The sequence below is a fragment of the Lingula anatina genome, chromosome 1, assembly GCF_051362555.1.
Source record: "Lingula anatina isolate TDL-2025a chromosome 1, LinAna3.0, whole genome shotgun sequence".
NCBI classification, from domain to species: Eukaryota; Metazoa; Brachiopoda; class Lingulata; order Lingulida; family Lingulidae; genus Lingula; species Lingula anatina.
The window spans coordinates 33086420-33657644 of NC_141767.1; the positions used below are offsets into that span (position 1 = coordinate 33086420).

At 35.3% G+C, this 571225-nt stretch overlaps 57 protein-coding genes and 5 long non-coding RNA genes across 111 annotated transcripts; 30 read left to right on the forward strand and 32 right to left on the reverse strand.

The window, feature by feature from the left end:
- Positions 1-22018: 22018 nt before the first annotated feature.
- Positions 22019-24870, forward strand: LOC147764276 (uncharacterized). Of its 2 annotated transcripts, XR_015331844.1 has the most exons (6): positions 22022-22171; positions 22416-22478; positions 22565-22742; positions 23068-23226; positions 23438-23536; positions 23678-24870. It is a non-coding gene; the product is annotated as an uncharacterized LOC147764276 (long non-coding RNA). The 2 variants fall into 2 exon arrangements; XR_015331841.1 differs by having other exon boundaries at positions 22019-22171; positions 22416-22742.
- A 2611-nt stretch (positions 24871-27481) lies between these two features.
- Positions 27482-31797, forward strand: LOC106178679 (uncharacterized). Of its 2 annotated transcripts, none has more exons than XM_086999030.1 (11): positions 27482-27693; positions 27889-28003; positions 28368-28533; positions 28857-29034; positions 29277-29425; positions 29707-29783; positions 30035-30135; positions 30433-30549; positions 30734-30857; positions 31249-31338; positions 31643-31797. In XM_086999030.1, exons 1-11 carry the CDS (start codon positions 27601-27603, stop codon positions 31795-31797), a joined length of 1365 nt encoding a protein of 454 aa, XP_086855156.1. In that variant the 5' UTR covers positions 27482-27600. The 2 variants fall into 2 exon arrangements, with proteins under 2 accessions (XP_086855156.1, XP_086855157.1); XM_086999031.1 differs by having other exon boundaries at positions 28857-28983.
- On the reverse strand, positions 31595-34445 carry LOC106161077 (protein Mis18-alpha). The gene is made up of 5 exons (XM_013537929.2): positions 34241-34445; positions 34056-34119; positions 33343-33465; positions 32960-33059; positions 31595-32375 (listed from the first exon to the last, which is right to left on the reverse strand). Exons 1-5 carry the CDS (start codon positions 34377-34379, stop codon positions 32148-32150), a joined length of 654 nt encoding a protein of 217 aa, XP_013393383.2. The 5' UTR covers positions 34380-34445; the 3' UTR covers positions 31595-32147.
- Positions 34446-34612: 167 nt separating this feature from the next.
- Positions 34613-37612, forward strand: LOC106161085 (uncharacterized). Of its 2 annotated transcripts, none has more exons than XM_013537943.3 (4): positions 34613-34962; positions 35647-35849; positions 36714-36839; positions 37076-37237. In XM_013537943.3, the coding sequence occupies exons 1-3, from the start codon at positions 34651-34653 to the stop codon at positions 36799-36801; spliced, it is 603 nt and encodes a 200-aa protein (XP_013393397.2). In that variant the 5' UTR covers positions 34613-34650; the 3' UTR covers positions 36802-36839; positions 37076-37237. The 2 variants fall into 2 exon arrangements, with proteins under 2 accessions (XP_013393397.2, XP_013393396.2); XM_013537942.3 differs by having other exon boundaries at positions 34617-34962; positions 36714-36786; positions 37076-37612.
- Positions 37407-54438, reverse strand: LOC106161084 (IQ domain-containing protein H). 6 transcript variants are annotated; one of them, XM_086999024.1, is made up of 26 exons: positions 54253-54438; positions 53106-53219; positions 51598-51776; positions 51336-51347; positions 51040-51063; positions 50331-50412; positions 49979-50098; positions 49684-49764; positions 49246-49429; positions 48843-49030; positions 48565-48597; positions 48124-48198; positions 46991-47202; positions 46637-46745; positions 46193-46420; positions 45825-45975; positions 45394-45569; positions 44838-45110; positions 44192-44380; positions 40420-40540; positions 39800-40074; positions 39435-39608; positions 38938-39069; positions 38582-38643; positions 38204-38312; positions 37407-38059 (listed from the first exon to the last, which is right to left on the reverse strand). In XM_086999024.1, exons 1-26 carry the CDS (start codon positions 54310-54312, stop codon positions 37934-37936), a joined length of 3489 nt encoding a protein of 1162 aa, XP_086855150.1. In that variant the 5' UTR covers positions 54313-54438; the 3' UTR covers positions 37407-37933. The 6 variants fall into 6 exon arrangements, with proteins under 6 accessions (XP_086855150.1, XP_086855151.1, XP_086855152.1 ...); XM_086999025.1 differs by lacking the exon at positions 51336-51347; XM_086999026.1 differs by lacking the exon at positions 48565-48597.
- A 148-nt stretch (positions 54439-54586) lies between these two features.
- LOC106161080 (alpha- and gamma-adaptin-binding protein p34) lies at positions 54587-59218 on the forward strand. Its single transcript, XM_087011302.1, has 9 exons — positions 54587-54716; positions 55116-55306; positions 55993-56092; positions 56260-56352; positions 56698-56782; positions 57418-57758; positions 58009-58116; positions 58356-58405; positions 58627-59218. The coding sequence occupies exons 1-9, from the start codon at positions 54653-54655 to the stop codon at positions 58711-58713; spliced, it is 1119 nt and encodes a 372-aa protein (XP_086867428.1). The 5' UTR covers positions 54587-54652; the 3' UTR covers positions 58714-59218.
- LOC106178697 (uncharacterized) lies at positions 59190-66653 on the reverse strand. Of its 2 annotated transcripts, none has more exons than XM_013561991.2 (9): positions 66526-66653; positions 62008-62155; positions 61591-61687; positions 61272-61347; positions 61006-61128; positions 60579-60680; positions 60021-60191; positions 59779-59869; positions 59190-59668 (listed from the first exon to the last, which is right to left on the reverse strand). In XM_013561991.2, the coding sequence occupies exons 2-9, from the start codon at positions 62150-62152 to the stop codon at positions 59190-59192; spliced, it is 1284 nt and encodes a 427-aa protein (XP_013417445.2). In that variant the 5' UTR covers positions 62153-62155; positions 66526-66653. The 2 variants fall into 2 exon arrangements, with proteins under 2 accessions (XP_013417445.2, XP_013417444.2); XM_013561990.2 differs by having other exon boundaries at positions 61591-61690.
- On the forward strand, positions 62942-65388 carry LOC147764277 (uncharacterized). The gene is made up of 3 exons (XM_087011314.1): positions 62942-64302; positions 64547-64649; positions 64834-65388. Exons 1-3 carry the CDS (start codon positions 64078-64080, stop codon positions 64941-64943), a joined length of 438 nt encoding a protein of 145 aa, XP_086867440.1. The 5' UTR covers positions 62942-64077; the 3' UTR covers positions 64944-65388.
- A 284-nt stretch (positions 66654-66937) lies between the features above and the next one.
- Positions 66938-92197, reverse strand: LOC106161083 (C-myc promoter-binding protein). The gene is made up of 31 exons (XM_087011281.1): positions 92016-92197; positions 84921-85237; positions 83513-83702; positions 82910-83036; positions 81249-81418; positions 80651-80889; positions 80332-80398; positions 80097-80152; positions 79733-79877; positions 79346-79439; positions 79054-79135; positions 78845-78887; positions 76705-76830; positions 76465-76606; positions 76067-76212; positions 75706-75761; positions 75399-75461; positions 75092-75233; positions 74628-74813; positions 74214-74342; positions 73550-73847; positions 73108-73287; positions 72835-72981; positions 71007-72626; positions 70486-70763; positions 69753-70264; positions 69411-69558; positions 69113-69193; positions 68826-68934; positions 68408-68641; positions 66938-68173 (listed from the first exon to the last, which is right to left on the reverse strand). The coding sequence occupies exons 2-31, from the start codon at positions 85214-85216 to the stop codon at positions 68037-68039; spliced, it is 6243 nt and encodes a 2080-aa protein (XP_086867407.1). The 5' UTR covers positions 85217-85237; positions 92016-92197; the 3' UTR covers positions 66938-68036.
- A 1587-nt stretch (positions 92198-93784) lies between these two features.
- On the reverse strand, positions 93785-128230 carry LOC106178691 (serine/threonine-protein kinase ATR). Of its 2 annotated transcripts, none has more exons than XM_087006098.1 (70): positions 128083-128230; positions 127578-127650; positions 127242-127333; positions 126822-127013; positions 126236-126406; positions 125841-125938; positions 125367-125449; positions 124917-125031; positions 124600-124730; positions 124018-124333; positions 123645-123856; positions 123245-123362; positions 122917-123023; positions 122494-122711; positions 122062-122129; positions 121774-121855; positions 121527-121621; positions 121234-121337; positions 120952-121050; positions 120592-120665; positions 120347-120451; positions 119951-120083; positions 119539-119691; positions 119213-119384; positions 118916-119038; positions 118600-118698; positions 118283-118384; positions 118001-118096; positions 117663-117740; positions 117272-117364; positions 116972-117057; positions 116558-116629; positions 116229-116348; positions 115847-115951; positions 115512-115626; positions 115291-115359; positions 115005-115093; positions 114615-114747; positions 114312-114454; positions 113946-114063; positions 113569-113706; positions 113132-113312; positions 112684-112865; positions 112359-112464; positions 111905-112055; positions 111585-111675; positions 111355-111417; positions 110958-111073; positions 110633-110768; positions 110123-110256; positions 109795-109894; positions 109473-109595; positions 108696-108880; positions 99881-100115; positions 99504-99614; positions 99122-99190; positions 98810-98862; positions 98591-98624; positions 98245-98357; positions 97818-97947; positions 97405-97494; positions 97131-97238; positions 96808-96965; positions 96470-96565; positions 96033-96186; positions 95632-95697; positions 95312-95397; positions 94865-94964; positions 94384-94488; positions 93785-94118 (listed from the first exon to the last, which is right to left on the reverse strand). In XM_087006098.1, exons 2-70 carry the CDS (start codon positions 127631-127633, stop codon positions 94059-94061), a joined length of 8109 nt encoding a protein of 2702 aa, XP_086862224.1. In that variant the 5' UTR covers positions 127634-127650; positions 128083-128230; the 3' UTR covers positions 93785-94058. The 2 variants fall into 2 exon arrangements, with proteins under 2 accessions (XP_086862224.1, XP_086862223.1); XM_087006097.1 differs by having other exon boundaries at positions 123245-123365.
- On the forward strand, positions 102196-108094 carry LOC147764278 (uncharacterized). The gene is made up of 6 exons (XM_087006112.1): positions 102196-102335; positions 102987-103122; positions 103892-103974; positions 104606-104660; positions 104885-105007; positions 105800-108094. The coding sequence occupies exons 2-6, from the start codon at positions 102994-102996 to the stop codon at positions 106769-106771; spliced, it is 1362 nt and encodes a 453-aa protein (XP_086862238.1). The 5' UTR covers positions 102196-102335; positions 102987-102993; the 3' UTR covers positions 106772-108094.
- LOC106178684 (tubulin polyglutamylase complex subunit 2) lies at positions 128187-132245 on the forward strand. Its single transcript, XM_013561973.2, has 9 exons — positions 128187-128333; positions 128828-128907; positions 129172-129259; positions 129684-129824; positions 130167-130268; positions 130451-130614; positions 130854-130993; positions 131134-131214; positions 131500-132245. The coding sequence occupies exons 1-9, from the start codon at positions 128264-128266 to the stop codon at positions 131573-131575; spliced, it is 942 nt and encodes a 313-aa protein (XP_013417427.1). The 5' UTR covers positions 128187-128263; the 3' UTR covers positions 131576-132245.
- Positions 132246-133753: 1508 nt separating this feature from the next.
- LOC106178699 (arrestin domain-containing protein 17) lies at positions 133754-138977 on the forward strand. The gene is made up of 7 exons (XM_013561992.2): positions 133754-133992; positions 134935-135081; positions 135382-135608; positions 135932-136114; positions 136561-136743; positions 137029-137224; positions 137447-138977. Exons 1-7 carry the CDS (start codon positions 133875-133877, stop codon positions 137566-137568), a joined length of 1176 nt encoding a protein of 391 aa, XP_013417446.1. The 5' UTR covers positions 133754-133874; the 3' UTR covers positions 137569-138977.
- A 679-nt stretch (positions 138978-139656) lies between these two features.
- LOC106178683 (arrestin domain-containing protein 3-like) lies at positions 139657-146906 on the forward strand. Its single transcript, XM_013561970.2, has 7 exons — positions 139657-140377; positions 140715-140876; positions 141385-141605; positions 142099-142281; positions 142476-142658; positions 142966-143158; positions 143951-146906. The coding sequence occupies exons 1-7, from the start codon at positions 140263-140265 to the stop codon at positions 144085-144087; spliced, it is 1194 nt and encodes a 397-aa protein (XP_013417424.1). The 5' UTR covers positions 139657-140262; the 3' UTR covers positions 144088-146906.
- Positions 146741-160765, forward strand: LOC106178690 (sorting nexin-2). 2 transcript variants are annotated; one of them, XM_013561979.2, is made up of 12 exons: positions 146741-146906; positions 147640-147727; positions 148107-148342; positions 150547-150657; positions 151254-151395; positions 151937-152015; positions 152220-152412; positions 154749-154842; positions 155185-155390; positions 159260-159403; positions 159683-159835; positions 160148-160765. In XM_013561979.2, the coding sequence occupies exons 1-12, from the start codon at positions 146817-146819 to the stop codon at positions 160196-160198; spliced, it is 1587 nt and encodes a 528-aa protein (XP_013417433.1). In that variant the 5' UTR covers positions 146741-146816; the 3' UTR covers positions 160199-160765. The 2 variants fall into 2 exon arrangements, with proteins under 2 accessions (XP_013417433.1, XP_086862232.1); XM_087006106.1 differs by lacking the exons at positions 146741-146906; positions 147640-147727; positions 148107-148342 and adding an exon at positions 149359-149524.
- An 862-nt stretch (positions 160766-161627) lies between these two features.
- Positions 161628-166868, reverse strand: LOC147764279 (uncharacterized). The gene is made up of 2 exons (XR_015333128.1): positions 166646-166868; positions 161628-163961 (listed from the first exon to the last, which is right to left on the reverse strand). It is a non-coding gene; the product is annotated as an uncharacterized LOC147764279 (long non-coding RNA).
- A 7298-nt stretch (positions 166869-174166) lies between these two features.
- Positions 174167-180543, reverse strand: LOC106178676 (protein PRRC1). 2 transcript variants are annotated; one of them, XM_087005300.1, is made up of 10 exons: positions 180449-180543; positions 179791-179902; positions 178728-178900; positions 178132-178226; positions 177715-177788; positions 177239-177399; positions 176930-176984; positions 176704-176813; positions 176209-176366; positions 174167-175437 (listed from the first exon to the last, which is right to left on the reverse strand). In XM_087005300.1, the coding sequence occupies exons 2-10, from the start codon at positions 179894-179896 to the stop codon at positions 175125-175127; spliced, it is 1245 nt and encodes a 414-aa protein (XP_086861426.1). In that variant the 5' UTR covers positions 179897-179902; positions 180449-180543; the 3' UTR covers positions 174167-175124. The 2 variants fall into 2 exon arrangements, with proteins under 2 accessions (XP_086861426.1, XP_086861429.1); XM_087005303.1 differs by having other exon boundaries at positions 178728-178896; positions 179787-179902.
- Positions 180544-180666: 123 nt separating this feature from the next.
- LOC106178696 (lewis-type alpha-(1,3)-fucosyltransferase) lies at positions 180667-183995 on the forward strand. The gene is made up of 2 exons (XM_013561989.2): positions 180667-180824; positions 181415-183995. The coding sequence occupies exon 2, from the start codon at positions 181683-181685 to the stop codon at positions 182892-182894; it is 1212 nt and encodes a 403-aa protein (XP_013417443.2). The 5' UTR covers positions 180667-180824; positions 181415-181682; the 3' UTR covers positions 182895-183995.
- On the reverse strand, positions 182916-191142 carry LOC147764280 (uncharacterized). Of its 3 annotated transcripts, none has more exons than XM_087005318.1 (7): positions 190920-191142; positions 189481-189690; positions 189195-189278; positions 188753-188851; positions 188178-188286; positions 187152-187205; positions 182916-185110 (listed from the first exon to the last, which is right to left on the reverse strand). In XM_087005318.1, the coding sequence occupies exons 1-7, from the start codon at positions 191046-191048 to the stop codon at positions 184986-184988; spliced, it is 810 nt and encodes a 269-aa protein (XP_086861444.1). In that variant the 5' UTR covers positions 191049-191142; the 3' UTR covers positions 182916-184985. The 3 variants fall into 3 exon arrangements, with proteins under 3 accessions (XP_086861444.1, XP_086861459.1, XP_086861450.1); XM_087005333.1 differs by having other exon boundaries at positions 187152-187179; positions 190920-191141; XM_087005324.1 differs by lacking the exon at positions 187152-187205 and having other exon boundaries at positions 190920-191140.
- On the forward strand, positions 191141-198917 carry LOC106178686 (signal recognition particle subunit SRP72). The gene is made up of 20 exons (XM_013561976.2): positions 191141-191330; positions 191568-191682; positions 191942-192062; positions 192668-192733; positions 192866-192943; positions 193126-193237; positions 193344-193419; positions 193652-193732; positions 193896-193953; positions 194292-194423; positions 194871-194999; positions 195404-195541; positions 195758-195853; positions 196087-196190; positions 196310-196387; positions 196680-196808; positions 197099-197151; positions 197467-197580; positions 197911-197950; positions 198157-198917. Exons 1-20 carry the CDS (start codon positions 191231-191233, stop codon positions 198296-198298), a joined length of 1962 nt encoding a protein of 653 aa, XP_013417430.2. The 5' UTR covers positions 191141-191230; the 3' UTR covers positions 198299-198917.
- Positions 198561-205151, reverse strand: LOC106178695 (uncharacterized). Its single transcript, XM_013561988.2, has 11 exons — positions 204949-205151; positions 204131-204367; positions 203712-203789; positions 203376-203460; positions 203217-203252; positions 202801-202937; positions 202239-202315; positions 201752-202063; positions 201300-201430; positions 200929-201013; positions 198561-200552 (listed from the first exon to the last, which is right to left on the reverse strand). The coding sequence occupies exons 2-11, from the start codon at positions 204330-204332 to the stop codon at positions 200427-200429; spliced, it is 1269 nt and encodes a 422-aa protein (XP_013417442.1). The 5' UTR covers positions 204333-204367; positions 204949-205151; the 3' UTR covers positions 198561-200426.
- Positions 205152-205181: 30 nt separating this feature from the next.
- On the forward strand, positions 205182-210812 carry LOC106178694 (alkylglycerol monooxygenase). 2 transcript variants are annotated; one of them, XM_013561986.2, is made up of 10 exons: positions 205182-205357; positions 205944-206071; positions 206523-206674; positions 206950-207053; positions 207459-207554; positions 208084-208296; positions 208496-208630; positions 208941-209057; positions 209334-209416; positions 209599-210812. In XM_013561986.2, exons 1-10 carry the CDS (start codon positions 205199-205201, stop codon positions 209804-209806), a joined length of 1395 nt encoding a protein of 464 aa, XP_013417440.2. In that variant the 5' UTR covers positions 205182-205198; the 3' UTR covers positions 209807-210812. The 2 variants fall into 2 exon arrangements, with proteins under 2 accessions (XP_013417440.2, XP_013417441.2); XM_013561987.2 differs by lacking the exon at positions 207459-207554 and adding an exon at positions 207609-207704.
- Positions 210813-213019: 2207 nt separating this feature from the next.
- Positions 213020-243047, reverse strand: LOC106178688 (G protein-coupled receptor kinase 5). Of its 2 annotated transcripts, XM_086999139.1 has the most exons (17): positions 242879-243047; positions 231830-231925; positions 231328-231440; positions 230988-231065; positions 227026-227129; positions 226375-226467; positions 224963-225167; positions 224552-224742; positions 224213-224250; positions 223845-223934; positions 223248-223336; positions 221523-221642; positions 221124-221252; positions 220746-220883; positions 219890-220024; positions 219023-219053; positions 213020-217711 (listed from the first exon to the last, which is right to left on the reverse strand). In XM_086999139.1, exons 1-16 carry the CDS (start codon positions 242928-242930, stop codon positions 219024-219026), a joined length of 1701 nt encoding a protein of 566 aa, XP_086855265.1. In that variant the 5' UTR covers positions 242931-243047; the 3' UTR covers positions 213020-217711; position 219023. The 2 variants fall into 2 exon arrangements, with proteins under 2 accessions (XP_086855265.1, XP_086855266.1); XM_086999140.1 differs by lacking the exon at positions 219023-219053.
- LOC147764281 (uncharacterized) lies at positions 233041-235940 on the forward strand. Its single transcript, XR_015331899.1, has 3 exons — positions 233041-233289; positions 234702-234794; positions 235199-235940. It is a non-coding gene; the product is annotated as an uncharacterized LOC147764281 (long non-coding RNA).
- A 5382-nt stretch (positions 243048-248429) lies between the features above and the next one.
- LOC147764282 (uncharacterized) lies at positions 248430-252215 on the reverse strand. Of its 3 annotated transcripts, none has more exons than XM_087000284.1 (2): positions 251494-252215; positions 248430-249775 (listed from the first exon to the last, which is right to left on the reverse strand). In XM_087000284.1, exons 1-2 carry the CDS (start codon positions 251496-251498, stop codon positions 248515-248517), a joined length of 1266 nt encoding a protein of 421 aa, XP_086856410.1. In that variant the 5' UTR covers positions 251499-252215; the 3' UTR covers positions 248430-248514. The 3 variants fall into 3 exon arrangements, 1 of the variants encoding a protein (XP_086856410.1); XR_015331847.1 differs by lacking the exon at positions 251494-252215 and adding an exon at positions 249936-250544 and having other exon boundaries at positions 249611-249775; XR_015331848.1 differs by having other exon boundaries at positions 249647-249775; positions 251435-252215.
- On the forward strand, positions 248818-254793 carry LOC106165683 (uncharacterized). 2 transcript variants are annotated; one of them, XM_087000286.1, is made up of 6 exons: positions 248818-248949; positions 252212-252423; positions 252563-252762; positions 253006-253100; positions 253335-253461; positions 254269-254793. In XM_087000286.1, exons 1-6 carry the CDS (start codon positions 248939-248941, stop codon positions 254341-254343), a joined length of 720 nt encoding a protein of 239 aa, XP_086856412.1. In that variant the 5' UTR covers positions 248818-248938; the 3' UTR covers positions 254344-254793. The 2 variants fall into 2 exon arrangements, with proteins under 2 accessions (XP_086856412.1, XP_086856411.1); XM_087000285.1 differs by lacking the exon at positions 248818-248949 and adding an exon at positions 251027-251227.
- Positions 254794-254887: 94 nt separating this feature from the next.
- On the reverse strand, positions 254888-257958 carry LOC106178675 (ileal sodium/bile acid cotransporter). Its single transcript, XM_013561963.3, has 3 exons — positions 257294-257958; positions 256849-257053; positions 254888-256420 (listed from the first exon to the last, which is right to left on the reverse strand). Exons 1-3 carry the CDS (start codon positions 257641-257643, stop codon positions 255941-255943), a joined length of 1035 nt encoding a protein of 344 aa, XP_013417417.3. The 5' UTR covers positions 257644-257958; the 3' UTR covers positions 254888-255940.
- A 750-nt stretch (positions 257959-258708) lies between these two features.
- Positions 258709-262213, reverse strand: LOC106165669 (uncharacterized). Its single transcript, XM_013543969.3, has 2 exons — positions 262065-262213; positions 258709-261352 (listed from the first exon to the last, which is right to left on the reverse strand). The coding sequence occupies exon 2, from the start codon at positions 261332-261334 to the stop codon at positions 259379-259381; it is 1956 nt and encodes a 651-aa protein (XP_013399423.2). The 5' UTR covers positions 261335-261352; positions 262065-262213; the 3' UTR covers positions 258709-259378.
- Positions 262214-262582: 369 nt separating this feature from the next.
- LOC106178685 (uncharacterized) lies at positions 262583-287287 on the reverse strand. Of its 2 annotated transcripts, none has more exons than XM_087001319.1 (2): positions 287136-287287; positions 262583-266447 (listed from the first exon to the last, which is right to left on the reverse strand). In XM_087001319.1, exon 2 carries the CDS (start codon positions 266427-266429, stop codon positions 264465-264467), a length of 1965 nt encoding a protein of 654 aa, XP_086857445.1. In that variant the 5' UTR covers positions 266430-266447; positions 287136-287287; the 3' UTR covers positions 262583-264464. The 2 variants fall into 2 exon arrangements, with proteins under 2 accessions (XP_086857445.1, XP_013417429.3); XM_013561975.3 differs by lacking the exon at positions 262583-266447 and adding an exon at positions 279091-281352.
- Positions 269453-272257, reverse strand: LOC147764283 (ileal sodium/bile acid cotransporter-like). Its single transcript, XM_087008489.1, has 3 exons — positions 271855-272257; positions 271195-271399; positions 269453-269926 (listed from the first exon to the last, which is right to left on the reverse strand). The coding sequence occupies exons 1-3, from the start codon at positions 272211-272213 to the stop codon at positions 269471-269473; spliced, it is 1020 nt and encodes a 339-aa protein (XP_086864615.1). The 5' UTR covers positions 272214-272257; the 3' UTR covers positions 269453-269470.
- On the reverse strand, positions 281966-286345 carry LOC147764284 (uncharacterized). Its single transcript, XM_087000774.1, has 2 exons — positions 284944-286345; positions 281966-283282 (listed from the first exon to the last, which is right to left on the reverse strand). Exon 1 carries the CDS (start codon positions 286059-286061, stop codon positions 284946-284948), a length of 1116 nt encoding a protein of 371 aa, XP_086856900.1. The 5' UTR covers positions 286062-286345; the 3' UTR covers positions 281966-283282; positions 284944-284945.
- On the reverse strand, positions 282892-284166 carry LOC147764285 (uncharacterized). The gene has a single exon (XM_087008574.1). It carries the CDS (start codon positions 284164-284166, stop codon positions 282892-282894), a length of 1275 nt encoding a protein of 424 aa, XP_086864700.1.
- Positions 287288-296354: 9067 nt separating the features above from the next.
- Positions 296355-298887, reverse strand: LOC106159384 (ileal sodium/bile acid cotransporter). The gene is made up of 3 exons (XM_013535659.3): positions 298529-298887; positions 297880-298084; positions 296355-296923 (listed from the first exon to the last, which is right to left on the reverse strand). The coding sequence occupies exons 1-3, from the start codon at positions 298885-298887 to the stop codon at positions 296468-296470; spliced, it is 1020 nt and encodes a 339-aa protein (XP_013391113.3). The 3' UTR covers positions 296355-296467.
- Positions 298888-300363: 1476 nt separating this feature from the next.
- LOC106165679 (ileal sodium/bile acid cotransporter) lies at positions 300364-302857 on the reverse strand. Its single transcript, XM_013543978.3, has 3 exons — positions 301938-302857; positions 301358-301559; positions 300364-300887 (listed from the first exon to the last, which is right to left on the reverse strand). The coding sequence occupies exons 1-3, from the start codon at positions 302294-302296 to the stop codon at positions 300426-300428; spliced, it is 1023 nt and encodes a 340-aa protein (XP_013399432.2). The 5' UTR covers positions 302297-302857; the 3' UTR covers positions 300364-300425.
- Positions 302858-307032: 4175 nt separating this feature from the next.
- On the reverse strand, positions 307033-316221 carry LOC106165715 (vacuolar protein sorting-associated protein 51 homolog). Its single transcript, XM_013544039.2, has 19 exons — positions 316058-316221; positions 315146-315438; positions 314758-314913; positions 314401-314474; positions 314017-314149; positions 313679-313767; positions 313188-313305; positions 312808-312911; positions 312336-312435; positions 311814-311994; positions 310896-311032; positions 310449-310571; positions 310144-310248; positions 309746-309889; positions 309098-309327; positions 308810-308930; positions 308293-308405; positions 307583-307661; positions 307033-307365 (listed from the first exon to the last, which is right to left on the reverse strand). Exons 1-19 carry the CDS (start codon positions 316155-316157, stop codon positions 307336-307338), a joined length of 2430 nt encoding a protein of 809 aa, XP_013399493.2. The 5' UTR covers positions 316158-316221; the 3' UTR covers positions 307033-307335.
- Positions 316222-316439: 218 nt separating this feature from the next.
- LOC147764286 (meiotic recombination protein REC8 homolog) lies at positions 316440-318447 on the forward strand. Its single transcript, XM_087008649.1, has 6 exons — positions 316440-316495; positions 316666-316734; positions 317108-317250; positions 317510-317594; positions 317974-318085; positions 318328-318447. The coding sequence occupies exons 1-6, from the start codon at positions 316440-316442 to the stop codon at positions 318445-318447; spliced, it is 585 nt and encodes a 194-aa protein (XP_086864775.1).
- Positions 317998-324362, forward strand: LOC106165703 (meiotic recombination protein REC8 homolog). The gene is made up of 12 exons (XM_086999270.1): positions 317998-318085; positions 319063-319142; positions 319313-319476; positions 319935-320061; positions 320442-320597; positions 320880-320943; positions 321666-321782; positions 321986-322044; positions 322246-322394; positions 322690-322905; positions 323221-323333; positions 323549-324362. Exons 2-12 carry the CDS (start codon positions 319137-319139, stop codon positions 323629-323631), a joined length of 1254 nt encoding a protein of 417 aa, XP_086855396.1. The 5' UTR covers positions 317998-318085; positions 319063-319136; the 3' UTR covers positions 323632-324362.
- LOC106165702 (kinesin-like protein KIF11-B) lies at positions 324266-336280 on the reverse strand. Its single transcript, XM_013544015.2, has 24 exons — positions 336092-336280; positions 335216-335440; positions 334812-334953; positions 334287-334406; positions 333857-333981; positions 333481-333571; positions 333228-333294; positions 331499-331674; positions 331199-331294; positions 330944-331032; positions 330741-330828; positions 330221-330430; positions 329823-330030; positions 329454-329626; positions 329073-329198; positions 328694-328861; positions 328289-328428; positions 327868-327967; positions 327434-327517; positions 327145-327240; positions 326379-326601; positions 326038-326216; positions 325765-325872; positions 324266-325587 (listed from the first exon to the last, which is right to left on the reverse strand). Exons 1-24 carry the CDS (start codon positions 336154-336156, stop codon positions 325450-325452), a joined length of 3237 nt encoding a protein of 1078 aa, XP_013399469.2. The 5' UTR covers positions 336157-336280; the 3' UTR covers positions 324266-325449.
- A 1552-nt stretch (positions 336281-337832) lies between these two features.
- Positions 337833-348312, reverse strand: LOC106165708 (uncharacterized). Of its 2 annotated transcripts, none has more exons than XM_013544024.2 (21): positions 348131-348312; positions 346770-346861; positions 346224-346304; positions 345645-345693; positions 345302-345436; positions 344864-344898; positions 344424-344507; positions 344210-344263; positions 343806-343931; positions 343382-343528; positions 342781-342826; positions 342450-342540; positions 341987-342037; positions 341668-341758; positions 341348-341452; positions 341106-341208; positions 340722-340866; positions 340453-340542; positions 339705-339807; positions 339080-339192; positions 337833-338826 (listed from the first exon to the last, which is right to left on the reverse strand). In XM_013544024.2, the coding sequence occupies exons 1-21, from the start codon at positions 348177-348179 to the stop codon at positions 338670-338672; spliced, it is 1947 nt and encodes a 648-aa protein (XP_013399478.1). In that variant the 5' UTR covers positions 348180-348312; the 3' UTR covers positions 337833-338669. The 2 variants fall into 2 exon arrangements, with proteins under 2 accessions (XP_013399478.1, XP_013399477.1); XM_013544023.2 differs by lacking the exon at positions 339705-339807 and adding an exon at positions 340177-340279.
- A 25-nt stretch (positions 348313-348337) lies between these two features.
- Positions 348338-351646, forward strand: LOC106165707 (uncharacterized). 2 transcript variants are annotated; one of them, XM_087017238.1, is made up of 4 exons: positions 348338-348434; positions 348996-349150; positions 349394-349474; positions 349714-351646. In XM_087017238.1, exons 2-4 carry the CDS (start codon positions 349006-349008, stop codon positions 349869-349871), a joined length of 384 nt encoding a protein of 127 aa, XP_086873364.1. In that variant the 5' UTR covers positions 348338-348434; positions 348996-349005; the 3' UTR covers positions 349872-351646. The 2 variants fall into 2 exon arrangements, with proteins under 2 accessions (XP_086873364.1, XP_086873355.1); XM_087017229.1 differs by lacking the exon at positions 348338-348434 and adding an exon at positions 348460-348646.
- On the reverse strand, positions 351126-358013 carry LOC106165701 (pleckstrin homology domain-containing family A member 1). 3 transcript variants are annotated; one of them, XM_013544014.3, is made up of 13 exons: positions 357943-358013; positions 357279-357432; positions 356925-356975; positions 356611-356656; positions 356372-356469; positions 355953-356057; positions 355718-355819; positions 355509-355583; positions 355251-355312; positions 354990-355050; positions 354808-354882; positions 353760-353786; positions 351126-352600 (listed from the first exon to the last, which is right to left on the reverse strand). In XM_013544014.3, exons 2-12 carry the CDS (start codon positions 357414-357416, stop codon positions 353766-353768), a joined length of 834 nt encoding a protein of 277 aa, XP_013399468.2. In that variant the 5' UTR covers positions 357417-357432; positions 357943-358013; the 3' UTR covers positions 351126-352600; positions 353760-353765. The 3 variants fall into 3 exon arrangements, with proteins under 3 accessions (XP_013399468.2, XP_013399466.2, XP_086873346.1); XM_013544012.3 differs by lacking the exon at positions 353760-353786; XM_087017220.1 differs by lacking the exons at positions 353760-353786; positions 356925-356975.
- Positions 358014-358801: 788 nt separating this feature from the next.
- LOC106165700 (uncharacterized) lies at positions 358802-361988 on the forward strand. Its single transcript, XM_013544011.3, has 6 exons — positions 358802-359079; positions 359486-359645; positions 360220-360435; positions 360725-360866; positions 361111-361302; positions 361470-361988. Exons 1-6 carry the CDS (start codon positions 358901-358903, stop codon positions 361646-361648), a joined length of 1068 nt encoding a protein of 355 aa, XP_013399465.2. The 5' UTR covers positions 358802-358900; the 3' UTR covers positions 361649-361988.
- A 627-nt stretch (positions 361989-362615) lies between these two features.
- On the forward strand, positions 362616-367018 carry LOC106165699 (uncharacterized). 3 transcript variants are annotated; one of them, XM_087017176.1, is made up of 6 exons: positions 362616-362862; positions 364179-364344; positions 364622-364828; positions 365402-365540; positions 365822-366016; positions 366346-367018. In XM_087017176.1, the coding sequence occupies exons 1-6, from the start codon at positions 362687-362689 to the stop codon at positions 366549-366551; spliced, it is 1089 nt and encodes a 362-aa protein (XP_086873302.1). In that variant the 5' UTR covers positions 362616-362686; the 3' UTR covers positions 366552-367018. The 3 variants fall into 3 exon arrangements, with proteins under 3 accessions (XP_086873302.1, XP_013399460.2, XP_013399461.2); XM_013544006.2 differs by lacking the exon at positions 362616-362862 and adding an exon at positions 362990-363242; XM_013544007.2 differs by lacking the exon at positions 362616-362862 and adding an exon at positions 363195-363286.
- A 235-nt stretch (positions 367019-367253) lies between these two features.
- Positions 367254-370271, forward strand: LOC106165706 (uncharacterized). The gene is made up of 4 exons (XM_013544020.2): positions 367254-367333; positions 367534-367748; positions 368004-368074; positions 368526-370271. Exons 2-4 carry the CDS (start codon positions 367544-367546, stop codon positions 369591-369593), a joined length of 1344 nt encoding a protein of 447 aa, XP_013399474.2. The 5' UTR covers positions 367254-367333; positions 367534-367543; the 3' UTR covers positions 369594-370271.
- A 136-nt stretch (positions 370272-370407) lies between these two features.
- LOC106165677 (stabilizer of axonemal microtubules 1-like) lies at positions 370408-374786 on the forward strand. Its single transcript, XM_087017108.1, has 9 exons — positions 370408-370903; positions 370990-371071; positions 371274-371399; positions 371595-371690; positions 372154-372354; positions 372615-372759; positions 373095-373372; positions 373662-373902; positions 374018-374786. Exons 1-9 carry the CDS (start codon positions 370860-370862, stop codon positions 374503-374505), a joined length of 1701 nt encoding a protein of 566 aa, XP_086873234.1. The 5' UTR covers positions 370408-370859; the 3' UTR covers positions 374506-374786.
- Positions 374787-376745: 1959 nt separating this feature from the next.
- LOC106165704 (phosphatidylinositol 4-kinase type 2-beta) lies at positions 376746-390267 on the reverse strand. 3 transcript variants are annotated; one of them, XM_013544018.2, is made up of 9 exons: positions 389780-390267; positions 384652-384852; positions 383653-383784; positions 383367-383520; positions 383006-383082; positions 382293-382392; positions 381754-381887; positions 381428-381487; positions 376746-381223 (listed from the first exon to the last, which is right to left on the reverse strand). In XM_013544018.2, the coding sequence occupies exons 1-9, from the start codon at positions 390095-390097 to the stop codon at positions 381044-381046; spliced, it is 1356 nt and encodes a 451-aa protein (XP_013399472.1). In that variant the 5' UTR covers positions 390098-390267; the 3' UTR covers positions 376746-381043. The 3 variants fall into 3 exon arrangements, with proteins under 3 accessions (XP_013399472.1, XP_013399471.2, XP_013399473.2); XM_013544017.2 differs by lacking the exon at positions 382293-382392 and adding an exon at positions 382644-382770; XM_013544019.2 differs by lacking the exons at positions 382293-382392; positions 389780-390267 and adding exons at positions 382644-382770; positions 386218-386964.
- A 150-nt stretch (positions 390268-390417) lies between these two features.
- LOC106165689 (transcription elongation regulator 1) lies at positions 390418-400529 on the forward strand. Of its 2 annotated transcripts, none has more exons than XM_013543987.2 (21): positions 390418-390607; positions 391002-391284; positions 391502-391666; positions 391866-392055; positions 392311-392493; positions 392796-392893; positions 393104-393230; positions 393444-393613; positions 393739-393830; positions 394048-394211; positions 394475-394529; positions 394665-394842; positions 395064-395272; positions 395425-395575; positions 398087-398254; positions 398396-398578; positions 398806-398985; positions 399150-399233; positions 399363-399463; positions 399681-399741; positions 400049-400529. In XM_013543987.2, exons 1-21 carry the CDS (start codon positions 390465-390467, stop codon positions 400181-400183), a joined length of 3120 nt encoding a protein of 1039 aa, XP_013399441.2. In that variant the 5' UTR covers positions 390418-390464; the 3' UTR covers positions 400184-400529. The 2 variants fall into 2 exon arrangements, with proteins under 2 accessions (XP_013399441.2, XP_013399442.2); XM_013543988.2 differs by having other exon boundaries at positions 393742-393830.
- Positions 400530-400690: 161 nt separating this feature from the next.
- On the reverse strand, positions 400691-422519 carry LOC106165687 (uncharacterized). Of its 5 annotated transcripts, none has more exons than XM_024076354.2 (18): positions 422341-422519; positions 420996-421173; positions 417950-418179; positions 414921-416063; positions 412192-412258; positions 411077-411359; positions 409277-409332; positions 407888-407963; positions 407146-407188; positions 406711-406885; positions 405503-405724; positions 404668-404760; positions 404299-404498; positions 404030-404073; positions 403027-403175; positions 402613-402719; positions 402130-402250; positions 400691-401833 (listed from the first exon to the last, which is right to left on the reverse strand). In XM_024076354.2, the coding sequence occupies exons 2-18, from the start codon at positions 421164-421166 to the stop codon at positions 401765-401767; spliced, it is 3249 nt and encodes a 1082-aa protein (XP_023932122.2). In that variant the 5' UTR covers positions 421167-421173; positions 422341-422519; the 3' UTR covers positions 400691-401764. The 5 variants fall into 5 exon arrangements, with proteins under 5 accessions (XP_023932122.2, XP_013399440.2, XP_023932125.2 ...); XM_013543986.3 differs by having other exon boundaries at positions 404668-404763; XM_024076357.2 differs by lacking the exon at positions 405503-405724.
- On the reverse strand, positions 409360-411066 carry LOC147764287 (uncharacterized). Its single transcript, XR_015335429.1, has 2 exons — positions 410317-411066; positions 409360-409597 (listed from the first exon to the last, which is right to left on the reverse strand). It is a non-coding gene; the product is annotated as an uncharacterized LOC147764287 (long non-coding RNA).
- A 501-nt stretch (positions 422520-423020) lies between the features above and the next one.
- On the forward strand, positions 423021-429167 carry LOC106165668 (non-structural maintenance of chromosomes element 4 homolog A). 2 transcript variants are annotated; one of them, XM_087017194.1, is made up of 10 exons: positions 423021-423435; positions 423643-423723; positions 424336-424481; positions 425214-425347; positions 425519-425621; positions 425760-425856; positions 426889-426980; positions 427261-427309; positions 427544-427632; positions 427888-429167. In XM_087017194.1, the coding sequence occupies exons 1-10, from the start codon at positions 423324-423326 to the stop codon at positions 428041-428043; spliced, it is 1059 nt and encodes a 352-aa protein (XP_086873320.1). In that variant the 5' UTR covers positions 423021-423323; the 3' UTR covers positions 428044-429167. The 2 variants fall into 2 exon arrangements, with proteins under 2 accessions (XP_086873320.1, XP_013399421.2); XM_013543967.3 differs by having other exon boundaries at positions 423022-423435; positions 424336-424466.
- A 977-nt stretch (positions 429168-430144) lies between these two features.
- Positions 430145-434719, reverse strand: LOC106159984 (uncharacterized). 2 transcript variants are annotated; one of them, XM_013536471.3, is made up of 2 exons: positions 433421-434719; positions 430145-432168 (listed from the first exon to the last, which is right to left on the reverse strand). In XM_013536471.3, the coding sequence occupies exons 1-2, from the start codon at positions 433460-433462 to the stop codon at positions 431095-431097; spliced, it is 1116 nt and encodes a 371-aa protein (XP_013391925.3). In that variant the 5' UTR covers positions 433463-434719; the 3' UTR covers positions 430145-431094. The 2 variants fall into 2 exon arrangements, with proteins under 2 accessions (XP_013391925.3, XP_013391926.3); XM_013536472.3 differs by lacking the exon at positions 433421-434719 and adding an exon at positions 432645-433388.
- Positions 434720-434822: 103 nt separating this feature from the next.
- On the reverse strand, positions 434823-463763 carry LOC106165675 (putative sodium/potassium/calcium exchanger CG1090). 2 transcript variants are annotated; one of them, XM_087017119.1, is made up of 11 exons: positions 463474-463761; positions 447544-447741; positions 446866-446966; positions 445350-445436; positions 444307-444407; positions 442149-442366; positions 440483-440572; positions 439292-439522; positions 438900-439001; positions 437793-437921; positions 434823-437433 (listed from the first exon to the last, which is right to left on the reverse strand). In XM_087017119.1, exons 1-11 carry the CDS (start codon positions 463625-463627, stop codon positions 437228-437230), a joined length of 1617 nt encoding a protein of 538 aa, XP_086873245.1. In that variant the 5' UTR covers positions 463628-463761; the 3' UTR covers positions 434823-437227. The 2 variants fall into 2 exon arrangements, with proteins under 2 accessions (XP_086873245.1, XP_086873252.1); XM_087017126.1 differs by lacking the exon at positions 440483-440572 and having other exon boundaries at positions 463474-463763.
- Positions 463764-463955: 192 nt separating this feature from the next.
- Positions 463956-479182, forward strand: LOC106159979 (uncharacterized). 2 transcript variants are annotated; one of them, XM_013536466.3, is made up of 16 exons: positions 463956-464129; positions 464879-465149; positions 465473-465647; positions 465984-466534; positions 467461-467621; positions 469667-469807; positions 470161-470381; positions 470655-470772; positions 471053-471369; positions 471601-471795; positions 472077-472181; positions 472578-472761; positions 473022-473207; positions 473431-473620; positions 474555-474747; positions 477380-479181. In XM_013536466.3, the coding sequence occupies exons 2-16, from the start codon at positions 464896-464898 to the stop codon at positions 478634-478636; spliced, it is 4248 nt and encodes a 1415-aa protein (XP_013391920.3). In that variant the 5' UTR covers positions 463956-464129; positions 464879-464895; the 3' UTR covers positions 478637-479181. The 2 variants fall into 2 exon arrangements, with proteins under 2 accessions (XP_013391920.3, XP_023932144.2); XM_024076376.2 differs by having other exon boundaries at positions 464010-464129; positions 464887-465149; positions 477380-479182.
- A 7549-nt stretch (positions 479183-486731) lies between these two features.
- Positions 486732-492685, reverse strand: LOC147764288 (uncharacterized). The gene is made up of 3 exons (XR_015332211.1): positions 488690-492685; positions 487877-487949; positions 486732-486808 (listed from the first exon to the last, which is right to left on the reverse strand). It is a non-coding gene; the product is annotated as an uncharacterized LOC147764288 (long non-coding RNA).
- A 4954-nt stretch (positions 492686-497639) lies between these two features.
- LOC106165697 (leucine-rich repeat and fibronectin type III domain-containing protein 1-like protein) lies at positions 497640-504404 on the reverse strand. Of its 3 annotated transcripts, none has more exons than XM_013544001.2 (2): positions 503809-504404; positions 497640-502681 (listed from the first exon to the last, which is right to left on the reverse strand). In XM_013544001.2, exon 2 carries the CDS (start codon positions 502204-502206, stop codon positions 500494-500496), a length of 1713 nt encoding a protein of 570 aa, XP_013399455.1. In that variant the 5' UTR covers positions 502207-502681; positions 503809-504404; the 3' UTR covers positions 497640-500493. The 3 variants fall into 3 exon arrangements, with proteins under 3 accessions (XP_013399455.1, XP_013399457.1, XP_013399456.1); XM_013544003.2 differs by lacking the exon at positions 503809-504404 and adding an exon at positions 503582-503770; XM_013544002.2 differs by lacking the exon at positions 503809-504404 and adding an exon at positions 503083-503534.
- Positions 504405-508757: 4353 nt separating this feature from the next.
- LOC106174378 (uncharacterized) lies at positions 508758-511205 on the forward strand. The gene is made up of 2 exons (XM_013555921.3): positions 508758-509237; positions 510157-511205. The coding sequence occupies exons 1-2, from the start codon at positions 509033-509035 to the stop codon at positions 510417-510419; spliced, it is 468 nt and encodes a 155-aa protein (XP_013411375.1). The 5' UTR covers positions 508758-509032; the 3' UTR covers positions 510420-511205.
- Positions 511206-516530: 5325 nt separating this feature from the next.
- LOC106174381 (uncharacterized) lies at positions 516531-518479 on the forward strand. The gene is made up of 4 exons (XM_013555923.3): positions 516531-516722; positions 517311-517351; positions 517610-517739; positions 518024-518479. The coding sequence occupies exons 1-4, from the start codon at positions 516633-516635 to the stop codon at positions 518123-518125; spliced, it is 363 nt and encodes a 120-aa protein (XP_013411377.1). The 5' UTR covers positions 516531-516632; the 3' UTR covers positions 518126-518479.
- A 229-nt stretch (positions 518480-518708) lies between these two features.
- LOC106165711 (endoplasmic reticulum metallopeptidase 1) lies at positions 518709-526634 on the reverse strand. The gene is made up of 14 exons (XM_013544031.2): positions 526059-526634; positions 525417-525544; positions 525010-525115; positions 524636-524782; positions 524349-524441; positions 523892-524104; positions 523314-523543; positions 522885-523068; positions 522509-522699; positions 521981-522124; positions 521499-521698; positions 521032-521147; positions 520346-520530; positions 518709-520082 (listed from the first exon to the last, which is right to left on the reverse strand). The coding sequence occupies exons 1-14, from the start codon at positions 526606-526608 to the stop codon at positions 519912-519914; spliced, it is 2658 nt and encodes an 885-aa protein (XP_013399485.2). The 5' UTR covers positions 526609-526634; the 3' UTR covers positions 518709-519911.
- Positions 526635-526792: 158 nt separating this feature from the next.
- On the forward strand, positions 526793-531090 carry LOC106165713 (zinc finger Ran-binding domain-containing protein 2). 4 transcript variants are annotated; one of them, XM_086998722.1, is made up of 9 exons: positions 526793-526899; positions 527552-527604; positions 527984-528089; positions 528348-528430; positions 528651-528730; positions 528954-529094; positions 529277-529571; positions 529885-530007; positions 530230-531090. In XM_086998722.1, the coding sequence occupies exons 1-9, from the start codon at positions 526841-526843 to the stop codon at positions 530403-530405; spliced, it is 1116 nt and encodes a 371-aa protein (XP_086854848.1). In that variant the 5' UTR covers positions 526793-526840; the 3' UTR covers positions 530406-531090. The 4 variants fall into 4 exon arrangements, with proteins under 4 accessions (XP_086854848.1, XP_086854849.1, XP_013411383.3 ...); XM_086998723.1 differs by having other exon boundaries at positions 529277-529562; XM_013555929.3 differs by having other exon boundaries at positions 529277-529539; positions 530230-530401.
- A 1266-nt stretch (positions 531091-532356) lies between these two features.
- On the reverse strand, positions 532357-537370 carry LOC106165672 (leucine-rich repeat-containing protein 42). 3 transcript variants are annotated; one of them, XM_024076364.2, is made up of 6 exons: positions 537282-537370; positions 534795-535387; positions 534310-534428; positions 534050-534138; positions 533594-533780; positions 532357-533435 (listed from the first exon to the last, which is right to left on the reverse strand). In XM_024076364.2, exons 2-6 carry the CDS (start codon positions 535352-535354, stop codon positions 533149-533151), a joined length of 1242 nt encoding a protein of 413 aa, XP_023932132.2. In that variant the 5' UTR covers positions 535355-535387; positions 537282-537370; the 3' UTR covers positions 532357-533148. The 3 variants fall into 3 exon arrangements, with proteins under 3 accessions (XP_023932132.2, XP_023932133.2, XP_023932134.2); XM_024076365.2 differs by lacking the exon at positions 537282-537370 and adding an exon at positions 537126-537267; XM_024076366.2 differs by lacking the exon at positions 537282-537370 and adding an exon at positions 536959-537119.
- A 4637-nt stretch (positions 537371-542007) lies between these two features.
- On the forward strand, positions 542008-557741 carry LOC106165714 (uncharacterized). Of its 6 annotated transcripts, none has more exons than XM_087000714.1 (5): positions 546577-546808; positions 547494-547543; positions 553138-554609; positions 556646-556757; positions 557105-557741. In XM_087000714.1, the coding sequence occupies exons 3-5, from the start codon at positions 553188-553190 to the stop codon at positions 557434-557436; spliced, it is 1866 nt and encodes a 621-aa protein (XP_086856840.1). In that variant the 5' UTR covers positions 546577-546808; positions 547494-547543; positions 553138-553187; the 3' UTR covers positions 557437-557741. The 6 variants fall into 6 exon arrangements, with proteins under 6 accessions (XP_013399488.2, XP_086856840.1, XP_013399490.2 ...); XM_013544036.3 differs by lacking the exon at positions 547494-547543 and adding an exon at positions 550707-551326; XM_013544034.3 differs by lacking the exons at positions 546577-546808; positions 547494-547543 and adding an exon at positions 542008-542279.
- A 4204-nt stretch (positions 557742-561945) lies between these two features.
- On the forward strand, positions 561946-569710 carry LOC106165696 (uncharacterized). Its single transcript, XM_013544000.2, has 2 exons — positions 561946-564762; positions 569477-569710. The coding sequence occupies exon 1, from the start codon at positions 562219-562221 to the stop codon at positions 564754-564756; it is 2538 nt and encodes an 845-aa protein (XP_013399454.2). The 5' UTR covers positions 561946-562218; the 3' UTR covers positions 564757-564762; positions 569477-569710.
- The last annotated feature ends 1515 nt before the right edge of the window (positions 569711-571225 follow it).

Consider the following 571225-nt stretch of genomic DNA (forward strand, 5'->3'; position numbering starts at 1 on the left):
GGATCAACAATTTATGGTTAGTAAATTTCATTTTTTTGTAGTGGATAGAAAAATTGAAAAAAATCTATTCTAGTTTTATTTCTTATTACTGGACAAAAGAAAAATTATTAACTCTACCCAGACATTGACTGCACACTTCTATATAAGTTACGGTTAATAAACTTTATTATTTCTTTTGGGGGGGTGGGGGGTGGGGGGCGCTGGGGACTGGGGGATGTAGGTAAATTGCAAAAAGAGCTAATCTCATTCTTATTTCTTTTAACAGGACATAGAAGATGACAAGTTCCTACCATCAAACATAGACTACTCTTTGGATCAACAATTTATGGTTAGTAAATTTCATTTTTTTGAAGCGGATAAAAAAATTGAAAAAAAAATCTATTCTAGTTTTATTTCTTATTACTGGACAAAGAATATAATGAGTAAGTCTACCCAGACATTGACTTCACACTTCTATATAAGTTAAGATTAATAAACTTTATTAATTCTTTGGGGGGGGGGGGAGGGGGGCGCAGGGGACTGGGGGATGTAGGCAAATTGCAAAAAGATCTAATCTCATTCTTATTTCTTTTTACAGGACATAGAAGATGACTAGTGCCTACCATCAAACATAGACTACTCTACAGATCAACAATTTATGGTTAGTAAATTTCATTTTTTGGAGTGGATAGAAAAATTGAAAAAAATCTATTCTAGTTTTATTTCTTATTACTGGACAAAGAATATAATTAGTAACTCTACCCAGACATTGACTGCACACGTCTATATAAGTTACGGTTAATAAACTTTATTATTTCTTTTGGGGGGGTGGGGGGTGGGGGGCGCTGGGGACTGGGGGATGTAGGTAAATTGCAAAAAGATCTAATCTCATTCTTATTTCTTTTTACAGGACATAGAAGATGACAAGTTCCTACCATCAAACATAGACTACTCTTTGGATCAACAATTTATGGTTAGTAAATTTCATTTTTTTGAAGGGGATAAAAAAATTGAAAAAAAAATCTATTCTAGTTTTATTTCTTATTACTGGACAAAGAATATAATGAGTAAGTCTACCCAGACATTGACTTCACACGTCTATATAAGTTAAGATTAATAAACTTTATTAATTCTTTTGGGGGGGGGGGGGGGTGCAGGGGACTCGGGGATGTAGGCAAATTGCAAAAAGATCTAATCTCATTCTTATTTCTTTTTACAGGACATAGAAGATGACTAGTGCCTACCATCAAACATAGACTACTCTACGGATCAACAATTTATGGTTAGTAAATTTTAGTTTTTTGGAGTGGATAGAAAAATTGAAAAAAATCTATTCTAGTTTTATTTCTTATTACTGGACAAAGAATATAATGAGTAACTCTACCCAGACATTGACTGCACACCTCTATATAAGTTAAGGTTAATAAACTTTATTATTTCTTTTTGGGTGGGGGTGCGCAGGAGACTGGGGGATGTAGTTAAATTTAAAAAGATCTAATATCATTCTTATTTCTTTTTACAGGACATGGAAGATGACAATTGCCTACCATCGAACATAGACCACTCTTCGGATCATCAATTTTATGGTTAGTAAATTTTATTTTTTTGGAGGGGATAAAAAAATTGAAAAAAATCTATTCTAGTTTTATTTCTTATTACTGGACAAAAATATAATGAGTAACTCTACCCAGACATTGACTTCACACGTCTATATAAGTTAAGATTAATAAACTATTAATTCTTTTGGGGGGGGGGGGGGGGGGGCGGCACAGGGGACTGGGGGATGTAGGCAAATTGCAAAAAGATCTAATCTCATTCTTATTTCTTTTTACAGGACATGGAAGATTACTAGTGCTTACCATCAAACATAGACTACTCTACGGATCAACAATTTATGGTTAGTAAATTTTATTTTTTTGGAGGGGATAGAAAATTTTTTACAAAATCTAATGTAGTTTTATTTCTTTTTATGGGATATAGAATATGATAAGTAACATTACCTATACATTTACTTCACATGTCGATATAAGTTGAGGTTAATAAACTCTTTCTTTTGTTTGGGGGGGGGGGGGTGAAGACGGGGGGCGGTGGACGGGGGGGGGGGGGAAGTAAGTAAATAGCAAAAAGATCTAATCTCTTTCTTATTTCTTTTTACAGGACATAGAAGATGACAAGTACCTACCATCGGACATAGACTATTCTTTGGATCAACAATTTAAGGTTAGTAAATTTTATATTTTGGAGAGGATAAAAATTTTTTTACAAAATCTGATTTAGTTTTATTTCATTTTACAGGACATAGAAGATGATGAGGAACTCTAGAAGATGACACAAGTGTGTACCACCGAACATAGACTACTCTTCGGATCAACAATTTAAGGTTAGAAAATTTTATTTTTTTGGAGTTGATAGAAAAATTGCAAAAATTCTAATCTAGTTTTATTTCTTTTTACTGGACATAGATGATGATTAGCAACTCTACCTAGACATTGACTTCACACGTCTATATAAGTTAAGGTTAATAAACTTTTTTTTTGTTTGGGGGGGGGGGAGACATAGGTATTTGCAAAAAGATCTAATCTCTTTCTTATTTCTTTTTACAGGACATGGAAGATGACTAGTGCCTACCATCAAACATAGACTACTCTACGGATCAACAATTTATGGTTAGTAAATTTCATTTTTTGGAGTGGATAGAAAAATTGAAAAAAATCTATTCTAGTTTTATTTCTTATTACTGGACAAAGAATATAATTAGTAACTCTACCCAGACATTGACTGCACACTTCTATATAAGTTACGGTTAATAAACTTTATTATTTCTTTTGGGGGGGTGGGGGGTGGGGGGCGCTGGGGACTGGGGGATGTAGGTAAATTGCAAAAAGAGCTAATCTCATTCTTATTTCTTTTTACAGGACATAGAAGATGACAAGTTCCTACCATCAAACATAGACTACTCTTTGGATCAACAATTTATGGTTAGTAAATTTCATTTTTTTGAAGGGGATAAAAAAATTGAAAAAAAAATCTATTCTAGTTTTATTTCTTATTACTGGACAAAGAATATAATGAGTAAGTCTACCCAGACATTGACTTCACACGTCTATATAAGTTAAGATTAATAAACTTTATTAATTCTTTTGGGGGGGGGGGTGCAGGGGACTCGGGGATGTAGGCAAATTGCAAAAAGATCTAATCTCATTCTTATTTCTTTTTACAGGACATAGAAGATGACTAGTGCCTACCATCAAACATAGACTACTCTACGGATCAACAATTTATGGTTAGTAAATTTTAGTTTTTTGGAGTGGATAGAAAAATTGAAAAAAATCTATTCTAGTTTTATTTCTTATTACTGGACAAAGAATATAATGAGTAACTCTACCCAGACATTGACTGCACACGTCTAGACAGGTTAATAAACTTTCTTTTTTTTGTTGAGGGGGGGGGGGTGAGGACGGGGGGGCGGTGGACAGGGGGGGGGATGTAGGTAAATAGCAAAAAGATCTAATCTCTTTCTTATTTCTTTTTACAGGACATAGAAGATGACAAGTACCTACCATTGGGCATAGACTATTCTTCGGATCAACAATTTAAGGTTAGCAAATTTTATATTTTGGAGAGGATAAAAAATTTTTTACAAAATCTGATCTAGTTTTATTTCATTTTACAGGACATAGAAGATGATGAGGAACTCTAGAAGATGACAAGTGTCTACCACCGAACATAGACTACTCTTCGGATCAACAATTTAAGTTTAGAAAATTTTATTTTTTTGGAGTTGATAGAAAAATTGCAAAAATTCTAATCTAGTTTTATTTCTTTTTACTGGACATAGATGATTAGCAACTCTACCTAGACATTGACTTCACACATCTATATAAGTTAAGGTTAATAAACTTTTTTTTTGTTTGGGGGGGGGGAGACATAGGTAAATTGCAAAAAGATCTAATCTCTTTCTTATTTCTTTTTACAGGACATGGAAGATGACAAGTGCCTACCATGGAACATAGACTACTCTTCGGATCAACAATTTATGGTTAGTAAATTTTATTTTTTTGGAGGGGATAAAAAAATTGAAAAAAATCTATTCTAGTTTAATTTCTTATAACTGGACAAAGAATATAATGAGTAACTCTACCCAGACATTGACTTCACACGTCTATATAAGTTAAGATTAATAAACTTTATTAATTCTTTTTTTTTTGGGGGGGGGGGGGCGCAGGGGAATGGGGGATGTAGGCAAATTGCAAAAAGATCTTATCTCATTCTTATTTCTTTTTACAGGACATGGAAGATGACTAGTGCTTACCATCAAACATAGACTACTCTACGGATCAACAATTTATGGTTAGTAAATTTCATTTTTTTGTAGTGGATAGAAAAATTGAAAAAAATCTATTCTAGTTTTATTTCTTATTACTGGACAAAAGAAAAATTATTAACTCTACCCAGACATTGACTGCACACTTCTATATAAGTTACGGTTAATAAACTTTATTATTTCTTTTGGGGGGGTGGGGGGTGGGGGGCGCTGGGGACTGGGGGATGTAGGTAAATTGCAAAAAGAGCTAATCTCATTCTTATTTCTTTTTACAGGACATAGAAGATGACAAGTTCCTACCATCAAACATAGACTACTCTTTGGATCAACAATTTATGGTTAGTAAATTTCATTCTTTTGAAGCGGATAAAAAAATTGAAAAAAAAATCTATTCTAGTTTTATTTCTTATTACTGGACAAAGAATATAATGAGTAAGTCTACCCAGACATTGACTGCACACTTCTATATAAGTTAAGATTAATATACTTTATTAATTCTTTTGGGGGGGGGGGGGAGGGGGGCGCAGGGGACTGGGGGATGTAGGCAAATTGCAAAAAGATCTAATCTCATTCTTATTTCTTTTTACAGGACATAGAAGATGACTAGTGCCTACCATCAAACATAGACTACTCTACAGATCAACAATTTATGGTTAGTAAATTTCATTTTTTGGAGTGGATAGAAAAATTGAAAAAAATCTATTCTAGTTTTATTTCTTATTACTGGACAAAGAATATAATTAGTAACTCTACCCAGACATTGACTGCACACGTCTATATAAGTTACGGTTAATAAACTTTATTATTTCTTTTGGGGGGGTGGGGGGTGGGGGGCGCTGGGGACTGGGGGATGTAGGTAAATTGCAAAAAGAGCTAATCTCATTCTTATTTCTTTTTACAGGACATAGAAGATGACAAGTTCCTACCATCAAACATAGACTACTCTTTGGATCAACAATTTATGGTTAGTAAATTTCATTTTTTTGAAGGGGATAAAAAAATTGAAAAAAAAATCTATTCTAGTTTTATTTCTTATTACTGGACAAAGAATATAATGAGTAAGTCTACCCAGACATTGACTTCACACGTCTATATAAGTTAAGATTAATAAACTTTATTAATTCTTTTGGGGGGGGGGGGGTGCAGGGGACTCGGGGATGTAGGCAAATTGCAAAAAGATCTAATCTCATTCTTATTTCTTTTTACAGGACATAGAAGATGACTAGTGCCTACCATCAAACATAGACTACTCTACGGATCAACAATTTATGGTTAGTAAATTTTAGTTTTTTGGAGTGGATAGAAAAATTGAAAAAAATCTATTCTAGTTTTATTTCTTATTACTGGACAAAGAATATAATGAGTAACTCTACCCAGACATTGACTGCACACCTCTATATAAGTTAAGGTTAATAAACTTTATTATTTCTTTTTGGGTGGGGGTGCGCAGGAGACTGGGGGATGTAGTTAAATTTAAAAAGATCTAATATCATTCTTATTTCTTTTTACAGGACATGGAAGATGACAATTGCCTACCATCGAACATAGACCACTCTTCGGATCATCAATTTTAGGTTAGTAAATTTTATTTTTTTGGAGGGGATAGAAAAATTTTTACAAAATCTAATGTAGTTTTATTTCTTTTTATGGGACATAGAATATGATAAGTAACATTACCTAGACATTGACTTCACATGTCGATATAAGCTGAGGTTAATAAACCTTCTTTTTTTTGTTGGGGGGGGGGGGTGAGGACGGGGGGCGGTGGACGGGGGGGGGGGGGGGGATGTAGGTAAATAGCAAAAAGATCTAATCTCTTTCTTATTTCTTTTTACAGGACATAGAAGATGACAAGTACCTACCATTGGACATAGACTATTCTTCGGATCAACAATTTAAGGTTAGTAAATTTTATTTTTTGGAGGGGATAAAAATTTTTTTACAAAATCTGATCTAGTTTTATTTCTTTTTACAGGACATAGAAGATGATGAGGAACTCTAGAAGATGACACAAGTGTGTACCACCGAACATAGACTACTCTTCGGATCAACAATTTAAGGTTAGAAAATTTTATTTTTTTGGAGTTGATAGAAAAATTGCAAAAATTCTAATCTAGTTTTATTTCTTTTTACTGGACATAGATGATGATTAGCAACTCTACCTAGACATTGACTTCACACGTCTATATAAGTTAAGGTTAATAAACTTTTTTTTTGTTTGGGTGGGGGGAGACATAGGTAAATTGCAAAAAGATCTAATCTCTTTCTTATTTCTTTTTACAGGACATGGAAGATGACAAGTGCCTACCATGGAACATAGACTACTCTTTGGATCAACAATTTATGGTTAGTAAATTTTATTTTTTTGGAGGGGATAAAAAAATTGAAAAAAATCTATTCTAGTTTTATTTCTTATTACTGGACAAAAATATAATGAGTAACTCTACCCAGACATTGACTTCACACGTCTATATAAGTTAAGATTAATAAACTATTAATTCTTTTGGGGGGGGGGCGGCACAGGGGACTGGGGGATGTAGGCAAATTGCAAAAAGATCTAATCTCATTCTTATTTCTTTTTACAGGACATGGAAGATGACTAGTGCTTACCATCAAACATAGACTACTCTACGGATCAACAATTTATGGTTAGTAAATTTTATTTTTTTGGAGGGGATAGAAAATTTTTTACAAAATCTAATGTAGTTTTATTTCTTTTTATGGGATATAGAATATGATAAGTAACATTACCTATACATTTACTTCACATGTCGATATAAGTTGAGGTTAATAAACTCTTTCTTTTGTTTGGGGGGGGGGGGGTGAAGACGGGGGGCGGTGGACGGGGGGGGGGGGAAGTAAGTAAATAGCAAAAAGATCTAATCTCTTTCTTATTTCTTTTTACAGGACATAGAAGATGACAAGTACCTACCATCGGACATAGACTATTCTTCGGATCAACAATTTAAGGTTAGTAAATTTTATATTTTGGAGAGGATAAAAAATTTTTTACAAAATCTGATTTAGTTTTATTTCATTTTACAGGACATAGAAGATGATGAGGAACTCTAGAAGATGACACAAGTGTGTACCACCGAACATAGACTACTCTTCGGATCAACAATTTAAGGTTAGAAAATTTTATTTTTTTGGAGTTGATAGAAAAATTGCAAAAATTCTAATCTAGTTTTATTTCTTTTTACTGGACATAGATGATGATTAGCAACTCTACCTAGACATTGACTTCACACGTCTATATAAGTTAAGGTTAATAAACTTTTTTTTTGTTTGGGGGGGGGGGGAGACATAGGTATTTGCAAAAAGATCTAATCTCTTTCTTATTTCTTTTTACAGGACATGGAAGATGACTAGTGCCTACCATCAAACATAGACTACTCTACGGATCAACAATTTATGGTTAGTAAATTTCATTTTTTGGAGTGGATAGAAAAATTGAAAAAAATCTATTCTAGTTTTATTTCTTATTACTGGACAAAGAATATAATTAGTAACTCTACCCAGACATTGACTGCACACTTCTATATAAGTTAAGATTAATAAACTTTATTAATTCTTTTGGGGGGGGGGAGGGGGGCGCAGGGGACTGGGGGATGTAGGCAAATTGCAAAAAGATCTAATCTCATTCTTATTTCTTTTTACAGGACATAGAAGATGACTAGTGCCTACCATCAAACATAGACTACTCTACAGATCAACAATTTATGGTTAGTAAATTTCATTTTTTGGAGTGGATAGAAAAATTGAAAAAAATCTATTCTAGTTTTATTTCTTATTACTGGACAAAGAATATAATTAGTAACTCTACCCAGACATTGACTGCACACGTCTATATAAGTTACGGTTAATAAACTTTATTATTTCTTTTGGGGGGGTGGGGGGTGGGGGGCGCTGGGGACTGGGGGATGTAGGTAAATTGCAAAAAGAGCTAATCTCATTCTTATTTCTTTTTACAGGACATAGAAGATGACAAGTTCCTACCATCAAACATAGACTACTCTTTGGATCAACAATTTATGGTTAGTAAATTTCATTTTTTTGAAGGGGATAAAAAAATTGAAAAAAAAATCTATTCTAGTTTTATTTCTTATTACTGGACAAAGAATATAATGAGTAAGTCTACCCAGACATTGACTTCACACGTCTATATAAGTTAAGATTAATAAACTTTATTAATTCTTTTGGGGGGGGGGGTGCAGGGGACTCGGGGATGTAGGCAAATTGCAAAAAGATCTAATCTCATTCTTATTTCTTTTTACAGGACATAGAAGATGACTAGTGCCTACCATCAAACATAGACTACTCTACGGATCAACAATTTATGGTTAGTAAATTTTAGTTTTTTGGAGTGGATAGAAAAATTGAAAAAAATCTATTCTAGTTTTATTTCTTATTACTGGACAAAGAATATAATGAGTAACTCTACCCAGACATTGACTGCACACGTCTATATAAGTTAAGGTTAATAAACTTTATTATTTCTTTTTGGGTGGGGGTGCGCAGGAGACTGGGGGATGTAGTTAAATTTAAAAAGATCTAATATCATTCTTATTTCTTTTTACAGGACATGGAAGATGACAATTGCCTACCATCGAACATAGACCACTCTTCGGATCATCAATTTTAGGTTAGTAAATTTTATTTTTTTGGAGGGGATAGAAAAATTTTTACAAAATCTAATGTAGTTTTATTTCTTTTTATGGGACATAGAATATGATAAGTAACATTACCTAGACATTGACTTCACATGTCGATATAAGCTGAGGTTAATAAACCTTCTTTTTTTTGTTGGGGGGGGGGGGGTGAGGACGGGGGGCGGTGGACGGGGGGGGGGGGGGGGATGTAGGTAAATAGCAAAAAGATCTAATCTCTTTCTTATTTCTTTTAACAGGACGTAGAAGATGACAAGTACCTACCATTGGACATAGACTATTCTTCGGATCAACAATTTAAGGTTAGTAAATTTTATTTTTTGGAGGGGATAAAAATTTTTTTACAAAATCTGATCTAGTTTTATTTCTTTTTACAGGACATAGAAGATGATGAGGAACTCTAGAAGATGACACAAGTGTGTACCACCGAACATAGACTACTCTTCGGATCAACAATTTAAGGTTAGAAAATTTTATTTTTTTGGAGTTGATAGAAAAATTGCAAAAATTCTAATCTAGTTTTATTTCTTTTTACTGGACATAGATGATGATTAGCAACTCTACCTAGACATTGACTTCACACGTCTATATAAGTTAAGGTTAATAAACTTTTTTTTTGTTTGGGTGGGGGGAGACATAGGTAAATTGCAAAAAGATCTAATCTCTTTCTTATTTCTTTTTACAGGACATGGAAGATGACAAGTGCCTACCATGGAACATAGACTACTCTTTGGATCAACAATTTATGGTTAGTAAATTTTATTTTTTTGGAGGGGATAAAAAAATTGAAAAAAATCTATTCTAGTTTTATTTCTTATTACTGGACAAAAATATAATGAGTAACTCTACCCAGACATTGACTTCACACGTCTATATAAGTTAAGATTAATAAACTATTAATTCTTTTGGGGGGGGGGGCGGCACAGGGGACTGGGGGATGTAGGCAAATTGCAAAAAGATCTAATCTCATTCTTATTTCTTTTTACAGGACATGGAAGATGACTAGTGCTTACCATCAAACATAGACTACTCTACGGATCAACAATTTATGGTTAGTAAATTTTATTTTTTTGGAGGGGATAGAAAATTTTTTACAAAATCTAATGTAGTTTTATTTCTTTTTATGGGATATAGAATATGATAAGTAACATTACCTATACATTTACTTCACATGTCGATATAAGTTGAGGTTAATAAACTCTTTCTTTTGTTTGGGGGGGGGGGGGGGTGAAGACGGGGGGCGGTGGACGGGGGGGGGGGGGAAGTAAGTAAATAGCAAAAAGATCTAATCTCTTTCTTATTTCTTTTTACAGGACATAGAAGATGACAAGTACCTACCATCGGACATAGACTATTCTTCGGATCAACAATTTAAGGTTAGTAAATTTTATATTTTGGAGAGGATAAAAAATTTTTTACAAAATCTGATTTAGTTTTATTTCATTTTACAGGACATAGAAGATGATGAGGAACTCTAGAAGATGACACAAGTGTGTACCACCGAACATAGACTACTCTTCGGATCAACAATTTAAGGTTAGAAAATTTTATTTTTTTGGAGTTGATAGAAAAATTGCAAAAATTCTAATCTAGTTTTATTTCTTTTTACTGGACATAGATGATGATTAGCAACTCTACCTAGACATTGACTTCACACGTCTATATAAGTTAAGGTTAATAAACTTTTTTTTTGTTTGGGGGGGGGGGGGGAGACATAGGTATTTGCAAAAAGATCTAATCTCTTTCTTATTTCTTTTTACAGGACATGGAAGATGACTAGTGCCTACCATCAAACATAGACTACTCTACGGATCAACAATTTATGGTTAGTAAATTTCATTTTTTGGAGTGGATAGAAAAATTGAAAAAAATCTATTCTAGTTTTATTTCTTATTACTGGACAAAGAATATAATTAGTAACTCTACCCAGACATTGACTGCACACTTCTATATAAGTTAAGATTAATAAACTTTATTAATTCTTTTGGGGGGGGGGAGGGGGGCGCAGGGGACTGGGGGATGTAGGCAAATTGCAAAAAGATCTAATCTCATTCTTATTTCTTTTTACAGGACATAGAAGATGACTAGTGCCTACCATCAAACATAGACTACTCTTTGGATCAACAATTTATGGTTAGTAAATTTCATTTTTTTGAAGGGGATAAAAAAATTGAAAAAAAAATCTATTCTAGTTTTATTTCTTATTACTGGACAAAGAATATAATGAGTAAGTCTACCCAGACATTGACTTCACACGTCTATATAAGTTAAGATTAATAAACTTTATTAATTCTTTTGGGGGGGGGGGTGCAGGGGACTCGGGGATGTAGGCAAATTGCAAAAAGATCTAATCTCATTCTTATTTCTTTTTACAGGACATAGAAGATGACTAGTGCCTACCATCAAACATAGACTACTCTACGGATCAACAATTTATGGTTAGTAAATTTTAGTTTTTTGGAGTGGATAGAAAAATTGAAAAAAATCTATTCTAGTTTTATTTCTTATTACTGGACAAAGAATATAATGAGTAACTCTACCCAGACATTGACTGCACACGTCTATATAAGTTAAGGTTAATAAACTTTATTATTTCTTTTTGGGTGGGGGTGCGCAGGAGACTGGGGGATGTAGTTAAATTTAAAAAGATCTAATATCATTCTTATTTCTTTTTACAGGACATGGAAGATGACAATTGCCTACCATCGAACATAGACCACTCTTCGGATCATCAATTTTAGGTTAGTAAATTTTATTTTTTTGGAGGGGATGGAAAAATTTTTACAAAATCTAATGTAGTTTTATTTCTTTTTATGGGACATAGAATATGATAAGTAACATTACCTATACATTGACTTCACAGGTCGATATAAGTTAAGATTAATAAACTTTCATTTTATTTGGGGGGGGGGGGGGGGGGGGACGGGGGGGGGGATGTAGTTAAATAGAAAAAGATCTAATCTCTTTCTTATTTCTTTTTACAGGACATAGAAGATGACAAGTACCTACCATTGGACATAGACTATTCTTCGGATCAACAATTTAAGGTTAGTAAATTTTACATTTTGGAGAGGACAAAAATTTTTTTACAAAATCTGATCTAGTTTTATTTCATTTTACAGGACATAGAAGATGATGAGGAACTCTAGAAGATGACAAGTGTCTACCACCGAACATAGACTACTCTTCGGATCAACAATTTAAGGTTAGAAAATTTTATTTTTTTGGAGTTGATAGAAAAATTGCAAAAATTCTAATCTAGTTTTATTTCTTTTTACTGGACATAGATGATGATTAGCAACTCTACCTAGACATTAACTTCACACGTCTATATAAGTTAAATTTAATAAACTTTTTTTTTGTTTGGGGGGGGGGGGGAGACATAGGTAAATTGCAAAAAGATCTAATCTCTTTCTTATTTCTTTTAACAGGACATGGAAGATGACAAGTGCCTACCATGGAACATAGACTACTCTTCGGATCAACAATTTATGGTTAGTAAATTTTATTTTTTTGGAGGGGATAAAAAAATTGAAAAAAATCTATTCTAGTTTAATTTCTTATAACTGGACAAAGAATATAATGAGTAACTCTACCCAGACTGACTTCACACGTCTATATAAGTTAAGATTAATAAACTTTATTAATTCTTTTTTTTTTGGGGGGGGGGGGGGGCGCAGGGGAATGGGGGATGTAGGCAAATTGTAAAAAGATCTTATCTCATTCTTATTTCTTTTTACAGGACATGGAAGATGACTAGTGCTTACCATCAAACATAGACTACTCTACGGATCAACAATTTATGGTTAGTAAATTTCATTTTTTTGGAGTGGATAGAAAAATTGAAAAAAATCTATTCTAGTTTTATTTCTTATTACTGGACAAAAGAAAAATTATTAACTCTACCCAGACATTGACTGCACATGTCTATATAAGTTAAGGTTAATAAACTTTATTAATTCTTTTGGGGGGGAGGGGCACAGGGGACTGGGGGATGTAGGTAAATTGCAAAAAGATCTAATCTCATTCTTATTTCTTTTTACAGGACATGGAAGATGACAAGTGCCTACCATGGAACATAGACTACTCTTCGGATCAACAATTTATGGTTAGTAAATTTTAGTTTTTTGGAGTGGATAGAAAAATTGAAAAAAATCTATTCTAGTTTTATTTCTTATTACTGGACAAAGAATATAATGAGTAAGTCTACCCAGAGATTGACTGCACACGTCTATATAAGTTAAGGTGAATAAACTTTATTGTTTCTTTTTGGGTGGGGGTGCGCAGGAGACTGGGGGATGTAGTTAAATTTAAAAAGATCTAATATTCTTATTTCTTTTTACAGGACATGAAAGATGACAATTGCCTACCATCGAACATAGACCACTCTTCGGATCATCAATTTAAGGTTAGTAAATTTTATTTTTTTGGAGGGGATAGAAAAATTTTTACAAAATCTAATGTAGTTTTATTTCTTTTTATGGGACATAGAATATGATAAGTAACATTACCTAGACATTGACTTCACATGTCGATATAAGCTGAGGTTAATAAACCTTCTTTTTTTTGTTGGGGGGGGGGGGGGTGAGGACGGGGGGCGGTGGACGGGGGGGGGGGGATGTAGGTAAATAGCAAAAAGATCTAATCTCTTTCTTATTTCTTTTTACAGGACATAGAAGATGACAAGTACCTACCATTGGACATAGACTATTCTTCGGATCAACAATTTAAGGTTAGTAAATTTTATTTTTTGGAGGCGATAAAAATTTTTTTACAAAATCTGATCTAGTTTTATTTCTTTTTACAGGACATAGAAGATGATGAGCAACTCTAGAAGATGACAAGTGTCTACCACCGAACATAGACTACTCTTCGGATCAACAATTTAAGGTTAGAACATTTTATTTTTTTTGGAGTTGATAGAAAAATTGCAAAAATTCTAATCTAGTTTTATTTCTTTTTACTGGACATAGATGATGATTAGCAACTCTACCTAGACATTGACTTCACACGTCTATATAAGTTAAGGTTAATAAACTTTTTTTTGTTTGGGTGGGGGGAGACATAGGTAAATTGCAAAAAGATCTAATCTCTTTCTTATTTCTTTTTACAGGACATGGAAGATGACAAGTGCCTACCATGGAACATAGACTACTCTTTGGATCAACAATTTATGGTTAGTAAATTTTATTTTTTTGGAGGGGATAAAAAAATTGAAAAAAATCTATTCTAGTTTTATTTCTTATTACTGGACAAAAATATAATGAGTAACTCTACCCAGACATTGACTTCACACGTCTATATAAGTTAAGATTAATAAACTTTATTAATTCTTTTGGGGGGGGGGGGGGGGGGGGGGGGGGGGGGGGCGGCACAGGGGACTGGGGGATGTAGGCAAATTGCAAAAAGATCTAATCTCATTCTTATTTCTTTTTACAGGACATGGAAGATGACTAGTGCTTACCATCAAACATAGACTACTCTACGGATCAACAATTTATGGTTAGTAAATTATATTTTTTTGGAGGGGATAGAAAAATTTTTACAAAATCTAATGTAGTTTTATTTCTTTTTATGGGATATAGAATATGATAAGTAACATTACCTAAACATTTACTTCACATGTCGATATAAGTTGAGGTTAATAAACTCTTTCTTTTGTTTGGGGGGGGGGGGGGGGGGGTGAAGACGGGGGGCGGTGGACGGGGGGGGGGGAGTAAGTAAATAGCAAAAAGATCTAATCTCTTTCTTATTTCTTTTTACAGGACATAGAAGATGACAAGTACCTACCATCGGACATAGACTATTCTTCGGATCAACAATTTAAGGTTAGTAAATTTTATATTTTGGAGAGGATAAAAAATTTTTTACAAAATCTGATTTAGTTTTATTTCATTTTACAGGACATAGAAGATGATGAGGAACTCTAGAAGATGACACAAGTGTGTACCACCGAACATAGACTACTCTTCGGATCAACAATTTAAGGTTAGAAAATTTTATTTTTTTGGAGTTGATAGAAAAATTGCAAAAATTCTAATCTAGTTTTATTTCTTTTTACTGGACATAGATGATGATTAGCAACTCTACCTAGACATTGACTTCACACGTCTATATAAGTTAAGGTTAATAAACTTTTTTTTTGTTTGGGGGGGGGGGGAGACATAGGTATTTGCAAAAAGATCTAATCTCTTTCTTATTTCTTTTTACAGGACATGGAAGATGACTAGTGCCTACCATCAAACATAGACTACTCTACGGATCAACAATTTATGGTTAGTAAATTTCATTTTTTGGAGTGGATAGAAAAATTGAAAAAAATCTATTCTAGTTTTATTTCTTATTACTGGACAAAGAATATAATTAGTAACTCTACCCAGACATTGACTGCACACTTCTATATAAGTTAAGATTAATAAACTTTATTAATTCTTTTGGGGGGGGGGAGGGGGGCGCAGGGGACTGGGGGATGTAGGCAAATTGCAAAAAGATCTAATCTCATTCTTATTTCTTTTTACAGGACATAGAAGATGACTAGTGCCTACCATCAAACATAGACTACTCTACAGATCAACAATTTATGGTTAGTAAATTTCATTTTTTTGAAGGGGATAAAAAAATTGAAAAAAAAATCTATTCTAGTTTTATTTCTTATTACTGGACAAAGAATATAATGAGTAAGTCTACCCAGACATTGACTTCACACGTCTATATAAGTTAAGATTAATAAACTTTATTAATTCTTTTGGGGGGGGGGGCGCAGGGGACTCGGGGATGTAGGCAAATTGCAAAAAGATCTAATCTCATTCTTATTTCTTTTTACAGGACATAGAAGATGACTAGTGCCTACCATCAAACATAGACTACTCTACGGATCAACAATTTATGGTTAGTAAATTTCATTTTTTGGAGTGGATAGAAAAATTGAAAAAAATCTATTCTAGTTTTATTTCTTATTACTGGACAAAGAATATAATTAGTAACTCTACCCAGACATTGACTGCACACGTCTATATAAGTTACGGTTAATAAACTTTATTATTTCTTTTGGGGGGGTGGGGGGTGGGGGGCGCTGGGGACTGGGGGATGTAGGTAAATTGCAAAAAGAGCTAATCTCATTCTTATTTCTTTTTACAGGACATAGAAGATGACAAGTTCCTACCATCAAACATAGACTACTCTTTGGATCAACAATTTATGGTTAGTAAATTTCATTTTTTTGAAGGGGATAAAAAAATTGAAAAAAAAATCTATTCTAGTTTTATTTCTTATTACTGGACAAAGAATATAATGAGTAACTCTACCCAGACATTGACTTCACACGTCTATATAAGTTAAGATTAATAAACTTTATTAATTCTTTTGGGGGGGGGGGGGGGGCGCAGGGGACTCGGGGATGTAGGCAAATTGCAAAAAGATCTAATCTCATTCTTATTTCTTTTTACAGGACATAGAAGATGACAAGTGCCTACCATCAAACATAGACTACTCTACGGATCAACAATTTATGGTTAGTAAATTTTAGTTTTTTGGAGTGGATAGAAAAATTGAAAAAAATCTATTCTAGTTTTATTTCTTATTACTGGACAAAGAATATAATGAGTAACTCTACCCAGACATTGACTGCACACGTCTATATAAGTTAAGGTTAATAAACTTTATTATTCCTTTATGGGTGGGGGTGCGCAGGAGACTGGGGGATGTAGTTAAATTAAAAAAGATCTAATATCATTCTTATTTCTTTTTACAGGACATGGAAGATGACAATTGCCTACCATCGAACATAGACCACTCTTCGGATCATCAATTTAAGGTTAGTAAATTTTATTTTTTTGGAGGGGATAGAAAATTTTTTACAAAATCTAATGTAGTTTTATTTCTTTTTATGGGACATAGAATATGATAAGTAACATTACCTAGACATTGACTTCACATGTCGATATAAGCTGAGGTTAATAAACCTTCTTTTTTTTGTTGGGGGGGGGGGGGGTGAGGACGGGGGGCGGTGGACGGGGGGGGGGGATGTAGGTAAATAGCAAAAAGATCTAATCTCTTTCTTATTTCTTTTTACAGGACATAGAAGATGACAAGTACCTACCATTGGACATAGACTATTCTTCGGATCAACAATTTAAGGTTAGTAAATTTTATTTTTTGGAGGGGATAAAAATTTTTTTACAAAATCTGATCTAGTTTTATTTCTTTTTACAGGACATAGAAGATGATGAGGAACTCTAGAAGATGACACAAGTGTGTACCACCGAACATAGACTACTCTTCGGATCAACAATTTAAGGTTAGAAAATTTTATTTTTTTGGAGTTGATAGAAAAATTGCAAAAATTCTAATCTAGTTTTATTTCTTTTTACTGGACATAGATGATGATTAGCAACTCTACCTAGACATTGACTTCACACGTCTATATAAGTTAAGGTTAATAAATTTTTTTTTGTTTGGGTGGGGGGAGACATAGGTAAATTGCAAAAAGATCTAATCTCTTTCTTATTTCTTTTTACAGGACATGGAAGATGACAAGTGCCTACCATGGAACATAGACTACTCTTTGGATCAACAATTTATGGTTAGTAAATTTTATTTTTTTGGAGGGGATAAAAAAATTGAAAAAAATCTATTCTAGTTTTATTTCTTATTACTGGACAAAGAATATAATGAGTAAGTCTACCCAGACATTGACTTCACACGTCTATATAAGTTAAGATTAATAAACTTTATTAATTCTTTTTTTTGGGGGGGGGGGGGGGGGGGGGCGCAGGGGACTGGGGGATGTAGGCAAATTGCAAAAAGATCTTATCTCATTCTTATTTCTTTTTACAGGACATAGAAGATGACTAGTGCCTACCATCAAACATAGACTACTCTACGGATCAACAATTTATGGTTAGTAAATTTCATTTTTTGGAGTGGATAGAAAAATTGAAAAAAATCTATTCTAGTTTTATTTCTTATTACTGGACAAAGAATATAATTAGTAACTCTACCCAGACATTGACTGCACACGTCTATATAAGTTACGGTTAATAAACTTTATTATTTCTTTTGGGGGGGTGGGGGGTGGGGGGCGCTGGGGACTGGGGGATGTAGGTAAATTGCAAAAAGAGCTAATCTCATTCTTATTTCTTTTTACAGGACATAGAAGATGACAAGTTCCTACCATCAAACATAGACTACTCTTTGGATCAACAATTTATGGTTAGTAAATTTCATTTTTTTGAAGGGGATAAAAAAATTGAAAAAAAAATCTATTCTAGTTTTATTTCTTATTACTGGACAAAGAATATAATGAGTAAGTCCTAGACATTGACTTCACACGTCTATATAAGTTAAGGTTAATAAACTTTTTTTTTGTTTGGGTGGGGGGAGACATAGGTAAATTGCAAAAAGATCTAATCTCTTTCTTATTTCTTTTTACAGGACATGGAAGATGACAAGTGCCTACCATGGAACATAGACTACTCTTTGGATCAACAATTTATGGTTAGTAAATTTTATTTTTTTGGAGGGGATAAAAAAATTGAAAAAAATCTATTCTAGTTTTATTTCTTATTACTGGACAAAGAATATAATGAGAAACTCTACCCAGACATTGACTGCACACGTCTAGACAGGTTAATAAACTTTCTTTTTTTTGTTGGGGGGGGGGGGGGGGGGGGGGTGAGGACGGGGGGGGCGGTGGACAGGGGGGGGGGATGTAGGTAAATAGCAAAAAGATCTAATCTCTTTCTTATTTATTTTTACAGGACATAGAAGATGACAAGTACCTACCATTGGGGATAGACTATTTTTCGGATCAACAATTTAAGGTTAGTAAATTTTATATTTTGGAGAGGATAAAAAATTTTTTACAAAATCTGATCTAGTTTTATTTCATTTTACAGGACATAGAAGATGATGAGGAACTCTAGAAGATGACAAGTGTCTACCACCGAACATAGACTACTCTTCGGATCAACAATTTAAGGTTAGAAAATTTTATTTTTTTGGAGTTGATAGAAAAATTGCAAAAATTCTAATCTAGTTTTATTTCTTTTTACTGGACATAGATGATGATTAGCAACTCTACCTAGACATTGACTTCACATGTCTGTATAAGTTAAGGTTAATAAACTTTTTTTTTGTTTGGGGGGGGGGAGACATAGGTAAATTGCAAAAAGATCTAATCTCTTTCTTATTTCTTTTTACAGGACATGGAAGATGACAAGTGCCTACCATGGAACATAGACTACTCTTCGGATCAACAATTTATGGTTAGTAAATTTTATTTTTTTGGAGGGGATAAAAAAATTGAAAAAAATCTATTCTAGTTTAATTTCTTATAACTGGACAAAGAATATAATGAGTAACTCTACCCAGACATTGACTTCACACGTCTATATAAGTTAAGATTAATAAACTTTATTAATTCTTTTTTTTTTTGGGGGGGGGGGGGCGCAGGGGAATGGGGGATGTAGGCAAATTGCAAAAAGATCTTATCTCATTCTTATTTCTTTTTACAGGACATGGAAGATGACTAGTGCTTACCATCAAACATAGACTACTCTACGGATCAACAATTTATGGTTAGTAAATTTCATTTTTTTGGAGTGGATAGAAAAATTGAAAAAAATCTATTCTAGTTTTATTTCTTATTACTGGACAAAAGAAAAATTATTAACTCTACCCAGACATTGACTGCACATGTCTATATAAGTTAAGGTTAATAAACTTTATTAATTCTTTTTTTTGGGGGGGAGAGGGGGGGCACAGGGGACTGGGGGATGTAGGTAAATTGCAAAAATTCTAATCTAGTTTTATTTCTTTTTACTGGACATAGATGATGATTAGCAACTCTACCTAGACATTGACTTCACACGTCTGTATAAGTTAAGGTTAATAAACTTTTTTTTTGTTTGGGGGGGGGGAGACATAGGTAAATTGCAAAAAGATCTAATCTCTTTCTTATTTCTTTTTACAGGACATGGAAGATGACAAGTGCCTACCATGGAACATAGACTACTCTTCGGATCAACAATTTATGGTTAGTAAATTTTATTTTTTTGGAGGGGATAAAAAAATTGAAAAAAATCTATTCTAGTTTAATTTCTTATAACTGGACAAAGAATATAATGAGTAACTCTACCCAGACATTGACTTCACACATCTATATAAGTTAAGATTAATAAACTTTATTAATTCTTTTTTTTTTGGGGGGGGGCGCAGGGGAATGGGGGATGTAGGCAAATTGCAAAAAGATCTTATCTCATTCTTATTTCTTTTTACAGGACATGGAAGATGACAAGTGCCTACCATGGAACATAGACTACTCTTCGGATCAACAATTTATGGTTAGTAAATTTTAGTTTTTTGGAGTGGATAGAAAAATTGAAAAAAATCTATTCTAGTTTTATTTCTTATTACTGGACAAAGAATATAATGAGTAACTCTACCCAGACATTGACTGCACACGTCTATATAAGTTAAGGTTAATAAACTTTATTATTTCTTTTTGGGTGGGGGTGCGCAGGAGACTGGGGGATGTAGTTAAATTTAAAAAGATCTAATATCATTCTTATTTCTTTTTACAGGACATGGAAGATGACAATTGCCTACCATCGAACATAGACCACTCTTCGGATCATCAATTTAAGGTTAGTAAATTTTATTTTTTTGGAGGGGATAGAAAATTTTTTTACAAAATCTAATGTAGTTTTATTTCTTTTTATGGGACATAGAATATGATAAGTAACATTACCTATACATTGACTTCACATGTCGATATAAGCTGAGGTTAATAAACTCTTTTTTTTGTTGGGGGGGGGGGGTGAGGACGGGGGGCGGTGGACGGGGGGGGGGATGTAGGTTAATAGCAAAAAGATCTAATCTCTTTCTTATTTCTTTTTACAGGACATAGAAGATGACAAGTACCTACCATTGGGCATAGACTATTCTTCGGATCAACAATTTAAGGTTAGTAAATTTTATATTTTGGAGAGGATAAAAAATTTTTTACAAAATCTGATCTAGTTTTATTTCATTTTACAGGACATAGAAGATGATGAGGAACTCTAGAAGATGACAAGTGTCTACCACCGAACATAGACTACTCTTCGGATCAACAATTTAAGGTTAGAAAATTTTATTTTTTTGGAGTTGATAGAAAAATTGCAAAAATTCTAATCTAGTTTTATTTCTTTTTACTGGACATAGATGATGATTAGGAACTCTACCTAGACATTAACTTCACACGTCTATATAAGTTAAATTTAATAAACTTTTTTTTTGTTTGGGGGGGGGGGGGAGACATAGGTAAATTGCAAAAAGATCTAATCTCATTCTTATTTCTTTTTACAGGACATGGAAGATGACAAGTGCCTACCATCAAACATAGACTACTCTTCGGAGCAACAATTTATGGTTAGTAAATTTCATTTTTTGGAGTGGATAGAAAAATTGAAAAAAATCTATTCTAGTTTTATTTCTTATTACTGGACAAAGAATATAATTAGTAACTCTACCCAGACATTGACTGTACACGTCTATATAAGTTACGGTTAATAAACTTTATTATTTCTTTTGGGGGGGGTGGGGGGTGGGGGGTGGGGGGCGCTGGGGACCGGGGGATGTAGGTAAATTGTAAAAAGAGCTAATCTCATTCTTATTTCTTTTTACAGGACATAGAAGATGACAAGTTCCTACCATCAAACATAGACTACTCTTTGGATCAACAATTTCAGGTTAGTCAATTTTTTTTTTTTTTTGGAGGGGATAGAAAAATTTTTACAAAATCTAATATAGTTTTATTTCTTTTTATAGGACATAGAACATGATAAGAAACATTATCCAGACATTGACTTCACATGTCGATATAAGTTGAGGTTAATAAACTTTCCTTTTTTGGTGGGGGGGGGGGGAGGACGGGGGGCGGTGGGATGTAGGTAAATTGTAAAAAGATCTAATCTCTTTCTTATTTCTTTTTACAGGACATAGAAGATGACAAGTACCTATCATTGGACATAGACTATTCTTCGGATCAACAATTTAAGGTTAGTAAATTTTATATTTTATACAGGATAACAATTTTTTTACAAAATCTGATCTAGTTTTATTTCATTTTACAGGACATAGAAGATGATGAGCAACTCTAGAAGATGACAAGTGTCTACCATTGAACATAGACTACTCTTCGGATCAATAATTTAAGGTAAGAAAATTTTATTTTTTTGGAGTTGATAGAAAAATTGAATAAAATTTTATCTAGTTTTATTTCTTTTTACAGGACATAGAATATGATAAGCAACTCTACCTAGACATTGACTCCTGTCTCCAGGTGTCGATATAAGTTAAGGTTAATAAACTTTCTTATTTTTGTTGGGGGGGTGTGGACGGGGGGGGGGATGTTGATTAATTGCAAAAAGATCTAATCTCATTCTTATTTCTTTTTACAGGACATAGAAGGTGATGAGCATCTCCACTCAAACATTGACTAATCTTCGGATCACCAATTAAAGGTTAGTAAATTTTATATTTTTAGGGGGGGGGATAGGTAAATTGAAAAAATCTAATCTCATTCTTAATTTCTTTTTACGGGACATAGATGATGAGTGCCACATATTTGACTTCGACTGTACTCCTTGGACGAACAACGTCAGGTTATTTGCCACATGTATGAGACAACCCACTTCTACGACATGTCTTGACTACACTTCTGGGATAGACGGACAGCCTCTCTTAGGAGCTTGAGCTGCTTGCTCACACTCCTGGGATAAAAGAAGGTTAGTAAACTGTAAGTGGGGAAGAGGGGAGCAAGAAAAAAATATTTTTCATTTCTACCTGGAGTAAACATATTATTACGTGAACAATAATTAAGAGTGTCATGCCCCCGGAGTGCGATGACAAATGCAATTTTAAAAAATCCCTACCCCTATTCACGATGCAACCGATTTTCACAAAATAGGATAACTGTCGTGCCAGGTGGGAGTCGTAAAATTCTAGCATATACTGCACATATATTACTAGTACTTTAATTATTTCATTTTGCAAGGTTCAATTCCATTTCCTTTCATAGTTTTTTTGGTAAACGTACAATTTGATTTTTAGGCTATAGTAAAGCTACACAAGACGTCCAAAGGATAATGGCAACTCTCCAAGATGAAAAGCTCTAATGGCACACACATGTTTAGGAATACTTTGTAATAGAAGCAGACGGCCTTCCACCAGCTCATTACCACAACACTGGAAAAGAATGTTTCAAGGCAAGTACGTGAGAAAAAAAATGGTTACGTACATTATTGCTAGTTATTGAAAATAATATTTTAAAAATGATATTAACTGCGCCTGCTACCAGTAGGTCTGATAAACCTCTAGCATTTACAGGTTGACTTACGAAGTGTCCATATTTGTTTATACATGTTATAACTTTTCTTATGCTCTCAATGCTCTATGACGAAGATTTAATTTGAACTTGTAGGCTACCAAAAGTGTTGACAACAACGTTATGAATAAGGCAGCAACTGAATTTAAGCCTTCAGCCTCCAATGATAATTCAGGAATTTCCATACACCTAATGGTATGTTTTCATGTTTACCCACTAAATCTTTCCATAATGTCAAATATAATTAAACTGAATGTTGACTGTAATAATTGCAGCATATGTAATAAGATATAGAACTTCACAAAAATCTTGACTTAGTTTTGATATCTATTTCAGAACTGAATATGTGGGATGGGCGTCATCTTTACTGTCTACGTTTTAGAGACATTTCTCATAACATGCAAAACACCAAATATAAGAAATGCGTCGAATAATGTACCCAGATCATATCCATATAGAGAATAGCTGAAACATTTTGGACCATGGCTAATGAGTACGGAGAATCACAATACATGTTATAACAAACCCAGTGCACCGAATGGATCTAACTCTTTGTTGGAAAATATTGTTAATACACGCGTACGTACAAGTACGTAAACAGGTTTCACAGATAATTGCAAATGCAGGCTATTTTATTTTGTTTATGGTTTACTTAAAAGGTTAGTTAGATGTGGTTTTATCGAGATGAATTAGATATTTTTTTCACTTGTGCGTTTGAACGTACTTTGATATCTTATCTGACTTAAGTGGGATAGTCCTCATTTCATATGTATATAATTAATTTATTATATATTTAATTGGTTAATCTGCACTTCACGTAACTATAGGTATTGGATCTATATGAGAAATGTGCAGGGTTAATTTCTCATGAGAAACATTGGTATTGTCTACAGTTATTATTGTCCACATTTCAGCCAATCGTTTGGGATTAGTATTTATAAAATATTTGCCTCTGACGGGGAATTGTTTAGCATTGCATTTGAGAAAATCATAATACCTTTTCGTTACCCTTACTAATTCTAATCCTTTTCCTCCTGAAGAATGCTGGGTGCACACAGTCATTCTTCGAGGGAGGTTCGCATGTCACTGTTTTTCCGATTTTCTCAAGTGTGGTTGAACAATAACCAGTTACACGGGTACCTTTTATTCTCTAAATCAAAATTGAACTTAAAATCGGAAGTGGACAGTTACTTGAGATATACCAATGACCCAAACGATTTCAAAGCAAGCTTGCTTTATTCCTTACTTGTTGTTCCACATTTCATGTTAAGTAAAGAGCAATAAAAGTATTGATGTTAAACTGTATATTTTTGTTATAACATTTGTTACAAAGGTGGGCAGTTTTCCTTAAAGATGTTTTCCTAATTATTCATTATAGAATTATTTGTTCCTGGGATGTTGAAAAAAAATCCAGAATGAAGTTATTGGAGAGTATTGATTACATATTGATCAGACAATCTGCACCAATTTTATTATTTGTAATTTTATCATTTACAATAAAAATAAACAATAAAGCAGGTTTATGTTAATTCTGTATTTGATTTTTGTAACATTTAATTAGAAATAATCCTTTAGAAATAATTGCTGAAAGGATTAGAAATAAAGTTTAAAGTTTTCTGGTATCTTATCGTCTAGTTTGTATTAATTGCTAGTAATAGGCAAACATACTACGGTTGTAGGCCTACCCTCCCCACACGCGCGCGCACACACACACACACACACACACACACACACACACACAGAATGTATTGGGTTGAAACTAGACAGAATGCTTTTTTATCCCTGGGCCTTACACAGTAAATTATCTATGTATGCTTTACAAAATGTTTCTTTTTTGTGCCCCCTCCCCTTTTAGAAAAATCATTAGTGTGCCTGTGTCACGTCTGCTACAAATGCCACTGATCAAAGCAAAGGAATACCTACAAAGTGGACGAAAGGGGTCCGCCATATAGATAAACGTCCCAATAAAATATTCGTCCCGATAGATACGTCTCTATGCATACACGTCTCAATAGATTTACGTCTCGTTAAATTTTCGTTCCGATAGAACCACCAACATATTCCTATAAACCCACGTATCTTTAGATCCAGGTACCGCTAGATCCTTCTATCTGACATCGTATAATCGGCTAAAATGCCGATATCAACTTGAGATACAGGTATGGCTTTCGAGTGATAGTCTGGCTGCGAGTACTGTCCCACTTAGTGATCTGACTTAATTACAACCTGATATTTATTTATTTATTTATTTATTTATTTATTTATTTATTTATTAGGTTTTCAAACAAGACATACATGTACGTTCGCGTCTACACGTCTACCATTTACTATCGTTTACTATCATTTACTCCATTCCGCAATGTACGCACGTAACTTCATCAATGTAAACTACTCGTAAATTCGTTATTATGTCCAAGATGTAAAATAACGCTGATTTTTGCCTGCAAACTTTGGGTATGTTTGTCAACCATACAGTTATGATTTCTATCAAGTATACAAGACAGTTATAAGGCAGAATCATTCATGAAATGCCCAAATAAATCATACACAGTATAAAACAAGAAGGGTTTACTTGTAAAACTCTTAACATTATTTCATAAACTTTTCCGAGTTGTTTGACGGGCCGGGGGTGGTGTGTGTGTGTGTGTGTGTGTGTGTGTGTATGCGTGTGTGTGTGTGTGTGTGTGTATGCGTGCGTGCGTGCGTGCGTGCGTGCGTGTGTGTGTTTTTTCTGGGATTAATCGCTATGAAAAAAAATATATAATCTTAAGTTCCTGTCAGAAGCCTTTGTAATCAAAACTAAATGAATGTAACATGAAAATAACAAAACATCTAGTGAAATCATAAAATTCTGTCAGATAATGCAATAGTAGGCCTAATGTAAATTACCCCAGTATTGCGTAAAAACGATCTAGTAGAATAATAAATTGCTGAAAGGATTAATATGTGTACTGTCGTTTTAAAAAAAGTGCATTTTATGTACTGAGTAGTATATCAACCATTTTGAGCAATAGTGTACCTGTAATGGATCTATCGGTATTTGGATCTAAAAATATCTATAGGTATGCGGATTTAAAGGACGTGGGTTTATGAGGACGTCGTATCTATAGGAACGCAAATATATAGGACGGTGGTAAAAATCGGATCTATCGGTTTTAAAATCTAGAAAGACGTTTTTCCAGTTTAGGGACGTGTAATATTTAGGGATTAAATTTTATCCGTACGTACCCTCTGAGAAGAGGCTTAAATAAGCCTGATGTTATTTAGGCCCTACACATTCATAAAGATCAAATAGATGGTAGGATATCAATTCAAATGGCTTTGTAAACAAGTGTAAATACACAAACTACAAAATAAGGGGCCGAAAATAAGAATGTTGGTTAATCTTGGCTTTTTATAGCTTTTTAGGAAAATTACCAGTTTTTCCTGTGACATAAAAACAGTGGTCCCCCCTTTGATTTCTGAAAAAAATCACACCAAATTTTCCCTCTTCAAATAAGAATGTTGACTACATGTAGCTGAATTATAGTTCTAAACCGTATTAAATGGCACCGTTCACCCTCTAAAATACCAAAAATTTTCGCTGACCCCCCCCCCCCTCAGCAGGCCCCGAACCCCACGCCAGGTGAGGGGGGGGGGGAAGGTCGGCTTCAAATAATCCATCCGCCCCTGAGTAAAGAGGCTACGCCAAGTAACAAAATGACGACAATGGGTGTTTTCAAATGGACGTTATGCTAACAGTAAGAATAAGATATATAAGATCAAATTTACATGCATGTGATGCTCGAGCCTGTTCCAGTGAATGATGAAAAAAAAATGCACTTTTGCTTCGACCTTGGCTCGTCTTATCATTCTACATGTATATGCACACTTTTTATACAAAATCGGACTATAACGTTTACAACAATAGGAATAGACATTCAAAAGCCCCCGAGGTAGAAAAAATATCAGTAGGCCTACGCTTGAAATGTGCATAAGAAACATAACCTCAGTGTATTAACCTGTAGGGCCTACATATAACCATAGAAGTAGTACTGTATGATACCTTAACGATGTACCTCGGAAAAACGGAAACAAATTTGTCAAAATTGTTGCAAATTTTGTGTTACTCAGTAGTTGTGAAAATGCACTGCGCAACCACTTGTCAGCACAACCACAATGTTCTGCCAGCGTTTTGGACGTGGATTTTATGCCTGTTTTGAAGACTTATTCTGAATCGTTTTCTAGAGGCAGTTGCTGGAAGTAATACTTTTCATGATATGGGAGCAAACGCAAGTACCTCTAAATGCAGAGTTAAATCTTCTGTGACAATCCCTACATCATCTGAGGATATTTTAAGAAAAACTTATCAGGTGACGTGTTCACATTCAGGACATTATGTTCACTTTCTACTGAACTCTTCATGTTAACGCTAATCTTCATGATAATGGGTATTATGAAGGAAGTTGACGTAATTTCAGCATATAATTCCATAAAATAAACAACTTTATTTGAAAAGCAACAACAATTTCACAGATAAATGCAGATTTAAAATGACTTTCTTTCAGTTTCTGAGATGGATTCCTGTCAGTGAAGAATTTGACTTAGAATCTGTTGCACAAAATATCGCCCAGCAAGCACAGGTAATCAAGTACAGTGAAAGCACAGTTATAATACAGAAAGGTAAGGTCTATTTTCTCACTTTACTATTCATTCATTTATTTATTTCACCTAAAATGTAGCATCTAATTTATGTTGACTTGTATTACAGTTTTTAAATTGCCAAGATAGTGGGAATTCAAATATGGTACGTTGGTTACTTAAATTTGATGTGTTTATATGTTTAGTTACAGAAAGTACATTGGTACAAAACTAATTAAGTATACAGAACTTCCTGCAGACCTTTTTACAAAGAACAAGTAAATTTTACAGCGCTTTTGAACAGTTCCCACCCAATTTTGCCATACTTTTTAACTGTTCTTCCTGTCATTTATAATATTGATTTTGCTATACAGTTCTGACATTTTCATTAATTTTATTGTTTTAGGTACAGTTGGTGAAGGTATTTACATAATTTTGTCTGGGGAAGCAGTGGTTTTGTCAGAGGGAGAGGAGCAACAGGCAATCGCACACATAATGGAGGGGGAGTTTTTTGGAGAGGTGTCCTGTTTTTTTGGAAACCTGTGCACTGCTACTGTGATGACAGTAGCAAAGTAAGAATCTGAAAGAATATCCAGTATGCTTGTAATAAATACAATAAAAAATTACAAAAATTTGAAAATATTTGTAGAATAAAAATGATGATGATGGTGATGATGTTGATATAACAGTGATGGTGATCATGCAGACAATAATGATGAAAATAATGATAATGGATATACTGGCATTTTGGTATACTCTTCTGAAATTTTAGCTGAATATTGTAATTATCAGCTTATATCAGTTAGTCTAATAAGGCTAATGCATTTCAGTATTTCACTTCTGAAAGATTTTGTATTATTGTTTTTTTTTAAATCTCTGCCCTGTAATATTTCAGGGCAAAACTTCTTTTTCTTCGAAAAGATATGCTTGCAACAGTGCTGCAGCTTAGAGTAGATCCTGGAAACAAAGAGGAACAACTGAAATGGTTTGTAGCAAGACGATATCTCCCAACAACAGATATGGTACAGAAAGATCTCCTAGAATTTCAGATAATTGTAGAGTGTTTAAAAACAGTTAAGTGACATCATGTAATGGTATTACATAAATTTATTAATTTGTCAGTTTTATAAATTATAGTTTTCCATGGTACTTTAAATAACCATACAATATAATTTTTTTATAAAGATTTGGCAGAATTTTTAAATAAAAATGATTTATTACCTGAAGGAACTAGAAATATTCAATTACCACAAGGTTGTAAGTGCAGTTTTAAACAAATATTTTTTTGTAAAAAAAAAAAAAAAAAATTCTTCAGGTTCCATTATTCTCTGTCTGGCCCGATGAAGCCCTGGAATCTGTAGCTTTGAACATGGCAGAGCCTATGATAATTGTGTATCCTCCAGGAGCATGTATACTTAGGAAAGGGGATCCTGCCGACCCTCTGTTAGTATTACTCCGAGGAAGGTACATGTACAAACCTTTTAAATCATGCAATTTATGGTTCTTATTGCTTGGTTTGGGGAATTCTTCACAGCTTCGTAATTTTTCTATTCAAAATGTTTTTGCCAATCTTTTAAAACTTTTCTCAGTGTATTTCTGCTCTTTTTAACATTACTCTTGGATTATGATTTTTTGTCAAACTTGGCAACAGGCCAGCAGAAGATTCTGCAGTGCATCTTGTTTGATACTGGTAGTTTAGTGGTTTGTTTCTTGTCATGCTGGTCACTTTTCGTAATACATTCTAGGGTTATGATAATGGAAGATGAGAAAAATTTTCAGGAAGTGAAGTCCAGAAGATTGGCTTTTACATTTGGAGAAGAAGGTAATTTTTTTTGTTTTTGTTAAGTAAAAAATGTTTCAAATAATATCAGAAATGTGGCATTGTGCATTTTATTTGTGCATTTGTCCAACCCAAAGTAACCCTACCCCAGTAGCTAATAGTTGGTGTCACTTTTACTTTTTTTCTACCAATGTCATTTTATTCCATGTAGGCCATACCATAAAATTTAAAACAAACAGCAGAATACAGCATAAAACAGCACAAAATTAATTTAAAGGTATTTTCTACATTAGGTTTGTTTACTGGTAGTGAAAAAATGTTAACAGTTAAAGCTGTTACCTGTTGTCAAGTAATACAACTGAGACGACATTTACTTTTCAAAGTTGTAAGACAGGTAAATCTTCCATTTAATGGTTTGGATATTATTAGGCTGTTATAATGTAGCAGCTAATTGGTGCTGTAGATAGTTGCTTAATGATGATAATACTAACCACATTTCTAATATCAATGCAAAATGTAACTCACAGTGCTATGTAGTAGCTGGGTTTCAAAGTTTTAAGAAATGCCAATTGAATTTCTCTTTTAAGAGTTTTTACAAAAACTTTTAATGTCATTGGTACACGAAATGAGTATTTCTTAACTGACAATTATGATAAGATGTATGCCATATACAATATTTGTTTAATTTAAGCATCCAGTTACTTTAGAAAGGGCTTGGTCAAAGATGGACAAAAGCTGGAGAGAATTTTCTGAAAAGAAAAATTCAGAACTACAGAGTACATATCCAGCTGCATGTTTGCAGTTTGAGGTACAGAATCAGATGCAATGGTAAAATGGCCTCATGCTCAAAATTAAAAAAAAAATAGATGTTCTTGGGTTAGAATATTAATTTTAATGGGGATAAAATCAGTGTCAGTTATGCAACATCCACTAATAAACATGTGTTCTTAAAAGCAGAATGTCACCTCTATGAGACCCATCTTTCACTTCAGACTATTTACCAAAGATTATGTCAGGCAGAGGAATTGCTGAAATTTCCAAGAAGTTTCATCTATGAGCTGGCCTTGGGGTGTGAAGTTGTGGCAGTTCACAGAAAACTGCAAAAGGAATCGACTAGTAAATATTGATTCAAAGGGGCAGTATGCATTTAGATATATAGGTTTATTGTTATCAAATACACAATGGCCAGTGTGATTTACAATAATACAGAAAAAAAATATGGTAAAAAAGGGCTAAAATATGATAACATAATGAACAGGGTTTTTGTTATAATAAATCAACCCAAACCCAAAATACATCCTGTGTAAATTAAAGATGACAACACATGGAAATGGTGTAAATGCAGTGTGAAAACATAAGGGATGAAACTCTCCAGTAAGCTTCAATCAACAGAAAGAAAAGGTTATTCTTATACTTGTAATGGTTAAGAAGTGCTAGATAACTAAGAACACCAGAAATATTGATAATGTTATAAATATACGCCTAGGAATTATTTTATTTTTTGTAGACGAAACATGTGGTTTGTTCATCTTAAAGGGAGAGATTTCAGTCATTCAGCAGGAACAATCAAAAACATACAGAGCTGGAAGCCTGATAGGTAAGACATAAATTAGAAATGACATGTAATTCATTCTAGTTTTGGAATAAATCTCCCTTTATCTGGGCGAGATTGATTTTTTTGTTAGATATATACAGATGTCTCTGGCTTATTCTGTATGCTTTTCTCTACTAGAGTATTTTTGCATGACATTAACATCACCACTCTGCTGGCCTTATGTGTACAGTAGCATAAATTCATTTTAAATATTACCTTCCCTTTTCTCCCCATAGAGATAGGTTCAAAAATGTATTAATTTAATATTTTTATTTTGGTTTTATTTGCAACTTTGTTTTCTCTTCAGGTATGGATAACACAAATGGAAATAAAGAATTCCAGATGGTTGCCAAAGAAATGTCAGCAGTAGTCAAGTTAACTAAGCAATCCATGAAACATGCCCTGGAAAGTCATCCAGAATGTGAATTATTGATTTCAAACAACTTTTTCAAAACAAACTGATAATGGTAGCAACAACAATTACCTAAATGTTTTTAAAACCCTTTAGTAATTGAATCAGAAGTCATGTTTTTAAAGTAAAAATTATAGGCTCAGGCCTTCTGTAAATACAACTGTTTGCTGATCATCAGGAAAAAATGTTTGCAATTTAAACCAAATCTATTAACGAACTAAATTACAGACAGAAAGTCTATGTTCACTACAAATTTGTAAGAACGTGTCTCCTTTTTGACTAAATAAAGTAAACATTTGTAAGAACAAAACTTGTGTGTTTTAACATTTGTGAGGACTTTCTCACTTTTCTATGAACAAAACTGTTTTTGGCACACAATGCTCCAATACCATCCTCCACCTCAGCCTAATTTATTCCTTTTTCCATGACTAGGTGAGGGCATTGGAGAATCTGCTTTAGTTTTTCTGCTGTTTGGCTGTGAAACGCCATTGGAGTTTTTCCGAACCAATGGTGCAACTGCTTGTGTATTGTTACTTGGAAGTTGTGATGCCTCGACACCTGGGTCAGGAGGGGCTAATGATTCCAAGTAGCTGACTCTGTGATTCAAGGCAACAAGAATGCCCTGCATCTGAAATAAAATAATGAAATATTTAAACCAACACATTGTTTCAAGTGTTTATATTTATTTTTTTTGCACCTGTTATAACCATACATAAGTAGTATCCACTGAATAACATCCAATTTAAATAATAAAATTTAACAATATAAAACATTGCACTTAGTGAATTTTAATGTGTGCTAAGCAGCTATATGCATTTGAAAATCTCCCAAAGTCGTATTTCCTGTCTTCTTGATAATTTGACTGAAGATACATCAAATCAAGTCCAAGAGTAGGGACAGGTCAAACAAACTCAGGAGTAGCAGTTGTTAAGTAAAAGATAGACTTTTTTTATCAAGAAATTTTTTCTTAAAAATCTGAGATAGGATACCTTTTAACATAACTTGATTTGTAATGCCAGCAGTATACAAAGGCTTAGGTAATAATTCTTATACGTGTTCTTAAAAAGAACACCATTTTTCTATTTCAAACTTATACCAGGCATGAAACCAGTCCTCGCTGAAAAAGTAGGATTTACACGATTCACAAGAATGACCCTGAAAAAGTCTGAATTCCAACAAAAGTCGGACAAGTCTCATCAATGTTATACGTACCTTTTGAAGTTGTTGCACTACAACATGGAAGGAGGGCAAGGACAAGGTGCTCTCATGACTTCCAGAAACAGATGGTGGATTGCCACTTCCCACTTCATAGCTAATAAAAAAACAATACATATTAACATGCAATTAGCATTTAGCTTTTTTGTTAAAGATGAGCCAGATAATTTAATACTAATACAACTATCACATTGTGAATGAGTTGTGTGCCCAAAAGGCCAGGGGTAAAACTGAACACATCAAAAGAAAAAAGTTAGGTACACGTTAAAAGTTTGTGATAAATATTTAAAATAAACCATTTCAGATAATATTTAGATATCACCTCAAAAGCAAAATGATGCTTTTCCCCCAAGTTCATGTCTCTTTAAAAACCTGTTTACCTTTTGATTTTATTGGCATCAAAACCAAATTTCTCTCTGATACTGTCCAGACTCTTGTGTGTTGTTTGATACATCTTACCAAGGAGTTCCTTGCAACTCAAACATCTCAGTCTGACAAATGTGCTAAAAAATGTGCAATGAAGATTATTTTTTACAGACTGCCATCATAAATAAACAATAAAGAACAAATATTCAGTAACTATGTATTTTGATTCAGAATAACAAAAGTCTTGAAAAGATATTCAAAATAATGAGAACAGGTTTTTCTTTAAAGCTACCTATTAAACAAAAAGATTCCCAGTAATGCATATAAACAAATTTTACTATAGTTTCTTATATGAATAAAATAAAGTCAACATGCCAAGTCATTAACCAAATTAATCCCTCGTGCAGCTAAAAAATAGCTGTATAACTGCACCTTCTTCAAATTTCTGGTATTGCACAATCATTCCATTTGTATGGATGCAATTGCATGCACAATTGCAAACTTATTCAAATGCGTTGCACAGAAAGAAAGCATAAATATCCTTTCAAGTATCATTTTTCCAGATTTATTAAACAATGCCCTTAGATATTCCCCTAAAATACTACTAAACTATTTGAAACTATGCTGGCATTTGGTCAGGTTTTTGCAGCAAAAAAAATTGTCAAAATTGACTTCAAATGCAGTTATTTAATTAAAGGGTCAAAAGCAATGATAAACATTTGCCAACCTTCCTACATCTGCACCTTCTGTTGAAGTTATCAGGGTGCTACCTTGGTACACATTTATAGCCGCTGAAATGTTGATAATGTCAAAATTATAACATGCATAGTGACAGGTACTGAAGAATAAATTAAGGCATTTAACTTTTAAGCCATTGAAATTGGAAAATGTTGAACTTTGAGGTGAACTTACAGCCCAAAATCATGATCCTCAGGTCTTGATTTATTCCCATCCAAGAGGATGAGTCGCCGATTATTACGTTACAATTTTCACACTGGAATACTACGACTCCTGTATCTTCTATTTCTTGAAGAGTATCGACAGTTCCCATGTTCTGCGTGATACAAACGGTAGCGATGTTCGACTTTCCCGCTTCCGTTCCTCCGATTGACGTTAGTTTCGTATTTTGATTTGTGAAATAATAGTAAAAGTCTGGTAAATAACAATAATTTTATAACATAGTATATGTTAATTTTGTTTTTAAATTATTATATGTCTATTTGATTGAAAATAAAATCCAATCAAAATGAAAATATTTAATCGAGACAAATGTTTTAACAACATTTAAGCTCCGTGTGTCCGCTTTATTTCCGGTGAAAGTAATGGCATCTGTGTGCCATGCAGTTTTGAAACGACAATGTCTAAGAAATAATCCTTACAACCGGCCTCAGTGGTTGTTGGGAGCAACCACTGTTTATGCACAGAAAGACAAACGCATGTTATGTTGTGCCAGTGCAAAGTTTCATAGAAAGCATCAATTTCAAACACCGTCTTTTGATAAATCTAACTGCAAAATATTTTGTTTAGGTAATTTTTATTGCTATTTCAACCATGTGCAAAGTAATAGATTTATACACACTTCAAGAAATTTACATTTACCTAAAAGCAAGAGGAAGGATACACACCGGTATCAGGTACAGATACAGTGTCTTAATATTGAATTTAAAATAAAAAATGAATAAAATTTCTGAAAAAAAGTAAAAATAAATAAGTAAATTAATTAAATAAATAAATAAATAAGTTAATATACAGATGAAAAAATAAAGTAATTCATTGCTATTTTTTACTGAAATAAAATAAGTACTTGCAAGATAAGTGATAATAAAAAATGAATACTAGTAAGTGAATAAACTAGAGAAAGGCTAGTTAATGGTATTTGAAGGTTCATGAATCTAATGGTTTAATTGATATGAAGTTAACAGATTTGATAGTTACTTAAAAGAGGCCTTCTCATTAACAAAATTAAATGGAACATGTTTCATTGTCAGAAACGGTGCCTGTTATCTAGGCAAATCTCTTAACAATTAAAATGCCTTTGAGATGTGAACGACCAAGTTTTTCATCTATAGATTGTTTTCTGCAATCATACTGTACATTTAGTATGTGAATTTATTTTGTTCTATAAATAAGAAATGTGGCCCTGCTGGCTAGTAAGCATTTCTGGACACAAAATCTTGGCAATATTTAGCTATCTGATCAGCATCAAGGAATTTTCAAATGTTTAACATGCACAAGAAGAAGAGGGAATGGGATTGAGGATATATTTAATTATATAATACTTTTTTGGGATAACTAATTATATTTTTCTTCCTGTGTAGAAGGATGATGCAGAATTACTAGGAGAAGATAATGATGAGTCTGATGAAGAACTGGATTCTGATGATGATGATGATGAAGTGGAGCTTGGTGGTGATGTTGAGGAAGAGACAGATGGCCCAGAAGACTATAGAACAATGAACATTACAGTGAAAACTGTGAGAGTAGATTCCTTGGTGGCACATGGTCTTGGCATTTCAAACAAGTAAGATATGCTTGTTTCGATGTCTCTTTTGACAATTTACCAGTCTTTGGACTTTTCATCAGAATATTCCAATACTTACGAGTAACACATTTATGATCCCATTTAGTCAAGACTTAATTACATGACATGACCTGATCCAACATAGCACTTGTGGGGCTTTAAAAATTGAAAATTGTGATGAAAAAATTCTGTCACATATGGACACATAAGTGTGTGTGTGTGTGTTTGTGTGTGTGTGTGTGTGTAAGCAGGGTCTGTATACAAAGCTCTCACCTGTATCTATCAGCTGAAGCTGATGCTTCTAGTATCTGAATCAAATGTGGAAATTCTTTAGGAGGTTCTGTATGATTTGTAGTGGGATAATATCAAATATATTTCAGAATCTATTTATTATACAAAATGATACATTTCCATTTGTTTCTTTCCTCTTTGCATATATGGCATATAACAATGCTTTGTCAGAAAAAGTTTTATAATTTTTTACAGAACTTATAACATTTTTTGATTGTATCCTGTATACATACAAAATATCCTTAAGTTCAAAGTATAAATTTTGTTGAATACCCTTTTGCCCTAAATTTTTGTAATACTATTGTACCACAAGAGTGAGTGCTGAGGTACATATATCAAGATTTTGTCTCCAAACTGCCGAGTTTTCTATGACTGCTGCGACAGCTGCATGTCTGCAGATACAGGTCTCCATTACTGCGTCTCCTTGTAGGCTTCTACAAGTATTGTCTCTTTGTTCCTGTAGTTATTAATTGGTAGGTGCTGCAATTTGGTAATTTGCTGGCTTTGCCGATAAGATTTTACAACTAATTGCTGCTTGTTGTAGACAAAGAGTTCTCTTCTTCTTTGTTTTAGGCAAACAGAGGCACTGTTTTTAGGAACAAAAATCCCTATCAATGGTGAGAAAATTCGGAAGAAAGCTAGAAGAGTAGGTGGTTTTTAGAAGTTTTCCTCTTTGTAACTGAACTGAATGATATTAAGGTGTGCATATTTTCTGTTGAAGTTATGTCTACTATGATTTCAGTTTCATTAAATTTAACAAAAATGATGAGAAAAGAAGATGGACATATAAAACTGTACAATTGCTGTGGTAGTTTAAAACATTTGAAAGTTAAGTGTAGCTGTAGTATTTGGAATATTGATTAATAATGACATGATTTGGGTTGCTTATAACCTAGAATTAAATGTTTTTTTTTCTTTTTTTTTTGTAATTTTAGGTTAAAGTGGGTGATATTCTAGATGTAATTGGAGAAGGGCAGGAAAGTAATAAAAAAAGAAGAGTAAAAGTTCTTTCAATTGACACTGAAAACGTAACTAAAAAAGGGAGAGCACGAGTCACAATAAGAGCTTGGAGAAATCCTTTTGAGTAGTTTCTTTTCCTGATGCAGGAAAGAAAGCGTGAGGACCTGAATAAGCATTTGGTTGCCAAGCAGCATCTTTAAATTTTCGAAAACATGAATGGGGAAATGTTTTTGCCCAATTTATTACAGAATTATAATTAGTGCAGGGAATTTAATCTGAAAACTTTTAAAATATAAAAAAAATTCATTGTGATGGATAAATGTTTTTTTATTATTATTTATAAAAGTTATACAAATATTGAAGATATAAAAACTGTATCCTTTTGTCACTAGCATTGATACATGGACGGATTTATACAATAGCTGCAATGCAACACTTTAAAACAGTTAAATTTTACTTTAATTATACAAATTATTTGCAAATATCAGTGAATAATAATGTCTTTTCCCAAACCAGTCTTTGCTTAGTTATTTCAGCAATTCACTGGATTATTCACCAATTCATCTAAAACACTCAGCAGTTGAAATGCATTGTTGCATGAAAATCTTGTAGCAATTGTCCTTTTTGTACATGAGTGTACTTTGTGTAAGTTAATCACTTTTCCTGATTTTTTAATGAATGCTAATCAAACTGTTTGAATTACCATAACCACCTAAGCTTACAGTTTAAAGTTGTAAAGCTAAAAGAGTCAAATTTGATTTGATTTAGATTTATTGAATAAAAAACCAGTTTGAGCCTCTATGCTTTTCTTGTAAAGGATCACATCCTAAATGCTATGACTGTGTTTGTGAATGTGTACCCTGCTGACTGCTACTGTCCTCTTGGTCTTCGTGCCTGGTCTGTTCATCTGCATTGAGGACTGTGGTCCCCAGAATGCTCTCAATGTCTTGAATGACAGCCTAAGCAGAAAAAGTGTAGATAATGAGGCACAACTTCTCTCTCTGTATCCAGTACTTTACATCACTTGCATTTATTATATAATACAATTTTATTTTTTTATATATATAGTTGCGATGTTTCTTTATTTTCTGACTATACTATACCTTAAAATTTGATTCTCCCTGCATGTTAGGTGCTGAGATCTCTTGATGTATCACAGATAGATTTCTGGCAAATGCTCCAAGAGTGCCTTGCAAGTTGTCACCAACAGTTCTGCAATATACACATGTAGAGTGATAATTGTGTAAATTCTCAAAATCTCAAGAACTGTCAGTGGGTCATTCAGTAATTTCATGATTCATCTCTATGAAATTCTGAACCAGTCACATTCCACTGAGAGCCAGTACCTTCTTTCTGTCACATATATTAAAAGTTGCTTTGGTCAACTTTTTGCTTTCAATTAAATTCTTCATTTTGAAAATTTTATAACAGTGGTCTTGTTTATTTATAAAACTTCTACTTAAAAAATCACAGAAACTTACATCATGCCAAGATTTTCCCTGTTGAAACTGTCTATTAAGGTAAATATGGACCCCTGCTTTTCCTGGAAAATTTAAAATTGAGAATAGTTATATTTTCTGAAACTATAAAATTCACACAAAAAAGGATGTGTGTGTGTGTGTGTGTGTGACTAGTTATGCCTTGTGATATTCATGCCAAAATATGAACTTGTGTGGAGAGGGGTAGCGAGAGTCTATATCATTGGTAACGAAGCCAAGTTCTAATGCTAAAGGGCAGAGAACATTTAGGGCCATTTTCCATGAATTCTCACATATGGATTTTAAAATATTCCGGTCATATTTCTAGAGACTGTTCATTGCTTTACGTGGTGCCTTACCTTGATATCAAAGCCAATTCCATGAGCTCTACACATTTGGAAGAAGACACTATAATGGACCACTGCCAAATTGGAATGGACAAGCTGAGTGCTCATAACAGCAAACCTGTTTGTGTTTGGTGGAACCTCTTCCTATTAAAAATTGTAAGGCCTCTTTTTTAATATGGGTTTACTTTTGTCACAGAAAGGTTCAACTGTGCCATTTAAATTATGACAAAAATAAGTTTAAAATAAATAGCCAACTAAAACTGTTTAATCTACAGGCAACCTGTTTCAGTTAAAATAAGTTTGTGTCTGAACATTAAAATTACATTTTAAACTAAAAGTGATTACATTACCACATGCAGAGTGTACCAATGCAATCACATTCTTCCCAAGTAAGTTATTTTATAAAGCTTGTTACACATGATGCCTATCTAAGGACAAATAAATAAATATATATATTGTTACACTGAGAATTTGGTATGGGTAAATTTTACAATAATCCTTGTACGCACTTCTTCTCTTCCTTTAGGCCTCCTCTTTTTTGGTTCCTTCTTTGGAGGTGGAATGTTATAGATATGAGTGTTAATGTCCAACTTTCCACCAGCCACAAACTGCAGCAGATTGTTCATGGTAGTAGAGTCACTGTAGGACAGGCTGAGGTCCACTGCCCACAGTACCTGGTCATCCTTCAACAAAAAATAATCAACATGTATGAGTTTATGTAAATGCACAGACCAGTCTCCAAGAAACATATTTCAAAGGCAGTTCTGCCACATGCTCTTTCTATTTGAGCACGTTCAGAAATGAACTTTGCAGATATTATGTGTTATACACAAAATGAAAGATTAACCATATTTCTCTGTAAAATTCAACTTACAGTTTTGGGGTCTATAAAAGTAACAAAGTCTATGGTGAAGTAGCCAACGACACCCCTGGCCTTGCAAGCTTCAGCTATCCTCATGCATGCATCGTTGAGCTGGGCTGGCTCCACTGAAGACTGTGGCACTGACAGACCCCAGCATTTATAGGGGGTCTCTGCATGGATCTGATCCCCAAGGGATACTATACTGATTTTCCCATTGGGCTCCAGTAACATGTCCGCTGTTAGGGCCGTTATGTCTTCTGCAGGAGGACGCGCTTCAATAATACCACCTGTCAAGGCAAAATTGTTTTTTCATTAGTTAGAAGATACTGTAGCATCTCTCATTGATATGACAATTGAATATGTAAGAAAAATTCAACAGAAATCTTTGAATAAGCAATTGAATTTTAATGTCTTTTATACAACCAATTCTGCTTTCTTAAAAGATTTAAAATGACGACTGTGACAGTATTTTACTGATAATTGATGTGAAAAAAATGTATTAAGGACTGAATACAGAACTGACAGTTGAATTGTTGCTTATAAACAATCTACTACAGACAGAGTTTACAGAGGTCAATCAGTGTTATGATTATGATGTTTGATTTTTTAAAATTAAAGAAAAGAGGCCATACCTTTGGCTAGGAAAGCATCTAAAAATGCTGGCCATGTTGGATATACTTTTGAATCCACTGGAAAACACCAGTGCTCTAGAATGTCTGGAATTTCTGACTGTATCTTCATGAAGACTTGTTCCTGTAAAAGACAAATGACATTCACAGATATCAACATTACCTAACTGTTAAGATGTCATTTTGACGAATTGTACCACCAGCGTAGGCGCTGGCGGTACACATGGTTTTAGTCCCGACCCGTATGTTCCGCCGGCTCCTGCGGCTCCTGCGGCTCCTGCGGCTCCGCCGCCAAGTCACCGTTACCGCTTCTCCTCCTAGACGGTAAGGGCCTCCATACCCATCTCTTGGATTTAGGTCACCTATAATCTCAACTCGTTCCATGTAAAATTTGGGCTTTGTCGGTATTGGGGTCTAGGTGTGGCACTCATTGCAATGCACCCTTGTCCAAAAATGGCAAAATTAAATGCTAATTATCTCCCCTACAGAAGGAATTATGGGAAAAATTTCTACAGACAGCTTTCCAAAAGTCATATGTGTAGATTTCAAATATGCCCTTGGATTTGACCTTTGACCTTTATTTTAAGGTCAAACGGGCCAAAATTTTCAAAAAAACAAAATTTTTGCCGAAAAAAAAATTATTTGCGGCCTTATTCAGACACCACACAGACTTAACTAATAATATTAATGGAAAGTGTTACCCTTCAGGTCATCTTTCATCTCCGTGAATTTGGGGTCAATCGGTGCATTTTCATGGGAGTAGCGGCCATAAGATATCGAAACTGAAAACTGTCTCTAATTCGGGAACCGTTAATGCTAGACACCCATTCTTTTTTGCATTTTGTAGAGCATGTAAAGCCCAACACTGGGGGTGGTCTCCATTTTTTTGTATTCCATACGGTTTTCGAGTTACGCTGTATCAAAAAGTACATATTGGTGGTGAAAGCAAAATGTTCAGTATGGTAATGGATAATAAATTTTGAACTCCGGAAAAATAAAACATAAGGCTTGGCAAAGCAGACAACTTGTGGTCAAAAATGACATTATTTCATCAAATTTGAACATCTGGAACTTCAGAGCACCTCCCATTTCAAGAATTTTGACCAAAATGACCTTTTCTTTATTTTAATTAATTTTTTTTGTAGGAAATTTATGGCACATTATGGTAACTCCAAAATTATAACATTTAGTCCCTTATATCTCCAAAACTGGCAGAGATACGTCCATAGTTACTATTGAACTTGAATAGGAAGTCATACACTGGCAATCTAAATGTGACCTTAAAATTGACCTTTGACCTACTTTTCACCATGAACTGAACTTTGCAAATTTTGCTTCCCTTTTATCTCCAAAACTGGCAGAGATAGGTCCATAGTTACTATTGAAGTTGAATAGGAAGTCATATACTGGCAATCTAAATGTGACTGTAAAATTGACCTTTGACCTACTTTTCACCATGAACTGAACTTTGCAAATTTTGCTTCCCTTTTATCTCCAAAACTGGCAGAGATAGGTCCATAGTTACTATTGAACTTGAATAGGAAGTCATATACTGGCAATCTAAATGTGACCTTAAAATTGACCTTTGACCTACTTTTCACCATGAACTGAACTTTGCAAATTTTGATTCCCTTTTATCTCCAAAACTGGCAGAGATAGGTCCATAGTTACTATTGAAGTTGAATAGGAAGTCATATACTGGCAATCCAAATGTGACCTTAAAATAGACCTTTGACCTACTTTTCACCAAGAACTGAACTTTGCAAATTTTGCTTCCCTTTTATCTCCAAAGTTACGCTGTATCAAAAAGTCATATTGGTGGTGAAAGCAAAATGTGCAGTACGGTAATGGATAATAAATTTTGAACTCCGGAAAAATAAAACATAAGGCTTGGCAAAGCAGACAACTTGTGGTCAAAAATGACATTTCATCAAATTTGAACATCTGGAACTTCAGAGCACCTCCCATTTCAAGAATTTTGACCAAAATGACCTTTTCTTTATTTTAATTAATTTTTTCTGTAGGAAATATATGGCACATTATGGTAACTCCAAAATTATAACATTTAGTCCCTTATATCTCCAAAACTGGCAGAGATACGTCCATAGTTACTATTGAAGTTGAATAGGAAGACATATACTGGCAATCTAAATGTGACCTTAAAATTGACCTTTGACCTACTTTTCACCATGAACTGAACTTTGCAAATTTTGCTTCCCTTTTATCTCCAAAACTGGCAGAGATAGGTCTATAGTCTCTATTGAACTTGAACAGGAAGTCATATACTGGCAATCTACATGTGACCTTAAAATTGACCTTTGACCTACTTTTCACCATGAACTGAACTTTGCAAATTTTGCTTCCCTTTTATCTCCAAAACTGGCAGAGATAGGTCCATAGTCTCTATTGAAGTTGAATAGGAAGTCATATACTGGCAATCTTAAAGTGACCTTAAAATTGACCTTTGACCTACTTTTCACCATGAACTGAACTTTGCAAATTTTGCTTCCCTTTTATCTCCAAAGTTACGCTGTATCAAAAAGTCATATTGGTGGTGAAAGCAAAATGTGCAGTACGGTAATGGATAATAAATTTTGAACTCCGGAAAAATAAAACATAAGGCTTGGCAAAGCAGACAACTTGTGGTCAAAAATGACATTTCATCAAATTTGAACATCTGGAACTTCAGAGCACCTCCCATTTCAAGAATTTTGACCAAAATGACCTTTTCTTTATTTTAATTAATTTTTTCTGTAGGAAATATATGGCACATTATGGTAACTCCAAAATTATAACATTTAGTCCCTTATATCTCCAAAACTGGCAGAGATACGTCCATAGTTACTATTGAAGTTGAATAGGAAGACATATACTGGCAATCTAAATGTGACCTTAAAATTGACCTTTGACCTACTTTTCACCATGAACTGAACTTTGCAAATTTTGCTTCCCTTTTATCTCCAAAACTGGCAGAGATAGGTCCATAGTCTCTATTGAACTTGAACAGGAAGTCATATACTGGCAATCTACATGTGACCTTAAAATTGACCTTTGACCTACTTTTCACCATGAACTGAACTTTGCAAATTTTGCTTCCCTTTTATCTCCAAAACTGGCAGAGATAGGTCCATAGTCTCTATTGAAGTTGAATAGGAAGTCATATACTGGCAATCTTAAAGTGACCTTAAAATTGACCTTTGACCTACTTTTCACCATGAACTGAACTTTGCATAGTTTGCTTCCCCTTTATCTCCAAAACTGGCAGAGATAGGTCCATAGTTACTATTGAACGTGAATAGGAAGTCATATACTGGCAATCTAAGTGTGACCTTGAAATTGACCTTTGACCTACTTATTATCATGAACTGAACTCTGCTAATTTCTTTCTCTTTTAACTCTAAACCTGGCAGAGATAGGCCCATAGTTACTATTGAAGTTGAATAGGAAGTCATATTCTGGCAATTTACTGTGACCTTGGAATTGACCTTTGACCTACCTTGCGATGAACTTAACTTTGATTGTACCATTTTTAGTAATATATATATTTTTTGCATATTTTGAAAATTCTTGTTGATTGCATTTTTACAGCTTGTCAAGCACAAGACTGGTGGCTGTGTTCCTTATTTTGTATATGTGGGGGTCTATATGAATGCGCTTGCTCCAGCTGGTGGTACAATATTCGGAGGCGGTATCGCCTCTCTGATCCTCTAGTTAGTGGACCTACTATTTTTAATGGGTATAAAAACTGATATGAAATTGATAAAAGTCCAATTACCTGTGCCCATTTCTTCGACCACTTGTCTCCATATCTCTTGGCCTCCTTCAAAGCCCACTGGTGACTCTCCAAGTAAGTGGTAACACTGCAGTATGCTATTCCTCTGCCGTCAAATTCATCATCGATTTTCAACACCCAGGTCTTGACTTCAAGGTTGTCTGTGACTAGTTGAGCAAGACTTTCATGAAGCTGCAAAAAAGGGACAGCAAGTCTTCAAGTTAAACTGTAAACTTTTAGTCAATTTAATAGTTTTACCGAAAACATCCAAAAATGTCAGTTCTATAACACATGTTATATTTTTTCAATAGGTTGTTAAGCAATCTAGTTGTTTAGGGACTTGAGTTAGCCTTTTTCCACTCTAAGTTAGTCAAGTGAATGTGTCTTCAAGCTTTTTATAAACCCATAAAATTTCTTTATGCATAACTGATTACCATACTTTTGTCAATGCCATAGTTTAGAGCTTTTATCAATTATTCAGATTACCTTTTAGATTGCAAAGTTAATTAGTTCAAGTAAAACCTTAATATTGGGATAGGCATAAATGAAAGTGGTCTTTAGACCAATTATCAATCAACATATCTGTCAACAATCTCGCCAATGAATCTCATGTTACTTGGGATGGAGAGGAAAATAAAAGAAAATGTACCTGTGGCAGGCTGTACACATCAAACTCTGATGGCGGAATGGCTACATTAGCACTTTGGAAGATTCTCTTAGCACCCGATTTAGATGTGTAGAGATGCGCTATCTCTGGCTCTGTACACAACAGGGGGATGTTCAGGATATGAGCAACTGACAGGTCATCCTTGTGTGGCATCCCTGGAACAATGTAAGCATCTCGGCCACGTATCAGATTCTTTATCCTCCGTAGAGCTCTAGGGCTGTACTTCAGATGAGTAGCAAGGCACATTCTGTGTGTCTGAAAAAAGGGAGAAAAAAGTGATTAAAAAAATCATATCCTTTGCATATCTTTGAGCTTTATGGAATATTGAAAGTGCTAACATTCTACACCGTATCATATACTCTTTTGGTGTGTTTAATCTGTCTTACAGAACTGTTTTGATATAATTAAAGCTACTCAATAATAACAATAAATAAATATAATGATAATAATAAAATAATAATAAATAAATAAGCGCAGAGTTAGATAGAATTGAATTAATGGCTTAGGAAGACAATAGAACAGTTAAAGCTTTACTCACCGGAAAACTCTTAATAGCTTCAGGTACAATGATCTTATATCTGTCTGTCATATCTCCCTGCTTGTCCACATCTCCACTGTCAATAGCTGACTTGAGCCCTAGCAACTTGGTGTAATACTGGACTGTCTCGTCATTCACAGGCACAGGGGATATGTAAATCACATCAACATTGGGGTCTGAAATATTCAATTATTGCCATTGTCATAAGTTTTATATTGCTTTTTACATACATGAAATTGACACAAAACTGACTCATAAATTCTGCTGTAGTCCTTCCTCTTAGAGTTTTATAGTACTGCTGCCTATATACAGTCCTCCTTTGAGCTAATGAACATACATTGTACAAACTGACCTCTCTTAAAAAGGGAAATATAAAAATCTATGGTCTATTTGCTATAAAAGCAACTCTTTAATACTCAGGCATCACTTACCTTTCAGGTCACATAATCTTCCCATTTGAGCATTTTGACGTATTCCAAAGTCTTTGATACTGTCTCTGATTGGTTGGTTGTAACCAAGGGAAGGAACATGAATGATTACACGTTTGGAATGCTTCATTCTGTTCCATTGTGTAGATAACAGCTAAAATAGAAACCATAGTTCACTTTTAGTCTATTTTTTTTCAAAGTTCTAATTATATAAATACATACATGGATAAAAAAAGGGTAAGTATAGGCAATGATAAAGAGCTACCCAGTTTTACCTGAATCAAATACAATATCATTCAATAAATAGTTCTTATAAATTATAACCACTGCATTTCATTTGTTTTGAATGGCAAAATTTGCTTTTTTCTCACCTTTGCTCTCTTTCTAAAACCTTCAAGCTCAGCAATTCGTGTTCTCTTCAACTGTTTTCTGACCTGTGACATTTTGACATTCATGACCCATGTAATGGCAATGACTCCTGATGCCCACTTCAACCTCCTGTATTCAAGGTACTTCCTCCTATCTCGGAAACGTTTCCATGTAGCTTGGATCTTAGTTGCTGCAGCAAACTCCCCATCAGGGCCTAGATACCTACGGCCCTACAAAAGAAATGTCGAACATGTAGACAGAAAAAATATATCATATTGTCCCTTGTATAAAAAAAAAACAACCTTTCTTGAGAACTGCAGATGGTTTACTGTGTTTGTTTTGTTATTTTCAGGGATATTGCACAGCTAAGCATAACCTAGTTATAACAATGCCAATTTATTAAGATTTTTATATGCTTATTACTTGGATGAAGCAGTAATACTTACGGGTCTTTTCAAGATAGATTCCACATCTTCTTTGTTAATGATGACACTCAGCAAGTCATCAAGAGTTGGTTGGGAGTCCAGCTCATACTCCAGAGATAGGTCAGCCAGCCTGCAGAAGCAGATTAAAGATTAAATGAAAAATAATGACAAAATTAATAAAAAGTGTTGTTTTAATCATTCTTCTGACAAATGGGGCAAAAGACACAAAGAAGAAAGCAATTTATGAAAGAAATACTTAAATAAGTCAGGCTCACCTTTGATGAACTATGAAAAAATCAAGCAGTCATGTGTCTTTTTTTTTTCACATAAATTTTGTAGAAAATTTGAGAGACATTCAATGAATAAGCACAGTACCTGTCTCCATGAATAAATGCCACAGGTACAGCATATTCTGTCAACATCCTTTCGAGGTGCTTGAACATGGACACAATGGCACCCCAGGACAGACAATAATGCTGCTTGAAGGCAAGAAAATCTGGCGCAGTATCCCTGACTTTGCCATGTTGCATAGCAAAACGATAGTTTGATGCTTTGAAGTCACCACTGGCTGGAGTAGTTGGGGGTGGCTGGAACAAAATAAGGAAAATAATTATTTCTTACATTGAAATTTGCAGTGTCATTACAGTCCAATAGAAGGAAACGCAGAGATATGAACATGAAGACATTTTCCATAAATTAAATCAGGGAGGAGTATAAGCAAAACAGTACAAAACTAAATTAAAGCATTACATTTTAAGTGTACAACAAGACTTTATTAAAGCTAAATAAAAGCAACATAACAGTGTACTATGATGAAATGTGCTTCTTTCACAAATTTTAGGCAATAATCACAAATGTACAAATTCAGTGAGAGAAATCTTAAGAATATTTTGTGAAAACAAAATTTAAATGGGTTGTGAATGTTGAATTAGCACACAAACAAAAGTGAACACAACAAGGAATAAAAATGTCTTAAAAAACAAATTTTGCAGCAAAAACATAATTTAGTTAAAACTCAAACAAAATTAGAATTTTATGTGTTAATAAAAACATTTCCATAGATACGTAGTATGATAAATGCATATAATTGCTTCTGAATCATTAGATACCATGAGCTACAAATAGAATTTGTTATACAATCAAACCATAAGTTTTTCTGATGAGTCCAACATACATATACCACAACATATGTAAGTATTTAATAGGTTATAATCAAATTGGCAATGCATGCAAATGCACCAAGTATCATAGTGCAAGTGCTGCATTATTTCATTATATACTGATCAAAAACTGAGAACAATTAAAATACCAAGTGCAGGTGTGAATCAATGTTAGGTAAGCAAGGTGCTGCACATAAAGCTAATGGAATAGATTATGTTAGCTGCAATTAGTGTATTATCCATGCTGCTGGTGCTGTTTCTCTGGCTTGTCATGCAGTGAAGAATATTATCAAACAGGACAGTAACCAAATACATCAACATCAATCGAAATTGAAAACAAATAATTACAACTTGTCCGATGGGGGTGACTGCTGTCTGTTCTAAGAGCTCCATAATCACAGCATTGGTTGCGGGACGCTCTGGCTGTGAAGGCAAGGGAGAAGCAAAAAAAAATATATTGAGTGACTGCTCAACTGATTGTACTGAAGCATAACGTAATAAAATGACTAATGCAACAGATGACTGGCAAAGCAGGTAAAAAAAAGAATACAATGCAAACTAAGGAGTGGATATATAACATACTGCAAATTATAGAATAACACATTGGGTGTAGAATTAATCAAAGAAGACAGTGGATGAAAAGATTCAAATCTTCTGGACAATTCATGTTCATGCATCAACACTGTTGTTGAATTGGCCAATTAAGAATCAGGATGCACGCAGCATGATTTGCTGTATGACTAAAGACCTTGATCCGCATGCAAAAGAGAGGGTGAAAATATGAACTACCTTTCCCTTTATCACAGATTCTCCTGGCGAAGACTGGCAGAGGAAAGTCACATTAGTGTATATACATATGTAAGCATATAATAAATTGCTACCACTATTTTTAAAAAATCTGTTTTATTCTGTTTTAATTAGGAAAAAAAAAGCTCAACTAGACTAATTCCTCTGAAAGATAAAACCTATCAAAATTCTATTTATGAAATATAAAACAGTGGTGAAGGGTATAATATTTTTAATTGTATTAAAATAACTTGAAGCAGTAATGGAAATATTCTAGTTACCATGGGTTGTAAAGGCATTTCAAACTTCTTTGCCATGACTGGAGTTTTTGATGGTTGCTCTGCACCTTTCCTATGTTTCCCATGTGTAGGTGGAGAGGGTCTGATGCCACGAACCACTGATGACACAGTGCTCTCTGTTGCTTTGAAGTTTGTGTCCAACTTTATACTGGCAAGGTTAAAGCTTCCATCTTGTGGAGAAGAAGATAATTTAATATGTCAACTTTTTTTATAATTAATTCTCTAACAGTTTTTTACGAGTGCATTTAGTTCAATAAAATAATTTATATGTCTAATAATTATAACTAGACTATAAGTTACAATCACATATCAGAGACAATAGAGGAGCTCTTTGGACGAAAAACAAAAATGTCAGAGTATCTGCATGATCTTTTTTTTCACTCACCACTCATTGGAGAGGGTTTTGCCTTTTCTCCAGATTTTTCCATAGGGTCATGCAGTGGTGCCATCCTGTGGTGGACTGGTGAGGGGTCAAGGGTCAACTCTGCTGCAGGAGGAATGAGGCCCCTCTCTATCAGACTTAAAATACCATGCTTGGCATCATCCTCAGATATAGCTGGTGGGATCAACTGAAAAAAAAAAAGAATAATAATAATAATATAATAAAAAGACAATTGATAACATTGCTTGTCCAAGCTGTTTTTTAACCCCACTGATAGTTGCAGCTTCTCTCTTTTTACCTTGAAGTTAACCCTAGATAGTAGTCCTTTTGTTGATTTAACACACAGAAATCAATGTATTAATCTGTGGATCTATAAAATCATGTTCAATCATGATAACAGTAATGAAAATAATGTGCCAAAGACACATAAAATGATCTTACCTGTGGATCTACTCTGTTAGCTTTGGGGAGGACTGTAAGGTGTTCCACTGTGTTTCCCTTTACAATTTTTGCACTGGATGGCTAAAATTCACATGACAAATTTGTCAAACTGATAAAATAAATGTAAATTCACAGGAAACTGACAGGGTGAAATACCTATTCAGCTACAGCTACAAATGTCTCTTATGCCCTACAAATGCTTTACCCCATGCCCAAATCATTAAAAAAATAATGTAACAATTTCATAATTAAAATATAATAAGACCTGATCGATTTTATTGAAAAATGGACTCACTGTTGCAGATTTCCTGTCCTCCAGCTGTGGCAACTGTACACCAAAGTTGTCCTGCATCACTGTTCTGTTCTGAGGGTTGTGAGGGTTCTGGGCAACTCTCATGCTCCAGACTTGTTTCAGCTGAAGACAAACAATGGTATAAAGTATTTATACTCTTACTTTGGTCTTGTTTTTCTGTTTTGTTTTGTTTCATTTTATTTTTTATTTTTTTATTTTTTTATTATTACATACATTAACATTACTATGATAATTTTCATTATTATTAAAGAAAGAAAGAAAGAAAAAAAGAAATATTACAGCATATCTGAAAGAGAAATTGGAGGGACAAAATTAATACAAAATATACCAGTACCTTCTGACCAGGTGTAGCTCCAGTTAATTGGTATCTTGGTGTCTTTCTCCCCAGGGTTAGGACAGGCTGTGTATCCATGCCCCTATATAAAGGGTAGCAAATAAATGCAGTCAATTAAGGACCATTTGTCACATAATAATTCTTTAATCTGATCAGAGACAATCAACAGATAGATTAAGATCAACTTATCAATTTATTATGAGAATTATAGATAAAGGTTACAGAGTTTGTAATATATATTTCAATGTTTTATGAGTTAATATCTGTTTAGTATAGTATACATATAATTTTCTTTCAAATCCATTTCCAAAAAATGCATCAAAGACAAAAATGGGTTCCATAAAAAAAAGCTGTCTGCAATATGTTGTAACATCAATAAACAAGAAACTCCAAAGCACATATACAGCATTCTAGCTACTACGCATGAGTCTGCATGTCTTAAAATATTAATAAGCAGCCATTTATATCAAACTTCACATAAACTGTTTACATTTTTTCTGGAAATATTAATTAAAAGCTGATGACATTCAAACTTAGGATCAACAATCCCTTTAAAATACTACAAAGGTGACTATCATGAACAAGAAATGGATATCTATTTATAGGAAGATCAACAGATATCACTATCTCTAAGCAATCACGATTTGGGAAAGACAATAGCAAAACAACACTGAAGGGGGGCAGGCAGATTATGCACATAAGAAATTACCCATGGATTGGCAGGAGTGGAAAACTAGATATGAATAAAAAGGAATAATATATGAGGGTATATATCTGGGTATAAAAGGATATAACAGTGTGGTAGAGCAGAGAGTACAGTGTATATCTTAAAGTGCTGTGATAAAATATTTAATATTATGCATAATTTACTTATAACCAGTAATGAAAAGTAACTTTTGAAATAAAAAATGTATACATTTAAAAAAAAATTAGATCTTAAATATATATTTAAAAAAACTAGCAACATGTTGTCTACTGATGCGATGCAAAGCAATAAACAATTACCTGAGTAGTTCGCTAAGAAAAATAAAAACAACAAACAATGTCAACGACTAAATCCAAGGATTACTGTATTACAAGTACACTAGTAATCAATTGCCTTTGTAAAGCAAATTACATATCAGCTACATGTTGCCATCAAAATCTTCAACCAACGACTCTACTTCCACATCATCCACAGCAAAACACTTCTATTTGAGCTAAAAACCCACACTATTATTTTCCAATTTTCAAAACTAAAAAAAAAACAGAAGTGTTTAAAAAATACCTTGTTTCTATCAAGGTCCTGCTGCCGGGTCTCCTGATCTCGTCTCCTCTCTGAAGGTCCCATGTTGACTCTACAACAGGCCCTGTGTAAGATTGTTCCCTCTGTTGCAGTTGTGCCTCTAAAGATGGTAGAGTGGAAAACTGCTGGTTGATCTCTCCAACTACCTGCTCTGACCTCGCCTAAAAAGTAAAGAAAAAATTAAGTTATATTTCATTGCTTCAATCATTATCGTTTTGATACTTTGTAATTTTTCAAACTGTAAACTTTTAAAGGTGCTATTCAGGATTTTTGTGCCAAATCAAATTTTCCTTGAGAAAAATAACAATTTTTTTCCGACCATTGCAAAGACCCTTGCCTGTACTTTGATGAGATATTTTCCACCATTTCTAATCAAATAACTTATTTCTTGGCAAATCAAAAGTTATTTGGACCATCATTAATCTTCCTGACATTCCAAAAGGAAATAACATATTGAGGTAATTTTATCTTTGGGGCTTTATTGCTTTTCGAATCTGAATGGGGAAAGCTTGGCAAGATATCTAAGTTAAAAATTTTGAAATACATATTTCTATTTAGCTCATTCTCTGTCTGGCTTTTTGTTCTATTCATTTATTAACTTAATAAAATTAAATATAAAAGCAAGTGTTTTATATTAATAAAATTGTATATGTGGGAACAGGGTGATGAAAAAATCGATCAAATTTACTGTGGCTGAATGTTTTGTGCTAAAAGCTCCTCTCAGTGATATGTTTAACACATGACTGCACTGCACCAACACTCATATAAGACTTGTGTAAAAGAACTATCGATCATTTAAAGCAGTCAAAGCACTGAATAACAGAACCTATTACCTGTACAAAGTGAAATGGTTCACAATGCAAACATGTGTCTTACTGACTACATATTTACTTGTAAAATCAATATCCTTCAATAAGTAATCTGAATCTTATTTTCGTTATACTTATTCTGTTTATCGATACTCACGAGGAAGGTTACATTATTCCCACACATTCTTACTGTACAGGAACCTAAGCTTAGCTTCTTTTACATGTATCAACGGAGTAAAAGCAAGACCAACTTGTAGATTTGGAGTTATCTTACAGCAAAGCAAAAATGCAACAATCTTGACACTTTGATTATCAAAACATATACCTGCCCCAGTACAAGAAATGGGTCTTTAAATTTCCAGTCGCAGACTTATTTTAGCATTAAAAAATATATATTACATTTGAATCAAACATTTTTACAAAAATATGCTTTTCCGTTTACTAAAATTATTTTAAGTGCTTTTACACTTGTTTAACCAAAGAAAATGAGCTTAATGCCTAAAAATGCTTAAAATTATTTTATGAGGCCTTATAATATTATTACAATTTTAGTCCAAGGTTCAACTACCAAATGAATATCACATGCAGTGGTGCAACATACATGTACATGTACTGGTACTGGTACTGGTACCTTTAAAATCTTGATGAAGTTGATGTACTGTATACAATTTTGATACTTACCTTTAAATCATGTTCAGTTTTGTTGATAGCATTCTCTAGAGCTGTCAAATCAATAGTCCCATTTTGAGCTTGGGTGAGCAATTTGTGCTTCAACTGGTGAAGGTCTTCTTGAACCTACATGTACATTTAAATAATATTTTTGAGATAATTAATTGTGATTGTTGGTCAAACATTACAATGAAAGTATTTATCACTAATAGTACTGTTTAATTTCAATGTTATTTTTATTTTCATATATGTGTGTGAGTTGCAACGCTGACACAGTATTTTGATAGTCGTTCAATGTATTAGAACCACCCTATTTTTTCGGTACTTTTGTAGTATACCCCCCCCCACCCTGTAACTTTCTGTAACTTTCACTTTTCAAACAGTTTTTTACATTTTCTTGTTCATCTATGTCAAAGCTGTTGAAATAAAATGCTTTTGTAATTACCTGTGGACTTTTCATTAGTTTTAATCACGTTTAATCCAGCCCATTGAAATACAATGTTAGAATCTTCAATTTACACCCGCAGTCAATAACTTGCCGCGTTTTCGTTGGCTAACTCTAAGGTAATTTTATGTGAACAAGTAGCTCATAATAATTTCACAGAGGAAGTCCAAGTATACAATGTATCAATCTTATGTTCACATAAAATAAGTTAGAGTTAGCCAACGAAAACGCTGCAAGTTATTGACTGCAGATACATTGTAAATTTTCACATTGTATATTTCAATGGGGTGGATTAAACGTGATTAAAACTAATAAAAAGACCACAGGTAATTACAAAAACATTTTATTTCAACAGCTTTGACATAGGTGAAAAAGACAAAGTAAAAAAATGTTTGAAAAATGAAAGTTTCAGGAAGTTACAGGGTGGGGGGGTATACTACAAAAGTACCATTTTTTCTTATTGTGTAAACAAGCAGTAAAGTCTCTAGATTTATATCCAGTTTATTAGGGATATAACAACTCTGGTGTGTTCTGTATTATAGTATTGGTAAACCATATCTATAAATACTCACTTCATAACGAAATCAATATTATCAAAAGTTTCATGCGCTTTGATTTTGAGACAACTCGACCTCTTCGGCAGCAAATCATTTGCCAATTTAATTTTGTCTTGGATTGGGTGCCGTTTTTGTTCTGGAATTAAATCTTACTTACCTTCACTAGTATTTGCCCAACTTCTTCTGGGTGGTTATTTACATCTGCCATAATCGGCATAGCTATATCTGAAAATATTAGACATAAAAAGGGGATTCAACTCATAAAACAGTAGCTTATTTCAGTGCTCGCCATAGTTCAATGTAACTCGGCAACTGGCAACAGACATAACAACACGATTTGCAACGTCACGATTTTATGTGTAGGTTAGAAGTGAGATTTCAAGATAAGCTAACATATTTACCAATTTATCATTGGATTCATGACCAAAAGAACAGAAAATTGTTTAGATGAGACGTTACAAAAGGTGTTGGTTAATACATTACTTCATAACATTAAAAGAAAACAACAACAATGTCTTGTCTTGGCAAAAATACCAGAAGGGGGCAGATAATTCGAAATGGATTCCCCTTGTGTGCTTGTGGCAAGCTGTACGGAGTTTTCTCCGTTTGACCTAGCAAAACGTAGGTTAAACTCAATCTAACGATTACAAGGTGTTAACTCGTTTTTTATCTTAAAATATGAAGGTCATATAACCTGTTGAGTGATAAGTGTAAAATGTATTCAATTGGAATTTGCCACCTCCCGCCCCTTGCACTGTACAGTAATTAATGAAATTGATAATTGTAGTAAGCATTTACTAACCGTTATTCTCCGAACTTGGCTGTTGTTATAGATGATTTAAGATATAATTTATGAGCTTGGATTATTGCAGCTAATATTTGTGCAATATAGTTCTGTATCACGAACAGGATCATAACTGTTCAATCAATTTTGACATTTCAAGTTATTCTAATGATTTAAAGGAAATGATTTAGTTCATCAAAAGTATTTGCTTATTCTCATGGGATATTTTTTTCCAGAAATACTCACGGCTGATGACCTACCAGATCCCAGGCAGTGTCTAGAAGGAATACTAGCATACCCTTGGCACATTAACACAAAATATTACACTGCCAATGTGGACATATGTGTTACAGAAAAGCGAACCATTGGGGACCAGAAGTTTGCAGAATCAGTTGAAGCCTTTATTGTTTATTTTGATAGCAAAGATGTAAGTTATGTCTATAGCAGAAGGATTTCTTTATTTTTGCTGTTAGTGGAATATTGACAGGGGCGGATCCAGAGATATTTTTTGACAGTCATCCTAATTATCTTTGTTGGTCCATCCTTTATTTTTGACCGTCTTCTGACAGAAAAAAAATTGGTACCCATCAATGTAAACTTGAAAATCTGACCATCTTCCAGAAGATCCAGAAGACGACCTCAATCTGCCCCTGACTGATGTACTGTAAACAAAATTTATTTGTGGGCTTTGTTGCATCATAAGGTTATACAGTGTTCATGTACGTATGGTACATGTACTACTTAAGAATAAATGTACAGCAGCTTGATATGAAGTAGATCTATGCTTTTGTCCTAACATACCCCTGTAGTAACTTTTTATTTGCATATTTCATATCAGTAATTATTTGTACTAGTAATTTTATGCGTCATTCCAAAATGAAGTGAAAATTTTGGTCACATTTGTGACCCACACATTTTGTGTAATATTTACATAATTATTTTATATTGCTTGATTTATTGATTCTTTCTATATGGAAGGGTACTTTAGTATAAAGAGGAAAATGATAAGACAAGACAAAATTATGCAAATATTACACAAATTGTTCATCATTGATGAAAATCAAATGCTTACTTTGCTGTCGAGTGAACCATATTTTTACTGAATCATTTCAGGTGGGGAGTTTTGAACAAGTGAGATCTTGGCTTCCTTTTATTAAAGAAATTGAACCATCAGTTCAGATGTTGATTTGTGAATGCTGTGATCACAGTGATGGTAAATATTGTTAACAGTTATTTTTGAAACAACCTGCTTCAAAATTAGGGTAATATCTGGTTGAACACAGTTGCACCAGGTGTTGTTAAATTTATTACCTAAAATGTTTTTACCTGTCTAAATATAAATGCTACCTTTTATTGATACAAAAACGTTGTTCTTCACAGCTGTTCCTAGACAGAGGGTTCTGAAGTGGTGTCTGGATAACACATTTGAACTAGTGGAACTTAACCCTGTTCAAGACAGTGGAAGTGAGGAAGGTATGACATTGAGGACATTCTGTGCTGAATTTTAGAAAGATGTGCATCTTTTAATTTGAGAACAGACCCTAGAGTTTAGATTAATGAGAAAATATCTTCATTGGATCTGTAAACAGTTAAACTGAAATAATGTCTGTTATACATGTCTGCACTATTAAAAAAAATTAGAATCTAATTATATCTTTTCAGTGTAGAGTTATATTTTACCAATCATTAAACAAGAATTTATTTTAGAATATTTATGTAAGTCACTTTTGTAAAATGCTGAAAAAATTTAGTTTGCTGATCTGTTATAACACTGAACAAAAATCTGTAATTTATATTGCCCTTTTGTGTCTTTTTTAGATGATTTCCAAGAGACAACTGGTATGAAAAGAATTATTCAAGCATTACATGCTCATACATGGTCAAATTTGGAAATGAAAGGCAAGTTGAATTAAACTTAAAATGTCATGTCATACAAAAGCCTTAAGAGGTGTAAACTCTAAACACATTATATCGTAGTTATGTCATATATAATATATTTCTTTTTTAAGTTTTGCATGTTCATGAGATTATACTTTGTCTCCTCTGTCCACTAATTTTCAGAATTTAGTTCAGATGAACTAATTCTAAGCGGATGCAATAAAATAAAATGTAATGAAGATATCAAGTTTGTGCTAGGATTTGGCCTGTGGGCAGACTCTCTTTATTTCAAATAAAACCCTGTGAATTAATCTGAAAGAACGCAACTACAAATAACAATATATATATATATATATATATATATATATATATATATATATATATATATATATATATATATATATATTCTAACAAAAGAACAAATGAAATGATAAAGAATTGATTTGTGGGGTTGCAAAAATGCCCCCACATACTTGTAGAACAATACTTGTACAACTTGTGAAAAAAGGTAGGGGATGTGGATGTTTTGATATTCAGATTTATTATAATCACATCCTTTGGGAAATGTGGATATATGGACATTTATTTAAATGTATTTAAGATACAAACAAACTTATTTTTAATTGTAGAATTAGTTAATTTTTTTCCCATTATAGACAGGCCAGCATTTAGAAGTCCCTATTTTGAGCAACTGATGGTGGAGGAGAAAGCAGAAAAAGATGCTGCCAAACTTCAAAGTGGTACAAACACTGAGAATACTACAGACAGTGCAGATAATTCCCAAATACATGCTCATTCCATTGATAATATTAAAGGAGAGCTAAGTAAAAGTTTAGCTGGTGCTTCAAAACCTGATAGTGAAGAAGCTGTAACTCAGAATGCTAACAGTTGGTCTACCTCAGCAAATGATAAAGAAACAGGTGTTGCATCTGATGACTTTAAAGTGAAGAAGGAAGAAAAAACAAGAAAAAGCAAGGAACAAATACAGGAGGAGAAGATTGGTAAGTTTTTTCTTTGGCTTAGTTTTAAATATAAATCATTTTAACAGTTGAACAAAAAAAAAAAACAAAAACAAAAACAAAAAAAACAACAGAGATATGCATCCAGTGGCTTTTTTACAGATGTTATTGTCATATACTAAAAATTGAAATTCAGGCTGATTATGAATGAAATGTACAAAACCATTGACAATTAAAATGGTGTTTTTCCATTGTAAGAATTTCTTTTATTTATTTTTTTTTATTTTTGCAGATTCTCTAATCAAAGATGATGACCTTTCTATGTTGGCAGCATTAGGAAACGATGAATCAGATCATGAAACCTTTGAAGAGTTGTTTGCAAAGATGAGGATTATGAAAGGTACTGGTTCTATATGCATTTTTTAAGTATTGTAGATTGAAATCAAAGCTGTGTTGTTTTTTGTTCACAAATTAAGTTTGATTTAATAGGTCATATAATTTTTCAAGTTCACAGTGGTAGGTGTTATGTGCATGAATCAGGAGACAATTTGGATGGTTGGTTTTTTATGTACATCTTTCTCGGGTATCACAAAACACAATTATGACAGTGCTTTCATTAGAATTTGATTTTTATATCAGAGACAGCAGAGTCGCTTCCAGCAGAGGAGAGAAAATTGTATGCAGAAAAGGTAACTTACAAATGCATTACTTTAATTTGCATTTTGTTTGCCATTAAAGGATTTTTAAGTGTATGAATGCTCAGGTTTATATTAGCGTTAAATCAGTTCTATGAAGTGACAGTGCTTGAAGCATTTTGTGCAAATATTCAATTTTGTTTCATATTTAGGTCGCTCTTTAGCAAGTCAATATTTTTTGCATCCTGTTTACATGTTGAACTATGCATTTTTAGGTCGCAATATCATTCTGGAAAGCAATAGGTGGGGATGAAGATGAAATTGAAGGACTTGATAGTGATGATGGAGGGGGAATGGACTAAAGCATTATCAGTGGTTAATATATTAATGGCTGTGGCCATTTTTGAATCACTACAGACAAGAAATAGACATACTTGATTTTTCCATTCCTTTTAACACACAATATATATGACATTGAATGCAAATAGTTTTAAGAGAAACAACACAAGATGTTTGTATGTATAATAATATAATCAGTACTTTTTATTTCCTCAATAAAAAATGTAAAACTAATTTAAGCAATTTGAAAAGAAAGGTATCATTGGGCTTAGACTGTCAATGTATTAAATATATGTAATATTTGTACTTTAATTTTTTGTGTACCACTTATATTAATGGTATGATACAAATGTGATTGTAAAAGATTCAGATTTTAACAAGTCTGATTGACATAACAAAATAGTATAAGTAAAACATACTCTTATTTACTGTGTAACAAACGAATTTCTTAGAATTGTATGGAACTGAGCAATGCATGTATATTAAAGTCCTCTGAATATTAAACAACAACACCCGTCTCAAGGTCTACATTTGTGGTGTCCTTTAAAGTGGCTCTATTTTTATGTTCTGTCTCTTCATTTTCATTGTCTGCTGAAGATTTTGGAATACTAGATTGTATATCATTTATTGCATTTTCATCTTCTTCAAGACTCGCGAGTATCTCCTCTTCTGTCTGTTGGTCTGTCCCAATCTGTGGCTTTTCCAGTGATGCCTCTTTGTCATGGACCTCTGTCACAGAATTCTTTTCTTCCACTTGTTGATTTTTCAAAACATCACCACAACTTAATAAAATTTCATTTTCTGTTGGAAAGTCATCATCATCATCTGCGAAGTCTTCAAATGTCTGTGATTTGGTTGGAACAATACTTGTATCAGCATTATCTTCACTTGCAGGCTTTTGGACACTTTCTGACATGTTAGTGGAGGGGTTTGATTGATTTTCTTCTACATGTTGCTGCTGTTGATCTGATTGTGGTGCTGAATAACAACATAAATTCATAGTTTTATATGTGCCTTTATAGATGAAAATGCAGTATTTGCATGAATTTAATCATCATAAATTTGAATAGATAGCAATCATATCTCACCCGAGTCCTTGTTCTTCAATTTGCTCATTCTTCTCTCCTTTGCGAGTTGCTTGTTCCTTTCCATTCTAGCAAGCTGTTCACAAGTCATGGACTAGAAACGAGACAACAATGAAATATTGAAAAAATTTTATCAGGTAACATTTGCAAAACGGGCTACAAATAGCAAAAATATTAAAATTAGGTCAATTTGTGTGAAAATAACTAAATCAATGAATATTAAATATAATTTAAAAAAAAACTACCTTTGAAGATGGTGTTGACAGTGGCCTATCATTTTGCCTAACGGGGCTTACTGCTCCATCTGATAAATGTGATGGAGGAGACTCCATTGCAGTCTTCTTCTTTGCTGCTTCTTGCCTCATCATTTCATCAAATGCTTCTTCTGCATCCATGTCTTCCACTTCATCAGCAGCCTACATTGTAAGAAAAGTAAGTGACATGTACAATAGACAAGTATTAAATCAATATTAAATGTTTAAATATAAAATTTATTTTCTATATGATATTTTTGAACCAAATATACAACTTAAAGTAGTGGACCCCTGCCTTCCTACTGCCTATACAGACTAACATTAGCTTTTTACAAATACTTCACAATGAACTGTTTATAGTGAACTGGATACCACCTAAGTCATGGTCTTTAGTTTCTAGTGCTTTGAGTGAATGAATGACTGTACTAAGTCCGCTTTCTTTGAAAGATCGTACAGATATACATAATAATAATAATAATAATAATAATAATAATAATAATAATAAAATGTAAATTCCTCCTATCACCCCCACATGAAATCAAGTCTCACCTTTTTATTTTTAGAATCGTCTTCATCACCACTATCATAGTTCCTTGACACAAAATCATCATCCATGAGTGGCATGTCACTGCGAATCTTCTTCACACACGTCTGCAAGTAAAAAATGCAATACATTTGCAGAAAAAAATTACTCGTCTCTAAGTATTATCTCTGCAATATCTGAAATATCCAAACTGTTAAAAATCTATGAAAACAGATGGTCATAAACTTTTTTTAGACTACAAAAAAAAAAAAAAAAAAAAAAAAAAAAAAAAAAAAAAAAAAAAAAAGTTTCTTGTTTTTAATTGAAATGAAGTGCTTAATAAACACTGAAAAAAAAAAAAAAACAATCTATTTAATTTTATACATTTTTCTAAATTTTAAAGATTACTGATTCTAGTTATTAATGCAACCACATTTTATACATCTCACAAACCTGTACTTCCTTTTTAGCCCCAAGTCTTTCACACCTCTCCAGTAGCTCATCAAATGGCATTTTAGGGAATAATCTATGACCCCAGTGCTCTAAAATCTGCATCATTCGGCACAAATCTTCACCCTGAGGAGAAAATAAATAATATACATTACTTTTTTCACAAACACACCCCAAAAAATTTTAAAACAAATGCCAGAATAAAATTTTAAAACAAAAAGTCTTTTTTCATTAGCTTGAAAGAATTACTTTAAGTACCAGTTACTTACCTCATGTCCTCTTCCTTTAAATTTGACATCTTTAAATAATTTGGGAAGAAGTGGAATTCCCTTATCACTTGTTAACCTGAAATATGCATTAGACGGTTAATTATGGATTTTTTTTTTTATCACTCAATGGTTTTATATTTGGTATTGCGAAAATTTCAGCATTTATAATATCTCCTAGGATTTTCATTATATTTCACTTCCATTTTAAATGGAATAGAAATTCAAAGTTTTGTGTATGAAAACTCTTTTCATGCCTGGAAATATTATATATATTATACTTCTGTTATGATCCAACTTCATGGCAAAAAATTAAAATTACCTGGTTGAATCCATCTTTGGTTGTGGTCTTTTCACCACCCTCTTGGCAGCGCCTGCTTTGATGTTTTTCAGTTTAGATAAATCATGGCCATCTTCACCTTCTTTTGAGCAAGTTAAAGAGAAAATATGAGTGCAAATATGCAATTTCATCTTGTGAATTCAAAATGCATGTTCTGCATATGCCATAGGCAGTAAATACAACTAACAACAATATGTGAAATACTGAATGGGGTTTCATGATTGTACGTAAGCAAAAGAAAAAAAAATCTTGAAAAAATTCCTCTTGCTACACTAGTTCAGCAATCTAAGCACATTATCAACCTAAAAATGGGCATTGTTATTTGCAGCTATATTTCAAGAATGTGTGTTAAAGGAAATTAATTTATTATTTTGAAAATTTATTTGATTTTTTTTTTACCTTCTTCATCTTCTTGAGTTTCTGTTGCCATGTCGTTCATTGGGTTATCCTCAAGTTCAGGGAATGGAGGCGGTGCAGTTATTTCTTCAATGTCCTCATTTTGATCTTCAAACAGATCTCCCATTTCCAAATCAATTGACTCCATTTTCTAAGTAAAAGTAAAGGACTAAGATAAGAGATTTAAATAAACAAGGCCATAGAAGTTGAACAATGTCTGTTGTTGACTGTATTTATTATTGATGTCAATAACATTATTCGTTGTCCTGCCCTGAAACACCGTTACACTGTACATTCTCGCAGTTGGAATGTCACAACCGGAAATAGTCCCTAACAACCAACCGCATGGGGGCAAAATCGGTCTTTAGGTGCCGTCTCGCCACGTACTGCAATGGAGACGTGACAAAAAGGCTCTTTAAAAAAAGTGAATTTTCAATAGTTCAAAAGGTAAAATGGCTTTTCAATACGAAGAAGGACTTCGTCCAGACTCGGCCAAAAGATATAGGCTAAAACTGGAGATCTGTGGACAGGAAATTGCGTGCGCAAGTGTCTCGATTCCATGACACTAACGTACGTGCGCAACAAAGCGATCCTTTCGAGATACGGAGCCCAGGCGTGCTCTGGAACCAGACCCCCCCAGAAGTGCAAATGGAATTTTTGAAGTCACTCGCTTCATCTGGATCATGTGTTGGCCTACCCTCTACCAGGGTGACCGATAGATTTTTACAGATATTCACAGATATGTCTCTAGCTAGATAGATGGTCATTCTGGGCTGAAGTCACCCTGTTGAGAAATCCCAAGGTTGATTACATGGCTGGTAATTGTTTGCATAACTGCTCAGGCACTGCCACTTGGCAGGTCCAGTCTAAGTCTGCTTGACAGCAATCAAGACAGTTGCTGAAATTCTCACTGTCTTTACACAAGTTGCAGATTTGCTTAATGAAAGACCAATAGGATTGATGACCAGTGTTGATTATACTCTCAAATTCCTTACTCCCAATTCTCTACTTCTTGGTAGATCTACTTCTAGAAATCCTGGAGGTTATGATGCAAATCCTTCCTTGAGATCTCATCTCACTTTAGTGGAAGGCTGTGTGAAACAGTTCTGGGAGCAATGGAAGAATCTCTTTGCACACACTCTTGTCCATCAAACCAAGTGGTTTAAAGGGAATCGAGACTTGAAAGTGGGAGATGTTGTTATAGTACCTGATAGCAATGTTCTCAAGGGAGAATATCGTCTTGCAAGGGTTACTGAAGTTTTCCCTGGCACTGATGGTCTAGTAAGAAGAGTGAAAGTGTCTTATAAAAATTAAAGAGTGGGAGAAAAAGTTCATGAGTACAAGGGTGCTAAGAATATTGAGGTAGAGAGATCTGTTAGAAGATTGGGTTTATTAATTCCTGTTGAGGATATGTAATTGCTCTTAAATACTAATGCAACATTGTATATATATTATATTAGTAAACAAGTCATTAATGATGTTATATAATTATGATTTCTTTATTAGTTCTAGTTTAGTTACAGTATATGAATATATTTCATCAGTAAAAGATTTGTGTGACATTTGAACTTTAAGTTTTATAATTAGTGTCGCAGAGATAAAAATATATAATGTATCTCTGCGAGGAGAACCTCCCGATGTTCTGGGATCAACAAAATATTGACAAAAACTGTTCAGTCAAGCAAATGTGAAATGTGGTCACTCAGTCATGTGATGCATGAATACAAAAGACCACACCTACTGAGAGCACACACACACACACACTGACTTTACTGGAGAAAGCAGGAGGAGGACATGACTCTTTATAAGATATAGACTCCACAATTTATGTAAGTGTATTTGTTTTAATTTATGAGAATCATTGTTTTATATTATACTTTTGAATATATTATATTGTATTTTTATTTTTTATTTTAGTGACCGGCTATCGTCAATCTGCTATCAGCAATTTTGAATAAACTGAAAATAAAGCCAACCGTGTACATAAAAGAGTTCTATTTCTTTATAACCCAATACAGTAGTTGTAGAGGTATAAATGCTGGTGCAGTAGCAGCCTGAAAGCATTGTTACGGTATGGAGCAAGAAGAAGCAGATCGGATAGTAAGAAAATTTTGGAATTTCGAAGGGCTGACAGAACATCAATTTGAAGCGGTAAGTGCTGCAGTCAGTGGGAAGGACGTGTATGTTGGCATTCCTACAGGAGGTGGGAAAAGCATATGTTTCCAGCAGCCTCCATTTCTAGAAGAGGATGGGGTGGTTTATGTAGTAAGCCCTCTAAACACCCTTATGGAGGACCAGGTAAAGTGCCTTAAGTCAATTAAAACAATACCATAAAATGGAGATGAAAATTTATATCAATATTTTAAATAATACCTTTAATGTTTAACATTGCTGTAAACTCTAATATGCATTAGTGAAAAACATTTCATCGCTAGCAAGCAAACACTGTGCAACATGGATACTTCTGGTACTTTAAGAAATACACAATATGTTAATGCTGCAAACTAACCAGTGCTTTCCCTTTTGTCTTTACAATCACCAGATTCATCAATTTGAGCAGATAACGAAGTGCAGGGCTGTGCAGGTACAAAGAAAAGAGGATGGTAGAGCCCTCCAGCTGTCAACTGACAAGAGTATTAAATTAGGTATTTTTATTCAATTACTTGCTGTCAATATCTGATACTGTACCAGATGTATACATGTATTACATGTATACGTGTTGACAATCACTATAACTACTAATATCACAATACTTAAAGTCAACTGTTATGTTTATTTGCATGAGTGTTCCTGTTAATTGCATTTCTAAACACCAGACTTTGACTTCAGTATATTTTAGTCCAGAGATGGCCACCTCTCCAGAAGGCAAGGGACTGTTTAGAAAGCCTGTAGCAGGGAAATCACTGACTTCAGCCCAGAATGACCATCTATCTAGCTAGAGACATATCTGTGAATATCTGTAAAAATCTATCAGTCGCCCTGGTAGAGGGTAGTGTTGGCCTAAGTCTGTTCAAAGAGTTTAAGGACAGGTTTGTTGGTTTAGGGCCAAAACCATCATAGGAAAAACTTCCTTCACCACTCCGGTCTTTGTATGCTGATGGGAATGAAAAACTTTCAGGGGAAGAACTTGAAAGTGCCTGTGAGAGTGCCAAGGCTAAAGTCAAAGTAAACAATGCTCAAGTAACTTATGTAGAACAAGTGACTAGAGCACAGGCAAATTCTAAAGCCTGGCATGACCAGATGAAAAGTAAAAATGTGTAGGAAGAATAACAGCTTCCATTGCTGAAGACTGTTTGACAACTAATCAAGAATCTCCTGCACCTTCTCTGTTAAACAAAATTCCCTGTTCTGGGAAAGCAGTGCAGTCGCCAGCAATTTCACGGAGAAATGTCCATGAGGCAGATGCCATTAACCTTTACAAGGCAGTGTATGGTGAAGGGAAAAGGAAAGTATTTCCCAAAGGACAGATATTCACAAGCAGCAATATCCCCAACATCCACAATTGACAAACAGTGCAATGTCACAAGAGCTGGACTGTTTATTTCTCAAACCAACTCCTGCCTAGGTGCCTCACCAGACAGTATAGTGAGGTGCAACTGCTGTGGTCAGGGGGTTCTAGAGGTGAAGTGCCCCTATAGTCTAAAAGACCACCCCTTTTTGGAAAAGTTTCCAGACTATTTAGATAAAAATTTGCTAGTGAAACAACATCATAGGTATTAAGCCCAGGCACAATTGCAAATGTACATTTGTGGCGTGTCATTATGTGATTTTGTTGTGTGGACCTCACTGAATGATGTGATATTTACTCGAATCAAACACAATGAAACTTTCATAACGCATATGGTGGGAAAGTTGGACATGTCCTGGAATAGACATGTGTTGCCTGAACTTGTAACCAGGCGGTTGGAGTTGTCCACGTGAAAATACTGCTACAGTAAGTAATGGTGTTGCTACTGTATATTGTGTTAGTCAGTCTCCAGAGGAAGGTGATATTGTGGGTTGTGACCGCTGTGATGAGTGGTTCCACCCAAAATGTATTGGTTTAAAAGCCTGCCAAAATCTAAATTTTGGTGCATGCAGGAAAAGAAATAAGAAAGCCTAATGGGTAAATTACTGGATGTCAGCTAGTGGAGAAGGCGACGTAACTCGTCTATTTCATACTACTGAGTATTTCTTTAGACGTATATGGACAGATACAGATAGCAAAGCATATCGTCTAACTATAAAACGCTTTAATTGATTAAAAAAACATGGAACATTGCTAAAGTTACTATTTCTACAATAGGATACGTTAAACATGCATCAAAATAGAGATAATATGTCACTGGCATTTGAGGCATTGAAGACTGATGATAAAATAGCCACCCATCATTCTACATGACAAGTGTGCACCGTTCCACATACAGCTGAAGACAGCCATAATAGAGTATCAGACACTTTCAGAAGGGATTAAGAGAGCATCAACAACAAAATAGTTTGAACATTTTGACTGTGCTTGCACTAAAATCGCATAAAACCTACCTGAAGCTCCTAGGCAGTACAAAAATATTGTAATTTTCGCGGGAAATATTTGGCGCATGCCTAACCCGTACACTTCCGCCTTTTCTATTCATCTCCATCCAAGAGTCTCGTTATCAATATTTCGACTAAATCAGTAATATTCTTTATCTTGTGTGTTCGACTGTCGGAACGATATCTTCGCCACATATTTTCAGATAAAAACAGAAAAAAGTCTTATTTATTCACACTAAAAAGGAGTTAGATTTACTTTTATTGTATATTTATCATATATTTTATCGAGAGGATCCACCCGTCTGTAAAATCTATTGTTGGTCTGAAATTTGTGCAGGTTCCACATACATGTATTTCAAAGTAATCACTTTTTGAACTATTACACCATTTATTTTATTCACTAAAAGATAATACGAACACGTTTTACAGTTTTGACCTTTTCATTTATTGGTCACAGTTATTGCTTTGTACAACACAAATTCTATGAGTTACATCACACCACAGGCACAAAAGGCAGTGTTCACTGTGCTATTTACAAATGCACCATTATCACGTACTACACCGCAAAGAAAGAAAGGCAAGATGAACTGCAGTGTTAAAACATACTTCATGTCTGAGAATGATCTTAAATTGTTCTTTTAATACTTTATTCATTCTAAAATGAACATCTGTCCTAGAAACTGAATTATGAATACCGTTGCACCATGTTTTAAATTATTTTTGATTTTTTTTAATATAAAGAACAATTCAAAATCATGTCTCAAACTCACTATTTCTGCAGAATTGAATTCAAAAGTCAGTCAAAATGAAAGAAAAATAAAGGAAAGAAAACATTATCTACCAGTCTCTATATCACTTACAACGTGATACAGTCTGCCCATTAAAATGTTTATATAAAGTTCCTTTGTCTCTTTTTATTACAAACGTACCAATTCCAAAACATTATACTCAAACACACAATATATTCACTTACTAAGTTAAAAATTCGAGAGATATGAAAATTATTTAATACAGAAAATTGCTTTTTATCATAATATATCATGATACAAACTGCCCTCAGACCATCAATACTGCAGTGGTGATAAAACAAACTTTTCACCTAAAATAATACACACAACTTGAACATTGTTTTCATTACATCAGGATAAATAGTTGTGTAACATCATATAAAATATTGCACCAATTACTTTGTCAAGACATTATTATATTTAGTGATATTAATAAACATGCTGAATAATGCGTTAATAACCACAGTTAATCTCAATGCAAAAATATAAGACCATTTCCCCTCACTACTGGCAGTCACAGTTCAGATTCCAGCTGGTACTTCTTTTCAAAGGACATTGTCACCCACTTTGATTGGAAGCTCCTCAAGAGTAGCATTTTAATATATAAGCTAAATAATGCTTGAAATTCCAGTGTTATTGCATGTTCATAGCCAAAATGCTTCATTCAATACACATTCATTCCACAGTATCCAACTCCTGATACAGGAAACTTATATCAGAGCAGGAAGTTATCTAGATTTCTAATTCGCTGAACATCTTCCTACACCAGATGACAGAGGCGTTGGGAGGTCTATCGTCTGTCTGGAGGCGGGAGATATCCTTGGGTGTAAGTTTACGGAATGCCAGTTTGTATTCACGGTCAAAGGCATCTGAAACGAATGGGTTTACACAAGTTAGTCAAATAACAAGATTACTATACAGTATTTTTTTTCCCCTTTTCATATCAATGACTGTGAGCAATCAATAAAAAAAGAGCAGTCTATCAGATCAAATAAATATTTATGGAAAACATACTTTATGGACTGATATACATTTAACACAACTACTTGTTCAAAAAACTGTATTTCCCATTGGACTAGGCATTATAAACATTAATCTCTTACCATGATCAATATTTTCTCTTCCACAGGCAGAAAATGAAAGGAAACATATTTCCCTATACATGCTGCGGTGTTTGTATCTCTTATTCTTATTGCGACGATGTCTCTCATGAATCACAATCTTGATTGGGCTGAACATATCATTACACTGGATGCTGGTCACAATCTGCTGAAGAATGCTCTTAGAGAAAGCCTGGGACTCAGTCACCAAGGCATTGACTGCAGCAGATGGACTTTCTTTAAATGAAAGAGAGAAGACACTTCATGAAATTTCAAATCCGTCTCCATTTGTATTTATATTAAGCATTATTAAGACATAAACATTATCAAACCAAATAACTAATGTACTCATGAGAAAAGTAAAATTTCTAATCAATCTTTATAATCAAAAGTGAACTGCTTAGTAATATAGTCTACTTACTGCTGGTCCATACTTTGTACATAGGCTGTCCAACCTCGTCGTGCAGTCTAATGTTATCCCATTTGAGTCTCACAAGAACAAGTTTATCATCTGCTTGTTGGCTAGATTCCTGAAATCAAATCAAATATCGACTTCTGAACAAACTGCAATAAATAACTTTTTACTTAAGATACAGTTACCGTCTTTTGAACAGAGGTCAATTTTTCATTAAGATACAAACAAGAAAGACTTGTTCTTTAAGTCATGTTTATGTTCCTCAAAAGTACAGTACAAATTTTTTTACTTACTTTTTCCTTGTTAATGCTCTTAGCTGTCATGATGTAGCCTGGCATGTGACTGGGAACATCTAACCGCTTGAAATACCACACCTACATAACATAATAAAACTTATAATCAGGACTTCAATGAAAACATATAAAAGACATGGCACTCCAAATACATTCTGATTTCTGTTTAATACACATACATTCAAATAAAATAGTCATTCAATATCACAGTGTCAAATTGGAAGCTGAAAAAAGAAAACCTTACACTTCTAATATTTTTACTTCAATCCTATTTTGTGTATAGAAATTGCATTCATACCATATTCCAAAAGATAATAGGATGTTCATCAAGGAACTCATCCCTAGATAGAGACAGGTCTCCTTCACTGCCAAGAACATTTTCCAGTTCTTTTCTCAGGACAAGTGGACTGAGATATGGGACTCTAATTGGCTCCTCCTCTGGTTTACTGCAAAGAAAAACAATTATTATATCAATCTTAGGTCACTATTGTATCTATCAATGGAGCATATTTTTCGACCATAGACAATGAAAAAATCATTACCCTTGAGAAAGTCACGTAGCTGTATGCTCTGATAATAGCCAATTTGATCTTTGTATTCATAGTCACAATAACATTTTATGGAAGGACAATAAAACTACCTTTCCATGTTCTCCCCTTCAGATATATCACTATCATGTCTCTCCTGTTCCTCGTCAATTGAATCACTAACAGTTGAGTTGGAAGGAGATAAAGCCATATGGCGCTCTGTAGTCGCAGTGTGACACTCACTGGTACAGCGCCTACGTCCCCCTGGAGCTTGATGGTGAATACACATCGGCCCCACAGTCGTAGATGTTGGACTCATGTTAATTTCATCCGAAACTTGCTTAGTTGCCTTAAGGTGAAAGTTTAATCTGCTTGGGATAAGCTGCCTGGGGCTATTCATGAAGGACGAGGGAGGGCTATCCACTGCTTTGTCATCATAGAGCAAAATGTCATTTAAGTCTGAGACTGAGGAGGACACGCTTGCATTGCTGGTGGGAAGTTCTGAGCCTTCTCCTCCACGTTCACTTCTGCTATTAGCATTAGGCACCGACTGGACACTTCTCATGCTTTCCACGGACTTGCTAAGAGATTTCAATTTTGACGCTGTATCATGACCCTTGTAGTTCTGAATAAATAAATAAATAAATAAATAAATAAATTAAATAAATAAATAAATAAATAAATAAATCCTTATATCAAAACCCCTGAAGTACATCATTTCAAGTCTTGTTTCTTTTTCTCCATATAAAATTATTAAAATGTTGCAATCAAATTTATGAGAATAGCAAGGAACTTATTAAAATTTAAAACTGTACTATAACTCTATGCATATACATTCTATTTTACCTTAACATATATGTTTAAGAAAGGCACAAAGTTTGCTCCACAAAACTGGCAAGTGGTGTTCAAATTGGAATCATCTGCACTCCACCCAGCCATGATCTGTTCATCGTACAGTAGCGATTTGCAACCATTACAACGACAGCAGCTGCTCATTTCAACTTCCATGGCTACATTGGCAATAATATGCGACAGACTCTGTGTGGAGCTGAACTTTGAAGAGGCATCAAAGTTGTTTGCTGGAATGTACTGCTCAAGGTAGGATCTGCTGCTTGGAGCACTTCCTGGAAGGTGTGGGAAAATATATTTTTAGCTAAAATTCTGTACACTTTCAGTGCAGTAATTTTCTTTGATAAATATGCCTGAGGCAAAGTTTCAGGTTTATTCATAAAATCTGGAAATGTATATTGCTTTAACTTTGTATACCATTTCTGAAATATATTTGTACTTGCATTCAGATAGGTAGGACATTTCCCAGCTCTATCAGAACTCGAGCCATTGACCAACCTTATGAAATATATACTCACCAAACTGAGAAAACATAGCTTGCTGCCTGTTCATTGCAGCCCTGCGCAAGTCTTCAGCACCATATTTGTCCTTGTCTCTAGAAACCTGTTCTGATCCTTTGTTCAAAGAATCTGTACTGGCTTGCATTTTAGACGTCTTCAATCCATCTTGGTAGTCTGAAGCAAGACTATCCTGTGATTTGCGTAGTGAATTCATACTGCCAGAGCTTGTAAGACCAGACCCCGTCTGCAGAGAGGAAGTAGGGGTCCCCATATTCTGCTTCCATTCATTTAATTTATCACTCATAGCATTAGAGGCATGTTTAGCAATGTTCTGTGCAGAACTTATCAGTTTCCTGAAAGATCCTGCTCGAGCAAACCTACTAAAACTGCTGCTGGGGGATTTTTCCTGCAGGCTGCCATTACTTGATGCTGGGGACAAAGTATCACCGGTTCGTATTCCAAATGTCATGCTTTTACTGCGGGATATGCACTCCTTGTCATTCCGGGGGGTGCCGTCCAATTCCCAATCTGGGTTCTTGTCCATGAAGCGTTTCAGGGACAAACTTTTGAAGTTCTGCTTTCTTGAACTGGATTGTTCACTATCTTGTGTGCTATTGCTGTCCGTGCTGGTCCGAGACTGGGTCTCCGGATCTACTGCTTTGCGTGCGTTGTCTGCCTCGTTTTCAGCTATTGTGAACATCCTATTGTCCCGAGGAGGCTTAGAAAATGGCTCCACGTCTATTAAAGGTCCACTTGAGCAAATAGGTTTGGATTGGTCTGCAATACCAGCTTTTTGCAATTCGCTAAAAACTTCACCTTTCTGTGTTCCTGCAGTAGAATCTACAGATGCAGAAAGAAAAGCTCCAAGAGGGTCATTTTCAGTCACAGGAGTTGGAATTTTTTCCACTTTTCCAATTGTAGGCGATGAAGGCTTATTATTTTCAGGAGTTGGTGTTTTTTGTTCATCAATTTCTTCCTCAGATATGAAAACCTGGTCCTCACTTAACAAAGAAACATCATGATGAGAATCAGAGTTAGGTTCTTCGTCTTCTTTGTTATTTGACTGTACACAATCTGTTGAGCTCGTACTGTCTATGTCAACAAGCAATTCGTTTGACTGGCTCTTTCCTTTTGAACTGTCATACAACAAGTCTTCTCTGCTACTAGAAAACACATCATCCCTTGGAGACAAAAGGTCTTCTTTACTACCGGCATCTGTGTTTCTGTCCCTATTTCTTTTCCTGTGCTTATCTTTCCCATTTTTGAAATAATCCATGAAACCTTTAGTACCTGAAGAGAGGCTCTTTGATCTTTCTTTAGTAGGATCTTTTTCCAAATGATCTGGGTTTTTCTCAAACACATCATTCTCAAAGAGAGGGTCATTTTCTATATTGTACTTTGAATTAAGCCAGAGTAGTCCTCCGGGTTCTCCACTGCGATGTCTAGGTCTCCAGCTACTGAAACTGTTCAAAACTTTCTGAGCATAATTTGGCATGCTATGGTGCCTCTTCCTCCTGCTGTCTTTCACTTCATTGTCCCCGCTTAAGCTGTTGTTCAAGTCAATATCCAGAACAAGGGCTTCATCACTGCGGATAGATGTCCGACTGGCTGTGATCAGAAGACCAGCAGAACTGCCCACTAGAAACAAGAAGAGAAATTATTTATCACTGAATCAAAATGTATCATTATATTCAAAAGAACAAGGCTTTTAAGAAATAAGAAGTTGAACAGAAAAAAAATCATCTATAAGCTAACAGGATCTCGCATAAATCAAAAAGAAAATTTATGAAAATCTATTTCCAATTTTTGCAAAATGAGGCTATTGTGTTATGGAGTTCAAACTCACGTGTGCTTCCTTGTAATGTCCCCATGCTGCTATTGCTTCCAAAACTGCTAACAGAGTTTCTCACTATGCTGCCAACTCTAGCCCTAAACTCTTCAGCTACCGGGTCTATCTGGAGAGTCACATGGCGATCTCCATTTTTAGAAAGACCTAAAAGGAAGAAATCATCATTTAGATATTTCATTTTTCGACCATAGCATAATGAAACAAATACCTTTTTGAGCACAAGAAAAAGTATAGAACTTGCTACAAACTTGAAATGTTAAGACCAAGTACCTCTTTGTCCTCTCTTTGATCTCTGATTCTTGGACCTTGGCGTGGAGCACTTGTCCACAGAGTCGGTCTCCTGTTCGTCCTGTTCCCCAATCCTGTCCATAGACCCAGTGCTGATGGCTACAGAGATGTTCTTGGCATCCTCCAATGTCATAGAACTGTAACCTTTGTCTGACAAAGCACCTTTGGAAACAAAAAGATAATTTAAATTTCAATAAGCAGGTTTAATCATACAATTAAGTGCTCATATCTATATGTTGAAGACAAAGTCCAGTGTCAATTTTCCATTCTGGAAACAATCTACCACTTATAGAGAAACAACATTGCTTCAAGTTCAAATATATTTTAAAAATTGTGCCGGAGACTTTATATCATGTTCAATACATAAAAACTTTCTGAATTGACACAAATAATAATCATAGTAATTAAAATTCATTTCAAATACCTGTACTTTGCTTTTCTTCAGGACCATCAAACTTCACCAAATCTTCAAACTGTTCAGGTGCTTTCTTAGCTGCTGGCTCTACTTTCTCAGGCAAGGGCTGCACATCATCCAAAATGCTATCAAGACTGGCTCTGCTGAGCCGATCGTACTCACTGTCCGAGTTCATAGAAGAAATAGACATGCTGCGTCTCCGCAAGCCTTTTCGCAACTGGGCGATGGCCATGACAACATTGCGTAGCTTGTTCCACATGATGTATGCAGTGGATGCTGCAGCTGGCCACTTGCTCTCAAGGACAGCCTGAAACAGGAAGAAACTCACTTTAGACAAGGTCTTATATATCAAAGTTATTCAACATATAGTCGGTCACACACAGATTTAAATAACAACACCACCAAAGTTTAAATTTCTTGAAGTAATTATATACACCCTGCCTCCTACAGGTGTCCAATCCATCAATTTTGCTCATTGTGCGGACCTCTAAACTCTGCACCCACAAAAGTGGAAGAGGAAGGGGGAAGGTGTGCTTATATTGCCTAAACTTAAACCATTTCTTGAAGTTATGACTCAACTGCTTTTTCATAACTAGTTCTGAACTTAACCTGACACTGTCTTTATTTCAAATTTGAACCATTTCTATCATATCACCGTGCAAGCACAACCTACCTTGTTGTAATACCCATAAGTGACAGCATTTGGCTGGATTCCACAGCGCTTCATTTGAAACAGCACTCTAACAGCAAGCACTGGCTGGTGGTACTGACCACAAAGCTGCATCATCACACGGTAACACACCTGGATTTGTATAGGGAAACAATTTTCAAAAATTAAGTATTTATTATTATTAAGAATTATAATATAACAACATTTTTACAAGCTAATAACACTGAGATACTATCTATACTATTAAGATACTATCTATTAAAAAAATTTAAATGGCTTTTGTTTTAAAACCCTGCATCGGAATCCTACTTGTAGCCTAAATGCTCTTCATAGGCCCTATTACAGAGGCTCTCTGACATAGCATTTTTAACAAGCGACACAGCTCCAAAATAACTGAGAGCCAATATCAACACATGCCTCATCAGGAGGTTGTAGTCTGGCAGTCTGCATCTTAATGAGCACATTGTATGCTATCCTGAGAGCTCTGTTCTTGGTAGGGGTGACATGGACATAGGCTGGCAGGTGGATGAACCACAGGCTGTAGGTGTGTGCCAGGAGACACTTGGCCCACAACACTGGCGTCTCAGCATGCTTCTGTGCCGTCTAAATATGATGGAGACCATTGCAGTAAGTATACATTTAAGTTTACAGAAGAATTGGGACATTCTTGTAAAAATCTCAGTTAAAAAACAAATAATTTTAATGCAAATATTTTAATTTATATGTAATGAGCTTCATCTACCTGGACATATTTTAATTACACTTAATTACAAGAGAAAATTCTGAATTGCTCTTTTTAGCTGATGCATGTTAGTTTGACTAAGATTTGCTGTGAAAATGGGTGATGAGCTATAGTGCATTTTACATGATTTATAACCTACCTTCTGTGCTGACTTTATCTCATAGTTGGATCTCCTCGCCATAGGACCATTAGGACAGGGCCCCTGTTTGCTGGGGGTTTTGAAGGTGTTGTTATCCTGTTTTAAAAACAATTCCTCCTTCAACTCAGGGAAACCTTTGTATCTGAAATGAACAAAATGGATCGAGATGATGCTCAATAAATTTGGTGTGGCACTTCAGGTAATATCCAGCTTAGTACATAATGACAATAGACCAAATGACTACTTATGCCCAAGATCTGGATGAAATACGGCTCATTGACAACAGATTATTAATTGATTTACTTACCGAAAACTACTTCCCTCTGGGAAGTCTGCGGGGTCAGGAGGCGTGATCACAACAGTTCTCTCACTAGAGAAAACAAAATGACATGTTATATTATAAGCAAAATACAGCATATTTAGATTTTTCACAACCTACTGCAACCAGATTCAGGAAAACACTCTTTAAGCAGGAGAAGTGATAGCCTTTTCAATATATCGCTTAACTCTATTCTCTTTGTTGATAACAAATTTGTAAAATCTAGTAATGAACTTTCTGTGTTGGTATTGCATAAGAGGTTTATTTGACATAAAACGTCATTTGCCAAACTTACCTCTTCTGCGAATCATCGATTTCAATTAGTCTTGGTTCATCTTTGTTTTCATCCACCTAGTAAACAAGTCGATGAGATCAATGCAAGTATTTTCCACATAAATAATAGCTTGTCTGACTTCTGGCTTTGTAATTGATATCATCTTAGTGTTTATTGTAAAGAATACTGAGATTTATGGATTGCTCCACAGAAATAACTGCCATTATTATTATTATTAAGCTATACATCTCAGCACGGCACAATAATAGTCAACAGTTTAAACTTAGAAATTACATATTTCCATCCTTTTTTCATGTTTTTCTTTTTTCCAAATACATGTAATACATTAATATATAATTATGCAAAAATCAGCTCAAAATACCTTTTCTGTGCACTCATCAAAGAAGACCAAGTTTGAATTCTTTTCAGAAGTAAATGATCTTTCTTCAATAAATCTGCAGAAATTCTGGGTTTTCATCATCTGTGTGAAGAATTTCTGGTAGGCTCTATCCCGGCTTTTCAAAAATCCTTTAAGAAATTTAAAATATATTTCATTAAAATATAATCAGATATAAAAGAATAAGCATGTGATTGTGTTTAGAAATTAAAATCAACTGCACAATTAAGAATGATGTAAGCCACTAGATGAAAAAAAAAAACAAACAAACAAAATACCTGCAACTTATGTTGTGTGAATCAGAAATAGTAGCATATACTGGGTTTGCTAATATTGAAATAGGACTACATAATACCCATGATTTAACCCTGAAACCAGCTTACCTGACATATCGAAAAGAGAGGAGGCATCAGTTGTCCTGTCATTTGGTGCCTTAGTAATTGGTTTGAGGTAGTTCTTGTAGCCTTTCAGTATAGATGCCATAAAACGCAAAAATGCTTCCTGGATGGCAGTCTCCATACGTTGCTAAAATGTTATAAAATTTTCAGCAGTTAAATTTCCCTGGTCTGATCTTAAATTTCATATACATTTTTATTACAGGTAGCTCAAATTTTCATATTCACCTCTTTCTTCTTCTTCTTGAAATCAGAATCAAGCAAGCTCATCTGGCCCACATCTGTAGCTGGGGATTGAGTTTGCAGCTGTTCACATAAATGCATCAGTGTGTTCCTCAATACACGTACTGGCTTCTGCAAGTAAATTGAAAAGCATTTCAAAGCATGTCCTCACTACACTGCTGACTGTATGAATGTCCTTATCATTAAGTAAATATTTACACTAAATCATCTGACCCCCCCCCCCCCCACACACACACAAGAAAAACAAGGCAGCAAAGCTGTCAAATGTACAGACAAAAAACAGGAAATAACTATGCACAAAATAGGCTACTGTCAATTCTGATGCAAAAGTACATTATGTTAAACTGCAAATTCAACATCAAATTTTAATTATGCTCAACAGGTAATACTAATGTAAGTAAAATGTGTAACAAGCATAAGGCTTCAGGCCCATGGCAGTTCAAGTTCACACTTTGAAAATGTATAACTTCCAGAAAAAGAAGCCAATTAGACTGCTTTTCCAACTCAGGCTGCATTTTAGTCCTGTATTTCTTTTTTGAACGTTTGGCAATCATCAGTAACATGGTTTTCCCATAATGGTCACCATGGCAGCAGCACCCAAAATTGTGTTTTCTTCTATTCTGATGCAATATTACATAATGGTTAACAGCATAATGACCGTCAATTTTTAATAATAAAATATACGTATCTTGGATTTTCAGAAAATGTGACTAGCATGGGTCTTCAAGCCCATGGAACTTCAAAGTCACACCTTGAAAATGCCAATATGTGAAAAATTAAATTTTCACAAAAAAAAAAAACTGTTTAACTAGCAGAAAGAATTACCAAACAGACTGCATTGCCTACTGAAGCTGTATTTTAGTCCCATGTTTCTTTCCTGTAAGTTTGAGAACAGTAAGTGACATGATTTTTCTTAAATGGTCATCATGGGAGCAGTGCTCAAAATATTTTTTTTTCCAAATTTTGATGCAATATTACATAACGTTTAACACCATAATGACCATCAATTTTTAATAATAAAATATTAGTAACATGGACATTCAGAAAACGTGACCAGCAAAAGTCTTCAGGCCAATGGTACTTCAAAGTCACACCTTGAAAATATTATGCCAAAATGTAAACAAGACAACACTGTTGTGACATGGTTTTATTCCCATTTTTAACACTTTTTAAACATAAAACAAAATAAACAGTTTATTGCAATTTTTATATGATCAACTAAGAAAATTGATGAGATGGCAAAATTATCAAAAAAAAAAAAAAAAAAAAAAAAAAGTGTTAAATGTCCAATTTCCTCCATTCTGAGATTCTAAACATAGTGGATGATTGAATCTGACAAACTGCAATGATATGAGTTTATTTCCATTTTTGACACTTTATTACACAATATACGATAACAAGTTTACCATCATTTTTACATAATCAACTAACAATGTTGTAAAGATACAGGAAATGTCAAACAAACACTTTTAAGTATCTTACTACTTAAATAATAAGGCTATTAACATGTCTAAGAATTAAATCTGAGGAAATCTGAGGAAATGTGAAAAAACAGCTTAACTTCTAAAATAATACCCCGATTATGCTGATTTTCGAACTCAACCTGCGTTTTAGTAAGACTGACCATTCCTGTGAGTTTAATGACAATTGGGCTTTCTGTTTTTCTTATAATGTGTTTACAGTGTTGCATATATGCTGAAAAATAAAAAAACAGCATAACTACTAAAATAGTGGCCTGATCATGCCGATTTTCGAACTTGACCTGCGTTTTAGTAAGATTGATTACTCCTGTCAGTTTCATGACAACAGGCCTATTGGTTTTTCTTAAAATGTGTTAACAAGGTTGCATATATGCTGAAAAATGAAAAAACAGCATAACTTCTACAATAATGGCCCGATCATGCTGATTTTCGAACTTGACCTGCGTTTTATGAATATTTATCAGCTCTGTAAATATAAAGCCAAAAAGTAAAACTGTCTTCCACTTATCGTGTTAACGATGAAAGTGCACGGCGACGGCGACATCGACGGCGACAGGGACGGCGACGGCGACGACAGACGCAGGTGATGGCAATATGTACAGACACATCTGTGTCTGTACATAAAAAAAGAATAGTGTATTTACCTTTGGCAAAATCTTGTAGTTCATAGATTTTTTGTCTTCAGACCTAAAATGAAAATAGAGTGACATTCATTAATTATCAATTATCATCCAGATGCTCCAAGCAAGAAAATTAATATTACATTTTATCTAATCATTACAAGAAGTTCTTCACACAATTATTTTTTTCTAACAATAATAGCAAGTTCTGAATGATGTGAGACATTACTTACTGTGAGATTGTGTTTGTATCCAAATCTACACATGTCACATCTGGAGGTGGGTCATACAGGTCAAAATACCTGGAGTCCACACCTAAAAAGAAAGTAATGATCAAAGGTTATACACAAAATCCTGGCATCTTTTGTAATCAATTAAGTTCATTCTCGAGGAGGTAGCAAAAAAAAAAAAAAAAAATCTATGCCCATCTGTTTTATCTTTTACACTGAAAAACGTGTGCACTATTTGTGTGAGAGAGAGAGAGCATGCACGTACACATGTGCATGTGCTATGAGCAGAACCTACCGACTATGAAAGGAGTGGGGGCACTGAGCACTTCTGAGAAGCCCAAAGGACATAATGGAATGTATGGACATTGCCACTGGAAGGGGAAGATCAACTGAAAGAAAATAAATTCAATGAATTATTGGTCAAAATATTTTGAGCCTACGTTCAGATAATAGGAGCAAAAATTAATATCTTATATCTTCTATATTCTCACCAATACCTGACTACAGACCAATCAAGTTTTTTTTCTTGATTTGTTTTCTTCATTCTTTAATTAGGGCAGGGGAAACTCGGGTCATAGACTAAAGACTAATCACATACTAATGATTCTGTCTCTTTCTGTGATCCGCATGAAAAACAGCCCATTAAAATTTATAACTGGAAAGAACAGTTCATCAGTTTTACCGTCACCACAGCTTCAGCCACACTGGTGAGAACTGCAGGCCTGAGAGAGTGAATCACTATCTTATGTTCCAGCAATGAGAACAGGAGAACGTTCATGCAGTTGTCAGGTCCAAGGTTTTTGAGAAGGGTAGAAAAAGAAGCACCACTGAAATATTTCAAAAGACAAAGTGAAAATTAACATTCTGACTCTTTAAAAATCTTCAGACTGATTAAGTAAAAAAAAAAGTTATTTGTCACTTCCCCATGATGAAATTTTGCTTGGTTTTGTAAATCTTTTACACTAATACTAGAAAAAAATTACATTAAGATAATCAAATTGTGAAAAAAGTTTTCCTATTATTCAAACAAGTGTCAAATCCCCTACCTTTGACGCAAAGGTGTATCCTCAGGTTGTGATAACGATATCAAATCACTGCCCAACTGAAATACAAAAGGAAAGTTAAATATGAGCAATTTTTCATTATCTTTAAATATATTATGAATAAAAGGGAAACCTCTTTCAAATGACTGATTACACATATGTGCTCTGTCATATCATGAGCTAGAGATTAGTCAGGATGCTTTTGTCAAAGTTAATAACAAATGAAATAATGTCTTACCTGCAGTAGAATTCTAGGCCTTGAGGGAGAGGGGAATGGTACATCCCACATAAAATGGGAAATATACCTAGAAATGAAATACAAGTCAAATTTTAGCAAGTGTCAATAACACTATGAGAAAAAAAATAGCCAGCTTGTGCAGTTGAAAAGAAGGTGCACTTCCCTGACCAAATAATCAATCCGCCATCTGCTTGACAAACTTTGTGGACTGACACAGGCTAAAAATGTGATGTATGTTATCTGCAAAGATGTATAATTTCCAGTTAGCAACAATAACACACTAAGTATAATTTCCAGTTAGCAACAATAACACACTAACCTTTCTATTGGCACTGGACTCTCAATTCCATTCAACGTCATCTTGAAAAGCACTGTTAAAAACCTTTTGAAGGTATCAAAGAATGGCCAGTGAGACAAGAGGCAAATGGACTTGTTGGCATGGACCAACATTTTGGGTTGACTATTATGCTCTTCTAATAAACCTAAATTTCTTCTCTGTTCCGATGTAAGTTTTTCCTCATTGTAGGTTTCGTAAAATGTGACAGCAGCACCATAAACCTGGAAAGAAAAGTTTGTGAATAATCAGACAAAACGGTAGAAATTGGTCTGCAGTAAAGATAGATAGATTTGGAAAGGACTGATGAACTGAAACGGTTGCAGGATGATCAAGTGGAAATTTGCACTTGGAACCAATAAAATTTAATAACACTGTGCACTTTAAAGTGCTAATTTACATCTCTGAATTGAAGATCTAATGGCTTCAATGTCACCCCTCAATGGATGTCCATTAAATTACGAAAGGATAAACTGCAATATCAGTTTAAGTTCAAAGAAATGTAATTTAGTGCTGGATATGCAAAATGAATATATCTCCAACAAATTGGAACTGGGACAGTAATGATAACAATCTTCCTCACCTTATCCCACCTATCTCCAGTGAGGACAAAGGTAGAGAACACAGGTTTGGGTCTGTGGGCCTTGGCTGGCCAACACTCTATCATAGCACCCATGGGCATACAAAACAGGGGTACAGACGCTGGGAGAGGGAATTCCTCAGAGTCAACTGCTGGGTATCTGTAAACTATACCTGAAAATAAAAGAAGCAGTGACAGTGCTTTACTTACTCTACATCAAGTGTGATTTTGAAGCTGCTATATACTATGCTTCCTTCAACATGTATCCATGTAAAAGGAATGTTAGAATCATGACAACAAGCAAACTTAGATTACATTCAGATTCACACATCGTACCAGCTAGATTGCTCCAAATCTGCCGGGGATTTTCCCTAAAGTGCATTCAGTGAAATCAACTTATTGTCTGACATGCTTCCTTGAGTTGCTAGGGGGTGATTAGTAAATTACATTGATTGCACTTAGGGAGAATCTCCCGCAGAGTTGGATCGATCCAGCTACTAGGTTTATCTGAATGCTCCATAAGCGTATATGATTAAAAATAGGCAACCAGACACGCTTGAAAATAAAAACCAGGTAACATGACAGATAAACTGAAAACCATTATAGAAATAAAGAAAACTGATATCATTCAGTGAGAAACTTAATGAGAAAAGAGTAGTTGCTGGTGTGATAAACTCCTTTTCACGTGACATCCTCTCTAGATCAGGTTGTGAAATAGGAGCAGATCAGTTGTGAAAATGACTGTGATTACTCTGTGACGTGATGACAATCAGTGCAACGTTTCTGATCAATTATTTCCTTTTCAAAGATGAAGTGTCTTGGGTGATTTATGAACTGAATATGAGCCATAAAAACACATTTCATAATGCAACATTTATAATCTCAATTATCAATCTCAACTTCACCTCTCAAAAACATCTTCACAATGAAAAATATCACATGAATAATTATCTTTGTACTTTCAATGTTTCATTCACTTTCATATTCTATGACATGCATCCCTCTATTTTACATGTATTCAACTATGTAGGTTATTTACGAATGCTGTAACGATGGCATTTTCAAGTCATCCAATTAATATTTAACACAGAGCTTGTTTTATTGGGATAAAAAAAAACTAAGCCTTATATGCATTACAAGCTGATTTCATCTTTAAGGCATGGCTCATTTGTTTTATTCAACTTAAAACCTTAAAGTATTAATCTCCTAGTGGTTCTTCTTACAACAAATGTATAATTGAAGCATTCCAGGCATGTCCAACTGATGGCAAGATTTCATGCCAAAACCAATTACTTTTAGAATGTTTTGCTGCGATATACTGCCCTGGTAATGTGTCCACTCCAGCATTCACTTCTTTTACTCTACATATTAATGCAGACTTGTTTACAAAATATGCCAGACAGGACACTCCACCCTTGCAGAGACTGCATACACCAATTAGGTATTTTCATACCTATTTAACGAGGAGCAAGACACAAGCTACGTAGATTTATACAAATGGCAACAGCTGGTGTTGCACTGGCAGTCACTTGAGATTCCTTTGTCATTACATAACAGCCATAACTCACCAACTACTCATTTTCTACTGGAAGAATTTCCTTGGGCACAACTGATCCTATAATAATAATAATAATGTATGGGTTTGGCAGCAATAGATATCTTACCTGGCTTGTATGCTAGCACATTGGTTTTGGTCATGGACTTCTTATAACATAAATATACATCAGATCCCACCATTCCCTTATTGAGGGTCTTTGGGATTTGGCAGAAGGCATGAGGGGCCACCTCCCCCTGGAATTTCAAAATGGAATAAGAGAATAATATATTTGCCATTACCTATCCAGATAATGAATACCAAACAGTTTAATTTCAAGGAGGCATACATAAAATCAAGTCATCTAAGAAAAAAATAAAAACAAAATTTAAATTGTTAAAGATTGAATAACAGACAAAACAATTATGGCTACACCAATGATAAGTCTGTTTAACTAAGAATTACATTTCACCAGGGGAGACAGACAAAACATATCTATAAAATACTTCTCAATGAGAGACATGCTGGTTGACACTTATCACAAAAGCACACATTAACCTTCATTCAACTCTTGATACTATTCAGAAAACCAGTGAGAGTTGTTCAAGTGTCCTGACTTTAGAGCGACAATCTCAAAGCACACACAGCAGGTTACTACTAAATTGTGCAGAGCATCTATGAATGGATCTCTTAACAAAATGAGGTAAAAATACTTCCTCTATTGTGTAGTTACCTTGTTTGTGAGTATAATACAGACATCAGTGACTGCCAGTGTGTCACTGGGTGCGTTCTCCGAGGCTCGGCGATACGTGATGTAGGTACGACTACTGTTACTGTTGTTGACATTGGCAGGCCTTCCGTATGGTGTCAGGTGCATCACCTCACATCCAGGTAACACACGCTCTTTCCCCTCATACAAAACACTGAAATAATATTATAGTACACATTGACAAATGATTAAACATGTGCCCTTGCCTTATAACAATGTAAAAAATAATATACAAAGGCCAAATGTTCCTCGCCTAATTTTCACTTAAATAGCCATTATGTTAAAATTTCCAAAAAACATACAGATGTTGTTGGGATGTAAATATTTAGAGAGTTAAATGCATGATTATCCAGGAGTTACTACCTAATTCACTTCAAAACCATTTACAAAAATACATCGATAACTTCATAAAGCATGGACAAAGGCAGTCCATTAGTGAATTACAGATTAAGCCAAAATAAACTTTGATAACTCTCTGAGGCCAATTTTCATTCATGTCCAAAGGCAAGGTAAGGACATACAATGGAGCCTAGAGTGCAAATGAGCCATTTAAAAGAACTTTGATTTATTATACTTCAGTTCATCATTTGTTTATCTCCACCTCCCTCAGTCAAATCAGTGAGTGTCCTTGAGTTGAAAAAATTTTTTTTTAAGTTTCCTGAGCTGCCATTGTGCCAAGGATACAGAATGGCTTATATGTGATATATATCAGGTCACATGCTGGTCCTAAATATCTATTATCCAAAGTTATGTTTGGAGCAAACCATGAGTTGGTGAATCATAATGTCAAAATAACTGGTCCCATTTGTATCCGGTCTATGAGCACATAAAAAGCACTGATCGCTGTTATTCTGTAAAAACAGATGTCACTGGATCATCATTATGTATAAAGGAAAAAAAAACATCTGATCATCTGAATCATATAATTTCAAACAGTTTAACGTCTGTTATTACTGAATTCCCAAATTAACTTCAATTGATGCACACAATTTGCCAAAGATCATAAATGTCAAGTAAATCATTGAGATTCAAACTGAAATGTTTTTAATGAAGTTTCAGCTTCATAATGGTTATCACATAACTAAATCTTCCTCAGAATCCAATTATAATATGCAAAGCTCTAAAACCCATGCTGACATGTACAACACAATCCATTAATCAAAAAGAACAGACTGAGATATCTGCCTTGGAATTATCTAAATGAAATAATAGAGGCCAATTAATCTCAATAAACTGAACACGTGCACCCATAAATTTTCTTTCATCTTTCTAAAGCAGGCTTATCAGAACAACATGTTATCTATACCAAGGTCTTCTTCTGATACAGAAGACGACACACTGTCATTTGCTCCACATATGCCATAACACTCACCCAATGTCCGTGATTGGAGGTTTATCTCGTCCTCGCTGTATGCAAATATAAACTTCAGGACTGCGCAAACTCCCATGATTCAAATCTGCTGGAAATCCCGTAGGGGTTTTTTCAATACATGTAAATCCATCTGGACACTGTTCCCCAAGGCTTTTCACTATTACCGCTATGTCTGTTATGGGTTCAGGCTTGTGATTTGGCTTCAGAATGGCCTCATTTGAAAATTCGTCCAGTGGCAAGATTTGATCGGTCAGTCCTGCTACCACAAAGTAGTCTGCCACTCGCTTCTCATCCATGAAGACCAATTACCTTGTCAGCTGAAAAGATAGGAAATTAAAATGAACATATTATTGATCAACTACAGGCAACACAATTTGTAGGAAATGTAAAGTAGGATGATGTATTAATACGTGTTGCTTAAATCTCCAGTATGAAATGGAGAACATATGAAATTCAAGGAAAACATCTGCGTCATGTTACAAAATATCAAATCATTACACCATGCATTAATCTACGCATGTTTTAAATATACTGTGAAATGTGGCTGCGCATACCCTTTCCAGGTAAAGGACACAAAGGAAATTAGATGACTACTTATTAGATTTCACAACTTAATGATAAATCATCTCAATTAGATCTGTCAATATCCAAGGGACTTTTTTTTTTTTACATTATTTACAGACAAGTACGAGGACAAATTCAGGCACAATCAATGCACGGAAGTCATTACCATGAATGTAAAAAAAAAAACTACTGAAACCCAAGTCAATACAAACATTTATCAGCTCAAAACTGTTCTAGAAGCTTTTAAAACAATTATGACCTATATATAGCTAGCAATAATACCTCGTACCACCTACACCAGATACCTGTAACAGGATTCCATCGTGTGCAATATTCTATCATAACAGTCATTAAGCACTGTCTGGGCATGTGGGATAACACTTGACAATCTACTTGTCCTGTAGAGTAGGCTAATGAAATTACTGCCTAATAACAAAGTACTTACTCAATTTACTTACATGACTTCTGAAACCTCATTAAAACAAGATGCTCTTTATTGCAATTTATCCTCAACTGTAAATGTGTTGCTGTATGTCTCAAGATTGACAAATATTCCCAAACATTTTGCTGATGGAATTTTGTTTACTTTTATCTATTAATGTATAAAAACAGATACTAGACTCAACTTCCTTCTTGCCAAAGTACTCTTAATTATTATAACATAAGTCTAAATTGCATCAATACATACCAGCATTGTCTTTTCATGTAAAATGTGAGATAATATACAAACTCATCTGGCTCTAGAACCTACTTGCTGTGCACTTACCTTTTGTATAATCAACTTATTTTCATTGGTGAGATTCTAACACAGGAGAAAAGGAAAGAAACCAAACGCAAAGCCATCCTCTTGAATTAAAAAAAAATCCACCAGCCAATGAGCTACGTTTAAAAACCATAACATGTATGATGATATGAGAAATAGGGACATTACCTGTCTATCCATTTACCACAGTTTCTGTATATTAATAATGTACAAGAGAGATGTGTGAACCTGTGGAAAATCAATAGGAAGTGCATTCCTTGGTCTTTCTCCAGATCCTTGTCTGCACTGCCTGCTGCTTGGCATACTACAGCAGAACCATTACAAGCACACTAAAAGACAGAAATACACCCAGCGGGGGGAAGGTCAGACCAGGAATGAGGGTTAAGAAGATATATACTATGTAGTCCCTCTCTCTTTTTTCCAAAGGCCACCTTCTGAGTTATGGCACATTTACCAGAGGTTGCTTTGATACTGCATATTATAAGCACTGTACTTACTGAGGCATCTTGATGTGGAGTATTTATAATTGGCGCAGGACAGAAGTTACATTACTTTTCTTGTCTGTCCACGTATTTTCTCAGACTCACATACCAAGTAATATGACAGAGAGCCTGACAGTTCAAGTTTGTCAGATTATAGGTTTTTCAATTATCGTGCAGAGGAAAGAAAAAACACTTTCCCAGCAGAAGCAAATATCAACTCTCACAATGAAAAGTAGACACTTTCTATCAAAAGAAAAACCATATTATCAATTTACACTATAAGGGTGAACTATGGGTCAACTATTGTATTCTTTAAGGCAAGTTTACATCCCACTTATGGCACTGTCCAAGCAAAGTGGGTGATTGGAATTTCTCAGACATGAGCCTAGGACCCCATTCCCATAGATTTTAGATCGATCTATCCCTGTGGGGAGTCTCACTAGATTACTGTCAGCTTAGCCGGCTTAAGTGTCTGTCCTGCCTACTAAAAGCTGTAAGGGGGTAATTAACTATGGTGCGCGCTCGGCTGACTGCAATTTAGCGTGAACCCCCAGGGAGTTAGGTCGATCTAAATCTAAATCTCTGGATCGATCTAAATCTCTGGGAATGCACCCTAGGTTTAAAAAAAAACTAAACATTTATCAAAACCCCAGACAAGACTTATCTCAGGAACCATCAGAATTGAATTAAAAAACGTTTCTGCGGAAAAAGCTCAAGTCTAATTTCTAAACATCTTTACCACTGACACTGCACTGGACTTCATTCAATTTTGAATAAGATGTAGGCAAGACGGATTTGCTCCGCATCCAATATGGTTAGAAAGAGAAATGACAAACACTGCAAATGCGCCTTTAGAATTAATCTGCAACCTATTCTGCCACCTCTTCACTTTCCAATTAATGTTATATTCCGTGTAGACCTGTATAAACCCTAATCATTACAGTATCACGTACTAGTGTGTCCATAGTGAGAAGGTTGACTTCCCTTCATAAACACTGGCTGATGGAATTGACAAGACATGCAGTAGCCACTGAGTGGAACATTGTGTATCTAAAGCCATCATATTGAATATTGAGGCTTTATTTACTAATTACTAGGCATATGAACGTATTTGAAAAGTCTCGCATTGCACTCCACTCCCAAAAGAAGTTGACCAATTTTTGACAGGGCAGGGTATGAAAAAAACTTATCACATTATCTCCACATGCTGTCTTCCCACTGCACCTCAAACTTGTTATTGTCTGTGGTATTTACGTAATTCTTTTTTTTTGAACTATGATAAAGCAATAAACCAGTGCTTTTATTGCGAAGCCATTCTGAAATAGAATATATTGACAACTGCAATTCCCCATGTGGACAGCACTAATTGGTTATAAATTCATAACTGGCCAATCTTATAAAAGCACAACACAACTCAATTGAAAGAAATATATTTTTGGTTTTAGTGGTCTTAAAATGATATGAAGTAGCTTGACATAGATGAATTTACAAAACTGAAATATTTCTTGCACGTCTCTTCTCATTTCTAGTTTAAGAAAACATGACTTATTTACTAATTACTATCAGTTTGAACAAAAGGAAGAAATATCTTACTTACCAGTTACTGTTAGAAAATATTAATATATCATCAAAATGTACAAACAAATATACCTACAAAAAATTAATCCACTACAGTAGTGTTTTGTGAACTGAATCCATCAACTTACATCTGATTAACATATACATCATTATCTGCAGCTATCCAATTACTGAGATAGGTTCTAAACTAAAGCTGTTTTGGTCTAAATGTCAAGAAATAATGGCTTGACTGCAATACCTCCAATTAATCAGTAAGATCAACAAAAGAAAGTGTGAAATAATTGCAATGGGGGGGGGGGGGGGGGGGGGGGGGGGATATGCTACTCTGCCCATTTTTTCTAATTAAAAGTAAAACCCTTAACAATTTTTGTTCATGCAATGTAAATATACTCAATGGTCTATGCATTTAACAATATTCCATGAAGGTGAACCAAGGACTATCCCAGCTACCAGCAGTGACTCATACCCGCATCATTTACTATATATCTAGAACTTGATAACCCACAACCTTATTCTGAATTGACTATGTAAATTCTGTGTCAACAATTCATATATAAATTGTATGCATTTGTCACTTAGATGACAAAAGGTTCACCTGAAAACCCTTAAATCTTATCCAGAACATACAAAGAAAAAATTTCGGTCAAAACTTTTTACACCAAAACAGAACCAGTTTATACCATGGTATATTTTTTAACTTTCATTGTAAAGAATGGGTGTTCAACTAGAAGCATAGCAATCTTAAACTTGTCAGGGTCTCCAATACCTACATGGCTTTGGATATCTGCACAACACCTCAAACAAATCTGACATATATACTATAGTTGCTGACACATAGCCCTAATGTCCAACTATGCTCTGCAGAAACAATAGCTGTTTACCCAGTTATTGGTGTACAAAAAAAAAAAAAAAAAAAAATCAGAGGAAACTCCTAACATAAGACAGGGGATATCCCCAGAAACGCTCAACTTCTGACAAAAAAACAGGTCCAAAAACAGGCTAGAAGCAACATTTACACCAGGCACTATTGGGCTGTTACTGAGACAACACATTTATACCTTCTTAGTATACACTTGTATGTGAATAAGTTGCGACAAAATAAGAGGGCTAGGAGGTAAATTAGCAGATAAATAATTCATAATTACATTTCAGTTGGTGTTTAACTTTTTTCTCAGGCTGAAACTGAAGTCCCCCAGAGCATGAAACTCAACTGTGCTGAAAAAGACTTCAATGGAATTCAACCATGCTGAAAAAAAAAAGCTACTTACCTGAGTAAACTGACAACCTCTTACAGCCATCAACATTGCACAAACTGCACATCCAAACAGGGGATATAAGGACTTGAGGACCGACAATCCTAAATGTAATCACATGCTACAAGCTATCAGTAGGAGGCTTTTCCCAGATAACCCTCCCGCGGTCATTTGGACAGCTGGACTGCTTATGAATTTTTTGAAAAATGATATATGGACTCCCTGAAATTTTGTAGGAAATTTGAGGTGGTAATTTTAGATGACCTGTACCCCCAATCCTGGAAAAAGCCCTGGTAGGAGCCCATGTTAGAGTCAGACTTTCATTTTGTACTTACCTGCATTTTTATCACCATAGGATTAAAACTTTCTTACTAAAATAGAGAATGAAAAGCTTATGCTATGCTCAGACTGTTAGTGGCTTGTGGATTAGTGCTCTAACCAAAGATTAGCACCTATAAAACCAGCTGCAGGTAGCAGACTAAAGACCCAACCCCCTCCCACATGTAATGAATACACCAAAGACCACAATGGAGAGATGAGAAACTAATGTGGACCTTCGGGGATCAAATTCAACAGCCCTGTAGAATTCTCCCCTTTCATTATTGAAATACTACCGTTGCGAATTTCACCTGAGTAACTCACTGTGTCACAGCTATCTGTTACATCATAAAGAATGTGTCATAATATGTACCGAAGCCTGGGAAATCCTGTGGTTGCGGAAGACAGTCTCTTATCAAAAGCACTACTGGGACATTTGTCTGGGTATACCTTTGTACCTTAGCCTATCCTCTTATTTTCACTAGACATGAATCATTCTAAAGAACACCTACAGATGAAGTATTTCAGGCATATATTGTTAATGTCCTGAGGAAGGTTATATTTACAATCCTGTTCCTTTTTCTTCTCCCCTGATTAAAACACATTAAAATATTCCACCTATCCTAATACCCTCGTGATCACTTATAATGAGAAAATGCATGGTAATTATAACTTCATCAAGAAAATGTATATAAAATATACTTTCAGATAAACATCTCAAAGAGGATTAAGTCTACATCATGTAGATTTTATTATCAGAAATTATATATAGAATCTCCAGTATATCGTTAATGAATCCTAATGGACATCCATATTCAGCAGCTGCCAGACAGACCTCACTTAGCACCGCACATGTTTGAATTAACAGAACAATTGCTTGAACAAATAACATAGCTCGGCATGGCAAAATAGCCAATACCAGACTGTTTGTCAAGGGCAATCACTCATGATCACATCAAATTAACACCCAGATTATCATATAAAACTTTCACTTCCATCACAGACATAATAATATGAATTAGAGGATTTATCTGACATGACTCTCTGGCTCTTTATTATTCCTAGGACCTTTTATAAGTCACACTATTGTATTCTTAATCAATACATGATCAATACAAGTATTCCGAAGTGAATGCTGCTTCTGGATGCTGAAAGGAACACAGCACAGAGGACAAAGAGAAACTTATTCCTGGTTACCAGATGGTACAGTCACACAGAGAAAAAGTTTGTCACCACGGAAATCAATATCATGCCAGATTTACAAATTAACCAGATTTCACTGCCCCAACTTATCAAGCACAAGATGTCTCAGTGTTAGATTTATTTAATCAATAAAAGCCCTGTCACTTAAAAACACACTTGATGTCCAAATGACTGTTTTACCATGGTGAAATATAAGATATAAACATTATTTTATTTCATTATAACTCACAAATTTCATATTGACATCACTGAGTTTGTAGTCTACTGTATTTATTTTAGGTATATAAATTGATACGTGGTTACCCAAGAGGTCATCTGAGTTTTAGAAAGAAACTGATTACAATCACAGAAAGAGAAATTTGACCTATGCAAGAAACAGGAATGTCAAATCTGACATTGGTCACTGACAATTAACATCTTCAGGCATTCACAGACAACAAACTAGGCCTATATACACTGTCCATATAAAATCTTCAGCCAATTTATGAGTCGGATGGTGCTGGACATATCTTGTGTTCAAAGTGTCTTAGGTATGTCGATCTATTTACTAGTTAGTATTAAAATATCACATTTATGCTAATATGAGTAAACAATATTGAAATACTTCCGAACTGAGTACACACCACACATTTTCACTCACCTCAACTTAAATATCGCTAGGCACTTCTACAACTTACGGATCCCAATAATAAAACAGAATATCGAAATCTTTCTTCGCGTGTTTATATTATAGCCAGGGCTTATCGAATTGGCTTCTGTGTCGTGAAGAATCCACTTTTACACGCCATTGCCAGTACCATCAGAATACACCCACGACATGCAAACGTAGCAATAGTTACTGCTGGATGTCGTAGATGGAACAAGACAGCATGTCAGTGACACAGTGGCTTGTCCCAGTGTTGTTGTTAACATGGGAAAGACATCGTGTACTTACCAAATATACCTTTATGCACTTTTGAAAGTTAACTTCAATTTCTTCTTGGTAAAATCATATCCATAGCTTAACCGAGTGCACGCTTGTTACCGACAAAGTGTTTATTTGCACGCTGCGATTTGCAGCTGCCTCCCACCTAAATACGCCATATTGAAATTAGCTGAGCGTATTAATTTTACTAAACCCCCTAGCAGTGCAGTGCATTGATGACTCAACATCATGTATTTATCATAAACGTGAAAAGATATTTGAAAATAGTTTATCAGTTACAGAGCATAAAATAATGTATTTCAACTCATTAAGTAAAACAATATCACATATGGCATTATGTGTTATATGCTGTGGTGTTCTTCATCGTGCGGACTATTTATCTGCGCAATAATAAAGCACCTGCTGGCGGTTCACTGCACAGGTGAAGCGGGTCATTTGAATGTATTTTTCTTCCATCAGGAATTAAAAGGAAGGGAATTCACTGTTGGTTTGTAGGAAAAATTCACCGCCTTCTTCGTTTTCTTCACAGTAATTGATCAAGCACACATGTTAAAACAGTTACAAAGGTATAACTGATCTTCCTTGTGTTACACAGGGTGTACTGTATATACCAATGGGCTCATTCCCAATGGAACTATCGTTTTACGTAGATCGATCCAACTCCTTGGGGGCACTCACTGAATGCAATCAGATTAACACGCCTCCTATTGTTTCCAACATATTCAGTCACACCACATACTTTTCTTCTCAACACCAAGAGATGCGTTATTCTGATCAATTCAGCAAGTGCCCACGCAGTGTTGGATCGATCTATGTAGAACAATAGTGTCATTGGGAATGAGTTCATACATTCTATGTTGTTACATGTACGAAGTCAAAATACAACTGAAATCAGTTTGAAAAAAATCTTCATTTTTTAAAGAGAAACAATAATTCCAAAACATAAATGTGATCGATGCATTTTGCTACTTGAAACATTATTTAGAAAATTGATTGTAAAGCCATGTGTGCTTCAAAAATTGTGAAACATGCCCAGGTCATATTTTATTTCAAAAAGTTGATAACTTTGGATATTGGTTACAAGAGCACATAAATATAAAACAGTTTTGAAACATCATTTCCCCACTTGCAAACATTTTGCCTACTGCTACTAGTGGCGCCCCCTTTCTTTATGGCAAGTAGTAGCAATAGTGTTGAGAAATTCTCTCTTTACTGATGCATGTACACAGTATAGACAAGGGTAACTGCATTATTTGTTTTATGTATTTCTGTAAGTATTTTCACAAAATATGTATACTTATGTCATAACATTTTGATCATTTTTCTTTTTTCGATTAAGTGGTTCATTTCTGTTTCATGAAAATTCATTTATAACCATTATCTTTAAATTCTGATCTGTTATTATGATTAACCAATTTTTCACATCTACAACATTCTCTTACTTTCGCAAGATGAAATGTATAATGATAAATATGAATAACTCTGATAATGGAACTTACATTTAGCAACTGACTAACATGGCACATGATGTCGCAGTCTCAACCTGAAACCTTTCACTTGGTAAATGACCTGGGTGGACTGGTCACCTGATCTACTGTCATACTGCTAGGGATAGACTCCAGTGCCCTGTCCCACATGTCCATCCAGGTCATTTACAAAGTGTAACATCAGTCAGTTGCTAAATGTAAGTTCCAGAGTTATTCATATTTACCTTGTTCTACTGGATGACTGACAAATTCAGGCATAAAATGTATAACTTAAAAAACTGATGAGACAAGTTCGATGTTATCTTTTATTAGACAAACTGTATTTTCTTTTTTTTATTTGGAAAATAATGTTTGAGAAAATATCTTATGACAAACATGTTCACAGTCCAGACTGCTCTGAGCCTAGCACAATCGATAAAATGTTGTCTGTAAACATTTGCTCTTCCAAACAGTAACATATCACCTGAATTAGTAACCAGAACATGTGTCAGTGACCAATTTCTATATGTTCGTGTTTCTTGAAAATTTTGTCTGTTACCGTAGCTTTCATTTTTTTCAGACATTTTCATAAATATGATGCCCAGCCAATGTACATTTGACATAGTTGCTTTTCACTGGTTGCCTCCTAAAACAAAAATTTAAAAAAATTGACAAATGAAGTTCAAATAAAATGTGTAAATTGTTCCAAGATTTTATGTTTGTAAATTTTTTTTAAAATACCGGCATTTTCAGTATTTTAATCAAACAATACTCAATGAAACCTTAAGTGTCTGAACAAATGCAATATGGTGAACGAAAAATTTCACAAGCACTTGAAAAACTGTGCTTGAAAGAAAGGCAGTAAGAACCAAGTTGTTGAAAATCAGAAATCATGTTTGCCATCCAATTACCTGAATAAGGTAGTTAACATGACCTTCTATTGAAAGTGGCAAACCTCTCTTATTTTTCAAAATTCCTTTCAGTCTGGCTTCAATGTTTTGAACATCCGCTGTGGCCTGAAGGAAAGGAAAACATCATAGTGAATAACAATGAATTTCAAAGCAATTTAATGACTAAGACCCCATTCCCACAGATTTTAGATCGATCTATCCCTGTGGGGAGTCTCACTAGATTACTGTCAGCTTAGCGGGCTTAAGCGTCTGTCCCGCCTACTAAAAGCTGTAAGGGGGTAATTAACTACCGTTGGCACTCGGCTGACTTCAATTTAGCATGAAACCCAAGGGAGTTAGGTAGATCCAGATGGATCGATCTAAATCTCTGGGAATGCACTCTAAAATACCTCTTTTAAAAAATCCTATCCCTTCAACGATTATTTTGATTATTTAATCTCTTTTACAGCTATTCAATTTTAAGATACAAACTCATTATCACCTTTTCATTGGCTATTTCTCCACTTTCTAAAGGGTTGGCTCTTCCTTTTGCAGGCTTTCTCCATTCCACCAGAGGATCATATATAAATGTTTTCAGAACACTGAAAACCAAAGAAAGTTGCTGTTATCTAATGTGTTCACAGCCATGTTATTTGGAAATACTTTACAAAAACTGAACATTGCATATAAAAAGGACGCTTTTGTTATAAACACATCTGACATAGGTTTTTCAATCTGTCATGTGAAATAAAAGTAAATTGTTACTAAAGATTATAAATGTGGTCGATATGTATTCAGCATCAGGTGCTTAGAAGGAAACATGTTTAGTCTATTTAGAAACAATTCACTTTTAATCATAAACACACTTGTCCGAAAAATTAAAAATCATCTAAACATTAAACTGAGCATCAAATAAACTTTTTCCTAAAATAATTTAGAATGCACTGACCACATCAATGGATCCATCTGGTCTTTCATAACTCTAAGAGTCACCTCACAAGCACGCCTGAAGATTCCCTCAAACCCCATTGGACCCTTGGATGAAAAAAAATGAAAATATTAATGTTTCAAAATCTTGACCAAGAGGTTAGAACATTGTAGGCAATTCTGCTGGTTATCCTCTTGTAAAGAAACCAAAGCAATTAACATCAACTGACAGTGAAACCAATTTCTTTTATTTAAGTCACTTTTTTTTAAATAATGATTACAAGGAGATCAAAAAGACAGAATTAAAAGAATATTACAGGATGAGCAAGTTATACCACTTACCATAGCATCTACCATATTATGAGTAAGTCTAAATGGAACTACTTCTGGACACTCAAAGCTTTCACCCTGAAGATGAAAAATAATGGAAATTTATCAATACTTCATCAAATACATTTTTTTCTGAACAGTGAAGCAAATATTTTAATGTCATTACAGAAAAAAGAACCCATTCACTGACAGCTAATCCATTAAAAAGTTGGCATTCTTCACATTTAACAGTTTAACAGTTTGCAGGGACAAGGCTGTCATTTAGTGAAAAAGTTGAAAATATATCTGAGGGGAGGCTGCCTAGGCCAAATAATATTTCTTTGCTCCCAAAAAGTTGGAAAAATATCCCTGTCAAACCTTAACACTAAGCCCCAGTAGGTTAATGAGTTAGTTTGAAAACACTAGTTACAAACCTTATTAAAAAGACAATTGAAGTCCACATGTACAGTGTCTCCGTTGGTAGAGTCAAAGAGGATATTCTCTCCATGTCTGTCTCCCAGTCCAAGGATGTACCCCACCATGCTTATCACTGCAGTAGTTCTGGCATACGCCAGGCGGGCCATGTGCCTGAAGTGGCAATGGTACACTTATCTCTCTAACATTAAATTCTGCCATTTGTATAAAAGCATGCATGGATGGATGTAAAATATCAGGAAATATCTGAGTTTAAGTGTAAAAAATTTTTTAAATGTGTCAATGTGTTTCTAATGGGGTAATAATATTCCATGGAAAGCAAGACAAACTTCTGAGATCATTATCATCTTTTGTTATGAAAAAATCTTAACTGTCAGCATGTTATAATCACTGTTAAGAAAGAAGGCAATGTTAACCATCTAGATTATATAATTACCAAGCTGTTGGATCAGGGAATGTCCTGAGAAACCATTCACTGAACACTGGAGGGTGCTTTGGAAGCAGTTTATTCTTGAAAACATCCATCTTCTGCCTGTGAATATTAAATTGTCTATTAGGCAATGGGGCTATTTGGATTTTGTAAATACACTTTTACAACAAAATAGTTCTAAATGCTGAAGAATTGAATACAAAGAAATAAGGGTCAAATCCCGTCTAGAACATCAGCTAGTATGACTCCTACAAAAAAAAAAAAAAAAAAAAAAAAAAAAAAAAAAAAAGAGAGTTGATAACTGAAAATACTGGAAGTGCCCACTGGATCCAGACAACACTCACTCAATGGGTGCACTCACTGGCACCATGCAGGCCTTCAGCTCCTTGCCTCCCATGTAGGTGCCCTTCTCCTTGTAGATCTTCAACAAGATGTTCCTCAGTCCATGTGTGTTAGGAACCCACTCCAGGATCCCACACTCCTCATTAAGAGGAACAACAGCCTGAAAGATGTGTTCAACATCTTTTCATTAATAGAAGGAAGCGTTAATTTTGTATTTTTTTTTTTTCAAATTTGTGACATTTGAGCAAATTGCATTCACATGAAGTTCTAACATGCTATACATTTAATGTTTTACAATGATATATTAAAACAAAACACTACTTACATAAGTTCTGATATGCAGCTGTCTTTTCCTAGATTCTGGGTCTTTGCGCAGACATTTATTTATAATTCCGTTGAATTCCATTAAGCGACAATCTTTACGTAAATCATCCTGTAATTAATTAAAATAATCAACAGTCATTACTTAAACAGAAAGTGGATTATATTCAACATATAAGGCAAAACAAGAACCTATCACAAATACTTCTATTTTCTTTGTTGAAAAGTCTTGTTGTCTACAATATTAAACAATTAAAAGAATTCCAATATCACAGTACCTTTGGTTTGCATAACATTGTGTACATTGCACCATCACTTCCTCTTATTGTAACCTTCTTGGGTTTCTGCAAGGAATTCAGAACTTCCACCTGAAATATCAACAAGTAGCCTATTCCATCATCTAAATTCTAAACAATCCGCAACCTATATATTTGCAGCAATCTCAGCCCCCAAAGACCTGTGTTGAAAATTAGGAACATTATAAGTTTATGTTTATTCAAGTTATCCTAGAGCAACAGTCAAGTTATATCTTGAATCATATATACACAATCTGACAAATATATACCCAGTAACTCAATTTACAGCTGAGTAAAGTATTTTTTTATTTTAGAAAATTCGTCTTACTGAATCAAACTTCAACACTTGAAAGATGGATTCAAAAATAAAATCACATAATGCAATTATGTCTCACCACATCTTCAAAGCCAGTGATATAAATCAGTTGACCGGGAAAAGGGTCATGATCTACATGTCTTCCTGGACTGGCAGGCAGAGTGGCAGTCATGGAGGATTGCAAGGGAAGGAGGATATGGCTGAAGTTTCTGTAAAAAGTAATAGACTTTTGCATATATGGATTTTACTTTATAAAATATAACAAATATAAGAGTGCATTCTACATGTACATATGGCATTGCCAAATTTTAGTAACAAAAGTAAACACAACAGCCCAGCACAAATAAGACACTCACATTTAAGATACTGAACCTGGAAGTCCCTGCCCTGTTTACAGACAAAAGAAAGCTCCATGTGCATATGATAAATAGATAAAAATAGCCAGTTGAAAAATATATGCTGTTATATATGAATTATACTGCAAATGCTAAAAAAACAAAAATTACTTGTCATCTAGAAGTCTTTTCAAAGAACGGAAGTCTTGAGTGATGCTCAGGGTAAGTGCACCAACATTTTTGTTGCTAAGGTCAATCAGCCTCTCAGACAACTTGGTGGCATCCTGAAACAAAACCACACAGCAAAACTGCCACTTTTGTCTGCCTGGCAAACTTACTTAAAAAGATATATTTGGCTTGAAGACATGCACTGTTCAGTACCAATAAAAAACTTACTTTTTTATAAAAAGGAAATTCTTTTACAAAGGTTAATATTGTTTAACATTCTTAACTTGATGCTTTTAACATTATTTAGCTGGTGGCATATATCTTAAACTTTAGCAACTAGTTACAGTACCTGAATAAACTTGTTTAAAGATGGATTCAGTTCTCTGTAAAACAAAGAATGATTCTTATAAATAAACATTTAAGTTCAATACTAATGAACTGAAGAGTGAAACATAGGTCTTTACACACTGCTTTAGTGCTTCAGAAATATGCTCTAAATAACAAAGGTTTTAATAATAAGTAACTCTTGACACTACAACATGTGCATATACAAGTATTATAGACATACTTTGCTCTGGCAAGGATGGATTGACATCGTCTGGCACGGACTTGATAGGAAGACTGAAAGTCAAAATCATAAATTGCTTTCAATATTCACCCTTTGAAGTCATCAACTTAATCATTTTAAAAATTAATTTTTTCATTTATCTATTGACTGCTTTAAAAAATTTAATGAATATTAAAGTCATTCTTGAACAACTGCAAATTCCACAAAGAATTCTCACTGTGTAGCTGTATTCAGTGATGTTTCACTATATCACAGGTAAAAAGTATTAACTACCTTAGATAATCAGTAATGTATGAAATACGTATATAATACCTTAGACACTGCCATCATCATCCACATGACCTGTTGGGGGAAGTGAACAACTAAGTGGGCCATCATTTCCTATGTATATAAGAAATCATATTCAAAAAATGAATTTACAACTAATAATATTATAACACATGTTTAAATTGTAAAAAAAAATTGAATTGTGTTGTTTAATTGTGTTCTCATGCATTATATGATTTTCATCAATTACTGTCTGTAATTTAAACGGCAATCCTTGAGAAGATGTAATATGTAGGTATCTAAATTAAGTTCAACATTAAAAGAATATAAATTGTGTTTTTTGCACCTGTCTGAGAGTGAATAAAATGTACAATAAATCAAAAACAATTAAACAATACACTTCACAAATTTTTTCAACATGTTATACCTGAAGTTCGGAGAAAACTCCGTCATTTCCATGGCATATTCTGGAGATGAGCTGTGGAAAGGCAGTCAACAGCTGATAAGGAGCAAGCTTTTCTCGATAGAAACTTATGCTCTGAAAAAAATAGAGAAAACACCTTAAATAATTGTGCATATATCACAAGTACTTAACAGTTTGTCTTGTCATAAACCTTTTTTGCTTCAAAGTATCCAAAGAGAACAAAACAATGTCATTGCTAAATGGAAACAACCAATCAATTCTAATCAATGTTGTAACAGCTTGGACTTATCAGAATATCAGAAAGAACTGTGCCGTGCCTCAATGTCATAACAAATTCTGCATTAAAATATCAAAAACTTTTGCTGATAATAAAGTCATACCTTGTTTAAGTTCTGTAAATTATTTCTACAATACACCAGGGCAGGTGGTGGGTTTGTGTTGGCGGCAGTTCCTCCACGTCTGTCCAGCAGTCTCTGGAAGTGCTTCTCCTGCTCCATGACAGAGGTACCATGATCTAACCACAGACTCAGCATTCTTGGCATAGACTGATAGATATACTGGCTGCCATACAAGAGGGAGTTGCCAAAATTCTTTATCACATGGCCTATGAATTGGCTAAAATAGAAACATAACCCATGGTAATGAACATGAATGAAGACAGAGCACATGGTCTTGCTAACAGATGTTAAAATTTTACAAGTCTTACAATTTGACAATTTTTCAAACTTGTGCGAATAACAACAAGCTGAATTGTAAACTAGAGGATCAGAGAGGCGATACCACCTCTGGATATTGTACCACCAGCTGGAGTAAACGCATTCGTGCAAAGTTCAATTCATGATGAAAAGTAGGTCAAAGGTCAATTTTAAGGTCACAGTTAGATTGCCAGTATATGACTTCCTATTCAAGTTCAATAGTAACTATGGACCTATCTCTGCCAGTTTTGGAGATAAAAGGGAACAAAAACTTGCAAAGTTCTGTTCATGGTGAAAAGTAGGTTAAAGGTCAATTTCAAGGTCACAGTTAAATTGCCAGTATGTGACTTCCTGTTCAACTTTAATAGTAACTATGGACCTATCTGCCAGTTTTGGAGATATAAGGGACTAAATGTAATAATTTTGTAGTTATAATTATGTGCCATAGATTTCCTACAGAAAAAATTTATTAAAATGAAGAAAAGGTCATTTTGGTTGAAATTCTTGAAATGGGAGGTGCTCAGAAGTTCCAGATGTTCAAATTTCATGAAATAATGTTATTTTTGACCAGAAGTTGTCTGCCTGGCCAAGCCTTATGTTTTATTTTCCCCGAGTTCAAAATTTTTTATCCATTACCATACTGCACATTTTGCTTTCACCACCACAATGTACTTTTTGATACAGCATAACTCGAAAACCGTACAGAATACAAAAAAAAAAAAAAAAAAAAGGAAACCACCTAGGTGAAAACCTAGTCAACTAAGTCTGACAGTTTTTTTTTTTTTTTTTTTTTTTTTTTTTTTTTTTTTTTTTTTTTTTTTTTTTGTGGAACTAGGGCCTGAGCTACATCCCAAAACATTAATAGGCTTACTGTAAGGTTTAGTTTACTTTTGTTGTGATTGAGGAGCCTGGTGTCCGGCTCATCTAATGCACTCATTTGCATAAATGACAACTTTTCATTCAGGGTGGCGCCCCATGAGTTTTGCACTCCGTAGGAGGAACACATAGTACTCTTACTTTTGAATTCATTATTTCTACTTGAAATTTATAGTTTAAAGGAATGGCAGAAATGGTGAGTTTTAATACTGTTTATTGATTATTATTGATTATTGATGATTAGTTATTTATTACTGGTGATTATTGAAATGTATAAGTTTTTTTTGAAGAAGCAAATTTGAACACGTAAATAACCGTTAGTAAGTACATTGTTGTAATTTTCTTTTTCTTTTCTTCTTTTTTAGTTTTTACGTGACTTGTGAATCCATGTGAATAAACCAAGATCCAGTGAAAAACACATGCCTTTTCTTTGACTTTTAATACACCTATATAGTCCTTGCGTGCTATACTTACATTTCTTCATTAAAATGTAAATATTTAATCATACTATCAAATGTTTAAATACATCCACCAACTTTCTTCTTTAAACCTTCATACCATTTGTGATAATAATGCACACACATACAGTATGTGTATGCAATTCAAGAAGCCCCTGCTTACTGTTTACTATAAGCAGGCCTGTAGCAAGGGGGGGGGGGGATTAAGGGGTTTGAAAGAACCCCCCTTTTTTCTGGGAAAAAGTTTTATCTAGGTACATGAAGGTTTCATGATAAATGTTCCACTTTTTAAAAAAAGAACTTTCCTTTTGTAACTGTGACTATGGGCCTGATACGATATACATGAAACTACAGTACGTGATATATAATGGTCTTTTGCCCAGTACTTCACTCTGACTTTATTCACATGAATTGCCCTTTTTGCATTTTTACTGATACAATGGATTCCAAAGGGCTCTTTATTTATATCATGTTTGCTCTAAAGTACAATTACAAAAAAACTCTGAATGTTGTAAGTACTATATTAAATACTCTTTGTTCTGGCATACGGTATCGCCCACATTCATACCACTTACTATTGTGACTCTGAGATGGAAAAGCTTATCTGATAAATAACAATTTTCAGTCTATGCTAATATTGACAGTTCTTTAATGTGTGACAAGGGAACATGATCCAAGGTTATTAAATAGTAGACTAGGATTGGTGTTGTCTTGGGAGAAATTTAGGCATTTAACGCATGCGCAATTATGCTGAAAGACGCCTTCCGGTCTTGGTGAAAAGAGAAAAGGTTCAGACCTTTTAAACAGTAAGTTAATCATTTAAGTGTGAAGCATGACATTACGCTTGAATCAAGATTTCTTTGTTATTTGCTTCTCTGTCCAAAAAGGGGGCATAAAAATATTTATGTTGCAGTTTTAAAGACTATTATTACACTTTATATTTATCTCCTAACTCATTTGCAATCGCCTGCCATCTTAGTTAGATGATAAAGCACAATAGCACTTGTTGCACAACAGAAAACTAACCAAAGACAAATAAAACCTCATTCAGTTGTGTCTAGTTAAGAGTATAAATAACCTCAATCTTTTTGACATACAAGGTATGACCTACTTTGTCCCACAATAACACATGATCTGTTTGATAGAACTTCGTAACAAGAATGTGTATATACTATACAGTATCATACTGATTATTATCAGAATATTTTATGATCTTATATCCCTTGATTGCTCAGTTGACAGAACATTTCTGAAGTCTGCAAAACTGACATAAAACTATATAAGAAAATATTGTGAAGGGATCTGGAGACAAAACCTGACCAGTGAGGCAAAAACGGGAGGTCAAAATATTTTGGTACTGCTTTACTGACTTCACAAAACTTCACGCTTAATTTTAGTTCAACAGGGCAGATATCTTTAACACAGAAGAAATACATTTCTATTGTTGCTCATTGCAGAGACACCATGTTTGACCAACAAGAATATGAAGCTCAGCAGCCTGAGGCACTGAAAGAAAATCTTGCTAATGTAATACCAACTCAAGATACATCTGGTCAATTAAAACAACCAATGACAGAAACTGGAGATGGAAAGGTAAGAAATACTTCAAGAAGATAACACAAACCTCTGGGTGCAAGAATGAGAGGAGGTGGTGGTGACAGAATAACTAGACCTTCTTGAGTGGTAAAAACTATATTAGTTCAACAGATAATACGCTACATATAAGATGATAAGGTGTCGTCTTCTACTTTACCATTGTGGTTTCAACCATGTTAGCCAAAAGACCAAGCTGCTTACTTATATATCATGTATTTACTTCTTGATTCTAACTTGTATGAAAGCCAAAGATAATTAAGTCATGTAAGCTCAAAACTGGCATATCATCACCAGACATTAACATTTTTTTCCAAAATGATAATTATGGTATATATAAGAGGAAAAGAACTCCATAAGTAACTATAAGTTAACTGAATAACTTCAAGAAAAACTATCAGATCAAGCTAGTATTCAAACTTGACCTGTATTTGAGTAATATTGGAAGTTTGGAGACAATAGGTCAAGTGCTTTTCCAATTAATTTGTCATCTGATATGCTGAAAAAAGCTGAAAAAAGACTACCTTATAGATAAACGGGCTGATCAATCTGTTTTTCGAACTTGATCTGCAATTTATGAATATTCATATGCAGATAAGAGAAGACCTAAGTAACCAGCTATGTAACAGCAATAAAATTTTTTTTTTTAAATTTATTTGTTCTCATCTACCCAGACAGCTCATTTAAACTGTTTGATTCTACATAGCCTCATAATGAACATATTGACTTTACTAAAATTTAAACCCTTCATCATTTTTTATTTCAATAGACAACATCAAGTTTATGTCCCTCTGGCTTAAAATTGAGGACAGAAGACAAGCAGCAGGTTAAAGAACATGCCAATGAAGTAAAGTGAGTACCACTGGTTAAGTAAAGAAGTTTCAACCCATTTAGTGTGTCACATCAGAGAGTAAAAAAAAATCATTACCTGAAGAACCAGGAAATTTTTTCTGGACATTTTAGGCTTCGTTCACATGGAAAGTCTATTTTCTAAAAATCTATTTTCTATTCACGGTATCTTATGATCACGGTCTGTGCCCTGAATATCCCGTGGCATAATTACTGGCAGCGCGAGCCAGTTACTTATACAAAGCTGTAATTAATTCTCGAGATATTCAGGGCACAGACCGTGATCACAAGATATACCGCAAATAGAAAATAGATTTTTAGAAAATAGACTTTCCATGTGAACGAAGCCTTAGTGTTCACTGATATTTTCCCCAATAAATTACTTTAAACCATGACCATTATCAAATTTTTGACTAAGCTGATTCCATGACATTTGAATGGTTTTTTAAATGTTATATTTGATTATCTTTCACTGCTTCCAAATTCTCAAATTCTTGACATCAGCAATACTCTGTATTTGACAGGGACTTATGATCTAGATATCAGGATTGTAGTAAAATGATCATTTCTATATCATTTGCAATAGTTTTTTTCAAAATAGATAATATCCCAAATTATCTCCTTTATACAATAGTACCAATGAAGAAAAGAAGAAGCTTTGGAATGAAATTGATGAAAAAAAAGCAAAGGTATGTACATTAACAAATAACAGCATGAACTGTTGTGTACTTTAAGAGGAATTTTGCCATCATAAATTCAGAAATATTTTTATGCAAAATATATCTGTTGTTGCAACAATTTCTGCCACCACAGCTATTTAAAAAGTAAAATACTTAACAACAAAGGTGCTTTTTAAAATATGCAAAATGGGGCAACAGCAATATAATCTTTTCAACACGTTCTATTATCTTAGCAAATGTTGGTATTATCCAGCAACGATGAGAACGTAATTCTACCAAGTACAGGTGGATATATATGTGTAGGCCATCCTGAGTACAGGGACCAATATCATCATGCTTACACTTCTCCTGATCAGGTAAGAAGAATGAAATAGTAAACAATATAATAGCTATACAATATAAAAATTTGTAAATTAATTTTGCACCAACAAAAACTGGCAATATATTCCTACTTTAGTTCAAGCCCTGTTTCACAAATAAATTTAAATCCATGGTTATAGTGGGGCAGTTATCCACCATAATTGTTCATTTTTGTGATAGAAGCATGAAACTTGGCCAGACTGCTTAAAATGCTGCTGACAGTAGTAATTTTGGATATAGAACCTGCACCTACTGACCCCATGGTACCCATTTTCCGATATGTTTGCCAGCAGCATATGTGCATGTGACAATTAAATTGGCAAATGTTTTCAGTATTGTACGTAGATATGTTTGATTGGAACAGAAATGTTTCTGTGATACTGAAACACCCTCAATTCAATAATACCAGGTCATTATGCAGTATGGTTGCCAATCTAAGATGGTGTGTGGCCTTGTGGCTTCTTCCTGAAACACAACTTAGTCATGCATGATCTTTGTAATGTTAATAACAAAGTGTTAAATCCAGATACCTGACTTGAAAGTAAAACTGAGGGTTACTTGGGCACTTTCTTTAATCTGTGCTTGCCATTATAACAGAGGGTAGCTGTCAATGAAGGTCTACATGGTTTGATGGCAAGTATAGATTTCAGAATAATTGGGATAACCACCATTTTGGTGGTAAAATGGAATTTATTACATTCTATATGTTATTCACAATGCATTTATTGTGGAATATGAAGAGTTGTTATCCCTTTGATATTAAGTAACGAAGTGATAAATCATTTCAGAATATGTCATATCAGTTCAAGGAAGATACAAGAGAAATGAGAAAAAAGAAAGTTGAAAGCTATGGACAAAATAAGCCTCTAAAAGAGCCAAAGCAAGTTACAGATAAAGATGGAGATAGTACATCTGATGAAAGTGCTACACCCTCAGTGAATTCGCCAGATTTCTCTCCCAAAGATAGAAATATATCCCCTATTACAAATGTAAAACAGGATAACACTCCTTCTTCAGCTGCTCTGACAAAAAAGACTACACCATCTCTAAAGAATAAAAGGAAGTATTCTGCTGCAAATCCAACAAAGGAAAACACTCCCCCCTTACAAACTCTGCTGGAGAAGACCAAGTCAGCTCCAGATGAAGAAAGTGAATCTTCTGCTATCAATTGTTGGTCAGAGCAAAGATCTGCTCTAGACAAAGATGAAGCATCAGAGGGTTTTAAGACCAAGCCCCCATCACCAGACATACTTCAAGAAGAAAAAATTTATTTTCATGACCCACATCCACCAGGTTACACCAAGTTTAATAACATTCTGATGAAAAAGAGCTCCATATTTTTTATCTTCAGTATCATTCTAGTATTTTTCCCTTTGGTTGCAAATGCTCCTGATGTACCACAACCAACAAATGTTAATATTCCAATGGCAGTTGATGGCATTGACATAAATTCACATGATGTTCATCCTGTTAACCCACAACTCCCAGTACAAGTTCAAGATAACGGTGAGGATATCCATCACCAGGCAGGTCAGCAACAAGCGGTAAATCTTACACAATACCATGATCTTCATCATGTTCACCTACAACTCCCAGTACAAGTTCAAGATAATGGTGAGGATATCCATCACCAGGCAGGTCAGCAACAAGCGGTAAATCTTACACAATACCATGATCTTCATCATGCTCACCTACAACTCCCAGTACAAGTTCAAGATAACGGTGAGGATATCCATCACCAGGCAGGTCAACAACAATAAGGGGTAGATCTAACATTATACAGTGCCGCCTGAAATTCCCCTTACCAAATGGCCACATGGTCTCCCAACCCTGCCCCGTATGGTCGAACAATAGAGGCCACATGATAATTACAGGGTAGGGGAATCCTCAAGTAATCCTTATCGGACACCCAAATTAGTCAGTTCAACGAACAGGCTCTGCCCCTTATTAATTGCCTCACTTAAGGTTTCTATTATAGCTGATGCAAAGAGATTGCTATAGACACGAGCAAACAATACCGGGTTATGTTATATCAACTGCAACAGAATACTAGAGTAAATGCACGTCAAATATGAGAACAAAACTCTGAAGAACAAATCGGGCTTAGTTTTAAAACATGTATAACAATTTTATTTGAGGTTCACTTGATAATAATAAGTCACGACACAAGCGTAGTTAAAATGGAAAATTTTAAATAGCTACTATATCAAATAAATATCAATGTCTCATTATCTTTATTACATGTGTTGCTAGTTTAGTAGCCTGATGAATGACCTTCTCTCTCATTCATGCTGGAATCACTTCTTTATGTAATTAATAAATTTATTACACTTTTATGCGGTAATATTTTCCCATGCCTCTCTAATGCCTTCAACAAGTTGTTCTCTCGTGGTAGGCTTAACACCCGTACGCAGGTGATGTTTGATTTCAGCCCATACGTTTTCAATAGGGTTAAGGTCGGGGCTTTCTGGAGGGGTGCGAAACCAATTATTACCATGTTGCTCAATAAAATTACCTGTACTCTCAAAGAGATGTATTTTTAGTTTTGATGCCACCAATTCATCATTCTTGGTCATCTCCTTGTCTATAACGTTCATGTGGCACCGGTGTCTTATCGGAATACCAAACCCTTCGTAGTATTTCTTCAACACATAGTAATGGCTTGTCGCGACATATAATGTAGTGATTATGCAATAACGGGCAAGAAAATATGCAAAGCTCAGTTCATGGTGAAAAAGTAGGTCAAAGGTCAATTTCAATATCATAGTATATGAATTTCTATTTAAGTTCAATAGTAACCATGGGCATTTCTTTGCCAATTTTGCAGATTTAAAGGCCGGAAAACATGCAAAACACAATTCATCATAAAAAGTAGGTCAAAGATCAATTTCAAGGTCACAGATTGCCAGTGTATTACTTCCTATTCAAGTTCAATTATACATTACTGTGCTGCACATTTTGCTTTCACCACCACAATGTACTTTTTGATACAGCATAACTGGAAAACCGTATGGAATACAAAAAAACGGAGACCACCTCCAGTGTTGGGCTTTTCATGCTCTACGAAATGCAAAAAAGAATGGGTCTCTAGCATTAACAGTTCCCGAATTAGAGACAGTTTTCAGTTTCGGTATCTTATGTCTGCTACTCCCGTGAAAATGCACCGATTGACCCCAAATTCATGGAGATGAAAGATATCCCGTGTAGTTTCTGAATATCAGCACAAATAATTTTTTTTCGTAAAAAAATTCTTTTTGAAAATTTTGGCCCGTTTGACCTTGAAATAAAGGTCAAAGGTCAAATCCAAGAGCATATTTGAAATCTCCACATGACTTCACGTCCACGTCTAAAGAAAATTTTCCCATAATTCCTTCCATAGGGTAGATAATTAGCATTTAATTTTGCCATTTTTGGACAAGGGTGCATTGCAGTGAGTGCCACACCTAGACCCCAGCACCGACAAAGCCCATATTTTACGTGGAACGAGTTGAGATTATAGGTGACCTAAATCCAACAGATGGGTACAGAGGCCCATACTGTCTAGGAGGAGAAGCGGTAATGGTGAGATGGCGGCGGAGCCAGAGGAGCAGGCGGAACATGCAGGTCGGGACTAAAACCATGTGTACCGCCAGCGTCTACGCTGGTAGTACAATAAACAAAGTTAAGAATGAAATGACTTTTTACCCAATTTTTTCAGGTTTGTCAGGGTCAGCCAATGTGGTCATCACTTTGTCGTAATATCTGGCCAGATAGAAATGACCATCCTCCCAGTCATTATACACATCAGTCACTTCTTTGTACAGCTTGAATATAGCATTGGTTTCCATGCTGGCAGTTTCTTCACTATAGCGGGCATACAGCAGCAATGCCTATCACAAGATAGATGTTACAGGTCATTTCAATTGTTTCTTGCTTCCTCAATCAACCATTAAGTACACTACAAGTAGTTCACTACTGATAAATAAGCACACACCAATCCACCTAAATACACATGCACAGGTTGCATGCTCACACACAAATAAAAATGCACACACAATAATATGTTATATGAAAATTGACAGCTTAACATCATTATAAATCCACCCTCTGCCTATTTATAAATAAGGTAATGTTAAAACACAAATGATAAGTGTCAAATGTAGAGTCTTAACCACTAACTTGTATCTTCTTATAATGTATGTTATATAACACTGTAAATATATATATATTTTTTCTTGTAGTAGTAAGAGACTTGAAATGTAAAACATTTTTGTGCTCAATAAGATCATTATCATTACATACATCCAGATGGTCACACACAAATAACACTTTCCACAATCAATCAACCATCTGGTTTATTTCTAAATCATAAAATTTTCAAATTTACAAACCATTTTTCTATTTGAAAAAATTAGGATTCAGTCTGCCACTCTTTGCATACAAACCCACTGGAAACTTATTTTCTCAATAAATCAAATCTACCTTTGCAAACTCTAGTCTCTCTGCTCTTGCTTCCTCTGAACCACCTTGCTTCAGCTTAGACTTATCAGAATAGAACTGTGCCACGCCTTTTTCCAAGCAACTTTGGGCTTGGTCATAGTCACCCTAGATAGATAACTCACAACAATATTATAACTTGCTTCTCCTATACAACAATTATGCTTTTGCTTAGAACCAAAATCATATTTTTCTTTCTTTTCCTTTTTTTCATATCATTGTGAAATACATGATGAAATCAAAGATCAGATACAATTATCTTTAATAGTAAGAGAGAAGATTGATCAAACTGAGAAGCTCTAACTACCTTATGCCATAACCATTTTGCTTTCTCCACACAAAACTCTGGCAGGTTGAAGGCGCTGGCATTCAGCAAAGTTCCGTATGCCGTCTGGAGATGACCAGCTCTGAAAATTTCAATTAAAAGGACGACACAAATGGAGTGATACTTGTATTTCAAACAGAAACTATGATTCCATTCAAATAAATGTGCAAGTGCTAATATGCTAAACTGTTTAAAATTCAGCAGATTCAAAAATGCAACTTTTAATTATATTAATGCAATCTTTTAAAGATTTCTCTTATTTTATAAAACACGATTCCATCTAGTATACAGTCCATTTTGATACACATACTTCCTGGCCACCTTGGCACTCCTTAGCCACAATCTTCCGATGTCTCTGTCTACATTCACGTCTTGCTCCTGGTTGACTAGACGTAAAATCACCCTTTGCAGAGTTAATAAAGGTTCCTGGACTCTAAAGGATGACTGGGAAAATAAGACAATGTCTATCATTTGGGGCATTTGTTTTCATTTAATGAATTACTTCAAATTGTTTGACATTTCTGTGTATTTCTGTGAGTAAAATGTAAATAAACCCAAATAACGTTTTTTTAAGATAATGCAATGAAAAAAGTCATAAATAAGGATAAGGACTTTTAAAACATGAATACAGAAAACCAACAATAAAACTTGACATTTGATGAAATGCAGTTTAACAATACTGACAACAATTATCATTTACAGCCACATGTGATCCCTCACAGACATTCAGTTGATCAGTCATAATTACAATAACTAGCTGCGTTCACTGCAGAATAAAAATCATGTTTCTTTTAACAAAAAGAAAAAGACCAAAACTTACTTGTGCCAGTTGCAGCCTGGAGTCCCAGTATGGGAGAAGTTTCTGGAAAGTAATGGGAGTAGTGCCATCTGTTGCTGTGTGTGGGAACTGTAATAGCGTCCTGGCACCCTGCTCTATTTCATTCAACATATGGAGCCTACAGAACAATTAAAAGTTGCACAATTTAATTTTAAAAAAATTGCTGTGTGCGCATGTGCATATGTGTGTGTGCATGAATGCTATTAGAGATAATGAAGAAACAAATAATTTAAACAATCACTTTCTTGTTCACATAAGCATGAGCTATTATATCATTTTTTCTTAATGCAAATCCTAGAAGTCTTACCTGACAATATATTCGTATCCTCTTTGATATGAGCCCTTCTCCATACTGGCAGCTGACAGAGGCCCCATCTGTGTGCTACGCAGGACACGAAGTTGATCTAAAAACTCACTCTCTTTCTGCAAAATATTGGAAATATAAGATGTTACGTGTCTGATAGTTTATCATATCAGCATATTTATCAATTAAAACATTACGATTCAATTACCCCAATGATTTACAGAATATTTTTGTATACTATTTGCAATTTAATCAATACACACCTCAATTTCACATTTTCTTTTACAAATCTGACAAACAAACAAACAAACAAACAAGTATAATGTGCAATAAAACTTAAGATATACTCAAAAAGCTCTCTGAATTTTCTTTCAATTGAGAGATTAGCAGCTGTGCTTACCTTATACTTGGCTGCCAACAAAACCTGCCCTAAGCCCACTCCCCAGCTCTGCTGTTTGTCCTCCTGAAAAAAAAATAAATAAAAACAAAACCAGTCACCAATGTCAACAACCCCGGTGTTAAATAGCTACAGGAATACATAATTGAGGAAAATGGGTTTTGGGAAAGATATCAGCCTAGGCAAACACTGAACGTGTTAACAGAGAGATAGATAATTCTGTATTCACATACCACATTAAGGAAAGTTTCCAGTTTGTCCCAACTGCCCAGCTTCCAGGAGGCCTCGGCTCTGTATGCATTGATACTGCTACTCCACTGAGGCCTGAAATAGAATTTATATATGGAAACTGGTAAAATACTCTACATGAAAAATGTATCACTGCCTTTAAAAAGTGCTTATTAGAGACAGAAGTTCATTAAAACATTCAATTCCTTTTTTTCTCAAACACAATAAAAAGTCTAGTAGGCAGAAATCTTTCAATTTATTATGCTACTTGGCTGATACAGACATTTTGAAAAAAAAAAGACATCTTTTAATAAGCAGTACTAACTTGCTATGCAGCACCCCATCTGCATGCACCAGAGCTGTGTTGAGCTGCCCAAGGTCCATCAAGGTTTTCATCAGGCCCTGATGATGGCTGACTTCATCTGGCTCCAACTGGATAGCTCTCTCGTAACAAGATGCTGCCTCTCGCAGCTGGCCTGTACAAGAGGAATTTTTTTTTGTGTGTGTGTGCATGCGTGAGTACGTGCATATCAATGAATACAACAAAAGGCCTACGATTTTGTTCTCAAGAAGCAAACACTTAGTGCATTCAATGATTTTTCAGTTTTAAGATTTTTATAAAAATTACAATAAATATGAAACATATTACTATTACTAGTATTAGAGTAAGTAATCTTTGTGTCCACACAAAATTTCTATTGCATGCAGAAGCAACATGACATTTATAAATCTTTTAGTTATAATGAAAATTCCTTCACAAATCAAAGCAATATTCTTACCTATGCTTTCATGAGCTAGTATTTGTTCTGTAAGAGTTGGGGGATCCTTTCTTATGGCAGTCACACCAGCCACACCATCAGGCTCATCCATGGCTACATACAGTTTCTGGAAGTGGAGCATGTTTTGAAAATTTTTGTACCAATAATGTGTATAAATAATGTACGTAGACATTTCGTTTCCATGTTAAATTTAAAAAATACAAATGACAGTGACATTAATCAATGTTTACAAGGTCACTTTCAGACCATATAATCACACAAAAATTATTGAAAATGCGAGTATTGCCTTTTTTTACAAAACTAAAAATTTCACCAATATACATACCTGTAAGAAATCTAAATGTTCATGCATTATCTGTTCAGATGGTTTGATGAATTGTTCAAGGTGCATGAGTGCCCTTGTGTAGGCCTTGCAGTTGTAGGAAGCCTCTGCCAGGGTGTCCTGTGGAATCTTATCCAGGAACAACTTGATACTGTGGTATTCTGGATCTCTAGCATAATCAGCTTCTGAAAGTAAAACATGAAACAATATGTTTTCATAATTTTGTTTCTTGTTTTTTCCTTCTCTTTTTTTTCAGTTTCTCAGGCAAAGGAGAAAACATACACTTGTATAATATTACACAAAAATTAAACAGCACTTAATGCTATGATTAAAACTATAACTATTCACTCCTACTCCTATTTCTTCTGAAATCTTAGTTTCCCAAGTAGTTCTCTAAAATATTAATGACAATAAAACAGCTGATATCTACTTTCAAAAACCAGCACCATACCTGATTTAGCCCTCTGACTTGAATGTGCTAAGTGCTGGAGCTTGTGTCTCTTCCATTTTGTCAGGTGATCCAGCACTGAGAAGACAGTCTGTGCACTCATGTGGCGGAAATCTGAGGCGCTACCCTGACGTGTGTCTGGCTTCTTCACATGGTCCAGCACAGAGAGCACTTCTTCGTATATCTGTTCAGATGAATGAATAAATCAATCAATAAGCAAAAATAATTATAAAGTAAGGTACACAGGTTACACACACAATCAAAAGCTAGACACATAGGAATTCTGTAAAGTCACACAATTCTCAGTTAATTTGAAAGATACAGCATCAGTTACAAAAAACTTCAGCAAGAAAACAGATGATCAAAGTGTCTTTATCATCATAATTATTTTGATAATTTTATTTTCAATATTGCTGTTACCCCACTATAAACCAGCATACCTCCTGATGCTGAGCAGCATCTCCATCTAGTAGCACCTGTACCACAATGTGTGGCAGCAGATACAGGGCACACTGGGTGTCATGCTTGAACACTGCACTGCAGGCTCGGAACACTTTGGAAGCTTTTGGTAGCTTTACCTGAAATCAACGTAGGTATATAAAAAGATCATACAATCTTTAAATATTTTTGTTCTTCTTGTTCTTTGATATTTTTGTTGTTTTTTACAATTCCACCGATTGGAAGGTTAACATCAAAGAGCTTCTGGAAACTTTGCTGAAGCTGATGGGAGAAACTGTTGACAGATTAAATCTTTCATTTCTCAGCATCTACCAAACAAATTTAGATCAGCAAAAATTGGCTTTAAACAAGATCTTACCTTTGAGACCAAACTTGTTGACCAAGTGCTCACCCACTCCTTGAAGTTGCTGCCTTTGCGACTTCCATAGATGGGATGTGGTAAATTTGACCAGCTGTTTGTCATATTGAGGACATATCTGAGGAGAAAGAATAATTAATGAAAAAATGTGGCATACAGTTGAGCAAGATATATAGTTGTTTAATAATGTCTATGTTTTCTTAAAATGTTAGACTATATGGACTAGAACATGAAAAATAAATTCCTCATCATTAAATTTCAATCAAATCAAGACAAAAGAAAGTGTTGTGTTCTAAACAGGCTAAAAAAGAATACAAAAAAAATTAGATATCAGTTCCCTTATTAAACTTCACTTATGCCTCTTACCTAGACTTAAGAAGTGGAGTGAGAATTTCTTTCACATGTTCTGAAAAACGCCTCCACAGTTTCACACCTGGTTGGTCTGGCTCTCCAGTGTCCTTGACCTCATACGCCTGGAGAACATCTTGGATAGCAAGGGAACAACAGTCCTATGGTAAGAGAAAAAAACGGGGGATGTCAAATATTTGCATTATTTTTTGTCTTTATAAATCAAATACTTCCCTTTTTTAATTCAATGAACTATTATACAATTAAATAAACATAAGATGGTCAAGTTCACATTTCTCCTTTTTCAAAAGTTTCCCATACCTGTGCAGTATCTTGTGCAGCCAAGAATGTCCTTGCCAACTCATTGATCAGGTCAAATGCAAAGTTCATCTCATTCACACTGGCGTGGAACTTGGCCAACTCTTCTTTAGGGTCATTGGTCTTAAATTCCAGTCTAAATAAAGACAAAAATCTCAAATTGAGGACAAAAATCTCAAATTCTCAACGGAAAACTGGTATCTATAATTATATTATGTAACTCATCTTTATCAGTCTGAGAAATCCAGAAGCAGACACTTTCAACCATAACCAAATCTTTTTAAAAACTGACCCTTAAGCACCTTGAAGGCATCATGTATAAACCAATTACTATTTAATTGTCAACAACAAAATATATTGGTAAATCATCAGTAATTTTTGACTGTTCCTCACCTTCCTGGGTCCACTGCTCCCAGCTCACCAAGGCATTCACCTACTACGTTCCTAGCAGATGAGTCAGACTCACGGCAGCTGTCAAGAAGCTTTTTGGCAAGTATAATATTGAGAATTAGAATCACCGCTGAGGCATAAAATATTCATTCTAGTATTATATAAGGAAAAATTAATTAAAACCATGTTGACTGCCTTAAACCTTATACAGAGGAGTAACGGATAAAGCATCAAACATTCACATAGAGAATAAGAGCAAAGGATTTTCCTTCCTATATTAAATACTCACCACTGCCACTAGCTGTGATATAACTGGATCCACGGTCTCATTTCCAAGAAGAAGCTCATGGAGAGCAGTCTGCAAACAAATAACAAGTCCACCTCACACTATGATGCTTGGATGATATTTTTCAATGATGATATTTTTCAAACAATTATCTTTCTCTTTTCCGTTCTATAAAGAAGCTTAAATTTTGTTTTATTAAATTAATGTTCCTATTATCACATTACCTGATTGCTGTGTAGTGTTTGTCTCAGTTTGGACAAAGCCAGCAGTCTGACATCCAGACACTCATGACTAACTCCCTTTAAAGCACGGGCTATTTGGGTGCGGACATCTTGGTTTCTAAAAAATGAAGAAATCACAAATACAATCAAATAGCAATTATATCAGAAAAATCTAGTATTTACAGACAATATACATTAAAAGATATAAAAGATATACTACATGTGGAGTGATCTTAATAAACATGTAAGCACTAGATACAAACTTTTGTAAATTATCCAAAATATCAATATAATGAATATAAACAATTTTACAAATCAGAACTACTATAAAAGCTTACTTTGCAGAACCTTCAGTGTATTTCTTCAGCACGGCGTTGATGTCCACCAGTTCTGGAATGTCTGGCAGGAAGGACAGCTCACAGAAATGAGACAGCAGAGCATTCCTGAACAAAACATTATGGACAAAATTAACAAAACAGTGCAGAAACTACTTTCTTAAGAAATGGAACACAAACAATGATATTTAATAAAAGTACTTTTTTCAAAATGATTTTCATAGTCCATCATTTAAAATGAAAAAAAAAAAAAAAACAAAGAATAACTTCAACCCTAATTTCTAATATTATGTTGCCATTCAAATCAATCGGAATATTTACAGTGAGCCCTATCACTTTTTCCCCAAAAAATTATCATTAATACTTCAAATCTTAGATCTCTTACCTGTTCTCTACAATCAAATAGTTGAAAAGCTGTGATACTTGAGCCGGTAGCTCGTAAAGCAGTGGCAGAAGGGAAACAATGATCTGGGACAGCATGGGACCCAAAGCTGACAGATCAATGCTAAAAAAAATAAGTAAATAAATTTTTATACATTTTCAGATTATTTTCAATAAACAGTATCATGCTTATCCAACTGCTTTCAAACAAAAAAGCTACTCAGTAAATCTATATACACTATCAAACTGCACCTTCATCGCATCATTAATTTAGAATTAATTATTGTTTTGAAAATAGATGTTGGCCAGAAAATTTCTGGTGCTGTATATTACCTTCGAACATATACATTCCATGCCTTATAGCTGACCTCTGCAAAACCTCTGTCCTTAAATCTAGTAGTCAACCTAATAAAAACAAATGTATAAATCACCATACCAGTATGTAAGGCAATGAATGATATTACTGTCGCTTGCAGAATAATCAACATTTTCCAGCTCATAGCTGTCTAATAGGATAGCCTACATTTCGTGACTCTCGAACATATCTTTGTCACATATATGTTCACTCTCTACCTTGAACTAATTTTTGCAATATGACATACATGTAAATTATTTTTTCAATTGTGGGTTTGGTTTCAGTGGTTTTTGGCAAACAAAATTGTTATTCTTATGTGAGCAAAGCCATTTCAATATGTTATATGGTGACTTTCGTGAGTAAAAAAATGTGTCCTTTAGGATGAACCATACCTCAGGGTGTTCAAGACTTTCATTCTAACCGCTGTTATATGTTTTGTTCCCATTAAGCGGATGATGGAAGAGAGGCTGTCCAATGCCTGAAGACAAACAAAAACATGAAAATACACATTTACTTGTATACAAATATCAATCTCATAAGTAGAGTAAGTGTATCGTGGGAGAGTTCATTAGAGTAAATTCACTATATATCCCAACCCTAACTTCAAAACTGTTAGAAGAACTGAACAGTACTGTGTAAAATTATGATAATGATATGATGTCAAAATCATCTTAAATCCATCCATAACCTACCATTTTCTTTTCATCCAGTGGCACATTGGCGTTGGACAAGTGATAATCAAATGATGCAATCACAGCTAGAAAATGAGGTTGCAGAAATTCAGCCTGTAAAGAAAAACACCCCCAAGAAAGAAATTGTCCTTCTGAGAGGTAATTTATCAAATACCTGGTCTTGACTGTGCTGGTGACAGTGGATGACACACTGCTGCTAGGGTTAAACACACCCCAGGGAGATGAAATTATAGAGTTAAGAAGCTCCATAAAAACCAAGTATAAATTATAAAGCCAGCCAAACTTGTTCATTTAGGATATCAGGCTATAAAACCAAAACTTAAACCTAAAATACACTTTATCAATACAGACTGAGAGATAAAATAATAACAACGGTATTGTATAAAGTTACCATCTGCTCTGTGGTTGTTATCACTCTTCCTTCGTGACCTTCCTTCTTGGTAGCTATAGTCTTAAGTCCATTGAAAATCTAAAAAAAAAATGTTTTTCTAATTATTTGCAAGAAATTTATATTAAGAGAGCAGAATCAGAATTTTTGCCTTTTTGATTAAAATTGTAATATTGAATTGCAGTATCAAAGTGAAAGTACTGATAACAACAGCAGTATCAATAGCAGCATTTAATGCAATAGCAACAAAGTTGTAACATGTTACCACTATCATCTTAAAAATTGTACACAATATAATGAAAATCAAATCCCATGTCCACAGAAACCAAACCTGTACTTACCCTGTTGTAGTTTGTACTCATGTGCAGGCAGAGTTCATTGATTGCTTCTTGGTACTGGAACCTCAGCAGTGCAGGCAGCTCAAATGTGGTTTCCCTCTGAGATGATAAAACCGAAAATAATTGGAAAATATGATGAATAACCTCTAAATGAACATTTCCACAAATATCCAAAACAAAAAATATTCACCATTAAATTTTTAAAATAAAACAGTAATATTTGCAGTTGATTAAAATATATGATGGCAATTTACAAGTGAAATATCTTTCAAATAAATGGCTTACCTCAAGAAAAGAGATCACTCTTTTCATCTCCACATCTTCACAAGTACAAATGAGGTAACAGAAGATGTAACGCATGTTCTCTATCATAAGTTTCTTGCGAGTCTATAATTAACAGAACAAATATCAGGTTACATAATCTTTGTAGAATTATTCTATTAAATAAACCAATAAATGCCACAAATTCAACAAAACAATTAGCACAAAAGCTGCTTTTACTTCTATTATATGTCTATTTTGAAGAGCTATTAGGTTACCAAAAATTAATAAAATTTAATTTAAAAGACAGAAATAGAAAAATTGCCAGCAGAAGTTCTTACCCCATATCCAAGGGCTTGTGCCATTATTTTTACAAGGCTAGAAGCTACTGGAGTTGCCTTCATAGCCAGTGGAGGAAGCAGGTGCTTTTTTATAACACTCTAAAAATGAAAAATACAAGCCTAGGTTTTATTTGATCGAAATACAGTTTTTAACAACAACAAATTTATTCACTCTTATTAGAGAAATCAAAACAGAAAATTTGAAGGGAAAACCGATTTTTTTGTTGGTAAACCTTTACCTCTTCCATCAAATATTACAAAAACATGATTAAAATCCCCTGTACAATTTCATATATTAAAATATTACAGGACAAACCTGAATGAATGTCTTGACATCTGGGAACTCAAAAACACTTGCAACTTCAGTCAATATCTCATATGGTTTCTTGGTGTCTTGTAGAGTGGACATGCTTTCATGAAGAGCTTCCACCAGAAACTCCTAAATTTAATTGAAAAAAATATGATCAACCATTTCTAACTGCAACAGAAAACACCTTTTAAATTTTGTTTACTGGTTATGATACTATACCCGGAATGGAAGATAAGATTTAATTCAAAGATGGAAAATAAAATTTATACAAAGTTTTAAATAGTAATCCAATAATAAACCTACCTTACAAATATGGAGCCTGAACTGAATGAAAAGTGCCTGCAGCTTGGTCTTTTTGTACTTGGCAACCATCTGAATCTGTCCCCTGGCAATAGCTGCAGGCAGAGGCTCTTCTGATATCAGACACTTCAGCAGAATAAGCAAGACCACCAACAACAACTGACCCTCTGAAACTCTACAGACATTTTCTTTTAACTATCAAAATAATTATTAATGAAATCTGTTTAAATCATTCATACTCATTTGTGCGTACATCAAAAGAAGCTTAAGTTGTACCACTATTCACACACCTGAACATATAACAACCACACCCAAAAAATTTATATTACCTTCCCAGTTGTCCTATTGTCAAAATCACTGTTTCTTGTAGCCTATGGTCACTCTGGTTCTTAGCAACTGTGTAGGCAGATTTCAATTTGTTGACAATCATCTCGCTAACAATATCTGCTTGGTCAGCACTCACAAGGTACTGGATGCATTTGCTAAATACATCAAAAAGCACCATAACAATACTACTTTGATTGTCTCAGATGAAAAATTTAGGGTACCTAAACTACCACCTTGGCAGCAAAACACCATTATTAATATACATGTACATTATTTAAAATGTTATTATTTTTTTTAGTTTTTCAAATACAGATCACCTGATAATAGTCTGGCGTGCTCATGCATCTACTGCTAACAACTATATACACATATTCTTTTTTTTTTAATCCACAATGATTTTTGCTTTTATTTTACCTGAATGCCAGTCTGACATGGTAGTCAGGATCTTCAATCAGCTCCAGGCACATGTTCAGCATGCCCACAGTGGATTCATTATTGGAATGAATCTTAATGTGACCAAACAATCTGTCAAAACTTTCAATTAGACCTACAGTGTTGGGGGAGAAAAATAAAGTAAGTTTACATGGAATGAATGGAACTCATGTCTCCATGCACAGCTTTATCTCAAGTCATGATGCTCTATAAATCATATATTTAAAAAACAGTAATAAAACTAGCAAAATAATGATGTACATCTCAATAAAATTCTTTTATTACCTTGTTAGGACACTTGACCAGTAGTCTATCAAATAAAACAAAAAAATTACAAACACTTTTCAAACAAATTAATATAAAAAGAATGGAACTCACTTTGCTTGACAATCTTATCAGAGGTCAACAGAGTCATGAAGGGTGAAAACATTTTTGGGTCTACCAACTTTGGTCTGCTACCTGGACTGCCAATCACCTCAAACACTGGAAAATATTCACAAAGTCTGATGCACAAATTTGTCCAAATTTTCTACATATATTCTCTAAATTTTTATGAGACAATGCTACTGAAAATCACACACAACATATTAGCAAGTATTCTGTGCAAAAAGAAGTATCCATACCAGGCAGAGAATCACAGGCTGCACACTTCAGAACTAATGTTGTAAAACTTTTGGCTCTGACATCCTGGACTGGTCTGAAAAGGCAGGGGTCAATTTATTAAAAAGTTGGCAAAAGAATTGTGGCATGAAAACTACCACCTTAAATGACACACTTTAAATATACAAGCACCCCGAAAAACAGGACTGTAATGAGTGTCAATAAGCACAAGTAGTAACAAATTTTTTAAAACTCAAGACAGCATTTTCATAATAGCTGCATCTAAATTTACTTTCTTCATCCTCTCTTTGGAGTCCTTATGCAAATTATGATGAAACCTTTGCAATGTTGCTCATGAATACAGAAACCAGAGTCACCTATACCTTTCTATGACAGCTTTTCTGGACATGACACATACAAGTTTTCCAACAACTTCTGCCAAATGTTTCTGAACAGCAGTACTCTTGTCTTGTATACAATCACTGAAAATAAATAAATAATAAATTATCAAAAAAATTAAGAACTTAAAAAAGGTAAATTAATGAAAAATAAACAAACTGCAAAATTTACTTTTTGTTGTTGACTAATAATTCTTTTCATTTACAAAAGTAAAGAAAAAAACAAACAAAGAAGAGAAGAAAGTTGTGAATCATAAAAAAACTTACTGCAGCAAATCACGCACAAGGTGATCTGTATTTGGTCCCAAAGTGTGGAACAAGAAAGGGCAGTTTCTGATAGCAGCACAGCGCAGGATATCAGAAGAATCATTCTAAAACAGAGACAAAAATAAAGTTCATTTATCAAATCATTCTTCACACTTTCTGCTTACTTAATTTCCAAGTTAAATATTTTGTAAATAATTTTTAAATTATTACTTTTCTCATTTAAAAGTTATTTTTGAAATCTTTGTAATGAGCTCCATAGCAATAATTAGCTGATCTACAAAGAAGTTACATACCACTGCCAGTCTGAGAGCATGAGTCCTCCATTTGGAACAGATGTCTTTGGGAAACAGACACAAAGCTGTAAGTGCATCTGCTACCACATCAGGATCTGAAAAACAGAAAAAAACACAGACATGACATTTAATTGGTAGTTTACATTAAACACATAAAATACCCTGTGCAGTGTGCACATTATCAATAACACAAGTCTAGGTTTCTGCATTAAATGTGGATCTATAATAGTTAAAATTGGAAAAATACCTAATTTTTCAGCAAGTGCAGAAGCAAGTACTGCTACTTCTTTGCTGTTTACAGGCTTCAAATCAATCCAGGTAGGATCATTCTGGAAGAAGTGAGAATAAAGTAAATTTTCCATTTTAAGCAACATTCAAAAAGAAAGATTAGCTACTAAATTCATCTTTTACTCTATAGAAATACTAGCAACAACATGGTCAATTTTATTTTGATTATTGTCATCTGATTTAGTAAGCAATCAATCTTTTGGTTTAAAACATCAGATATATATATACAGCAGATGTAATAACTCACAGGAATCCAGTAAAGTGATGTCATCCATGCTAGATTGGTCATCAACTGCAATGACAGCCCAGACTGATCTAAAGACACAAAAATTAACTATAAAATATAAAGTAATAATTAGTGTATGATGAGAAATCTTCTTCTCTACTGGGAATTATAAACAATTTATGATAATGTGCATAATATTGTAGTTGACATACAACACCAAGAAACAACTGTACAATTTATCACAATCTTCATCTACCTAGAAAAACGAGCAATTTAAAATTGTAAAAAGTTCTTCTCCAAAATAAATTGAAAAAAATATTCCAAAAACCTCTATTTACACACACACACAAAAACTAGATGTTATTTTCAAAAAATAAATAAATAAATAAATAAATAAATAAATAAATAAATAAATAAATAAATAAATAAATAAATAAATAAAAATTAAGAGACCTGACACAAACATCAATGAGGCAATGGTTTCCACAATCTTCCTGTAACACTTGGACAAGGAGGTCATGAGAACACTAGACTGTGTGCACTGTAGGAAGTGATGTTTCCAAGCCTCAAATATGGTCTCCACCATGCTGTTATTGAGCCATTCTGACAAGTTATCTCTGTTAGTCAAACCAACTGGCTGTCTGGAGGGAGTGCTAGGAACATTTGGCAGCCTAAAGGGATATAGATTACTTCAATAAGTGACTTTTCACATATGATACCTTTGCCATCAACACAAATCAAAATATTTTTTAAATGACAAGTACTTTGACTATGTGCACTTTTTTTCTGTGTGCTAATTTTAAATTTTCACCTGCAATACGAATATCATATGTGGATTCAAATGTACAAACTAAAAGTTATGCATTTATTTCATACCTAATATTATCTTTGTCATCCACGTCACCCCTGCCCTTCTTAACAACACACCATACAGCAACTTCCACAACAGTTCTTAATCCCTCCATAATGTTCACTACTCGAGTCTGTGAAAAAAGAGGCAGTACAATCAGATTAAAACCATAATGGTTATACCTTCAAAAATGACATTTTAACCAGAGTTATATTTATATCAAAAATTTACAAGAAATGAGATTTTTGTGTTTTACATTCTAACATTCAAAACACTGACATATATAGATACAGCAGAATGAAGTACAATTACAACATATACAACTTCAAAACAATTATTTCTGCTTTTACATACCTCGGTGGCTCCACTTTGCAAGGCTTTACAAAGCTGGTTTAGTTTGCTGAGCATCAAGTTCCAAGTTGGCGATTTCCTGGATATTGCTGTTGTTGGATAATTCTGAGAATTATCAGAACTGCTACAGAAAATATACTGAATTAATCCTTTATATTTTTATTTCCAGATGAGTAATTTATTTTCCCTTATGTGAATTTTACACAAGGAAAAAAAACTATGCCTGAGAAACATTTTCTTCAAACACAAAGTAAAAAAAGAAAACTTTTAAAAATTCTTCTTTTTTACAGTTTTCTATATTTGCCTCAGACCAATACATAAATGTGTTATAAAAGGGTTTAGCTCTTATTTCCAGTTAATTTTATAGCTGAATAGATAAATACTTAACATTCAATAGTCATACCTGTCTTTTCCTTTGCCTCTATTCAACCCGAGTTTCCTTTTCCTCCCTATGACTACCATGTCATCTGTGCTGTCAGAGTCTGTGGAAGTAGAGGGCCTGAGGATATCAAGGTCTGAGGAAGTGGTTGAAGAAGAGGAGAGAGCTGAATACAAACTGGGTTTGGCATCTGGGAGATCCAGTCGTACAGCACAGCACATGTAACGCACTAGGTACTGAAATTGAGTCAGAAAAAATACATATAAAATTCTGAATTAACAAACTGTAAACCAAATCTTTTAAAGGATTGTATTCAAATACAAGGACTGGCAAAATTAAGCTAAGATTTTTCAGAAATCCTTTAGTGTGAAAAGTAATGTAAAAAATATCAATTTACCTGACTGTTATCCATTTGGCCAATTTCACTGATGATCACAGAATCCATTTCTCTCCTCCTCTTCAACATTAAACTACTATGAACCATGTCTGAGGGCAGTCCATCAAATATGGACACCAATGTGTCACACAGAGATGTTCTCAACCTGTCTGTTTTTAACTGCTGTAGACCATGCTGGGTAACAGCCTGGAATAGTCTTTGTAACATACTTTCTAGTTGCCCTGTATTCACTGTATTTATCTCAGAAGGTGACACTGGTTGGTTAAAGACTGTGTCAAGACAGTTGGCCAAACTAGTCTCCAAGGCAAGATAGTCACTGTAAAAAAATGGAATCAATATGTGAGGACAGCTTACTGTAAGAGAATTTACATCTAAATACATTGTATAACATTAAAAGAGGCACCATGAAATTACTCCTACAATCTTAAAAAACAGTGATTATTTGATAATTTATTAAAATCACTCAACACATAAAACAACAACAAAAAATTATAATCCGCTTTTATATCTGAATTCCAAGCTAAAAGATCCATTTCTCATTCCAGTTAAATTAAATAAATTTTTGCATTTTCCTAGACTCACCCTGGCACATCATCAAAGCCTGAACAAAGCAGCTCCACCAGTGCTCCTAGACAACTGACATAGTAATCCAGAGTCTCCATTGGGGGCAAACCACCCACTTCTGTGAGGGCATGGCACACATCTAGAGAAACCTATTAAAAACAAATCAATTTCTAGCAGATTTGTTTTTTTTATTGCTTTTTTTTTTCAACAAAAATTTTATTAAGATACACAACAACTCTCCTTCCCCCACACGCAATCATAATGGAGTAGATTTATTCCACTGTTTTTAGTAACATGGATGAAGGAAAAATAGAAAACTGCAAATAACTACAAACCCTCTTTAGTTCCACATCTCCAAATTCTAGCTGACATCCCAGTATACTCCAGAGTAGGTGTTCCTTCCTACCTACAAACTGATGGACTTCAAATATCACTTTACCAACTATTCTCCTGGAATACACCAAAGGTAAAAAATACTAAAATTTTGGTGGTAAAAAAAACTTTATAGACATATACAATAATTATAACTTGTAAATTTTTAGATGAGCAATTACTGTCAAAATACTAAAAAACTTTTTAAAATTTCTGTGAATAATAATAATTATGCGATGTGATTTTAATGAGGCTGCTGGCTAGCTACAGCTAGATGTTATCATATATCATCAAATTACTTAAACACAACAATACCATAAGGTAATACTGATATAGTTAAAACACTGTTTTTTTATCAGTGAAAGAAAAACTGGGTGGACCAAAAATATCAGATATCTACATTATGTACTGACGTCAAGTTTACTTGCAGTAGCTCCCCAGCTTCAGTGTTTGAGAATAAAACTGCTCTGTGAGTGTAGGTAACAACATCACCTCCCTAAATATTAGATAAAATAGTTCCTATGAAATGAAACTAAAGTGTTAAGGTAAGATTTCTTGTTTGTCCCCGAACCTTATACAAAGCAAAAACCTTTTTGTATCAAAATAAAGCAAGTGTATTTTATTAGCATTAGATAACTTGACCATATATACCTTTCTTTGTACATCCAAGCTCTATTCATTATTCACATATAAATTTTGGAAAAATGAATTAAGGTTTACAATAGCACCAGATGGCAATTTATCTTGTTTGGGGGGAACGCAAGCTTAAAATGCATCTAGAAGGGCATTTCTAGCAAATGACTGATTGCAATTCCCACCCTGTGCCTTTGACCAAAGACCAGCAAGGGGGGGGGGGGGGGGGAATTTGCTCTACCCCGTGGATTTACCTGGTATATCCCACGCATTAATTCATCAGATTTGAACCTCTTCAACTCTTCCCTATCATCCATTGCTATGTCTGCATGGTAGAATGCTTCACATATGTCTACAAAGACGTAATACAAGCAGTACAGCACCCATAAAGACAATATGAATTTAGATGGCACGTAGAGGCTGACATCTAGGCACAATTGTTCTCATGCTCTTGTTATGAAAGGTTATTGTTAACAATGTAATATGTTGCCCAGATAAAATTTGTCAGAACAACTTGGTCATTGATGCATGATAAAATTCAGGACTAGAATGAAATTTAAATGGACAATATAAAAGAGAGCTTATTACATCAACTGAAGAATTGCCTGTTTTTTTCATCTCAATGAGAAATCCAAAGAAGCAAACTTACCCCCTAAACAAAGGATCAATTCAGAAGCCAGCTGAGCAAATGCATATGTATCTCTTCCTTTCAACAGCTGCAGAATGTTGTACACAGAGGTGATAGTTTTCTCATGGTATGGAGCACATTCCTCACTCACCAGAACAGCCAGGAGGCGGTTCACAATCCAAAATGTAAAAGCTGTAAAAAGTTTGTTTTTTTTTGTACTGAAACATTTCTGTCATACAATTTAGCTAGACACTCTAACCATATCTTATCATTATCAAGAACAAATCAGAAAGTTCTGAGTGACAAAGACCATAATTGGAACTCAAATTGATAATATTTTTTTCGTACTGCCAATTAAAACCAACTTTATCAATTTCTTGGGCAAGGACAGGACACACAAAGTAGACAAACTAATCATAAGTCTACAAAGAATATTTCTGTTATTGATCCTATACTGAAAAGATTTATCTTATATCAGTTACTAATTGCTAAAAGATATCTTGTCAATCAACTACTGTACTCCAAAAAATACATACAACATAATAAATACAAAAATAATAAATTTTGCTATGATGACTTTAGCTAAGCATTATTGGAAATCACATACCCTGTGAGACAAGTTTATTCTCTGGGATAACAGATTCATTTGCCTGAGACAAAACCGGTGTTTCATCACCATAACCATGGGCATCTTCAACAAACATTTGTGACAAGGCCTCCGTGTCTACCAACTGATTCACCATCTGTAGACTTAGTTCACAAAATGAGGAACTACCAGTGTTCTTCACCTCATCAGAAACTGTTGAAAAAAAGGGAAAAAATCAGATTTATGTTTATTTGCTCTGAGATATAAAGTAATTTGCTAATTTAAAAAAAAGTATTTTATTGTTATAAGACCATGTGTGGTCCACTCCAGAAAATCATCATGATCAGATATGCAATGATAAAACCAGAGCATAATGAGGAAGTTTAATAAATGATAATCCCTTTTTTTAAATGTAGCTCATTTCATCTCAGTGGTACATACTTTTTTTCATGTCACAAAGTAAGGTGTCCACTATGTGGCACAGACACTTCCTTCCTCTGCTGGTCTTCTCTTCTGGAGGCATATCGGCATCACTAAAATATAAAATGTGTAAGAATTGTTCATAAAAACATGATAATATTTGTTTTCAATACTCGCCTAATTGGAAATGTAAAGGGTAGTGATTATCTATGCAAAAAGAATAGCATTGGCAAGTATTTATTTGTACACTGTGGGACAAAGAATTCTCCTGTTCACTGATCATTTAGTTTTTAAAAAACATAATGATTATTACTTACTACAACAAAAAATGAGCTTACCTGATTTATTTCTACATACCTGAGCAATTGCTCCACCTCCTTAAAACTAGCCATCAAATCTTGTTGTCCACTCATTTTGATCACCTGTTTATCTGAGATAAATTAAAAAAGGTTATCAAACTATTGTCAAAGACAATAACTTTTTGTATGCTTTCAATTATTGCAAATCAGTATATTACAACAACTGCATATCAATTTATTGCATTTCATTTCAATTTTAAGATGTACATGTGTAATTTATTAACTGTGGCAGTGGTGCAAGCACTATAGTATTATAGCAGTGTTATTTTAGATCAAACTAGAATTGAGAAGAACTTTAACCACACAATCAAATGCATTTCACTATTTGTGCACTGACAAATTTCACTAAACTAAAGGCTAAACAAAAGCAACAAAATAAGCTAGAGGCACAGACAGAAATGAGAACTTTAAAAAGTTACAGAAGACCAGCAATCTGTGCAACTTGTTGAACTTAGATTTTATCTAACTTCACTTGCATTAGTACAATCATATGAAGCGCTTACCAATGTTACTTTTCCTCAAAGTGTGACTATAATTACAGCAACTTCAACGTATTTAAAGGGGATAACAAGGAAGGAAGTGATACCGAGAGTCATCATTGCTCCCGCTAATATCCCACAATTCCAAAAGTTATGAAGTATTTTGCAATCTTCATTTTGTGAAGAGTGCAATCGATTGACAAGGATGCCGGAGGAAGACACTCGTTATAAAAGACTTTTTGAACAACTAACGCTTGGTGTTTTAAAGACATTGGGTAAAGAGAGTGTTGTTTGATTATAAAGGCATCACAAGAAATATTTGGTTATTTCTGAAGGGATAATGTCACTGCACTAGCAACAGAAGTATTCCATTCACCAATGTAAACAAACCGCCGTCAAACCCAAGTGACGGGCCGTTAAGTTAAACCTACGTTTTTATCTGCTCAGGTCGTCACACTGTTTGGCTGACTGCTTGTTCTTCGAAATAACTATTCCTTTGAGATAAGAAAAAGCCAAAAATACTTTTTTTAAATAATCGACAAAAAAAAAAAAAAAACGAGAAGAATTGAAAGTTTCCTCATTCTTCTACAATTTTAAAGTTTTGCCATTGAGCAGACAAGTTATGATTATTTTTCAGATGTAAACTCTATCTTTAAAAGAAAGTCTCGAAGTGCTAATCTTGTCATAGTGCCCATTCTTAAAATGTATTGTTTATTATGTGTGTCAGCTTATATGAAATAACGTAAATCATACGATATTTCGTATTCAGATAAGCGACCAGGCATTACAGGTGTAGTATTTGATCAGAAACCCCCTGCAGAAACTACAGAACTTATAGGATGGGATCAGGTACATGTTTGGTGTGAACAGGGTTGGGCACAGATTAACAAAAAAATTAGTAGGAGGATATCCTCCCTGGGGTAGTTGATTTTCATCCTCTTTTTATAGAAAGTGGCAGTACAATGCCTGCTAAATGATACAGTGCTTTTATATTGCATTTACTATCCTTTGTTCTCATAAAATTTACTCACAACATATAACACATATAAAAAAATCTTACAACTGTTTATTAATTTATGTTAAATGTTATTTACTTGATTTCTTAAATTCCAGCGATGTTCCTGCTTCCTGCCAGATGATTTGAAGTGTTTTTATCTTACAAACAATGGCATGAAGTTAACATGGAAAACAAAAGTTGGAGGTATGTATAGACATCTTGCTAATGGCAAAGAATTATGTTTAGGCCTGTAGCCAGCAATTTTAAAGGAGGGTCTTTTCCTAGGAATAATACCACATCCCTGCCAAAAGTGTGGTTTTTCTAACCCCCCCCCCCCTCAGATCCTTCTGCCTATTGGCCTGGTACCTACAGTGTATATATGCCAATTGTTTTTAATCTGTGTAGAAACACTCCAAGTTTGGCTTTGGATCAGGAGTGCAGCTGTTGTTGCACTGCATACATTTCTTGTTTTCAAGGTGACTTGATAGTAGTCAATTGTCATAATTTTATTCCCTGTCAAATGGCATTTAACTTGTTTATTTATTTACAATTTTGTCCACTAATTAGGTATATTTGAATAAATGTTATATAGACCAGTTATTCTTATACAATATCTAATGTATTTTAGACACATTAATTCCTCTTGGGAAAATGGAAATAAATCCCATAAGCAGTTTAAACAGATTTGGTGGAATAGTTGGCAACAGTAGTCCAGCAATGCCCTCTTTAGCTGACCTGGAAGCTGAATCGGAGGAAGAAGATGATCCAAGTAAGTTTTAACCAAGTTCAAATTTTACAGTTTTCTTGTACTGTATGAAATTACTAATATATTTAGTCTCTTTTAGTAGTCACAAGGTCTACTTCAGGAGAGGTGGATATGCACAATTCTTGTTATCACCACTACTAAATATTAAAATTGCAATTTTGTTTCAGGCATTCAGGACTTACCTGTGTAAATTTAAGTTAGAAAGTATGAACTTTTTTGCAGATGTGTATCTTATATTTTTTTCTGTATTTAAACTTTTTCTAACTTGTCTCGTGACTGACTTCTTCAAGTTATGTAGACTATATATTTACATGCAATATAGGTGTATACCTTCATGTACTTCAGTCCATCCCAAACCCCATTTTGACCAGAGAGCAAGAATCTTTGAACTGGATTCCTGTGATGGTCATGGAAAGGTGTGCCTTGTTTATAAATGTGCCAAACCAGGTAAGATTTAAATATTCTTAATGTCGTTACATGTCATTTGACAGAATTGAACTTGACCTGGAAAATAGTTCTGATTGCAATGCATGTTGACGGTTTTCTTTCACAGTCATTTTTGTAAATTGATTATAGTTTTAATATTTAATATTTAATCATAAATTTTCTCTTGTTTATTTTTACTCCAGGAGTGCCAACACATAACCCTGAAGTGTGGTTCATGGACCGTTCCCTGCAGTGGCATTTTTTGGCAGAGAGCTTTACTTCATACTACAGACTAATGCTCACACATTTAGGTCTGCCACAATGGCAGTATGCATTTACAGATATGGGCTTGCCACCACAAGCTAAGGTGTTTGCATAGCATTTTGTTCTTTGTCTGAAAATAGAATTTAACTTATGAAAGGAGTAAGCAGCAATATGTAAATATTTGCAATATTGCTGCAAACTGGATTTTTTTTTCATGTCAAGTAAAATGAATACCTGAAACAAGTTAAACTAAAGCTGTTCACACAAGGAATATATTACCTCTTCTAAATTCGTAGTAGTGCTTGTACATATTTTGTAAGTTATTTTTTCTGTTACCTTCAGCAATGGTTCAACGTGTTTGCTCCAGAGCGTCTTCAGCTGGACAGTAATTTTGTAACGCAGCCTGCACCATCTGATAGTCAAGAGTCTCAAGTAATACAACTAGATGTTGGCAAAGTTTTTAGAGGGAAATCAGATAAAAAGTAAGTACACATGTATCTGAATTACCTTTGCTGTGTATTTTAGTTATCCAAAATATTTTCCTGAAAAGTAAAAGATTGAAACTTGGTTGTGAAGAAAAATTTCTATAGCTTAGAATACTGATGGTGCCTTTAATTTCTAGGAAACCAGCTCCTACAGCAAGTCAGGCTGGAGCAGCTAAACAGGGAGCTCCCCAGAGAAAAGGAGCAGTTTCCTCTGCAAAGTAAGTCTTCATGTGAATTTTGCATATATATTTTTTTTTGATATGCTTCAACAGAATGGCAAATTAATTCCATATTGGAAAATATGTATTTAAGTCATCAATTATGGAACTGATATTGCATCAATCAAAATATTATCTTGCATTGATCTTTAATGGTCAACAAAGGCTCTGATAATCCAAGTAAATTTTATGTTAAAATTTTAAAGAATACTCATGTATTAATTTGTAAAATTGTATTAATTCATTTGGCATTAACTCTAGATAAATGAATGTTGACATTTTTAGGTCTCAGCCGTCCAGTAGTTCAAGAGGAGCAAGTCTTATATCACAGGCACTTTCTAAATCAGCTAGTCAAAGGTAGCAAGAGAGGAAACATCGGATAGGGACATCTAGGTGACATCAAGCATACAAATAAGTGTGCTTTGTACATTCCTCCCAGGTTTTTCTCAAGCATTACTTGAAATTTTGTCTGTCTCTTCTGTCTTGAAGATGGATTATCAGCGGAAAGTGGGTTGCAGTTGTAGAAAGGAATTGCTAGAGAAAAACAATTTTTTAAAAATTTCTTTTGTGGTATGGTGACAGATTTTGGCACATAAAAGTGTGATGTTACAATCAAAATTATTTATTTCAGATTTAAACCTTTTTTTACTCTAATATTTCTAGCTACACAAATTTGATATTTGAGATCAGCTGCAAAACTTAATTACCACCTTTGCAGTGTTCCACTTCACCAGCTGGAGCTGAACAGGCCAGGCATGTCCATTACAGACTCACCTTGATTCACAGTTGGAGTCTTTTTTTTTTTTTTGTGCAAATCTTTAAATAACTGTGGCAAGATAATTACATAATCTTTGGAAAAATGAAACATTCCAGAACCCATTGATACAAAAAGTAAAGTGCTTTATCCATGAACAATTATATGTTTGGTTGCTTGTTGTTCAAGCTGACTTTAATCAGTATGGCAATTGTTTTGTGTATATAAATATGCTCTTTATGTCAAATGCAAGTTAAAATATACTTTATTGCAAAAACTCTCTTTGTACTTATTTTCTGCTGTAACTATTTGATAACATTGGTAATAATAAAAAATAATTATTATAATTAAACAACAACAATTATAACAAACTCATATATGACAACGCAGAGTTTCACGCAGACTAAATGGATATGCTGCTTATTTATATAAAAAAAAAACATGATTGAGAGAGCAAAGCATAAAATGAAGAATTTTCTTAGATGCCTACTTGTTCAGAAATTAATTTGGCTTGGTTCATCTATATTGAACAAGGACTTTACACGGATCTCAGATGATTTTATGCAAAAGTTGAGATAAAGGATGGTAGTTTTTGGCCAGAAATGGTAGGGTGAAATTTCCAACACTTGACCTGTGTTCATTTTTGCCTCATTCAAAATTCCACAATTGCTGAATAATAGAACAATTGTTGACCTAGGCTACTGTACTTAGAAGGTAATGTATGGCCAGGTATGTGTCTTACCTCAAGATATTTTAAATTATTAGAAAAAAAAATACAAAAAAAACTTTCTAACTTAAAAATATTACCAATAATTTATCAAATGTAGTGAAAAGAAATTCACAAGAATATATAAGTTTTACTCATTTAGCCATTTGTCTTATATGAATAACAATATTTGAACAGGTCTAGAATTAAGGTAAAAATGGCTTTGTAAAATTTTCCACCAATTAATGTACTGTAAATAAGTCTGTAATGTTTGTCCGTGCTATTGATTGCTATATGTGGTTTTTAAAAACGTATAGAGCACACTCCAGGGTACACTATGTACAAGAAACAGTGCTGAGGGTAATAGTGAGAGGTGATGTACATTGTGCAAGTATTATTTTTTAACCAATGTATCATCTATAAATATGTAGAAGATAAACACTTTTAACAATTAAAATGTGTAAAAATACCAAAAACACTTTAATTATCAAATATAATGAAAATAAATTCATTGCAAGATTTATTTTACCAATACATGAATAAATTATATTTTTTATATTATTAAGGGGGGGATATGATGGTGAATGAAATATTTGAACAGATACGAGGTACAATAAATTGAGTGCAGGATAACTGACCATATGCCTAGAGTTAGGGTTTACTAAAGGCATGTTTGTCTGTCATATATATCTTAAAAGAGCACTAATAAATAATTTAAACTACTAGTACATATTTAAGAATTTGATATAGTGAGAGTATCGCACTGCACTGGTCCACCGTAGTGAAAAACTGTGTATCAAAATCACTTAAATATATCAATACGACCTTCAATCATAAATGCGCCCGATTTGGCGACTAGAAGTACAGTGCACGGTAACGATGACGTATGTAGATCTATGTTAAAACAAATTAATACGTAAAACTCCACCAGTGTCATTCAATACTGATGGTAATAGCGAATGGTAGTTATACTTAGGAAAATGTTTTATTGCTCCAAGGTGGAATGCTAACAAAAATCATAGGTAAAATCGATAACTGTCCAAAAGACAGCAGCAGCAGTACATTAACTTGTAACATGTAATGACTGGCGTGTCCACGCGCGAGCCTCGTTATGGACAGAATTGTGAAATCCTGTAAAGAAGGAGGGGTTCGTGTAAAACAATCCCTCTCGATTGTCTCTTAATTTTATCAAGGTTGACAATGGGGAAGCTTAATGTATTTGCCATTTCTCTTCCAAACCAATATGCAGTTTATCACGCAGGAGAAGTCGTACAGGGCCATGTCCTAGTGGAGTTAAATGAGCCGATGAAAATGAGAGGTGAGTTGAAACGCCACGATGTCAGACCCTGACAACATGAATTCAGGACCCGTAGTAATCCAAATGAAGACCTTTGTTGTTGATCGACAGTTAATCTGTTGCAACAAATCACTTTCCACACGGTTATCTAACATTACGTGGTTCGTCTCGACGGTTAGTGATACTGATCAGCGTCTGGTTGCATGTACAGTATGCCACTGGACCCATATTGGACTAGAAATTACACTTTTCCTTTTTTTTCAGTAGTAGTATGACTGCATCATTCAGGTGGGGGATTTGTTTGGGGGACTTTTAGTTGAACCCCCCTCCCCTGACTGAATTTTCAAGATAAACTGTACACGTTTATAGACCCCCCCCCCCCCAATCAATAAAACATGGGTTTGTTTATTTATCAGATTTTTTAGAGGTCCCACCACTGCTCTTAGCCTAGGTGCATGGTTCATTGAATGGTTCAGTGTCTGGTCCTCTGTATTTCACCCAAAACATATATTATTGCTATCTCCGAAGTAAGAGTGACTGATGGTTATCTCAAGTCCTGCCCTAGTTTGTTTACAATAATTGAGTTCACATGCAGTGGCATCACGTGACACATAACCTAATTATCTAATTAACCAGTGTCCACTGGAGTTAATTAGAAGTTAATTCTCCCAATGGCCAAAGTGAATCTTTTGCTGTCTAGAACTTAATGATATAAACCATGGTGTATGTATAGTATTATCAAGCTACATGTACAGTACAGTACATACATGTACTATGTGGCTTTAAATTGCCCAATACACTGCAATACATGTACAGTGCAGTACACTTGAAAAAACAAGTCCAGTTGCAACTAACACACGAAAGGGTAATTTCAAACTAATAGGGTGATATACAATGGAAATTTATTACTTAGTGCTTAATATAACTTACAAATATAAATAAGACTTTTTGACCTATTTTCAGGTGTCCGTATTGAATTGAAAGGCTTTGCGTATGTTCATTGGACTGAACAACATACTACACATACTGGAAAATCCTCTCATACAACCACCAGGCATTACTCTGCTACTGAAAATTACTTTCATCACATTATTACTTTGTTTGGTAAAGGTAAGTTAAGATAGTGACCCTGTATGATATCACATGGAATAACAAATATGGAGATACTTGTACATACCTGCAGTTTTTCTTTCCTGTCGACAGCACATGGATTGTGTAAGCATTTTTATATAACCTTTTTTTTTTTTAATTTACAATATAAGTATTACAAAATATCTGTTAATTACTTTAATTTGAAATGCCCCTTAACATCATATCAGTTTTTTTCAAAATCATGTCAAAATCAACACTATTTTTAAATGTGTAGAATCATGCTCAATGGCCTGGATGTCTGTCTGTTTCTTTGAACAGGTCCTAACGATCGTGGAGATGACCCTACTCTACCAGCAGGTAGTCACACTTTTCCATTTAGTTTTCAACTTCCTCATGGTTTGCCATCATCCTTTGAGGGAGACTGGGGTCACGTGCGCTACAGCATGCTTGGGACCATTGACAAACCCTGGAAATTTGACCATCATACCAAAAGAGCCTTCACTGTCCTCAGTGTTCTGGATTTGAACACAAGACCAGACGCTGCTGTAAGGATCATTTTGATTTTATGGTGACTTTTGCATGTGTAACAGATTATGTGTTGCTATGGTGTGGTAAGGGATTCTTACTTTGTCCTTATAGACTGATTATGGGATTTTTACATCTCTTCTCTCTTCAAAATTCAGCTTTTGGTCTAACAAAAATAAGATATTGGCTGCCTTTTTAAAAAAAAAATAATTGCTCTTTTCCTGTCAAATTGAGTACTAACAGCACCCTGTGTTGCTGAATTAAATGTATATCAGTATATATACACAATGTATAATATACATTGCTAATAGTATTTTATATATAGCTAATTTTTTGTATGTAGATGGGTATGGAGGGACAAAACTCAAAGACCCTGTGCTGCCTGTGTTGTGCCAGCGGCCCTATTACTGCAAAGATAAGTATACCTAAGAAGGGCTATGTGCCTGGAGAGACAATTCATGTCACTGCAGAAGTGAACAACCACAGCAGTAGGAAAATGGACAGGGTTATGTTTGTTCTGAGACAGGTAGGTAAAATGAAGATTACCTTTTCATGCTGTTATTATGAAGATTAGTGGCAATTATTTAACATATTGGACTCATTGTCATAGACCCCATTCCCAGAGATTAGATCGATCCAACTAGATCGACCTAACTCCCTGGGGGGTCATGCTAAATAGCTGTCAGCCGAGTGGGCACGAAAGTTAATTACCCCCTCACAGCTTGTAGTAGGCAGGATGGACATTTAAGCCGGATAATCTGACAGTAATCTAGTGAGACTCCCCACGAGGATAGATCAATCTAAAATCTATGGGAATGCACCCATAGATGTCAAGAGAATGGTGTGCCTGAGGGTGAGCTTCTCTTCACATTGTTGAGAAGTGCGTGTATATGCCATAGCTACCTATCAACACCATCTAAATTAGTTTTTTAAAGCTTAAAATCATATACCCATTTATATTATTGTTTTCAGTCAATTGCTTTCCATGCAACCACCAAGACACGTTACAGTTCTAAAAATGTATTGAACATTGTGAAGGGAGAGGTTGCACCAGGTGATAGTGAAGCATGGAGAAATGAAACCATCATTATTCCCCCTATACCACCCTCAGAACTGGTGGGATGCCGCATCATTGACATCCAGTATTATATGTGTGTAAGTTTGTTATTTATTTAAAATGGCTCTGTCCCTGTGTGATTTTATTCTCTTATGATGCCTAAACGGTACACATGAATCTTGCAGTAAGTTGAAACAACTTGCATATAGTATCACACTACTAAATATAAAATGTGTTTACATGTACTGGTGATACCTTAGATTCACTACCAAATTATCAGAAATAAAGAAATCAGGACAATACTTGCATGTCTCATGTTCCAAAGTTTATGCAGTAATGTACAAGAAGGGGCCTAAATGTGCATATTAAATTCTATATTACAGATTGTGGTGGATCCCTCTGGGCCTGCATTTGACCTGGAGGTCCCACTGGAAATCTTAGTGGGCACTGTCCCACTTCGTACAACTTACCCTCAGTATGGTTTTGGGGCAAACTATAATACAGTGTATAGTTCAAATCAACCTCCACCACCCTTGCCTGTACAGCCCTCTGCACCACCAACTGATGCCGCTGTACCTCGTAAGTTTTACTGGGACTTGAATTAGCAAGTATTAGTGGGATTACACAGACACCTCCCTCCATACACCCCCTTCTCAGTACAATCCTTGTATTATCCTTCATCACAGAGTTGGTTTAAAAAAAAAAACAATCTGAATGTGCTCATAGGTATATAAAGATAAGATGTAGATAAGCATGTGGTTTATAGTCAAATAATTAATTTTTATTCTTGATATCTTCCAGCTCCCCCAAGTTATTCTGCTTGTGTTTTTGGAGCAGTGGACATCAAGGATGACGCAGATAATGAATACACCAAGGGAGACTTACAATACACACCAGTGTACACATACTATGATAGAATTTAATAACTGACATACCTGAAGGAGACAATCTGACATGAGCTTTTTCCACGGAAAAACTGAATTCCGCGTTTTTTAATTCAATTCTAATGGTTCCTGATATTTGCAAAGGTTAGGTGTTGGGAACCATGATAAATTTTCAGAGTTTTTCTCTTTTTTTTTTTTTTTTTTTAAACCTAGGCTCATGTCTGATGTATATGGCTGGTATGACTGGTGATTGTGTTGACTGAAGTTAGCATTGGACATTGAGATGGATACAACATTATAAAATATAGGATTTTCATTTTGTATATGGGAAAATTTTAAGATATAACCAAGAATTTGATCTGTTTACATACAGACACTGTATAAAGCTGTATATTTTTTATCTTTGTGTCTGATACATCTGTCCTTCACCCTGTAAGTGCTACATAGTATTTTTGTTTTACTTCAAATTTGCTGAGTTGCTTTGTTCAGTAAAATTGTCACTATTGGATTGTTTTTGCAGAAAATGACTATTTTTTTGTAAATATTGTTGCATGTTTTTTCCTATTTAGTAAAATATTTATGTAAAGAACATCCCTAAGTTTAATCTCTGCTTTTAAATATATTTATATGACAGTTTTTGTAGTATATTTTTAAACTATGTAGAATATCATTTGAATATCACTTGACACTTTTTAATAGCTTTGAAGCTCTGTGTGTATGAGGAAGCATTGTTGCATGTAAAGTGACACATATCATTCCTCGAGTCTTGGTAGGTTAAAGAATTTTAGTTCTCCCCCTTTCATTCCAGTTTAAAGGTATAGGGTACCCTTTATCATCTACTGTAATTACTCGATATCTTCAGTAGAAGAAAATTGTTAATTTTGTAGATACTGCATGTATTTTTCAAGTCAAAATTTCTTAAATTGGAAAATTTCTATTATTGAGTAGCAGCAACATAATTAAAAAGCAGACTACTCTATAGTTTTATTCTTTGCAGAAAGCACCACAAATGCTATATAGAAATATAATTTTTTCATTATAAAATTATGTATCTGAAAGTTTGATAATTTTTTCCCATCGAAAACTTTAAGTAATTACCATGATATTATTTAAATTTTTAAGGAGACTTATGCAAAAAAAATACCTCACTCTCATTGCATGTGATTATTTTGCTTTTATCTTAAATGAACTAAATAGGTCTATTTTTTAGGAGTAATATTTTTGAAAATATATTTTGAGCTATTTTGTTGATTTCCTTGCAAAAGTGTGCATATTATAATATACTTGGTAGGCTGTGTATTGTTGTTAGTGTGTGTATATACACACATAAAAATGATCTGACAGACTTTCTTTGTTAACATTATATAACTGGGTATGCAAGTCCTTCACTTTAGCATGTTTACTACTATACAGGGTGAACTGTTCGCACAATAAAATATAACAATGTATTTCAAATTGTCAATCAGTCTTCAATTTTACACCCCAAACTCAACAGCTGTGTTCACTTTTTATCAAATTGAGTACATATATCAGAAAATGTTCTCAATTTTGTTTATTTGAATCATGACTGGGTCACAGAACATGTCTTTAAACTGGCATCCTTTTTGCTGCTGCTTTGTGGTTTCTACCTATTGCCTTGTATCAGTTGTATGAATGATGTTTCAAGGGGGTTGAGCTCCCAAGACGGGAGCATGGCGAGTTCATTGATGACCGTGACATTTTGTCACTTTCACACACAATAAACTTAAAATAATATGTGAACTGAGTTACTACATATATTGGCATTTTTCTCCCAAATGTGCCCATGAAACGTAGCAAAAGTGCTGAGCTTCTGCCCAGATTCAGCCAATTTTAATGTGCATTGAAAGGCCCATCAAATCAAGGCAAAAACAAGCTTGGCAAATATCAAATGATGTGTACAATTTTGTCTAGAGTGCTGAAATGATAAAGTGCCTGGCAAATTTGACTTTTTAAAAACTTTATTATCATAATTATTATTATTTTATATTTATATATTTATTTTATTTTATTTATTTATTTTTTTGTGCAAGTGAAAAGTTGGCACCAGGAAAAGTTGGCACCAGGTATCTCTTCTGATTCACCATTGTTAAGCATTGTAAACACATACAGAGTTTGTTTGTGATTTTGGCCTACTTGACCTATTTATATTGGTCAGCATATGGAATAATTACTACCACCAAGGAGGTTATGTTTTCACCTCTGTTTGTTTGTCTGTCTGTCTGTCATCAACATAACTCAAAAAGTTATGGACCGATTTTGATGAAATTTTCAGGAACTACCAGAAGTGGGCCAAGGAACGGATGATTAGTTTTTGGTGGTGATCCAGATCAATAATCAATCAATAATCCAAAATATCAAAAATTTAGGGGTGAATCTGCATTGGATGGAGACTTTGCTGCCTTGGCGGAGGTCTGCGCTCTCTGAGTTCTTTTCTAGTTTTTATTAATCTGCTTAGGTCAGAAGTACAAATATAATCAGAAAGATACTGTATTGTTAATCTGATATAAAGAGGTTATGCAAATAAATTGCCACTATTTTCTATCTTTGTTTGCATGTAGTAAGTAGCATGTGACTATTATGGCATCATTTGTATTGGGGTATGGTATTTTTGTTCATACTGGTAGCTTAATTCTACCTTGTAGCTTCAGTATATGCTGGAATGACCCAGTTTATTCAGGAAGTGTAAGTGTGTATTAAGCCACTGATTAAGTCATGGGGTTAAAAGTGTTTGCAGTTTTGTTTGACAACCCTCAGGCTGTGTATCAGGCTGGTGCAACAATTACTGGCCATGTGCTTTTAGACATTGATGAGGAACTAAAAACAAGAGGTAAAATATTAGTCATATTTTATGTTTTGTTATATAGTGAAAATGGTTACATATACTTGTTTTGGTTTTACCAATAGCTGCACAATATACAAGTAGTTGTTAAAGCTAATGTACATTCTCAAGTGTGTGAGATGACACACATAACACACACATAACACACAGGTAAACATCTTAATCAGTTTTATGAACAGATGTGTGTAAGAATCCAAGTTGAAGAAGTCAAAACACATTGAACTTTCATCTTCTTTGAAGTATGGAAAATGTATAAATTATTTATTTCTAATAGTTGGCTTTACACTTGTCTCTGTTTTTACTAAGGATACTTAATGTTTTGCAGGAGTTAGAATAAAGTTTGAAGGAAGAGCTTATGTCCATTGGACTGAAACGAGAACTGAGAGCTATACTGATGGCAGTGGCAATAGGCGGACTCGGACATACACTGTACACTATTCTTCACATCAGAAATATTTTGAAACTAAAGTTATTTTGTATGGACACTGTGAGTATTGTTACTAAATGAAGAAAATGTAAAGTAATAATCATGCTTTCATTGCAATTAAAATTTAGTTAAGGATTCTTTCTCCTAATTATAATTAAGTTTACTCTCCAGATTTAGATGGAAATGAATTACTTAAATCACACCCATGCAGCTCTTCAAAAATACTTTTAAATATCACCCATATGACCTACAGCATGTTAATTCTAATTAAGTTATAATATTTTTACAATAGGATACCTTTTATTTTCACTTACTAGTACATGCAGTAATTTTGCTAGAAGACGGAATTAAGCTTAAATGGACATGAATAATCCGGCCTATTCAATATTATTTTTGGGATAAAGAGAAAACTCACAACATGCTTATATGAACAATCTTTGTTGTCAAGTTTATTTATTTTAATAAATATTTTAAAAAAGACAATTAATCAATCACTTAAAATTTTGCATTGAATCAAACTTGATATTGAGTAGTACTTTCATAATAATGTGATATCTTTATTTTAAAGCTCAGTCCAATGAGGCATTCTACCTTCCCCCGGGCACAAAAACATACCCATTCAGGTTTGATCTACCCCCATATCTACCTACATCATTTGAAGGGGAGTTCGGAAATATTCGCTACATAGCCAGAGCCACCATAGACCGACCATGGTGGTTTGATTATCACACCAAGAGGGGTGTGAATATTCTTAGTGTAAAAGATCTGAACACAAAGCCTCACTTGATGGTATGTTGATGAATCGCATCAGAAAATGATAGTAAACAGTTTTTAAACGTTATCATCCTTTCAGTTATGATGATAATTTTTCTTCTTAAAATGAATTTTAATGTACAATTTTTCTGTGTTAGAATCTTCTATTCTTTAACACTATTATATAGGCCACGCTCACAATTCGTAACTAGTCCTCTGATCAAATATGGCTAACCCCACTTGAAAGCAATGCTGAATAATCTCCTTATGGTCTCCCTGCCTATCACATGCGACATTCCTGCAGGGGTCTTGCAATTAAAGCTAAATTAAAATGGCTCTGAGATTTAATTGCTAGGCCCCTGCAGGGATGGAGTGTGTGTGAGGTGGGGAGTCCATTAGGGGATTAGGCTGCATTGCTTTTAAGTGGGTCAGCCATATTTGTTCCTCAGATCTGTTAGTCCGTGGATTGACTTGATCTGAAACTGCCATAGTTACAATGATACTTGTATAAATATATTGTATCTTTTAGACACCCATGGGAGTAGCTGATTCTAAGACTCTGTGCTGTCTTTGTTGTGCCTCGGGTCCAATTGAGGCCAAGATGTCTCTGTCAAGAACTGGATTTGTACCAGGAGAGAGCATCCCATTTCGCATTGAGATCACCAATAAAAGTAACTCTGACTTGACTGCTGTAAACGTTGAATTAAACCAGGTAAGTGGGCTGGTAAATTGTGCAATCTATGTAAAAATTCTTGCTTTGGTTTCCTTGAAAACTTTGTATTTTATTTATTTATCTTTATTTTTATTTTATGTGTTTATTTATTTTTTATTTTATTTGTTTTGTTTTTTTTTTTTTTTTTGTTTTTTTTTTTTTTGACAGTAATCTTTGTATGTATGTCTTTTTAGCATGTTTCCTTTTATGCGGAAGGATCAAGCAGACATTCCATGCGCAATGTTGCAAGCATGTCTCTTGGATCTATAGCTGCTACCAAAAGTGAAGAGTTTGACAATGTATGGCTAAGAATTCCTCCGGTCCCACCAACAGAAACAGAGCTGTGCAGAATCATACAAATAACATATCAGCTCAAGGTACCTTTTTAGAATTCAAAATCATATTTATCATGTCATAAAAAATTTTAAAGGTCCATATATCAACTATATCCAGCATGGCATTTCAGAAAAGTATTTTCATTTGCACTGAGAGACGTTCATAATCAGCACCCACAACAGAAATATAATTGAAGTATTTTAACAAACATGACAAATAACAATGTTTTTAATTTGATAATTAATTTTGAAAAATCTTGGTCAGATTTAGGTGTTCTGAAAATATTGAAACTGATCCATTAGAATGAATGAAAGTGTAAATGCTGTATATAATATTATGTTTTTACAGCTTATAGTTACTCCATCTGGTCCATCATTTAGTCTGAAAGTTCCACTTTCTGTCACTATTGGTACTATTCCTCTGCGAATGTCATCAGCCGACTATACGTATGGCACCTTTCAGTCAAGTAGTAAACCAACTGCTCCATTGCTGGACCAGGCTGCAGCAAGTGCCCCACCTGTGGAGGATTATCCTAACCAGGGTGAGATTAATTTCTGTTCAGCCTCTGCTTGCATTGCCACCTAAGCAACATTTCCATCAGGTCTCCATGGATCAACCCAACTTCACTGGGACTCTTAATTCCTGAATGCAATCAGTTTAACATATTACTAAACGTGCCTCTTCGATCATGGTGTAAAGTAGAATATAAAGCTGGTGATTATATGAGTACATTAAATTGAAACCAAGAGGAAACATGTCATTCATTTAAGCTGATTGCACTCAATGAGAGGCCCCGCAGAGTTGGGTCAATCCAAGTAGACTTAATGGTGTCTATGGGGATGGGGTAACACACATGGAGTGATGATGTATCAACACCAGGGCAGGCATCAAAGCCAAAATGAAAGTTTTTTACTCAAATTAGGGTCAATCCAAGGAGACTTATGGTGTCTATGGAAATGGGGTAACACACATGGAGTGATGAAAGATCAACACTAGGGCAGGCATCAAAGCCAAAATGAAAGTTTTTTACTCAAATTATTATAAAATCATGTGTTAGAGAAAGCAAAAAGAAAAGGATTTCTTGTAGCTGCCCACTAAACACACACAAGGGCTTAGCTAATCCCAGCGAATTTCATGCTAATGCAGTTATTTTTTATTACAACAATACATCTTAATTATCAACAAATTTGTCCTGAGTCAGCATAGTTTATATATGTCCTGAGGTTTTTTTTTTTTTTGTTGTTGTTGATTATTGTACATAATTTTCAGTATCATTTTGTCAAATATCTGTTTTATTTGAATGCATTAATTTTTTTTTCATTTCATTTTTTAGCACCTCCATCTTATGCTGAATGTGTATTTGGCAAAGTAAATATCAGGGATGATGAAGACAATGAACACACAACTGGAGATGTGGAGTTTACTCCTGTGTATACCTATTATGCTAACATGAAGACCAATCCAAGCTAACTACTTGATCAAACTAGTTATTGCAAATCATTATATACTGGTATTCTATAGTCATGCCAGTGCAAGCTGGTGCCAATTAAGTGCAATACACAAATAGATAAAGAATTAAGTTTGAAAAAAACTTTTTTCAAGAATTTTAGTAAATATTATAAAGATGTGATGCCAGATCAAACTTAATGATAATATCTATATATATATATATATATATAGGTAATTGCTATTTCAATCATCACTGAATCATTCACAACTCTTGTGACTGTACTATTAGAAACAACTGTAAGTTGAGGCAATAAAACCACATTGTCTGAAATTACCCCAGGGAATACCTATTATCCCCCCATCCCAAGTAGGGTTGGTATTCTTCAGTTCTTGTCAGCCTGTGGGTTGCTGGCCTGAATGCTGCAGCATTTTAAATGCAGTGACTAAGGGATTTCATAATTGTACTTTAAGCTATATAGTTTTGTCTGTAAGAAGTTGTTATACGTGAAGCAGTTTCTGTTTTACTGTACTGATCGAGATCACATTGAACTTCAAGCTCATGCATTAAACTTGACAAGATATTAAGAAATAATTGTAAACACTGTAAGAAATTATTAAATAGATAGAAACATAATTCATATATCTGCAGTACTGTCAACAATCACTATGTGGTTGTATCTTGAACAGATTTTAAATTATTGCCAGGGGTATCATAATTGTGTCATGTCATTTCATTGTGATGTGGGCCATGGAGATATTCACTTTTATAAGTCTTATGAATTTTACCTCAAACTTTCAGTTTTTAAAACACAGGATCAATATGTGTAGGCCTCAGTCTGCTGATAGTGTTGGTTTGCAGCATTGTTATCTGTCAATGAGGCATTATTTATTTTACAGTAGTTTTCATAGATTTATTTAAAGATTAACTCCTCTCAATGTATAATTTGCTGCTAATAAGATTTACTTACGTATCTCAAACATTCTTCAGAGAGTGGATGTCGTTAGTCTGCTGTTGAGTATGAAATTGATTAAAGAATTTTTTTTTTTGACTAACATTTTTATTATTTTGTTATAAGAGATTGTTGCCTTCTTTACTTTGAACTATTAAGATGTTGCACTGGCATTGTGGGGTCCGCCATATAGATAAACGTCCCAATAAAATATTCGCCCCGATAGATACGTCTCTATACATACACGTCTCAATAGATTTACGTCTCGTTAAATTTACGTTCCGATAGATCCACCAACAGATTCCTATAAACCCACGTATCTTTAGATCCAGGTACCGCTAGATCCATCTATCTGACATCGTAATCGGCTAAAAGGCCCATATCAACTTGCGTTGTGAAATTTAGAACACATTTTTATGTTCTTTTTTGTTTTGTTTTGTTTAGAACACATTTACATGTAAATTCAGAACACTTTTTACATGTTCGAATGTTACATTTTGAGAACACTTTAAACAGTGTTCTGACGCTAGAACAGTAATTAAGCGTTGTGAAATATAGAACACACTTTTGTTCTTTTTATGTTCTTTCACTGAGTATTGTGTGAAAACGATCTAGTAGAATAATATATTGCTGACTGCGTACTGCCGTTTTAAAGAAGTGCATTTTATGTACTGAGTAGTATACCAACCATTTCGAGCAATAGTGTACCTCTATCGGTATTTGGATCTAAAAATACGTGGATCTATAGGTATGCGGATTTAAAGGACGTGGGTTTATGAGGACGTCATATCTATAGGAACGCAAATATATAGGACAGCAGAAAAAAATCGGATCTATCGGTATTTAAATCTAAAAAGACGTTTTTTCCGTTTTTCCTTTATGTATCTATCGGTAACGGGAGTATAGGGACGTGTAATATTTTGGGACTAAATTTTATCCGTACGTACCCGGCATTGTATGTGACATAATGTTGCATTGGCTTAGTGCACTAATTTGGGTGTTTAACCCTTTATATAAACCTATTTGAAGTGCAATGTTGAGGTTGATGTGTGCCCCAGCAGAAATATGCTAGCATGTATTTTGCTTCATTCATAACAAGTATAAAATAGAATGAAAAAGTTATTGATCATTTTTATAATTATTTATATTTATTTATTTACTGTTTAGAGACTAGAGATTCACCTGGAGATTTGAGACTTAGAGGTTACATTATTTCATTATTTCAAATTCAGACCTGGAAGAAAAGTTTTTGTTGTAAGCAAAAAAAAAACAAGTGATTGTATAATATTTATTACCATGTGGCAGCGTGTTTTTTTTTTTTTTTTTTTTTTTTTTTTTTTTTTTTTTTTTTTTTTTTTAAGAATACAAGATAAATTTTATTAAAATTCAAAATTCACAAATTATATGACTCAGTGTTTTGAAAGGATTTTGGAGGTGCATTGTCTTAGGAAAATGCACCACAAGATAAACGGATCCATTTCTCCCTTTATAATGGTTAAAGTCTGAGTGAATAAACGTTGAATATAACTGGCAACTTCTTGGAAGTTTCCACTACATACATGTATTATGAGTTTCTGCATGATTGTGACAGGTGAGATTGAAGGAGTTGTCGTAAAAACATTTTTAAAAGGAGAGTTTTCTATATTGAGGCAACACGATTGATAAATAAAATTCTGTGCTTTCGATTTGGTTTTGATGTGAGTGTTAAATGGATTTTTGTCAGTGTGAGATTTTATGTATTTGCCAAATTATGTATTACGACAGCCACAGACGTGAGTAATGATCACGTGATGTTTCAAGATGGCGACTCGAGAACCACCCCCATTTGAAGATCAAGAATATGAAGAAAACGAACAGGATAATGATGATTTGTTTTCTTCTCCACCAGAGGTAAGATAGAAAAATCTGTGCTTAGGCCATGTGAATACTTATATGTGCATGTCTCTGCTGCAACAGTTCGAGACCTACCCCTAGTGTTTGGCACCTGCCGGTATTTGCGGATTTAGTCATGGGACTTTCTCGGTAGTAACTGATACACAAGTTAGTATTAGTTATGTATTACTTGAAGAGTTACAGAAATAATTATATCCAGGGAAGGTTTATTTTGCTTTTTTGTTTTAGTTTTTAAAACAATTGAAAATTGTGTACTTAACACACAAACTTCGAAGACAATCTGCTATCCATGTACTGGTAGTTCCCTGTTCAATTTGCTAAACCCCCAGTATTACCATATGCACAATTCGTCAAAGGATGCAGTACTGGTCATTAGGGGAATGAGTTTTCAACAGCTAAGGGAAAACCTTTTTGTGTGGCCTTTTTGTGTAACCTTAAAATGCCTTTGTGCTAGATGGGTTGGTGCTTTTCCCACATGGCATACTGTACATACATGTGTATAACCAGGAAGATGAAATAACATTCTATTTCCAAATAGTTTTTATTATAAAAAATGGACTATATTCTAGATATTAAAATATAACAATTATTGTTAATCTTTTATGATATATATCACTGTCTTTACTTTTAGTACTGATTTGATGGGTGCATTATAATGGACCTAGCTTATAAATATGATTTATGCACCATATATGTGTATTTTTGATTAAAATCTTTTTACCTCACACAGACAAAAGCCCCTGAACAGAAGGCTGTTATGGAAGAAGTGGATATGAATGATAGTAAAGATGATGATGATAAGGATGATCTTTTTGCAGGTAAATTATTTTGTTTGAACCATTTATGCAGAATTTAAGTGCAACTTTTATAAGATCAGTTTTGTGCACTATGAATGGGGTTTTTAAGGTTCATCTCATTGTTTTCATTCTAATAAGGCATATATTGTCTACCAAACCTTTTTATTTTTGTAAAATAGATAACAGTAAAAGACATGACTTGAAAAAAGAAATTTTAATGTTTCAAAATGGTAACAGATTAGCTTGCATTTCATATATGAAAATGAATATTGTTTAGTAACATTATATCCTTCATTGCCCAATTTTGAGATAAAAAAGTGATATGATCAAAATAATCACCGGTACATTACAGTTACATCTGTTAATTGCTTTTTTATACATATCATGTTCTGTTTTTCAGATGCTAACACAGAAGTCCCATTAAATGACAGTGCAGACAAGCCTGCAGAGGTTGTACCAGAGGAACAAAAAGAAGATCCAACACCAGAGGATGAAAAGAAAGACGATGATGAAGATGATAGTGATAAGGCACCAGCAACAACAGAGGTGTCTGTGACCTCGGCTTCTGCTGCAGCACCCACCACAACTAAAACTACCACTACAGCATCTGCATCTGCAGGGAAATCAAAAGAAGAAGTAAGATTTGTAGAAGATAATTTATTGTAAGATGTTTGTCTCTAGAGGTAGTACATTTAGTCAAACAATGATAGCATTAAGATAGAGTGAAAGTTATTATTGAAGTATGGTTTGTGGAAAAAAAAGGGGGAAATAGTCGTGATTGAAAGGAAAACAGCTGCTAGACAAGTTTTTTTTCAAGAAATGGATGGACATTTAAAAGAAAAAAGGATAGAGAAAACAAACTGGATTATCTACCAGTCTGTGTTCACATCCTGGGTAGGCTTAAAATATCCCATGTAGTTTTTTTTTTTTTTTTTTTTTTTTTTTTTTCAATTCTAGTTAATTGTGGTTCTCATAAAGGTCCTAATATTTTTCAGAATTTAACCACAGATTTTAAGACAATTTAGTTGATATTTTATAACCCATTGTCATTTAATATGTTTGCAAATTACTACCCTCCCCTGCCCAAAACAAAGCCTTAAGGGGTAATGAGGTTGACAGGTCTAGGTCACTGAATGTTCCCTTTTTTTTCTTTTACTAAACTGAGTAGATATAAACCTTTTGCATAAATATAAGTAAGGCTGTATTCTTAGAGCTTTTAGATCGATCTATCCCTGCGGGAGTCTCACTAGATTACTGTCAGATAATCTGGCTTAAATGTCCTACTACAAGCTGTAAGGGGGTAATTAACTTTGGTGACAGCTATTTAGTGTGAACTCCAGGGAGTTAGGTCGATCTAAAGTAGATCGATCTAATCTCTGGAAATGGGGTCTAAGTCATTATGTGTAGTGTGAAGGATGTCACAGATCACATGACAAAAATTGTGGTAAAACCAGTATGGACATCACAACTCATGACTGTCACAGAAATGCTGAGTTCAACCACAGAATCACAAGATGTTTTTTAAGGTCACAAGGCATCTTTGTCACATGAACCGCTATCTTCACTGTTCAGTTTCTTAGGGTCACACACACTGTGCAGTTATGGGATTTGTGAGTCATTTTGTAGATTTATTTTCTGGAAAGTGTGATAATATCTAGGTCAGATGAGTATATTGCTTGCTATTATGGTGATGATCACATGACACAGTGAAGAGACATGGAACAACCAGACTTGGAACGCTCTATTAAGATTGTGCCAATTGATTTTGCATATAGGTGCATGCGTTACAGAGATATAAAAAAGAAACTTTTGAAAGAAGTAAGTTTGTTTAAATACAGCATTGATTTTAAGATGTTGAATGAGCATTATACCTTATGGGTTTTTTTCCTTTACACAAGTTCATATCATCCTGCTTTATAGGTAATTTCATATTTTTTCTCATTTGCAAAGATAATTGAGGTCACAAATTACACCCAGTGCAGCAGGCACATTATACTCTAGGATATAAGAAAGGGTAGAAATTAAATCCCAGCAGAGCGTATTAAGACATATTTTAGATTGTGGCAAGGTTGCAGGGCTTGACACTACCGTAACTTTTTGCAATCCTGGCCCGAGATAACAGTAAATATTGCAAGAATGATTTGACACATGACATTTTACTTGCTCTTTGGGCTGGTGACCCCATCGATTCAATGGCCCTAGGTTGGTTTTCAGTTCCCCAGGGCCATTGGGCCACCTTTAATGTCAAGCTTTGGGTTGATATTCTCAATATATAATACTGTTCCAGTTTGTGTTATTTATTACATGTAGCTTGTTCAGTGAGAATTTTAAAATCTACATGTAGCAACTTTGAAATAATTCACCTCATGTGACATTGGGTGTTGTATTGAATTACAAAACTGAGTATTATTCATAAGCTCTTAAAGCAGCTGTAGGTTAAGTCTTCATTTTGTCTGTCATCTGCTTAATATATGTGAGGTAGAGGTTGATAAAGAGAAAGGGAGGCAAACTACATGGTTATAACTACACGGTGAATGTATTTCCTGGGGGTGTATTTTCCTCTGAAGCCAGCATCATTTGTACAATATTTTGCTGTTAGCATCTTTGAATTGGATTAATGGACACAGCTTAGTCTTATTTATGGCATGTGTTTTATCTAAGCTTGACTACAAAGAGATTTCTTGTCTAGAAAAAAGTGATAATATAAAATGAGGATCATATAAGGCTCCCAAAAATATAATTAAATTATGAAAAATCTGTCACCTTTGGAATAAAAAAACTGTACGTGTAGCTGTTTTGATGTGGTACAGTATGATTATGTATTACTCATATATTTCCAGAAGGAGGAGGAGGAAGGAGGTGACAAGTTCAGTTTAGAGATCAGTGTTGGTAACCCACACAAGAAGGGAGATGGCATGAGTTCCTATATGGTGTATGATGTTAACACAAAGGTATATGATAGTAGAAACATTCACGTTGCAGTCTTCAGACTTCAAGAGCCTGCTGCTTTTGTAGTAATGTGATATTTTGCAAAAAGTTGCATGTCAGTTGCTTTTATAGAGATATCTATATCTGTAATCTATAATTTGTTTTAGATTCAAAGTTCCTACTAGTTTTTACTTCGGGGGTACTTTAAATTGTGCTGTTTATTTGTTTGTTTGTTTGTTTGTTTATTTATCTCTCCTCACTCAAACTTGACAAAAGTATTAATAAAGGACAAACACAAGTCAGAATGATGTTTGAAATTTGACTGATTACAGCAACATTTATTGCAATGTCCCTCTGATAAGAAATATGATGTAAATTTAGTAGGCTAGTGAATAATGTTGAGTAATAACATTTAATAATGGTTAGGCCTGAAAAATAACATTAAAAAAATATATATATGATTTCCAAATAAATAGTGCACATATTTCAATATTTGGGGTTGCAAAGAGGCCAGTACACTATTTTTTTTCTAAATTGCATAGGTAAATGATTTTGATTTGTCAGTTGGTTGATTCACAAAAGATATAAATTTAATGAAATTGACTTTTGTTATTTTCAGACAACCATTCCAGCTTTTCAAAAGTCTGATTTCTCAGTTACCAGACGTTTCAGTGATTTCCTTGGCCTCCATGATAAGTTGACAGAAAAACACCTGATGTTAGGACGCATTGTACCACCAGCTCCAGAGAAAAGTGTCATAGGTACTCTGACGTTTATATCCTGTAATTGATTTCTAATAATTTTTGTTCAGTTGAGGACATTTTTTCATATATGCTTTGTAATGCTTAGAGGACCATTCCCACATACATTTGGATCGATCTATCTCCCTGGGAAGTCTCACTAAATTGCTATCAATGTAACTGTCTCAAATGTCTGTCACACCTAGTAAAGCTGTTAAGGGGTAATTATCTTTACCTGCTAGCTGATTCGGTAGGCGTGACAGACATTTAAGCCAGTTAGTTGATGGCAATTTAGTGAGTCTCCCCAGGGAGTTAGACTGATCCAGATGGATCGATCTAGGCATGGGAACCCAGTCTATGTGTCCTTAAATTTTAATTTAATTTGATATCTTTACAAGTTAAAATGCTGTCAATATTGATGAGTTCTTACCTGCTAATGAACAATAGGTTGAATGCACTTAACAATCAGAAATGTCTTATTTATTTATTTCATTTCATTTCATTTTTTTTTTTTTTTTTTTTTCAAAAATTATATTGAAAATGGAATCATTTTATATTTTAGGTATGACAAAGATAAAGATGTCCAAGGAAGACCAGGGTTCATCTGAATTTGTGGAAAAAAGAAGAGCTGCATTAGAAAGGTATGGGTATTACCAGATTTTAGGGTAATGCAATTGGTCATATTTATTAGGCAACTTGTATTCTGTATTAAGCAGAGTTGTGATCTCGATAATTTTCTCTCAGTCGTCAGCTAAGCCAATATGTCAATGTTAATAATAACTTTTGAACTGGGATGATAAACATGTTTATGTTATGAATGAATTCTTATCATTCCTTGTGTATAGATACCTGAATCGCACAGCAGCACACCCAGTATTGAGAATGGATCCTGATTTCCGAGAGTTTCTGGAGCTGAATGGGGACCTTCCCAAGGCCACTAATACATCAGCTCTGAGTGGGGCAGGAGTGATGAGGCTTTTTAATAAAGTTGGTGATGCCGTAGGAAAGATAACCTTTAAAATGGACGAGACTGATCAGGTGATTAGATCCGTTATCTTTGGTTAATATAGCTTTAATTGTGAGTCGTGAATGTTCCTGAAGTCGGTTGTATGTATATAAGGCTGGCCAGCGACTCTAGTAATGTGTTAGAATATGCTGAACATTTATACAATGTCACTCATACAGCCCTCTTGTTTATTATGATGCGACAATTATAATAGCAGGTTTTGCAGACATTTTCTTTTACCTTTTGCTTGAGTTGCTCAGACACTTGTTTGCAGCTTTTATGTTATGCTTTGTGTGGATCTTTTTTTTATGTAAAGGCAGTGTGCAGTGAAAGAAAAGTGTTAAAAATTGTGCTTTTGTTTGAAAAGTTGCTGATAGTTATTTTTCATATTGTTTTAGGTTCATTAACAATATTTCATGATATTGTGAGTCAGACTAACTAATTGAGGTTTATGCAGTATTTGTATGTACTTTTAAACAGTTTATTCTTAATCTTTTAAATATTACCCCAAAAAAGTGATTTCTGTAAGGGGACAGTTTATATTGTTGTGAAGGACATGTAAAGGTAAAGCTATACACACATCTAGATTTTATGGTTCTTCCCAAGTGATCAATGTAATGTGTTATGTATCATGATTTTGAAATTCATACTCTGTTACATAGCCTCATTTTGAACTGCCCTGGTTTCTGAGTGCTTATCTTTGCCAACCTATCCTCCCATTTGAATGCTCTCAGACGGATTTTGATTTTCAGGTAATAGGATTGTAGCATGCTTTTTTCTATTCAATTTGGCAATGTCTTGCTGTCTCTTCAATTTCTTCAAGCTACATTACTGTAAAACCTGTTCAGACATGAATGTTTGTCTTGTCAACAGCAGTTAAAGTCCTTCTAGAACTTCATTTTCTATATCAATGTACTCTTCTCTTTTGGTAAAACTATCATGTTGTTTCTTTATGTTCTTTTGCCAGTAGGAACAGTTGGCATTGTTACAACTTTCCTATCCTCAACATAACTTGTTATGTATGAGTTTTCAGCATGAGTCAGTGTAAGTCCAGTTTCAGAATCAAAAATTTGATTTTGATTTTTTAATGACAAATAATATTGAGTATTCTTGTAGCTTTTGAACAAGATATTTATTTTTTGATATTTGTCTTACAAAACTTTTTTTTATCAAAAAGTTTTATAGTTTTCTTCTACAGGGCATTAGTCAGGCAACCATTCAGCTGTCTTTTGAATTCAATATTTCAATTTTGGAGAGCCATTCTATAGATTTATATTACAGGAGGATAGGGAGTCTCCACAGCCTCATTATGAGAATGAATTTATAGGAGTCCCTATTCCTAAACCCTGGCTAAACACATTTACAAAAATGTATTATTCTTTAAAGACTGTTTTCCAGACTATTATATTGCAAAAACAAAATTTATGTTGGTACATCTAATCAACTTGTAAAAATTCTGAAATGATGAGAATGATGGTTGCATGGTAGTTATAATGTAATCTTTTATTTTCCTCTTTGTCATTAGAATGTTAGAAAACGGTTTCCCTGTCTATATCTATGTGGTGCAGATGTTTTATTTTATAAAGTCATTTGTAAAGAGAAGAGCTGGAATAATAGAAAGGCATTTATTATTGAATAATAGGACAATATGGTAAAGAAACTTAAAGGTTTTTTAAAAGATGCTTTAAATGTGTTGTAAAAACTTATTTTCTGAATCAGATATTGCTTGCTTTTTATTGTTCTTCTTTCTTTGAGTTCTACATTGATGTTGCACTTTCTACTTAGTATTTTTTACATAGCTGTTCAAGTTTGCCTGCTCATTGACGTCAATGTTTTCATAGCTTACAGACCCAGGTGTTATTATCAGGCTATCTGATTGAGTGTTTTTCTGGTATAGCACATTTTATGTAGGATGATTGATGTGACACTTTCAGGTTATGTAATATCTGATAAAATATGACGTGTTATCTTATGTAACATGTGTGAACTACAGTGTATCTGGGAACACGTCAGCATTATGAGTACATTTATATTGTAGTTGAAATTGGGTGCCTTGAGGGATATATATGTATATTCCTGTGTAAAATCATATCTGTATATATTATATATTCCATGCTATTTCCATGAACCCAATACATGTACTTACTGCATGAGTCACGCACTTTTGATGTTTTAATTATTCAGTTGAGACAAATAAAAGATTCTTGACTAAGATAACATTTAACTGAAGATTATTTAGTATTTGCAACAATACAGCTGGGCAGCCTTTTGTATAGAGTACAAGCATAAATAGCTTGCCTTTTTTTCAGTGAACACTATATATAAACAAGTGAAACGAAATTTTAACTTACTGTTTTTGTGTTTTTAGTGGTTTGAAGAGAAACAGCAGCAAGTGGAGAGCTTGGACACCCATTTAAGAAAATTGCATGGAAGTGTAGAAGCTTTGGTAGTTCATAGAAAAGGTGAAGTCACACCTTCATTAGTTAAAATTTTAAAATAAAATATCAGTGAATTTTTACACTGTAGCGAATACTTTATAACTATATTAGTTTGGACTTTTTTTCAAATGTGTATGTAGATTATAATGAAGGTTTTATGTGCACTAATCTTCCGGGAGAACATTTCATAAGAACTTTGGGTTTGAATAATACAGGGAGCTGGATGCAGCAGAATGTGAATAGTGGTGTTATGTGCTAGCAGGTTTGCCTGTACATTTCATATCGGAGAAGTTCAGCATGTACCAGAAAAACATCTTAATTTAGAGATATACGACCTAAGAATCAATGATATTTTTCACCCACTAGATTTGTCACAGATGACTGGATCATTCGCCAAGAGTGCTGCCATGTTGGCTAATGCAGAAGAGCACACGGCGTTGTCTCGTGCAATTTCCCAGCTGGCAGAGATTGAGGAAAAGATAGAGCAGTTGCATGAAGATCAGGCCGACACAGACTTCTATGTATTTGCTGAGCTTCTGAAAGACTACGTAACACTTATAGGAGCTGTCAAGGTGAGTAGCAGTTGTTTGGAACTTGGGTCGCCACATGCAGTTGCTTTTTTTTTTCTTTTTTTGACCATATACACTGTATGGAAAACTGTGTTAACGAAAATGACTTCATTTTACATGTGAGTTTTGGGTTAAATCCTGGGAGACGTCTTTTAGTTAGAACACCATGTAAACTTAGCAAGAAAGAGAACTACAAATGTTAGATCCAGTACTTTGACTTTTTGTATAATGACAGAAAAAACATCTTCAGCTAATTTGTTGAGATGGGCGGATAAAAAATATTATGCAATGTAATCATGAATGATTATATTTGTGTATGCAATTCACTTTGTTTTTAGCTGATGAAAGTTTCTGGAAAAGTAGATTGGACTGCTATTATGTTCAGTATTATCATGATGTATAGACGTGAGATATCAATGTAATCAATTTGATTGAGCCAATTAGATTTCAGTCAAATGATATTTTATCTATGGATACACATAGAATTACAGGGAAAAAGATAATGAATAAAAAATATGTCGATGTTTTTGAACATTCAAGACTTATTGAAAATGCTTTTAGCTCATCAACCAATATATTTAAGCATGCCTTTTTTCCAATTGATATGGAATATGTTTGGTATTTAAGCCCTTATTCTCTTATGATTTAATTGATCCCAGCATGCAGTATAAGTTCAGATAAAGTTCATTTACACATCCTTTAACTGTGACCCCATTCTCATAGACACCATCGGTCTATGTAGATCAACTCTGGAGGGACTCTCGCTGAGTGCAGTCAGCTCAACATATAAAAATGCCTCCTCCTGGTGTTAAGAACAAGAAAAGCCAGTGATTACACGAGTACGTTGGAAACAAGAAGCAGCGTGTTATTCAGCTAAGTTGATTGGACTTGGTGAGAGTTCCCACAGTGTTTGATTGATCTACGTAGGTGGATGGTGTCTATGGGAATGGGGTCTAAGTCTCTATAGAATATATCAGTATCAAAATGTCAGTCTTAATAGATCATTAAATGGTGATATTGTTAAACCCGTTCAATGATTAGAGCATGGAATTTGACTTTTTGCATGTATGAGTATTATATGATGTCTTACATTGCAGTTTACTAACTGCTGCTCATTGATACAGACACACTCAAATCACACTGCTGTATAGTAATGTAGCATTTATGAAGATATATGTTGGTAGTTTGAAGTGAGGCCCACCTCATGGGAATGCCAGTGAAATAATCACATTGAATGGAATAGCTTGGGAGCAAATAAAGCTACTAGCTCGTATGTAAATATATCATGAGACAGTTACTGCAGTTAATCCCAGTTTATTATATTTTGATGGCAGCTGTAGGTAGGGATCTGTAGGGAGGATTTTAAACCTGATGATCTCCATATTTAGGTTTCCTGTTGTTGTTATCATCATTATACAAGTATATAAACAAGTTTACAGAATTTAGGAAATATCTAATAAACTGTGTAAATGATTGAGGAAGGTTTTGTGGTATCTTCACCAATGGTAAACTAATAGTTTTATCATTAAATTTATATATTTGAATGTAGAAGGTAAGGTATTAGATGTATATTGTTTCTGAGTTTCTCAGAGGATTGCATAGTTGACCATTAGGAAATTATTGATAAATAATTAATTCACACACTGTGATTGCAATATATTGTAACCACCTTCAAAAGCTGTGCGCTCATTTTTTTTTTTTTTTTCATTTATTTGGTTTATGACAACAATGATTCACTTTTTATTTTCATCAAATGATGAGTAGAAAGCTGAAGGCACCATTAAGCAATTTTGCCACCTGCACAACTTCAGTGTTGAGATAGAAAGTGAACATTGATGTGTGTTATGGGCATACATTTATGCATAGCTTTGTGAAAAACTCCTGGCAATCAATTACAGCTGCCAGTATATGTCTAGCCACATGGGCTGGTAATGCATTATTTTCCCACTCTAATTTTAGTCCATAATGAAGCTTAGGTTCTACAATGTATTTACAATTGCAGCTAGGATCAGATAATGTGAATGTTAATCTATCGGTTTCATAAAGATGTAATGTATTTACTCTAGGTAAACTTAATTTCCCTTTTTAATGGAATATTGAGTTATACATGCTTTTGATCAATTCAGGCAAATTCTGAGCGCTTGACAGATGAGCTGAAATTGAATGAAAACAAAAGATGTCTTCATGTCAGAATTTGTAGAACCAAAGTTGGTGCTTTATATTCATTGCTTATTTTGTGCAGTAAGGTGTCCCTACAATAATGAAGCCGTTCGACAAGATTTCCAGATAAGAAAGAAAAATAACATCATGGAAAATTGGTTTCTTGTATTAAGTATTATCAAAGAGAAATGAAGTAATAAACTTTAGTCATGTACCCCATGGGTATTAGATGTTAGGCCATCTGATCAATGCAATATGGGGGAAAATTTCAATAATACATTCCCAGCATATTGGTTTTCATGCTCAGTTGTCTGAAGATGTGATGGTTAGGTGTATACTGTCAAAAGCTGTCATCAGGATGTGAACACTTGACATAATGGCATTATATGCTTGGGCTGATTCAGTCAGCTTGGGTGTCAACACAATGTCTTTGGCAGGTTTTTTTTTTTTTTTTTTTTCCCCCTGCATCTGTGGGACTCACTTTTCTAGTGAAAGATTTCTAGTCTGAATTGATATTCTGCAGCCTCCAAAAAATAACAAGATAAATATATTAATTAATAAAAATGAATAAGCACTAAGTCATTAATAGAGTGAGGTTTATGTTGGATATCCTTAGTAAGTTGTAGTGACCATAACTAAAGATTTTATCTCTCAGTTTTGCTGAAGGAGATTGTCTACAGTCACCTCCCTTATGTTGATTCTGTTATTTAATACACAAGGTATATTTCGTAATTATAACATTATTGTTGTTATTACTGATATAATAGAAATTGATCGGTAAATATCAATAAAGTTAATTTTTTTTAATAAAATCGTTTAAGACACACCTTACTGTTTGCCATCAAAATAGAAGGGGGTCATTTGTTTAAATGCTGATTGCCTAATTGATTGTGCAAATATGTAAAACAAAACTTTCAATTTTCTCAGAAGCTATGATTAAAAGATATTTTTATAGAATCCTGATGAAAAATGCATGAACAGCAGTTATACACGAAAACAGTTTAAAACATTTAAAATGACCAATTAGCCTTTAAGTTAATCGTACCACACAAAGTCAGTTAATAATACCCCACTGGGTTTTGTATTCTGGTGTTTGCTGGCAGTAGGATATAACACACTTCACTAATTAAAAGTATTCTCTGCAGATTAAGATTTCGTTTGGTTTGTGTCTTATTGATTTCAGCATGTTTGAAACGCCTTAAGTACACACAGACAGGAACATTTGGATTGTGTATTCCTGCCTGTTCACGGCTATTGGGTGTGTTTTAAATAGGCAGTTGGCAAGAAATGTATTTAAAGAAAAAATTTTCTTGCTGTGCAGGACAATATTTTCCTCGTTTTGACACTGTATTTGTTGTTGTCATTGCGGTCACTATAGTTTGTTTTCCTCTAGGTAGTTTGTAGTGCCATATTTGATCAATGTAAATATTTTGTTTTGGCAAAAACTTGTATATTTTAATAAATATTGAAGTGTAATGCTGAAACCTCTACAAAGTACATAAACAGTACATTTAGAGTTTCTAATACAAGAAATGCATGACAAGTATAAATGTAAAGGACATGTTGATTAATTTTTTATTTACTAGATATGCTTGAACAGTGGTAGTTGAAAACTCTTGTAAAACTTTGTATGTTAATTGTTTGATGTCTTGCAATTGCCTGTCACAGTTTAAAATGTAATTTTCTTAATTTGTAATTGATTGCCATTTCAGGATGTTTTTAACCAGAGAGTAAAGGTCTATAAAGCCTGGAAGGAGGCCGAATCAATGCTGAACAAAAAAAGAGAAGCCAAGGTGAAACTGGAATTAGCCCACAAATCTGACAAAATTCCACAAGCTCAGTCAGAAATAGAGGAGGTTTGTTTGTATTTTGCCTAGCTTATTCTCTTAACTTTCATTCATGATAATGTGAGTCATAGTCTCTGCAAATGATCTCATTACTAAATACTTTAAGTCTTGGTTTTTCTTATGATAGCATCAAGCATTTTTTCTCATGGTTAGGTGGCAAAGATGCAATACATGTTCATGCAGTTCAGCAATATTATTATTATTATTATTGTTGTTGTTTTACATAAGAAAATTTGTTCTTTTCTTGAAGTTTGACATATGTTATGTGAGCATCATGTTTCATTTCAGTGGGAGGGAAAAGTAGAAAAAGGTCAAGAGGACTTTGAAAAAATATCAGAAAATATCCGAAAGGAGGTGGCCCGCTTCGACAAAAAGAGAGTGCGAGATTTTAAGATAACTATAATCAACTATCTTGAAACTCTTATGAATAATCAGCAACAGGTTTGTTATTTTCCTATGAATAATCAGAAACAAAACTTTTTTTTTAATTCTAACCAGTAAAAGTTTAGAATAAGCATCTTCAAAAAAAAACAAAATTACTTGATACAAAGTTAAAGCTATTGATTCAAAGTTTGATGGAGAAATAATTGTGTATGATGACAGTATTCATTGATCAGTTATAAGCAAGATTTGTACACAACCTGATAATGTTCTTCTAAGCATTCTTTTTAATAAGATGAAACATTGTTGATGGGACAAATGTTAGTGAATCAATGAAAAGAGAAATTTGGAACTTTTTTCATTTTCTTTCAGCTGATCAAGTACTGGGAAACATTCCTTCCAGAAGCAAAGGCAATTGCTTGATAAAAGTAGGAATTGGAAAGAAAGACAAAAATAAACAGAGACTGATCTTTGTTTGACACTTGAAGAGACTTTTAAGTATCATTACTGTACATAACTATGAAATATTATTGGCACTGAAATCATGTCAATCTGCCGTTGTTATTTACCCATCATTGAAAATGAATATATTTACCCATCAGAAGTCGTGAGATTTTGAACAAGTGTTTAAGGAATAAATTGCCAGTTAGGAAAACTCTTGCAAAGAGAAAATATGTATGTTCATTCATGTATGAATCTTTAAGTAGATGCTGCACATTGAAATGTATAACAGTAGTTCAAACCTGAGACAAATTGAATGTAAATCTACTTTCCACTTTAAGTTGTATCGCTTAGCGTAGACATTGCTGCGGTTAACCTGATGAATGACTTAATGGTGGAGCTGATTGACTGTTCATCAAATTTATTATCATTTGGTATAATTGAGCAAAGATGTAAGATATGATAAAGATATGAAAAAGTTATTTGTGTTTCAGTGTTGAAGTACCCATATTGCTGGCTTGTCCTCATATATAAAGATGTTCTGTTTCATGTCTTTGTTAAGTTTTTGCCAGCTTGTTAAATGTGCCTTCACTGTTGTTTCTTTCTGTTTATAATTCTACTTTGAGTGAGAGCTTCATAAGTATGAAATATAAACGAAACAAAACAAAAGAATTTATAAATGAAAAAATTTGTTCGAGTTTCATTTGCAATAATTAAAAAAGAAGAGCAAAATAAGACAACACAAGATAAGTTAGGAAAAAAACATTGGCTTTGTAGGTTTTGTTAAAGGTCTGAAAAGTGTCGAAATGGCTTTGTTAGTTATTTGCATATAGTGTATATATACATCACGTTGCGGCACTCTCTAGGGCTGATGGCTCCGATTAACTTGAAATCAAAAGGAAGAAAACCCTATTAGAATAATGAAGTTATGGGCAATACCATTATATGGTTTTAGAGAGCTTCGGCTTCCGTCTTTACTTGAAATTGTTAAATCAAATTCGACATGCGCTTCGAAATAGATACCAAAGTCTAAAATCAATTCTTTCTCTTGCAAAACTTTAGAAACGACTATCTGATAATTTGCACATTTCTAAATTTAAAGCTTGCACAGCATGTCGTCCCAAGCAGTATGAATCCCTATAGTTTTGACATATTAAAGGGGAACTTTGACTGTAATGGATTGAACCTCGCTTACAATGTGATCCGTGTTCCACTGGGGACTACTTGAAAATATCGTGCCATTAGTGCGATTAATTTTAAGTCACAATATTGCCTGATGGAGCGTCCATATCAGACTGCCACTCCCAGCAGAACTCGCTACGGGATGCTCTCTTCAGGGAATTGCCGAATATGCAACTGGTTGCCCATATTACAGTAAAGATGTCGTGTGAGTAATTGGAAACCAATGTAATGGAATTTCTACATTGCTTTAATCTGAACAAAAATTTTCAGAAGAAAAAAACAATAAATCATAAAATGAACAAAAATGTTGATTAAGAACTACTAACCATAATCAATTGATAAAGAGTTATCATCTTGCCCGATAATGGGTTGGTTACACCCGTGTTCTTGTGAACGTTGGAATTCTTCTGCAAAACCCAGCCTTATTATACTAGTACATCTGTACGTCTCTTATTATTTTACCATTTTAGGCTCGAAAACCTGGCGTGATTAGGTCTATAATTCATGTTTCTTGAGATGATCACTTCTAACAGTGTAGGCTAGATGCCACGTCTGGAACTGAACAGAAAACGCTTGAGGCAAGAAAAATCCTTTTGATGTCCAAAATATCACAATCGTGATGGATTGATGCTTTTCAGTTCCTGGCTAATATCTTGTATCTACCCTATACCAGATTTGGTACCTTTATCGTGTTGTATGTTTTCAGCCTCTTATCCTATCCCATCAATAAAAGCATCTATTCTATATCTGAATATAAAGCAACAAGCTCCAAAGCAGGTTAATTGTAGTTTTGTCTAGTTCAAAGAGAGTGCAATAATTTCATTTTCCGAGGCATTCAAATCTCGGCTGTTTAATTGACGTATGCATCAATTGTGAGTACATTTTGTTTAAACAGCCCGTTATATTACTTGCGGACTTGGCTCGTGAAATTCTCCTAGGAAATGAAAATTTGTTTTGTTTCTTTAGGATTTTGCTTTTCCCTTCCTCCTTCACAATGACAGTGTACCTTTGTATTCAAATCCCCATCCGTAAAAAAAGAAGAATGACACCGTCTGTTGTATGCATGTATAGATTTCAAATTGATCTTATTTCTAAAGCTACAATGACTGACTATACAATAAATACTTAAATTCCACCGAAACGATGAAACACTACGATATGCAGGCATGTACATGTTAAAACAAATATGTGGAGTGTTATAAAACTCCGTGTCATAAACTCTATATTTAATTCTTTTTGTATTCTCCGAGATATTTTGATTGCGTTTTTTAATCTATATAATAAGCAATAAAGACAGACGTAAAGTAGCTTACTTGATCACATGTCGATAATATTTCAAAGTGAATGAGTTAAAATCTGACAACTGTGATACTCGGAAAGAAAAGAGTTCAGTCTTCATAACACCACATGTAATTCCCAACAAAAACAATTATATATCTTACAAAAGACATTTTTTAATAAAAAAAAGTTAATGTCTAAACTTCCCTTTTCCTCGATACTAAAAATATTAACTTTTCAAATACTTTATCTTACGTTGATTCTAACCTGGTCAATTCCCGTTTATCCCAGAAGACGTCAGACTACCGTTTGCAACGATCGTTTTCAAACTTCGACATTTGGCATGATACAATAGATATTACAATAGGGTACATTGGTTTACTGTGTGCAAATGAGTTCATAATACTTGTTGCTACATCAATTTACTATTCAAGTTACAATAAAGCATGTCACAACCGCGTGGCCAATGATACACGTATATTAGACTTCGAAACATTGTCTGATTGACTCTAAATTCAGTACCACTGTATTCCCTTAATCGTGAGCCTGTGATGAGTCAAAACCTTAATTCACACAAGCCGTAACCCCAGTAACTCTAGGATAATTTCATCAATTTAATAATAACCATATGCAAAAAAATATACATGATTTTGGGCGTGTGGCTTTCACATGCTCAGTTTTGTTAACGGTAAAGTAAACGGATCAATAAACTAACAAGCTATTTGTTTAACGATAGTAAGATGGGCGCCTAAAGGCCCGACTTGTTCTGAAACAAATGGAGCACCGTGAGTCGTAAAAGATTGCATATCTCCTTCTGTAACAATAATCGCACATCATGAATTCCACTGGAAAGCGTTTGGTAGGCTGTTCAAGGTGGTCTTCGTCCGAGACATCGCTTCTCTTATAGTAGGGGATGATGTTTTGGTTGAAAACACAACCTTGCCTGCACAGAGACGGGTTATCACTGGCTAGGCAAACTCTGAAGCAGTCCCGTCTAGAAATGTCCCTTTTATCGGGTTCGTCTTCTGTCGGTTCCAAATTGGTGTCCCAAACACGCTTTCCCGCGCTTTGAAAAGGTATTACCCCAACGCCTCTCTGGGAGCATCTGGTCCAGCAGCCCATGTCATGGCTTCTGTACATACATAAACGGCAATCAAAGTACGGGCGCATGAAGGCGTCTGTGGACAATGGTAAAACGCAAAGGACCATGGTGACCACGAGAAAGTGATGAGGATATTGGTTCAGTAATTGGCGTAATTGGTCCATATTTGTACAGATGATGCACCTGTGGTAAATAAAGAAAAGAATTGGTTAGTTATTGTTAATGCTGAACGGTGGTATAAGTAAATATAACGGAGAAAAGTGACAATTGATGAGCAGTAGATATGTTTTATTTGGTAGAGCTGGAGCCTTTCAAGACATTTGCGTAAACTTTATGGTAGTAATTTATTGTTCGGGTCCTCTGCACTGTTACTGCATGTACACGCACCGACTCTCTCTCTCTCTCTCTCTCTCTCTCTCTCTCTCAGGGCCGGATTTTTGTGTAAACAGACTCAGTACATGCTTTGGGCACCATGGCTGAGGGGGCACCAAACCGCCAGAGTACAAAATAGATGAGAAGGGGGTAGGTTTTTTAAAATTGAAAAAATGATATCTGAACTGTAGAGAAAAAGATCAAAAAGCAGAAGTAGGCCCCCATGTATGAGTGGTATACGACAATCGGATTTTTCCTGATTTTTAAGTGTAAAGCATGCTTGCCACAAGTTACTTGTTCTGGTATGGGGGAACCATGATGCTGAGAGTGTTTAGGGCACACCCTGAGCTTCAGAGTCATATTTGAAATAAATCTGTACACTATAGCATACCCTTGCCGTTTCAAGTTATCTCTCAAAAGAGAGGCCACCTCTAGACCTGAATCTGGCCCTCTCGTATAAAACTGGGTTCCCATACCTAGATAGATCTAACAGGATCGATCTATCTCCAAGGGGTTTCTCGCTAAATTGCTTTCAGCTTAAGAGGCTTAGATGTCTGGCACACCTACTCAAGCTGCTAAACGATGATTAATTACCCCTAGCAGATTCAGTAGGCGTGAAAGACATCTTAGCCGCTTAAGTTGATTGCAGTTTAGCGAGAATCCCCTTGGAGATAGATCGATCCACGGTTAGTACGACAGAGTCTGGGAATGGTCCCTAATAAGCCAATGTTCTTGCAATCAGTAACCAAACTGCGACCATTGAGTCACAATGATGTTTTCTCATAACAATTTTCATTACGGTTTGGAATAACAAGCCTAATAAAGAAAAGAAACCATTTTAATGAGCTTAGCGTTTATATTACCCATACGTTTATGGTTATTTGAGAAGAAATATCAAGACCCTTCACGTCGTGTCATTTTGGTAAACCACACACATTTAATAACGGATTTATAACCTTTAGCGATCATGCATAGTAATTCTACCCCAGCAAGTGTTTAATCTTCGCACTGACACGCGAATATCCCCTTTTTGTTCATTATTTTCGGAGACCAGAGGTTGCATGACAATCAACACTTTCTTGAGAATCGTTCGCATTTTTCAATTTGATGTGCCAATAACGTAATATGATTGAGTAAATGGAGAAGTCAAGTGGTGTGGTGTTTGCATTTCGCTACTTTCATAAAAACCAGTATCATCTTGTAAATATGCAATTTCACAAATGCTTTTTCTTTTCCCAGAACTTTTGCCACGTTAAGTGGAGCAGGCTGTGAGAGGTTACACTGCAATTACGAAATGTTATACGGTGTCAGTACTCAGATCGTTGTGAGAATATCGGATTGCAGTTTTAAGTGGGCTTAATGGCTGTTTATATTTCTTTAATCTCAAAAGTAAAACATGACACTTTATTAATTAAAACATACATTACTAGAGATGTTATTGATCGTGCGGATATACGCTTTATTCAGTTTCAGGGGTGCTTTTCGATAAAATGGTTCTCTGACATATACCAGGTGACGTTATCTCACACGTAACTATTCGTTTTCTACAATAAAATCATATTTCATACGCTTTCATATTTCAATCAATTGTGTGAAGCAAACAGAAGAATATATTTTGATCTTGAAATAACCATTTTTTCCCTCAGAGCAATATCTTTATCACAAGTCTTCGATTCAATATATGGCACATCCCATTTCTATTACACCAATCAAAAAGCTGTGAAGATCTTGTTCATTGCGAAAGCAATGCATACTAAAACTCGCAAAATATTTCCAAGCATTGCACATTTTCCTTTAAGATAATGACAAAAGAATCAACAATCATTCGATTTTGAGGTTCGGTCGAAATGGATGCATTGTTTAAACTTCAGTATCTTGTATTCATCCCAAAGATTGCCCCATGTCACTGTACAGTTTGCGCAAAAACAATCAATAAGCTGAATGTTCAAAACGGCCACGATGGCTTTACCCATGGTGGCAATGAAAACAAAATGAAAAGAGCTGTCCAACTTGGACACTTTCATATTTTACTATAACAAAGACTTTAGTATAACAAAGATTTGGAATCATGGTTTGGAACATCTGTTTCTATGGTCTCGGTGGTAACAAAATGTATACTGATGCGACATCCATTGTTTCTAAAAATTAGGGGGAACTAATTAGTTTGCTGAATTTTTATATACATAAAACCTTTTAAGCACCTTTTTAAAAACACATTGTTGTATCTATTAGTATAATTCGATTTCGAAAAATAAAAAGAAAGGCATTTTGCCATTCCATCCGCTCTTAGCGAGTGCAGTATCTTTGGCAGACTAGTTTGTAAAATGGTCTTACGGAATTTCACTTTGGTCAATTTAAACAGCCCATTGATGAAGACAAAGTGCAAGTAAGATATTACTTCACAGAAAATGGTGCAAAGCCAAAAAGAAAAAAAAGAGAGAGGGAGACTAAGAAAACGTTGTTAAATTGAAACTTGACAGTACAACAAGTCCTACCTTGTATATATTTCCCACTCCTATTGTATTTTCCTAATTGACAACTCCAGGCAACTTTGAAGCATGCAAGCCGAACGCTGTAATAATATATAAAGAAATAGTTCCTATGGAAACGGGATTCACTTTCCAGTCGCAAAGTGGGTAGGCCCAAGAAGGCGGAGAGATGCAAACAGGCGACAACTGATTGACGTAAACTATTCACACAGACCACGCATTGCTGGCCAATCAGCCCGGATATTTGCAGAAGGCATTGGCTTTGTATACAATTCCTCAGAGACTCAAGACGGAAATGACATAGTGTAGGACATATTGGATGTTGAAAACCCAGAGAGATTTCTAACTGTTAGAAGGTTGAAAGTACAGCATTAACGTGGGAAACTCGTATCATTTTTTCACTTGAAGGAACTGCATCGGGCTAATATATAATTAGTGCAATGTGTAATTACAACAATTTAAAAGATAAACAGCAGGTCAAGTCATGTGTTTAGATAAACGCGTGGCACTCCCTACAGTCTATTAATAATCCATAGGTCGTCATACAGTTCCGGGTATCAGTTAGTAAACCCGGGGTGTGGCTTTCTTACACACTGGGATTTACGTTTCATATTGAAAATCCATAATGAAATAATAATGAAAACGACAACACCAACCTGGGCTTTATAATTAGTAGGTGCTTAATTGATGCAGCTATGAAATTACGCTTCATTATATATTTATCATTGCCCGTCAATATCATTTTAGTGCGTGATAAGGGAAACCCTAAAGGCTTCTGCTAGAGGACTCTGGAAACTCAACTCGCGGCTAATATCATGTTTTATTGATAGTTGAGAGGTGAGTTTCCAGTGTCCTCTCATACTTGGGTGACCTCTGACGAACATTTTTAACAGGAGATATGTGACAATACACAAACGTCGGTCAGCGAACTTAAGTTTCTCGCGTTACAAATTGTATTTCATATTATCACATCTGCTTAATGAACAGTGCACTCGTTAGAAACTCATTTCGCACCACCTGCCGCCATTTCCGACACTAAACATTGCCGCTATATCTGTGTAAAGTGTCAAATAATGTGACATTTAGTGAATCAGAAAGGCAGGCTAAGTCTAATAATATCCGTATGTTTACTATATCTCTTGGAAACTTAAGAGGTCTTTTGATTTTTTTATAATTCACTTTGAAAGGTATTTTGACATCTGTACACGGATAAAAAGTCCTTACCAACCATTGCTTTGAAGAGTCCCAAACTAAGGAATGCTTTATGATGAAATATTTTGAAGATAACCTTTACTCTTCATTAGTTTGACAGGCCCAAACTGGGCTAAAGATAGGTGAACAAATTACATCTACATCAACTTCCTGTATTTTCACTTCGCTTGAAAATGGACATCCTTCAATTTCATTATTGTGAAAGTACTAGTACAGTGATAAATCTCTGTAACCCCAACAGGCTAATGATATAGTGGAGGAATTATTTGCTTATTCTGCATCATTTTCGTCCATAAGAAAAGCCATACTCCTTTGTAGTTATTCCGAGCCACTGTTCGTAATGTCCAATGTCATGCAACTAATGTTGTTTAAAAGAATACATTATATACGCAAATTTTATAAGGTAATTGAAAAAAGATCAATTTACACAGTTTTCAAAATCGACATTTATGTGTTAAGGATATCGCCAGACGATTAACACGTTAATCACGCTTTGTATATAAGTTCATTTTGTATGTCACAAAGGCCTTTCAGATAGATGCATCGATGGTTAACTGAAAATGGCCAACTCTGAAAAGTTCATACAAGAGAAAGGGAGAAATTAATATTATTAATATTAATTGTTTTGCTTTTCTTTCAATTTCTCTAAGGAATTAAGACGGACATTGAAAAGATATAAAAATCATAAAATAAATAATACAACGTTCTGTTGTTGTTGTACCTAGGAATTTATAAAGGACAGTTACGTGAATTCCATTTTCCTTTTAGCACTCTATTAACGTCAAAACACTCTTTTAAAGACATGAAATAACAACCAACCTCGTTCTCGGAAAATTGCAGTTTTTAAAATTAAGTTTAAACCATTTGAAGACGGTGGAGTGGTTCTAAAAAACGCATATTCATGAGGTATGATTGAGCTTCGGCCTCAACAAAGGGACGGTATTTGTTTTCAATTTGATTAAAGAAAAAGAAACTTTTTATTAGATTTTTCGTCCAAACCTTTTAAGCGAATTGCGTGACGCGAAACCCAACCATTATTTGGAATTAACCAGGACTTGAGAAGTAGGCCTATCTGACACGCAGTGTTTGTGCAATCGTTTTTCGATTATTGGCTTCCTTTCTTGTGAACCATTATCATTATCCTTAATTCACAAAACAGAATGTAGGCGATAAGAAGTGTCATTTATAGGCCAAAAAATCTGCTTTTGAGGTTGTGTGGTAAATGCCGCCTTGTAAGTCTATTATAGATAGCACCTTCCGGCATGCCTTGATCATGTGTGATCATATATCGAGCTGAAAACATAACAGCAGCATCATTTTTTTTTTATTTTTTTGAATTCTGAAATATCAATGACAAACAGATCTCAAGCCGCTCCCGAACGGATATTGACACCTTTTTTATCGTCTCCTAAGCCTATTTAATCAAATAAATACGTAAGTATTGCAATCCGGTAAAATTCTCTGGAATGGCTTATTTACCTGTATGAAATTATCAATATAGAAACGAATTCCTGCCTTTGTTTATTGGAACGTCGTAATTATGGGCTCATATCTCCTAAAGTAACAGTAAAACCCAAGGCTAGTACGGGTTTGTAATTCACACCCTACTCGCCAACCATGGCTATTTTCATGATAATATCTTAGACTGGGTTCCCACAGATTTAGATCGATCCATCTGGATCGACCTTACTCTCTGGGGGTTCACGATAAATTGCTCTCAGCTTCCTTTAGTAGGCGGGACAGACATTTAAGCCAGTCGAGCTGACAGCAATCTAGTGAGACTTCCCAGGGGGATAGATCGATCTAAATATCTGTGGGAAATGTCTCTTAGTTACGGAGCTCGGAAACCGATAACTCACACCAATTTCGAAACAGGGAAATTGATAAATGATTGCCCACTTTGTGTGCAGAAGCGTCTGGTGGTTAATAGCCTACAACAGTAAATAAGGAATGTTTGTTCTATATGTATTGACCTTATTGCCTCAATATTAAGATAAGATTTTTACATAAAGGAAATGTCTTTATAACATTTCGAACCCCTTTAAGCATGTATGATGGGCTTGCCATCAAAACGGAAAAGGATTTAGTTATTTTGAAACACAAATCGAAAATGTGTGTGGCGTAAGGTTTATCTTTAAATTATGCCCGAGTCGGGTGTATGACGAGGTCTCTTTGGTTGAAAATAATCATTATGAGCTATACTACACATCAAAACGTGTAATATTTTCGAATAACTTTTAAAGTTCATCGCTTTACTACGACTGAGGTCATGAAGGAAAAAAATAACGATGGCGGGGCTGTAATAAACGTACGATTTACATAGTTTTCAAAATCGACATGTACGTGAATTCCATTTACTTTCTAGGCCCTCTAGATCTGTTGACACCAAAACATAAAATAACAACCAACCTCGTTCTCGGAAAATTGCACTTTAATATTAGTTTAAAACATTTGAAGTCAGTGAAGTGGTGTAAAAATGCATATTCATGATTGAGCTTCGATCTTTACAGAGGAAAGAGTATTATTATTATTATTATTATTATTTTTTTTTTGATTAAAGAAACTCCTAATTAAAAATTTCGACCTAACCTTTTAAGGGAATTGCGTGACGTGAAACTCAACCATTATTTGGAATTGTGCAATCGTTTTTCGATGATTGGCTTCATATCTTATGAACCATCATCATTATCCTTAATTCACAAAACAGAATGGCCTTTATTTTTCATTTGCCAACTTTTTGCTCCAATAGCTGTTGTAGTTTCAGGGGCGGATTTAGGCCGTCTTCTGGGTCTTCCGGAAGACGGTCAGATTTTTAAGTTTACATTGACGGGTATCTAATGTTTTCTGTCGGTCAAAAATGGAGGATGGATTAAGACGGTCAAAAATGGAGGATGGATTAACAAAGATAATTTGGAAGACTGTCAGAAAATATCCCTGGATCCGCCCCTGAGTTTCACGTATTTTTCTTAATTTATCTTGGTTGCACTCATTAACCTACTAATATTATGGCAGTTATAGGCCTATAATAAGGGGGATGTTTGATTCTTTCCCTATTATTGGGTTTTTGTATCTTATTATTTTTCGTCATTAATAAATGATAATTTTCAATGTAGGCGATAAGAAGAAAAAAAAAAACGGAATAATTACCGTAAATGTAAACGAAATGTGTCGAATTTTGAAAGCAACCTGCCTCTTTACATAAAAAAGGCACTCAGTAAATTTAAAGTAAAACAAAAATATGAAGTGGAACTTATGGGGCGAACGTCATGTGTCAGACAGCAACAGCGACGGCGACGACGCGGACAACAGACCAATCAGAAAAGTAAAACCAAAGGCTTGCACCAGCTTGTAATTCACACCCTACTCATCAACCGTGCCTATTTTCATGTCTTGGTTACCGAGTTCGGAAACCATCTCAAAACAGGAAAATTGATAAATGATTTGTGCGCAGAAACGCGTGGTGGCGAATACAACAGTAAATAAGGAATGTTTTGCTTTAAAAGTATTTAGCTTATTGCACTAATATTAAGATAAGATTTTTAGCTTAAAGAAATGTCTTTAAAACATGTCAAAACCCCTTCAGCATGTATAATGGGCTTGCCACAAATCGAAAATGCATGTGGCGTAAGGATAAATTATCTTTCAATTTTATCCATCTCGTACGTACGTAAAGTTCTCTTTGATTAAAAATGATATTGTTCTATGTTGCACATCAAATCGTGTAACATTCTGAATAACTTGAGCTTTGATCTAAACAGAGGAAAGAGTATTATTATTATTATTATTATTATTATTATTATTATTATTATTATTATTATTTTGATTAAAGAAATAGAAACTCCTAATTAAAAATTTCGACCTAACCTTTTAAGGGAATTGCGTGACGTGAAACTCAACCATTATTTGGAATTGTGCAATCGTTTTTCGATGATTGGCTTCATATCTTATGGACCATTATCATTATCCTTAATTCACAAAACAGAATGGCCTTTATTTTTCATTTGCCAACTTTTTGCTCCAATAGCAGTTGTAGTTTCACATATTTTTCTTAATTAATCTTGGTTGCACTCATTAACCTACTAATATTATGGCAGTTATAGGCCTATAATAAGGGGGATGTTTGATTCTTTCCCTATTATTGGATTTTTGTATCTTATTATTTTTCGTCATTAATAAATGATAATTTTCAATGTAGGCGATAAGAAGTGTCACATATAAACCAAAAATTCTGCTTCTGAGGTTGTGTGGTAAATGCCGCCTTATAAGTCTATTATATCCCTTGATCATGTGTGATCATATATCGAGCTGAAGACGAAACAGCAGCATTTTTTTGTCGAAAGCTAAAATATCAATGAAAAACAGATCTCACGAACAGATATCGCCTCTTTAGCTTATTTAATCAAATCAATAAGTGCGTCAATCCGGTGAAATTCTCTTGAATGACTTACTTACCTGTACGAAATTAACAGGAAACAAACAAATAAATACTTTTGTTTAGTGGAATGTCGCTATTATGGGCTCATATCTCCTAAAGAAACTAGACAGCAGAGCTGGCAAATATACAGACACCATACAGGGAACAAGGCAGCAAAGCTGACAAATGTTCAGATATTACACAGAAAAAAAAGTGCACCAAATAATGTTTTTGCCAATTTTGATGCACTGTTACATATTGCTTTAAAGAAGCATAACCACTCTTACCCTCTTCCATTATGTACGACAGGTAACATGAACATTGAAAAACTATCTAGTGATTCATGGGATGTAAAAGCTACTGCAAATGCTAATGTGTGAAAAAGTGAAAAAAAATCACAAAAAAAAAAAAATAAAATAAAAAAACGGTTTGGCAGTTATGGGACAAACGTCACCAAAAATTGTGAAAAAAAAAAGAATAATTACCGTAAATAACTTTCGAAATCAACCTGCCTCTTTAAACAAACAAAAACATTCAGTGAATTTAAAGTAAAACAAAAATACGGTTTGGAACTTATGGGGCGAACCTTACCAAAATTGTGGCCAAAAAAAACAAAAAAACAACGGAATAATTACCGTAAATGTAAACGAATTGTGTCGAATTTTGAAAGCAACCTGCCTCTTTACATAAAAAAGGCACTCAGTAAATTTAAAGTAAAACAAAAATATGAAGTGGAACTTATGGGGCGAACGTCATGTGTCAGACAGCAACAGCGACGGCGACGACGCGGACAACAGACCAATCAGAAAAGTAAAACCAAAGGCTTGCACCAGCTTGTAATTCACACCCTACTCATCAACCGTGCCTATTTTCATGTCTTGGTTACCGAGTTCGGAAACCATCTCAAAACAGGAAAATTGATAAATGATTTGTGCGCAGAAACGCGTGGTGGCGAATACAACAGTAAATAAGGAATGTTTTGCTTTAAAAGTATTTAGCTTATTGCACTAATATTAAGATAAGATTTTTAGCTTAAAGAAATGTCTTTAAAACATGTCAAAACCCCTTCAGCATGTATAATGGGCTTGCCACAAATCGAAAATGCGTGTGGCGTAAGGATAAATTATCTTTCAATTATATCCATCTCGTACGTACGTAAAGTTCTCTTTGATTAAAAATGATAATGTTCTATGTTACACATCAAATCGTGTAACATTCTGAATAACTTCTTAAAGTCCATTGCTTACTTTGACCGAGGCCATGAAGTGAAAAAAAAAAAAAAAAAAAAACGATGGCGTGACTGTAATAAACGTCCGATATTCTTCCTCTAATATTTTTGCTAAACACCATTGCACACGAATGCGTAGGCCCTTCACTTCCTTCACAAGCCCGATTTTATTTCCTCGTCTAAATTTCTCACACTACGTTGCTGTGTTCTGAATTCAATCTTCTATAAATGGAAAAAATGTTGAGTCTTCGTAGTGAAATCGGCATTTTAATTCCAAGTAAAGTTCAGGAACTTACCCACCTTTTACCTTACGGAAAATAACTTGTAACTTTCAGTGCATTGTTTTGGTGATTAAATTTATAATAGGATACATCTACAGATGTCCTTAGGATAAAACATCCCGGATCCGACTCAACATTAAATGGAATTAACAATCAAAATTTATGATTGAAATTACAATTGAGGAAAGGCAAGTAGTTTAATCGTCAATTGACCCAATTTTGCAGTCTATCCCAAGTCATTATTGAGAATTTCCACAGATATAAATACTTAAAGCTCAGAGGTATTTTTTAAATCTTGGTAAAACAATTTATCCCTTCTTTGGTGGGATCTCCCCAGGAGCTCTTTCAAGTCTTAAGTCAACACGCATTCTGACTAACAGAAGAACCATAACTTTATGAATTAGCAATGTATATTTACAAACTGTAAAACATTTTGACATTTTCAATGGAAAACCTACAGAATAATTTTTGATTTTAATAGGTCATTTGTGCTGAGATACAAAAGCTCTACTTGTCTACTATAAATGTATAAATAGTTTCTCCCAGTCCATGATGAATGATCTGGCCAAGTTATTTCTTTAAAACCATGGTTCTTTATAATCACCTTCAATAAATAACCCATTTGCAATTCCCACAGCTAATTTGACATTTCATCACCACTTCCTCCAGGGTTATTTTGACGTTTATTTGCAATATTATGTTATTTCCCACTGCAAAGTACAATTGCTTCCCAAAATATTCACAGAAGACAATCCTGCATTACCCGATGGCAATTCCTCATGTATTCCCATGAGTAAAACATGATAAATCAATAACATTCTATAACAGTACAATACAAATATAACATGGACTTGGTTACTAAATTGTCATTATGAGACTTGCCTTTTATCAATGACCTATCATTTACTATCACTTCAAATCCATCACAAGTGCTTTACACCTAATTGTCATTTTTGCAATGATACCAACATTTGCATGTATGCACAGATATTATCTTTAATCTGGTTAAATTTAATTAAATAAAACTCAATTTAGTCTTCTTTTACTATAGTGCATGAATTTGATTACTACTAAGCTCTTTAAGTATATATACACTTTTAATTATGCCACAATTATACCACTTGTTCTCAGCATACACATATTTCTACAATAACACTTCCAGCACTTCATCATTTGAATGAACGTCATGGATTGCCAAAACATCTGTATGTGCAGATATAGAAATGAGACGGACTCAAGTGGTATATTCTCTAATCAGATGTTTTAAGAGTGTAAACACTCCAAAATCAAAGAAATGATAAAATATTTATATATATATATACAGAGAAAAAAAACCCTACACCAGAATCTTCAAAGGGGCACAGTGCCAAGTCTCTGCATGTACATCCATGCTATTGACTTTGCCGCTTTATAAACCAGCTCCCTCCTGCTTATCCCACAGTACTGGACATGCCAGTCTGAGTGACTGATCTGGGGGTTTTTCCTATTGATAAGTTCTCCAACTGTCACAGAGAGACCTGACCACCGCAGGTTATAGTCAGCAGGAGTGAGGTCCTGGGCCTCTAAAACCAGGTCCACGGGTACTGGGGTGGCCTGAGTGAATGTCTGTAGTTCTATCTGGTGCCCTGGATCTCTTAGTAGGATACAGCCTACATCAAACCACCTAAAATACATAGATACATATATTTTTAAAAATCTGAAATAGTAAGGTATTCTCCTATATTTAAAAAAGTTGAGCCTTGCTTTATGATAGTAGAATGTACAATGACTGATAGCTCATAACAGAATATCATCAAAAATTAGATTTCCACACGAAGTGCTTCTAAGTGAAAAGTGACAATGATAAAAACTAATTGCTTAAAATGATAGAAACTGTTAACAAGGCACTTGTTTCGTGTAAGGACAGATTCTTTTGCACAATCAAGATGAATGAGAACACATTTCTAGGAAATCTCTTCGTCAAGAATGTGAGTAATTACGTTACACAGGGATATGTCCTTCTCTTGTAATTTTTTTTCTCATTCTAAGTGTACCAGGTGCACTAAGTGACTTGTACTGCAAGTGTCTTTGCAAATTAAGGGGAGTAAGTGAAAACAAATTTACAAAAAGGATATATGCACAAGGAATTCTTGCATCTTAAGAAACCAAATTGGAAGAAGAAAAGAAGATTAAAATTGGCTTTTTTAAATAATAATCTGCAGATGAAAATATATTCATGCACTGTACTTTTTCAATATACAGATTTGTCAAATATGGAGTAATAAAGGGCTGGCATATCAAAAATATTAATATCACTGTTACAAAAAGCTTAATTAATGCAAAGCAGTATACAAAGCCATAAATTTTTCACAAAACCATAACTCCACCATTAAAACATGGCTGGCATTTTGATCAGTTAATGACAAAATAAGGACCAATACGTAGTAACACGTACTTGTCAGGCAACATTTCGACAATGAAGTTTTCAACAGAGACGGCAGGTTGTTTTTCATGTATCGTGCCATTTCTTCTCAAATTCTGTATTCTCTCCTCTGCACCTTTAAACCCAGCTGTATAGCCCACTGGCTGGGGTGCTATGCTTGGTTGGCTTGCCTGGAGAAAGAGGATCACTCCTTAAAGTATCATTAGCATGGAAAGATTGAGGCAATTAGACACAGCCACAGTCTTGCTAATTAAACTGAAGGGAATCCATGGTAACAAAGGTAATATGTTGGACATAGATGTATTAATCATTTCTACTGCAAAATAATTACTGCAAATAATCATTTCAATTACATATTTTCTAGGTTATTCTCAGATATGAATGACGTTATATCCGAGAACTAAAACACTTGCCATCTCCTCCAGATACCAAACAAAATAATTGCTATGACACCACTGTTCTCTATAAGAATAAACTGCTTTTTCTATTCTAACCATTCCAACCTACCTTTCCTGTGACAGATGCTTTGCCAAAAACCTCCAGGAAAGCGTCCCTTACGGGTCCCACTTTGACATCTTTGTCCGAGGTGACAACAATATCTACATCTCCACTTGCATCTGAAATAATTCACACACCATCAACAAAGGTTAAACCCTCAATCAAAAAAAAAAAAAAAAAAAAAAAAAATCTTTAGACTGAGAACTTCATGTTACAACTGCCTTCACATACTTACATATAACTTGCTTCATTCCTGGATCTAATGTCGTTATCATAGACTCAACAGAACTCTGAAAATAAAATATTCATTGTTTAGAATACCACAATAAATATCCAGAATAATGTTTTGGCCCTTCAATAAATTTTAATTATCTTAACCTGTCTCACTTCTCAATGTTAAATTTTGTTGTATTACTGATCAACCTGTCATATATTCTGACTGATAAAAATGATATCAGATTTTAGCAAACAAAGTTCACATACAATTAACATTAAAATGTGTACCTCTTTCTTCTATCATAATTGTTTAGACTTTGTTTCTCACCTTTGTTTTCTCCATGACTTTGTGCATTATTTCACTGTTCTTAAACCAGCCAAATATCCCTCCACCCTCACTGCTACTTTGTTCTGAGCTAGACATCTGTGTCTGCTGTTCATCAGGGACATTGATGGATGCACTAGCTTCATGGGGCGTCTGCATGGGCCCTAATGAAATGGATTTTTATATTTCAGAATAGACAAATTTTGAGAAAAAGATAAAAATTATTTGATAGATCATATAAATTGCCTTTGTTTCAATCAATTTTTAAAAGCTTTTTTTTTTACATTTATTTGGCATTCTTACCAATTCTGTCATAGTTTCAATTTGATTATTCCCAGAACTGAAAACTTACAATTTGAACACGTTCTATCTTAAATAAAAAATAAAACATAAATATTTGGGACCTTTTTTTGTACAAATGACATATATGCATTAAGTCAAGACCTTTTATAAGTTAAAAAAGTCTAATGGTCTCTCACCTGGAGCAGAGTAGTATTGTGCTGGGGATTGTGTTGGCACACCTGCTGCATTCACACTTGACGGCACAGCAGGACTGAAATAAGGATACAAATTCGACCCGTTTGTTTTATCATTGATGTTCTCAGAATAACACTTATCCAGAATACTTCATACACCCATATGCTGGATTAGCTAGTGTGCAGATTATATTATAAACACAGTGAAAAAGATAATTTCCATAATACACTGTTCTGTTCATATGTTCAACTTTTCATATGTATTGGTCCTAAGTAAGTGGCAGTTCTCAATATTACCTTGTGTTTTCATACTGCCCATATAATTGCATTCGCTGAGCTTCTGCACATGAAGTGAATTTGAATAATTGTGACAAATAGCAATCCATGAAATGTAGAAATTATAGTAAATATAGTAATTACCCGGTATCAGAGGACACTGCTTGTGATCCTTGCTGTGGTTCTGGGGTAATGGTAGGAGTAAAAATTCTGGGAGCTGCACCTTGGACTGTGGTAGCCTGAGGAGAAGGAGATACTTACATTTCAAAATCAACGTTTTTGCAAATGAACTTCTTTATAAATCCTAAAATTTAGTTTATGTTACCCATACCGTAGGGCCTCATCTCAATTAAATAAAAGGAAGATGCATGGATATTTAGCACATGCAGATTACCATATACATTGTAATAGCCGTTTATGTTACATACAAAAATCTATCATAATTAAATAGTATACCTTAGACTGTGTTCTCATAACTTTATCGTACTCACAGGATCAATCTATCTCAGCAGGGACTCTCGCTAAGGTGCAGACAATGCAATCAGCTTAATTTTCTGGCACCCCCTCCCCCCTCACAAACCAACATAAACAAAGACTTCCTGATTTTACTCAAGTACTTTGAGTTACGAGGGGGCGTGCAAGATATTTAAGCCACTTAAACTGAATGCAATTTAGCGAGAATCCCTGAGGAGTTAGATGGATCCAGCTAGTACAATAGGTTTATGGGAATGGTCCCTTACTTGAGGTGCTCCAGGCGCTCCTGTGGTTGTCAGTGTGGGTTCTGGTGGAACCAATGCTGTCTGCCCTGGACTCACAAGACCTGCAGCAAACTGGGGTGGTAGCTTGGAGGGTGGGGCTATGGAAGCTGCTGGAGGTTTGGCTGGGGAGGACTTGGCACCAGCAGCTGAACTGCCTGTGAGAATCAAACACATGTTATTTATTTTAAAATAAAAGCACAGATTGCCCTAAACTACAATGTGTTTCTGATAACATTTTACTGACACCACTCTCTGAGACTTGTACATCTGGAAAGCTACATTTTTTAAAAGGCTAAGTCAAATCTATTTGTATTTTGTCTTTGACAGATGGTTTTAAACTTATTGCAGTTTACATAAACTAGCAGCTTGTAACCCCAGTATATTATGAAAGAGGTACACTGTACCCAATGTTTCTGCTTAACAAATGATGGTTACACAATATAGTATATATTCAGACAATTTTCAAAATATGCAAACTTATATATTCTTCTATAGGTAAACCTTGTGGTCAGTTATTTTAGCTAAACCTCACTAAACTACAGTGTGAGCATACTGGAGTCAAAATATCATGTAGATCACAATTCTAACCAGATACATGCAACATTAGTGTTACAAAGCAATGGGCACCTTTTCAACATGATAAATGTATAGTCTCATGCCTCCAAATTTTATATGACTTGAAGGGATAGATGGTTAAAGGAGATAGTGTCTACTATATACAGATTTAGTAGCTTTCTTCTTTTTCATATGCCCCTACTAAAATATCACTGCTTTCACTTTTAAAACTTTTGTTCTTCTTAAGTTTTGTTTTTGTTCTTCCTTTCTTTTTCTTTTTTAATGCACATGTGAACTAATATTAAATTGGGTTAAAAATAACAGAATAATCTTAATAGGGGGATATCATAAATCATTTGTGTTGGCAGAATTCTATGGGTCAATCCATTGAGGACCCTATATCCATATAAACATTTTAATTGTGCCTTGCTGAAACTGCTATATATGTACCTCATTTTAGCAAGACCAGATGTTAAGATTATTAACCTACCATTCATATCATGTGCTGCCTCCTGTAGGGCTTCTTCTAAATTAGTCTCTGACACTTTCTGTGCCAGAGCATCTGGGGAGTCAGGGGCTGTGACTTCCTCCATCATCTTGCTCTAAAGAATTCATTAATAAAATTGAAAAACATGGACATATCATTTTGTAGATAACTAAATAATTAAATGATTGTACCAAAATATAATGCTGGTGTCAGCGAAAAAGCCTTCCAAAACGTATTTCCTTAAAAACTGTTTGGCTAAGATGCTAGTTCAACTTTACATGGGAGCTTCTACCATTTTATCATTTTCACATCAAGGTGTTATGTCAGGATTCCAGGCATAAGCCAGAGAAAAAACTTCCATTTTTTAATAAGTGCATATTAAAACTGCTTTTTGAAACCTTGCACTGGGCAACCTCTGATTTGAATATTTCCTGCTAACATTATGGTTGCACACGTGTATGTGACAAAAAGATCACCATTTGCACATAAAGTCTTAATTAAAAGCAAAAACCTAAGAAAGGATGATAAAATATTGGTCAGCGCCAGGCATATGAATATATCAAACTCCCTTCTTTGCATACTTAGGATACAATCTTATGGTTATGCATTTGATAAAAAATTACTATCAAGTGCTGAATGTCCCTACAGTATCAATACCTACCGTAAATCAGTATAAATGTCAGATAAACTAACAACGTGGCAACAACACCAATCTTCAAATGGATTAAATTTCTGATTTGTTCCACAGAAAAATTGAGAGAATGAGTGGACTTATCAGTGGTTATTTTTACTTTATAATGTAACAGTAGGAAACTAATAACCAATATTACGAAAATTATATGATTAAATTGGTTTAATTCTTGTTTTCCAGTCTTTATATGGGAATTCAGTATAATGGTGCAGTTTGCAGAACTAATCACATATAGAAAATGTGAGGTCGAGGCCAATAATTAGGCACGTGTAATCGGGTCGCGTAATCTCTCTACATAATTCACCCATCACAGAGCCAACATGTTTTGAATAATTGACACAGAAAGGTAAGAATTACTACTTATACAGAGTCTCACCTCCTGTATAAGGAAATACTAGCGAGATTTCTGTGAACTTTTTTACGATGATCATTGGATGTTGAACTCTCGCCCAGCCCACAGTGCTCGATTTGAACTGGTATCTGGTATTACTGTTGTACATTATAAATATTTCTTGAACCTGTCTGTCTTGGTGAGAGCAAATGTTAATGAGAAAAGGAACGCGTTTGCAGTCAAATTGATTTAAAAATACATTTTTATATCTGTCCTGTACAAGGTACTGTAATGAAAATATGACTATTAGTATGTGGAAACGCCTTGGGTTAACTGATAAAAGTTTCATGTTTACAGAATTAATAAGGGACAGTATCGAGGCATTTGTTGTATTCCAACAAGATGTGTTGGCATTATTAAAATCTTAACATTCTAATACATTACACATTCACATATGCTTCTGTATGCGGTGTTACATGTAAATATTTAATGACAGAAATGGTTCACTGTTTGCATGAAATGTATTTGGTAGAGTGTGTATGAAATGCTGGTATTATTGCTATTTTGATTAATCCTTAAGTTTTTCATCTTTTTTTAATTTTTAGATGTGCTACACTATGTGTTATACACATGGTAATGGAAATGTAAATGTTGGAACGAGCTGATGGGCGGTGATTTCAAGGTAACTCACATACTGGGTGTGAGCTCGAGGAACAGAGAGATGTGTAAATACTGTGCAATGGAAGCCTGATCTGACCTTGACCCACATGTCTGTAAGCTTAAGTGTGTGGGCAATATCTTTGTTAAACATCATAACGCTTTTGCTTTTCCTTTTGCGCAAACAGTCACTCAGGCTTTTGGACTGGGAAGTAAATGTTGGCAGCAAGCTTTGAAAGTGAAAAAATGCACAGACGAAGGAGAAGAAGCACCAAGAAATATCTTTATTTTGGTATCATTTCCATAGTCATCATTGTACTCATTGCATTGCGACCATGGACATATAGTCTTAAATGGAAAAATGAATCAAAGTATATGAGATGCATTCATAGTAATGAAGAGAAGGATAATAGTGAGATATTTCAAGCCTATCCAGAGTATAACAAGGATACAAAGGTTATTCTATTGTGGACACATTTTTTTGGCTCACAGACCTGGTTTATACCTAAGCTTGGACGCTACATATTAGACAGGAACAACTGTAGTCAGAGAAACTGCCTTTTTGTCACTGACAAATGTTACTTGGACAGAAGTGATGCCTTACTCTTCCACGCATTCCAAATTACCCAGTTCCCGAGACCAGCATTCCGACTGCCACATCAACGGTGGGCTGTGTATGCATTAGAAAGCCCCTGTTATCATGATTTAAGTCCAATCAAAGGCACACCCTGGAATGGGGATTTTAACTGGACTATTTCCTATAGGTTTAATGCTGATATAACAGTATATCATGGGGAAATTTTCAAACGTCCTAGCCCTGTGCATAATGATTATGATGATATAATGAAACTGAAGAAGAAACAAGTGGTATGGATGGTCAGCAATTGCCAGACAGAATCAAAAAGGGAAAAATATGTAGAAGAGTTGGCCAAGTATATACCAGTTGATATAATTGGAGCGTGTGGAAAACTACAGTGTCCACATGGAGAGGATTGTTTAAAAAAGATTGCCTCAGAGTATAAGTTTCATTTGAGTTTTGAAAATTCGTTATCAGAGGATTACATGACAGAAAAATTCTTTAAGACCCTCCCTTATCCAATAGTTAATGTAGTCAGAAATGGCGCTAATATGGAGGCTTATCAAATTCCATCAGATTGGTACATCAACACTAGGGACTTTGAAAGCCCCAAAAAGTTAGCTGAGTACTTGAATGCACTTGATAAAGATGATACCAAATACATAAAGTATTTAAAAGCTAAGGAACAGTTTTCTTCAATTGATACACAGGATGAGTATTGTAAACTTTGTGAAAAACTCCATGATCCAAAGGTGCCAGTTAAGCAGCAGACTGATCTCTACACTTGGTGGAACATGGACAACTCAGGAAAAAGTAAAGCCTGTAAAGAGCCTTCAGATTTAAATTTTTAAAAAAAGAATATTTTTTCTAAATTGATGGATGCATCGATTTTGTTTTTTGGGTATTTAAAATTTACTTTGCAGTTATTAGACATTCTGTGTGATTTGTCTTTACACTTGTACCGTTTATCTTTAAGAGCCAATTCAGAACGGGACTAGCAAGTCAGCAGATCCAATATGGCGACCCACTTAAAAGCTTGCTGCTTAATTCTCAATAAGACACTGAATAGATTCCCCACGGGGATTATGCAACAAGCATTCTAGTGGGTTGGCCATATTTGATCTGCGGATCTGTTAGTCTCTGTTCTGAATGCGGCCTTTGTGCAATGTTACAGTATAGCTCAGATGTTGTGTACCTGTACACTCATGTATCTAAGACCAATTTGTTTTGTGGTGAGCCAGTTTATTATTATTATTCCTAATGTATTTGAGATTTTTAACAAATTGCAATGTTTCAAAAGTTCAGGGTTGTGGTAGACTCAAAATAACCAAGATTTTTTAAAAGTGTTTTCTGCCCACAGTCATAAGAAAATGAAGTGATGATTGTTTATCTAGTCACATGGTATTCATATTAACTCATTCATTAACTTTATCAACCTGTCTTAAATGATATTTAGACATTTATATTTCACTTTTTTGTTTAACATATCCTTGATATTTTCAAGCTTATTCTTCTCTTTATAATAATAATTTATTTTTATATGGCGCATTTCATTTAAAATAGCAATGCGCCTTGCAATCTAAGAGCTAAATATTACAATTAATAAAGATTTAACAATACGAAGTTGAGAGCTAAAAACGCCAAATTTTAGTCTTGATTATAAAATTACACATAGCTAATCAAAAACTTAATTTTTTAATTTTAAGATTACTCTGAAGGCTAAAGATCTAAAAGAATAAAAACTGTTTGATCATTAATGATGCACTGTTCTTGAAATAATATTATAAGCCTTTAAAAGTCTCTTGAAATTTTCTAACATGCTGTATAATAACTTAACACCTAGCAACACCAGGCATTGTTTGATTATCTTCTCAAGTTCAGTGCGTTCCTGCATAATTACTTATATGTATTATTTGTTGAGGGTTGTAGTTCAAATAAAATATTTTACAATATCATGTCTTTTTGTCCTTTAATAACAGCCTGGAGAAAAAAAAGGGGGAGGGGGGAAATTTTGCTTTACAAAAGTCATATTTAGACTGCTGTTGTGAATGTGACCTAATAGTCCTCCATAAGAAGTTGATATGTGGCAATTTCTACAACCGGGGTTGGGTGTGCATGGGAGGCTCTGCAGAGTTTCATTTAGTAAATGGGGAAAATCCACGCCACCATTCTCGGGTGAAAGCTGACTATAATCATATGAAAAAAAAAAAACTTCATTCATTTCTATTGAAATTAACATGGTTGATGAAATCTAACTTTGTGAGTCAATTTAAGCAGTAATTTAAATTAACTGGTAAATTGATGTGTAAAAAAAAAGTTTTGCAACAGAAACCGCTACAATAAGTAAATTGGTACAATAATATTTATTAACCAAATGTAAGAGCTTTCACAACAATCCCTATAACTGTCATGCATGTATGAATATAAAGAGGCTACCCATTTATCAAGTTTCAGCATAAGCACATTTTCAAAATGAGATGTGATTATCTTTATGGATGATGTGATCCACTGTGCTAATATAATTATAGTGCAAAGATATATTTAGCTGTGCCTGAAATATTGTTTCCTTAATGAATTATCATTTTAACTGATACAAACAAAAATCTAGGTAAAACTTAGTAAGATTTCTGTATTTTTGTACATTAAAAATCCCCTTCATTTGACACAGACAAACAGATTTCCCAATAATTCTCCACATACAATCATTTTAATTCAAACCTGTTTTCAGTTTTAATTCTCTTTAAACCAACAAAATGGAGTAGCAGCAAAGGTGGGTAGGCGAATGGAAATTCCTGTGGTAAGTCAAGGTGAATTCACTCCATGAAATAAGTATCCAAAGTTTTCTTTCAACACAAAATTAAGAACAAACATTTTAGTCAGAGAAAATGACATCCCTATTATGTGAACAACATTGGGATTGTGACCTTGACTAAGTTAGTCCTTTATTTTTTAGCCTTTCCTTGAGCTGCCACCTTCTCCAAAGCAGCTTTGATTTCCTCGTCACTAGCCATATAGTAGTGCTTGATTGGGGTCAGGTCCCCGTTGAGCTCATACACCAAAGGAATACCTACAGAAGAGAATGCATTTAGTAATAACAAAAGACAAGGATTGAAAAAATTGTTGACAGAAGACCTCACATAACCAGACACTCTCCTATAATATATTTGATTTATAGGTCCCAATCCCTTTTAACAACAAAAAAATGATATACCTGTATAATAGGCTTTACATATAACTGATAAAAATAGCTGACCCAATTACTATGTGTATACAAGGTGTGCTGAAGCAGACATATAAAACAAGTCCCCATCTTCAAATTTTATTCTAAAAAAGTATCTATTATAATTCAATGACATTTCGCTTATTACTACTTCATGATTTTGCCTCTGGATCATATAAGTCTTGACAACAATGCCTGCAATACCCCTGCAGTGATTAAATTAATTTTTTTTCAAAAATGCAATGTCAAAATAAAATACATAGAGGCTTAAATAGTAATTTAGTCAGTAAGTTGATTAAGCTGGCTTCTTCACTTGCATGTTGCTATAAGTCTCTGTTTTTCATTACAATATAGCACGTCTTGTCATCTACAAGGAATGTATCTTCCTAGAAGCTCTAATGTCGACATTACATTTGCCTTCAGTGACAATTCAAAAACCATGCACTTGTCTTGCCAGGCCTCAATGCTGTGATTACTAGCAGAGTATTGTAAATGTGATCAAGTTTCTTTATTTATTTGGACACACATTACCCATGATGTTCTTTTTCAACTTAATTGCATGGAATGTGCCCCTCCCCCTGCAATTACCAACTGAAAGTCTGACTGTATGAAGTGTATTAAAAAATAAAAAGACCAAGATGCTATCAAAACTAAAAATAAACACCTTTTTTGTATTCAATACCACATGGCTTTCATAAAGGCAATTGGGTTTAAGCTTTTTGTTCCACAGGTAACATCATGAAGTTGTATAAAGAAATCTTGTTGAATTATACTTTTTGAGGAGAATTTAAAAATGATAGGAACTTTCTATGCACCCAGTATATACTCTTCAGATTGAGCATGATGGATGTCAAAAACTACCTCTGTAGATTTAAAATCACAAAAAAAAGTTGTATGATGATAAAAGAGTTACAAATAAGAAAAGGGTATTGCTGAAGTTAAGTTTTCTAAATGATAAGTGAAGCAACATCAAAATAAATGTAGGTACTGCCAAAATTCTATGCAGCAAATATCTTTCATTTCTAAAAACTTGGCACAGTAATCAATGTATGGTTGTTTTGAAAACAAAACGTCCATTCTAAACTACATAGAAGTTGATAATTACTTGATCACTATGCTTGACACTCAAGAATATAAGGTGAAAGCAAAGCAAAATTCTAGGCAACAATGAGTCAATGAAAAATTAAATGATGAAAACATTCTGGACTATATAGATACTGTAGATAAATGAAAACAATATAAAGAAAAATCAAAATGCATGCTCATTAAATAAAACCAGCAATCAAGCTTTTTGGGTCTGGGTGATTGTTATTCTACAAATTACATCTTAAGCTCAATATATTTTTTATTTGATCCTATTTAAACATTTGATTTTATTACAGTAAAATGAAAACTTTATAATCTGACTTACTTTATTACATATAATCACGATTCTTGTTTAACTTATAAAATGAGATGAGTGGGGAGGTAACTAGAGATTTAATTTTCTTGTTTTTATTCTATTGTAAAAAAATCACATTTTCAAAGATTAAAAAAAATTAAAAACCCTTAAATGAATTCAATTATGTTCTCTCTTTCCCCTATAAAATACACTTAAAGTTCAACATTCCCATGGCATTCAAAATGCTTAAACCATTATATGTGCCACACCATGCACAAGCAAGCTACAGGGATTGGTGCAACACAGACAATTCATCCACATGCAAGAAGCAAGTCACCATGCGTTTTACAAACAGATATCCCAAGAAAATGTATATACCAAGAGACCCTTTTTCCCCATAGATGAAATGAGAGATATTAATTTGTAGACAGCGTGTCTAAGATTTGAAGTGAAAGATTGTTATAGCATACTACAGGTCCAAAAGCCTAATTTTAGATTGTGTATTACCAGGAAGGTAGGATTGCTCCAACTCCTCCTGTAAAAAAGCATTTGGTTGATAGTCTGTAATGAAATAAAGAAAACACTGGTAATGAGAATGATTATAAAATTTCGGCAGTTTTTATTCATGGGTCAGTTTCTCGGGGATTTTCAATTGGCAAAAAATTAATTAACACTGCAATATTTATGATTTAAAGAGGTTAGAATTAAAGTGACATTCTAAAGTCATTAAAATCATTCAAAATCAGGGGCGAGAAATACACTTTCATCGCTTTAAAATGCTGCTTAATAACCAAGTCATTTCCCGAAACAATTTAAATGCAAATAATGTATTGTTTGAAATTCAGCTTTTGGTGAGTGGTTTATTAATTACATATATATGCATGATGATTATACTTCAACAAATGAGAAACAGAAAAGCACAAAGCTCCCCATGCCTTGGGTGCACCATGCTGAAGAAAGAGTGAAATAGCTGTGAACTGTGCATTTAACAATAAAAATAATGGAAGCAAAAGCAAACTACAAGCAAATTTGATTATGGTTTAGTAATCAATATTTGAAAGGGGCCAAGAAATTGTCCACACTTAAACTTTTTTTTTACAACATATGATTTACATCATATGACTGGCTCTTTGTAATGACCATTTTTCAAAATATATATATCTGTCACTTGAGAGGGAAAATAAAGCAATTCCATTACCCTTTTAACTTGAAAACTTGTAAGAAAATCTTCATAAGGAATTGCCTACTACTGATATATCACATATGATAATTTATCATAACTTGAAAGTAAACCCCTAATTTCTGGTAAGCATCCAAATGTCCAACTTTCAACAAGTTCAAAACCATTTCACAATGAAATGCAGGGTATCTAAGAGTACATACCACAATGGTTTAAAAGCAAGCCTGAAATAACAGCTCACTAGAAAGGCACAAAACCTCCAGGGAGGAAGACAGCAGCTACTGACAATGAAGTCTGACAGATCATCCACAAAAAGCATATAAAATATGATGATGAAGTATTCTTTTGCTAACCTGTAGGTATATTGAGTTCAACAATTTCAGAATCTGAAACACTGTCCAAGTACTTGACCAGTGCTCTCAGGCTGTTTCCATGGGCAGAGATGAGGACACGTTGGCCAGACTACAAACAAGAAAATTACAATAATAATTTCTCAACTGAAATGATCTTGCAGGCAAACAAACACTGATTAAACGGTATGCAGAATGTTTAATACTGAAAAGTTAAGACAATATTGATTTAGCAATTTATGCTGACTTAACATACTGAAACTAAACATCATTTCAAAATGCCTTATAGAATATCATCAACTTCATTTGTGTGCTATAGTTCTCCTGGGCTGGGTTGGATGAAAGGCGTATAGCACTATACGCCAGATAAATCAGCTGTGTAAATTATAATTTCTCCAATCGACTAGCAGCCTAAAATACAGTTTCACTATCACATAGGAAAAATATACTTTGAACTCCTATTGCTCTCTTCACCACTACTGTAGCAGGTAATTGAGTTATACAGTAAGTTTAAGTATCCTATAGGTCAAATTTTTATAATAATATAGTTTTGTAAATTTTTAATGTAATGCACTTACTTTAATGGCTGGAACAATAACATCGTACCAGTATGGAAGTACTCTCTCTACAGTATCCTTCAAGCATTCTGTGGTGGGAATTAGACGCTTGTCCATATCCTGAAATACAAACAATGTGTGTATGTGTATTTATTAAATGAGTACATCAATTTACTAAGTCTATTTGGCAACACAAATTTCTTTCATTTTTTTCTAAAAAATCAATGTCTGGACACAAGTTAAAATAGACCTTCAGAAATAAGGAAAGCAGAAAATAAAAAATTCAAATAAGAAATGAAATAAAATCGGCGAAAAGCAGGAATTCCATTGCAAAATAACAGCAAAAATATGAATCGCTTTATATCATAAGGTATGCATGAGTAATTTTCCTGTATAGCATCTTTTTTATCACCGAGAGAATTCCATGTAGAAGAATTGTTTATTCAAACTGTAAGATCCCTACTTGATATCTGCGGTCATGACCAGGCCAGCGGGGATCAGACACTTCCAACTGTGGTGGAGGAGTATCATAGGACCTACGCCAGATCTAAAAGAGAAAATGAAAATAAGTGGCACACAAATATTATGACTCTTAGTGCTTTTTCCAGATAAAAGACATGAGTGCTTCAAAAAAGACTTAACACTTTATGCCCTATAATATTTGACCAATAATAATTTTAAAAAAAATGAGAGAATGAAAGTTTTGAATGAAACAAAAAGCCAAGGGATTTCATTAACCCATTTCTTACCTTGACTTGTTCTTCAGAATGTTTGACAGCTGTTTCAGATTTGTTAAGACCTTGTAATGCACCATAGTGCCTTTCATTGAGTCTCCAGTGTTTGTGAACTGGGATCCAATGAAGATCCAACTCATCTAGTACGATGTTCAAAGTTTTCACGGCTCGTTTCAATACACTGGTAAAGGCTACGTCAAAAGTATAGCCAGCCTCTTTTAACATCTGAAAATCAATCAGTGTTGAGACAGTTTAAAAGTTAATTATTCTGAAAAGTGAGAATGATTGGTTGTACAATGTGTGAAAATCTTAACAATTTTTCTTGTAATATTCATTCTATTGATAACACATCAAATGTGGGTCATTTCAAAAATTATTTTTAGGTTATTTTTTCTACAAACACAATATTTTTCTTTGTACCAGATTACAGGATTAAACTGGTATTTTATTATGAACAACTTTTATGGATAAAAAGTTAAGTTTAGGAAGGACATTCATAAAGGATATAAATAGGGACAATCCTGTTTTGATAAGTAAAAATTCAATTTTAGCAAATAAAAAACAAAGGTTAAAATGAGCTCTTTTTGATGTTTTCATGGCTAATATATTGAAACAGAAAATTTAATTCTTGAACAACAAATAACACAGAGCATAAAATAAAACTTCTGCACCTATTGACGCCACTGTAATCATATATTTAATAATCATCTTTGTAATACAAATAGCACACATTTAAATCTGCTTTTTATGTCGTACATTAGTTCTTGGTGAACTTCCTTCATCAGCATGGTGTTTCTTTTTCTCAACTTTTATGTTTGGGATGGTGATGTTTTACCTTTGTTATACAAATAGCATATATTTGAATCTGCTCTTTATGTTGTACTTTACTTCTTGGTGAACTCTATTAAACAGCATGGTGTCTTTTTTCTCAACTTTAACATTTGCAAGATAATAATGTTTTAACCTTTGTTATACAAATAGCATATATTTGAAACTGCTTTTTATGTTGCACATTAGTTCATGGTGAACTACATTTATCAGCATGGTGGTTTTTTTGTCCAGCATTTGCATGATTGTCCAATTTAATTTAAAAAATAAAATAAAATACAGTAACTATACTATTCCAAGCAAGACATTTGATTTTTTTTTTTTTTGTATTTCACAAATTTTTATTATTAGTTTATTTTAAATTAACCATTTTTTTTTTCAAGTGGCCCATATAATATAATATTCCAGTTGCAATCCCGACGTTATAAGTTCATTCTGACATTTCATGCGAATCTTCATCATTCTCTGAGATAAAATTTGCAAGTCCATAATCACTGGCTAAGTGCAAACAATGGGATGGGGATTACGGATATGTAACATTCCACTCGCATTCATCATTCTGCAAGTAACACTAGAATAAATCATTAATGTACTGTATGCCACAAAAAGAAAAAAACCAACTTCACCTTTGCTCCTGCTATAGCTTCACCGACGCCGAAATCAGACAAGTCGACATCAGTCCAGCCGGTAAATCTGTTCTCCTTGTTCCAGACGCTCTCTCCATGTCGCACTAGAACAATTTTATAGTTTGCCATTCCAAATTCCCTCAATCTACTCGAGCAGGAGAGTTGTTTGAAGGTTAGCAGCTTGACCTTGATTTTCGCCGGCAAGGTGAAACGAACCTCCAGTTGGCGAGAGTGAATGCTAACTTGCATGCGTGGTGTCGCCTCTAACACAATATCAAGACCAAGACTTCCTCTTCCACGAGAGAAGCAAGATGTCTCAACAGCCGGCGAATGTGGCAACTTTGTTTGCCGATTTGCATAAATTTGGGCAAAACCAGGATTATGAGAAAGCACTTAAGACTGCAAACAAAAGTAAGTACACAGTCTTGGGTAAGAAAAAGCTTCCTCTTCGGTCATTATAGTGAACTAAAATTAGGGGTGCCAAAAATCAACAGCCATATTGTTCTCTATTACCACTAATGCTAGCAAATAGAGCCATTTCTTTTGTTATGGTATCCATTTAAAGCCCTTCAATCCATTAGTATTTGGATTAAGAGTGTCAGTTTTTATGAAGATTTGAGATTTTAAATGCTTTCAATTTCTCGACAGTTCTCCAAGAACTTCCAGATGATGTCACTGCGTTCCACTGCAAAATTGTATGCCTGGTTCACCTCGGGGAATTTGAAGACGCTCTCAAGAAAATAACATCCAGTAAACATCAGGGGTAATTTCATTACACTTTCAAGACTACTGAAGCAGACATTGTAAAGATTGTTTTTTGAAAGAATAATCCTGATATTATCTGATAATAAATTAATTTATATATTAATTAATTTATAAATTATAATAAATTGTCTCGGCATGTGAATTAAATAGTTTTAGAATGGTTTTGCAACATTTGGTATCATTGCAACCATGGACCAATGGAGACAGTATGTTCACTTTAAAAGGCAATTAAATACAGAGAAATTGCAACTTTCCAGAGAACTCGTCTTTGAGAAAGCCTATTGCCAGTACCGTTTAAACAAGACCAGTGATGCTCTGGTAACACTGAGGGAGATTGAAGATCCAGACGTCAGGGTTCAGGAGTTGATGGCACAAGTGGTAAGTGCTCACTGCCTTGGGATCTCTGCTCAAATTTATAGGGTACTTTTATTTATGTCTTCAGGAAGAGATTAAAAGTATTCTCTAATTAAATGCCCTGTCAGAATGCAGGTTAAATGTAAATGAGCTATTGTTGGCTGTACCAAAAAATATTGATGGATTTCCAGCTCATCATTTTTACCCATTGTAATGATTGTTGCATACATAACTACTCAAAGTGCTGTGTACAACATCACGTGTGACCTCCTCATATAGTCAGAACATTCAACCTCAGAATACATGCGATTTCACTATCTCTATAAAATATGGAAAATAAAAGAAAATAAGGAAAAATGTGAAAGTCATACATAAGGACTATTTCTTTGGGGATCTGACTGAGTCATGTTTAATAAGTTATCAAATAGAATTTTGCCCGGTGCTAGCATTGTTAGGTCGTTTGAAATAAATGTAATGGTGTGGATATGTTTATTGTTGCTGCTGAGATGCATGAGTCTTTTTGTTTAAAGTCTTCAAGAGCAAATTGACAAAGAAAACTTTAATGCAGTGGATTTAATTCGTATTATAAGGTTTGGCAATTATCTTTAAAATTTAAATTTTATTTTCAGCTGTACAGATTGGAGAATTATGAGGAATGTTACTCACTGTACAAGAATTTGGTTAAGAATTCAGAGGTAAGTTTACTAGTTAATGATGTTATTATTAAGTTAAAAACTCAATTTGATAACAATTAGGGTAATCTTTTTGGCTGAACTTTACATTGTAACTCACACTTTAGTCTGGATATTGTATCTTTTTATTTCAAGGATGACTTTGAGCAAGAACGGTACACCAATTTCTCAGCAGTTATGGCTGCATTGCAGATATCAGGAACACAAGATGTGGTATGGGACTTCTTTATACTCTGTTTATAAGATAACTAATGAATGCTTTTTAAAGCTTCAAATATTTAATGGCATTGTTAAACACTACAACAATTTTACTACATTAAGTGAGATTTAAACTTGTTTTTGCCTCTTTTAAGTTTATTGTTATTTTAATGTTTTAATAATTTGATGTTACATAGGAAGACCTAGGACTGGAAGAAGATAGTTATGAACTTTTGTACAACAGTGCTTGTCTCCATTTAGCCAAAGGATTGTACAAAAAGGCAGAGGATAAGCTCAGGAAGGCAGAAGGTACAGTAAATAACATACTTTAGGAAGAAGAGTTAAATTAACATTTCCTGAATTGGTATTTATCCAGGAACATCTATATAATACAAGCTTTTTTGTATCTTTGTAGAAATGTGTAGACAGACTTTTTCTGAGGATGCTGATGCTACTGAGGAAGAGCTAGAAGATGAATTAGCTATCATAAGGTGAGTAAGAATTTGTGTTGGTACAGCTGAAATTGGTGTTTCATTTCAGGTTCTGGCCGGTCTAAACAAAGGTTGACAACAAACCCATCAGCGCAGTTTTTTAATGACCTGTAGCCAGCAGGCTTGTGAAGTAAAAGTTTATGCAGGGAAGATGTTCAGATTGATCAGTATGCAATTATCTATTATTTTTCTGAACTTAATGATTATCTTAATGGCTGTTTATTATTTTTAGGGTGCAGCTAGGGTATGCATTACAGATGCAAGGAAGAACAGAGGAAGCCTTGAAGCTTTACAACCTGGTTGTAAAACAAAAGTAAGTGAAGATAATTGATTTTGTACAGTGGTTGATACATGTGCTTACTTTTATATACACACTTGAAATCAGGTTGTATGTGAAAAATAAAATTATTGTTTTTAAGTTGTTTAATAATATCCTTCAAAATCAAATGAAATAAAAATTAAAATGCCTTTTTCAGACCCTCTGATGCTGCCTTGACTGCTGTAGCATCAAACAATGTTGTCAGTCTCAACAAGGTGGGTTGATTATGAATTTTAAGACACTGTGTTTATAACTTTTTAGCATCAAACAATTCCTTACTATGGAGCAGTTTATTCAGTACCAAAGTTTTCATTTAAGATTATAAGATTTAACATTGCATTCATCCATGAGTTTTTTTCGCAGCATTTAGTATATCTTACAGTAATCATTTAGAGTTTTGTCAGTATTCATTGATGCAAATGCATTGGAATGGCAATAATTATTATATGTGTATTTATTTTATTTTATTAATACTATTATTATTTTATTCTTATAATTTTGTATCAAAAATTAAACAAATTTTGATTAAATCTTTTCAATATTTGACTTTCAGGACCAGAATGTATTTGATTCCAAGAAGAAGATGAAAACTGCTACATCAGAAGGAGTACAACAGAAGCTTACTTCAGCTCAAAAACAAGCTATTCAGCTGAACCAGTGCTTGCTTCTCATGTATACCAATCAGGTAGGAGAAATCAGTGAAAGAAGGCAAAAGTAGTTTGTAAGGAGCGAAAGTAACACATACACATTTAACTTTGCCTTAAAAGCTGCACACAGACATGTATTATGTATATAATTGATTCTGTATCAGTGTCACCCCTACAGTTGAATCCTGATTAAGCTTATTAGGTTCAGAATTGCCATATGGATTTTATGTGTTGATAAACCAATTGTTATATTTTGTAACTGTCATTATGACTTTTCACATTTATGCTTGTATTTGTGATAGTATATGTGGGAGTTTTTTTGAGGATTCTTCAAGTCTGCAGTTGAGAATATTTGGTAAATTTCTTTGGTAAGGATAATATGGCATTCTGGTTGCTGTTTTTTCAAAAGTAAAGAAGTTAAACAATTGTCAGCTTGATTACAGAGAACTTAATTACCCTCTGTAATTTACTGTGTTTTCCCATAGGGTGAGCAGTGCCGTAAGAGTGCTAAAGCTCTGCAAGCCATGCACCCAGAGAGTGACAAACCTAGTCTGATCATAGCAGCTCAGTGTGTCAAGGATAAGCAGATCCCCAAAGCTGTAGAGGCTTTACAGGTGAGAAGAATTTTGTGGGAAATATTTACTATCTTAAGCCTGTTACAAACAACATTCTACATTTAGTTATCATTGACAGTTACAGTCAATGAATTAAGAATTGGTGAAATATAGCTGAAGTGGCAAGGTTTACTAAATATGTGTATGATTCTTTACGTTGAATAGAAATGACATTATTTAGTTGTCCATTTGATATCAAGCACAATCTTGTTGAAATGATAATTCTATAAATGAATAATTTATAGAGTAAACTGTTCACAGTAAAAAAAAAACTGCTTAAGAGTTGAACCTAATAGAATCTGCGATAAAGATGAAAATGAATTCTCTCTATACCCCTGTTTGGCTGTGCCGTACCTTTTGTACCAACTGAATTAACCAAATCTCCATTGTTTTCTATATAAAAGGAGCATGTGTCCAGCCATCCAGAGCAGTCTGTGAGTATCAAGTTGACCCTGGCCCAGCTGAACCTTCTCCAGGGGATGGTCTACCCAGCCTGTGAGAACCTCAGGGCACTGGGAGAACACAGCTTCAGACCAGGAGTGGTATGGAACTAGATCTTACATTGATTTCCATTGTAACTGGGATACAATGAAAATGCTTATATTGTGTTTTAGGTAATGATGATAAGAAAAATTATATAACTTGAAAGAGACTAAACATGTTTCATTGATATCACCTTGATGTGTTTATCCTTTTGTAAAAATTGTTTTTATGAAGATGGATGTGTAAATGATTGCGTGTTCTTATGTTTTTTACAGGTCTCTGCTTTGGTCAGCTTGTACTTGAAAGAAGAAGACAGAGCCTCAGCCTCAGAGGTGCTGAACCAGGCTGTTGATTGGTGGAAGAAAAATAATGTGAGTTTGATATTCCACCCCCTCCCGCCCCAAAAAATACAGAGAAAATTGAAAACATGAGTTCTTTTAGGAAAGCAAGTTAAACTTAGTACCTCTTTGCTAGGTAATTTTTAGCATTTTTTTGTTCTTATATGGCTTAAGAAAGGAGTATTTGTATTTAGGTGATGCATGTTCAAATGAAACGTTAATTGACCTGTTGTTAATAAAATAATGTAATTTTTACAACATTTTAGCCAAACTCCGAAGAGACTGCTACTTTGATGACATCCAATGCCAACTTCCAGCTGCGATATGGCAGTGCAGAAATGGCTGCTAAATTGTTGGAAGAGCTAAGAAAGTAAGAATGGCATTATGTTTACCATTCAACTGTTATTTCAGTTTAAAATGATTATTTAAGTTAAATAAACAATATTTTCATGTTCTTTGAAAGTTAACCTCTTTGATATACTTTTCCAGACAAAAACCGAAGGACAGCAAGATATTAGCCCAGCTTATCAGTGCTTACTCTAAGTTTAACCCTGCCAAAGCACAGGAGTATCCTTTTCCGTTTTCAGTGTCTAGAAAAAATGAGCATATCCCTTAGATGTTCAAAGCAAATTTATTTTAGGATATTTTTGCATTAATGCACAGGGCATTATATCTGTGGTTTAAGAGAATATTGCACAAATGCTTTTTCTCAGTTTGATAATTATTGTGATCATTTGTAGAAAGATTTTATAAAGGGCATAAATATATTATACTATTAATACAAAACAACAAGCAATTTAGAAAGTCTGTATAATATGATTCACCTAAGAAGTATTGTTAAAACTTAACCACTCCCTAGACTTAGCAAATCCCTACCCTCAGCATCGGAGATTGCCCAGGAATTGGATGTAGAAGCTTTGGAAAAGTCCATCAATGTCATGGGACCTAAGTACATTAAAAAGTCGACCAAGGTGGAGTCGCCTAGACCGTAAGTCTTTATTAGATGTCTTTATTACTTTACATTATAAAAATAAGATGACTAACCTTACAGTACAAGGGTCATGCAAAACATGTAGGTATAATAATTGCTGTTATAGAAACTTAGTCTTGCTCATGTTTTATTTTACCCCTCAACAGTTCGCTATTCACTGCCACATTTGGCTGTAGTAGTACTTTTATTCTCAATGGCATTTCTATTCTAGTAATATATTTTCACTTACATCTGCAGCAGACAGAAAATTACTTGACCAATTAGTCATCAAATGTTTATATTTACAGTGGCACTGACGATGAGTTGCTTCAGAAGAAAAGAAAGAAAAAACACAAGAAGGGTAAGAATTTACTATAAAAACATGTTTGACATCAGTAAAATTTTCGATTTCATCAGAATTTTTTTTTTGAGTGATTTTAGTCGGTAGATGATGGAAATGCAGATTTTTAGAATCTAAAAGGTAACTTTTGAGACCTTGGCATATTTTGAATAAATTAACCAACCCATCAGAATAAGGCTTGAATATCATGTAGCATGTTTAAGTATGCACATAAAATTTTTAATTTTTCTGATAAAGAGAGGGTATTGATACAAAGCAAATGTAACATAGGAAATCAAAATTTAAAGTATTTATACATTTTCTTTTTTAATGTAGGTAAGCTGCCTAAGAACTATGATCCTGGTAGTGATCCTGATCCTGAAAGATGGCTGCCCAAGAAAGAACGGTCTTACTACAGAGGCAAAAGAAAGGACAAAAGAAAAGAGATTGGTAAGCTATTTATACTGCTGCTATCACATATTGAAGCATTACTTTGAATGCACTACAGATACCTTAGTGCTGTTCTATTTAATAAAACAAAGATAGGTGGTCATATCAGTACATAAGTAACTGATAAATAAATAGCAGTTTTGCCAGATTTTTAGATACAAAAACTGGGCCATCACATCATAAAGCACTACAGTTTTTTCTCTTTTTTATTTTTCAAAATTGCAATGATAGTTTCTACAAAACTGCAGGTTCACATAAAGAGTTATTACTTATTATTTTATCAATTAATTAATTTTATCAATTATATATTGTTATATTTTTTGTTCACAGGCCGTGGAGCTCAGGGTGCAACTTCAGGTGGTGCTGACCTGTAAGTATTTTAAAGTTATAGGTGCTACTGTGCAACATGATAAACAAAAAGCTGAATGCCATGTCAGCATAATAACTCAAATAAAACGGGTGTTATTGTGAACACATTTCCATTTGTATCATTTAACAGCAGCTGGTACTAAATAGAAACAGGCTGAAAAATTTGTTACTGTGTGCCTTTTCTAAAATAATGTTCTCCATTTGCAGAGATGCCAGTAAGCCTAGTGGTGAAAGCTCAGCCTCCCCTGCGGCTGGGTCTGCCCCTAGTCCCGTAGCTCCTGGACCCAGGCAGCAGAAACCACAGTCTGGGAACAAGCAGAAGAAGAAAAAGAAGGGAAGCAAGTGGTAAACTCACACCTGGCAAGAATGTAAAACTACAAACTGCTTTGGATATACGTACAAAGTATGGAGGCAAAAATATTGTTTGAAAAGTCTAATGGAATTATTGATGCATTCTGACATATTTGTTTATGGTGGTGATGAGGTCATTGTGATCAGAATGTTGTCAGACTCGACTTTCTTACTGAGTGAATTTTCTACGATTATGTAGAAATATTACAGACAAAGTGGGAGATGAATCTGTAACGATTTGCCACAAAAAAATCTGAAAATGTATTTTGAAATTGTTTATTGAAAAATTTTCCTGAAAAAGTGAATCTTTCAAAACGAAAGTGCTGCAGGAAACACAACCTGCTAACGTGTGGTTTCAAAGAATATTTACTGGACACCATTACATTAAAAAAATACAAGAAATGAATAGAATATCAGTCATTCTGGCATAGCTACATCCTCTTTAGAGGTAGTTTACATTAGATAAACATGCACCATTTCAATTTTGTCGAATCTATTGGCTTGTCATGATAATAATTTGACATGACCTTTAAGTAAATTGTGTCCGCATATTAATCTAGTCTTTAACTCCACAGTTACATGTAAAATTTAATAAAATAAAGATACTTAAAATGACAGTTGTTTTCAGTGTTATGATAAAATCTTAAAATCCATTGGCATTTCATCTTGCTCATGACCAGTTGTATAATTTTGCAGATTCAAAACTAGGAATTATTGTAAGCAACAGGGATGACAAAAACATCTATAGCTGAGATATGTTTAAATGCAGTCTTCAACTTATCCTAGTCTACTGATAATACTAGTGCTCCTTACAATGTGGTAAGTGGGCCCAACGCTCACACTGAAACTAGAAAAGCACTTCTCCTTACATATATACTAACAGTGACAACTCCCTACATCGAAGTGAATATAACACTAGCAGCTACTAATGAAAAACAATACAACAGATTTTCACTACTTAAACAGAAGTGCAATATTTGCATTTAAGCATGGAATTATCGTTTCTAACTAGGCTACTTTGAAAAGCACCGAAAGATCCCCAGCTTTGCAAGGGAACTGACACTAGCACTAGACGTGCAGTGTTCCATTATACAAGGAAAAACATTTTAAGTATGAAAAACATTTCAACATAGAAAGTAATATGGCATTAACTTTTAACCTTCGTTGTCAATAAAGTGAGCACCCCATTTAACAAACTTGCAATAAAAGATTCTAAATTCAAATAAACAATCTCAAGATTTTTATATAATACAAATATAATACATGCAAAAAATCAAGAGATTCTTGACTTTAAATAGAGAAAATTGCTCCAAAGTGAAATATCCACAATATAAATGGAATGAATGAGTTTTCAACAATGAAAGAACAGAGACTAGGTATATAATGCTGCTAATTAAAATGCTGGGTATGTATTCCCTCAAAGAAATCTGTTTTTTGGAATGAATAAACTAGTTGAGTACATAAAGATAAACATTATTAAACATGGTAGAGAAGAAATGCACAAAAAGGCTAGAAAATATGTTTGCAAATCTCATTATCTCTGTGACACTCGTGCAAAATAATTTCAATAAACCATAATAACCAGTGCAGGGTTAAATGACATTTACTCCTTTACAATCATTGACACGTGTATACACATATCACTTTCAGACAACTGGAAATTTGATCCATTGCACTATTGGAAAAAAGTGGTTTGAGTCATTACCATGTGAAAGACAAGCCCTGATTAATACACTCAAATGTGCACACAAACCTAAGGGTGCATTCCCATAGATTTTAGATTGATCTATCCCCGTGGGGTGTCTCGCTAGATTACTGTCAGATAATCCGGCTTCAATGTCCGTCCCGCCTACTACAAGCTGTAAGGGGGTAATTAACTTTCGTGTCTGCTCGGCTGACAGCTATTTAGCATGAACCCCCAGGGAGTTAGGTCGATCTAGTTGGATCGATCTAATCTCTGGGAATGGGGTCTAAGATGAAGATACATACATGTCACTTGTTACGTCATGTTTTTGAAAAAATATTGTTCCAAAAATAACAAGTTGTTCATTTATATGCATAATTGGACTCCTTACATAAATAACCTGGACTTGCACAACCGAGTACTTATTCTTCAACTGTTCCATCTATTTTCTTGTGAACTTTGCTTTAACCTTATCCTTAGGTCGTGACACTGGCAGCCATTTGTATTCCAGGCACTGCCCTTCTTCTAACTCCCAGGTAAACTGAGAAATGAGGGAGGTACAGATGGTCTGTAATTGGATAAAATGACATTAAAGTAGTTCAAATAAGCATTAAAACAGGTCAATTTCATTAAAGTTAGAAAAAAAGTTTTTATAAAATTCTGACACTGGTAGCTGAATATATATATATATATATATATAGCCCTTTTAAGACTTTTTGTAGCCAGCATTATAAAATGAAAGTGATCAGAAATGAATATTTTTTTGTGAAAATTGGACCTTTTTGAGAAATGGCATAAAACCTTTTTCTGCAAAAATGGTCAACCCACCCTCCCCTGGCTAAAGGCCTGTTAATAGTTGAAAAGTGTAAAGAAGAATCAATACATAAGAAGTAGTAATACATCTGATCATCTGATGTAAACATCCTTCTTTCTGCAAAACTTACTCTCAGCATGTTCCACATAATATGTTGTCCCACACAATCCCTTGCCCCACCACCAAAACAAAAAAGTGAATCCTTGGACAGAGAGCTGTAGAAATGAAGAAATAAAATCCACATTTTATCATTTTTTTTCCACATAAGCATGCTGAAATATTTTTCAACTGAATACATACTATTTAAACTAGAATTAAAGACGAGAAAAAAAATTGAAAAATTTCCACAAAGATAACTTATATATAACCAACACCAACACCCAACTCTAGCATATATAAATTTAGCCAAGAGAATACTCCAAGAAATCTCTGCAAAGTAAAATCTCTGCCAAGTAAAATCCCTGAGACATAATTGCACCATTTACTGTGGTCTACTAGTACCTGTTGCTCCACCTGTCTGGCCTAAAGTTATCAGGGTCTGGGAAGACTTTGGGGTCCCTGTGTGAGGCATGGGTACAGTACAGGACAGCATGACCATGAGGAATACGATAACCAGCAGATAAAACTAGGTCCTGTTTGTTGAAAATTAAATATAAACCCAAGAATTACCTTAAACTGAAACATTGTTCTAATGACCTGAATTTAAATTGGTTTTCCTAAAAGAAACTTAAATTGTTAAGAATTCGAAGGAAAATTATGCATACAAGCCTTTATTTTATTGCCAAAATTGTTAATTCAGCAAATGTGAATGAGTAAAGCATGCAAACAACACAATCTGGGTGGCATGGTATATCTTGGAGGTGAAACAGGAACATACACTTTTACTACAGACTCTACAAAGATTTCTTGTAAGTTTGTGCATATAAAACTAATTTCAGACGAAACAATTATACCTTTTTAACAACTCTCCTTCCTCCAGCAAAAGGTGGCCACAATCGTTGCACTTCTAATAACACAGCATCAAAATGCTTTTGATTATCCAACATGTCTTCAATCTCGTATTTTGACATCCACTGGGATGTGACAAGGACAAAGGAAGTGACAAGAGAGGCGAGAGCTTTTGGCACCAAGGCTGAAGTGAGAAGCAGTAAGTGATTGGCTGCGAGGATAGGAGTTTTGAAACCTGCTTCTCTGACTTGAAGAGGAAATGTAGCATCTGTGTCTTCTGCATGAAGTTTTGTCTGGATTATTTCCAATAATAGTTTCTGAAAATGAACAAGTAAATGTTGGCAAATTGTTCCAGTAATCACATCTATTGAACTAAATGGAACAGGCACTTTTGTAATTACAATGAAATATCTATCTTTGATACATGATGCACATATGAATACAAATAAAGTGAATATGACTCGGTTTGTTCTAGTAAGACAATTTACTTACCTTTGCCTCAAGTGCCTTGGAATATGTTGATGAGGTGCCAAATGGAACTCTGAAGTTCACAGGTACTGATATTATGCCTGTTAAATGAAACAATATCACATTATTCTTTGTAGCATCATCCAATCAAAAGTAGAAGGACAAGGGCTTTTAAGTTAAAACATTTAACTCCTAGTTTCCGATTTGAAATCATGACAATTTTTAAATAGCATCTTCCACAAAAAAATCAATGTAATAGGCCTTTTCATGGCAAAAAAGCAATTTTCCCGTTACAAAACCACTGAGAAAACTACAATCTATGAGTCCATTTTTAAGTTCTAATTCATAATGAAAAACAGTAAAATTCACAAGCCTCTTCCTCTATTGATAGAGTGATTGGCTCAAAATCCTAGAAATTTAGAACTCAATATTTACTTGTAGACTCCAAAGTCTTAATTCTGTGAACAGTTTTGTATATACCTTAATTAAGCAAAAAATTTGAATAAATCCAGGGAAAAATCATTTTGCTATATAAGGTTCCCCTCCTGATTAATAGTATGTGTCTAAAGTGTGTAACTTTGCTTACCATGCCAATGTGTTGTCGTCAATTCACATATTCTACTTGCAAGTTCTTTGCTTTCTTCAAAATCAACACCAAGAAAAAGTGTCAAACATATTTCTGTTGCAAGCTTTTTCACCATTGTGTAAGCACATATTGTCTCCCTGGAACAAGCAATTATTAAAATCACATTAGAACAGATGCTGACGTGTGTTATTCAATCAATGGTATTTTTATTTTGGGTATAATTAAAATCATTAAACATATCAATAATTTAATAGTCTCTTTAATTTTTACATGACCACTGAACACTTAACAATTGCAAGAAAAAATGACTATGTACCTCATAGAACTGAATATAGATATTTAAAATTAATTGCATTTTTTCTCTTTTGTCATTATTCATGCGTAGTTTTTTATGTATAATTATCAATTTGTCATACCTTGTTTCTACACCTTGTAAGTGCTTTTCTACTAACCTGAAATAGGAAAATAAATAATCAGAAACATAATGGGTCACTTTTTAATAAATCATATAAATCATTGTGATGAAAAGAAGAAATGATTTTATAATACTGACTACAATTTAAATGTCTATTTACCTTTCAACTATATCTTGAAAATGGCCTACTGTTGTTTCATCAAGCAACCTATGAAAAATTTTCCGAATGTTATCAGCTTCTTCTCCTGACAAAGAAAAAAAGTATTCAGCAAAAGTATATCCTGCATCAAGTAGATACATAACATTTAAAACAAATTATTAACCAAAATAACAGTGCAGACAGTCACATTTTATAAAGTTTTTACCAATAATAAAATTTTAGACAATAATTTATTCATTTTAACACATATTTGCATATTTTTAAGATAAAGATTTAAGCATTCTAACACTTTCTTTACATCTTCCAAAGGAATTTAGGACATTCATGTATACATACCATTGGCAAATAAGATGTTATCCCCTAGAACATTGTGCATAAATACTTTGTAACCAAATTCTAAATGTTCTCCATGATCTGAAGGAAAATATCACATACATTTAATGTCGCATGGGCACACAGAAAAATTGCACATGGGTACAATTTATATTGCATAAAAGTTAAAATAACCTCAGATAACGGGCTTTTTTAATGCCCACCTGCAGTAGTCATTTTAGTATTAAAATACTAGAATGCCATTCACTTGTGCAAATGGCCAAACAAGTGAATTTAAGCCACACCTGAATGATAGTTTTAAACCATTTTTTCAAACATGTATTCCTTCAACTTTTTTTGTAAGAAAAATGACAATAATCAACATTATAGAAATGGAGAAAACATGTTCAAGATAAATAATTACATTTGTAAGCCATATGTACCTTTTAGCAGTTCATTCACCATAGAATGATCTGCAACAAACACTGTAGGTGTATTTAGTAATCTTGAGATAAATATACGGGAGTGATGCTGGTCAATTCTTTTCAGAACAAACTGCACAGCATCTTTGTAGTATTCATAAGACTTGTCCCCAACCACAGGCAAGCCTGCACTGCCAGGAATGTGCAGCAACTTGCTGGTCATTTCTTTCTTGCATCAGCTGTATGTCTTCCGTTTCCCTGGTAAGAGTAAATGTATTCAGACTATTTGTAAATATACCTATAAACAAATATACATGCATATACACCAGATATTTACACAGTAGATACTCAAATTTAGAATGACAGGAGCATTTTATTTATTTATTTATATATCTATATTTATTTATCTATTTATTTATTTATTTGCTATTTTAATCGTTAAAGATTTTTCATTTTAATAATTTTAAGGAAAGTCATTACCATTACATTTTACTTACAATAACAATATTGAGATATGAACTCAAAATACCTTGTAAACTTAACACAACAGATAACTTAATATATGTTAAAAGTCATACTTAATTTCAAGGTAAATAAAAATATGTGTTTGTTAACAACTGTTCGAATTGAAAAAAAAAAAAGCCACGGTCTATGCCAAAAAGCAATGGCCCGTCAGAATACTTCCCCCTCCCACCCACAAACAAACTAATCAAAACTTGCATACATAATAAAAACAAATAGATAATTTTAAAAGGCATAAATATACACATTGTTCCATACATTGGATTAATGATGAAATGAATAGATAGTATCAATATATTCACAATGCCCTACTGTACCTGTCAAATCAAATGTCAAGTGAGGTGTTGGGTACAGGCGACTTCCGTCATTGCAGAGCATATGTCAGCACTTCCAAACCCTGTTGATTTGACACATGTTCTGTTGTGATACTCAGCAGCATTAAAATTTTTGTACTCAGTTTACATTTGTGGAAAGGGTATTGACAAACAGCAGTTCGCGCTCCTTATCTATGTCAAATCTTCCGTTTCCTTCATACGTGACCTTGACCTGACCTTTCAAAATAGGTCAATGCAAAATCAGGGCTCACTATCACAACACAACACCCTCGAGATGACGTCTCTGATGAAGGTGCCTATGTCCACTGGGATTAGGAGGCTGTTTTATGCCGTTACACCTAATGAAACGTCATTTGAAAATGTTGATGATGTCCCTCATTACATCGAGGATGTAAGTAATAAGTGTCTTGTGAAAAACAGTAAATATACATAGCGATCAGTAATTGCAACTGTCTGTCTGTTGTTATGCAATTGTGCACTGGCACATATATAGTGCATTTATCACTAAGTATAAAGGGCAAGCAGTTACCGATGGCAAAGTACAAATAGTTCAGATAGCTGTGTGAAGGCATGCAGTGATGATATTTTCCTTATTAAAATTTTATAATAAAATAATAATAAATAATGTTCATGAGTATGTTGTACATGTAACAGCTAGTGCACTATACAGTACATGTAGTGTGTTAAATTGTTAATTTTATTTACTCCATGTGTTTTGTTATCATGCAGTATAGTGCAGTTCATAACATTTGTTCAGAATTTCAATATCTATTTTTTATTGCAAATCACTTAAAGGTTCCTAAAAAGTTAATTATTTTCTGAAGAGACCGAAGAAATTAATTCTCACCATCGAAGTATGATATCAATTTAGCCCTTCATCAAAGTACCAGTACTTTGATAACATTAATGATGCTTAATTTCTGAAGAAAACAATCAAATTTTTATCATCGTTAGAAGACTTTTCTTACCATACATAGGCTGTTCCATTCTTTGTATTTGCTGTTGCCTTGGAAGTGGTGGTCGGGCTGTTAACAGGCAAGCAGGTTTTACGGATAAACGATGCCATTACTTCAGCTGGAGCTGGCTTAATTTCACTTTTACCATTGTGAGTAAAAAAGTTCTCCAAAGCATGCAGAAGATTATCTTAAACAGTTTGTTATTATGAAAATATAATATATATAAATATGAAAATTGCTACTTATTATATCTCACTATACTTTTATCATGTTGTATTGTTGGTTTGTTCCATTATATTTTTTTACTTGGAATTAACCCTCATACACAAAACTTTCAAAATACAATAACAAATTATACATGGGTAGAGAAATTTGGTTAAAAGAAATGAAAAGAAAAAAGATGATTGACAGAGGCCCTACAGACTGATTAGTCAGATTTTCAATTATTGGTCAGTTTTCATATTTCATTTGAACATCTACTGAGCAGTATACAAATTCTGAGCACATGGGACTTAGTTGTTCCCCACTTTCCTGACTGGATAACAAGTGTGTCCCATCTTGAAGGTCTGTTAAATGATTTATATTAATTGACATTTATAGGTTATTGATGAGAGGAATTGAAATAACTGGATATGTTTGGGTACATGAAAGATTCTGTCTCTATGAACTGCCGTGGAACTCTGCCTGGACTTGGTGGCTGTGCTTCATTGCTGTTGACTTCGGCTATTACTGGTTTCATAGAATGGCACATGGTAAAGACATTTTCATACATGTATTCAGAAGAAAATAATAATGCAATCATTTAAATGATAAAAATGCAGCAATTCTGTATACTCTTAATTTTTTTATATTATGTCTTTATCTAGAGATGCAACAACTGATTCTTCTATTTTTTGTCCATTTTTTACAAAAGACAACTCATTTTTGTTATCTTTTTGCATGTACAACTTAAACCTGAACAGATGAATTTTTTTTTTTTGTTTCCTGTGATGCTGTTGGATTGAAATGATATCTGGGTTATTTTCAGAGGTCAACTTTATGTGGGCATCCCACCAGACTCACCACAGTGCTGAGGACTACAACCTGAGCACAGCTTTGAGACAGTCAATTTTGCAGAGGTACCTCTCTTGGGTAAGTTGACAGGATTTAGTATCAAACTTGTTAGAAAAGTATAATTGTGACTAGTTATTATCATATTGATTTTCTGTATCCTAGCCAGTTGAATTGTCAGTAAAATATATTTTTTTAATTTATCAGTTTTTACTGTACAGTGGTTATTTTTATTTTGATAGTAAATATGACTTAAATGGTACACAAGAATATTGAATACATAAATATATTTAAAAAACTGTGTATTCTTAGATTTTAATCGGTAAAGTTCAGTTTTCTTTTGGTCATTTTGTCAACCTTAACGAAATCCATATGTTCACATTAATTTGGGAGATAGATTGACCTTTCATCAATTTAGAACTTTTATATCAAATTAATATTTGGATATGCGCAATTGAAACTTTGTTTCATGAAATTACATTTCAGGTATTTTACCTTCCTTTAGCCTTGATTGTTCCTCCAGCAATTTTTGTAGCTCACCTCCAGTTTAATATTCTCTACCAGTTTTGGATACACAATGAGGTATATCACGAAAAATTTTTTGCTTGATTTTTCTCTTCATAATCCTGCTTTCAGATATTTTATTTGCCTTTAGCGTTGTGTGTCCCACCGTCCATATATCTTATGCATGTTGAATTTAATACAATTTATCAGTTTTGGATTCATACTCTGGTAAGTTACAATGTATATATACTATTATGTATTATTTTGTGTTTTTGACTAAATAACTTCTCTTCCTTGAACTTTTATCAAAAAATTGTTAAAATTTGCTTTTACATAAATTTTTCATACTACATATTTTACATATGTTCTCTGTTTAATTAATTTGCACCCCAATATACGTTATCAGACAGGTTTTATTCCATTTAGATGACATCAAAAGTTTGCCTCTTTACAAATTGGGATGATGGCAACATATTTATTACACATATTTGAATATTGATACGCATTTATTATAAATATTGTATTAATCTTTGTAATAATTATCGTGTTCTGCATTTGTTTCTCATTTGTAGTATTTACAGTATAATTGAGCATTTTGTTCTTACAGATGATAAAATCCTTAGGGCCCCTCGAGTGGATTTTGAACACCCCAAGTCACCATCGAGTTCACCATGGCAGGAATCCATACTGTATAGACAAAAACTATGCTGGGACTCTAATAATTTGGGACCGTCTGTTCGGAACCTTCCAGGCTGAGAATGAGGAGGTGGTGTACGGACTCACACACCCAATCAACACATTTAACCCTATAGAAGCACAGGTTTGTTTTATATGTATATATATAAATCCGCCAGTGAACTGCTCGAGCTGTAAATTTTTTTTCTCCTATGTGATAAAGCTGTATATGGAAAAAGAGCATATAATTATTATTTATCACAGATCGTTTCCACCAGCTCAGTCTGGTGTAAAAGTGTATGTCAAGCTCTCTGTTGATATTGTTTCCATCTTTTAATTTTTAGTTTGGTTATGTAAAATATTTGTGGAGCAGATTATGGGAATTTGACAATCTAAGTGACAAGGTCTCATCCCTAGTTAAAGGACCAGGTTGGGCACCTGGTAAACCTAGGCTTGGGAACATAGAAGACATTCCAAAGGTAAGTAAACTGGCACTTCATCAGGACAAATACAGTGTAGGTAAATGCATTTTTGTCAGGTAAATCTCAGATGTGATATTTTATGAGAAATGCTGTGGGTTGATATGGCCAGTGGGTTGAGACTTGAAGATACTGTGTAGCTATCCTTCGTACTAGCACCCTTAGAATGCATTCAGAACGTACAGCAAACTTACAGATCCGTGGATCAAATATGACCTTGTCAATCATGTACTGTCTGTCAGCAGTTTATTTGTCACAGAAGACAATAATATTTATCAATTTTGTAGAAAGTATTTAATGTCTATTTTAGGTAAAGGCACCTGTAAAGAAGTATGACAGTGGACTGCCTTTGTCATTGAGTTTATTTGTGCTGAGTCATTATTTGCTGGTTTTGATTGGTTACCAGGAACTGGTAGCTAGGAAAAGTGTAAGTGATCTCTGAATTTTTAACAACAAGAAAATCTTATGAAAATTTTTTATTTGAAAAAAAAAAAAATCAGAATGAGCACAATGGTGCTTTTACACTGGACACAAACACTTTGAATGATCAGTATTTAAACCACGAGAACATATATGATGCTAAAGAACATGCCAGCATATAAATCCATGATAGCGAAATAAGGTTTCAGCAGTACGATGAAGAAGAAAAAGTACACCTCTTAACCTGTAACTCATTGAAATTTGTGCCTTCTTTTCTTTTTAGGGATTAAGTCAACTAAATGTTGCATGTTTCATTGCTTACATTGTGCTGTCTCTGACGTGTTTTGGAGCACTATTTGATAACAGGTAATTTAGACATTTCTTTAAAAAATTTCCTTGCCACATTGGAAAAGACTGAACAGTTTTAACTCTTCTACAAATATAATGATTCCTGTAGTACATCATACCAGTATTGTACCTTTTTAATTAAGCGACCTCTTACCTTTATTTTTCTGTCTGTTCTTTATTTTCCATAATTTTTGTTGTAGATTTTATGCGCCATTCCTGGAATGTTTTCGCTGTGTGCTGTTTGTTGCTTGTGATCTTTACCTCACAAGGGGCAGGTTGGAGGAGCGTCCAGTCTGGCAGCACTTGATCCAGTGGTATTTTCTGTTTTCTGCATGTCTCTGGGGTCTGCAGGCTGTAAGGATGCTCATGAGTCCAAAGAATGAAAAAGAACAGCAAAAACAGAGTTGAAATAGTAGTGTTTCATGGTCCTGTACCCAGTATGCTTTATTTTAAAACATGTCAATCTGACTCATTTTTCAAACCTGTTGTACTGGTAAAAGGTATAATTAAGGTCAGGATAAGAAAAAATAAGCGTAAATTGAATTAAATTAGCATCCAGACAAAGTTTGATTTACACTGAATAAAAAGATGATGTGATTTATTGACTGCAGCCAGAGTTATGTCACAAAGATGTTGTATATTAATATTCATTACCATATACTCTGCTGAAATTTACTAAGTATTACTGTCATGTATAACGTACCTAGCATAACAGCGCTCATGATTTCTCAAGTGACTGGTGATAATTGTCATATTCTAAGAATCATCAAGTAGAGTGCCAAATTTACAGAATATTGTCATTTCCTTTGATAGTTTTTACTCTGGTGTTTAATCACATTCATATGGGATTATTAGATAACAGATGATAGATGCAGTGTTTCCAATCACATATAATTGATATCATTACTGTTGGTTATTCTCTTTGAGGTTTTCATATAGAAGAAATGTCTTACTCAGTTATCAATATAAATTTTTAGTGGTTTAGTTGGTCTTTCTTAATTTAATTAATTTTTTGACCACTGATAAAGAAGTTAATGGTTGTGTCCTTGTGTGCTATATGGTACTCCGGCCTGTAGCCAGTAATTTTATTATTTTGAAAAAGTGGAGCTTTTACTTATTGCTATCAACTTTTACTTATCCCCCCCCCCTCTCCCCCTTGGCTACGGGCCTGGAATTACATGCTTGATCAAGAATTCTAAATTGTTGGGGATGTTATATTTACATCAGGTTCCATTATGAGCATAAACATCATAAAAATAATATATCCACCAGTTTTTAGTACAACAAATTTCATGTTTAAACATTGGAGCACAATTGCTTGTCATTGCTCACAATTGTATTAAAATATGTTTATTTTTGTAAAATCAGTGATAAAATGTGTAAATTTATATTTCTAATAAAAGATACAATGTTTTCAAGGTGTTAATTTTCATAATCTGAATTTCCTTTAGGAACTCATTTGGTTAACAGTCCCATTATTAATGCACCAAGAGCTTCTGAGGTCATTGGAAACTTGCCATTATTGTGAAGTATGTGGGAAAAGTAGAGACATGCTGATAGAGGAGACGTGGGTTTCCATTGTCCTCAAGCTGTAAAACTCATATCAGTGGTGTATTAAGGGGGTGTCAGGGGGGTTCTGACCCCCCCCCCCCTTGATTTCTGAAAAAAATAACACCAAATTAGAATTTTGACTAGCTGAATCATAGTCCGTAACTGTACCAAATGGCATTGTTTGCCCTCTACAAAACAAAATTTTCAGGCTCCTTTACTGGGCCCTGAACCCAACAAGGGGGGGGGGGGGGGTCGGCTTGCTTCCAAGGACCCACTGATGTAAAACAAACTTGCCATGAAAAGCACATCCAATTATCACAACAAACACATTGTGAGTTATCAGCTGCAGATCATTGCAAATTGTCTACTGCACATTTTCAACTACATTGAAGATCTTAACACTCCTGGTATGCATACCTTTGTAGCAAGTGACCATGTAGATTTTTGGTACTCTTCCTTATCGATTTTCAAATGACATTAAAAAAAAAATTCACTTTTGCTACCCAAAAAGTCTTAAACATTATAATAGTTGTATTTTCAGTAAGATTTTAAAAAGTGAGAATGATGCTTTTTTTAAACATTTTTCAGAAGGGGAAACTATAGAGGGGGGGCAGGGGAAGTAATAGATGTAATTGACCTGCATTCTACAATACAGGGCAGTGATTATTAAAATACAAATCATTTGTGCTAACATCAGCCCTAACACTTAGGCATGGCCTTGCTCTACACATCAATGTACAGGCCCATAGCAAGCAATTTTAAAAGGAGTGTTTTTTTTCTGAAAAAGTGGACCTATTACCACAAAACCTTCGTGTACCTAGATAAAATTTTACCCAGCGGGTACCTTTTCCCGGCAAAATGGGGGGTTCTTTCAAACCTCTCGAACCCCCCCCCCCCTCTGGCTACAGGCCTGATGGCCAGGCCAGACAGACAGGAAGATGATGCCAAGATTATGTTGTCTGAGCCCAGTCTTTAATTAAGGCAGCTGAGGGATTATCTTCGCAATGCCGTGGTATGTTGCCATGCCAGATTGTGACCAAACAACTTGACCAGACTGCTGGCTTAGACCCCATTTCCAGAGATTAGATTGATCTACTTTAGATCGACCTAACTCCCTGGGGGTTCACGCTAAATAGCTATCAGCCGAGCAGACACGAAAGTTAATTACCCCCTTACAGCTTGTAGTAGGCGGGAGGGACATTTAACCCGGATTATCTGACAGTAATCTAGTGAGACTCCCCGCGGGGATAGATCGATCTAAAAGCTCTGGGAATAGAGCCTTAGACATGGACAGCATTCAGAACAGTGGACTAACTAGTCTGCAGATCAAATATGGCAACCCACTAAAAAGCTTGCCATCTTATCTGCCCATAGACACTGAATATCAGAATAGATTCCCTGTGGGGAAGTATTCAAGTGGGTCGGCCATAATTGACCCGCGGACTAGTTAGTCCACTGTTCTGAATGCGTCAATGGTCTTCCTCTACACAGGAATGCTATAATGATGCTTGGACAAATAATCTGCTTAATATTTGTCCAAGAGTGATGCTAGACAAACACAAAAATAAACCTAGGATTATGTTGTCTGAGACAAGTCTCAAAAAAATTAAAAAAACAGGGATATACTCTTTGCAGTGTAGATGTGTGTGGCCAAGTTTGATAAAACTGCTTGCATTAAGACTGGGTCCCTCAAACCATGGCGCCCAAACCACATGCTGCTTCAGCAACACAATATTAAAATATATAATTTGCTGAGTTATTCTTGGAAATAAAAGATATCAAATTAACTTACATTAAATGGAACTCTTTTCTGGAGTTCATGCAATTTAAATGACCAGTGTGTGTCATCAATCATCCACTAAGATTAAAACTTTACTTATTCCCTAATGATGGCCATGTATATGTATCAGTTGTTTTGGTCCCCTGCACCAGACCTATTTAGTAATTCCGGTTTTAAATATCATCTTGGGATCCAGCTCGCAAATCGGTAGTTTTGTTGAAAACTGCAAATTGATATTCTGGTGTCTTACAACATTGCTCTTAATCAATAAGGAAAAAAAAACTCAAAGGTATTGTCATATAAAACAAATTTTATTTGAGTTGATTGAAACTTCCGTAACATGACACTATAATGGAAGATGACTGCACAATGTATTACACAAGTACTCTACAAGACTTAATAATAATAATATTAATAATAGATAAATAAAACAACAGTACAAAAATATTGTTCCATTCATTCAGTTTGGTTCCAGCTCTATGTTATGACTGCCTTTCAATATTCTTTTTAGAAACTAACCAAATAGTGGCATAACAGTTCTTACTTTCAGTGAGAATAAAAAAAAGACCCAGGACATTTTAATATTACGCACATACCATAACCCTATATTGTTTAGCCAGCTTAATGGTGTCGCCAATGCCTGTACACTATACCCAATCTCCAACACAATTTATTTGCAGTTATATTTTTTTTGTTAATCAAAACTACTTTGAATGTTAATCTCATTACCATCTCAATATTAATTTCTGATTTTTTATCTTTTTTTTCATCAATAGTGTAGCAGCTAGTTGAACTGACAAGCAACTTTTACTTCTTTTTTTTCCACAGAAGTTGAGATTATATTGAAACAGAACCCTAATCATGAGCTGACTTTACGTCATAACATTTGCTATGATGGCCCAAGGCAAACCTCTGTTCCTAGAAAAAATTGCAAAGTGCTGAAAAATATAAACTGAACTGAATATCTTTCATAATTTGTATGGTTATACAAGAACACAAGATTGTATAATTATCGAAACATGTACACGTATGTTCTGAATGAATATAAATAACACAATAATTCTCAATATTACAATACTACAGAATAAATAGATTGATTTAAAACACTACTTATCATACATAAATATACCTAATAACACCTAGATGAATTGAAAGCAAAGTGACCTGCCTTGCTTTATCCTCATCCCACAAATACCTTGCTTTGTACAATATTAGCTACAATGTACTATATTATCAATGTGGTTTAACTGCTTCCCAATAATTAAAAAAAAAAAAAAAGAGTTGATATACTCCTATTTGGAAAATTTCTCAAATCTTCTGAGGGTTTTCATACAAGTGTCCACAAAATAACTATTACACAAAAGTTGCACATATTTATCAATGGATATTTTTACTCTACCAAAATCATAATCTTGCATTGCTATAATATTTTGTGTATCAAGAAAGTCTACAATATTTTCATTTTTGTCTGTAAAAGGGGACTGTGTTATCAGACTAATTTTCACCGAGACAAAACTTCATTCAAAAGCACGACTTCGGATCCAACAACCATGTACTGTATTTCATGACTATAAGTGAAGCACCTTATCCAATTCTATGGCTCATATATTAGTATGTTTTGGCAATGCACAATAGGCAATGGAAAAGCTCTCTTACATGTTGTTCATGCTTATATTTATTAAGATATAGCTGCTCATTATACGCATGTACAGCTAGCACTGCTAAGTTGACCAGTTAGACTCTGCTATGAAATAAGACAGTGACAACAAAAAAGCATAAAATGAGACAAAATCAATATATTCGGTATTAATATTTGGGTGCATGGCTAACCTTTATTTTGCAAATTTTACAAAACACCGAAATATATATTATCAAGATTGTACTTTGCTGAGTGTTTTCAAAAGGCGAGGCTGAGAGTTTTCATCTGTTTGTACACGAAGCTACAAAGATGACTGTCTCAGTTTTCTTACAATTATTCAATTTTGTAATAGCATCGAGTATTTCATATTTTTTTACTAACAATTTAAATATTCAAGTCTCACTAATAGACTGCAAAATGCACTTAGCTTAGAAGACAGGTTGATCTCTGTAAAAGTCACCTTATCTAATATAATGTTATGCCACAATCCCCAGTAATGGAGTACACTGGATTTCAGTGGGTATAATGTACCTTAGGATTTGTGTTTTGGGGTATAGCTCCTGGTGATATCCAACCATTCAATTCATACTTATTATAACATGTTTTTGTATTTTGCAATTCACAATGCTACTTCGTAATGCACAAATTGAAACATTTAGATATATAAAACTGGTAATGATATATCTTAACAACATCTCTCTGTTGACACTTACACTTTTGAATTTACTGAAACACCAAAAGGATTGAGAATAACATCAATATAAAGAGTTGGATCTGTTTTCTCTATTTTCCTTTCACAATACATAACTACAATATTTAGTAAATCAAGAGAATCTACAATATTTTCAACTTTGTAAAAATAATGTCCCAACAAAGAAGATGGGGTTATCAGACTTATTTTGACTAAGAGAAAATAAGCTGCCCTTTCTTCTCATATTAAGTTAATTGAGTCCCTTCCTCCTTTGCACCTGAGCTAACTTTTACAAAGACAACCTATGCAATACCTCTTTCATGCAAAAATAGCACTACAAATGAATTATAGAAAATATAACATTTGCTTGCTTATTCAAATTAAGTTTGAAATTATTCAACTTTATGAATAATGTTCCATACATAATTTTTAAAATTAGTACCTATAAGGAAAGCACCAGATATTCAATTATAACAATTCCACCCTTATATTTACTATGGAGGACGCTCAACAAATTGAACACTGATAAGCAACTCCCACAGTGTGAAGACACACTGGTGAATTGTGAATCACTGTCATAACTAATAAGCACCAGTTTAAAATCAGTTTTGATAAATATCCAAAAGAACAACCACCATTGCAAAATTATAGCTACAGCCTTCACAGATGAAGCTAAGTTATGGATAAATTTAAAGGAAATCTGAAAACTAGGATTTCAAAAAGTTTTGGATGATTGGGACTATTTTCGTTAAGTTTTCCTTCTCTTTTTTAAACATAATTTATGAATAAAAGAAAAAATAAATAACATCATACAGATCTAAAATCTCATTGATCAAGTTCTCAAAAGTCAATCCATATGAATATTAGCCAGCAAAAGCTGGCATATGTACAGCCCAGCATAAGAATCAAGTCACTAGGTAATAGCACATTTCAGAAAATACTCAGAATTGACAAAGGACAAGGCCACAATGCAAACTAAACAAACAGTTTTATAAAAAGGCGAAACTTAAGAAATATTTATTTGATGAAACCAACTCTTAATTTAGCTTAACTTGTATTTTAGCCCAAATGCTTACGGCAGGTATGAAAGAAAATCATTTTTCCAGATATTCAACAAGTAAAATTGCAATACAGTTTAACACATGCCAGAAATCATGCATGCAATAAAAAAGTAAATGAATGAACGAACCAGGGCTTCTCTGCATTGACCTCAATTGTGATCTAACTGATTACAACAAGTTGTAAACAATTAAAAATGTCTACTTCCAATATAATCCCATAGCAGCATTGTAACAAAAGGGAAACACATGGTAATGATTACAAAAAGTGGCGGGATAAGGTTAAAAAAAAAATTAAAAAAAAAACAGGTCTATTCAAGGCAATGATATCCATTTTAATCCTACAGGTGACTTCAGCAAGATTGAAGTAAATGGATTAGGAGTTTATTAGACATTACTGAGACAATGTTGATGCAAAAGCTGAAAAAAGCCATTTTTAATCCATACACTGCATTTTTGTCTTTAAAGGAAACTCAAATTTGCTATAGACAAAACGGCGACTTTGAGATTTCCATCTCAGGTGATGCAGACATGACGATGATGGCTATATGTCCAGTTACTACTGTGACTGCACATAAAAATAAAACTGCACTACTGATCAAACAAACTTTTCACAAACCTTTGAAGTTGCCTTGTGAAAAGTTTTCTGTGTTTCAACAGAAATTAATAAATAACAAACCCTAAATTATTTTTATAGCTGTTTAACTGCCATGATGCCAAATCTTTCTCTGTCTTTGACAATAACATTTAGTATTTTACAAAGGCCTTTTACTCATAGCAAAATATTCAATTATGAAGATACCATACATAATATAAATTGTACTTACGTCTCTTGACAAGATGAATAATTTAGTTATTACAAGTAATTTTCATCTACCTACCTTACCTACCAAGAATCAAACCTAATAAATGGTAACACATTTATACTATCTTGATATCTAGTGTGCTATCATTGATCATTAGAGAAACAATACAATATAAATGAAATGGTACATTCATTAGGCATGGGAACTTGCCTCACTAAACACACAGATAACAGATAAAAAAAAAAAATTGTGCCATGGAAATTGTTCCACTGTATAATACTTTGACTTCATGGTTTCAGAGCTTCAGATCCTCCTCCAGTGGCGTCAATGTGCCCTCCACTTCTTCCACCATATTTGCCAATGGCGTATTATACCGTTTGATCCACAGTGACATCTAGTGTTGAACAGCCAATGTTCTTGTTCTTTGGTGGCCTCTTCTGCCCCTAAGAATAACCCTCACTCAGTGGGGGGAAGAGATGGCCTTCTGGTCTGATTGTGCAATAGTTTTAAAGGAATAAATAACAGTTATAAACACAAACATCACATAGTCTCCGTTTGAAATGATAGGAGTAGACAGACGCGGGTGCCTGAGTGATGTGCAATATAATGCTCCATGGTTGGTTCGACAGGGTTTATACTGGTATGACTTCAGGAGTACACGAGTGCAGCATGCTGGCAATGCATGGAATGGATGAGCACAGGACCACATTCATATAGCCAGTGTGTCACAGGTTTAGAGATCAGAAACAACAGCACTTGGGTGTCAGATGTCATGACAGCTCTTGTAACTAGAAATAACAGAAAAGGACATTTTCAAAATATTAATAATAATAATAATAAATACATAAATAAATGCAAACAAACTTTTTTGTTACTTGTATGTTTATGTTCAGTATAAATATGCATGCAGAGAAAGTGATCTTCTAATAAGCAACCAGGATCCGAAAATTCCTACACAAAATGGATACTGGGAACCTGGAAGAAATGCCTTAAAGCACTAAAACAACCTTTCACCAATTGCGGATAGTAAATTGGCATTCTTACAGGCACTTTTATACACTTTTTTTTTGTTTTTTTTTTGTTTTGTTTTTTTTTTAGATACCAAAAACTACTTTACATTCATGTTTCCCATAGTATTTGATAATGACAACAAACTCTCCATCTGCTCCAACACATACAAAAAATTCTCTGGAAAAAATACATTGGATACAGTTTAAAATATTCTTGCTGAAGGAATGTCTTTCTACGAAAGTGTGGTATAAGTGGATAAAATAAATAAACTATCTGACAACCAAAACAAAACATGCAAAACAAAAATACAGCAAAAACTCTGTAAAACAATAAAGATAAAAGGAACATATATTTTATCACATATATGCACTCAACTGATTGCCTAAATAATCACATAATTCAAAATGTGTAATTACCCAACTATAAAGTACAATCTTATAGCCTATCTCCTCCAGTTTATCTTACCAAACATGAATATGTAATTTAAGTCAATGACAGTTACATATGTGACACCATCAATTATTGTCTTATATGAAAAATGAGATGGTTGAAAAAAAAAAAAAAACTGACTCTCTTGGGTTTTTGGACCCTTTGTCTTGCCCATGCCTCATCAAATAAGCCAACACCAAGCCATAAGCACTTTCCACCGAAGCTTTTATTTCTGGAAGGGAGGAGGGGGCAGTGGAGTTAGAGGATGTGTAGAAAAGAAAGATTGTATTTGCAAAAACCCCAGACCACCTATTTAGATTTTGATGAAACAAAGGAAAATGGACTCCCAAAATGAATGAATAAATAAATAAATAAAATGAAATAAATAAATAAACGCCTCGTACATTTTAGTAAGGGTTAGTTAAATAAAAGAGGATGTCATACAGGACATGACAAAATTTAAGTTAGCCATATTTTTTTGTGCACGAAAATAATTCCTCGGGTCATAGGGTGAAGCTTGGTAGGATACATCTTCTAGGAATCTAGAAGGTATACCTCCAGTTTGAATGGCTTAAACATTTTGGCTCCTCCCTGAAACAAGAGAGGGCACCTTTATCATCAAGACAGGCAGCCAGCTCAAGTCTGCAATGAACACTTACTTCATTTAGAGCCTGATGCACAAGGTAGGCACTGCAATGCATAAAAAAAAGCCAAGATTTAAAATTCACACGGGTATGTAAGGCCATGCTGAAACTTTGCCTTCTGAGCACGTGAAAATTGCAATACAATTAAATTTTCAACGTGTGGAATTCAGCAAATGAAAGCTTATAAAACTGCAATTTTTTTTTTTTTTTTTTGAGGACATCAATTATTTGTTATTGATTCCAACATGTTTTGTTTTTTTCCCTCTCTCAATGACCTATGCACTTAATTCTTAACAAGCTTAGCACTTAGAGTACCCCCCCTCTTTTTATTTAATACAGCTAATTGTTAGACATTTATTTTTAGCACACCTAATCAAATATAAATGAACTTCCTGGCATGCAACCTATGAATATCCATGACTAAACACGCCTGCAAAATTATATACTAAAAAAAGAAACATGCGAATCCACCTCTAATACATAATTCCTGTATTATAATTTAACCTTTCAGATACAAACAGATATTTTTTTTCTTTCATAACTTACCTTTTGCTTTTTATCTAGTTTTCTTTCATTTTTTTTTTAATTCTAAGCAAGCTAGGACTTTTGAACCAACTTGCAAACTAATTTACATACTCAACCAGGCCACAATATCAAACAGTTAAAATCACAAGGGAAAGATGAAAAGCTATCCTGAGGTTAAACATGGCTACTATTTCAAAGGTGTAAAATTAGATATGTCATTTTTCATTTACATACACTCCTTAAATGAACAGCACTGCCATAATGCAATGTATTATTAGCTTAATCATAGCAAAATGGTTTCATACACCAATTTTACTGAACAACAAGATTTCAAGTATCATAATTATCCAAACTCACCCGTCTTCTCCTAAATAACCTGTCAAAGAATCCTCTCTGAGGTGGAGGAGGGGGAACATCGTCTAGTAAATCTGGAGAGGGACCACCATCTTGTCCAAATACATTCATTTCTTGGTAACACTCAGTCTCTATCATCTGGAACATCAATTTTCATTCATGGTACATACTCTTCATATGAGATGGATATTTCTATCTGTAACCTACTCTGCGTGAGTTCAGATGCATGCTTTTTTTTAATTATAAAATTTTTAAATACATATATGAATTTTTGAAATTATACATAAAAACTGTCTTGCAGCTTCTCTCTTTCAACCTATGTGAGTTGATATTAATTAAGTTAAACATTACCAACTGTTTGTTGAGCGATCTGTTTGGAAAAGGGCAAAAAAATCAAGCTGTTTTCACCTCATCTACTGTGTGGGCATGGTCTTCACTGTCAATACATATCATCAGACCACCACATTCAAACTCAGAATCTTAAAACCAATGTTAAGCAACATGTTCATTATGTGGTGTCAGTTAGTCTATTAATAGATCAAGTTCTCATGTGAACTCGTCCTTCACTAAATGTTTTGAAGAGAACTGCATAATAAGTCACCAAAATCACCGTCAAAACACAATCATTAACAGCGGAAACTGGATCTACACATTCAATGAATAACAATGCCACTCCTCAAAAATGTTCACAATGGTTTATTAAATGCAAAGGGCTATTTAATTCTGCCAAAGAAACTGAAAAATGCTAGAAAAATTTTTTCCAACTTCTCAATTTTTGAACTTTTTTTACTTTGTAAAAAATGTTCAGTCTTAAAAAAAAACAATACTAATGCCAACGTGGGCATGAAAAAATGTATACCTCATTCTGCCATGGTATGGAAACGGACCCTGAACTAAATCTAGTGTAGAAAGCATCATCTGTCGTGTCGAGGTTGACCCCTTTCACTGTGGAAAACTGCTCTATGTCTAACACATCTTTAGCATACACCGCTCTGGGCTAAAAAATGTGTGGATAACAACAATATTATTCTGTATAAATAATTTTTGTTAAAATTCCATATACACCAAGTAAACTACTGAAACTCCAAAAAGTCAAAACATGAAGCCAATCTAGATTGAAGTACTAAAGCAAGCTCTGAAGAGTATTTTCATAAAGAAATTAAAGCTGTTTATCAAAGTCATACACAGACATATTAAACTGACATAATTTGCTTAGAACACATGTATTTCCACTTACATCTGGTACAAATGGTGGTTCTAATATTCCTGCTTCTAAACGTTTGAAATTGATATTTTTAAAAAAGGGGTGAGACCTCACATCTTTAGCACCACAAGCCAATCTCTCCTTGGGATCTTTTTGTAAAAGCTGAAAAATCCAGAGGAAAGGTCAATAATACTGCTAAACTTTGCTAGCATTTTATTTCAGTAACAGTTTTACTTTACTTTAAGACTAGCTGAATTCATCAAAAAGTACAGGTAAAAAGACAACTACATTACCCTTTTCACTGCAACGGAAATAAATCATAAGGCAGGAAAACACATATTAACACATAAATCACACTAAATTCTTCTAATCCATCCTCATTTTTAAGAAGCAGACCACCAATGTAGAGTATACAATACTAATTATTCTCACCTGCATGCATATAGATCTTGCATCTTCAGAAAACTTCTCAGAGTATGACTCAGTGTCTTCTTTCACTCGCCTATCTACTTCATCTCTTTTTACCTTTTCCTTCCTAGCTCTAAAGGGGGCCTAGAAGTATAATATATCAAAGTTTAGTGCATATTTAGGATTCAGAATTTCATATTTCTGTTCCCACAAAATCATGGAGGCCATCAGTCGGGTGATCAAACTGGGAATTGGAAGACAGTGGTGCACTGTTAGTTGTGGGGTGGCATGGTAGCCTGTAAATACATGGATGAAAGTTACGAAAACTAAAAACTCTGAAAAGGTACCTTGCAATTTCTCAATTTAAACCATATGAAAAAATGACCAAAAATGAAAACTGAAAATCCTGAAATCAGCCATAATCCTAAAAACATCCACCCATGTAAATAGCGCCAAACCTGGACACACAATGAAACTGCAAAACTCCTAATCATCACTCCAGATTCACAAAACAGCACTCATTGAAAATGGTCTTTCAGACCAAATACTTCTAAATTGGTCTATCTCAATCCAGGATAAATCTGCAGTGGACAACCATAATGAAGCAGCTATATTAGTCTATAGAACATGCATTAGCCGCTCCTTACTTTCAGTAAACCAGACCCAATATTTTCAATGAAGTGGACTAGCTACTATGTACTACTGATTTCCCTGGTGTCAGAATAACTTAAATGAGATTAAGTGAACTTTCAAGTTTCTTTTGTAAAACTGGGCAATTATAGTGTTTTGGTCAGGCTCTGTTGCTTGGAATGTTTTGATAAAAAGTGAAGGCAATACAATATTACTTAGCGATGTTTAGTAAAGGCCTGAGTAAAAAAGAAAAGATGAACTACAATGGAAAGAGTAAGTAAATCAACAACCTTTGAGTTTTCTTTAAAATATTCTATCTAGGTTCTTACCTTAAATGGAACAAATTTGCTTTTGGTCTTGATAAACAATGCAACTTATCTCAAACATATTTGTATTTGAACTATGCATTGAACAATAAACAACAAACTTGTTGCATGATATCACTGTTATGAATTCATGTTTGCTGTGTGATGGCATTCATCTATGCAGTTCACCACACACACACAGGCCTAATACTGCATACATTTTTCACCAAGGCATGCAATGAAAAGCAATTAATAAAATTGCCTCCCAAAACAGTTGACAGCATCAAATTTTTCATTCCACCAAACCAGACACACCACTTCTCATGCATACATGCAGGCTTCTATGTAAACACCCACACACACACATTATAAAATGACAAGAAAGCAATATATAACAAGTCAAAAGGTAAAACTGTTTTCCACTTATCGTGTTATCAGTGAAAGTACACGGCAACGACAGCAACGATGGCAACTGTGACAACAGACGCAGGTGACGGCTTTATGTACAAACACATCTGTGTCTGTACATAACTACAAATGGACATCACCGAAACACCAGATCCTACTGGAAAAACATTTGGGTCTACTAACTTGCAAGATCACCACATGGGAAAGGAAGCAATAATATATAAGGATTGGACAGCTACATGGATCTAATTACTGACTTTATTTCTGTATGTCATTCTGGTAATCAAAGCTCTTTGAATAAGAGTCAAAATGCCATCATGTCTCATAGGTAAAGAAAGATGCTTAGTCCCTTGGCAAAAATTAGAAAAAAAAAATCTTTTTTTTTTTAAATTTTAGTTTTACTTACTTGTCCTTCAATCATCTCATAAATTATGCACCCAAGTCCCCACCAGTCAGGACTGAATGTATAGCGCTCATTTTTGATGACTTCTGGGGCTGAAAATAAAAAATTCTTGATGTTACTTCCACAATTTAAATATATTTACCAATATTAATTTTATGGTTACCAATTTTAGTCTAGTATTGGTAAATGAAAAAGAAAGATGTAAATTTAAATTTACAAATAAATTAATGTAATAAATAATAAAAAGAATGGAGGCAATTCATTTGTCTCAAACTGAACTAGTTTGGTGATTTCAACGATCATATTGCATAAACTGATTAAAAAACAATCATGCAAGGGAGCCTGATAATGGCAAGAGATGGCCTCAAATCTGTTTTCACCAATAAAAATTAGAACTCCAAACCACAAAACATCCTTTGATACACAATTTTAAATAAATGGAAACAATAAAAGAAACCAAAGAATATATAAATAAATAAAAAAATAAACATAAAAAGTTTCCTTTAAAATGTTCAAATCAGGATTTCCCCCCCCCCCCCCCCCCCAACCTCTCTCCCCAGTTTATAAGATAAAACCAAGGATTCCACATTCTGAACCTACCCATATATCCCACAGTGCCCACTCTGCCCCGGATGGTTTCTCCTTCTGGGATTTCCACGGCTAGACCCAAATCTGATATCCTTAAGTGCCCTTTAAAGTTTTATTGAACCAAAGGGTGAGTCACATTTTGATATAATGAGGCTAATTTAATAAAATAAAGATTTTTCTGATATAAATGTATTATTGTGACTGTTACATTGCCTTCAGTTCTAGGAGATATCCGAAAAGATTACTCATCTTGCATATATATTCAATTTCAATGCAATTATTTATTTTTTTGGAATTATGCCTAATAATACCATACTCAAGTCTCTACAGTGATCAATAGTTGGTTACTTAACATTGAAAAGACAGGCAATGAGACTCACCAAAATCATCTAATAAGATATTTTCTGGTTTCAAGTCCCTAAAAAATAACACCGCATTTAAGGACTTCACAACATGAAAATACATTCAATCCAATTAAACTCAATCCCTAATCACAGTATTTATGTTAACGGAATCTTCCCATATTAATATCATCAAGCCAAAGCTCACAGTCAGTCACTGATGGAATTATCCATAGAAGTAGGAAAGGGTATCAGGTACCTTGTTAGTTAAATCAAGAGATGTAAAACAGCACAAACTTCAGCTAGGTTTTCTATAAAAATCAATGGGTCAGTGTCTTTATCTATACTTATTCTTTGAGTAGGCATTCGTGCCATTACCTGTATACTATTCTTTCTGCATGCAGGTCTGAGAGCCCGCAGGCTATCTCGGCTGCATAAAAGATGACTCGTTCTTCTTCAAATCCTGGATTTCCCATATGGTGAATGTGAAACTTGAGGTCCCCACCATTCATTATAGTTAGCACCAAGCACAGGGCATCTTTTGTTTCAAATGCATAGGCTAAACTAACCTGTAATTAGAACACATGCAAAGATAATTTACATTATACTATTTCCTTTTTACTTCATAAAAGTAAGTGTTTAATTCAATTTAAACATCCCATAAAAATCATTAAATTTAACACAGACAGGGTCAGTACCTTGAAAAAAAATGTACAAAATACAATTATGAAAAATCTTCAATTATTGAAGTTATCAAAACAAACTAAAGTAAAACCTGCAAACACTTACTACAAATCTTGAGTTTACTTTTTGCAAAATTTGCTTTTCATTTAGCGCCATTGCCTCTCCTTTTCTCTTTTTGATCCTCTTCTTTTCCAACTTCTTACATGCATACATCTTCCCAGTTGCACGAACTTGACAAGCACAGACCTCCCCAAAACCTCCCTTGCCTAAGACTCTATACATTCTGAAGGTATTTTTAGTGACTGGTTGACTGAAAAATTCAACATTATGCCAAATACATGTTCACATACTATTACAATAAATAAAATATCTTAACATTAACTAGCTATCATATATTCACATCAAACTATGACTCTTAGGTTGGTGGGTGTCAAAAATTCTTCCAGTGGGTGGGTGTGAAACTCTTCCACTTATCTGTAAAACTACCACTGAATTTTTCTTTTGCATAAAACTATATGCATATTCTCGACAAAAATCCTTTCAGCCTGTTCCTGTACTTCAAGTGTCAGAAGTTGCATGCCAACATGCATGTTTGTACATAAACAAACAGATATATGCGTGATTGTTAAACAGAAGACGGCAGAAAAAGACCAGCAAGAAGATAACGGTTCAATGTATTGTTTAGAAAGCATTGTTGGCAGACCCAGTATAGACTATATAGTCAATATTCTCTGGCAGTACTATTTATTGCTGCTCCACAGATGTAATCACTTCTATGATTTACTGCCCTTCACCTGCTCAGTGGGATGAGTATTGACTCCTGTGGAGCACAGATCTACAGCCACACGAGCCAGACCTATTCCCACGTCAGACTTAAGCCAACGCCAGTAGTTAGAGATCAAAATAACCAGACAAGATTTAGAAATCAATTTTTTTTTCAATGGCTGGCAATGAGAAATAAACTAAAAATAAAAAGGAAAAGCAGAAGTTATTTATCAGCATGGTTTTGCAAGTCTTGAGTTTTCATTTAATGTATTTTTCAATGAAGAAATCATATCTATTTCTTGATTTCATGGCTCGTCTGTTCTATTTATATCCACTGCCAATATCAAGACCTATCAGAAAGTCTTTGGCAATCAAGTGCACAGAGGTATACTGGCGTGCAGCTATTCATCCACTTCCCTGATGATTGAAAACATGTCAATTAATGAAATAGGAGCTTAAATCTATACACTGAATGTGTTTGTCAGTTTCTTTCTGAATTATCAAGGTGAAACAAGAGGCAGAAGACTGATTAATTGTCTAAAGCCAAGTCCAACAACCTGTAAAATTTGAACAAATTGGGTACAAAACAGCCGAGGGCCAAAGGAACACTGAAAACATTCTACTGTCTAATTTCGAGGAACTGTCTTATATTTCACACGGTAATTTTAGTCAAATTAGCTTAAGTTTTTTAGAACTTGTCTTTTTGCAGTTTGTAAGTTCTCCAAAGGTGAATAAAAAAGCAAACCACTCACCTTTCTAACCATTTCCACTGTAGATATCTCTTAAAATACATGCTGTCTAAAAACTCTGTGAAGGGCTCTTTACTTAACCATTCCTTTATTACACTAGAAATAAAAAGAGAAAATCAAATGTTATGAGAAATGCAGCAGTTTTGTTTCCTTTTTCGTCATTTATTAAAAAAAAAAGATTCCCAAACTGTGCTTATAAACCTATTAAATTTGATCCAATAATTTGTATGCATGATAGCAAATGAAAACATGATGTCATGCTTGTTTTATTTTAAATATATACCTTCCCACTTAATTTGATTTACGATCTTATTGCATGACAGTATTGATATCTTTATGCAATAGATCTACTGATTTATTTCATCTAAATTAAAGTAATTGCAAATCTTTGATTTTTTTGTCTAGGTTTGATAATAAATTTCTGAAATGAGAATGGCCTAAACTGAATCATTACAACAGTTATGGGTAGAAAATAAAGCAAGAAAAAAAATGCAAATTGCATGCCGTCACTTTGAAATATGCGTTAACTGCTCCAACTCACTCATCCAGCCCTATCTCCTTCTTTCCGTTTAAGAAAAAATAAAGGGTGTTATCACAGCTTACATGATAATGTGTAACAAAGCAAGAATATGATGTATTCAATGTGTTACTTACTCTACACATGGAGTGAACTGCTCTCTTGTGATGTCTCCCTCCGAGATATTCTGCTCACAAGAACTGCTGAGGTTACTATTAATTTGACTAATGTATTCTGGAGACTAGAAAAGAAAATACACATTTCAATGAATTTTGAAAAAAAATAGTTGTGTAATAAACCTTGTGATTTAAAGGTACAATATGGAATGAAAATTTTTACTTATAAATAACACACTTTTAGGAATTTAAGAATTCAAGAAAAAACTTTATGGTTCAGCCAGTTCAGTCTTAACTTACTTTTCTCATACTTCTTTGAAAAATGTTTTTTATTTTTTTTTTTTTTTGCAACATAAGTTTTTTTTTATTGTGTGACTGTTTCACTTTTCCATGCTTGTGTATTCTATTTCCACACCTGAGACCAGAACATAGCATGTAAAAGCACATGTAACTTATGTAAGTCACTCCCATCTCAAATATCAAACTTGCCACTCTGTATTTTAACAAGCAAGCAAATTGTTAAAAAGAAGTTTACAGCAGGCTAGATACAATTGTACATCCATAATTTGAGCATTTACAAATAAATTGTATGCAGTTGTAATATGTAAAAAAAATGGTGATCTAGCCTGAAGATGAGACCACCTGTTTTTACTGAGTAAATTTTTTAGTCATCCTGTAGAATTAATTCACAATGGAACTATACCACTATTAGGGACTCTAACTGAATGCAATCAGGGCCCCATCCCTCGAAAGCATCGCGTATTGCGAATCGCTATATCAAATAGAGGCTACAATGGGACGAGTATGGGCAAGTTATGGAATCGAGACGTTTGCGCAACATAGAGAACCTTTCAAGATACAGGGCCCAGATTAACATACCTCCTCTTATTTACAACTAACTCTTGTAATCACCAGCTTTTCTGTATTCTACTCAACAGCAGGAGCAGGTGTGTTTATCTGTTAATCTGATTGCATTCAGCAAGAGTCCTTGTGGAGTTAGTTCCAACTATCTAGTACAATAGTTTCATTGTAAACGTACCCTAAGAATCAGGAATGTGTATCAGTTGGATTCTGAAATTGATCTTCAACAACTAACCAACGGTCAGCATCTAGTGAAAGGTCTTAAGTTTAGACCACAACATGGGCTTGTCATTAAACATAAGTTCTAGAATCCAGCTGATACATATGCATAACATTTTTCAAAGGAAAAAAAAATCTGATAAAAAGAAGTAAGAAATTCAGGGGAGGGATTGAGCTTTTTTTTAAACCAACTTTTTTGTGAAATCGTGTGTGTGTGTGTGTGTGTGTGCCCACATAGTCTGCTACTCTAAAAGGACACCCAGTATGTTGATTGTCCAGAAAAAATGACAGCCTGGTGATGCTGCGTGCTGATTGGCTTAGAGTTGCTGATGATTGACAGCCAGTGATAGGTCAATGGTCGCACAAGCATATTATTTTGGGAAAGCAAAAGCTCTTCTTTCCTCCCAATCCTGACAAAGATGTCATCTGAAAGATCCTGTATCATTTTGTAATATACCTTTTGCTGCTGAAAACAGCAACAAATGCCAGTAATAATTACTAAGTAGCATTTTCTTACCACCTTGAGGCTGTTTATCTATAATTTATATCTAAAAATAACACTGGCAAGGGCATAACTTATATTTAGTTTTGACCCTGTTAAAAATCCAGATATACTTCAAACTTCCCTTTTTCCAAGTAAATGTGAAAATGAACTTATGTTATAAGGAGTGCCCTTAATTTTGCTGCAATTTTTGCACAAGTCTTGTATAAATTTAGATAATTAGGACAATTCAGACAGAAAATTAAGCAATCACGTATGGAAAATCTAAATTACAATAACTACATATACCACATATGGGTAGAATAAACCACCTTGTTCATGTGAACCCACGAAAGGGACAAAATTGCTGAAGAAAGTGAAGGTGTTGTTAGAACTGCGTGCATGCCGGTAATGATGTCAAGCTAAGCACCAGGTGCTGACGTCAAATAGCACAGATGACATCTCCATACACACACACATACAGGCATGTCTTCACTAATTACAGATCACACAATGCCAGAAAGTAGAGTGTTAAAGGTACAATATACGTTCTTGGCACTATTCATACTTTATTTCAAACGTCACAGCTTCCTTGTTAAGACGACCTTTTGATCTCAAACTAAAGTTAACCAAGGACACTGCTATACACCAGTGCCTCTCACTTAAGCAGAATAATCCAAGTCTATTCAACAACTTTTACTTTGTGTTTGACTGAGATTGGATAAAACTGATTCATCTGTATACCTGCCAAACCTTCTCCCCCCCCCCCCCCCCCCCCCCCCCCCCCCCACACACACACACACACACACACACACACACACACACAAAAAAAAAAAAAAAATCGTTTAAACATGTCAATTGATACTCAGTTCTAACTCCAATATTTTCAGGTTTATGACCATTTGGTAACACACCCTACAAAATACAAAGATACCAAAATAAACCATTCAATCCTTATAATTACAGAGTACACTTGGTCCTTTCACACAGATTGTCACATTTAAACATTCCTGTATATAAAAACCTAGAGATATCTATGGGCTTTCACTGAATACCCTATATAGTGCTCAAGGTAAAGCAACACCCATTTCATATCTTATATACTGTATAGTCATAAAAAGATCTCTCAGATAATTTTTTGGATACATAGACACTTAAAGTTGGGTTTATTTGTGATGGTAACTCTAGATTAATATTTATTCTATTTAAAAGTATTCAAAATTTAACAATTTTTCATTACAGGTTTTATATTATTTTATTTTATTTATTTTTTTGACAATTCATTCTAAAACTTCAGTAATCAAAGTGAACATAAAACATCAATTGTGCTTCAACTTTTATATAAAAGACATACCTTTTACAAATTCTGTTTCTTCAATGAATCATAGATAATATCAGAATAAAGCTCATAGCCAGCTAAGCCAGCTTTTCCACTTAAAGTGAAAATCCATTTTTCATCAATCTGAACTTGCGCCTCTGTTTTTAAGAAAAATGCTTTCACCATGAAAGCTTACCACACTAAAACAAAAAGGACCTTCTTTAAATTATTTCTCTTACTGTTTACTTATTGATTATAACAAGCAGACAATGGCTGATGTCTCATATTGGCACAGGTCAAAAATCAATAATGTACGACAGCATCAGCATTTTCACACTGTTTGTCTACATTACAGTAGGGATTACAAGTATGGTATGATAACCTTTTCATTTTATAGCTGCAAGGGATACATGACTACTTTCTTATGCTTTATGTAAATATCAACTTTCTTGCTTAATGTTGTGGTGAGAAATTTTTTTCTTTTTTTTTCTTTCTTGTAATGTTATTAAACCACAGACTAGCTCATCCATTTTTTTTTTGTAAATATTAGATTTTGCTTCACAGTGGCCAAATACCCGCATGCACTCTTGTGAATTTCAAGAAAACTTGGATTATACTGAATCTTTTATAAAGTCAATGCCCATGCAAAAGATAAGAATTAAACATAAGACATCATTTTGCATTTGTTGCGATTACTTCCCAAATACTAGTAACCATTTTTTTCTTACAAAGTGTTTGTTTTATTTTTCACAAATTCAGGAATTTTTTCATCAACCAACTCTTCACCAGTGAGACTGTAAGGATCTTATCAGATGACCAACTAAGTAATCAAACCAAAGCTGCACCCCCCCCCCTTCAAAGAAAAACTCTTCAGCATATAAGCATATAGAACAGCACAGTGTTCAATATGCACGCTGTTATTTTTTCACTATTTGAACTTACAGTGGGGATTCTTGTGCATAAAAATGGTGGGGAAATGGTAAACCACACCAGACAATTGATAAATACCTTTCACAAAAAAAGAAGGATAGGCAAAGACAAGTTAAATAGAAAGAATTATAACATATATTTGGTGGGCAATTCTAGGCATAACCATACACATACCGTAGGCTTGAGGTATTTTTCAAACACTTCCTGTGCTACCTCCTTCCTTTTTTCATCTGGTGCTACTTCAAATGCAATCTGAAACAACAATTTTTTTACCTAACTGCCCATTAAGAGTTAAATTATAATACTTCTCAACTCATTCTAGTATACAATGTGCTTACCTCTGCTAAAAACCAATTAATCAAGTTTATGAAAATGTTGCTTGTATAGCATGCCAAAAAAAAAAAAAAAAAAAGAACAATCATACATCTTCACAGAACAGAAATCTTAGCGACCATCTTTAATCTCATCTCCTTATAACTTTCACATTATTGATTGAAATATTCATGGCACTTACCACAGCATCTAGGAAACCTATGGCTATTTTCAGATCTGACTTTGTATCACAAAACTGTCTGAACAGTAACCACCCTAGGGGCTGTTGCTCAATTAAATACTTGTAAGTTATACCTGAAATAAGTCAGAAACATGTCATACAAACAGTAAGGAAATAATTTCAAGCATATACCAAAAGTCATTTAATTACAGGTGGATTCAATTTATGTGTGACCAGTTGCGATTTGTATCATATTATACTAGCATAAATTATTACCTGTATTTAACAAAAATCATTATTGAATCCACAGTATACAATTTCATAATTAACAATTGTGAAGTGATATTCCAAATATTAGATTTATTTTTTAAAAAGGTTAAATTTAAAAATAAAATCGCTGGTCAATCTACCAAGTATGTCTGACCCCAATCAATTCAATAAATATTTTCAAAATTATCCAGCTACAATAAATACAGAGAAAGTTTCTTGTAGCTAAGTGCACAATATGCTAGCCCCCACTTACTGCTTTGGTCTAAGATATTTAAACATTGAGTGATATGTGGGAATTTCAAGATCTGTTTCCACTTTTTGCTCCTGCCTTTCCTCTTGCCTCCACCACCTAAAACCAAGACATAATTTGTAGTTTTAAGAACAATGACACCAATTTAAACACGTAACAAATTATAAATCTCATAAATGCAAATAAACTGGAAATTTGGTATTGCAACCATTTATTTTCATGGCAAGTAAAAGCAAGAGATTGCTCTAACTTTTAGTAACTGCTCAAATTGAAAATATAGTGAAAACTACCACAGCTCCAGCCAGGAATAGTGCACTTGAGACATGTGAAAACGGAAATCTCCTCAGGCAGAGGTGAATTCATTTCTTAATTTTGCTTCAGAAATGTTTTTACCTATAAATAAGTCCTTTAGAAATTTCAATCAACTCCTCTTGAAAACTTTAATCCCCAATATGCACCTGTTACGTTATTTTTATACTTTTCTTTCCACTTTGCGGAAGTAATCTTTCGATTACCAGGTAATATATGTTCAATGATTGTATGTCTCCCTTTTTTGCCCTTTAAGCCTCTTTTGTATTACAGTGATTAGATACAGGTGAAAATTAAAATATACAAAGTGAAAATCAAGTGAGAGAAATAACAATGTCTCCTTTTTTTCCTTTGTCTCCTTTTTTTCTCTTTCACTACAAACATTGCACTGAACTTAAAAAATTCAGTTTCCCTGGTTTATTATATTAACAATAACAAGAAAGAATGTAAATCTCAAGGGATAGTTATAAAATTAATAAAATATAAAATCCAAGTGCAAAGACAAGTTGTGCGATGATTTGTGAGTAGGAGAAACATGTTTTTTTTACAAGAAATATTAATGCCATTTAGTGGGAAAATCTTAAAAAAATTTTTTTTTCAGTTAACACAGGCACCAAAAAATCAAATGTAAAAAATAACCAAAAAGCACTGAACAAGAATGTCACACGTAGGTGTAATATTACTAGCTTTTCATAACTTGTGAGCAATTGAAGACTATGCAAATGTTGTTTATCAAACATTTACCAAATTTGTCATAATTGTAAATTGATATTTTTTATGATTTTTTTTTATTTATTTATTATTTTTTGTTTGCCTGCAAATGTAAAATAATGCAAAACTTCTCTTGGCATGTGCATGTATTGAAGAAAAAAAGTATGGTAGATCAAGGAGTTATAACAGAAGGAGATTACACGCGTGGGGGCGGAGCCCGTATTACGGTCTCTCATTGGTCGGAATGAATAGAACCCAGAGAACAATGGATGTCTATCTCTGTTACGCTTAATTACTCTCGTTTAAATCTCGTTTGTTAGTATCTGTGCCTTCGTCTGTTGATTTTTGAGGACAGAAACAGAAACGGAGTCCCAAGTTTCTAAAAAATGAGAGAAATACAGAATTTATATGATAGTACGTTGGACAAGGTTTTCAAAAAACAGGTAAGTGCTTTTAAATGCATAACTACACGAAATATGAAGATAAATTGCAACTTTTATGTCGTAGGGTCTCACTGTGTAAGTGTCCAGCTACACGTTGATCTCGCGAGGTGGTGTGTGGAGAATAAATATTGCACGAAAAATATTTCCCACTCATAACAAGTGCCTATAATTATAGTATCAGATGAAGAAAGTTTGGTCTTTATACAGTTGCAATTGTTAAGTAATTTGTGGCAATAGCAAAGAATAAAACTTAGGTGCACTTTCAGTAGCCGAATAACAAGCAGATGCTTAAGCCGCCATCTTGTTAATATTTCGAAAAAAAATTACTCCAAAAGACATTTTCCTCCTACTTTTTGAAACTTGTGTCACATGACAGTCATAAAATTTAACTAATTATTATGTGTGCAACACACTTGCTTGAGCAGTATTGTTTATTTTTGCGATTTTACATGTGGTCTAGCTTGGATACGACAATTGACAATTTTCATGAGTTCCGATCAAAAAGTGTTACGCTTGTTACGGCCAAAAGCCTTACCGCTTTTTGTACTTTTCAAATGCAAGATTATAAAAAAATTTGGTGGGTTTAGATTCTTGAACATCTTGGTCGTGGCGTGGTATATATTGCATGGATACTGCTCCAATATTTCTTGAAAAAAATAACCTGATTTGTTCAGAATACCAATTTTTTACTCTAGTGTTATGGGTAAATGTACCATTTTGGCCTTTACCTTTTTCATGTTTAAATCTAAAAAGACTTATCATGACAGTTGGTCATCATTTTTCTTCTCACCATGGTGGGTGGCTTTGGAGTGGTAACTTTGTTGTTAAAGTAAAGTGCTCAGTTTTTTTGACTGGAAAATTTTGCCTCCACCCAGCATTTTCCATCATGGCGGTCTAACAGGAAGTTTGACTTCACAGTGTCTTTGGTATAGTTATTTTTAACTTATTTAGTCTTCTTTTTACATATATATGTTTTAATTCATATTAAACCTTTGAAAAAAGAACACACATGAATCCTGGTGCTTCTTAATTTAAAGTCTTAAGGTTTTAAGTTCACCTAGGCTCCACCAATTACTTTACCTGTTATCTCACTACACATCTCTCTTTGAGTCAAGGTGTGTAAGACACACCTTATTGTGTAAGACACCTCTATAATTAAGGGGTACTTGCTTCTCTAATTAAATTATACTTCACTACTTTGGCATGTTAGGTGGCAAGCTTGGATGTTTCAGTTCCTGTTAAGAAAGAAGCTTTGCCTTGGTGGTTACAATAGAATAGAACTCTATTAAGGTTTATTCATTACTTGAAATTAAATATTTCATCTTGTAGTGTTGAAACAGAAATTCTCTCAAAATTGATAATGAATTTGACATGCATATCTTAACACTACTCAAGTTTTTTTTCTATTATAGATATGGGAGAAGGCTGCATTGAATATATGAATTATGGTCAGGCTGGAAAAAATTAAAATATGTCAATGAAAAAAGGAGGTCAGTGTGTCTGGGGTAAGTTACTTTTGTCATAATGCCTAAGATGCATTAAACATTCACTAACAACAGTACCCTTTTTAATTTTTTTTTCAAAATACAACAACCTTGGGCATTTTCCTTTTAGCAACCAGCCTTTCTGAAATCCCCTTTTTGTCCTGTCAGAAGAGTAGGAACCAGGGCGGATTTAAATGATTTCTTGTAGTAAGTACAATTTCTTTCAATTTCTTGGGGTTATTAGCTTGTGATCATGAATCTTGATGTTCTATATAAATTTAGTTGTAAAATATCTTTTATGTGGTGAACATTATTTCAGTCAAGTCATAACAAGACATATTAAACTTCACTGCGTAATTCCATAATGTCTACATGGATACTAGTAGTTCATAATGCTATTATTATGTTTTTTTTCAAACCTACAGGTTTCTCTCTTTTCTGAGTGGCATGGCATTAGCAAGGCAGAAGAAAAGGCCCTGAAAAAATTCTCACTTGAGTTGTCCTTTTTGGAGAAGAAACTGGATAAGACTGGCCAACAGAGATTGCATTAAATTAATAGTGCTCCTTTATGACATTTTAAAATATTTTCAGTCATCTAACTGACTCTATACATTGCAAAAGTGGACATAAATTTTATGTTACTGTTACGTGGAAAAAAATTCAAAACCTATATATAAATTGTTGAGTGCCATGGTATAACAGTCTACCTGATTGCCAGTGAAATTTCTGTTTCAGTGAAATTTCTTTAAAGCAGTCACTTACTGCTTACTTACCAGTTAATTTTTTCAGCTGTTACATTTTATAAATGTTCTTACTAAGTGTTGTCTTGATCTATAATAACCTTTTGAAAATCCCATGTTTTTTATCCTATTTGTAAGAATTAACCACTTTATCTTCGTGGATTTTTTTTTCATTCGGCCCATTAGATTCTCAGACCTTGCTGGCCTGTAAGTGGAATAGTATCTGGCACAGACTGGTATCAGCAAGTCAGATAAAAAAGAATATAATTATTTCTACTTGCACGGTTGAAAAAAATGCCATCATAGACTGCATAAAACTGGAAAACTGTAGCAACTTAATCATTCTTATGACTTCATTTATTACTGCTTATGTGTAAAATTTTTGTTTTTGTTCTTCTATTGATATAATAAAATGGTTTTACTCACAGATGCTACTTTCATGAGTATAGAGTGCTTGAGTATAGAGTTGACTTAAAAGATATTTTAAGTTAATATAGTAAATAATAGTTTGAAATTCAATATTCTCATCTTTATTTGTTTCACTTTAAAGAGCTCAGTGAATACTAAAATTTCTGATATATTTTGTACATAAATATATTTATGAATGAATAAAAATTATTCTTTATGTATAGCACTGTGCACTTGTTTACCGACAAATATGAACAGTGTTAGTACGTGTCAAATAATCCTGAAAAAAAGGGAAATTTCCAAGATAAAGAAATTTATAACGAGTATTCAGTAAACTGGCGTGTCGTGGCATTGCCTCAACCTTGGATTAAAATTTTAATTAAATGCATTATAATATTAAAATTATACCGAGTGAGAGAAAAAATACTTTAAGAAATTTAAAACCAGACACAAAGCGTAGGCACTGTCACAATGTATATGTTTATGGGACCCAAGGGCAGGAGGTTCCAAACGTTAATGTATTAATATTATGTCCTTTGGCAGTGAGGACAGACGTTCACTTGAATGTCATTTTCACAAACCACAGTTGGGACGTTTTCTTTTGACTTCTCCTTGGTGATTTTTCACCGGGTTGTGCCATAAAAAAGCCATCTATCACCGACTAAAAAAAGCTCATGGCGACCATCCTCAGTCACCACCTTATAATCGCTTTCTATGATATCGTTCCCTTCCAGCACATCGTCCAAATAATTACCTGTGAAAAAAATCGTCAGCATACAGCGGCGCTTTGACATTACTGATCTCGAATTCTAACGCGAAATAACGCATATGAAATTTATCTCCAAGCTGAGGAGAGCGACGCAGACGAAACCTTGAGACCGGAGGCCCCCCGTAGCTAGCTCCGCCCACCGTAACAGACATCGGACAATAGAAAGGCTTGCGTGTAATCTCCTTCTGTTATAACTCCTTGGGTAGATCAATTTCCAAGTGGACATTAACTAAGTGATAAGCTTTTCATCAAAATTGCATGAATGTCAGAAAAATCTGTTTTTAGAAATAAACCTGAGTGTAAATGGCTCTTGGGACTTCAGACTGCCATCAAATCATTCCTGTAATTATTTCTCATACTATCAATCAAAAGTGGGTCAAGGGCAAGGTCACCAAAGGGGTAACAGTCTTCTCCATCCTCTTTTCTAGAGCTGGAGGCACTAGAGATGGCCCGCAGGCTAATTGTGTGATTAAGTCCTGCAAATTATCCATCATATTTGTACTAAGGATTCACCACATGTACTTGTTCAGTTTAAAATCAGTATATGGATGATGATATACAAATCAATCAACTCTCGAGTCGTGCCATTAAGTTTAAGTATAATTATGAAATAAATGGGATTTTTTAAAAGATACTTTATAAAATTTTAGATTTTTTTTATACAAATATAAATGAAATGGTTTATAGGCACTTTTTCAAAAAATCAAATGCACAATAAATCTGTCAATAATTTTCCCTATCAAAAAGCAAGCTTATAACCAACTTTCCATGCAAAGTGGTGTAAAATCCCATAAATAAAAACAAGCAAATATCTGCCAAATATAAATGATTTAGTAAAGATTCATCTTTATCACATGGGTAATTCTGAGACCCTACTAGTAGATATCTTTGGCCATGGAAAATCCCAAAATGTAATAAAACCTCACATACTAAGTCAATATTTGCCACTCACGATTATCTATGAATCAAATTAGATATCAAGTTGGATGACTAGTTAATGTTATTAATTACAGATCAAATAATTCATTTTCGAGACACTAAAAGCAGTTGATCATAATAAAATCTATTTTTCCTGACTCGATGGTATCTCGCATGACTAAACATTCCTCTACCTTCTGTATCAAAACGCCACAGAGAAAAATCCATTTCCAACATGGATTTCAGCAATATTTTCGCTTTTCCCCCACAAAAAGATTTTACCGCAGCAGGGTGCTCTAATAGATAATGGAAAACAAACCTGGCATCCCACTTAGAAGAACTTTCTACTGATGGTGTTCCTTACATGTAAAACTACCATTATTTTCTGAGGAAACTACCATAATTGACTATCTTGGATATGCTTATCTGACTGCGATGGAAAGGGTACATGTATATGTAGCAGTGGTTTTCCACTTAATCACCTTTTGGTTGTTATTTATTTATTTCTAATTTATTTATTTTGACACATGAAATATTCTGTTCATATGACTAAATTTCAGAATTCTTCAAATATCAATTTGGTTTACTTTTATGAAAGTGAGTTAGTTTATGTTGTCACAGTGCCCCTCTCTCTCTCTCTCTCTCTCTCTCTCTCTCTCTCTCTCTCTATATATATATATAATAACAACACATCTTCCCTAATTAGCAACCTGTCAGTGCTATCCCTACCAATTTAGGTTGGAGGAATCTATCAACAGGTAAAACTGCCTTTTCTTTCTTTCTTTCTTTCTTTATTTTTAATGAAATGTAAATTGTAAGGAAGAGAAAATATAACACTGAGGAGAAAACTACTGTGTTCTGTCTCTCTGTCAACCCAAGGATGTCAACATCAATTGATGTTCTTGGTCAACCCTACCATGCATTGACCACCACTTAAGTGGCATAACCCATGGCTTTCTCCTGTCTTGCAACTTACAGGTCTCCATGACAAACTGTTTTAAAATCTGTGGCACAGCTGTGATGGTTTCAGTTAAAAGAAATATGGGAATTTGAGGTTATGTCAATCTTTTCAAAATATCAAGCTCCTCAGTTTTTAAAAATGGGGGGGGGGGGGGGGGGGGGGGGATGACAATTCATGGATCTGTTTGGAGGTTGCTGTTATTTCATATTTTATATATAATTTTCAATTATACAGTAAAATTTGCTGACATTTGTATTATGATTTCATTGCTATATATCATATGGCATCTTCTTGTGTATTATGTGCCACCTTGTTGGAAATATGACACTTCTGTTACTGATATGCATGACATAATGTAATAGGATACTTTGATAGCTGACATGTCAAAGTAGAAAACATGATAGACATACAATTCTCCACTCAATATTTACATCATGTGGGTGATTTTGCTAACAGCACTTACTTCAGGCATCTGGAGAAATTATATCTGAGGCTAAAACCCAACATATTCTTTAATGATAATGCTTGTTTTTGAAAATTAAGATGTTCATCTAGAACATCGATAAACAACAATTTCAATCCTGTTGATTGAAGAAAAAATAACTGCTTTATTTTAGTGCATAACACAGCTGATGAAATTCTTTCCTATCATCTAATTTTGAATATTGAAAGTCACTTTAAAACAAGCTGATATATTTTAATAATAATCTGGTATATTTGCAGAAAACAATTTCTTATTGAAGAATGCCAACCAGTTATGAAATTGTTCCTTGTGTAACAATTTGGTGAGGAATGATGTGACTTATGATAGATAAGAGCAATTAAGGATAAGAGAATTCTGGTTGATGTGAAAACGAGCTGCATGCACATACACGCGACTCTACTGAAATTAATTTCCACTTCTGAGGTTTATTTTGTGATCATTAAATAGGTTATTCAAGTTTCTTAAACCATTACAAGTTATAATGCCTACATGTATGATTCCCTCACTAAATATTGTGCCTGATTTTCTACTCGTTGGTCATTATTTCATTGCATGTTCATTTTGCAGTTATTTTCCTACCATTTCTGCAAACAAAAGCACTTATCACAGATCATCAGCAGGCATGCTGCCACTCTGTTTAATGTCACTTCTTCCCTCCTGCAGTCTGACTGTTCTACATCTAACAGGTTTCTACACCTATCCTGTTTACTTTTAACTGTGCACAACTGCCCTTTAATGTAAACATTTAAAAGGAGCTCTGCCACCACATGGCAATATCATAAATAGAGAAGCATTAATGCTACTTGTCTTTAGCAAAAAAATTAAAGCAAGAATCAAAAGAGCACAATTCAATGTATTGTTAAAATGAAGACAATGGCAGGCAGGCAGTTAGTAACATTGCATGGCTTATGTGTACATTATATTGACATTACGAATAAATAACCTAACTAACATTTATGTGGATGATACAGAAAAGATAAATATCAGATCCAAATACAAGATGTCTTCAGTTTGTCTTTTTTTACATACAAGGCAGAAATGTTTTACCCAGCAAAAATAAGCTAGGAGAAAAATGCAGCTGCCCTTGGAGAAAAATTGATTGGGTTGGCTTTGATATCTACTTCAAACATCTTGAAAATCAGAATATTTCAACATTTGCCAGAAAGATATGTTAAATAATCATTTCCCAGTATTCTTTTTATACTGATGTGACCCCGACCTATAACTTTCCCTGAGAATCAATACTCTGCAGTTCCAGACTGTATTATATGGACACAGAGAACTGTCACCTCCAGAAATGTGGCTTCCTGAACTTCAACTATGATTCAATCTTGAGGAGCTTATGGATGATCTAAGACCCTCAAACAACTACACACTGTACCAGATTTCCTACTTTGTTTATTTATGCAATATTTTTTTTTGGTATACGTGAGACTTACTAACCTAGTTGTTTTATCTAGGGGATATTAGCATTCACCACAATGCAACTGCGTGGGTTGAATGAATAAAGAGGGCACACTTGATCTATAGATTTCTTTTTGTTTCAACTGCTTATTTATCATTGCAGATTTGAGAATTTGCTATATCAGCTACGAATATAGAATTTCTTTGATAAATGTTTTAAAAAATGCTGCCAAATAGCATTTCAATCAGTAACACACACTTAAACATATTACTTGACAAAACTGGTAATATTTCAGTGTGCACTGTCATATTGTAATGGGGATCATCGAAGCTTGCATTTTAATGTTAAATTAAGCCAGATTTCGGAACATTTGGAGTAGGTTGGGGACAGCTATAATGGCAAACCAGCAAAATGCAGTGTGGAAATGAATGAAGCTGGCAAAATTTATACACCGATATGTTTCTGTGTGTTTTCTCTTAAGTTCTGCAAAAATAGAGTTCATTGCACATATGTAAAATGCACCGTATCCACAGTTGTTTCTTGGTGTTTTCTGTTACCTTCTGTAGAAATACAGTTTGTTGCACAAAAGCATCAATGCACTTCAAATGTTCTACCTGGCACTTTCAACATTTCTGGCACACAGAGTCACCATAAGCGCTAAAAAGTTAACCTCACCTCACACGCATTCTCGCACATTTTCTATGACATCACGCAGTGCCAACATCGTCCTTTTAGGCCATCTTTTATGATCCCACCCTGAGCTTCAGAGATAGCTTGAAACTTACCTCTACACTATACCATACCCTTGCCATTTCAGGTTATCTCTGAAACCCAGGGTGATGATCCCCAGCATCAACATATTTAGGCAATCACTCTGAAAATTGCTTTCCACTTAGAGCCTTATGTATCCATTTGAACTTTTACTGGAAAGCACATTTAGGGATCAGCAATAGGGGATGGTAAGATGATATATTCTACCTATAATATTGAATTCAAGGTGCTAAATGAAAGAGAAAGTATATGAACAGTTTTGATTGATGATACTAAATCTGAAGCTTTACAGTGCCGATGCCAATTCAGGAGATATACAAATTTACAATAACATACTGTTATTGACAATTCTCAGGAAATGAAACCATGTTTTATTTTTCCATTAATCATTTTCTTGGGAACAGTTGGAGTTGGGGATAACAATAAGAGGATAACTTGGATATCCTCATAGGGGGTTGAGGATTAATATAAGAGGATAACTTGGAAATCCTCATAGGGGGTTGAGGATAAATATAGGACTGTGTTGTATGTAAAAAGATTGGGAAAAACACAGGTAACATTAGCTGATGTCTCCAGTGACTAGTGACACTGTCAAATGTTATCAACTTTTTTTTTCCTATCATGATTTACGTGCACACAGGACATGCATGTAAAAGGCACTTAACAGTTTTGAACGTTGAACTTCTAACATGTGAGCCCATAATTTCATATCAAAGTGACTACATTAGATTAAAACATTTTACCTGACTTATTGAGTGAGATGGTTAAATTTATTTCTACCACTATTCAATTTTTGATATGGATACAACCGTACTTTTCAATGATATGAATATAAACAAAAGACATCCATCAACACTTCCATCCCACATATGTTATTTTTAAACTTTTTTTACAAATGTATATTTAAAATAAAAAGACAGTCATCAATCGATCATTCAGGGGGTAGCTTTTGTATCATTCAAGTTACTAATTTCAATACATATATGCATATATTATTGGCCAATCATGGAATGAATGTATGTAACAATCATTTTAAAATCATTACCCCAGAGTACAATGCAAGTTTTATATCATTCCCTTACTGCTGAACTGGAATATTATTAAAGGGCATCCTCCCTCTCCCGTGGATATCAATATTGATTTATCCTTACACAAACACTCATATAAAACATGATTGATGGCATACATAATTGCAGAGATCAACCAAACTAAAGATCAAGAGCAAGGACAAGTACATGTACGCCGGAGGACCAAATAATAACACATACAAGATATTACAGCAGAGTGCCAATCACTAACTATACTGCAACTTTAAGTGGACCTTTTCATTTCCTTTCCAACAACTGTGTTGACATCAGTTGCAATGAAGGCCCGGCTGCGAACATTGTCATGAACCAATTTCAACCACACAGAAGAAAAGCGTGTCATAATCAGAGGTATAAAACGACACAATGGTTCATACTGTGTCTATTATCCCGACAGAGTTCTATTCCCAAGCGAACTTGCACCATGCACGTTTCACATGAGGGTTATTTACAATTTACAATGACAAAATACGTAAAATAGCAATAATAACATAATCGACATGCATCTATATCGCACATCGATCGTGACAGATTCACAAGGCAAAAATGTGACACTCAACTCACCTTCCCTGGCTTTGAGGTAGACGGTGTTTGCAACTATGTTTTCGAGCTCCATATGTACTATCTCTGGTCAAATGACGGCATTTGTAGGCAAAATAATCTAACGATTGCTGCAAATACCAGGGGTGTGGTATGCTGCACTTGTTGGAGGAAGGCCTCCGCACTAAATGACGCTGTGGAATTTCATTGGACAAAACGTAAAAGAAAGGACCAGGTGCCCAAGACAAGCTGTTGTTAAAAGCAGACATTGATTAACGTTATGAGTGACTAAGTGGCGTATCTCTTACTAATGCAAACATGCACACAAACGAAATATGAAAGATCGCGTGAATACGTAATTTATACCCATTCTCACATACCCAATGAACAGGAGCTGTTAAAGTTAATATTGTTCACGTTATTTTGCACGCACAAAAGCGTTCGTGAACGCAAACTGCCAAACATAAGTGAACATAGGCCTAAACGGAAAGTGTAATCATCATAAGTGTTAAATGAATAAAAGCAAGTATTAATGCTAGTCAAGCAGAGTTAGGAAAATATTCCATTTAAAGTAATATCATTTAACTAACACAAACTTTTGGGAAAACACTAGAGGAATTGCATATATTTAGTCGCAGAGAAAGATGATGCACTATAAACCCACCCTCTGATACCTGGACCCCCGACACACACACACACACACACACACACACACACACACAAAAAAAAACAAAAAAAACAAAACAAAACAAAAAAAAAACCGCTCCTGGAAACTTAGGGAGTCCAAATTTTAAACTAGAAACTTAGTTTACCCAAATATAGAAGAAGAAATATAAAAGGAAATTCTTTTTTGGAAGAATAAGGCCTTCTACATGTAGGTACATCTGTAGGTACATGCATGTACCTGATAAATCCAACTTAAACAGACAAAATTCATTAAAATCGCACAACCCTGAAAATATAAATCTTGCTTGACATCCCGGTTCATCTAAGAATTGCAATTTTGGAGCATACAGACTATGAATTGTGAAGGGTAGACACGTACACTTCTTACAAATACTGCCAGAAAAAATACTTAAAAAAAGGTAGTGGTATTGCCCACATTCTGAATCAGTAATTAAGGATGTTTGATTCCGTAGCCGGATTGATTTTTAACAGACACTGACCATAGACTTATGATCAGCAAACTATTCCATAATCTAAATCCATATACAGCCAGTTATGCCAAGTAGATCGTGTTATATGAGCCACTTGTTGATCATGCTTTTTAATTTCATTCATTCATTTATTAATTCATTTATTCTTTTGTTTGATAAAATATGTTATCTTAGGAGGCTACCGTAGGCTTACGTGAAATCATTATGAGATGTGTATGTTCTGAAATCTTGGGTAGGCATATACAGGGGCGGATCCAGGATTATTTGAAGGGGGGGGGGGGTCAGCGGATTCGAAGCCAACGCCAACTTGGCGTGGGGTTCGGAGCCCGCTGAAGGACCCCAAGCATATTCGATATTTTATTTTACATAGCCTGTGCAAATTGTTTATGTATTAAATGCTCTGAAAACGTATCTTTTTGTCAGACGGTGCTCTATGCATATAGGTGCACGTGTACGGTCACGTCTACTAAGTACGTACGTTCGACACCTGCCCAGTTTCATCATCACTGGATCCATAAGATAAAAGTCTTATCCACTCGGCAATTATCCTGTGGGTAAAGTAATGTTTACTACACACTAGGTACTTATATTTGTCTCTGATATTGCTTGCCAGTGGTTAAAAAGGGTTGCTATCCTCAGGATAACTGTCCAGAGGATAACAATTTTATTCAAAGGATAGTGTTATCCAGTTTTGATGAAACTTACCCTGAGTGTCAGAGCAACGTGAAAGTTAGTTTGTTTAATATTTAATATACCTTGGAGTCACTTTCACTGGTATTGCGATATGGGTTATGTGTGAAATCAAGATCGAGCTGGCAATACCGGAATCTAGAACCTAGGGTAATGAAACTGGGCCCAGATGTTCGCTTTTCCAGGAGCACGCGTGCCAGAGCGTGCGCCAAGCTACCGCATGTATGCAAATTCATTCGTGCACATGTATACCGCGGAAAGGTATGGCATAACTGGAACGCACTGCGACCACACCGTCGTACTCAGTTTGTTCTCTCCTTTTAAAATATGCCTTGCTTTGAGGGATGAAATGTTAATACAAAATTAAGATCTGCTGATGAATACGCATAGAATGTGGTTTTATTATAGAAAAAGGAAGACAATCGAGACACTACCTCCTAGGACCTGGCGTGGCCAAAAACGTCTTCCGCTTTTATAAATTAAACTTGACTCGAACTTACTATGCGTTGAACCAATTAATTACCTACACCTATGAATCTTAAGATTAATATTTTTAAAAGGTGTACGTTAAAGAAGAAAAAGTTATGGATCACTCTTTACTACATGTGCAATCCAAATTACCCACGATAGTCTGAGCACGACGACGCTTGGACTACTTAGGCGTCACAACCGCCAGATTACAACCGTATTCAAAATATACATAAAGAAAATACAGGGATATCTTAGGAACCGAAGGATAAGAAATTGAAATCAAATCCCAGTTTTAAGTTTGATGTATTAAGAGGGGCTTCAATATGTAGATATCATCATAACAAGACTTGATATATTATAGCTTTACAGATACACTATATCCCCCGTAAGCTGCTTGCAAGCTCATCACTTTATCACTCTATCGCGCAGCATTCCTGAACCCCATGAAGTGATGTTACTTTTTTTATCTTGGCAGTGTTTGCCAAAATGCAATAGTCATACTGTCACTTCTCTAACAGAGACATATACACTTTAGACTAAGCCTGCATTAAATGTATGCACATTCTTGTTAGCTTTGGTCCCATTCTTGCATTTTATCAAATAGTTTATAGATATGTCGCCCCCCCCCCCCCCCCCCCCCAAAAAAAAAAAGTTATTTTTGCCACCCGATTTACAAGGTGATAATTATGGGCTTGGAAAGAGTTCTTTTAATTACAATTAATGTGCCTTTTTGGTTTGATTTTTAATGTTATTGTTCATAATTTTTACTGATATTGTTGCTGTCGTTCAAGACAGCGTGAAATGGTTGCTACATCTTAGTGTTTGTACCTTGGCCATATCTTCATTCAAATGAATGTACTAGTCGCTTCTCATCTATCGCACTTGCCAAACACGTACCCCATTGCAACTGCAATATCTGCAATATGCATTTACAGTAGACAACTTCTTCTCCAATTAAGATATTGCCTGCGACTTCATAGGAAAATGGTAAGAAAGATCCTAGTGCAGGCCTTACGTCTTAAAAGATAATGTTTTTGAAAAATCATGTTTTTGTACTGTAAATATTATCCAACATAGGTAAACTGTACGTTTTAATTATAGGCTATTTACTAACATGTATGACTGAAAGGATTTCTGTATAAACATTAGAATCACTGGGCAATTTTAAAATACTCGAAGAAAAAATACAATGAAGAAAGCAGGTACATAATTGTATACTCCAATCGCCTTCATCAAGTCACGTCAAGACTCATTTCCGTGATTATAGTTATTACTATATTACAATTATTCCAAAATGCAATATGGGGTTATATATATTACTATTATATATATTTTACCCCTCTAAAGTCTACTGAAAATTTTAAATGATTATTTAAAAAAATGTTTTCATTAAAAGAAATTGATACTGAAAAACAGGCAGAGTCAACAAAATATTAACACTTGAAGTCATTTAAAAGGCATTCAGTATATCTAAGAGGCATTCATCAATCGCCAAAAACATTTATGTAAATTGTTTTAAGGAGGCAGTTCAGGTAGTTCGCGATGTAGTATCAAATAGTACTGTTTTCACTTACGTTCATAAAAAAGCCAAATATAACCACTCTGCATCTCTACTATCTAAAAAGTGACCCATATTTAGAAGAATTAGAAATTTCTATAAGGGGAGATTGAGTACAGGGCAACATACCATTCTAAACGATAGTGTTCGTGACATCGGCGATAGCACAGAGGTTAGGACATCGGATTCCCCAACTAAGAGTTTCGGGTTCAATAATGGATGTGCAGTTTTCATCTTTTAACGAGTGTTTTAAATATTTTAATTTCAAGGAAAAGAGTACAGGTAAATTCGCCAAGAAATGCAGGTGTCATTGTGTCCTCGTCGGTGGCGCAATGGGTAGCGCACCTATATGGTTACGAAGCCTTCTTCTACGCCGACAGACACGAAGACGCCTGGAGTAGGTTACGTGTAGGCCAGGCTAGGTGTAGGTCAGATCAGGCTAAGGTGTAGGTCAGCCTAGGAATATCCTAAGAGTGAGCTAGGAGTAGGAATTAAACTTAGAAAACCAAATAGGCATTGAGATATAAGTTAGAAAATCCAATAGTTGTCCTGTAAAAAAGTGACTTATATTTTTTTTCTGACATTTCCAGTTTGGTGTTTGGATTAATTTTATGTTAACTAGAAAGACAGAGACAAGTGTGGTACAGTGTGTGACCTCTGACCTTGGGCTTTCTCCGATGATTTTCATTAATACGAAAAGGAGTCCACATTTATCGATATACGCACTGAACAGGTTTGAAATAATGAATGAATAAATAAATAGGTAGATAGATTCATATAAAGATAAATGTGTAAAAGAAAAGAAAAGAAAAGAAAAAAAAGTAAAGAAAGAAAGAAAGAATAAAAAGATCGTTGATGTGAAAAAGGATCTGAGAGGCAGGATTTATTTAGAAAAGGGAGTAGGAATAAAAGTTAGAAAATGAAACAGGCATTGAAAAATAAGAAAGGGGGTAATTGATTATCGTTTAGCAGCTTAAGTAGGTGTGCCAGACATCTAAGCCGCTTAAGCTGAAAGCAATTTAGCGAGAATCCCTTTGGAGATAGATCGATCCTGTTAGATCGTTCTAGGTATGGGAATCTAGTCTTAGTGTCTTCATGGGGCTCACCCTTCAGCGAAAAACGTACAGAGGCTTTTATGGGCCACGGTAATCTTTTACACCTGAAGTCACTGATCTTTTATGGTTTGTCTCTTACATATCCCATGTTTTTTACAAAATTTGTTGCCGCAACGCACGTGCCAGTCTCACCGTCATTTTTATAAACCCTCTCTACTTCAAAGTTTCCGAGACTGCGTTTGTTCAATATATTAGAAGACTCTGTCCTGTTTGCTTGGGAAAAACCAAAGATTGAAATGTTAGGAAGACATGGCAGTACTGACCACCCCCCCCCCCCCCCCCCCTTAAATTTCTGAAGAAAATCACCTCAATGGTCCCCTCTTGAAATTAGAATTTTGACTAGCTGAATCATAGTTCTTAACCGTACCAAATGGCACCGTTCGCCCTCTAAAATATCAAATTTTTTTCTGAGCCCCTCAGCGGCCCCCGTACCGTAAGCCAAGGAGGGGTTGGGGAGGGTCGGCTTCGCATCCGCGCACCCCTCCTTCACATAATCCTGGATCCGCCCCTGCTTTATAACTTCTTAAACAGACATGAGTTTACGTAATTAGTTTACAAGCGATAAAATTCAAAAATATTTCAAATATATAGTATATGATTTATTTATAGCAAAATGACTTTATTTTGATTTAAAAAAAAAACGGTGTTTATGTCTTGACACCTATAAAATCAGATCTTAAGAACCGTATTATGTGCATGGTCTTTCTGCTGAGGCATTAATTCTAAGGTGAAAGGGTTTGTCACGGCGTAAGATGGCTCTTCAACGAATATTGAGTTGATAACTTTGTCGCCAAATTTCAGAGTTTCCATAATTCCTTTAGCCGTCTTCGTGCGATGTACGAACGGGTACTTATCTCTCAGCTGCGAACAATCAACATGTACTTCTTTCGCCTTTTGCATCTTTTTATAGTCTTTGATATCAAGTTCGGAGACATGTCTATACTGTCCCCGCTGACAACCCACGTCATCATACGTAGCAAGTAGATTTGCATAGCCGTCCCTCGGCGATGGTAGCCACATGGGCCCAAACGGGCGAAGATGAAGTGGGAATACTGTAGACTTTAGAAATACATATTCCCTGTGTATTGGAGCCATGTCAATGAGGTGGGTGGCATTCTCCCTGTAAAAATTGATGTCAATATATGGAAATTTCCACCCGAATAAGGTGGGCTTAGATAACTTCGAAGTATTTGAGTAAAATTTATACCGAGGACTCTTGCTGTGTAATGCATACTCTGGCCGCATATTTCCCAATATAGCTTTTACGTATGGAGCATGCTTATAGTTGACGTAAACATCAACGTCATCGTCCCAGGGTATTAGACCGTGATGACGAAATGACCCAAGAAGTGTGCCACCAGCTATGAAATACGTGATATTGGCACGCTTCATAGCCAAGTGAAAGACTTGTAAGAGGTGAAACAATAACTTTTCTTCGTCGGGTTTTAATGCCTTTTCGAAAGGGTCCAAATGGTGAACATCTTGTTTTTCAACTGTAGTTGCCGTTGTTGTCATTGGTGTAGTTAGTTTCGTTTGTTTTCCTACATTCAAGTTCTTGTGAATTATGTGAAGTGAACTGGTTATGGTACGTTGAACGATAGTACTCGTAAACGGGCTGGTTCCTTTCAGTCGAGATAAAGAAGACCTCGTAGAAGAAGTAGTTTTCTTACTGGGTCTCTTCCTGGGGTGCAGCATTCTAAATTTTTCTCCTTCAAGGGGAAGTTCTTTACTGCCCTTTTCTCGTACATAAGGCACACTAACATGAGTACTAGTCCGACTAGTGCGCCTGCTGATCCAATTTACAACGCCACAAGTCTGAAAGGATGCAAGAGTTATACCCAAAACGATCGACAGAGTCAGGACGCACGCTATCCATAGAGCCGAAGGTTTTCGAAACCTAATATTCCGCATTCTTCTTTGAGTATATACCCTAAAAAAGAAAAAAAAAATGTCAATCAGTGCATTATGAAGTATGGTATTATTCATTAAGCTCATTTAACCCATGTGCCGAAGTCACTTGAATCTAATATTCCAGAAAACTAACATACATGTCGTCGTATATAGACATTTTGACTTTAACATTTACTTACCTCAGCCTAGCGGGAGCCCCTCACTTCATAGGTTTAAGAATAATTAGTTCTTGTAATTTCAACGCAGAGAGTCAATTAACGACGCACCTCGCCAACGGAGGCATCATTCTACTACAGTCCTTAGGTATCCGGAATACTTAAATTGATAAAAGTTATCTCCAAACAAACTTAGCCCGTCTGTGCAATTAACGACTATGTTAGCTCCGTCCATAGAAAATCAAATAGTTTTTCGGCTGCTATCAGAATGAGTAAACACTATGAATTTAATACAAACCTTTGATAAATTATGGGGCCCTCACCCTTAGTGAATTTCAAGATTACACAAGCTTACTTATTTCAATTAGTATAATACACTTTCTGATAACATACATTACTTTTATTTGCACACGTGTAACCTTTTAATTTTGGTGCAATCTTCATTGATAGTTTATCTTTCTTTTCATACGAGAAGTTGTGTTTTCTTTCAAAATATCCCTCTTAGCACAGGATTAATCTGATTAATTAACCTAGATAGTATCCTCTACTACCTTAAAAAACTGTTACCTAAAAGTACATGTGGAAACACCCAGGGCACATAATTCAAATACGTGGGTATTAATGGGGTAAGGGGGCTGATGCCCTTTAGCCCCCCCCCCCCCCCCCCCCCATCTCTTACACCTACAGAAGAGAAGTAAATACTTAAATGTAGAAATTAAGGAACAAAAACGAACCATAATAGCAAAAGCTTATGGAATAAGTCTTTCTTACATGTGCATGTCTAGCGGTCTTAAATCATGAAAAACTGTTTGACAACTGTATTTTTGAAACAGGCTTATAATATGACATTTTGTGACGCATTTTGTGACATATAGCCTAAGCATAGTGTGTTACGTGTTTACACCTGTTGCTGCAACACCTATTTGGTCGACCCACCCACCCCCCTCCGACAATTTCAATTGTTTAATTGTTTGATTTTAAACTTTAAATATCAATGAAAATCTGTTGGGAATGGTTATATATATTTTCACTGCGCTCATGACCACAATAGTAAATTTATCACTAGTAATGACCCCGAGGAAGACTGCATTACGCGTCACGTGCAATATAAACAAATGTGAACTTAGACCTTATAACTTCACAATGGCGGGGGAGCAAAAGAGTAATAGCAACACCGGCTTAGTGTATTGTATTGCATGTAAAACTATGGGCATTTTGACTGTGATATGTGTACTGAGTCTCATAACGCATACTCAAGCTGTGGATCCAATAGACATATGTGGTGCTGATGGATACGATATTACGAATTTAACCAGGTGAGATGCAAGGACCTATGACTTGTGCAAACTTTTAAATCACGTGCATTATTTGAGAACACGGTCATGTGACCGAGGTGCTAGCACCAAACTTTAATGTTATATCCGTTATGTCACCCATTTTCCTACATAAAGTCAGTGATGTTGACGCTTACACTTTTACTGGGTATGCATACCATCCATTCCTAATATCTAATTTAGGCCTACCAATGTCAAATGATGTCAACTCGCACTTTATCTTTAAAAATGTCAGGTCGTCATGTTACCCCATTCAGGCCGTATAGCACTGTGTGTAGGTTGGGGAGGAAAGCGGCTTATCCTGAGCACACTAGTCACTGACAAGTCTTCTTTAGTCGACGGCTTCCTTATGAGAGCATTCCTTTTTCACATTCATATACTCTCCGTGTTAGAGCTACCGTCAGTGCTTTTGTACACGAGCGGAAAACCCGGAAGTCACTTAGGACGAAATGGTTGACAACAATTTTCACTGAGTCAAATATACATATTTCCAAACAACATGCGTGCTGTGCTTGCACTGATCCAATACACGTGACATTATTTGCTTGTTCGCTGGTAACATTGTGTCAGCAGTGTCTCAGGCTACTTCATAGACCATTTCAAGTCCTACCATTGCTACATACATGTATAGTCGACCTCTCTCGGGTTAAATGCCTTATTTATATATACAGTTTATATATATAAGCCTAAAAAGGGCACTTACAAGATGGGCATGGAATAAATAAAAATGGGTTGGGTATTTCACGGCGTAACTGTGCCAGGAGTCGCACATGTATTTGACTTTAACGTTGCTTTTTCTATTTATCATCCCTGTGTCTAAAGAAGGCAAATCGTAAGTTACATTATTGTACTGCTACTATTGTTGCCGCTGCCTTTTTTGAGCAATTGAGCGAAGATGGTGCAAAGAATCTATGGCAAAGCATTCTCGATATATTTTAAGTGCTGGTGTTTTTTTCCTAATTACAGTGCTGACTACTGGGAGTTCTCTACAGATCAAAAGTGTCTTCATTTAGGAAACACCACCACTTCAAATTGTACGTTTTTTATGGCGTTTTGTAAGGCTTTGCAAACAGGAGGAGCCAATTGTACCCACGCAGGCGTCTGCCAGATGGACGATGACAACCCAGAAAATGTTTATAGAATAGGTGGATACCGGCAAAATCCTTTTGTGGAACAAGGTTAGAAAACATTCTCACTAGTTCTCATATACATGTAAGACTATATCTGTTCATAGCGCATTTATTCAGTTACTTTGGGCACCGAGCGTTAGGCACGGTTGGGAATCTCGATTCACATTTTCATTTTATTCTTTTGCAGATACGAATGGTTTTTTCGCTGGATTTCCGAACGGACAGTCCTTCACAACTTCTTTTGGAAAACCGTGCAATCTTTCCATTTTAATTGAGTTTAAATGCAACCAGAATGCACTGTGGAGGGCAAATATTGATACTTCTACTGTAAATCCCTCTGAGGCTCCGAATCCAACGAAGTTAGTGTACCACCCAACTTCTTGTGCTGTAAGTAGCATATTCGTCTATTACCTTTTATTATGTCGTGTCTCATGTTTCGGACCAGCTGAAAACAATAGGGGCAAGACGCCATAGTTTACATATTTCCTTCTTTTTTAATTTTTTGAAATTTCATTTATTTATTTTGCAGGAAAATAAGATTGATTCGCTGTTATCAATATAAAATAATCTATGTGTAATCCGCTTATCGTTAAGTGGCCGTGTACATTGCTGTTGTCTACTTTATTTCAGTATCAGCTAACTTTTGACTATGCAGGTGCATGTCAGAAAATTAGCCCAGCCACAATGGTAACTTCTTTAAGTGCGGGTACAGTGCTAATCATCATGTGAGTAGACAGAGCAATTCATTTAATTATTAACTATCAGCCATACCAATCTATACAAAAGCTTGTACTTTATTTGAGGGCATTATATATAACTTAGGTTAGTCAGTAATCAGATGGTAGTGTCATCCACAATTTAAAGAACACTGGAAACTCGCAGTGTTACGTCACACACCAAATAATAGTAAATAATCACGTATTAACTCCTTTTTTTTCCTATTTTTCTTTTTCTTTCAGATTTTTTGTCTCATTGTTTGTTTACTTCCTGTTCGGCAGTCTAGCGAACGCGTGTGTGTTTGAGCAGACAGGAGCTCATATAATTCCCAACTACGATTTCTGGATCATGTTACCCACCTATATTGTCGTAAGTCACCTTTCTGATGTCAACTTTGAAGTAAAAAGTAAAAATGTTGTTTTGGATGCAAATATACCTTTTATTTTGGGCCATAAAACGGATTTTGATTGTGTTTTTTCGACCCCCTCCTCCCAGCTTCATCTTGGTTATTCATTTCAAGTTTTCTAACTGATAGATTTTGATTGCCCCGATTCATTACTTTAAGCCCTGTGCTTGGTCCCCATTTTTTAATTTGTCTTTTCAAAACTAATCAATTAAAATCATATAGACACGGTATATTATGGTCAAGTGATGAATAGAAATCAGAAAAAGTTTTCATTTTATTTTGATATCTCAGCTGTTTTACTGAAATCAGAATGTATAAATCCTCCGTGCCTTTAAAGTGATAAATATCGAAGTTGGAGATCAGGCACAGGCCGCAAAGTGGGTCTGCCTTTCGTTCAGTCAAAACTAGGACCCGCCAAAACACTTGAAAATGATCTGTGAAATTCTCTCTATTGCATCTCTTAAAATAAATTCTTTAAAAGGTTAAACTTTGAAATAATTTTAATGTTTTTTTTTTTTCAAATAAAAAGAACCTATCAAAATCATTTACATGATGATTATAAAACAGCGGAATGATAGGCCGCAAAGCCTTTAGTTTGGTTCAGTGGTTTGAATGTCAAAAAAGATGAGAACTGGATTTGACAGTTCTGTAAAATAGTCATTATCGGCTATGGGAACACTCGCTTTCAATTAAAATAAATTTTAAAAATATTTTGAAAATAATTTATTGTGTTAAAAATATATTAACTGCGAATTTCTATTGTGTTCTAGGATGGGTTTACATTTACATTCAGCTGCATGTGTTGTAGAGAGACGAATCCGTCCCATTACGAGGATATCGAATGAAACGATAAAAAGCGTGTTCAGTGTATATTCAAGAATTCATCAAATTTCTTGTTTGGTACCTATTGTGATAAGACATTACAGTTATTCAAGTCTTGTTTTTTTATGGAAGAGAAGTTGTAGAAAAATCACATTATCAATATGATACTCTCCCTGACATACGTATTGTTAGGGCTTTTAGTGCAGTGAATGATTTCTTATTCAAGTAGAGTAATATTTAACTAATATTAGTTTTCAATAACCTATATTTCAACAAAAAGTGCAATATTTATAATAACACAATCACAGTGCCTTCGATAAAGGTTTCTTCGAATCAGTCCATTTTGTTGAGCAAAACCAAATTTGAACTATGGTTGATAGAGATCAGTTTCATCATGTAATTGCATAAATTTACTACATATACAGGAGTATTTAGTTCATTGTGAAATAAAACATTTTATAAACTTTCGATAAGTGGTTATTTTCTTTGGATGTCAGAAATAACGGGACTTCACCATTTTCATCTGTGTGGATGATGAAAGTTATTAGGTTGAAAATACTTCTTTATTTGTCAATGGCCTTACTTTAAGTGCATTAATGTTTTAAAATATTTTATTAAAAAAAAAAAAAAACGGTTCTTTGTTGTTCCTTGAAAATACAACGTATTGCAAAATTGTACACTTTACTAACAAATAATATGATTTCGGTACCGTTTTGAATAAAAAATTAAAATTATTAAGTGAATTATAATCATTTAATAATTATTAAGAATACTTCAAAAATTATTATTATTATTATTAAATAAGAATGAATAAATTACATTTCACAATGAATTAAGAGGCACTTAAACAAGAGGCAAGGAGAAGGATTTTTCATGAGGGGTTTGAAATACTTTCATTGCTCAATTAGCCTGTCTTATGTCACTACTAGGCGACTAGCCCGTGGTGACGCTGCAGTTGACTACCAACCATCTTCTAACAATATGAATTAGCTACCAGTTTAATAATAGCTTCAAGGCCCTGAATCATTTGTTTCTGTGCGTTGTCAATAAAGAAAAAAAAACAGACACTAAAAATGTCCAATCTATGTAAATAAACCTGGTAATTTGAAATAGGGTAAAGCAGTTATTTACAGGAATGCAGAGGGTGTGTATGGAAAGTAATGGCACTGGTGTCACAGGCAGTTCATTTAAAATCCCAAACAACAAACTACATGGTTTCTCTACCCAAATTAGCCCTTTTGAGTCTAAGGCCCCATTCCCATAGACAACATCGGTCCAAGTAGGTCGATCCAACTCCGCGGAGTTGGTCGTTTTGAATTATAGTAAATTGTTTGTGGCCCCAGCTCCGTTACTTTTCAGGCACAACGTGCATGCTCTCTGTAGGAGCTTTCTACGCGACTGCTATTCCTTTCACCCGTGGATGTCCATTTCTAGACACCCTTGGAAGTACACTTGAGGAGGTTCCTCGTCTTTCACTCAGTTAGAACGTTTATGATACAAAACACAAAGTATACATTAAGACATTGAAACACAAGTCATCGACAGCTAGAAAACATTTACACGTCTGTAGTTTGGGACAACTTCTGAATCATGTTCCGAAAATCAGATTTTCTTGGTTTCTCATTCTTCATATGCTTCATTCACTGTCCCTCTATCCGAAGTCACAGGTGTGTCGGTGACGGTATCATTTTTCCACCGCAAACTTCCAGTCACCTTTTCATCGACAATTGCGTCAGGACGAACACATTTCCATAATCTGTAGATCGCAACCACAACCAAGAGCTCTACAACCAGCACCAGACCGTACAGAAGCGACACGTTGACCGTCGTGGCTCTCTCCGTGGGGTCATGGAATGCCGTCGCGATGAGACTGATGCACAGGGGCACATTCTGGAACCCCATCTCCAGCGCAATTGTTTTCCGTTCGCTCTGCGTCCGGCGGCAAACGAAGGCCACAAAGAACCCCTGGGCCACGCCGATATTGCACAACAAGATGCACGCTAGCCACACCTCCCAAACCGATGCGAACATATCAGAGTAGAGGAATATGTTCAAGGCGATGCTAAATACAATAGCTAAGAGCGCGGGTACAGTACCTGCCTGAAAGTAAATTTATGGGTTTTGTCAGAAAATTTATTTACAAATTGTCAAGGGTTCGCAGATGTCTATTTCAATTGGCTCTTCAATATTTAATGCACGTTTTAGTACTTTTTACACCTACATTTACTTTCATGACCGCTTACTATGCAATGTGCAATGGGATTCAACTTTTGCCTTTTGCTCTTTGTAAAACCGGTTAAACAAAAACAAACAAAAAAAAAATTAAAAGTCAACTGATCAAACGAAAGTCTCCCTCTAGCTATAGACCTAGAATGAAAAAGTTGATTGAATGACAGAATTTCATGCAATTTTCTGAAGACGAGGAGCCTCGTTCCCCTAATCACGTGCACTGATAATTAAAACGCTAAATAAGTTCTGGTGAATATTTCCTTTCACACACACACACACACACACACACACACTCTTACCTTTACCAGATTTTTGGCTAACTTTTCCTTCTTGTATCTGATGACCATTCCTAGAGCTGCAGGGATCAATATTAATACTAATGAGATAGTAATGTTCACGTAAGGTATTGCAGTTATTTCTTGCTCCCAGAACCGACTGTATATAAACAGATTTAGCGGCATGGTACCAAACGCCAAAGTCGTTGAAACTGTTGTAATAAATACACTGAAATTGAAAGGCATTCTTTAAATAATGCTTCACGTCGAAAAAAATTTTACTTTTTACGAAGATCTCTCCTCCAGCAAATGTTATAAAACGAAGTCCAATTAAAATTTGACGTCGCTCAACATTCAATTACAAAAATAAATTACGGGGCAACTTAAATAAGATAAATCATAGAACACACTGTGTAGTACTAATGGTAGGCTAACGGTTGACTTGAAACAAAAAATTTCATAAAATTACCTTAGAGAAACGTCGCCGCCAACCCAGTAGGTGAAAATATTAGAAAATGTCCCGCCAGGTGCAGCCGCAATGATAAGAAGACCAAGTGACTGGTACGGTTCAAGCTGAAGTGCGTGGGCAAGCCAAAACGCTGTCAACGGCATCAGGACAAACTGACAGACGGCGCCAATAGCTGGGCTGACCGGTTTTTTAATGTGTTTTTTCAGATCTTCCAACACCACGCCGCATCCCATTCCAAACATCATCAAAAACATCAAGATATTCATGATGTATGGATTGGCTGCGTTCAAAATGCCAACAGCATGTTTGGCCGTTTGCTGGCTGTGGTTGTCACCGCTTGTATTCCACATCGCGTTGCGGGAAGTCACCGAAAATTTGGTCACTCGAGAGAAAGTACAAGATCTTATTTACCACAAAGTAAGCTGTCCTCTTGCTGTCAACCCTCTATACGTCACAGCAGTCTTGATGGAAGTCACCGAAGAATATACAATGACCTTCGATGCTAAATAACTTTGGTGACCATGGTTATCATATAAGACGTATGTATTCCAATTCCAAAATTACGACGACTAAAAGCCGGTGCCCTTGTCCCATGGTCACCTGTTGGATTCTATTCTCAAAATGTTGGTGCATTTAATAATACTACTTTCATATTCAGACGAAGATCATTCTAAAATTAAGTACAATGCTTACGTTTTTCCAGTTTACAACGCTCTTTAGTAAGAAAAGTGTGAGGAGTAACACATCTAAAGTCAATAGGTTTTATTCATAGGTTTCACTTATATGTTATTCAGTTATTCTTCTCTGTGGTCGCAAGTCTTTATAACAAAAATGTGAGCACATTAACCACGCAGAGCGTCACAGTAGTAGTCTTGAATTCAAATATGTCGTCAACATGTATGTTTACAGTTATACGTAGTTAAGTCATGATCAGCGGACACTTGGAAAGAATAAGCAAAGGGAAAAAAAACCGGGGCTAGATAAAACATCTAAACTTAAGTACGAGAAAGGTATTGTTAATGTTTTTTAATAAACCTACTAACTTTATTTGAGCACTTTCGTGTAAAAGCAAAAGTACATATAGCAGAAAGCAATGACAACGTTCTTTCTGTTGGTAAAATAATAAAGGTTTACTTTAAATTCAATTTTTGAAATATCTTTAGAGTTCTATCTGCCCAACATGTTTCCATATAAAGAGGACATTTGTTCACTCTTAGCACAACACATAACACTTAACACAAACCGTTAAATTGATATAGGAGTTTGCTAGAGACGAATAGCACATTTATCATTCTGACAGTATAAATTATTTTCATTTTACAATTATTATAATACTCATACAAGTTGTACTCATATAAGTTTTTTTTTGGGCATTATAATTGCCTTTTGTACACAAGTCATCGGGAACAAAACAATAGACATAGATTGGTATTTATTTTCACAATTCGAAATTGCCAACATAAGGTATTTACCTCCTGTGCTGTCCCTAACTGAATAATAATAATAATAATAATAATAATAATACGTGGGTGAAAACAGCGAAAAGGGGTTTGTACAGCTCACACGCGTGATATATGGCCTACTGTAAATCACTGAACGCCAGAGGACGGGCCATCTGTATGCCGTGTGTTCAGTTTGACGTGTCTGATCTACTTACGAATGACCCTCACGTAGGCCTTCATAAAGGCCTACGTGAGGGCCATTCGTCAGTAGGTAAGACACGTCAAACAAAAGAGACACTTTACTTATAATGCAATAAATCAATTATTTAACCCAGTTACGCTTCTGCCAGACAATGGTGATATTAAAAATAACAGATATGAAACACCATGTCACATGTTCATACATACATGGACATACCACCATTTTTTTTGTGAGCATTTGTTTTAAATAAAACCATGATATTAAAAACAACTTTTCATCCTATCATGAACTATCAATTTTAGCACAAATGTCAATTTAAAACAATTAAACTTATACAATTACTACAACTTTTGTTACTTTCACATACAAAAGCAAAAGCAATTGTTTAAACCCAAGTCGCTCTCTGTTATGTGTGAGTGTTAACCATCTAACTATTTCAGTCTAAATATCAATATCTATTCCTCTGAAAGCTTTAAGCGCACCTTTAAAGATCCAATTAAGAAGATTTGAATCAGTGCCCATGATCATTCGCTTATGCCATTCTGCGTTTGGCAGACATTCCAAGACTACAGGGTGGTCAGCAGCAGTCAATACACTGAATTTCCACGTTTGGTATTCCTCGCGTGTGAGCGCTGTGGGGTCATTCTTTTCAAAGAGTGCAAGCAAATTCTCCAAAGTCGACTTCACGTCCACATGCTTTTCAGTTCTGAAGTTTATGTATGTGAGGATCCACACCACAATGCTGGCTTCTAGGGAATGTTTTACCATATATTTAACCATCACTGCCAACAGGAACTCCCTCGTGTGTTGGTGCTGACATGATTTGTTCATCCTTAAGTTTTCCATGTCACACACTGCCAGCTGAAGACACTCAGTCAGGTTATTTAGGGCTATGTGATACAGTCCTTGGTCTTGGATCCAATCTCCTGCAGTTTCCGAAGCTCCTTCTTCTGGTTCTTGCAGATTCAAGGTGTTTCGACCTTTTTCTGCGTTATCCTTGTTTTTAAAACCATCCGGTTTATGAGCTTGGCCTGCCTTGATTTTACCAAGCCAAAGCCTGATCTCGCGAATATAATCGTCCGCTAAGGAGTTTAAGGTTGAAATCAGAATTTGCTGAAAAGATGTCGTTGGTTGACGACTTTGTAGGGATTGAATAAAAAGAAGCATAGGGCTTCTGGCATTATAGAGGTCAATGAACTGGACTTTAAGACCTAAAGTGGCCAGTACCTCAAACATATTATTTCTTGATTTTTTGATGGAACGGGCAAGTTGCCGGAGATGTGCTTTGGGCACGCGAGCGAAAAGATTGCCCTCTGGCACAAAATAATGCGGTAGATATCCCCGAACAAGACAACCCAACATTTCATCAAGAAATGTAACTAATATTTGATATATATTTGCTCCGGTCCAGTGCCCACGCGGAATTTTTTCACATAGCCAGAAAAATACATTTTTCAAATGATAGGAACTGAGAGCAGTGCTAGGGAATTCTTCAAGGACGCAATGACGCTGAATAAGCTTCATAATAATGTACACTTTCCTCTGCAACAAAGTTAACGAGTTCGCCAAAAGTCTTTCCTGGGCAGTGAATGAATAGCGCCATTCTAGACCCTGGAGTCCCCCCGGACCAACGGGAACTATGTAGCATCCAGCTGAAACACATTGGTGGACCAAACCTTTATCTGGCCAGCCGCTTTTTCGGTGTCTGTGTACCCAGGCTTCTGCTGGCCACAGGTCATGACGGTAGGCTATGACGTTGTCGCGATTCAATTGTGCCTGGTATGCAAAGCCAGGAATGTCAATCACGGATGTAGCAGCTGGTCCATGTATGTCTGTCATTTGTGTATGTCGAGATAGTAATTCAGGATTCATAACTTTTGCGGCGGAAGTCGCGTTTTCCATTGCGGTATCCGTCACTGCCCGAGTTGGTAAATAGTCAGTCCGTGATATAGTGTAACCTTCTTCCCTTGCGAGTTTGACGAAGTCTTTCGTAAGACGAAGTCGTATATAGAGTGGGTTACTGGTAGGCTCTGTATCAAAAATTCTACTCTTGGAAACACCATTTTTGCTAACAAAGAGATTGGCAACAACAGCCATATCATCTATGTCAGACATCTCGTAGGATGATTTATGAGTCAAACCGTGTGCAGAACCTGCAGTTGATACAACAATGTGCTCCGGGACTGACAACCCATCCAAGCGACTTCCAGAACTTACTTGAGATTGATTTTGTGTCACAGGGACTGAGAGTTTTTCTACAAATGCTTTGGCCATGTTTGTTGTTGAACGCTCGCGGACTCTGTGTTTCACATTTTCGTTCTCTACCACTGGCATTGGTAGAAAATATTTCAAAATTATTTCATAAAAAGTTCTCGATTCTTTATCTTGTTCCATCATCTTCAACTCTTTTCTTTTCTGTAAAAAAAAAATATGTGAACATTTTATCATGAGACAAAACATGTTGCTTTTTACGCGAACTATACGTTTTTAGTAAAATAAGAGTTGTTAATCAAAACCCCTTGAAATATTGCCACCAGAGATCTTCATTATTTAAACTTCTTAGATTACATTTTCAATGGACTCCATCATAAAAATGTATTTCGGTCTCACAAAGTGAAAGTAACTAAGATTAAAATTATATATCAATACATTGCATTAGATTACATAATGGTTTATCTATGTCGTGGCATAATTCATTTAAACCACCGTTATATTCTAAAACACGTCACGAGAGGTATGTCCAACGTAATGTTGGTGCGCGTCACTTTGAAGTTGATTTATGAATCCATTGCACAATGGCACTAACACATACATACACACACACACAATTAACTTATGAAGTATACTGTTGAAGGCATGTGATTAGCTATTCCAAAACAGGTAACTCCTTATTCAGAAGTATCTTAATTCAAAACTCATCTTCAGCAATCTTTTCACAGTACTAGTACGTCTCTCGAAAGACGTGTGGGCTCATTTCCTTGTTCGCTACTGTTCCACATGCACACCGGATGGTAACTTATTACATGAACCTAGAGCAACATCAATGGGGCGAAAACTTAATATAGAAGTTCATTTTACCCATTATTACTAATGGTTGTTCTTTGACAGATGACAAGCGTGTACATACCAACCCAGTTTCGCGTCACATAGGAACCACAGCTTTGTAGAATGCTTACTCCTTCCTCCCTCTCAGGTCCAAAAAAGCGCCTTAAAGTACATGTATACGGTTAATGGCATGTGCACCGCATTACTCACTGCATATCTCGTGACATGTTATTTCAGCAGTTGAATCATCGCTTTTAACATGTCAATGTTACTGTTTCGATCCAAATACAACCTCGTTTTCGTATCTCGGGGTAAGCGTTAACACTAATTTAGCTAACTGATCGAGCTACAGAAGAAATAGAGGCTAAATGTGTATAAGGAAAAAGATTGAATAAATACGTAAACATGAATAAGTTGCTGTTTCTCAGTAAAAAACGGGATGAAAACAGCAAAATGGCGGTTTGTATAGATCACTAGTACAACTATATGCGACATGCTTGATAAATGGCTTTGTACAGTAAACCACTGAGTGTCGGTGTGACGAAACTGGAGGTCCGTGTAACAGAAAGTCCGCCTTCTTTTTAGTTATTATGGTTAGGATTAGCCTGACCTAAGTGGGTCAAAATTTAGAGCGAGGCTTACCTGTACAAATGAATGGGAAGCTGGATCTCTACCATGGGGGACTCTCTGTCACAATACACCGGTGCACGTTTTATTAAGGCCTACGTGAGGGTCAGTCGCGAGGAGAGAAAACATAACCTAAAGCTGACATCAGGAAACCATAAAGGTTGTAATGTAAATAAATTGAAGAGCATTTTGGCAGAAAAATTTTATGTACGCCTTACATTTCACTATGAATTGCTGCAACTATACATATATTGCTGGGTTCACTACAAATTAATTTTCCTACAAAAATTTTATCGGTGATAATGTTTGATAAAATGTATGTATGATAATTATAAAACACAAGCAGAAATATTTTAATACCGTCGGCTTAGGGACAATGAACATTTTTGCTCACTTTATGGGTGATTTTATGATGCGTTTGGACCGGGTTATTAGGTCCAAATGCCGCTTGAAATCACGAAGGTTAGATTAATTCAAACCATAATTCCAGTCTACAATTATTGGATTTATTTGGAACTTGAGTGGACCCGTTTTGATCTAAAAGTTAAGTCTGGGCTAAAGTTCTTTTGTTAAACTGGCTCCAGGACCTACTTTCTACCAAATACACTTTAACCTGTTGCACCAGCTATTTTGTGACTTCTAGAAGGACCTCTGGCAGAGGGTACCCGGGATTCAATTATATTTTAATTAAAAGATGATTTAATTAAAATACATTATAACGAAAGTAAGCTGCTGCATTATTTACATATTAAACATGTGAACATTTCTGAGTAAAAAAAGAAACCCATTTTGTTCATGGTTAGCATTACTTTTATTTACCAAATCATGCTTTGGAAATCTTAGAGGAATAAATGGCAAAAAAATGTGAATATTCGCGCGGCGGCAAAACATTATGCAGTATGTGTAATATATTGGTAGCGGGTGGTGAATGTGTTTAAGGTATAATAATCATGAATAATTTACATAAGATTATCGTCAGTCGGTATACGTGCTGCGCGTGATAACATTTCTGCCTAATAACGATGGTGATTTTAAACATTACAGATATGGAAAACCACACACACACACACACACACACACACACACACATTGCATCAATCTTCGTCAGCACATAAATGAAATCAAAATGTTACTAATAGCTTAGCAAATTAATAAATAAAGTTAATGAACTAGTATTTTTGAGCACAAATGACAATTTAAAACAAATTTACTGATTCAACATACAACTTTCGTTACTTACGCATACAAAACTAATTGTTTCAATCTAAGCCCCTCTTTGTCATGTATACATGAGTGTAAGCCATCTATATTTACCTCCGCCAAGGAGGTTATATGTTTTCACCCCTGTTTGTTTGTTTGTTTGTCTGTCATCAACATAACTCAAAAAGTTATGGACCGATTTTGATGAAATTTTCAAGATCTGTCAGAAGTGGGCCAAAGAGTAGATGAAAAGTTTTTGGTGGTGATCCGGATCAATAATCAATCAATAATAAAAATTTCGTTTGTTTGTTTGTTTGTCTGTCTGTCATCAACATAACTACAAAAGTCATGGACCGATTATGATGAAATTTTCAGGAACTGTCAGATGTAGGCCAAGGAACAGATGATTAGTTTTTGGTGGTAATCCGGATCAATAATCAATCAATAATCAATAATTTGTTTGTTTGTTTGTCTGTCATCAACAACACTCAAAAAGTTATGGACCGAGTTTGATGAAATTTTCAGGAACTGTCAGATGTCGGCCAAGGAACAGATGATTAGTTTTTGGTGGTAATCCGGATCAATAATCAATCAATAATCAATAGTAATAAAAAATTGCTGCCTTGGCGGAGGTCTGCGCTCTCGAAGTGCTTTTCTAGTTTTTCCAAGCATCAATATCTATTCCTCTGACCGCCTTCAGCGTACCTTTAAAAATACATTTAAGTATGTTTGGATCAGTGGCCATGATCATTCGCTTATGCCATTCTGCGTTTGGCAGACATTCCGAGACTACAGGGTGGTCAGCAGCAGTCAATACACTTAATTTCCATGTATTGTATTCCTCGCGTGTGAGCGTTGTGGGGTCATTCTTTTCATAGAGTGCAAGCGAATTCTCCAAAGTCGACTTCACGTCCATATGCTCTTCAGTTTTGAAGTTTACGTATGTGAGGATCCACACCACGATGCTTGGCTCTAGGGAATGTTTTGCCATATATTTCATCATCACTGTCAACAGGAACTCCCTCGTGTGTTGGGGCTGACATGCTGCGTTCATCCTCAAGTTCTCCATGTCACACACTGCCAGCTGAAGACACTCAGTCAGGTTATTTAGGGCGATGTGATACAGTCCTTGGTAATGGATCCATTCCCCTGTAGTTTCCGAAGCTCTATCTTCCGGTTGTTGCAGTCCATGTTCCTTTCGATCTTTTTCTTCGTTATTCTTGCTTTTTAAACCATCTGGTTGATTTACGTGGCCTTCCTTGATTTTACCAAGCCAAAGCCTGATCAGGCCCATATAATCGTCCGTTAAGGTGCCTAAGGTTGAAATCAGAATTTGCTGAAAAGTCGCCGTAGGTTGACGATTTTGTAGGGATTGAATGAAAAGAAGCATAGGGCTTCTTGCATTATAGAGGTCAATAAACTTGACTTTAATGCCCAAAGTGACTAGAACCTCAAACATATTATTTCTCGATTTTTTAACGGAATGGGCAAGTTGACGGAGATGTGCTTTGGGCACGCGAGCGAAAAGATTGCCCTCTGGCACAAAATAATGCGGTAAACAGCCCCGAACAAGACAACCCAACATTTCATCAAGAAATGTGACTAATATGTGATACATATTTGCTCCGGTCCAGTGACTACTCGGAATTTTTTCACATAGCCAGAAAAATACATTTTTCAAATGATAGGAACTGAGAGCAGTGCTAGGGAATTCTTCAAGGACACAATGACGCTGAATAAGCTTCAAAATCATGTAAACTTTCCTCTGCAACAAAGTTAACGAGTTCGCCAAAAGTCTTTCCTGGGCAGTGAACGAATAGCGCCATTCTAGACCCTGGACTCCCCCCGGACCAACGGGAACTATGTAGCATCCAGCTGAAACACATTGATGGACCAAACCTTTATCTGGCCAGCCACTCTTTCGGTGTCTGTGTATCCAGGCTTCTGCTGGCCACAGGTTATGACGGAAGGCTAGGACACTGTCGCGACTCAATTCTGCCTGGTATGCAACTTCAGGAATGACAGTCACGGATGTAGCAGCTGGCCCATGTATGTCTGTCACATGTGTATCCCGAGATTGCGATTCCGGGGGCATAGCTTTTGCGGTGGAAGTCACGTTCTCCATTGCAGTGTCCGTCGCTGCCCGAGTTCGTAAATAGTCAGTCCTAGATAGAGTGTACCCTTCTTCCCTTGCAAGTCTGACAAATTCTTTCGTAAGACGAAGTCGTATGTAGAGCGGGTTACTTGTAGGCTCTGTATTAAATATTCTACTCTTGGAGACACCATCTTTGCTAACAAAGAGGTTGGCAACAACAGTCATTTCATCCATGTCAGACACCTCGTAGGACGGTTTATAAGTCGAACCGTCTGCAGAACCTGCAGTTGAAACAACGATGTGCTCAGGGACCGAAAACCCATCCAAGCGACTTCCGGAACTTACATGGGATTGGTTTTGTGGCAACGGTACGGAAAGATTTTGTAATCCTGCATCAACCATGGTGGTTGTTAATCGGTCGCGGACTCTGTGCTTCACATTTTCATTCTCTACCACTGGCATCGGTAGAAAATATTTCAAAATTAATTCATAAAGAGTTTTCGATTCTTTATCTTGTGCCATCATCTATAATTCTCTCCGCTTCTGTAAAAACACAATAAATAAAAAGTTAACATTTTAGAATGAGCAAAACGTGTTGCTTTACCTGTCTTAGATAATTTCAGTAGAATCAGAGTCGAATAATAAAACCCCTTGAACTTAAAGCCGAAAATATGATATATTTTATAACATGTTTCAACATGCGCCATAATTAGATTTCATTTTCAAATAACCCCCTAGATTCGTACAAATAGTAATGCTAGTAAGCCTACACTGCATCCTCGCCGAGCTCATACAAAAAAAACTATTTCGATTTAACAGATTGAGATAATATTTTATCTAAAATGAAATTTGACAAAAAATGCTTGAAAATTTGTATGACATTTTGTTACATATTGGTTAATCCAAGGACTGTATGATTCAACTCCTTGCTTAATCTATACTTTGGTACACCCATCTAAACTACTGTTATATCAAAACAATGTCACGAGAAACGTGCCAAACGCTGTTTTATAACACGAGGTATCGTGCTCGCTGATACTAACACATACACATACACAATAAAGATGAACATCTAACCTATATGCTAGATCTCATTACATATTTAGAAAATATAAAAATTCAGTAGAATAAACAGCCTATCAAGATGGTAACTTGCTAAATAGCCCTAGAGCAAGATCACTGCCACATATAGTACTTAGAACAAAAGTTAAATTTTATACTGTAACTAATGGTTGCCCATTCGAAATGACAGATGTACCTGTATTGTAGGCCTACTGGAGCTTAGCGTCATATAGTACATGTAGGGTCCACGACTCTGCAGAATGCTCACCCTTTTCTCCTTTTCAGGCCCAAAAAACACCTTAATATATAAAGTTGATGCTATGTGTACAGTATTGTTCACTGCAAATCTTGTCACATGCAAATCAGCAGCTATCATCACGGTTGAATCAACTAGGCTTAACACCCACACGTAAATGTTGCTGTCTCGATCGAGACGCAGCCTCGTTTTGGGAAGTAGGTCTTAACAGGCATTATGACAATAGTTGAAATAAAGCAGCGCCTACAATATTAAGCCTTTCATGTTATTATTTACCGGAGACATTATTGACCCATGTCGGAGAACATGACGATTGTGGTGCAACTATATTTGTTTTCGACTATGAAAAAAAGCGGGACCAGGATTTGAAAATTGTTTATCTGTTTTTTTCTTGAATCTCCCTAAGGCCCGTCTGCATTCCTTCGATAAATTAACTTAAAACATTCTGTAAAAAATGCATCAAATATTTGAAAGGATGTTGGCGCCAGCAACGCCCCTAGCCGACAATCTAGTGAACGTGTGATAACTTGTGAACGCATTCCCAGCGAATTAGATCGATCAAACTAGATCGACCTAACTCCCTGGGGGGTTCACGCTAAATTGCTGTCAGCCGAGTGCGCACCACAGTTTATTACCCCTTACAGATTTTAGTAAGCAGGACAGACACATACGCCGGCTAAGCTGACAGTAATCTAGTAAGACTCCCCACGGGGATAGATCATTTAAATTAAAAGAAAAAAAAACTAATCTGGTTTGAAATCTTTTTACAGGTGATAGAAGATAGTGAGCGACTCTAACCAGGCATTGACTTCATATTTTTATAGAAGTTAAGGTTAGTAAACTTTTAACTTTGTGTGTGTGTGTGTGTGTGGGGGGGGGGGGGGGGGGGGTGAAGGTAAATTGAAAAGGAACTAATCTCATTCTTATTTATTTTCACAGAACATAGAAGATGATGAGCAACTCTACCCAGACATTGACTTCATATGTTGATAGAAGAGTACTCAATGTTCGATCTCAGGCACTCATCATCTTCTTTGTCCTGTAAAAAGAAATAAGAATGAAACTATAGATGTTTTTCAAATTACCTACACACCCCCTCCCCCCCCCCCCAAATATAGGTCAGTCCCCCTCCCCTCCCCCTCCCCCCTCCCCCCCCCCCAAAAAAAAGAAAGTTTACTAACCTGAACTCTATCCAGACATTGACTAGAAGTTCAGGTTAGTAAACTTTCTTTCTTTTCTTTTTTTTTTTTTTTTTTTGGGGGGGGGGGGGGGGGGGTAGGCGGGAGGAGGGTAGGTGGACTGAAATAAATCTAATGTCATTCTCACAACTTTTTACAGAACATAGAAGATAATGAGCAACTCTACCCAGACATTGACTTCATACGTCGATAGAAATTCAGGTTAGTAAACTTTACTTTGTTGCTGACACTCAACAAAAATGCTCTTATTTTAAGAAATTATAACTTTAAAAAAATACAGTATCTGTAAAATTCAGGATTAAAAATATCAAGTAATTTTCTTATTCACAAACTGAAATTGTTTTAATCAAAAGAGACATAGAAAAATTAAAAACATATTCATCAATTTAGTAATATATTTAAAAATTGAATTGAAAGAATGGTTAGAATATGTATTCAATTTCAAAGTCACATCATTTAACATTCTTGGATACAATTTTGCTGTAGGTTGTATCAGAGATTGGCAAGTATCTATACATTTATCTTTTTACATTTATTTTTTTTTACTTCCATAATAATAATTTGGTTTTATTTACCAGGGTCATTAAAAGCTACAGCAAACCTTAAAGAGATCCAACAAGATCGACCTAACTCCCAGGGGGGTCACGGTAAATTGCTGTCAGCCGACCGCGCACTGAAGTTAATTACCCCCTTACAGCTTTTAGCAGATCGATCTAAAATCTGCGGGAATGGGGTCTAATATAGTCTTTAACAGATATAAACGTATATAAACAAACATAACGGACCTACGTTCCTCGGTTAATACGACATTATTGTAAAATGATTATAAAAACTTAGTTGATAACGTATTCATATATATAAAGTATGGACATTTTTTGCTGTCAAAATGAGAACATAGCTGTACTTGTATGTGTAGTAATTAAAGTGGAGATTTAGATCAATACATTTATTTTTGACAAAATTCGGCATTTATTTATGTCAAAAAAAAAAAAACTACACTATATTTTATTTATTTGTAAAATTTACAGGCTACGGATATTGCAATTGTCTTAAATTTGAAGTTCAACAGATTTTGGTCCCGGCACCATTTCTTCTAATTCTGTTTTATTTGCTTGCTTCTTTTCTTCTGTTAATGTTTTTCGCATTTTCCAACACTTGAAAATTTTATAAAGGACTGTTATCGCCGATGGCTCAACTATCATGGTGACGCTTACCAAAACAGGTATTGAAATGATAAACGCTCCTCTATCCGGAGAAAATGATATGGCAATCAGAGTGAGGGCTATTGCCACGTTCTGACACCCTGTCTCAAACGCAATGGTTCGGCAACATTTGGCAGTCTGGCAAGCGGCGGCTGAAAACGCATAGCCCAGGATAAATCCTACAATTGGCAAAAGCAGAGCGGCTATCCAGATCTTCCATCCTGACGTGAATATTCGTGAGTAAAGGATGATTTGGCAAACAATGACAATAAGTATGCCAACCAAGCCACATGCACTGGCTACCTGAAAGAAAAAAACCAGTGAAGTTGATTTTTTGAAAACAGCGCACAAACAGAAGAAGGAAACCTTTGCCGATTTCACTATTAAAAAAGGGGAAGTATATGGGTTAAAAGTAATGTAAGATTCTGACAGTGCTTCAATACTTTAATGCCAATGTCAATTTCATTTCCATTCAAAACACATATCCAAACGCATTCTATCTGCCTACATTTGGCACCGATAATCAAACTGTTGTATTTATTTGTTTCTCCGAATACAAACAAGGATAAAATTAAAACAGATGCTACCACCATTGCTTGATACGTCTGCCCAGTTACAAATGAAAATTTTGAGTCTACAGTCTCTAAAAGTTATAAACCGCTACCGGCAACTCAAAAACTCTATCTTCCTCTCTCTTTTAGTATTTCTGATATTCCCCGCTGAAGTTAAACCGTGCATGACCCACCCTGCTCACAAGTGACATATTCTCCACTCTTGATGTGGTTGCAGGAGGACATATGCGCCAGGACAAAAATTTGAAGACATTCGATCCATACAGCTTTTCGGTAACCAGAGCCGGGTGAGCACCAAATGCCCGTATTAACCCGGTTTGAGGGGAAAAGATGTCCGCCGTAATGCATGTCCAACAGGAATCAATGCCCGTAGAACGTTAGCTCTACTTTTTCTGCCTCCGCCCAGGAGGTTATCACCCCTATTTGTTTGTCTGTCTGTTTGTCATAAACATAACTCAAAAAGTTATGGGTGAATTTCGATGAAATTATCAGGGTAGGTCAGAAATGGGTTATCTTAGGAGTGACTAGTTTTTGGTGGTGATCTGGATCAATAATCAATCAATAATCAATAATCAGAAATCAAAACACTAAGTTATGGACCGATTTGGTGAAATTTTCAGGAACTGTAAGAAGTGTGCCAAGGAACAGATGATTAGATTTTGGTGGTGATCCGGATCAACAATCAATCAACATTTAAAAATAAAAAACTAAATCATTATAGAATGAAAATTTAGGGTGAAACGGCATTGGATGGAGACTTTGCCGCCTTGGCGGAGGTCTGCGCTCTCTGAGTGCTTTTCTAGTTATATTTACTACATACTACTAGGTGTTTTAGAAGACGTCAAAAACATTATATGAAAAAAAAAGAAAAGTGGTAAGGAAGATTACCCTAGGTAGTTAACTGAAGTTCTGTATTAATCACTTCCATCTAGTGCCAGAACAATGTCAACCTTTCTGTAATATCATACCCCCCCTTACTAGTCACTAACTTGCCATTACCTGAACAAGCCTTTTGGCAATTTTCGGAAGTTTCCACTTGATAAGCACGCCGATTTCAGCTGGTACGAGAACCGTAAGGAGAGTGATGAAAATTTTCAGATACGGTACAACTACGTCGTCGTCTGTCCAACTTCGACTGTATATAAACAGGTTCAAGGGCATCATGCCAAAGGCGAAGACGGTGGAACAGGCTGTCATAAAAACACTGGAAAAAACAGTAGTTTTGTTAAGTCAATTACATGTATAAGTGTTGTATAAAATAGTGATAAATAAAGCACTAGCCTGTAGAATAAATCACATTTTTATGAAGAAAAAATGTATGGAGCATATTTAAAAAATGTTGCTCTTTAAGCTTTAAGGCATTTTATATTGACCTAAAGGTGCATTAAAATGTCAACCCATGGCCTTCATTTACCTAGCTTCAGTCGGGGATATTTGACATTCATGTTTTAACGACCTGTGCATATACCTGTCTATCACGAACACTCATGTGTAAGCGCTACTAATAAGGTTTTACATTATATAAAATATATTGTAATATCGTGTGACTTTACGTGCTAGCCTCTGTCGTAATTATAGGCCTAGATTAACTTCTGTTGGCAAAGAGACGAGGTTTCAGTTCCCTAATGGTGATCATCTGTACTGTTCTTTTTTCTTTACCTGAGAGGAACATTCCCATCATTCCAATAAGTAAAAATGTTGGACACCGTTCCACCGGGACAGCAACCAAGGATTAACAACCCTAACGCACGGTCCGCAGAGAGTTGTAGGGCGTGTGCCAGGCTGAAGGACAGGAGAGGCATCACGATAAACTGACAGGCAGCGCCAATAACTGGACCGATCGGACGCTTGATGTGCACCTTCAGTGCCTTCCACTCAATATCGCACCCCATCCCTAACATAATGAGCACCAAGATAATCGGCAAAAGCCACTGGATGGCTTGTTTTAAATTCTCCTTGACTGGATCATGCACGACTTCTGTAAAATTGCCGTAAGTTCCATTTTCATCTAGATCCATGGTGTCTTAAGCTTGTGAAATAGCACAGACTTCAACAAGTCTGCTTTGCAGGAAGTGACCATACTAATCTACTAATGCAAACTCAAGACGTGATAAATTTTCAGGTCAAATCCAAAACAAGTCGTGCTGTGAAGTTTAAATGCTCTACTATGGGTTCCATCCATTAGGCCCACACAGGCGTATTCGTTTAAAGTAGACTCAGTGCATGGTCTGTGTTTCTTTTATTTTTTAGATTCATTGTGTTTCATATTTAAGTTTAATGTTTTAGGGATGTCTTTTATAGGCCACCTGTTTGATCTGAGACCCATTTCGGTAACTTCGCCGCTTCACATCTTGGCGTCAACTAAAGCTGCATCTAAACTGCCCAAAAATTTTCTCTATTACAACTATTTTATTACTCAAATTTATCATTTGGAGTAAATACATGTTTGTTATTCTAAGTAAGGCTCATCAAAATTAAAAACGAAAGTCATTTAAGAATTATGTAGATAAGATTCAGCACTTGCTTTAACCATTTAAAAACGTTTTAAGAATACTAAAAATCCTTATGTGGACTATCAAAGGTGGGTTTCATTTCTTGCGGATGGGGTAGAGGGATATAGCTTTACCAATTTTGTCCCAGGGAAAAATAGCAAAGATGTATGAAAAGCATACCATTCTAATATAAAAGTTAAGTGAAAGCGATGCTGTATCCAGGGGTATCAACACTGAAATCTTTTAAACAACAACTGGTAAATAAGCTGTAAAGAGGAATGTTTGGTTTGTAATGTTTGGTTGCGAAAACACTAACTGCATGTAGATTGTAATAAATTACATCTTATGCTAATACAAATTTACTAAATTAAATAGTACATAATTCCGGTATGATCTCAACAAATATAACACAATCTCTCTCGAGCATATCGTTTCCTTACTACCTATATACTGTTAATTGAAATGCTTAAGTTGTTTGCATATTTATAAATAAAGAACCCGGCCCATTCCTTCTGCATTCTATATAAGTACATGAGAAAGTGTACTTATACAAATGTAAATCTACATTAACTTCTATATTACTAATTTCATTCATTTTTTAACTTATGGCCCCTCAATTTGAACTGACCAAAACATTTTACAGAACTTGCAGATATTCTTTTATATTATTTAGTTATTGGTAACTGGTGTTGCAATTACCATTAATTTTGAATTTAATTATTGATATTGCTTTAGGCTCTGATTATTCTATCTCTATTCTATTTGCCTTTCGTATTTTCCAACGCAAAAATGAAAATTTTATAAATAACTGTTATCACAGATGGGTTAACCGCCATTGTGACGATAGACAGAACAGGAATTGAAATAATATACGCTCCTCTATCGCAATCAGAGTGAGGTCTATTGCCACGTTCTGACTCCCTGTCTCAAACGCATGTCAGAAAATTAGGCCAGCTACAATGGTAACTTCTTTAAGTGGGGGTACAGTGCTTATCATCATGTGAGTAGACAGAGCAATTCATTTAATTATTAACTATCAGCCAAACCAATATATACAAAAGCTTGTACTTTATTTGAGGGCATTATATATAACTTAGGTTAGTCAGTAAACAGATTGTAGTGTCATCCACAATTTAGAGGACACTGGAAACTCGCAGTGTTACGTCACACACCAAATAAAAGTAAATGTAAATAATCACGTATTAACTACTCTTTTCTATTTTTTTTCAGATTTTTTGCCTCATTGTTTGTTTACTTTCTGTTCGGCAGTCTAGCGAACGTGTGTGTGTTTGAGCAGCGAGGAGTTCATATAATTCCCAACTACGATTTCTGGGTCATGTTACCCACGTATATTGTCGTAAGTCACCTTTCTGGTGTCACTTTTGAAGCACAAAGTAAAAAAAAATGTTGCTTTGGATACAAATACATCTTTAATTTTGTGCCTTCATTTGAAAATATTTCTACCTGTACTGATAGATTCTGATCGCCCCGATTCATTATTTTAAGCCCTGTGCTTGGTCTATATTATTATTTTTTCAATTTGTCTTTTCAAAACTAATTAATTAAAATCATATAGACATGGTATATTATAGCCAAGTGATGAATAGAAATCATCAGTTTCATTTTATTTTGATATCTCAGCTGTTTCATTGATATCAGAATGTATAAATCCTCAGTGCCTTTAAAGCGATAAATTTCGAAGTTGGAGATCAGGCACAGGCCGCAAAGTGGGTCTGCCTTTCGTTCAGTCAAAACTTGGACCCGCCAAAATACTTGAAAATAATCTGTGAAATTCTCTTTATTGCATCTCTTAACTTAAATTCTTTAAAAGGTTAAACATTGAAGTTTTTTTGCAAAATTAAAAGAACCTCATCAAAATCAAGTACCTGATGATACAAATGTATAAAACAGCGGAATAATAGGCCGTAACGCCTTTGGTTTGGTTCAGTGATTTGAAAGTCAAAAGGATGAGAACTGGACTTGAAGGTTGCAGTTCTGTAAAATAGTCAATATCAACTACGGGAACACTCGGCTTCAATTAAAATGAATTTTAAAAAGATTTTGAAAATAATTTATTGTGTTAAAAATATATAAACTGCGAATTTCTATTGTGTCCTAGGATGGGTTTACATTTACATTCAGTTGCATGTGTTGTAGGGAGACGAATCCGTCCAATTTACGAGGATATCGAATGAAACGATAAAAAGCGTGGATATTCAAGCATTCATCTTGTTTGGTATTTATTGTGATAAGACAGTATAATTATTCAAGTCTTGGTTTTATGGAAGAGAAGTTTTGGAAAAATCACATTATGATACTCTTCCTGACATAAGTATTGTAAGGGCTTTTAGTGCAGTGAATGAGACATAAGTATTGTTAGGGCTTTTAGTGCAGTGAATGATTTCCTGTTCAAGTAGAGTAATATTTAACTAGTAGTCTTTACTATTCTATATAGCGTACACAAGACAAAGGCAAATACTTATTTGCCGACTAGCCCGGCCGATAGGAGAAGGGAGTCGGTTTTATTTCTTTCAATTGGAATTCAGTAGCAAATAATACAATACATTGAGTGTAATATCAATTTGTGCTGTTTTGTGTTATAGAAAAGAAAAGAAAAATAAATGTTGAATTTACCCATTAAGTATCAAACTCAAATATGGCACATTGAATGTACTTAATCTTCTACCGATAACTTAACTTTGGACTCCGTTATCATTACTATTATCATACAATACTGAATAAATTGTACGCAATCTCCTTAAGAATAACATGCGTTCATAAAGGCCTACGTGAGGGCCATTCGTCAGTAGATAAGACACTTCAAACTAAAGATACACTTTACTCACAATACAATAAACCAATCGTTTAACCCAGTCACGCTTCTGCCAGATAATGGTGATATATGAAAAATAACAGATATGGAACACCATGTCACATGTGCATACATACATGGACTTATAACTAATTTTTGTGACCATTTGTTAAATTATCAAAATAGCTTTTCATCCTATCCACAAAAAACGATGTTCATTAATTATCAATTTTAGCACAAATGTCAATTTAAAACAATTAAACTTATACAATTACTACAACTTTTGTTACTTATACATACAAAAGCAATTGTTTGAACCCCAAGTCGGTCTCTGTTAAATATGACTGCTGACCATGTAACTACAGTATATTCAGTCTAAATATCAATATCTATTCCTCTGAAAGCTTTCAGCACACTTTTTAAGATCCAATTAAGAAGATTTGAATCAGTGCCCATGATCATTCGCGTTTGGCAGAATGTAACGCTTGTCTACGTGCTGCGCGCGATAACACTTTTGCCTGATAATGCTGGTGATTTTATGGCACACCATTTCACACACACACACACACACACACGTGCACACACACACACACACACACACACGTGCATGCACTCACACACACTGCATCAATCTTCATAAGCATATGAATAAAATCAGAATGTTACTAATAGCTTTTCACCCTACAAATTATTGAATAAAGTTAATGGACTTGTATTTTTGATGACAATTTAAAACAATTTAATGTAACTGATTCAACATACAACTTTCGTTGTTTCAATCCAAGCCGCTCTTTGACCCCATTTCCAGAGATTAGATCGATCTACTTTAGATCGACCTAACTCCCTGGGGGTTCACGCTAAATAGCTGTCAGCCGAGCGGACACGAAAGTTAATTACCCCCTTACAGCTTGTAGTAGGCGGGACGGACATTTAAGCCGGATTATCTGACAGTAATCTAGTGAGACTCCCCGCGGGGATAGATCGATCTAAAAGCTTTGGGAATACAGCCTTTGTCATACATGAGTGTTAGCCATCTATATTTTTCTAACCATCAATATCTTTTCCTCTGACCACCTTCAGCGCGCCTTTTAAAATACATTTAAGTAGGTTTGGATCAGTGGCCATGATAATTCGCTTATGCCATGCTGCGTTTGGCAGACATTCCAAGACTACGGGTTCGTCGGCAGCAGTGGATACACCTAATTTCCACGATTGGTATTCCTCGCGTGTAAGCGTTGTGGGGTCATTCTTTTCAAAGAGTGCAAGCGAATTCTCCAAAGTCGACTTCACGTCCATATGCTCTTCAGTTTTGAAGTTTATGTATGTGAGGATCCACACCACGATGCTTGGCTCTAGGGAATGTTTTGCCATATATTTCATCATCACTGTTAACAGGAACTCCCTCGTGTGTTGGGGCTGACATGCTGTATTCGTCCTTAGGTTCTCCATGTCATACACTTTTTCTTTCAATTTTTTGCCTCATTTTTTGTTTACTTCCTGTTCGGCAGTCTAGCGAACGTGTGTGTGTTTGAGCAGACAGGAGTTCATATAATTCCCAACTACGATTTCTGGATCATGTTACCCACCTATATTGTCGTAAGTCACCATTCTGGTGTCACTTTTTAAGCAAAAAGTAAAAATGTTGTTTTGGATTCAAATATTTCTTTAATTTTGCGCCTTCATTTGAAAATATTTCTACCTGTACTGATAGATTCTGATCGCCCCGATTCATTATTTTAAGCCCTGTGCTTGGTCTATATTATTATTTTTTCAATTTGTCTTTTCAAAACTAATTAATTAAAATCATATAGACATGGTATATTATAGCCAAGTGATGAATAGAAATCATCAGTTTCATTTTATTTTGATATCTCAGCTGTTTTATTGATATCAGAATGTATAAATCCTCAGTGCCTTTAAAGTGATAAATATCGAAGTTGGAGATCAGGCACAGGCCGCGAAGTGGGTCTGCCTTTCGTTCAGTCAAAACTTGGACCCGCCAAAATACTTGAAAATAATCTGTGAAATTCTCTTTATCGCATCTCTTAAATTAAATTCTTTAAAAGGTTAAACATTGAAGTTTTTTTTTTTTTTGCAAAGTTAAAAGAACCTCATCAGAATCAACTACCTGATGATATAAAACAGCGGAATAATAGGCCGTAACGCATTTGGTTTGGTTCAGTGGTTTGAAAGTCAAACGGATGAGAACTGGACTTGAAGGTTGCAGTTCTGTAAAATAGTCATTATCAACTACGGGAACACTCGGTTTCAATTAAAATAAATTTTAAAAAGATTTTGAAAATAATTTATTGTGTTAAAAATATATTAACTGCGAATTTCCATTGTGTTCTAGGATGGGTTTACATTTACATTCAGCTGCATGTGTTGTAGAGAGACGAATCCGTCCAATTTACGAGGATATCGAATGAAAGGATAAAAAGCGTGGATATTCAAGGATTCATCAAACTTCTTGTTTGGTACTTATTGTGATAAGACAGTACAATTATTCAAGTCTTGGTTTTATGGAAGAGAAGTTGTGGAAAATCACATTATGATACTATCCCTGACATAAGTATTGTTAGGGCTTTTAGTGCAGTGAATGATTTCTTGTTCAAGTAGAGTAATATTTAACTAGTAGTCTTTACTATTCTATATAGCGTACACAAGACAAAGGCAAATACTTATTTGCCGACTAGCCCGGCCGATAGGAGAAGGGAGTCGGTTTTATTTCTTTCAATTGGAATTCAGTAACAAATAATACAATACATTGAGTGTAATATTTATTTGTGCTGTTTTGTTTTATAGAAAAGAAAAGAAAAATGAATGTTGAATTTACCCTTTATAAGTATCAAACTCAAATATGACACATCGAATGTACTTAATCTTCTACCGATAACTTAACTTTGGACTCCGTTATTCATTACTATTATCATACAATACTGAATAAATTGTACGCAATCTCCTTAAGAATAGCATGCCTTCATTAAGGCCTACGTGAGGAGGGTCATTCGTCAGTAGATAAGACACTTCAAACTCAAGAGACACTTTACTTATAATGCAATAAATCAATTGTTTAACCCAGTCACGCTTCTGCCAGACAATGGTGATATTAAAAATAATAGATATGAAACACCATGTCACATGTGCATACATACACGGACATATAACCATTTTTTGTGAGCATTTGTTATAATATTAAAATAGCTTTTTATGCTATCCATAAATAAACGATGTTCATGAACTATTGATTTAAGAACAAATGTCAATTTAAGACAATTGAACTTATACAATTACTACAACTTTTGTTACTTTGTTACTTATACATACAAAAGCAATTGTTTAAACCCCAAGTCGGTCTCTGTTGAATATGACTGCTGACCATCTAACTACAGTATATTCAGTCTAAATATCAATATCTATTCCTCTGAAAGCTTTAAAGATCCAATTAAGAAGATTTGAATCAGTGCCCGAATCATTCGCTTATGCCATTCTGCGTTTGGCAGAATGTAACGTTTATCTACGTGCTGCGCGCGATTACACTTTTGCCTGATAATGATGGTGATTTTAAACATAACAGATAAGGCACACCATTTCACACACACACACACGCGCGCGCGAGCATGCACAGACACACACACACTGCATCAATCTTCATAAGCATATGAATAAAATCAGAATGTTACTAATAGCTTGTCACCCTACAAATTAATAAATAAAGTTAATGAACTAGTTTTTTGATGACCATTTAAAACCATTTACATTTAACTGATTCAACATAAAACTTTTGTTATTTACACATACAAAATTAATTGCTTCAATCCAAGCCGCTCTCTGTCATACACGAGTGTTAGCCAGCTATATTTTTTTCTAAATATCAATATCTGTTCTTCTGGCCACCTTCACCGTGTATTTTAAAATAGATTTAACTAGTTTTGGATCAATGGTCATGATAATTCGCTTATGCCATTCTGCGTTTGGCAGACATTCCGAGACTACGGGGTGGTCGGCAGCAGTGGATACACTTAATTTCCACGTTTGGTATTCCTCGCGTGTGAGCGCTGTGGGGTCATCCTTTTCATAGAGTGCAAGCGAATTCTCCAAAGTCGACTTCACGTCCATATGCACTTCAGTTTTGAAGTTAATGTATGAAAGGATCCACACCACGATGCTTGGCTCTAGGGAATGAGTTGCCATATATTTCATCATCACTGTCAACAGGAATTCCCTCGTGTGTTGGGGCTGACATGCTGTATTCATCCTTAACATATCCATGTCACATACTGCCAGCTGAAGACACTCAGTCAGGTTATTAAGGGCGATGTGATACAGTCCTTGGTCATGGATCCATTTCCGTACAGTTTCCGAAGCTCCATCTTTTGGTTGTTGCAGTCCATTTTCCGGCAACGTAGGGATAGACAGAACGCTCAACGTGTTTCGATCTTTTTCTTCGTTATCCTTTGCATCCAGTTGTTTAGCTTGGCCTGCCTTGATCTCACCAAGCCAATCCCTGATCTCGCGAATATAATCGTCTGTTAAGGCGCCTAAGGTTGAAACCAGAATTTGCTGCAAAGACGCCTTGGGTTGACTTTTTAGGGATTGAATGAAAAGAAGCATAGGGCTCCTTGCGTCATAGAGGTCAATAAACTTGACCTTAATGCCCAAAGTGACTAGAACCTCAAACATATTATTTCTCGATTTTTTAACGGAACGGGCAAGTTGGCGGAGATGTGCTTTGGGCACGCGAGCGAAAAGATTGCCCTCTGGCACAAAATAATGCGGTAAACATCCCCGAACAAGACAACCCAGCATTTCGTCAAGAAATGTGATTAATATGTGATATAAATTTGCTTCGGTCCAGTGACTACGAGGGATTTTTTCACATAGCCAGAAATACACATTTTTCAAATGATAGGAACTGAGAGCAGTGCTAGGGAATTCTTCAAGGACGCAATGACGCTGAATAAGCTTCATAATAATGTACACTTTCCTCTGCAACAAAGTTAACGAGTTCGCCAAAAGTCTTTCCTGGGCAGTGAACGAATAGCGCCATTCTAGACCCTGGACTCCCCCCGGACCAACGGGAACTATGAAGCATCCAGCTGAAACACATTGGTGGACCAAACTTTTATCTGGCCAGCCGCTTTTTCGGTGTCTGTGTACCCATTCTTCTGCTGGCCACAGGTTATGATGGAAGGCTAAGACTCTGTCGAGTCCCAATGCTACCTGGATTTTAGCATTTGAAACAGGAATGGCAGTCACGCATGAAGCAGCTGGCCCATGTATATCTGTTTCTTGCGTACTCAGAGAATCCGGCATAATTTTTGCCTTGAAAGGCATACCAACCATTGCAGTGTGCGTCACTATCCGAGTTCCTATATACTCACTCCTAGATAGAGCGTGGCCTTCTCTTTTTCCAAGTTTGACATATTCTTTCGTAAGACGAAGTCGTATATATAGCGGGTTACTGGTAGATTCTGTATCAAATATTCTACTCTTGGAGACACCGTCCTCGCTAACAATGAGGTTGTCAAGAACAGTCATTTCATCCATGTCTGAAACCTCGCAGGACCATCTGGAACCATCTTCAGAACCTGCAGATAAAAGAACGTAGTGGTCCGGCACTGACAACCCATCCAAGCGACTTCCGGAACTAAAGGAGGATTGGTTTTGTACCAACGGCACGGAAAGATTTTCTAATACTGCATCAGCCATGGCTTTCATTAAAGGCACGCGGACTTTGTGTTTCACATTTTCGTTCTCTACCACTGGCATTGGTAGAAAATATTTCAAGATAAATTCAAATAAAGTTCTCGATTCTTTATCTTGTGCCATCATCTTTAATTCTCTCCGCTTCTGTAAAAAAATAAAATAAAAAGCCAACATTTTAGAATGAGTGAAACGTGTTGATTTACCTGTCTCAGAAAATGTCAGTAGAATTAGAGTCGGGTAATAAAAATGTCTCAGAAAATGTTAGAGTCGGGTAATAAAACCTCTTGAACTTAAAGCCAAAAATATGATATAATTTAAAATTAAACGAGACTTACCTTGGTTAAGTCGATGTTTGATTGTAATTCTGTGAGTGTGAAAATGAGGGAGGGCTTAAATGAGATATGCTTGCGCATGCGTACTCAGCCTTTAAAGCTTGATGTTTTCACATTTTTTTTTTAAAGAACATTTTTATTTATTTATCTATTAGTAGTATTATGAAATATATATATATATATATATATATATATATATATATATATATATCTGTGAGCTGATTACATTGGAATTATATTACTGAGTAAGCTGGGTGGGGAGGGTGGCATTTAAGCCCTCCCTCATTTTTACACTCACAGAATTACAATCAAACATCGACTTAACCAAAGGTAAGTCTCGTTTAATTTTAAATTCTATTTCGTATAAAAATATCGGTCAGTCTTAAATGAGACTTTAAAGTAAAATGTGACAAACATCAATAAACCAGTATTCAATGGCCTTTATTTCAGCTTAAAATATCGTTTAGAACAGTTTCAACAAATCATCAACAGATACTCATGTAAACCTATACATGCCAGTATATACTAGTATATGAATATGCTCATTACTTCCTTTTTAAAACTCCATATTCAAATGTGGTAGCTTTATCCTCGATTTGTTTCTCATAGAATTTTGCAAATGTTTTTTCAGTACTCCAACCAGCTTTGTTCAAAATATCTGTCACTGGCACAGAATTCATTTTTGCCTTTGAAACAGCAGCAGCTCTCACACTGTGAGCACCAAATAAAGTAGTGTCTATTCCCGATTTTGTCATTACAACTTTGATCCATCTAGAAATCGTATCTCTTTGAACAGGTTTATAAGGTTTCATATAACTTATAAGCAAATTTTTATCAACATTATGCCTACGCAATGTCTTTGTACGAGCTATATACTCTTTTAAAACAGTATAAACACACAACCTCCTATCTGGAGGGTAAGCTTTAAACACAATATGTGATGAATTACAACCTGGTCTACTTTGCTTCAGTAAACCACATAACTGAAACACAAACTCTGAACTCAACTTTTTCATATCAACAACAGAAATTAAATGCAATGTTTGTACACGTGTGGCATTAATTACTGTCATGAGCATTGTAAGTTTTAAAGTCAGATCCTTCAAAGTCAAGTGCTTTACTGGTGAAAGTTTCCTTAAGAAAACCAGAACTTTATTACCATCCCAAATTTGAGCATAACGTTGTCTTGGTGGCCTCAAATTATAAATGCCTTTCATATATCTTATCACCAATGGATGACTCCCTGCTGAAACTCCATCAATTTGAATACCCATTGATGAAATAGCACCTCTTGCTGTATTTAAACTGTCATAAGCTAAGCCATCATTAAACTGTTTTGTAAGAAATTCTATCACCTCTTCCACATGTGGTGAAATTGAATTAATTTTCCTTTCACCACAGTATTTGAACCAGCGTTTAATGAACAGGTTGTATTGTTTCTTTGTCCCTGTACGCCAAGATGACATAAGTATGTGGGTTGATTGCTCAGAAAGGCCTCGTTCTCTAAACTGTTCCCTGATACTTTGCATACAATGAGTTTCAACTTGTCCATAAGAGGATGTTCCACTGGGAGCTTGTTCCCTGGTAAAGTTAGCAGACCTTTTTTCTTTTGAATGACTATTGGGTTTTCCACAAGTAATTCCATCAACTTTGCAAACCATATCTGTGTTGGCCATACAGGAGCCACTATAATACCCCTGGCTTTGTCTTTGCGAATCTTCTGGATACAATGACCCAGCAAACTGAAAGGTGGAAACAGATAAACATAATTCAGTGTTCCCCAATCATAAGTAAATGCATTAATACCCCAAGCAAAGGGGTCTGCCTGCCATGAACAATATCTTTCAACTTGCGCATTTAATCTAGAGGCAAAAAGATCAATAAATGGATTTCCAAATTTTTCACATATCTTTTGAAATACATTCTCATTCAACTTCCATTCTAAACGTTCATTAAACTTCCTAGAAGCATCATCAGCATCTACATTATCTTTCCCTGGCACATGGACACAGGTGAGCCAATCATTTTTCTCGATACACCAATGCCAAATCTTTTTTGCTATGTTATTGCAATCATAAGATTTAATTCCACCCATATTCTGAATATAGTCACATGCTGTAATATTATCACTCATGATCTTTACATGTTTATTTTCAAATCTAAATGTAAAAGACTGCAATGCATATAATATTGCTAGTAACTCTAAAGCATTTATATGAAGGTTAGCTTCTTCTGGAAACCATCTACCACCAATTTTTTGACCCTCCAAATGAGCACCCCAGCCTAATTTGGATGCATCAGTATACAATATAATGTCAACATTTCCTTTGTCAATTTTCCTTCTTTGCAAGTGGACATTTTCCATCCACCATTGTAATTCTTGCTTCATACTAATTGTAATGTGCATCATAGCATCATAATTTCCATTGTTGCTTTTTAAAGCACTTATCTTCTGCTTTTCAAGTTCTCTATAATGGAGTTTACCATATTCAACAGCTGAGAATGTTGAAACTATAATTCCAATCACTTTAGCTACTAGTCTTACTTTTGCTTCCGTTTTAATGATAAGCATTTTACACCGCTGTACAATGTGATCCATTTTATCTTTAGGTAAAGTCACCGTCATACTTTCAGAATCATTTATATTTCCCAAAAACAACAATGATTGTTGGGGAATAAGGACAGACTTTTCTGCATTGATTATAAAACCAAGTGTTTCCATTAGATGTTTTGTGCATCTTATATTTTCAACACATTCAAGGTAATTATCTGAAAACAATAAACTGTCATCAATAAATCCTGAACTAGAATGGCCAAGACTTCTCAATTTTGCATATACAGGCTTTAATAATTTCGTAAATATTTTGGGCCCTTCAGAAACGCCATTTGCAAGGCATGTGTATTGATAGATATTTCCTTCCCAAACAAATCGAAAAAGAATTTGCTGTTCTTCTGCTATTTTCACACTATAATATGCATGCTTTATATCAATTGATGCTAGGAAGCATCCTTTTGTCACTAAGGTCAATGCCTTTTCAAAAGTGTCCATTTTAAAATGTTCATAGGGAATGTGTTGATTCAGCTTCTTAAGATTTAATATCATTCTGTATTCTCCATTCTTTTTAGGGCGTACAAAAATAGGAGATAAAAACTGCCCCGGTACACTTTGAACTTTCTTAATAACACCAAGATCAAGTAGTTTAGAAATTTCTTTCCTGATTATAATTGTTTCTTCTGTGTTAAACCTATATTTCACCATATCATTTAAGTTTTGAAATCCAATGTTGGTATCAACATTTATATGACAATTTTGTACTATATCCAAGATATATGGGTCACTGGTCAATTTTCTCCATTCATCTACAAACAAATGCAATCTACCAGCTTGAAATTTATGTCTCACCTCTAGTATCTGTTCTGATCCCACTGGCTGCTTTGCCATGAGAAGTTTTTTGAATCTGCATGTGCACCCCTCTGGGAAGAACTTCCTCGGCCACGATTGTACCTTCCTCTCATGCGTCCCCTGAATCGTGGGCCCCTTTGGTATGGGCGGTTTCTATAATCCAAGCCCATTCTACTCTGCATCATTTTATAACTCATTTTCGCAGAATCTTCCACTTCCCTTGCAGATTTGGTAATATCATCTCCAAAGAAAAAAGTTGTGCACGGAATGTTATGATTGCACAAAGGTTTGTACTCTGGCTTGAGGTTTGGTTTTAACAAATCCTTTCTAAAACAGTTAATCTGTGTATTGGCATGACCAAGCAAAGCAATACTGTCACTGAACATATCAATGAGTTTTCCAAGCCCTTCACTCGTATCATTTCCTGTTTCTAACTTAGCCAGTTTGTCTATTCCTTTAGTCATCAACGTAGCTGCTTTTACAACTGACATTTGAACATCCTGTAACTTCTTATCATTTGTTTTGGCATATTGAGGAATAATGTTCCATACCATTTTATTGGTTTTGACTATCACCAAACTTTCACAGTTTTTTGGCCGTGAGTTATTTTCATCTTTGGTAAGTTCTGTATACTTTGAATGATCTACTATCCCATTGGTGAACAAATCATTGACACTACTCGCCAACACACTGTCAACTTCCACGTCTGTATACTCTATTAATTTATATCTCTTCGTCATATCATCAAATCTGTTTGTGCTACTAGTACCTGCCTCCGGGCATGTTTCATCCTCCAATCTTTCATCATACTGTTCATCAAAGTCATAATTCTCCTCACAATATTCATCGTGATACAGGTACTGTTTCTCTAAAGTATCTATGCGTCCCACGACGCTGTTAATGTTCGTTTCCTGTCTCTGCACAGTTTCTTGTATATTTTTCATTATAGTTAAATATTCATCACTGTTATGACTAGATTTTGCTTTGTCGTCTAGTTTCCCCTTTCCTGTTCTAGTTTTTACTTTCTTTGCTTTAACGTCCTCGCTATTCTTACATGTATCTATTGCGGGTTTTGAAAGGCCCGGTAAAACAGCACTACACGTGCTTTCGGCCGCCATATTGAAATTAAGTTTGGCACACAAATGATTCGTAGCCTACAATGTGTAACTACGTTACAGATCAATATATATGCCGCATAAAAGATTGCAACTCCGTTGCAAAAATGTTTCCAACTTAAGCAAACAAACTACGTTTGTTTTAGATTATAATTCTGATAGAAATAGATCGCATCTATTTTCAGGCTGACTACCCAGCCGCATGTCACAAGCTAACTGAGTACGCATGCGCAAGCATATCTCATTTAAGACTGACCGATATTTTTATACGAAATAGAATTTATAACATACCGGTATTTCAACATGCCTCCTAATAAGATTTCATTTTCAAAGAACCCCCCTAGATTCGTACAAATAGTAATGCTAGTAGGCCTACACTGCATCCTCGCCGAGTTCATACAAAAGCTATTTCGATTTTAACAGATTGAAATAATATTTTGTCTAAAATGAAATTTGACAAAAAAAAAATACTTGAAATTTTTATGACATTTTGTTACATATTGGTTAATCCAAGGATTGTATGATTCAACTCCTTGCTTAATCTATGCTGTGGCACACCCATCTAAACTACTAGTTGTTATCTTCAAAACAATGTCACGAGAACCGTGTCCAAAGTACTGTTTTATTTTGTCACGAGGTAACGTGCTCATTGATACCCATACATACACATACACAATAAAGCTGAAAACATAACATATATGCTAGGTCTATCTTTTAAGGCATGAATTAGCTGTCCTTAACGCTTACCCCTTTGAAATATTTTAAGCGAATCTATTAATTAATATCTCTCGATAGGTGAATTACCTGTAGGTCCACTTCATTGTTTGCATACCGTCAACGTCTCATTAAATATTTAGAAAATATGAAAATTCAGTAGAATTAACAGCCTATCAAGATGGTAACTTGCTAAATAGCCCTAGAGCAAGATTACTGCCACATATAGTACTTAGAACAAAAGTTAAATTTTATACTGTAACTAATGGTTGCCCATTCGAAATGACAAATGTAGCTGTATTGCAGCTTAGCGTCATATAGTAGGCCCTACATGTAGGGCCCACGACTCTGCAGAATGCTTACCCCTTTCTCCTTTTCAGACCCAAAAAACGCCTTAATCTATAGGCCTAAAGATGATGCTATGTGTACCGTGTTGTTCACTGCAAATCTTGTCACACGCAACTCAGCAGCAATCATCACGGTTGAATCAACTTATCTGGCTTATCACCCATACGTAAATGTTGCAAACACAGCCTCCTTTTGGGAAGTAGGTCTTAAGGCCACTAGTAGTAAAACAACCAAAGGCATAGAAACAATGCCCTGGCCTTATAAGTTTTTATAAAAAATTAAAACATACACACACTGGACAATAGAAGTGTCACCCCTACTGAACCAATACTATGGGGGGGATAAATGACTGTGGAATGATATGCTCCTGGTATCATTTTATTAACAGCAAATTTCACAAAAAATCACAAAATGAGAACAAAATATACATTCTACCAAAATATGCAGTTTCAAGTCCAAAATTAGTACTTAGTAGCATAGCCACGTGACCTAATAATAGGTGCCAGTCTACGAGGCAAGGATTCATATAATTGTCTGTTGCGTTCAGGGCTCACTTAATATAACAGAGTTTCTCTGCTGGTTAGACGGGCATTAGTGAAAAGTTTTGACATATCATTCCACACATTTTCTATTATGTTTGCATCCGTACTCTGGGCAGGCCACATCACGAATGTCCTGTTGGTCAAACAAATCATCAACTGCTATGGGCCTGTGACAAGGAGCATTGTCATCCTGGTGAACAAATGGATAATTCCTGTCATCAAACATGTTAGTAATAGATGGTAGCAAGCCTGACTCCAAAATATCGATATATTTCTATTGATTCATGTTTCCATCAACCACCATCAATTCGCCCACGCCATGGATGCTGATGCAGCCCCACACCATGATGAATATGCTGCTCCGGGTTAAAAAATTCAGTGCTTTTGGTTCAAATGCTTTATCAGCAGTTCGCCAGCATCGTACCCGTCTGTCATCAGAGGTCAGACCAAAGCGACACTCATCAGAAAAAATATATAGGACCAATTGTCATGGACTGTCTAGTTTCAGATCCTGTTGATCCTAGTTCACTCTACGTTGCCTGTTTTGTAACGATATAAGAGGTTTCAGTCTTGCTACCCTGCTGTACACTCTATGAGCATGTACCCGACGCCTAGCAATTTTCACAGACATTCTTATGTGTGAAATTGTTCCACTGTGTTGTCAACTGACAAGCAGTGTCGAACTTTGACAACCTGGACATCAAAATCAGTCGTTTGTCTTCACGGCCAGTAGTTTTTTCTTGGACGACCCATCAGAGGCAATTTGTCTCTTGATTCAGTGTTTCTATATCGAGACCAGACCCTATGCACGGTTCTGACTGAAAAATTCAATTGTATCGATATTCTGACATTGCTTATATTCCGCCTCTTCAGGTTAATAACTTGCACCTATAACCGTTAGATAATTGCCTGTATCTTGCCATATTGGAAGAAGACAGGAATAACAATTGCTGTACATGTACAAGACCAACAATACAATTCCATGGTATAGCGGTTTTATACTCATTAGTCTCATTATAAGTAGACCAGGCATTATAACTACCCAAGATCTGCCTACTGTTATTACTCTGAGTTAGGGGGTGACACTTCTATTGTCCAATGTGTGTACTTCCCAAAAGGCCATTTAAAGACAGATTAAGTGCAGTGTCCAACGTATGACGCTATAGCGCCAATTTTTTGGGGAAAATGCCGTTTTCGGATTTGGAATTTTCTCTTTAACCAAGACAGCTATTCAAGTGATTCAAACGGCCTCACAAAGCTGGTTGAAAGCACTTCAAACTATTTACTTTTAATTTAATCGTCTTTTACGTTAAATTACCCCATATTTCAATGGGTCATTCACTTCAAGAGACGATAACTTTCAAACAAACAATTTCCACCTTTATCTCTGGTATCTCGTCAATCTGGAAAGCTGTTAAAACAGCCAAAAACGTTCACAGGTTGGACAGATATGGTTCGACAGCTAAGCAACATAGCTTACTATGGGATTCTTGCTTTCAGAGAAAATGGCCAGAAACATACAGCCATTACCAGGCAATGCAAAATTTATCAGGAACCGTTAGTACAGTCCTCCAAAGAAATGCCACAACAGGGGCACCTACTCCAATACCTTGACCAGGGTGTCCGCGTATCACACCAAGAAGACAGGATCGCCTTCTCCTTAGAGTGCGCCATGCTTGTCGTACAAAGACAACCAGTGTCTTCAGAAAAGAGTGGCAGAATGTCATTCAAACGCCCATTTCAAGAACCCTCGTGAACAAGAGATTACTGCAAGCCGGTTATTTTGCACTAAGGTCAGTAGGGAAACCACTGTTTACAGCAGGTCATATACAGCGATGGCTGCAATAGGCTGGGGACCACATGCCTTTGCAGCCAAAGCACTGGAATCACGTCTGTTAAGATACTTCATGGTATATTACCACTTCATAGGATAAGAATTACTACTTCATGATAGAAGGCGACTTCATTGGTTAAAAAATAAGGACCCTTAGGAGACTTCGTAGTATATTACCACTTCATGGTACTTTGTATCCAAACATGTTTCAGTTCTGGTTGGATGTGGAAATTAGGCGTAAAGGTCGATATGATGTTTCATTATAGACCTTGATTTCCAGAGTGACGCGTGTATTCGAAATGGGGCGTGTGTGTGTGTGTGTGTGTGTGTGTGGGGGGGGGGGGGGGGGGGGGGGGGGGAGTAACATTACTCACTCACATGATAGTGCGTATGTTATCTCGTTGGAGTTTAATGAAGCTGTTATTTTCATATGTTCTCGTAGATACCCGTGAGATTAACTTCTATAAATAATGTACTTTATTTCAAGAGCTCCGGTCCAATGGCGGAAAGCATAAAGCTAGTTTTTTGTTTTACCCTTTTAGTTTTGAAATTTTTCAGATTTCAGGACGTTTAAAAACTGACAATATTTGGACGTTGAATCATGGCGGGTCTAAGGCACTAGATATATAAGACAAACGAAGTGTATAAATAAACACATTGCCTGCCTTTAAACTAGGGCATAAAACTGACCATGTGTGGTTTGATTGACGGCACAGGTTTATAGATGTGGCTAGTACACAGTAGCAAGAATGTATGTCTTTCCACTGTAGGTAGAGAACTCTACTAGGCAGAGAGGTTTTAATTTTGCTCCACACTAGGTGTACATTAATATCTTTAACAAACCGTCTATTCCATTATTCGTGTTATAGAAGTATCTCTTTTGTAACTATGACATAAATGTTATGACTTGCAATAACAAGCTGTAAAAATAGGCTTTTCTATTGATATGCAACAAATATGTTTCGAAAATATCTCGGTCGTTTAAAAAGATTGACCTCTTGGCCTATATACTTAATGAAAACGCTTAGGTCGGAAAGTCCGAAATCTGAATGATTTGAAACGGTCAACTGTCCAGATAGATGTTGGGGAGAATGAAATGCTGGGGATTCATAAAACTGGTGTAGAGCCGCATTTTGCAACTGCAACGCATTTTGCAACCAAAGAAAATCGTGAAAATGAATTTTTCAACCGGAACGCATTTTGCAACCAGAATTTTTTCTTAGTCAATAAATAGCTAGTGAGAAGTTCTATAGAGGTAGAATTGGAATGGGGACGGGGTTGTCTCGGCTAGGTACGCTTACATTGGTCAAGGTTTCCCTGTGGTGGACAATTTATTATATACATGCATAATCTATTTCACATTGTTACTTCCTAAACCATTATAGTTAGGAACTTGATACGTCGGGGATTAATAAACCTATCATTATAGGGATTTGCAAAGGCTCTTCGGAATTCAATTGTGACTTGGGGTGTGGTTGACCCTGGGGGTAATCTATTCTAATTTTTACATCGTATTTTATGCTAGAAGCATGAAACGTGGCTACATACTATTTTGAATGTGGAAGGGCACTTCGGATTTTTTTATGTACAGACACAGATGTGTCTGTACATATAGCCATCATCTGCGTCTGTCGTCGCCGTCGGTGCCGTCGTCGCCGTCGTCGCCGTGCACTTTTACCGATAACACGATAAGTGGAAAACCATTTTACCTTTTGACTTGAAACTTGCAGAACTGATGAATATTCATAATACGCAGGTCAAGTTCGAAAATCAGCATGATCGGGTCACTTTTAGGGAATTTATGCTGTTTTTTTCACTTTTTTCAGCATAGATGCAGCACCGATAACACGATAAGTGGAAAACCATTTTACCTTTTGACTTGAAACTTACAGAACTGATGAATATTCATAATACGCAGGTCAAGTTCGAAAATCAGCATGATCGGGTCACTTTTAGGGAATTTATGCTGTTTTTTTCACTTTTTTCAGCATATATGAAGCACCGATAACACGATAAGTGGAAAACCATTTTACCTTTTGACTTGAAACTTACAGAACTGATGAATATTCATAATATGCAGGTCAAGTTCGAAAATCAGCATGCTTGGGCCATTTTTAGGGAATTTATGCTTTTTTTTCACTATTTTCAATATAAATACAACACTGATAACACAATATAAGAAAAACGGATTGGCCAATTGTAATTATACTCACAGGAGTGGTCAATCTTACTAAAACGCAGGTTGAGTTCGAAAATCAGCATAATCGGGCCATTATTTTAGAAGTTATACTGTTTTTCACATTTCCTCAGATTCAATTATTAGGCATGTTAACAGTCTCATTATTTAACTAATAAGATGCCTAAAAGTGTTTGTTTGATATTTCCTGCATCTTTACAACATTGTTAGTTGATTATGTAAAAAACATGGTAAACTTGTTATCATGTATTGTGTAATAAAGTGTCAAAAATGGAAATAAACTCATATCATTGCAGTTTGTCAGATTCAATCATCCACTATGTTCAGAATCTCAGAATGGAGGAAATTGGACATTTAACACTGTTCTATTGATACTTTTCCCATCTCATCAATTTTCTTAGTTGGTCATATAAAATGGCAGTAAAATGTTTATTTTGTTTTATGTTAAAAAAGTGTTAAAAATGGAAATAAACCCATTTCAGAACAGTGCTGTCTTCTTTACATTTTGGCATTTTCAAGGCGTGACTTTGAAGTTCCATGGGCCTGAAGACCTTGCTAGTCACATTTTCTGAATATCTGTGAAACAAATATTTTATAATTAAAAATTGATGGTCATTAAGCTGTTAAACATTATGTAATATTGCATCAAAATTTGAAGAAACCCCTATTTTGGGCACTGCTCCTATGATGACCATTTAAGGGAAATCATGTCACTTACTGTTCTCAAACTTACAGGAAAGAAACATGGGACTAAAATACAGCTTCAGTAGGCAATGCGGTCTGTTTGGTATTTTTATTTATTTATTTATTTATTTTATTTTTTTTTTTTGGCAGTTAAACAGTTTTTTGTGAAAATTTAATTTTTCACATATTGGCATTTTCAAGGTGTGACTTTAAAGTTCCATGATCTTGAAGACTTTTGCTTGTCACATTTTCTGAATGTCCATGTTATTAATATTTTATTAATAACATTTGATTGTCATTATGCTGTTAAACATTATGTAATGTTGCATCAAAATTTGAAGAAACCCCTATTTTGGGCACTGCTCCTATGATGACCATTTAAGGGAAATCATGTCACTTACTGTTCTCAAACTTACAGGAAAGAAACATGGGTCTAACATACAGCTTCAATAGGCAACGCAGTCTGTTTGGTAAATTTTTCTGGCAATTTAACAGTTTTTTGTGAAAATTTAATTTTTCACTTATTTGCATCTTTATTTTCTGTTCTTTGTCTGTACATTTGACAGCTTTGCTGCCTTGTTTTTTTTTTTTTTTTTTTTTTGGGGGGGGGGGTCCTGGGGGCGGTTGAGTCTAATTGACATTGTTATTCCTGCTATATCTATCCTGAGACCAATAAAGCTGGGAACGTAAGGCTATGGGGATTGAAAAATCTGTCTTTGGGGATGTGTATGGGTCCTTCTGCGTTTTTGTGACATTGGGTGTGGCCGTCCCTGGGGAGGTTGATTTTAAATTTTACATCGTTATTCGTGCTTCTACCCTTACGCCATTACAGTTGGGAACATGAAACCTTCCGGGCTGATAAGCTTACCATTGAGGATATGCATAGGTTTCCGGGAATGTTAGTATGATATTTCAGGTGTGGCTATCCCGGGGGGTGGTTGATTCTATTTTTCACAACTTTATTTCTGCCATCTATACCCTTAAATTTTAAGAAACATGGAACAGAGATTGATGAACCTGTCATTTTAATGAATGTGCATGGGTCCTTGAGAAATGTAGAGAACAGCAGAAGCACATACAGAACTAAATGGACTTCCAGCCATATGCATAAATATAGGTCAGGGAATCCAATTAAAAACTAATTCAAGGCCCCACACATTCAATCAGGAATCCTAGCGTTTAACTGCTGTTGTGTCTTAACACAAAACAAAAATGTTTATTTCCCAAGAGCAGTAATTAACATGTGTGTTTTATGTTAAAGAACAATGGGACTTGGACCCTAGGATTCCTGAGAGTATGGTGTCTTGAATGGGTTTTAATTAACTTGTCCTATATTCAAGAATACGACTGAAGGTCTGTTAGTTAGTACTGTCTGCTGCTTTCTGTACATTTCCCCTTCCTTCCTAACTCGAAGACCGCCATCAGATTCACACATACAGGGTAGGATGTAGTACTAGCTGGGTCGGTCCAACTCTGCAAGGAATCTTAATTGCAATCTATGGAATCAGCTTCATTGCCTGACAAACCACTAATTACTCCACCCTCTAGGGACGGCCACACCCCAAGTCACACTAATGTAGCCCACCCATGCACCAAAGACTCATGTTCCTAATTCGAATGGTCTAGGGGGAGATGAAATAAATTACGGTAATATATATATGTGTACCATCCCCAGGGACAGCCACACCCCAGGTCACAAAAAAAAAAAAAAAAACTGCCTGTGCACACCCCGACATTTTAGTTTCCTCAACCTAAAGACCTATGGGTATATAGCAGAAAATACAATTTAAAGATAATAATCAACCACCCCTAGGTCACCAAAGTCACCAAAAATCCGAAGGACACGTGCACATCCCTAATGGCAAGTTTAAATATCCCCAACGTCTCATGTTCCTCACTTTAATGGATAGAGGATACCAGTAACAACGATATAAAAAAAAATATACCCCCCCCCCCAAAGGACTGCAAAGTCCCACTACTAAAGGTCTACGGGTAGATAGCAGAAATTACGATGTAAAAATTACAATCAACCACAATTACAATCAACCACAATTCTGAATAAATATCAATCTACAAGCCTGTTGATCTCGCAGATCAACTACGTTAATTAGGCTGCTAAACAGCAAGTAGGCCTACCCTCCCCCCCCCCCCTCCGAACGCCTTATTAACAGGTTTCCAAATGCAGACTGTGCCGCAGATAATACTTTCGGGTCAAATGAGAGCCAGCCAAGGGCACATTTCGGGGACACCATTGATCACACCATGATGGACATTCACAGGTGTAGGACCAGAACAGAGCATCTCGGAAACCAAGGGACAGACGTAAATCATTACACTTGCGCGTGTCTTACCTCATGGAAAAATTAGTCTTTTCAGAGTGGGATGCGACTTGATCAAGATAATTGTAGAGCACAATTATATACAAAACCTTCTCTGCTTCTTTTTATTATCTATTTATTTATCTTTAATAATTGATTCCTATTTGTTTATTTATCCATCTTATAATCCAGTAACCTACGCGTAAATTATATTTTCATAGCCTGGTTTACCTGATCCAGTAGTTTTATGTATCAAGCAGATCTGGGAGGGGAGGACCCAGGGGGTCTGGACCCCCTATTTCTTCAACGCTGATCATAATCTCCCATAATGTACTAATTTTTAGAAATACTGGATCCTCACCTACATACGCCTGTGTATTTTAAAATTACTCAAAACATGCATCCAATACCACTAAAGAAACCCTATTCAGTCATACAAGTGAATTAAAACGTACAGTTTACCTATTTTGGATAATATTTACAGTACAAAAACATTATATTTCAAAAACGTTCTCTCTCATAACGTTGGACCAACAACAGGTACTTTTTCACCATTATCCCATGAAGTCGCAGGCAATATCTTATGTGGAGATGAAGTCGCAATTTATCCTATGAAGTCGATTTGACAGTAAAATCAGAGCATTTATCCCATGAAGTGGTAATATACCATGAAGTATCTTAACACACGTCGTTTTCAGTGATGAGGCCAGATATGGAGTTTTTAGGGTTGGTGGTCGAATCCGTGTCCGCCATACGAGAGGCATAAAACGATGATTGTGTACTGGCTAGGGTGCAAGCAGGGGGTGTTAACGTCTCTGTTTGGGGAGCATTTCATGTCGGTGCCCAGAACCAGTTGGTTTTTCTAGGAGGCAACCTCAACCAGGGTTCCTACAGAGACATTCTACAGCAAACAATGCTTCGATTTGTAAGAGTCATCTTCAGGAACAACTTTGTGTACCAAGACGACTTCGCAACCCCACATCGAGGTCGCAGAATCACTGTTTTTCTTCGAAACCAATGGGTTCGCAACTGCCCTGGCCTGCAAACTCCACAGATATGAACCCAATTGAAAATCTGTGGGCGGAAGTAACTCACAAAATTAATAGCTATGGTCATCGGCCGGTAAACAGTGATGAACTGCGACAGGCAAATATCACTGTGTGGAATGATATCCCCATCCAAACTCTTAAAAAACTTTTCACAGGGTATGCCATGCAGGATGAGGGCGCTGCAAGCGGCAGCTGGAGGTCATACCTGCTATTAATGACTTTTCATGATTTACTGTGATGAGTTCTTTGACCGTGTAACATATCACTGTCGGGAGGCTATCATTTTCTTTAATATCTTAGCTTAAAATTAATACTGACATCAAACTGTTGATATCGTATTCTGCTGGTGTTCTTTTCTTTTAATGACATCTTATGTCAGATTTGATATTATTGACCAAAACATTTAACAATAGAAGACTGGATATTTTTATCACTCAATGACATACTTTTTCATGAATCAAGCCAATTTTTTAAAAATCAGCCCTCAAAAATAACAATGATAAAAAATATTCCATATTAAGTGGTAACCCTGTATAAGGACCATTCTTTTCGCTCTCAAAATAAGAACATAGCTACATGTAATACAAAAATAAAAAAATAAAAAATGGAGATCTAGATCAATACATTTATTATTGACAAAATTCGGCATTTATTTATGTCAAAAACACTGCACTATATTTGATTTATATGTAAAATTTAAAGGCTACGGATGTTGCAATTATCTTAAATTTCGAGTTTCATAGATTTTGGTAAAAGCTCCATTTCTTTTATTTCAGTTTTATTTCCTTGCTCATTTTTTTCTGTTGATGCCTTTCGTATTTTCCAGCACATGAACATTTTATAAATAACTGTTATCACAGATGGCTCAACCATCATGGTGACGCCTACCAAAACAGGAATGGAAATAATATATGCTCCCCTGTCTGTAGGAAATGATATCGCAATCAGAGTGAGGGCTATTGCCACGTTCTGACACCCTGTCTCAAACGCAATGGTTCGGCAACATTTGGCAGTCTGGCAAGCGGCGGCCGAAAACGCATACCCCAGGATAAATCCAACGACTGGCAAAAGCAGAGCGGCTATCCAAATCTTCCATCCTGACGTGAATATGTGTGGGTAAAGGATGATCTGGCAAACGATGACAATGAGTATGCTAACCAAGCCACATGCACTGGCTACCTGAAAGAAAATACAGTGAAATTGATTTTAAGAAAACAGCGCACAAACAGAAGAAGGAGACCTTTGCAGATTTCACAATTACGAAAAGAGATATATGGTTAATAGTGAAGTAAGATTACAAGGGATTCTGACAGTGCTTTGAAACTTTATGGCCAATGTCAATTTCATTTCCATTCAAATCACATGCAAACACATTTTTTCTGCCTACATATGGCACCAATAACCAAACTGTTGTATTTATTTGTTTCTCCGAATACAAACAGGGATAAAATTAAAACAGATGCTGCCACCATCTCTTTATACGTCTGCCCACTTACAACTGAAAATCTAAGTTGCTGAGTCTATAGTCTCTAAAAGTTCTAAACCGCTACCGGCAACTCAAAAACTCTGTATCTATCCTCCTCTCTCTTTTAGAAACTCTTCCAACTCCTACTGATTTCAACTAACTATCTCTAAATTCTGATTTCCCCGCCTTTAAGTTAAACTGTGCATGACCCGCCCTGCTCACAAGTGACAGTTATTCTCCACTCTTGATGTGGTTGCAGAAGGACATCTGTGCCAGGACAGAAATATGCAGATATTCGATCCATATATACAGCTTTTCGGTAACCAGAGACGGGTGCGCACCCAATGCCCGTATTTACCCGGTTTGAAGGGAACGGATGTTTGCTGTTATGCATGTCTAACAGGGATAAATGCCCGTAGGACGTTAGTTCTTTAAGCTTTAGTTTTTATATTTACTATCTACTACTTTCTACTAGGTGTTTTAGAAGACACCAAAAACATAATATGATAAAATGAAAAGTGGTAAGGAAGATTACCCTAGGTAGTTAACTGAAGTTATGTATTAATTACTTCCATCTAGTGTCAGAACCACACTGCCATATCAACCATCCTGCCGTATCAACCATCCTGCCATATCATACCCCCATTACTGGTCACTAACTTGCCATTACCTGCACAAGCCTTTTGGCAATTTTCGGAAGTTTCCACTTGATAAGCACGCCGATTCCAGCTGGTATGAGAACCGTAAGGAGAGTGATGAAGATTTTCAGATACGGCACAACTACGTCGTCGTCTGTCCAACTTCGGCTGTATATAAACAGATTCAAGGGCATCATGCCAAAGGCGAACACGGTGGAACAGGCTGTCATGAAAACACTGGGAAGCAAAAAGTAGTTATTGTTAAGCCAAGTGTTAAAACAGTAGGTTGTATAAAACAGAAATAAAGCACTACACTGTAGAATAAATTACGTTTCTATGAAGAAAAAATTTACAGTTAACAAATGTTGCTCTTTGAGCTTTAAGGCATGTTATAATGATCTAACAGTGCATTATTATGTCGGTCCTTAAATTGCATAACCTTCATTCACCGAGCTTCAGCTGGGGACATTGACATTCACGTTTTTACTACCTGTACATGCCTGCCTAGCACGAAAACTCATGTGTTAGCACTACTATTTAGGTTTTACATTATATTAATTATGACTTTACGTGCTAGCCTCTGTCGTAATAATAGAAACTGCTGTTAACAAAGAGACGAGATTACAGTGTCTTAATGGTGATCATCAGTAGTCAAATCATTTACTGTAATTTTTTCTTTACCTGAGAGGAACGTCCCCGTCATTCCAGTAGGTAAAGATATTGGACACCGTTCCACCCGGACAACAGCCAAGGATTAACAACCCTAACGCACGGTCCGCAGATAGTTGTAGGGCGTGTGCCAGGCTGAAGGACAGGAGAGGCATCACGATGAACTGACAGGCAGCGCCAATAACTGGACCGATTGGACGTTTGATGTGCACCTTCAGTACTTTCCACTCAATATCGCACCCCATCCCTAACATAATGAGCACCAAGATAATCGGCAAAAGCCACTGGATGGCTCGTTTTAAGTTCTCCTTGACTGGATCATGCACGACTTCTGTAAAATTGCCGTAAGTTCCATTTTGATCTAGATCCATGGTGTCTTAAGCTTGTGAAATAGCACAAACTTCAACAAGTCTGCTTTGCAGGAAATAAGCATACTAATGCAAATTCAAGACGTGATCAAATTTCAGGTCAAATCCAAAACAACAAGGCGTGCTGTGAAGTTTTAATGCTAGATGTTATGGGTTCCATCCATTACACAGACGTATTCGTTTAAAGTAGGCTCAGTGTAGGGTCTGTGTTTCTTTTATTTTTTAAACTCATTATGTTTCATGTTTAAGTTTCAAGTTTTAAGGAGGTCTTTTATAGGCCACCTGTTTGTTCTGAGACCCATCTCGGTAACTTCATTTGAGGGTTCCGATGCATGTTCATGTATGAGTCGGATAAGCATATGCTGTATTCAGTTGTTCCTCGACTCTAAATTGCCACAAACTGAATGTGTCTCAATCCCCTCTTCACATCTTGGCGTCAGTTAAAACTACATCTAAACGGTATCTAAACTGCCTCAAACTATTCTCCATTACAACTATTTTATTACTCAAATTTATCATTTGTAGTAAATACATGTTTTTTACTAGAAGTCAGGCTCATCAAAATTTAAAGCAAAGGCCATTTTAGAATTATGGAGGTAAGATTCAGTACTTATGCAGTCTGCTTTAACCATTTAAAAACGTTTTTAGACTACTAAATATCCTTTCTCAGGGACCATATGTGGGTTGTCAAAGGTGGGTTTCATTTCAAGAGGGTGGGGGGGGGGGGGGGGAGAGTCGGTTTCGCATGCGCGGTCCTCACTTCAAATAATCCTGGAATAGCCCCTGAATGTGATGTTCTAAATATCATAAAATTATATAAAATACATAACACCGGTGGACGAAGTCATTTAGTATACATGTATAGTTAAAGTACATTCTAAACACATTTAACTATACAGTTTTATAGCAGAGCGAAACAGCGAAGATATGTAAAACATTAAAACGATTAACATCTGCAACTCAAGTAAATTGAAATATTCCAAAGAATTATCAACAATATGATGTTCCCGTTGTTATCGCAAATACATGTATGTCATGTACATGTAACACATAATACCGGTGGACAAATCTGTATGGTAAAGCTGAAATAATCCATTCTGAATAACTCTTTCGTGTGACAATTAGGCTTAAGACAATTTTGTCCCAGGGAAAAATGGCAAAAATGTATGAAAAACATACCATTCTATTATAAAAGTTAATTGAAAGCGGTGCTATATCCAGCGGTAGCAACACTAAAATCTTTTAAACAACGACTGGTAAATAAGCTGTAAAGTGTAGTGTTTGGTTGCGAAAACACTAACTGTAGATTGTAATAATTTACATCCTATGCTAATACAAATTTACTTAATAAAATTATACATAATTCCGGTATGATCTCAACAAATATAACACAATCTCTCTCGAGCATATCGTTTCCTTACTACCTATATAGGCCTACTGTTAATTGAAATGCTCACGTTGTTTGCATATTTATAAATGAGAAAGTGTAGTTATATAAATGTAAATTACAGAACTTGCAGATATTCTTTTATATGTAAAAATTATTGGTAACTGGTGTTGCAATTACCATTAATATTGAATTTAATTATTGATATTGCTTTAGGCTCTGATTCTTCTATTTCTATCCTGTTGGCCTTTCGTATTTTCCAGCACATGAAAAATTTATAAATAACTGTTATCACAGATGGGTTAACCACCATTGTGACGATTGACAGAACAGGAATGGAAATAATATATGCTCCTCTATCCGGCGAAAATGATATCGCAATCAGAGTGAGGGCTATTGCCACGTTCTGACTCCCTGTCTCAAACGCAATGGTTCGGCAACATTTGGCAGTCTGGCAAGCGGCGGCCGAAAACGCATACCCCAGGATAATTCCAACGAATGGCAAAAGCACAGCGGCTATCCAGATCTTCCATTCTGACGTGAATATGTGTGGGTAAAGGATGATTTGGCAAACGATGACAATGAGTATGCTTACCATGCCGCATCCACTGGCTACCTGAAAGAAAAAAACAGTGAAGTTGATTTGCCAATTTCACAATTGAGAAATTGGAATGGCCATTCTGTAGGACAAATAATCATACTGTTGTACTTATTTGTTTGAACGAATACAATCGGGGATAAAATAAAAACAGATCGATGCTGCCACCTATCAGTCGTAAGTTGTCTTTATACGTCTTCCACTTACAACTGAAAATCTTGTTTCTTGAGTCTATATTACTTTCACACCCGGCACACTTTACACTCCAATGGCAGTTACACTTATTCAGATTGCTAACAACACGCGAGCTCTTTTATTGACATTTTTATATCTACTTTATGTTTAAGGAGATACCAAAATACGTAATGTAATATAATAATGACCAGTGCTAAGGAAGATTAGCCCAATGTATTTATTATTTTCATTTAGTGCCAGAACAATGTCAACCCTCCTGTGATATCATATAGTGGTCACTGATTTGCCATTACCTGCACAAGCCTTTTGGCAATTTTCGGAAGTTTCCACCTGATAAACACGCCGATTCCAGCTGGTATGACAACCGTAAGGAGAGTGATGAAGATTTTCAGAAACGGCACAACTACGTCGTCCGTCCAACTTCGACTGTATATAAACAGATTCAAGGGCATCATGCCAAAGGCGAGGACGGTGGAACAGGTTGTCATGAAAACACTAGGTAGCATAAAGTAGTTTTTGTTATATATTAATAGAACATAGTTAACAAATGTTGCTCTTTGAGCTTACGGCATTTTATAATGATATAAATGTGCATTACTATGTCGGGCCTTAAACTGCATGACCTTTATACACCGAGCTTTAGCTGGGGACACTTGACATTCACGTTTTTACTACCTAGGCATACCTGTCTAGCAAGAACACTCGTGCGTTTTACTATACATCATACAAAATATACTATCGCATGAATTTGCTTGCAAGTCTCTGTCATAATAATAGAGAGCATGTTAGCAGAGAAACAAGATTTCATGCAATGTCCTCATTGTGGTCACCAATGGGCCAATTTGATTACTGTAACACTATTCATTCCATTACCTGAGAGGAACGTCCCCGTCATTCCAGTAGGTAAACATATTGGACACCGTTCCACCCGGACAACAGCCAAGGATTAACAACCCTAACGCACGGTCCGCAGAGAGTTGTAGGGCGTGTGCCAGGCTGAAGGACAGGAGAGGCATCACGATGAACTGACAGGCAGCGCCAATAACTGGACCGATCGGACGCTTGATGTGCACCTTCAGTACCTTCCACTCAATATCGCACCCCATCCCTAACATAATGAGCACCAGGATAATCGGCAAAAGCCACTGGATGGCTTGTTTTAAATTCTCCTTGACTGGATCCTGCACGACCTCCGTAAAATTGCCATACGTTCCATTTTCATCTAGATCCATGGTGTCTTAAGATTGTAAAATATCACAGACAACAAGGCATGTTCCTCTGCAAGATAAGCATACTAATGTAAATTCAAGATGTGATCAAATTTCGGGTCAAATCCAAAACAACAAGACGTGTTTTGAAGTCTTATTAATGATCTGGGTGGCAATGCGTTCCATCTGTCACGATGACATAGACTTTGAATTTTGAATGCCTAAGGTAGATGTCTAAATATTTTAAACCTTGTACAACTGCCAATCCTTCCAATTATGTGATGGGATAATTTTCCTCATGTCTTTTTAAACCTCTCCCGGCATAAGCGATGACTGTTTCTTTACCGTCTTGTATCTGTCATAAAACCATGCCTATTGCGTGAGAACTCGCATCGGTGTAAAGAATAAATGGGAGATTAAAATTTGGATACGCAAGAATTGGAGCAAATGTAAGCGCTCTTTTCAAAGTATCGAAATATGTTTGGCATTCGTCAGACCATTTAATTTCTTTCCCCTTTCGTGTAAGTGCTGCCAAGGGTCTAACAATGGCAACATAGCCTTTTATAAACTTCCGACAGTAAGTAGCTAGCCAGTCCTAGAAATCCGCGGACTTGCTTTACATTTAAAGGGACTAAGATTTCCTGCACCGCCTTACACTTCATAGGGTCAACACGAATACTGTCTTTGGAGACTATGTATCCTAAATAATTTACCTCTTTTCGTGCAGTAAAACATTTGGATGGCTTCAATGTCAAATTCGCTTTTCTTAGCCTTCGAAAAACAGTTTCCACGTCATGAAGGTTATCTTCAAAAGTGGGACTAGCAACTTTAATGTCATCGTCAAAGTACAAGAAAAGTGTTTTCCATGATAAACCCCGAAACACATTTTCTAACATACGTGAAAAAGTTGCGCCTGAGCTTTTAAGACCCATTGACATTCTGTTAGATTCAAAATGACCATCTTGACAAATAAATGCGCTCATTGCTTTATTTATTTATTCATTTATTTGTTTATTTATTATTTTTGATAAGAACTACTGGGGGTATAGAACGTCTTTAATGTGCTCCTTGAGCCTTGCGACTCCACTGCCGCCTGTTATGGGGAAAGCAAAGCTTCGTGGAGCCTACCTGTTGTAGGCGTTGGCGCTGTACACTTTCAGTGTTATACAAATAAAATGAAAACCGTTTTACCTTTTTGTCTTCAAACTTACAGAACTGATGAATATTGTTAAAATACAGGTCAAGTTCGAAAATCAGCTCAGGTTATTCTGTTTTTTTTCTTTTTTTCAGCATATTTTATCCATCGTTATACAATTAAATGAAAACTGCTTTACCTTTTGTCTTCAAACTTACAGAACTGATGAATATTCGTTAAATACTCTGGGACAAAATCAAAGATATGTTTCATTTCAGGCGAATGGGGCAGATGGTTGAAGATGGTCAGACAAATAAGAAGAGGTCTGCAGAAGAGTCAGATTATAAAGTGGTATGAAGTCAGTTTTTCAATTATTTTTACAGCTGTATTATTCTTTCGTGGGTATTCCGAACCATACCGAACAGAGGAGTTTACATCCCTCCCCGCTGTTTGCCATGCGTCTCACTATGAACAAACGCGCCAGTGCGTACTTGGTTTAATTTCAAAACACGCATTACAAAATGTATACATACTCAATCACCAAAGTGGTTTCAAAAATTATTGGTGCCCATAAAGAACAAAACAAAGAATTTTATATATCAGTTTTTTTAAATTGTTCCTTAATTATTATTACTATTAAAAGCTTAGTCTACTGTGTGTAAAAGAGGCAAAATGCCAGAATTATCAATCTACTCAACATCATTCAGAATTGGGAGTTCAACCCCCGGGTGTTGTAATTATCTTTAATTTCAAATTTAATTATTGATATTGCTTTAGGCTCAATTTCTTCTATTTCTGTCCTATTAGCTTTTCGTATTTTCCACCACATCAAAATTTTATAAATAACTGTTATCACAGATGGGTCAAGTATCACTGTGACGCCTGCCAGGACTGGAATTGAAATGAGAGAAACGTCCCCGTCATTCCAAAAAGTAAAAATATTGGACAACGTTCCAACCGGACAGCAGCCAAGGATTAACAACCCTAACGCACGGTCCGCAGAGAGTTGTAGGGCGTGTGCCAGGCTGAAGGACAGGAGAGGCATCACGATGAACTGACAGGCAGCGCCAATAACTGGGCCGATCGGACGCTTGATGTGCACCTTCAGTACCTTCCACTCAATATCGCACCCCATCCCTAACATAATGAACACCAGAATAATCGGCAAAAGCCACTGGATGGCTTGTTTTAAATTATCCTTGACTGGATCATGCACGACCGCTGTAAAATTGCCATACGTTCCATTTTCATCATTTTTATCTAGATCCATGGTGTCTTCAACAAGTTGTTTCTCTGCAGGATAAACAAACTAATGAAAATTCAAGATGTGATCAAATTTCAGGTAAAAACCCAAACAAGTCGTGCTGCGATGTCATAATGCTCTACAATGGGTATCAATGCGTTCCATCCATTCCACGGGCGTATTCATCTAAAGTAGGGTATGCTTTCTTTTTATGTACAGACAGTTCTTTTTACTACCTGTATGGCGTACTGACGCAGACCCTGTGTCTGTACATATAGCCGTCCCTTGTGTCTGTCGTCGTCGTCGCTGCGCACTTTCAGTTTTATACAAATTAAATGAAAACTATTTCACCTTTTGTCTTCAAACTTTTTCAAATGCGTTTTTTCTTTCTTCGGCACATTTTATCCACCGTAATACAAAAAAAAAAAAAAAAATGAAAACCGTTTTACCGTTAGTCTTCAAACTTCATAAAATACAGGTCAAGTTAAAAAATTAGCCTGATCAGACTATTTTTTCAAAAGCCATGCTGTTTTTTAGCATATTTTATCCACCGTTATACAAACAAAATAAAAACCCTTTTGCTTTTTGTTTTCAAACTTACAGAACTGATGAATATTCATAAAATACAGGCCAAGCTCAATAAGTAGTCTGATCAGACCATTTTTCCAAATGCTTTTTTTTCTTTTTCAGCACATTTTATCCACCGATAAACACATAAAATGAAAACCACGTCATGTTTTGCTTTAAAACATTCATGACTGATTCAAAGGTCTGATATATAGATCAAGTTCTAAAATTAGCTTGATTGGTTTATTTTTGTTAAAGTTATGCTATTCATTGTTATTATTATTATTATTATTATTATTATTTTATTTTTTGCAGGTAAATGGTTTTTCCCCAGATAAAATTCTTAGGCATGTTAACAGTCTCAGTATTGAACTCATTATATTTGTAAAAATGCTCTTTGACATTTTCTGCATGGTATCAGTTTTGTATATTGCTAATGTAACAAAGCAGCAAACCTGTCAAATGTACAGACAACAAACAAGAAAAATAATCCAATCAATCTTGTGTTATTTTCATTTTCAACACTTCTTTAATAATACACAATAACCAATATACTTTCTATTTAAATGATCAACTAAAAAAATTGTTAAGATGTGAAAATATCAATAAGACAACTTTAAATTTTCAATTTGCCCCATTCTGAGATTCTGAACATAGTGAGGGATTGAATCTGACAAACTGTACCAATTTGAGTTAATTTCAAATTTTGACAATTTATTACATAACAGGACAGATAAGGAAAGGTCTGCAGAATAGTTAGATAATATAGTGGTGTTATGTCAGCTTTTTAATTATTTTTACAGCTATATTATTCTTTTGTGGTATTCCAAACCAGACAGAACAGAAGAGTTTATACACCCCCCCCCCCCCCCCCCCCAGCTGTTTGCCATGCATCTCACAATGGACAATCATGTCTAACACCCCATTTCCATAGATTTTTAGATCGATCTATCCCTGTGGGGAGTCTCACTAGATTACTGTCAGCTTGGCTGGCTTAATTGTCTGTCCCGCCTACTAAAAGCTGTAAGGGGGTAATTATCTATGGTGCCCGCTCGGCTGACTGAAATTTAGCGTGAACCCCCAGGGAGTTAGGTCGATCTAAATCTTAATCTCTAGATCGATCTAAATCTCTGGGAAAGCACCCTTAGCATACTTTCAAAACACGCATTACGTAACACTTTAACAAAATGTTTACTCAATCACTAAGAGGTTTCTAAAATTATTGGTGCCCATAAAGAACAAAACAGCCACAGTTACTTTTTTTAATTGTTTTTTATGTTAATTATTGTGAGTGAAAATTAATGACATTGTCTTACAGCAGATTGGCCCGTGTAAATCTTCTATGAAAACCACTAAAGTCTTCTCTGAGTAATAAGACAAATTTATTACACTATTTATTCAGTTTTAAGAAAGCTGCTGTTTTACAATTATTTTCATATCATTCATCGGTGCCAGGAAGACATGATTTCCGCTATCCAAAATATGATTGTTAAAATGCCAACTTTCCTTGCCAAAAAACATCAGCTCTTTGATTACAATCTTTCATAATCAAAGGGTGGAACTCCCAAGTTTTAGTGTGCAATGTAAGGTTCACCAAATAGGGCGTCAGCAAGCTGAGCACCTGTACTATAGTTCATGGACACATTTGGGATGAGGTAAGATATGTAGTTGCTCCATGCACATATTTTTTAAAGCTTACTGTGTGTAAAAGAGGCACAAAGCTAAATGCCTGAATTATCAATCCACTCAACATCATTCAGACTTGGGAAGGCAACCCTTAATAATCTTGCAAATGTTTCTGTAGGGGCCTCCATCTCAAATTAGATAAATTTTATTCTACAAATAATAGCAACTTACGTACATAATTACCACCCCAATGGTATTTTAGCCTATTTAACCATTACCTTAAATACACCTATAATGTTCAATTTACAAACTTACTCCAACCATTAGTAAAATTCATTATGTAAGAATGTTACAATTACACTTTGAACACTTGAGTAACGAAAAACAGCACCATCACTACTTTCTTTCAATTTTTTAAAACTCTTTTAACTTAAAGATTCTTTCTGGTCTTGCGTACAGATCAGCACATTTTTACTCTGGCTTCCTCAAAAGTTATCCTCTTTCACATATTAACTCTATCACCTGAAATTAAAAAGAGATTCATTAATAAAGCATTAATATATGTACATATAGTTTCAGTTCTTTCACTAGTCCTCTTTCCTTCCACAAATTTGACAAGTGCAATCTATCACAAAACAAGCAAATTGAACCTAGATATGTATATGTAATCTTACTATTACTTTTATTTCCAAAAATAATTTACTCAGTTTGTTTCTATAACAATGAAGAATTGTCTTACGCTAGGTTCCATGAGCACTGCATCCAAACACCTGTGTGCTGTACTACCAACTATTTCATCTAATAAGAAATGCACCAAGCTGGAAAATATAAGGTTATGTAAAACATACTTTTAATTTGGCTTAAAAAACTTTTTTGGAGGGGGGGGGGGCGGGGAGCTGAAAGTTTGAATCTGTACACTTTACGTACTGTACAAGAGGCACTTCGTGAATAAATATATCTAAGGAAAATATTGTGACAACATAGTGTAACAAAGTCATCAAACTTTCTTTTTCCTGGATCAACTTCCACATCTTAACCATGCTGCTCAGGCATGTTAATATTTGTGGTTCATTAATAGCAGGCTGGCAGTGCAAATATTTACAGAGGACACCTTTACCAAACCATGAAATTTCAAGGCACTTAATGAATGTGGGATGTGAAGTGTAGCAATGTGCTATTTCACTTCATTTAGAAATAAAGACGACTAGCAATCAGTGAGCTCATTTATTTGAAGTATGTCAAGAACTGTTGATATACAGTTGCCAACTTTCAGCAAGCCAATATAATGTATTAGTAATAGATGGAATTTTATGGAATCAATATGGATATATTAAAACACATAAAAATTTAAGTATTTTTCCTACAATAAATACACATATAAAAAGAGACACTTATCCAAAAAAAAAAAATACTCAGGTTGTTAAAAAAATGAAAAAGAGAGAGACTTACTTTTCATCAGAGACAAACCTCCAGAGATAGAGCTGCAAGTAATGCGTGTCCACCTGAATCTGCTGTAAGCCATATCTGCCAAATGTCCTCAGACGCACACACTCCAGGAATGTCTACAACATTTATTGTAAGAGAAAATATTTGGATGAAAACCTCTATTTTTGTCTAATATTGAGATTATATTTTTTCAGCTGAATGTTATTTCAACTAAAATGAACACAATATGGTTCGAATAGAATAGAAATTTCTTTATCCAAAAAATTCGGTTAATTAGCAAATTCAATGTCACACACTGGTGCAAGGCTAGAAAAGTGAGTACTGGAAAAAAATTTTAAATCAAGTACTCTCAAGTTATTTTCTAAAACACAAATGATACTTATAAAAATCATGATACAATATCCATATTTCATAATTACAGCATATTTTGAAATAAAAATGCTATTCCTTACACAAGCCAATGCAATAAAACCAGTAAACTGCTTGCTATATTATACTCCTTTTAAGAGATATAACTTACTTTCAGACTTATTTTGATAATCCCAGTAAGCACAGACACTCTTGAGAACTCTACAGCACTGAAGATTTCTATCCTCTCAGAGAATAACTTCTGTATGTTGCTCATCAGGCTATTGTCAATGCTGTAATTAATGATAACATCATTATTATTCTTAACAATAATGGCATTTTTATCAAACTGCAAGTGTTAAACATCACACATTTTTATTAAAATACAGATTTACAGTCCACCAAAAAGGTACTGAAAATGACAATCAAGGAGACACTGGAAACAATTTCTTTTCCCTACCTAGGAGCATAATTCCATTGTGATCTGTTCTGCTGCCTGCTGACACTGTAGTTAAAAGTCCTCCTGCTGGAATCGCTACTCCTCTCTTTACGTACCCCCTCCTCATACAGCTGACCTACTTGAGTATCTATGGCAGTGATATCTTCCACTACACGCTTCATCACAGCACGCACATTGCGAGGTTCTATTGTATTTAGCCAGTCTCGAGTTTCCACACTTTTCCGAAGCATCTTGGTGAGAAAAAGAGCAATGAAATATTCAGAAATCAATTTGATCTCTAAAAAAGTAGAATAAATAATGAAGCAGACTAGGAAAGTTCTGATGCTTTTCTTCATATCTAAAGCTTATCTAGTCTCTAACTAAAATTAATCCCGCCATGCTGGTAGGCTTTGGTAAAAGTACTGCACTCTACTTAACAAAAATAGACAGGATAAACAAATTAACAGCCTACTTATAAAATGATGAAAATAATGAATTGAATAATACAAAATTTCATTTACTTCAGACATGCGGCTGTGCTTAAAAATTCTTCTGAACAATTATCAAGAGACCAAACACTTCACCTGCAGGGGGTCACCTTAAGCATCATCAGAAACGGAATTTAAAATTTTGAAATTCTGTGGAAAAAAGCTCATGCCTATGTCATACCTGTGATATAATTAATCCTTGCACACGGACATAGTGGTTCAGTAATAGCTGGGCAGCATCTTTAAACATATTGCAAAGTTCTGTCCCTGTGGTAAGATTTCCCCCGCTCACATCCACCATAAACTGTTCATCTGCCAGAGATAACTGGAATTTAAAATTTAAAAAATTGATGCCGATATTCTATTACATTGAAACCTGCAATGTTATGGATTGGTGCCGATTCTCTTGGTCTAGATTAATTTCAAATTGATGACAAAAGAACTACTCCCTTTTCATGTAAAAACAGAAAATGTAATGATTATAAAAAACAAGAAGCATTTTTACTGAGTAAATAAAGTCTTGCACCATGTCATATTATGACTCTACTCTCTGTTGAAATAGTGTCACTTTTATCTTACCAGATACATGATAGTTGATCGTTCAAAGTCTAAGCACATTCTGGATAATATAAGAAGAAGAGCTGGGGGAGCTGAACCTTTATCTCCTGTGCCATCACAAAATTCCTGCAGTTAAAAATTCACAAATACATAGCTTTCAAATAGTTTTTAAAGGCAAGCACTATTCAAATACAAAACTGAATATGTGATTAATATCAATAACAAAATGTTTGTTTCACTCACATCTAGTTTATTCAAAATCAATCAAATTTAAAATAGTTGGCTCTGTCAATAGTCATATTAATATCAAAAGAGACAGCACTTACTGCACAAGTTACTGTGATGCTCTTAAAGAAAGCAACTACAAGTCCCTCTCGCACACCTTGTCCACAAAATGGATCACGGAAATATGGTTTTATGGCAAATGTAATGTCTGATGCAATAAAAGCCTACAAATGAAATATGTGAACCAAATTGTAATAGATCATACATGATATATATATGAAAAATTTCCTATTCCAGCTCAATAAAATATCCTATAAAACAAAACTTTGAGAAAACTTTACTTTTAGAAGTGTAGTGGACAATAAATTCATCAAGAAAATGACTGCATTTATCGATAAAATAGCAACTGCCTTCACATTTGTTTCACATTCTTTACATGCTTTCGAGTTACAGGGCCCTGGTTTGCCTTCCATGTCCGAACAAACCACAAATGTGAAGGACTGATTTAGCTTTATTTGGCAGTCTGTACAAAGTGGGAGAGGGTATACCTGTAAGTTAGTCATTACTGACTTTATCTGTTCAACAAGAGATGTATGCATATTGTTCAGCAAGTCTGACAGGCTACTTTCTTCCTGGCGGTTGGCTTTGGGAGCAGCAAGATTTTGCCGTACATCAGTCAAGCAGTCTGTAACAAATGTAAGCAGAGGTGTTAGCTTGTAGATAGATTATATATTTTTTGTAATTCTATGTAGTGTTGCAAATTTATATATAATATTCTGATTTACACATCTCTTAATTTGATGTTGTGTTCTTACAATTTATATTTGTATTTCATATTATTCATTCATTCATTTATGCATTGATCTATGTATAAACTTTTCACCATAAAATGTAAAACTGCTATCTTATAAATTAATAAATATTCTAAAAAATATTATTATAATAATTTTAAAAAGATTTAAGCTTCCAGTACCATTTTTACTCAAATTGTTTTTAAACAAACCCAGTGGAGAAGTTTTGACTGCAACAAAGTCGGGAAACCTTATTTAATCTCTTGTTTCACATATAAAACCACATGGTGATTAAATAACTGGTGTCTGTTCCATTACATTGTCTTAAACTGTTAGTTATGATAGTGTTGATTATGCTGTTGGATGTCTAAGTTTGAAATATTTTTCACACATTTAGTTGATTGACATACAGGATATCATATAAAAACAAGAATCTCTAGCTGTTTCTTCATTCCAGCATATACTTTGAAGATATCCATTCTTTTGAAAATTTTGACCAAATATTCTAATACATATAAAAGTAAAATTTCATATTTTTAAAAACCAAATAAAAAATTGATAAATAAAATATAAAGCAAATTTATACATAAATACTGAAAATTCCAGACTATAAAAACAGGCCTATACATCTTATTTAAGAAACACTAATCTTCAAGTTATGCATATGAAAAATACCTGTGAAATGTTGTTTAAGTGACTGCAAGTAATAATCTATCCTGTCTCTAGCTGCCTTAGACACAATATCTGTGCCAGCACGGGAGAAATCTGTGTCTGGAAGCAGCTGGTTCATGGCCTGCAGACGCCTGTGGAAGCGGTCCAGTGCCCTGACTAGAATGGTATTGTCCCCCGTGTCCTTCTACAACAAATACACAATACACAAGATATGTAATATGCATCTGCTTGGTCCTGAACACTTTTATAAAACAAAAAATTCCATTTTTGGTAATTCTGAAACTGCACACAATAAATGAAAATTAATAATAACAGAAAATACATGGGATTCAATATTTAAGACAACTGCTTATGATCAGCAACCATAATTTTTTTTCAGCAGAATATGAAAATAATACATAAATTAATTCATCAATCAAAAGGAAAAGAAATATCCTGACATAAAACAAGACGCTTCTGCACTTATAACAATAATAATGCCAAGAACACACTGCAATAACCTGATATATATAAACTGAGCTATACCTCCAACTGCACCCTTCTCCTAACATAGTCAAAGTACTGCTCCATGAGAGAGTGGACAAACTGGACCAGCTTTTTAAGAGCTATTGCATCTAGATTCTCACTGGAAATAAATTGAAAATACACACTTTTAACTTTTAAGTGAAAACATTATAACTTACACTATATATAAATCTATTTTTATCTAATAGCAAAACACTTCATCTGGTTTCACATCACAACTCCATTAATGTAAAAAGGTTTTATTTATGAGTGCACTCAAAACAGTGGACTATCAGATCTGCGGGTCAAATGTGGCGACCCACTTAAAAGCTTGCCGCCTTATTCCAGATTAGACACTGAACAGATTCCCACGGGGATTACGCAACAAGCATTCAAGTGGGTCAGCCATATCTGATCCGTGGATCTGTTAGTCTGGTGTTCTGAACGTGCTCTAAACTTGTTCTTATAAATGACAGGCTTCTAGAAGACTTACTCCTCCTGTTCTCTGTTGAGGAACATATCATTGTAAGATGCGATGACCAAACATATATTGCTCAGGAAACTATTGCAACCCGAGTCTATAAATTCCAAAATGTCCTAAAAAGAAAGAAAAGAAACTTTCAACTGTTATTCTTTTAAAATCAACCACTGTATCAATCAAACAGTGAGTAACTATACATATCCATATTGATTTTCATTGCTACTTTAAGAATTCTATGAAACTATGAGAACCATGTAACTGACAAACTTGTATTCAGGTAAACTGACTTATAAAGGAATTGAAAAACGAAAAACATATTTTGTAGTCTAGAAATTATTATATGCCTGTAAGTAAATGTAATATGTCTAAGATGATCTCTATAATATACACACCATAGGTGCATTAAGATAAATGTCAGCTGGCCTCTCAGCTTCTGGCTGTGCTTCTCCAGATAGTATTTGCAGTTGTTTATGTAGAGCATCAAGGTCTTCGTCAATCTTCTGTCTTGCACTAAATATCAATCATGTTTATTTACTTGACAGTACAGAATAAATAATAAAGAACACACACAGCTTAAATATTACATATGTTGACTTCTACATCTGTGTAGTTAAAACTTTAAAATAAACATAAATTCACATGTTATTCTTGGATTAAATTTCTTTGATCTCTTGATCCAGAGGATGACGTTATAAAAATTGTTTTGGGGTAAAAAGTGTTTTAGTAAAATAATGGTATTCACCACCCTCATCACATTTGATCTTCTTTTAATCACCAGAACAAAAATTTAATCCAACTTTCCAATGATCTCCAAAATACCATGGAAAATAAATAAAAAATTATCTCAGTAATATCTATAGAGGTTACATTTGAAAGAACTCACTGTGATAAGAATTCCTCATAAAGCCCCTCAGCAGGTTCATTCAGTTGAAGAAGCAAGTCAACACACTCTGCAAGCTGCTGAGGACTGGACTGCAATTCAATAACAAATTTTAACAATATTATTTGCTGTCCTATATCTTACTGCTGTCCTATCTTTTTACAAAATACTATATGTATAGTGTTAAAAAACAAATTTAGTCATCAACAATAAAATTTCTGACATGGCTTTATGGTAACAAAAAAAGCTGACCCCTGTTCTAAAAATTTTTTTTATCTTGTCAATTTTATCTTCCTCTCTCACTGATTTTTCTACTTATTATTATGAAGTAAGTTCCTTACATCTCTGTCCCTGAACCTTTGCTTCAGTTTTGCCACCAGCTCACAAACAATGGCCTCACAGTCAGCTTGGATCCCTTGGAAAGAGGGCATATCTTGATACTGATGCAGAACTTGTTTTGCCTTGCTCCAATATCTGCAGTGGTAAAGTAATGTGTGAGAGATATTAATTTCACAAACACTGATATCTATTTTACAAGTGAATTATACAATTTAGTAGTACAATACTAGTCTTTGTATTTCCTTTGGATTCCTCTGCTCAATTACATCAACATGCTCAAAATTATTAGGTCAGAAGAGTTTCTAAAGGTGCTTTGTTGCAATGTTTATAATGCATCTTCATGGGTTGTAAAATAAAATCTCTAAGTTCAGCTGTTCATTACTTGCCTCACTGCCTGATCATATGCTTCCATTTCAATGCATTTCTTCAATCTTGCTGGCAGTTCAAATAGGAATTGAAGCTATCATATTGAATAAAATGAAAAGTATTTAAAGTAAAGGGTAAATCTCAATTCCTGTAAAATAATTTTAAAAACATTCATGCAAAGTTTGCTCAAAATGCTTAAATTAAATTGTTTATATTAAAAAAATGTACAAAATTACATATAAAATATAAAGCCTTGGCCATGATATATCACAATAAAGTTATCAAGGCACTGTCTACTCTATCAAATGACTAACATCACAAAATAAGAAGTAATCTGTATGTAAAACACTGTGTAACAATGTTATACTTTAAAGTACCTTCTTCAGTAGGGAATGTACTCCAGCCAGTTTTGTAATCTGCTGTCTCCTGTCCTGTAGAGTGCTGCTGATTCTGCCACTGAACTCAGTGATAGAAGACATGTTGGTGGCCAGGTGATCCATCTCATCTTCCATTTTCTTAAAATCATTTTTCATCTACAATGACAAAATGTAGGGTATACATGTATTTGATGTGTGCTTAGGTTCACCAAACCATACCATACCATACCATAAAAATGGTTTACTTCCAGTGACTATTAAATCTTTATTTGGGATTGTTTGACTGCTTCACTGCATGCTCATGTGAGCTTTGAAATCAATTTTTTCATATTCTGGGACAAGATATCTGGTCTAATAAAATATTATTATTATACTGTACTGTACTTACCTTTCGAATAGTATCAGTGGCACTGATAAACTTATTATAATTCTCATACACAAGGGTCTGCATGTCACTATCCAAAGCCTTGATATCTCTGATCATTTCATCTTCTTTTCCCATCAAGTCTTTCAAAGCTTTTTCTTTCAGTAGTTTAGACAGGTACACATCAGGTTTAAAATGTGCGCCATCAATGTTACAAGGGTCCACAGACGTAGCCCCTGAATTCTCTTCATCCAATCCATAGTACATTTTAAGCATGCCACGTCTTGGCCGACGGTGGCCTTCATCTCCTGCTTCTTCTGTGGAAATAAGAAAAACACAGTGAAAAGTATTCAACAACATTTAACACATTTACTAAACCATTTAAATATTTAGTTAGGAAATATGAAAGCGTGAATGCTTTTTTTACATTCAACAAGGAGGCAAATGTAGAGATGGGAGTGATTGTGAGGGAGCAGTGGCATACTGGTACTGTGGTAACCTGATGTCGTGTCAAAAATAAGGAAATACTCAGTAACTATATTGGAACTGAAGCTCACATTTTGTAGGCAACAGATCTAACAAGCGAAAGGTAAATTTATTAAACAATGTTAACAGTATAGCGTCAACGTATCGACTCCGTGACAGTCTCAGGGATACATAATCATTAAGTCAGCTCTTTAGACTGGTGTACTAGTAGTAGTAGTACTAGGGGTAGTAGAAAAGCAGCGCCCAAGTCATAGTTGTTAAGAAACTATAGAGTCGAGCTCTATCTACTGTATGCTACACTGACGTTGACGCCAGTGATGCTTCATCAAGCAATTGTTCCCGCAAGCAGATTTGAAGAATATAATTGAAATAACAGACGCATCTCAACTGCATTGTTACTACTGTATGTACAAGATACTTAAAATTGAAACAACTGGCAACAACCCCTACCTCCTTCACCGGAAGCCATCGCCGTAAATAAATAGAATAGATAGATGGCGTCTTCTTCATCAGGACAAACCTGGTAAGATTTTGGGAAAAATATTTTCATATTTAACAGGAGAAGTAATGAGATACCTTAACATATATTAATTTTTTGTGCAATTGTTCGCTAAAAGTTTGAAAACCACGTAGAGAATAAACAGAATCGTTCTACTAGTGTGCACAGTGGCGCCTCTTGCGCTAATGATAAAGCCGCGGGAAATTTGCATGCTTGGATTGGCTCTGGGATAAAAACAGTTTTGGTGTTGCTGTGATCAGTTTTACGCAAGATTGTGACACTGGTTACAATCAAAACAAGGTAGACGACAAAGATAAGTGCAGACGCATCAAAATGTTTTATAGCCATGATGTTCTCCAGAGGAAAGGTGGAAAATTTGGGATTATCTGGTGAGAAAAACGTTTTAAACCTATAACGTTATTGTAAGTGTAAATATCAACTTATATGCAATGAAGTTGTATCCTTTACTTTAAGACTAGTTTATAAAATTTTCAGAATGCCTAATGTATGTGGACTTTTGATTTTCACGTACATATTTTGACTATTTTGTTACATGTAGGATTGCTGCCACAAGAGGCGTGCATTTAACCAGGAGAGAATATTATGGTGTTAATGTGGACAAAACATGGTAAGGAAAATTTAATAAATATTGATCATTATGAAAAAAAAAGAATACAGAATAAAAAAAAATCTGTGCAACTGAAAGACTTACTTATGTTGGAAGACATTAGTATAATTATAACCAGTTACTCTTATTAGTCTAGTATTATTTTACTCTCTTTTAATTTTATCATATTGCAAATCACACTTATACTAACAGTAATACCTGTTGATAAACTAATAAGAAAAAGAAAGAGATTGATAAAGTATGATAGAATTTTGTAAAATTGCTATTGAGAAATAGTTTCTTTACTAGTCAAAAGATAATAGACTACATAAGAAAGAGGTAGATAAAACTATGATAAAATTATGTCAAAGTGTAAACTGAGTTTCTTTATTAGTCGACAGATAATTGACTACATAACCCTGCGTGCCAGGCCAGTTAGACCAGGGGGCTCTGTGCCAAGATTTTCTCTCTACTTGTCTTCACAACTCATGTTTGGAGTGGTAAAGGTGTACAACAGGCAGACTGAATATTTATACAGTGAGTACAAGTTATCTTTTAAAGAAGTACTGTGAAATATTCTTTTAACTGTTTATGGTATCTTATCTCATCTCATCTTGGTAGTCTTTGTTCTTGTCATTGGTAAAATAGATATGCAGGTGAAACATTTTTAAAAACATAGCATTGCTAAAATTGATGTTTATTTTTAGTGGCTTTAAAACATGGTACAGGTTAAGGTGGTGAAATTTAACTCTTTCCTACAGAAGCTTTTAAATCTCTATTGGGTTATTTGTTTCAGGTGACCTGAGTTGTTTGTCCAAGGTATTTTCTCATCTATCTCAGCTAAAACCCACCACTGATATTGATTTGAAGGTGACTGCAAGGTAAGGTTTATCTTTATATTTTAAATGAAAAAATTGTCTCTGTAGCAGTTGAGTTTTAAATTGAAAACAGCGGAGTATTCGTAATATTGATATCAGTGTGTCTTGATCTTTTTTTATATTTTCAGTGCTTACACTATTTTCGCCTGCAAGTGTGCTCATTTACACACACACACACACACACACACACACACACACACACACACACACACACACACACACACACACACACACACACACACACACACACACACACACACACACACACACACACACACACACTTGTCTCAAGGCTGATATGCATATACGGTGAAAATAATTTCTATCAACTTTTTTCACAAATACCAATTGAAAAAACTAGTCTAGTCTATCTAAATTTCAGAGCTGACCCTGTGACCAGCACAGAAGGCGTTATTGATGGTAATTATGATCTAGATTTTGGTGCCTTGCGATGGGAACAAGAAACACTGAGTCTTCAAGCTATTGCTGATGAGGTAAATGATGGACTGTTCACATAAAGAACACAAATTTCATTGGCTAGTAGTGATCTCCCCAAGACCATCTTCTTTCTAAACAATTTTTAATTGAAGGGAACAACATGTAGTACATGTATTTAGTATGTGACTAGTAACATTGTGATCCATTGATAGATTTTGTTCACATTTACCAAATCTAAAAAATGTTTATATTTAGTCTTTGTATTGGATGTTTGCACTGGTGCCTTTTTTTCCTGTAGGAAACTTTCAGAGTGGAACTTACCCCACCCTTTGCTTCACCCTTCAGTAGTCCTGAACATAGAGACATATCTATTCCTCTTTCTCCAAATATTCCTCAGGAACCTTTTAGACCAGGTTAATTAAATGAATAAGCCATTGTTAATTTTTGTTCTTTTTATTGTTGTTCTTTTTATTGTGTGCTTTTTCTTATTCTGCACAAATAAGTGATGATAAAATGCACTTGGGGATGTTATTTACTTTTTCTGTCAGCTAAATATATAATAAAAAAATAATAAATAAATAAATAAATAAATAAATAAATAAATAAAAAGAAAAGAAAAACATTTTATGAAATATAAAGCCTAGACTTTACAACAATATTTTGAATTGTGGAATCTGTTTTTCTGCTTTATTTGGTCTTTTTTTTCCAGTTATGCTTTTTTGTGATTTTGTTAAAATGTTGCTGTTATGATTTTTTGTTCTTTGTTGACTTTATTTTAATTGATCACACACAAAAAAAGTCAAGTAATAAGTATGAACATATGTTATATCATTAGCCCTATAAAATAGAAATGAAATAAAATGATTTGCCCAATAGTGCAATGAAAATAATGATATAGCACATATTTTACTGAAGTTGAGGTATTCATATTTTATAAGTCATTTCAGATACCAGAACTGGTTTTGCAGGCTTGCTGAAATTAACTATGTTAAAACAATGGTTGGGTTGTGTATAATTTTGAACAACTTTCCAGGTGTTGGTGCTCCCTTAACATCGCCTAAGGAACGTATCACATTACAGGAGGAAGTTTCATTTTCAGAAGAGGAGATGAAGGTACGTTTTTTTGTCTGTATGATAAACTTTTATTATTTTTTGTCTATTTTTGCATTGTTTAACTGTGTTCAGAGCGCAGTTTTCCTTTGTGCACTAAAATATTTCTTCTAATTCAAAAGAAATTTTAAAATCATATTTGAAAAAGATCTACTTTTCATTTTAAATGCTAGCTCCCAGATGAGAAGGACCTCCCACTATTCACAGGGGAAGAATTGCCGATGTTGGATGTCCATGAAAAAGAACTGTCGGCTCAGATAGAAGCCTCTATCCTAGCTGAACAACAAGGTGTGGCTGTTTCTGAGGAGATACATTCTGCCTCTGAATCTGAATTAAGGTGAGAGAGTGAGTTATTTCTGGATCACTTTGTTAGTTTTAAAATTGTAAAAAAACAAAGGGAATGCATACAAGTTACAGCACTGCTGCCACACCTTACTGCCTGTTTATAATCGTTACCTCTGAAGTTCATTGAATTGTTATATTTCATTTACTATATTTTTATCATTGTGTCTGTCCATGTTATTGTCATTTCTGTAACTGGTGCTGTCACCACCCGAGACATTTGTTGTTCACCTTATATCTTATTTTACTTCATATTTGCAGTGTAACTTTTTTGGTAAAAAGGCAGGTTCATTTCAGAAATCAGTGTGGTCGTATTATTTTTACAAAACTTAAATTTACTAGAATGTGGTAGTTTATGTTGAAATGAAGCAACATGGTAATGCCTTTCTTTTCTGATAATTGTCTGTACATTTACCAGCTTTGCTGTCTAATTCAAATTATTCATGTCTTCAGAGCTGATATGCCTGTGCCAACAGAGACCACCCCCACTGTGGGTGTGACAGGACACAGGCAAAGACCTGGGACTGAGCCAACCCCTGGAGTCACCCCAGGGACGCCAAGACGAGAAGAACCCAGAAGGGTGAGAAAGGATTCTGCATAGGCCCTTATGACTGTTTAGATAATATTATATATTGTCACACATTTAACTTTTAAACTTGCTGTTATAGAGTTAAATCCAAAACAACATATTAATCTTATCAGCAGTAATTTTTTTTTTACTCTGAAATTTTAATAAAAATTGACTAAACAGTTAAAACAATATAACCACTAGAGAAAACAATCACATGTTGATAAAATCATTTGCTAAAAAGTTCCACAAAAATTTGTCAAAATGACCATACTACATAAAACTTTGTCATAATTTTTTATTATGAAATATTTCTTTTTCGATGTGGTTTCTATATTGATATTTTAAAATACCAGAAGATATGTATGCACAATTTAGTTTTTGTGTTTTAGAAAGTAAGTATAGGCTTAGAACTGTCACCTCTCACCCCTACTCCTGGTAGTCGCAGAAGGAAGAGACAGCTGATATTTGCTGACAAAGAAATACAAATTCACAAGAAAAAGCTCAAACAGCAGATGGCTGATACAACAGACATAATGAGGCCCTTGGTAAACAACATTTTGTTTTGACCCAATTGAGTAATATTGAATTAAAACTTCTTGGGAATTTAAGAGGGAATTTAAAAAAAAAGGTTAAATTCCTTTGTTAGCTCTTCTGAAATTATGCTGATTATAATTTAAAATAGTTATGTATAAATTGTTCAGATGAACAATTTGCGTAATTTCAGGAATGTTTTATTATTTTTCTTCAATCTTTTGTATCTAACAGCTTTTTCATTCTTTCTTGTAAGGGTTTTTTTGTGACATAATTTTTCAAAAATGTTTTTGTAGTTGATACCTAGCCCCACATCACACATGTCAGCAGTTGAGCTCCTGACTCTTCCAAGTAGAAAAGGTAACTTATTTTATTATATCTCTTGTAGAATTCTACTCTCTGGTCAGTTACAATAACTCATATTGAATGCCTATATTTCAGTCCATACGACAAAACATTTTGATTGTTAAAAAGTGTCACTGTTTTATTTTGCTATCTTAAGTACTCTTATTGTTACAGATTACATTGACAACTTAATAGACATTACAATAACACTTTCAATTAAATGCAGATTTAATAAGCAAAATCAAAAGTTGTCCTCCCTTTATTCTTACTAGTATGTGGACAATCAGTATAATAAAACAAATGTAACACAGTCCCTCATGAACTACAAAGAATACGGCCCAGTGAGAGGAAAACGGAGGGAACTTCGTAGTCTAATTTTCACTTGCTTGGACCTATTCTTCATAGTTCTCTTGGGACATACTGTTCTATTTATTTATTTAAATATTTTAAACGTATTTTTGTAAAATAAATTAAGACAAAGTTGGAGATACTTTGTTCTTAACATTGAGAGATACAATTTTGTAAAAACTAACATCAAAATTGGAGACAATTTGCTCTTAACAGTGATAAATTTTACTTTAAAATTTACAAAACCCATTTGAATAGTGTTATAGTAAAAAAGTTAAAGGGGAGAAGTTGTTATATGGAAAAAAAAATGTTATCAAAATCTGTTTCAATGATATATTTTGCCAATACATTATGGCTTAATTTTATCAGAAAGAAATTATTTTTTGCAGACATCCGTTCTCGTAACTTTCTACCCCTGTGGAGAAGATGTGCCAATACCTTGACTACAGAAGGCTCAGACTCTGACATTGAGAAACGATTCTGGACAGTATCAAGTGAAGAAGATGGTGAGACAATTGTTTCTGTAATAAAAACATCTGATCAGGTTTTTTATAAGAATTATTACCTAAATGAAATCCATCTTCTTCTTAAAATATGCATTCTTTTAAGATTTAAGAGATGAAGATGACTGATTAATAAGATTCATAGGTTTTTATATGTGTGTTGAAAAAAGTTATAATTTGTTATCAACTCTCTTCCAATACTGAAGCCATCAGCACTGTTCCTGAGCTGTCCCCTATACCAGAACCTCGGGATTCACTCCAACAGGTACACGGCATGCAATTTGATGCCATTTTTTTTTTGGCCTGATTTCTTATTCTTGTAATGTTCTATATGCATGATAAACCTTCACTTTGTCTTAATTTAAGATCCAAATTTTCTAGAACTGAAGTTTACTTCAATGCAACATCGTGATAAGATTATAAAAAAATGCTATTACATGTACCAAAATAAAATCAAATATTTCAGGAAAAGGAAGAGTCAATGGAAATAGCCAGATTGTCTGCCTCAGCCAGCAAATCGGCCAGTAGGCTGGAACTGTTGAGATCATTTATTGAGCAAAGCTCTGACCTTGATGTGTCATCAGACACTGGGTCTAGATCTGGAAAGCGACCAAGGTAAAAATATTTTTTTTCATTTATAGATAATCAGTTTGTTTTAAAGATGCTTTAAATTACTAATACTAGTAGTAAGTAGGACAGCTGTTAGGATTTTTATCAAGTTTTTTATATGTATGATGTGTGGTGTTATTTTTTAAGTGTCTTAAACAGAGACGTATGCCAGAGTTTAGTTAAGCTTTCAAACGGCATCATGAAAAAAATTGCAATTTTATCATTTTCTTAACACATACTAATAAGTCCTTTTTTATGCAGTTGATGCACAAAGTTATATTGAATTACATATATTATTTAGGCTATCTGCAGACAGATCAGCAGACAAGAAGTCCAGAGCTTCACCAATCCCAGAGATGGAGACTATATCAGCACCGCCCTCTAGAAGCATTCGCATGCCGCCTGTGTTGGAAGAAGAGAGGGAAGAACATCACTCCAGCATGGATGAGTTATTGGACCTAGACATGGAAGCAAGACCCGAGAAATCTGCTAAAATTGTACATGAAGATGTGCTTAGGTGAATTTATGAAACACTTTATTATTATTATTATTATTATTATTATTATTATTATTATTATTATTGGACAGATTTATATTTTGACTTTTTTATCACTTGGGTATTAATCACTGACCCATGTGGCCAACATACTTTTTCTAATTGGTCCCCAGGTATTGGTGTGTACTACCCTGGCATGTTTATGAAATAAGGTGGATTAGAGGCTATGTTGGTTTATTAACTTTCCAACAGCGATTTTTAAAAAATGACCAATGTTAAAATATGCACTCAACAGTTTTCCTCGATAGTTCCATGTTTTTACCCCCTTTTTTTCAGGAAATTGTTGCATCTGACAGCAAATGTGGATATGAGCATTACTTTTAGAACATTGTGTCCACCTGCTAGCAACACCAGGAGCCAGGCCGCTGGTCATTTCACTGCAATTTTAGGTGATACTATTATTAATGTGTGTGCTAGATAAAAATGGGATAAGGAAAAAGAGAATGTATTTTTACAAGTTTATTTTTTTATGTTTTTATTAAAATGTTTTTGACAATTTTAAAAATATGAATTCATCATTGAAGAAAATATTGGGGCCAGCTTCTGTTTTCTTTCTCTGGTAGAAATAAGATTTGTCGAATTCAATTCCACATTTTCTTTCTAGATCTGTGTGCTCTGAATAAAATCGATCTTACCCAAGAAGAACCCTACGGTGACATTTTTATCACGCGTGGAACAGAATGGTGAACTTAGCAGGCTCAGCTTTAAAGCATAGAAATCTATATAAAAGAACCTCAGAAGGAAAAAGTGAAGAATCAGTTTTTTTTCACAGTAACTCTTATTATTCCTATTAGCATTTTTAAAAAATCTGAAGACTTGTGAATATTTAACATATTACAGTTTGTTTTCATGAAAACAGCAGGATATATAATATTGAAGGTTAAATTGCAAATAGAGAATATCATTCTAAATTGTTCACATTTACAATTAGTATATATTGTGCTTTTAAATGTTTCAATGTTTTTAAAATGTTATTTCTGAAAATAACCTTCTATTTAAAAAAATATTTATAGTTATAAATCATGTTTTACAAAAAGATGCATTTTTATAGTTGTATCCAGATATATTTTACTTGGATAGCAAAAGTATGTCATGTTTCAAGAGTTCCATAACTGTTAGTTTTCCAAGCTTGTATTAGTGCCTTGCAGTTTCTGTTTGGTATGTGTGCTTTGAAGAATAGCAGCATTTAACTTATTAAGATTTTTTATCTATTAAGTGATATCAACAACTTCCAATTTAAGCCAACAACTAACTTTGAATGGACATTTTTCTGTTGATGACCATTTCCTCTGAAGATGAATAATTCGAAAAGGAAGAATAATAGATTTTTTACATGCATTTATTCAACCATCCATTTCTGTTTAGCTTTATTACTATTTACATTTCTAAAATTTAAAATAAAAGATGTTACAGTGGAAGGAGTTTATGTTGGTGATATTTTTTGCTGAAATATGATCTATAAATGAATAAAGTCTATGATTCAGTTATATACAAATGAAGCTGCAATCCTACATATACTTACATTAACTAATTTAAAGATTACAATACCCCTTTTCATTTGTGCCTGATTAAATTGTCTAGTATTGGCATTTTGTCCGTTTTCACATCCACAACATTCACAAACACATTCTCACTTAAGGCTAAAACTGTTGGCCATTACTCTAAAGTGTTGCTTCCACATCCTATGACCAGCAAGAAAAGCATTGCATGTTACTGGCTTACTATCAAATACAACAGTTATTTTGGCTAGTGTAAAATAAATGAAGATGTATATAAACATTGCTAATATGACAGGAGATTACATACCACTAATTTCATATTTTGGATCTAATAAATCCAAATGCAAAAGCAGGGATAATACTGTTTAGTGAATAAGTTTGAAAATGTGACGTGGGGTCCATGAAGGCCAATGGCATTTTTGGCTCCCAAAAAGTCTGAAATCTGCCAAAAGTTGGAAAAATCGCATCCATGTATAAGATGTCACAAAAATCCACATATACATGATTTCATGTATCAAACATATGGCATGTTTCCAGTCAACAAATAGTGTCAACACATCTTGACAACTGGGCATCTTATGAATAGCTGACCAAATCTGACCCCCATGTTGTCTTACCCAAGAAAGTGATGGTCCAGGAGAGTTTGCTGTATTCAGGCAGATTGCATTCCAATTTAAAATAACCCGTCTTGACTGGAAACATGACACCGACGACAACAACATTTTGGCATATGGTAATTAGCTGTATTGGATATCCTCATGGAATGAGCCAAGATGTACCTTTGATATATTGCAGCAAAAGCTATGTTACATCTAAAGTGCCTTTTTTTTCTGACACTATAAACATTACTCAATGAGCCAAAATGATCTTGATAAAAGAAGCAAAAGTTGTGTTACACCATGCATGGCTATCTGCTTATGTCTTTTGAAGGTCGGGTAATTGTCAGTGGTGATGGCGATATATCTGATCAATCTTTTTTTTCCCACTGCTGTAACAAAGCATCTCTTCATGCTGGTGCGTTGTTGCTGCTCCTCAAAGGAGCCCTTGTTTTCTTTGGAGTAATAAGGCTCCTGGATTTGTAGGCTTTGGGGGCTGATAACTTGGATCGAATTTTTGGACAGTTTTCCTTAGTTTCCAAGTCGTTCTGTAATGAAAGTTAAATGTCTCTTTAAATATTTTCCTATGTAATGCTTTCTTCTCAAATACTGAAATGTAATGATAACATAAAAATTTAAGTCTTCAAATTTTGTATAACTATCAGCACCAAACCTGTTCCAAATGACTTATACAGGTTCGTAATTTCCCTAAAAAATTGACAAACCTTGACGTCATTGACCTCTGTACTGGCTCGAGGTTCATTGGCCTCACTAACTGATGATACCACAGACGACACACTGCTGCTTCTACTCAGGTTGTTAATTTCAGAGACCTTAAATGTCAATTAAAAAGATACTGTTAATTGAATGGTTTTTCAAAATTTAAACAAAGATACAAAGTGAGAGCTTGAATGATGTGTGCATATTTTTGCAGACACAGGGGAAAATGTTTTTAAAGGCACGAAGACAACTATTTGGAAATAATACATATAAATTACCTCAGCAGCTGCTTCTGGGGGTATGTCAGAGCTTTCATTGAGGGACAGTTCTGGCAATGGAACATTCAAAGCCTCCTCAAGGTTGTACTTCTCTCGGAAATTTTCCAGAAGGCTATCATGAGGCTCTGCCTTGGTGAGAATGCGGGGATATGTAAAATCACGCCTCTGTGGTGTGGTCCCTTAGAAAAAAAAAAAGGATAAGCACGATAAAAGTACCAATAACTGACACAAGCTTCATAGGAGAATAAAAATAAATGGCTTAGAACCAAACAGATTTGAATCCCACTTTTGTTAAGAGACTAAAATTTCATTGGCCTAAGTAAAATATCAATGCATCATACCAGTAGGGACATCCTTTCTTAATTCCTCTGTTAAGAACTTTTCCAGTTCTTCATATCTGGCAGTCAATTCACTAACATGCTTCTGGCTTTGCTCTTGAATGGATATCTGCTGTTCCTGAAGTTTTGAGGTCTGGTCTTCCATGAAGCTCTTCTCTTCTGCGCCTCGTGACTGCAGCTTCTCTTTGATGGAGGATGTACTCTCCTCAGCATGTGATGCCAAAACCTTACACAAGAAGTAGTTTAAAAAATCATATCACTTGGCACAGGAAATGTCTTACATATGTGGAATGCACCAAATATGATGTGGAGACAGCAAAAGGCAATGTATAAAAAAAGTTACTCTTGGTTGCTCTAAATATGTTCAATATGCCAAATAAGTAAATTTTTACAAAATGAAAATTTAATGAACAAAATAGGGCACAGAAGTGAGATTTGAAGTTCATGGGATTCCGCGAGGTTTCATCACTTCCTGAGATGTTTGGGGGGGTCTAAACAACAGTGACTACAGCTATCAACATGGTTCCCTGTGAATAAGCTCAAACAGGGCGAATGGGAAAGACTGTGTCAGTAGGTTTTGACAATCATAATAACAAATTTGCAAATAAGATGGCGAGGCTATCCCCACAAGTGGCTATGTTGCAGAACAACGTATCAATCTACACAGCATTATCTTGCATATGCAAAGAAGACTTCAGTACCCTATACATTCAAATATTTATGTTGCTTTCAGCTGTAATATTAGCACACAAGTAGCATGGGTGGTTACCTGTATTTGTTGCTGTTGTTGCTCTGACGCTGTTCTTGTCACTAAAACATGGTTATCCATCATATCCTCCACCTTAGTACAGTGGTTCTGCCAACCCTGAGAAAGTAAAGATCATAACATATTAAGTCCTAAAAGCACAATGTAAAAACTAAATGCAAAAATATGATCTATGCTCAATCAATAAGTTAAACTAACCCAAAAAGCCAGTTTCAACTTTTCTGGCAAGGAAAACATTGTCAACCATGTCTTGATGAATTCTAATTTTACATTTCTACATTCTATATTTTACCTCTTGACCCATTTTGATGGCATTCTGACAGTTTTCTTGTATATGCACCATTTCTTTGGAGTTTGAGGAATTAGACTCCAGCAACTGAAGAAAAAGAATCATAAGTCGTTACATTTCAAATTTATCATAAACTACAACACCAGATGACAGTGCACATAGTTCACAGACAACTCAGCTTTCTGTTTGTGATACTAAATGGCACATTTTAAAACCCGAGAGCCGAGGCATCACGAGTTGCTGAGGATTAAAATATAATCATCACAGACTTTTCACACAGTGCATGTTTTATCAATTTGGCCACATTACAAACCAGCCAAGTCATCCAAACATTCACTTTTCTTTCTTTTATAAAATTATTAATTATTTCTTTTATGGCCAATATGATCACACAAATGACAGTACACAAGATGGCATCAAACAATTGTTTACCTTACCTTCTGAATATTTTCCTGATTTTCAGTCTCCATTGAAGTAGTAAGTGTCAACAGGGAAGTTGTCCTTTCTTCTGCAGCACTGAGCAGGTTGGATCTTGTACTGTTAAAAATTTGGAAATTGTATAACAATTGCTTCACTTTAGCCTGGTGATCCATTTATCATCAGAGTCATCATGATAATTCTCAAGATAATGTATCTTAGTAAGGTATGCTTCTTTTGGAAATAAATAAAGGGAGAATTAAAAGTTATTCTTATAAGATTAAGGGAAAACTACACACAAAAATATCAATCATAAAATTTTATAGAAGTTAATAAGGTCTGTGTGGTCCTCATCATTGTAAGAGCATTGGAAATTAACCTTTCACGAATTGAGAATTGAAAAAGATAATTTCTAATTGACAAAATGGAATGAAAACTTACTGTTGGAAATCCTGCCTCATCTGAGAAACATCAGTTTTAAAACCAGTATACTCTGTCTGCACCTGGTTCATATTTGTATTAAGACTGGCCTTACAATCCCCTATCAAACTGTTGAGTTGTTGAGACATTTGGAGAATAACCTGAAACATAAGGGTCTCATACTAATAAATAAGTTAACTGTCTTAAATAAAATTACACTCAAGCCAAAGTACTTTTCTTTCATTTTCACCAGATTTTAGCAGACATGAAATCAGATAATTGATATCACTCACTGATAGGGAATATTATATTATGGTTTCTTCCATGTTACTTCAGACTAAAAAATGGCAGTTCTTGGCATTCTTTTATCAGCGAAAATCAGCAAAAACCAGTACTTGGTGCATGAATTCCTGTCCTATAACCTACCTCCATCTGTTTGTCCTGGGAGGCCCTGACCTCTTCTGCCCGCTCACTGAATCCATCAACAGCCGACTCCTGTTTACAGGTGTACTTCTCCACCATCTCACCAAGGGTGGACAGTGCTTCAGAGTTTTTCTGGCCACCAACCTTTAAGGACTCTTGAAGGTCTTCAAGCTATGTGTAAAACATATCTTCATCAGTAACAATACCATTAAAACAAGGTGCACATAACCTTGGAAAGAATTAAAAAACTTCAAGACTTCATGTATCATAAATTTATTTATTTATTACTTATTTTCAAGATGCCTGATGATTACACACCTATACAAACATTTCAGGATTTTCTCTTTCAGCTCTGAAGAAAAAAAAAAGCACATAAACTTACCTGCTCTTTATGTCTTTTTCCAAACTGTGTCAGGACCTCCACCTGCTGACCTATCATGGTGCTTACTAACTGTGTTTGCTGTACAACTTGTGCCAGAGCAGCGGACAAGGCAGACACTTCAGATTCCTGAAATATCATAAACAGTGTCAGTTTGTCAAGACTAAAATTCTAAAGCAATAAATAAATAAATAAATAAATAAATAAATAAAAACTAAAAGTGGAAAAAATAATAAAAATTAAAAGTGAAAAATATAAAAATTAAATAAATAAACATCATTTACATACTTACCAAACAATACCAATTATTGCCATGCTAAACAATTCCCAAGCTGTTGTGAGCAACCCTAAATCATTATCTGAGCATGCAAAACACACACACACCTTTGTCTGGGTAACATAGGTCTGGACTGTTTGAGACCATTCCTGTGTATTTCTGCATGTGCTCTGTAGGCTCTCTGTCAAAGCGGCTGTCTTTTCTTGCAGGGAAGACATCAGAAACGTATGCAGGGACACTAGATTAGACAACTCTCCATGCTTCTTCTCAAAGTTCTCAGCTGGAAGAAAGTAGATAGAGTTTATAACCACACTGCATGTGCTTAGGAAAACTGTCGTGCAACATACATTAAATATATTAAGTTCAAATATTTAAAAAAATTAGACAAAATGGCCTCTCCAATGTTTATACATAAGGCATTTCTCTAAAAGAAACACCTTACTATAAGACTAGAACATACTAGAGAAATGCCTTACCCAGTTCCTGCTGTATGGTAGACAGGAAATCCGTCTGCTTATGGGAAAACGATTCAGAATCATTTTTCAAGACTGAAAATTTCTCTCGAATATCAATTTGAAACCTTTCTTGGCAATTTGTATTGTGCATTTCTACGTCTTTTTTACGCAGTATCTTTGCATGAAGGCCTTCAACGTCAGAAGTGGCCTGATCAGCAGTTTCAAGAAGCTGCAAGAAAAAAAATATCAAAGGCTAAATTTTTTTCACTTCACAGAAAATAAACTCAAGAAGCAGCAAGAAAAAAAAACAAATGCTAAATTTTTTTCACTTCACAGAAAATATACAATTGGTGAACTTCATGTAATACATACTATCAACAAATGTGTACTCTCAAATCACAAGAGAACACAGATCTTACCTGAGTGGCCTCAGAATGAAGGTTCTTTTCGGCTTGGACATGCTCATGTACCAGATGTTTGTTTTCATCCCTCTCCCGGGTGGTCACACGGAGAACTTTCTTTGTTTGCTTTAAGGTGGATGTGGTGTCCTCCAGCTTCTTTGATGTCTCTTCCAAATTTACCTTGGTTTCTTCCAACTCTAGCTTGTTGAAGTTGAATAGCTCATTCACCTAGAATTAATAATAATAATAATAATAATAATAATAATAATAATAACAATCATAATAAAATGAATAATAAAAATATTATCTTTATGGATTGGAAAGTTTGTTAAGAATTTAAAAACAGATTCTCAGATTCAGAGTACTCAGAGTTTCAATCCAATCATATCATTTACCATCTTATTTTTACTTTTCAGGTATGTAAACAATTCAGATGATATTCTGATTTTCTATCACACTTTTTACTTTAATTACAACAAATCATTAAAAGAGTATATACATTTGAGCAAAGCACGGGGAAAAATAGAGACAGAAATACCTTCTCCATTTCTTCTATTGTAGCCTGGAGTTTTTCTTCTAACATAGCAATGCTGTCCTTCTGTTGCAGCATGGTGGTCTGCATGTTACTGAAAAAATAATAAAACAATTCTGAAGATTTTGTTTTGAAGCTGCCACTAGAATGGTAAGCTTTTATCCAAATCAAAATTATTTACACTGATACATCATTGTAAATCAACTCACTTGTAATTCTCAGTATCGACATAAATCCCATTCTTATCTCTGGCAGCCAGTAAATCCCGTCGGAGACGCTCAATCTCTTCATTGTACTCCTGGAAAAATTATGACAAAACAATTAAAGTGGAATTGACAAAATAAAGATAAATGCATGGTTCCTAAAGTGTACATTGACCAAAATAAAATGCTCATAATTATAAGGGCATTTAACATTTAATCTTAAGATGGAAGACACTGTTTTTTCCAAATAAAAATCTCTACCTTAAAAAGAGCTTTCTTTGTCAGTTTCTGGTTGATCTCAGGTTTGTTGGTAATGTTCTTAGCTCTGTGAGCATAGTCCAGGGTGCTCAAAGTTTCCTTTAATAACAAAGCAAAATGCACCATTGTTATCACTTTTTTAAATTGAAATAAAAATAAAATCTTACTATTAAAGGTTTGCTTCTAGAAACAATTGATTATATACTATAGAAACATTTTTTTCATTCAGAATAACCAGCTTTACAGTTAAAATCTCAAGTTTTGACTTTTCTCACAGTATTTTCGCTTTAAAAAAAAACTTACCTCCAGATTGCAAGAAGCTGGAGAAATGGTGGCTACAATGGAGGTCTTGGTCCTACCTCCCAGGGAGTCCTGTAAGAGCCTTGTCAGCTTGCTCTCTCTGTAAGGAACATGAGGGGCATGCTCCACCAGAGCAGTAATAACACGACCCAGGGTCAGCAAGCTCTGGTTGATGTTACCTTGTGGAATAAAATACAACTTTGTACATCAAAAGTTCAGGCCTACCCAACTACCAGACTCGGCACCTAAGGATCCTGAATTAACCGGTATATCGGACCACACTACCCGTTTTCAAGGTGTGTGTCAGATCGCATTTCGGAGTATCAGCCAGAACACCGACAGGATGAGCCCTGGCATGCTCGGCTGTCACTTTGATTGGATAGTAAACGATTGTCGTAAAATCGCTATATGATTTTAAAACCGGGTGCATAAATTTGAAAGCCACCTAGATGAACCTAAGACTGCCACATTAATCTAATACAATGCAAAAAAGCCCTATCAAAAGTGGTTAAAACATTCAAACCGAATGTCGTAAAGTCCCCATATATCCCCATAGAGACAATAAAATAGAGTACTCTAAAGTAAGAGTACAGTTTAAGGTTGTTCAGCCGAGCGTGGATGAGCCCGCAGTCGTGCTACAAAATTTGTTCTAGGGTATGATACTCCGAAATGCGATCTGACACACACCCTGAAAACGGGTAGCGTGGTCCGATATACCGGTTAATTCAGGATCCTTAGGTGCCCAGTCTGGTAGTTGGGTAGGCCTGAAGTTCAGACTATGGACTTAATGTTTCACACTTAAGGCCACACTTTTTTATTTTTATGGATGACATCCTGCGTGCGCACCGATTTTCGTTCGTTCTCCGAAAAAAAAAAAAAAAAAAAAACTCACCCTCAACGAAGTCGGTTGTCGCAAATGTCCTTATTGAATTTTGCCAGAAAATGAGCTTTCTGTGCATGCGTCTTATCGTCACGTGGAAATTGGCGGCTTTTTTACCTTTCTACAAAGTATTCACAATGCTTTAATATTTTGAGAGCATGGATAAAGACATAGTGTTAGTTTGATACGTGTTTCTGTGGTAAATTTGTGTTTCCAGCTGTGTACTGACAGCATTCCTTTACTTAAGCAGTATTTTTTTTTTGGACTGTTTTTTTTTTTCGCCCTCTCGCACCGATTTCGGGGTCCCCAGAGGATGTCATCCATAAAAATAAAAAAGTGTGGCCTAAAGGGGACATAAGTCTGTTTTGCATGTGCGCAAGAATACTGCAAATTTTGCAATGTTATTGTGCAATGCATTCACTTCTGGGAACAGCTTTGCCATCTTGTTTGCAATTTGTAATTGTTATTGTCAAAACCTTTATCCAGTCTTTCCCATTTGCTCTGTTTGAGCCTAGCCACAGGGCAGACAGGGAAAACAAAACAAAACAAAACACAAATCCCACGGAATCCAGTGAACTTCAAATCTCACTTCTGCGCCCTGTTAAAGATTACTTAAAACAAATTAAGAATTTTCATGGACTCTGGATAACTCTTACACATTTCATCTGTAACCCATTAAGTTCACAGCAAATCACTATCTGCAGTGCCACTGGTAAGAAATTGAAATATAGCAGTTAACATTGGAACTATTTCCTTCAAACTGTGTCAATATTGCCAAAACTCTTATATGTTTCCAGATGCCATAAAAGGGGCTATCAAGTTGAGAAAAGCTTCATAATTAGTACTACTCACCAGCCTCCCTTGCCCTTTTCTCCACTGCACCTGACCTGCCTATGTTCTCACTACCTGCTAAATCCACCTAGAAAGTCAATAAATAGAATGTCTTCAACTTTCAGCATTTCATCTACAATTTTATTCTAGTTTTCTTAAATGAAGGTTTACCTGTACTGTGTTTTAAATGAAGGTGTTTTAACAACAGGCAATTCTTTCATCAAAACAGCATTTGTACAATCTCAATGTATTGCAAGGACATCCCCTTACTTACCAAGTTGAGCTTCCCTGTCTTCAAAAGCTCTTCTCCATCAATGGAGTTCTCTTTTATATGGATAGTCACAGAGAACACCACATGAGACCGACTGAAACAAAGTAGAAATATTTACAACTTGAATACAGAATACAGCAGTTAAGAAAAAAACTGTAACAGATGATATCTGGATGTGAACCACCAGTCACACATTTCCAATTCCGCTTCAATAATTAGCATATAATTGGCATACACCCTGTATTATGTCAGAATAATCTTTAAAACTCTGGATATCCCAAACGGGTAAACTTGCTATTGAGAAAGGTGTGCAACTCAAATATATCAATATCACACACACAAAAAAACAAGAGATTTTGATATGGGGTCTAGTATTCACCTGGAAGATGCATTCATGAGTGTGGCAGCTGTCTGTCTCTTGGCAGCTCCTCTCTCCAGAATATGGTAGACATCATATTTGTTCTGGACCACAGCCTCCTCCAAGCCTTGAATAACCACAGAGCCCTGCAGTGAAACCATGTGTCACTTCAGTAAAATATCATTAGACAAAAGAATGGTCTATACCCAGAAGTAAGCAGCTTTTTTCAATAGCTATTTTTGCTATAGACTGTTATTTATAAGCAAAGAATGCCAAGTGAATGCAAGAATCAAATGTTTTGTAAATTTGTGAGAAAACATATCACTTGGTTTAAATGGATATACAATGACCTAAGTAAATTGCTTTTCTTTATATTCTATGATTGGCAGTTTGTTCAAAACAAGTACAATACTAGTAAACAGTTTAAAACATATTATAGCACATTAATGACCTTTTTAGTTGAGTCTTCAAATATCCTCATCCTGGGTGGGTCATCTCCAGCACTCAGCAAATCAAACAGCTCTTCATTGTACAGCTCCAACATCGATACTCTTACAGAAAACTCACAGTTCTGAAAATTGACAATTTAAAATATCTAAATATGAGGTCAAAATTATGATGCATTTATTTAAAAGAAACTTATATATAGTAAGTACTGCAAGACTTGATTGTCAATTGAAGGCCAAGCAAAATTTAATATTCAGCTGTTAACAAGTACTGGAGGCTCATTGCATCATGGTCCACTGAAAAGCTACTGAATGAATGAATTATGGTGAAAAACGTGTAAACAATATGGTTAACAATACTGGGAATAAAAAAGTTAACACCTAGTCCCACATTCACTTTTGAAGTTTTCAATCTTTCTAACATCGACTGAAATCACACATCTTGTTTTATTTTCAACAAATTCATCAAGGGATAGTCATTTTTAAAAGAATTTTTGTGAATATGCTGTTACGTATGAAATTCTACTAACCTCTATTTTCTCAAGTTTGTCAAACAAATGTGCCATAGACCTAGGTATTATGCCAGCTTCTGGATCATTTTCCCAGTTTGTTTCCCCTCCGCTTCTTTCTCCCTCCATTGTATATGTCTTGCCTGTGCCTGTTTGGCCATAACTATAACATAAACATACCTGATAACTGACCCATCTTTGGCAATATTTACTGCAGCTCAACTCTAATAATGTAATTCTTTAAAACTGCTTTTTACCATCTTTAATCTTTGGTTCAAAATTGGAAATTATCAATACTTCAGACAATTTCCACATTATTCTGGAGATTTAAAATCCCCATAACTATAAAGAGGAAGGTGTACCTTAGTATTAATTGATCAGTATGGCATGTTATAAATTTAGAATTATGCCCTCAGAATACTTACGCAAATATTGTACAGTTGTATCCCATCAATACTTCATCAATCACAGGCATAGCAACCTCTTTGTAGACTTCAAACTGAGTGGATTTAGGACCAAACACTCTATCGAACTGAAAAGTTTTGGTGTGTGTTTGGGCACCCATTCTCTCTTTTACAGTGACCTCTCTTTTCAGTCCATTTATATCCGTCACACAAAAAGATCCTTGACGTTCCGAAGAATTCATGGGCCTAGGAAACAAATTGCACTCTTTTAGTTTTAATGAAAGTTACATTGTCTTATCTAAAAATAAATTTCTAAATTATAAGACACTGCATTCATATGAAAACAGGTGCTTACATAAAGCCGGCCTTGAAAGGTAAAATTAGTGCTAGTATGATGTGATGTCAGTACATCAGTATGCACCGTATTTTTCCTTCCCAAGTAACAATACTACTGCTGCGGGGCTTCAGTTAACATAGGTAAGTGTGTGTGTGTGTGTGTGTGTGTGTGTGTGTGTGTGTGTGCGTGTGTGTGTGTGTGTGTGTGTGTGTGTGGGGGGGGGACTTTCAACTGGAGGTGTGATATCAGGATTTCATTTTCAGATATATTTTAACCTTGATGCAGTCAAAAATCCCTATGCAATCAACCCTCTTTTCAACAGGATTCAACCCTAATTATGAATCAAAGCCGATTAAAACCTACAACATTGTGGATTAAATGCATTTTAGTCAAGTTGCATTATTGGAAAAATTAGAAAGAACATAAGTTCATAGCATGAAAATTGAGCTACTAGTAGTACTACGTTAGTAATTCCGTTTAGTGTTTTTTGGTTTACGGCTTTCACATTTTAATTTACCATGATACAATAACGTTAAGAACTTGGCACAAGAAGAAATTACCTGCATCTTACAGACACTTGAATCTTTTGATTCTCCTCCCGCTCACTTTTGGATTTTGGTGCCATACTTTGATGTTTGTAATGGTTTTCAGCTTCCTACACTTAATTGTGTTGTTTTGACCATGAAAGTTTTGATTTGAAAATGGTGACGTCCTCGTTTTAAATAACCGATGCAGCCAATCATATTACAATCTCACGTCATAGGTGGCGCTTGGGCAGTGGGTGGCATGACAGTACTAATCCGAGACCAGTGACTCCGTTTAGGTTACAAACCACTATTAAAAATCCCATTAACTTCCATTGTAACGTTTAATTCTCTTAAAAATATTTCCCATGCATCAACAAACACAACACTTCAGGTTTAAATACTTCTACTCAAGGCCTAAACAATATTAAAAAATCAGGGTACATTAATGGCATAGCTTGCCAGTGAAATGACATGACCCGTAAGGTGCTGCCGCCAGTCAGCCAAAATAAGCACTAAGTCTCACGTCATAGGTGACGCTTGGGCAGTGGGTGGCATGACCGTACTAATCCGAGACCAGTGACTCCGTTTAGGTTACAAACCACTATTAAAAATCCCATTTAACTTCCATTGTAACGTTTAATCCTCTTAAAAATATTTCCCATGCATCAACAAACACAACACTTCAGGTTTAAATACTTCTACTCAAGGCCTAAACAATATTAAAAAATCAGGGTACATTAATGGCATAGCTTGCCAGTGACATGACATGACCCGTAAGGTGCTGCCGCCAGTCAGCCAAAATAAGCACTAAGTCTCACGTCATAGGTGACGCTTGGGCAGTGGGTGGCATGACAGTACTAATCCGAGACCAGTGACTCCGTTTAGGTTACAAACCACTATTAAAAATCCCATTAACTTCCATTGTAACGTTTAATCCTCTTAAAAATATTTCCCATGCATCAACAAACACAACACTTCAGGTTTAAATACTTCTACTCAAGGCCTAAACAATATTAAAAAATCAGGGTACATTAATGGCATAGCTTGCCAGTGACATGACATGACCCGTAAGGTGCTGCCGCAAGTCAGCCAAAATAAGCACTAAAATGCAGCAGAGGGTATGTAAAACTCGCCCCAGGCAGTAAAATTTCACTCTGATATGAAAAATAACACATCAAATTAAAGGTAAATGAACAAATTTATTTCTAAAATTTATTTCAAAATTTTCAAATGGTCCAAAATTGAAAAATAAACTCATTTTTCTCTTATATGCAAATCTTCTTGATTCAAACTTGCTAAACAAGGAAGGTCGGAAGTGCCGTATAACCTTTAGATATCAATGTAACCGGTCAATAAGCTGACAACAATTTCCCAATTCTTGTATCACATGGGTCACTTTTGCAGATAATACAAATTCCCCTGCGCCAGTTCTGGCACGTGTCATTCCTCAGTCATTCTTGTACAGTGTATGTATTTTGGTATAATCTGTTACTTTATATTCAGCTGCACCCATTTGATTTTTTAAAAAACCTACGAAAATCAGTTTTTGTAACTGAAACTTATTAACATAAAACATTGAAAATGTGTGTATCGACAAGGGAGATGAAGCATTTTTTAAAAATGTGCTTGCTTTCAAGGTCAAAATCATCAGAAGTCACACAAACACTACCATAATTCACTCTTCAATAGCTAGTACATGAAGGGGGGGGGGGAGTTGTATATTGGATGTTTTTTTAGAGGACAGCAAATTATCCAAAAAAAGAATCCACGAAGATGTTCTAAAACATGTTTATTAATCTTCATCAGTACTTTTCTAAAATGAAGACCTCTGCACATGCATTGAAAACATAATCAGAGTTTCTGCAAGACAGTTTTTTTAAATACTCGTGTTTCAGTTAAAAAGAATATTTTGGCAAAGAACTTTCACCATTTTCTAAAAATATCCATCTAGCTTTCCCTTGTACTTGACATAATTCTTACAATCCTTCTTTCAAATGGGAATGAAAAAAAAGCTGCTTTAATACTGTGATCATACTCCGTCGGTAAAACTTCTGAAACCAAATACCTGAGTGTAACGAACTGTGCATGCTGCCACATTTATCATGAAAGTCAGATATTCCACTACAAATAATAATGTGTATTCAATGTCTTTTTTTATTTTCATTCATTAATAATAGCTTCAAACATATTTTGTTTCTGCAATCACAAGTTACAGTAGGCTATATGAAGTTGACTATTTATATTTTCTTGGTGAGTAAAAAAAAAAAAAAAACTTGATATTATGCACAGCTGTCCAAACATGTCCAAATCAGTTGTGCAATATCTAAGCCTGTACTTGGTATAAACTTAAGACCATGACAAGCCTCACTAAAGTAAATGCAGCAACGCCAAATGAATTCCAAGAAAAGTGTAATCAGTTCACCCTAACTGATCTTATTCTGGTTGAAGTACAATGCATGTCAGCAGCTCATGTCCATATTTGCATATTTGTAAATCTCTCCACGTATCCTTCAACAAACCGTCTAACAATCCATACCAACAACTTTTTTAAAATGTTTTTTTTAAATGAAGAGTTTAATATGGCAGTGATGTTGAGAAGAATTCCTCACTGTTATTTCACTTTTTGCCAAGGTTTTTTATCGACCCCTCTATGTTCTGGGAGGTGTTTAAAATGACACTTGTTTCCATAGTGACAACCAGTTGTACGCCAGAAGTAACACTCATCTCCATTCACTGGACCAGTTGTTTTAAGCTGCTCAAGGGTAGGTCTGAAAAATGAACAAAAAGATATTGTGAATCTATGGAAAATATGAAAGAATTATCTATCTTTTAGTTTTCAGTTATCTTTCACTTACTGATGCCTTAAAAATACATGTGAAAACAAAGGCACTGCTGAAGTTTTGTCTACAAATGGCCTGAATGTAAAAATCTCTACAAAATCATCTTCAGTGACTGAAAATCAGATACTTAAAATAGTCTTTTGCTTATGTTTTGAGACATAGCCATCTTTTTAATCCTTACTTTGATATTCCTCCTCCTCCTCCTGATGCATTTTTCTTGAGCAGTATGTTTGTATTGGTGATGGGATTATCAGGAAACTTAATCAGAAGTCTTTGACCAGCACATTCAAAGCCCTTAATAAAGAATAAAAGGATATTTCATTTTATTTTGAACAAACAATATTATTAAGATTGATCACTTTCAAAACTTGGTTTATTCTTACTCTCACATAAGAATGAACAGGAAAACATATATTTCCCTTATTCCAAATTCCACTTTTCTTTAAAGAAATCGTGCACTAAACTCTTTGTAATGAAAATTAGACAAACATCAATTTTTTTCATATTCATAAACCAAGTTCAGAAATTTGTTGTCAGGTTCTTTAAAACAAGAATTTCAATTTTTAAACCTAAAGCCATACTGATTAGTATCACCTTCATATTGGTTAGACCTTATGAAAAATTATGTACAAATATATATTAAGAAGATGGGCCAAAGATGAAATATATATGTAAAATGCAAGTAAAAAAACATTTAACATCTATTCAATAATTTCCAAATTAGTCTTAAAATTACACAAAAAGTATCATATCATGTAAATCAATTAAAAGAACATTAATCAGTCTTGCAGCATTTGCTGGCTGACCTGAAGGCCGTGCATTGCTTTGCCTGCAGACTCTTTATTTTTGAAGTTCACAAAAGCACAATATTTTTCAGGCAAGAGACGGACACTGGCAACAGAACCATACCTGAAATTCAAAATGTAACTTAAAATTAGCCATTAAAATATAAGCATTCCATATCATAGTCCCGTCCAATACTTTTTCCTCCTAAGGTGGTTTGTATAATGACACAGTGACAATGAAAGAGGCAGACACAAGGTAAAAGCAAGGTTTTTTAAAGCTGCACACAAGCTAGTAAAAAGACATGAGATAATTCCCACTGGGACTCTCATCAGCGGAAGCACAAAGAGAGCGCATATAAAGACAAGCAGTAAAGCTGTCAATTTTTTCAGCTTTGTAGAAATTGATGCAAGGAGAGGCAATAAAAGGTAATGATGAAGCTTTCATTTCACTGTGTCATGGCACAAACCCCTTCCAGGTAATTTTTTTTCTGACCTGCATCCCATTCATTGCCTTGCTGGCCATCACAGGGGTTTTAAAGTTGATAAAGGCGCAGTACTTTCCAGGCAACATTCGCATATTTGTAATGGTACCAAATCTGAAAGCATTGGGGGAAACAACAGGGTGACGTTTTATTTATAATCATTGCTGAATCAAACTGACAACAGATTTATCTGATTTGCTGTAATTGTTATACTCTTAATCACGGGGTTTTAGCAACCCTACCATAGTACTTGATTGTTTCTATTCTGCCTGAGAGATCATACTCACTTAGAAAACAGCTGGGTTAGCTTCTTTTCAGTGACTTCTGGCAGTACATTTCCTACCCAAAGTGCTGTTAGACCTTCTGGGTTGCAGGGACTGAAATTCATACAAATAGTCATATTTATTCAATCATTTATTTATTTACTACTACAACATTTCATGTTTCATGATCTCTGCAACTAAAAACAAATAACAGATAATACACACTACTCTACAATTGCTTTCAAATACATATCAAATCTAAATTAAGTGTTCAGTTTCTTCTCAACACTTACTCCATTTTCACATCAGATCCTATTTGTGGTTGTATATTATTTTTGAGTATGACGGGTGGCACCCTAGCAGGAGCTGGCTGGACATGGATGTTGTAATCATCTTCATCAGAAACATACACTTCTCCTTCTAATGTGGTTTCAGGGACTGAAAATAACATTTTAACAATGGACTTATATTCAATACGAGAGGAGTTGTTCCACTGTTTGAAATTTTACAATCAAGCAGACCACTATAACAGGCCTAACAAGATCCTTCAATCCTTTGTGAATAGGAGAACTACACATAATTTATTTTTTTCAAAATCTTTCATAACATTAAATTCCATGATAGCTTTTATTTTCATATGGATATATTATTTTGTTTTGCAACACAAGTAAACTTACCTGCTGCTTTTCCGACTCCTGCTAACAAGGAATCCAATGCTGCTTGGACTGTGCCATGCTGCCTGATGGCGTTCTCAGCCTGTTGGCGCGAAAACCCCATTTCCTATTCAAAACACATCAAATCATCTTTCATAAGCAATATTCTGTTGCTGTAAGACATTTTTTACATGTTCAATAGTCTTAAATGGAACAATCAAGGCAATTTAGAATAGCATTGTCACAGCAATGAAGGAAAATCTTACCGTCAGCTGGTATGTCCGAACTCGTAACAGTTCTTGCATGGCATCTTCACAATGCCTGTCTAGTTTTAAAACTTGCATAAAAGCCTGTTCTGCATCAGCATAAAGCTAAGGGAATAAGAAATTTACTTTGTTTCATTTTATACCATAAGTTTATCATTTTATACTATACAACTTTTAAATGTTTACTCTTCTCCAGACCTTAATACACTCGAAATGGTACAAGTAACAACTGGCATAATTTCAGAAAAATAAATTTACTTAGATTTATACAGTGGTAGGTATGCAGATGGAGTAAATATTTCCAAAATAAATTCACTTACTTTTAGACCAGCTAAAGCTCTCCCTTTTCTAAAGAATCCTTTTGCCCAATCTATGGCTAAATGTATTGCTTTATCTGCATCTCTTAAAGCTCTGGATAATAAATTAAACACAAAAACTTGATTCATAATCAGTGATAATAATCTGGATAATCAATAATGACATGTTACACTTCATTCATCTGCCATTTGTGCAAGAAAAAAAAATCACATAAGTTGATATCCAAGCGAAAGATATAATTAGAAAATAAATATATATATATAATTCTTTTTTATTCTCAAAGAAAAACATTAAGTAATTTTCATCAAGATATTAACTTACTTTTCATATTGTTGTAGCCTATCAAAACAGTAAGATCTGTTGCCAAAAAACCTGTAAAACAATACAAATAAAATATAATATTTTCTTATTTCAATGTTTTGTAATATTTACTAAAAAGCATCTTGCTTTTAAAATATATCAAATTGATAAAAATTTATCCTTATTATGAGAAAACTAATAAAACTTTGTTCATCTTGAGAAGAGAAGACTATGAAAAGACTAATAAAACTTTGTTCATCTTGATTTTCCACAGCAAGTAAATAAATTTATACATATTGAGACAGTAATTTGAGAGAATGAAAAATGTTGAAGTTAATGTTTATAACCTAAGGAGATTCTTTAATTCCTTCCCTTCTGCCAATTTACCTTCTTATATAAGCAATGACAACAGCTATAGGCACCTCAACATGAAAATATGCATCAGATACATTTTCACCTCTGTAGAAATGTCAGAGACACTTACCTAAAATCTCTGGAATCTAATTTTATGGCCTCAGTGAAAAGATCTATGGCAGCATTGTAGTGACCCAAGTTAGCCATTTCATTTCCCCTGACTGAAAACAAACAATAGAGTTTAAGGCATTGTTTCATAATTCACAGTGACATATTGTAAACTGAATATCTTTTAATTTACAGATTTCTGTCCATAACTTTGATTTACTTAGGCTTCAATGACACAAATCTTGTGTCAACAGCGTTGCTTACCAAACCTATCACTGCATTGTACAACAGCATACAATAAAGTTGACTTGTATAACACATTAGTAACAATACAATCAAATATGAAAACTTACTAGCAAGCTGCCGACTACGTAAAACGATAGGGTCCAGCTCTTCTGCCTGCAAAATTAATCATAACTGTAAACATGGCAGGTATATGTATTTTTTGCATTCTGACTTACATATGTAACATAAATCTATGGGAATGTAACTCTGCCATGTTACAGGGGAAGGCTTTGAACAAACTGTAATCAAACAGTTTGACAGGGATTAAGTCAAAGAATTAATATCCATGTCTGAAAATGTTCCAAAGTCATTTTTTATGTCTACATATCCTGAAAAGCTACTTATCTTCCCCAATTCATAACTTAAAGTGATAAAATCCCTCAATTAAAACTCCCAGGGTCAATATTTCTCTTTGAGTACAGGACCACATAGTGGAATAAATGACTGGCCAGTCATTGATTTAAATTTTCATTATTTTCAATTAAAATTTGAAAATTCATAAAATACCAAATTCATGTGCACGGACAGGTAGAGCACTGATTTAGAAGAGTGAAAATTGCTTTTCCACAAAGAAAAATCGAATTTGCAGGAAAATTTTGGTTAGGATACTTTCCGATTTAAGCAATAAAAGTATAAGGAAACTAAAGGGATCTCAAACATTTAACTCACCTCTTCATCTTCTTGATTCTTCCTATATTCTGGATTTTTTGGATCTTTCTTTGTTTCCTTCTTTGATTGTGTTGTAAAATTATCAATGCCTCCCTTCTTTTTCTTACTGACAACTTTTGTGAAAAATGCTGAACTAGGGTCAAATTCCTAGTGAAATGTAATTATAAGAATTTAGGTCATTCACTTATAACTTTGTTACAAAACTACTGTGCATCCATTCATCAACTTTGTTAAAACCCACACATAAATGCTGGCATTTCTTAATAAAGAACCACCCAATTAAGTCTTTTGCAATTTATTTGTTCAGCTCCCAACAAATTGCAACTTTAAAACAACACATTCAATGACTAAACAAAATTTCATTTAGATAAACATTCAACCTAAATTCTGCTAACAGAGAAGTCCTCAGAGAGTGAAAAAATACCTCTTCAGAATCTGAGTCCTGTTTATCTATTTTTCTGCCATTAGGCTTTTGTTTTTCTTGTTTTTCATCCTGATGGCTCTCATCTGATTTCTGTTTGGAAGACTTTTTCTTGGCTTCTTCTTCTTCCTTTAAACAAATGAAATCTTGTGAAAAACCCACATAATAATGACCATATAAAGACATGCCTGATTTCATTCAACAGACGTGATGTCTGCAGACAAAACTCTGATTCACTTAACTACCTTTTTAAAATTTGTTTAGCTACAGCAAGTTAAGCAAAGATCTGAATAAAATAAAAACTTATAAAGGACTTCAAATGTCAATATTACTCCAGCACTGCACTTAAATAATCATGATAACTCTCTCTCTATATATATATATGTATTTATGAACTTTTCATTTACCTTTTCCTGCTGTTCTTGGACCTGTTTTTCTATTCTTTTCCGCTCTCTTTGCCTCTGTTCAACATAAAAGGAATGGATTACTTCTATTCTCAGTATATCAAAATATTAACTCTTATAATTTTATTCAGCGCATCTAGAAATCCTCAATATAAGCCAATCCATAATTACATTAACATTAAATGATGGAAGTGAGTGGTTAAGAGTTTTGCAATACCTTTTTCTTTGCTCTCCTTTTCTCTGCTTTCCTCTTTTCTTTTTCTTCTTCTGTTATCAGTTCTTCTGCATTCTTTTCTGCTTCCTGATACACAAATAAATAAACTGATACCAAAAGAGATGATATCCAATATACCAAAGAAAATCTCTACCTCTTTCTACTATTCTAGGTGTAATTTGGTTTACTTATGTTAAAGTCACAGATAAAAGTTAACCTTGTCAGTTCTACGTGAAGGGTCTTGGGGGCAGAAATACAACACCCAAATAGGCAAATAAATCCAAAAAACTTTCATGTTATAAAAACTGAGACTCCAAGCAATTATCATCTTAATATATATATATATTTAATTTTGGTGAATGTTCAAGACTACTGAACTTTTCAATGTCTGTATTTTTGCAACTTTTTGTAACAGGGTTTACTTGCCAGCAGACAAAACGTACCTCTGGTGAAACTTTTTTCCATGTCTGTCCTGTATCTGTAATAGAAGAAAGTATGGGTTCTGAAGGATTGAATTCTATACTTCAAAAACTTTTTCTGTAGCTGTTTGTCATCTTAAATATTTTAACTTGTTACTGGCAAGTAAGGTCTCACTAAGTTCTCCTTCGAAAACCAATCCCCATATTTCCTAAGGTAGACCAAGCCCCAGTTTCACAAAAAACTAGTCAGTTTCCTGGCTTAATTGACTGGGATTTGATTTCATTGAGTGCATTTGTCCATAAAATTATTACATCTCATCTAACCATCATAATAAAAGAAAAAGACCCATTAGGACCTCTCATAACAGCAACAAAATAAATAAACAATAAATATATTAATAATAAATAATAATATTAAGTAATAATAAATTAATTATTCAAACGAGGATAAAATCCACTAACCTATCTTTTGTTTTCTTAAATCGTGTTTTGTTTTTACTTTATCTGCAAACAAGCTCAAATAATCAACATCATCTTCTAAATCACTTTCATCATCATAATCATACTCATCATCACTGGTATTGTATCCATTATAACCTGAAAATAATAAAGGGATTCAAGTCATTAAATCTTAAAATGGCATGGAGACAGGGGAATTTGGAAGAGAGGTTGTGTTGTTGTTGTTTTTTCTTTCTTTTTTTTTTTTGCAACAGCTTATATTCATGCACCAGATATCATGTAACAGTTCTACAATATCTTCCAAAACAAACACGAGAAATCATAAGAGTATAAAGGTTACACTTACTGGTAGTTCTCGCAAAGAATATTTTTTGAAACAGCTCAAACATGTCAGGCTGCAAGAGAAATGAAAAACAGATTTATTCTAGCATTCAACTGACCTGAAAATTTCAAGAGTGGATCTTAAATCCTATGTTCAGGCTTCCCTTTACTTTCATATATCATAATCACAAAATAATAAATTCAAAAACAAGAATCACTTTTCTTCAAAGCAATCTCACTCTGTGCAATACAGTAAAAGATATATCTATCTATGCCCACAATAGTTCTTAAAAATCTTACGTGGTCAAATCTGACATTGTTGACAATTTTTTTAATAAAAAAAACGGAGATCACTTTTTTTCTTCAAAGCAATCTCACTCTGTGCAATACAGTAAAAGATATATCCATCTATGCCACAATAGTTCTGAAAAAACTTACACATTCAAATCCAACAATTTTTATTAAAAAACAGAGATATATGTACTAGGCACCATGTTTGCAACAAGTCTTATTCATGTAACACCACTTAAGCTTTTTACAATTTTTTTGTGACAGTTGTAAACAAATTGACTATTACTTAAAATAATGGTCATGTAGTACTTACCAACGAAAGATCAAAGTCTGTTTTATCAGAGCTGTTTGGTACTGTTAATCTCTTAAATGCAGCACTAATGGCATTAAATTTCTGTAGGTAAAAAGAAATGTTTGCCATGTTATTGACTGGTAACAAAGAGCAATCTCAGGCAGTAATTGCTTTAAACTAGCCTCTTTCCCATAATAATGCAGAATTGAAAAAAAAATCAAATTAGGCTACAAAATACCTCCATTTATGTCAGATCCATTCCATTAATCTTAAAAACTTCAACAACTCAATGAAACCACTTAATCTTTTAAAAGGAAACAAAGTCAAGTGAAATAATGCTTTAATTTACAATCCATTTCTTATTCAAGATATTTAAAACTACTAGTAAGAGTTATATGGCAGTGCTTAAAACACTAAAAGTTAATTTACTAATAGGTATGTTACAAATGAGTTTTTATTTTAAACATACTTTGCATAAATATGAGCACCATTTTCAAAAAAATTTACAATTAAACAATATTTTGATGTCTTCACCATCTAAAAACCAATTTGATTGCACTCTCTTACTTGGACTGATTTGTCGGAATTTTGATGTTTATCCGGGTGCCACTTCAGAGCAAGCCTTTTGTAACTGGTTAGCACAGAATCTTCATCTGCACCTAAGTATATCAAGACAAGAACAAATAATACAATTGAATGGAAAATGGTTCAGATAAGTTCATTAGTTTTTATACAGTTCAAAACACAACCTATCATTTCAATTTATGTGAATTTGAGATCAGATAAAATAGAATATTGACTGATGAGATCAGTCAGGTTTATGACAAATTAGATAAAAGGAAGATTATCAATCAAGACAGACAACAGATGACAACAATTTTGCAAGTTTTGACTTAATCTTGGAGGACACATATTTTGACAAGTAGTAACTTACGATAAAACAATAGCAGACTTCCACTTTACGTCAATATGATGTTTTATAGACCTCGCAAAAGTGGTACTACCTCAGCTACATCTCTGTCAATATTGCTTTACTATGGTCTTCTAAACATTATTACCAACTTCAGCGAATGTCTATAATACTATATGACATATCACCAACACACATTAGAATTAGTAATAGCAGAACAGACCCTGAAGAGCCAATGGTTTATTTTCCATATTATTTTCCATAAAACTACTAAAAAAAAAATTGGTTGTGGTAATGATGTTTATTCCTTTTTTTCATTAGTTTTAATATACCAATCACAAAAATAACAGAAAACAGCCAAATTTGAAGTCAAACACAATGCATGTAGGGTTTGAGGCTGGCACCACTTCATACAACCCATAACTAACCTCAGTAATCAAACCTAATATTATCATAAAGTTACTTACTAAATACATATACGCTTACACAGTTATTGATATTAAGATATTCATTTCAACTACTTTGTTTTTTTACACACTTAAATTTAACTTTTTACATAAAACATTAAAACAGCCAAAAATGTCCTGCTTCCATTTTACATTTAAAAACAAAAATATATGGACTGGTAGTAGTAATTAATAGCATTTAAACAGGTTATTTTTTTCATATAGAATGGAAAAGCTATATATTAAACCCAGAAAACGAAAATCACTGCAACCCCCATCTCCCTTAAAACCTAACCAAAAAAATACAGAAAATCCATGTATAACTCTGTCTCTACCAAGTGATAACAGTAATTTATCCTTTGGCCAAAATCATGGAGACTCAAATATCAGCGTGAATTTACAATGAGATTCCATAAAATATTTAGTTCGGTAACAGGCATCTCATTGTCAACCAGCAAACAACGATAAATAGTTTACTGAATGATAGTAGTACAAACTACAAACCTAAGTGTTTTGAACTCTCGCCAAATAATTTTGATAAGTTTTTGAAAATATCTGTCCGATATACTTACCCACGGGTAACTCAAGAATTTCAAAAGCTGTTGCTTTTGTGAGCCTCATGATTAGATATTCAACCGTAAATCCACAAAAATAACAGTAGTTTACTCAATTTGTACTGCCAATGTGCAGTCCGCCATATTTGATTTCATCTCGAATGAGGTCACGTGACAAGAAGAACAGGCGGCAACAGTCAAACACGCGTGAAATTTCGATAATTCTCTTGTTGTGTAGTTTTTGTGCAGGTGCTTCTCAAAGTCGTTTTCTATTTCTGTTTTTAATCTCAAGTGTTTTTATCAGGTTTAAAAAGAAAATCAGGTGCCTTTTTTAATATAATTTTTTTAATTTGTGCTGCATTTTAAGATACATATGATACTTACAAATGAATATAGAGAAGACCACATACAACTTCACAAGTTAGCAGACGACACGACACACTTAGGGCTGATTAACCATTCCTTCTGTGTTCCTTAAAGGATGAATATTCAACAATATAAAAGGCAAGAAAAGGGATACCTTATGTCAGGAATGTAAGCAACATAGGTTACCGTTATATTCCATATAAATTGTAAATTATGACAATCATTTATAATAAAGTTATAACTTTTCAACTCATGTCAAGATTTAGCACGAAAACTCTTGCGTGACCTGTTGACGATTCTGATATGTACTGGCCGCTGTGCATGAATTTTCGTGCTAGTCAGGATTTAGATTTATGATTTTAAAAACAAGTTTTATCAAATCGCGAAGCATACGTTTAAAATTTACATTTTAATCCCCTTCACAGGTAACAAAGATAATTGTAGGATTTATTATAATTACTATGAAATCAGAATTATAATGCTTATTATATTATACTGATTACTTTATTCACTTCAGGTGGTCAAATATGGTAAATGTAAATTCTAGGAAGAATTGCATCCCAATATTCAAACTGAAGACACAACAACGAAAGAGAGAATATATGAAATTGGCTCTTCTTGTAGACCTTAAAAATTGTGATAAAAGGCTGGGAAATAATAAAGATGAGAAAGGTGTTGACTATTTTAATATTGTAAAATGAAATATAAATAATTACTTTCAAGATCCATGATATATTTAATTTGCATTATATTCATATACTATTAGTGTATAGCAATTATGTCATTTAAACCATGTGGATCATTCTGATTGGCATAGAAGGAACAGTCTTTTTTAAGTTAAAAAAATGAAATTTGCCTGTATATGTATAATATATGTGAAGTAATTTTGGCTTTTTTTTTTTTTTACATTTTCAGCCTTGCTCTTTCCTGATGACATTAATACAAGCTTTAACCAAGGCTTATTGTCAGTGAATACCACCTTCAAATGGAAAAAAGGCAAGTTGCCAAAGTCCTTAAAAACTGGACAGACCAACCTAGACTATTTAAATATTTTCAAATAATAATATTCTTTGTTTATTTAAAGGTAAGCAGATATTCTTATTACATACAAAATTTGTGATAACGTCACTGTCAGATTTCCCATTATTTCAAAAGAAAGGACATTTGATCAGTGTTTCCTAATTGTAAATAAAATATTTTTTATTATCTTTTTATTTATTGATTTGTAATTACAGAGCAGATAATTGAAGAAGTTGCAAGTAGAAATCAAATGCTAACAGAAAATGAAAGGGCGCCTTGCAACAAAATAATCAGCAGTCTGGAAGAGGATGCTGAGCTTGCAGATGTGGCCATGCTCATTTCACAGCAAATTCGTGAAAATAAAGGGCAATGACATCTGAGCGTATTAGACTGGCTACTGAAAAATGGCTCATTCAGCATGCAAGAACAAGCTATTTTCATGTGAAGATGAAAAAAAAAAGGAAAAAATGTCTTCAGAGATAAAGATGGTGCAATTTCCCAGATTCATCACCTTTTTGTCACAAAATGCCATCTGCACTTTAAAACATTTTGGCATCATCACCCAGATTCAGTTCTTTGTAATGTGACAGTAGTCATGTTATTTGCAGAGTCAAAGATATACTGTTCCTCCTGAAAATAGGTATCATTACGAGCTTTCTGCTGGCACTGTCTAAAGAGAAAGGTTATTGCGGGACTAATAACAATGGAGAACAAAAACAAGTTGTAGCTCCTTTTATACCAAGGAGTTGGTAGGATGGCTGCCACTATCATTTCCAAGCACTAAAAACACCATTAAAAGTACAGAGTTTATTAGATTTATTATTATTACTATTATCATATTTTTGTGTAACTTTGTTTTACAAAATATTTCAGTTGAGGTTGTTTTATGTGAATGTTTGAAAAGCTAAGTAACTTGTTAACCGAGGCCATTAGAGCAGATTACCTGAGATATGGTAATATTTTACAAATGCAAAATAAAGTGTTATAGTCACTGGATATGAAAAAAAAATTAGAAAGGCCATATTTTAAATATTTAAGAAAATAAGTATTTACAATACTTACAATTTACAATACACCATTAAGAAGGTGATATGCCTGAGAAAACTAAAATGTTCTAAATTATAATAAAATTTTATATCATGCACCAAAGCTATTGATGGAGAGATATGGCAGAACCTGGTTAGGGAAATGTGCTCTGAAACCTTAAAAAGATAACAACTGTTTGTTTTAGCCAAAAAATGAATTTTCCTGAGGTTAACGACAATTTTCCCATCCTTACCAATGGTGAATCTATTTCTACATTCAAATGATCAATTTTCAAATAAAAGTTAGTCCCTGTTTTTTTTGTTTTTTTTTTCTAAAAGGCAAGCACAGATTTCAGAATAATTGCTATAACTTTTTTTGTGGTAAAATAAAATGTATTATATTTCTATGAGTTGTTTACATTCTATTTATTGTGTAATATAATTTCATATGAAGAGTTGTTATCCCTTTAATTTTAGTGGAAAGAAAAAATGAAATAAACATAGAGCGAGAGAGGAAAGGTCAGGAAGAAAATCCAAATCAGTTTTAATGAAATTTTTACTTTGAGGATTTTGCAAATATGCATAAAAATTCAACAAAACAATACATTTTTCTACAATGAATATATTTTCATGGGAAGAAAAGCTTCATTTACAATGATAAAATTGAGATCAAAATTTGTAATCAATACATCTAAAATTCTATCTAAAATACTTATTCTAAAGATGTATTGCTAAGTTCAACTTTAGCTGTTGTTAATAAATTACATACATGTGTTTTAATTGTAGAGAACTTCTATTATGGCGTCCTAAGTCTTTAGTTTTCAATATGCTAATATTTGAAGCACCTTACATCACTGAACCTTGTCTACTGGCTCAGCCTATTCATACAAAGTGTCAAATTTATTGTGCAAAAGGTTTCATGAGAAATACACATCTAAGAGACAATTACTAAAAATCACTGCTAGCTGATCAGAGCTGTGCAATTATATTTACACCCACTTGTATAATACTAAAAACAAAACTAACTACAGGGTTTCCTTGTATATTGCATTGAGATATTTCAGTTTATATTTCCAATTTTTTGGCTTTAAGGGCCAGTTCTTGAGATAAGAGACAAAATAAAGTTTTTCAACAGATTTTTCGAGGTCTTCACCAATTTTCCAGTTTTAACAACCATCAACAAGTTGATCTACCAGCCCATTATCATTTACGGAAATGCCATTTCACTGCTATTTTCTATTGAACAGATAGATTTTTTTTTAAATTTCACTTCCAGCACTTAGATTCAGGGTAATAATCTTGTTACTAAGAAAGGACATAAATGAGGCAGTAGTGAAAAACCAGATTAAATCTGGCACTCTCCAAAATTTACTTCTACTTCACAAACATGTTTAAAGTCAAGTGTACCATCAATTCATTACTGCATAGTTCCTGACTCAATGCTGCCATTATCAAATGTTAGAAAAATGTAAAATAAAAGTTAAAAAAATTCATGTGCAGAGATGCTATATAACATTCTTCAATTTAACAATTAATACAATAAAATCAATAAGCAATCTTTTATATTAATGTGTTCATGACACAATTAAAAACAAGCCAAAGAAATGACATCACATCTATCATAAAAAGGAAGTATATTGCATAGTAGATATTATCAGTTCTTATAATATATATACTTGAATGTTATTATAAATTACAATTCCAAAAGTTTCCTTATGCACAAAAAACTGTTTCTAAGTTAAAAATAAAAACGCCAGAAATTTTCAATAAAACTGACCATGCACAAACACATACAAAATGTGGGCATGGTAGATAAAACGTTTCTGAATAACTTACCAAAATTCAAACTTCATCAAACCTTTTAGATTTCCTCTTCAACTGTGAGAATCCTTTTATTATTTTGCAGCAAGAAGAATCTCTTTTAAATGTCTGTTTTTATATGTTTCTTGCATATAACTGTACTATTTCATTCTGCAGACATATAGGTTAAGTTACACTGGCATTATTTCTATAGCCAAACACTCTGTGTGCTTTCGGTTAACGAACATCTCTCTTGTGCATTTTCAAATTGGGATATCTGAAATATAAATTGGAAGCGTAACACATTATATAGTTTGAACAGTAAAAAAAAACAAGTAAAAAAAAATTAAAAACATGTAAATAAACAATCACACACACACATACAATCATAATGTGGAGATGAAATATACTGTTAGATTTATTAGCAAAGTATCCATCATACACTCAAACAAAAGCTTATTCTAGATTCATAAGTGTTACGATAGAAAAATTTTTAATAAATAATTGTGAGGTCTGTTTGTTCAAATTTTAAATGAGAAATTTTAATATAAATACATCCATCAATTTATCATGGCTCAGTATCATTTCTCTGAAAAAATTCTCTTCCCAACCAATAAAAATGCCCTATTGACATTATCATGTTTTAATATGCCTATTAATTATTGCAGAACACTACGGTATCTCTTTTGTAAAAGAGCTTAAACAAAATAACACATTTGTTTTATGACCAAATGTTGAATTATATTTATCCCAGGACTTTATGTACAAATGAGGAATATGAAGAGTAAGATTATAAGAAATGCTATAAGTAAGCAGGATGAGACGGAACCAACTTTTACTCTGCAAATTGAAGGAAAAAGAAGGTTATGCCATTTATTTCAGAAGAACAAACCGAGGTCAAATTTTCTGGTTTTCCCTTGGTTATGGTGACAAAATTCAGATTTTGATCTTCATGTGAAAATCTCTATGATACATTTAATAATGTACAAACTGAATAAAGAATAATGATGAGACTGCATTCATCCACTCCCAGGTGTCAGTATATATATTATTTAGAATTCAGTATATTGCAACTTTCTGGAACATTAAAAAATGTTAACTTTTGTCTGCAGCTGAAGTAAGAATAACTTTACCTTCTTTAAAATCTTGCTAGTACTCAGAAAGTTTGATCCAAGCTTTGAAAGATGTTTATTAATTTTTTTCACGGTTTTTGAGACTCTGCAACTACTAATAACATATCAATTTCTCAGTAGAGTACTGTTAGAGAGCATCCACTATAATCTACAATATTCACGAAAAAAAAAAAAAATGCTTAGTAAAATGTTTGGAGTGGGATAAACTACAAATTTATGTTTACTTCATGAATACCAATATTAAGGAAACCAGAATAAAAAAGCTTTTAAAATCACAGAGTGAAAGGGAAAAATAAAGCTCACCAAAAGTCATTGTGATGAGGAACGTGACTGGAAGAGAAAGAGAAGAACAACATATAAAAGTAAAAATAAAAAGAAAGAAAAAAAAAAACAAAAGACCCAAATCTGAAAATGAACTAACAATAACTTAGGAATTTGATATATTAGAAAAATAAAGATGACAAGAGCTTAACATCTCTATCTCTACCAGTAAAGCAGAAAAACGGCATACAACATGCAAGATATGAAGTGAAAACCTCCATGTTGTCCAAATTAGGCCCTAAAGAAATTGATCTTCATTTGTAAATGCTTTCTCAACCATTACCTGGTCATATTTTATAAACATATGTTAGAATTTAATTATATGGAGAACTTTTTCACATTCCTTCATAATTTGACAAATTTCATAGTTTCCCCAAGTCTTATAGGATGTATCTTTATTTTTTATTTGACTATAAATTTGAACAATTACTGGAAAATGTAGGTGATTTTTTTCAATGGGCTAATCTTATTTGTTTTAGTGAAAATTTTCTAATTGTGACTAAGGTTTCTATCATAATGCAAACTACATGTGAAACAAAAACATTAAAAAAATTAATGGCATCACAAATATGCAACTCATATACTGACATTTGTAAAATATAAAATAAATTGCAAGAACCAGTTTTCTCCTATGCTTTTGATAAAAAGAAATCAATAATTATGAAAAAATTAAGTCAAGCAAAGGTGGAAAAGTATAAGCACATGCAAAGCACTTCTGATACAAAATAACATTAAATTTTTTAGACTCACACTCAAATACTAATTAATTTCATATCAATGTAAATTCAACATTCATTCGCAAGGCAGCTGCTCTTGTTTTTCTAAACAGACTAATTATATAATTATTATTGAAGTCATATAATCTTACTTTTTCTTAAAATTAAAAATCACAATTAAATTTCAAATTTAATATATTGATATAGTTTTTTTGACAAACTATAAAAACATTTGGAAGTACCATTTACATCCATTTAAATTACTTATCAACATAAAAGATTATTGGGGAGGAAAAATTCAGTTTACACTTTACCTTTTTTTGATGTTTTGAAGAAACTGTTTTGTTGATGATAGCAATCCATGAATACATATCTTCACAGGTATCACACTAAAAAATGAGAAATATTTCAACATTCTATACAGTAAAGCTATTCAAAGTTAGGTATACTCTAGAAATTAAATTCAAAAGTATTTTTCACAAGTAATGCCACTTACTTGTACATAAAAAGTTCTATTGCGGGTCACCAGTTCAAACAAGTTGTCTCTGTCTTTGTATCTATATTAAGAAAAATGTAATATTTAAATGATTTATATGATAACTGCAGTTGCAAAATCAATATGTATAAAGAACAAACAACATTCCTCAACATGCATATTTACATCATGGAATAATTTATTTATATTACCTTCGCTAAATAATATACCAAGGATGAACACAATTTTTTGAGTACATGCACTTAAAATATCTTAATTTACCTCTCAGTCTGCTTAGCTTCCTTAACATTAAGGATATCTATAGATTTGATTGGTCTTTTCCCCTACAAAAAAATGATTGAAAAAAAGGTAAAATCTAAACATAATACTGTCTAGCTCCATTCTAAACCAATAGCACACTTCTAGAAATGCTAATTTATAAACAGACAAATGAATCAGTAAGTTCATTATGAAATCTAGTCTTGAGGAAAAGTAAACATCTTTATACAAAAACAATAATATCAGTGATAATACACAAACCTGCCATTTCTCATTTTTATAATATGAAATTCTGTCTTCATCCAATACAAAAAATCTTCTTTTCCAATTTTTCACCTGAACAAAAATTGATGGAAAGGTAAATATCCTGGAATAATATCAATCATTACATATCATTTTAACTTACTAACAATCACTTGTAACAGATTAATTATTAGACATACTAGTCACTGATTTAGAAAATTCCTTACCACACCCCCTTGTTTAACACAGTATCCTTGGTGGATGGACTCCTTTTGATGAAAAATTTTGTCATCCTCATCTGAACTTGTGCTGCTTAAGTCATCTTCACTCTGCAAACATCAATTGGAAACGATAATCACAACTGCTTCACACTTATTGTGTGTGTGTGTGTGTGTGTGTGTGTGTGTGTGTGTGAGAGAGAGAGAGAGAGAGAGACAGAGAGAGAGAGTGAGAGAGTCCTACCATGACTGTCTTTTGAATGGCTCCACCAACTATCTCAGTCTTATAAGCTTGAGAATCACTAAAGCTTCTTCCTCTAGCTTCATCGAATGTTGCAGATTTTGGCACCTGAATCAAAGTTCACATAAAACAATTAAATTATAAACACATGTAAGTTGTTTCCATTTGTCTAACTTTGAAAATGCAACAAGAGACAACTTTAAACATTAAACACAATTTAACAATCAGGTTAAAAGATCAGGCATGCTATTTCCGAGGTTAATGCATGCGTAAATAAATAGCTATGTGACTAGAACAAATATGATGCCAGAATGGATCTACACTTCAATAATTAATGGAATAAGTAATCAACACATTTTGTAATTATGGCAAGTTTTCAAATGATTATGATGAAAATTAATATATTTAAACTTTGTACTTACTGTTATCTTTGATGCATCTGTTAACAGCTTTATCCATTCTTCTTCTTCCTCTTTGCTCTGTGATTTGAAAAAATGTCTTTTCCCTGCTACTGTTACAGCTTGAGAATAAGAAAGGAAAAGCAGAATACACCAGCAGTTACAAAATGACTCATCAAACATTAAAACATATGATAAACATGAAAAAAAATACTTGAACTGTAAAAACCCCTCATTAAACATTCCCAACTCTCAGTACTTACCAAAGCAGTATGGAAACTTGGGTCTTTGCTTGCTAACATCATTTACCTATAAAAACAAAAAATATTTGTCAAAACAAAAGACTGTGTGCAAAAAAGCTTTCTAGATCTACTTTATAGGACAGAGCATTAAAATGTCATCGGAATTTTACATTTAACTATGAAGGTATGGAAGTCTTCTATCAATTATGCTATATCATAATATGTAGCATTTTGAAAAGAGAGCTTCTTCTGAAAATTTCTGTCAAAGTCTATTTCTGCCAAACCACTCTGGATGGTGACTAGGTATGTAATTTTGATCTTATTTCTACACATACCTGGGATATATACTGAGTTGGTATCACACCCAGTGGATTAATGTGTGATTTCTGAAAAAGGACAATTATATTTCTTCCTGTTTGTCTGATACACTTCCTTGTAAAAACAGTATTTTAGTTAATGTTCTTTTTTTTTAAGGAAGAACATGTCCTGCAAATAATTTTTTTTAATTCGTATGTATACAATACCATATTATTACTTTATCCCAAAACAACACTTATATATATGTAAGTTCATATAATATTCAATTCTACTAATTGTCTTTTGTTTATTTTTATTTATTTATTTATTTATTTATTTATTATTATTATTATTATTATTATTATTATTATTATTATTATTATTATTTTTACCTTAGGATCCTCTGTGTAATAAGCCAATTTTTTGTCCTTCTCTAGACGGACAAAAATCTCAACAAAGTGCCCGCTGTTTTCCTTCTCTTCATACTCTAGATAGCCGCATGGCCTACCCTCCCCGTCCCAGGATAGCATGGTGGACTAGGGCATGCTAATAATAAATATTATTGAAATAAATATCAATAATACCAATTTCAGGAAAGTTATTGGGTAGAGTAACTCCAATTAACCACAAGCAAAAAGCTGATAGGATTAAAATACATTCCTGAAATAGGGAATTGCTAATTTTATAAAAACACCCTTGAATATCTAATCTAGAATGGAAATTGAAACTACTGTTCTATTCAAAACGTCTTTTTTATGTCTTCTGATGTGTGCTATATTACGTAATATAGGTGATAAAATATAGATACCATACATAGCAAATACTAGAAAACATAAAAAAAGCAGTTCTAACGCATGAAACATTGTGCTACCATCGCAACTGTGAAAGTGCAACGGTTAATATGGAGGTATAAATTTTAAATGCGGCTTTTAAGTGTAGATGGCGACTAAAAGCACGCTGTAACAGGTGCTCCAGTTGATGCAAAAGTACATATTGTCCCTAAAACATGATGCACATTAATGAGCACAACTGTTCATGAATATAGTTCATATTTACCTGTTTGATTCCCAGCAGGGGTAAAAAAGCTGAAGCTTCCGTGATTTCATCTGAGCCTCCAAACACTAAAGAGATTTGAAACAAGACAAGCTAGAACCAAACAAACCAAACCAGATTTAGTACGCCTACCGGTACGTAACACGGCATTTATAAGAAATATAGATAAGTTATTTACGTTACATAAAGATTGAAAGTAACAGTATCTTTAATCTTAAAGAAGGAAAACTTTCCAATTTCTAGAAGGATTTTGGATATCTTAATTTTGAATTAATAAGGTGAGTTGATACATATCATGACGTACCGGTATATACATGAAGTATCGAAAGTGAGTTCAAAATCCGTGTTGCGGACTATTTGGAACTTGTAGCTTGCCCCCATGCCTTTAGAATTATGATGATTTGGCGCGTGTAGATCAGCAAGCCTTGGAATTGTTGCTGAAGAAAAATCGCCATAAGTTTTTTAAAAATCAAATTAGCCCCCATCCCCCTTCCCCTTATTTTCATTCCAAGACTATGGGCCTACAGTGATTCTGCTTGTATTTAATTCTGAGACGAAAAAACGATAACTGAGCGAGTGCCACTTTACGAGAAAGAAAATTGTTATGTTATTTACATTGGGGTAATGAATGTTCATATGATTGTATTTCTTTTTCGAAAGGTTCAGTGTTTTGTGATTATAATAGTACGCACGTTAAAAATTTCGTAAAAGGATATTCTGTTGGCGTTCATCATCATTGTCCTGTAACTGTTGGTAAATTTTATGGGTAAAAATCCGTATCAATGTATTATATCGTTCTACAGGACTAAGGCAAATTCTCGCTAATATAAGGGCCTACATAAGTTGACTCATAAGTTGTCACCTCTGTCACAATTCTCGTTAATGCTAAGAGGTATCGTTATATTTGTGGCACACAGTGTGATTGGTAATTTGTTAGAGCACCAGCGTTGTTGCACTTTCAATGGCGAAATGTACCAGGGTAGTGTTTGTTGGGGCAGAACATAATCCGTGTTGTTTGATTGATGACTGCACCGTTCCAACAATAGGAGATGGGGAGGTTTTGGTCAAGGTCCTGCTGGCGACTGTGTGTGGCTCTGACCTGCACACCATATCTGGCCAACGAAAAGAGGCGACACCAAGGTAAATATCAGTGTTCTAGAGCTGATATATATATGTGAAATGGAGGGATATTTATTATGCTCCATCCATAATAAATAGGCCTGCAGACATAGATGTAGTCCTTGTAAATGGCAAGTCTTAATGGATTAGTTCGCCCAAAGCTGCTGTGAAATTAATATGATACGCGTAAAACATTTGTACACCAACAAATGATATGTTGTTAAGATGTCCCCCCAGACAGCTAAAATCACGTAAAAGCTGAAGTGATATAAAGTCCCAGGTGGTTTTATATTTGTCGCTACTGCCAAACACCTTTAATTTATGACATATCCCAAGAACCCGGTAGCTAGGCATATATGGAATTTTTATTTAACCATATTTATATAAAACACTCGTGTGACAATTGGTCGTTTATCGTCGATTCCAGTGTGCTGGGTCATGAAGCTGTCGCAGAAATAGTGACCATTAACAGAAATGCAAGTAAATTCTCCCCCGGAGATCGAGTCACCTTCACCGTGGTTGACTTTTGCGGGGAGTGTGCAAGATGCAAGGGAGGCCTTGTACAGAAATGCACGCGGTTGTTTAAGGTAAGAGATGCCGTCCGTCGTGCTTCAATAACATAGTTTCATTGCAGGTGCAAACAGGACTCCGACACGAACGGTGTGCCTTGTTGCGCTAGTCTCACATAACGGTGATGTAACTGACCTTTTGCACCATCGTTAGATAAGATTAATATATTTCACGATGGAAACTGAGGTTGCTTAATGAGGTCTTTATTGATATTTATTGCCGACGTGCTTGGTGATGCAACTGTTGTCGGCCTTTATATTTGTATTAGTTAGCCGTTGGGAAAGTAAAGGGGAAAGTTGGGAGGGGGAGTGTTACTGTGCATGGTACACAGCGTTCACCTGCTGCTTCTGTGTTTTTCTCTCATAAAGCGAATTATCGTGAAAGCAGATTTTCCCTCCACTTTTCATTTATACATTAAGGGCTTTTATTCTAGGTCCTATACCTATAATTTGTTAACAATATCCCTGTCAGCTATGGCAAAGGGGATATCAATCATTGCGTGGCATTGCTGAATTTTCGACATTGTAGATATTGACGCAATGCCTTATGCATCTGATGCAGGGTAAACCTTATAACGATCGTGTATTGCAGTATGGTCACGCACAACTTGCTGACGGGACTGGTTTTAATGGATGTTATGCTACCCACATAGTGTTAAGACCAGGAACGCACTTAGTGAAGATCCCCGATCATGTCACGGACCGTATGGCCGCCCCCATTAACTGTGCATTGGCGACAATGGTGAATGTTATGAACTCTATTCCATCGATTGGGGATAATAAAGCAAATCACGTCGCCTTGATCCAGGTGGGTTACAGTCCTTTTAACGGCGCTTAAGAGAGAATATTAATTCTAGATTTATTTATAAAGGTGCCTATCCTGCTTATCAGAGCATACTTCTTGTCTGAAGAATCGACGAGTGCACACTGCTTAATCAATACGTCATTAGCACATTTTACACGTAGGTTTTATGGTAATATTGGATAAAGTGAGGACGAGATATTCCGTAACATTTAAATTAATCAATTATTCTGATTATATAGTTTTCACTAGCCTGTGCAAAGATTCGAAAACAGGATGTTTATTTAATTTTCAGGGTGCTGGACTTTTGGGATTATACGGTTGTGCATTGCTGCGAGATCGCGGTTATCAGAAAGTCTACTGCGTCGACATCAACCGAGACAGACTGACTTTGGTACCTCTATTTGGTGGAATTCCGAACTTTATCAGTGGAAATGGTATTACGTTGCTGATGATTAGACCTAATAAACAACGCTTTAGCACTTTTTTTTTTTAGAATCGTACTGAAACCTATGAAAAGTGATGATATTTGGACAGACATCTCTTATGTTTTGGTTGATTTTTGAAAAAATATTCGCTTTAAAATGAATAAAAAAGCATCTTTTTCGAGAATGAATGTTGATAGAACCAGTATATTAATCTTATGCTGGTACAAGACTTAATTAAGAATTCCCATTATAGAGTTGACAATCGACATAGACCCTGATTCCGTCGACACCGTCATCGAAGTGTGCGGCTCCCCAAATGTTATACAGCAAGGAATTTCTCTACTTAGACCAGGAGGTACTTATTTGATGGTGGGCATGGTGCACCCAAACTCCAAGCTCAATTTAACGGGGGAGCAAATCATAAGGAAGTGTTTGACAATAAAAGGTATTTGTGCTGCTTATTACTGAAACAGATTATGAACAATCCCCAATCTTGTACCAAACATAGCATTTATATATTAATAATATATTTAATTTCTAGGTTTTTTTTACATATAGTAAATCTGTCCGTAAAGGTATACTTTTAATGTTTAAAATTTAACATTTTTACAGGCATACATAATTATGGACCGGCTGATTTGGAGCAGGCCGTAGAATTTATATCTCGGACTGCAAACAAGTACCCGTTTGAGCGCCTCGTGGGCGGAGAAGAATATAGTCTTCGGGACATAACGGACGCTATAAAAGAGGCAGAACTAAGGAAATATCTTCGGGTAGCTGTGAAACCATGATTGAAGTTTGATACCACACTTGAGTGAAAAAGTATCGTTATTACACGATATGTGGCACAATCTTGCAGAGGCATTCAACCTACAATGGAAGTAAATGTGACCATTTTGGCCTCAGACATTTTGATTTTAAAACCAGAAATGTGTGTTCGCTTTTTGCTTACATTTTGATTCTAGATGTTGAAAAATGTTGGCTCAGATGTAGTACAACACGGATGGACGCAATTGTATCAGGCACCAAAAATGAAGAACGTAATATTTTGCACGTAAAACGATATTTCGGAAAACACTCCTTTCCCTGTCTTTGATGTATGTGATAAGAATAAAAAACTAGGCCAGATAACGATTCAAGTTATGAAAAGATCATACTGTAACAGAATCGAGGTTCAAAATTGGGCCATTTCACCTTACCTTATACACGGTACTTGCGTTGTATACAACCACATGTATACAGTAAAATCACGGAGTTAAAGACAACAAGTTTACTTTTTTACATCATACAAAATGATATAATGACCGATGTTAACTGAGTTTGTTTTTAAAAAAAGATCTTTTCATCGCCAAAAACTTTATTGCTCATGTTGCACCCTTCCATGCTCGTGGTAGTCATTACACCCACACCAACAGTATCTTTTAATTCTTAGCATTTGAAACCTTACAACATGAACTTAATTAACTAAAACATGAACTAAATGGTTCTGTTGGGCTTGAGATATGAAACTGAACGGAGCAATTGCTAAAAACCCCATATAACACGAAAACGAATTTCAGAACCCGACCAGTCTTTTTTCCAACTATATTGTTATAGTGCAGAATTGTTTGATAATGAAAGAGACAGAAATGCACGACAGATGCATGTCTTATGTAAGATTGTTACAAGAAGTAAATAAATCTTGTTTTACGTGTGCTCTATTAAGTGGCTTATTGGCGTCTCTTGAAATTGGGTCGGCCTGTGTTTGGAGTGCACTGATAGTGAGTCAAGCCCGAAAAGGGATTCTACCTTTAGGACTAGTCCTATTTTCACCTGCCATCAGTCCTGAAATGACGAGTACTAGGGTCTTATTTCGAGGTGTAGAGCATGATCCATGTTGTGTAATAGAAGAGGGTAAAATCCCAGAAATAACTGAAGGGGAAGTACTGGCCAAGGTACGGTTGGCTACAATATGCGGCACTGATCTACATATTTTGAAAGGACAACGCCAAGTTGCAACGCCATGGTATGTGTAATATTACTATGCTCTGATATAAGGGTTTTGTTGAAACAACGTATTTGTATTCGGCGTGTAACCTTGAAGGTCACTGCACTTAGATCATACCAATTGTCCGAACTTTGTACTGCTTACCGCCGTATATTGTTATCAGCAAGCGTTTACCTATTTCGCCATGTGATAGACATTTACTTGTCATTATCTTCCAAAATCATGGCGAGTTCTAGGGTCTTATTTCTCGGTGTAGAGCATGACCCATGTTGCGTTATTGAACGGGGCGTGATCCCAGCAATAACGGAGGGGGAAGTACTGGTCAAGGTACGGCTGGCTACAGTGTGCGGCTCTGATCTTCATACCTTGAATGGGAAACGCAAAGTCGCAACGCCCTGGTACGTGTTATAGCTAAAGGATGAGACTAATGAGATGTCAAAATGTAAGGACAGAACTGGAGCTTTCAAATGTTTTGAATGAAGTCAGTCAAATTCCTTAAAGCATAAGATAGTATTTTGAATTACTGTAATTAATTTTGAATTTTAAGATGTGAAAATGTAAAAGATGATGTTAAACCAGGTCTCTTAAAACAGGCCAAGTGATTTTTGATAAAATATAGTGTACTCATGAAAAGATAACGTCCTCTGCAGTTTCATTTCGTAAAATACACGACATGTGTTAGCGATGTGTATGCAATATACGCGAGGGCGATATAACGAGTGGATACCACATACACCCTGCAGATCATTGGTGTATCTAACTGATGTCGAGAACCAAATGTCCGGACATGGTGCATGGTTTTGCGTGGCGCACATGCATCCGACACACGTCATGTCGGGCACCTTTGTTTCAGGCATCCCCGTGGTACATGTACAATACTCTTATATGCCTGTATATACCTATGTTACATTGTTTAATTCTATACCTTACCAAGGTGAGGATACAATTGGAATGGTTAAAAAGATTAAAAATATTCCAATTTTGGTGTTTTTTATTGAGCACGGTAGCGCATCCTTTCGTGACTGTATTTATATTCCACTCTTCTACCCCTTGGCTGCACTTATACCGCTTTCCCAGTTTTTTCTTTTTCTTTCTTTCTTTGTATTTAATTGTTTAGGATTGGCATATCGATCCAAGAAAAAATTATACCTTGTACTTCTTCCAACTTTTTTATTTTTTATTTTGTATCGAGCAAGTGAGATCTCGGAGGCAAACAAATACTTTCCACTGGACCACTTACTTCTTCAAGATGACACATGTAACATGTACATTCTAAGCCCTCGTTCATCAGTCCTGCTTATTAAAATATTAAAGCACTCATCATTTTGCCACAGTGTCCTTGGGCATGAAGGGGTTGCCGAAGTTGTAGAAGACAGAAGGAACTCCAGTGCCGGACGGCTGTCACCTGGCGACCGTGTTACAGTCGCCATGGCGATATTCTGTGGAAAATGCGACACATGCAAACTTGGTCTTGTACAAAAATGTGACCACCGGTTCATAGTAAGTGATATGCCTATCAGAGTGTATTACGTGGATTATCAGACGCCACTTAATATCTTGATTAGCACTATAAAACCGGATGATAAACTTTAAACGGGCTGGATTTATGTAATATGTTATGGTATATAGTGTGTTGACTAAGTGTTTTGGTGTTAAAGAACGAAGATGCTTATAAATGTCGAATTCATTATACATGCACCTAACATCAGTTCTGCGCTCCAGCCTCTCTCATCTATAGTTTCTGACCAAGTGCTTAAATATCATTTTTTTATTGCAGTACAGCTTTGCTGACATCAAGAACGGCACCGGTTTCAATGGGTTTTATGCCACCCACATGGTTCTCAGAAAGGGGTCTCACATCGTGAAAATCCCTGACCACGTCTCGGATCGAATGGCAGCACCAGTGAATTGCGCATTGGCGACAATGGTGAATGCTGTTCATGCGATAGAAGAGAGCATGCATAACAATATTGCAGTGGTACAGGCAAGTCTCTGTCAAACCCAGCTATGATGAGACCTTGAGTTTCAAAGGTCACTGGACACCCACCACTCCGCTATTGGCATGCATCAGCCATTATACCCTAATCACATGATACGGAAGAGGCATAGCAGATAATTTCCAGTGATCTCTGAAACTCAGAGCAATTGATAAAAGCAGAGAAGCTTTAATTTACCCAAATTTCTGAATTTGGAAACTCTCCTCTCTACCCTATGTCACTGATTATTGGAAACTCACTTCCATAATCAGCTACTGTCATCTTCAGTATGTTAAATCCGATTAGTGTTCATCAAACTCTGAGTCTCCGGGTGTTGTAACCGGGCATACTGAGATCTTCTGATTGTTCTTATTCTGTTTACTGGTCTTGTACATCCTTTCGGTCCCTTTATAAAATGGGATTGAACGATTGAGATGCTAAAAGATTTATAAATCAAATATTACTTAAATTTTTTCTTTTGAATTGCCACAGACGATATGAAAAATGTGCCTATTTGTAGGCTCTTATATAATGGTAAAAATGGATAGATAAATCATAAATTGAATCCTGTTGTTACTCAGGGTGCTGGACTCCTAGGACTCTATGGGATTGCACTGCTGAAAGAGCGTGGTTATCGTAAAGTCTACTGCACAGATATCAGTGAAGACAGGCTGAAGTTAGTTACTCATTTTGGTGGAATACCATATTCTGCTAATTCAGGTACGGAAATGGTAGCAAATTTAAAAAATATGTGAACAAAATATCTTTAAATTCTATAGAGAGTATACAGGATAATAATAATAATAATAATAATAATAATAATAATAATAATAATAGTGTATTGAGCTTAAAATGTTACGATGTTACACCACTCTGCACTACAAAATACAACAATATTACAAACGATATACGTAATATAACGATAATTCAAATGTTATTAATTTCAAATGATAAGCAATATAAAAATTTTGTCAACAGTGTTTGAAACGCCATTTCTTTAGGTGCACCGCCAGTGTTGAAAGCTAATTCCGTGGATGTTGTGATCGAAGTGTGCGGATCGTCTGAAGTGGTCCCCGAGGGAATCCGACTGCTCCGGCCCGGTGGCACTTACGTATTTGTGGGGATGGTGCACCCTATGTCAAAACTCAGTGATGTCACAGGATGGGATATTATAGGAAAGTGTTTAAGTATTAAAGGTAAGCACCGGCAGATTCAGGATATCTCTGAAATATCAGAATGCCGGAGAATGTTTGTGGTGAATCGATCGCAAAATTATATTTTATGGTGGGTAAATGTGAGTGTACGTGTCAGTCACCCCACTAATGATATGATTGATTTGATGGTAAACGGTTGCAGCTCAAGGTTTCAATTTCATTTAGGATAAGTACGGACAAACCTTTAACTAAGAATTCTAGAGCTACAATGCAACGATGGTAAAATGATGAAATTGTTTTATAATTTATAAAATGCTTATTTAGAAGGAAAAGAGGACGCTTATATTAAATACAGAGATATTTTACTGTAGGTGTTCACAACTACGGTCCAAAGCACTTGGATGAGGCGGTTGAATTCGTGGCCAAAACTGCCGGTAAATACCCCTACGAGATTCTGGTTAGTCCCGACGTATACAGCCTGGAAAACTTCCTGGCAGCGGTAGAGATGTCCAAACAACGAAAATACGCTAGGGTGGCAGTGAGCGCACAACAGCAACCTCGCTCAAGCCAGCTGTGATTTTATGAAAAGCCCCAAAGACTGGATACTTCTTCTGTGATTCAAATGCTAGTCATTTATTCGAGACATTTACTGTGGTAACTGAAAAGATATTGACCTAGTAATTTCGTATTATTGATTAAGACGAAAAGGGAATAACAAAAAGGCAACAATTATCGATTAAAGATGTAGCATATAAGGATATGATTCTCCAGACTTATCATACAGGCAAAAATTCTAATCTAAATGGTAATGAAAATAAAGCAATATTTTGTGCTCTTTGTCGGCTTTTCACGTGGACCTTCTCATACTACTCGTGGTTCCAAGTCAAAACTAAGTATGTTAACCTTATTTAGAATATAATCAATTCAAAGTAATGTTTAATGGTGCAAGATTTGCTTTAGTATTAAACGAATATAACAAAGCAATCGTCTCCTCTGTAAAAAAATAATTAAAGTGAAATAAAAATAAAAAATAATGCAAATTTATTGACAATACTTCAAAAATAAAATAAAAATAAAAGGGCGACAGGTTCCAGAAGAGGGCACAAGAAACTCGCATCCCTCCTATCGGCATTGAGAGGTGTGTTTCCAGCATCCACAGAATGTCAGGGTGCATATTACACCCTTACTGCAGAAGAGTTCGTAAATTATAGGCTGTTACGAAGGGGAATCCCCTTTGTAAGGTCACGTTCAACCAATCAAATTTAACAAAACAAAATGCCCCACCGATAACCTTGGAATTTCCACTGCTGTATAAATGACAACAACGTCATCTGTGGTGAGGGAGTAGTTCATCAAATGGTAGGTATTCAAGCGTAAATAATGAAGCAGAACCAACGTAACATGGTGTCAAAATTAATGTGCTTGTTCCTAATAACTGTGATGTGAATGATCATTTCATGTGATATGGAAAAAGACTGCGGATGTCAGAGTGGCAGGCTAGTTTCACTTCCGCGCAGTTGATCCGATAAACATATAATTCTAGAAACATATTTTTTCAGTTTAGGCATAATGGCGGAATTAAATACATCAAGCCGTGGTCAGTCCAGCGGCAGATCGGTCCTTGTCCTTGGTATCCCTCCATCTGTGACAAAGGTGAGGCTTACCATACATTTCCAGAAGAGGGTCTTCGGAGGCGGTGACGTGGAGACCGTCGTGTTCCCATTTGATAAGACGATACCCGATGGTGCTATTGTGACTTTCCAAAAAGAACAAGGTACGAAAAAATATATATATATACATATTCCGGATATCTCTCACTTTGGCCTGCTAATTTGAAAGGTTGCTTGATTATCCAGTTTAATAATGAGACGAGCAGGTGATATCGTTTACCATCAAGACCAGGGAGCCGTGACGTCTGAAATCAGCTATTTTATAACTCGTAGAAAATAAGCAGCTTTTTTGTTTTCGAACATCCCGATGTCATGCTTTGTACTTTTGCTATGAACTTTAATTTTCTCATGTCTTTCAGTTTTAGAAACCGTCTTCAAATATCCCCATCGTTTGTTAGATGCAGAATTGACTGTGGTACCTTTACCTCAGGTGAGATACTAAAGTTCATCTTGGACTATCTACATAAGCACATTGTCTTAAAGGGAGACTAATCTTAACCTCAAATGTGGCAAATGTAATGTATTGTTAGATAAGTGCAAAGGGCCAAGTTTTGCCTGTTAACATTAAGCAGCCTTTTTTTTTTTTTTTTTTTTTGGCTTACTTTTGATTTAAATTCTGTCGTGTCACAGTTTGAAAAAAAAAAAAACGGGATTTCAAGATCACCCACAAAGATATAAAGGTATCGTTATGGCGAAAGCTAGCGCTGGATTTCGGTCAGACCAAACGCAATTCAGAAATTGATCTTGAACGTAAAAAGATTTTCATCGTTGGTTTTAATTTTTTTTCGTGGATTTATTATTAAAAAACAAAAACATGGAATCACTTTCAAGCAGAGGCTTTAAAAAGTTTTTCATCGTCGTGTTTTCATGTCACTTTCCAGATTTTCTCAACCGTCGAAGCGACTGTCGGCCTGAGTGTAACGCAACTGTTTTCAACGGTGGGAGAGCTGAAATCGTATTTCAGAAACCTTTCAGATGAGTTTAACGTACAAACCAAATACACCACTGAAGTCGACCAGAAAGTCATCCTTGAAGGCACCGTGTACAATATACAAAAGGCCCATCGTTCCCTCTTTCTTGAGTACGCGAAGCGTTCACAAAATGTAAAACCAGAGAACGCCAATACGGGGGCAAGCACTTCGGATCATGGGGCTGTACTGTCCAGAAACATTAACGGTACCAAAACTGGGCAAAAACCAACTTGTTCTGATTCAGAACTGTTTTCGATGAACATAAGGGACCTAGAAATCACTTCCTCTAAGGAGCCAGCGTTGGGCCTTGAGGCGAGTCAGCAACCAGAGATATCACGTGATCAGTACGCAGGGAAGAATGTAACACGTTCGGTTCCTGAAGAGGACACCAGTATTGTCAGTATTGTCCAACCACCACGACATAGCCGACGGTTTGTCAAAACAGAAAACACTGGTGAGCGTTCACACACCCCAGCGGCTCATGGTGTTTTGTCAAATTGGTCAGCTGGGGAGAGGACACAAATTATGCTTAACATGCCTGAACACCGATATGGAGCCAACGAAAGTCAACCTAACATTGCTAATCAGAGTGACCCCAGCAAAATGACACTTTCGTGCTCAGGACAGTCATCTGAAGCGTCAGCAGTTGAACATTGCGAGACCAAAGAATTGCAGAACGAAAAATGTGATTTCGCCCTAGATAAAGCGGTGCACAATCCCAGCAACATAGAAGAAGACGAGGTAAACCATTCCGTTTCATTTGACGCCGAGGCGACACGACTAAATTCAAACATCATGGGAGAAGTACCTTCACTTCGAGACCTTCTCCAGACTTTAAAAGAACATAGCAGTTCTGCAAACTCGGCAATTGTGGAAGAAAAATGGCGCACGGATGAATCAAGCTCCGATTCCATATTACAGGATTTGCTTAGATTGGATGGACAGCCTAACCCAAATCAGAATGCAAAGGGGGACTAAGATGGCGCTTTGTCACCCGCTTAACTAGTTCCGTTATGTCTTATGGATGAGAAGGGTGTTATTTAAATCAAAGTAAAACGAATTTTAATATTATGTGACTAATATTAGACTTGTATGTAACATTAAATTTCATTACTTGCATTGCTACTTTTGAATTCTGACCAGTAGCTACAGGAGTTTGATGTGAAAGGGGTCGGTTTGGAAAAGGGGGGCTTTTCATTAATATTAAGCCAAAGAGGCTGAAGTGTCTAAAATTCACTGCGATCAGTTTTGCTTTGAGGGTAGAGAGAGATCAAACTTTATCCTATCAAAATGAAGCATTTGATTGATAATAATGTACGACTGCATCAAAAACACATGAAATTGATAACTGTAAAGATACATCATCGGTAAATAAGGTCCTGCACGAAGGCTTATGACTGAGGGAAGTGATTATAATTTTATATGTATTACATAAAATGCCTCAATTTAAGCTGGCGGTATTATTACTATAACTGGAGAGCCAGGATGCAGAGCATGTTTTGTGATTAGATTGCTGCAAAGAAAGGATAGTATTCAAGGACATCTGCATGTAATTCTTTACTATTCCATTTTTGTAATTAAGTAGGTAATAAGTTTAATTAAAAAATCAACAGTGGCTCCACGAAATGTGTCTTTAATAAAACTGAATTTCTTATGCGTCTACGTATTTTAAGCCGTGTACAACAAAATGAACAATATATTTTCGTTTTCTGCTGGACTCTTTAAAAGCAAAATTTATTACAAAAACATTGAATCAAAAATATTGTAACACCAGAACCCCAGATTTTTTTAAATGGGTGACGATGTTAATCATAATAGACTAATATTCAATCTCACTGAAATGAAGATTTTTCTTTAAACTTACGGAAGCTCTACTTCAACAATGACATGAGCAACAATGAATCTCATTTATGAGTTTGAGGGAGGCCTTCTCTTTAAACAATTCAACTAAAATATCACGTAGAAGTTAAACACTTTAAGCACGAGTTCTAAGAATATACCACTTGTAATTTTCAAACTAACGACTCGTAATATAAATACTGAACATAAAAAACTACGTCACACAGTCAGCCCCCAATTTTGAAAGGAGTAAGCGACGTTATGTGACGTCACCGCTGAGCTTGACGATAACTACGACATAATACCTATTACGTCATTATCTTGTTGCGCGGTTGAAACGAAAGCTTGCACAGAAGAGCGATCCTGTTTCTCATAACTTGATCGTCATCTTCACCGTTAAAAAAGATGGCAGCGAAAGGAAAGTGCATATGTCAAATATGCACATGTGGGTGAGTATATCTACGTTAATTTTATCCGGTATGAATCCAAGTGTTTTCTTTTTAACACTTTTCATAAACTCTACAAACATTTTCAGTCGCCATCGCTGCCCACACAACCGAGAGAATCGCAGTCAGCAAGTTGTTAAAGCGGCATGTATGTTGACAGAATATCAGCTGGTAAGCCGTCTTTTGACTTTGTTCAAATTGTCTGATACATATTTCATTTCACTTAGTATGTTTTCTAATATTTTCCAATCTTGTGATTATTCCAGTTTCCGCTGATTCTGAGAGTTACCGCATATTCTCTTTTTTTGAAGACAAGGAATTATTATATATTTAAAAAAATTAAGCTTAATTGACATTTTTGTGTTTTCTCAAGGCTTTTAAGCAACATGACTATCAGCCCCCTCGTGAAAGCCTTAGACCAAAAATTAGAATGTATGATTCCAAACGAAGTCCCAGAGAAATGGCCACCACATATACTGAGACTTATGTTCCTCATGAAGTAAGTGAATACATTTCTTTAATACATTTATAGCTTCTTATAGCGGCTGTGCTTTCATTTTAGTTTATAGGAGCTTGATTCAAATATGCAGCGTAAGAAATTGTATGGAAGTCAATTGTTTCATCAAATCTTTGATATGGCATGAAAGAAATCGTTAACACTTCTGGACACCGTATCACTTTTCTATCCAATCAGGTCAATCGACGCTACGTTGCCCCAAAGAAGGAGTATGTTCCAGCTCAAGGGGAAGTCAACCTACACACAACATACGAGAAAGAATTTACCCCTAAGGTTTGTTTCATAGACCCCATTCCCAGAGATTAGATCGATCTAACTAGATCGACCTAACTCCCTGGGGTTCACGCTAAATAGCTGTCAGCCGAGCGGGCACGAAAGTTAATTACCCTCTTACAGCTTGTAGTAGGCGGGACGGACATTTAAGCCGGATTATCTGACAGTAATCTAGTGAGACTCCCCATGGGGATAGATCGATCTAAAATCTATGGGAATGCGCCCATAGTCTCGTGAAACGTATGATTTAAGCAGTGCCCTTACCTTCATAGTCCAGGTACAACTACGAACAGAGTTAATGTACATAGTGGGCCACATTTATGAGAAAAAAAACACCTTCAAATTATTAGGACAAATGAATTTCAATATTTGAACCATCAATGAGAAGTTTATTCGGTGGGTATTAAGTTGGCACTATCACATATTTAACATCGTTAAACATATTATAAATTTTACTGAATAGCAAGGGAAGCGAGCTCTCCCCTACAAACCCAAGAACGAGCGTGAACTTGAGCCGCCACCTTTCAACAGCAAGACGGTCTATCAGACTGCATACCTTGAGATTGACAAGGAGGAGGCCCAGAAATCTCGTTCCAAACCCATGAAACACAATGAATGCATCGTGAAAAGTGATGAAAAGTTCTTCGCGGTCTCAACTGTACAGGTTTGTCAAATCGTTGTTTAAAATCAAATCATATTTATTGTTTGGGAACTTGGGTGGGGACGATGAAGATACATGTAAGTTAGAATATAAACGGAGAGAAGTCCATTGCAGAATGCGCATCGTCTATACTTGAAATTCATTTTCCGTTTAGTATTGTAATAAATAAAACAAAGTGAACAAAAAATTAATAAGATTGTTCTTTTCGCTGCTGTTCCAACGGTTCATTTCGCTCTTCTAACATACTTTGTGAATAAAATCAGGATGATTACAAGCAGCACGAGGCTGTTGAGCGAAGACAACCTATTAAACCCGCTGAACGTGAGCCGGAGGCCCGTGACGACAAGTTCGTTGATGTTACCACATACAAGGCGGAATTCATCAGGAAATCTCCAGACCCAGTAGTCGGTAATGGTGATTTTTTTATATCAGATTAAGTTAACTCTTCAGATTGAGAATCGATTTTAAAAAGCTTTTTTTTAATTTGTTTTTAAAACATCGCTGTATTGTGCGCGTATCTATTTAAATGTATATTAGATTTCGTGTATACAGATGAACTCATGCATGAGGTACCTTGATAATCTGAGGACTGGACTTCATCGGTCCGTTTCAGTAAATTTAATGCTATCAGTTTTTTTGTTGAAAAATCAAGAATATAAAGTTGTTTCTTTATCTTTACTTCTACATGTACTTCAAAATTCACGAGTAGTTTACCAACTCATTTCTTTTAAAAAATTACTTAGCTAAGCGTCCCAAAGACCACAAGATAGCTGAAGATGGCAGGTACAACACCATTTCCACTGTGATGGCCGACTACCAAGCTCACAAGACGTACAAGCGGGAAGCCTCATTCAAACCACCCCAGGAGTACGTGGTGTCCACTGCGCTGTTCGACAGCCGTACCACGAAGTCCATGGCGTACAAACAATGGCCAATACAGCCAAAAGAGATCAAGCCTTGGATGAAGAAACCACAGTACGAGCCCAGTTCACTCGTGTTTACCAAGACCAGCTCCTACCAGGTAAATTGAGGATTTTATCCGAAGTTGTACATGAAAACGATGAAAAAACAGGGAAATTGTTGTTTAAACTCCCTGAAATAAATTTTACTTTCAAAGCCTGGTGTGTAGACTAATCAATCCGAAATACCCGAGACCTGGATGATTTTCGGTTTTTGACGTAGAAATATCAAAAGAACTCGTCAATCTCAATTTTGACAAATCAATCAACCGATATTAAATACGAATGAATATATTGTATAGAATAGGTTCAACACACTGTACAGATTTTTATGTTGTAAATTAATTTCAGGACGATTTTACCGTCCCAGAAACGCTGGAGCGAGTGAAACCAATCCGTCCAGTTCAGAACGACCTGCACTATTTGGGAAGCGGAGACAACAGGGCTCCGTTTTCTTGCAAAACTCACTACCGAGAAGAGTTTTTGGAATGGGAAAAAGTCCTGAGACCAGCGTCATATAAAGTCGTCAACAAATATCAGCCACCTGAGGAAAAGTGGCACGCGGAGTCCATCATGAAAAGCCACTACCAAGGTAGGGATCACAATTGCCAAAGGAAAAAAAAATTAAATAGAAATCTTATAAAAGCAATTTTTAAATATCATTCTATTTAGTGTACATTTCTTACCAACCAAAAACCTTTTTTCAGGCATTTACACCCCGCCAGCGCAAATCTGCGAACCTCCAAAGAACAATTGGGCCGACATCTCTCCACGCGCCCGCATGTTATCTACCTCCATCTACGGCGAGACTTTCAAAGGAGAAAGACCCAAAAGCTGCCCAGCAAAACTTCTTGCCAAAGAAATGGATAGTGCATACACATATCTTCGCGAAAAGAGAGGACACAGGTTCTTTGCAAAGAACCCATCCAAGAGTTCTGTGGAGTCTTCCAAATCTAATAAAGATATGGCACCTAGCGCCGCCGGATCAGAGGCCGAGGCCGTCAAAACGCCCAAGGAAAACGAGAAACCCCAGACTCCACGCGTAGAAACCCCACGATCCCCTTCTCATGCAACCCAGACGCTTCAGGTGGAGACCCCAAGACGCCCTACCTCAACTGATAGTGCCCAGAAATCTGAAGAAAAAGTCACCAATCCACCAAGCTCTCCAAAGGCGTCTGCAGAACCCGAAAAATAAGCTTTGGCCAAAACATACCTGTTTTCAAGATAAAGCATAGAGAATATTAACAATATAATATAAAACAATATACAACAATACATGAACAATATCCAAGACTTTTAACAAAACACTGGCCAAAATTAACCTATGATACTCGTACAACTATACAAATAGTTACACTCGCTACCAAAGTTTCTCTTCCGATTAACTCATTCTTGTCATAGTTAAATAGCATAGAATACTTCTTTCAACTTACAAACTATATTCATTCACAACTAAAAATAAAATATATCTTGTTCCACAGCGTTCTCTTGCTTCCCCTACTCAAAATTTCGCCTTGAGAGAATAAGGGTGTTATTGAATTGGTATTGACGGGATAGGCGACTTTTCTTTCCTCTTGAACTTACGAATACTTAGTACTAGATCCACCCCCTTTTCCCAAGAAAAGGAACTGACAACTCAAACAAGGCAGCAAAGCTGTCAAATGTACAGACAAAGGACAGAAAATAAAGATGCAAATAAGTAAAAAATTAAATTTTCACAAAAAACTGTTAAATTGCCAGAAAAATTTACCAAACAGACTGCGTTGCCTATTGAAGCTGTATGTTAGACCCATGTTTCTTTCCTGTAAGTTTGAGAACAGTAAGTGACATGATTTCCCTTAAATGGTCATCATAGGAGCAGTGCCCAAAATAGGGGTCTCTTCAAATTTTGATGCAACATTACATAATGTTTAACAGCATAATGACAATCAAATGTTATTAATAAAATATTAGTAACATGGACATTCAGAAAATGTGACAAGCAAAAGTCTTCAAGATCATGGAACTTTAAAGTCACACCTTGAAAATGCCAATATGTGAAAAATTAAATTTTCACAAAAAACTGTTTAACTGCCAAAATAAATAAATTAATAAATAAAAATACCAAACAGACTGCATTGCCTACTGATGCTGTATTTTAGTCCCATGTTTCTTTCCTGTAAGTTTGAGAACAGTAAGTGACATGATTTTCCTTAAATGGTCATCATGGAAGCAGTGCCCAAAATAGGGGTTTCTTCAAATTTTGATGCAATATTACATAATGTTTAACAGCTTAATGACCATCAATTTTTAATTATAAAATATTTGTTTCACAGATATTCAGAAAATGTGACTAGCAAAGGTCTTCAGGCCCATGGAACTTCAAAGTCACGCCTTGAAAATGCCAAAATGTAAACAAGACAGCACTGTTCTGAAATGGGTTTATTTCCATTTTTAACACTTTTTTAACATAAAACAAAATAAACATTTTACTGCCATTTTATATGACCAACTAAGAAAATTGATGAGATGGGAAAAGTATCAATAGAACAGTGTTAAATGTCCAATTTCCTCCATTCTGAGATTCTGAACATGGATGATTGAATCTGACAAACTGCAATGATATGAGTTTATTTCCATTTTTGACACTTTATTACACAATACATGATAACAAGTTTACCATGTTTTTTACATAATCAACTAACAATGTTGTAAAGATGCAGGAAATATCAAACAAACACTTTTAGGCATCTTATTAGTTAAATAATGAGACTGTTAACATGCCGAATAATTGAATCTGAGGAAATGTGAAAAACAGTATAACTTCTAAAATAATGGCCTGATTATGCTGATTTTCGAACTCAACCTGCGTTTTAGTAAGATTGACCACTCCTGTGAGTATGATTACAATTGGCCAATCCGTTTTTCTTATATTGTGTTATCAATGTTGTATTTATATTGAAAATAGTGAAAAAACAGCATAAATTCCCTAAAAATGGCCCAATCATGCTGATTTTCGAACTTGACCTGCGTATTATGAATATTCATCAGTTCTGTAAGATTCAAGTCAAAAGGTAAAATGGTTTTCCACTTATCGTGTTATCGGCGCTGCATATATGCTGAAAAAAGTGAAAAAACAGCATAAATTCCCTAAAAGTGACCCGATCATGCTGATTTTCGAACTTGACCTGCGTATTATGAATATTCATCAGTTCTGCAAGTTTCAAGTCAAAAGGTAAAATGGTTTTCCACTTATCGTGTTATCGGTAAAAGTGCACGGCGACGACGGCGACGACGGCGACGACAGACGCAGATGATGGCTATATGTACAGACACATCTGTGTCTGTACATAAAAAGGACTGCCCTTTGTTGACACTGCTGAAATTTGTCGCAGAGAGACGAGTCTTCATGATTAATTTTCTTCGTTTCTACTGGATAAAAAAGACAAAGGACAGTAAGCTTTGGCATTTTATTTGCATCTCCGCACAGTTACAAAGATAGTAAGTTTCAACAACTGATTGTGTTCAATACAAGGTAAAAATATCGATTTCATGGTTAAACTCCAGTTTTTGAAAGGCAACTTTCATATTTCCTTCAATTTTTAAAAAATTGAATTTCAAATTCACATCTTGTAAGAAGAGACTCAACAACTGAAGGAAGAAGTTTTGGTATAAACAAACCTCCACTCAATCCATAAATACCACTGTTACATGGCACCCGTTTTTGGCATTTTTTTTTACATACACCAGTTTTGTAACTGGTAACCAGAAATGTGAATAACTTCTTAATATCAAACGTACCAATAAATACACCCATTATTCTATACATAAATTACATATTTATAATCCCAAAGGCCTGCAAGTTTTCAATATTAAACCGGTATTACATTTTTCTACCAACTTTCTTAACAGAAAAAAATGATAAAGAATCTTTGCACATACTTTGCCATCATTAAAAAAATTCAACAACTTAAATCAACAAGTTTTAAACTTAAGCCCCCGTTATTCTGAGCCTGACACTCCTTAGGGAGCAAATTTCATTTTCATAGCGACCGCAAGCCAGGTGTAACAAGGCAGCAAAGCTGTCAAATGTACAGACAAAAAACAGGAAATAACTATGCACAAAATAGGCTACTGTCAATTCTGATGCAAAAGAACATTATGTTAAACTGCAAATTCAACATCAAATTTTAATTATCCTCAACAGGTAATACCAATGTAATTAAAATATGTGACAAGTTTACACTTTGAAAATGTATAACTTCCAGAAAAAGAAGTCACTTAGACTGCTTTTCCAACTCAGACTGCATTTTAGTCCTGTATTTCTTTTTTGAAAGTTTGGCAATCATAAGTAACATGGTTTTCCCATAATGGTCATCATGGCAGCAGCACCCAAAATTGTGTTTTCTTCTATTCTGATGCCATATTACATAATGGTTAACAGCATAATGACCGTCAATTTTTAATAATAAAATATACGTATCATGGATTTTCAGAAAATGTGACTAGCATGGGTCTTCAAGCCCGTGGAACTTCAAAGTCACACCTTGAAAATGCCAATATGTGAAAAATTTAATTTTCACAAAATAACTGTTTAACTGGCAGTAAGAATTACCAAACAGACTGTATTTCCTACTGAAGCTGTATTTTAGTCCCATGTTTCTTTCCTGTAAGTTTGAGAACAATAAATGACGTGGTTTTTCTTAAATGGTCTTCATGGGAGCAGTGACGAAAATAGTTTTTTTTTCAAATTTTGATGCAATATTACATAATGTTTAACAGCATAATGACCATCAATTTTAATAATAAAATATTAGTGTTATGGATATTCAGTAAATGTGACTAGCAAAGGTCTTCAGGCCCATGGAACTTCAAAGTCACAACTTGAAAATGCCAAAATGTGAAACAAGACAGCAATGTTCTGAAATGTTTTTTTTTTCCATTTTTAACCATTTTTAACATAAAACAAAATTAACAGTTTACTGCCTTTTTTTTATATGATCAACTAAGAAAATTGATGAGATGGGAAAAATATCAATAGAACAGTGTTAAATGTCCAATTTCTTCCATTCTGAGATTCTGAACATAGTGAATGATTTATTTCCATTTTTAACACTTTTTTAACATAAAACAAAATAAACAGTTTACTGCAATTTTTATATGATCAACTAAGAAAATTGATGAGATGTGAAAAATATCAATAGAACAGTGTTAAATGTCCAATTTCTTCCATTCTGAGATTCTGAACATAGTGAATGATTGAATCTGACAAACTGCAATAATATGAGTTTATTTCCATTTTTGAAACTTTATTACACAATACACGATAACAAGTTTACCATCATTTTACATAATCAACTAATAATGTTGTAAAATTGCAGGAAATGCCAAACAAACACTTTTACGTATCTTATTAGTTCAATAATGAAACTGTTTACATGCCTAAGAATTGAATCTGAGGAAATGTGAAAAAACTGCATTTCTTTAAAATAATGGCCCGATTATGCTGATTTTTGAACTCAACCTGCGTTTTAGCAGGAATGACCACTCCTGTGAGTTTAATGACAATTGGCCTATCTGTTTTTCTTATATTGTGTTTACAGTGTTGCATATATGCTGAAAAGTGAAAAAAAAAGCATAACTTCTACATTAATGGCCCGATCATGCTGATTTTCGAACTTGGCCTGCATTTTATGAATATTCATCAGCTCTGTAAATATACAGCCAAAAAGTAAAACTGCCTTCCACTTATCGTGTTTACAATGAAAGTGCATGGCGCCGGCGCCAGTGACGGCGACGACGGCGACGACAGACGCAGGTGATGGCAATATGTACAGACACATCTCTACATATTAACTGTACTGTTTTAGAACAGTATGTGACATGGTTTTTCTTAAATGGTCATCATGGGAGCAGTGCTCAAAATAGGTTTTTTTCAAATTTTGATGCAATATTACATAATGTTTAACAGCATAATGATCATCAATTTTTAATAATAAAATATTAGTATCATGGACAAATAGTAAACGTGACTTACAAAGGTTTTTAGGCCGATGGAACTTCAAAGTCACACCTTAACAATGCCAAAATGTAAACAAGACTGCACTGTTCTGAAATGGGTTTATTTCCATTTTTAACACTTTTTTTAACATAAAACAAAATTAATAGGTTACTGCCATTTTTATACGATCAACTAAGAAAATTGATGAGATGTGAAAAATATCAATAGAACAGTGTTAAATGTCCAATTTCTTCCATTCTGAGATTCTGAACATAGTGAATGATTGAATCTGACAAACTGCAATGATATGAGTTTATTTCCATTTTTGACACTTTATTACACAATACACAATAACAAGTTTACCATCATTTTTACATAATCAACTAACAATGTTGTAAAGATGCAGGAAATGTCAAACAAACACTTTTATGTATCTTATTAGTAAAATAATAAGACTGTTAACATGCCTAAGAATTAAATCTGAGGAAATCTGAGGAAATGTGAAAAAACAGCATAACTTCTAAAATAATGCCCCGATTATGCTGATTTTCAAACTCAACCTGCGTTTTAGTAAGACTGACCATTCCTGTGAGTTTAATGACAATTGGGCTTTCTGTTTTTCTTATATTGTGTTTACAGTGTTGCATATATGCTGAAAAGTGAAAAAACCGCATAACTACTAAAATAGTGGCCCGATCATGCTGATTTTCGAACTTGACCTGCGTTTTAGTAAGATTGATTACTCCTGTGAGTTTCATGACAACAGGCCTAACGGTTTTCCTTAAAATGTGTTTACAAGGTTGCATATATGCTGAAAAGTGAAAAAACAGCATAACTTCTACAATAATGGCCCGATCATGCTGATTTTCGAACTTGACCTGCGTTTTATGAATATTCATCAGCTCTGTATATATAAAGCCAAAAAGTAAAACTGCCTTCCACTTATCGTGTTTACAAGGAAAGTGCACGGCGACGGCATCGGCATCGGCGACGGCGACGACAGACGCAGGTGATGGCAATATGTACAGACACATCTGTGTCTGTACATAAAAAGGGCTTTAGTTTAATATGAAGTAGAGTGTATGGTGTATAATGTGGTGTTCTCTTACAGCTACTAAGTTAGTAGTAAAATATCCATACACCAAATACTGCATCTTATAGAACTTTAAACAAATTGACATCTTTATCTAATCAAGGCTTAGTGCACAAGTACCAAATAAATTACCACCACAGTCAATGAAACTGGGTCAAATACATATTTGTCCCATCGATTAGCAAAGTGGACTGCCAATCACCAAGTTATCATAGGATTTTAACTGATATCTGGACATTATGCTAGTTTTAGGAATACCAATTACTGTAACCATGTTAGATTCCAGGCCTGTAGGCTAGGAGGGGGAGGGGGGTACATTGGGGTGGGGTTGGGGGTGGGGGTACGGGTTTTGGGGTGGAGATGGGGCTTGTGGGGTGAGCTCCTGGGGTTTGTTTTTTTTTTTTTTTTTTTTTTTTTTGGCCCCTTCAAAAAAGGTTCACTCTGAACGAAAATTTGATATAGGTTATATGTTATTTCTTAGGCAGTACTGATGGTTATGCCTGAAAAGGGGACCACTTTTCCAGAAAAACAACCCGCCTTGAAATTGCTGGCTTATAGTCTGGGAAACGGTTAACAAAATGAAGAGTTACTGTACATGCTAGTCTGTATTTTAGTATCACAAAAGTTTTCGGTCTCTCCATCTAAAGCTGTTGTTATCAACTAACACCAAGAAAAGAATGGCGCTCGTTTTGAGAACCTCTGTATAAATGTCTCTCCACTAGCTGTCCTTGGCCTACCAGGGCCATAACCACTCTTACTCCTCTCCACTGTGACCACGGGCATTTGGACCAACTGAACCGGAGACTTCCCATCTCTAAGGGCTTGGCTTAGATTTAAAATCTGAAAATTGAATAAAATTTGTATCAATTTCTTTCCCTTTTTCAACCACTTTTTGGTTTCATCTGAATATTATGCACGCAATTACCACATAAAATGCCAGAAGATTATTTTCATAATCATAATAAAACTGTCAGAAGATTTAAGTAAAAAGTAAATCTAACATTTACACTAATAATTTCTCATAAAATCATTCTGATATCTTACCTGGCCTCTCATTACAGACATCTGCTTTTCAAATGTCCTTTTGTCAAAACCCTTATCAGTCTGAAGAAAGAAAGGAAACCAGGGCATAAACAAACTGCAATCTGATTAAATATGCTATGACACCAGCAGAATTTCCACCTACACATAGAACTCATTTCAATATTTCATCAATTACAAATGTGCAGTCAGCACAGTTTTTTTTTGTCTCTTTCATTGACTCTGACAACAATCAGATCTTTACTTCAAGCTAGACTGAATTATTCTGAACTTCAATCATTAATATTTCGCAGTATATATGATGGACCCTACTATGCCTACATGCTCACCTTAAAGAGAAGGTACAATTCATCACAAAGATCTTCTACAAAGGTCATATCAGACAACTGAGGAAGCACTAAACTTTTGAGTTCTTCTGAAAATGGCTTTTTGGCCATAGGCAACCATGCCCAATGGTAAGGGTCTGCAAACAACAAAGAAATTCATTTCTTTATTTAGAACAATAATAAACAACAGTAAAATATAAACAATTTAAAAAAAAAATGAAATAAAACAAATAAATAACAAACTGAGATGTTCCATACTGATAGCTTAAATAGCACCATTCTAAACATTTACTTAAAGAAATATACTAAATAAATGCTATAAATTGTACGAAAAGAAATTGTTTTATGAGGAGACTATTACTAAAGCATGGGCAAGGACTTCTAGAACTTCATATCTCAAACACACCGTCTGTGAAAATAATGGTTATAATGTGCCTCTGGTGATTGAATTAACTACTGGAGATATGCACATACATTTGTTAAAGAGCTGATTCTACATTTAAACATGCAAGAAGCAGTCAGCTGTGCTTTACACCACTTACATGCCCTCCACTCATCTGGGTGCTTGAAGGGGAATGCTAGGCCATTGTCTATAGCTGCCACAGAGATTTCGGGGGGTTTCACCATACTCCAGTCCACATCCTGTTAGTTAGTAGAGAGATATAGAGAGAGACAGAATATATAGCTATCCAACTTGATCAATGACAGCAGAAAAATATAAGCGTTATGCAGATTGATAGTGGTGCTGTGGAACTAACTATATGTGCAGTTGAACATGCAAGTGTGCAACTGCTAACAATAGGTGGAAGCATTAGTAGCTTGTTAGCTGTGTCACCACAGGCAGTGGGGCGAATACTAGATCCCACTTCTTCTATGGTCTACCAGTGACTTACATGCCCTCCAGCTGTCTGGATGTTTATAGGGAAATGCCAGACCATTGTCTATGGCTTTCACCTGGATAGACGGGGGCTTTACCATGCCCCAGTCCATCTCATCATCATCATCATCCTCATCATCCGCCTAGAATTGAGTTTTGCCCCCATTAAACTTGATCATATGCTGATAAGTTACAAACCTTAAAATGTTCACTGCTGCTATAGACATAATATTTGTCACAATATACATTAATATTAAATTGTAAAGACTGATCAAATGATTTTATGATTTTACACGCTATCAAATTACACAAAAATAAATAAATAAATAAATAAATATCTTTGATCAGTTTCAACAAAGATCAATCATTAGTCCTTACATCATCCTCATCCCCTCCTGAAGACTCGTCTACTTCAGATTTCTCATATTTAATTAACCAATTATCGTTGCCACGGTCTGAAAACCAAGATAAATGAATTATCAGAGGTTACATAAAGTAGCTGGCAATTCAATCAAAGTGAAATAATTCCTTAAGTGTACACTTTTAAAAAGATATTTTTAAAATTGCAAAGGACACACTGAAACTATCATCCTTACTCCAAACATGTAAAACATTGGAATTTTGGTTGTCAGCTGGGGGATAAATCACATGCTATAATTGGTGAGAATTTCATTTATCAGGGTTCAATAGGAAAATGGAATGATGTGTTACAGAATATAAAATCATTGAACAATTTTACCTGTATTTCTTATGATATAGTCCAAAACCACTAATTTTTCAAACTGAAGTTGGAAACTTTTTGCTGTTGACTCTGGTAATGCTTCATTGTCAAACCTTCGTAACCAGAAATCTGCATCTTTGTAGTTCTCTACAAACAACTGGAATGATCCACTCTGAAATAAATCAATAAATTTAGAAAGACAATCTCAATGTAAAGAGAGAAACACAGACTGTAGTAACATCTTTTGCAAGTTTGAAATTTAAATTTTATGAGAAATAAATGAATTAATTAATGCAACACTCACTTTTGGAGGTAAGCCAATTCTGTGAAAATGTCTGCCAAGTTCTGGAAACCTTTCCTGTATGTTTCTTTTTGTCCTTGACTTTGCCCTGTCTATTGCACTGTAATTGAAGGTTTCACTGGCAAGGCGAACCACCTGGCAAACAAAAAATTCAGAAGAGACAATTTTTAAACATTTTTCAAATGCCTCTGGCAACGAGAAATAACCAGGGATCTGGCAAGCGATTTGGCTCCAGAAAAAGCTCTGGCAACATCACCAGACTAGAACTGATTTGTTCAGAACAAAATAACACAAAACTTTTGTCATTCATTATAAGGGAGGTACCATTAAATTTTCATTACATAGACATTTCCAATGCCCAAAAGGCCTTGTTAAACCTGAATTACTTATTATTCCACCATTTCCCCACAATTTAGACATAGGGTAATTTCACAAACAAGGCCTTGTTATGTTTTTATCATAAATCCTACTAATGAATGTTATTATGTACATTAGTATATTCATCTTATTGTTACCATGGTTTCACATAATGAAGAATGAGCACAATGACTATTGTTATGAGGAAAACTTCTAAAGAAGGAAATGCATATATATTAAACTCCCTGCCTTTATAAAAAAAGAAAGGATGCAAATAATAATAACACATTGTAATAATAAAATTATGAAACCTTAAAAAAAGAAACACCAAATCTATTATAAACATTCTATAGTGTCCTGATAAAAATCAACTATAAGCTCAGTCCAATCATAGCATTATTTAAAAAAAAAAAAAAAAAAAAAAAAACCTACTGGTCTTTTATGATGAAACAACTTTTTAAAGTTGAAGACATGGAAAAGATAAATATTTCATATGCTGAGAAGTAAAAAAACATTTCTCCATCAATAACAAAGGAGTATTAACACCACTTTTTCATGGCTGAAACAACTCTGCCACACACACACACACACACACACACACACACACACACACACACACACACACAGTGTATCTTTTCCCCTTACCTTGGTTTTAGGCACCACATTCAACTGTAACTTTTGGTCCACAATGCTAGCACCAGCCTCTGAGAGATAGCCCTGGTTGGGGACCAGACAGCTCCGGCCGAAACAACATGGGCAGCACAGCTTGTGCATCCATTTGGTCCACTTCGGGTTAAGTTTACCATAGGGTTCTTCATCTTTGGGTTTGAAAACACCAAGTATTTTCTGAAATAAAAACAAAAATGTAATTGCCTCTCAAACAGTAAAACTTTCAGGCAATAAAACAATGGGTCTCTTTACAGGCCATTATTTAAGCTTGAAAATATCATATCTATCCAGAATATATTCATGCTAAATATTAAATATTTCATCTCCAAATTATCTGTTTCTGTATTTCTAATCTTTACCACAATCTGCAACCCATATAAACCAATGTTTATACATGCATAAGTGAATAATAACTGCCAAACCATTCACTGTCAAGGCCCTAGCTGTTATAAAATTACATTTATCAGGCAATGTAGATGTTTAATTTAAAATGTACACTGACACCAGGCAAGCTTGCCAAAGGAACAGTTCTAAAAATATGTGTATCTTTAGCTGAACACGTTTGTTACAACAATGTCCTCTACACCCCAATAAAAAGCAGAGAATGTGTATAAATGGCAATTTTCAGTGGCATTCATGAGATCATTAATGCTTATAGCACACTGGGGTAGTTATATTTCCTGAAAGGAGAGATTAAGGTGAAAATTTACATATGACAATAAATTAGTGAGCAACTTGATGATATACTTATTTCATTCCTGGCTCTTGCCATCTAATCAATGAGCTGTTTACAGGCAGCTTAATGTTCAATTGATCCTAACTAAAGCCTGAAATCTTATGGAAGAAATAACACACAAAAGTAACTCTATATATGGGCCCAAGGATGTTGAAAATAAAAAGAAAAAAGGATACCTATAGCACTCAGTCTGAAGATAATAATTACATACTAGGAGCGGTTGATTTTTTTCCTGTTGTGTAAGTAATCTTTACACAAAATAAGCCTTTATGTCAATAGTTTTAATAACACTATTTTGACAAGTGACATGGACAGTTCTAAAACAGGCACGCCCACGCTTTTATCTGTCCAAGAAAATAATGAACTTAATAAGTATTGAATCCTGGTAGAAGGACAGGAACATGTTGTTCACGCACAGACATCTACACTCGCAGCTAAATCAAGCAAGGCAGTTCACAATAGGCTCCATTCATAGCAGGTTACTGTATAAACTTTACAAAACTATCAGGGCACATGTAAATAATATCCTCAATAACACAGATAAAGGCCGTGTGAGAGACGTGTGAGACGATTGCTTATCAGCAGGTGGGAGTGAAGTACCCAAAATAAATATGTCTGTAAATCTTTAAATATAACCTCCAAGCCAACATGTATATCTCTGCTGCTACAGTACCATTCTTAGGGACCTTTGAAGAATTATACAGGTTACAGAGTGGAGAATATCCTTCATTAGTAACACCTACATGACAATCACAACAAAATGTACATTTCATCTTCAGTCAGCAATATCAACCCAATCAACTCACACCAGTGCGATCCTTGATGAAATAACTGCCACTCGAGCCACTTGTTATTAACACTGGCAAAACTCCTTCTTCAATAGCAAACTCCACATCACGTATCACTTGAGAAAACTCCAGATCGTTATCAAAAGTATTCACAAATGTTCCAAATGTCACATCAGGAGCCTGTACACCCTGAGGAATGATATGCTGGTCCTCTGACGGAGTCCTGTCCCCTAAATCCGGCTCAATGGCAGTGGCCATATTGGCAGCTTGCTCACGTGGAAGTGAAACTAAGCACCTCTCTGTTCTTAATGACAGAAATTACATCTCAGCCCAGTGTATATGTACTGCTTGAATCATGTCAAGCCAATCTCATTATAGTGATAATAACATATGTCTCCTAATTCTCTCTGTCAGTAGACTGTATATATGCTGCAGGTTTCATATACAGGTAGCCTTCTAGGTCAAATACAATATTCAGTGGCTGCTGAGTGGTGGCATACCTATGAGGTCAACTGACTTTGTGTCGCTTGAGTTGTTTACCTTGCCTTCTTACACTATATTGATTTCTTTGTGGTGCCCATAACAAAACTAAAAGTTCACACTATAAATGGCTATTTTGAGAAGTGAGCAATGTAATTTGCCCATTTCATATGCTAATTTCCATTTCCACTTTCATCTTCAGCACCATATGGAAAAGTTCCCATACCACTATAATATAACACAATCACATTACTGTTTTGACTTTTTCCACATGCTTTAAAATTCTCCTGTGATTTGGAGGACAAGACAGTCCACTTAGTCTGGCTGTAATATTAAATAAATCATTAATTTCAGAATATATAATATTGCCTGTGGTGGTGTGGAAGTGTAGCCACACTGTAAAGCCACTCAGAAGATGGAGAAAGTATTTAATGAACAGCTTGTCTCCTACTGAAAACAAATAACAGACAGCATTACAGCAAATAGGGAATAAACCTGATGCTATGGCAAATTAAGGAAAAGGTCACTTCTACAATAATAAATCAATCTGATATTTTGTTTCAACTTGGGAATTAACTTAGCAACTTCTTCATGTAATACTTGTGAAAAAAATCTGAAGAAAGAATATGACACCTTGTGCTGCCCTCTATTGAGTCAAAAAGTAATTGAAAGTGAGAGTTATATTTTATTGAAATGTAACAAGGAGGTTATAAATGCTTTTTAAATATAATTCAAAGCAAATGTCATTCTACCCTAAAAATCATTCCAAATCTTAATTACTGGAAAATTCTTACTATAACAAATACTATACCTATAACTAATCAAATAGCCATGTAGCAAATGTTTTGAAAATCCCCATGTGAAAATTTTCTTTCTGAACCATTTGTATAATACAGAAATATCATTCAACTGTCAACATTGATTAAAACATGCAAATTATAGTTACATCCTACAAAATATTCTTAAGTAAACTCATTCAGCTGAGTTTATCTGAGATGTTACTGACAATTAAAATGCTAATAATATGCCAATAATTTATTCATTTTTTAAATTTTAATTTTAAATTTAAAGTTTTTTTTTTAAACTTAAAAATTTTAAAAACACAAAACTTTTTAAATTAAAAAAGTAAATTTAAATCTTAGCATGTATGCAGAAAAAAAGAAAAATTTCCAAAGAAAGTTTTTTCTTGCAATTTTATAAGAGGAGAATGACCTCCCATTTTTATCATGATTACAGATACAAACTTGAATGACCTATATCTTTTTCAGCTCAAGTTCAAAAATACCACCAAACTCAAACTTGAAGTGTATTGCTTAATTTTCCAACCATTAACTTTTTTTAAGTTTATAATTTAAATATATACTAAGTATAAAGATTAAAGCACAAATTAAATGAACATCAATTGGATAGGCCAACCTATTTTCACAAACAAAGATAAACAGTCCAGAAATACATTTGCTGGTGTCTCCTGATAAGCAGCACATGTCACAAGTGTGTATAGTGATTCAACCATTTCTGTACTGAAAATAGGATGTAATTTGTATGATGTCAAAAGAATACTAAAACAGACCACATATAGACCCTTTAAGAGAAGACCTCTCTCAATCATGAACAAGCACGCTTTACTTTGCCTCTACGATGTTCACAGTACACAAAAGTGGAAAATAGAAAATGTGGACATACAAACTCCACATTTCATATAAAATTTACTAATCAAAGCAACACCATTAGCATGCATTCTAGCATTCTAAAATATCCTCTTTGGCATTCAAACCTAATTTTGGTTCCATGGGAGAATTAAACTGATTTTATTACATTTTTTACCTGCACGCCAAAGTGAAACAGGATGTATTTGGCACAGGTTGGGACTGAATAAAAGATATTTCTAGATTTATTTCCTGGTGACAAAGAAATAATGAAATGTTCAAACATGCTTTTTACCAACACCAAACCAATTTAACAACTAATTTATTTAAATGTTTAATAATTATAATACAAAACATCATCTTTTGTGATATAAATGCTGAATGACTACATTAATTTTTTTAAAAACTTTTCTAATAAATAAATAAAGTCATTACTTTATTTTAGAAAAGCAAAGGTTCAACTCATATCGATGGGAAACTGCAAACTTTTGAGGTGCATATAATTTTCATGATGCTAAAAGCTAAAAAAATAGTAAATTCCTGGTTGCAATTGATTCTCTGAGCCATTGTCCTACATGAAAGCATAGCACAACAATGATGTAAATAACCAGAGACCAGATCAATATCAGGTTTTCAACCATCAATAGGCTTCTATGACTTTTTTTCTTGCCAGTCCACAAGTGCATACATATGAAAGTAAACATTCACTGAAGTATAACATTCACTCCCATGAATTCCAGGCCTAGAATACTAAAATATATCTGGTAAAAGCTGTCTATGCATCTATGCTATTAGCTTAAAAATTATCTAGATAGAATAATAATTTATTATAAGATTGCATCTTCAAAAGTATAATCAATTCAGGATGATCACATTTAACATAGCAGCTGTTAAAACACATGCACCTTCTCAACCTGTGAAAATATACAATATCAAAGCAGCTAGCTCAAATATATGGAAAATTTATACAGTACTATATAGGCTGTCTGCAATATTCACAATAACCATTCACTTTATATCAATATATATTATGGCTAGGCTTTATTTTTTTAGCACTTTCTTCAGTAACTGGCCATTGCTTTCTGCTTTGGGTGAGTATAGGCAGAGATACAAACAAATGAGAAGAAATTTTATCTTTCTGTGAATTTATTCCCAATGGATGACCATGAATACTCAAACCTGGAAGATAATTCTGGAACTTTCTACATCTAATCTGCGAGCAGAAAAAAGGTCTATATCGGAGAGACTACTGGGTTAACCCTTGGTGACACTGTCAAAGTACTAGTAAATTCTTATAGGCCCTGCATGGTAGCCTGTACTGTAGGCTAATGTTTTGGGAAAAGACTGTATATACAGTACTAGTGTACATTCATAAATGCCTGAGAGAATTGTTTGAAAGTAAGAAATCTGATTTACATGTCTCAGAAAAATGGAGAAAACTGGTAGAAACTCACCCCGTCTGTATTTTTCACAAAATAACTGCCACTTGAGCCTTGGCTAATCCTCTCTGGGAAAACCCCTGCATCGATTGTCTGTTCAGCTTGGCGAATTATACTGGTAAACTGAGGGTCGTCTGTGAAATGATTGAAGTACAAAGGCCCATGCTCTTCTTCTATCCTAGCCAACAACGGCGTGTTCTCCCTGTCGCTTCTTGTCGGGGAGCGAGGGGACGACAACCGAGTGGACTCGACGGCTGATGGTGCGAAAGTGACATCAGGCGGAGGCGCAATTTGGGCCTCTAAAACAGACCTCATCTGCGAGTCTCGACTCATTGATAACCGTCTTAGACTTCCTTTGAAGTAGCCTTCTGTCGCCACAAAATAGTCATCGACATCCAGCGTCTTTTTTCAAAAATGAAACGAATGATACTATCATGTAATTATTGACAATGATGACCAAGGAAAGTCAGGTGCACATTGACACGGAGTCAGTCTGTTTGTGCCCGGTTTTTTGTAGTTTCGAAAACTGTGAAAGTTGCGATTTTCATATGATTAAGATAAAAAGTAAGAAAAAAATTGTAAGTTAAAAATATCTCGAAATGTAAATTTTTTATGATTTATTCTATTTCTGGACAAATAATAATGCGCGAAACTAATAAAGCTAGCCTTAATTTTTCATAGCGAGACCAAAGCGTGCACAATGGCGGAGTCAGAGGAGCCGCAGCCGCATAACATGCAAAATGAGGATCAAGACATGCACAGTGACAATAGGATGGACGATATTAAGATCAACAGATACCCAACTAATCCAACAAGGGGGAGAGGTTTCTTTAGGGGACCAAGGTATGGCAAAAAGTAATTTTCTCCACACCTCAGTGAAAAGGCTGAAAAATTAAAATCCCAGGGGCCGGGATTTTAAATAAGCTATTTTAATTTGTAGTCTCATTTCATTTTCTGATATTTGAATAAGAAAATTGCATTTGATTTCAAGGAAAACAAAAGTTATGAATTCTCTTTGAGAAATGCAATGGAATTAACTTCAAAAGAGCCATAATATTATGGTGCAGGCAGTATGAGGATTATTGATTTTGATTAATTGAAATGTCATGAAAGAAAAGAAATTAATTTTCCTAGGAATTTTTTTTCAAATGCAGGGAATACTGATTTTGGTTGATTGAAATGACATAAAAATATGAGAAATGAACTTTCCTAGCATAATAACTTTTTTCTAATGCAGGCCGCCACCATTTGGAAGAGGGCCTCCTCCACCACGTTTCCGAGGTCCCCCAGGTCCACACATGAGAGGGCCACCTCCCCCTCACATGAGAGGACCTCCACCCCCAGGTATGAGGCCACCACCCAGGCCCCCCTTTGGAAGACCTCCATTTGACCATTATGGACCTCCACCTGGAATGGGGCATCCTCCAGGGATGGGTCCACCTCCACCCCCAGGCATGCCACCACCGCCAGGCATGCACCCACCTGGCATGGGACCACCGAGGATGCCACCACATGGCATGGTATGGTTTATATATATTCACCGAGAAACTTAAGCTAGGTTATATAATTATTGGATACAGGTAAAATTTAAAGCATTTTAATCGGTGCTGTTGTAGAATTATTTTGAGAATTGTGGAAAATAAGGGGAAACTATGCAGGAATATCTTACACCAAAACACAATTGAATAAAAAAAGAGACTATGAAGACAAAATTATGCTCTTTTTTTTATCTTGTAGGGACCCCCTCCCATGATGCCACCACCAGGCGTTCCACCTCCAAACTTCTCAGTGCCGCCACCAGGGTTTGGGTCTGGAGGGGACCAGAACAGTGGACAAGAAAACCAACAAAATGCTGATGGTTCACAAGAACTGTGGGTGGAAAATAAGACACCAGAAGGAAAGGTATGAAAAATATTTTTTGAGTCTTTGTGACTGACTTATGGAAAATGGGTTCAGTATCAATTTTAACTGATTGAAAAAATGTTTTAGTGTTTGTCAAGAGATTAAAAATAGGTTGCTTAAACATGCTGTATTATTCTGTATTTCAGTTGGATAATATAGTTGACAGTAAAGATTTTACATTTAATTATTTCATTTCAAGGTCTACTACTACAATGCCAGGACTAGGGAGTCCGCATGGACCAAGCCAGAAGGAGTGAAAATCATCACGCAGACAGAAGTGGAAAGTATGGCACAGCAAGCTCAGCAAGGCAGTACGGCACAGCCTGCAGCTACTGCAACACAGCAGTCAGGGGCTACCAGCACTGCAGCTGATACTACCATAGCACAAGGTGGGGGAACCATTGATATGGAAACTATTAAAACTGATGTTCACAACTCAAAATTTTGATTTTTTGAGAGAGCTTTTGGTCATTACCCATGTGAAAATTTTTCAAACCCTCATCTGGAGTCAATAAAAAACTATTAAATCAACATCTTAATCATTTCCCATTTTTAGTTAGTCGTGGTATATTGGTAACATTATACCCTATAGGTTATCTTCTTTTAAAGTGATGTGGTTTAAAGAAGCTGTTTTATTTTTCCAGCTCAACCCAGTACCCCAGGTCACGTAGCTGACCAGCAGCAAGTTCCACCCCACCAGGCCAGTGACCAGACCAATGCCCCACCTCATGGACATGGCTTTCCCCCTCCTGGGTTTCCACCTATGGGAGGTCCAGGTGGGCCTGGCATGATGAGACCTGGGGGGCCACCTGGGATGCCACCTCCAGGTAAAATACTTTCCTTTACCTATACTACTATAATTTTCATTCAGTACTGTTTTTCACTGTAAGTAGATATTTAGTTGTCTGTTAAGAGAGTACACTTGTTTATTGTTATGCTATTTTTCTCACTGAGGTAATAAGTCAGATGTGTTGGTATGAAAAAAAAAACCCCTGAAAATAAGATGTAAGAAATATACTTCTGGAGATATTTTAGAGGTTGTTAGTATGAAATTTCTGTGTCAGAATTTAATATAGTAAGGAATAAAAATTGAAAAGTACTGGCAAGTGTGTTCTTTTCCTCCTTCAAGGTATGTTTCCTCCTGGGTTTAATCCTGGAATGATGCCACCCCCAGGGTTTGGTCACCCCATGATGCAGCAGCCACCTCCAGGGCAAGGACAGCCACAGGTAAATAAAATGCAGGTTTATCACATGTGTACAATACAGTTAATTTTCAACACTTTACATCTTCTGTATACTTGAGATTAGCTGCTTTGTCTGATTTTGTCTGGGCAAAAGTTACAAGAGTTTTTAAAGGATCATTCAGATAATGCAGCCCAAGCAGTTGTTGCATTATATATATATATTTCAACATACATTTGCTATTATTCCTGTTAGGCTCAGAAGCCACCAGAGGTTGCAGAATGGTCTGAACACAAAACAACTGATGGTCGGTCCTATTTTTACAACTCTCACACATCTGAGTCTACTTGGGAAAAACCAAAGGCGTTGCAAGACTGGGAAGGTAAAGAATGATAAATGTTTGAGCTAATGTTGATGAGGAATGTTATTTGTTATGCCCTTGTAAATTTCTAAAATGTGAATTTACAAAATGTCATTGTGGAATTATAACTTTGTCTACTTTGAAATTTGTTTTCAAGATTTTATAAGGAAAAAAAAAAAACTCTCATCAAATGCATTCTGAGACTGATTGTATTGCACTTGTTTCTTGTTTCAGAATCCCAAAATGCCGCTGCTCAAGCCGCCCCAGCAGCTGCTGCAGCAACCCCTGAGCAGACGACAGTCCAGACTAATGGTGGTCAGGAGATGGTGGCTATGAATGGAGGTCAGGAAGTTGAGACGGCCATGGAGGCTGAGGAGAGCCAAGAAGAGGAAAGATCAGAAGAGGTCTGAAAAGATTATCATTTATTTTTATTTTATTTTTGGGGGGAGGTTATATCATTGTAGTTATCATGTGATTATTGTAGCATGTTATTTAAATTTGAAGTTTTAATTGGCCCTGTTCTTCCTAGAAGGAGGAGGAAGAAGAGACTATGACGGAGGAACAGAAAGCTGCAGAGAAAGCCAAGCCCATTTCCAGCACCCCTGTCCCTGGAACACCTTGGTAAGATTGTGAAATATTCCCTTTTTTACTCTAAGAAACTCAAGATTGCCTAAAGATGAAGATTTGAATAATAGGATTTTTAACTTGCACCTAATAGGTATAAATTTGGAAGTAAATGGATCTTCGCAATACTTCCACACAATACTCTCACATCATAATCAAACCAGTGACTTTCAGATTGAGGCTTTGATGCTTGACATTGCTTTTGATGTTCCAGGTGTGTTGTTTGGACTGGTGATGGTCGGGTGTTTTTCTACAACCCCAGTCAGAGACAGTCTGTTTGGGAGGTACCAGAGGACCTGCAGGGAAGACAAGACGTGGAGAAAATGATTCAAGGGCCCCCAGATGAGTCTGATGCTGGCAAAGGGGACGCATCATTAAGTAAGAGTATTTTTCCATTTGTGAAACTTGTCGTATGTATTGTGATGAACTGAGTGAATCACATTTAGTTAAACTGAGCACCAGTTTGTTGTATTCTTAATCTTTTGATGGGTATTTGTTTTAGGCGAAAAGATAAAATCTTTTAAACAAATTATGGAGAAATGGTATAGTTAATTGCTTTCTCTCACTCTGATAGATGAATGAGTTTGTTAATACTACCTTATGAACTGATAGGCTGATATTTAATCTGCTCTTTTCCATAGGCAAAAAGCAGAAGTCAGAATCAAATGAGGAAGAACCAAAATCAAAAAAGAAAAAGTAAGTAACCGAGTTCAATAACATGTCTGTTTAGCTTTTCAAGAATTCTGAAAGTGAAAAGGAAAGTTTAAAAATTCAAATATAATTCTAAATAAGATTTGAAATTTTGGCTTTAAAAGTGGAATTTTGCTTCAGAGTCGAGAAGGAGGAGCCACAGGAGCAAGTGCCTGTCAAGCAGGAGAAGGAACCAAAGAAGATAGATGCTGGAAAGGAGGCAGCCATTGAGGCCGAGGTGAAAGCTGCCAGGGAGAGAGCCATCATTCCACTGGAGATCAGGATGAAGCAATTTAGAGACATGCTGGCAGAAAAGGAGGTGAGCACTGATACCAGTTTTTTGTCTGATTGGTTTACACATTTTTCCAGAAGCCTACGTCATTAATGTGGTTATATTATCTAGGACATATGTCATTTCATTTCTTATTGAACCATTGGCCCTTTTCACAACAAATCATTATTGAGCCTCATAGATATCGTCTGTTTATATTGGGTGAAACAACAAGTGAAATTCAGACTTAATACTGTGCTTGTTTCCAGGTTTCTGCATTTTCCACATGGGAAAAGGAGCTTCACAAGATAGTGTTTGACCCTCGCTACTTGTTGTTAACATCCAAGGAAAGGAAACAGGTGTTCGACCAATATGTGAAGGAGCGCGCAGAAGAGGAGCGACGCGAGAAGAGGAACAAGCTGAAGGAGAAAAAGGAACTTTTCAGGCAGCTACTAGAGGAAGCTAAACTGCATGGAAAGTAAGTTTACAATGAAAAATGTCAGTGGGTTTTTATATTCATTTTTGTCTTGACAGTATTTGTTTAAAAGTTACAGTTTACAGTTAGATTGGATTTATTTGGGAATCCAAGTGATATTTACTTATCTGTTTGTCAAATTGCTTCTATTTCAGGTCTTCCTTCAGTGACTTTGCTTCAAAGTATGGGAAAGATGAGAGATTCAAAGGAATAGAGAAGATGAGGGAGAGAGAGGCACTATTCAGTGATTATGTGGCTGATCAAAGAAAGAGGGAGAAAGAAGAAAAATCATACCAAAAGGAAAAGGTAGGGACAGGTGACAGGTCAACGTTTTTTGTGAGAAATAGTTAAATGATTTTATATTTTACCTTGAAACTTGTAAGGTAATGTTTACAGTTGAAATGTGTGAATTATAACTTGTAAAGTAATGTTTACAGTTGAAATGTATGAATTATACCTTTATTAGATGACCATTAAACATATATGCTGTAACAGACAACTTTCAATATTGGATCATTTGAAATCTAATAAGTTCTGTATGAATAGTGTAATATTTTGAAGTAAAACATTTGTATGTTTTGAATTAAATGAATCACTTTTGCACATTAAAATATTGTAACTAATGAATAGAATTTGTTTCAGACTGTCGGGGTAGATTCACATATTCTTGAAATATTTGCAAAAATCATATTAACAAAAATGAATTCCAAAATATTTTCTAATTGTCTTCTTTTTTTAATTTGGAATTTTTGATTATCGATGAATATAACACTATGCTCATATTCAGGAATATGTAGGCCTACATAAAAATTTGTTGCTTTGATTTAATACTTGCTATGTAGATATAAATCTGACTTAATATATATTTGTCTTTTTAAAGTTTATTGTTGACATCTGTTGTTTCAGCATTTGAATACTTTTCAGAGTGTAATTGCAATACATGTATAAAATTTAGTAAAGAGATTTATCATTTTACATTTTTTTTCATTTGTATTATTTTTATACAACAGCACAGTTAAAAGTAAATTCCAAGATTTTAGATAAAGTAAATTCTGTTTTAAGTAAAAGGGTACATAATTTTACAGTAATTTCATTTTCTTAATAATACAGTTATTAGCATAATTTTTTGCCTAAATTCCTTCATCAGCATTCATTCTTAGCTAATGCCAGCCTATTCCTATACCTTTTCAAACCGAAGAGCACCATACAGTTGTTAGGCGAAGGCAGTTGAAATCAGCCATCATTTTGTGAAGGCGTGCATTGCAAATAACACAGCAAGCCACTTTGAAAGCTCAGATGCAATAATTGCCGATAAAGGTTGATACATACCGGTATTTTGTGTTATCTAAGTAGTATATTTTTCCTGAATTGTTTTGATAAAATGGTCATGAAATAATGCACACTAGTGTATTTGTAAGGTTGAGTAGTATTTTGATATCATTAAATGGGAAATTTGATACTTTTGATACGTGCACAGTGTGGGTGCTTTTTTTGAAATTTTCTTTGTTATTCAACTTCATTTCATCTTAAGCGTCTAAAGTTTAATGCAATTTGGTTTGTTTTCTGAAAAAAAAAATGGGTGTTGATGAATTAAAAGAGTTCAAAGTCTTGAAGTGGAACTCGCCACTTGTAAGATTTGGAACAAAGCAAACATTTTGATCAATTCGCAACAGCTATAGATGAGACGAAGTTATGGTAATTTATGTGTATTTGTATTCCTGGATGATTAAAAAGAAGTTTTTATGCAATTAGAATTGTAGAGATATTCTGATAAAATGACTGGCTGTATCATGTTTCACTAGAGATGTTGCAGATGGCTGCTGCAAGTTTCAAATTTGTCTACTTTAAGGGGGATGGGGGGGGGCTACCTTTGAATTTTTGCCTTGAAATGGAAAACGAAGTTTTAAAAAGAAATGTGATTTTCTATTAGATGTTAAAAAGCTGGGGTTTGTAGTGAGGGCATCTAGCCCCATGATTAAATATTGTGAATTTCCAAAATGTTTTAGGTTTGCTGTTTTATACATTACTATCTGTTGGCTTGCAGGTAGTCATCTGGAACCTAGGTGAACTGCCAATGGGTTCATAAAAATATAATGGCTACATAAAGATTGTTTAATCTAAAATATATAAATACTTTTATAATATTTTTCATAGCAATACTTTATTTTACATCTTAACAAGAAGAATTAAAGTAAGCGTTAGCAGTTTAGATTGTAATACTCACCATATAAGTTAAAACATGATTATAATAGTTAAACACTTTGTTGTAGTGAGGTAAAAAAAAATGGACATAAAATGTAACTTTTATACAGCAATCTATTATAAATCTTACGCCACCATTTTTTCATTTCTCTTCTTCATATCACAAGTGCTTTACATTGTGACTCTTGTTATGCAGGGACCATTGTTATAAATGGGCAGCTTATAAGAAGCTCTTCCTTTTCAGATCTCTGGCTGTTGTTCTGGCAAATGTTCTATTTATCATTGGTTTCAAAATGATTGTCTCTGTGTGATCCTAAAAATGGTAATATTTGGCCACATCTCTGCGGTGTTGGCTGAGAGTCGAGAAGTCTGCAGGAAAATGCAGATGACACTTTGGTCAGATTACAGATCTGATTAATAAAATCACGTTAATCAGATTTGTTTGCACTGCAGAGGAGAACACAGTTTTCTTGTGTCAAAATTTCTTGAACAATTCCAACCCCTTCCTACCTCTTTTTCAACACAGGGACAGTACTTAACTAATTATAATCAATTTCAGGTTTAGCAGATAGGGTGATTTTATATCCTTTCTAACACAATTTCCCCATTTTTCAGCTCAAGGCTGACTATATCCAGCTCCTGAAAGAAACCACAGAAATTGACTCTCGCTCACGTTGGAGTGAGACCAAGAAGAAAATTGAGTCGGATCCTCGTTATAAAGCAATAGACAGCAGTTCTCGTAGAGAAGATTGGTTCAGGGACTATGTCAAAACCCTGGAAGAGGTGAGTATTTTAGGTACTCCAAGTGAACTTTTGAATCATGATGTCTTGTATTATTTTGTGAAGTTAAAATAGCACAGCCCTGTTTTTGTAATGGATAATCTTGGCACAACCTTAAACAAATGTGACCACGTCTTCTTGCAGGAATCTGATGAGGAAGAAAGGGAAAAAAGAGAAAAGCAGGAAAGAGTTGAAGCTAGCATTAGAAAACGCGAGGAAGAAGTTCAGAAAACCCTATCCTCGTCCCTGCGAGAACGCGACAAGGAAAGAGAGCAACATAAAAGGGATGAATCAGTGCAGAGTTTCAAAGCTTTGCTGTCGGACTTGGTAAGACAAAGTTTGTAATTTACGTTGTCATTTGGTCACAAAATGGATCAAGTTATCACAACTTAAGAAGTTTAGATATTGCCATATTTATGAGAGAAAACTGATATTGTACGTTATTTGAGGGTGAAGTTTGATTTTGAATGGTTACTACAAAAGGTACTTTGAGTCATCTCACTATTTGTGAATGTCATATTTTATGATTTCTCTCTTTTTCTGTTTTTACATAGGTTCGCAACTCGGACGTGTCTTGGAGAGATGCCAGGAAGACACTGAGGAAAGATCATAGATGGGAGGATTGTGAATCCATTGAACGTGATGAAAAAGAGAAGATATTTGAACAACACATTGAAGCTTTGAATAAGAAGAATAAGGAGATGTTTCATAAGCTGTTGGATGAAACCACTGAGGTATAAAGATGGAATTATTGAATGTAAAAATGAATTTCATATATTATTATCTTGTAATGACAGATCACAGTTCATACTTGTAGTTAGTTATATTGTTTTAACATGGGATACGTATCACACATTTTTATACAGTTGATGATGATTTTTATTCCTATTTCTTCAAGGTCAACTTATCGTCCACCTGGAAGGAAGTGAAGAAATTGATCAAGGAGGATCCCAGATATACAAAGTTTTCTTCCAGTGATAGGGTAGGTACAGACAAGTTTTCTCTTTAACTCTTGTTCTCAAAGTAGAGCCTAAAGATTTAAAATTTTTCATTATGTCCCATCAAAAAGTTTTCTGTATGTCATGATGTTTTTGCACATTTTATATTTTAGAAGCGGGAAAGGGAATTTTGTGAATTTATCCATGAGAAGTATGTCCAGGCAAAGACTGATTTCAGAGAGCTGCTGAAAGAGTGCAAGATTATTACACACAAGTGAGTTATACTGTGATGGATGATTGTGTAAATACAGAAAAAATACATAAATATACATGAATGAAAAAGAAATAAATTCTTTGGTAATTGTGATGGATTATGGTGTTGTAAATAGATAAATTGGCAATTGTAAGATGAAAAGAAAAATTTTATTTTCAATTGCTCCTGCTGAGGCAATGTGTAGATGATGTAATATTATAATTTGTATATATTCTAGGTCCAAGAAATTAATTGAAGAAGGTGATGGCCATCTTAAAGATGTTGCAGCTGTCCTAGAGGTAAGCAGAACATGGTCAACTCTGTAGCCTTAATGCTTTTGTGCCAACTTTTATGATGACACTTATAGTTCATGGTGAAAATCACAGGTCTAGTCTTTGATATGGTAGAAATGTCCTAAAAATCTCAGGAAGACTTGATTTTGATGCAATCTTCGACTTATTTATATCAAAAATGGTGTCCAAGTTATCTGGTTACTAATTTCAGATTTTTGTAGAAAATCACCAATCTGCTTTCGCATAATCCCAGGCACCACGTTTATGTGAGATGAATCTGTGTAACATGTTCCTCTTCCCTCGAATGTTTCAGAATGACAAGCGTTACCTGGTCCTGGACTGTGATCCAGATGAGAGGAAGAAAATGATAGTGGCTTACATTGAGGACTTGGAACGCAAAGGCCCGCCACCCCCACCTACAGCCAGTGAGCCCTCTAGAAGGAAATAGGTTCAGAGGTTCCACCTCAGGCATTGCGTTGACGTTTGCCACAACTGATTCTGTCTGTTGGGACACTTTTTTTTAATCATTTGGAAAAAAAGGAAACATTTGATGTCCGTCTTGGAAAACTCTAAGCCCATTTGTCAGTACTTGTAGTGATATTTAGAAAGAGCGAATCATGGTTAAAGTTTAATCAGATGAACAGCAAAATGAAGTTTCCAAAGGATGTAACCTCGAAAGACTAATTGTAATGTTTATTTTAAACATCTGTAATCGTTTTACTGCTAGTTTTTAGTAAGAATTTATAACTGTAGAGAAAGTGTATGAACAATAAAATTCTTATTTCACATGCTAATGGATATTAGTCTTTGAGGAATTTCAGGATGTGACACAGGTATTGCTGCAAGTTTTATGAAATGCCATTAAGAACCCTATTCTAAGCAGTAAAACCCACCTGTCACAATTTTGCAAAGCTTTTAGTACAACTACAAAAAGAAAAAACTGAAGGTTTGCAAATTTTGCTTCACTATTTCATTTATTGTAACTGTACATAAAATTATTCAACATTCCTAGTTTCTGTGCATGCAATTCATCCAACAATAACCTTTCAAAATTGCAGTACCAGATCCAGTTTCATCACACTAGTTACTAGTACATTCTACGACTGGGCAGTCAACACATCACAATCACTTATACTCGACCTGATATCACACCACTTAATGAAATGGTCAAATATTTAATCAATATGTATATATGTATATTTGCAAAATGAGGCTTATGACTAAAATCTACGAAAATGTGTTCAATGGTGCCAATAACTTGCCGTCCTGGATTTTCTAAAATGTCTTCGATAGTAAACCACTTCTAAATCCCAATACACAAGATATGAGAGAATGCATTTATCCCATTCTGCAGTTAAATTTAATTGATAAATTCCCCACATATGGAAAACGTTCACAAAACAGGAATTGTATAATTGTTCTTCAAACCCTCAATAATATTCTACCATAGGTGCCACAAAGCTTAACCAGTACTTCAATGATAATTTTGTAGTGTAGTACACATTCAGTTTACAGAGATAAACCAAGTGAAGTGTTCAGTATTTCTCCTTCACACAGTAACATTTCTCAAACCAAGTTTGTACACATGCTATACAATTTTTGTAGTAACATTTGTGACATAAACTATCAATTTAAATTATACAGCTTTCTTTGTACAGAAAGGTTAAAGTTGTATTAAATCATCAAGAAAACGAAAAAAAATATATATTTCCACATCTTTGTCTAGACAACTAATTACATCTGTTGTCAGTTTTCTTTTCTTTTTTTTTTTTACTCAGATAAATTCCTTCATATCCTGCCATTGAATATTGGAAATCCTATCTGGTGAAAACTTTCACCAATTTCTTTCGCCTCACAGAAAATATCCCTGGCTGGTTTAATTCAATTTTTCCCAATTGGTCAAATTCATTCCAGTTTTATCAATCTGCATTGCAGTCCTTTCCATCTCTCTCTCTTTTTTTTCTGAGCTTTCTGTCAGTTTTTTTTACCAGCTTATCTATCACCTGGTCACATTGGCAAGACTTCAGTTTTAGTTTGAGCCGCCTACTTTCGCTATAAGTTCATCACAGATGGCTGCTAGCTCTTTATTTTCTCTCACCTGTAAAATTTCAAAAAGATACATATTTTACTTCTAATCACAGTTTTGTAATACATAAGGCATGAAGATGCAGACTCATTATCAACAGCAAATGACCCACATTAAAATGCAAGAAACTATCTTCATTAACGAGTGGCATTATAGGGACAAAAATACATTGTAATCAGATCACACATAATGCAAAGTAAATACAACATCCACATAATGAGAAATTATTCATGTTCCAAAATACAACATGTATAAATAATTGTAATTGTCAATGAATCATTTTGACATACAATACAGTCTAAGCCTACCTTCTGCTCATAACTCTCTTCTATGCTCTGTGCCCTTAGTTCTGCTTTCTTCAGAGCTAATTGCAGAGTGGCAATCTCTGCTGAGGTGGTTTTACGAATGTCTTCCACCATGTTATTGGCTCTGAATTAAAAAATGTATATATTTATATAGGTCATAAAATAGAGGAAATATTAATAATAGGTTTTTGTTGTCCACTGTGATATATTGAAATGTTAAATGTTTTTTTTTTTATTGAGAAGATAATTTTTTTTTCTACAAACAAGGCATCACTTTAAGAGAACTCATATGATCATGGCTGTATGAAAGGTCAAAACATCATGCCTTTTCGATAAAAAAAACTCACCTCCTTAGAAAACAATTACCGTTTTATCGTCATACCACATACAATTTCAAATAGTCTGCTTGCATTCCAAACAGGCATATTGACGAGTATTACAGATGGAGCCCAAATCATCACAGTTGAAAAGAGGGTTTATGCTTACGTTTCCAATTTTTCCTCTGCCTGTGCCTTGACTGTCTGATATTTCTGTTCTTCTGCTTTCAAGCGTTCTTGGTAGTCTGTGACACACTTCTTCAAAACTTGTTCATTCTACAACAGAGAGATATTAAAAATCATTGATAAATTTATTGTCACATTTTATCCAAATGAAAAAGCATTTTACTACAACTGAGTAAAAAAAAAAAAAAAAAAAAAAAAAAAAAAAAAAAAAAAAAAAAAAAAAAATTTCAACAGTTCACATTGTACCATCATATGCATTCTACATTAAGAACAAATTAAATAGCCACAGCAAGAGAACACGTTTAATTATTTTTTCTATTACACATGAAATGCATGTTTAAATGAAAGGTGTTTATACATCTAAGGTAAAAATGAGCAACTGAAAATTGAATTGTACCTTTTTAAATGCTGTGACTGCTTCTTTTGTCTTCTCATATCTCCTGTGCAGGTCAGAGAAGGCGGCCTCCACGGACTGCAGGTCCTCCACTGCCTGGTCTCTCTCCTTTAACACATCATCAACAGACTCTTTGGACACATTCTTCTCAGCTGGAAGACAGGATTCAATTTGTAAGTTAACATTTGAAGAATCTCATAGCCTATTACCACAAAAGACTTCTTATTTATCTTTATCAAAATTGCTATTACGTTTTCTTTTTCTTTTTCATTAGCCAACAAGAGAAAAAACTAGAGTTGCATGGGGATTTGGATATTAAGGGTCTTTGCCAAGGTCACTCATACCCCGTTCACACTACGCTCAGTTATCCGGATAAATTGCGAATTAGGTCACAATTCGAATAAATGCAGTAGTGTGAACGCAAGAGGATTTTTGTAATGCGCATTTTCAAAATCCTGCAAGCGAGGTGGATTTCTAAGCGCGATCCGGATAACTTACCGGAATCGACACCTGTACAGACCTAACTGCGCATGTGTGCAGATAAGTGCGGGTATCTATGAACGCTTGTTTATTACTTTAGCGATTGCACCAAACGTATTTGGAGGTCACCATTCACTACAACATGAGGAAACAAACTTATTTTGCCATCTTATGCTTCCCAAGAATGCTGGAATGTCTTTTTGAGATACATTTGCCGTCAGACTTTTTTGTTGGTATTTTGAGTTTTTCTGTGCGGCGCATGCGCGAGTGTTCAAAACAGGAAGTTAAACCTGAAATTTTCAACGTGGGATTCGGATTTGCTTCGCGAGTGTGAACGCAATGCCGAATTGGATTCCTCACGAAAAATCCGAATTACAGAAATGCGCATTTTTGCAACTGTAGTGTGAATGGGGTATAAAATTGCCTTTTGAGGTTATCCAGATTACCATTTATCAATAATACAGATAAATAGCTAAAATCTAGTGTTTATCTGCACATTATACTATGTAAGCTCACGAATACTTACAGATCATTTGAGATATTGTCTTCTCAAATTCTGCAACAATAGATCTGAAAAAAAAAAATAATAATAATTATAATAATAAAAAAAAAATAATAATAATAACCATACATCATATATCCTGGTTTACTGAACTTATTCAAGTAAGAGAACTGCTTATGAGTCATGGGTCTCTGAATGGACTATACCAAGTAAAGGTTCATTTTACTAATAAAATCCACGAAGAAACGCCTATCTGATCTCTCCAGAGATTCAAAATTCAGATAAATCCTTACCCCATTTCTTTGTTGCTGGCTTGCAGCTGTTCTATCTGTTCCTGCAGTTTTTGATTTTCTTTCTGTTTCTTTTCCGTCTCTTTCTTCTGTTCCTGCAGCTTCTTGTCCCAGGTTCTCTCCTTGGCTAGCAGGCGTGCCTGGAAGTCCAACTCCATCTCTTGTTTCTTTGTATTCCACTCAGCCTGGGAATACTTGAGCACCTAGACATTTGAGAGAAGAAGAGCAAAACCATTCAGTATGAGCAAATTTGATGCCATTTGGCCTCTAATAACATACACTACAACAAATCAATTCTTACAAATACCAAGTTATTTGTATATTAGTATCAAATTCTGAAGTGAACTAAAATAGGCCCAAAACAATAACTACCTGTACTATGGCATCGGTGCCCATTCCCTCTGACGAGCCCATGGTGTCGGCTGTCTCTGAATGTGAGCTGTCTTGCAAACCACTGTCACTCAGCTGCTGAAATCATGACAAAGAGTGTTTAATCTACCAGAAAAATGTGGTTGTCAAATTGTGGTCTGCATGCAACACCATGCTAAGCACAAGGGTCATCAAAGCACAGCAATCAACAAATGATTTTTAAATGGTATAAAATGCAAAGACATAGCAAACAATTCGTAACAAACAAACACACATCTATATCTGTCTAAAAGAATGCAAATCAAAATGAAACTGAATTGATAACTCCATCCATTTCTAATAGCAGAGGACCTGAAACCAAACTGTTAAAATCATAGGGAACAAATGCATCTGGGGTAGGTTTGCACATCACTCTAGAAGCAATCAACACAGCCACAGTTTCATTTCTATGAAAACAGAATGTCCCCAGTAAACATTTTTATGTTGTTGTGAATTAAAAGAAAACCAGACACTACTGAATCCTTTGCTAACCTTCTGACCAACATCTACAACTTCAGGATCCATGTTCTAGGACTAAATTTATTGAGCACAAAAGCTGGAAGGAAAGCAAACATAACAGGTTAAAGAAGAGTCTACAATAGGATACACAAGGCACAGCCTTTTTTTAAATTGAAAAACGCAAAAATAAAACTGAAATACAATGGTGATTCAGCCATTAGCACTGCCTGAAAATTAAACTCAAAGCAATGACATGCCAACAAAACAAAGGAGGGGTGGCAGCCATTGCATTCCCATCATGCACCCGAGCATTCTTGACAGCCTCGAAAAGGGCACCTACATCAGGGTCACAGCTGATGCGCACCACCTCCTCATGGTCAAACTGTAAAGGGCTATCGGGTCGGCCATTTTCCTGCGACCAACTCATACTCATACAATCCAAGGAATCTTGGGAAAGCACAGCTGAGTCGTCCATCTCTGAGGTCAGGCGAGGCATGTGATTGACCCATGTCTGCGTCAGCTCATGGCTACTCAGTGTGCTTTGGGGTTCTGACACAGTAGGCTGCGATGAAAATGAAATTGGTATGTTATCATTGGTACTTCATATATTTATATACATGTGGTTTGTGACCCTATTATCATTATAAACACAAATCCTGTGGACCAAAATAAAAAGGCCGTTTTAAGATACAGCTTTATACTCATGAACAACACAGAGCCCGCTGCAGCAATAGTGAACTTACAACCAAACTGTACAACAACAAAACTAGGGAGTTGACATCGTTTTCAGGTACACAGAAGATTGAAAGACAGCCAAAATTGCCACATCTCAGGAAAGCAAGACCAGAAAGCTTCATAAAGTGCTGTAATGTTGAGCAACATAGGCAAAAATATCATAACAATCCATGACAACAGAATTACAGAGACAGCAATACGGTTGACAAAGAAGAAAAATTGTGTTGCTTGATTGAATCGCAGTAGTGAATATCTTAATTTCTAATCCAGATTCACAGAAAGCTAAAATGATCATAATCTTTAACAACCAGTCTGCAAACTGACACCCGTGACCAGTAAAATTTTGTGTGGACGACTAGATTTTTCAGAATGTTTGAATTTAGTGGTCCAATGTGCGCTGTAGATTTTAATGTTTAAAAAAAAAAAAAAAAAAAAAAAAAAAACATTTTTCCACAATTTTACATAAATATTTTAGAATGCGTCTCCATGGGTGAAAGTGATCCAGAAACATTTGACAAAATCAAGGTCTTGTCATTACTAGTAATAATTTGATATAGGAGTAAATGTCCAATATGATTGAAATTTTTATTTTGACCAGTGATTCTTAACAGAACCAGTAGATTTCAGGAAACTGGCAACTGAACCAGTAGATTTTAGGAAGCTGGAAGTTGAAATAGATAGTAAGCTGAAAAGTTTATGGCACACACTGAACAACTGAAGATAACATCCTTATCAACTTCACCAGCAAGGAAGCTTCATTACTCTGGGGGTCAACCAAAGCATGCTTTCAGTATCAAGATAAAGCTGTAGTACCTTTTCCGGTGCTGGAGGGCTGAATGCCAACAGCTTATCCACAGCCTGGTGGTGCTCCCTGTCCTCCTCCTCTTCCAAGCTGTGTTCCAGAACTCGAGCAGCGGGGTGTTTGTTTCCAAGTCTTTGCTGAACTTTAGCAAGGGGAGGAGTGTTCATACACAGCAGGTCATCATTGCTACAGGGAGATATAAACAGAAAGATATTAAATAATGAAATGCAGACAAGGAGCGAGTGAAAATAGAGAGAGAGCACCACTAATCTATTTTCTACTTCTTTGCCAATTATATTTCCTTGGCTCATTTTATTCAGAACCAGATGCATTTGGGCTGGGACTGAACGAACCTCTGGAGTATGATGTAACCCTTATTTTCAGTCAAAGCCTACATGCCTTCCTTACTAATGGGAGAAAACTAAATCAATGAAATGAACACTCACCCAGACTCTGCTACAGACTGCAGCTGCTTGTTCTTCAAGATAGCTGAAAAAAAATTACACTTCAATATAATGTGCTATCAAAATTTCATGGAATATACTAAATCCATCAGAACCAGATTAGTTTCAAATCATCACACTACTTGAAGAAAATCACTAACAATTCATTGGAGGAAAAAATGATGTCCTACAGCCTACTGAAGTCTTCAAAAAACTTTGACAATACAAAGCAAAATGATATATTTTCATTTGGTAAATTTTCTTTTCCTTCATAAGCTTTACAATATGAAATTAGTAGACAAGACCGTTGTCATAGTAATGTATGTTTCTAAGCATCTTATTAATGAGCCCAGCTTCTTAATCAATTTTTTAAATCTAGCATCTTCAAAGCTTACTCACATTTGAGCATAAAATGCTCAAAGGCATATTGACTGATATTCAACTAACATCTTAGTCATAAAAGCAGGACTGATAATTTCCTGAACGTCATAATATTCATCTCAAATGGATGAGCATATCTGCTACACATAAAAAAAAGTTAATGGTGGGCGCATCTTGAAATTGTGCAATTAACAAAAGGTAATTTGTTTGCAACGTTCCATGCAGGATTGGTGTAGTGTATATGGACATAAACCCACAAGTTGACAATGACAAAAATCACATCTAATCTGCTGACAAATATAATTCCGATGAGACATTCTGTAGTCTTAAGGATACAGCACACTTCTATGCAGTTTTTTCTTACCTGGACTCTCTGCTCCCTTCACTAATGGATCAAACTTCACATACAGTGACTGCCTGCCCAATGCACTTTCTTTCAACTGCAAATTGAAAGTTCCAAGAAACCATGAATGTCAATAACCAAATAACAGAAACTGTATCAATTGGAAATGAACTAGCAAGAGAGGGATTCATTTCACTTTCCAAATCAAAAAGGATGCCACAAAAATATTAAATTACAAGCCACTGGTAGGAAACCAATCAACGAGAAATCAAATTCATATCCATATTCACCAGCAATGTTTGACTAGCAGTGGCGATCAACACAGCTGACAAACTGTTCCCCAGTGAAACAGAGAGATAATGCAGTTTCCTTCCATTGAATGTTTGCCAATTTCTACCCGATGAACAAACGTAAACATTTAAATGGTGGCATCCATCATAAAATTTCACGTGGTTTATTATCACATGTAAATCTCTTCTTAGTACCCGATGTGCACTATTGCATGAACATTTAACTTAAGATGGTACTTCTTTTCAACTGAGCCAGATGTAAAGACAACCAAAGGATATCCCCACATCCCTCTTTAGGTTTCATCTAAATTTAATTCACGTAAGAAAACTTTCATTTCTAATTTCGGCTCTGAAAACCCTGCAAACAAACCCTACTGTGAACAGGTTTCAACAACAAGAGAGGACTAAAATTCTACGTTCATTAAATGCATGGCTGTGCTGTCATATCTGCGTAGGTCTGTAATACAAGTGTCAGCTATATAAATAACATCTCCATCACTAGCTGACACCGACACCCACTTGGTACATTTTAGCAAGCTCCGACCTCAAACAACTGCATACTGTTTAACTTCCTTGAGCACACAAATATCATTATGACGTTGCTCCAGACAGTTGTAATACATGATTTATGATCAATAAAAAATGAGCCAAGAGCTGTATTGTATTCCGCAAGTAATCAAATTCTGAAGTGTTCTTTTTTGTAGATTTTCATCATCCTGGTTTTCTGAATTAAATTTCTTCGGTTGCAAATTGATGCATGTTATCACACTATCATTTCATGGCTCAGGAGAAAAAAAATCCTGGGATATAAACACACTGCTACTTATATAAGTGAAATTTTCTTTGAAGACATTTTTGAGATTAATTGAGATTCATGTTAAAATTTGTAATTTCTCTCTTTGTATGCTAACAGACATCAATTAACACGTCTTCATACCTATATACCTTCTTTACAACTGGTACATGTCATGACACTTATCTCAAAACTTTCAATACCCATCTCTAAAATCTAATATGCCAATTTTATGAGTGATGGTAAGATAACATGACAACCTACACTCTATTGCATCCTCTCAACTAATACCATTTACAAGAATGATTAATGAAAACTGCTACTTACATCGCCTCTCCCACCAAACTTTTCTAGCATGTCCAATGCCAGCGGGTCATTGAACACTGAAAAATAAAGCAAAATTCATGGTGAGCGAAAAAATCAAAAGTTATAAATTCCATTTATCAAACAGGAGCTCAAACAGGTGATCAAATCTCAAGGTACCTTGAAAATGAAAACGCTCCAGCAAGCTACAGATCTCGACTTCTAAACAACTCGCCATGGTGAAGCAATGGACTGAGGGAGAGAAAAAGAGGCAACTTGGCTCTGACTTCAAATGCCAGCTCCAGACAGAACATCTCTTCCCCAAACCAGCCCACGCAGCAGGGACTAGGGAAATAGTCAATACACAGATGCCTATAGACAACAGGACAAAGATTGGAGAGCACAGGCTGGATGGATCAATACGTGTTACATGTACAGTGTTGAATGCTACAGGTCCCAGAGAAGGTTACTGCTAGTTCATAAGAGCATCCATTAAATGCAAGGTTATGGGCAATGAACACAACAGAATGACTGTCTTTTGTTTTTATGATGAAAACTGTCATATTTTTATAATGATATCTTCTGACTGAAGCCAAAATAAATATTCATTTTATGTTTTATATTTTTGGGGCTTATTAATGAAACAAAATGAAAAGAAAATCCCATTTTTTGAACCTGGACACTTTCTACACAAGATACACAAACAAAGGTGTGTCAGATTAAATCACCAAATCAGTTTCAAATCTGGTTAATGAGCAATATCCGTCACTACGAAAACAAGTTTAAACTTAAGTCATCACTTAAACAACCAATGTCTAATGCACATTAATTTAATGCTTAACAGGCAATAAGGATTGGGGCAGATAAACAATGCTGCCACTATTCAAAACAATCATTTCAGTGCATTCAAGACTGCATATATACTATTCTTAGGAACCTTTGCTACAAGCACCCCAAGGCTCAAAAAACTGTATTCCAGTGCTCTGGCTCATTATCATATAGTACTTATTTGGTAACATCTCCACATAACCTATTATATCTATACCCATTTCCAATACACATACCAGCCTTGAACAGTAGAAACCCTCTGACCAGGTACTGCAGAAAGTCGAGGCACGCCCTGAAAGCCCATGTTTTCCAGTCAATGGCAGACAGTGTCACCATACTACACCCCTGAGCCTATGCTCTGCTGTCACACACACAGCACCCTTGCCAGCAACCTCCACTAAAGATGGATTGCTTTCTGGGTTTTAAAGATCTGTTCCAGCATTTTCACGCCATTTCACTGGGTTATATATAGAACTCCGATTGTCTGTGGAAAATACAGGCAGATTAAGCTATGACATTTCAAACTGTCTGATGGAACATGCAGTAATTCCTATACACCAGCTTTAACTGCGTTTGTGCCTCCTAAATCGTGACAAGCTGCCAAATCAATACACACTGTAATGTTCAATGCAACAGAGGTGTTTTGGTAAGAGGTACATGTAAATTTAGAGCTATTGTGACCTCGTCCTTTTTTGTTTGTTCAAGAAGCTGTATTTTGATATGCTATTTACAAGTTTAAAATACACTTGTACCAGTTTATCTGCACCTGCATAGTATTTGTGACCTTACTATGCTCCCAAGCTATACAGAAATGAAGTATGCGCTTGACCACTGTCTCAAAATATTGGGATAAAATGACATATTTAGGACAGCACCATCCACACACCAAATGGCTTGACATTTAATCTGGAGACATGCAGGAGCTGCTAAAAATGATCATTTACACAGGTATACACTCATATTCATACCTAACCTTAATTTTATAACTGATCGTACCTTCATCTGCAGGCTTGAACGTCTCCTCTTCCGTCAGCTCCGTTTCCTGGCCGGCTTGCTGAGCCTCAAATATATTATCTCCTTTCTGATCAACTATCTGCTCCAATTCCCTAGAAACACTGTCCGTTAAATCCTTTTGTGCAACAGAGTCACTGGCTGAAGTTGTGTCGCCAGAGTCACAATGAGATTCAGGTTTGGTCACATTGTTATTATTGGACTCCTCCTGTGGTGCTGCTGACGGTGCCTTAGGTGCAAATATCTCAATATCACTATCAAAGGGATCCTGGAAGTAAAATAGAATTGGGTCATGTCTAGGAAAATAATATTCTTTCTTCTTTTCCTCCAAACTCCGAACATTAATCAATATTTGTTATTTCTTCAAATCTAATCCTCAATACTCAATTTGTCTGTTGTTTTTCTTTGCAGTCCAATTTAGTGTACATTTAGTGTACAGTGTACACCATGTCAAAATTAAATACAGAATTATCAATATATATATATAAAGGCCAAGTCCTGAATGGTCTCTGAAACTAAATACATTTTAAGTAATGACTTGTGATCAAATACTCTTCAATGCATATCATATATCCATATCTTTATTTGCTCTGAAAATGAAATACCACTTTGCCACTCTAATGCCCATAGAAGATACTTATTGAGAATATCATAAATTCATAAGACAATCAACATATATTTCTATTAGATCAATAATCTTTTGTACCTTAAAAGAGGATCCTGTGTGCCATTAAGTGAAAAGAATACTAATTGGAAGTGGTCCACATATTAAAACGTGTCAAAGACAATACTGGCCCATGGTTCACTGAACATTTATGGGAATATGGGTTGATTTCTCAGTACAAGTGCATTTTTGTCAGATATATCACAGAAGCAGGTCTTCAAAAATGCAAACACATCTAATTGCACTGCACTGCATGTTCACTATGGGGTGTAAGTGAGAACTTCCAAACCACAAATGCACACAGTCACAGACAATCACACCTTAATGAGCCAAATTTCTCATCATTCCTGAAGTATATGCTGATGTAAATATTTAAATTTACTTCTGAAACAAGCATAAAATGAATATACTGCAACAATGTTTTTCTTTTACCCACCTTTTTAATCTGCCCAACTGGTCGCTTGAATTTCTTTGGCGCTTGTTTTGTAGGACTGCTTTTCTTTCTGTAAAACACAAATGGTGACACAGTTACGGCAAGCAGGCGTGACAGGGGTCATAAGTAGCAGAGTAATAACACGAAAAGCCCATTGCTTTATCTGGCATCCCATCAGGTATACCAGCCTTGCTTTTAGCCTCAAATCAATGGCCACTGGCCAAGTCAACCAATTGTAACCAAGCACTGCCCTTATGAATAATATACTGATGAATTCCATATCAAGGTCATAATCAATACTGTATACCTGTTGTTTAATAACAGTCAGCTCAGAGCTACCTCAAAGCCACCAGGTATATGCTGGAGATTTCCAAAGAGAACAACCTCTTAAAGATCAGATAGACATGCCTTAAAACCATCCAAGTAAAGACTGTAACATAACCGCCCCCTGTCAAGACTAAATGGTGTCAGTAGAGGGCATAGCTTGGGTGGGAACACCACCTTGGTTACAAGAAAAACTCCTCACAATAAGCTGTCACTTCTGATTTATCTGCAGACCAATGTAAATGTCATAGCAATAATACAATACACAACATAATCATGTAGGAGAAATCCATCCAGATTTTCTTTCAAAAATTAAATCTGGCTTTTTATTATTAAAGAGGAGGGAGAGAGTTTTCACAGTATCAGCCAGGCTAATATTTTAATGCCTTTAGGAGCCTACTAGTACTAAACCCTCCAGCTTGTTAAACAATGATATCTATTAGCATAGGACCGACATCACATTTTTCATCACACCCTATACATCATTAATGACATTCAGCCAACTGTTTCAGTCTTTACATCAATTAAATCCATCTTCTATAACTAGGAAATACAACCTTTACCCTATTTATAACTGACAACAAGCTGAACAGTACATAATACATTTCTATGGCAGTTATTCCTGTGTGAAAACATCCCAGAAGAGGTGGCCCCTTAATTTACATTAGCCCACCTTTCCCTAGAGATAGGAATGCCAATAACTCCTCATTAAATCTGCATACCTGGAGAAACCAGCCATCCTGTGCTAACTCACCTGTTTAGGGCTCCCCACCTGTCATCCACCACTAACAGAAACTGAGACTACTCCACAGAGGAAACCTAATGCTTGGCCCCAAACAACAAGTCCTTATGAAAACCTAATACCAGCTTAAATGAATTCCATACTGCCCTTGGATTAAAAAGAAATATTGTATCGCCTTAAGCACTAAAAATGACAATTTTCTGACATTCCTTATTGATCCCCTTGGCCTGCTTAAAGTGGTTACCCAAGGACACAATTATAATAACGTAGATGTAGAACGGAACATTATTGATGTGCTTTTCTAACAGCAAATCAATAACAGTTTGTAAACAGTCATAACTTATCACGTGGCAGCACTTATACAATGGAGGATCAACATGCTTGCTGCATGTTTCTTTTTTTTTTAAATCGTTGCCTGTCCAAGCACTGAAATAGATCACCCTTAGGCCCTTGGTGTATAATATAGGACAGGCTTAGCTGGAAGACAAATGTCCCATATATGTATCACACAAGATACACCTCGTGAATATAAATGGACTCTACTAGCATTTCACTAGGTAAACATCATTGCCTGGGTTCACTTACCTTGATCGCCACACAAATTCCAGGTGATATTACTGTGATATAGAATTATATGAATTAACCATGGTGGTTGTATTATAGATTGAGGCAGTATTTGTTTTGATGTATCAAAACATGCAAAGAGTTTCTACAGATTTTCTGACAAGATACTTCAATATTTCACTGTCTTTAAGATATATAAGAAAGTAACTATCCCATTTTGTGCTAAAACATAATTTCCTTTCATACTAACAAGGGCAGTAAGACAGATCCTCCTTTGTCTATATGTATCATTACTTTTTATCTGATCTTAGACACTTCTGAACATGTCAATTTAGATCTACATAATACAGATATGATATTTCTTCCTATCATAACAAGATTTTCACCTATACCTCACCTGCATATTAAAACGTCCTAGGGTCACTGTAGAAGAAATGTATCCTATTCCAGCCAAATAACTCGTTTTTCCCCAATCTTATAAGAATTCAACAGAAACCAATCCGATCTTCTCATTAGATAAAATAATATTCTTCTCAGCTAAATTAGATTTTCTACAGCATCTAGTGCAAACTTGGCATGCTAGCCAAGGCCTAGACGTATGCACCATGACATTTCAGATGCAATGTTGAAATCGAGCCAATAAACTCCTGCAATAGCAAGTAGACTAAGAACTATGTAATTCCAACTAATCCCTCTTCAAAGGCTTTGATTAGTGAGGTAACCATTTTTCTTGCCTGGCTGGGTAAAGAATAACAGACGTGTGCTCAAGTTCTTATCAGGGCCTTTCCTTTTGATGGGAGACCAAGCACAAGATGTGGTATTATAATATAACGTTTCCACCGATAAACTGTGTACACAACATTTAAAAGGTGATACAATTGTCTCCATCTCCAGCTATAAAAAATGATGAAAACCTAGAGCACACCTCCTCATTGTCCAATTAATTTAGTACCACAGCAAAATTTTGGGAAGTATCACTTGAATTTGATCAGGAAACACATTTCAGAGCTCATTTTATGATGCTATGTCAACATTTGGAAATAGATTACAGAGATAGATGTTGCAAATATATTCTGCCTCTACAATAATCAATCCTACTTACTTTGGAGTTTTCTTCTGCTCCTTGTTCACCTCTGGTTCAACATTGTCCTGACCATTGTTGTCCTTCAAATCTGTAGTATAACTTCCATTCATATTTACGCTGTTGTCCACCTGCAAGGACTTTGGTGGCGAGTTTGCCAACTGAGTCTTCGTCTCAAAAGGGTTGACGTTCTCATCAAACCCCATATTGTTTGGAGGTGACTGAGCTACTTTAGTCTTGGTTTTAAAAGGATCAATGTTGTCATCGAAGTTTTCACTCCTGGGTGGTGACTGCGCCACTTTAGACTTGGTTTGAAAAGGGTCGATATTTTCATCAAAATGTTCCTCTTTTGGAGGGGAGTTTGCCATTTTGGACTTCGTTTTGAATGGGTCAATGTTTTCATCAAAGTCATCATGTTTGGGTGGTGACATTGCTACCTTTGATTTGGTTTGGAAAGGGTCAATATCTTCACCAAAGTCTCCTGTTTTAGGTGGGGATTGTGCCATATTGGACTTTGTTTTGAAAGGGTCCACATTTTCATCAAAGTCATCATGCTTGGGCGGTGACATTGCAACCTTTGATTTGGTCTGGAAAGGATTGATATTTTCGTCAAAATCTCCACCTTTGGGTGGAGACATTTTCATTTTCGACTTGGTCTTAAAAGGATCTATATTTTCATCCACCCCTTCATTCCCTGAATTGATAATGGCATCTCCCCCAGTCTTTGGTGGGGACATGGCAAGCCCTTTCTTGCAAGCAAAAGGGTCAGTGTTTTCATCAAAATCATCGAAATTGTAATTATACGATCCTTTAGGAATAGGTATGGGGGACGTTTCTCCTGTGTCATTCATCTTCTCTTCTTTTTTTTCCTCAGGTTCCACAGTGTCTTGAAACTCTTCTGGCTCCTGTACTAGAGATGTAGGTTGGGGTTTCTGGACATCCCCTTCAGACAATACAGCCTCCCCTGTAGCAGTACCCTGTTTAGCAACTGGCTCTAATGATCCTGAGGATGATGCGTTGTTGGGAGTGTCTACAAGGCCCTCCTCTGCATCAAAGAACTCCTGGGCACTTGTATCTTTAGCTTCCTCCTGCTCCTCCCTTGCCTCCTGGGAGACTTCCTCTTTGGGGTGAGGTGGTGGTTGGTTCCCAGTAATATGCTCCTCCCTGGAAGAAAATCGAAATAAGTTAAACCAGCTCATACTTTCGAAGTGATGTCAGGCAACAAAACTGTCCTATGGCCCATCTGTACAAACACTCAGCAGCTAAACCAAACAGCCACATGAGCCATAGGAAAGGGAAAATATACATACATCAGTGGTTCACTACTATCATAAATCTCAACCTACATTTCAACTTAGAAGTTTCCTTCCTGTTCCTCTCTCTTCCTGACAATGACACACAGGTATGTACTTCAGGTGAGGTGCCCATTTCCCACCAAAATACACCTTTGAGGTCTCTATTTCCTATCAAAACCACCAATACCTAAATACCACATTTCGTAGTAATCATTCAAACCTGTGACCTGCAGCAACAAAAAGGTGTGCACTTTCGATCATTACCTTTGTCCTCTTGAGCAATTAAGGTTCCCCATAAGAACCTCTTCTGTGAGATAATCAACAGTAATCTGCTAATCCAGGCATGTCAAAATAGCCCCTCTGAACATGATCTGGGTAGAGCATATCGTTGCCTGTTGTGTATTCATAATACTACAAGGAACCATCACACTAAAAATCTTCCCACTGTCCATTTCGATAAGATAACTTCTTTTCCTCAAATAAGATAACATATCATCACACATTTTCAAAACCTCATCAGGCATGCCATGGACAATAGGACAGACATATAAATGTATCATCTTTTTTATACCAAGGTCAAATCAGGCCTCAAAAAGATGAAACCCCCTTGGATGTAAAACAAAATGATGGATAGATTTATAATGAATTAAACACCTTGAAGTTGCTGCAGTACAGTAAGAGCAACCACAAGCTGTCAAAGGTGTACTATACCATACATCTTAGTCTAACTGGTCTTCATGCTGCTCTTCTCTATCTTCCCCATATTCTGCACACCTTAACACTCTAGACATATACACCACAGTGAACCTGGGCACCTCACTACTATAATATATATAAATGCTCTCTAAATAAACCCCAAAACTATGTGGAGCCATGACCTTAGGGGGCATCTTTTATCCTGCCACAAATATAGCTTTTTAAGATGTATATACATGTGTCACACCTTGAAAAGTGTTGATGTACTGGAGAATACCCACCCAATAGAAAAAGCCATTTGCTTCAATGAGCACAGTTCATGCAAAGGTAATATGGGACAAGGGAAGGGAGGTCTAAATTCCTTTTCATTTTCATGTAATAATTCATGAAATGTTTCCGGTCTACACTTTATCAGTTTTAAAGCAGTCGGATGTGAAAAAATATAATTATTCTAGAATGGCCATCATGGGTAATTCAAATACCTCTTTTCATGTTGCCAAAGTTTTGAAAAACCTGAGCAATATCTTTCACAATTAAATTTATTTTGTATTTAAATGTCAGTTAGAAACATTTACCTATGTCTGTTAAAATTCTTCCTTCCACATAAAACCTCAACAGGCTGACTGAAGTACTAACAACCCATGCCCAGACTATATAAACCACAATATTAGCTATAGGTCTGTATAGCTACATAAGCACACCTGGTGGAGATAAGAGGAACTAGAATTGATCTTTTCATGAGTAAAAAATTATACGCTGTTTGAGGACACTATATAATACTGATCTTCGGTTACTTGGATTACACAATGTTGTAACTCTACAACATGTGATAGAAAATCCAATTGATTTTTCTAGGGGGAAGGGGGTTAAACTTCAATAAGTTACCCAAATTTGGATGTACTTTTTTTTCTAAAACAATTCAAAACATACATCTTTTATATTATATTTTGGGAATATTGATAAAAAGAAACAACAAGCACCACCCTCCTAAACTCTAATGAATTGGACTAACAGCAGAGGATTATAAATATATATACTTTGCACAATGAATCAACTAACCTCACTTGTAGGATAGGCAAATTTGCAATCAGTTCATCAACAAATTCCTTGGCTAGCTTGATGTATTCTTCGTGGTCTGCTTTTGTCACTACTGCGGTACGCTCAAGCCAGCACTCATTTTCATCTAAAACACGAATATCCTCATAGCGTGTGGGGGTCACTTGCTTCCCTGGAGTCTGAGGTGGCGTCTCAACAGGCAACTTGGCCACCGATGGAGTCTCAAAGTGAACCTAGAAAGAGGAAAAAAATTATGTTTAAACTATATATAACAAAACTGTTTTACTACCTATTCTGATTTCTTTCAGCTATCTAGCCATTCGCCATCTTCCTTTTGAGTACACTCGTCTCAGACACCTTTCTAACTCCATTTTGAATTTGTATTACGGTCCCATCCAAGAACTGCTGTCAGTCACTCCAGTATTCTACTTTCATCAGTCAGTTCCTCTTTCTAGCAATAAGCATGCAGACTCACGTTGTGTAAGAGTATGAATAACTATTACCGATTAATGAGGCATAAAAAGGAAATCTAACTGCAACCTCAACCGGTTGAGTCATACCACCAGCACTCCACTTCACTTCACTTCAATGTCATGCATATGCAAAAATCGCACTCACGGGTTTCTCAGCTTCAAACTTCTCCAGTTTAACTTTCATGGACTTCTCTGATTTAACTTTTTCACTTTTTCCAACCGTTTCTTTGCTGTTCTCAGCACCCATGATGCCAATTTAACTAGTCGTGATTTCAAGAAACATTTTTATCTAGATCAAGCTTTGAAATCCAAGCTGAATAATCTTCTTCCTCCCTCTGCGCAGTATACTCTGAGGAACTTTATATTGCTAAATACCAGAACAAGCAGAAGGGCAACAGCAGAGTTATGTTTGGATATCATGCAGAGTTTTTAGCAAAACTTGGCATGGTTATCTAGGAGGATTTTCCATGTAATGTGGTTTTTCTTTCTCCCTATTATTAGCATCCAGGTATTTTGTTGTTGTACTTCCATCTTGCACTTCTGACTTTTGCACAGGTGTACTCAATTACTCATGTCTCAGGTAGACAAAAAGTGCACTCTCTTTATCATGCAGATAAAGGTGAGGGGCTGCGACTTAATTCATACAAAATTTGGTTCTTCTTATATATTTACTTTATTTGTACAAAATTTGGTTCTTCTTGTGTATTTACTTTCTTTCATTTTTTCCTTGTGGTTTAAACACTAATTTGATTTTGTCAACTTAAGAAATTTAAGTTTCACTTTATTTCTTTGATCTTTAGAGAGATTGCCAACAGGCTAAATCACGTTTGTGCCAATGTTGAAGCTAGTAAATTACTACATGCTTTTCTTTTTTTTTCGGCTAAATATATTTAAGTAAATATCTTTGGGCCATAAATGCCTTAGTAAATATGCAAAGAAACTTAATTCTGTAATTATTTTTTCCCATAAATATTTTAGTTATAAATGAAATTTTCAGTACAACTACCATGTCAGCATCACCCTTAGCTATACACCATTAAATAGAAGGGATGAACTCTGCCACTTCAACACAGATACTTGAATGTATAAAGATGAATCATGACTTATACAGGGGCGTAACCAGACCTTTAAAAATTGTACGCACAGATTTTTTAAATTCCCAGCAAAATGTAGACTAACGCAAGAGATGAAGGACAGCGTAATTACAGCATATGTACCACACATCGCAGCTTAATTTCCATTAATAATAAAATCATCATTTAGTCAGAAATATTCTCGCAATTAAAAAAGTTTCAATATTCTTATTACCCAGAACGGTGTATTTATTTAAAAGGAGGCTAGCTTTGCATATGTGGAACCCCCTTCGAATAATCCTGGATCCACCTGTGAGTGGAACTAACATATGGTTTCATTCACCTTACATGTGGATGCATGGCTCCCAAAGACAACCCATTGTACGACACGACAGAGCTCTGATACATCTAAGTTTAATTATTTGTTTGTAAAAATTGCCCATGTCACCCTGTTAGTTTGGAGGGGTAAGCTGGGTCCAGTCCGTGTCAAAATTCTTTGAAGCTTTGCAGGAAAAATTCTTCCTTTGTTTCTCTAGCTCCTTCTTAAACCTTGTGTCCAGATTTTATCTAGTGCCCCCAGGGTTGCGGGAGCTGCTCTTTGAAAATAACACTCAGGCAGATTTTTACCTGAGATAAATATCGCCAGACATTCTCAAGAAAGAGGGTACAGCTGAGTTGAGGGCCACTGAACCCTCCAATTAAGAGGTAAAGGAAGTTTCAGTTAGATGGACGATTAAGATAGGACTTGTTAAGGTTACAGGCATTGTTTACCTCAGTTTGCAAGAAGGGGGGGAGGTCAGAAGAATTGTGCCTATACAATTGATACAGAGGATTTGTACATACAGGTGACTTTAATAAGCAGAGGATTTTCTTTTATATTCCGTGAAAAATACACTAAATTTATATATAATAATATCATGGTTGGCCAAAAAATTGTACGCACAGTGCATCCGTGCGTATGCCTAGTTACGCCCATGTTATAAATATAGACTGTCTATGTTTTAAAGCAAAACGCCTGATGTGTAGAAAATGAATCAACTTTGATATAGCCATTCTAGCATAATGCACAGAGTCAGTCTAGTCTGAGACAAAATATCACTTTCATCACAGACACTTTAAAACAGCAACAAAGCTTCTTTTGGTTTGTCATCTTTCAGTTCTTATTCTGGCACATCATTAATTTAGCATTCACTATTTTATCACATGAATGAAAAGGCCAGGTTTAGGATTGAATTTGTTTCCTTCACCACAAACAAGTGTTTTGAACACTTTCACCATGCTAAAAATAGCTTTTTTTAATTTCAAAATTGACCAATACTAGCAATTTCAGGATTTATTTGACTCTAGTACTGACAGACTTTGATTACTATCGAGTCCAAATTATATTTTACTTCAGTAATATATTACTGTCCTTTGGATCTAGTACAATTCAGATTTAATTAGCTACATGCCAGTGGTCATCTTTAACATTATATTCCAAATAACTTATTACAAATACATTACCTTTAAATGTTTGTGCTGTGGTGTCTTCAGGTCAATCAGATTATCAAAGTTTGAAGGTTTGAGAATTGATCTGCAAAGAGCTGGACTTTTATGAGAGTTGGCTGTCTTGCTACAATCCAATGGACCAATATTCTCGTCATGTAGAGAGTCAACAAAGGCATCCAAACTCATTCTGAACCTAAAATTAAAAACATTTTACTGGTTTTATGAACTTTGTAACGAAATCAAAGACAAGCACCCACTAAGTAAATACAGGCGGGAATATATATTAGTTATAAGTTATCAACATACAGGATAGCAGACATTTTATCATACATGTGATAGTAATGTAGTCAAATAACAAATTTGGATGGTCAATAAACTCAGTTGCAGGGCTAGCTGGCACTGAAAACAGATATTATCATATGATATGATAGGGTATTAAATAACTGATAAAATAAAAAGTGTGTGTGTGTGTGTGTGTGTGTGTGTGTAGGGGGGGAGGATATCAAGGGCACATTCAAGTTCTACCAAAATATCTATTGTACTAATAGTTGTATATATAATTTTATACCCTTAAGAATTAGCATAAAGGTTCATGTTAAAGCACCCCTATTTGCATTCATTTTTTATATATACTTTCTGTACCAACACAATAAGATCAAATTACAACACAAAATTTTCATCTGCCAGGACATATGTATCTCTGATGTATTTCTGGCATTCAGAAGTCTGTTGATGACAGTCTTCAATGAGTGATTTTTACAGCAGCATAGGATTGTGACTTTATTCAGAGTTGTCCACTGCAAGACTGGATGAATTTTTGAGCAACATGCAGCATGAGGAGGTGATGGGTAAGCAAAGTAATTAAGAGCCCTCATAATCTGGCCGAGTCAGCCGACAACATTTGACAGTTATGTGCATAGATCGTGCATGAATTGGCACATTTGGCACTCGTAAGAAAAAACTACTAGAAAATATTGATGTACAGACTTATGTGGCACTAGTTTCACTGTTGTCAACCTTTTGAAGTAAAGCACCAATTTATGTAAATGTTTACATATGACATCTGACGACAATCGTGTTTATACTTAAACTGTGTTCAATAATACATAAAAAATTACTTGTAAAGACATTCACGTGGTAACTGAAACAAGTTTAGTGAATCTACTTGAACAGGAGAGAGATAAACATCAAAGATGAGTACACATCACGGAATGCACATGGGGCGACCCACTGAAGTCACTTCCTCTTTCGTACGTCTGCATTTAAATTACTTGATATGCCACATGACAAGTTCTTTTTTCTGAATGAAATATTGTTCACAAAATCTTTACATCACATATACACGTTCTCTAAGCCTTACCGGTGATATGCAAGTGTTATCCAGGGAATATGAAGTCAACAGGTCATGGAATATGTCTCCTTCAGGAAACTTTTGAATTTCAAATCGCTCCATGACCGTTGTTGGTTGTGCCCATGCGCAAATATTGTACTTTCGAGTTGTGATCTCGTTTTCGATGGACTTTTAAATTATGCAAATAAAGAATAGTCTAATCTCCACATCAAGCCTCGTTTTCAATTAAGTGAACCGAAGTAGTGTTACGCTCTTATGCCTTGCTTTTAATTTGCAGTAAAAACACAAAACTCCCCTTTTCGTGTAATGACTCCATTTGGTTGGTGCTTTTAGAAACTTCTGAAACTAATAAATTGTTTCATAGAAAAAATGTACTACTAAAAAAAACACCGTCTTAAACGCATGAGTTCTTTTGGTGTTACAGTTTTACACGTATCTATCAATATGTTTGTTTTCTGAAATATCATTGGTTCAAAATTGCCACTTGAATTTTCTTTATTTTCATCAGCTTTGAGTGAAGAGATATTATGTTTTATATTTTCTAGTTCCTTTGAATTGCAAAAAACGCATCTTTGTCAGCACACATAAATAGTTTAATCTTATCTACGAGCGTTATTCGAAAGAATATATAGATGCGTTGAAACGGAACTCTCTAGTAGGCCAATCACCACGTTTGATATATAAGTTGCTTGGGCTACTATACATGCGCAGCTTCGGGGCGCGAAAGTTGCACGTAATTTTACACAGTTGTGTGTTGACAGTGTTTGATTTTTGCAATTTTGTGCCTCCCGAGTTGTTTTCTGCTTTAACTATGAATGCTGATTGATGTGATAAGAGGTAATAATGACAAAATGCAGTGATTCCCCAAAGAGTGGGATATCGCGAAAGTCAGCACACCAAATGATCGAGTCAAGAAAATGAAAGTGTTTTGTCCAAAGCGGTAATCCTTGTGTGACACTGCAAGTGTAAGATACTAAGGATAGAAACTAGTGATGGAATCTGATTCAGACGAAGAGCTTTCTGTTCCGACTGAGCCAGAACAAACTGAAGATGAAAGACGTCAACTACGACATCAGTACATGGTTATTCAAGATGAATTAAAAGGTGAGGATGCCTCTCCATCTGCAATACTTCCTTAATGTTAAACATACGATTGTATGGTTTGTATCTTCTTAATTATTGATATAAGGCATGCATTTTTCATTTGAATTTTTCAATTGAATACCTATTGTTCACGACTTGTGTTAGTCCCTAGAACTTGGTTTGAAGTGACTGACTTAAAGAGAATATATGTCATTTTTTGTCTTTTAGCAAGACAGCATGATCTTATCAACCCAGAATCCGAAGAACTCACAGATAAGTTGAAGGAATGCAATTCTTTATTTCAAAGAGGTATTTTATCCACTGTTCTATTTTCTGATTGATATATACTGTATTAATTTATGTGTGCCAGAATCTTGTGATTGGTATTTGCTTTTGACATTTTAGCTTTCTGAAAGATATTCTCTACATGTGTTAGAATGTCCAATAATCATATTTGTATGTTCAAATGAACTGAAAAGCTACTTTCTCAATTCAAGATAATAAATCCCTCTATTAGAACAACCAGATATCACTATTTTCTTCTGAAATATTAGAAAGAATGTTGGTTGTATGAACGTTCCTTTGTAGTAATTTATTTAATTAGTAATGATACAGAATGTCAAATTCAACTGCAGTGATGGGTTGGATAATAATTTGTGCAATGATTCTTGATTAGAAGAAAATTACTTTGTTTTTCTTAAGATAAGTTGAATTTGGCAGAACCCCCCCCCCCCCCCCCCCCTTAAAATGATGCTTTTAAGTTTATATAATAGCAATAGATATAGTAACTATGACAGTAGCTGGTAATCAGCTTTATGGTGTGTATTGAAATGTATTTTGATTGGTCACTTGTCTCAAAGCACCAGAATAATGAAAAATATTTATGCAATTAGATTTTCAAGATTTTGTTTAATTTACTAGTAAAATTGACCAGGGAAGCAACCAAGGACTCTCAAGCTCTGCTGACAATTGCTCAACTGGGAAGGCAGAAAGCACAAGCATTACAGACAGACATCAACACGTTTAATGCGTTGGAATTTTCTGAACGTCTGGTGAGTCATATTACGGTAAGTCTCCAATCTATACGAACGATTTAAATTAATTATTTTTGGAAGATAATCATTTTGTTCGTAAGGCTTGAAATTCAGTCTGCTAAAAATTGCCACGCGTTCGTATCCATTGAAATACGAATGGAATACGGCTGTACCGGAAGTTATTTCCACTTAACTAACATTGCTAAGTGTAAGCATTACTTTCAGATTAAATCACTGTGATCAGCTTTTAGCACAAACAAATTATTTTTGCGATATTGCAGTGAATTAAAACAAACTAAACAAAAAATTCAGATTCAGAGAAAAAACGTTTCGTTCGTAATTATTGCGGCGTTCGTATAGATTGGAGAATTACCGTATGCAGTCAGAAGCCCAATTTCACTCAAAATGTTACTGAGCTAAAGTATTTTACCTGCTGAGGTGGACATATTTTAATAATAAACAAATTGAAATGTTTTGGGCACAAATTATCTTCCATTATAGGAGAACTAAAGCTATTCAGAACCACCAAAAAATGCTGGACAGTTGGTCCAGGTGAAATTTTTCGGTTGTTCAAAAAAGCACATGCAGTAGCAAAAAGTAATCTTCCCTATTAGATTATACATATAATTCACTTGAGATGGAAATAAATAAGCTTGCTCAGGTAGGCCCAGCTTAACTTGGTTGTGAACAGAGCCTGTGTTACTTAATCTAAAATATACAGACAGAGTGTGGTTTGTAAATTATTTTGGCTTTTTTTTTTTTCAGGTAAATTACATAAGTTTTGGAAGGATACCTGCAACTTCCACAGACAACAATGCCAGGATTCCAAGGATAAGTTGGGAGAAGTTTGGAGAAGCAGTGCAGCCTTTCTTTAGTAGAACCCCACCTTTGAGATGCATGTAAGTTATAGTAGAATAATTTGGGTAAAACACAGGATTACTGTTCTAACATCATCATTTTTATTTCTAATCATATAGAAATTACATAAGATCTTCAGTTTGTAAGAAATAATGGTAGAAAAACTTAAATGAATGTGTTACAGACTGTGCTTACCTTATTTCCTTTTACAGGTTGGGTACCTTTGAGAGAGGGCCGCCTGAGAGAAGAGTTTCCAATAGAAATACAGACAAAGGTGATAGAGATGCCATTACTGATAGAACAGTGCCAAAGCAAGTAGGTATTTTTACTGTTAATTGATGGTATTCACATTTTCTAAATGATAATCATAGTTGTAAAGATAAATTCCCTGTCAAATAGTTTGGTTTATTATAAAACTTAACATTTTTAATTGCAGTTTTTTTATTCATTCAGTTAAAATCTGTAGATGAAGAAGAACAGAGAGAGCAAACGACAGAAGAAGTGGAGAGAATCCATAGACTTTTGATGAACTACTGGAGAAACAATAAGAGTAAGTTCAAATGACATTTGTGCATTTTATTAAGAAACTATTTTGAATTTAAAGAAATTGTTAAAAGCATGTCCTTGAAGAAATGTGGTCAGTGTGCACACTTGATCTTAATTTGAGTATAGAATTAAGTACTAAGTATACAATTAATAATGGTTAATTATTGTCTGTTTATATTTATTTTAAGACTAAAAAGGCAGGGTAAATAATTGTTAGCATGTTTGGATCGAAAATTGGCTGCAAATTTAAATGGACATTGTCCTGTTGAAAAAATTCCCTGTCTTTATTTGTTTATTAGTACCACCAGCGTGTACACTGGTGGTACTCATGGTTTTAGCCCCGACCCGTCAGATATGGCTCCTTTGGCTCTGCCGGCTCCACTTTCCTGCGCCAGATACAAGTCACCGTTACCACTTCTCCTCCTAGGCCCCAAGGACCTGTGTCCCCATCTCTTGGATTTAGGTCACATATAATCTTAACTTAAACCCCCTGTTTTTTTTTTATCTCAGTCGATGCATTGGCCTGGGTGTGACGCTCCTTGAAACCCACCCTTGCCAAAATTTTTGAAAATTCAATGCTAAATATCTCCTAAACCGAAGGAATTATAGGAAAAATTACTACAGAAGTCTGACCAAAAGTCAAGTGGAAATTCCAAATATGCCCTTGGATTTGACCTTTGGCCTTTATTTCAAAGTCAAATGGGCCAAAATTTTCTAAAATTGGAAAATTTCTGCAAAAAAAAAATGTTTGTTTGTGCCAATTTTCAGAAACTGCACAGACCTATTTTCACGGGAGTAGCGGCCATAAGATGCTGAAACTGAAAAGTCTCTAATTCAGGAACCGTAAATGCTAGAGACCTCATGTTTTTTTGCATTTTGTAGAGCTTGTCAAGCAGAGCACTAGTGGTGGTGTCCCTTTTTTTGGTTTTCCATACAAATGCGCTTACTCCAGCTGGTGGTACAATATCCGGAGGCGGTATCGACTCTCTGATCCTCTAGTTTATTTTTATAATTATTATTATGATTTTTTTTCCAGAGAAACCAGTGGACTACTTTGAATTTGTCCTGAACCCTGGCTCTTATGGTCACACAATAGAGAATATGTTCCATGTAGCATTTCTGGTCAGGGTGAGTATTTATCAAAGACTGGGTTCTCATAACAGTAATCGATCCATCTCCAAGGGGTTTCTCGCTAAATTGTTTTCAGCTTAAGAGTTGCGAAGAAGGCTTTCCCCAAACTTTCAGCTTATGAAAATTTTACATTTATGACAAAAATTGTACAAACATTCAGTCTTGCTCGTTTCAACTCCCTGTACTTTGCAGTCCTGGGTAAAGAGACCTGGTTGTGAAACTAAAACATTATTTATTTATTTATTTATTTATTTATTTATTTATTTATTTATTTCAGGATAACCTAGCCAAAATACTTCTAGACGAATATAAATTGCCTGTTATAGGTGGGTCGTCTTTATATACAAATACATTGCAATGGTCAATTATTTAGATTTCTTCATTACTTCAATACATGCAGATTCTGCATCCCAAATTTTGGTGTATAATGTTTTTTAGTACAGCATAGCCTGAAAGCAGACTATTGATTAAGATTGTAATCCAAAATCCTAGTTTAATATATAATCAGACTTCCTTCTCATTGAAAACAGTTTTGTAAAGCAGTCATGTTCTCCTTTCAGAGCCTGTAGAAAAACATGCTGGCGATGCACCAACTGAATCTTTACAGAGGCATCAGTGTATCGTTTCAATAACAAACAGTGAATTTGAGGTAAGATATTCAACAGAATTCCTATTATACTAATAGTTGATATTAAAAGTGCAAGTTTAAGCAGTATATTTGCAAGTTAGATTATAAAGTTGGATTTTTTAAAATGGCATACTGTGTTAGCAAAAAGCATAGTGCCGTAGTAAACGGAATGAAAAATTGAGTTTTTCTGAGGGTGAGTATTTTTTTTTTTTTTTTTTTTTTTTTTTCAAAATAACAGAGCTCTTGCTCCACTTTTCCACCCATGATTGTTTGCAGGACCTTGTTAGAACATTCCAAGTTAAAACAGCAGCCATAAAGCCAGTTGAATTAAAAAAGGGGAAGACTCCCAGTGCCAGTGGAGATAGTGGACCAAGCCAAATGAATGGGTTTGATGCACATCCTGGGCCACAGAGCAAGAAAGCCAAAAAATGAAGACGGTTAAAAGCTGAGGAAGAATAAACCCTGGTGATGATAACAAATTGGCATGAAGATTTTGGTGGATTTTGCTGTCTTTATATGGAATAGGGTTGCAAGGCTTGAGCACAAGTATGGGTTATACTATACTTAAAAAAACCTTAGTAGTATTTGGTAGGGTTTTTATACATCATAATATTATTCCACTTAAAAGCTTACAAACCCAAGTTATTTGTACCATCGTCCTATCTTTACACTGATTAATGAAACATTTTTAATCTACTTTGAAATCGCATTTGTCATATTTGCAGAACCAATTATCTATTTTATTATCTCTATACTTGATGTCTTTTTTAATACACTTATAAGACACATCGTGTAGTTAGTAAATAAAATGTTGGAAGTCTGTTTTGTAGTATGTAAGGAGGCATAATGAGCTTGTCATGTCCACTCTTTTATAGACATCAGTTTGCGACATCCATATCTGTCATTGGCAATTGTGATTCTTAATGGATTGTTAGAGTAAACAGCTAGTAGACAACAAAGTCTATTCTGGTGTTGAGCTTGTTAAATTTCTGTGCAATTTTTAACGTAGAATATAGCAGTCTGTAGTGATGAAAAAGTTACACAAGAATTTTTCACTTAATGATTTGATTGTGCATTATTACTATTAGAATGGAGCAGCATTACATAATGATGAAATTCTTTGTCTTTGATTCAGTGCCTTGAAAATCAATAAAACACATTAACATGAAGATTATTTTAAAAGGCATATAATTCATCATCGTAAATATTTTTACTGCTATGTCAAGTTGTAGTAGCATAAGCATTGTCATTAGATACAACAAATGATTTTCCTTTCTGAATATAAAGTGAACCTCCAGAATGTAAAAATGATTTCATGAAATATTTTTGTTTGGTCTTGGAGTCGGTTTTTGCGTCTAAAAACCTTCTTTTGCTGAAATAGAGAAACTGGAGCAGAATATAAGGGCTTGCGTTCTTGTATTGCTGATATAACTTTTATGTACTTGATTTGGGCTAGTCTAGTCATCTGTTCGTCATTCGATGCACATGTATATAGTTTTGTATATGAAGAATATTTTATCTCAAAACAGAATAAAATTATTTGCTATACTCATCGATGTTCTTTGTTCAGAATCTTTGTAATAAAGAATTGTCTGATGTCAATTATGCAGCGAGTGAATAGAATTCGTAGAATTGGGGAAAACGCCAGTGACGAAATTTCATTTATAGATGAAGCAGTCCGAGTATTGTGATCAATATTTTTAATTGACGCAAATAACAGATCGAGACCTTTTGATATTATCATCACAAAGGGCATACAAAATGACTGGTAAAAATCAAACTTCGTGTAGATATAGCTTCTAAAAATGACTAAACCAATATAGAGAAGATTTTCATCAGCTGTGTTATGTTATATAAGAATACAATAACTTTTCTTCAATCAACAGCTAATATTGACGGTTAATATTACCTCCAATATGCCGATGTCTTTCAGACTGTTGAGTGCAGAAAAATTACTTTATTCCAGGGTCATGCAACGTCACCTACATTTTGAGACGACAAATTCTGAAACAAAAATGCATTGGGCCTTTGTTCCACACACGTGTTACAGGTAAATAGTGGGTTTTTTTCTCACTTCAAGTCATTTGGACGTTGCTTTTATAATCTGTAAACAATACTGGATGTATGCAGTGTTTTTATGTAAAACTTTGGGAGCTATTTGGCAATGTGCTTAGTAAAATGGCACAAATCTGAAGATAATTATTTAATAAAGATTTTTCATGGGTGGATCTTTAATTGAGTGGCATAGAAACAATAGAATTATGTGATACCATAGCATTTCGGTCAAATACACCATTATATGGCACAAAAATAGACCTCATCAGTATCTATAGTAGCGTTGTGGATTAGTAGCAATTAGTTAAGACTGCTGAATTTTAGGAAAAGTATCGAAAATTCCAAGAAATTCGCTTGGAGTAGAATATTTTCTATAATAATTTGTCTCTATTAAATTTAGATATATAAAATTTGATGACTAGAAAATCTTATATTATTGATTGCTCCACGTCTTAGGACATGCTTTCACAATGCTGCAAGATGCAAAAACGAAGAATTTTTTTTTTTATAAATGCAAATTTATTTACAAACGCTAAAAATCAAATAAATGAAAAAGAACATGAAATATTATACAAACGATAAATAGTAAATTCAATTGAAAATATATAACATTTGGCACCTTAAATTCATGATAGCTGAACCGGTATTTGAGCATTTGCTTAGTGGGGACCAACCTTGCCGGTTTAACTAAAAATGTTTTACGGCTATATTAAGAAAGTAAATGGTTCGAATTAATCACTTGGGTTGCACGACGAAGTCTTCTTCTCTGTGATAGTGTAAAACGGTTTAAGTTAGCCCAGTGTTGGTCGATAACAAGATTGTGATTAGGAATGTAGTTAACTCCGCAAAGCTAAGACTCCATATATGCCATCAAAGCACTGGTGTTCCCCTGAATCAATATAAGGAAGCTTGAACAAAATTTGGATAAAACTTCTCTTAGGTTAGTCTCCCTTAAGAACTAGTTTAAATGTTGATGCATCTTTGGAATTTTAGCTGTTTTGATTATGCTCCTGCTCATTGCATAAAATACTGTTCATAAGATGAAACTCTGCGCGAAAAATCGTTCGAAATTTTTCTTTCCTTTCAAGAAAACATCTCTTATGGTTTTGGCGGTTTTAGTTCCTCACAAGTCTAGGAAGTAATGTAATTGTGAACGTGACCTTTCGTGCGTGAAAAGTTATTCGATCAATGAGTTGTGATAGGATATTTCCTATTTTTGTTCTGGTTTGAATTGCTATAACTTTGTGCTCTTCCGCAAACGTATACAGTTAATTAGTCCAATCGATCACAAACGGAAGTCAGAAGTAGGGTGATTGAAATCAAGAAAGTTTTATGCCAATTCAATACTTAAAACTTCACTAGTGAGACCCATTTTGTGGCACATGCATTACAGAAACCGCTTGTTAGTCCAATAATATATTGTCCTGCCTATCCGGCTTTCTTTTCAAAGTCTTCAAGTTGTTTCACCACTATCTCAAACTCCTTTTCTTCGGCCAGTTTCAAGGGCGTCCTGTTCTTGCGATTTTTGAGCGTGATGTCTGCGCCGTTTTCAAGCAGAATGGATACAATTTCTTCCCGTCCACGCCAGCAAGCGTCGTGCAGGGGCGTCCAACCGTCGGCACCTTGGCGATTCACAGAGGAGCCAGCTGCCAGTAACTCTCTTACGATATCAGGGTATCCGTTGAGGCAAGCGACGTGAAGAGGAACCCAGCCGCCCAACTTTGCGAGTTCACATTGGGCCCCTTTAGATAGCAGGTATTTTACAACGTCCAAGTGGCCATTTTGGGCCGCGACAAAGAGAGGTCCGGAACCATCGTGTTTTCTCAAATCTACATCGGCTCCTGAGTCCACCAGCAACTGTACAACCTCTAGATACCCCTCCTGACACGCTAGGTGGAGACTCGAAGTGCCATCGTCTTTCTGTAAGTTGACGGTGGCACCGCATCCGATCAGACCGCTGCATAAGTCGCGAAGCCCTATCTGAGCCGCCACGCCCAACGCAAAAGACCCATCTTTGGTTTTCATATCAACGTTGGCTCCGTAAGTGAGAAGCTGACGAGCCAGCAACTTGTGACCATTCTGAACGGCTAGGTACAAAGCGTGATAACCTTTCGAATCTTGGGCGTTAACATCTGCCCCTTGTTCTACTAAAATGTTCATCGCTTCCCTGTTTCCCTTATAGGCGGCCAGCATAAGAGGTGTCATTCCGTCGCGTCGCTTGGAGTCTACCGGCACATCCAGTCGTAATAACAGCTTGATCATGTCCAGGCGTCCATGGTACACGGCCACTGCCAGACCGTTCCACCCTGCCCCATTGGTCGTGGGTTGACCAGCTACTTCTTTGATAATCTCCTTATTCTGTTCAACGATGCGCCGAATACTCCCCTCATCTTCAAAGCGAATAGCGTACAGTAGCTGGTCCCGTGCCTTGCGGATCGCTTTTTCTTCTTCGGTCATTTCGTCTTCATCAGGTGCCTCGGATTCAGGCACCTCCGACTGCACCTGGAGAACAATTTTAAAATTAGTGTGTTGCTGAAAAAATCTTGGCCACGTATTTTAAACGCATACAGACGCCTCAAACGATTTTATCCAGAGTGAAATTGTGACGCACTACGGCTGCTCTTAAAATAAAAAAAGCTACTTTTGGGTTGGGGTATTTAAAAAATCAAATGCAAGGCAGGGTGAAAATGTTAAATCTATAACAAGAAACTTTTTTTGAAAAATTGCTCTAATGCAGGAGTAGAGCATCACCTGTGGGTTAAAATACATTACCAAAGTTAAACAAATTTAGCTATGAAAACAATATTAAAAATCCAAACCTTGTGTCCACAATTTTATTATACGGATTTTTTCATCGTAACAAAACAAAGTTATCTAAATACAGAGGCAAAAAAAGAGAGGTTCGCTTCAACTTTGCTCTAGAGCACACATTGCTTACACGAAAACGAAAACAAAAACTCAGATTTGCGACAACTTACCCCTTCGTCTTTGGCATTATAAAAACAGAATGTCAGAAATTCTGGAGAGTGTTTCCTTTTCAAGGTACACAACTCACAACTACATGTTATTTCTTGCTAACCCCGGACCGCCACCGTGTAGCTGAACCCGACCTACATATTTTACACAGACTTTATTAGGTCCCCCGTGTTAAACTTATTCAAAACAGAAAATAAGAAAGGATAACGATTTAATGAATAGCAGCGAATTAACGAGAAGAGAATGACGTTTATTTGTTTTATAATTTGTATGGAAATCCTTGAGTTGCTCCATTTTATGTTACAAATGATTGTTTTTTAACATAACAAATCCGCTCTTAAAAGTGTTTAACTGGTTACAATAAAGGCTTCGGATCACTTACAACCCCCAGATGTAGATACACACCGAGAAATAAAAGATGTTGCATGTTCTAAATCACCGTTGTTTTCAAATAATATCAATGTTGTTTTTGCTGTTGTATAGGGCAATGTCATCGGTTTTATAAACAGTCTACCTCGTCAAGGTCGATTTTCACACGATGAAAAATTGTGAAGTTTATAAAGAAGATGCCAAAAAGTGGCCCCTTTGCATCCATTTTGATGGCATAAGCACCGGTCTTTGCGACAGTTTTATCGTAAGAAATTAAACGAAACCGGGTCTCTAAAACAATTAAACTTCGCACTCACTCCCCGATTTATAGAGCATAGTCAATGAAAAAGTATGTGATACCTTCCGGGTTTTAACGTGGTCAAACCACATGAAGTTTGAGCCCACTTACCGATTCAGACATTCTGGACGCGGTGTTTCTAGATTCAGTCATGCTGGTTGTAGCTTGAGGTATATTGAAAGATGGCACATAAATCAGCGGTATCCTCTCCGCAACCCCACGTTCTTCGCAATTCAACCCCCAACAGAAGTGTGGGACAAGCCACTATGTACCTGTTAATAGGATAGAAAAATCGACGCGAACCTATCTTTTGTACAGTACACGAGGGTGTTTATTTAGTAAATTGACGACTCTCTAGTTTAGATCAACCGTTTCGTTAACTGGTTATGCGGACACACAAAAAGGAGGCAATTGCCTGTTAGTCTAATTGTCCAGCTTCTTCGATATTTATGACTAAGAATAATATTTGCACATCATGGGGTGTTACACATTTCAGCCATGGCAACTTTTGGTTATGTATAATCTACTGAACGGCCATTGGCATTTAATAGTTATATCGGGTATAGTATTTGGCTTTGCGTGAAAAGAAGACAGCCCTCCGGTCAAAATTCTCACTTGTGTGTCATTTTCGGAAATTCATTGTTGTAAAAAGGAAACGAAAATATGTAACCCTTGAAAGGAATATTGTGAAGTATGCAGTTTCGAAAAAAAAATTAATAAAATGCCATAAATTCAAAAAAGGCACACGAAAAGCCTTTTAATCGCAGCGTCAAGAACAGAATTTTACGGGCAATTTCCAATAACAATGCATCTCCGCCTATTTCATTTACGGTTACTTTACACTAACGAATAGAAGAAATAAGTCGGCGCAAAGGTGCAAGTGATGTAAATTCTCAGTCAAGTGTGAAGGAACGTACCGATGTGGGAGGTGCGCTCTTTTGTGGCTGATCAGGGGTCCGGAAATTATCGAATGGTAAAACTCCACGGGCAGGACCATTACATCTTAATGATATTTTCCGTAAATATTATTAAAGTAAACAACACGGACTAAATGACAGGTGTATACAGGTGTAATGGAGTTCATTCCCGACTTCATTTTGTTTTAACACGCGTAATATTGTTCCATGGTCGGAGGTCTGAGAAAAGTGAGCAGGACTGTAACATATTGCAGCTCGAATCCAATATGGTTTCATGATATGTTTTAAAACGGTTTTGGGGATTCAAATACCATATATATGTAAGGTATAGTTTAGGGACACCATAAAAAAAGTGAAATAAAATGGCAAAATACTGATACTTGCGTGACTGGATGCAATAGCGAGCAAGTAAGATAATTTGTTATTCGCTTAAAAATTTAGAACACACAAATTAAAGTTTTACGTACAAAAGACAAGAAAGCAATAGCTTTCTCTCAAAAGTACTCCTTTCATCTGCAAATCATATGTGCAAAATTGCGAACTCCCTTTACCGACTTTAATACGCCCTTTTAAATAAGAATAAGCGAACACATAACTAATTTGAACCCGTTTATTCAGCTAGCCATAAATAAAACTACACATAAATTCTGTTACATTACCAATAGCTAGCAGTCAGCTTACAGTTTTAACGGTGTTCTATAAAAATACTTCTTAATACAGTTAGAGTTAAAATTGAGAAAATTCAACATGGTCGATTTAATATCATATAAATAGAGTAATAAATGCAATTGTATTGCAATTCATATGGCCACGCTCAGTCAATTCTAACTTTCAAATGATCTAAGCCTAATCTTTGTACTTTTACCGTAAAGACAGTGCGTCTCTTCGTTCTTCTCCCTTTTGCATAAATATGGATAATGGTAATGTGGTAATCAAAAAATCAGAATCAGATTAACCATTGTGGCTACGGATGGGATCATGAAGGAGAGAGATATATCTTTTTATATAGCATAATTACTAAGAAAAATCACGCTACATTTGATGACCAAAAAGAAGCCTAAAATCCATCAACAATTCATTACTCTATTACTCACCAAATACATTAAATATATATTTTACAAATTTAAAATTATTATGCTAATTTTTCCCAATCAATTAATACTCCCCCTTAAAGTTTTTTATTTTATTTTTAATTTCAACTAAATAATCATGGTTTTAAAGTCATCAATCATGTCTACACACACTAAACTTGACTAGCACATTCTACTATAAGCTTTAAAAGAACATAATCAGCAGTACAAGGCTTAAGCACTTTTAAATATGATAAATAAATGGATGAACTGTGACGTATTGAATTTATCACAAAATTCAATATTCAATCATCGTGATTGACTGAAGATTTATATGATTATTGTGAGTAGTGAATGTAATGTATTATAAAATATTATAGAATGAGGTGTCTGGTATATAGTAATATAAGGTGAGCTTGTCAGTGTAAATTTTTGCGAAAACAAAACTCATTTATGCAGATGTGGTTAAAGGGAATAATCTAAAAATTATGCCGGCCATAAAACAGGAATAACAAAATCCTTAAAAGAACAATACATTTTTCAGTTCAAAGAGTGCATTCCTGAATGAGCATTTATGTGCGCATGTTTGAGCAAGTGGATTTTTACAGACCTCTTTCTCTTGTATATAAGATCAAAATTTATTTTGAATAAGATCTTCAGTAAATTCTGTAAACATGAGATTGTTCCTTTCCACTCTATATAGGAAACTGAGAATGATTTTTTTTAAATAATAAAACTAATGCTGTTGCCTGAAGCACCTTCAAAAGATTGCACAAAATGTTCAAACACCACTAGAGATAATGTATAATTTCTTTCCAAGAAAAAGATTTAAGAGATTAAATATTTGAATACCCCATGAATAATGTGTTAGATGTAAATGGCAAATTAAAATGGCAGCTGTAAGATACATTTTGAGTATATTTGGGCTCTTTAATTCATCCTTGCAAAAAACAAAAAGCCCTACGCAAGGAATGTTGCTGTTATGTGTGTGTGTGTGTGTGTGTGTGTGCACGTGTATGCACATGCACAAATGTATGTATGTATGTATGTATGTATGTATGCATGCATGCATGCATGCATGCATGTATGTATGTATGACATTTTATTGCACTAAAGGTAAACCTTGATTTAAATACAACTATACTAGTTACAGTATTGTTAGATACCACGGGGTAAATGAATAGTTTGGTACATGATTAGTTTGGCAGAGGTATATGCACACGTATCATTCCAATAATAGATAAAATATAAATAAAATCCTATCAAACTACCAACATTTTCTGTCATAGTCTTGTCTAAGAAACCTTTCAATGACAATCTTTTCATGTTGGTTTATGTGCACTTATAAACACTCAACACTTTTTTTTTTTACCAAATATTAGAATCACCAAAGCTGTTGCTATGTACATACCACAGTCCTGTCAAGAAATGGCACACTAAACAATAAACCATACTATTGTAATAAATGCCTTATTCCAATGTCAAAATATGGGGCTAGTTCTTCCACTGTCTAAATGACAAGTGCCTCAGCAGGTCATGGGACTGTAAATAATCCAATGGGAGCATTGCAAGGAAGTAGCGAAATGGTTCAATATAACCCGATATAAAATACTTCACATAACTTCAATTAGGGATACACATGCTGTACCTCATTTCCACTTGTATATTTGCAATTGCACTCTTCCATGCATCCAGGGAAAATAGTGAAAATATCGACAAATATGGTTTGGGGTCCTGGGGAAAGCCTGGCCCTATGATATTTTTGGGTCCCAAAAGGTCAGAGAAATCATCCCTGTGCACCACAAACGTACCCAAGATCACCATCCTGCAGTGACAAAATAGTATGCATAGGCACTTACAAAAAAAAAAAAGGGGGGGGGGGATGGGAATGGAGAAAAGTATTCAACTATAAATAGTAATTCAGTATCACACTAATCTTCTTCTAAAACTGGACACTCTGGTGGGTGGAAGTAGCCAAATACATTGAGTTCATACAGAGAGGCCAGCACCATGAAGAGGACGTAGACTAGCATGAGCACGATGCCAAACTTCCTGTCCAGTTTCCAGCCGTTTAAGTGAGTGGCCACTAGGAGGAACATCACAGTGGACAGCAGGGTCAAGGAGGAGTAGGTCAGACCTGCACAGATAGAGAAATTCTTATCAATGTTTTGATTTTCTTTGTCTGGTGGTTGAAATATGATAAAATTTTTAGCCTAGGAACAATAAATAGGAATAATTGCAGCTCATGTTTTGGATTTTGAAAACAACCTTATCTAGTTTTAGTTTTGCCATATTTTTCATATGGTTGTAAAAAATTATCCATTTAAAATTTAAAACCAGCCAATAAGAATTTTCCTACCATTTTTAAAACTACTCATCTTTAGCATGGCATTGGTATAACCTTACTGTATTAGTCATAATCTTACTGTATTAGTCATAATCATTTATATTTATGACCAGCATATCTTATTAATTTGCCAGCACAATAAAACCTGCCTTCACTGTAGACTTCTATTGACTCCAGACCATGCATACAGGAGTCTAGAAACCAGGGGAGGCCCAGACACAGTAGAATATCAAACACATTACTCCCTACAGCATTGGACACTGCCATGTCACCATAACCTAAAATATAATGTCATCAGATAGAGGGTTAGGTTTTAAAAATCTGAAAACATTTTATCTATCCATCATTTTTATTATATTTTATTATTATCTTTTTTAATCATGAGTAACCTCAGAAGCCTTCAGAATTGAAATGAAAACCTCAGAATTCTGTGACTTCACAGAAAAAGCTTTCGTCTAAATTTTTATTTTAATGTAACCCCCCCCCCCCCAATCTTACACCATGCATTATGTTATATGCAATGCTATAAACCAATCACTTACAGTAATCATATATTATAAACTTCATTTTAAAAAACACATAATATAATAAACTGATAAATTTCACATTTTAAAACATAATGGGCCTGCAGATTATATTGAACATAATAAGCACAGACACACACACCAAAAAAAAAAAAAAAAAAAAAAATCTAAGCAATGGTGATGCATTAAGCCTGCAAGCCAATATAATCTAACCTGAAGTCTACTATATTCTATAAAAAATTTATAATCATTTATCATTTAACAAAGGGAATATAATTGTATCAATTATATGGGTATCTGGTTTAAAAGGGTTTGTGCCACAGCAAGCTGTTACTTATTTCATCACAATCATGACTGACTTCCCAAGATATTGAATGATTCTGTTTTATTTTTACGGCTGATTTTGTCATTTCAAACATGACAAATGATGTAACAAAAAACAAATCAGCATAAAAAACTGAATGGTTTCTAAAGATACTAAACATTTTTTAACTCTGAAACGTGCTTCAAACCTTCAATAGAGGCCCTCATCAAGCACCTCCAATCTCTTAAGAGACAATTCACTTTTCCATCATCTTTACACAAGGGACCATGAAAACATTTTTCTGAATTAAGAATCACTTGCTCATGTGCATTTACCAGGAAAATCTTATTATCATTATGAAAATGACCGGATACAACATTTAAATATCACCTAGTTAGGGTCCCTGGTCAATCAAAAGGACAACTCACCATCCCTGACCACCAGAAGACTGGCAATGGCATCTGGCACACTGACTCCAGCTGCCAGGAATGTGATACTCATCATTGTATCTGGGATGTTCAGGGTGTAACCTGTTAAGGAGAGAAGAGTATTAGAGAAATCATGTCATGAAAACAAAGAAGTAGATCTACTGAAATAGTCATTAAATCAACTTTTGGCATGCAAAATTAGTATTAACCCTTATTTTACTTTCAGTGGAGCAAGTCAATGAGGTATTGCTGGCTCAATTTATCTATGGTTTCATAGCATTGCAAAAAAAAAAAAAAAAATTGAACAGGAAAATTGTCTACCTGCTTGTTCATTGAGACCCCAAAAAATATTTGTAGGTTCCCTGAACAAATAAAAATGACACAACACAAACCTATAATAGTGATCATCCACACCAGTAGATAGGAGTATGCAGAGATCCAGACCATGGACATGATGAAAGTCACCATGAACCACTTCTTCCAGTTCTCTCTGCGGCAGTCGGGGACAGTGATGAAGAGGAAGACATTCAGAGGGAGAGAACACACCCAGAGGAAGCGTCCACAGTGGCCCTCGGGGATCTTGAATGGGTGTGGTTCATCATCCAAATGGGTGTGCTGCTTCACTGAAATCAGGTGTGACCAATCACTATTATAATAAATGTTATGTTGTGTACATTTTCAAAGCGAGTTTGAGATATCAGTAAATGCAATTTGCTGTACATGATTCTTACTGTAAATATATATTTAGACAGGCACAATTTAAAGATATACAATAAGAATAACCCCTCTTTATGCATCACCTAAAAATGATATCCCCTCCACAGAAATTGAATAAAAAGAATAGTAATAGTAATAATAAGAACAAGAAAATGATAACAAGGATGATAACTATAATACATTAACCTTACACAAAATTAGAATATTTGTGTACATATTTTTTTCAAATCAAAATTCCACACATTGATAACAATTGCAAGTCCTGTTTTAACCAGTGCTGTCATCTAATAAAAATAATTGCAAAGAATATACCCTGAAATAAATATTGAAAAATCAATATCAAAATAATAATTATAATAACAACAATAATAATAATATAAAAAAGAGAAAGATGTGTTTCCTGTATCCTACACACATATAACTCATCAGCCAAAGTTTATAGTGAGTAAACTGTCCATATACCTGGCACAATACAATGAACCACCCCAATTCAAACTTACCAAATTCCACTTCATCTTAAAAGATACAGCATCAATTGAGTGTAATCACCAAGGTGAAGTCCTTACATTTCTTTAATTTCTTCAATGAAACACAGGCATCAATGTCCTAGACCCCTATATATACTTTTATAAGCAGGAAGCAACCTCCAATTTTCAATAAGAAAAGTCCATTTCATAATTCAATCAATATTTGTTGAACATCAAAAACAATCTGAATTCCTTCAATAAAATAAGGTAATATGAAAAATTTCCAGTGCCCATTTGAAATATTGCCAGTCAAAACTGACAAATTATTATAATGCACTTTCATGAAAATTGGAGGTTTTATAAAAACCAAAGTCAAATAGAAGTAGAGAAGATAATTACCCATAACCTCTGAGTCAGTGCCATGTATAACTACAGCATGGCCATTTGTTTTGTCAAGATTCCTCTTGGAAACTGAAGAGTAAAGCTCCACTGTAAAAGATATGTAAGCAATGTCATGTTATGTCTTTGTCATACATATATATATATATATAATTAATTTTCATAAGCAAAGGAATACAGTGTTGAAAAAAAAAGGGGGGGGGGGGGTTAAAACAATCAGTTATGTGCCCAAAAGTCATTTTTGGTAAAATAAAAAAGTGATTACATTTCAGTAGTTTTAATATAGATTTTATACAGGTGTGAAACTGGTTAAAGATATGCCCGAAGAATGCTGCAAGGAAGTGGGCAATAGAGTGACATAAGCAGTGTCAAAGTGTGTGAAGCCATTCAGGTTGATTCAGTTTTGGGTGCATTTATTTCAACTCCAGTCTTTCAATAGGTATTTTCATACAGAAGATGAGAAAAACCCAAACATAGATAATATTAATGAAAACAAAAATAAAAAATAAAAAAAAAACACACAAACCATTAACTATATTTAAAGTAAAATGGTAGCAGAGCAGCTGACAGAGTTTTTCACCTGTATGTCAATCGACCGATGTGTGCTTACTTCAGCCTTACACAAGAGAGTAACCTTAGATATAAAGGTTTGACAGATATCTTCCAAGGATACCTTGTGAAATTTTGGTTATAAATGTCTTCAAATTTTGTTGAAACAAAAAATGCACATATCTCAAAATAGAAAAAAAAAAGACGCCAAAATAGCTTTGTTTAGAAGCCAAATGCTCCTTTGCTTCAGAATTATTTTTTAGCAAACATCAACATCATATGTGAAATTCTTTTTTTTAATCCAAACTTCTTAAGCATCATCAGGGCTGCATGCATCATATCAAGTCAAACTTAAGAAGTGACAAGCATAGATGGAATCTGTGCTTGTGTAAAAAACATATTTGCATATGTGCTGCATATCTGCATGTATGCTGCATATACGCACAGCACTAACCTCTAAGTAACCTGCCACCATGGATGCATTTGCATGGCAAAGTGTCACACGAAACGTGGAGCTTAACCGGCCACACATCATCAACACATCCAGAAGACAGTCCACAAGATGAGATCAGCCAAAACCCCAAGCCATACAATGAACTTTCCACATGAACAGAATATCATCCAAGCCAGTGTCTAATCTTATGGCTATTACCATGCTCCATACAGTAGTTCTACCTCTGAATATGGCACATGTTTTGTGAGCACTGAGATGTGTGTGTTATACAGTATAGGTTCCATTACCAAGAAAATGCATATCCATCTTTTTCTGGTAATTTGAATTATTCACTCCATGGGGCATTTTAATGTTAACTGTGCCTTGTAATGGTGCCTTGTAATGGTGTTTCCAAGTTTCCCATTTTTGAAGAAAGGACATCTCGAGATCAAAATCAATTTTGTCTCATCGCATTAAATCTAATACAAGAAGTTTTAGTTGGGAAATGGGCTGGAAATCTTCATAAACTACAGTGCGTGAATCCAAGTCTCTCTTACTGGCAAGCACTTCTGATGAAATTTTATCATAGAAGAGAAGACAGTTACATTCTAATCCTTCACACTACACCAGGAAAACCATATAATCTTTATAATACAATGAAAATACCCACAGCAAAACACTTACCTTCTCCGTCAGATTCACTATCATCCCCTGATGCGGTATTCTTAAGTTCCAGCTTCTCATAAATGATTTTCTCCTTCTCTGGGTCCTGTCTCCCATTGATGATCAACCCGTCGTGGCAGGGCTTGACTTTCGTGTTCACCCAAGCCTCCAGGGAGGGATTGAAATACATGATGATCAAGTACACTGCATAGAGGGCTAACAGGGTTAGGGACTCATACCTGTGGTTTAAAAAAAGACAACAAAATATAGTCTTAGAACAACTTATCTGAACTTATACTATGGTAATGACTCGATCTTTTCAATGGAGAGAATTGTGAATTTTACTTTTTAAGTCATAAATCCTTCAAATTAGAACATTTACCTTGAGTGATAACAACAAAACTGAAAATCGAAAAGCACGCTATCCTCAAATTTGAGGGCATGTTCCCATTAACCTTGTTTTAGCTGGATCGATCTAACTCCTGGAGGATTGTTGCTAAGTTGCATTCAGTTTAAGCAGCTTAAATGTCTGCCACCCCCCCCCCCCCCACCCCCACCCTCATAACAAAGTATTTGGGTGAAATCAGGAAAATTTTGTGGTCCATTATGTTGTTCATGTTGTTTTGCAAGGGGGCATGCCAGACAATTGAGTTGATTACATTGACTCCTCCTCAGCGAGAATCCCTGCTGAGATAGATCAAACCTGCTAATACGATAAGGTTATGGGAATGCAGTCTTATCTTTACAGTAAAAGCACTACAAATGCTATAGAGAAATATATCTATAAAATAATCTAAAAAAAAAAAAAAAAAAAAAAAAAACTGAACACCCCAATCCCTCTTTTTCTTCATATATGTAAGAATTTAAATTTTTTAAAATGATGACAGCATTGATGACAGTATTTGCATTTCTTTCACAAGTCCAGAATCTACAGGAAAAAATGGAAAATTGTGTGTGTGTGAAAAGATTAGATTAGATTTAATGATATGTTTTATATGAATGAGTCACTGTGGTTCACCACCATACAATATTCTCAAATATTGCTGGCACCATACTTCTATTACAATAAATATTTCACTTGAATTCTATTTTCACAAATATTTGGCTTGAAGACTATTTTCAATAAATATCTAGCTGCATCAAATGAGTTCAACAAACTCTTTGATATGAATATAAAAATGCAATATAACTTCATCTCATTAGACATGCAGTATCATATGAAAATCATGTAATAACTTATTTACACATCTTCTATTGTGAGTTTGCACAACCCCATCGCTTCACTTAGACAAAAAGGTCAGACATTTTCACGTGCTTTGTCAGATGGCACTGCATTTTAGAGTAATGTGTCTGATATATTTACTTAGAAAATGATGAGACAACAGTGTTAGGGATCAGAGATAAAGCTAAGATAAAAAGGCACACAATGAGTGTTAGACTTTAATATAATAGCAAATATTGAATTTTCCAGGAAGTTTCAACTCTTTACCCTTAAGGCCAGACAAGCTTGATAAAAGTTGGTTAACCTTTGGTTATTCTCTGGAAACAGGGGTTGGTAGACCAAATTCATTTTTGTTTTTGCTTTTTGAAAATTTGATGAAAGCATAGCAGTTAAATTTCTCAGGTCTGTCATTTTTTTAAGGGTGAGGAAATGTCATACCACAATGTAAGCAATTTCTTGAGAACAAAACCTACAGCATTAACTAAGGTTTTCTTTCTTTCTTTTCCTTTTCCTTTTTTTTTTTTTTTTTTGGGGGGGGGGGGTCAATTGTAAAATTCTTCCAACACAAATCTTTTCAATGGGGAAATTGTGAAATTAACAGAAACTGAATTTTTTAAAGTCATAAATTCTTAAAATAAGAACATTCCTACTGAATGAGTGGTAGTAACAAAATTAAAATGTCAGGTACCCTTTCTACTTTATGCAGCAAAAGAACAGTGATGAGTCTATGATTCCAAAATTGTGTATCAAAAAGAATGAAACTTAATGCCCATTGAAAAGATTGAGTCATTGCCATATTTTTCCTTAGGAAAAATATTAATCAATTAATGAGCTGAAAGGCATCAATTTATCAATTTTATCAAAAAACCACAAAAACCCTCTCATCTCAAATCAGTTACACAAAAAGGACACTGCAACAACATTAACCTCAACCAATTAACTGATTGGAAAACCTACCATTTGACTTCTTCGTCAAGAATTACTAGGACTAAAGCTATAATACTGATTGTGTAGAAAACACAGTCTCTGAATAAAGGCCACCAGTTTAAGTAAACTACCTGGAAGAAAATAAAAGTTTATTAATTAACTGTATAAAACTGTTGGTCAAATAAAGAGAATTCTGTGTATCAGCAAGAAAAAGAAGTATTAGTTTCCACCTGATATGTCTCGAGAATCATTTTTCATAACTAATATCATCACTACTAATGAAATTACCAGTCAATTATGATTTTTCTTTTTTGTTTAAGACCTCTGTGAAATACAGGATATATGTCCTGGATAGTTCCTAGCCAGAAGCCCTGGAAAATGGAGCAGAATTAATAGGAAATTAAGGTGAACAAGTTTTCCGAGATTGCTACACAACTCAACTGCATGCAAATTTATCTGATCATTTCCCAACGGCAAGAGTCTAATAAACTTACCCATCAATCATCTCACATGTTCCTATCACTCTGTACAAAGAAATTTCTGAAACTACACGCTACAAGACACTTAAGTCAAGGTGGTGGCCAGTGCTTTGAAAGGGGGGGGGGGATCTTTTTTTCTGAGAAAGGGGACTTTTTTGCCACAATTGCATATAGAACCTAGATCAAAATTTTCAGGCCAAATGGGTGGTTTGTTTCTAACCACGCGCCTTCCTGCCTGCAGTCCTGAAGACCAAATGTCAATGTCAGTGAAAAAATACTGCAAAGATCATGAGTGCACTTGGCAAATATAAAACTCAGATTCAAAGAATTAATGTCGAAAAACACATAAGGGAAACTGACCTGGTTCATTTCCAAGAAAACTGAAGCATGATGTGAGATTTTATGCATTTTAATCTATCCCAGTGGACAAGAAGAATGAACAGAAAGGAAAAGATAAAATCTTGTTGAGGAAAAAAATTACAGTGTTTCAAATGCACTGGCACGATTTGGTTCATATTTGATGTTTACTGGCCACATATTATTCATGTATATGGTGCTTCAGTTTGAAGAGCAGCTATTTCAATAATTACTTACCATTCCCGCAAATAAAGCACAGATGCTGATCACAAACATAATATTAAATACAGCAGATCCCACTACTGTCCCTAGACCAATGTCATTCTGAAATGAAAATAAAAGCATCACAATAATTCATATAATTATCAAGATTTATAATGTGCATTTATATCATATATTTACGTATATATTACCTAAATGTCTTTTTCTGTACAACTGCCTAATGAAGAGAGATATGTTTTACTTGCATTGGTTGGACTGTTGTTAATGGACAAGAAATCTCTGTTCTAAAAGTTCTTTAAGGCTCTACAGGTTTTCAGGAAAGAATGAAGCAATCACAATTTCCACTGCATCTTGGTTTACTAATATTAAAAGGAATTTGTATTGTTTCTGCTATGCCCTTCAGTAATTTTTCCCCTTGCTGGCAGTCTGTGCTCTGGCAGTGTTCTCTTAGGCTTCGTTCACATGCAATGTCTATTTTCTAAATTCTATTTTCTATTTGCGGTATGTCTTACTATAAGTTACTATAAGTAACTGGCTCGCGCTGCCAGTAATTACGCGGCGGGATATTCAGGGCACAGACCGTGATCATAAGATAGCGCGAATAGAAAATAGATTTTTAGAAAATAGACATTCCATGTGAACGAAGCCTTATTCTGAATAATTTCTATTATGGAAGATAAAAAAATGGGGCTGCAATAAATGAAGGATAAGGAGGAAATAACACTGGCTAGAGTTGTATTCAAACATAAATCAACATTGCAAATCCTGTCATCATGGTGATAAAATGAAGTCTACTTTGTTGAAACAGCATGTAGTATGTATGTTCTTTAGTTAACACATTAGTCGCACAGCATGCCAAGCAAGAGCAATTAGAAGCTACGACGTTCCACTGAGGATGGTTTAAAACTGAAACAGCAGGAGACACCCATTAAAGCACATCAATTTAGTTAAGTACACTTAAAGGGAAAAACCCACATGTTCAAGTTAAACTACTGCTCAAAATGGTACAGCACGAGCAAAAAAACAGAAACTAGTTCTCAATAACAGTCACCCTTTTCCCTCCAATATTTCATACAACCACCCACATTGTCCTCTCTTTATAATTTACTGCTACAGTGTATTCTAATTTGCAAACTTGAAATGCAAGCCATCATAACAAAAACACATACACACACACACACGCAGACTCTGGAAAGAATTATTCATGTTCAACAAATAAGGTGCCCACACAAACTACATATGCATATGGAGGTTGTGTGTTTTATTTTCAAAAAGCTGGTTCCATCATTGGATTGACAATGTCTGCTAATATTACACCAACACCTTTCCATCCACTGGTCATTTTTACTTCACCTGACTAGTGATATAATGTCCCCTGTTTGGTCATCACTGGTCAAGTAAAACATCAGTGACCAGTAGAAGACTTTATGTAGGGTGTGCGCTGTTATTGCTGTTTTAATTAATGCACATGCATTATTTCTGTGTTTCTAGCAAAAGTTTCAAATAAGTTAAATAAATAGACTCTACATACTTTAGCTATAAAAACCCCTATCACAGATGCTGCCAGTTCTGGAGCTGAACTCCCTGCTGCCATAAAAGTTGCCCCTGCTATGTCTGATTGGAGATTTAGTGCTGAAAGAGGCAAAAGAGGCAAAAGAGACATAATAAATAGTTAAATAAACAAACAAAAAGACAGGCAGATGAATATAAAATTAGCCATAAAAATACTGTTATAGATGTATCTAGTATAGAGAGTTTTAATGTTAAGGGAATTGATAAATTCCAGTAATGTTGGCTTTAATGATGGCTGCTGTAGTACTGCCGTCTTATTAGGTTTTTATGTGAAATCATCACTGATGAGAATAGAATATGGAACACATTACCAGCATGTACTGAAGCATAGGAATGAAGATAACTCAATAACCTTACATCGGGATAAGGCATTAGGCAATTTTTTTATCCAGTTTGTAGCTATGGATGACATCATGTATAACTGTTTAAATAGACAACATATGAGAGAGAGAGAGAGAGAGAGAGAGAGAGAGAGAGAGAGAGAGAGAGAGAGAGAGAGAGAGAGAGAGAGAAATCGACAGTCAGGCTTTTTTCTTATGGGTAATTTAATATTATAAAATATAATATTTAATTTTTCCCTAAAAAAAAAAAAAAAAAAAAAAAAAAAAAAAAAAAAAAAAAAAAAACCTCAGCATACCTTCACATAGCATCTCCAAAGAAGGCACAAAGTAATCATCACAGACAATAGCCAGAGCTAGGAACATATAGAGGGCCACCAGGATATGGATGACCAGAGCCCCAGACTTTTTCTGGTCCGATGTAAAGATGTCACGAGGAAACTGTTCAATGGCAGATGGACTACAGTTTGGCATGGCAAGCAACTTTCTTGAGGCATCTGAAATAATGATTTAATATTTTAAATAAAATACTAAGTGATCACATGGAATGGCATGTAGGAACTCATTTGTCACTTAACACAATATCATAAGAATTAGTTCAGAGTGATGCAAAGCTAAAATTTACATTTCTGCATTAAGAAAATTAGCCTCACCCCATGATACATCCCAAATTCTAAAAAAAAAACTCCTTTGACAACTATACTATTTTATGTGTATCAGTTAAGTTAATGTCCTTGAGCTGGCCTCCATCAATAGTTAAAACTACCAGAGCAGAGGATTTATGATGCCTTCAATTATCTCTAAAATATACCACCATGTAGTAAGCATGATCTATGTAACAGCTATTAATTTAAACACAGACCCTGATCATGAAGATAACATTTACAAACATATCTAAGATAGCTGTATGGACCCTCAGCAATTTTTCTTAATTCATGATGGCAGATGCTTGCGTGTATCAGAGTGCGAAAGCTTTTTCTGTGCACGATTGGAATCTTAGGCTATCATACATATTGTTTTCAAATTTACACCAGATCTCATATCTAAGACCTCTTTACCATAGACATCATTGGTTTACGTGGATTGATCCAACTCTGCAGGGAATCTCGCTAAGTGCAATCAGCTTAACTGAATTTCGTGCCTCCTCTTGTTCCAATGTACTCTTAAAATCATCAGCTTTTTTGTATTCTACTTAGCGCTAGGTGTGTCATTCAGTAAAGCCAATTGCAATCAGTGAGCATCTCCCCAAAGTTGGGTCGAACCACATAGATCGATGGTGTCTATGAGAATGGGGCCTTATTCATTGACTTTTGTTCCAGATTTGCCATTTCCAATAAGATGTCTCACTGACAAGTTATTAAGTATTCATCACCTAACAGATGCATTGAGCCCAGTGTCCATATAGATTATAACATAGCATGTGAACTAAAAAACCTGCAGATATTAAGTTCATGCAACTGGTAAAATATAACCTGTTCATTCCAAAGCCTTTGGCAATATATATACGTAAAAATGTGTCATTTCATATCAACTGCTTTTTGTGTCCCTGTGACCTGAACTGAACCCATCATAAGATACAAATAGCTATTTTAAGATCGAAATAGAACTGGTATATCTAGGTACTATTTGTGGGCTAGCAAGTTTGATTACAAATCGATGGGAAGATTCCTCCCAAAGGAGCGAGTCTACCAGTATTAAATTCATTATTGGCATGATTTTTCTTCTCTTAATGGACACACATTGGCTCAATACTTCTCTGGGTAATGAAACTGGTACTTAAACCTTATCAATCACTACCAAGTAAGAATGAGATGCATAAATGGATGCTGATTTCCACTGATATTGCCAAATCCATGTTTATCACATGCTTATCCATCCCATGGGATGTAGAAATACTAATACCCACCATAAATGTTTTATTTAGAATGAAATCATCATATCAAAATAACAGTGAAATGTTTTCAGTTTCTTTAATAATTCTGTTCTAATTTTCAGGTCTGATAAAGTAATGTATAAATATGATTTTTCGGCAGATACCGTAATTTTTCTTACCAAATCTCACAGAAGTGTGCCAGTGTCATTTATTCAAAATGGTCTTTTTATATCTACAAAAGACTCCATTCCACATTCTCATTAGCACTTAATGCCAACAATGCAGCATTCACACCCTTCTGAAACATGTCCTAATGATCAGCCAGTGCTGTACCAATGGGTGGAATTTTCCATGTTTTCTATTTATCACAGGAGGACTCCTAGATGTAATGACACAGCAGCTTTCATAGTTACTTTGCAGGTATCCAATTTCAAGTACAAAGTTAAAAAGGTAATCTGGCACAAAATGGGTGATGGGGGCATCTTTCGTGCCAAAGTCTGCTCAGTAATGGTAATAGGTCTGTTTTTACTGTGGCTATTTTCTCAAAGTAGCAATCAACCTTGGAAAAATACTTAAATCGATTTTTTCCCTGTCAAATGCAAGGTTGAAATGGCTTCCTGCATGTCCTGTTTAGCTTATGAGACAAGAGATGTGAAAACATGCTTATTGCATATCTCTTCTGAATTTTTCATGTGCTAAATGTCTGATGAATATACTCAAACAGGGTCATAATTTGATCTTTTCAATGGGCAGAAATTATCAAACTTTCAGAAACGTAATTTCATAATCACAAAACAATCATATTTCTATGTGGCATTTGTGGTGATTTAACTGTATAAAATAAAACTATAGAGTAGCCTGCTTTCTAATTTTGTTGCTACCACTCAGTAGGAATGTTCTAAATTGTGACTTAAAAAATTCAGTATCTGTAAAATTCAATTTTCCCCATTGTATTGTATATTTGTACTTTCTGATATTTAAATAAGCAGAAGACATATTCAGTACAATTATATCAAAGATATATACTAGTACAGATATTTCAAAGAAATCAAAGTGCTTATGTGCAATATATAAACAAGGCAGCAAAGCTGTCAAATGTACAGACAAAAAACAGAAAAAAAAGCACAGGAAATAGGATACTGTCAATTTTGATGCATTAATGTATTATGCTTACTGTAACTGCATAGCCAACATCAAATTCTAATTGTGCATAACATTGAATTAGGATGAAAGTAAAATGTGTAACAAGCATTAGACTGAGTTCCCATACCTAGATCAATCTAACAGGATCAATCCAACTCCAAGGGGTTTCTCACTAAATTGCTTTCAGTTTAAGCGGCTTAGGATTCTGGCATGCCAGTTTCAGTAGGCGTGACAGACAGCTAAGCCACTTACATTGATTGCAATTTAGCGAGAATTCCCTTGGAGATACATCGATCCACAGTTAGCGTGATAGGGTCTGGAAATAGTCCCTAAGGCTTGAGGCTGATAAGAGTTAAACTTTGGAAATGCCAGAATGGGATAAAGTGAAAATTTCTTAAACTCATTGCTTAAACTCAATTAAAAAAAAAAAAAAAAAAAAAAAAAAAATATATATATATATATATATATATATATTTATATATATATATATATATATATATATATATATATATATATATTTATATATATATATATATATATATATATATATATATATATAATCATACTTGTAAGTTAAAAAAATACAGAAAGTGTTACAAAGTTACAGTACAGGGCTCCTGGTGGATGGGAGTGATAAGTCACATCTTGAAAATGCCAGTTTGAAAAATTTAAAATTAAAGAAAAAATTACAAAAAATATTCCACTAAAGCTGCCATTCAGTCTAGCTGCATAACCATGATATGAATCATCCAACTTCAGTTTAAACAGTGTAAACAAGTCACAGAAATATAATATATTTTGTTTTACCACAAAAAGGGCAGTCATAGCTATTATTCTGATATCTGAACTTGTCATCAGACCATGTGACCTCCATAGGTGGCTATACTTTGTAATAATTTCTTAAGAGATTTTAACAAAAAAAACTTTTTAGAAAAAAAATTATTTGCCAAAAAAGAACAGTTATTATCCCTTTAACTGTAAAGTCAAGTTGCAAATATTGCACAACAGGTAGTATCAATACAAGTGAACTGTTACATACCCTTTGGAGTTATAAGTCCCACACTGAAAATGCCAGTAGGTAAAAGATAAAAATTTCAAAAATATATACAACAGAATAACATGGTCAATAAGATTACAGTTTCAGGACCATATGTGAGAGTTCAAATTCACATAATGAAAATCCCTATATGTGAAAAATGATGACAGTGCATAAAATAATATTACACAATGTTTAAAGACATAAAAACCAGCACAACTGCTAATGTGGAAAAACAAAATACACAGCGCTTCTGGTGGATGACAGTTGAAAGTGTCATCTTGAAGATGCTAGTGTTTGAAAAAAAAAATTAAAAGAAAATGTAAAATAAAACATAACAAAAAATACCAATAAAGCTGCTATTCAAACTTTTAATCTAGCTGTACAATTACTAACATGATATGAATAACCCTATTGAGTTTGAGAATAATAAGGCACTGTTATTCATCTTTAGCATTAATGTAAGCGTTACACAAAATTTTTTTTGTAAACTTATTTTCAATATTAAATAACATTTACCTGCATAATAATCATCGATTCCTAATTATGTGACACAGTTAAGAGAGATAAACCTATGGGACTTTACAATGAAATCTCAATGTGTGTTTATGTAATCTCATTTAATGGCCACTTGAAAATTAATTAAGCAAATTATTTTATAACCCTGAAATAACTTGAAAATTAATTAAGCAAATTACTTTATAACCCTGAAATAATTGCCTACTATCCATATACATTTATTGCACCAAATAGCACTCTACTGCATTGCTTTCAAAACAGAAAACAATTACAATGGTTTTCCAACACAAGCTGCACTTCAGTCTTCTCAGTAAGGTTGATTATCATAAGTAACATGGTTTTCCATTAATCGCTATCCTGGCAGCAGTGTCCAAAATAGGGTTTTCTTCAACTTTCATGCAATAAAACATAATACTTAACAGCATATTGACCATCAATTTTTTTATAAAAAAATAAAAGTATCATGAATATTCAGAAAATGTGATTTGGGAAGGTCTTCAAGGCCATGGAAGTTCAGAGTCACACTTTCAAAATGCCAAAATGTAAACAAGAGATAACTGTACTGAAATGATTTTCTTTCCATTTTCAACACCTTTTTTAAAACAAAATAATCAATAAACTGTCATTTTTAAATGTTCAACTAGGAAAATTGTTGACATAAGAAAAATATCAATAGAACAATTTTCAATGTCCAATTTGCTCCATTTGCAGATGCTGAACATAGTGAATGATTAAATCTGACAAACTGCAATGATGAGTTCCTTTCCATTTATGAAACTTTATTACACAAAGCACAATAACAGGTTTACCGTCATTTTTATATAATCAACTAACAATATTGTTAAGAAGCAGAAAATGTCAAAACAACACTTTTACATATCTTATTAGTTACATAATGAGACTGTTGACATGCCCAAGAATTAAATCTGAAGAAATAACAATTATATACAAAAATACAGAAAATGCACGGCACCTCTGGTGGATGGGAGTTAAAAATCACATCTAGAGGATGCTAGTGTTTGAAAAATTATTAAAAAAAAAATTTAAATAAAACGTAAAATTTCCAATAAAGCTGCTATTCAAACTTTCAATCTAGCTGTATTAACTTGATATTAATAACCCCACCAAGTTTGAGAAAAATAAAGCACTGTTATTCATCTATAGCATGTTGGCATATCACTTTTTTTTTGTTGTAAATTTATTTGCAATGTTAAACACCATTTATCTGCACAATTATCACCAAATCCTAATTTTGTGACACAGTTAAGAGAGCTAAACCTATGGGACTTTACAGGGAAATCTCAAGGAGTGTTTTATGTAATCTCATTTAATGGCCAATTGAAAATTAATGAGTAGGCAAGTGACTTTATAGACCTTAATTTAATTAGTGATCACCCATTCCTACAGTACCATCATATAGCACAAATGTGTTATAGGTGTTGCATACATGCTGAAAAAAGTGAAAAAACAGCATTACTTCCCTAAAAATGACCCGAACATGCTGATTTTCAAACTTGACCTGCGTATTATAAATACACATTTGTTCTGCAAGTTTCAAGCCAAAAGGTAAAATGGTTTTCCACTTATCATGTTATCAGTGTTGCATATATGCTGAAAAAAGTGAAAAACAGCATAACTTCCCTAAAAATGACCCGAACATGCTGATTTTCAAACTTGACCTGCGTATTATGAATATTCATCAGTTCTGTAAGTTTGAAACTAAAAGGTAAAATGGTTTTCCACTTATCGTGTTATCGGTGCTGCATATATGCTGAAAAAAGTGAAAAAACAGCATAACTACCCTGAAAATGACCTGATCATGCTGCTTTTCGAACTTGACCTGCGTAATATGAATATTCATTAGTTCTGCAAGTTTCAAGCCAAAAGGTAAAATGATTTTTCACTTATGTTATCAGTGTTGCATATATGCTGAAAAAAGTGAAAAACAGCATAACTTCCCTAAAAATGACCCCATCATGCTGATTTTCGAACTAGACCTGCCTATTATGAATATTCAGCAGTTCTGTAAGTTTCAAGGCAAAAGGTAAAATGGTTTTCCACTTATCGTGTTATCGGTGCTGCATATATGCTGAAACATGACAGCACTGTTCTGCAATGGGTTTTCTTCCATTTTTAAAACCCTTTTTAACATAAAACAAAATAAACAGTTTACTACCATTTGTATATGACCAACTAAGAAAATTGATGAGATGGGAAAAATATCAATAGAACAGTGTTAAATGTCCAATTTCCTCCATTCTGAGATTCTGAAGATAGTAGATGAATGAATCTGACAAACTGCAATGATATGAGTTTATTTCCATTTTTGACACTTTATTACACAATACACGATATCAAGTTTACCATCATTTTTACATAATCAACTAACAATGTCATAAAGATGCAGGAAATGTCAAACAAACACTTTTACATATCTTATTAGTTCAATAATGACACTGTTAACATGCCTAACAATTGAATCTGAGGAAATGTGAAAAAACAGCATAACTTCTAAAATAATGGCCTGATTATGCTGATTTTGGAACTTAACCTGCATTTTAGTAAGATTGACCACTCCTGTAAGTATAATGACAATTGGCCTATCTGTTTTTCTTATATTGTGTTATCAGTGCTGCATATATGTTGAAAAAAGTGAAAAAATAGCATAACTCCCCTAAAAATGGCCCGATCATGCTGATTTTCGAACTTGACCTGCGGATTATGAATATTCATCAGTTTTGTAAGTTTCAGGCCAAAAAGTAAAATGGTTTTCCACTTATCGTGTTATCGGTGCTGCATATATGCTGAAAAAAGTGAAAAAATGGCATAACTTCCCTACAAGTCACCCGATCATGCTGATTTTCGAACTTGACCTGTGTATTATGAATATTCATCAATTCTGTAAGTTTCAAGCTGAAATAAAAAACAGTTTTCCACTTATCGTGTTATCGGTAAAAGTGCACGACGGCAAGGACGGCGACGACGGCGACGACGGCGACGACAGACGCAGATGATGGCTATATGTACAGACACATCTGTGTCTGTACATAAAAAGAGAAAAAATAGCCTAAATTCACTAAAAATGACCCAATCACGCTGATTTTCGAACTTGACCTCCGTATTATGTATATTCATCAGTTCTGTAAGTTTCAAGCCAAAAGGTAAAATGGTTTTCCACTTATCGTGTTATCGGTGCTGCATATATGCTGAAAAAAGTGAAAAAACAGCATAAATTCCATATAAGTGACCCGATCATGCTGATTTTCGAACTTGACCTGCGTATTATGAATATTCATCAGTTCTGTAAGTTTCAAGTCAAAAGGTAAAATGGTTTTCCACTTATCGTGTTATCGGTGCTGCATATATGCTGAAAAAAGTGAAAAAACAGCATAAATTCCCTAAAAGTGACCCGATCATGCTGATTTTCGAACTTGACCTGCGTATTATGAATATTCATCAGTTCTGCAAGTTTCAATTCAAAAGGTAAAATGGTTTTCCACTTATCGTGTTATCGGTAAAAGTGCACGGCGACGGCGACGACGGCGACGACAGCGACGGCGACGACAGACGCAGATGATGGCTATATGTACAGACACATCTGTGTCTGTACATAAAAAAACACAGATACTGCCATCCAGAAGACCAGAATGGTGTTTCATTTGGGCAAATTTCCAGATGATACGAAAACTGTATATACTGTACAACTTTTTTTAAATCATACTAATGTAGAATAGACTCATATAATAAGAAAATTTTGAACAAATAGAACTGGTGACCAGCTGTGAGGTTTGTTCTGTAATCAAAGTTCATCAAACATGAACTTAACAACAGAAAATGTTAAATAAATTCAAAATATATCATTATTATTTAGATATGCTGCTGCTCTAAATACAAAATTTGTGAGGCGTGTTTACTTTTCTGTAGTCTCATGGGGATGTATAAGCATACAATAAACATGGATTTGGCAATATCAGCCAAAATCAGCATCCATTTATGCATCTCACCCTTAAATCAAAGTGATTGATAAGGTTTAAGTAGCAGTTTCATTAGTAAGAGAAGTATTAAAACTCACCATACCTCAGTGAAACCGACTTCGAAGAAAAAAAGAATGGATGGAATCAAAAACATTGCCAAGTATCCTATCTTTGGTCCAAAGAAACCCTTTAATCATCCATTTTATTTTTATCTTTATTTAGCATTCAGTGGAAAAACTGTTTGAGTTTTTCAAAATGATAAATCAGTAGGAACAAAATGTTCTCATAAAATACAGAGGTATATATTTAAAGGGGAAACTAGTGAAATGTATAAACCTGTTCTGTAAGTTATATAACAAACCATAATAGTTGGACTCCACTCAAGCTTTTTAGTTAATACCATTTATCCAAAGTTCATTAAAAATTCACTTAACTGTTAGATTAAATTGTAGCTAAGGAATGTTGAAAAAAAAGAGATCCTTTGATTTTTTGTAAACCCCTTTTATATCCCCACTTCAGCTCAAACAACCTCTTCTTTTATACCATTCTCTGACAAAGTGGCACTTTAGTTCTAAAGATATTTTGACTTTCAAATTCTACAGTCTCCCTTATACAAAAGCCCTTTTTCACACGTCTGGCCAAAAAAACCGTTTTAATTTCAAACTTGGACACTTGCCCCTTCATGGCGCATTGGAGACAAGTACGCTAACTGTAGAATTTATGGTGACATTGTGTCCTGCATGGTACCAATGCTGCTGTCACAGCTCTGCATGATATATACACGTATCACTATGTACCCATCTACTGAGGGTTATAGTTATTTAGGATGTGTCAAAAAGTGCACCATATATCCTTATTTCACTAAAAAAAAAACAAAAAAAAAAAAAACACGCACACGCACATTAGAACACAGTCTATCCCAATTGTAATTTCCCTTTTAAGTGTTTCAATTTTCACTGGGACAGTCATCTGTTAACCCCGGATGACACAGAAATGGACCAAAATGTTTGTGAGGTTACATGTAGTGTTAGGAAAATCAACCACTATATCAAGAACCCATTACCATTTAGAATGCAGTAATGCTTTCTTAATGACATCAAAATGGGTATATATCATTCTCTCCACTGCAGATGGACTCTAATTAAAAAAAATATACTGGATCAATGAAGAAAGCTAATTCTGCTTAATTGGCTACATTGAATGTTAAAATAGTAATTTATGGTTTCTGAACGAAGGGAACAGCTAATGGTAAAATAGTCTTTATTTCAATGTAATATATAATGGGGTGTGTTTTGCTGCATACAAGAGAGAAATATGCTAAAAGGATTTCTTTTAAACATATTTTTATGTCTGGTTTGCATAACTGTTTAAACCAATGTTACAAACCCAACATCAAAGTCACAATCTAAAATTTCCACCAGCCTTACCAGTCCATCATCCATATACCACAGCATATGGTAGTTGCTTCAAATTTTCAAATGCCAAACTTGCTGTAGTAATGCTTAACTAGCTCTATTATTTGAATTTTTCAAGATAAATCATTTCAAATTTCAGACACACACAATAATTTACTTTCTCAAACAAAGCAAATCATCTTTTCAAAATATCTGAACCAAAATTTTTTAAGTATTACTTGTTTTGTGGAAATTTATATATCATTTTCTTCAAATATAATGAGCAACCACCGTATATGCCATTTAGCAGTAAAAATACGAGACAACAGAACAAATACAGCTTGCTAATCCACCTGCATCCTAAACAAACTAAAAAAAAATAGCAAAACAGTCACTGGTGCGTGAAGAAATCAAAAATAAATTGGATCAAGACAGATGGTAAGTTAAGAAAGAATGGCAGTCATACAGGTGTGACTGAAGGTAATGTGCTCAAACTAAAGGTAACACTTGCACATATGCCAATTCAAAGATCACTTCTGTGGCCAATTATATAAGGTTTTGCTATGTTGCAATTTATCATTAACTTAATATAAAAAACCAGTGTGGATTTAAAAATTACATCATCATTTGACTTACAAAGGATGACTCAGTGAGCTCAACAAATAGTATATCAATTTATTTATCTTTTTTTTTTTTTTTTTTTTTGTCAACAAGGTGGAGGCATAAACATAATCACTGCATAACTGAAAGTGGTAAAAATTGCAATTCCATATAAAATACTTCACTAAAAGGCCAACCAGCAGCTAAAAGCACTGTTTATGCTGATAGTCATTATCCAACATCTGGATGATTGAGCATCTTTAACACAAGAAACTCAACAAACAAACTGTTCAAATTTCTAACCTAACCCTAACTAAAATAGGAAGCAATCAAAATAGTGATATGTAATTTTAATACAGCTAAATAAACAACATGTTAGTTCAGGCATTTCTTGTTCATATTCATACATCACTGTCTACAAAACACATAACATCACTAGGCAAGGCCTGCATCTTATCAAGTGCAATTTTGTAACTTTATTCAGATCACCACTCATCCAGTTGGCATAAAACAGTTTTTTTACATAATTGACCTATTACTGGGATTAAAAAAATATTTCATTTACTACTGGAATTAAAAGATTAATTAGTTAGATTCATTCTGTCTAACTAAACATTGTAAGGGCAAGTGCAGATATAAATTCTAGAATATTATAATGAAAAATGTATAGATTTGACAGTAATATAAGGTCAGACAAGTGCATAAAAATGATTAAACAACTCAAAGTGACCATTAATATATACATCATCTGCCTCTCCTCTATCAGGTAGGCTATAGGTCACTAAAACAAGTGAAGATATCTATCTGATTATTTGGGATCTAAAAAACAAAAGGAAAACTGCTTCCACAAACTTGTTGTGAACATAATCTTCACACATCCAAAAATAAAAGTAAAATTTTCTTTTGGTAACAAATTAAAAGTGCAAATAGCAAGAAAATTAGGGCTCATCCGTAATGATATCATTCTATGTAAACCAATCTAACTCTACAGGGACTCTTGCTGAATGTAATCAGATCTAAAGATTAACACACTTCCTCCTGGCATTGACTAGAACACAGAAAAGTGATCATACAAGTACACTGGAAACAAGAGGAGGTTTGTTAATCTGTTAAACTGATTGCATTCAGCAAGAGTCCCCTCAGAGCTGGATCAATCTAGAACAGTAGTTTCATTGGTAATGAGCCCTCAGTTACAACACCTGCAGCTTCATTCCCTCATGAAGTAAGGTGCCTTGGTGGAAATAATTTTGACTTAAAGCTGCATTTAAGAAACTACTATTGTGGGTATCTACTAACTTAAAAATAGAAACAGTTTCACTCGTATCCACAGACACACAAATCACCCAGACTCCTCATGACTCAGATTGAAAAAAAAAACTGTCATATTTTAACTGCATGATCATCCAGTGAGAGAGCGAAGACAGGCTTACCCAACTATCAGACTCGGCACTGAATGATCCTGAATTCACCGGTAGATCAGTGAATTCGGAATCATTCGGTGCCGAGTCGGGTAGTTGGGTAGGCCTGACAGATCAAGACTGAATAATTGAACACACTGCCGAAACCACTTAAGGTCAATGCTTCTGCATGAGCGATCACCTGCATTTTACAGCAGGAAGGAAAGCAAGGAATTATTTTTTCTAAAATTTAAAAGTGGGAACAGTTAATGTATTGCAAAACCAAGAAGTTCAGCTATCAATTCACAATAGCAATCCTACAATAAGTTAATTACTAGGTACTTTAAGATGAAGTACACTTAAACTTCTAAAAAAAAAGTAATTATACAAAAAAATTATGTGCATTACCTTTTCTTTTGATCGTAAAAAGTCAATAATACTAGGAAAGAGTGCAGCAGGCAAAAATTTTTTTTAAGAAAAGAAAAAAAATCAATTTGACAATTGCATGTGTGCAAATGTATTACATCTACAGGATAGTTACTTGACAAGAATACAAAATCTGCAGTACAGGACCACAGGGCAATCAGTAGCCAACTTGGTGAACACTTAGTCCAAACTGTTGTCAAGGCAAGGAAAAAAATTGATTGTTTTACCCCATGCAAAGAACAGAATACAGCAATTGTTTTCGACTTTTTAATCAGTCTCCAAACACTTATACATCCAAAATGTTGTGGAATACGAGTCTTTTATTTTAAAGTATAGTGGTTACCAGTTTGACATGAGCGAAAAAGTATAAATAAATAAAATTACAAAAATAAACGCTCATGTTTAATATAATGCAATACCAATTGGTCACATTCTTTTGTTCCAATGCTCCAATAATTGTTGAGCTAGAATATTCAGCTTTCCAATTCCAGTTACCTTCAACTTGGCTATTCTGCTTATCACATACTATCATTATCTCAGTTTATTAATAAAAAAGGAGTGTTGGTGATGAACATACATATTATTGATAGATTTGAATTTTCAATGCGACTGAACTGCCAACATGGCACTGTTTCACATGAATTAAATATAATCATTTTTTACATTGTGCAGGACATAAACTAAGAACTATTAAGGCATTTTTCAGCAAGTGTGGCTTTTCGGAACTTAAAAATGTGAAGTATTATTAGAGAACTTCTTATTGTTTAAAATGTATAATCTGTGGGTCCACTAATTAACACTAGGTAATTAAATGTGTAAGGTCTTCTTATCCATGTATTTTGTACATAAAAGATCCTTGTTAGCTGATACAGAGACTGTCGTATGGTCACAGTCTTAGATCCCATTCCCACAGATACCATCATTCTTAGTAGATCGGCCCAACTCTGCAGGGACTCTTACTAAGTGCAATCATCTTACACCCCATTTCCATAGATTTTTAGATCGATCTATCCCTGTGGGGAGTCTCACTAGATTACTGTCAGCTTGGCCGGCTTAAGCGTCTGTCCCGTCTGTCCCGTCTGTTTATTAATAAAAAAGGAGTGTTGGTGATGAACATACATATTATTGATAGATTTGAATTTTCAATGTGACTGAACTGCCAACATGGCACTGTTTCACATGAATTAAATATAATCATTTTTTACATTGTGCAGGACATAAACTAAGAACTATTAAGGCATTTTTCAGCAAGTGTGGCTTTTCGGAACTTAAAAATGTGAAGTATTATTAGAGAACTTCTTATTGTTTAAAATGTATAATCTGTGGGTCCACTAATTAACACTAGGTAATTAAATGTGTAAGGTCTTCTTATCCATGTATTTTGTACATAAAAGATCCTTGTTAGCTGATACGGAGACTGTTGTATGGTCACAGTCTTAGGTCCCATTCCCACAGATACCATCAGTCCAAGTAGATCGGCCCGACTCTGCAGGGACTCTCGCTAAGTGCAATAATCTTAATAACTGAATGACACGCCTCCTCGTTTCCAACAAACTCGTATAATCACCAGCTTTTCTGTATTCTACTCAACCCTTGGAGGAAGCATGTTAATATCTTTAACCTACTGCACTCAGCAGGAGTCCCCACAGAGTTGGGTCGATCTATGTGGACCAATAGTGACTATGGGAATGGGGCCTAGTGTCAGGAGTGGACTTAATTAGATATTGGGCGATTCAAATTACAATGGAAAAACTAAACAAAAATATCCAATTAATATTAAAAACATGACCTTGGATAACTTCAAATAATGCCACTAATGCGTTATGCGTGTAATATATCTTTCAGTGACGTTTGTCCTTGGTCTCCTCTTGATGGAGAAATGATGTGACAAAACTGGAAGCACATTAAAATTCGAATGTGACTTGCAGATGAGCTGGTCCATTTCAAGCATATAATCATTGTGTTTCTACCTCATTTTATACATTTTTTTTTGGTTCAAATGTCAGTGGTAACTGAAACAGTGCACTGTTTAACTCCTGATGAGTCACATTTATGTACTTTTCTCTACACTAAGAAGATTTCAAACTTTAATTCTTCTTCTATAAACTATGAAAAAAGGAAGATTTGCACTTATATTTCATAGTTTTCATCAGGCTGTAACTCATATGACCACAGTGTTAACTCAGCTATAAAAGGCACCTGTAATTTGTGGTCACCTCCTTTTCACACAGTACCACTTGGCACTTACTTCACTCTTGGGTAAAAAAAAAAAAAATTATTCACACAAACTTCATTCACACAAGCTAGATTTTGCTGGGAAGACGTATTATGTATTATTTCAAAAGCAAAATGATATCACAGAATAGTAATTTCGTAATATTTCCTAAATTCATTTATCTCCCCTTGAATCTGTATTGATCAACAGATCAGTCAAATGAAATCTTTATTTACATAAAGAGTTCCATCTATTAACCTAAATCCCCCAGGAAAAATACATGAAAGTGGTAAAGGTTAAAATCATGGGTAGGCTATACAATGTCCAAGGGATTTATAAAATGTAATTTTTCAAAATAGAAACTTGGGATATATTCAACTCATCTTCAACTGACTGCTGATTTAACCTAACTGCCAATTCATATGGGAGGGATGATGGATCACTGCAAATCTTCAGCTCAAAATAAAATGTCAAATAAGAGTGCTTGAGATAAAAATCATGTCTACTAGTAACTGCCTCATATAGCCGTGTATGGATAATTTAGTCTCTGTCAACAACAACCCTGGCAGACTTAATTTCATCGTGATCTTTTGATTTTTATCATGATAAATGCATAATCAATAACTATTCAAATAAAATACAAATAACATACTAAAAAGAAACAATAAATCAAATATCTTAACACAAGAAGTACCCTTCCCAAAAATTCAATTTTCTTCAAGATTGAAGAACAAAGCACTTATCCCTTCCTCCAAGGGCCCACATTGACAACTAATTCATGTAGAGCCTACTTGTACACCAAGGTATGAGAATGCATAACAGTATCAGAAATATCTTCCTATAAGTCTTTTATCACCTATATGTTTCTAACACTTGCCAGCCTGCAAATTTTATACCATATATTTAACACCATGTCTTTGACATCTAATAAAGAAGTTAAAAAAGACTCTAGACTTTCTGGTGGTATTTTCTTGCTAAAAAGTTTTGAGTATGTGTATTCTGGCTAAACTATTTTTATCCTCCCAGTCATTAAGATTGAGATATGACTGTCCCAGTTACAAAATCACCAGCCCATAGTCATTGCATGGTATTTCCCGTATTGCTCTAGTAGACAAATGGACAAATTAAGCAGCGGTCAAGAAGTGGGGTGGCTGGCCATCATTGCTAGGTGTCCAGATCAAACCCTCATTTGGAGGGCCCCACCTAATCTATACAATAAATCTGGGAACACATCCAGATGACAAAACTGCATAAACCTAGCAAAACCCATAAATTATCTTCATTTTTAAATAAAAAGGCAATGAAAATGTCAATTCTAATTTGGTCACTCTAATCTTATCAAATGATAAATGAGTTATATACAGTATTTAGACAACTATTAATAATGTGTTATTATTTTGTAATGTATCCGCTAAGGAACTTAAAAACCACAGTTTAAATGTGATCATTTAAATTAAATTTGTATAACTTGGTTAATTAATATAAATTAATAGCGTTAACTCTAAACTGATTAAATCAATTGACCACAAACTACCAATCGATTGTGGTGGTTACTATTATTCTATCGATATACCAGTGACCACACTTGAGGAATTCATGGAAAATATAACAGATAATTGACATTTATTAAAGGGTGTCACTATAAAACCTACGTTTAATGCTATCGCTTCGGATGACGATTCCATCGTCGATAAAATCTGTGTCGACGGCCGCATCCGGCTGCACGGCGGTCCTCCATAAGGCAAATCCACCGAGCACCAAGAGGAATAAGGCTCCCCTGATATATCTACGTATTCTATATCTCATTCTCCGTCAAAAGTCCCACATTTGTCTGCTTGGTGCTCAAAAGTACCCCATATCGTCATAGAGCGATTCCGCATATCGTGCCCTCACACATTATCCTCAACCAACAGGCACTTTGCCGGTGATCGCATCCCAAGGGAGATCAGGATATTTGTTTACGATTTTAAATTAGTGACCAGAAAGAAATTATAAGACAGTGCACGCATTGCTACTACCTTTTAACTTCATTTAGAAATAATAATTTATGAAAATGTTACTTTTATGATAAGAAAGAGGGAAAGCCAAGAAAATATTTCCTCTTAGGTGTCCCCTTTTTCTACTAAATGGACTGATCCAAAAAGCGGATGTTGAATAGAGGGCAGCAGAGACTTCAAGATAAGCTTATTGTCCCATAGAAACCAGCGCAAACAACATGGCGGACAGTGCTTTACATGTCTTTCAAATTTCGGATAAGAACTCACTTGGATTCTGGCCTGTTTTGATTGATGTTTATCATTTGTAGAAGGTAGGGGTTAAATAAGTGAACTTAAAGCCTTGAACAGTAACTCGTATGAGCATTACTTACAACATGTAATGTAAGTAAATGTATGTCGAATGTTTACAATTTCAACAGGGTTATGGGAGTCCTTGTTGCTTTAACGAATGGTCTTTATGGATCCTCCCACCTGTAATAGATTACTTACTTATGGTGACACAGACAGGTCCTCTTTGTCGGACTATAGACTTTTTGATTTTCAACACATAGATTTGGTTCTTTAATAGATTTTAGATATATACAGGTGTACATGTATGCATCTACTGAGTAATGTGTTTGAAATACATGTACGTGTGATACAACAGCTTGTTGCCAGGTATGAATAGATGGCATTTTCTAGGATTTAAGTCATAGCATGAACATCCATGTATAAGGATTCCTGTATATCATCTCTGATACATGTATGTGTTGCTTTTCTAATGCATGAAAGCTATGGGTGGTTATAACTGTAAAAGGATGAACAGCTTGCACATTCACCATGATGCTGAAACTTTTAAAACTTTATCTTACCTCTCACCTCCTCCATCCTCATGCTGCTGTAAAGGCAACCAGTTTATTTTTCTGTTGACAGAATAATCAACCCCATTATATTTAAGTTAACTAGGAGTCTGTAGTTTTAGGGAGTCTCAGTAATACATATATAACCATGTTTTTACCCATCATGATTACTTAAACACAGATCACATATCACAATTTCTTAAATTGCAATTTTCCATTAGTATTACAGATTTTCAAAATGGCAGATAAACTGGGAGGTCCACCAGTGCTCTTTCCTTGTGCATCAAGGGTACAAGTGCCTCACGTTGGTGCTGATGAACGTGAATACACTGTCAGGACTTCATCACAACTCAGCAGCCAAGATGGACCTCTAGCCAGAGGTCCTGGAATAGTGTACAGTTCCACTCAGAAAGACTCCAGTGATTTGAATGCACATTATTTGAAGAAGATCAGCACAGGGCTCTCCTTCAGCGAAGATGTGGTACAAGATAGGTGATGAACAAACTGATTTGCTTGGTATTCTAATCTGCACAATATAATGCCAATGACATTTCAATTATTATTGATATATTTCATACCCATGGCAAAAACAACATAGCACTTGCACCTCATCTATCTAAACTAAATCTGTTGGAGTAATAATGGGTAGAAGTCTTGTTATGGGTTGGAGAAAATATGTTATGTAAGTTGATTGAATCAAACTTAAAAGCAAAAGGTTATTTTTATTTTTTTTTTAAATAGTTAAAATACACCTGGCCAGATATGTGCTCATAATTTGATAGATAATTTATTAATAAATAATCTTATTGTTTCAGGTGTTTTCATGCATTGCCTTATGATAGCAAGTATCTACAAGATGCCTTAAAGTTGCCAAATTTCCTGCATTTACCTAAGAAAACCTCTCAGGCCATGGGAAGGTTTTACCTCAGAGGCTCAGATAAGAAACACCAACCATGCCACCTGAAAAGCACTGGGCCACATTATCTGAAAGTAAGATAACCAATTTTTTAAAATTCTTCTCAAATTTTGATATATTTTCTGCTAGATGTATGCTGCTTTTGTGTAGTCATGTAGTGTACATATGACAGTCCCAAAAGAACCCCCCTTTTTGCTGAGAAAAGGTCCGTTCTTGGTAAATCTAATCTAGGTAAACAAAGGTTTTATGACTAAAGGTCCACATTTTCAAAAAAGAACCCACCTTTTGCAATTGCTGGCTATGGGCCTGTATGATTATTATGTTTCTTAACATACTATATTCAGTAAGTCTCTGATGTGTTATTGATTTCTTAATGGAATATTTGATGCCTATTGATAATTATTTTTTAGCCTTTAAAAAGAAGAATAATGAAAAAGGCATTAGAAATGTCTAAGCAAGAGGAGGATCTATTGCAAAAAATACAAAAAGAAGAGGATATGGTGGACGAGGATCAAGAGGACGATTTAACAGACGGACGCCAAATCTCCACATCAGCAAGTGGGGTATTTTTAACTGAAGCATCACCTAGCAGCCCAACTAAAAGCAAAGTAAAATCTTTTAAAACTGGACCAACAGAGAGAAAGTCTAAAGAATTAGACCAAGAGGAAGAGGATGAACTGGATGGCGGAAAAGCTGCTGGTAAATTTTCGAAAAAACTGAGAGCAGATTGGGACTCGCATCTTATCAGTAAATTGAGTAAAAGAACAGCCCAGTGGATTGTGCATCAGAAGATGCTGCCAGATGAACACCAGAAAGACCTGGAACACCTTTTGTCGGCCAAATATGGAAAACCGTCCACCACAGAACTGGTGCCTGATGATGCTAGTGAGACGAGTTTTTCAATGTTCAAAAAGAGAGAGTTGGAAACACCCAAGAAAAAGTTCAGGAGGCAGGAAGAAATGTAAGGAGACAGTTCATTTTTGTTAACTTTCTTTTTGGTGCAACACGTAGTTTTGAGGCCATTTTTTTCATATCAAATTTGATATAGTGATGTTAATGATTGGCTTTAGTTTCCTTTACTTGGCTCCAAGTTAACCTTCCCCTATCAGTTGCTTTTTTATTTATTAATATTGGTAATTAAGTAGTAACTGGAAGCGATTAAATATTTCACGGTTTGTTCACTTAGTGATAAGCAGTTTCCATTAGATGTATACGTGACAGGACACATGCTCAGCTGTCACCTTGATTGTTTAATGAACCTAAAAACCACAAAAAATGACCTTAAAATTATGTGCTTGTCTACCATAATGCAAAACAAACCAGACCAAATCAGAAGTCATTTATGGCAATTTTTTTTAAATTTGTTTAAATTTTTTTAACTGATTTTAATTTTTTTTTTTCATTATGGTAGCCTTCTATGGTATTCTCAAGTAGTTTTCTCATTTTTTATGTTCATTAACTGATCAAGGTGACAGCCAAGCACAGTGTGCTATATGAAGTCAATATAAATAAGGACCATATTGTGGATTGCATAGAATATATATATATATAAATTGAGAGATCATTATTGTTACTGTCATTATTATTTTTAAATATTATTTAGTATTTTCCACCAATGCACCCCCCCCCAAAAAAAATTATTAGTGCTTGGCAAGATTGTAGTTGAATCTTAAATAAACCAGTTGCAATATAGATTGAACTGCTCTTTATTACAATAAAATATAATATTAACATCAAATTTCGTAGCAGAAGTATTAAGATGTTTTCCATATATTTTACACCTCCTCGCCCCCCAAAAAAGAAAAAAAATGAAATATTTTATTGAAATCATAAAAACTACTTTAAAAAAATAACATATTAATGATGATGACAAATGCCTTATTTCAGATTACTGGATCGTGCCACTCAGACTCCAGGTTTTGATGACAGTGATGAGGAGTCCCTGGATCTCACCACTGTCCCATACTCTGATAGAAATAAAGCCACATTTTATCGACAGCCAGCTGGACTTAGAAGAGAAAGGAAGCACCAGGCGAGAGCTCAAGCAGGTGAAGTAGATTGCATTGCATGAAGTTTCTTCCCAGATTACGCTACAGGTTTAAACTGGAAAGTAACGAAATTATTAATTCAGTATGATGCCAATATATCCTTTGCAGAATTTATATCAGTAGAGCCAGGTGTGCATATATTCTGCAAAAATCAGGACGTAGCTTAAAAATCACAGCTTTTATGATGAGTCACTGAAGTGTGGAATCAGTGCTAATTGTGCTGGTTTTCACTGGCTTGTGCTGGTTCGTTGTGGTTCGTGTTGGTTTGACTTTTCATAAATTATTCAGTTGTGTTTGGTGATTCAGGACAAAGTGATTGATTTGGCATTTTTCTTGATGCATCAAGACCTTCCTTGACAATTTTGATTTACCAACAAGACACCTTTGGTAATGGGTGAGAAACAGAAACCTTTGGCAAAATATCAAGCACCGCATCAGTGATGGCACATGAAGAAGAAGAAATGTGCATTAAAAGCATTGCTTTAAATGATGGAGCGATGTAATATGTCTGATTTGCCTCTTTTATGATGGGTGGACTAATTAGTGATCTAGGATCTGTTCCTGTACAAAAACTGAGATAACTGAAATATTGTTTGGTTGCATCACCTGTTTGTCATTATATTGCTTGCTTACTGGAATATGTAATCAATCAAGTGTAGATTCTACCTACTCATATACAGCATCTGAGATCCAACGCCCACCGCAACCCACCCATTACTTATTTTCACATGGTTTAATTTCCTGTCGAAAGGTGAATTCATGATGTGCATGTGCAATTTCCCGTTAAATGTAGATTTCAGTGACATTAAATATATATGTGTGTCTGTGTGTGTGCGTGCATGCGTGCGTGTGTGCGTGTGGCCTTAACTGGCCAAATATCAATCAACCTACTGTACATGTATTTTATCATCATCATCATCATCATCATCATCATCATGAACCTATATATTGTGTTTGTCAAGTTACTTTACTAATGTGATCATGTAGTACACGATATGGAGGAGATATAAATATATGTGTGCATGACTTTGTCTCACAAAATGTACATGTTTCCCTTTTCTGTTTTACTAAGTTGGTTTATTGACGGAAATGGGTAAGATGACATGAAGTATATAATTATTTCTGCTTTTGTTGTTATAGATTCTCTGAAATGAAGAAAATGTTCTACTGGTTGCTGTAAACTTTTAGATATTTCCTCTCTGAAAATTGGTCATTTAGATTAGCAAGAAAAAATCTAGATCACAAAATGTCAATCTTGTGACTACTCATGGTCCAGAAAGTTTGCTTACTGTGGTTATTCCAGGCTTTTCTTTGTCAATTCTAATTCCTCTTTTAAAACGTAAGAAAAATGCTCATGTAAACTGTGCAGTTGTGTCCATTTCCGTGCCACTATTATTAGTGTACCAGTTTGTGTTGTATGTAATGCCCACAAAGCAGCTACTTTTATTACAATTATTGTTTTCAATTTAAAAAAACAATCCTTTATATTTAAGAAAAGTTATATGTTGTGACACCCAAGATTGTTATATGTATATATTATACATGTATGCTTATATGTACTGAGGCTCTATGTAATAGAGAAAAAAAGTTTTAGATGTACAATACTTCATATGGTACATGGAGTATTTCTATTTCCAATTGTGCTTGTTGTGAACGAGAGATGTTGTGCATTGGTTGTGACTATTTGTGAGAAGGACCTGCAAAGTACTAATGTCAGTATCAGACACGCAGAGTAGTAGCTTATTTCAACCAGCTTCGAATAGGTTGTGCAGATATGTCATTATATTTTGAATTATCTAAAATATTTTACTTTACAATATGGTGATTTTTTTTTTTTTTTTTTTGGTTTTGCTGTACCAAAATTTGTGTAGGTATTGATAGAAATCATTTAAATTTTACCTCTTTGAAGAAAGTTATGCTTACTTTATTTTTTTTAATTCCAAAATTTGGCATGTTTTATTTGTTGCATGAAATATACAGCCACAAATACCCCCTTGGTAATATATATTTCATATTATTTTAATTTTTTTTTTCTAATTTTTTAGCCATCAACAGAACTGCAGGAAACATTGAGGTTATCCCCAGGAAATCTCTCCCGCCACCCACCTTGAATGACTTCATGAATCCCCACTGTGGAGAAAAGATGTTCATGACAGACAACATGTTCCAGCAGGAGTGGCTTACAGGTGGGCAAAACTTGACATAGACAGGTTGAATCAAGCTTCAAATTTGCTTGACACATACAAAAGGTTAAAAAAGGACACACCCTCTTAGAAAATTCAGATGTATCTGAAAAAAAAGGATGCTCTTGAAATATTTATTTGTTCTTTAAATGAAGTAATTTATATTTAATTTGTAGCTCTGTTGGTGTACACATTTGTAGGTTATGAACAAATTGATGTTTACCTTTGTTTATAAATGTATGAAAATATATTTTTCTTGTGTACATACATGCATCCATTAGTAAGTTTAGAGTTCTAAGATTAAGGTCAGAATTTTAAGTGCTACTGCTGTAACAAAACTTTTTTTGAACATCCAGGAACTAAGCAGGTACATCAGGTGTTTGGCGACAAAAGCAAAATTGTCCTGGAAAATCTGAACAGGTACAGGAAAGTTTTGCAGAGAAAATATCCAGACGACCCAGAATCCTGGTTCCCAGAAACAGATGAGGAGAGACAAAAGCGTCTCAAGGAAGCCAAGAAGAGCAAGAAGATCACCAAGGGTTTACACAGGTGGAAGGACCTACCCGAACCTATTGATGTAAATAGTTATGAGCTATAGTTCTTAGTTAAAAGATGGAATATTGTATTAAAATACATGTTGAACTTAATCTTTTTTTCAAATTTATTTTTCCACCAGTTGTGAGACTAATAAGGTGATTTTATAGATTTTTATTTCAAATTAATATCATGGTACTTTAAATGAGCTAAAAAGAAATTATATTGAATCTAGGTAAACTTTTGTCAATACAGTGAATAGATGCATTTTTGAATCATCAGAATTTGTTATCATTGCGCTTTTTTAAAATTGCAGGACACTGCTGAGTTGCTGAACTTAAAACAGCCTGGAGCTGACTTAGAAGACGACAATCTTCCAGATCCAACAAAACTACGGAAGATCAAGAAAGGGAATTTGTCTCTTTTGAGAATTGGTAAGCATACACCAAGTATAATCTAATTTATTTTTTTCAAATCTTCTTACTATTTTATAAAGACAAATGATTCATGTCAAAACTCAATCATTTGAAGCCATAGAATGACCAGACTTCTAAATAAAAGACTGAATAAATCCCTGTCCACTAAGGCATTTCTAAACATTGCTAGCTTTCCCATTTGTGGACACAAATAATACCAGTAACTTTTAATAGTAATAGTGCACTATTATTTGTCTGTCTCACTATAAAACTGATGAGTCGTATCTTTTTTCCTTAGTCGATGACTGGAAGCATCGCTGGAACCTGAATGACCGGTATGCAGACAGCACCCCTGATGACCTCATAGTGGACATGCAGGACTTACACCCACATGTGCGCCTAAAGGCTATAACCACCATTGCTAAGGCAGCAGAGTACAGACCTCCCCCAGAGCCAGGGATACAGATTCACTCACATGTAGAGGAGGAGGATCACGTCAGCACGCTGCCTGAGAAATTGTTTGTGGCTTTGGAGTGTCTGCTTCAAGATACAAACCAGCACGTCCGCAGGGCAGCTGCTATCACACTGTTTTCTCTGAATAGGCCACATCCTGAGGTAGGGATTCTGTTGTGTAGTTTAAAGTGACTTAGAACTGGATGGAAATATAATGAAATATATAATGAAATATATACAAAGCTATTAAATAAAAGTTAAAACATTCTCTTACAAAGTTTAACAGTTTTTCAGATTTGGTTTTCTTTTTTTTTGCATCAGATTAGTATGGGTTTCAAAATGATCTTCTGCTTTATTTTCTTAGAATTCTGAAAACCACTCCTTTACTTCTAGGGAGAAAAGATTTTGAGGGAAACTCTGAGGAAAGAGAAGTCTGTGGACCGCTGGGCCGCTGCCCAGTGTTTGGCCCACTTTGGTGTGTGTGACTCTGAGGTGGTGGGTGAGCTGGTTCACCAGCTGATGACACAGGAGGATCTGATCAGCCATGAGAGATGTGCTCATCTTCTAGCCAGGCTCAGTGTTAACTCTGTAAGAGCTGTAGAATATCTTTAAATTATTGAAAATTTTAAAAATCAGTAGCAGGTAGAAACAAGAAATAAATGTATTTTTTAAATGGCATCATGATACCTGAAGCAATTAGCTGTTAACTTCTTTCAAGTTATCAGTAAATTCCTGTATGTTAAGAGAATATGTGTTTTTGTATTGTGTACAAGAAACACATTTTGCATGTGTTCACATGAATATTTTATTTTTTATATTATACCTACTGTACATTGCATATGATTAGAGAGCCATTCATTCTATTTCAGACATTGCCCTACTCCATGCTGGCAGAACAGTTGAACAGCAGTAGCTGGAGACACAGGGTGATGGCCTGCAAGGTCATGGTCAAACTGTATGGGAAAATTAACAGGGTATGCTATAACACAGCAAAAACAGATATGACTTTCTTTATATGTCCGTGGGCAGATCCAGAGATATTTTCTGACAGTCTTCCAAATGATCATTGTTAATTCATCCTCCATTTTTGACCGTCTTCCAACAGAAAAAATAGATGCCTGTCAGTGTAAACTTGAAAAATTCTGACCATCTTCTGGAAGACCCAGAAGATGGCTTCCATCTGCCCCTGATGTAGCTCCTGACTTTTGTTTCAAATGTGTAATCGATATTGGTTTTTATTTTGAAGTAATAACAAAATACAAATAAAACTAGATGTCTCCTTTCTGGGGTCATTTTATTTCTCAGATAGACAATGGATTTTTAACAGTCCCTTATAAATTGACTATAAGTTGATTCCAATTATTATATAGGATATAGCTCAGAAGTTAACCTGTCTGATGTGGAATGACTGGCACAGTGAGGTGCGTAAAGCGGCGGCCCAGACCCTGGGGAAGAGCGGCCATGGCAAGGATATTCATGACCAACTCAGGGAGAGGTTAACCAGCAGTGATGCAAACATCAGAGTTGATGCCATTGTCAAAGTGGGCTACCTCAGTAAGAAACTCTTCTTTAAATCTTGTGTTATATTTTACACATAGGAATAGACTGGAAAACATTTGGATTTTTTATAAAAATAAAATTGATTCAACTTTGTATTAGGTATTGATTTTGCGGTGTCTTTCCTGCCATTAAAAACAAATTTTACAAAAGTTACTAGCATCAAATAACTTCAAATTACTGCCAAAGCAATTGGGATTTTGAAAGTGAAAAAAAATCAGTTTCTGATCAGTAATAATGTCTATTTTTACTTGCAGAAATTATGACTTCCAAGTTGCTTCCATCATTCCTGAAGTGTTTTGATGATGACTACATCGCGGCTAAGATTGCTGCATGCCAAGCAGCCGGGATGCTTCAGATTGAGGAGCCTGATGTGATAGACAAGCTAGTCTACTTGGCTACATATGAGAGAGTCTGGAAGATAAAAGCTCATGCCATTAAAGGTAACAAATGCACAATAGTATAAAGTTAAAGCTGTTTTTTTTTGTGAAAACAGCTGTGATTTATTTTCAGTTGCTTATGACTTGAATCCATACTTTTTATGCTGTAGATACCATCACAATAACAGAAAAAAATTTTTGCCCTGAAAATTTAACAAATTTACTATCATTTTAATATCCATTTTCTAGTGTGAAGCATATATTTTTTAATTTATTAAAAATTCAGCAATGGGAAGGATTGGTAAAGAGACGGAGGAAGTAAGAGATTGTGTCATCTGGGCATTTCGTTTCGAGGACCAGGCAGGCGTGCGTGCCGAGGCATGCCACACAATTGTTGCACTGAACATGAATGATGAAGAAGTCACTCAGATACTGCAGGACAAGTTTCTTGTTGAGCCAGACCCTATGGTTAAGAAGTAAGTAAATCTGTTTTATTATTTTTTTTAGTGTTCTGTTCACACAATAGGGAGCAGCAGCAGTCAGTGCTTATCTAAATGTATTTGAGATGAAGCATCACTATTTTTAGTGCTGTATCATTTTTCAAAGTCAATTTCTGTAATTTGTCAAGTTTAAATATTGAATGCCATAAAATGTTCTATGTAGAATGAGTTTTTCTACTTCTACTGCTACAGTGCTTAATTGATTACAAGTATTTTTTAAAGGGAATCCATATTATGATATATGAGACTTCATGAAATTCTGATTCCCATCAATTACATATACACATGTGGGAATTAAAAAAAAAAGAATATTTTGAAAGAAAAAGCACTGCTCAGTTTTTGTGTGACAAGTTTACTTAGAGCACAAAATGATCATAATCAGCTGTGTCCTGACAAAATATCAAAACGAGGACACAATCTGCAGCAAATTGACCACCTATTTTTCCAAGTATCTTACATCTTTAACATTTGCATACCTCTTTGATGTGGTCATACAAACATGCGAGCTCACACATGTGCTACCATATGTGTATATCATTTGTCACATAACAGAAGTTTTAAAAAGTTTTGATTTAGACATTCTCAGAGTTGATTTAACATTATTGCTTTAGTATGGTTTAAACCTTGTTTTAAAATAAGTTTTTTAATTCATTTTTTATATCTTTTTTTTAACATGGGAAATCATATTTTAACTATCTTTCTTAAAACTTGATTTTTAGTAGGTTTAAATTGATTTTAATTCATATTTTACATCTTTTTTTTAAATGTGGGAAAACATATTTTAGCCAGCCATGTTTTAACTTGATTTTAGGTAGGTTGAAACTGATATGAAAAAGTAGCCCTAAGTCAAAGAGTGCAGCCTGCAATTATGATGATATAAAAATATATCTTTTCCTTTGATGTTTTGTAGACAGATTGCCCAGGCGCTGGCAACATTCGGCATCAGTGCCACGGAGGAGACAGACATGGTGCTGCAGATTAAGAATGAGGTGCGCAAGCTGTGTACCAAGAGCAACATCTGTGCCCAGATCACGGTCAATGAGGCCATCGATGATAAAGAGTATAACCTGGCACGCATGTTGTACCGCCCTGGACCTGCTGAGGTGAGTTCCCCACAACATTTGACCAACAACTCCCCCCCCACCCCCCCATTACACCTATACACAAACAAACATACACCATCTGCATTTAAAAATTGGTCTACGTGTGACATATAAATATTACTTTGACATCTAAATATTAGTGGTCAGAAGTTTTCTCGTTTCCCCACACTGATTTGTCCCACATCCCCCCACCCCCCCATTTTACACTATATCTGGTTGATAAAAAATCATTCTTCCTTTGAAATTATAGGTCCTCCATGTATTACACCGTGACTAGTGACTCAGTCTTTATTTATTAATAATGCAGCAGTTAATCAGTGACTTCAAATAAGAATTTACACATTAATGGAGCATCTTAATTTTTCTTTCCTGTTACCTGAAATGAGAGCTTGGGGGCACTGTGTATGACTCACAGTCCCAGGTATTCAATTACTATTGTCTCTATTGTTATGTAGAAAAAGGGAGAGAAAAAACAAGATTGTTTGGTAGCTAACACTGAGAGTTACATATTATTGTCACTTTATGAGAATTTATTATTGTTCAGTGCGGAAATTACATGGCACCATCACGCAAGCATTCTTCCTTGTCATTCAGGCATTCTTTTGTCAATCCCCTTTTTAGAAAGGTGTGACAGTTGCTGCTATTATTGCTGTTCTCAGATCCCTAAAGGCACATCTTAACTCGCTTCCTAATACTTCGTGTATGCCAGAACTTCTTGAGGAGAGAAACTTACACGTCTTACAACATTCTCAACTTGTCCATTCTATCCACTATGTTGACATGTAGGGATAGAACTTTGCTCTTTAACCTCAGGCTGTTGTAACCATATTAGTATATCTATATATATATGTCTTCATCTACACACACTGCTGGTATATGTATGCATGTATGTATATGTATATATTTTGCCTTTTATTCCAATGTGAAATCAGATAGTTAAACTGAAATATATTTTATGAATTTCCTTGACAATATATTACATGACTGAATATCATGAGAAATACTGCACGATCATCCTCAGTTTACCCAGAAAGACATGGAGACCCAAGTAACTGGCCAGTAATTAAGAACTCAGTCATTTGATAGCAAACATTCTACTGGTACAACATCAAAGCTAAGTGTGGGGACCATTCAAGCTTTGATTCTTATGTAGGAATATTTTTTAAGGAAAAAAAAATTTGGTGGGAAAAATCCCAGATAGGATACCTTTATATACTATATGTACAGTATGCAGTGTATACTAGGTATCATGCAAAGATACAGAGCAAAGCTCTTCAAAATTTTGTCTCGCCCCCTTCCCCTGATTTAGCCATAGTAAATCCTGTATCCATGAGTACCTTTGACGGTCAGTGTTAGAGCTGTCCAGTGTCCAGTTGGCTGTTATAGTTAAGGCAGGTGTGACCACTACATGTATGTAATAGTATCCCTTGGTCTGTTGGTGGACTGTGGCTGCAGGTGCGGTGATTAAGTGCCATGCAAATTGAATGACAGCAATAATTTTTCACTTCTATAGAAAATCTAATTGCCATCAATTAATATCCTTCTTTTTAAAAGATATTAGTTCACATGGACTGAAAACCTGGCTTTCAACATAAGAAGTGCCCTACTTTATTGATTTCAGTAAAGACATGTGGAATAATCAGCTTCAGGGAAGCCACAGGGAGAATTCACCTTTTGTTCTTCTCCAGATTAGTTTTATTTCCAATTCATTGAATGTAAAGTTGTTATTATTATGACTCACATTATGTATGAGTATGTGTGTACCAAGTGCTGCATGTTTGACCTGGTGGCAAGAAAGATCCTGACATTGTCTGTGTATGTTCTGCCGTGTTCACAGCAGGACTTAATTAGACTCAGAAAAAAAATGATATTATCAAATGACCAGATTACAAAGTGACCCAGAAAAAAAACTCGGGTTGACGAAAAAGACATGCTAAACAGTCTGGTCTTCTGACACTGTCTGAATCAAGTCCAATTTAGCTCTGATGTGAACAGGGCTCTAGTATATTACATGTGTTCTGTTCCATGACTCACCCAGGCATGAAAGTACTGATGATATACTTGTCCAGTCCTGACTGTCAATATCAAATGTTAGCTTTCACATCTGATTCATTAAAACCTATTGTCTGCTACATGTTTGTGTGACCACAATAATTTTTCCCTCGAAGATGTGTTGGTCAAAACCAAATGTCGTCCAGTGTTTAAGTTGTTTGTCCCCCATTTTACCTGCTTGAACAAACAAATGATGGTTATTTTTCACTTTAACAAATGTTATTGAGATTTGTTTAGCATATGAAAGAACTTTTGCTGCAGGAACTTATATTTAAGATCATTATACCATGTACCACCAAATGTATTTACTTTGTGGTCCTAGTTTTCATTTAGTGAATACAGTTTATATGAGACTGTAAATTTTATTTGACCATTACTGAGGTTCTTTTTGATATTATTTTCATAGCATACAAGTAGCTAATACTTTCAATTAAGAAAACCCTTTGATGAAAACAATGATAATTTTGAAACAATTTTTCTCACATTGATAAATGATTATTGATTTTTATCAATTTTTTCCATTGTTCCAATTATTACTGGAAAATCATATGAACACAATATTTTTATTTTCTTCTTCAAGGAGTTGGCTCTTGAGCAGAAGATGCGCAGTGTCACCAACACCCCAGCTCCTCCAGAGGTCAAGGTCACATCAAGGACACCTTCTCCGGTCAGCAATGTCAGGGAGCAGAACATGTTCACCCCAACTGCAGATGATGAACTTGAGAGGATACTGGAGGGGGATGAGGAGGAGGAAGAAGATGAGGATGAAGAGACTTCAACCATAAAAACAGGCACTGAGGAGCTTTCACAGTCGAGAGGCTCGAAACGTCGCAGCAAGCCAGGATCTCTGGTTTCCCAAGCTCTCTCCAATGTCTCTGATGAGGAGACGTCTGAGGAAAGTGAGGAAGATTGGGAGGGTGAAGAGGAGAAGGAAGAAGAACATGTCACCTCAAAATCACGGGCGTCTGGCACATCCCGTGGCCCAAGCAGAGTGAGTAATGCCACAAAGGACACAAACCCAGCGATAGGAGACTCTGAGGAGGTGGCCAAAACACCACTTCTCAAACGCATCGAGGCAGCCATTGAAGGGCGCTCATCATCCAGTCGCTCCAAGCGCTCAACCAGATCCAGTGTGAAATCACAGAAGAGCAGTGCCAAATCTAAATCCAGTAATAAAGACTCCATCAGAGATCAGGTGGTTGAGAAAGAACTATCCGACAGGGTGTCATACATAGAGGTGACATCAGAAATGGAGGGCATGGCCAGTGAGGAGGATGAAAGGACAGTATTAGGGAGTGATATCGTTACGGGTACCCAGAAATCTATGTCATCCACCCAAGGTGACAACAGACTGCAGGACTTTGATGATGAAACTTATAACCATGAACAGGACAGTCAAATGATTCTGGACATTCTGAGGAAAAGATACCCAGAGTCCACTCCGTCCATATCGGAGACCCCTAGTGTGGTATCCTCATATCACCGATGGGATGAGGAAGTCCCAGTAGAGAAACCAGTCCATGCCTCACCATCACTGGCTCCAACCATCCTCATCCAGGCAGCATCCTCAGAGCACCTGTATGATTTCAGTGATCAGGGAAGTGCCCATGGTCATGAGGAAAACGGTCATGGGGAAAATGGTCATGAAACAAGTGGTCATGAAACTGCTGATCATGAAACAGATAAGACCACTGTTCATGAACCAGATGAGCATGACAGCAGAATCCCAACACAACAAGTAGCTAATCTGGAAGATGAAAAGTCAGAAACTACTGATAACGCCCAAAACCTGTCAGATCCCAATGTTGGAGGTGAATCACCACCAGAGAGTAATTGAAATGCCAAATAACACCAGTGAACAGTGCAGATATCACTATTAAGTTAATATATCAAGACAGTAATGGAGATAGGACTAAGAGAAGGATGAATAGTACATCTCAGAAAATTCATAACAGTTATAGCTTACAGTCAGTATTTTATATATATATATATATGACTAACTTGCCTGAAAATTTTATCTTCTTACCTACTTGTTCATATTTATTGAACACTGCATACATTAAAGTGACAATATTTGCATTTTTATTATAACTGAAATATGAGATTTCACTTTTTTAACCTGCTGAGCAGGAAGAACACTTTCCGTTTATTTGAGGTGCCTTGCCAAGGAGGCAGGAACCTTTCCCTGGAAGATGGATTGAGTTCATCATTTCAGATGTTTACATTTTGGATTCAGTATACTATGATATTAATCAAATTAAACGTGTTTTTGAACATATTAACATATTGTCTAAAATGGTAACTTCATTCCAAATGTGATAAAGAAGTATTTTTCTAAAGTGTAATTTTGTAGAAAATTTAACATTATAATAAAATAACATCAAATATCTTTTTTTTGTAGTATTTATTATTAACTTGATTTGAATTTGACTATATCATCATTGTTAGACAATATTAAGTACATAGACATTTCATTTTAAACATGTATATTAAAAGAAAAACACAATTTGGTACAAAAAAAAAAAAAGGTGCTGGTGGAGTGACAAATCTCATTAGACAAGTAGATTATCTACTATTATTGTGAAAATTTGTATCTTCTTAAATTTCTTTTAACGTTGCCCTATTTGTGTATCTTACACAGGCCCATACACAGGCCTATATAAGACATGTTAAATGGAGATAAAAAATTAAATGTTCTTCTACATGAGAAGTATGTAAGTGTCATCTGTTTAAATCTGTTTAAGTGAAGTAACTACCAGTGCTTCAAGGTAAAGCTATCTTATAAAAGTGTGGACTGCATTACCCTGTGCAGAGACTGTGTATAACACGGACACACACAGGTGCACGCACACACACACACACACACACACACACCACATCGCATCCCAGTTCATTTCGACATTGTCACCAGTCCCAGTATGTGAATGTCGTATCATTTTTTTAAAACTATTGCTACCTAGGGGCTGCTGCTAAGGTACATGTTGACAGGGCATTTGAAGTTAGACTAGTTGATTGATGGGGCTTGTTAGCAATGTCAATACTATAATTAGGTAGGACACACAACCTCCGTTTGTCTGCCTGGACTAAAGGGTTTTCCCCCAGTGGTGTATGTTTCCAGAGATGAAAGAAAGCTAAGTGTTATGTTTTATTGCTTTGAAGGAATAAAAGGATATATGCGTGAGATAAAACTGATATTTATTGGAATGGAGGGAAGGGGAGTGGGTTGCTAAAATTTTGTCATTCATTTTTCATACAAGCAAGAGTTAAAAGAAAATTTTTATCAAAAGCTGAAGTGCATATTTCCGAAGAGACATTCCTGTCTTGTAACTCATTGTATGCTCAAATTATTGAATTAAAAGAAAGCAAATTTTTTCAAAAATATTTGGAGCAGTAATTCCTCAAGCTGAAAATACTGTCCATAGTTCCCTAAAAGGAGCATTAAATTATGTTGACGATATGCATTATCAAAATACAATATTATCTACCTATATTATATTTTTAATGTGTTTTTGCCTTTTAAGGGTCAGTAAGAAGGCCAAATGTATCATACAGACATTTCTTATATAAACAGACATGCGATCAGTAACAAAAATGAAATCTGGAGAACTGTCAGTCTTCATAGTCAATATATATTATTATTGGTTCGTTGATTCCGCCATTCCGATATGCTTAGGCGGTCACTGTTTGCACTGTACAATAACGTGGAAGACTGGACGTATGGAATCCACAACAAAAACACTAAATCATCTTCGGTGGGTTCAGGTTGAATTTCAGGGGTCCCATGTTCTTTTTTTCCTCTGCGAACTCGATCCTTCAGACGATAGTCTTCATCTTCAGCATGTGTTCTGTCACTGTCGACCCCCCTATGTTAGATTCTTGTTACAGTGACTGATTGCGAAGATATACTATTAGCACATACCCCTTCGAAATGGCAATGAGATTCAAAGTTTTTGAGATATTATGAAGATGAAATAGCGCTCACGGAATTTATTGTCGTCTGATAATATTTTTCATCGCTCTTCTGGGGGAAATGAAGCCATCTCCAGAATGTTATTTTTGGTGTACAAAAGGACGACCATTTTTGGCATCATTTAGCAAGTATATATTATTTCTTTTCGGTTTTATTTATTTTTTCTTTCTGTAAAGGAGGCCTGGGTAGGCCTACATACACAGTGTGTGTTTTGCCTAGGGGTATGTGCCAATAAATAATACCTTCACGCTGCCAGTTTCTTTCTTCCCCGTATCTGTCACTTAGACTGGGTTGAAGAAGCACCAATAAAAGCAGAAGTTGAGAATTGCAAAATACTTTTCATGTTTATCTAACCTTACGCTTATCGTAATCCGAACACTCCCTGGGCAATCAACGGCCATACAGAGGGAGAAGATTCCCCTTCAATAGGAGGTTGTGATCTTTGACTAAATCTCCCTCAGCCGTGCAAGAAATGGTCCGCGTTACACCCAGTGCTTACAATCTGATATCATTTACTCTCCGTTTGTACAGCGAGATTGAAACGTCAAGGGAATTATCTTTAGACGTCCCCCGTGCTTATCCACCGCTTGGCTAACCTTTCTTTCATCTTTCGACAAGGTGTTTGTTGATTTTTATCTGAAAATATATATGCCACAGGAATTGAATTCTTTCTTCGTGCTCAACCAATTTTTCGTCCTTCTCTTCTTTAGAAAAACCACCTTAGGGTATTCAATAAATCACTAAAAGAGGTTCATGACTATGGGTTTGTTTTGCGCAGCGTTTTAGAAGATGGAATATCTTTGCGATCTATTCCACGCAGTTGGTTTTTACCCTGCGTTAATTGCAATTATCTGTAATTCTGGTTAGGTTTCAATTTTTCCTTTGATTTAGGGGCATCTAGTTTTCTCTTTTTGTTGTCGCAATCTATCAAGCCGCATGTAGCGTTTTGTCGCTTGTAAGGAAAGCAGCGTTTTTCCCTTATCTGCTCAGCTGTCTACTATAGTGTCTCCAGTGTTATTTAGTTGTAAAAATAGAGGAGAGATATTGGGTTTAATTGTCGGCTAACCAGAAACTTCTCAGAGTAACTAATCCATAGGTTTAATTTCAAGATCATTTTTAACCATTGATGCATTTACAAAAAAGAGAAAAAATCGCGCGACTTGCTCAATCTGGTAAAAAACTGCGGACAAAGGAGTTGCGCTTGCTCCCTGAACTTTCAGTAAAGACATCACTTAAACGCGGCAGAAAAGCTTAACCGCATGAACGAATGGTTAACCAAGGAGGAAAAAGCGGGGGTCTTAATTTTTTCAATCAGAGAAGACAAGTAGATAGACAACAGTATCGATTACTACCAGTAGCTCCTTAATTTTAGTCTGGGCAATTTGTTGAACGAGGGAAAGACTTTGACGAAATTATTTCACGTGTTTGTGCATTTTGTCCACATTCTGGCTGCTTATATACAGGTAGCATAGATGACAAGTGTGTCTTATAGTTCTCACGCGATTACATGTGAATATAATAAGAATTATATAATAAAATTTACAGAAGTTGAAGAATGAATAAGAATCAATTTTTCAATTCTGCTTATTGCTCAAGGTATGTAAAATGGAAAAATACCTTATTTTTGGCAGTTTTTCATTTAACTTCAGCAGTCTTCATTAACTTTGATTTTTTATAAGAAATGTGAAACAATAACAAGTGCATGCATCTCTGATAAGTATCAATAATGTTCTATAACTAATCCAGGACATCAACAGAGGGGCTCAATAAAATGGAGTAAATAAAATATGCTTCTATCCGACTCAGGGTAGTCTTTTCCTCCTTTGGGAGTGAGTGAGGGGGAGGGCTTTGCTTAACTTTTGGAAAAAGGTACTCTGAACCGATTTATGTTAAAAATTCTCCAAAAGTGCTGAAAATAATACACCGTAATACAATAATTATTTGACACCTGTATAGCATTTGACATTCAACATAGTTCAAAACTATACTTATAGATACGAACAGATAATAGCTCAGATTACCGCACTGATTAATATTTAGAAATATAGTCTGATGGGTTCTTTGAAGATAATATTTAAGCCTAGGATGAATAAGCTTTAATGTTATGGACATGACGCCTTAATGACATCCTACAAAACCATAGCGTTTGCTTGTAAGTTTAAAATTACTTTAAGGGCCACATTGTAGGTACAAGTACCGGTAGACTAAACTAATGACAGGTGCACATATCAATCCATGGTCAAATTAGTAGAAATCACAAATTGAGTTGAAAGTTGTCTGAATCAAACGTATGCAAATTATGACAACGACAAACACAAGCATCTAATGGACCTCTGTCAGATGTGGCGACCAACGTATTTTCTCAATAGGTCCATTTTTATATTAAAAAACCCAAAACAACAATTTCTACCGGCAAGGCCCTCCTCATCAATTGTCAATCTATGGCCTATTCGGTTTTACTGTTATTGTCATTGAAGAAGCTTAATGTGACAACCACCCAGCGAGAAACTACCATTTTAAAATGCCACTGTCGTCAACCGTCAACATTTCAGGTATGGCTTGGCACATCTTTTCAGAAAGATGTTGTAAGATCTCGTCACACTATAAAGGTGCGCGATAAAGCCTTGTGCGTTCTTGGTTAGTGGTTTTCAACCGCAATGGGCAGTGTTATCACTGCAGTATGTAGTTATGGAGTTGCTCGAGTGTTGGGGTTTTTCCTGAGCTTTATGTAGAAGCAAACGGGTATTTTGTCAAACAAGCGGAGAAAAGATGAGAAATGATAACACATATTTTTGACAATAATATATTTGTTTTTATCCTCCCATCTTCGGTCTCAGCATATAATATTTCCCTTGGCTTTATTGTTGCACTCAATGGAACATCCGCAGTAATGCCACAGCAAATAACACCGTATCGGAATATTCACAATGTTAATTGCGCCCTTAAGATATGACAATAAAACAAAATCTGCTGATTGTTAACTGCCAACCAAAGAGTTTGTAATGTGTACGCCAATAGCAATGCATGGTGTTAATACGAGAGAGGGCGAGGCCGCTCTAGTATGTAAATTTTTTGAGAGCATCCTCGGGCACTGGGCGGGACACTTCGAGTTTCGACAACAGTGCCAGACACTCACCTGATTGTCCGATTCAACCTTGATCCCGGCCCCGTGTTCCTTTCAAAGCAAACAGATCACTGGATAAAATATCTTACCGAACTTAATTTCGAGTATTTTTCAGTTCTTTTAACCCGAGTGATTTTATGAACTGAACCTTAAAATTAACATGTAATTCGCCCTCCACCAAACAAACGCGCTGGAGAAATAATCCAGACAGACCTCTTATTTCTAAATAAGTTGAAATGGATTGTATTGAAATGGTTGATCTAGTCTAAAGTAACCGAGGCTCCGCTCTGTACTATGGCGAGACAATAGTTTTATTACTGTGTGGAAAAACAGATGCCCCACAATCATATTGTGGCGTCCCTTTGTCGCGCACGCAAACCAGCTTCATTGTTAATTTAGCTTCTCGCTGAAGAGATACCTTCAAACCTCTACCTGCCATCTTGTCAAAGTCTGGCGTTTAGTGCAGCACGTTTTGTTTCTCACGTCTACTTCGCTGGAGGTATGAAAAACTTAAATGCACCCGAATTAATTGCAAGGTTCACTTGTTGTCGAAATGCTCCAGGTTTATAGTTACCTTAATACACGTCGTATCACCTCATCGCTTTGAAATGCAACACAGTAAAATCGTGAATCAGCATATCTAACTGAAATAATAATTTTGTTTAATCTTACTTTATTTCATTTCTTCTATGACAAGGATGCAGACATATAGAAATCACTTTGAAGTGTACTTGTTACTCTCAGTTTAAATTCAATAGGAAATGGACACTGTTATTTTAAAGTCTTTTATTAACAATGAAACGGGACGCGGTGTCTCAGTCACGACAATGGCAAATAATTTACATTTTGAATTGCTTTTTTATTTCAAATAATCGGTATTCTGTGTCATTCTACATTAAAGGACTACCGTTTACTTGCATGATTTCTCCTAAGTCCGTAGAGGAAACGATTTTAATTCATTCATTCTTTAAGGACGGGCACAGCACGCGATTCTGTGCCTCGTGAAACGATGTCGTTCATGTCGCTTTGGCTGCCACAGTAGCTCGGCCTTTTCACCCTTGGACATACCGAGAATTGCAAGCCAAGTCTTATGAAGATCTTGCCGAGTAACATGGTGATTATCTTAATAAAATGTACGCGAACTTTGCTGTGTAGGGAGCCTACAAGTATGTAAACAGAATTATTTAGCGGTCAATAAACTGTATTATTATTATTATTATTATTATTATTATTAAATCAATCAACAATATGTGGGTATCACGATTGTGCTCCCTAATTACATTTTTGGATATTTAAAATCTATTTTTTAAAAGTATTCATAACTCTCGGTGTAGATTATCTCTCCTGTAAAACCATTTGTGATATTTTAAAACAAAACTTTTGTATTGTGTAATTTGTGCAACTTGTATGTTGACCTGTGCAATGATACAGCAGGTCAGTAACCTGCCCCCGCAATGTAGCCTGCATATGTAAGTGTATGATAATCGTTGGCGCACTTGTACCACCACAATACAACCAAGCCTTCCAGATAAATAAAACACAGGTTGGTACAATCAAAATGTAATCACTGCAGTTTCATAACATGACTGCTCTTGGGTACATAGCCCTACTTCTAGCATTGTAATCCTCATTGCAGAACACAGTAAACGCTTTTTATGCATATGCAAAAGAAAATTTCAAATTTACCTTTGAATAAAATGATTAGAAGTAAAATCACTCCAACCAACTTAATATTGATGTTTTTTCTGTGGGTTTACTATATTCATCAATTCTCTAAATATACCAGTGTCTTCAGTGTCTTTAAATTTACCTTTTCCGTTTTTAATGAAATATCCAAATACAAAATGTGGTCTGTATGGTTTAGTTTCTTATATATATATAACAAGCAGTATTGACACTGACTATATGCCCCTTATAAAATTGTTTAACTATCCCTTTACTTCTGTCGTTTCCTTTTTTCCAAAAATTTACCACTCGAAACTATTTTACGAAGTCTTTAGATGTAAATAGATTAATTTAACAAGACCAAAGGTATTGTATTTGCAATTCATAAACCGCGTAGAGCGCTGTTATTTAGAGTGTATTGTTTATCATCACTATGGATACATCTAGTTACAACCAACTCATTCGAGGCAAATGCATAAATATATAGACAAACAAATATGAATTGATAAGAAAAATGTATTAATAAATCATTACCACCAAGGTCTTTTGCGTGATTCTAGATCTCGACAAACACAGAATGCTGTGCGAAAATGAGTGACACGCAATGGGTTCGTTTTAGGCGAACTTGCCAAATTGAAATAATTATGCAATCACCGCAATTTGTGTTGCGACTGAATAGAATGGCAAAAAGAGGGTTTTCGTAGGTGGCAGACGGACTATATGCGTGTGTGTCACACTCATTACTTGCAATTTATTTCTCTCAGAACGTCAAGTTTGTTTAACGAGGACTCACACCTGTTTATCTCTCAACATTTGACAAGGAACAAAATTAAAATTGAATTATCTGTAGAGTGAAGACAACAAGGCACGGCTAACACGGTGATGATTTATAGTGAGGAGAACACACTTTTTGTGAGAATCATTTCACGACCAAGATACACTCGGGTCACGCGGCGAAGTTTCCGCCTAAAACCACGAGTGAAAATAAGGATCTTTCGCAGGTGTCGGAGATGAGATAAAAAACACCATATTACACGTTATCTGAAGAAACACAGGTGTGCATGCAGCGTCTTTTGTACTTTTGACGTTTTTGCATCATAAATCATGATGTCATTTTCTCCCTTATGAATTATTAAAAAGAATATACAAGTTGAAAAATAAGGGTGTGTGAACTTTTTATAATTTTGAGTCTTTGTTGTCTTGATAGTCAGTCACGGGTATCCGTTTTGATATCCCACAGCCAGTGTGGACTGAAATTAGATAATAAAATGATGAAATTCGGTTGCCGTAGTACAATTAAAACACAAGAAATAGTGCTGGTTTTAGTCTGTAAAAAAGACAACTGATTTGTGGAAGCAAAAGACGCAGAAAATATCAAAGGCTTAGTTTACGTGAAATCAATATTTTCTTCACAGTGACTACAAACACGATCGAGAGTTTCTAATCAGTGAAGTTGTCTCACATGATATAGCGAAAACTAATCAAAAAGTGGTCGTATAATCTACAAATATCAAGGACTGTATCAGAGGCGACTCGATGCGACCTTTTGAGTTAAGAACATCTAGTTATTCAATTAAAAAGATAACAATAAATAAATAAATAAATTGATAAAGATTTAAAAAATGAAATAAAAGATTGGATTCTGCCCATATCCATGTTCCCCCTTCGTAACGTCCTCTTATCTTCTCTGTTTGTTTGTTTCTATTTATCACATAAAAAAAGAAAATTAGCAAACGCGCTTCACCCTAACTTTTTGAACTTCACATCTGGGAATGGGGTAAGTTTTGCGGATGATACACGTATATACTTGTAGTATAAACGGAGGATATAAGGTGTAGCGGGGGAATACTATGAAACACGAATCAGTGCCTCAATTCATAAGTCATATTCCTGCATTTCATAGTCAAAACAAGTTTTAAATAACCGCGCATCGATCAAGAAGATTCTCATTTATCCATCTTAGTTGACAAATCAGGCAGCAATCGAAATGGAGGACTCGACCAGGGAGCATTACTCTTTGTCTCGAATTCCTTATCATCAAACGAGAAAATTGACTTTCCAAGTCCATATTCTGGCTACTTATAAAGTTCAGTAAATTCCAGTTGTTGACTGATTAATCCCATCATTTTGGTAAAATATACCGAAATACCATGCGAAAATAATAACATAATCTTGTCAAGTATAATAAAAAAGATGACTATCATTACTAAAAAGGAAATTGAGTGTCCGCTCATTTATTCCTTTCTCTCTTCCAGTTGAATAATCAAGTGTGTTAGCATTTATTCAAACCATAATATCAGATATGAAAGGGGGATTACTTTCAAGAATCGTGCTTATCCTTTCCTATGGTGAAGCTTTGAGTTCTCGCAGGGGACCATGAACCAAGTGACCCTAGAATAAAGTGTAGTTAGTAGTAAGGCATTCATATAGAAAGCGCTCGCGGAAGCTGGAAGTAGAACTATATGGACATCCAATACCCTGCTTTTCTTTAGGCTGAAATAGCTAATGTTATTTCTGCGGAGAAAATCAAATTACTACGAAGACAATTCTATCGAGTAAAAAGATACCCACCGTCTCATCAATGGGGAATAGCTACACATTCAATTAATTAATGTAATTTCTTTATCAGTGTCACCAGAGCTTTCCTTTGCTTTGTTGCAATCGACTTTCTATCGACTTCTGCACGTCGCAGTCGCAGGCAACTCTTCGTCTAATAGATTGACTTCATGTCTTTTTCTCATCGTAGTCTGGACGATGAGGACGAAAGGTTCGGTTGAATGCAGTATCATGATAAGAAAAGTGGAGGTGCATAAACCCAATTGAATCGTTAATTGCTTTTTTTTCTTTAAATGGTTCAAAATTTTCCAAAGTGGATTTAATCTAAAAAGAAAGTGAAAGTAAGAAAAAGACGGCGGCAAGCAAGGCATGCTTGTTTGGTTATCCACACGCACTCAAAAATAGGGGTATTTGTTCCAGACTTGCAGAGATACATTTATAATACACAAAAGTAGTCCACAGAATTATTTTAACACGGTACCAGTAAATTGCACCTGTCAGACACACGTAGAAAAATATTTCGTCACTCACAATAAGTTTCAAAGAGGTAAATAAAAAAAAGGTGCGTCACTTACAAAAGAATAACATTGAAATCCAAGATGCATGCTATCTCATCTGCCCTGTTTTCCACCCACTATTTCATACTACAAACTGCACCTCTTCAAATGCCTTCTTGACTCTTTTATCCTCTTTCATCCTATGCTCTTTCTATCACCTACAAGTGGATACCCTGCTGAGCTCTTCAGATGTAAGAAAAAAGGCGGAAAGAACATCTTGAACTGTGGACTTTGCATGTGATGCAGTGGATGCTCAAAGGCATACCGGACGCAGACAACATACTGCTTTCTCAGTATCATCCCGATTTTGGTCCGGTCAATGATGCTTTATGATGTTTATTTAAAATCTTCATCTGCTAAAATAGAAGCGGTCGGTACATAGTCTAGTTGCTATAAAGCCCTTTACATACAATTAGAACAGTTCAATGGGTTTCATTCCCATGAACATGTATAAGTTCATGTATTACAAGGAGACAGCATGGTTCCCATAAATTTAGACCCTATTTACAGAAGAATTTATTTCTTTTTTTTTTTAAGACGTTCGGTATTAATCCCCCAAAAGCCGGTGAAAAATAAAGTTAAAGAAACCACTTGTTGAAAAAATACTCAAAACCTCTTAGATACCCAACAGCCTGAGAAGAGTGGAAACGGGAGATGGGGGTGTCTCTATTAATACGCAAAGTGAAAAATGAACTAGTGGCAATCTTCCAAGTGGGACTATCCTGGAACACAGCCGGGAGCCTTGAATATTTTTTACTGCGTTCATATTTCTCCTTTGATGTTGTCTAAACAGATAAACACTTGCCAGCATCTCTGTCCGGTTATGTTAGCGACAAGGCTGCCAAGTCACCCATATTTCTTGGGTCGCCAGGGGTCGCCAGGGGTCGCCGATCACCTCATTGGACAATACGTGAGAGTGACACAACATGGGAGTTGACATAGGGACCTCGACTGTGTGTGTTGTCCTTTCAAATAAAACCACCAAGTGTATACTTCTGGGCCTGGAGAAATATCCGAGTTGTTTATTTTTGACATTGAATTCAACTTGTTGTGGTAAATCGTGGGAAAGATTGAAATGTATAAAAAATTGAAGTAAAAAAAAGCAAGAACAAAAGGACACAAAGTATTCACCTTACGGGAGAGTTTTTCTCTTTGAACTTTATCTTCACGTTACCTGGGACGGTTGCGCCTTGCGTGCGTTTTTTTTTTTTTTTTTTTTTTTTTTTTTTTTTTTTTTTTTTTTTTGTACTTTTTTCTCGTTGCCTATGAGAGTCAGTATTAAGAGAAATTATGAAGGGGAATATATGAAATAATTACGAGTAGACTTTTTCACAGCGGGACTAATCACTGTCTCTTACTGTCCATGTTTAATGTTTTGAGGGATATATTAAAACGATATCATTTCAGAATTGGGTTCTTCAGTTCATTAAGAGGAGGCGGTTATCTAAAAGATCTTGTGCTTTTTCATCCATAGCTCATTCTGGCGAGAGGAAATACACAGCTCTTTTCCCATAAGAATAAAGAAATCGAATTACATCTCATTCCAATTGCTGCTGTACCGGGTTGTGTTTGGAGGTAATCTGCGTATTTTCCTCGAATCTTTGACTTTCATCTTAAACAGTTATGACAAGTTGCAGCATCAATGATAATCCATCACATCCACCGTCGGCTACTGTTTTCTGTTCCCCAAAAACACTGGCGTTATCTTCATCTTTCATGGCTACAGAATGGCAGACGATACGGGGAACTCACAACTAATGATCCATCTGTAAAAGTAGTCATATCAAAAACACAGACGGTGGAGTCTTTAGATGGCGGATGTTGATTAACCACGTGAGATCACCAATGCAGGGGCGTGGTTGTGTGTAATAGTTTGTATTCCTCACTGAATTCTTTAAGATTCGGATGTGGTAAACGTGATATGTTATTTATGTTTTTTATTTTTAGTGTCAGGAAATAGGGGAACAGGTTCGATAAGAGTCCCTCCGCCATTAAGAATTTAAAGCCCCTGTTAATAAACTTTAAATAATGCAGCCTGTTTCTTTAGTTATATACGTCTATTTGTGGTAGTGGAACTAAATCCACTCTCCAAGCGGTCGATAACCCGCTGTAACAAGGGTTTAAATTTGCTCAAATTAAAGGTCATTAAAAAAAATATCGGCCAAACGCAAGAATTCGCAAACTTAGCTCTCAGCTGCTGTGGTGTTTCTTAGTTTAGTTCTTTATTCGATTTTTTTTTTGCCAGGATCAATACTTAACTTAGTTGGACGGAATTGATGTAGTGGAAGATACAACAATTAGTATAGAGTAAGTGAGTTATTCTTCTTCTTCTGTCAAAACACCAAACTACAAGGATTATTTGATTTTACTGAATAACAATAAATTCAAAGATGAATATTGACACATCTTCTTAGAGTTATTCGCTTCCGACCGATTCAAGACGGAGAAGAACTGTTTTCATCGTTTAGAATACTGTTGAAACACAGCCTTGCCTGTCAGACTTACGTTTTTGTCTACTCATTTCCGTATCTCGGTATGGTAAACATTCGCAATTATCGCCTTCCCGCCAAATACACAAAAGTGATTAAATCTTTCTGCTACAATTAAGGCGCCCGATATTTCTTTTATTAGTTAATTTTCCATGAGAATTGAAACAAAATCCAATAATAATGATCCCATGCAATGATTACGCCAGCGCCTACCTTCTAGTCGCCATCGGAATAAATGACTGGCGCAGCTGAAGATTACGCTCCGCAGATGCTGATATTAATCATCAATGCTAAACGGAATGCTCTACCGTTCGCAAGATGTGTTAATATCCCCTCATTACCTGCCCAATTAACATCCGATGAAGTGATTAATGTGTGTATAAACAAAGGTGTCCAGTCCGTTCATATCTACCGCTGGTGGATGTACATCAATCATCGCGTGGTGCCGCGGTGATGAGACGGGTGTGCTTACACGTGTGAACTCTTGAGAACATTTGTGCGTTATGTAAGCATGGCTGGTTGGACGTGGAAATTATTTTTGAGGTTCAAGACAGATGTCGTGGTTTTGCTAATATTACTTGATAGATCTGTCTGTCCGGTCCGTCCGTCTGCTCATCTCTCTCTCTCTCTCCCTCTCTCTCTCATAACATAAGATGTAATTTTCGCAATCCACCAATTCTTCGGATCTTGGAAATCAGATATTAGAGACATACACACAAAGCACAAAGAATCCTTCTCTGTTGTCACTTCATAAGCATTTGCACTAAGTTAACGACAAAGAATGAAACGGTTATTATTGATTCAAATTATATCAAGACATTCCTCTGACAAGTTCAATTATCCCGAGATGTGTCTACTAATCGTGTTCAGCATGTTCTTACGTCAGACTGGTCATTAACGGCGGTCCGAATATAGAAACAGCGCAATCTATTTGCAATAATATCCATAAGGACAAAATAATGGGTTGCCAAGCATTTTGGACTTAAAGAAAAGAGAGAACGACAAGCAATATAAAGCATCATTTAAGACAGACGCGTGGAGCGTGCGCCCTCCATGTCGAATTATTGAAAGCGCGTTTTAACTCGCAGGTTGCAATCTACAAGATAAATCTGAGTTCTTAGTCGCAGCCGCAGGTCTAATGTGGACGAAATCATTTACACGGAAAATGACCTGGACTCACCCGAAGGCATGTCTTCGGCTTTAACAGCGTAGAAATAATACGTTCCCACATTCCACATTACACTATTACACATACCACGTATCATAGAAATTGTGTAAAGAGGCCCTGGGATGTTAGCTGAAAGATAATTTGGACGTAAAATGATCTGAAATAGATTATATAAAGACACAACGTTCGCGTAACAGATACATTGTATGTGCGAGGAATGTACGTTGCTGTTATCACCCATTCACAATGATTGTCAGTGCACTATGTTAATACTGTGATTAATAATCTGTAGAACGCATAAGATGAAAGTCGACCAAGTAGAAATATCATAAAGTAACATAACTATAACAGTCTAAGCGTGTGTTTTCTCTGTGAAGTAATATATGCTATACCAGGAAACTTCTCTTTACGAGATATGTAGTCATTTTAAGATTTGATCATGAACAGCGCAGTTAAGAAGAAAAACCTTTTAAGAAAACTAAAATTGGACAAAAAAGGGGGGTGGGGGTGGATAACACAATTTGGTTTTGACGTAATGTTCAGTGTTCGCAACCCTTGAAATATTAGGACGGTACTTGCTGGGAGATAGTATATTAACTACCTTAATAAATTGGTCGACTGATTATCTTCAAAATACAAAGATTAGATATACCAGAATAATAGATGAGTGTAGTGTCAAATCTGCAGGGTTCTATTAACCCCAAGCAATACCTCTTGCAGGGTTTACAAACTTGTCAGTTTGAGTAAGAGGCATGCGCGGAACGTGATAGAGACAAGCAGTGCCAAATAAGAAGTAGAGTAACAAAGTACTATTGACTTGGGGATGCGGTCTTATATCACCTGTGATAACTAATTAGCAACAATGTGGCAACGAGTCATCTCCAAAATATTGATGTAGGTTTAGCGAGACCATCTGAAAAAACAAGAAGTCTCAATTTAGAGAGCCCAAGCGCTGCCAGAAAATGTGAAAATTTCGTTTCGCTGTAATGACATTCAGCAAATTCAGTGTGTAGCGTGTCTGGATGATTCAATCATGATGTATCGCGTGATTATAGAAAAGACAACTCCAATTTCACAGGATAATGATAAAAAACAATCAAGTTAGGAAAGAGAGATAAATTCTTCATGAGAAATGCCAAGAATCTTCGGTCTTAATGCTGTTATCAATCCAGTTTGATCATATCAATCTTAATAAGAATGGGAAAGTAAGTGGATTACGCAAAATCATCGAACATTAAAGCGGATTTTAAAAAAATCTAATCCCGGAGTTGCTCCCCTGGGAGCAGCCATCTTGTTAGCCTTCTGGCTTTAGATTACTTGGATAACTCCTTATCACCTGTCTGTTAAATTTACGTCCGTATTTACGTCCTTGAATTCTGTCTTATGTGGAAGTTGATGCCTCCCTGCAGTGTATCGAGTCTTGTAACAAGTCAGGTCTTATTTTATCATAGAGCAAACAATGCTAGTGTTTTAGTTCGATTTTGTGATTAAGGCACGAGAGAAAAATCGAACTGTTCACTCTCTGGAATACTATAAATGCGCTCTGAGTATTTCTTTATTGTCATTTGAATAGATCTTAAAAGCAAAGACTCCAATTGTTCGTTTTTAAGAAGAAAACATTGTTATTGTCATGTTCGGGATTTGTTTGTACCACAGTGAAAAGGTATCACGCGATAGCATTTAAATCAACACACAACGTTTTTCTTTCGCTGATGTATGAAATAAAGATTTTGTCGACTTTGAAATAAGAAGCGTAATATCTTTTAAATGGCATCACATGTGCCGTGCCAGTGGAACCGACAAAGTTATTCTTGGGTGGTATTACATCAAACTATATGTGCTTTTGTATCTGTATGTTAACTTAAGTAATTCGAAGCACAACTCAAGAACAATCTGAATATTTTTTCCCGTCCTCAGGAAAACAGACACCTGATTGTGCCGAGAAACGCTTTTTTATACTCTTTTATTATCAGCGTGTGCTCCGCTGTCCCCAAGGAAAAGCTTCACATCCCTTTTTTGTCTTAAGCCTATGATTAAGTTCAAGTGAGAAGGAAATACTTGAGATCAAATATCGAAAGTGGGATCCTGAAGTAAGTAAGTATTTGGGCAAAGAGGTAGGCCCTGCGATAGAGGCCGCATTAGTCACGGTGCGATTTTTTCTCACCAATGCTCTCTGAAGAAAAAAAGGCACTCCTTGCACTGCTGACTTCGATGGGGGTCCAGAACCCTCGTTATTAACAGTCGGTAGACCTATTCTTTAATTCTCATCATATACATTAATTTGTGCCTAATATCAGGCTTTGCATTTTAGCATTCATCGGGTTTCACCAAGCGCAAAGGTAAAGTATAAGTCACCGACTTCATTAACACCACATTACGATCTCCTCACCGGAATAAACAACCTCATAATAGGGTATTTATTTATGTAATAATAATGGAGGGTATAAATTTTGTTATCATACCCCCGAAGATCGAAAGAAAATAAATTCAGGGGCACGTAAAGCTACAGGGCGTGTTAAAACGCACGGCTAATTTTAAGTGTAAGGCAACTGACTCTCGTTGCTGCGTTTTCAGGCACCTACTTACTGTAGTTATTGGTTTTGGACTCATCTTTCGCGTATGTCGAGTATTTTGCCAATTCCTGAAACAAGTTATCTGATGAAGCATGCTTTCGGAAAACTGTTAGGCTAGCACAGCCTCCTACCGGGCGTATAAAGTTAGAAGGCATAAGTGAAAATGTTGCACAAACACAGTGGGGAATGTTGTCATAATTGCAACATTTCTCGCATTTCTATCCCGAGCAGCTCTTGGCACATGCCCTGGTCTTGTAGACAGATCAAATACCATGCTTTATAGATAGACGAGGTTTTATTAGTCGGTAAAACAAAAATGTTTGTGTAGAAGAGAGAGAGAGAGAGAGAGAGAGAGAGACAGAGAGAGAGAGAAAGAGAGAGAGATCGATCTGGCGATCATGGATGTTTCATCGTTAGGACATTTTGATCTTTATTAATGTCACATTACTTGTAACTGGACAGAAACACAGTCAGTTATCGACTGTCAAGATGTTTTAATAAAGCATGCCCGGCAGAAAGAATATTGACGGGAAATTAACAACTAGTACTGAACTCGGCATGAGAATTGGAATGATAGATGATTACATACTAACCAAACGACGTGCTTTCCTGTACCGAGTGCTTCACGTGAATGGCAGTCCTTTCATGTGGTACTTTTCATGTGGAACACACTATATTAAAGGAAATTATTTTAATGTGCTATTTCATACCTCATGTGGGTATCTTGTGGAGAAAATAAAGTGATGTTAAAGTGGAGGAAAAACGCTGTCAGTGCGCCACCCACACTATTTCTGTCTTGTGCAACACTAGAAAAGCCTTTCACAGTGAAAGTGCGTTTCGGTCGCCTTTTCAAGGCATGAATGGTAATGAATATCTTTAAAAAGAGAAAAAATACACCCTGAATAGTGATAGCCGGTTAATTGTTGTCAACTATGTATACAGGTGCTATGGTGGAAAGTAGTTTAACATTGTGTACACATTTACAAATACATCCACCGTGGAATAGTAGTTAAATTAAACATCCGCGACTTTCACCAGAATGCAATAGGGTCTCGCACTCGCCTTGGAAATCGACAACGGGTGTGACCACGCGCTGTTGTGCCCTGATAAAGGCACGCTGTAATTTACCCTGCAAGGTAGATCAGGTATTGTGCAGGTGTTGCGTTCTGTAATTATTTACCTTGGCAATTTAGTGGCATCGTAATCAGTACAATGCCCTCTTCTGCCCACCATTACCGCAGGTTGTGTATTTTCCTCGCTTAAAACATCAATGGCTTTCCCCTCTGCTACTAATGTAAGATATATTGTTGTCAGTCATCACATTTTAGGGTAGGGTTTCGCATGCCAGTAAGCTATTTGCGTGGAAAAATAGAATGACCGTAAGAGATTGCGGAGTCCGTTAATGCAGCAAAAGCCATCAGGCAACGTTCGCTGTTTGACCCGCTATAGATTGCTCGGTGATTTAATCCGCAGTTAGAAACCGAGTTTGGAAATGAAATTTTCATTTGGCCAAGAAGCAATAGAAGTGCAAGTGTACAGGCTCATCTTATAGAATTCTGAAAGCCAGCAAATGTGTTCTTGATTTTTTTTTACAAAGAACGAGAATTTAAGTGTATATTTAATAATATACTCAGCAGTTATCACATATGTCCAGATGACACAGTTTGTTTTTTGTTCCTTTACCTTAAATGAGTTTCACATATCAACAAAGACCTGCCAAATATTTCTTATAACAACAAAATTGACCAAGGAGGCCGTATCTAATTTAATAACCGAATGTTTACCTTACATTCTAATGTACTGAATAATTTCTTTTAACGATCCATTCAAAAAAGATTTGGATAAAGAAATCGTATCGATTGGTCTGTGAACTCTGTAGAACTGTTATAGTATCTTTCCTTATTAATAAACGACAGCAAACAGTGAATATGAAAGGTGGGAATTAACGGTTTTTAGTCATGGGTACTTCACAAAACATCGTTCGATCAAAACACCTGGCAAGAGTAAGGTGAAAAATGGGGGTCATGTCACAGGTGAACTTTCATTCCATAGCGCGGACCTCTCCCCCACCAAGTGTGACGTCTCAAAAGTAGCGAGTCATAATTTACCTTTTTCTACGTTGAAAGAAATCGGAGCTGAACTGCCGAGTACGGGTGGGAACAGCCCTGTTGCTTGAGAGCAAAGAAAACTATACACCGGGACTAAATATCAAGATACCACTTCCCCTTTCTTTCCCAAAGAATAATGTTGATGCAATCCATGACCTTTGCACATTGCCATTTTGATAAGGAAAATGAGGGAATAAATACAATTTTAAAAGAAAGTTGTGGCATGTAAATGCGAACGTCAGGTACTCGCACAAACGCTAAGTGCACAACTATTAACACTTACGCCATTTTCAAACCAGTGCCAGAGTTTAAAAACTCCTTACTTTCGGTCGATAAACACAAAATATATATTAGTCTAGAATTTCACCCCATTGCCCATGCACCGACGGCTACTGCTGTGCTCCCTTATTTAGCTGCCAAGTCGTATATACAAATCAAAGGACTATCCTGATCCAACCCCTAATGCTTGACTGTCTTTTAACAACACACCTTGTTCTGAATTTTGTTTTATGATGTCTTCGCGTTGTTTTGTCATCACTGGCGACTTCAGTGAGTGCAGTGTGCACCGTTGTTAAGAGGTCAAGCACCAAGGGAGTCCAGCCTGGAAAAAATATTCACACGCACACCGTATAAGATCGTATTTTTTTATTCTTGTATTCTGATCATAACATGGCAAGAGGCGTGATGAAGAATGTACATATATACAAACGAAAAATAATAACTTTACATCGCATTAATCGATTTATCAATACAATAAGAGCAGCATAAATAAACGGACCAATTATACTGAAGCCTCGTAGGCCAGAAAGCTATCAAAGCCTCAAAGCTGTGCACTTAACATCTCTGTACAAAATACAAAAATATTCCATTAATTCCATTAATTGTATTGATCGTCACACATTATACAGATTATGATTTTTTTTCCTGAGGAGTCCAGCAGGAAAGACAGTCTATCAACAACATTAATGTGACTCACTTAAACAAATAAAATTACGATTGATAAATGCTGAATGAAGGTCTTGGACATGTACAGCGCGTTACAAAAATACAAAACATCGAGAAAGAATATTTACACACATCATTGATATTTCCAAAGTATATACATACTCTTTCCTTCATTAGTTGTTCTCAAATACAGCACTCATTGGTTTGCTGCGGCCAAGCGTTAACGTATTGCACAATTACATAAATATTTCCGTCATTATTGGGCCAGGGGTCTATTATTGTTCGATGCCAAATTGTTGGATCGAACGTAACAATTGAACTATGGGTATACATTAGTACCTATTAGCAGCTTTTTGGGCAGGTTGACTGACAGGTCAAGGAATTAGACCAATTATGTTGGGCATTTGCGATAAATATGAATGGCATAACATATATTGAACTGCAGCCATGCTCTGAATAAATATACCATGTCATATAGAGCATGTTATTCCTTTGCGATGCGGGTACATCGAGCTATATTACACTATTTTACAGGAGTGACGTTCAACTGGCACCGAAGCATTTCTGAATGTAGAATCCTAGCCTGTCAATTGGTCTTTCTAATCAATGTCCTTCGCCCCAGAGAAAGTCGACAAGAATGAATGCAAGTCTGAGTTGTCATTTCCATCCCATACACGAAGAACTCGTGAAAAATCAATGGGTCTAACAATATCCGACTCTGTGAGATCCTGCAAATCTCGTCAAGTCTTAATTGAGTTAAAAGCCTCTGTATCAATTAAATACCATGCGTGGTGGTTTGTTTGACTTTGTCTAGCAAATTTTAAGATAAGAAAATACAAGTAGCATTATACACATGTATGTGAAATTAAGTAGAAATGCGTGTAACGTGCTTGAAAGTTGCTTCCCAAGAATGCTTTGATTAACGGACGTTGTCATGGGTACCAAAATCACCATAATCACGAAGAAGTCGAAAAGTGCTGCTCAACAAAGCTTCGCCTATTCAAAGTGGAGGAGAGATGCACTCGTATTTATATAATGAAGATAAAATGCAGTAGTTCCGGTTGTTTGGTGTGATGTCCAAATATGTAGCTTATCAACTTAAACTGTGATAGATAGTTCTATCTAGCTAACTAGGGCTGTTTTTCATTTACGTGAAACGTAAAAACAAGCTGGATAGCCACGGGTATTTTTCTAAATAAAGGTCATCTCTCTTAAAAAATGGTGGTCTTAACATCACATGTAAATGACCGCTATAAACTAAACCCCTTTGGCCTTTAGGGCTGTAATGAAAAATTTTACGAGCATCATTTTCATTCACCCCAGTGCTACATGTTCACTCTACTTGAAAAATACACTACGCCCGGTAACTTAACACAGGTACAGGTCACCTATTTGTTAAGTACTACATTTGCTATTGCCATTTTCATAGACGCAAGCTGACTTCTCCATCAATGACTTGGTCGAGAAATAATTCAAAGCCCGCAGACGATTCCCAAAAGGCGCAATTTATCTCATGTGAGATATGGATGACTCTTATCTGTCTCTATCACAAATTCCCAGAGGGTTGTAAAAAGCCGAAAGGATCGAATTTAATGTGGGAAGCCATATGCGAAAATATATTCTGTTTTCGGATTGCATTTTTGTTGCATTTATCTAACCCCAGCATTTTGCCCTTATTATTTTTATCTCCGGTTTCTCAAAATATGGTGCTACCAATATAGGCCTATATTTGTTGATTTCCCTTGTGAAAGTGCCTATGACTCACAGTGTATTACGTGCATTTCAGACAATCACCAATAACGTGAAAGCAGACCTAAATGTTAAAGATGTGTAAAGTCGTTGAGTTGTGATTGATTGAGTATATAAGAATATGGTTCATCCACATTCAAAACAAAGAAAGCACAACCATTTTAACGGGTGACATTTACCAAGGAAGTCAGTCCTTAATGATCCAAACCACCACAGAACCAGAGTCGGAATGGCTAATAGTTCCGCTTTTCCCTTACCGGCTTTTAGGATTAGAACAAAATAAGATTGATTGTGCTAGGATACCATCAGACAAGTTTAATGGTGGATAGAAAGTATTTCTGTAATATGCTGTGTTAATTCTTCTGTCTATAATTGAATGAAACTTGAATGAGCGAGGCTGTCTCTAGCAAGTGCCGTCAAACCTAATTTCGAATAACTAAAGGCTTTTCGGAGCACAATAATGTCTACCAATTACCCAGTCTCCATGCTATCGGCTGTAATTACTACCGCTACAGGGTCTCTCGAGATTTTCCCTTTGCGCCTATATACTAAAGCAATGAGACAAAAAATAAACAACCCTGTGTTGAGACTGGCTGTTATCGATAACATGGAAGTGATCAAAGCTGCTAAAACACACTGCTCTAGTGAAGGACAAGACTCCTATGAATTTTTTTTCTTTATCGGTCGACATTTTCGCTATACATTGCACTTGATGTTTAGATATCTGACTGTGTCGTGGAATCGAAGAGCCTGACTTATCTCCTACCTTGTGCTATATGTCGTGCTACTGTCAGACCTGATTACATGTATTTCTGTAGTGATTTTCCCTATTTTCCTTCACCTCAAGAAACTCGACTAGTTCTGGCATGGCGCCCATTTCTTGCCGTGTGTTGTTTTGTTTTGCTAAATAGGCCTTTTGATGCTGTGCATTGTGCTTTTTATAGTCTTCTTTGTTTTCTCTCCGTCGTCTTACTTTTTTCTTTACTTGACATATTATACAAATAAATAAGCAACACAAGAGTACTGTACATGCAAATGTTCCTGCTACGGCTGCGATTATATCGTGAAGGCGAAAATATTTCTCCTCTGATGAGTACATGTACCTCCTGTGGTTTGAAGTTGTGCCCGTTGGCCCATAGGAAATTTTGCTGTCATTTTCATCGGAATTTGGAAAATGATAAGAAGGCTGATCGCGGTCGGCTTTCGTTTCGTGTGGTATATCCACAATGGGAGTCTGTTTGGTGTTAGTGTCGCCATTATGCGAAGTCCTTCGTGTTTGTTTTTCATTACTACTAAAGTCAGGTTCTATTCCTAGCATAGGGTCGTCGATGTCCCCTTTTGATGGGCTGCTATTAGTAGTTGTGCTTATTGTCGTTGATGCTGTTGACGTTGTAGTTACTGTCTTTTCAGGTAATGTCACATTAAAAGTGAAAGTCACGTTTCCAGCCGCGTTGCTAGCAAGACACACAAACGTCTCAGCGTATTTGTCGTTCAAATTAGTCGTCGGTCTAGGTATTTGTAATACTGCTGTATTTGTTGCCATCTTCCTGTCCCCAGGCGGAAAATAAATTAACTTGTCTCCAGACGATTTTATCCAGTACAAAGTCGGTGCAGGGTCACCAGTTGCGATACATTTCAGTGTTCCCTGGTCCTCATCAAATGTTACATCGACGCTGCTAAAGACGGGAGCGTTGCACAAAAAGGCGTCAGCAGGGAGAGTGTCGAAGGTTTTGTCGCGGAGCCTTTCTGGTGACGCGCAGTGCGGGGGACGGGCCCCGCTGAAAACGTTGGGATGTGTATCGAAGAAGTCGGCGAACCACTTCATCTCACAGTTACAGTGTAGAGGGTTGTTTCCCAGCCTGAGGTGTTTCAGTTTTGAGAAATTCACCAAAAGAGCAGGGTTAAGGCTTTCGATGTGATTGCCATCCAGCCACAGGGATTCTAAGCTGTCACTTAGCGGAGAGATGACGGCTACAGAAAGTCGGGTTAGACTACATCGCTGTAGCCTCAGCCCCGTGGTCCGTAAATCTTGAAAAGCGTTGCGTGAGAGCTGAATATCCCGATTGCCATTAAGAAATAGGTGCTCTAAGTTGAGTCCCCTAAAGGCAAAATCTTGAATTATTCGGATACTATTGCGACTCAGGTCTAACCACTTTAATTTCTCTAAATCAATAAATGTATCTACTTCAATGGATTCAATACCGCAGCCGCTCAAATAGAGGTGCTCCAGGTCCACAAAAGATGAGAAATTTCTCCTTTGAATTGTCGTCACCTGAAAGTTGTTGTCATTCAGGTTGATTTGTAATGAGTTGTCCGGAATTCCCGATGGAATGTGTGCCAGGTTTTTTCTAGAGCAATATACAATCCTGCTGTCCTTATTGCAAAAGCATGGATACGGGCAGGTAAAACTCGCCTCCACTTGGAAGAAATTTAAAAAGATAAGAATCCTTAAGAGTCCGAATATTTTAATACAAAGCCGTCGATTCAGCTTCAGCATGGCCATTTTCCTCTTTTGAGCGCAGCAATCTAGTTTAAATGTTAGTCGAGAGGGCAATGAATCGAAATCAAAATACCCCTCGAGTGCTCTCTTCAGGAGTAGTTATCTTTGAGAAGAACCAGCACACTGTGCCTCTTTCACTTGAACGTTGGAGTGTAACGTCAATCCATCTCTCGGCTCTCCAACTCTGACTTTCTCTGTTTAGGGCCTTAATTTATTATCCACTGGAAGCTGCTTACCATGTAGCAGATCGAGAGCCCAAGCTTGGTCTTAACTTCTTTACGAAATTTCCGTTTCTGAATTGAATTCAGGTGCACAGGTGTCGCCGCTGAGGTAATAACTTTCACTCTAAGCCTACCTGTCCGCCACGGCTAACTCAATGTCCGGCGTCTAATCACGGCATACAGTGGGCAGGGGTGTTTACCTTCTTAATAGAGTATATTCCTTTTTGTCTCCAAAGTCGCTAGACACACTAGGAAATCTGGAAGAGTAATACAAAAGGGACATTTGACTAACTGATCCTGATTACATTCAAAAGTCAACCTGCGACTTCTGGCAACTGAGTACACCTATCAATAATGGATTGGCTATTTGCCATCCAATTTTCACAGAATCTTGTGAACACATGTGCAAACTGTGCAGTTTTAGTAACACACAAAACTTGTTTTCTTTTACATTTATGGACAGCAAATATTCAACACCCCGATAATAAACCCGTACCTACGATTAGTCAAAAATTAATTGTATGGCCTAAGGCACCCTTAAAAGCGTGTTATGTATTAATTTCAACGCAGATAAACCCTATATAAACTGGGTGATGATCTAAGTAACCTGGAACGAAAATAACATTATCTATCACCTATTGAACTCATATATACCAACCATCGACGAACACAGGGACTTCCTTTCAGCACGCGATACCGGCCCGGGATATCCGGAACGATTTAAGGCGCATGCAGTCTCAACCCTAAGCCGTCCCCGAGGTAATATGTGCATGTTGTACAGGCTCCTTCATTTATCAACAAAATAGAGACGTCGAGAGGTGTAATTAGTAAGCAAGCCGTGGGTCTCACCTGCGTTCAAGTTGAGTTCAGACCCAGCCGACGCTATTAGTTACACTAATACAAATAAAACGAAGCCAATCTAATCTACAGTAGCAAATGAGGTCTAGATGAAGCAGGGCTCCTTGGAGGAATGTTGAATAGGTTTGTGGATACAAAGGTTGTTGTCGGCGGAGAGCCTTTCCTCCTACAGAACTTTACACTGTGATCAGACCGTCTGGGGTAAACATCAAAGGTGGTGGCCAAAAACAACCACGATCATTAATTGCTGTTGGTTCGTCGACCCTTAATTGGTTCATATCTCACCATCTAAACCTCACCTGTGTTAAACGCAGGCAACATCAAGCGTTTCTTTTCTATGCCTGTAGCTTTTACATCTCAGTGCAATGAGTTAAAATTGCACTATCGCCACGATCGATCAGTGTCCTTTGGACAGGAATGGCTTCATTGAAAGATTCTCCGTTTTATAGCCCCGAATCTGTCACGTCGCCCCCTTACCTGGCGTCAGCACAGTCGCAAACAACAACAACGTGAGATAAACACCTACCATAAATATGTCATCTTATTTTTCAAGTCAATAAATTCAAAGGTCCCTTGGAGTTGATTCTTTGGGAGTCTTTTGTCTCTTTAGAAGTTGCTGTCTTTGGTTCTTTGCCACACAGTTTCATCTCCAGTCCTCAAATTACCACGCCATCTTCTTTGCGTATGTACTAGGTGCATGCTCGGTACTTTATGCTAAACATTATTTCTATGCTTCCGTATCGCTAGCAGCAGATTGTCTATTTCTACCACACAACACACCGGAGAAGCGCCACTATAACATCACGGTATGTCAATTTCAGGCTGTGGCCCCGCTAGCCAATCAGCAAGCGCAGCTGCCAGAATAGTGTCCAATCCGATCGATTATTGGTTGAGAGCGTCAGGAAGCATCCTCGATTGAGATCAAATCCAATTTATGAAGACTTGAAAAAAGTACGCTCTATAGATGTAGGAAAAAATAACAGTCCTGCCACCTTTTGACTTTCGTGTGTGTTTACGTTGGTGACATGACACTGCTACAATGGACCCAGCACGCCGTATGGTTATTCAGCCCCAATATACGTCCTCATTCACGTTCCATCCCGATGAACAGGTTTTCTGAATAAGCCACTTTCCATGCTCTAGGGGGTGGGGCCTGCTTCTTCTCTCTATATTTGAAGCGCGTATGTACTACATTGTGTTGCCACTTTAAAAGGTAAAACGCAGATGTACTCACAAAGCAAGCGCGCGGCGAGTTTTGTGAGACAGTTGATATGTGTGAACGGGAAAATAATGATGCTTATTTATTTTACTTGAATGTTTGTTGTAACTGAACGCTTTGCAGTAAACAGGAGTTTATTCAGCACGCCGAAGTGGCCCGCTCTTGCCGCTAGTGTTGTGATACATCATTAATCAACCCGACCTGTCTAAGTTTCCTTTTATTAGAAACCTGTCATTTGATTAAGTTGAAAGCTTTTTAGGAACGTAAAAAGTGGATCAAAGCGTAATGAAATGCCTAGTTACCCAAACATGTCAGTTATTACTTGATATATTTCTTTTCTACCACTCTTTTAGACTGGAAAGACCTTTTCGACAATAAAGGACTCAAGGTGTAAATCTGAAACGCTCAACACCTCCCAAGTCTATTAATTTCCTTCTAAATTTCTATAAAATGAGCTGCATATTCGATATCTGTTGAAATGCACATCGATCTTCAGTAGTACTATAATAGCATGCAGCATGTTTAACTTAAAGTCAACAATAATCCTGTATCTAAAATGAGATTCAGTGTATTTAGATTTATGCATTACTAATGAAGCATTCTTAACCTTTTTACAACCTCCTTTCTTTCTCTTGAGTGACTAATGCCCATATCTAATAAATCAAGATATATATTGTGATGCTTACCACATGCACACGTACAGTTTACAATGTAACGCGCATTCCAGGGGGATGCTTATAAAGCAAAAAATTAATTCTAACTTTGATATTTGAAACAATTCCTTTTCAATGTCCATAAATTTACGATGGATAGAAATAGTCTTTTGTGTAAATCATGCTAGTTTAAAAATAACATACATCATGTCTTCCCAACACCGCCGCCTCCCCCTCCAAAAAAGTACAAAGAGTCCTGGTCTGTTCAGACGGACCTTAATTTAATTAAAACTTGCACTTTGAATTTTTCAAATCAGTGGTATTAGCTTAACCAGGATGACATTGCCTGTGTGCGCCTGCATCCCGCTGGGATGAAGATCAAGCAGGTATCACGGTCAGTTTTTATTTGAAATTAAACACCCATCATCGTATTTTATATCCAGAATTTTCATATGTGGCAGGTTCCAAACAAAACCGGACATAATTCATGGCGTGTCCATCCACTTGACCTTCTTTATTAAGTTTCACCTGTGGCTTGTAATTGAAAGGTGACTGAAAAGACCATTGAAAGACATTTTCATACCTATTGCCGGAAAACTCGACGTCAATATGATTAATGACAAAGTTGAGAAATAAATTTCAGTTTGGAAAATTGCATTTTTTTTATTATCAAGAGGTCTGAAGAAATCCCCTTGAACTCGTCACATTCTGAGTCAGGTGTCACTATTAAAAACCAACAGGAGGCGCACGAGAAGCATGCTTAATATTTTGCAGCGTTTTATCGACATTTACGACTCGACTTTTCTAATCTTATCAGTGCTCGTGCGGGGGAATAATTCTCGTGAAAAAATGTGATTACCATTACGCAATTGCAAAGGGCACGTAGTTCTGGTCGAGATATTGGCAATCATTAATTTCCTTCTAGGATTTGCATAAGAAACTTAAACAGAAGCATGCCTTTGTTGACTCATTCAGCAGCCACACTGATGTATACTAATTACAAGGACAGCTTAACAAGTGATTATAACGTAAAAACTGAGTTCATAGTATAAGATTGCCGGTTTTTATACGAACGCGAAATCACGTTTTGTTGATTAAACGGCATCATACGCATTAAGAGGTCTATTATGAAGCTTTTGTGGGTTTTATAGATGATAATACACAATGCATTGTGATATCAGCAACAACTCTCTGAACTCCTTTCCTCCTCTCATCGACAACCTGGCATATAAAAAAAAACTGTACCATGCACTGTCAGCATAATCAAATATTAGATATTATATTAGATAATTTTATCCATTATTCTATCCTTTATTTATTCATATTTTTGAGGTGTGCATAATAGAGTAGTGATAGAAGTAGCTTAGACAGCGAACAGTGTTATTTGTAACACTTAAAGCCGAATAAAATTATTATTATTATTATTATATCTATATTAGCTAAAAATCCAAAATATGAGTCACACTTAAACAGTGGGGACCAGTTTAAAACTGTCCTCCAGTTTGACCCCCATATGCCGTCGATTTAAAGTGTACCGTGTGGCCACTGTTTAGTGTTAACACCATAGGAATGACCGGATTTTACACCTGTATTCCTGTTCTCTAAGTCAACAAAATAATCTTAATTGGAATTATAACAACTGCATAACCCCTCCCCCTTAATCTGCCCAATCTAACGCAACCAGTTTACCAGGTGCGTAATTCAGACGAGGTGATGACCACTGCACTATTATTACCCAACCTTAGGACCCTTCAAGAGTCGGGGAGAAAAGATTTGTAATAACAGTGAAAATAGTGGCAATTACCCGTAAGTGCTGAAAACGCTGGAAGAATTCCACGCCCTTCATTACCTGGGGTTATCGCACAGTGGCCTAACTGAGACATAGCGTGAAAAGCAGGCAGGAGACAAATGCCTGTCATCTGTCATGACCAAACATCTGCTTTAATCTAATATTGACGCAGCCCAGGGGGGTGTATTTTAAATGGGTTTTACATTATATTGTCACCACTAAGTAAATTATTGTATGATATTCATGGGCGTTAAGGGTTCGGGGTTTTTTTGTTTGGGTTAGTATTGTGAGATATAATGAAATAATGGGAGGACTAATGACCACCAAGCAATAACATGCATGTTAATAATCACATTAACCGCGGCTGAAGCGAGAATGAGAATGCATATTATAACATAGCACGTTCCGATCACAATGCATCCATATGTGCAGTATCCTGATAGAAATACCACTAACATATGACCCTTCTGGGGTTATTGTAATCTTGTCACAGGGAGAAAAGAAGGATTGTCCTACCTCACAATGCCTCCTTAGACCGCCGAGTTCAACGTGAAAAAGAAAACACACACTGAGATTAGGGTAGCTCTCAACTTTAATGCGATTTGGTAGCATACAATGGAGGGGGAGTAGCAGACCATCCCATGTACACGCCCTATTTCAACTAAGAATAATTCAGTTAATGCCAAATTCCTTTCCGTGATTTAAAATATATTGTCGTCCTCACATTAATTGAGTTACATGAGTTTCGGGGGAAAAACAAGTTTCCACAAGTTGATTTGCATGGATTTTTATTATTTTTTTATTGGACTATTAACTGCAATAGAAATTAAACTAAGTGGGTCATAGTAATTTTCATTCTATTGGTCCTGTTCAGGAGAATCTGACACGAAAATGACGAACAGTAATGAGGAAATATGACGAAAATTATTGGCATTAATGCATTGAAAAGGGGCCAAAGTGCCTGTCCCGCAGATAAATCATATTTTGGCATGGGAATATTTACCTGTCGCGATCACCAAGAGTAAGCATAATAAAGGCAGAACTGGCGAATTACATTTTTTCAACACAAACGTCATTTCACATTAAACGTCAACCCTTGATGTTTAAATTAGAACCTAAATTTAGGCAAGGGTGCAATTTACAGACCATACTTTATACCAAATTATGTTTGATGGGTCCTAGTTTATAGTTAATGTGTATACAGTGTTCTGGGTCCTTGGTTTTTACGAAACAACATAAATGCTCATAACAGCTTGAGAAAAATACATTGTCTACGATATATATAAAAATAGGCTAGGTTATAGGCCTACTCAGTGCATCCAGTTTAATCGAAAATAAAACCTCTTCTGGTTTCACAGACGCACACACATACTATACATGTAACCCTAAAACAATGTACATAATCTGACCACTGAAACAAAAGAACTGTCGTTTTTCATTTTGCCGTAAATGCATATGAACCATATACGTTTTATTTCAGTGTATATTTATATATCCCAAATAGTTATAAAAGTTGCATTTATATATAACCTACCTTATTATCATTCTCTTCTCGTGCAATCATTCCTTGATTTGCACCGAGCTTTCTGGTCATTTATTGATTTCTCTTCATTGGAGACGAACTAACGAATGAATATTTGATTGCATTTATATATTTAACCTATTAACAGACGCAGGGCCGCAAGAGGTGAGAAATGTTCATGAATATTTCTTTCAAGTAATAAAAAACACAATCGAAAGGGCACCTTTAGATTACAGGACGAAACGCAATCATCAGTGGTCACAACTAACACAGCCCCCCCCCCACTAGCCCCTAGTTGCTTTCTATGTAAAATGTACATATATTACCTTTGCTTTTCACCGCAGCGATGATTTATATATAGCTTGCGCACAGATGTGAGCATTCTAAAGATAACTGACACAGTAGCTCTACCTTTGGCCACAGCCTAAACGAAGCGTACTACAATAACAGATTCGTGTATATGAAAGATCAATAAGCATGCCTGGTCGTAACGCCATTTTGTAACGGGTGAAAGAAGAACTACTTCGAAGCCGCTGGGGTCTCAATGTGTTGAAGGTACTTTAAGGTATGACCCACGAGAAGATGCCGTATGATTACCGTGACCAGGACCACGTATACGCACCGGTTGTGACCAGTCAACCCTTCTATCAGATTGACGGGCCGCCCGTGGTGGTTAGAGGAGAGAAAGCGCCAGAGAATGGATTATGCTTGGCACTATGCGTTTGCTGTTGTTTCAACTGTCCATTTGGAGTTGTTGCACTGTGTCTTTCATGTAAGTTTGGACTCGGTTACACGTCTATCTAGCCATGGGGATTATTATTATTATTATTATTATTATTATTATTATTTTGCAATTCTCTGAAACGTACTGGTGACCTCTCTGATATTTAGGTTAGGGTCCTACTTCTAGCGTGATCTTTTTTTAGTCCAGCCCTCTAAATTTAATGATATGTTGTCCCAAGCCGCATAACATTATATTAATATTTTAGCAGATCACGTACATGTATGGTATTCTAAAACAAGCCAGGATTTTTTTAGTTTGAGATGATTTTGAAAGGTTCACGTTGTTTTACATTTTTTTCAATTGGGTGGTAGGGGGAGTTTATTTGAACACAAAAGCTAGATAACGTATGCGTACAATTTCTGTATTCACGCACGTACAATTCCTGAGCAAAAATCGAATGTTTTCCCAGTTTTGAGGTTGACATGGAAAACCTGGCCATTCTGCTATCGATTTTTCCGACAGCCTGATGAAGATGGCAATTACCTATTCAGAGCAACCCATTGTAGATGATATCTGGTTTTCAGAGCTGTACAATTGATCAGAATATTACTGAAAATGTGACCTTGCAGTGGCACACATCTCTTTGTCCAGTATCGAAATACCACGATGAAAGCGGTTCAAAAGCTGAGGTTCATTGTCAGAATCAATTTGATTTTGAACAAAACACAGCACATCTTTGTCTTTTACATGCACATTAAATACATCTATATGACTATACAGAAAACAAGTGCGTGACGTCATGTCACTCCACGGAATACAAGGGAAGTCAGTATTGATAAAAATAAGCATTATATAGGCCTTTCGCTTCTGCTGTTATCGAAATAGCCATTCTACACTTTAAATCTAATTTTTGTCTCTGATACACTGTGTGATATGTCTATTTTTCTGTCTATTTTTTTACATCCAGATTTGTCTAGTATGGAATTCAAACTTGGCAGCGTGGACAAGGCCAAGATGTACGGCAAGATGTCTTTGGCCATGAGCATTACTGGGATTATAGTGTTGGCTGTCACAGCCATCCTCGTGTCGTCAGTGTGGGGGTTTTGTTCCTGGATTGTGGAGATGAGATGCCCAGGACTGATTAGATTTGCGTATGTTCAAAATGAGACTGTTGACAGCTGCCCTGCGCTGTATTCATTCGCAAATCAACACTGCTATCGGTACCACTGAGCGAACGCCATAGTTAAGACATTGCTAGTCCCAAACGTTATGTGCAAAAAGGACTTAATACAGGTGCTTATAATTATTTCAGAAAGTCAAGCGAAGAAATGAAAAGCGGACTTATGTTTAACATCTGAAAATGAAACTAACCGAAAACAAAACTTCATAATTATCTTTGTCAATTTATACATACACTTAAAGTTCTCATAACCATGGGAATTGGAAAGTCAGTTTGAGAACCGTTTACTGATTCCTTGGAATCATTGCATGATTTTCGTGCCTTTTTTTCCGGCGTCAAAAATGCTAGGTTATGAGGTTCATTGACATTGTAAAAAAAGGAAAAGCCGGAAAAAGAACAGGGTGCCCAATGGAAAAGTCTTCGACACATCATATGATGGGTCCAATGAGCAATGTTTCACCACCAGAAATGAAATGGACGTTAAAATATCAAATCCAATTTCAATTCTCAAAGCAATGAGATTCTTTTGAAGAATTTTCGGAATGTGTCTTATATTTTTATTTTAGAATTCAGTCAAATTTATTTATACAGCGGTAAAGTCATTAGTTATTATTTTAGACAAATGTAAAAGTGTAATTATACGATTTTAATCCCATATTAGATAAGTTAACATATGCTTCGGTCGCTTTACCTGTTTACAGATGTAAGGCAATTGTAAATAACAGATGTGTATACATTATTTAAAACCTATCCGACTAAGTTGTTAAATGTTATTTACTCTTACTCACGGCATGTAAATAAAATAAGTTGCACTTAAAAATTGTACATATATTTGGCTTTGTTCTTCTGTCATATTTAAAAGAGAATTGACAGTGTTACATGTACTTCTCTTAAGTAAAAAACGTGAGTTGTGTATTAGTTCATGGATAGAAAAAATACACTCATTAATATAAGATATATCATCAACATGTGATATAACGTGTCTTCATTAACGATTGTGTTAATCAGCGCTTACAGGAATCAAACGGTTTTCACACCTTCATGTAGGCGGAGCAATATGCACCGTCTTAATTCAGACGCACGTTAAGAATAGGAATCAATATAGGATATGGAAGTCCATAAGTTGGACCTAAGGTGGACCTGCTATAAAAGAATTAACCGGACAATGACCCTATTGATCGACGGACAACAGGCGCGCATCTGTGATGCACAGCAACACCGAGAATATTGTCTATATACATAAGACTGGTTAGCAACATAACGGCATTTTGTGAACGTAATTTAGAAAAAATACAAGTTACACTTTTGTAGTATTAATTATTATTATTTCAAAAGCAATGATAATAAGATGAAACATACATCTTTACTTCTTTGCTGTACAACTCCAAAGAAATGGTCAAGAGAATGAAATCATTTCAGTAAACGTTTAGATATAGGGTTCATTTGAATTCTCTTTTACCTTACTAGATATTTCATTTGGTCCTTTTGAAAATGCCCCAAAGTCATATTCTTATGTCCATTTTTCTCCATAGACACTTATTTAGTCGAATTAGAGGACTTTGAATCCATTTTTATTTGACAAAAGCTGTAATCAGTCACTTTTTAGGTATTCAGTAATGGATTTCCGCGCCAAATCTCATTTCCCTCGAGGAAAAAGCAATCCTCTCCTAGGCGCGTATCATTGCTCGAACCGTCCCTGTTCTTGGATTCAATGTTTTGTTTCATTTCTAATAACATGATTTAGCTTTATACGAATTATGAACCACGATTCCTTTGGACTAACATAATATTCATTTGAGCATGTTTATCGTCTTAAGGATAAATAAGTGTCTATGGAGAAAAATGGACATTTCAATTGACGATCTAGAGGCAATATAGCTATAAAACTTCAGCAAAAACGGTGCAGATCCATCAAATATGCATAATCGCTTGCACCATTAAAAATATTAAAATGTGTGTTGTAAAGTTTTATTTTGCAGAATTAAAAAATCTATTTCAGTGTTATGGCGATCAGCCTTAGAAGCGTGATCATGTACACACACATTGTATGGTTGGTGTTTGATCGATTGCTTATCGATCCCATGTGGCTAATCAATCAAATTATGCGATAAGCAAGTACAGCAGTTAGTTACTAAGGCCAGCCAAAGCGTCTTGGGACACAGCAGGTTCGAGTATCGGTGAGTCAAACGGCTAAATTATCTAACCTTAAAGTCGTAAAAAGTTATATTATACTTCAGATAAGCCTCTTCTGAAACAAGGTCAATAATATTCAAACTTTGGTGAAGCAATTGTGACCATTTTATTGAATGTAAGTATCAGAGACTTTGATATACCTACAAATAATGATTCGGGCGTTGTTAGTGTGTACCGTAGTTGCTACCTCGGAACGGTGTGGTGCAACTCCCAGTAACTTAGCTTGAAAACATTTTGGTGTCTCGCTCAAAGTAAGATTGTAAAGTAAATCAAGTTTGCAGAACTCAAGGTAAGATGTCAAAAGGTAGACCTTAAGTCAGAGCAAATTTAGTATATCTTTATCTATTGAAATCGTTATAAGATGAGGATCTGTGAACATTCATTGCTGCTGGTGTAGACTGTAGCCAGTAAGGATGCTATGTGTTTGTAATGAATATAGTCAAATGTAGCCTAAACAGAACAAAATATGCAATTGTAAAAAGATGTTGAGGGACTTAAGTCTGCTACTTAATTGCCATAATTGGTTGAAATATCTTCATTCTCCTCAACACCGTTTCACCCTCAGTAGCTCCCTGCGCCAGAGGTCACACACTGCACCACACCTGTCCCTGGTCCTGGTAAAAAACGCTGTAGTTTATACATCTGCTAGTCGACACTAGATTAATTCAAGCACCATACTGGAAATGTCAGAAAATAAATGAATAAACTTAAAGTTTCTACAGCACAACTATTGGATTTTCTAACTTACATCTCAAGGCCTATTTGGTTTTCTAAGTTTTATTCCTACTCCTAGCTCACTCCTAGGCTATTCCTAGGCTGACCTACACCTTAGCCTGATCTGGCCTACACCTAGCCTGGCCTACACGTAACCTACTCCAGGCGTCTTCGTGTCTGTCGGCGTAGAAGAAGGCTTCGTAACCATATAGGTGCGCTACCCATTGCGCCACCGACGAGGACACGATGACAGCTGCATTTCTTGGCGTATTTACCTGTACTCTTTACCTTGAAATTAAAACAATCGTTAAAAAAAGGAATCTACGTGTCCAACGTAGGAATTGAACCGGACAGTCTAGGTTTGGGAACCCGACGTCCTTACCACTGCGCCATCACCGATGACACATCTTGTTTCGTTTAGAATAGTATGTTGCCCTGTACTCAGATTTCCCTTATAGAAATTTCTAATTCTCCTAAATATGGGTCGCTTTTTAGATGGTAGAGATGCAGAGTGGTTATATTGGGCTTTTTTTACGCACGTGAGTGAAAACAATACTATTTGGAACGGCATCCCTAAAACAATTTACATAAATGTTTTTGACGATCGATAAATGCCTTCTAGATAGGCCTATACTAAATGACTTCAAATGACTTCACATGTTAATATTTCGTTGACTCTGCCTGTTTTTCAGCATCAATTTCTTTTTATGAAAACATTTTTAAAAAATAAACATGGGATATGTAAGAGACAAACCATTAAAGACCGGGGACTTGAAGTTACCGTGACCCATAAGAAACTTGGTGCGTTTTTCGCACTAGTCCCACCTCACGCAGATTCTCACACCTTTTCTAATAATGATAATAATAATTTATAGTTTGAAACCCATATAAAATTTTAGTAGACTTTAGAGGGGTGAAATGAATAGAATAAGATGAATAAAATTACTAAATAGATAGATAAGATATTGAGATATTAATATATAGGCCTATAGCACAGTGTAGGCCTACATAGTTGAGTGATATTTGATGTCTATCCATGGAGAGTGTGGAGTCAAAGTAGACACCAAGGTTTTTCACGTGTGGTAAGGGTCACAACACTGGTGCCTACTCAGGAGCGGATCCAGGATTATTTGAAGGGGCTTCCGGGGATGCGAAGCCGACCCCCCCTCTCCCCACCCCCCCACCTTGGCGTGGGATTCGGGGGGCGCTTAAGGGCCCCAAAAAGAATTGGTAGGCTATTTTAGAGGGCGAACGGTGGTTTAGAACTACGATTCATCTAGTCAAAATTATAATTTCAAGCGGGGACAATTTGTGTGATTTTTCTCAGAAATCGGAGGGGGGGGGGGTCAGGACCCCCGCAACCCCCCCCTCTAAATCCGTTTTTTTTACCTGTGAGGCATATGACGTTTCGATCTTTCATCAAAAATTAGCCCTACATCTTTATAGTAGATCTTCAAAGATGCATCATTATGATAACTTGTTTGTTTCGATCCTTCATCGAAGGGCCTTGATCTCTATAATCACTATCATATGGCTTTGATTGAGCTGATTGCACTTAATGTGAGTCCCTGCAAAGTTGGGTCGATCTATGTAGACCGATGGTGTCTATGGGAATGGGTCTTAAATTGGTAGGTGTAATTTTTGCATATTTCCACTACTAATAAGCCTAATAAGGCTACTAAAAATGCATTTCCGTCATTATGTCGCAGATTACACCAAAGATAAGAATAATCTCCTGTGAAAATGGTTGTAGGGGCCTACATCTTTGGCCTAGTTCTATATAAATCCCGTTCATCTCAAATTCCAAGAAGCATAGTAGCATTTTGGGAATTTGAGAAGTACTAAACGACCTTTGAATGTGGCTGCATATTTCCACCTCTCTGGTCACTGGGAAATTTAGTTGCTGTTATTTTGTTGAAGGTGAGAACTTTTGAAATACACTAGAAGAAAAAAATGATCTTCTATGAAAAATGCACATTTATCGGACTACATATGTATGAAAAGAATCTCATAGGCTAAATCTTCAATCCGAAGGCGCATAGGCCTAAGCAATGCTGTGAAGCACTAAAAGACCCTTCAATGACGAACGGGATTATACTAAATAAATATAGTAACAGAACTTATACATAGGTCTAGAATATTAAAGCCCTAAAACCACACGGAATTAGTCTTCCCTGGATATACGTGTAGATAAAGAGCAATACATAATAGGATACAGTTATAGTCTAAGTATCGTGCTAGTTTAAAGCCTGTTTTGCCGTTCTCTGAAAAGTGATGAGAAAAACCACTCAGGAGGAGGAGAGGGAGGGAAATTTTGCCTCGGGGAGTGGGGGTGGGGAGCAATCAAGTTTGAAGTTCACGGTCGAAATCCAATGCATTCAGCCGAATTCTTTTTAAACTATGGACAAGTATGATGTTTCCATATCTATTTTTCTAAAGGCTTAATTAAAGCTATGAGTGTTGTTTAAATATATTTTAGAGTATCGGGTAGGAAGAGAAAAAGGTATTAAAATCTACCAGAAAATTTCTATTAGAATATTTATTCTATTACTGATGTTACATTTGAAACACAGAAACACGATTTCTTGGAAGAATCACAAGTAGGACCTACAAGTACTGGGTAGGCCTACAGCGTGAATATTTCACCTTGTCCATTTATTTTAAACATTGTATCAAAACGTAATTCCTAAATCTGATTTTTTTTTAATACTGAGGAAGTTTTATTCTGATAGATCTAGCATATCGAAGACATCAATAACAAAACTACTACTTGCATTAAAAGGAAAAGTTTGTTAGAAGACACAAACGAAACGATATAGCAATGGGTGGATCATGCTATTTTAAAGCTCTTGTTGAAATTGTTGAATGGAGTTCCCACGTTTATAAGCGTTTTGATAAGTTCCTTAATTGGGTCTGCACCTAGAAACGCACGTTTTGAAAGATTTCCGATTCTCGTGTGGTATACTGTCACGTACAGTACTGCACGGAAGACTGTCACCAACTGCACGTTTGTGAGTGTTAGAAAATATATTCCGGAAGTACACTCTTTTACATAGAAGATACGAAACTTCAACGTAGCAACAAACCTCTTCACTTTGCGGAATAATAATGCCTAAGAATAAATAACAGTTGGGTGGAAATAACAAAAATTAATGCATATATTTATTAGAAATCAAATAAAATAATGTCTTTTATATATCTGAGGTTTCTTTCGACTATTTACGAAAGTTCAGCAGGTGCTTCAGAGGATTATTCTTTAGGGGACATGTACACCGTTGTTTTGGTGGGCTGTTATAAGGTTCATTTGACTTGGTCCATCTGATTTAGTAGACGTGCCAGGTTATCAAATAGTCAAAATGAGTGAAGCCACTTCCTATAGGTTTGAGGTCAATACAGAGAATAAGAGTTTACAGAAAGCTCTTCAGAGACAGCAGGAAAGAATCAAGGTGGGTTATGGCAAGGATGGATTTGAACGTCCACTCCGGTTGCACCGAGATAGATACTCAGTACTGTACCATTAAGTGGCTATGTAATGTGCTAAGTGTCAGTGCCATTGGAATTAATGTTCAGCTAAGACCAAGAGATCATCCCAAAGCACTTCTTCTGTTTATGCGTCTTTTTAAAATATTGACTGTTGTACCAGAGTCTGAAGTTGTAGGTTAGGTTAAGATGGTAATGAAATCCAGTTCCTGCTTGCCATTAAAAGTATATTTTTCCCTTTGCCTCTTAACACTGCTGATAAGCCAAGGGTTTTTGTCATTGCCTGGGAAAATCGGCCCTCCTATCAACGAAATATGTGGGGATTAAGCATCCCTTAAGTTACATCCTGGCATCCAGTAATCCCACCATACATAGGATAAATACGAGTAGGGCAGTTTCAAGAATGCACCATAGCATCTTCGTTTTCACATTTTGAAAAAATATTCGTTTAAAAATTTTTTTTTGAACCATGGTTTTCCTTAAGAAGCATCACATCACATTATTTCATTGAATTTCTCCTATGGCTTGCTAAAATGTTGTTACCTCTATTGTAGAATGATGAACTAATGGCAGCACGAGAAAAGACTGTGAAATTGTAAGTATTCTTTTAAATAAAATTTACCGTCTTTGTTTCTTTAATTTCCACATACACTGTCAATGTATGTTATTTATGATGATTTTCAGTCACATCAGTATACAAGAGCCATGCTGATTATTTATTTTAATCATGTACCAGATTTTATGGTACCACAATGTAAAAAACATAATAAGTGTCATGAAGCAATATAAATGGCACTTGATTAAAAAAAATCACACACATACACATATAATTAACATTTTGTTATTCACATAGGGAGAGTGAGGTGAACCAGAGAGCAGACTGGGATGAAGGTTTGGAAGCTGCCAGTGAAAGGAAAAGAATAAAACACAGCATAGAGAGCATGCAGGGAGAGCTCCTTCTGGCACACAAAGCTACAATTAGTGTAAGATAGCAGGAGCTAACAACTTGCTAGAATATTTGTGACAATCTTGCCAAAGCTTTTAAAAAAGCTGTTAAAAAGATTATGCATTTGAAAGAGCAATCATGTTTGTTTTGTGTCTGAATGTGTTTTAATACTGCACTTGGGCTTGAAAGGTTTAATCACTTAACAAAAAAAAAAAAAAGATATTTTTTCATATTTTCTAAAGGCACACTGGTTACTAGTTCCTTTAACAGAAAAATGCTCATTCAGCATTTGGTAATCTGGTGATTTTGGTTTTATTTCAGGTGAGAAGAGAGGCATTAAAACAACAACTTAAAAAAGACTATGAACAATATCAACATGAACTGAACATGATGGGTAAAACATTTTACGTGCAAAGAATTTAGTGAATCCTTATGTTTGGGAAGAAACTATCAAAATTGGAAAACTGTTATCTATAATGAAAAACAAAGTATAAAAAATGTGAAAAAGAGGATAGGAGAACATCAGGCCACTCAAGGAATAAGCTGTGTGGATTTATGCAGTATTCAACTGGATTTCCTGAAGATAAAATACCTTTTTTGGAAAATCTAAGAACTATCATACTTCATTTCTGCATCAGGATATACATTTTATGTAAATAGTTTTCTTAATTTTTCTAAATGTCATTAAATTTAAAAAATGCAATCAAATGAAACAATAGCAAGCTATTTGTTGTCAGTGGTGAATAAGTTTTAAAATAAACTGACATGCACATCACATTTGCAAATTTTCAGTTTATTCTTTGGGGATAATCTTTACATGAATAAGTCATTATAGGAAAATATATTCCAATCTAGCATACTTCTGTTAATGGATGGAATTGACCCTGTCAGTAAAACTTATTATAAAATGAGTTTAAAAAGGAATAAACCAAATAAGGAATTTATTTCACTATGAAAAAGGCACTAGAGGATCAGAATGTTGCAAAAAAGCAAAGAAACATCAATACACAGTGTGCATGCTGATTGCGTTTATTATTCAGTGGTGCCATAATGATACAATTGCTCTTTAAAAGCCTTAAGCAAATCACAAAAACTGGGAAGTAATAAAACCCTGGAAGTATTTTGGTAAGAACAAACAAACAAACAAACAAACAAAAAAGGAATATATTTCAAAAGAATATTCGTCAAAACATAGGTAAACTAAGATAATGGGTAATGCTAACAATAGAGACTGGAATGTTTTTATTATTTACTAAACTACAGATTTCCTCACTTTCACTGCCACTGAGGGAAAAAGTTAATTACCTTCTTACTATGCATATTACATAATACATGTCATAATGGTAAAAATTTAAGATAATTTATCTAAAAAATTTTGCATTATCCTCAGTGATATTTACAAAAGTCAAAACATCTCAGGTACCTTACAATAAAAAAAAAGTTTGTGCATACATAAAATAATTAAGCAACAATAAACACTTCACAAGGCTAGCATAAAAAAATAATACATAGAAATGTACAAATACTTGCAGAATGTGGAACATGATCCACTTATATTGCCATAAAAGTATAATGTTCTTCAGCTGGTAAAACAATAATTCCTACGACAGGAAAGAGAGATATTGCAAATCTGACAGATAATACATTATTTTCAGTTTTCTATCATCAATTCAATCTTGCTCATAAAATCTTAATCAACTTTTTTCATCAATTAATGTCTAAATTAGTCACCATCAGTACAATGATGAAACACTACCTAAATATTACATCCAAGGGTTAAAATATCATTCATTTCTTTAATAAAATAACGAATCACCAGCTACCATTTATATCTTAAACCTAAATTTACTAAATATTTGTGCTTCATAAGTCTGGGTGATCTTTGAAACATAAAGCTTTGGACAATACAGAGTTTTGGACGTGTCTCTTATCACCTATTAAAATACAACAGTTTCTCTTCATCTCTTTTGAGCAATTTTATTTACTAGTATCTAATTCACATTTCAACTTCAACGACCTTGGCAAAAAACAGCAAGCAATGGCACAGCTGCCATTCAGGGTTGGTTAACATAACAACAAAAGAAATTAAAACAAAAAAAAAAATATACCTAAATCAACAAATTTTCTACTTTCCCTGTGTAATTTATTCATAGAAAAAAATCACAGCAAATTCCTATCACATCTATACAGAAGGCTGTCCAAAATGAATTTAGAAAATATAATTATCAAAGGTACTTGTGAGGTTAGTGGTGAATGTCCACTTTGGCATCTTGTTCAGGAATTCTATAAGCTCTTTGGTCTCTCTGTACTTCTCATGCACATGATGGGCTGCTATGGCTATATCAATGAATCCCTTGTCAGCAGGATGGTCAGCTGTTATCTAAGGTACAGACAAAAAATTTAATCAGCTGAATATCAAAATATGTGGTGAAATTTACCTAAGAAATAAAAAATGTCATTATGTTAATCATTGCCGTCTTTTACGGATGCTGTGAGTGTGTGCATGTGTGTGTGTGTATGTGTGTTAGAGTATACAGTTGTGTACATGAGGAACATACTAGTAAAGAAAGTAAATTTGAGTAACCCACTGCACTTCATAATATATAACAAATATAACCCAGCACAGCAGCACAGTATATTTACCTCCAATTCAATCCAGAACTGGTATGGCTTCTTTGGTTTAGTTCCATATGAGTAAAACACAAAGTAGTGGTCTCCCTCTGCTTCTGGAGGCATGGAGCATGGCAGTGGATTACCATCACCCATGGACCACTTGACCAGGTGGGACCATGGTTTAGGTTGGAAAAATATGGTCATATGATCTGGACCTATGACAAAATAAAAAAATTAATTAACCAAAAACCGTTAGGACTATATGCCTATGTCTTTTATGTTTCACTGTACATAGACAAGCTTTATTAACAAACATTATAAACAAATGCTAATAAGTTTTTTTTTTATTTTTTTCGTTTGAAAGTATACAAGGTCCTACGAAAAATTAAAATGTATAAATGTATTGCAAACTAAAATTCTTACATTTGAAATGTACAATTCTACTGGGCTATATACTTAAAAGCATATCATCATATTTTTTCCATTAGGTGGGACAATACAATAAAATTTAAGACATAGAATAAGGATTTGTCAATTAATCCAATCTTTTGATTTTCTTTTTAGATAGACTGTACTGATATTCAAAAGCACTTTGCACTCTCAGTACTAGAACTACTAAATTAAATATAAGAAAATTTTTGATGAATTAATGTCTCAATTATACCATAACTCTTTCACACATCTCCACCTGCCAGAGACACTCATTTTTGTCTTACCTTCAATTTGAAATGTTAACATCTGCTTGGAGTCACTAAGGTCTTCTCTGGACACCAGCTTAATTTGTCCCCTGGGTGTGTCTTTTAGCTCACCAGAAGGAATGTAGTAGGTTTGCCTAATATAAACATAAAGCATTTTTGTGTAACAGCTAAAATTCTGCAAATGAAATAACGAAATTGAAACCAAACATTTTGAAATATTCATCTTCAAATTACATCTGAAAAAAAAAAAAAAAAAAAAAAAATTGAAATAAATTTCAAAAGATTCCACAAACACCTCTCACAAAGGAGATGCACAACTCCTTAAAGAGAACCAGCTGGTTTAAAAAAGTGTGTCTTTTGCTAAATTTTTTCTTTTTGTTTTTTACAGAAACGACACATAAAGCTGCAAATAAATATTTCTAAATTTATCCAAAATTTGACAGCTCTTTATAAAATCTTTCAAGTAAAATCTGAAGCATGCTTACTTCATGAGTGTAAGCATGGGATAATAGTAAGGCCAACCACAGTATGGACCCTTGCACTCTGCCACAATGCCTTCTTCCAACCTGGGTATCTTGCGTTGCCATGACGACAGGGTGCCAGGTTGATCAAATGGAATGTACCATAACCCTGAGTCTTTTGTTGAAAGATTTCCTGAGACAGTGTGAAATCTACGCTCTATATGCTGAAATCAAAAATTTGAAATTTTAATAGCAATATCATTAGATGACATATCATGTAATTACATGATCAAAACAGTGTAGCATGGGTTGTTTTACTCCAAACTGTAAAAATTCAGGAGTAAAATTATTACACTAGATAAATTAATCAAAATTTTTCAATAAGCGTAACAATTGTTGTACTTTTACATGGTTCCTTCTAATAAATCTTTTCCTTATCATAATAAATTGTAGTGCTTGATTTTTGGATCATTTCATCAGTGCAATGACAAATAATCATTACTTACGTGCAAAACACTCTTTTGTGGAGTGAGCTCTTGATATGGGAAACCAAAGGGAGTAAAAATGACAAGGAGCAAAGCTATCACAGACATGCTTGTCAGGAGGGACAATATCTTACGAACAGAATGTGTTGTGTAAACCAGTCCAAGCTATAAAATAATAATAATAATAATAAATCATTAGGCAATGCAGACAGGGTGTTGCTTTTTACAAATGAATCGAAACAGGACTGACATTTCAGTGCTGTCATATGAAGTAAGGCTTACTAGCCACAGCCCTTTGGGGTTCTTGAAACACTTCCACAAAAATGGCCCCCATTTGCTAACAGAATAAATCAGTGACAGTAGTTTAACCCCCTTTTTAGAGTTTGGGTCCTTTATAATTCCCCATGTGTAAGTGAATATACAATTACTATTTCAAATTCAGACATTCCAAATCAACGTTTTTCTTTCTACAGTCAAATGAAATAAGTTGCGTGTTGCATTCGGAAAAGACTAAATTCGCTCCATATCGAAACTGCTCAAATGACCTACCTGAAATAACATGCACACTATCACAGCAAACACACTCATCCCAGCAACTGCCACGTCTGGGTACACCTCGGTTCCTATCCGCCCCAGGACTGGCACAAACATCTCAAATAACCCATACAGCCCGTACAGTGACATTAGGTTTGGAAACAGAATAGCCACAAAGTGGAGCAGCATAAAACCAGCCAAGTTACCTTAAAAATGAATATAAAATAACAATAACAATTTTGAAATCAGAAGGGAATCCATGACTACATTAAAGTTAATGACTGTTGATGGTAGATTGTCTAAAAGGCAGATATTAATTATTTATAAATGTACCTATTCACCATTAGAAATGCATGTTTTTTCCACAATACCCTGACTTGTTTAACTCTACCTTTGGCAGTAATCTTCATAAACTTGGCTAGGTAGCCCCTTATAAGAATAGGTAGCAGTGTCCATAACAGGGCAAAGTAGGCTGACCCAAGGCCATTGTAAGTTAGAATGATAAGGAACATGGTCCACACACTAAGACTGGCATCAAAGAATACATCCTCCAACTCCCACTCATCTTGTTGGTCCTTCAGAAAATAAACAGAAAATTATTCTGTAAACTACATATTCGATTTAAGGTTCAAGAAATGTTTATCATACTTCTAAAAATTTGGGTTTTGTGGATATGAAATTGTTTAGTTCCCTGTAATCTGTAGAAAAAAGTTAGTGTAAAAAGAAATATTTGCAACATAATAATACCAAAAACACATGTGATAGCTATTTCAATGTAAAACAAGTTACAGTGAGCGAAAAACCTAAAAGACACTGTTACCTCAAATATCAGAGTCTTGAAGTATGCATGAAGAGCAATGGAGACAGCTACAGCAGGACAGACATATAACCCCACCACCCAGAGGTGATTTCCATACCAGGCCATGGTGCACTGAGTTGCCATTAGCAATCCTGCTACACCAATCACTGTGCATACAGCTGCAGCCCAGGACATGAGAATGCACAGCAGAGCTTTCACCAGTGTTGTTACATAAAAGAGGCCATGCAGATCTAAAAGAAAATGAATAATAACAATATTTCAGTTTTCACATTTTTGGAATTTTTCATAGTAGTTCATACATTTTCCACTAAGAATAATCTGCAGGTAGCTATCTTACGTGAAATTCAAGTTGCAATTCAGGTCCGCAGATCACTTTAATTTTTTTCATTGATAGAAATTTACAGCCAATAAATTTGCTTTATTACTTATCAATCAAATGTCTATCACAATGATAAAACAGTTTATGTTTACATATTGACAGGCAGTTTAACTGTAATCACTGCAACAGTAAAAAGAAAAGAAAAAACAATATGAAAACATACATCAAACTCCGAGAAGTGTCTTACATACAGACTTACTTTTGCTGCTTTCTGAAGCAACTTTCTTTCCAATCCTCCAAAATACTAACAAAACAGTAAACAAGTTCAGAATTTCCCCCAGCCTTTCTGGATAGGATATCATAAATGTTCCTACAACGTCAAAGAACACCATGTTTCCATGGCGATAGTCACCAGGGTGTTCAAGGTAAGGAGAGGCCAACAGAGTCTGGATGGTTTTCAAAACATTTTCTCCTAGAATAAAAAAAACAGAATTATTAAAAGAAAAAGGAATTATTATTAATTTTCCCTAGTTCAGGATAAATTTGGCCCAAAGTATTTATTTGGCTAATATCTTCATCTATTTGTTTAAAAATGAAGCTCTCGTTACCATACTCAAATTCAACTAAATTTATTTACATCACAGTTTAAAACATTAAAAAATAATAAATGAATGTAAACAAATAAAATATAATAAGATAAAGAAGTGTCCGCTTACCACCTCTCTGCATACATCCTGGAGGCACTTTGTCTGGAGTGTCATGCATTGTATGGTATACATACCCATTAGATATGTAGGCTATATCAATACCTGAAATAACATTGTAATAATGACAAATACAGAAATAATCTAACATGGATAAAAGATATGCTTTACTAGTAGAACTGATACTAATCTGATTACTTTTAACTTGAAAAGACAGCATATGGAAATTTCTATTTTCAAAAAACTACTTGAATTTTTTTTTTTTTTTTTTTTGCAAAGCAGTAGTAATGGATTGTTACCTGGTATGTGTGCATAGTCCCTGTAGATTCTGAAGTCAGTATCAGATGGGATGATGCCACTTTGAAACACCTCCTGTCCCACAACAGAGGCATATGGGTGATCAGCTGCAGAGGCATAAGCTTGGATCAACCAGGGGTGCTCTGGACCTGGAGAAGACAAAAACGGTGTTTTGCAAACTAATACTTGTGGATTCCTGATTCATGGTATTTATCAGTCTACATCTTAAAATAGTTTTATGCATGCTACAAATTTGACCTTTGTGTACACATTAGTAATTGAAATCAGCATAAAACCTGCACTTATAACACAATCAAAGGACTCATTATCATAATCATTGGGGAAAAAATCCTGTAGCCTATCTTCATATGATTACCTGTCTGGAATACCAGTTCTCTTCCACCAGCCCCTGCTGCCTCCAAGTTGACAAATGCCTTGATACTACTGGCCCATGGATGCTGAGTTATAAATCCATGTGCAGCCTGAAATGGTATTCAAAAATACAATACTGAAATGGAAACTCTTAGATGAGCAACAACCACTGCAATGGAAATATCCTCAGGACTGTACATTATCTAGCACTTGGGGTTTTATTCTATCATTACAATCATAAAATTATGTACCACACTGTTAATATTGCCAATGTATGCCTCTTCTACACTGCATTCACAAAAGATGCTTAGGCACATGAAAGCATTCAGTAAACTAACTAATTTAATCAAGTTAAATTTTCTAAGCAAATCAACTATTGGATCAACCAAAAGAATGTTGAGAGACACACACCTGCAGAACATTTTCTTCAGCTCCATTGAAGTTGAAAATCAGACTGTGCGGCAGTGACTCGTCCTGCTGAGTTAAGACTTGCAGGATTTCTAACATCACACAACAACTTACTGCATCATCACTGGCACCTGTATAAGAACATTTAGCTTCCAATTATGAATAAAACTGTTTTACATATTCACTAAGTCTTTTCATATACAAACTTCACATTTCAAATATTTTTACATTACCTTTTTTAATGCTATCTGACAGAGCAAGGCTTATAAGATAGATATTTTCCATACCTGATAAAAATACACACTTAACACGCTTACCCTTTTACACACACATTTTTACAGATAGATTAGTTCAATATTATTTTGAAATAGGTCAAATTATGACAATAAATATCTCACCAGGAAAATCCACTGGCACATCATAAAAGTTGCATGAGCAATATTGTTATTCAAGAGTTTGTTTGGAGACAGGAAACAATTTCTATTGAATTTTTCACGAGAAGAAGTCTGTTCCTCTCTTGAGAGCATTTGCACACATATAAAAAATCTTGAATAAGATTACATACTGACACTAGAATTTTGTGCAACAAAATGCACTGAAAGTGAAACTGAAAACTAGACAGGTTCTCAATCAAACACACATTACCTGGACTCCCAATAGCTGTATCATAATGGCAATTTACTAAAAGGCTTGTACCAGTGTCTTCATGAGGCCCCATTTTGACCAAAATATTATTTACATTTTCATATACACTTGTAAAATGACCAAGAAATTCAAGAGTGAAAGTCCCTGAGACTGTTTGAACGTCAACATCAAATTTGTGCGCTGGTTTTGCATTGCTCTTTATCTGGTTCAGTTGTTCTGTGAGGTATTTTACGCTGTGGACTTCATTTGCTTGACTTCCCACCGATCTCTGACCAAAACTTGTAAGTTTTAAAAGATGCTCCCTAGCTCTTTCTTCGACAAATTCTCCGGGTTTGGCAGTTTTCAAGAATTTCGGTTCTGGATAACTATTGTCAGCAAGGTGTATAAAACTAAACAGTACAAAATTCAAGGCAAATACAATAACCCAGACGTACTCCGGAAGTAAAGGCGCCCTTATAGGTCTTTCGTTTCTTTTTTCATACACCCATTCATCAACAATTTTTGGTGCTTTCTTTGAGGCGGGAACTCTTTTCCTCATGGAGGAATCCATCTTGGGCTGTAACGCACATAATGAATTGATATAATCAATAATATTGACTTTTTGATTTATCCAAACAAAACAGAAAAAAGTGGAATTAATTTAAATAAAGTATTTAATATTTCTCCAATTCTACAAAGTACAAATTCATTATTTTTGCTAAGAAAAAGAATTCCACATTCTGCTGCGGGCTACTAAAGCTCTCGCGAGAAATAGATCGGCAACGAGAAGTCGGTAATCCAAGATGTCCCGAAGAAGCAGTGGAGGTGGTGGAGATGGGGATTGGATGTGTCCTGATCCAAAGTACGTCATTATTCTTGTGTTTTATATTGTTGACCTGGAGCAAAACATTTAAGTATTGCGTGCTTGAGATTAATAGGATTGCAAACTTTGTATAGTTGTTATTTATTCGAACTTACCGGGGCCCCAAAACTTGGCAATGAAACAACAGAAACATTGCTGCAGGTAAAACACAAAACAGACTCAGACTATAAACAGAATTGTTGCGTTTTCCAGTGCAAGCTCAGAAGCCCAGTGTCCATGTTCTGCATGCTATGCGTGATAATTTTTTTTTTTTTTTTTTTTTTTTTTGCAAATATACCTGCACCTAAATTTGTCTTCTTTAGCTTCGTCTCAAAGAGTCAAAATATTTAGATTTTTTATTGTATGAGTGGTTTCTGAGCATGCCATGTTTTTGGACATTTATGGTAGAAGAAGAGTGACATATTTTTTTTCAATTTAAAAGGGTTTTCAATGTTTAGCTAGTTCTAAGATTGAGGGGGTTTTGTAGAACATGCACTTACTCGGTAATAAAAATGAAAATGAAGAGGCTCATTCTATAACCATTTCAGTGCAGAAAGCTGTCCTAACTTTCAACATGTTCCCAGATACAAAACAATTGTCATTGACAACATTAATGTCTGAGATCTACAATTATCTAATTGTGTGATTTTAGGTGTGGTAATGTTAATTTTGCAAGACGATCCCAGTGCAACAGATGTGGAAAAGGTAAGGCAGATCAATCACATTGAAATTTGAATTGATGCTTTTATTTTATTTGAAATATTTCAAAATATTTGCAAAATAAGCAATGTTGTTTTTATATATATTTCATCTTGTATTTATTTGCATAATTTGCAATATTGAATCTAGTCAAATTGTTCTATTTTTTGTTTCATTTTCAAAGCTCATTCTGGGATGTGGAAATATTCTAGTTGTTTTGTACAGCTAATTTGTTTTATATAAATTCAATTGGTTGATATAGTTTTGTTACATTTAATATTTATTTCTAGAAACCCCTCACATTTTACATATTTGCTGTTTTGTTTTTGTGCATTGTAACTATTATATATTTTTTTCATGAAAGTTTGCTATTATTTCATTCCAGACAAACAAGAAATGACCAGCATTAAGAAGGGTGGAATAGAAATTGGAAAGAATTTAGCAGAGAAGAGCAAAGGCTTGTTTAGTGCTGATGATTGGCAGTGTAAACAGTTCGTAGCTTTTCATATTTATGATGTAATAACTTAAATTCTCCAGTTTTTCTAATCATTATTGTGAATTTGAAAATAATATATAATTGTACTGTTTATAATTTTTCCCATTTAGGTGAGGTCATTAGAGTTTTCAAAATTGGAAGCATCATGTTTTTTTTATTTAATTATCTGTTAACTTAACAAATCCTGAAAGTAATTTCTGCCTTTGTTTTTTTAAATTTTTTTGAAAATCTAAAATGCTTTGTAAATTGCCAGATGTGGAAATGTAAATTGGGCGAGGAGAAGTCACTGCAACCTGTGCAACCAACCCAAAATTGGGAAAGTGGAAGAGAGAACAGGTGAGAAGTATACAATACTGTGTAAGGGCCACACAGACTAGCCTTTCTCTGAGGAAATTCTGATTCGCAATGTTCAGGGTTAAGTTTCAGGTTAAAATTTTTTCGTAAATTTTCATTTTAAGTGTCATGTTCTTTCCAAAATGCAAAGAGGGAGAAAAAGAGAAACAATGGGAATGTATCATTGTAGGTTTTAAGCGTTTATCGGTTTTATCAATCTTAGGATTTGGAGGTGGCTACATGGAAAGAGAAGAAGTTGTGGAATACAAGGATCGCAATGACTCTGATGAAGAATATGATGAGGTAGGAACTTCTGGTATTTTCTTAGACATTTTATTTCACTTTTGTTTTTTGTTTATTGTTTTTGTTCTCATACGCATTCACACATTAGTTTTTGTTCTCATACGTATTCACACATTAAATCTTGAGTATGCCTTAAACTGTGATGGGTTTTATATATACATTATGATGTCCTTGTTTAACATTACCACTTTTAGAATATAATATAAGTGTTTCCATTTTTCAGTTTGGGAGAAAGAAGAAAAAATTCAGGGGCCAGCTTCCCCCTGTAATTAGTGTGGTAGAGGAAACAGCCCAAGAAGAAGAAGACGATGATGATGACGATGATGATGTTGATGAATCCAAGTATCGACTAGATTCAGATGAGGTACATAGATTAACAAATATACTTTCTAATGCATAACTAAGTATATTTATGTGTTGTCCAATTTTAATACATTTTTACATATAGTAATCAGTTGGGAAGTTTTTTTTATTGCTGTCCAGGGTTTTCAGATTGCAAAGTTCATTTTTCATTATTATCACTGATATGTTGTTGTTCTCTTCCAGGATGAAGAAGGTGGAGACCTATCTAAATACGACTTAAGTGGTGGCAGTGATGATGAGAATGATAAAAAGGACGGAAAAGAGAAGAAATCACGATCAAGGTCACATTCTTCTAGGTCAAGGTCATCAAGATCCAGCTCTTCTTCCTCATCCAGGTCTAGGTCAAGGTCAAGCTCCAAATCAAAATCAAGGTCAAGATCCAGATCAAGATCCCGCAATCGCAAAAGCAGGGACAGAAAACGCAGCTATTCCCGTTCTAGGTCCAGGTATATTGGGTATATGGGTAAAGGTAGTCAAGGTCAATATCAGTTTTCTTACGATTTTCATTGTCTGTGTGCTGATATTTGGATGGGTTTGGAGCCTGTACAAGCAAGTACATTCAGTATTTACAGGGGCTTATTGTGTTATAAATGATTTTGTATTTGTTATAGTTTGAAAAATAAATTAAGTCATAGAGTTTAATATAGTTAGATATCATATAATTACCTGCACATAGGGGAAACTATATTTGTTCTCAGCTTGTTAGAACATGAACTTCTATACGCTAATATGTTGACACCATTGTTACTTTGAATGACTATTATCCAAGCCACTTGATTATATTTTCTCAGGTCAAGTTCACGATCGGACCGTAAATCAAAATATAGAAGACATACAAGGAGTAGGTCTCGATCTCGGTCAAGGTCTCCAAGATCCCGTTCCAGAAGCAGACATAGACACTCCAGCGGGTCAAGGTTTGATTTGTTGGGGATAGCAAAATTGGGGTCATGATGATTGGAATAACCTAGATACAGCCTACATACAGTACCTTGCTCAGTGGAAATGTTTCTCTGTCATGCATAAAGTATCATTAAAAATATTTTTTCATCTTAGCCGAGTTATAATAGTCTTTACATGACAGATAGGAAGTGAGTGTCTTATCAGAGATGTGTACTATTTCTTTTTTGTTTTTTCAGGCATTAAGCCGTGCAGGCTTCAAGATATAGCAAGTCTCAGTCAGTGTGCACCAAAGTTACCAGTTAACAGTTGTTTGCAAGGTTACTGGTATAAAGAGATTTCTGGGTTATTATCGCAGATGCCCTGGCATAATTATGCAAAGAAATATTGTGTCAGTGTTTCTTGCAGCTCTTAACATCAATCATAAGAATCCTTAGAATTTTTCTATTTTCCTCATTCTTTTTATTGACACCTAGGATCTACCAAACGTAGCTCTTAGTTGGCACGGAAATGGAAGGGGAGGGGGGAGAGTTTAAAGGAAATATAGAAAACAATATTTGTAAAATTTCTGAAGAAGTAATGTAAAAGTTGTTATCAACTTATTGATAGTTAACTGTTTGTCTCGTTTTATTTGTGTAGGTTGTAGTAGATGTATAGAGATATCAAGAATTCATTCTTGATCTCATTTTATTCATCATTGTCAGCTTGTGCATAAGCCAGCTCATGTATGGTTTTGTATGTAATTTTGTGGTTTGTGCATGCATTTAATGTACTTGAGTGGATTTAGAAAATGATGTTGTAAGTATTCAATCCCAAAATGAATTTGTTCTAATGTTGTTAGTTTTCAATCCCAAAATGAATTTCTGTAGAACAACGTTCTACTCTTTACATAAAGTGATGTAATGTTCTTTGCTAATGGCTTGAATCAATGCACAGGTTGGATTATATCATCAAATGTTGTGATTCATATATTTACGATAGAAATTCTAAGGCTGATAAAGTTGCTTAACATCATTTGGTGACTGTAGGGAGGTTTTAAAACACTGAAAACAAAGATGACAGTATAAATCTTGTGGATTAAAAAAACATTGAACTTCAGATTTTGATAACTCAAAAGTTATTCATTAAGACTTGGTGGAATTTCATTTTTAATACCACGTGATATTGCCTTTTGCACTTAAAAAGTTTTGACTTGATTGCTTTTGCAACCTCATTTTTGCATCCTTATCTAAAACCAGATTTTACAGGTTTAACCCATAGGAATTTTATACAAGTGCATAGTGCTTTCAATCTCTTTCTGTTTTTTTGTCTTTAGCTCTTCCAGAAATATGTCCTCCCAAACTAAGTGACATGCCCCCCACCATGTATATGCTTTGCTACTTATTAGTAAGCCCCAATGTTGAAAATTGAATTACAGGCAGTAAATATGATTGAGTTTCCTTTTGAATTCGGATAAAAAAAATTTGGTCAAGTTATTGTTAAAGATAGTTGTCTATCCTAATTGAAAATACAATTGTCAACATACAGAGGCAGAAGCCTAGAAGTTCATCATCTTGTGACTTTGAAATGCAAAATTTAGACATTGAATATTTACACTCACCTCAAGATTAATTACCCACTTCTTGATATGTACAAAATACAATATTGCCTAGTTACAGTGGATTGTTTTTGAGAAATTGAAATTCCAAATTTAGAATATTTTAAATCTATCAAGAATATGCAAAGCAGCATTTATAACAACTATTGGCACTTGTGATAGTCTTTCGTGTTTAACATAACAGGTAAGTATGAAGACAAAATTTGGATTTCTTTCCAACAGCTTTGGGTCATGTTTAGCTCCACCACTGCATCTGGAACTTGCATTTTTAAAAATCTAATTCTGTTTAAGAAAAGCTATAGGTTGGAGAAGACAATGATGACAATGTACTAAATGGTGGGTTGCAATTGTGAGATGACCAAGGGAATGAAAAAATACAGCCACTGCACCAAATTTATATTTTAGTTCAAGAATTACTGAATTTTGGAAGTTTAGCTCTTACACATAAATTCTTGCTTGAATTGTTAAAATACATTGCATGGTTGGTTTTTTTTTTTTTTTTTTTGAAATGCTTTACCTGCAAATAAAAAATAAAACCAAACGTATTTTGGGAAAAAAGTATTGTTCTGTTTTAGTAGCAAAAGAAAAAAACTGATAATATAGTAAAAATTGGTAATGATGAAAAAAATAAGAAGTTTAATCATGGATCCTGCCACAAAGCACACATTATCACCTGATGCAAAGTAATTTTGTCGAACTATTTGGGATGTAGTTTCCCTCTTAACATTTTGAATCATGTTGGCATGCTTGTAGAATCTACAGCTTGGGCACACAATTCATGTAATGTTTATTTTGAAAGAACTGGATTCTTACAATCTAAAATATTTAGCTTTTTGAGCCGACTTGTGCTTCTGTAAAAAAATTTTTTTTAAGTAATGGAAATTTTTTTCGAGATTACAACTAAAAGCATGCATGTAAAGATTAATGATGCATATGAAGTCAATTCTTTGCCACAAAAACCAAACAAATGCCAACATATTTCCAAATAGTTTAACTAAGAGAATTACCAAGAGATATTGTTTAAAATTATCCAAAAAATGATATTTAAACAGATTTTTATGCTAGCTTCCTATGCTGTCTATACATGGGGCAGAAAAGTAGGTCACATAAAAAGGTAAAATTTCTGACCAAAAATTTTAAGAATGGGATTGTCAAAATCTCTTTTATGGCTGGTCGATTGATTTATAGTTTTCCCTTGCCATATCGACTTTATTTGAGTTGTAAAGAAACTAGTAGAAGTTTATACGTGTTACTGGGAATGACCTCTCAATTGTGTTTCATTGCTTGAAATGTCATATCCCTTTAAAAATTTATTTTAATTATAAAATTTAAAAAAACTGTAGAGTTATTTGGTCATAACCCTTTCCTACAGAGAGCAAAAATACTTTCAAAGCATGCCAAAAAATCAACTGAGCCATTCTAAAGACATACTTGTGTATGAAATACTCCTCTCTGATTGCATGCTTAAGAGAGTTGTGAGCCACAACACAAGACGTCATCAAATTTTCACAAAATGTTCTATCCCTGATCAAATTTGATGTTCCATTTCTAAGAACAACCATTAAGAGTATAATTTAATGATTTCCAAATCTATGTCTTCCATGTAATCTGACCTTAGCACAACAGTGTTTGCTTTGTCATTCTCAGAACTGTTCATAATCCTATCTGCTTCATTGCCATTTCCCTTCCTTTTGGTCCTTTGAAATAATGATTTACAATTTATTTTCCTACTGTCCTTTTCTTCCTCTGTGATTGGAGAGTGTCTCTTCATTAATAGCATTTTACCAGCAGAACCCAAAGGTGGACTTGGATCCTTCAGGCTCTGCATCACAGGGGTCTTTTTCCCATCTGCAAAATAAAATTAACATAAAGTCTATTTTAATAAAATCGCGAAAAATACAGTACACCAAAAATGCATCACATCTAAGTTAATTCAATCTCTTTCCCATAATTATTTTTTCCTTGAAAAATTGTATTATCTTCAGATAAATATCTAAGTTGCTTACAAAATGACTTTAGTTTCATGTCCTTGGGGTTGGTCTTTCTCTTCTTAGCAGGTGGAAGTAGATTGGACTGTTTCCATGTATTGATCACGTCAGCAGCCCAACCCGTGTTTTCACAATGAAAACTTTCGCTCCTTTGATCAGACCGAACCATCTGAAGCTGCTCTTTCATCATTAACAGTCCCTTTTTCTGAAAGAAAATTAATTCGTAACAATTCAGTTTTAAAGATAATCAACTGAAACTTTTGATAATTTGGGGACAACTACAAAAGTGTACTTTCAAACACAGAAATTTTGGCATAGTTTCTACCACTGCTGTTCAAAAATATAGTATTAGTGCAAAGGCAACTGTGCACCATCAAATAGCAGTAATGGAGTTATTACAGACTAATTCATGTATTTTAATTACTTTCGCACCAAGAAAGTTAATTTTCACAATCAATGTCTAAATATACTCACTGTGGCAGATGTCCCAGTCAAATCCAATATCATCAGACTTGGTAGACTAACCAAATGTTTTATTGATGAATCTGTTATTAGATCATTGTCTGAAAATCAGAAAACTTACTTTGTCACTTTTGCCTAAATTAAAATTTAATAACTTTAAAGCACTTAAACTGTTACAGTAGTGGTTGTGATAAAACTTATATTATTAACAATAGAAAAATCCATCAGTCCAGGTCATGGGTACAAAAGAAAAGGTTACTATGTAAAAGTACCTGTCAGATACAGTACTCTCAGCTTCTGCAACCCTCTTTTCCAGACGCGGTGTGGGATAGTTAACCTCTGGATACCTTTATCAGACAGTGCATTTGACATCAAGTTCAGTTTCTGTAAACTAAAGACAAAATATGAAAATTCTGAAAACTGGACAAGGTAGAGTAATTAATGCACATGGTTAATGACTGCTTTAGATCAAAGATTTTCATTTATAATCACAGCAGACACTTCCTTGTTATTTCCTCTATAATGCTCAAACACGGACTGGCAATTCATCTGATACACATTTTACCCTGAAACTTTTCCAGGTTAAAATAGTATTTTTCTTTAGTTTTAATACCCTGAAACTCAGAGGACACTCTCCTCTCTACTACATGTGCATTAAACAGCATGCCACTGCTGTCTCCAATATCAAAATTCAGAAGAATGCCAAGAGTTTAGTTTCCAATGTTTATTGTCCTCTGAAACTAAGGGTAAAACTTACTCGACTAGCTGTGCAATATGCATCAGGATGTCATGCTCGTCGCCAACCCTGCACATGCTCAGATCAATTTCACAAAGAGAAGTAAATTTGCACAGATGATCAAAATATTCATCAATCACTTTGCAGCTATCTCTGAGGTTTAAGCATTCCAGTATGTTGCCCCCATAGACATTACAAAACAAAGTCAAAGCAGTAAGGCATTCAGCATCAGCTTTTCTAAATATACCAGCTTTGGAGCTGGCCTTGAAAATCCTCCATCCAATAATGTCGGGGAATCCCCAAAGGGACTCTACTGCTGTAATATTGGTACCGACAAATTCTATACAAATGTTTAAAAGGCTGCAAGGACTGTAAACGTTAAAACCATCCTTAGTGACTGATTTCTCATAAAAAGTCTGCTTTTGCAACTCAGCAGGATATGGTTCCTTTTGAAGTCTTTTTACAGTGCCTTTTAACTCTATTCGTATATTTTCGTTCCTTGCTGATACAACATGAAGTTTGCCCTTCTCACTGACGTAAACCAAGTCTGAATTCTCCATCTCCTTTATTGCTAGTATCATAACCTTGCTTGTAAAATCGACAATAGCACATTCCTAAAACAAAGAATATGACATATAATTAGGACAATCAACAGTTCTTGCACCCAGGACTCAGAAACGGGGCCGTAGCGATAGTCCGAAGGTTCAATAGTCCGAAGGTTCATTGGTCCGAATGTTCACTACAGAACCTTCGGACCAATGAACCCTTGATTAAAAAACCGATGAAAATGTTACCGTTTTTCGGACCAATGAACCTTCGGACCAATGAACCTTCGGACTATCGAGACGCCCCCCTCAGAAACAACTGGATCTTTTCACTGATGGATAACTGTGAATTTTACTGATACTACATCTTTAATTATATGTAATTTCTTAACACTTGAACATTCCTCTTGAGTGGTACATGTAGCAATTAATGAGCAGGCCACTCTTTAGTTCTATTATATGCAGTATGCATGCAGCACACATCCCGCACGAAAATGCAGTAGTATCGAAGTAGCAAAGAAGCATTAACGCAGTATAGTGGTGTGGAGCATATTTGCAGTAGAAATGCAGTATACCCTACTGCAATTCTACTTCAAAAATTACATAGGGTTGTACAGAGGAGGAGCATTAATGCAGTAGATTAGCAGCATGATAGAAGCATGTTTCAAATATGCTAATTAGCTCCCAATGCGAAGCAGATTTGAGGCATATTTGCAGTATGATTGCAGTAGTCTACTGCGCTGGAGCATCTACTGCGTTTTCGTGCGGGATGTTATACAGAAATATAATCTTCCTAAATAACATGTATAACAACACTACAGCTGGTAAAAGTTTTGAAAAATGAACCATTTGCATTACAGCGTAAGGATAAAGAAAAATTGAAGGGGAGCACTAATACAGGGTAAATGAAAATTACAAAGCTTTACTATACTGTAGTATTTTTAATCACACAGACCATGTCTCCTTACAGGGAGATCAGTGTACTGTCCAAGAAAAACAGGTACTTTTGTAGTATACCCCCCCACCCTGTAACTTTCTGTAACTTTCACTTTTCAAACAGTTTTTTACATTTTCTTGTTCATCTATGTCAAAGCTGTTGAAATAAAATGCTTTTGTAATTACCTGTGGACTTTTTATTTGTTTTAATCATGTTTAATCCAGCCCATTGAAATACAATGTTAGAATCTTCAATTTACACCCGCAGTCAATAACTTGCCGCGTTTTCGTTGGCTAACTCTAAGGTAATTTTATGTGAAGAAGTAGCTCATAATAATTTCACAGAGGAAGTCCAAGTATACAATGTATCAATCCTATGTTCACGTAAAATAAGGTAGAGTTAGCCAACGAAAACGCGGCAAGTTATTGACTGCGGGTACATTGTAAATTTTCACATTGTATTTCAATGGGGTGGATTAAACGTGATTAAAACTAATAAAAAGACCACAGGTAATTACAAAAACATTTTTTTCAACAGTTTTGACATAGATGAAAAAGACAATGTAAAAAAATGTTTGAAAAATTAAAGTTTCAGGAAGTTACAGGGTGGGGGGGTATACTACAAAAGTACCGAAAAACATGCATGCATATGACTTTACTTATTCACTGGTAGTATAGGGAACATTTAATTGATTGTTACTTACACCAAATAAATTATAAGTGACTGCTAAAACAAATTAGAGGAGCATGAATAGAGTCATTAGTACAAGGAGATGGAAATGTATTGGCCATGTGCTGAGAAAGGACCCAAGTTTCACCACGAAAGTAGCCGTGCACTGGACACTAGGGGGACACAGAAAAACAGGCAGACCTCAAACCACACAGGGCCGTCGAAGCAATGCTGAAACAACTAGAAGAAAGCTGGGAAACCATTAAAAACCTAGGTCGTGACAAAGAGCATTGGAAGGTCTCTATTTGTGCCCTAGACGGCAGCCGGCGTAAAAGGAATTGATGACAGTGTACTTACACACTTTGTTGATTTTTAATATTGCACAGCAGCAAATACTTGTCGCAGTGCGATTGGTCAGGCGAAGGACTTTTTTGATTGGTCATACACACGCCTCGCCTTTTCTATTAATTTCTTTTCCTTTCCAAAAAGTATGTGAAATCCTTCTTTTCAGAAACTCACTTGAGAAACTCTTTTCAGAAAATTTCACTTGGTTATGCTGCAATAAAATGAAAGAATCACGACATGGTATGGCGTTAATTATTTTCTCGAAGAAAAATCGTTTTGACAGGAAAATCTTGTACAGATAACCACTTGCGTGTAATGGAATTAGTAATAGTAATAAATGCATTTCTGATAAGGATGCTCTTTCAGTATCGAGTTACCGAGGGCACCAGATACCGGTACAGTACATATTCTACAAGACAGACAGGACATTCCCATGTTCAACAGGCTTTAGAATTCAATATATAACAATACGCCACTTACCTGTTATAGATGTCTTTTTTTCGTGCTCTGAAATTATTGGCGAACATTCACTCCTGTTCTGAAAAAGCACCCCAAGTGTTTCATTTGACTGAAGTGTGTTGGCGTTACTAGGGGGTCCCTTGGGGGAGGGGGAGTAGTGATCACAGTTCACAGCAAATAAAATATCAATTCACAAATCACTGGAAGATAAAATTTATTCACCACCAGTTATTCTTCCATGTAAGAAATGCATTCACGAATCACGGGAATGGGGTGCTTCACGAATCATTCTAAATATAATGAATGTTTCACGCAACACGGGAAATAAAAAGTGGCTTCGCTGATAACGAAAGTACCCAATGAGACCCTCCTACGAGTCTCTCTCCCCCCCCCCTCTCTCTCTCTCTCTCTCTCTCTCTCTCTCTCTCTCTCTGTGTGTGTGTATTGCCGATTGAGATTGAGAGATAAATATGACAGAATCGTTTATAGAAAATACATCGCTGAGAATGTAATTAAGCACGTCCTGATGAATTTCACCTCCGTGTAAAAGAAAGACAAATCGTTGTACGAATGGTTTTTTTCGCAAAATACTGATCACGTTTACAACGATTTTCATCAAAGTTCCAATGGCCAACTCTACAACTTAAAATTTTTTTCTCCCTGAATTTCTCACGGGATAAACAAAATTAAGTATTATTTATATCCAAATGAATCTTTGTGTTTTAGTCCTTGCTTCGATAATGAATGATTGAAATATGGCACATTGATGCCATATAACATAAATAAATCACGAAGATCGCCCCTATGCTCTTTTAAAGCACACTGCATGCATTAAAAATTCATATAGCAAATAAGGGAGATGAAAATCGATGAATTTCACTCTTGACGGTGAAAATGAAAATTTACACCTTGATAAACAGTGTTATAGATCACACGTGCTTTTAAGGAAAATGTTGAAATGTCTAGGAAAATCATTTATTATTATTATTATTATTATTATTATTATTATTATTATTATTATTATTATTATTATTATTATTATTATTATCATCAGTGACGGATTAAGAGGGGGGTCAGGGGGGTCCTGACCCCCCTCTTCGATTTCTAAAAAAAAATCACACCGCTTGAAATTATAATTTTTTAAGCGGCCCCCGGACCCCACTCCAAAGAGGGGGGGGGGGGGGAAGGTCGGCTTCGCATCCACGAACCCATCCTTCAAATAATCCTGGATCCGCCCCTGAGTAGGCACCAGTGTTGTGAACCCTTACCACACGTGAAAAACCTGGGTGTCTACATTGACTCCACACTCTCCATGGATAGACATCAAATATCACTCAACAATGTACATTGTACTATATATTTTAATATCTCAACATCTTAACTATTTATTTTTTGATTTTATTCATCTTATTCTGTTCATTTTACCCCTCTAAAGTCTTCTGAAAATTTTATATGTAATTCAAACTATAAATTATTATTATTATTATTATTATTATTATTAGAAAAGGTGTGAGAATCTGCGTGAGGTGGGACTTGGTTTCTTTATGTAAATTGTTTTTTAAAAGGAGTCAGTTCGGGTGGTTGGCGATGCAGTTCCAAATAGTATTGTTTTCACTTACGTTCATAAAAAAAGCCCAATATAACCACTCTGCATCTCTACCATCTAAAAAGCGACCCATATTTAGGAGAATTAGAAATTTCTATAAGGAGAGATTGAGTACAGGCCAAGATACCATTCTAAACAGGAATAATCGAGACATCGGCGATGGCACAGTGATAAGGACGTCGGGTTCCCAAACCAAATGTGTCGGGTTCAATGCCCATGTTGGACGTGTAATTTTCTTTTGTTTACGTGTGTTTTAAATATTTTAATTTCAAGGTAAAGAGTACAGGTAAATAAGCCAAGAAATGCAGGTGTCATTGTGTCCTCGTCTTTGGCGCAATGGGTAGCGCACCTATATGGTTACGAAGCCTTCTTCGACGCCGACAGACACGAAGACGCCTGGAGTAGGTTACGTGTAGGCCAGGCTAGGTGTAAGTTAGGTCAGGCTAAAGTGTAGGTCAGCCTAGGAATAGCCTAGGAGTGAGCTAGGAGTAGGATAAAACTTAGAAAACCAAATAAAAAAGATGACTTATATTTTTTTCTGACATTTCCAGTTTGGTGTTTGGATTAATTTAATGTTGTGGTGCAGTGTGTGACTTTGGACTTTCTTTGATAATTTTTATTAATACGAAAAGGAGTCCACATTTATCGATATACGCACTGAACAGGTTTATAATACTGAATACATAAATAAGTAGATAGATTCATATAAAGATTAATGTGTAAAAGAAAAGAAAAGAAAAGAATAAAAAGATAGTTGATGAGAAAAAAGGATATATGAGAAGCAGGATTTATTTAGAAAAGGGAGTAGGAATAAAAGTTATAAAATGAAAAATAAGAAGGTAATACGAATATCACCCCATATGTCTTAAAAAGGACCTGGATCCATAACGCTTATTCGAGGGAAGCAGGCCTTCTGGTATTTTCATACGTGGATAGCCGAATATTCATTCGATTTCCTAATGCGTGCATAGTTTTAAAACGCAGTTAATTAGTCCTCTGCCTTACAGATATATGCCATCAAAAAACTCGGTTAAGTAAAATTTTAATATCTTAAAAGGCTTAAAAGTACTAAGGTTTCAACGTATCGCTTTTCAATTACGCGAGATTTTATCTCATAGGATATCGATACGAAAGCAAGGAACGTCAGGGCCTCGAGAAAGCAACCATTGTTGCACCCTGATTTTCACATGACACTAATTTAAGATCTACTATCAGCGTACCTCTGCTGTTTCCGGATACTACATAAAGAAGTGCGCACAGAGGTGCGCTTTCAATGTCCTCTGAAACTCAGAGTACATGTACCTTCATTCAAACTCCTGGTGATTGTTCAGTGATAACGCTAAGTGAGTAAGCAAGCCACTGGAAAATTGATTCACACACAAAAAAGTATGGCTTCATTGTGAAAATAACTTTCTTTCATCTGGTATAAAAGCGGAATATATACAGGCTTGGTCAAAAAAAGGTTGTCCCACCATAAATCTCGTGTGTTTTTTGTTTACAAATGATCACCTCACATCTGTATTTACCGTTTTGAACAGTGTTTTTAATTCCAGATACCATGTTTAAGATGACTCACGGTACAGCAAAAACAAATAAAAATACCGATGAATATAGCCATACTTCATCCCATGCTTTTATATTTTAGACCATGCACCACCTCAAATCTCGGGAATCTGATGTTCCACAGTGATTTCCAGGGAGGTAAAATCAAATGTCTATAAAATTAAAAGACACCACCAAATGTCACCTAATTTACACACAATGAGCATCAGCATGTGCTCGTTAAACGCCACGTGCTGCGTGACATGCCTTCAACAAGTACACGAATTTGGTTATGTAGAAAATTGTCCCATTCTTCCAAAAGACCCTGCATGGTGGAGTTGGACCAGATTATTAGGGGACTGGTTCTCCTGTGCATTGCACACTCTCATTCATGCCACACTCCCATTGGAGCCTGTTTTGTTTAACTGCACGTGTTTTTATTAATTGTCCACATGCTTTTAATGACACATTATTATGAAGGAATGTTAGCCACCAATGAAGGCAAGGTGCATTTTGCACCTCATTATCAATAAATAACGAGAACCATCTGGATGTTTTTGATTAAAATACTGACGTCAGTGACGGAAGGAAAGACGTATTACCGTACAAAAATAAGGTGAAAAGTGAAAAAAGTTCGAATATGATACTTCATGCGGATCCAGAGGAAAACGGATACGTCTTTTTCCTCTTGTCACAGAGATAAAAGATTCACTGAGTTACAGTAAAACGTGTCATATACCTTAAAACGTATGAAATTGTAGTACACCATTTTTTCTAATTAAAGAGAGGCAATTATTATTTCTCTTCCCAATTCATGACATCCAGGGTCTGCAATGTTAGGTTTAAAATGACTATCAAAATGTTCCCTTTATAACGCGATCCTTTTGAATGGTTGAGTAGATCAGATAGTGAGATTATAATTTTCTAGGGACATGCTATCTACAGTGCAGCAGGTAGGCTAATGCAGGAGGCTACACGGGAGTCGTGTGTCACTGACGTTATGCTGGTTGCACGATATCAAATAAATGTTATTAATGCAAGCCACACTTAGTGAAGTGTGAAGCAAACATAATCGACTGATAACAGGCCGTCTCTAATGGATCTCAGTCCGTTGTTATATACTTCACTCAACCCCTTTCTACTTTCCAGGCAGCCGACGACGTCACAGTCGCAGCGCGCACGCTACCGTTATTAATATTTCACACATCGTCGTGAACACTCGTCGGAGAGGAAGGCAGAGACAGCGTTTGCATTTTGTTGATGTTTGTATACTTGTAGGGCTAGTTAATGATACACGACAATAATACAGCACTAAACAACAGGCAGCAGATTTCGCTCTAACTCGATTGAAGAGTGAAAGTGACTTTTTTCATCGTGAACTGACATGTTGAACGGAAGCTCAGGTAAGTATAGTTATTAGGTTACTTCGGAATTCGTTAATTAATGTCATAGAAAATGGATTCCATGCAGCAGATGCAATGGGTGTTTCAGGCACTAAAAGCACTTTAACAGAGGACTGGTATTTCACAAGGCAAACTAATAGTCAACTAGCAACAGCCATTGCTAAGCATAATTGAAAAAAGCTCATCAGTTGTCTGCTTGTAGGGGAGAGGGAAGTTGAAGTTCTTTTTATTATTCAAATGATAATTACAAACTGTGCCTCGTGTATAATATAAACAACTCCAATGGTGAAATATTTTATTTATTTATTACAATTGTGATACGAAGATCATTTACGTTTAAAAACGGCTCGCACCTGTCGGAGTCGCAAGTAAAAGCACTGTACCAATGGGTTTCCCCAAGGTCCGTCTAGATCGAGTTCAAACCGCGCCTCCAGACGACCAGCTTGGATCACCTAGGATTAAGATATGTATAAATATAATTCATCTGGTTGACTATACCGAGTGAATAGGGTCATTAATTCAATGCTGGCATGTATTTGCCGTTAACTCTTGTCTGGGGCGTTTTCTAGCTTTTATTTCAACGAGAATGAGTCAATAGGATGGCACTCTCGTACCAGTGTGTGCTTGAAGAAATGTGTAATTTGATACCTGTATTGATTTTTGACAGTTTTTAACCCAGGAAGGCAGAATATCATATCTGACTGCCTCTGGTGTCAAACGAAATTCGTGAAGGTAAACTCGAACATTGGCCGTTCCAGGCTTCTGCAAAGGGACACAAGGATAAAAAAGCCTCACTTTGCTCGACATAAATAAAATAGTAGGCGAGGACAATTTCACTATATATGCTAGGCACAAGGATGAAAATTATTCGGTTTAATATCGTTTCTCTCGCTATACTGTTTTTTAATGGGGAAGAGGGGAGAAGTGGGAGAAGGAGAAGATAACTAAAAAAATTAGGGGAGGGACACGTGGCCGCTCTACCCACGTCTGGACACGTCAGTGACTAGGGGGTCATTCCCAATGTAACTGTCGGTCTGCGTAGATCGATCCAACTCCGCGGGAACTCTTTCTGAATGCAATCACTTAGATTAACACGCCACCTCTTGTTTCCTACTTGTATAATCAACATCTTTTCTGTATATTCTACTCAACGCCAGGAGGAGACGCGTCAATCTGTATCTGATTGCATTCAGCGATAGTCCCCGCGGAGTTGGATCGATCTACGTTGACAGATACACCCCATTTCCATAGATTTTTAGATCGATCTATCCCTGTGGGGAGTCTCACTAGATTACTGTCGGCTTGGCTGGCTTAAGCGTCTGTCCCGCATACTAAAAGCTGCAAGGGGGTAATTAACTATGGTGCCCGCTCGACTGACTGCAATTTAGCGTGAACCCCCAGGGAGTTAGGTCGATCTAAATCTTAATCTCTAGATCGATCTAAATCTGTGGGAAAGCACCCATAGTTTTTATGGGATTGAGCCCTATGTCAGTGTATGGAGGACCGCCATCATCAGGTATACAGACCTATCACCTGAATTTATTCCCATTGTTATTGTTTGAACTGATTTCATTTTCTCAGTGAACCTCCTTTTTATAAGTTCATCTTCTGATATTACAGTCCCTCCCTTACCGTCTGAGGTCCTTTTTTTATATAAATTCCTCTTTTGATATAAATTCAAAAGGATCTAACGAAACAATCTATATAAAATCAACGAGCCATGAAATAAGTTTTCGTCTTTAATCATGCTAATCATACTAAGGATGCCTTTCAAAATCAGTTGTTCATTACAAGTAGGTTATTAGAGGTAAATGATGTGTGTAACAAGTAAAAATCTGTAAAATGAATATCTTATTGTTGGTTTACAGAATTTGGCGCCATACGGCACACCTTTATTCAATAGAATACACAGATAGACCTAGATATAGTACGTACCACAATATATATAAAAGAGTTTCTGTCGACATTATGCTGGCATGTCTTATACAAATTCACACAATAGGAACTGATTATTATTATCGAAAAGTTTTTTTTCATATTTGTTTAATGACTGCCCACCACCTTCTTTCTCGATAAACCGATCACGCAGTTTTCCTATTATGATTTATTTAAGGCTATGTTGGAATGATTATTGTATTTTTCATAATATAGGGGTCTCCTTTATTTTGTGTAAATAACATCAATGCCTAAAAGCGTACATGTTGTCACTTCGCTAAGTGGAGTGACGCAGACTGTCTTTGCAGCATGTGCCAGTTTGTTTTTCATTACATAAAATCGCAATGTGCTATGCCTCACCTTGGCAAATGAATGTTATTCAAATAAAACTAATGATCATACCACAGAAAACGTCACTGGTAGCAAGTTCAAAGATGTTCAGTTTTGAATAGATAGATTATTGCCGAGGGATTGGTGACGTGGTGTTTCCGGACGGAATTTAACTGTAGCCAAGTGGTTCCAAAGGTCATGATTAGACCGCTCTTTGTCGCGACATGAATCTGTGATACAAACAATTTTTTGTTTGTTTTCACTTTTGCGATTCAACGTCATGATAATGTTCAAAAATCAATTTCCGCTTCTTCATCAGCGTGGCTTTATCAACCTTATGTCATTTTATGCAAGATTTGCGAAAACTATGGGGAGAGTAAAATAATAGGCTTAACGCTTCCACGTCAGCAGAGCTATCATATAATTTAAAACTAATCAGAACTCTGATTGCTGTGGTAAAGAAGATCAACTTTACACAAGCTGCTGTCTTTATCCAGAGCCTAAAAACGAAGAAATTATCTGAAAAACGGCAATCGATGGTGTATGATGCTGTTTTTTGGGGTGCAAACTGCTACCATGGTTCAAAAACTGCCAGTTGCCTCCAATATGATTGGTTAAAGTACAAAATAAACAAAGAGGTATTTCATTAAAATGAAAGAAGTCTAAAAGATCATCAAGGACATGCAGCCTTTGTGCTGCATTCAAAAGCTGACAAAAACATCTGAGATTGAACACAAGAAGCCGTCTATGAGCACGGAGCATCAAAACAGCAGGTACAGTAGCAATAATGAAATGAACGATGACCAATGTACAGAGGACCAGTACTTTCGTGAGAGGGCAGTAAAAAAAAGGGCAGGTTAGAAATATAATAGAATGTGTGTGAGTGTTATGCATGTTCGTTGCAGTTGAATATGTTTTCATTAGGCCGTTTTTCGTTTGGTTTGAAACGAAGGTACATTCTACCTTAAACTGATTAAAATGACAAGAAGATACTGCCTACTTTCCACATACCTCTTAAATATCGAGGATGCATTGTTGTTTTTTGTAGACAATTGTCCTTAGAGTTGTATTTTAGTTGTGTGGTACTAGTCACATACGTATGAAGGCCTGTCAAACAACTAATTGTATTCCATTTTATTATGTTATTGGCAATGGTGAAGAAAACCATGACAGGTTAACTAACACCTTCCAAATCCTCAACCGTAGTGAATGTGTTTGTTACATTACCACAATGGATGTATTTCGTTACACGTTATAAGACGGCAACTTTAGGTGTGTTTATATATGTCAAATAAGAGGGCGATGAAAGGTACCAAGGCAGGGAGATAGCACAAAATGTAGCCGATACCCCTCAACCGTATCGATCGTCAAAAAGATTATTTGTCATGTTACAAGACGAGACTGTTACCACGGCTGTCATTGCTTTTGTAATACAAGTTATACCAGGGACGCCTCTGCTCTTGTTAATACATTTCCATGCACACCTATAGTTAGCTTGAAACCAGCTGGATCAACTGGATCAGTTAATACGCGGTTAATGAAGTCATCAGGTGATCGGGGATTGAAGAATGTTATAATTATAATGAGTGCAATTCACCTGGAATGACTGGCTAGAACGCAAGTCTTACCTGTCTGATATGTAACACAAATTACAGGCAAGGTACATGACAAACAGGAATGTAATTAAAACTCTTTAATTAACTATTTGCGTGCTGATAGGTTTCATAACAAGGCCAAATATTTCAAATGTTTCCTGTCGTGATACAAACTTCAAGGCTGCACTTACATGATTCAAAGGCAAATTTCAACTTCGGTTATGAAATGTACTGAAATGGTTAGGAAGAATTTTGTTAAAGCTGTTTAGGGAATAATGTGAAGTTCCCATGAAAACCAATACAGGTGAACAATAAAACGAATTTAAACATTTGCTCAGACCTCATGAACAAACCCCAGAAACACCAATATATTTAAATATATATTTATATATATATTCGAACACCACGACACTTTACACAGCAACGCTCTAGTTAGCCACCAGAATCATATTTAATTGCACAGCTAATAAACTATCTACATCATTTCCTAAAGTAATTGCCCCTAGCGTATGGGCATATAAACCGTGACATCAGCGTTTGTCATACTTAGAGTGGAATCAGGCAAAAAACTGAGAATGCAGCCAATATAATACCAGGCCGGATGAGTTGACACACAGTAAACGTGAAAAAAGAAGGACACGAATGATCATATGGAATGCTAAAGAAAAGGTTAGTGCAAAAAAAATGTCAGTAGTGATTTGTCATTGACCTTTTATAGGTGGATTTGTCTGTTTTGTCGGCAGGGATACATTTTCTGTAATACCTTAAAGTAATTTTGAAGTCACCTAGATCCTATCTCTATATCAGATGAACTGAAGAACAATTTTTTGGCTGGACTGCCTTCGTCTTTGTTAGATTATATGCAAATGTTAACTCCATAGTTAAGACTGAGAGGCATATATCTTCTTAGCAAATTGAAATTAACATGAACATGCTAATATACTGGTTTCCTTCAAGTTTAACGAACAGTAAATTGAGGAAAGAACCTGTTAGTTCAGCTACAATCTGTATACTGGGCCCTCACAATATTACTAACCACGTTAAGCTGGTATATTGATACAAATCAGATGGCTGTTAGTATATAGCCTGCGAAATGTTTTTTGGTTTATTATTAAAATATTATGAAACACAATCGGCGATGCAGGACGTCAATACGGTTATAACAAAAGGGTATTGAAGTTAACCTTCTTCTCGTCAATCTAGAAGTCACTGTTCATGATTGGTATTGGAGGGAGATAGGAATAGATAGAATGATAATTAATATATGGCAGTGTCCATTTTAACTCTTGGCACTGTAGTCTTTTAAGATAGTAGCCTATAGATAATGTTTGTTTTCACTTCGCTGCTACGTCAGATCTAGATGTACTACAGAAGAAATATGACGACGTGAGGGTCCGGTTTAAAGTAAGTGGACAATTTTAAGATCTTTGATCCTTCAAGCAACCATAGAGTCAACCAAATGTATACTTGTATTACCTCTTTCTTCATGCCTTGTCAGCGCACGGTGTTTTCAAACAAAAAAGCTAATTTGGTCCTATTGTATAGTAAAAGTGGAAAGATATCGTGATAACATTTTTTCAGTGCATTTTTTCTGTTTGCAAATAGTTTGTTGCCACCGCAACGTTCATGCGAGCGTCAGAACTCCATTGTTGAGTATAGGATTTCATAAACATCGCAGGATAATCGTCACGAGATATAATATTCAAAGAGCCGTAAAGCTCCTAACTCTGATGTAGAACTACCATAAGGGCTATCAATATGAAAAAACTTCGTTCCGACACTATTTGATATTCGCCTCTGCTCAATATGGTTATGGAATTCATACATGTATAAAATTTGCTGAAAACTGATGATTAAATCCGGCCAAGGTTATTCCACTTTGTTTAATTACCCCAGTTGTGCTCTAAATCGCATATATTTGAAAACTGCGAAGTTATTTGAAAATAATCGACTTGTTGGACAATGATACCTGCATCCACGTCTCCACAATGATTGGTTTTTATATGAGGACGAGAGTTATACTAGATGCCGGATTAATCGACCAGCAGTTTAAAAGTGCATTATATAATTGCTCTCACGCTTTCAAAGTTAAAACAATTACCAATCCCCTTTAGGGATGGTTTGAAGTAGAAATTTTGTTGCTGTGTATTATTACTTGGATGATCCCCTCTTTCAATTCCTACTAGACCATCAGCATCAATAATTTCATCAGCTGTGTTATGTAGCCATGGTTCTAATAATAGATTTTTCCAACAATAGCCAAAGGCAAATTTATTATCACTCCCATATTCCAGTATTTCGAATGTCTACCAACGACGCCTTCATTAGGGACTGAGGCTGTGGCTGTCAAAGTAGCCCCCACATAAACGCGCACTTCGTATTAAACGCATTCAAAATTTTACTATCCGAAAAAAATGTCTTAATCGAATGCAGCGTCTAGTCGACAGTGTCTTCTAAATCTTCAAATCATTTGGTCTTGTGCCAGATTGCTGTTCAGATTTTATTGTCCGTGTGACGTGTGATATATTATTGATAGCTTGTTGATTGGCCGACCAGGGAAATTTCGCCAACTTGAAGAAAAGCCTACACTGTACAACAATTCGTTTTCTCTCGAGGGGCCGCGTTTTGGATCGGTATGAACCTACCATTCCACACTTGGGTTTATCAACTTTGATCAACACACAGAAGAATCAATTTAACAATATTTTTTATTGTTGTTGTTGTTGCAAATTATGAAGGTTTCAAAGAACTCCCGCCCTTTTCTGATTGTTTTTGCTTTTACAATAGATTTACAATGGCCTACTTCTTGAGAGGAAGTGGTGACGTACATCATGCATGGCATTATTTGACATATATCCATTGACGTAGTAGCTATATCTGCATCTTTACACAAGGCATGCGATGCCGGAGCTCCTTCTTCAAAACTGAACTGCCTTGTTAAGTAATTGAGGACCCGATTTCCTTATAGGCTATTTACCGGTCGGTGTATCAGTTTAACGGAACGGATGAACAAGCTTAAAAATAGTTTTCTCCCTCCCACAGCCAACATATTTGACACGACTCAAGTAACCTATTAATTCGTCTAAATCTGTCTATTAATAATGGTAATTGCTGATATTGTAGGTGTATGGCCTATTCCACAGATATGTCACATTTGGTCCAACGTGTTTATCCACCTAGTCTGAATCTCACGAAACTGCATTTTCGTTTGGTTTTATAAAAAAAGTATGTACAGATAGCCATGAAAAACATTTCAAAAATAAAATACGCGTTTTTGTGTGCGACTCTACAAAATGCAAATGGACGAGTCAGATACAGATATAAAAGTAAATTTTCATTCAACGTTTTTTGCGTCCCAAAACATTATCGTACCAGTTTACAACGCAACAACACAAAAGTGTCGGTTGTGTCATTGGCTTTCCTAGCGACAAAACTGATAACGCCATGTTCTTTTTTAATTTGGTTTCCAAACAGCATAAAAGTATACATGTATCTCTCAATTATTGGTAGACAGACCATCTAAAACTGCAGAAAAGTTAACTTCATTGAAACTTGTCCCCACCTTTGTTTCGCTAAGTACTAATATGTATTCAGTTTTCTTTTTATCAGTGCATCTTCATCAGGGATACACATTAATTTTTATGCTAGAGAGCATATGAATTTATATCTTCTCTCCTCGACTAGGGCAATGTGACGTGATTTCGTTATATTTAGTTTAGAACATTCTATAAATAATAAAGAGCCTTCTTAGTATTAAGGAAAATTCAGTGGTTTCGGTTTATGCAAGAGACTAAATGCAAACTCCATGGCCAGTATTTGAAAAGTCACGGAATATTGAATGATAAGATAAATTATGATAATGATCTTTTAAATCACCGCTATTTTCAATAGATAACATATACATGTACTTCGCAAAAATGAATAAAATCAATGATTTATTGTTGTTTATCTGTTTCTTTACATATTTTGCAAAATTTATAAATATTTGCAGATAGATACTTGTATATCAATGCAATAAAGTAGGTTTCAAATCAAAATGGTTTCATTTTGTGCAACATAAAAGATAAAAAGTGATTCTGTCATAAAGCAACTTCGACTATTGGCATACTATTGGCAAACTGTTCTTAAAAATTAGCTTTGTTTCTAGGGATCATTAAATATATTTTGCCAAATATAGTGATAACATTCATACAATTACATCCGGAAACGAATGGAGTAGTTACATTCACGAGAAGGCCAAATATGTACATGTTCATATATGTCTATCAATTTAATTTAGCAAAAGCCGATCAAAGTTGTCCTTTCGGCCTTACCCACTGGAGTATTTTTTTTTTATCAGATTATGGTTTAGGCCCATATATCCTTTTATTCTTTCAAAGATAGGTTTTTTGGTCAATGTGTTCGAGAAATGTGAGAAAGTATTATAATACCTTTACTAAACATCCATAATTTACCCTCTTTGTCTCTTAGAGGAGAACTAAGGCATGTTCGTGCTAACAATTTTTATGTCGCACTTATATGTTCTATGTCTTAGAAACACAATGTGTCCCTTGACTTCTTATTACAGGCGAACCACAAAGGTTTCGTTGATCAGTCGGTGTCGGCGAATTATGTATCACCACCCAGAGAATTCCACCGAAGGAATCGCCAATATTTCATTTTCGTAATGTTAAAAGAAGTCTAACAGCACACCTGGGAGCAAACAACAATTCTCACCTTACTTTGATGTTACACAGACTGCTGCCGTCGTACTTTCATATGTTCCAGTGGGAAATATCCCTAATTCCCCTTCTAATGATATGAACTGTTAATGTTTTTCTGGGGAAAGGGTTTTAATCGCCGTGTAGAACAGCTTGATTTGTGGCATGCGTTATCTAGAGGAGACAGATCGTAATGGATCCGTCATATGGTCTAATTTGGAGCAGTGTTCAGTATGAAGTATAAGTATTTAATACTTTGTGTCAGTTGAAATAAATACAGCATATGTTTCTTGTTGTACATAGATTGATTTCTTCGTTTGCTGTAGACCAGTGCAGTATGCATATATACAAAAACAGCTACTGCGTGTTGGTTTCACACAAGATGACAAAAACGCAATAGAGTGAATAACATGTCAAATGGAACAGATCCAATTCACACAATCGGGGTGGTTAACGTTTGTTACAGTTATAACACTTGACAGCGTAGGTAAGTGTGTATCAATACCAAGTGGAATAATTTGATACGTACAGTTTTTCATTTCTGTAAAGCTAACCAAAACAAGTGTCAAATGCCATAAATTGCGTTTTTAAATAATATTTCTCACAGTATGCTCCTTTTCGTGTTAGATGGTTTCATTTTGATTAAACTGTGCTCGTACTGTATCGTGCCTTAATTTAATCACCAATCTAAACCTCATTGTAGGCTATTCCGTTGGCCCCGATTAATGCTAATATACCACTTTTCGCATCTGGCACACGGATAACGAGAAAAAGGCATTTCCGCTATACCTGATCAAGGCAGTTGATGGAACAAAATTGGCTTCGTCTTTGTCTGTGCAATAACGTTCAGTTTGTCGTCACTGCTAAACTCAGTATAAATCTGTGACCGGTCTATCTCAATGATGTGTTACTGCTCAATGATAATGAGACATTTCTTTATCACCAAAGTTAGTCGGTGAACGGGTATGTTATTTGCGTTCTATTTCTTTGGGGTTTTTGTGACGTGTTGTATGGAAAATTACAAAGCATCGAATTAGTGGGTTCTCCAGAGGACTTGTCGGCTGTGAAAATCTAATATGTAAGAACGTAATAGAGTCTGTTTCAATGTTTTGCTTTTATGAGGACCGTAGATCTTGGAACGAATTGAGAAATGGAACAGCTGCAAGAGAGTTAGTGAAAATGTTTTAACTTCATTACAAAAGGCTGGATCCAGGGCATGTTAAGATCAAGTTTTGTAGAATGGGAAATCTTGTAAAAGGTTTTTTGTTTAATGTACCAGTGGGATGAATTTACCAAATGAAAAATCCTGTAAGTACCATTAATGTGATACGAATACACCAATACATATCTTAAACGTATAAAGCTCACCATGTATATTGTGTAGAGGATACAATAAGGCAATGTAGACCTATCGTGAAGTGTTAATTTAAGCTGGTTCACACTTGTAAGATGCAATCATTTTGCTGCTACTTTTTTTATGTGATGTTTCATTCTTGGAATGCAATTAGGTGCCTATGTCTCGGTACATTAGACACTGCTTTTAAAGCACTTAGGCGCTACCACGAAGACGTGGAATTACATCGAGAACTTGTTGTTAATGGATCAATTTAGTTGTATTATATTACACTGACGGTAATATGTAACGACTGGAAAGAGGAAATCATAAGAGCAGTTTGCATATATATATATATATATATATATATATATATATATATATATATATATATATATATATATTGATAGGCGTCAGAGACGGGGAGGGGGGGGGTGTTAGCCCCCCAACCTTTTAAATAGACCTAAATGCCGAAGACGAGGAAGCGAAGACTTCAAAATCGGTGTTTTTAAAATCTTGATTTTTATGGGGCGAATTTGTTTGTAAAATAAGTTGTGATTTATAACCACTGTGTGATATTAAAGATATAAATCAACAAACGTTATCATTAAATGCTATAATTTCTTATACATGATGTCAACACAAACCCTCACATACCCTCGACTCCATTCTGATCAGCCAGTATATTTATTGTCAGACAAATTTACATTAAAATATAATCTTTTTCAACTACAAATAAATATCGTAAATAAATAACATCTCATAGGTTTCTCGTCTTGAATCGGAAGGTTAATAACATAAGCCGATCATCATAGCAAGTCCAGCACAACATCCTGTCACGTCGATAATTCCTTCTAAATTTTTCTTTAGACGGATGTTTCCTCTATTAGCAATAACAAAAGCAGCGTGTTGATTACCATGTTTTTATATATACCATTATGTATGTGTGTGCGTATATATTTCAGATTCGCCAACAGACCGATAGACAATTAATGTGAACTGCCAGTCGTGAATCATGAATTCTGTAAAAGGATGGTGGATGCACAAGACGAAGCACTCCCTGAATATACCGAAGCTTTACGTAGGGAACGACAACCCGCTCCAACAAATGCACAGCAACGTGTTAACTCCAAACAGCATCCCCGAGTTTACCATTCCGGGCATGGACACTCGAAGCCAAGATAGTGCCAGCTCTACTAGCTCTGGAGTGGACAGTTTTCCGTGCTCCATCAACACCAGTCCAGCGCGATCTCCCACTGGACGGGTCAGCCCCTACAACCTGTGCGTGAGACAAACCCATTCAGCCCCAGTGTCCCCGATTGGAGTCCGAGAACCTTGCTTGTCCAGCGGGGGATTACCCAGTGCAGAAGAGCTACGAAGCGACGATACCAACGCGGACCCCTTTTCCGTGTCTGCAATGACTTTACCCCATTTTAGAACGAAAACGTCTTACGGTTTTACCACGTTGCTGGAAACACCGCACACGCGTCGAAAGGAGTCGCTTTTTCACGATTCTGACTCGAGCCCCTCTGTGTCCCCTTTTACAACGCGAGCCTTACGTCATCGTGTAAATATTAAACCGGATAAAAAAACTGAAGAGAACACATTCCACAAGTCGGACACATCACCGCTTTTCGAATACAGACACTCTGACGAAAATCTGTCGAGGAATCACACCGGTAGTCTCAGAATTCGGAGGCACCATGCTTTGCCGCTGGGGGCGTTGAAACCAGGGAACGGTAGTGATTCAGACATTTCTCTTAAACGGTCCCCACCGCCAACTATTTCTCCGCGAAGAAGTCCAGAATTTTCACCTATTCAGCAAAGACAGAAAAGGAGTGGGCTTTACCAACGTAGGCGCTCTTCCCTCGTGTTACCGGAAAACACGGGCAAATGCAGTTCAACATCAGGCAAAGAGAAAGACAAAAACTCAAGAATTCCAAACAGGCTCTTGTTTAGGAGGTCTTCATTACCTGGGCAGAGTCTAGAGTATTCTTTATCCTCTCCCTGCGACTCCGAAAGGTTACAAAGACTCATAGCAGAATTTGGTGAAGCAAAGATTTCTGTCCAATATCTTAGCGATACCAAACAGCTCAAAGTTGTGCTTGTAAAAGGTGAAAACATTGGCGGACAATCTAAACATCCAAATAACGTGAACACGTTTGCAAAACTGTACCTGTGTCCCGGCAAACTTCAGAAACAAACGTCAAAAGTTGTGAAGCGCACGAGAGATCCCGAATACAACGAAATATTTTATTTCAAAGACCTGAGCTTGGAAGAATTGCAAGAAAAATCTCTAAAGATAAAATTTTATAACAAAACTCATAACTTAAGACGCTTGGAATATATCGGGGACTTGGAGTTGGACCTCAGCACTGTGAATTTGCAAGAGGAAACCCGCATGTGGATGGACTTGCAAGCAAAACAGGATGTGGAGGTTTGTATTGATTGTCCTCTTGAAGTATTCACTTCGCAGACTCACCAAAGTAAACTCCACAGATTGAAAATTAAATAGAACCTTGAAAAGTAATCCGTCAAAGAGTAAATCACAAACATTTAAATTTCAGGATAGTGAAATACGATAGATGAACAATCCTAAAGATTAAGAGACATTTGATATAATTTACTTTGGCTGATGTTTAACTAAGACGTGATCAACAGATTTTCCCCTAGAAAGATTTAATTTGGCGGCATACATAACGACACGAAACCCTGCATAATTACTCTTGGGAATAGATTATTGCCGGTTTTGTTCCATCTTTTTGTTCCAATGCAATTACAAATCCCCCAAATAACGGATTAGAATAAACCATTTGTTGTGATTTTTCAAAAGTTTTCCATTTATCTTGTCCCCCGGCACGTCAACTTGACACCATCTATCCCCGAGTAATTTTAATGTCGATACCCTAGAGGTCAATATGAAGTTTGTCAATTCTTAGCCGTATTGAAACGATCATCTTTTATAATATCAATATATCCGTGAAAGTAAGGGGAATTATTTGGTATGTTTAATCATTGTGTTCAATGTTTGGTAAAAAAAAAGTAAAAAAGGGGAACCACTCTGTACAATATCAGTTTTCTAAGTAAGCTGCACAGCATTGATACCACGCAATATTAAATAAACTGAAGTAGTTGAGACATAATTATTCAAGGTGGGAAGGAATTTATCACCAAATAATTAGCCTCTGAATTTTTAAAAACGGTTTTCCTGATTTGCAGTCATTTATTTTTGCCACCGCACCAAATGGTTTTCTTCCATTATTGAAAATAGTCTGTTTCTGTCCAAAAGTTTCATACAGAAGCATTTAAGAAGGTTTATAAGGGTTTATCTCAGATGTTGCAAGTCGACAAATATCAAGTGGACTTCAACGTTCAATAAAATGATAGATTGGATAGAATGCAGGAGAAAAACCCGCCTTGGATCTTTATTCAGTTTTACAAGATTTTTCTTTCATCTTACTACAACTAATATTGCTTTTAGACGATGCTGTTACAGTAAAAAAAATAATAATACTTAAAACCTCACGTTTTTGTGTGCGTGCAAAGCTTAGAAGGCAATTAGGAGAAACCCTGATTTTTTTTACTGGCGGTATTTAATAATCCTTAATACAAAATTGCCATCGACATCAACACAACATGAACCCAGGGTGTAGACGGGAAGATAATTAAACAGGGCTCTCACATGCAAATATGCGAAACCCTGAATTTCTTTACTGGGGGTCTTTAATAAACCTTTTTAATACAAAATTGCCATCGCCATAAATACAATATGAACCCAGGATGGAGACGGGAAGACAGGGCTCCCAAATACATGCGTTAGAATTACTCAAAATTAAGTCCAAATCTAAATGCTGTGCATATAATAGCTGCTTTGACTAAGAATAAATCAGTATTATAACTATTAGTATTATTAGTAGACAACTCCATTTTTGTCCTTGCTAAAAGAAAAAAATACGGAGATCAACTTTTGGCCTCAATTGAAATGAAATAGTAACCAGGAATTGAAAGCATGGATGATTGATTGCGTATACACCGCATTCAACAGTGCCCGAAGTATTTGCCAATGACAAATACGGGAATTTCCTTTTCGATCAGGGCGTTACCCGGATAAGTGGTATAAGCAATTTCAATGAAAAAAGGAAAAGATTCATCGTATGTGTCTCAGATGTGTGAAGGCTCATCAAAAGAAGATGAATCTACAAGGAGTTAATGACGTATGATAGAAGGCGTACATGCATGCTCAACATATTCACACTCTATGTCTCCTTCAAAGTCTACATCAATAGCACTATATGGTCAACTGGACTAGTTCATCGTTTTATTCTAATATAAAGAGTTGTTGCTCAGAAAAAAAGTTTTTTGTTAATATATGGGAGGAAATCTATACTTACAGCATTTAATCACCCCCCCCCCCAACCCCGCTTATATATCCTGAAAAAATACACTTACTGTAAATTTATCTGTTTATTGCAGGGTCTTGGAATTTTGCAGATTGCCACTTGTTTTGAGCCGAAAACTGAGCGCCTGACATTAACGGTAAAACAAGCGAGAGATCTGCCAAAGCAGTCGATATCCGGATATCCAGGTGAGAAAAGCAATGTCTTAAGTCCTCGCTTTGGGAGGTAGGGGATGGCAAATGGCTTTCACGCGTCTTTCAATGTGTTGTCAGGTTGATGGTTCAGAAAACGAAATCAAATGAACCGTTCATTAACAAACTGTCTCTGATTTATCTTTTCGAAAGAAAAAAACTCTCATTGCTCCATTAATTACCTCTTTTTCTTTTCTCTTTGTCATTATAACTGAACTTTTTTTGGCAGAATTCATTTAGATTCTGGTTTGTACTTTCTATTGACATAGGCCATTCAAATAACTATATTTCACTGCTTCGTCTTTCGCGCATTTTATAAGATTGATTTTTTTCCTTTCCCTCAGATCCCTATGTTAAAGTGGAAGTGACCCAGCCAGGCCGGCCACCAATGAAAGAACAGACGCGGGCACGGAAAGGCTCTCGCTGTCCTGTGTATAATGCCTCGTTTGTGTTTCACATATCCCCGAAGTTCGAGGATCTGAACTACACTACAGTAACGCTTACCGTGTACGACCACCAAAACCTGAGGAGTGATATACCTCTCGGGCAAATCTGTTTAGGATATGGCTCCACCGAAGATTTGGAAATGTCCTACTGGGCCACGGTACTTCAGAGCCCCGATCATGAATTCAAAGAGTGGTTGGATCTGAACGAAGTGCAGAAACATTCCACATAACTAATGCTGTTTATCATATTTTTTTTTTAAAAAAAAGACGTAAAACCCCACGTTGAAGGTTTTGATGCCTTTTGTGGCGAATTGCGAAGAAATGTTGTTGAAACTTTATGATTAAACAATTGATAGATTTCTATGATGCGGTGGAACTATGCATTGAAGCTATTGTGGGTAAGGTTCTTACCAAAAAAACTGAAAAAAACGTTTTATTTATAACATTTTATCTACTTTTATACAACAGTTGCTGTATATTGTGGTGATACTGATTAAGCACACAATTAGCAGAATAAAACATTTCTTAAAGAATGCTTTAATGTGTTTGTCACTATGTACAGATCAAACAGTTCAAACTTCAGTTTCCTTCGAGACTGTCGGTATATACATATTTTGATTTGGTCTTTCGCTTCTGAGATCGTCAATTTGAGCCATGCGTCTCTCTTCAGGATGACTTTGAGATCTTTTTATTTTACGTTTTTTCCTCAATTTTAAAAAAAGTATCACCGAAGCTAACACAAGCATGAAACTTCCACCCACGGCGATGAGAACGATCCCAGCAGGTCGATTCACACGGGCGACGAGGACTATCCCTACTACAACCTTGGCACAAGAAAGGAAGACCACGTAAACAACATTGTTATAGAAGAAAATTGCAATGTTGCTAAAACTTCTTCGTTTTGTCTTCACGTTGTGTTGGCCAGGCAACTGTTCCGGGACTTCCATTATACGTTGCTACTTGATTAAACCAGTAATCGCATGGCCTAATTTGTTCCAAGGTAATCCACATTTGAACCGTGTCATCCAAACACATACAGAGAGGATCGTAATAATCATTTGTAGCCTGGGAGTAAATGGGGGATAGATACTGTGTTTGTCAGTATGTAATCAGCAGCATAATGCCCCTACTGCGTCTAGTTTGCAAATGAAGTTCGGGTCAATTGCAATCAGTTGAATTAGCCGGCAGCATGCATAATAAAAAAACATATTATTGATGATACTCTTAAAATTACAGTTCATGTAGGACTGTATGCGTACGTGTTTAAACAGCAAGGCAGCTGGCATACGTCAGCCAGTGATTGCCAGATGATGTCTTCTTTTTTGTAGATACCCGGTAGTTCCGATTATGAAAATTATTAAGTTGTGGTTATCGTTGTTCAGGATACACAAGTATCAAATCATTGGAACAGTGAGCCTATGTATGTTAACATTGAAGGAGTTGTTCCTTGATACAGTTGCATGTTCATATATGGCGGCTGATATGATGCTGATCATTCAGATATTTCCTTGTTTAAACCGCCAGTACATCAGTTCATTCTATAGCCGAAGCCTGTATACAGTAGATGTTACTCACCTGCCTTTAAATTTAAAAAAATCTTAAGTGAACTGATGCAGGTAAGCACCAAGTATAGCACCGCCGTTCCTGTTTCCATCGGAGCACAGTTTATACAACTAGGTCGCCTGCTCAGGTGTGTTTGTTTACCTGCAGGTAAAGGAGAAATTACTTTTTAAGACAGTTTCGTATTTCTCCTCATCGATCCCAGAACTTATGCATGTATATACTGTACGCATTAAGAAATTTCCAAAAGTTATATTTTGGCAGTCTACATTTCCTGCAAAGCTACTAATCTCCGTGGCGGATTTACTAGTAGACGGAAGGGGGGGGGGGGGGGGGGGGGGGGGGGGGGGGGGGGGGGGGTCAGGGTACATTAATGGCTTATCTTGCCAGTGACATGACATGACCCGTAAGGTGCTGCCGCCAGTCAGCCAAAATAAGCACTAAAATGCAGCAGAGGGGAGGGCATGTAAAACTGGCCCCAGGAAGTAAAATTTCACTCTGATATGAAAAATAACACATCAAATTAAAGGTAAATGAACAAATTTATTTCTAAAATTTATTTCAAAATTTTCAAATGATCCAAAATTGAAAAATAAACTAATTTTTCTCTTAGATGCAAATCTTCTTGATTCAAACTTGCTAAACAAGGAAGGCCGGAAGTGCCGTATAACCTAAAGGTTACAAACCACTATTAAAAATCCCATTCACTTCCATTGTAACGTTTAATTCTCTTAAAAATATTTCCCATGCATCAACAAACACAACACTTCAGGTTTAAATACTTCTACTCAAGGCCTAAACAATATTAAAAAATCAGGGTACATTAATGGCATAGCTTGGCAGTGACAATGACATGACCCGTAAGGTGCTGCCGCCAGTCAGCCAAAATAAGCACTAAAATGCAGCAGAGGGGAGGGCATGTAAAACTGGCCCCAGGAAGTAAAATTTCACTCTGATATGAAAAATAACACATCAAATTAAAGGTAAATGAACAAATTTATTTCTAAAATTTATTTCAAATTTTTCAAATGATCCAAAATTGAAAAATAAACTCATTTTTCTCTTATATGCAAATCTTCTTGATTCAAACTTGCTAAACAAGGAAGGCCGGAAGTGCCGTATAACCTAACAAACGTATCATATCTCCACTGCCAGACCAGACCCCTGCTTCAACCCCTTAGTGCTGAGTGCCAAGCGGGGAGACAGCAGGTACCATTTATAGAAGTTGGCGATGCAGTTTCAAATAGAATTGTTTTCACTTACGTTCGTAAAAAAAAAACAAAAAACAAAAAAACAATATAACCACTCTGCATCTCTACCATCTAAAAGCGACCCACGTTCAGGAGAATTAGAAATTTCTATAGGGGGAGATTGAGTACTGGCCAACATATAATTCCTAACACGGGTTATCATAACATCGGCGATGACACAGTGGTAAGGACGTCTGGTTCCCAAATCGGAAGTGTCGGGTTCAATACTTTCGACCTAATGTATACTTTTAGTAAAGTGTGTTTTAAATATTTTAATTACAAGGTAAAGAGTACAGGTAAATACGCCAAGAAATGCACTTGTCATTGTGTCCTCGTCGGTGGCGCAATGGGTAGCGCACCTATATGGTTACGAAGCCTTCTTCAACGCCGACAGACACGAAGACGCCTGGAGTAGGTTAGGTGTAGGTCAGATCTAAGGTGTAGATCAGCCTAGGAATAGCCTAGGAGTGAGCTAGGAGTAGGAATAAAACTTAGAAAACCAAATAGGCATTGAGATATAAGTTAGAAAATCCAATATGCATTGACAAAAAAAATGAAGTTATTGCATTTTTTTTACCAGGACAGGTGTGGTGCAGTGTGAGACCTCTGGCGCATGGAGCTACCGAGGGTGTTGCGGTTTTTTTTTAATTTTTTTTTAATAAAAAGAAATAAATACTGAAGGTGAGCAGTGCTGCGGTTTGCTTTTATTTGTTGCCGTTACGCACGTCCCAGTCTCATGTACTCCTTCAAAGTTTTCGAGATTTTGTTTGTTCAATATATTAGAAGACTCTGCTCTGTTTGCTTGGGGAAATCCAAAAAATGTTAACAGTACTGCCCCCCATTCTATTTCTGACAAAATTCACCCCAATGGTCCCCTCTTGAAATTAGAAAATTTACTAACTGAATCATAGTTCTTAACCGTACCAAATGGCACCGTTCACCCTATAAAATATCAAAATTTTTCTGAGCCCTGCAGCGGGCCCCGAACCCCAAGCCATGGAAGGAGTGGGGAGGGTCGACTTCGCATCTGCGGACACCTTCTTCAAATAATCCTGGATCCGCCCCTACCCCCTCCAAAAAATAAAAATAAAAAAATAAAATAAAAAAAAATAAAATAAAATAAAATAAAATAAAATAATAATAAATAAATAAATAAATAAATAATAAATAAAAATTCTAAAATGTTTTAATGGGAAAGGTGACGTTATTCACGACTTTAAACAAAATCGTAAAGGAATGGGATAAATCATCAAATCTAATTGCAAAGACAGGTTGAGTAATGATTCGTGAGTAGGAGAAATTGTAAATTTTCCCAAGGAAAATTCATTTGGCCCAGTTCCTTTTTATCGACAATGAATACGATGTTAAATACTCCACAAAGGAAAATTCCATGAAGTCACTGTTTTAATTACAAAATTATTTGCGTTATAAAGCCTATAAGCGTTTTTCTTTCTTTCTTTTTTTAACGAGATCTTTACTTTGCTCTCTCTCTCTCTCTCTCTCTCTCTTTTACAAACATATAAGTCGTATAGACTAGATAAAAACATATCAAGAAAATTTTAACAGAGAAGAAGGAAACAGCAGAGACGAAAGATGAATCCTGGCGAAAAACACAATCATTAAACTGCCAAATGACACACCTTTGTATTCTACACATAGCTACTGGGCAAATGTGAAACACAATCATTGCTGTGCTCGACGCACCTGTCGAGCTCTCTTGTCGCAATCTTAAAATAAACATGTTGTCTAAAACCAAGCATAATGTTGCGGAACGATATTTTTCAACTTTAAAAAATGAGATACATTAGTAAATGACATGTTCATTTGGATAGCAAAAAAAAAAAAAAATACATAATGCCTGAATATATTTATTCCACTGTGGTGAAATTAAAAATAACAGAGAAAACACAATCTCTGTCAGAGGTCAGACTTCGATCCATGTTTGTTGTTACCACATACCACCGCCATAATGGAAGCTGTGAGGTGACGGAAGTTTTTCCGCGAAAACTCACACATTTTATTCCGTCCATTTGACTCTCTTACGCATTGGCAGCTAAGAAAGACAGGTGGCATTGTTAAGACCACCGAGCCACTACAGTAAACAAGCATGAAGATGAAGTATAGCCTGGTTTTGGGATTGATATTTCGATCAGGTGTTTTGGTCATAAACATGAAATACAACTTGCGGTCTCAGTTTTTTTCATGATGACGTCCTCGGATAACACAACTGGCCTTAGTACGGTGGGGGAGGCTGTGACCGAAACAATTACCACCACTACAACTGGTACTCCCGGATGGATAGACTGGGGCTATCTCGGCCCGGACGACGCAGCATCGGGCTCACTGACTCCCGAAGATACTTCGTGGATGGCCAATTTTACCAAGACCGATGCGAGTCAGCTGGCCGCAAGGACTGCCTTCTTAGGCTTGTTCATAGTGGTGGCCTTTGTTGGCAACTGTGTATTAATTGCCACAGTGTCTCAAAGTAAACGTTTGAGGAGATCAATGTTCAATATATTCATCATCAACATGGCTGTGGTGAATTTATTAGACTGTGTTCTCAACATGCCTCTCATTCTGGGAACCACTGTGAAAGAGGAGTGGGAATTCGGTCATTTCATTTGCAAACTGAATGCGTGTGGTATACAGTTAGTCTCTACAGAGAGACTGTTTTCTTTGACTGTGATGGTATTTGACAGGTGTGTGGCAATATTAGACTCGGCAAAATATTTCGAGCGGATGTCTCGATTTCGCGTCAACATGATAATTACGTATTCATGGGTGCAGTCCATTCTTTTTGCCCATGTGATACTTTATGTGACTACCATTCCGTCCAAATTATATCCAAGCCGTTACTTGTGCTCAATAGGAGAAAGTACACTAGCATACATAGCGACAACATCGGTAGTATGTTTTATTATACCATTCATCGCTATTGTAGTGCTATATTTTGTGATAATCAAGAAATGCGTTGCAGAGAAACTCCAAAATAAGATGATGTTACAGAATCATCAGTATACAGATTCAGCCTTGGATGAGCCAGTCATCTGGAGAGAAGTGCGAGGTGCAATTTACGTTGGCATTTTAGTTATTTTGTGGGGGATTTTCGAAGGACCATTCTTGTGCATTAACTACATAGAGCAATTCCAAAAGTCTGTTGAACTGAAACCCACTTCAACTTTATCTGTCTCCTATCCATATGAGATTGAGCTAGTGTTCACATGGATGAGAATGAGTTATCCAATTTGTCTCCCATTTGCTACATTCTTCTGGAGAAAGGAGATTTGGCAGAAGTTTAAAGACCTCATTCTATGCAGGAAAAGCAATCTTGTGGTGGATGTTACTCCTAGGGTGGAAAAGGAAAAGGAAAAAGAAAAGGAGCGTGAAAAGAAACTGCTAGAGAAAGAGGCCATGATGCTGAATGCCAGCTCTAGTTTCAATGCCCCTGTTCTCTTTGCCACTGCCAATGGGTTGCATGTAAGAATGTTTGTGAATGGTGAAGAGGATGAAATGTCGGAGTCACAAGGAAGTGTTTTAGGTGACAATCTTCTCTTAGCTCAGGAGGTCATTAAAACATCTCGTTCACAAAAGTGCGATGTTGATGGTTCAGCTGGCACAGTGAACAAAATCCCCAATGATGAAGATACAAGTGACTATGACTCTCAGAGTGAACTTGATCCATTTTCTGTGTCTAATCCCGTCTCTGTGAAAAGCATTGAAAAGAGCCACGACAGACAAAAGTCAAACTCCAGCAATAGTACCAGTAGCACATCACGGGAAGTCACTGAGAATGCTGACAACAAAGTAAAAGAAATGGAGATGAAGCAAATTTTAAATGCCTCTGGGAGGCAAAAGACGAGGAAAAAGAGTCAGAGTTCTGCAGCTGTTGAGAAACTGGACTTGGGAGAAGTAACCGAGGGAGCTAGCAAAGTTGATGAAGCGGAGGATGCCAAATTAGACTCTGGCCGTGGAACAGGAGAAAGTTCAAACAAAAAACGGAGACCAAAACTAGAAACAACTGATAGTCCAGAAACCAGACTTCCTAAAGACAGAGAAGTATCTAAAAATGGAGCAAAAGAAACTCATAAACAAGATGTCACTGTTGACATAAGTAATGCTTCAGATTCTCCTAATTTGGTGTCAACCGCAGAGGTGAAAAAACCCAGACCCAAGAAAAAGAAAAAAACAAAGATACTCGTCCATGAAGAAAAGGTTGAAATGTCTTCAGTGAAAGAGACAAATAATATCGATCCAGGCATCCCAATGTCTAGAAGACCACCACCCAGACTGAAACCCCTGGATCATTTACCAAAATCAGACAATTCTGTGCCATCTATTTTAAACAATTTAGAGAGTGATCTGACATTACAAAGGTCACCTGTTGACAGCATTACTGGAAACCAGGTTCAACCAAATGGAAATATTGTTAGCAAAGAAACTGTAAACCATGAACCCGACCAAGAATATCACACAAAACCAAACTCTTTGGAAAAGCCAGCGAAAGTGAAAGCCAATAGAACAAAACCTAGACGATCAAGTTTGTCGCCTGATGAGCCGAAAAAGAAGAAAAATCGCCGTCACAACAGTTGTGATTCAGAATCTTCTCTACTTCAAATGTCTTCTAATTCAGATGACATCCGTAACCTCAAAGCACTTGCAGAAGAAGAAGAAGTCAAAATGAAAAAGAGGTCTAAATCTGAAAGTCAGCAAGACTTGCTGGATGGTGCATCACCAAGATGACAAACAGTGAGTAGCTTATAATTTATTTAAATAAACCAGTTTTAAATTGATGTTTATATAAATAAATTTATACATGACACTAGGCTAGAAAAATAAGTGAGTTCAGTTCAGATAAACGGCAAACAAAAAAACATGCACAACATATTGATTTCTGCTTCCTATAATTGGACCCATGTCAGACTCTGGTATTTTAATTTACCTGCAGCAATTTATTGATCAGCAAAGCACTTTGCATCTGAACATCATTTCAATAGATCTGTAGACTAAAACACACCTGTAACCTAAAGTAGACTGAACTAATGCTGTGTCAGGTTGTTGAGAAATGTAAAGATATCTATAGGTTTGGTTAGAAAAACATGAAATATGCTGTTATTAATTGCTATTTGTCATGAAATTGGTGCAGGGTTGTTATTCCACCACAATAGATTAAAGTCATAATAACTCTTCGTTTTGGCCAAAAAGTGGATTTTCCTGGAAAAAAACGGCAATTTTCCCGTACTTACCAATGGCCAACGACCCCATTCCTGCATTCAAAGTTAATCCAGGGTTTTTTTCCTAAACGTACGGTTTTTTGTTAAAATCACTTAAGAGATTTTAACTGACGGAGCTCTCTCTGACATTGCAAAGTCACTGGTGACCTACTTAAAACCGCGGGAAAAGCTGACAACAACAACACTATATAAGATTCATGAGATATATTCGTCTTTTTGTTAAAAATGCATTTATATCCACAATGTGTGCCATTCTGGGCTTTTCGTTATCCGACGCACTGTACAAAAACTCGCAACTTACATCTGAGGGTTTCCCGCCATGTTATTTTGGTCTCGAATGAACGCGAGAATCCGCGTGACACCATTACGTCATTAGCAACGAATGCACTTGTCGACCGGAAAAAAGGGATCGAAAGCCCTATTGACAAGCACAGATTTTAGTTTTCCTACAATAACGGCCGTTTTAGTGGTAAAATACAATAGAATATATTTCCATGCGTTGTTTACAATGTATTTCATGCGGATTTTTGAATCTCAAAGGAAGAGTTATTATTGCTTTAATTCCACTACAATAGAAATGTGTCAAAATGACCCCTGGTTGACCAGTACATGACAGATTGATAGAGAACACAGTAGGGAGCTACTTATTAGTAAAGGCTTAAGAACCAAGGGTACTGAATAACTTGAAGGTGCATGATAATGATAACTTCGTATAATTTATCTTTGAGCAGGAGCTGACTTAAATAGAACTTTCTGATTATTTGCCATAGCTAACAGTGTTTCATATTTTGTTAAAATATGCCATCAATCTGATGTTTAAGCTGTATTGAAGACGGACCTAAAATAATGTAATAAGAACATGAAAATAAAAAACTCCAGCTGGAACATACCATTGATTGAAACTTGCTCAGCTCTGTATTTTAAAATTAGCATTCATAACTTCATAAGTGACCCAAGCGTTGAAAAATTGAAAAGGGTTCAGTTACATGAAAATGAAGTGTTGTTCTTGTGATTATTATTAATCTCTGTTTTGGCAGTGCAGTCATGCAGAGCAGATCCTGAGTATAAAACTTTTTGTTTTTAAATAGAAGCTGGTGTGAAAAGCTCATAGTTTGACAAACGCCAGTGAAGCAAACTGTTATAACCCTGCATAATACTAGCTTACTGCATTTACTGCAGCATTGTGAAGTTTTGTATTGTCCTGGATTCTCTACTGAGCATGCTAGTAGTTGTGCAGGTCATGATAGCATAACCCAGGCATTCATATTGATCCATTGAATAGCGTGGGTATAGGTTCTTTTGAGCCTTAGGATTTTAATGTTTTTTACGGGAGAGAAAAAGTGACACAAGCTTCTTGTGAACTAAATACAATAAACCCGTTTCTTTATTGCAGTTTAAATCAGGTTGAATTATACTTCAAGTGTGTAAATATGGAATTTTTGACAAATATGATCAAGACTCGACATGAACTTATATAACCACCTGTCCAAATTTGAATCCAGCCTTTCCAACAAAACCAATATTTTTCCCATTCATATCTGTCAGTGAACTTGGTAAACTATCATGTATAAAGCCCCCTTTACACTGGACGGCGTCCCTTCTACGTCCAGCAGTTCGGCCCCATTTGAGAGTTAAAGAATTATAATACTTTACGTGCCGACAACTGGTCGATCATTGAGCATTCATTCTGATACCAAATCAATGCTCGTGCCTCCTTATTAAGACCACAGCGATGCCAAATTTCATGGTCGCAGAAAGGACGCCGTCCAGTGTAAAGGGGGTATAATCAAGAATGTATTAGTATTAACGTCATAGGACCCATATTTGACAGCTCAATATATTGGACACTTTGTGTTTATTCCCCTTTGTTTAATTTATTTGAAGAGATCAAGTGTACATTGCATGTACAAACTTTTTCTGTCACAGGAGCACATTTTTTTGCTTTAAAACTTCATACATGGATCATTATGGATAAGAAAATTTGTTTTCAATTACTCATAAAATATGACCTGTCTGTTGGACAGCCCATCCTGCAACTTCACCTGTTCAAACTGAATTTTTACTTCTGTCCTCAGTACTTATTTTAACTTATAATATATGTGTGATGCTCACTATAGCTCTGTCCGACAGGCATCAGTATTGAGGCCTGATGATAAAATGTCAGAATTTTTATGGTCACTGGTCATATGCCTTTTAAGTCCAGACTACAATGCAGGCAACTAAGCCATTAAATGGTCATTCTTGCTGCCCCCAAAGTGAGTTCATGGATGTCATTGGATTTTGGACTTTTCTGTGTGTTTCCTGCATAGGTTTTTTTTTTCAAGAAAAACAAGGTTATTAAATCTCCATGATATGTATCCATAAAGAAAAAGGCTTCACATCTATATTTAGGATAATTGCAAGTACTAGTACCAGTGCATAGTTCTTTTGCTATTATTAACCATACTGACTCATTTCATTCAACAGATAGGTTAATTATTTTGGCCTACACTCAACATGATGGAGGAATAAGGTTGATATTAGGGCCAATGAAAAATATTGTAATACAGTTTGCAAATAGCAACATGCTGGGATATGGACGCTTTACCTTGTAGCCCTGTTTGCTCGACTCGACCGAATCTCAAGTTCAACAAAGGTGGACCCATGTGTTTGTCTTGTGGTAGGGACGCAGTGTGGCGTGTTGTATTTTTATTTATTTATTTATTTTTTTGCAAGTCATATGTGACAGTTATTTAAAGTTTTAGTCGGTACCTTTTTGATATCTTTATTTTCCCAATTTTTATGACATAGGCTGTTTAAAAGATACTGTAAGGTATGTGTTCTGTTTCAGGTTGGGGTATAGCATGAAACCCAATAATAGAGGTTTACCAGATACTTACATTTTCTTGGTCTGTTGGACTGTAGAAGCCAGTCACCCTTCTATACTGTTCTTTTTGAAATTTTCACCTGTTTTGGAAAACAAGCTAGTGCTTCATACAGGCATATATGAATTGGCAAACATTATTTTTTTTTGTTCTTGTTGAGTTTCAGTGCTTGCCTAACCCAGTGTAAACAGAAAGCAATCATTGGCAGTGGGCAAACCTTGTCATAACTTGCTTCCACAGAGTTTGTTTTGCACAAAAATATCGATGAAAAGAAAAGCCCTACTTAAATTGGCCTTGTTAGGTGTATTGCCCTTGAGAAGAAAAAAAAACAGATTAAAGCATACCATTATGTAAATAGTCTAAAACGGTCCAATAATAGAATCTGTTTTCTGCGGGGGAGGGAGCGAGTTAGTAAGTTAGTTGAACATTAATGGGGCAGACGGTGATCGACTCAAAGACAGGGAGAGATGGAGCTGGAGAAAGAGATGAAATTAATAATAAAAGAAAGTCAATATTTGGACAAAGGCAATGCCCATCATGACTTAGCAAATAACTTTAAATCCTTGTCTAATTCTGTATCCAAAGGATTTAGGCCCTTGGAGTTTGGGTTCTTTATATGTGACAAAATCATGACAATATTCCTTGGCATAAGTAATGTCCACACAATAATTGATTGTTACACCCGGTCTGCCTTCAAAGTGCTTTCATGAAATATGCATAATACTTTACCTGTGCCATTAAACTTTTAGCTGCAGAGATCAATGCAGCTGTTTACTCTCTGTTCAACTTTGAGGACTCAGAAGTGTTAAGCATGGGGCTTAAATGCCCATGCACCTATTATTACCCATGTATTGGGTTTTATTGTAATTTCAAATGGAAAATCAGTCCAATATCAGTCAGTCAGATCCCAGCTCAACTTCTGCTAAAATTATTTAAGTTACAATGCAAAATATTTCTTGTTAATAATGTATCCATGATGAAACATTTTTCATTTTTATCACCAGGATGCTTAGGAAGAGTTCTTTTATGTTTTTCTGTCCCAGATCAGGGACTGTGGCAAAGATAAGCTGAATGAGTAATGTTTACATAATGGGAAAAGCTTGCACATACATTCACTTTCATGCCAATCATTGTAGACTGTTGCTGAAGATGATCAAGATATATTGTTATAGGAATCTTTGGCTAACAAGTGTCATCGTGTTTCTTAGGCTGCCAAAAAATAAAATAAGAGTAAATATAAGAATAAGCTCCTTTTAAATCATTCTGTCCTTATTATAGTTCGGAATGGGGAAATGTTTTGGGGCAAAGTTGTTTTGATGGTTTAATTTTAAATGATGTCTTACCTGATTTATTTTTTTCTTTCAGGCTTTGTCAAAAAGGAGGGAGACTTGGACTTGCAGCCTTGACACAGCCAAGAAAATACTGGAAGCTTTGAGATGAGAAAGATGGATGAGACCTTTATAAGGAGGAGGAGTGGAATTAGCAACAGGGTTGCCATAGAATTGTATACCTAAATGCTTCTGATAATACTTTATCTCATTCATTTCACAATAACAAAATAATCAGGACTTTATATGTCCCTTTTTAAAGAAATTGATAGGACAAGTCTTGTACTAAGGTTTTTCATAATACTTAACACAAGCTACATTTTGCTTATGTATATAGCAAAATGTAGTGTATTTACATGTATTTAAAGTACAGTATGTATATTGAACTTTATCATATTAGCTATCAGGCAGCATATTTCGTGTTGAATCACCGTAACAGAAATGAAAAGGATTAGATGTATGAATGATTAATGTAGTGAAAAGGGTGTTTCTTTATACCCATAGTACTGTTATGTTGTAGTGCGTCTTCCTTCATTACAGTGTTAGTAGAAAGTTGTAAGTGTTACTACTGTGTTAGAGAGATTGTCCTCTGTCTGCCTGTCTGTCCATCAATCCGTCCATCATAAAAATGTACTTCAATTATTGAGGGGGGATTTTGTTCATCTGTCCATCCCTCAAATATACCTCATCTGAGTTACTATAAAAGGATATAAGTTCTTCAAAGGGTGCAGGTTATAAGTATCAATTTTTACAAGAATTCAAAGGAAGAAGAAAAATATGACATCAAGTAATAAGAGGTTTAGAGCTTAGACCCCATTTCCATAGATAAGTTCGATCTACTTTAGATCGACCTAACTCCCTGGGGGTTCACGCTAAATATAGCTGTCAGCCAAGCGGACACGAAAGTTAATTACCCTCTTACAGCTTGTAGTAGGCGGGACGGACATTTAAGCCGGATTATCTGACAGTAATCTAGTGAGACTCCCCGCGGGGATAGATCGATCTAAAAGCTCTGGGAATACAGCCTTAGAGTTTAAGGAGCTTTTGAAGGATCTTTCAGGAATAAGGATTCCTTGTTTCTTTTTAGTTTGTAAAATGTTTACAGCTGGGCGAAGCAGTTTTAGTGATATGAAGGGATGAACCAAAACAGCTTCATGTCTCCCACTGAGATTTTTTTAAACCCTGGAACAATGCAACAGCAGAGGTTCTGAAGTATTACTGATATGCTGTCATTTTTTTCAGGGACTGATTTGATCTTCTAGCGCAATGTATGTAGTCTTTACATCAGTTTGACATTTTTAAGTAGGTAAGATTGTGAACGGCTGTATTGTCAGACTGTCAGACAGCTCCAGGGAGGCACATGGGAAAGGAAAAAATAGAAGTGCTCTTACTCCTGTTTAGCAGTTCATGTGCTTATGGTAATAGAGTAGTATTGTAGACCTCTGTACTAGGTGACTGCATATGAGACTAGGAAACGTGTTAGAATTTGAGGTTGGGCTAATCTTTTAGCAGTAAGGGTGATACTCTGTGCCAGATATGTCGCTTTAGAAAACTATCCCAAAGTAATAAACATAGTGAGTACATCCTGTTGCTAGAAGATGGTTATTTTATAGAACTAGAGAGAAAGCCACCATAAAAAAAAATATGTGAATAAATTCTTTAAATTTTGTTTAATGCAACACAACACTTACATGTGTGCCATAGTTTCTGACTTCAGTATCTCCTAAATCTCTTAGGACACATTCACAACAGATGATCCACGGACTAACGGAACATCTGTTCTGAG

Coding starts and splice junctions, on each gene's coding strand:
- LOC106178679 (XM_086999030.1), top strand. CDS start 27,601: ATGGGAGCAAACGCAAGTACCTCTAAATGCAGAGTTAAATCTTCTGTG. Junction 30,136..30,432: donor TTTTCAAAGTTGTAAGACAG/GTAAATCTTCCA, acceptor GTTTAATTTAAG/CATCCAGTTACTTTAGAAAG. Junction 30,858..31,248: donor ACTGCAAAAGGAATCGACTA/GTAAATATTGAT, acceptor TATTTTTTGTAG/ACGAAACATGTGGTTTGTTC.
- LOC106161077 (XM_013537929.2), bottom strand. CDS start 34,379: ATGGGAACTGTCGATACTCTTCAAGAAATAGAAGATACAGGAGTCGTA. Junction 33,060..33,342: donor GATGCCAATAAAATCAAAAG/GTAAACAGGTTT, acceptor TTTTTTTATTAG/CTATGAAGTGGGAAGTGGCA. Junction 32,376..32,959: donor TAGTGCAACAACTTCAAAAG/GTACGTATAACA, acceptor ATTTTATTTCAG/ATGCAGGGCATTCTTGTTGC.
- LOC106161085 (XM_013537942.3), top strand. CDS start 34,651: ATGGCATCTGTGTGCCATGCAGTTTTGAAACGACAATGTCTAAGAAAT. Junction 34,963..35,646: donor AGGATACACACCGGTATCAG/GTACAGATACAG, acceptor CTTCCTGTGTAG/AAGGATGATGCAGAATTACT. Junction 36,787..37,075: donor TTCGGAAGAAAGCTAGAAGA/GTAGGTGGTTTT, acceptor TTGTAATTTTAG/GTTAAAGTGGGTGATATTCT.
- LOC106161084 (XM_086999024.1), bottom strand. CDS start 54,312: ATGCCGATTATGGCAGATGTAAATAACCACCCAGAAGAAGTTGGGCAA. Junction 49,031..49,245: donor AAAACCCTCTCCAATGAGTG/GTGAGTGAAAAA, acceptor CTTCTCCACAAG/ATGGAAGCTTTAACCTTGCC. Junction 46,421..46,636: donor AATCTATCTTGAAAAGACCC/GTAAGTATTACT, acceptor TTTCTTTTGTAG/GGCCGTAGGTATCTAGGCCC.
- LOC106161080 (XM_087011302.1), top strand. CDS start 54,653: ATGGATTCCCCTTGTGTGCTTGTGGCAAGCTGTACGGAGTTTTCTCCG. Junction 56,093..56,259: donor ATGCTGTGATCACAGTGATG/GTAAATATTGTT, acceptor TGTTCTTCACAG/CTGTTCCTAGACAGAGGGTT. Junction 58,406..58,626: donor GAAAATTGTATGCAGAAAAG/GTAACTTACAAA, acceptor ATGCATTTTTAG/GTCGCAATATCATTCTGGAA.
- LOC106178697 (XM_013561990.2), bottom strand. CDS start 62,152: ATGGAGTCAATTGATTTGGAAATGGGAGATCTGTTTGAAGATCAAAAT. Junction 61,348..61,590: donor CCAAAGATGGATTCAACCAG/GTAATTTTAATT, acceptor TGCATATTTCAG/GTTAACAAGTGATAAGGGAA. Junction 61,129..61,271: donor TTAAAGGAAGAGGACATGAG/GTAAGTAACTGG, acceptor TTTTCTCCTCAG/GGTGAAGATTTGTGCCGAAT.
- LOC147764277 (XM_087011314.1), top strand. CDS start 64,078: ATGGAGCAAGAAGAAGCAGATCGGATAGTAAGAAAATTTTGGAATTTC. Junction 64,303..64,546: donor ACACCCTTATGGAGGACCAG/GTAAAGTGCCTT, acceptor TACAATCACCAG/ATTCATCAATTTGAGCAGAT. Junction 64,650..64,833: donor TGACAAGAGTATTAAATTAG/GTATTTTTATTC, acceptor CTTTGACTTCAG/TATATTTTAGTCCAGAGATG.
- LOC106161083 (XM_087011281.1), bottom strand. CDS start 85,216: ATGGATGAGAAGCGAGTGGCAGACTACTTTGTGGTAGCAGGACTGACC. Junction 79,136..79,345: donor CCCCACTCCTTTCATAGTCG/GTAGGTTCTGCT, acceptor CTTTCTTTTTAG/GTGTGGACTCCAGGTATTTT. Junction 74,814..75,091: donor AGATAAAGTCAGCACAGAAG/GTAGGTTATAAA, acceptor CATCATATTTAG/ACGGCACAGAAGCATGCTGA.
- LOC147764278 (XM_087006112.1), top strand. CDS start 102,994: ATGTTTGACCAACAAGAATATGAAGCTCAGCAGCCTGAGGCACTGAAA. Junction 103,123..103,891: donor CAGAAACTGGAGATGGAAAG/GTAAGAAATACT, acceptor TTATTTCAATAG/ACAACATCAAGTTTATGTCC. Junction 105,008..105,799: donor CTTACACTTCTCCTGATCAG/GTAAGAAGAATG, acceptor AAATCATTTCAG/AATATGTCATATCAGTTCAA.
- LOC106178691 (XM_087006097.1), bottom strand. CDS start 127,633: ATGAGTGGACAACAAGATTTGATGGCTAGTTTTAAGGAGGTGGAGCAA. Junction 115,952..116,228: donor TATTTGATTGTAGAGAACAG/GTAAGAGATCTA, acceptor TGTTTTGTTCAG/GAATGCTCTGCTGTCTCATT. Junction 97,239..97,404: donor CAATGTTATGCAAACCAAAG/GTACTGTGATAT, acceptor AATTAATTACAG/GATGATTTACGTAAAGATTG.
- LOC106178684 (XM_013561973.2), top strand. CDS start 128,264: ATGCCGGAGGAAGACACTCGTTATAAAAGACTTTTTGAACAACTAACG. Junction 129,825..130,166: donor GGAGGAAGAAGATGATCCAA/GTAAGTTTTAAC, acceptor CATGTACTTCAG/TCCATCCCAAACCCCATTTT. Junction 130,615..130,853: donor GCTTGCCACCACAAGCTAAG/GTGTTTGCATAG, acceptor TGTTACCTTCAG/CAATGGTTCAACGTGTTTGC.
- LOC106178699 (XM_013561992.2), top strand. CDS start 133,875: ATGGGGAAGCTTAATGTATTTGCCATTTCTCTTCCAAACCAATATGCA. Junction 133,993..134,934: donor TGAGCCGATGAAAATGAGAG/GTGAGTTGAAAC, acceptor ACCTATTTTCAG/GTGTCCGTATTGAATTGAAA. Junction 137,225..137,446: donor AACTGATGCCGCTGTACCTC/GTAAGTTTTACT, acceptor GATATCTTCCAG/CTCCCCCAAGTTATTCTGCT.
- LOC106178683 (XM_013561970.2), top strand. CDS start 140,263: ATGGGGTTAAAAGTGTTTGCAGTTTTGTTTGACAACCCTCAGGCTGTG. Junction 140,378..140,714: donor TGAGGAACTAAAAACAAGAG/GTAAAATATTAG, acceptor AATGTTTTGCAG/GAGTTAGAATAAAGTTTGAA. Junction 142,282..142,475: donor TAAACGTTGAATTAAACCAG/GTAAGTGGGCTG, acceptor ATGTCTTTTTAG/CATGTTTCCTTTTATGCGGA.
- LOC106178690 (XM_013561979.2), top strand. CDS start 146,817: ATGGCGACTCGAGAACCACCCCCATTTGAAGATCAAGAATATGAAGAA. Junction 152,413..154,748: donor AAATGGACGAGACTGATCAG/GTGATTAGATCC, acceptor TTGTGTTTTTAG/TGGTTTGAAGAGAAACAGCA. Junction 159,404..159,682: donor CTCAGTCAGAAATAGAGGAG/GTTTGTTTGTAT, acceptor GTTTCATTTCAG/TGGGAGGGAAAAGTAGAAAA.
- LOC106178676 (XM_087005300.1), bottom strand. CDS start 179,896: ATGATGGAGGAAGTCACAGCCCCTGACTCCCCAGATGCTCTGGCACAG. Junction 178,901..179,790: donor GGCAGCACATGATATGAATG/GTAGGTTAATAA, acceptor TGATTCTCACAG/GCAGTTCAGCTGCTGGTGCC. Junction 176,367..176,703: donor AAGCATCTGTCACAGGAAAG/GTAGGTTGGAAT, acceptor CTCTTTCTCCAG/GCAAGCCAACCAAGCATAGC.
- LOC106178696 (XM_013561989.2), top strand. CDS start 181,683: ATGTTGGCAGCAAGCTTTGAAAGTGAAAAAATGCACAGACGAAGGAGA.
- LOC147764280 (XM_087005318.1), bottom strand. CDS start 191,048: ATGGCAAACTATAAAATTGTTCTAGTGCGACATGGAGAGAGCGTCTGG. Junction 188,287..188,752: donor TTATTGTTCCAGCCATTAAA/GTAAGTGCATTA, acceptor TCTTGTTTGTAG/TCTGGCCAACGTGTCCTCAT. Junction 187,206..188,177: donor TGAACTCAATATACCTACAG/GTTAGCAAAAGA, acceptor ATTTCATTACAG/ACTATCAACCAAATGCTTTT.
- LOC106178686 (XM_013561976.2), top strand. CDS start 191,231: ATGTCTCAACAGCCGGCGAATGTGGCAACTTTGTTTGCCGATTTGCAT. Junction 191,331..191,567: donor ACTTAAGACTGCAAACAAAA/GTAAGTACACAG, acceptor ATTTCTCGACAG/TTCTCCAAGAACTTCCAGAT. Junction 192,063..192,667: donor AGGAGTTGATGGCACAAGTG/GTAAGTGCTCAC, acceptor TTTTATTTTCAG/CTGTACAGATTGGAGAATTA.
- LOC106178695 (XM_013561988.2), bottom strand. CDS start 204,332: ATGACCAGCAAGTTGCTGCACATTCCTGGCAGTGCAGGCTTGCCTGTG. Junction 202,316..202,800: donor GACGACAACACATTGGCATG/GTAAGCAAAGTT, acceptor TTCATTTAACAG/GCATAATATCAGTACCTGTG. Junction 201,431..201,751: donor GAAGGAGAGTTGTTAAAAAG/GTATAATTGTTT, acceptor TTCAACAAACAG/GACCTAGTTTTATCTGCTGG.
- LOC106178694 (XM_013561986.2), top strand. CDS start 205,199: ATGCAAAATCAGGGCTCACTATCACAACACAACACCCTCGAGATGACG. Junction 206,072..206,522: donor TTAATTTCACTTTTACCATT/GTGAGTAAAAAA, acceptor TGACATTTATAG/GTTATTGATGAGAGGAATTG. Junction 207,054..207,458: donor TGCAGAGGTACCTCTCTTGG/GTAAGTTGACAG, acceptor ATTACATTTCAG/GTATTTTACCTTCCTTTAGC.
- LOC106178688 (XM_086999139.1), bottom strand. CDS start 242,930: ATGGAGCTCGAAAACATAGTTGCAAACACCGTCTACCTCAAAGCCAGG. Junction 225,168..226,374: donor CAGTGGAAATGGTTAGAAAG/GTGAGTGGTTTG, acceptor TGAATTTTTCAG/TCAACCAGTCACTAAAAATA. Junction 221,253..221,522: donor CAAGATCTATATGCATGCAG/GTGAGAATAATT, acceptor TGGATTTTTCAG/CTTTTACAAAAAGATCCCAA.
- LOC106165683 (XM_087000285.1), top strand. CDS start 251,055: ATGGCGGGGGAGCAAAAGAGTAATAGCAACACCGGCTTAGTGTATTGT. Junction 252,763..253,005: donor ACCACCCAACTTCTTGTGCT/GTAAGTAGCATA, acceptor ACTTTATTTCAG/TATCAGCTAACTTTTGACTA. Junction 253,462..254,268: donor TGTTACCCACCTATATTGTC/GTAAGTCACCTT, acceptor ATTGTGTTCTAG/GATGGGTTTACATTTACATT.
- LOC106178675 (XM_013561963.3), bottom strand. CDS start 257,643: ATGTGGAATACAAGCGGTGACAACCACAGCCAGCAAACGGCCAAACAT. Junction 257,054..257,293: donor GGCGGCGACGTTTCTCTAAG/GTAATTTTATGA, acceptor TTTCAATTTCAG/TGTATTTATTACAACAGTTT. Junction 256,421..256,848: donor TAGCCAAAAATCTGGTAAAG/GTAAGAGTGTGT, acceptor ATTTACTTTCAG/GCAGGTACTGTACCCGCGCT.
- LOC106165669 (XM_013543969.3), bottom strand. CDS start 261,334: ATGATGGAACAAGATAAAGAATCGAGAACTTTTTATGAAATAATTTTG.
- LOC147764283 (XM_087008489.1), bottom strand. CDS start 272,213: ATGGATCTAGATGAAAATGGAACTTACGGCAATTTTACAGAAGTCGTG. Junction 271,400..271,854: donor GATGGGAATGTTCCTCTCAG/GTAAAGAAAAAA, acceptor TGTTTTTTCCAG/TGTTTTTATGACAGCCTGTT. Junction 269,927..271,194: donor TTGCCAAAAGGCTTGTTCAG/GTAATGGCAAGT, acceptor TTTTTCTTTCAG/GTAGCCAGTGCATGTGGCTT.
- LOC106178685 (XM_013561975.3), bottom strand. CDS start 281,334: ATGATGGCACAAGATAAAGAATCGAGAACTTTATTTGAATTTATCTTG.
- LOC147764285 (XM_087008574.1), bottom strand. CDS start 284,166: ATGACGGTGACTTTACCTAAAGATAAAATGGATCACATTGTACAGCGG.
- LOC147764284 (XM_087000774.1), bottom strand. CDS start 286,061: ATGGCGGCCGAAAGCACGTGTAGTGCTGTTTTACCGGGCCTTTCAAAA.
- LOC106159384 (XM_013535659.3), bottom strand. CDS start 298,887: ATGGATCTAGATCAAAATGGAACTTACGGCAATTTTACAGAAGTCGTG. Junction 298,085..298,528: donor GACGGGGACGTTCCTCTCAG/GTAAAGAAAAAA, acceptor TTTGCTTCCCAG/TGTTTTCATGACAGCCTGTT. Junction 296,924..297,879: donor TTGCCAAAAGGCTTGTGCAG/GTAATGGCAAGT, acceptor ATTTTCTTTCAG/GTAGCCAGTGCATGTGGCTT.
- LOC106165679 (XM_013543978.3), bottom strand. CDS start 302,296: ATGGATCTAGATGAAAATGGAACGTATGGCAATTTTACGGAGGTCGTG. Junction 301,560..301,937: donor GACGGGGACGTTCCTCTCAG/GTAATGGAATGA, acceptor TATGCTACCTAG/TGTTTTCATGACAACCTGTT. Junction 300,888..301,357: donor TTGCCAAAAGGCTTGTGCAG/GTAATGGCAAAT, acceptor TTTTTCTTTCAG/GTAGCCAGTGGATGCGGCAT.
- LOC106165715 (XM_013544039.2), bottom strand. CDS start 316,157: ATGAAAATATTTTTCCCAAAATCTTACCAGGTTTGTCCTGATGAAGAA. Junction 311,033..311,813: donor ACTTAAACAACATTTCACAG/GTATTTTTCATA, acceptor CATTTGTTACAG/ACTGCTTGACTGATGTACGG. Junction 309,328..309,745: donor AAGGATTAATTATATCACAG/GTATGACATAGG, acceptor TTTCTCACCAAG/ATGCTTCGGAAAAGTGTGGA.
- LOC147764286 (XM_087008649.1), top strand. CDS start 316,440: ATGTTTTATAGCCATGATGTTCTCCAGAGGAAAGGTGGAAAATTTGGG. Junction 317,595..317,973: donor GATTTGAAGGTGACTGCAAG/GTAAGGTTTATC, acceptor TCTAAATTTCAG/AGCTGACCCTGTGACCAGCA. Junction 318,086..318,327: donor TTCAAGCTATTGCTGATGAG/GTAAATGATGGA, acceptor TTTTTCCTGTAG/GAAACTTTCAGAGTGGAACT.
- LOC106165703 (XM_086999270.1), top strand. Junction 320,062..320,441: donor GACGAGAAGAACCCAGAAGG/GTGAGAAAGGAT, acceptor TTTGTGTTTTAG/AAAGTAAGTATAGGCTTAGA. Junction 322,045..322,245: donor CTCGGGATTCACTCCAACAG/GTACACGGCATG, acceptor CAAATATTTCAG/GAAAAGGAAGAGTCAATGGA.
- LOC106165702 (XM_013544015.2), bottom strand. CDS start 336,156: ATGGCACCAAAATCCAAAAGTGAGCGGGAGGAGAATCAAAAGATTCAA. Junction 333,982..334,286: donor TTGAAGACTCAACTAAAAAG/GTCATTAATGTG, acceptor GTTTCACTGCAG/GGCTCTGTGGTTATTCAAGG. Junction 329,199..329,453: donor CCTATGTTACCCAGACAAAG/GTGTGTGTGTGT, acceptor ATGATATTTCAG/GAATCTGAAGTGTCTGCCTT.
- LOC106165708 (XM_013544024.2), bottom strand. CDS start 348,179: ATGAGGCTCACAAAAGCAACAGCTTTTGAAATTCTTGAGTTACCCGTG. Junction 343,932..344,209: donor TCCAAGAACAGCAGGAAAAG/GTAAATGAAAAG, acceptor ATTTGTTTAAAG/GAAGAAGAAGAAGCCAAGAA. Junction 340,867..341,105: donor AGGAGTCGGAAAAGCAGCAG/GTAAGTTTACTT, acceptor TGTTATTTTCAG/TCCCTGAAACCACATTAGAA.
- LOC106165707 (XM_087017229.1), top strand. CDS start 348,594: ATGAATATTCAACAATATAAAAGGCAAGAAAAGGGATACCTTATGTCA. Junction 349,151..349,393: donor AAATAATAAAGATGAGAAAG/GTGTTGACTATT, acceptor TTACATTTTCAG/CCTTGCTCTTTCCTGATGAC. Junction 349,475..349,713: donor CACCTTCAAATGGAAAAAAG/GCAAGTTGCCAA, acceptor TTGTAATTACAG/AGCAGATAATTGAAGAAGTT.
- LOC106165701 (XM_013544012.3), bottom strand. CDS start 357,416: ATGCTATCCTGGGACGGGGAGGGTAGGCCATGCGGCTATCTAGAGTAT. Junction 356,657..356,924: donor CAACTCAGTATATATCCCAG/GTATGTGTAGAA, acceptor TTGTTTTTATAG/GTAAATGATGTTAGCAAGCA. Junction 354,883..354,989: donor ATAGAACTTTTTATGTACAA/GTAAGTGGCATT, acceptor CTCATTTTTTAG/TGTGATACCTGTGAAGATAT.
- LOC106165700 (XM_013544011.3), top strand. CDS start 358,901: ATGGCGAAATGTACCAGGGTAGTGTTTGTTGGGGCAGAACATAATCCG. Junction 359,080..359,485: donor CGAAAAGAGGCGACACCAAG/GTAAATATCAGT, acceptor CGTCGATTCCAG/TGTGCTGGGTCATGAAGCTG. Junction 361,303..361,469: donor GAAGTGTTTGACAATAAAAG/GTATTTGTGCTG, acceptor ACATTTTTACAG/GCATACATAATTATGGACCG.
- LOC106165699 (XM_087017176.1), top strand. CDS start 362,687: ATGACGAGTACTAGGGTCTTATTTCGAGGTGTAGAGCATGATCCATGT. Junction 364,345..364,621: donor AATGTGACCACCGGTTCATA/GTAAGTGATATG, acceptor TTTTTATTGCAG/TACAGCTTTGCTGACATCAA. Junction 366,017..366,345: donor AAAGTGTTTAAGTATTAAAG/GTAAGCACCGGC, acceptor ATTTTACTGTAG/GTGTTCACAACTACGGTCCA.
- LOC106165706 (XM_013544020.2), top strand. CDS start 367,544: ATGGCGGAATTAAATACATCAAGCCGTGGTCAGTCCAGCGGCAGATCG. Junction 367,749..368,003: donor GACTTTCCAAAAAGAACAAG/GTACGAAAAAAT, acceptor CATGTCTTTCAG/TTTTAGAAACCGTCTTCAAA. Junction 368,075..368,525: donor CTGTGGTACCTTTACCTCAG/GTGAGATACTAA, acceptor GTCACTTTCCAG/ATTTTCTCAACCGTCGAAGC.
- LOC106165677 (XM_087017108.1), top strand. CDS start 370,860: ATGGCAGCGAAAGGAAAGTGCATATGTCAAATATGCACATGTGG. Junction 370,904..370,989: donor TGTCAAATATGCACATGTGG/GTGAGTATATCT, acceptor AAACATTTTCAG/TCGCCATCGCTGCCCACACA. Junction 371,691..372,153: donor AGAAAGAATTTACCCCTAAG/GTTTGTTTCATA, acceptor TTTACTGAATAG/CAAGGGAAGCGAGCTCTCCC.
- LOC106165704 (XM_013544017.2), bottom strand. CDS start 390,097: ATGAGTCGAGACTCGCAGATGAGGTCTGTTTTAGAGGCCCAAATTGCG. Junction 384,853..389,779: donor TTGTGAAAAATACAGACGGG/GTGAGTTTCTAC, acceptor TTTTTATTTCAG/AAAATACTTGGTGTTTTCAA. Junction 383,785..384,651: donor ATGTGGTGCCTAAAACCAAG/GTAAGGGGAAAA, acceptor TTTGTTTGCCAG/GTGGTTCGCCTTGCCAGTGA.
- LOC106165689 (XM_013543987.2), top strand. CDS start 390,465: ATGGCGGAGTCAGAGGAGCCGCAGCCGCATAACATGCAAAATGAGGAT. Junction 392,494..392,795: donor ACCTGGGATGCCACCTCCAG/GTAAAATACTTT, acceptor TCCTCCTTCAAG/GTATGTTTCCTCCTGGGTTT. Junction 393,831..394,047: donor CCTGTCCCTGGAACACCTTG/GTAAGATTGTGA, acceptor TTGATGTTCCAG/GTGTGTTGTTTGGACTGGTG.
- LOC106165687 (XM_013543986.3), bottom strand. CDS start 421,166: ATGAGTTTGGATGCCTTTGTTGACTCTCTACATGACGAGAATATTGGT. Junction 416,064..417,949: donor TTGCCTATCCTACAAGTGAG/GTTAGTTGATTC, acceptor ATTTTCTTCCAG/GGAGGAGCATATTACTGGGA. Junction 404,499..404,667: donor GCACCGATGCCATAGTACAG/GTAGTTATTGTT, acceptor TCAAATGTCTAG/GTGCTCAAGTATTCCCAGGC.
- LOC106165668 (XM_087017194.1), top strand. CDS start 423,324: ATGGAATCTGATTCAGACGAAGAGCTTTCTGTTCCGACTGAGCCAGAA. Junction 423,724..424,335: donor CAATTCTTTATTTCAAAGAG/GTATTTTATCCA, acceptor TTAATTTACTAG/TAAAATTGACCAGGGAAGCA. Junction 427,633..427,887: donor TAACAAACAGTGAATTTGAG/GTAAGATATTCA, acceptor GATTGTTTGCAG/GACCTTGTTAGAACATTCCA.
- LOC106159984 (XM_013536471.3), bottom strand. CDS start 433,462: ATGACTGAATCTAGAAACACCGCGTCCAGAATGTCTGAATCG. Junction 432,169..433,420: donor CGTCCAGAATGTCTGAATCG/GTAAGTGGGCTC, acceptor ATTGTTCTCCAG/GTGCAGTCGGAGGTGCCTGA.
- LOC106165675 (XM_087017119.1), bottom strand. CDS start 463,627: ATGAGATATAGAATACGTAGATATATCAGGGGAGCCTTATTCCTCTTG. Junction 447,742..463,473: donor CCGAAGCGATAGCATTAAAC/GTAGGTTTTATA, acceptor TCATTATTTCAG/ATGCCTCAAGAAAGTTGCTT. Junction 440,573..442,148: donor TAGTGAATCTGACGGAGAAG/GTAAGTGTTTTG, acceptor TATCTTTTACAG/TGGAGCTTTACTCTTCAGTT.
- LOC106159979 (XM_013536466.3), top strand. CDS start 464,896: ATGGCAGATAAACTGGGAGGTCCACCAGTGCTCTTTCCTTGTGCATCA. Junction 466,535..467,460: donor TTCAGGAGGCAGGAAGAAAT/GTAAGGAGACAG, acceptor GCCTTATTTCAG/ATTACTGGATCGTGCCACTC. Junction 473,621..474,554: donor CCAGACCCTATGGTTAAGAA/GTAAGTAAATCT, acceptor GATGTTTTGTAG/ACAGATTGCCCAGGCGCTGG.
- LOC106165697 (XM_013544001.2), bottom strand. CDS start 502,206: ATGGCCATGCTGAAGCTGAATCGACGGCTTTGTATTAAAATATTCGGA.
- LOC106174378 (XM_013555921.3), top strand. CDS start 509,033: ATGACCCACGAGAAGATGCCGTATGATTACCGTGACCAGGACCACGTA. Junction 509,238..510,156: donor TGTTGCACTGTGTCTTTCAT/GTAAGTTTGGAC, acceptor TTTTACATCCAG/ATTTGTCTAGTATGGAATTC.
- LOC106174381 (XM_013555923.3), top strand. CDS start 516,633: ATGAGTGAAGCCACTTCCTATAGGTTTGAGGTCAATACAGAGAATAAG. Junction 516,723..517,310: donor GACAGCAGGAAAGAATCAAG/GTGGGTTATGGC, acceptor CCTCTATTGTAG/AATGATGAACTAATGGCAGC. Junction 517,740..518,023: donor CACACAAAGCTACAATTAGT/GTAAGATAGCAG, acceptor GTTTTATTTCAG/GTGAGAAGAGAGGCATTAAA.
- LOC106165711 (XM_013544031.2), bottom strand. CDS start 526,608: ATGGATTCCTCCATGAGGAAAAGAGTTCCCGCCTCAAAGAAAGCACCA. Junction 524,442..524,635: donor GGACTATGCACACATACCAG/GTAACAATCCAT, acceptor ATGTTATTTCAG/GTATTGATATAGCCTACATA. Junction 522,700..522,884: donor TATGAAGATTACTGCCAAAG/GTAGAGTTAAAC, acceptor TTCATTTTTAAG/GTAACTTGGCTGGTTTTATG.
- LOC106165713 (XM_086998722.1), top strand. CDS start 526,841: ATGTCCCGAAGAAGCAGTGGAGGTGGTGGAGATGGGGATTGGATGTGT. Junction 526,900..527,551: donor TGGATGTGTCCTGATCCAAA/GTACGTCATTAT, acceptor GTGTGATTTTAG/GTGTGGTAATGTTAATTTTG. Junction 528,090..528,347: donor GATGATTGGCAGTGTAAACA/GTTCGTAGCTTT, acceptor GTAAATTGCCAG/ATGTGGAAATGTAAATTGGG.
- LOC106165672 (XM_024076364.2), bottom strand. CDS start 535,354: ATGATACTAGCAATAAAGGAGATGGAGAATTCAGACTTGGTTTACGTC. Junction 534,429..534,794: donor CATATTGCACAGCTAGTCGA/GTAAGTTTTACC, acceptor TTTTGTCTTTAG/TTTACAGAAACTGAACTTGA. Junction 533,436..533,593: donor CATGAAACTAAAGTCATTTT/GTAAGCAACTTA, acceptor TTTATTTTGCAG/ATGGGAAAAAGACCCCTGTG.
- LOC106165714 (XM_013544034.3), top strand. CDS start 553,188: ATGAATTCTGTAAAAGGATGGTGGATGCACAAGACGAAGCACTCCCTG. Junction 554,610..556,645: donor AAGCAAAACAGGATGTGGAG/GTTTGTATTGAT, acceptor TGTTTATTGCAG/GGTCTTGGAATTTTGCAGAT. Junction 556,758..557,104: donor GTCGATATCCGGATATCCAG/GTGAGAAAAGCA, acceptor CCTTTCCCTCAG/ATCCCTATGTTAAAGTGGAA.
- LOC106165696 (XM_013544000.2), top strand. CDS start 562,219: ATGATGACGTCCTCGGATAACACAACTGGCCTTAGTACGGTGGGGGAG.